The 576,716-nt window shown below is 37.4% G+C and overlaps 1 protein-coding gene, 3 non-coding genes and 1 pseudogene across 6 annotated transcripts; 2 read left to right on the top strand and 3 right to left on the bottom strand.

Moving 5' to 3' along the window:
• Nucleotides 1–128,020: 128,020 nt before the first annotated feature.
• Nucleotides 128,021–460,942, bottom strand: NAV3 (neuron navigator 3). 3 transcript variants are annotated; one of them, XM_036251932.1, is made up of 40 exons: nt 460,165–460,942; nt 369,045–369,162; nt 368,345–368,397; nt 347,161–347,233; nt 344,288–344,471; nt 324,854–324,922; nt 321,011–321,162; nt 307,392–308,415; nt 296,916–297,031; nt 279,333–279,441; nt 278,298–278,681; nt 266,191–266,310; nt 214,734–214,866; nt 213,827–214,097; nt 211,949–212,651; nt 209,472–209,960; nt 205,013–205,054; nt 203,484–203,644; nt 201,687–201,875; nt 198,860–198,912; nt 193,832–193,855; nt 191,234–191,311; nt 182,671–182,754; nt 174,533–174,644; nt 167,408–167,529; nt 166,445–166,465; nt 165,592–165,764; nt 165,252–165,317; nt 163,867–164,020; nt 161,987–162,161; nt 157,449–157,546; nt 154,914–155,009; nt 154,471–154,639; nt 153,072–153,307; nt 143,262–143,416; nt 142,090–142,161; nt 141,347–141,543; nt 140,350–140,468; nt 135,441–135,644; nt 128,869–130,640 (listed from the first exon to the last, which is right to left on the bottom strand). In XM_036251932.1, the coding sequence occupies exons 1-40, from the start codon at nt 460,405–460,407 to the stop codon at nt 130,527–130,529; spliced, it is 7,155 nt and encodes a 2,384-aa protein (XP_036107825.1). In that variant the 5' UTR covers nt 460,408–460,942; the 3' UTR covers nt 128,869–130,526. The 3 variants fall into 3 exon arrangements, with proteins under 3 accessions (XP_036107826.1, XP_036107827.1, XP_036107825.1); XM_036251933.1 differs by lacking the exon at nt 165,252–165,317 and having other exon boundaries at nt 128,021–130,640; XM_036251934.1 differs by lacking the exons at nt 165,252–165,317; nt 166,445–166,465 and having other exon boundaries at nt 128,031–130,640; nt 460,165–460,931.
• On the bottom strand, nt 280,028–281,121 carry LOC118623228 (annotated as a pseudogene).
• Nucleotides 401,533–401,612, top strand: LOC118624882. Its single transcript, XR_004958542.1, has one exon. It is a non-coding gene; the product is annotated as a small nucleolar RNA U2-19 (small nucleolar RNA).
• LOC118624881 lies at nt 401,737–401,806 on the top strand. Its single transcript, XR_004958541.1, has one exon. It is a non-coding gene; the product is annotated as a small nucleolar RNA U2-30 (small nucleolar RNA).
• Nucleotides 412,114–412,277, bottom strand: LOC118624797. Its single transcript, XR_004958466.1, has one exon. It is a non-coding gene; the product is annotated as a U1 spliceosomal RNA (small nuclear RNA).
• Nucleotides 460,943–576,716: the final 115,774 nt, after the last annotated feature.

Genomic DNA, 576,716 nt, shown 5'->3' on the forward strand with positions numbered 1-576,716 from the left:
GTTTGTTTGTTTGTTTTTTAACTTAGTTTTTACTGTTGACACTATTACATGTGTTCCCCCCCATTATTCCCCCTTTGCCCACCTCCTCCCAGTCCCCACCCCCTCCCCTGGCCTTCACCACACTGTTGTCTGTTACCATGGGCTATGCATATATGTTCTTTGGCTAATCTCTTCACCTTCTTTTATCCAGTCTCTTCCATCCAACTCCTTTCTGACATCTCTCAGTCTGTTCCAATGTTCCATGCCTCTGGTTCCATTTTGTTCATCAGTTTATTTTGCTCATTAGATTTTGTATATATGTGAGATCATATGGTATTTGTCTTTCTCTGACTGGCTTATTTCACTTAGCATAATAATCTCCAAGTCCTTCCATGCTGTCACAAAAGGTAAGATTTCCTTCTTTTTTATGGCCACATAGTATTCCACTGTGTAACTGTATCATAGCTTTTTTTTCCCACTCATCTACTGATGGGCACCTGGGCTGTTTCCAGATCTTGGCTATTGCAGATAGTGCTGCTAAGAACATAGCAGTGCATATATTCTTTTTGATTGATGTTTTAGGCTTCTTAGGCTATATTCCCAGAAGTAGGATCACCGGGTGGAATGACATTTCTATTTTAAATTCTTTTAGAAAATCCCATATTGTTTTTCACTGTGGTTTTCCACCAGTCTGCATTCCCACTAGGGTTCTCTTTTCTTTAAAACCTCACCAACACTTGCTTGTTGATTTATAGATGGTAGCCAGTTTGGCAGGTTTAAGGTGATACCTCATTATCATTTTAATTTGCATCTCTCTGATGATTAGTGATGAGCATTTTTTCATATGTCTATTGGCCATCTGCATGGCCTCTTTGGAGAAGTGTCTATTCAGGTCCTCTGCCCATTTTTTTAACTGGATTGTTTGTCTTCCTGGTGTTGAGCTGCATGAGTTCTTCATATATTTTGGATATTAACCCCTTATCAGATGTATCATTGGCAGATATGTTCTCACATATATTGGGTTCCCTTTTTACTTTGTTGATGTTTTCTTTTGTTGTGCAAAAGCTTTTGAGTTTGAGAAGGCAAATTTAAGCTTTATATGCTTCAGTCAAATTCTGCATCCTTAATTATTAAAGGAAGCTTTCATTTAGTGATAATCACAGGGTTAGGATGATTTCGGTGAGGGGGAAACACCTACAAAGAAAAAATAAACAAAAATACCTACTCCTACATATAAGACAAAACAAGGGCAAAAGAGAAGGAAAAATAAATCTCTCCTATAAGCCATTAACTGAAGACATTCCCAATTAGGCATGAAAAGCTTAAAGATGAAAGTACCTGAAAGTGGTAACACATGACTGTGAATTAGTTTCAGTGGGTTTCATACCCTGCAGTCTACCACTTTTGCTACTCGAAATGAATAATAACCCCTGTTACCACACCACAAATCCTTCAGATCCCTGTGAGCTCAGTCCATCTTTTACAGCCTGCATTTGTCCCAGCACATGACTGGAACAGGAAACAGCCGCTGTCTATTTCTTAGCGGAGGTCTGAGGGTGTACTCCATATGGCTTGGCTTCACAACAGGAAAAAATATAAATGTACATCTTTAAAGGACTAAGTGAAAAAGTCAGTCAGAGAAAGACAAATACCATATGATTTTACTTATATGTGAAATCTAAAGAACAACATAAACAAACAAACAAAACTGAAACAGGCTCAGATGCAGAGCATAGACTGATAGTGGGCAGAGGGGAGAGGGTTTGGGGAACTGCATGAAAAAGGTGAAGGAATTATTTATTTATTCATTTTTCATGGTGTGTCCCTGGGGTCACAGTATGCTCTGCTCACCTGTCCCTCTCTTTGTCCTTCTCAGTGTATTTATGTATTTAATTTATTTTTAAATTTTTTAAATTAATTTATTGTTGTTACAGATGTTTCTCCTTTTTACCCATTGACACCCTTCTCCCCATCCCCGCCACCCTATACCCAGCTTTGTTGTCCATGTCCATCGGTTGTGTGTACATGCATATAAGTTCTATGGTTTATCTCTTCCTTCACACCAACACCCCCTCTTCTGAGGGTTGTCAGTCTGTACCCTACTTCCACGTCTCTGGGTCTACCCAATTCCTCAGACTGTTATGTTCATTATATTCCACAAATAAGTGAGATCATGTGATATTTGTCTTTCTCTGTTTGGCTTGTTTCGCTGAGCATAGTACTTTCCAGGTCCCTCCATGTTGTCTCAAAGGATAAGAGATATTTCTCTCTTACAGATGCATAATACTCCATTGTGTATATGTACCACAGCTTTTTTATCCATTTGTCTACTAATGGACACTTGGGCTGTTTCTAGATCTTAGTTATTGTAAATAGTGCTGCTATAAAAATTGGGGTACATATATTCTTTCTGATTAGTGTTTCAGTCTTCTTGGGGTATATTCCTAGAAATTTGATCACTGGATCTAATGGCAATTCAATTTTAATTGTTTGAGGTAACATAATAGTGTTTTTCATTGCGGCTGCACCAGTCTGCATTGCCACCTACAGTGTACTAGAGTCCCCTTTTCTTCACACCCTCGCCAACACTTGTTGTTTGATGATTTGTTGATGGCTGCCATTCTGACAGGTGTGAGGTGATACCTCATTGTTGTTTTAATTTGCATCTCTCTGATGATTAGTGATGCTGAGCATTTCCTTTTATGTCTCTTGGCCATTTGTATGTTCTGTTTGGAGAGGTGTCTATTTAACTCCTCTGCCCATTTTTTAATTGGGTTCTTTGTCTTCCTTTTGTTGAGTTGTATGAGTACTCAATATATTTTGGAAATTAACCCCTTATCAGATATATCATTGGCAGTTATGCTCTCCCATATAGTGGGTTGCCTTTCCATTTTGATGATTGTATCTTTTGCTGTGCAGAAGTTTTTGTGTTTAACGTAGTCCCATGTGTTCATTTTTTCCTTTGTTTCTGTTGCCTTACGTGATGTATCAGTAAAAATTCTGCTGCGTATAATGTCTGAAATTTTGTTGCATACATTTTCTTCTAGAATTTTTATGGATTAATGGGTCACATTTAAGTCTTTTATCCATTTTGAGTTTATTCTTGTGTATGGTATAACTTGATGGTCTAGTTTCATTTTTTTGCATGTAGCTGTCCAATTTCCCCAACACCATTTATTAAAGAGGCTGTCCTTATTCCATTATATGCTCTTGCCACCTTTGTCAAATATTAATTGAGCATAATGTCTTGGGTCCATTTCTGGGTTCTCTGTTCTGTTCCACTGCTCTATATGCCTGTTCCTGTGCCAGTAACAGGCTGTTTTGATTACAGTCGCTTTGCAGTATAACCTGGTATCCGGTATTGTGATCCCACCTACTTTGTCCTTCTTTTTCAAGATTGCTGTGGCTATTCAGATCTTTTTTGGTTCCATGTGAACTTTTGAAGTATTTGTTCTAGTTCTGTGAAATATGTCGTTGGTATTTTGATGGGGATTGCATTGGATCTTTAGATTGCTTTGGGTAATATGAACATTTTAATGATGTTAATTCTTCCAGTCCATAAACAAGGTATGTGCTTCCACTTTTTTATGTCTTCCTCTATTTCTTTTTCAATGTCCTATAGTTTTCTGCAAATAGGTCCTTTACTTCTTTGGTTAAGTTTATTCTTAGGTATCTTAATATTTTTGCTGCAATGGTAAGTGGGATTGTTTTTTTAGTTTCTCTTTCTATGATTTCATCATTGGTCTATAAGAATGCTGTTAATTTCTTGATGTTAATTTTGTATCCTGCTACTTTGCCAAATTCATTTATTAAGTCTAGTAGATTTTTGATGGAGGCTTTCGGGTTTTCTATGTATATTATCATGTCATATGCAAATAATGACAGTTTCACTTCCTCCTTTCTAATTTGGATCCCTTTTATTTTTTTCTTCCTGTGTGATTGCTGTGGCTAAGACGTCCAGTACTATGTTAAATAAGAGTGGCAAAAGTGGGCATCCTTGTCTTGTTCCGGTTCTTAAGGAAAATGGTTTCAGTTTTTGCCCATTGAGTATGAAATTGGCTCTAGGTCTTTCATATATGGCCTTTATTATGTCTAGATATGATCCTTCTATTCCCACAATGCTGAGCGTTTTTATCAGAAATGGGTGCTGAATTTTGTTGAGTGCTTTTTCAGCATCTATTGATATGATCTTGTGGTTTTTATTCTTTATTTTGTTTATGTGATGTATCACATTTATTGATTTGCTAATATTGTACCAGCCTTGCATCACTGGGATGAATCCCACTTGGTCATGGTGAATAATTTTTTTGATGTATTACTGAATCCAATTTGCTAGTATTTTGTTCAGGATTTTGGCACCTATGTTCATCAGGGATATTGGCCTCTAGCTTTTTTTCTTTGTAGTGTCTTTTTCTGGTTTTAGAATTAGAAATATGCTGGCCTCATAAAGCAAGTTTGGAAGTCTTCCTTCTTCTTGAATTTTTTGAAATAGTTTGAGGAGAATGGGTGTTAGTTCTTCTTTGAATGTTCGGTAAAACTCCCTTGTGAAGCCATCCAGGCCTGGGCTTTTGTTTGCTGGGAGAGTCTTGATTGCCTCTTCAATTTCCTTAGTTGTTATTGGTCTGTTCAAGTTTTCTATCTCTTCCCAGTCCAGTTTTGGGAGACTATGTGTTTCTAGAAATTGGTCCATTTTGCTTAGATTGTCGAATTTGTTGCCGTATAATTGCTCATAGTATTTATTAACGATCCTTTGTATTTCTGTAATGTCAGTTGTTACTTCTCCTCTTTCTTTTCTGACTTTGTGTATTTGGGTTCTCTCTCTTTGTTTCTTGGTGAGTCTAGCCAAGGGACCATCGATCTTGTTTATTCTTTTAAAAAAAAAAAACAGCTCTTTCTTTCATTGATCCTTTGAATTTTGTTTTTGGTCTCTACGTCATTTATTTCTGCCCTGACCTTTGCTATTTCCTTCCTTCTACTTGCTCTGGGGTTTTCATTTTGTTGCTTTCTAGTTCTTTAACTTGTGAGGCTAGATAGTCTATTAGAATTTTTTCTTGTTTTTTGAGGTAGGCCTGTAGTGCTATGAACTTCCCTCTCAGAACTGCTTTCGCTACATTCCACAGATTTTGTGTTGTTATGTGTTCATTTTCATTGGTTTCCAGGAAATTTTTTATTTCTTCCTTGATCTCCTTGGTAAAACATTCATTGTTTAATAACATACTATTTAGCCTCCATGTGTTCCAATGTCTTTGTATGTTCTTGTTGCAGTTGATTTTTAGTTTCATGCCATTGTGATCTGAGAAGATGCTTGATATGATTTCAATCTTCTGGTAGATTGTGTCCTAACATGTGGTCTCTCTTTGAGAATGTCCCATGTGCACTTGAGAAGAATGTGAATTCTGTAGTTTTGGGGTGTAATTCTCTGTAGATATCTATTAAATCCATTTGGTCTGGTGCTTCATTTAGATCTGTGTTTCTTTGCCAATATTTTGTCTAGAGGATCTATCCAATGATGTCAGTGGGATGTTGAAGTCCCCTGCTACGATTGTATTGCTGTTGATTTCTTCATTGAAGTCCTCCAGAGGATTTTAAATATGTGTTGGTGCTCCTATATTGGGTGCATATATGTTTCCTGTTGGATAGATTCTTTCAATAATATGTAGTGGCCTTCTTTGCCTCTAGTTATGGCCTTCATTTTGAAAATCTATTTGATCAGATATGAGTATTGCTACCCCAGCTTTTTTTCCTTTCCGTTTGCTTGGAACATTTTTTTCCACCCCTTTACTTTCAACCTATGTGAGTCTTGTTCTGTGAGGTGGGTCTCTGGTAAACAACATATACATGAGTAATGCTTTCTTATACAATCAGCTACTCTGTGTCTTTTTATCAGAGCATTCAGTCCACTTACATTTAAGGTGATTATTGATAAGTACTTATTTATTGCCATTTTTCTTTAGTGTGGTTATATTTTTCTTCCACTAATTACAGCAGTCCTTTTAACATTTCTTGCAGTGCTGGTTTGGTCCTAATGTATTCCCTTAGCCTTTTTTTTTTTTTTTTTTTTTGTCTGGGAAGCTCTTCATTTGACCTTCTATTTTGAATAATAGTCTTGCTGGGTAGAGTAGTCTTGGATTCAGATCCTTATTTTTCATGACCTTGATTACCTCATGCCATTCCCTTCTGGCCTGTAGTTTTTCTGTTGAGAAGTCAGCTGAGAGCCTTATGGTGGTTCCCTTGTAGGTAACCTATTGCTTATCTCTTGCTGCTTTTAGGATTCTCTCTTTCTCTTTAATTTTTGGCATTTGAATTACTATGTGTCTTGGTGTGGGCCTATCTGGGTTCTTCTTACTTGGGATTCTGTGTGCTTCTTGAACTTGAATGCCTTCTTCCTTCACCAAATTAGGGAAGTTTTCTGTCACTATTTCTTCAAATATATTCTCTTACCCTTGCTTATTTTCTTCTTCTTTGGGGACTCCTATAATGCGAATATTATTACGTTTTCAATTGTCCCACAGTTCTCTTAAACTGTCTTCCTGTTTTTTAATTGTTTTTTCTTTTTGGTTTTCTGATTGGTTGATTTTTTTTTCTCTCCTGTCTTCTAATTCACTGATCCCATCCTCAGCTTCCTCTACTTTGTTGTTTAGACCTTCCAATGTGTTTTTTATTTCTGCTATGTCATTCTTTATTTTTTCTTGATGGTTTTAATTTCTAATTGGTTGATATTCAGTGTTTCTATGACTTTACTCATAGTGTTGATGGCTTTCACATGCTGTTGAGCTTCCTCAAGATCATGGCTCTGAATTCCAGCTCTATTAACTTGCTTAACTGCATTTCATTCATCTCATCTTCGGCAGAGGTCTCTTGTTCTTTCATTTGGGATTTGTTTTTTTGTTTCACCATTTTGGCTATCTCAGTGGGTTTTGGAGCCTGACAAATTTTCCCTGTGGATGCTGGTGTTCTGCTGTTTGTGGCTCTCTCTACTGGGTTTGGATGAGTGAGGGAGGAACCATGCTAAACAGGACTGTCAAGTCTTACTTTCCTGGGTAGAGTTGCTAGCCCAGGAATGATTCAGTTATTCTCTAACTTTCTGCTTGGAGGCTATTAGAGGTTACTTGAAGAGATTTGGCTTCTCAGTAGAATAAAAAACTCCCTCAGGTGTTCAGGGTAAGGGGATTTCCGGAGGGTGGGGCCGATGCTGGTTGTTAATGGGCCTCAATTTGCATTTCAGTGGCCACTGGGAGGGGGTTGAACCTTCGAGGGAGGAGCTACTGCCTCTCCCCAGAGCCCTGGGAAGAAGTAAGATGACCACAGTCCTGCATGGCTGCAACTCAGCAAAAGCTCTGAGTTCCCTCCAAATCCCGTTTCCTCACACAGTTCCAGTCTAGTCCACCCTCCCTCTGCAGAGCCCAAGGTGATTGGCTGTGACTATTTTAGTACTCTGTCCTGGCCCTCTGCACTGTGGAGCTGCTTGGGATTTTAACCCCCAGGGTGCTGCTCACAGCTAAGACTGCTGCTGTCTGTGGGCTCCCAGCCCCTCTCTCATGCCTCTATATTCCTACCAGGATCGAGTCAGTGTCCCTGGTTACATGGTCCTCACAACCTGCTTTTCTGTTGCTTTTTCCTGACAATTTGTCTTTATTTTTGTTGTAATTCCAGTTTGGTATTGGGAGATGGTCTGTGTAGCTTCCATTCACTCCGCCGCCATTGTGGAATCCGAGGTGAAGGATTTAGAAGTACAAATTGGTAGTTACACAATCGTCATGGGGATGTAAAGTACATCATAGGGAATATAGTCAATAATATTGTAATAACTACGGTCAGTGCCAGGTGGGTACTAGAAATATCAGGGGGAACACTTTGTAAACTATATAATTTTCTAACTACTATGCTGTACACCTGAAACTAATACAAAATAATATTACATGTAAACTGTAATTTTAAGAAAAAACTAATTTTCCTTTTTAATTTTTTTTTTAATTTCACTTTTGGAATGGCATGAAATCTGGAGGAAAATAAACAGTGATTCTCTGTGGATAAAAATTGCAACAGTGAACAAGGTTTTGCAAGTGTTCAAACAGAAATTAATCTTAGACAAACCTTTATTTTTAAAATGTGGTTTGAGGCAATATATTGACACTTCAAAGAAAGTGGTGGTAAATTTTGAGGCTTCAGGGTCTGTTTGTTTTTTTACTATTATTATTATGCAAATAAAAATGCTTGTAAATAACATATGCCACTAAGAATTTTAGTCACAGAAATAACAAAGTCAACACCTCATAAATGTTTCCAAAGCAGATATAAAATAGCAAATCCATTTCAGAGTAGTAAGGTGTCACTTTGCCTCTGGTCACAAGCTGACAAAGACTGTATCTTCTCCAGAAGCCCCTCTATAATGAGGACTAGGTCCAATAGATTTATCACTTTTTCTTCTTCTTTAGCTCAGTCATACTCTACAATTGGTTATTACTGGTCAGATACTTCCAGTATTCTGACATCAAATAGTATAATATACAGAAACAAATTTACCACTGACCCTCAGAAAATGCTGTTCCATAAAGTAGATACAGATTTTTCTACTAACATATACTAAAAGACAAAGGGTCAGTCCTGGCCGGTATGGCTCAGCGGTTAGAGCGTCGGCCTGCGGTCCAGAGAGACCCGGGTTTGGTTCCCGCTAAGGGCACGTACCTCGGTTGCAGTTTGTCCCTGGCCTTGCTCGGTCGTGCGGGTGGCAGCCACTCGATGTGTCCCTTTCACATCGATGTTTCTCTCTCTCTCTGTTCCTCTCTCTCCCTCCCACTCTACCTGAACAAAAAATGGAAAAATGTCCTTGAGTGAGGATAAACAAACAAAAAAAAAGACAAAGGGTCATTCCAAACAGATGACATTTCGATGATTGTATTTCATATATATTTTCCTCTTGTATGTTCACCCTCTTCTTTACCCCACCCATACTTCCTTCTGGCCACATAAAGAGAAGTCAAGCTGACCTAGCTGTGTTATTGGGCTCACACAATCTTTCTAGTGACCCACATGAGTTCCATCTACACATGCAACCTTTAGCTTCCTCTCTATCTTGTACTTGAACTTTGATCTACGATCAATCAACCTAAATGTTAGGTGACTTTAGCCCAAACTTTTGTTCATGGCATCTGCTTTATCAGGAATTAATTTCCTCCTTTTAATAATCCTACTCCTACCTTCCTCCTGTATGCTCCCTTAAAATGCTTACCTAGAGTTTGTAGCTTACCTATGAGCACTGTAATTGCTGTATTCATAATTGCCCTTTCTTTCAGACCATGAGCACTTTAAGAATATTGCCTGTACCAAGTTCACCTCGTGTATGCCAGCATCTAGAACAGTGCCACATGTAATAACACCTTCTTGAAGGTTTCTTCAATTACAAACTCATCAATGCAAGAATATGAAAGTGCTCATAACAGCCAGAATGCACAGTGCCCCGGAGCGAGAGTGGAAGAAGGAGAGATGGAAGGTCACGAGTACTAAGGGGGAGAATGTTTAACAAACTGTGTTACAGGAAAGTTTCCATGACATTTACATTCACATTTATATCCTGGAGTTCTGACTCCTGGGCAATTTTCCAAACTTAAAGTTGATTTGGGTGCAATTATGACAATATTTATGAAATACAGAATTGATTAATTGGGTAAATATTTTCACTCTCTCAATCTGCAAAGACTGAGTTATTGCACAACCCAAACAGGCATCCTTAGGTATCAGGTTCTGATGCTAAACCAAGTTTTATAGCCTGACTTTTATGGACTGGTAGCCAGTAACAGCTCACACTGAATATGTTCTGATGACTGTTAACTACTTTCTAAGTCATCATAAAACCTTCCAGAAGAGTCCAGAATTGGTCCTCATAAAGCAACATGGAGAAATCATCAGAATAGCCCTTCTTGTCCTGACAAAAATGTAATACAATAATACAGTCAACGCTTGAACAGCATGAGGGTTAGGAGCACCAATCCCCCACACCTATGCAGTTGAAAATCTACATATAAATTTTCTCTCCCCCAAAACTTACATACTAATAGCCTACTATTATTTGAAAGCCTAACTGGTAATATAAACAATCAATTAACACATATTTTATATGTTATATCTACTATATACTCTTTTCTTATAATAAAGAAAGTATTTTTAAAGATCTAATTCTACAGCTTCTTTAGTTACAGTTCTCATTTATATACTGATAGGCTTTAATCCATAAAAACTAAGACTTCTAGCATTTGAAATGAAATAATATGGGCCATAGCAAAAGGTACTCAATCAGTTCTACATCATATACAAAAAGAAATAAAGAAAGAAAGAAAGAAATAAAGAAAGAAATAAGAAAGAAAGAAAGAAAGAAAGAAAGAAAGAGGAATAGGGGAAGGAAGGAAGGAAGGAAGGAAGGAAGGAAGGAAGGAAGGAAGGAAGGAAGGAAGGAAGGAAGGAAGGAAGGAGAAGGGAGGGGAGGGGAGGGGAGGGGAGGGGAAAGGAAGGGAAGGGAAGGGAAGGGAAGGGAAGGGAAGGGAAGGGAAGGGAAGGGAAGGGAAGGGAAGGGAAGGGAAGGGAAGGGAAGGGAAGGGAAGGGAAGGGAAGGGGAAAGGAGGGAAGAAGGAAGAAAGGAAAGAAATAGAACAAACAATGGAAAGGCTATACTTTGGTTTTGGTCTCACTTTCTCTGGAGAAGGTTTGAAGGCAGTTAAAACTGTTTTCTTCTTGAGAAGATTTGCCTGAGGCCTTACAGATTGCTAAAAGGGGACATTCCTCTCTTCTGCTCTTTCTAACTATGTCTGATTTTTTTTTTTCTCTTAATATTTGAGAAAGATCATTTGGAAAAATCAAACAAGCAAACCACAGTCACTTGAGAAAGAACATGGTTCTTAAACATATTCCACAAGAGGTGCCTGCAGGAACAAACCCAGCTACAAAGCCAATAAGGAATTCAGACCTCTTCTCAGCCAGTTGCTTTTTCCTACATCTTGTACTCCCCTATAATGCGAACTCAAATAGACAGAGAAAGAACACGTGTAATGTGCTACTTTAGGATTAGTCAGTCAGCAACATAGAATTTGACTGCTAATTTATTCACTCGTTCAGAAAATATTTAGTGTTTGATAAGTAATTCTCAATGCAGTTGCCCCTGAGGCTACCATCCAGTTAAGTAGAAAAGATGGTAAAAGTTGATCTCACAGAAGGCTCTTGAAATCACTAGATGTTTGAATCTCATCTTGAAGTCAATAAAGAGCTTGCAAATAGGTACCACAGAAAAGTATTTCAATCGTCCAGGAGAAAGATAATAAAGGCCTGCATGAATCAGTGACAGTAAGGATGGAAGGCAGAGGTGAGACCAAGAGATGTTAATGGGTAAACATATATTAACACTAGCTTGACACCTAGGAAATAGAAATCACTATATATATCGTTTATATTTGTTATTGTATTTATCATTCACAAGCAGATAACTTTTAGTAGTGGGCTCAGAAAAAGTACCTGATTGTTTAACAAATAGATAAGGGTGCTTCTTCTATTTCCAGCAATATAACAATAATAATGGCGCTGGATCTGAGCATGAGAGGCCTATGCCTGAGTACTGCACTTTGAAGAGCCTGAAATGGTCTTTTTCTGGCCATGCCCATCTTCAAAGGGTAAGAAATATGGATCCAAGAAGACCTGCCCAGTCAGATCTCTAGCTCTTCTCCTCTAGATCATGCTCCTGATATACTGGAACCCAACTCCCTCGCCCAAGTGACCTTAGCCTGCTGCACATTTTGCTTAGATCTCTTCTTTATGTTGTTCCTCCTAAAAGCAGACCGAGCCACTGGTATTCACATCCCTGGGCTGGAGGGGTGAGTAAGAAAAGCTGTTTATGAGGGTAGCGAAGGTGCTTGGATGCATGGACGTCATCTACGTGCAAGTGGGGAAATCCTCTGTATTAAGGATGCATCCAAGTGTGGGTAGAGAAGAGGAGCAGGATCCGGGCTGCAGCTCAGGAACTAGGAGATGGCTTTCTCTGAACCACCACATTCCAGAGCAGAGATATGAAGAGTCTAGAAATTCTAAATTCAAGCTTAACCTTTCACATCATTATGAAGGTTTATTTGTCAAGATTGGAAGACAAAACATATTTTAATCAATGGCAATTCATAATGTTCAAATATGTGGACGTAGGATATGTCGGCCTCTATCTGTACACTTGTCCCAAGCCCCACAATGACCAGGAATGGAATGTTGTAGAAAACTAAATTTTTGTGAAAATATTTACTAAACAAAATTCCTACATTGAATAAAATTTGACAAATACTTAGAAATACAGAGATACTTTCACAAGAAGGTAAGGGGTATTTCCAAAGTCACAAAAGGACAAAGATCTAAAGAATAAAAAAAAAGATGAAAGCACATAAGAGATTAAAGAGAAATGTCTTCCAGTTCAAAGAAGAGAATAAAAGGAAAAGTGGAGAAGCAAATATTTCAGAGAAATAAGGTAGAGGACTTTGAGAATTTACAGACATATGATTCTTCATGTTCAGAGAACACAGCAAACTCAAAGCTGGACACATAAAAACTAAGTGAAACCTAAATTCACAACAGTAAAGATTCAACAAAAGAGGAAGAAATTTAAAGAAATTATGGGCAAAAGACATAAAATGCACAGAGGAATGAAAATGGCATTGACAAGAAACTTCCCAAACCACCAAGGAAGCCAAAAGACAGTAGAACACCTTTAAACTTCTGAAAGAGAACAACTGTCAGCCCAGGACAGAGTACACAGATGGCCTATCAGTTGAGAGCAAGGGCAAACATGGACGTTGCCAGATAAAAGGGGATAGTCTATTGCAGATAGTAACTCACCAAAAGAATTTGTTTTGGAAAACAGAAGGAATCAAATCCAGACACATTTTAGGATCTAACATTTTATTTTAGAATACAGAAAACAATAAACAAACATTTAGACAAATATTTACAGTAAAAATTGATCATCATCATAATAATGTCTAATTTGGGGAGTGTTATAGGCTGAATTAGGTCCCCAAACCTCTAGTATCTCAGAATGTGACCATATTTTGGGATAGGGACTTTACAGAGTAATCAAGTGAAAGTGAGATCCCTAACGTGGGCCCTAATCTAATCTGACTGGAGCCTTTATAAAAGGGGAACTTTGGACACAGAGAGAGGCACAGAGAGAAGGTGACCTAAAGAAACATAAGGAGAGGATGGCCGTCTACCTGGAACAGACCCTCCCCTCATGGCCCTCAGACACAACCAACCTTCTGATACCTTGATTTTGGACAACTAGCCTCTAAAACTGTGAGACAAGACATTTCTGTTATCAAACCACCTAAGTTGTGGTTTAAAAAAAAGGGGGGGGGGTGGAGTGAGTTAGTTACAATTTTGTAATTAATGACATGTAAAACTTTCTAAGATCCAAGAATATTAGAGAGATATTAACATCAGATTTTAAGTTAATCATGTATCCATGTACGTAAAACTTTTGATGAACAGATGATAGAAATAGGAAGCGTATGATAAAAATCAATTTAGGTCTTTTATGTCCTTAGCTAAATTGATGCCTAAGTATTTTATCCTTTTTGAAGCAATTGTGAATGAGATTGTTTTCTTAGTTTCCCTTTTTCATAGCTCATTATTGGTGTATAAAAATGCAGCTGATTTCTGGATATTTATTTTGATTTGTGCTAGTTTACTGAATTCATTTATTGAGTGTAGTAGTTTTCTGGTGGAGTCTTTAGGGTTCTCTATAAAAGACCTAAAGACCTGTCCTTGGGAAATTATAAGACACTGAAGAAAGAAACTGAAGAAGATATAAATAAGTGGAAGTATATTCTGTGTTGATGGATAGGAAGATTAACATGATTAACATGTCCATATGACCCCAAACAATCTACAGATTCAGCGTAATTCCTATCAAGATACCAATGGTATATTTCACAGATCTAGAACAAATACTCCAAATATTTATATGGAACCACAAAAGACTGTGAATAGCAACAGCGATCTTGAGACAGAAGAGCAAAGTTGGATGAATTGTACTTAATTACATTTAACAAGTATTTTATTTTTTGTTGCCTTAGGCTTAAAAAATAAATTTAGGGGAAAAAACAGAATTTAAAACTAAAACCTCAGTGTAATAAAAGGAGTCAATGAATGAGGAGGAAATACCAAAGGAGGGGAAAATAGAAGAAAGGAAAGCACACGGTGAGATAGTGACTGCAAATATTAATAAAACATTTATAAAATATTAAATGCACTAAATAAATCTAACAGCTGAAAGATAAAGATAGGTTGGGTTTAAGTAAGCAAAGTCTAGCAGTATCATTTGCAAAAGACATGAAATATATGGGCATACTCACATAGAACCAGGTGCCCACAGAAACATCAGAGAAGCAGTTTGAAAAAAGAATTACAAGAAAATTATAGGAGTGCTTATAAGAGTAAAATACTCTTTGGGTATTTTATGTTATTTCTTAAAAATAGTTTTAAAATAGCAATTGCTATCCCACTAAAATGTGGCATATGTTGTTTATATAACAGGTAACTAGAGAGAAAATATTAGCTCCTCTTTTCTTTTTGTTTTAACACCTCAAAAACATATTGGGGTTTTAAATTAAAAAGTTGCCTTCCTAAATTAAAACACTGAGGCTCCAAAAAGACAAGAAACTGCTTTCTTAATAGTACATGTTCTGCACTAAGTATAAATGAATGTTATACTATTACAATGAGAGAACTTTTCAAAACAACTTCGATATTCGTAAAATTATTAGTATTGTATTTGTCTAGGGACTACAAAATGAAATAAAATTTCAACTAAGAACATCTAAAATACATATTTTCAACTTTTCTGATAAATCATGTTCTAGGTCAGCTAAAAATGAATGTAATAATTGTCTACAATGTTGACAAACAGAACAATTACTATTTACCACTCAGCAAGCTTGAAAAGAATGCCTTCAAATATGTGAAAAGATGTCATTTTAAAGACAGAAAAACAGCATCTTTTATTTGCTACCAGTGCAACTATTATTGATTAATTTTTTTAGGATTACATTATATCTGTTTCCCAAATATGAATAAAGAACAGATTTGTTTCTATGTGTTCATGTATGATATACACAATGGAAGTAGTGATACATATATTTTGAAGTGCTAAAATAGATGAAAAATTTCAAGAAATATTTGCCTGCCTCACATTTAAGTAATAATTACAGTACTTTAAAAAACATTTTTTGTTCCTTTATTGATTTTTAGAGAGAGAGGAAGTGAAAGGGAGAGAGAGATAGAAACAATGATAAGCGAGAACATCGATTGGCTGCCTCCTGCATGCTCCCCACTGGGGATCAGGCCTACAACCTGGGCATGTGCCCTGACCAGGTAGCCTCTTGGTGCATGGGTGGATGCTCAACCACTGAGCCACACCGGCTGGACAATAATTATGGTACTAAGGATGCTTTGAACTGGATAACTCATGGTTGCACATGGGGAAGGCGGGAGGGAGGTGCCCTGCGCACTGCAGGGTGTGGACAGCAGCCCTGGCCTTGACCCACTGGATGCCAGCAGCACCTCCTTGATTCCTGTCACCTCATCTCCTTCCTAAGTTGTGATCTCAAAAAGGGACAAAAGTCTCTTGTGAGGCAAAATCAGCCCTGGTCTAGAATCACTGACTTAATTTCCAGCTCATTTTATTTTTATTTTTTCCTAGTGATACTTCTTCAATAGTCTCAATTTTACTTAATTTTATTTTACATTAAAATTATGCCCAACATATAGCCCAGGAAAGTTCATCTAAGACAATGACTGACACTTACATGGAAACAATATCTAGATAAAGCACATATTTTACAGGTCGTTCTTAAAGTAGATTGAAACATTTTTAGTTTTCTAATAAAATTACTATGGAAGCTGAGTAGCATTCTTTGGGGCTGGTTCTCTAGTAGGGATTTCAGTTGCAAATAGAATCTCAGTGCAAATTTAACTTAGCGAGGAATTCGAGGATTTCCTGTGCTGGGCTATCTTTTATAAGCTGGGATACTGTAAGACCCAGACATACTCTCAGTCCTCTTATTTCTCTTTAAATGCCTACTTTATGTTTTTATTTTGACTTTTGACTTTGAAGATTTTCAATTATATATAAAATTAGAGGACAGAGCATAACACCAATGAAACTGTAATGTAGTTTCATCAACCACCAGATTCCGCTGTTCTGATTTCCTCTCCCCTCTCATTGTACACCACTGGAGCACATGAAAGCAAATTCTGGGCACTGACATTTTATCAGCAAACATTTCTGTATAGACTGCTAAAAGATATGCTCCTTTTTGTAATATATCCACAAAACTATTGTCACATGTAACTTAAAAGTAAAATTTAATTTTAAAATATTACCAAATATCCCATCAGGGTTCAATAGTCCTTGATTGTCTCATAAATTTTGTCTAGTTGATTTCAATGAGTCCAAAAAATTCAACATTTAGCATTTTATTAATCTGTCATGTAAATATTTCCATCTATAACAATTCCCTGTTCTTTCCCACTCCCCAGTCCCTTTGCTAAAAAAAAAACAAAAACTGGGTTATTGGGTTATTTGTCCTATAAAATGTTCTAAATTATAGGTCTTACTAACTATATCACCTCGCCATTTAACATTCTTCTCTCCTAAGTATATCCTTTAATTTGGTGTTTAGATCTAGATGTTGACCAGATTGAGGTTGAAATTTTGTCAAAAGTATTTCATACCTTTTACTGTATAGTTAGTTCTTATTGCATTATATCTGAAGGCAAAAAATGTCAAGTGGTCTCTTTTATGTGAAGTGAACATCCTCATCTCTGCTTCATTCTTTATTAAATGTCTAATTGTCCAGGATTTTGTATTTAGCATTATGTAGCTTTAGTGTGTGCAAGTATGCCATAATGGCAACCAGTGTTTTTACAATCACAATGGGCCCATTATCTCTAAATTCTGTCTCTGAATGGAGTCTAAATCATGTTTGAGCCATAGCAGCATCATTCCAATAAGTGGATAACGTCCCAAATAGTATTTGAAGGGGATAAAACTCATCCAGATGTATAACTGCTAGTAAATTTGCTTAAAACAAAAATGCCAGGGCCTTATCACATTCTCAAGCTGGCTGCAAAATGAATGATCACGATCCCTAAGATGTGACTAGCACTTTAGACCTTGCAGAGCAGTTTTATATTTGTCATTTCATTCAGTTCCCTAGACAGATGAGAGGCGCTGCTGGCAGGATGGCTCTCGCATCCGGGACGGACAGGGAGCTGCACGCCCACCTGAGTGTCCATCTGCTGTCCTCCCGCGGGAGGGGCTTGACAGTTGATAATGTGATGTTCTTTGATGAAAGCAATGTTTCTACCAGCGATTGCTTACTCAGTTTTAATAGACAAGTTTAAAGTGTGAAAATCAAAGTGGCAGAATTGGACTGGGTCTTAATGGACAATACTATCTAATCAGGGTGCACAAGTAGAGAGTGACCACATCCTCATCGTATTACGAAAAAGGAAACGAAACCACAAGTGAGATGCATAATGCTGGGGCCATCATCCGTGGGTACTGTGTTTATGTTTATTAATGTATAGTTAATCACTAAGAATTATATTATCTGTACATAAAAATGTGGTATTGCCCAATGCTACACTGGACGAAAACATTAAAAATTCTAAATTAGGTCTCTGTGAGAAAATGTTGACAGAAGGCCTGTCAGGGAGATGTATGCACTAATTCCTAGCCAGGCTGTTTCAAAGACAGAAAAAGAATAAAAAACAAATCAGACATATGGATGCTCATGAACACAGGAAGGATTATTTAACTCTATGATATAAATACAATGATGTTGATTGTGGTTTGATAACTATTGAAAGATCTGGTACATGCACGAATCTAACCTGGTGCTGCAGAAATCTTTGACGCCAACTATGTAGATGAATGAGAATGAGATAAACTATTTAAATGAAGTGATGACTGTTATAAGTGCTATTAAAATGTTATAGGTAAAAACTGTAGGAAGCTAATTCTAACCAGAGGTAGGTAGACTTCATGAAGGAGGTAGAATTTTAAAAGCAAAAATAGGATTCCAGTCTTCTCAGCAGAGAAAACAGATGAGCAAAACACAGAGGTTTTTTTGTTTTTGTTTTTGTTAAAGTTCAGGTCACTAGAGAGAAAAATGAATATCATGGTTTGAGGGAATAGTAAATAGAGGAAGGATAAAAGCAAAAGGTAAAAGCTCAGTAGAGAAGACTTGGGAGGGTCTTGTTGTATTCCATGCTTCGGAATGGGACTTTATTTTATTGACAATGGAACACCATCACAGGATTCTTAGCAGGGACACATATATTTACCACACTGATGTAGAAAGGTTCTTCTAGCAGCTGAAATAAAGATTAATTGAAAGGGTAAAAAAAGTGGAGATAATTGGGGAGAGAATGAACCAGCCTCTTTCCTTAAATTATAATTAACTAATAATTAAGCATTTGCTTAGCCCATTTTAGGTTTTGGTGACCCAGGTGAGAAACAATGGAAGACCCCCACCATTAAAAAGCCTTCCCACATACTCATCTACAGAACCATTCAGTGTTCATACATAAAATAAGCAGTTAGAAATATAATATGAAAATATATATCTTTGGAGACTAGCATAAGTTCTTAAAACTGGAAAAGATTTCTTGCATAAGAAGGGAGAATTAAACTAAAAATTAAATTTTATATCTGAGCAAAAAATAGGAGAATTTGCTACCAACTAGAAATAGTACAAAGAACATAATCTACAATTCAGTATATAAATATTTGAAAGAAAATGTCAGAGCAGTTTCCGTTTCCCTCTATGACAGAGAGCTTACGTGGTTGACGAAAGGAGAGCCCTCAGCAAACTACGGGGTGTCGAGACTTCCATCAGAGTTTTGTTTTCATCGTATGTAATATTTCTGAATACAATTCAGTTCAACATCCTGTTGCAGGATACTGGAACAAAGAGAATGCTGTTAACTTCCGGTGTCTCCATGTCACCTGCACCCCATGAGCTCTCACTGTTAGTCTGGGACCCTCTGCCTCCTTTTTTCACTATATTTTGTTGCTTTTTGTTTCCCTTTATCATGTGCATAATGTATTTTCCTATGTAAACTGACTTTTCTCTTTCACATTTAAATATATTCAATTCCCTCCCAAATCAGACTGAAGCATGTATCTGTCCATGGGTGATGGGGGACAGGGCCAAGCTGGGATGATTATAACAAGGCTACAGAGAGACAAGTGTTAATATTTAGTTTTTGATCATCTTGTCCACAGCCCCTTGAACTAACCAGGGAGTGACATACTCATTCATCTATTCAACCAAAACATTTTCTGAATGTCTATTTTATTCCAAGTACTGTTCTAGGCCCTGGAGATACATTGTGAACAAACCTCTTTTCCTCATAGATATTATGTTCTAGTCATGCATCTAGAAAAGCGCATAGGTAATACTTTAGGTGGTATACAGCCTATGGGGAAACAGCTTAAAGCAGATTCAGAAGAATAGACAGTGTCAATTCTTTGTCTGCTGGGTAGGTGAACAAAACAATGCTGTTTTTAAGAGGGCCTCAACGAAGGCCTTGCTGATAAGGTGACATTTGAACAAATCCTGAAGAAAAGGAGGGATTAAACCATGCGAATAACTGCGGGAGGGAATTCCAGTCCAAAGAAAGAGCATGACGAAAGCCCTGCGAGGGGAGCATGCAGAAGGAGACCAACAGTGAGGCCGGCGGGAAAATAAATGAAGGGAACAGTGCTATGTGTGCCCAGGTCTTTAAAGGTGACTGAGGAACAACACTGAGTCTAATGTCATTGATGGAAGAATGCATTGCCTACGGTTTCACAGAGAAGACATTCTGCCACACCCCACGGGGCCACCGTGGAAGCACTAGATTTGTCCTGGAGGCAGAATCATGAGCAAGGGAAAGCACAGACCACAGTGTTTATTGGGATTCCCATCAGAAAGGCAAAGCAGGATGAACAGCTTAGGATTGGCTTGTTCCATGGATTCCAGTGGGCTCTGGAACACTGGGACTGTCCATAGCTGTCTGGTGTCTGACCCCGGGTGGGCTTAGGTGGGAAAATATTGACTTGATCTATGAGAATTAAAGAGGTGGTTGGTAGTATGCACTCAGGATTAATTAGGGGGTTTGTAGTAGGATTTTCAGGCGCCTGCAAACCCTGGAGAGCAGGGAGATGTAAGCAGGTTTGGCCATTAGTTTGAACCGGTGACTAATGGATGCAAAATAGAGAAATACAGAATCCAGAAAACACAGAATACAGTGGTAGGGCACAGGCCAGAAAAATTAAAGGAGGCACATGATTCATATAGATATCTATGAGCCATTGTATGTTTTGGTTTTACTGTAGGTGAGATAAGAAAGCAAGGGGAAAATCCTGAGTGGAGGAGTAACAGTCTGACTTACATTTCAAAGGGACATCTGTGGCTACTGTGCTGCTGGGGTAGGCGCAGGTTTGGGGAAGAGAGGAGAATATTAGTAGTTTAATATTTCACTTATTAAGTTTGAGGTGTCTATTAGACTTCTGGTCCAGGGGCTAAAAGGCCAGTAGGTTATATGAGTCTGCCTCTGATTATAATTTTGAAATCTGTGGTATATTTCAGATGGTGTTTAAGGCCATGAGACTAAATGAGGCCCCTCTAGAGAGTGGACACAGATAGAGAAGTATAATGACTGAGCTCTGTGGTACTGCCAGATTGTAAGATCAGGGTAATGAGAAGAAACAGATAAAACAGGCTCAGAAGCAGTAGTCAGCGAGAAGAGGAGAGAACCATAGTGTTTTGGAAGCTACGTGAAAAACGTGTTTTGAGAAGAAAAATGTAATCGAGTTTCAAATGTTTGTGATGGTCTTAATAAGACGAGGTCTGCAAATTGACTGAATGTAGTATTTTGGTAGTCTTTGGTCACATTAATAAGATGTGATTTAGTGGAGTAGTACGGATGAAAGACTAATTGAAGAGAATTCAAGAGAAAACATGAAGAGAGAAATTTCAGAGTATAAACGACTTTGGCAAAGAGTTTTCTTATACAGGTAAACAGAATAGTAGGGGGCAGCTAGAGATAAATATTGTGTCAAGGAAGCTGTCTTGGTTTTGACATGTTGATATTACTGTGTGTTTTCATGACTATGAGGTTGAGTCAGTAAAAATAATAAATATACTGGATAGAGAGGGAAAATTAATGGAGAAATGTGCTTAAGTAAGAAGGGATAAGATCAAGTGAGCAAACAGGAGAGCCAGTCTTAGGAGCAGGAGCATTGTCTTCATTGTGACAGCAGAAACTGCAGACTCTACGAATACAGGTTCAGCTATGGAATGGTGGATGTGGGGGAAGTTATTTTCTAAAGACTTTCTATCTTTCTCACCATAACAGCAAACCGAGATTGGAGAGGGGAGAAGGTACCAGATCATTTCCACTTTACTACCCTGAAGCACGTACCACCCTCTTATGACTGGCATGTAAACTAACCTCCAGTTGCATTGGCAACCACCGGGCCACATCAGAGAAGGAGGAAACATCAGAAAGTGCAGCAGGCAGGAGCAGCCCCGCTTCATGTCATTCGGATGTGCCTCTTTGGAGAAGTGTTGACTCATCCAACCTCCACTGGGAATCTATGATTTAGAATGAGTTTCCTCTCAGGATACTCTCTGCCCCTTGAAAATATGTTTCTACTGGATCTGTCCTTATTGCTTGGTAGACATATCCAGGCTTTTACGATTCCTAGGATTAGATCAAGCGTGGGTTACACTGAAACAGATATTAATGTTCCACAAATATGTAAATAGCGATGCTGATAAGTGCTGCGAAAGGGGGGAGTAAAATTTGAGCTGAGATCTGAAGGAGACGGGGGAGAGGCAAAAAGGAGGAAAAGAAAGAACATGCACCAAGACCCTGATGTGGGCACTGGAGGAGCACCGAAGGTGAAGGAGAGACAGGAGGGTGATGGAGACAGGGATGATAGGCTAGACCTAGTTCATGCAGAACCTTCCAGGTCATTTTCTGAATTTTGGTCTTTAACACACGACCAACAGAAAGCCATTTGAGTCTTTTAAGCAAAGATGTAATGTGATCAGATTTGCATTAAAAGGAAGTTCAGAACAACTAAACAGCCAGAGGTGAGAGATTGGTTTCCCTTTTTATGTATAGGTTGTAATGATTTAAATGAGTCACAGAGAATCAGACATCCATGAATAAAGTGCTATACATATTTAAAGACCAAAATGATGGACATATGAATGGAATCTGGGAAGATACGACTTACTTAGTCTTATCATTTAATTCTTCTCCCTTGAAATTCTATACCCCATAGATCCTAACCATCTCTGTACTTGTCTCACCATTAATTTCCATTCCTGAATCTCCCTTTACTCTTCTTTTGCCAAATCCAGTAGTAGTTTCTTTTACTCTCTTACTGAATCTTAACTACTGTCTTCTCTTCAGCTTTCCCAAGGATTTCAAGTGCTCACAACTTAAGCCCTTTCTTATATCACACCCTTTCCTCCCCTATACTATTTCTTGTTTCTGAATTTGTCATCTCTAGTAAGTCACTCATAGCCTATTAACTATAGTTATCTCTCCCTCTTGTTCAACCTTGGGACAGGATTCAGGGGTCAACTAAACATGTTGCCTTAAGACAATACCAGCATTTGCTTGCGAGCAATCATGTAAAATTAATTTCACTGATAATTTGAACAGTGTGAGAATTATCAAAATAACAGAATGCTGAAGAATTACTATTATACTAGATACCAGTTTTCAGCTATATTTCATTGGCAAACATTACATTGATCCAAAATTTTCTTTTGTATTTGGGAGCACCAATTATAGAGAAAAAAAGTTCATATAGTTTTCTTTTTTTTAAAAAAAAAAAAACATGAGCAAAAGTTACTGAGTATGATGAGCTTTAATCAAGTTCTTAGGATGTGCTATAAATGCTAATGAAGGAACAAAAGAGTTAAAATATTTTTATAATTGTAGCTGAATATATGTGTTTATATGGTCTACTTAAAATGCATATATTGCCCTGGCCAGTTTGGCTCAGCAGTTAGAGCATCAGCCTGCGGTCCAGAGAGACCTGGGTTTGGTTCCCGCTAAGGGTACGTACTTTGGTTGCAGTTTGTCCCTGGCCCTGGTTGGTCGTGCAGGTGGCAGCCACTTGATGTGTCCCTTTCACGTTGATGTTTCTCTCTGTCTCTCTCTTCCTCTCTCTCCCTCCCACTCTATCTGAACAAAAAAATGGAAAAATGTCTTTGGGTGAGGATAAATAAAATAAAAATAAAAAAATAAAATGCATATATCATTACCCTAAAGCATAACAATTTTCATGAGTTTTAAAGTATTCTCAGATTAACTTGTTCAGTAATGACGATACCACCACCTAGATTTTTTTATTTTTCACATAACATGTGTAGTAGGCTCACACATATTATATCAGCATAATTTTCAAATTATAGACTTTTCATAGTGGTAATAAATATTAATAGGGATAATATAATAGCACTATTCCAAAAATCTCTCTGAACCATTTTTGGGACTTGCTTTTTAGTTCTGCCTGGAGATTAATTTGGTTTAAGTTTCTCCTGAGTTAACTTCATGAATGATTTCTCCTGTGTAACCTTCAATTTTTCTAGTCAATAGCAGTTTTAAATAAAATTTCAGCAAAGTTCAGTATAGGATATTAGCTCCAGACTAGGAAGACTTATACAGAATTACATAAAGGACAACAGTCTTGTCTTTATATTTTGCATAAGAAATACGTGTTAAAGGTATAGAAGAGGACACTTTCAGTGGCTTAAACAATGGCCATTCCTCTGCCTTTTTCCTTTTTGCTGGTGGTTCCTACTTTCCTATACTATAGAAACAGAAAATATCAGTCACTTAATATCTCTCAGGTAGAGCGTGGGGAGGTTACTCAACTTTCTCCTGTGACACCAAGGTTAAGTTATGGATAGGCTCCTAGGAAATATTTTTTTCTTCGGAAAAAGAGGATGTGGCCCTGGCCAGTTTGGCTCAGCCGTTAGAGCGTCGACCTGTGGACCAGAGGGTCGAGGGTTCAATTTCCCGTCAAGCGCACATGCCTGGGTTACGGGTTCGATTCCCAGCCCTAGTTGGGTCATGCAGGAGGCAACCAATCAATGTGTGTCTCTCACATCGATGTTTCACTTTCCTTTTCTCTCTCTCTCTCTCTCTCTCTCTCTCTCTCTCTCTCTCTTTCTCTCTCTCTCTCTCTCCCTTCCACTCTATGTAAAAAAAGATGTTATGCCTGGAACTGTGACAGCCATCTACTGATCAAGAGGAAACAAATCTATGGATTAAATCTAACACACTTGAAATGCAGAGTGTAAAGAAGAAAAGAGCATGGGTCCATGATGTGATAATAAAGTCTCTGAGCCATCCTAATTTAGACTATGTTGTATAGTCCATTACATTTTCCCCTTATGTAAGCCATCTTTACTGGGGGAAATGACCTGATTAAATCTCTAGGTAAACATGTTAATTAAACATTTTACTACTAGTAACAAGTAGGAAGGTAATGAAGAGTTTCTTATCACTGGATGGTTTTAACAGACTCTATCTTAGTCATTCAGATTGTTAATGGTAAACAAACTTGGATCTTATGGATTTATGAGGCATGGCTAGTTGCAAATGCCATGTCGGCCACATAATCAACAGAGTATAACATGAGGAGTTTTATGACCATCATAGTTTCCTTTGTGTTAGCAGTACCCCACATGCATCACCTAAGATTCATATATTATATCTGGGTCAGGTTAGATATTCATGCTATAAGAAAAAAACTTGGAAAGCTGTTATGAGTCTCAGGTTTTACCACATTTTACCTCTATTTCCTTTGAATTATTAGTAAAGGTTGATATTGAGTCAGATCTCTGGACTTTGTGGATGTGGTTTGGCAATTGAACCCTTAGTGGTATCTTACTGTCACTCCTCATAACTTGCATTTTCTAGTAAGAAATGCAAAATGGCAATTTAAACAGGACAATATTTTTGGAAGATGTCTAAACAACAAACTCTATGTGGGTTCTTCATAACAAAAAATCAGACTCTAAAATGGTCCAGGGATAAAATCAATTTAAACTGTGGTTTAAGATCTAAAGAGAAAGACTGTACATCATCCAGAAATCCTGATAAAGGAGAAGTACATCTCTGAATATTTGAGTGTCTTATGGTAGAGACTAGTATGTGCCTCTCAAATCCATTCTTTCCTTCCCATATCGTTGTAGGATTTTTTGGTTGAGCACAAAGCCACTCAAAATGTCCCAACTGTTCATTCAGCGAGGTTCGGCCTCATGACTAAGTCTGGCTAATGAAATGTGAATAGGGCGACCGTGGGCAATTTCCAAATCATGGCCATAGGGAAAGACATATATTCTCCATTTTCCATTTTTATTCTCCTTTCCCCTAACTAGCAAAAAGTGCATTGTACCAAGAGGTAGACGCTGCTTGTTAAAGATGAAAGGACAAAAAAAGAGATAGGAGAATGGATATTTGATATTTTTTGGAATTACCCTGCTAGGCTGGACCAACTTCCTAGGCTTTCACATGAAAAAGAACAAAGTCCCTTTTGATCACGTTACTATTGTCTTTGCTCTCTGCTATGGAGCTGGAACTATTATTGAGCCAAACTATTACATTCACTCACCTCCCATAGTGACTTAGCATTCACCCACTCTCTTTATATATTTGGTCCCATAAATGTTACAGTTTCATTTATGTTTTTCATTCCCTCTTTAAAAATCTTAATACACTCAACTAAAAGCATTACTACTGTGCAAAAAAAAAAAAAAAAAGTAGGTATTGGGGCACATCTCTCTGACATACTGGATTATTTTGGTAAGTGAACAAAATATAATTTCAGTGCTACATGGCTTAAAATTTATTTAACAAATGTATTTCTCAAGTATCACCATCCACAGATTTTCCTCACCTGTTATTTTAAGGAAGTGTTAGCATTTGCCTAAAGTTCTCAATATAAACTCGTTTTTGTACCACCAGCCTTCCCAAAATAATCAGGTAGTTTTAAACTTGTTCCTAGAAAATCATTTTGGTTGGAAAGATGTCAGTACAGACACTTACATTTATGAACTTCTAAATTAAAAAGCTTTATTCATGTAAAAAAAGAAAAGAAAAGCAGTACTCCAGGGTAAAAGTACCTTAACTCTCCTTTTTACAAGCATGTGGAAAGGGTAGTATAAGGTTATTTTATTTTTTTCTGCCTAGTTTTTCTTTTTGGCTTTTTTTTTTTTTTTTTTCTGTTTAAAGCTTCTATTTATTCTATGAACTTATTTTCATTAACACTTGAAAAATACAAAAGCAGGGAGGATAAGAAAAATGCCTGGAAAATAAAACTTCTCATTTGGAATGAAAATAAAATTAATTAAAATTAAGCAATGTGCCCTGGCCAGTTTGGCTCAGCAGTTAGAGCGTCGGCCTGCAGTCTGGAGAGACCCGGGTTCGGTTCCCGCTAAGGGCACATACCTCGGTTGCAGTTTGTCCCCGGCCCTGGCTGGGTCGTGTGGGTGGCGACCACTCGATGCATCCCTTTCACGTTGATGTTTCTCTCTCTCTCCCTCCCACTCTATCTGAACAAAATGTCCTCGGGTTAGGATAAAAAAAAAAAAATTAAGCAATTTGTGAGAAAATAATGCTGTACATGCATCAAAAGTATGGTCTTTCAAGAAAAGAGTAAAACATGCAATGCATGGAAAGAACTTTGTGCCTTTGCAAGACACAATCACCAAAGGAGAGAAATGGGAAAACCAGACCTGTGTGGCTGGATCCATAGTTCACAAACTTGGCCAGATGTTGGACTCAGTAACAGGGCATTAAACATACTGATGTCTGCTGGCCTGTCCCCAGAGTTCTCATTTAACTGCTCTCTGAGGTGGCCTGTGGTCTGGATATCCAGATTTTTAAAACTCTCCCCACGTGGTTCTAGCATGCAGCCTGAGGGTCACTGAATGAAGGGGATAGCATCAATGCCAGATGCCAACTGGCATAATATCGACCCGGAAGGTTGGGAATTCATTCACAACCTTAAATTTAGATTAGAAAAGTGTCTATTATAAAAATATCTCATGACACAGAAGGTCAGATCCTATTAGCCCTCTGTGAAGTAGGAGCTCCTAAGATTCTCTAAGATTACACTGGCCAATAGAACTTTCTACAGTGATGGAAATGTCTTAAAATCTGTGTTGTCCAATACAAAGTGACTATTGAGGATTGAAATTGTTGCCAGTGCAATCTAGGAACTAATTTTCTAATATTACTTAGTTAATAGTATATTTAAATTCATATTATAATTACATTTTAATAAATTTACATGTAAATCAAAACAATCATAAGTGGCTATTTTACTGGATAGCAAGGCCTCAAAGAATATCAAGTTGGAGTATTGCCTGATTCCACAGATCTTCTATGTTGATAGAGTAGTTGGCCTATTTTATTTATTTATGTTAATTTTTTTTTCTTTATTAATTTTCAGAGAGAGAGGGAGAGAGACATAGAAATATTCGTGAGCGAGAACATCGATTGGCCGCCTCCTGCATGTCCCACACTGGGGATCAGGCCCACAACCTGGGCATGTGCCCTGACCAGGAATCAAACCAGCAACCTTTTGGTGCATGGGTCAATGCTCAACCACTGAGCCACACCAGCAGTGCTAGTTGGCCTATTTTAAATAAAGTTACTGCACGGCCGATGTGGCTCAGTGGTTGAACATTGACCCATGCACCAAGAGGTCACCAGTTTGATTCCCGGTCAGGGCACATGCCCAGGTTGTAGGCCTGATCCCAAACTGGGGGGCATGCAGGAGGTGGCCAATCGATATTCTCTCTCATCAGTGTTTCTATCTTTCTCTCTCTCTCTCTCCCTTCCTCTCTCTAAAATCAATAAAGGAAAAAAAAATTAAGAAAAAAAAGTTACTATAAATTTTATTAACGCTCCAAAGAATATAGTCATACTCTTATATGAACTGTAAACTTAAACCACCCTTTGTAAATTTGAGACTCTAAACAGATTTATAAATAAACTTTCAAAACAAAATTCTGGTTGTAAATATAAGCATGTGTACAGTTTTTAGTTTGATGACTTTTAAAGCAATCATTTAATTTACAAATATAAATGTATAACAGTAAGCTTCATGTCTAAAATAATATGAAGTCACACATATAGAGGTATAAAGTAATAGTCTGGGCCAATAAAATAAGCATGTTTTCTTTTTCTATCTGTACACTAATAACTGGAATTGTGTGCTTGCTATAGACTAGACGCTGTGCTTACAGCTTCCGGTGCATAATTTCATTTTATTTTCATAACCATTTAATGAAGTAGACACTATTATCCACATCAAAACACATGAGAAAACTGAGGCTTATAGGAGTTAATTTTTTCAAATGTATCTAACTCATAACTGTTAAAAGTGAATACTACATTCTTCTTTATTAATAGTAATAATTGGCACACCTCCTTATAATAAGGATACTTAGTAATATTACTTTTATTGCTATTCAATATTTTAATCCCACAACTGAAATAAATGTTTTATCAACAGAAAATAATTGGTCATTGTCTGCGTAAGATGTTATCTGTATTTGTGAATGCATTTTCAATCGGTTACTTTACCACACATATTTCTATAGCTCTAGCTCACCAACTGTAGCTCAAACAAAGCCCGCTTCTGGATGCCACAGTAAAAAAAAAAGAAAAAAATTATTACTATTCATAAATTGGAACAATTGGTTGCTTTTAATTATCTCCTGAAGCTTTGCCAAGGTAGCAAGAACAAAAGTAGGTAATGACTATCAACCACTCCTTTTGTTTTTAAACTATTCATTAAGTAAAGGTAATTTAGCCAAAATACACTTCAAAAAGACTAGCTGATTTGCACATTTCTTACAAATGTATTCAGAAAGTGGCAATGGCATTTAAAATCTAAATTTACATTAAAGAGATATCACAGGGTTTTGAAGTAGCAAAGCCCTTTCTAGTTGCTGAAGTACATGAATGAAAATACAAATAATGAGACCTTGAGAACATGTCTAAAAATATGACATTGATACACTGAACATCCATCTCAAATGTCTCCAGAGAGCTTGATGTGTACTTAAAATACACAACACCACTATAGCAGGGCCTTTTTCAAATGTTCTCACCTAGTTTTGTGTATTTCACTATAGATTCCACTAGAAAGATGTTGAATCAACTTAATTACTGTCACTTGCCAGTGAGTTCTTTAAAAGTTATTCTCCATATACCTTGGAGATGAATATCTCCCAAACATCATATATTAGACCAAAGTTACCATTTTGCATCAGTGAAATTAAACAATACATTTAAAGATAGATGTTATCATATTCTTCAATATTGCCTTTACTTTTGCGTAACATAAGTGTTTATGGTCCTATTAATAGTCCAATTATTTAAAAATATGAAATCATCTAAAATAAAATCCAACTTCAATACTTAATAATAGCTATTTGTTGACTATATAATATACATGTGCCAAGAACTGGGCTTATTTTGACTCACTTAAGATTCTCAGTGCTATAAAAAGACATTATTTTCCATAGTCTGCCTCTGGGAAAACTGCAGTGAGAGGTAAATGACTTCCCTAAAGCAACTAGTAGAGAGATGTGCCTGGTACAAAGTGTTCTGGTCCTTTCTTTAAAAAAAATAGACTATCATATCTTTCACAGGAAACAGTTACTTTGAAAAAAAATCAAGGAATGTGGTTTTATACAGCAAAGATATCCTTATTTTCTCCCAACTTGTCCAGAATGAGCAATAAGAAGTATTTTTTTTTTTATAACATACTGGAGTCTTTCCTTATTTTTCCAACATCAAATGAATTTAACATCATAAACTTATTAACAAATTCATTTTATCATGCTTTGATTCTGCACTGTGAACTGACTTCTTTATTACCGAGAATCCAAATTTAGTCAGAAGTAAACTGTCACATTGTCACAGAGCAACAGAACAGGCGGTAACATAAGTCTAGAAGGAAAATAAGCCCATGTAAATATTAGAAGAAAATATGTCACACGCATTTTTTGTTTATCACATCATAGCTCAGCTTCATTTTATTATTATCCCTCAGAACTCTATATATTGACTGAACTCACCTAAGTATGCATCATACAGAATTCTCTATATTGATTGGGAAATTATTATGAGGGGTCTCTTAGATTAAGTGTAGTTACACAGTGGCAAATTTCAAGTTATCGCAAAGGCCTCCGCACTCATATGTCTAGCAGGTGATCCTGGCTGTCATCTGGGACTTCAGAAGGAGCTGATAGCTGGATCACCTATACATGGTCCCACAGCATAGCTTGGGCTTCCTCCTGGCATGGCTGGGTTCTAAGAGCAAATGTTCCAAGATGTAGGAAATGGAAGGTGCCTTTTCCATAGAGCCGGAGCCCAGAAACGGGCACTGCATTGCTTATGTCATACTCTATTGGTCAAGCTGTTTCGATTTTATTTATTCATTTATTTCATTCTTTAGATTCCACACATAAGTAGAATCATGCAGTATTTCTCTTTCTCTTACTGACTTATTTTACTTAGCCTAATACCCTCTAGGTTCTTCCATGATGTTGCAAATGGTAAGATTTTATTCTTTTTATGGCTGAGTAGTATTCCACTCTATATATTCACCACAGCTTTTTTTATCCACTCACCATTGATAGGCTCTTGGGTTGCTTCCATAGCTTAGTTATTGTAAATAATGTTGCAATGAACACAGCAGTGAATATATTCTTTTGAATTAGTGCTTTGAGTTTCTTTGGATATATACCCAGAAGTGGAATCACTGGGTCATAAAGCAGTTCCATTTTTAATTTTTTTAGGAAACTCCATACTATTTTCCACAATGGTTGCATCAATCTGCATTCCCACCAACAGTGCACAGGGTTCCCTTTTCTTCACATCCTCACCAACACTTGCTGTTTGTGATTTTTGATAGCCATTCTAACGGATGTCAGGTGATTTCTCATCGTGGTTTTAATTTGCATTTCTTTGATGATTAGTGACATTGAGCATTTTTTTCATATGTCTACTAGCCTTTTTGGAGAAGTATCTATTCAAGTTCTTTGCCCATTTTTTAATTGGATTGCTTGTTTTTACACTGTTAAGTTATATGAGTTCTTTATAAATTCTGGACATTAATCCCTTATCAGATGTATAATTGGAAAATACATTCTTCCATTCAGAATGTTGTCTTTTCATTGTGTTGACGGTTTCTTTTTCTGTGCAAAAACTTTTTACTTGATGTATCTGTTTATTTTTTTCTTTTGTTTTCCTTGCCCAAGGAGGTAAGTCAGAAAACATATTTCTTAGAGACATGTCAGAGATTTCACTGCCTATGTTTTCTTCTAGGAGTTTTATAGTTTTGTGTCTTACAAGTTAAACCTTTAATTCATTTTTAATTTATTCTTGTATATGGTATAAAATGGTGGTCTATTTAATTTTTTGCATGTATCTGTCCAACTTTCCCAACATCATTTATGGAATACACTGTCTCTACCCCATTTTATGTTCTTGCCTCCTTTGGCAAATGTTAATGGGCCATATAGGCATGGATTTATTTCTGAGCTCTCTATTCTGTTCCAATGGTCTATATGTCTGTTTTTATGCCAGTACCATGCTGCTTTGATTACTAGCCTCATAGCATAGTTTAATATCAGGGAGCATGGTACCTCCTACTTTGTTCTTCTTTCTCAAGATTGCTGTGACTATTCAGGATTTTTTTGTAGTTCCATATAAATTTCTGGATAATTTTTTCTAGTTCTGTAGAATATGCCATCGGTATTTTGATAGAATTGCATTGAATCTACAGATTTCTTTGGGTAGTATGAACATTTTAATAATGTTAATTCTTTCTATCCATGAGGAAGTATATATGCTTCCATTTTATTTATATCTTCTTCAATTTCTTTCTTTAGTATCTTAAAATTTTCTGATACAGGTCTTTTACCTCCTTGGTTAAATTTATTCTTAGGTGTTTTATTTTGTTTGATGCAATTGTAAATGGGATTGTTTTCTTAGTCTCCCTTTCTGATAATTCATTATTGGTGTATAAAAACACAACCAATTTGTGAATATTTATTTTGCACACTGCCACTTTACTGAATACACTTATTAGTTCTACTAGTTTTTGTACATACTTCTTTACTCTCTTGGAGTAAAGAAAACCTTCTAAATTATGACCTCAATTCCAGAAGACATTAAAGGTCTCATAAATTCAACTTTCACATAATTAAAAATACTATAAGCAAAAGCAAATTGCAAACAAGCAAAACTTCAAATTATATATTTTACTTCAAAAATATATAAGAAGCTCCTATATATTAAAAAGTAAAAACAAAAACAAAAACAAAAATACAACAAAACCCTAATAAAAAATGGGCAAAGAATATGAATGCAGTGTTTACAGGTTAAAAGAATAAGTTTCTTAAAAATATGAAAACATAACCTCTTAGAATAAAAAAAATCAAACTAAAAACTATACCAAAATATAATTTTTACCTACATAAATATAACAAACAACTAAAATTTACAACAAATTCTGTTAGCCAGTTTGTGAGAAAATAATTTCTCTAATATACTCCCAGTGAGAGTAAAATGCGAAGGCAATTGACAATGACTTAAAATGAAAATGCATTTACTATTCCATGCATCCATCCGCCTCTCCTTCTAAGAGTTTATTCTGCCAACTTACATGCATGTGTACAATATGATGTATCTACAGGGTTATTCATTGTAACATTTTTCTGCAATATCAAAAGATTGAGGAAGAAAAACAACAAACATCTATCAATAGGGTTTTATGCCATAATTGACCTACTTCCTTTCCTATGGTTAAATTTTTCTCCTTTTTTTTACTCCCTACCCCCAACTAATACATGTCCCAGCCCGATCCTAGAGGGAAATTACATTACCTGGGCTGTGATTACATGGAATTCTGGGAGTGAGACCCAGATGAAACCAACTTAAAGGGTTGCAAACAGAACAGAACTCACGTAACACCCCTGCTCTAGAGAGAGTCGGGCACAGCACAGCCACCAAGTCAGAGACAGGGGAGCTAACTTGACCCAGCTCCCAGGCAGTGATTAGTGTTGAAAGGGAAACGTAAACCGAGGAAAGAGAACTGAGGTCCTGCATGGCATTGGGAGATGAAACCGATTGAAGATTCAGTTGAACCACATCCAGGCCTTTTGGAGGTGGTGAAGAAAAAGAAAAGGAGAAAATTGGCTCAGATAATTTTCCTGATAAATTTGCCTCAGATAATTTGGGAATAATATCAGAGACCTGAGGACATAAGCAATCCCCCAGGCAAAAAGTGGTAAAAAAAAAAAAAAAAAAAAAAGCGGACAAGAAACTACAACCTTCTTTCCCATCTTTAACCTTGCCTGGATAGATTTACCAAGATGCTGCCTGATATGCTGATTGCCAAACTTCGTTTCTCTCCAGACACCTTTGTAATTACTCTAAACACTGTACAGGAACATTTCTGAACTCGACTCATTAATGGTAAGAAAGCCCTTAGCAGACTTGACGACCGGTTACAGTCTCACTTGCTAGGCATTGCAGCTCCAGACCTTGGCTGACCATCATGTCAGATAAAAAAGGGACTAACATGCAATAAATGCAATTTATTTTTTTAAATTACAAGTTTATTTTTGCTGATTGATATTCTTAAGTGGAATTAATCTCACAGGTTGCTTAACATTAAATTCTAATTTCACTATTTTTTTCATAAAATTAATGTTTATATAATGTGTTTCTCTATCAATCTAGAATTTAAGTTATTATTAAAATTAAAGGCCTAAAATGAACTTTTTACCCAAATATGTTTTTCAAAATACTTCCATGTATCTCAGTCAATTTCCAGAAAAATCATAAAATATGTATATGTCAGGGTATTGGAAAGTAGATGATCCATCATTTTGCCTTATCATTTAAAATGATAAATTTGCCAACAATAGTCTAGCCTGTTACTAAAAACCCCCAAAATGAAGAATTAATTGCTGTCTTGAGTGACTCATTCTATCTTGGGACAGGATAGTTCTGTTATAAAATTCTCCTTTAAATCAAGGTTAAATCCGCCCCCCGCCCTTTAATTACCTTTTTGTATCCTTGGAGCCATGTAGAGTAAATTTAGTCTCTCATGCCTACAACAATGAAGAAAATACTACTTTTTTCTGCCTCCCACTAAACCTTCTCTCCGGTAGCATGAACATGCCCAGTGTTTTCAGTCCTCTTTATGTCCCTTCACCATACGATTTACTGTCAGCTTAAACATATGATATCAAACTTCCACCCATAAACTAACCAATGAAAGTAGAGTCATTATGCCCACACTGGTTTGAACTATGGTACCTCCATTCATTTGGAAAAATATTCACCAGATTTCAGTCTTGTCGGTTGTTTTTGAGACATATCTCAATATCTGATTATTTTTTTGTGGGGGCAGGGTGATTTGGGGGGGAAAGGTTGAAGTCCTAGACTTGATTTATTATATTCAGCACAAAAGACCATCAAGGCATTTGACATCTTGATCCCTAGTCGGGGTTATGCAGGAGGCAGCCAGCTGATGTGTCTCTCTCACAATAATGTTTTTCTCTCTCTCTCCCCCTTCCCCCACCTCCCCCGTCTGAAGATAATTGAAGGAATATTCTCGAGTGAGGATTAAAAAAATACATTGCATCTGTGAATCCATCTCTGGTATCATCACAAATTGTATAAATATGCCTATATAAATCCCCTATCTGTAGATACAATACTGGATAACATGTTATTAAATCATATAAGACCCTGCCGATACACTGCCTATGATGTCAGGATCAGATAGAATTTTGTTTAAAAAAAAAATGTCCATTTAAGCTAAATATAGATACAGGTTATCCACTGTAGGTAGATTTCAATAAAATTCTATGCTTGAGCTTTATTAGGTATTAAAAGAATATGGTGACTCAGTGTTTTGATACAAAAACAAGTGAACAGAGCATAATTTGGTTCTAGTATCTCCAGTAATTAGGGGAAGAGGTTTCCCTAGTCATGAAGCCTCATAGCAAGTAAAAGAAGACAGATGAAATGTACTCTTTGATCATATCTTTCACTAATAGAATTTAAGAAATTTTAGGTGTTCATTTCTACATACAGAAATCCTCAGAGACCAGAAAGTCTTTTAAAAACAGCTTGTTAGAAATGGCCAAAAACAACCCCAGTGCTTTTACACATATTATGGACAAGATCAACTCATCCTTTAAACTTTAGGCAAAGTCTGTCTTAATTATCCAGCAGTATTGCTGGTGGCTCGCCACATGAATTTTGAGAATGAAAATACTGACATGATAATATGTATGCTAATATTTCTTATCTATGGAAAACTGCTAGTTGCTTCCTAACACCTTTCTCTCCTTTGTCCATAATAACATAATTATAACTGAACATAAGGCTGCCCAGCTAGAGGCGATATTTCTCATCCCCCCTTGCAGCTAAGTGTGGTCATAGGACTAAATTCACAACAGGAATATGAGCTTAATAGCAAACTCTTCTTCACTTAATTAAAATGAAATTGATGCCCTTCATTTGGTGTTTTTATCACCTTCCATAGGTGAATGGTGACCCAGCTTCAACCACAAAGATAGCATACTACCTTTGAGGGTGGAGGGATGGGTGGAAATTTTCCTAACACCTCCTGGAACAGTTCTGCCTCACCAGCTGTGACTGGCTGGACTATAAAGTGTTTTTTTTTTGTTGTTGTTTTTTTGTTTGTTTTTAATGAATCATATTGTATTTGAATAACTATATTTGAGGATCACATTCATAAAGCAACTTAGCCTTTACCATAAAGAATACAACTATCACCATCCTATATCAATATAATAGTCTGTACTGTAAAATTCTTAAAGGAAAGAACAATGATTTACTTACCTAGTCCAAGACCTAGCTCATTGTAGCATTAAAAATATATGCATTGTATAGACAATCAAAAATTCCCTCTAAAGAGTTACCAATATTTTTTCCAGTCCACCATGTCAGTTTGTTTTTCAGTCTCTCATTTTACACATGAAGAATTAGGCTAGATCAAGGTCACATAGCAAATGTCTTCTATATTAGCAGTGGGAAGAAATAAAATATAGTGGGTAAGAGGGAATGCTGGGGAATGAAATATGACTTAAAATCTTAAAATCCAGGCTCTGTGACTTACTCTGTTACTTCCAACAAGTTATTTAATGGCTTCAGACTTCCTTGTGTATAAGATTTTTTCTCCAGGTATCTGTTGTTATATAGCAAACCATCCCAAAACTTGGGGGGCTCAAAATAGTTTGTTATGTCCTCTTCTGCTTCTGTAGGGTGACTGGGCACAGCTGACAATTCTCACTTGGGGTCTTTCAAGAGTTGCAGGCAGAAGTTAAGACTTCACTAGACTGAATGTCCAGACTGGCTTACACCTATGGCTGGCAGTAGATGCTGGCTGTGGGCAGGGAGCTCAACTGGAGCTACCAACTATGGCCATTCTATGTGGCTTGGGTTCTCAAATCATGGACTCTAGGTCCCAAGAGGGAGCATCTCAAGCACAGAGTTCCCAGAAGACCCAAGTGGAAAAAACAAGGTTTTCTATGAACTAAATTTGCAAGTACCTACATATCTTTTCAGCTATATCTTACTAACCAAGTCAGTCACCCAGGCCAGGAGGCTGGTAACCTCATCATAGTAAAAAAGTGTCATGATCAAACAGACATCATTAGGTAAAGGTCTCAGACTTTGCATTAGAATATAAACCTTGCGAATGAGAATACTTGCTTTCTTGGTGTCACCAGATGACATACTAGATTCACTCTTCTGGTTTTTAATTATGAAGGCTATGATTGGTCCATTACTGATGCATTTGAATTTAAATTGGTAACATTCTGCAATTGTCTGAGGATCTTCTGTGTTGGTGTGTACAGCTAGAACAATCGTCCTTAGATATTTTTTTCTGTAAAGTATCCTAGCATCTACTTTACTAACTGTGCAGCTCTTGAGCAATTTTTATCTTCTTTCAGAATTTTGACACAAAGTTCCTGAGCTCCAGCGAGGGGACAATGGATTCAAAGGAGCCAGACACATAAGACATGAGTTGTCTGGTTTTGGGGTGAGGGCCATCATTGTCCCTGTGCTGAGCCCTCGGGTACCTAATCTGAATATCACATCATCTACTTTTCTTTGTTTGTCTGTCTCAAATCTCCCTCTGTCTTTCTTTCACATAGACAAGTGTCATTGGATTTAGGGTTCAGCTGGATAATCTAGGAGGAGCTCATCTCAAGATCCTTCTCTTAATCACATCTGTAAAAAACTCCTATTTCCAAATAAGGTAATAGGAATCGGTTCCAAGGATTTGATGTGGATGTATCTTTTTGGAGTGAGGGTTGGGGGCATCATTCAATCAACCATCTTCATTGAATATTACTCACAAATACAGTCTCTGAAGAAGTGAAATAGTCTCTTCTCCTGGTGATGATTCTCCGTTCTTCAGATGAGTCTGAGCTTAGTGTTCCCTTAGTGTGTGGGGGCGGGGAGGGGAAGAGGGGAAGAACAGAGAGGCATCCAGCTGTACTTTGCCGAGATTGGCACTTTTCTCAAAACTATCTCAAATAAACACCTGGTTCTTTGAAAAATGTTCTAAGGATACGTACTTAGTATCATGACACATTACCAACAGAAATATATGAAAAAGACCTTTTCATCACCAAAAAAAACTTTCTTAGGATAAGCTAGAAGTTTAGAGCAAATTTCGCTGTTTCAATCCACTGGGACCCACTGAATGTCTATAATACTCATAAATGGTTCCAGGCTTGAGCAACCTGGAAGAAAAATGTCTGACCTATACCCAGAACCTGGAGTAAATCATGCCCTGAACATCTGGCTTGATGTGATATTAAAATGGTATTGTCTATCTTTCTGCAAAAGGTATTCTACATCATCACCAGGGATGTAACAAGCTTAGTTAATTTTCCAAAAACAGAAGGAAAGGACTCATTTTTACTAACCCAGCAAAGGGTTGCTTCTCTATTCTTGTCGAACACGACACTCCTCATTTTCCTTTCCAAAGCCTATATATAGCTAAGGACTTCAGAAGGAGTTACGAATACTAATTACAATTAGACCCACAAGTTGAGTTCTTTAAAAATATCAAGTTATAAATCTGACTTTATGCAAGTTATCATATTTCTAAGCAAAGTAATAGTAGATACATGGGCATAAGAAGTCCAAGATTTTAACTCCTGCAATCTATATCATATTCAGGAAGAAGCCGGAAAAAAATCAAACTACAGAAATAGTAACAAGGTAAAAACACCTGAGGTCCACTTCAAAAACCTACTGAATGTCCTGCATCTTGTCTTTTTCATCACCCGCACAGAATACACTGAGACAAATAATTGGCAATGGGAAAAGATAGAACGAAGTAGAGTTTAGTTCTCAGTTTATTTTTTTTAAATCTGCTGATGCATATCCTCTTGATTCAGTATTAATACCACCACAGAGTACCCTCTCTATTGCACATTCTCTCCATAACCTTCATGTGTTTGCCTCTTTAAAGACAAAGCTAACTTAAAAAAACAATTTGCTTCACTGGAGGGAATAATACAGTGCATATTGATGTGGGAAATTTCCATCTCTAAGGGGTTAACAATTGCAAAGAAAGCAACAGCAAATTGAGTTCTCTCTCTTTCTCCCCACCCCTCTCTCCCTCCTCCTTTGATCTCTCCTGCTCACCCTTTGTGGTTTCCACTCCCCTGCTTCCAAAGGAGATCTCAGCTGCTAGCATTGTGCTGCAATGAGAGGGTGTCAAGGACATTCTCCTAAGCAATGAACAGGACCACTGATCATTGCTTTTCCTCGCTGTTTACAGAGCATCTCTGGGCAAAAGAAGTGTCTTTCCCATGCAGAAAGAATTGACAGTGCTGCACATTTTGACTGTTTGGAACAACACATTAAGCTTATTAAGCTCGTAATATTCAGTGGGTTAAACGAGCTGTTTGCTTTTCATCATTATTGCTTCAGCGAAAGAATATATATACAAATACATATGCAAATATCTAAACACCTAAATCCAGAGGCTTTGCATAGCAAATATAGGGAAGAAAGATCTTTACCCCTACAGTTCTATGGTGAATGACAAAACAAAACACTTAGGCATAACAATTTTAGCCTAATAATGGCACACTTCAGAGACAAAAAGAACAAAAGTAAAGAACACTCAAATTACCATTTACAAAATAGCCACGAATGTTTAGTATACACCATGAACCATAGGAGCAATACAAGTTCTTCTTTAAAAGCGTTGGATAAGCTTTCAAAGTTATAGATCTGCAACACAAACAAATTTAAACCTAAGAAGACATCCTGTTGCCATGACAATATGACACACTAGCTCCCTGTCGTGATGGATCTTGGGCTTTGGGCTATGATCATACCATTGTACTTCAGGGTTCTCTGACAACAACGTGCTGCTTTTACATCCTATTAATTTATTACAGGAATGCTTGTTTCTAGCTTAAAAAAAATAGTGTCATAGGCAAATAGCCTTGCATCAATCAAGGATTACATATATTTCTTTCAAAATATGTTTTTATCTGATGTTTGTAATATCTGTAAATTTACCCAAGATCTTAAATTAGAGATACAAAGTATAGTGTTCAAAAATGAGTATTGTTTGTCAGCATCACACATTTTTAATGCTTCCACAAAAATAAAGCCATTTACTAATCTGAAACCTCAGAAAAACTTGTGATAGTGTTCATTATACAGTGATAGCTATATGTATGCTTTAAAAAACAAAATAGAGAAACAGAGGACAGGCCCTAACTTGTCACCAACAACATGCGTTAGAAAGAATCTCTTGCACAAAAGAAACAGAAAAAGCGGTTCCTTTCTCATAAGGTTTTTTTTTTTTCTTCATAGATTTTAGAGAGAGAGGAAGGGAGAGGGAGAGAGAACATTGACTGGCCACCTTCTGCATGTCCCCCACTGGGGATTTGACCCACAACCTGGGCATGTGCCCTGACCGGGAATCAAACTGGCGACCTCTTGGTGCATGGGTCAACGCTCAAGCACTGAGCCACACCAGCTGGCAGCTTATCACTAGTCCTTCATCTTCTTCCCATTTCCTGAGATTTTTCTTGTCTCCTACTTTTTAAATTCTGGAGTTGATAACAAATGAAAGACTAAACTGCATTATCATCAATTCATTCTCTCAGTAAACATCTAATAAGCATTTTTTAAATATTTTTTAGTAGAAAATGAAACCAGAGAAGAATAACTTCACCTAGTGAGGAAGGAAAATGTGAGAAACATACTTTAATAGAATCTTCCTAAAGGCTGTCCTGGAACGTCAAGGATTCTATAACATCACAAAGGAATATAGCTCTCAAAGAGCCTGTTGGTGCAGGTTAAAATTCCCGGGAGGAAGTTTTGTTTGAAGGGAGCATTTTCTCACACAGCGAGTGGTGAAAGAGGGGCCATTTCAAAGAACGAACCTGTACAAAGGCACAGCATTTTAGAATTCATACTCTATTCTGGAAAATCCCTACAGGCCTGTATGTCTGGAGTGAAGTATATGAGATAAAACAGTAGGGAAAAGGTTTGCCATAATATAAAGTTTGTACTTTGTGATCTAGAGTACAGGAACCCATTAAAAAATTACAAGCCATAGGAAAACAAAGTCCTAAAGGTGTTCAGAAACACCGCTCGAACAGAATCATGGAGGATTCAGTTGGGTTGAGGAGAGATTGAGGACGGGGAATTAAGAGGCTATTATAACAGTATAAATGAGAGACTTGAACAAAGACAACGTCTACAGAGAAATGCAGGACATTTTTGAGTGGTAAATTGAACAAATCTTGGTAATCTATTGAATGTAGAAATCAAAGGAGAGGAAGTATTTCTGGCATGAAATCCAGAAATCGTAACATTTTCCACAATGAGGAATATAATTCAGGAGACAGTTATGGCCAGATAAACTTGTGAATTACAGAAATATTCCCACCAGGAGGAGTATAAGAAGTGAAGAGAGAAGATCGAATATCAAAGGATGCTAACAGTCACACCGAAGAGGTATCCAGAGAGGGGGAGACAAAAGGGATGGCCAGAAATCAGCAGCCTTTTTTCCAACAAACGCATTTCAAGAAGAGAGCCTGCCATATTCAAAAGTATTTAAATTATATTTTTAGTATGATAAAGATATCCTTAATATAAAAAAGTGTACATATAATATTTAATACTTTATAGTACATCCTTAAATTACATTCTATAAGCCTCATCTGATCTCCAACACACATCTGTGTGACTGGATCAGGTATTATTATTTCTCTTCTAATTTTATAGAAAAGAATATTGATAGAGAGGTTAGCTAACTCCCCTCCGCCTACACAGCTGGTAACCCAGGACTGTCAAATCCATTTTCTCTAGCTATTTCATGAAATAATCTAGTTATACCTAAACTGCATGCAGAGGTTTATTAAAATATATATAGAATTATTTTACTAATTAAAATCATTCCACATATTCTCAAATATAGAAAGGATTTAAATAATTAAACAAATACTATTTGGAGATAATTGTCCTTAGTATAGCTATAAGTTATTTTTTGTGGATCTGAGATATAACAGTTACAAAGACAAATAAGAAAGAGTAGAAGAAAGCATCAAATATTTTCTGTAGAAGGTATCTTCACTCAAGTCAAAGAATCAATGTAATTTTTACTCTCAAGCAAATAATGCCAGCCTCAAGGTGATAATTATTGTCCACTACCTGTTTCAGATATACAAACAGGATACTCAGTATTAGACTCACTAAATTATGTGGCAACCTATTAACTGAGTCAAAGAAAAAAATTAATAGAAAATATAAAATTATTCTAAATATTTTCTTACAAAACATTCAAAATATCACACATAACCACCTTGCATAGATGTATAAAAAGTAATTGGTAAAATGCTTGGAAAATCTGTCTGCCCCCCACCCCCCAAAAATGACATAACGCAATAAGGAACACATCAGACTGCGAATTGAAACAAAAGCCCTATTTTCACAAACATCTTTCAGAACTATAATAGATCCTGCAAGAGCCAGGGAGACATCAACAAGTATCGTAGAACCGTGTTCATCTCAGTGTGGTCACTGAGAAAAATCTCACTCTTACTGACCCTTTGCAATAACAAAAATTATTATTTTTGAAGCTTAACTAGCATTTGATATCACTTTATACATTTATTTATTTATTTATTTATTTATTTATTTATTTAGTTTTACTTTAGCCTAAAAAACTTTTTTGTGATAGATGAGTAGGTATTATTTCCACCATTTAAAGCTGAGAAACTGGTGGCTCAGGATGGTTGACACATGCCCAGTTTTATCAGATGGAGAAGGAAGGAAGCCATAATGTGAATTCATATGTTCTGACTCTAAATAACATATATATATATATATATATATATATATATATATATATATGGTTGCTATATCACTCTATGCTTCCTTATATAAACTTCTACTTCAACACTCACGTGATAAAGCCCTTAAAATAATCTTTTACTAGATAGGAAGAAATCAAGTCATATTAAGTTGTCAGTTGTCCTACAGCAATTACGTTTTATTATGAGATTACTCATCTGGTACATAGACAACTAATTCTTTCTTCTCTAAACTTAAAGTATGCTCACAAATAGCCAACAGTGTGTCCTAGGTATTATAAAATCACTGATGTGTTACTACAGGACTTAGAGACTGCATTGTAATTATTCACAGTGATTTTATAACTCAGTCCCGTGACAAATTATTATAATAAACACTTCAAAAGAAGCCTCATCTCTTTACGCATAATGCAAGTATCAGTACAATGACCTTTCCCATATTTGGACATAAGTAATTTTATTTTTGTAAGGGTAAAATTTTTTGCTTCTCAATTTGATCTTTGTTCTTGTAAAATATTAATTATACAACATTCAGAGTTCTTTATATACATCAAATTTTAAAGCTTTTTGCTATAACCAAAAGTATAAACATACCATTCTCAGATAATTATGAATTCCCTAAGCCTCTTAATGGTATTTCAAGTAGGCCAGCTAAAATATTCCTGCAAACAGAGAAGAAAGTCCTCTGAGGCTTTATCCCTGGGACATTCACAATGAGTTCAATAGTTCTGAAAACCGTTGCTGGGCTTCTTTGGAGAGTCATGGGAATTTGTGCACAGCATTGGCAATATTAGGCTTCCAGAGTGAGGGGAGTGTTTAAATGATTGATTAAGTTGGGTTTGTAATACATATGTGAGGTATGAATGTGTTTCTGTCCAGAAGTCTCAGAATTGATGAGCCCTGTATTTGAACACCCAGGTTTCAGCAGGTGTACAGTCATCCCCCCACTTTGCACTTCCACTTTCGCGGCTTCCCCTATCATGGTTTTTTCAAATACATTCAGTAAAAAGTTGATCGAGACAGTGACAATGATACAGCACGTGCTCAGTTGTCTGAGTCAATTATACACCCTGTATTACAATTACAATTAAAATTACTGTACGTATGGACTGTAGGCCTATGTATTCGAGCACCTCAGGAATCCTTCAACGCCAGGTGCAACTGCTAGAGTCCGGAACGGATTAACCACGATAAATGAGGGACAACTATATTGCCCAAAAAAAAGGAGTACAGATTTACACATCACAATTACTATAATTATATAGCAACTGTTCATTATTCTTTCATTTATTCTTTTCTACACAAGTTTGTTAAGCACCTACTGTGTGCCTGTCATTCTGCTAGGTGCTAGAAATACCATAGCCTATTCTCAAGGAGCATCATCACCATAATAGCTAGCCATTTTGATTATCAACCATAACTTTAGATAAATATAATTTTGGGAAAAGTGATTCTACACTGCAAGATTATTTCACTACAAATAAACTGTTTCCTCCTGAGTTTTCAGAATTTGGGAGCCAGGAGAGTATTTCCACCTATAGTTATTCTACTCCTGTTATATGTTCAATTAACACTTTGGGGGGACTGGTCAAGCCCTAAGACCCTACATAAGAAAAACAATTGCTGAGCATGCTCCTAAATGCAGCATGACAGCCAATACTAAGAGCGTGGGAGATAAATGATAGAGAAATAAAAAAAAAAGTTGCTGAACTATTTGAAGTATGTAAGGAAGGAGTGCGGGGAGGTTGAGATAGAAAAGAGAGCAGATAAGGTTATCACAAAGAATGTGTGTAGAAAAAAGAGATAACTAATACTATTAGATAGTAAAGAGATCATCAAATGATATTCTTGTCAGTGGCACCCAACACCAGTTTGTCCCATTCCTGGTAACCAGTAATTTGTGAGATCAATGCTTCAACTCTGCGGACACTACATTATTTCACTTAAAGTAAAATTTCTGCACATCTATTATTCCAAATATAGGACACCTAAATCATTTCATGAAAATTTGAAAAATAATAACAAACATTTTTTTTAATTCTTTGTACGTCCAGTCAACATGCTAAATGTTTTAGATACATGCTCTATTCTTAATATATAAAACTCCATGAGATATATAATATACTACTATTAGGCCAGTTCATAAAAAATTGTAAAAAAAAAAAAAAAAAAAGGCTTAATTCAACATATTCTTTTCCATTTGGCCCTCCTCTGCTTCCCAAAAACTCGACATAAGAGCTGGAGTCTAAAAGTAAGGTTCAATTAACTGTGTAATTTTGAATAAGCCTTAACTCTTCATCTGCAAAATGAATACAGTAAAACTGAATATATAACAGTATCATGCTGAGAATAAAGTAAGATAATTCAGAAAAGTAAGAAAAATATTTTATTTATAACTGGAAAAATAAGCCCTCTTTAACCCTGCCCAGAACATTAGCCCAGAACAAACTGCACTGACTTTAATGTAATTAGATGGAAATTCATAAATACTGTCACTGTTTGGCATTATTGTAAATGCTTGAAGGCCTCTGATTTGTTGCACATGCTACTCATGCCCATGGGTTCTAAAAAATGTTAAAAGTGATGTAGTAGTGTTACGAATCCTGTTATAGTACACATGGGCCCGTGTGTGGTTAAATCTCTAAAGTATATCATGCATGTTTTAAGGGATGGAATACTTTTGAAATAGTAATTTCCCCAGTTAATGTCCTGTGCTGCCCTCTGCTCAGCTTCTGCCGTGTGCACTGCCTTCCCCAGCCCTTCTAGTCACGGGATCACTGAGGGGAATGGAAAGCAAAGCAAAAAGGGACTTAGCTTTGATTTGTAAAAGCGTAGTATCATTTTAGGGGGAAAGAGAGCATTTTAAGCATAAACAGAATATTAGAGAAAGGTAGGTTGGAGAAAATAGGGATATCCCAGAATTAGGAATAACGAACAGAAACTAGAGAAGTGCTGGCCCGGACCTCACAGGGCCAGGTAGACAAGAAGCAGCCCTGTTTTAACAGAGGCCTCTGTGAGCCAGACACGCTGCTGGTCAACTGAGCGAATGCCTGCACACTCAGGCAGCAGGCAAGACCATATGCCCCCTTGGGGGTGGGGACCTCCGGCCTGCGGGCGGCACAAGGCCCGAGAAATCAGTACCAGTCAACATCACACACCTCACAAAATTAGCCTGACCAAATATAGCAGGCTAATTTTTAAGTTGATAATTTTGTATGCCCCCCCCCCCCCAATGATGTTCTAAATATGCGAATGGCCCTTGGAGGAAACAAGTTTCCCCATACCTGCAAGGGATTTTCTTCACTCATTCAGGCTGTTGGAACAAAAATACCACAGACCGAATGACCTAAAATCAAAAGAAAATCCTTTCTTACTTTTCTGGAGGCTGGGAAGTCCAAGACCGAGGTGCAGGCAGATTCCGTGTCTTGGGACAGCCGCTTCGCCGTCAAAGACGGTCGTCTGGAGTGCTCATCTGGCAAAACGGAGTTCTCGGCCGCTCTCTGGTTGGTAGGTGTGGTTGGTAGGTCTCTCTCTGTCTCTCCCCCCTTTTTAATCCTTCTCTTTATCCTTTTTTATTTTATTTATTTTGTATTTTGTGGATCCTGGCAACCCTAGTGGTTCCCCAGAAGCCCCCAACAGTTCCTATACCACTCAGAAACTCTGACTGAACTCAGGTGCTTAAATGCTGAGTCAGCAGGATGGCTGAGGCACAGTTCCCACCCACACATTGCCCTCAGTCATGAGGTCCTCCTGGCCAGTCAGATAGGGCCTGTGATAGCCCACCAGGCCAAATTCTTGGAGCCAGTGGTTCCCAGAACTGTGCCATTGATAAGGAGGTCTAGAACTGTGGTTACCATTAGACCTTTGATGGTTCTGCTGTCCTTACAGGCCCTGAGGCCCTTCTGGAAATCATGATTCCCAGGTGTGTCCAATGGGGTCTCTTTTATAAGGGCACTAATTCTATTCATGAGAGCTCTGACCTCATGACCTAATCCCATTGTCTCCAGATACCATCACATGGGAATTAAGTTTCAACACAGGAAGACTCATAGAGTCCACAGCAGAAATAGGGCACAAACTTCCAGAATTTAGCCACAATCCTGGTGAAGGGAAGTAAGGTCAAACTTATTACATTTCTGTCATATGAGTACAACGAGGCTCAGTTTGGAAACTGAATTTTTATATAAAATACAATGTCATTCTTTTTCAAACCCACATTAATGGATACAGGTGTATACCCACTCTCCACATCCTAGCTCTATCTGCACTGCTGTAATATGTGTGTGTATTTAAATACATCTGGAAATAGCAATATGGCTATAAATTATACTAAAATCTACATAGAAGATACTGCATAAAGTTTTTACCTAAGAATCTGTAAATATCTCAAAGGCAAGATTGCTGGTTTATTCATCTTCATATTAGCAGGGCCTGTCACCGGGTCAGGCCACCACAACATTAGTTAATCTTTAAACTCCTACTGAGTCTCTTGTATTCTCTCCAACATAACCTCTGACAAAATCAGGCTGAACTTCTCAAGAAAAGGTCAGAATTCTAGGGCTAGCTGAGTTGCTGGCAAGAATCAGACAAGGAACCCAAGGACCACCACCAAGAAACCAGTTTCCACCAGGAAAATCCAAGATGGCACCTGAAGGCCCTTCCCAAGTGACCTTTGATGAGCTTTCCTTTATTAGCATAGTAGAATCAGACCTAGGGGTGGAGATGTAACATTAAAATGAGACACGCCATGTATGGCTAGGCATGTTCCAAGCGTGTTTGAGAACTGCGTATGGTCTCTGGGAAACCTGAGAATGCTCCACCCTTCCTTGAGAATCCCATCCCTGAACCCACCTATCTCCCCTCCCCAAGCCCCATCAGATGCTTCCAGACTTTTAATATTTTCCTAATTCCCCGAATCAGAGAAAAAGAATCAGAACCTTTTATTATCCTTCTTTACTCTTTGACCAAAGAATAGTTTCTGACTAGCTTTACCGAATACTGCCTTGTCCAATTGATGTGAGTGACATCAGGCAGAAGGACCACGCTTTGGGGTCTACGACACGCTGGAGTTGATGACAAAGCCAGCAAATTCCTGAATTGAATAAGTACTTAAGATATCTGTAAAACTATTAGTAGTCATTGGATTAAATTAAATGACTTATACATTTCTACATGAATAAGAAAGTGGCATGATGGAAAAATGTGCTTTGAATAACCTTAATTTGGAAGTCATGAGTAAAACAGCTAAGAGGCCACTGAAATACCAAAGCAAAGGGTATAAGGACCTGAACTAGGTTGGTGGCACTGGGAAAAGAAAAAAGAGCATGAATGGAATAGCCAAGTGGGAACTGATAAAACTTGACAATAGTTTCCTATTTTAGAACTAAAGCTTTTGGGGGTTGAGCCCGGAAAGGGTTTTATCCCTTGGCCAAGTGCTTGAGGATACAAAGTAAGTATTAGCTGTCAGAGATAATAAGGAACTAGTAGAAAGAGCTCTGGGAAGAATACCATTTTAGAAAGAATAGGATCTAAGCAGCTCACCCATTTACATCTCTTGCATTTAAATATTCTACCTAGTTAAAACACAAAACACATCCATTGAGATTTTGAAAATGCCCTATGTTCAATATGAGACGATTAATAGGGTTCCAAGCACTTAACTTTAAAATAACAATAACAGCAATTATTATCTATTTTCAATAAAAAAGTCACATGTGGTACAGTCTGCTGGAATATATATATATATATATATATATATATATAATATCAAACTGGAATTAGTGTTTCCAATTCCACACTTAATTGACTAGGCTAGTAGGTGTTGCAATGCCTGAGTCTGTATTATCTTTGAGCTGTGGTAAACAGACTATATCTTAAAGGAGAAATGAAAAGAAGAGATTCTTATTCCATAGTCAGATCAAGGTGAAAAGCAAAAAAAAAAAAAGATTATTATAGGGCATAAAAGTTTTTATCAGTATAACTTTAAGTTTAAAAATATGCAAATACATCCTTAGCATCAGAATTTTAACTATAAAAAACAAAAAAAGAAAAACTAGTCCAAAATACCTTGAACATATATAAAATCGCATCGCAGCACATGTGTCTTTACATTTTGTGCATTATTTTACAGAGTATAATTTAGATGGAATTGGTAGAAAACTGCTTCTTCTTTTGTGAGTTCCTTTCAAATTGCAGATTTTGGTGTTCTTTGATAGTAAATTGTGAGGGAAAACCAATCTCTATTGTAGGGAACTTCTTTAGAAGGCATATTTGTATGACATGGTTTAATGCAATCCCAATATTTACAGAATGTAATAATGGGATGGAAATTATTTTTATTTTTTCAATTAAAGCATCAACAAAAATTATCCTAGTGCACACTAGTGTTAGACACATGTGCAGACAGAGGGAGTCAAACTCACACTGAAAGAGGGCAAGAAAACATTGCAATCACAAAAAAGTAGTGTAATAATTATTGAAATTAAATGAGCCTTGGCCGGTATGGCTCAGCAGTAAGAACATTGCCCACGGACCAAACAGTTCTGGGTTCGATTTCGGCCAAGGGCACGTACTTCAATTGTGGTTCGTCCCCGGCCCCTGTTGGGGTTGTGCAGGTGGCAACTAATCAATGTGTCTCTCTCACATTGATGTTTCTCTCTCTCTCTTCCTCCAGCTCTATCTGAATATTAATGTAAAAATATCCTTGGATGAGGATAGAAAAGAAATTAAATGATAAAAATAAGCCACTGTGCTACTTTTAGAAGCCTTAATGGCTTGCTGGGGAACTGAGTTAAGGAAGGCCTGGAAATGAACATCCAGTGACAAAAAGAGTGTGAATGAAAGAGATGTGAGTAAAAAACAGGGCAAAGAAATCCAAGTTAAGAAGAAAGGAGAGCCCTGGCCAGTTTGGCTTAGTGGTTAGAGCATTGGCCCTCGGACCAAAGAGTCACGGGTTCGATTCCAGTCAAGGGCATGTACCTAAAAGATTGCTTCATTTTCTGACCCACAGGGTAACTCTAAGTATTCCCTGAAAGGTCAGGAATCAGTCTGAAATGTCTTCAGCTGGATTATTTTGTATGGAGAGCCCACAGTGTCCAGTTTTCCACAAGTATGTCAACTCTACTCACTGACTTCACCAAATTATAAGATGGCAACTGATCTACTATAGCCAAAAGCCTGCCCAGCAGGCATTTCTTGAACCAGATGGTGAAGTCTCAAATCAGCCAGATTCTCCTTTTACTACGAGGCATGCAGAGACATTCTGATGATAGTTGCAAAAGCCTTGAGAAATCAGATGATATAAAAAACATAAGGTAGAGCAATGAGTAGTGTAAAGGTAATTATAGATCCCAGAACCTTAGAGGCAGAGAGAGCGAGAGAACAAAAATATCACCCAAACCACAGAGCACTAGAGAGCCATGCGGACATGTCGGCTTCCGAGCAGTCATTGAGTTCCCCTGCACAACCTTCCAGCTTCCAAATGTCAGCCCCATCATCTCCATAAGGACTGTTTGGAAGGCAGTTGGTGGCTTGCACAAGTTCTAGCTGCCTTTTTCTCTTGTGTCTCCTTACAATAAGCTTCCATTATATATCCCTTTTTCTTTGCAACCTAAAAGAATAAAGCAAAAAGGAACACTTGAGTCTCTGAGTGAAATAGAGAGCAAAGTCAACAAAGTATATATAACTTGAGCATCTATATTTCTTTCCCCAGCTGCCACCTACAAGCCAAGTCCAGCTGCCCACCTGCTAGGTGCTGACTCAACCCCATGCTGCTCTGGAGGCTGATTGCCTGCTCCTCAAAGGGCTTCTGTGTCCTTGGGTGTGCAGAACGGCTTTTGGGTAGGTGCTGGTTTCTTTATATTTAGCTCACTTTTATTATCAGAGCAGCATATACCTGCTGCCATTTAAGTAATCAAGGACCCACTTGAAATATTAATAAAGGACAATAAAATATTATTTTGGTGTTCTAAATTTTTTTCTTCTGAGAGAAAATGTCAATTTTCTGAGAAGATCCCCCCCCCTCCCCGACCCACAAAATGTCCCTAAGTATCCTTAAAGGAACAGGAATCAAACGTGCAATGGCTTTGAAAAGAGGCACTTCATGTGGGTCCAGCTGTACCAACCAGCAGCCTGTGATGCCCAATATGTGCACAGGTTTGGGTGGGCAGTTACCACCCCAACCCATTCTGAACTGAACACACACACACACACACACACAGAACTACAATGCAGTTTTATGCATTTCTTTACTCAAGGGGATAGGCAATTTTCCAAAGCTGTAGAGGTTCAGCAAGAGGACAGATATAGGAGCTAGCCCTCACTGCCTCACTCCCTTTTTTGCCCTTTAATTTCAAAAGTTCTCTCTACATACCCCACCCCCTGCCCTTCAGTGCTTTTCTCCTTAGGTTTTATGCATTACTATAGGAAAAAAAAATCAGGTCCCAATCACTGTTGCCTTAAACTTTTCAATTGCAAGTGTTTGGCAATTTCCATACATAATTTCTGCTTGCTCTGAAGATAGAACCAGATGTTCTCAGTCTTTCCTTGTTCTGTAAGAGAAAGCTGTGGGTTCTGGTTCAGCTTTCAGGGATGAGCTTTTACCCCTGGTTCTCACTGGTTTGCTTTGTACCGTATACTTCACCTTACCCTCCAACGAGTCATTTTATTGTGAAGAACCCTATTATGTTTAAATGAGGAAGATAAAACTATGAGTAAATGTTTATGTTGGCATAGTTTTGGATTACAGAAAAATTGCAACGATGGTACAGAATTCTGTCCATCCCTCACTCTCAATTTCCCTTATTAACATTAGCGTGATACATTTCTTGTAACTAATGAAAAATGACACATTATTATCAACTAAAGTCCCTACTTATTCAGATTTGCTTCATTTTTCTCTAAAGGCCACTTTCTGTTCCAGGACCCCATCCAGGATGCCACATTATAGGCATAGCTTGAAGACTGTGGGTTCACTTCCAGGCCATTGTAATAAAGAGTATCACCATAAAGCCAGGAGTAATCTTTTTGTTAGTGGAGGGTCTTGCCTTCAGTTTGTAAAAAGCACATCTGTAAAGTGCAGTAATTTGAGGTGCAATTAAAGGGGGGTCTGCCTATGGTTAGCATGTCTCCTCAGGTTCTTCTTGGCTGTGACAGTTTCTCAAACTTTCCTTATTTTTGATGATCTTGATAATTTTGTAAAATATCCCTCAATTAGTATTTGTCTGATTGCAGTTATTGGTTTGGGGAGGATGACCAGAAAGGGAAAATTTTTGAACGAGATCATTGTCATCACATTTTACCAAGAGTATAGACTATCAGCATGACTCATCACTGTTGATGATGACCTTGACCTTGGCTGAGATAGTGTCTGTCAGATTTCTCCACTGTAATTACTCTTTTCACACTAACTCTTCGGAAGGAGGCCACTATGTAAGCTCCCACTTATGGAATGGGAAGTTATATTCTTCACTCCTTGAGGACAAATTTTCTACATAAATTATTTGTAATTTTTTCACATGGGAGATTTGTCTATTCAACCCCATTTACTTATTTGTTTATTTATATAAGTAAGGACTCCTAGTCATTAATACTTTGGGTACCAATCCAGTACTAGCTGGTCAAATTGCTCCAGCTTTGGCTATTGGGAGCTCCTTCAGTTGGCTCCTTTATCACACCACCAGCTCATGTGTGTGTGGTAGCTACTTTCTGGAGCTACAGGATGTTCCAGGTTCATCTTGTCTACACACTGACCCAGTCCTGGATGAGCCATTCCTCCAAGGAGCCCTGGTAACTAAGGCCTGCGCACTAGTTGTGCTCCTTGATACTGGGGGTGGGGGGGGTGGGGGGGTACTAATGCAATTTTAAGCATAATTGTGAAGAACTAACAAATCTGGCCTTAGCATTTACCATTCTCTCAACTTCACTAAAACCTAGTTTATCCACTAAACTGTAATCCAGTAGCACTAGTTTATCCAGTAGAACTTAGTATATTCACTGCAAAGACTAAATATAATGTGTAGCAAAGAACTTGGCTCAGAACGAAAGGCTGAAAATACCTCATAAAAACTTCTGAGGAAAGAAAAGTACCATCCCCGTTTACCAGTGAAGAAACAGCACAGAGAATTAGAATACACTGTTCAAGTCACACAGACGAGACAGAACTGGCTTGGTCTGTCTCCATAGCAGACTTCCCCCTTCTGCCCCTAAAATAAGAATTTTCAGTATATTGATTCTTAAGGATTTATCTTATAAAGTAGCCAAAGAAGTTTGGTTTGTGTAACTTTCCAGAACGTGGAGAGCCAGTTGGCACCTTCAACAGAGGGCAAATGTGGGGTGCTTTTGCAGTTGGCAGATATCACTGATGGATTTTAACACCCTGCCAATGAGCTCATGCTGGTCCTCAAGGTCTGTCTCACCAGAGCCACCATTAATGAGGTGGTGTCACCATACCTATGAGGAAAATGCTATGAGAAAAAAGGTGACTACAGGTACACTTAAGATCAAATGGCTCTGATAGAAACAAGTAATGATTGTTGGTTCCCATTGAAAGCACGCGTAGTGAAAAGTCTGGCCTCAAGACAGAGACCTTCGGGATCAAGTCGAAATACAAAATGGGCCTCATGCCCTGGATTAGGAATTGGCAATTTAGACCACACATTTATTTCCCCTCGATGTTATTATAACTCTTCTCAACACAGAAAGCAAAGAACTTTACTCGCCAGAGTCCTGAGGTTGGGAGCTCCAGTCATGACTTCTCTAATTTTATTTACATTCCCTTTTGTTCAGCCCCTGGCATTGATGTAGTAGACAATCTTTGGTGATATATTGTACCATGTCAGTAAGAGAAACTGATCATTTATCTCAAGAATGGCACAGCCTCTACCTTTCACAATCTAAACACCATATCTGACGATTTGCAGAAGTTTCTACTAAACAAGAGTATAGAACTTCTTTCCCAAATTGAAAGATTTCCAAAGTGGGGATAAAAGCTTCAGGAAATCTGAATTATATAAATTAAGGCATCTAACTGATTACCTTCTTTTCTCCACCATTGTAGACAAAGCAAAACTGGCATTTTTATTGTGGAAATAAGGATCAGTCCTCATAAAGTGGAAGAAATTATATGCTCTTAGATGTAGCTTAGGAAGAATAACTGCTTTTCTGTGGAAAAATTCTACCTGAGAAGAAATAAAAGTGAAACACTAAATCAAAAGTCTTCATAAAGGTTTTAGCATGGTTCTGTAGTGGTTGAAAAGGGAAGCTGCCCTTTTTATTCCCTTTAGAAAATTCTGATAGCCAGAAACCAACTATAAGAAGAGACTATAATGTGGGCCATGGAGTAACCACATTAAAATAAAAGAATGATATCAAGATAGGTTTCTAACATCTCAAATACATGTTATAATCAAACAGATTCCAGATGGAACAAGTTAAGTAACAAAATAATGTGACAAATGGAACAAACTAATACAAGCAAAAAGTCCTACATATCCAAATCATAGGTATGTTCCCCAATTCTTCTGATAACATATTTCATTACAAGACCACTTGCTATTTATTTATTTTAAATATGTTTTATTGATTTTTTTGAGAGAGAGAGAGACAGACATATCAATGTGAGATACATTTATCAGCTGCCTCCTGCACGCCCCCTACTGGGGATCAAACCTGTAACTCAGGCATGTGCCCTGACTAGGAATTGAACGAGCGACCCCTTGGTTCATGGGTCATTACTCAACCACTGAGCCACACCAGCTGGGCTAGACTGTTTGCTATTTAAATAATTGATCTTTAATGGAGTATTTTAAATAAAATGGTATTATTTTATAATAATAAAATACAACATGTTTATTAAAAATAGAAACGATACAAAACATTTAAAAACAAAGCAAAAATGAGTTGAAGTTCAACCATTTAGAGATAATACCTAACACTTGGCTATTTTTTTTTCAGAAAATCCATCACACTTATATGCTAATAACATTACATAAATTTGATAAAATAAGACAATTTCTAATTTATTAAAATTTATCTATACCTATCAATCAGAATAATTATGTATAATAGAGAAATAATATCCCCTTGTGTGATTGTATCATAATGTACTCAAGCATCCCTATACTAATGAACATATATGTTATTTCCAGTTTTTGTTACTATAAAATTCTAAGAATATGTTGTACATGCATGCATCTTTATATATATATATGTATGATATCTTTTATGATAAATTCTTTAAAGTGCAATCATGATATCAAGTTTATCCATTTTAAATTTGAATGTATAATGCCGAACTATTTAATAGGAAAACTGGATATAAATGTTCAAAGAAAATGCTTAAGTATAGTTTGTTAGACTATCTATTCCTTAAACTGGTTTTGCCCCATGTTCAATGTCAGAACTATGTCTATTTTTTGTGTGTGTGTTTTAAATTTTTATTGAATTTATTGGACTGAGTTTGGTTAATAAAATTATATATGTTTCAGGTATACATTCTAGACTACATCATCTGTATATTGTACTGTGTGTTCACCAACCCAAGTCAAGTCTCCTTCCATCACCATTTATTCTCCCTTTATCCTCTTCTACCTCCCCATCCGTCTTTCCCTCTGGTGATCACCATACTGTCTATGAGTTGTTGTTTTTTTCTTTCCTTATTCCCTTCACCTTTCTCACCCAGCCCCACAACACCCCTCCCCTCTGAAAGCTGCCAGTCTGTTCTCTGTATCTGAGTCTCTTTCTATTTTGCTTGTTAGCATGTAGTCAACACACAATAAATATTAGTTGAATAAATCAATATTGATTAAATTGGATTTAAAGAATTTTATTTGCAATTAATTAGTTTTGTATTTGAAACTCACTGCAATCTTTCTTAGCCCCTTCTCTACAAAATAACCATTGAGGAACAATTGGCTAGAAAATAAGGACAAATTCTCTGTCCTCACCCTCCATATGAATCATGTACCCATTGTGCTCCGCCATTTATCACTTTTTATGACCTTAGACTAATTGCTTAATATCTTTGAGTCTCCAATTTTCCATCTGTGGGATGAGTATAATAAAATCCCACTTTGTCTGCCAGTCAGGATTGTTGTGAGATTGAAACACTATAATGTAAGGTAAAAAGTGCTTTGTACAAAATAAAATAGTCTGCAAATAAAAGAGATTAACAATTAAAGATGGGCTTAATGTTCTGGAATGCATTACACTCAACTCATGTTAACCTGAAATGGTTTCTGCAAACATCCCAAAGCTCCAGGCTCAGAGCTTACCTTTTCCAAAGTGCCCACCTGCAGATGATGCCTCATAATAGCAATCTCTCATAAGACTGGGGAATGGCATTCACTTTTATCTGTCATACTTAGCTGAACAATGCTTCTTATTGATCTGCTGCACCAAAGTCACTTCCTCTTCCCAAGCATGACATTTGCTATTATCTTTTCACAAGCACAGAAATCTAAAAGCAGCACCATAAAAAAATAAAAAATAAAAACCCTGCAGCTTAAATATTGATTAAAAACAAGCTTGGTTCATTAAAAACACTGCTGGGATTGGATTTGAAGCACTTAGAAATAATCTTTCTTTTCTTCAGCATTAAAAAAAATTATAATTATTTATAGATCTTGGTGGCTCTGAGAAGGAGTTAGTTGTTATTTAAATAAGCTTTAAGATTAAAAAAAAAAAAAAAAAAGAGTGCAAGTTAGAGTCTAAATTCCCTTCATTCTATTTTGTACCTATATGTGGGGAAAACAATTTTCTTCTTAAAATAATAATAGTAATGTCTCACCAATATTTGTGTAGCACTTTTTTTTTTTTTACTCTAAGAATCTTTTATATAATGAATCCTTGACTTTGTCTCATCCAGAATTTCTTGGTCCCCCTCCAAAAGGGACAAGGTCAGGGATGTTAGAGACAAGACTGAGTAGTCACTAGCTGCTCTCTTTAGGGATCTTTACAGAAAGAGAAAAATCTGTGCTCCTGTCAAAAGGAAATATGTATCCTGATCTCAACCAACTGCATCATGTTCCTCCTTCCAGCCAGGTGTCATCTTGGTCGGAGGGAAGAGCACAAAGTCACAGAGTGACCCAGAACCTTTGTCCTCCTAGAAGGCATTCAGCTAACACCCTGCCTTAAACAAAGGGAAATAAAAGGCATTGTAAATTCAAAAGTATTCTTAAACTTGTTTTGAGACTCAATGCTATTATTTATATGTTTAGTTCTTTAAATCATGTTAATACTGATGACCCTGTTCATCAGTGGTCTTCATCTTCAATACTAACAGACATCCATCATTGTTTTTGCTGTATTTATGTATCAACTGTACTATTATTGTCTTAACTACCTATTTAAAATGGACAGATTTTTACTTAAAATTTGTTTTAATGGCAATTTCAAATCTATCATACTTTAAAATTATAAATATAAAATAATTATAAATAAAAAGGCAACAAAAACAAAACAATGATAAAAATCCAATAGCTTGCCAAAAGCTATTTTTCTGTTTTTTACATTATTACCAATTATTTATTACTCAAATTTAATATATACAACAATCAGAAAATAATGAGTAACAGCCAGTGTCTTAGGGATGATGTAACATCTAGACTATTTTATCGAGTAGTTAAAACATTTGCTCTTTTTCCAAATATGTACACTATTACTACTTATTTTTACATATTCTAAATAGCATTTCCCTCCAAAAGTAGACTCTCTAGCTCTTAGTACTGATTCTTAAAATCAGATGAACCTGAAAATATTGATAGCCTTTTCAGTCTTTTATTGCTCTACCACAGGCATAAAGGCTTACCTCTCTCTTTTTAAAATGGTAGAAAAGTACTAGGAGAAACTGCATCTCAAAAATGCTTGATCTTAGTGATCAGAGGATTAAGAGAGAATTAAAAATGAAGTTATATTCTCAGTCATTACTATGTAACACCATGACCATGTACCACCTAAAAGATTTGATACTACTGTTTGGGAAACACAGCAGTGCCATACACACACACACACACACACACACACACACACACACACACACCAAAGAATTTAAATGCATATATGCTTAACCCATAGACACAGAGAATAGTGCGATAAAGGCCTGGGGTGAGGTGGGAGCTGGGTGGAGGGGGATATAAAGGGGGAAAATGGTGGACATCTGTAATACTATCAACAATAATAAACATAAATATTTAAAGAATGTGTACAAATTCAAATCCATTTTTCCCAAATATTCAGGGAATATTGGCCTTAACTGAAATTTACATTGATTATCTTACAACTGTAAACACTTACCGGAATACTTCCATGAGCTGTTATTTGGAAGGTACTCTAGTTTGAGAAACATAACTCCAGGTGCTCTGAAATCTGCCCCTACATTGAGCCAGGCCACAGGAGAACGGGCTGAATAGAATACACTCACTCCCTTGGTCTGCATTGGTTTTTATTCAATCTGTGTTTTGATATGTATGATGCCTTTCCTAAATAGACAGAGAGGATGTGAGTATGTTTTCTGAATGTGTTCTAGCTGTTACTGCTACTTGATAGAAAACTCATAGTACTTTTATAAAGTTCATTGCAAAATACACCTGAAATAATAAGAGATGAATACCAGAAATATCTAGAAATAGTAACTAGAAAGTGATTGGTGATCAATAGTGTCTTCATTTCTGTAGCCTACTCTCTACCCCACCCTGCAACAACCTTGGTGCACAGAATGTGAAATAAATCATATGATTGTATATAAAATTAATACATAATGATTAATTTTATATGTCAGTAGCATGACTCTAAAAGTTGTGACTCTAAGCCCTAGCCAGTGTGGGTCAGTTGGTTGGGCACCATCCTGTGCACCAAAATGGTATTGGTTTGATTCCTGGTGAGGGCACATGCCAGGAGTGTAGGCTCTGTCTATCCCCTGTGGGGGGCATGCAGGAGGCAGCCGATGGATGTTTTGTTCTCACATCGATGTTTCTCTCTCTCCCTTCCAATCTCTCTAAAAATTAATTTAATTTTTTTTCTAAAGTTGTGACTATAGGACAGATATATCAAAGAAAAGTATTCAAAATTCAGGAAGGTGTTTTGTTATCTGTATGAATTATGGTCATAACAGATATGAAAGAAAATGCAAAAAGAATGCAAAGTGGAATGACTTACTGAACATAATAGTTATATCTAACCAGTGCATAGTCACCCCATGGAGGAGACAGACTCTGATCTGACTTATAAATCAGGTGAAGATACAGCTCAAGTCCTCTGCTACCTGGCCAATGTTCTATTTACATTTTGAAGTCTGTGATGAATGGCTATAAGAAGATGTTTCATTAGAGCAGTCAGAAAGATGCAAAAAAAAAAAAATTTCCCTGGTTCTGATCATTTTCAGGGTGCATCTCTGGATTAGCTCTCTGGTTGATAAGCAGTATCAGTTACCTATGAAGGTAACCCTAAAAAAGTCTCTTGTGAAGACATTTCTAAATTAATTGGAATAAATTAAAAAATTGATATCATAGGTAACTGAAGAACATAAGAAAAAAACTTAATATTTTAAAGTTTATATTTACAATTTAAAGGCATTTAAATCTCCAGGGCTTTTCAAATTATGTTTTGTTGATTTTTTTTAGAAAGAGAGGAAGGGAGAGAAAGATAGAAACATAGATATGAAAGAGAAATATTGATAAGGTGACTCCTGCACGCTTCCTACTGGGGATCAAGCCCCAACGTGGGTATGTGCCCTGGCTGGGAATCAAACTGGGACCTGTCAGTCCATGGGACATCACTCAATCCACTGAGGCATACCAGCTGGGCTAAATCTCCAGGTTCATGAAGGGAACCACATATTAATCAAAAATCGTCCTAAAAATTACTGTTCATATTTGCCATACTTATAAACAAAATAACAATATTTGTAAACTAAGCGAAAATCTTAAGGAAGATCTAGCTTCTTTAATAAATAAAATAACATTTTAAAAACTAAAGTAGACCTCTAATCTTTTGTGTCTGCAAAAGCCACTTTGAAGTCATAAAAAATTCACTTACAAATGCAAAACTTAGAAGTTGTTGAAATTGTTTTGTCATAGTTATAATTTGCACAATAGGTAACATAACAGCTATTATCAATCATAATATGGGTCTCTGTGCCTCGCTAGGGAAACAAACTTTCACATGCACTTGAGCAGTCAGTAATCTTCGCTGGACGTGGCAAGAGCCACGAAGTCTATCGTGATGCTAAGGGCAACAGAACAGGTATTTGTCAAAATGAAAGTTACCCAATCTACCTTACAACAGGAGATCAGATATTTTCAGTAGTATCTTTGTTAACATAGTTCAAATTTAAATGTTACATAATACATATGCAAATTTTTATTTTCCTTTTTGTTGAGATTTGAATATGAATCAACTGTTAAGACCAAATGTCTGTGAATAGCAAAAGCCCAGGAACTATTTTTGCATAGTACAGTTTATATGCTATATAAGATAGGCAGCTTGGCCACTGATTGTCCACAGTCATAGTAACTTTTCCAAAAAACAGTACCTTTTTCAAGAAAGAAATTTATAACACTTCTGAATTAGGTGTTCTTTACTTCCCATGGTTCATCTGAAATGCTCATTAGCCCATCTAGCACATTTTAACTTACAAGCACAGTATTTAGTTTTGATGTCCCAATAGCATGCTGTTAGAACTAAGCAGATTCTTTTCCACAACAAAGTGAATTTAAGATTATCTAATATTGTTGAATAATGTTATGAAAGGAATTACAGGCAATGGGTAATGTGCATTACTCCTACATCCTTCACCTCACTGTGCAGTCAGCCAAATTATATATTTATTAATTTTGTTAAACTGGCCTCATGAGTCCATAGAGTGAATAGAGTCCCTGTTAATTAAGTTTGCTGATGAAATGACTAGAAGCTCGGAGAATAGCTTTGGAATTAAAAATGAGTTTAACCAGCTGGAGGGGATTTATGTATTGGATAAGGATTGGACCAGATGACCTCTGGGTTCTTTTTCCACTCTGGGATTCTAGAAAACATGGAGAAATCAATATAAAAGAATTTATAGAAAATGAATTTAATAGAACAAAATATTAGATGGAATGAATTCATTTATATTATATATATTATATATATAATAAAAATCAGAAATGAAGGGTAAGCACAGACATTGTCTTGAATTCCAATAGAGACAATAGAAATATGTATTACCAAGTTAGGTTTATTGAATTGTGACACTAAGATGCCTGGCTTGCTAAAATATTTTCTGTAGAATATGTTTTATAATGTACCAGAAACTAAATAGGTGTTCAAATGCATAGTCTGTACATAGTGGCTAATTGATAAGATTTACATTTTCCTGTAGCCAAATTTAATTTTGACAGATAGAATGTGTGTAGAAGTGATGTACATCGATTTTAGGCCTTCCCCATAAATGCATCCTCATATACTCATACATTCTCTTTTTCTTTCTTTTTTAGACTGACTATCATGGAGTAATCTCCAAGGCAAATTCGAATGCCTCGTGTCAAAGCTAGACTCAAATCTAAAAAGTTACACATGCACACCACATATACACATGTACACATATATACTTTTCAAAGTTCACAATTAAAAATAGAAGTCTTATATAAGTGTTTAAAGAGAATATCAAAATATCCAATAAAGATATGAAAGGGTACTCAACTTCATTAGACATGAAGAAAGTGCAAATTAGAACCTCAGTGATGTATCATTACATATTACCAGAATGGTTACAATTTAAACAAAACTTACAATGCTAAACAGAGGGAAGACTGTGAAAGAACAGAAATTCTTATGCACCGATAATGAAAATGTAAACTGAGAAAGAATTTGGTGATACTGCTGAAGCTATCTGTGCATGTATTCCATGATCTAGGAGTTCATAGGTATTTCCCCAACAGTAATGCATATATAGATTTACCAAATGACATATAAAAATGCTCAAAAGACTTTATTCTTAATAGAAAAAATAGAAAAGAAAACAAATATTCAGGAACAGTAGAATGGATAAATTGGGCTATAGTCATACAATGAAATGTGCTATATTCATACAATGAAATATCATAAAACAACAAAAACCAAATTGCTTTATTCAAGGCTGAATTATATAATATTGAACATAAAGAACCCAGAAATTAAAACCAACATATATAATTACATATGTGTGTGTATGTACACACACACACACACACACACACACACACACATAATCTACCCTTTTATAGGCTTCTTAAACATGTGAGTCTAAATATTTGTTAAATGAATAAGTGAATGAATGAAACTTACACATTTGCCTATTATGCATGCTGATATGATGGGTATCATTTAGGATTTTTAACTCTGACATTAATCATCTGAAGAAGAAGGTTCTTCTTGAATGAAAATAAATTCTGCTTGCTATGCAGATAGATAGATAGATAGATAAATAGATAGATAGATAGATATAGATAGATAGATAGATTATATATATATAAAGTTCAGAAACAGGCAAATGAATTAATAGGTATAAAAATACAAACCATAATTAATTTCAGTGTGTTTTGGGAGGAATTGACTTTTAGGGGCTGGAAGAACTTTTCTGGAATCCTGAAAACATTATATGTTTGGATTTGAGATATAATTTCACTAGAAATTTATTTGTATAAATTCATGAAGCTTTAAACCTAAAATCTTTGCACTCTACTTCAATTTTTAAAAAGACAAAAAAGGTTTACTCTGATGAGTGTCAGTTAAATATCCTGAATACATATCTGAAATAGTAAAACAGTAGAAATGCTGTACAATTTCCTCTCTCAAAGGAGATTCAACGGATTAAATGCAATCATGGCCAGAGGCAGGCTGGAAGATTAGATGACCTTTCTGGGTCCCTTTCAGCCTTATGATCCTATGATATTTCCTATATGTGTTGTTTTTCTCAAAAACCCCTTCAGTCTTTCTACTTTTTTGGTGTTGAGTTGGCCAGGACTGAATTTCATGCACTAGGGGGTCTCTCACAAGGGCAACATAAGAAGAAAATCTGTCACCTCCCTAATAGGTAATATGATGGAGTTGTATCCAGTGGGAATTCTCAATGGCATTTTGCACAGCCTTGCTACAGATGGATGGATAATGCAAGGTCAGATACAATTTTCTTTCTCTTCTCACCTCTGGATATTTTAACATTATTTCTTCACAGGTTTTTCTTCACTTTGCATGCTCTTCGATAGATTTATTCCCCCCTAGAGGTACTAAATTGACTTCCCCTTTGTCATCTTCAGAACAATTTTTTTAAACACTCTAAGTCTGTGAATATGTGAGATAGAGAACACTGCTGATTTCAATAACTTTTCGGGGGAAAAATCAGTGGGTTCTTTGTTATGTGAGCCAGGAGATTAGTTGATCAAATAAATGTTATTTTGCTCTGAAACATGTACTAGTGAAATGTGAATGCAACCAAAGAGAGACAGTCTTGGAAAGAGATGAAGAAAAAACATATAAAATGATCTTATCATAACAACAGAGATTTGAGATTTCACTTATTAAATATTCTTTCATGGGAACTATAAATGTGATTATTAATCCTACTAGTAAAATCCTTGATTAACATAACCTCAAGTAATTTTTAAATTCACACTATGGCTTTATGAATAAAATTATTACTGCCAAAATACTACAACTTTCAAATTAAATTTAAAACTAACTCACATTTACTTCATAACATGTGATACACATATTTTTCTTTGACATTTCCAAACATCCTAACAACAATGAAGAATTAGCTAGTTTCCTCTCAACATAGATACACTTTGGGAACATTTTTATTTGGAAAATTCATTGGATACTAGAGACCTATTATTTCTGGAAGTTCCCCAAATAAATATTTACTCTGAAGTAATAAGCTTACAGATTTTAAGACTTCTACATTAATTGGCACTACAACATTTGTTCCCAGTTGTTTAAGGCTCTCCAAAGGCTGTAATTTTAGGACACTCATTCAAATGTTATGCCATGGAATGGTTTGGGGCAGCTACGGAAAAACAGCATTCTACTGGTTCTGCGCCTCTGTGTGTATAACAATTTCTAAATGCAGCTAATGAAAACTCAGCATGAAAACAGAAAAGATTTTTCCAAACTCATTATAGTTGTGGGTTACTCTAGTTGAAAAATTGATTTTGCACTGGAAAGTAAAAATCTAACTTCACAATGTCATCAATCATTGGGAAAACATAACTGAAGCCTGAACATAAAACTTATCCATTCACAACTCTTAGAAAATCTTTGTCATTCAAATGCAACCCAAAAATCTCAGTATCTTTTGAAAGAGAACTTATAGGAATGCAAAGAGAAAATTAGTGTTTATGTTAAGGAAAAATAATTTTTTGAAACACAAAGTCAATTACTAGATAATTCAGTACATGGAAAAGTTGTAAGAGAGTGCATAGCAACCAGAATTTAGTTTCATTCAAGAACCTCCTTCTTCAGATGATTAATGTCAGAGTTAAGAATCTTAAATGATACCCACCATACCAGTATGCATAATAGGCAAATGAGTAAGTTTCACTGATTCATTCATTCATTTAACAAATATTTTTTATACTCACATGTTTAAGAGGCTATAAAAGGATAGATTTTATATACTATGAAATCAACCTCATGTTTCTAAAAGCAGAGAATCCTCCATAAAAATTCTAGAAGAAAATCTGGCATCAAAATTTCAGACATCATATGCAGCAGAATTTTCACTGATACGTCACCTAAGGCAACAGAAACAGAGGAAAAAAATGAACACATGGGACTACATCAAACTCAAAAGCTTCTGCACAGCAAAAGAAACAATCATCAAAATGGAAAGACAACCCACTGTATGGGAGAACATCATTGTCAATGATATATCAGATAAGGGGTTAATTTCCAATATATAGAGAGTGCTCATACAACTCAACAAAAGGAAGACAAAGAACCCAATTAAAAAATGGGCAGAGAAACTGGATAGACACCTCTCCAAACAGGACATACAAATGGCCAAGAGACATATGAAGAAATGCTCAACATCACTAACCATCAGAGAGATGCAAATTAAAACAACAATGAGGTATCACCTCACACCTGTCAGAATGGCCACCATCAACAAATCATCAAACAACAAGTGTTGGCAAGGGTGTGGAGAAAAGGGGACTCTAGTACACTGCTGGTGGGAATGCAGATTGGTACATCCACTATGGAAAACAATATGGTGTTACCTCAAAAAATTAAAAATTGATCTTCCATTTGACCCAGGATCCTGCTTCTAGGAATATACCTTAAGAAGCCTGAAACACCAATCAGGAAGAATATATGTACCCCCATGTTCATAGCAGCACTATTTACAATAGCTAAGATCTGGAAACAGCCCAAGTGTCCATCAGTAGAAAAATGGATAAAAAAGCTGTGGTACATACACACAAAGGAGTACTATGCAGCTGTAAGAAAGAAAGAGTTCTTATCTTTTGAGACGACATGGAGGGACCTGGAAAGTATTATCCTAAGTGAAATAAGCCAAGCAGAAAAAGACAAATACCTCATGATCTCACTTATATACAGAATATAATGAACATAACAGTCTGAGGAATACGGTAGACCGAGAAACATGGAATTAGGGCACAGACTGACATCCCTCAGAAGAGGGGGTGGGGGGTAGAAAGAGATAAACCACAGAACTTATATGCATGTGTGCATAACCAATGGACATGGACAACAAAGCCGGGGACAGGGTGGGGGGGGGATGGGGAGGAGGGTGTCATTGGGGTAAAAAAGGAGAAACATCTGTAACAAAAAAAAATAAAATAAATATTTAAAAAAATTAAAAGCATAGCAAAAAAATAAAAATAAAATAAAAGCAGAGAATTCTGATAATATTTTTTAATATCCAAGTCTTTTTGTGGATCCCTGATTGGAAAACACGAGTGGAGTTTATTTAGATCAATAATGATATCCTCATAAAAACCCTGTGAATGTGAATTCCACAACCAGCCCTGTTGCCACCTGTCAAACATACAGTTGTTGTATAAGTCAGAGAAGAACTTTCATTAATGCCTATTTTCACAGAACTGATGTCCTAGGCATATTCAACTTTAAAGTTATACCAAACTTTCTGGCCCGTGTGGCTCAGTGGATTGAGCATCGTACCATAGACTAGAAGGTCCTGGTTCGATTCCCAGTCAGGACACATGCCAGGGTTGCAGGCCAATCCCCAGTGGTGTGTATGCAGGCAACCAATTGATGTCTCATATTGATGTTTCTATATCTCTTTTTTCCTCTCTCTAAAATCAATAAAGAAAAATATTTTAAAAAATAAAATAAAGTTATACCAAACTGCCTGGCTGGTGTGGCTTAGTTGGTTGAGCATTATCCCACACACCAAGAGGTCGCCAGTTCAATTCCTGGTCAGGGCACATGCCCAAGTTGTGGGCTTGATCCCCAGTAGGGGATGTGCAGGAGGCAGCTGATTGATATTTCTTTCTCTCTCTCTCTGAAATCAATAAAAATATATTTAAAAATAACATATATAGCCTGGCTGGTGTGGCTCCATGGTTGAGCATCAGCCTATGCATCAACAGCTCACCAGTTCAATTCCTGGTCAGGGCACATGTCCAGGTTGAGGGCCCGATCTCCAGTGGGGGGCATGCAGGAGGCAGCCAATTGATGCTCTTTTGTATCAATGTCTCCACCTCTCCCTTCCCCTCTCTCTAAAATCAGTAAAAGAAAATTATTTAAAAAAATATATAAAGATAGCTGCCAACATGGTATTCATATCTGTGTGTCCCTTGAGTGTGGGCTAGACTTATTGACTTACTTCTAACAAAGAGAATACAGCAAAAGTAATGAAAATGTCATGTCTAAGAGTAAGTTTTGTAGAAAAGACTATATGACCTCCATCTTAGATGCTTTTTTTCTTTTGCTCTCACTCATCTGTTCTAAGGGAAGCCAGTCGCCACCTGTGAGCTGCCCCGTGGGTACAGCTCCGTGGCAAGGGAATAAAGAAGGTCTCTATTTTGTTTGTTCATTTATTTTGTTCTTTAAATTCCACATATAAGTGAAATCATGTGGTATTTTACTCTGCTTCATGTCACTTAGCATAATACCCTCTAGGTCCATCCATGCTGTTGCAAATGGTAAGGGTAAGAGTAAAATCCCCTTTAAAGAAAAAAGTCTCTAGGTCTCTGGCCACCAAACATTAAGGAACTAAATCTTGTCAGCTGAAATAAGGAAGCCTCCTGCCAACAGCCATCATGCTATTGAATCCTGTGAGAATCCAACCAACACCAGATTACTGAGTTGGGAAGTAAATCTTTCCCCACTTGAGCCTTCAGATGAGATCACAGCTGCCAGCCTGGTGGAAACATGAGGAGACCTTGAGGCAGGGGCACCCAGCTAAGCTGTGCTCAGAATTTAAGCACAGAGAAGTGGTGAAATAATAAATGTTTGTTGTTTTATGCCTCAGAGGTTTGAGGCAATTTATTATATATCAATAGGTAACTAAATTACTTTTTTATAATCCCAGCTAAATGGAATTGTCTCATCACATCTAGTTATTAGCATCTGAATTTTAAAAATGCATTGAAAATGTTGATAACTGTTAAAGTTGGACTATAGGTACATTGGTGTCTATGATACTCTTTACCTTTGTATGTTTAAAAAAACAAACAAAACTTATTTTCTTAAAATGCTTTATATAATCAGAAAGAAATCTATACATTTCTTTTCCCCCCTTTTCCTCCTGATTAAACATTATTTCCTTTTATATTTTATGTAGGAATTATTCCTCCCTTTAATATAGTTTCCACATATTTTAGTGCATTTGATATAATTGTATACTTTTGCCCAAAAGCAAACTGACATTTTTTTAAAGTCTTAAGAGACTTCATTCATTAAATGTAGGCTCTGTAGAGGAAAAAGATTTCTAACTCACAAGTCTATGTAATAAGTATGGACTTTATAATAAAATCACCCTGAGTTTAAAGCCATTCAAGAATAGTAAAACAGACTATTCTATCTTTATTTTTTTAATCTTTAAGTTTATTTAATAAAAACGTGCCTTATTGGTCTATGATAAAGAGCATTAATATAATGCTAGCTAACTCTTGCTGAATACTTATGTACCTGGCAATTATTTTTTCTTTTCTGTTCCCTTTAAATATCTTATAAACCATAAAAGAATCAATGAGATTGATTTTTACCCCTACTTATGAACAAGGAAACTAGGTACCGAGATATTAAGTAACTTTCCCAAACACACAGGTATTAAGTGATGAAGCTGGGAATTGAATTGATATTTTCATCACTACGCTATACTATAAATAACTGTGTTATCTATCTAAAACAGTATCTGAGAAAGCCTTAGTTTCTTTTTTTTTTTTATTATCCTCATGCAAAGACAGATTGAGAGGCAGTCAGATAACTCTGTATTTGTCATGTTTCTGCTGACATGTGCTAGATAGCTACCCAAAAAATATATTTTTTAACCTCCATGGCTTTAAACAACAAGCATTTATTTCATGCTTACAGTCTATAGATTGGCTGAGAAAGCTCTGCTTCAGACTGAAGATTAGGTTCAAAACTATGTGTTTCTTATTCTATCCACCAAATACACAGGGCAAAGGCATCTCATTTCAGATAGAAAAAATCTCTAAGAAGAGTGAGCAAAAGTATGTAATGATTCTTGAAACTTCATCTCAGAGCTGGTAGATTCTCATTGCACCCTTATTCCATTGCCAGATAAAGTCACATGGCCCAGCCCAAAGTCAATGGCACAGGGAAGTACACGAGACCCCAAATGAATCATGATAGGGAGCGGAAGGAGGGAAGAATTATATATAATTCAGTCTACCGCAGCATTCATGGAAATGTTATAAACTTTGACTGAATAGTTGGAATTTTTTCTGATGAGTTCTATATACCCTACAATCTATATTTTTAGAATCATTTAAAAACAGTCATTCTCAGGAAATTCTTTGTTCCATAATTTCTGAACTTTATTCCTAATGGCTCTAAGGTAATATCTATAATGACCATATTACTTTTAAAATTATGTCCTTAGTCACTGTGAATTTAAATGTTTTCTAGGTACTGCTGAGTAAAAGCTTTCACAATTATAGTCTAATTTCCACTGGTAGATTCAACTGATATTTGTTTTAAACAATTCCCTACATCTGACATCTTTTGCACTAGAGAACATAAGGAACATCAAAAGACTTAATGTTTCAATTGAATGCTTATTTGTTATCCCTCCTTGACTAAGAAGGGCACAGAATTGCCACTTCTGCCTTTAGCCAGTGATACCCAGCCTCAGTGCCTCCATTTTGCTTACTGTTTGGTTTCTTTTAGAATAAATGATTTATGTGTGTGTCTCCCTTACTACATTGAAAATTCCTTTCAAGAACAGACTAATCTTATTTATCTTGGTATCATGTGTACCTATTACAGAGTCTAAACCATAATAGGCAAACCCAATACATGCATATTAAAAGAAGGTTGGCTGAATGAAATAATTTTTCACTATACACAGCCTGCCTCTCAAAATTATACCACAAGTAATTCATTTTCTATAGATAATGTAAAACTTAAATGATCACCAATAAGATGAAAAAGGGCCATTATGCATTAATCTCTTAGGCAAGGTATATTGGGATCAAGGTGACAAATTTAAGGGGATCTACACAATTAGCATGAACCTCTACTGGCACACACAGCAGCAGCTCTGATCCCAGAGAACAAAGACTATTGTACTTTGTAGAATATCAAGCACCCCAGCTATACCCTAGAGTTGACACCCTGGGTTTCTGGCTAGATGAGAATCAAAATCCTAGGAGGCATCGTTGGGATGAAATTATTATTGTATAAAAAGAGCAGCCAGTATCAAAGGCTATCAAATTTCCTGCCCCAAGTTCACCATCATACATCAGAATCCAGGTAGGAATAACATTACTGAATAACAAAACACTTCCCAGCAATTCCACTGAATGCTTGCACATATATTATTTATTTATCCAATACATGTTTATTGAGTGTCTACTTAGGTGAGCCTCATTTTATGTGGGAGGTCGAAATAGAGGAGTGTATAAAGTCCTGTAAAGGAGATGTAGAATTCTATCTAAAATATTAATAAGATATTATGGGTGCAGTTTGTTCTATGAGAACAAAGAACACCCAACCTAAATATGAAGGGTCAGGGAAAGCTTCCAGTGGAGGAAGCAAATGCTGAGCTGAGAGCTGGAGGGTGAAGGAAAGTTCACCAGAAGAACTTTTCCCAAAAAAGAAAACCATGAGAAGCTCAGTGTGTTACTTTTATAAGCCATGTTGCAGAGTTGAACTGGAGAACTTGAAGACCATTGTTAATTTTTACTTGACAATGTTTCACATGAACATTCTTTCTTTTGGTAAAGAAATCCCAAAAGGAAGATAGACAGGTATTCACTCCCCAAAACCCTGGGGAACTAGGACCCTACAAAGGAGTGGAGTTCAGTCCATCCGAGCAGACTGTGCTGCGATGCAGTTTGGGCTGCACCTTGCCTTCCTTTTGTTCAGCCCGTTTTCTGTGCATTGAATGTGTGAACTCTCCAATGCCACGCCAAATTCCACTCCTGCTTAAGTTAGCCAGAGTTAGGTTTTCTCATTTGCAATGAAATAGACCAGTAGCTATTAAAAATTGAATTGGTTGGAAAACAAATCAAAACCCTTTTTCTAAAATAGGCAATGGATCCAGATCATTGTATAGGTAAATTTTACCAGACTTTAAAGGAAGAAGTAATTCCTATATTAACAAATTGTTTTAGAGACAAAAAATTTATGGAAAACTCTTACTCATTTTAAGAATCAAATATAGTGTATATATAAAATAAGACAACAATATAAAAATTAAATTACAGTTAAATATCACCTTTAGAAATATACAAAGTAATACAAATAAAACATAGAAATTAAATTCAACCCAGTATAGTATATAAAAGAACTAAAAAGTAACAAAAAAAAAGCTTTATTTCTGTAATGCAAGATTGTATACACTTTTAAATGAGCAATTCACTATAAAACATCAATCTATTAAACCAAAAGATCATTTGATAAAAAAATATAGGTACAGAAATAATCATCTGAAAAATTCAACACTCATTTACATAAAAAGTTCTCAGCAATTCAGAAATCAAAGGAAACATCTTTACCTGATAATATGTACCAAAATATACAGGAATATTATTTTTAAAAGTAAATGTAATAATCATCCCTATATATGTCAGAAATGAAACAAGTGTCTTATTATCATTTAACTACTGAATGTTGTATCGGGTGTCTTGGTTAATATTATAACTCAAGCCCTGGCCGGTTTGGCTCAGCGGTTAGAGCGTTGGCCTGCGGTCCTGAGAGACCCAGGTTCGGTTCCCGCTAAGGGCACGTACCTCTGTTGCAGTTTGTCCCCGGCCCTGGTTGGGTCGTGTGGGTGGCAACCACTCGACGTGTCCCTTTCACGTCGATGTTTTCTCTCTCTCTCTCCCTCCCACACTCTATCTGAACAAAAAATAGAAAAAATGTCCTTGGGTGAGGATAAAAAAAAAAAAAATTATAACTCAAAAAATATATATATATGAAGCTTACAAATTTAAAAAGAAGTCACAAAAGAGGTGTTATTTACATGTAAAATCCAAGACAATCTTAAACAGCATTCAGTGAAAGTTTAGTAAATCTACTGAATATAAAACCAACATATTAAATCAGACTTCTGATAAATACAGGGTAGGCAAAAGTAAGTTTACAGCTGTGGGTACACAAAACAGAGTTTATTCTTGTATTATTATTAATTAGTATATCATTTATTTGCATTATAACTGTAACCCTACTTTTGCCTATCCCTGTAAACAATAACACATTAGAAAATGCTATGCAAAATAAACATTCACAGTAACAATAAAAATTATATTTACCTTTAGTAGCTATAGGAATAAATCTAGTAAAATTTGTTTGCAATGATCAAAGAAAAATATATAAAGTATACAAAAGGTGAATATATAAAAAGTTTATCAGATTCAAATGTCCATAGAAAGCAAAACTTTAACATGTCAATATTGGCCAATACTATGTTGGGCACATTAGTACTTGTCATATTATTTATTGTATCTTGCTGTATTTTTTTAACTTTTCAAAACATAAAGTAGTAAAAAGAGTTTCATATTTTTACAGGGAAAGGTATATTTTACTTCATAAATCAATGACATAAATTTCCTACTAATGCTTTTTATAAGTAAAAGTTTGATACAGTATTTCATTTCTAGAACCAAGGCAGAAGTGTTTTACATAGTGTATCCACCTGAATATATTTGCTGTCAGAAACCAGGAAATAGGAATGTCTATGTAAAAGTACACAAAGAAAATTGTACAATGGGATTTTTCCCATTACTGATATTAGAGAGAGAGGAAGTGAGAGGGAGGGAGAAACATCTATGGGAGAGAACATCGATTGGTCGCCTCCTGCATGCCCCCCACTGGAGATTTGGCCCACAACCTAGGCATGTGTCCTGATGGGAAATCAAACCAGTGACCTCTTGGTGCATGGGTCAATGCTCAACCACTGAGCCACACCAGCCAGACAGGATTAAAATCTTAAATAGAAACTAACCAAATGATTTTCTGCTTTCTTTTTAATTAAAATTATTATGTCAATAGATAGTTGCAAGATGAGTGTATAATAAAATTATATTTTTTTTCACCCATTCAGAAAGCAATCAAATAAGTTAACATGAGTAAAAAGTATTTATGAAGCAAATGAGGTGCATATAAAGGAAAATAATTTTTTCAAGTTTTTTTCTATGGATTTTCTTTAACATCTCTTTTATTCATAAGTATTGCATTCATTTCTGCTAAGACAATGCATCATATATTTTCTGTCTGAAAGTTGTATTAACACCTTTCAGCATATCCATAAAAAATAATTATTTTTTTCATGAGAATTAGTAAAGGATTTTTTCCTCCTCATATTTCCAAATATGATTAGATATTTGACACATTTGGATGATTTAAATTACTTTCGATGAGCTCAAGATACAGTTTTATCACCTTTTTTTTTGGAAGCAAGAGGAGAGAAAATTGCATATTAGTTTAATTTTCTTGCCAAGACTAGAATAAAATAAAATGGGAATAAAAAAAAATTAAACCAAAGAATGTATATTTTGAGGTGAAATAGCAACATGTATGGGAACTCTGAATTTATTTATTCTCTTCATAAAAGCTGGGAGCTTGGTGGTTAAATATAGCACCCAGACAGTTTCATGTCAATGAGTTACAAACACTGAATATTTTCCTGACTAAATATGTACCACTATTGTCTCAACTATCAAAATTCTACCCATGATTTAGTCCAATTTAAATTCTATTGTCTCTAAATGTTTTCCCAATTGATGAAAATTAGATGTGATTGCTGCTTGAAAGCTGATTTGGGGGTTTTTGTAAACCATGCTTTGAATCACACTGCTAGATTAGGGGAGGAGCATTCAGATCATCCAGGTCAAGCCTCTTTTCAATGAATAAATGATTTCCTTATATAACAATGCTGGCAAATAGACCAGTTTCTGCTTAAACACTGCTAGGTACTTACACACTGCAGCGGACACTCCACCTGGCCTATCTAATACCCAATATCAATACTCCCCTTTCTTTTTTATTTCCCCAAACCAGAATTTGAAGTGTCATAAAGACAAGTTCAGAAGTAGATAAAGAGCGACTCTTAGAAGAAATACTATTGCAATAGGGAGAACTCTCCAATCTCAGAAATCTACATGCATCTCCAAATCAAACAGAAAAAGGATTTTCTTCTACAGGGAGGGACAAGCAATCAGCATGTAAGTTGGAAAGGGATGGGGGCAGTAAGCAGAGTGAGTAAGGTTTTACAGGGAATGTGTCTTGGGGTGATCAGCCACTTTCCAACATAAGCTCATAGGGCATGTCCTGCATTTTAGTGCTTGTTCAGGCTTGGAGGTAAGATGATGATCAGGACCATCTGTAAAAGAGAGAAGCTGGACTCAAGTTTGGCGGACACATAGTAGAGGTTTAAAAATGGGAAACCAACCACCTGGTGAGAAGCAGTGATGTGCATCTGAGGGTGATCATGGGAAGTTCTGGCTAAAGATTTCCTAACCAAAAGGGACCCATTTGTCTGGCAAACATTTTTTTTTTATCCTCACCTGAGAATATTTTTCCACTTTTTGTTCAGAGAGAGTGGGAGGGAGAGTGGGGGGGGGGAGAGAGAAAGAGAGAGAAACATCGACGTGAAAGGGACACATCCAGTGGTTGCCACGCGCACGACCAACCAGGACCAGGGACAAATGGCAACCGAGATACTCACCCTTAGGGGAACCGAACCCGGGTCTCTCTGGACCGCAGGTCGATGGTCTAACCACTGAGCCAAACTTGCCAGGGCTGTCTGGCACACATTTTTTACAGATATGATGCCTGGAAGTAGAGCAGCAATCTGAGGGATATGGCAAAGAAAGCCTCAAATGAAAGATGAAATTAAAAGGAGCCAGATCATTGTCAGCATTACTGAGTCAGCATAAATGTCTGGACTACCTCAGACTTCCTTTTTGCAAAAAAAAAAAAAAAAAATGCTATTAGGTTAGGTAAGAGTAGTCAGACTTGTTACTTGCAGTCAGTATTAGCTGATATACATAACATGTTTAAAAACCTATTTTTTAAATGTTGCCCCCCAAACCATTAATTTATTATTTTTAAAGATACCTAAATTCCTCATTATACTGTTCTTGAAAGTTTTCATGTTTATACATCTCCAGTCCTGTGGATTTTCAATGAATTCTCATAATTATTTTCAAAGATGATAAATTCTTCATTATTTTCATTTTCCTAATTCCCTTGCACCTATATGCATTTCTTTCTTTTTTTTTTTAATCCTCATCTGAGGACATTCTTCCATCTTTTGTACAGACAGAGTGGGAGGGAGAGAGAGGAAGAGAGAGAGAGGGAAACATCGACGTGAAAGGGACACATCGAGTGGCCGCCACCCGCACGACCAACCAGGGCCGGGGACAAACTGCAACCGAGGTACATGCCCTTCGCGGGAACTGAACCCGGGTCTCTCCGGACCGCAGGCCGATGCTCCAACCGCTGAGCCAAACCGGCCAGGGCTCTTCTTTTTTTTTCCAATCCTCATCAGAGGACTTTTTTTTTGCATTTATCTTCAGATAGAATGGAAGAGAGAGAGAAACAACAAAGAGAGAGAAAGAGAAACGTCGACGTGAGAGAGACGCATCTAGTGGTTGCCATCCACACAACCCGAACCAGGGCCAGGGACGAACTGCAACCCTGCAACCAAGGTACCTGCCTTAGTGGGAATTGAACCCAGACTCTATGGTCCATGGGCCGACTGTCTAACCACTGAGCCAAACCCGCCAGGGCTATATGCATTTCGTTAATGGTCTTTACATTCTGCCTTTCCCTCTAATTATTGACACTTACATATCTTTTAATAAAATATACCATTAATAAAGATTAAATATCTATCTTTATAATAAGAAGCCAAATGTTAATGTTAGCATATTGTTGTTTTTAAAATTCTGCCAGTGTCTTTTACATCGTAGATACTTCATAAATATTTTTGAGTAATTTCATGACATTTTAAATTCTGACACTTACAAACATGTAAAGGAATTGGAAAGCTCTCATTTAGTTTCAAAGGTATTTTAAAACATCACCACTGTGCTAATAGATACTTGACAAGAATGAACTAAAACTATGGATATCTTTCTGACAGTCTTTTATAAATTTAATTACATTATTTCAAATGCAGTAGAGAAGTATAATATTTAAAGAAATCCTGTGGTGAAACCTTTACAAATGCAATGTCCTCTATATTCAGCCAGTATTTATCTGCTGGGTTTGTATTGCTCTAGGCAGATTTTGGAAGCTACTAGCACTGGCTACAGTCAGTTATATCAGCTTAAACCAGGGTGTCAGCAAACAATGCATAGTTGTCAGGGAGATGGAAGGGAAGTAAAAGGTAGCTCTCAAAAAGAAACCCAAAATTCTTCCAATCATGAATTCTGGTAAACAAGGTTATTTTAGCTGGAAGCAGCTTGATTTTACTACCAGCTCTGCCCAGAATGTCTCAGTGCCACTTTACGGTCTGTGTAATGTTCATCCTCTCTGTCAATCTGCATCTCCCCTGTTTTTTTACGACCCTCCTTAAATGTATGAAGTTTTGAGATCTGGAGTCCACATTCCCTTTAATCAGATCCTTCCTCGATGCATTTGGGAGTGATCAGAGTTATGGCACATAGAAAATCTGATTCAAGGCTTGGTACTGCCTCAGACAGAATCATCAAGGGTCCCTATGGTGTTATAGAAAGACAAAGAGAAAGCAAAGACCAGACAATATGTCCTATCACTGTCCTATTTAAACACATTCCCTTAGGAAAGACAAACATCAAAATAAGTTTTAAATGTGATTGTAAGTAAACCTATTTATTGCATGCTCAATGAGAGAAAGGATTAATTCAAAGAAGGGAGAGAGAATTTTAACATATAACAAAAAATTAGATCTTTCAAGTACATTGAATTACTACAAATGGATAACATTGTCCATTATAAGTATTTGAAATGCACAGGAAAATGATTGATAATTAGAAATTCAATTATTAATAAGTAAATGGATAGTTCCAAACATGATGTATCTAAAAACAACATTCATAACACTTTGATTTTTTTAAAATATTTTCTTGAAATTCACTTTGCATAATTTTTTTTGTTACGCAAACTTCTTACCAAGGAGTGCAAAATTAAGCTTCATGTTAGATGCTATATGATAGATAATATATTCTAAATTAATAAAATATCAACTTAAATATGTGTAATACTGAGTTTTCTATTAATTATTCTTTATATATAGACACAAACAATAAAAATATTAGCGGTAAAATGTTAAAACATAAAATCTGTTCTATATCAGAAAATGCCTAATAGTATTTGAAAGACATTCAACTCCAGACACTTTTTCTGGTATTTTTAAGTAATTTCCATCTGAAAAAAAGAACTAGATTTCTTATAAGGCTTTGTACAATGAAAGTGCTAGATTTTTATTTTATTGTTTCTGTAAACAACTCACAACTCTCATATTGATCAAGTTACATACAGTACAATTCTTCCCTGCATTTCAATCAGAATTTGTGAACATAAGAGTCTCTGCAAATCAATTGTATTTAATGTTTATTGCCAAGGTCTGCACACTGAATTCAGGGAGGAATAAGAGAAAGAAGAAAGAACTGGAGGGCAACTGAAAAACAATACCTGTGGTAACAATAATCATGAGTGTATGTTTAACACTGAGCAAGGGACATTTGGCCAACACTGCAATGTTTTTGTTGATCAGCTGGTAATGATTTAAGGAGAGGAAACATTATTGTATATTTTGATTTTGTCTTTAGCTCTTCAACCCCTCTCAGCTCTAATAACTTTGGAAAAATCTAGAAAAAATATGTTATTTGTATTAAATCATTACATCAGGAGACTTTAGATGTTCAGCATCGCTTTCTTTGAAAGCAGAGGGCACATCAAGCTCCAACGGTTATGGTGACTAATCATACCAGTCCCTGTGCCCGGGCTGGCTGCTCTCAGCTAAAGACCTCTGCAACATGGTCATTATTACGGGCTGTCTGCTGGCTGGCTGAAGCCAGCTTCCTTCTGCTCCTCCACAGCCCTGTAATACTGAATGATTAATGAACTGTAAAATAACAACCAGTCTTTGAGCAAGTCAGGATTCCTTCCTGTGAATACTGAAAGAAATGCAAAATTCCTTCCCTGAACTTGTCAAAATTTTAAGGGCAAAATTTCCTTTTCATTTTACTGCTTTACCCTCTAGCTCTAGTGACAGTTTTGTTACCCATCAACATAGGAATCACAAGTCAAACCAAATACTCAAAGACCACTTTTTGTTTTCCGTAGTAAGCCTGGGGTGCTGCTCTATGTTTTCATCCATTTATTCCAAACTGTTTCCATTCACTATGATTCATGATTAGCTCTTTCAAAACTTCCATCTTCGAGCGATAGATTGGCACCAGGGGCTTTGCGAGAGAGAAATAACACAATGAAGCAAGACACCATTTTAGAGCCAACGGCAGCCTGATATTCTCAAGTTTGCACAACCGAATCAGGAATGCCTAATGGGTATAGCAGTGTTTCTTCTAACAACAATATTATTTTCTAAAACAATGTGCAAATAGAGTCACATCAGAAGCTAACGGAAAAAAGTGCAAGTTCAGGAAAAGAGAAAATAAATCTAAAAAAAAAAGAAAGATGAGACCTAGTTTAATGCTAGCATATTGATTTCTAGAGTTTTCATCCAAATTGCATTCCCAGTAAACCCTTCTGCTTAAGAATTAGTTCCAACTAATTTAAAAGATTTTCATAGATGCTGAGTATGAACAACTAAAAGCTGACTTTAGCTTTCAGTAAACTTGAATTTAACAAGCATTTTGAAATTAAGTTCCAATATGAATGAAATAAATTCCTTCTCTTTTGAAATCATCCTTTTACATCCTCCTTTATGTTGCAGAGAAAAAAATAGTGAAATAACACAATGCCCAATTATAAACCTTAGTCCCATCACTGATTTATAAAACTGTTTTGCCCAGAAAATATTTCTCAATATTTGTGTTATTGTTTTCAATTTTATGGCTTTTGAAACATTTCAACTGTCCATGTAGTATCTTTCTGCTTATATTTCAAGGACACATATTTCAGTGTTCTTTGAACTGAAATTCAAATTCAAAACTCCTCAAGCATCTGAATATTAAAATTTCTTTCTCTTTCTTCCAACACACATTATGTTGTACCAATATTCAGACAATAGCCAACTTATGATAGTAGGACTTAAGATTTTTTGACTTTGAGAAAGCGAGATGGAAAGTCACTTCAGGCTTTGAATTTTTATCTTTTCCCCAGACTAGTGATATTTGGTACAATTCTCTCTCATGATGCTGGCCAGGGGTGGTAAGCTTCAGCTCCCAGTCAGCCGTGCAATTACGAGGGTAAAGAACAATACACCTGCAGTATACTGTGTTCTGGCATTTATTGTGTTCTGAACTGGTTTAAGGTAGGCCAGGCTAAGTTAGGATGTTCAGTAAGTTAGATATATTAAATGCATTTTCTACTTATGATACTTTTACTATACAATGGGTATATCAGGACATAACCCCATCATAAATCGAGGAACATCTATGTATATAATAGATATTATTATATATATAAAATAATTTATTTACTTCCAGGATTCATATTGTCTATAAGAATATATCAAAGATTGATTCATTGCTCTCAAAATTGATCAAGGTTTAGAATTTATACCTGTCAGTTCTTCAGATAGATGACCCCCTCGTATATTCACTCATTCATCCATCTATTCAGCAATATTTATTAATAACATATTGCTTCATAGGCATTTTTTGTGTGCCGAGGATAGAGTATACAGAAACAGTGCCTACCCCAAAGAATTCCCACCTAGAAGAAGATAGAAAACACATGTTGGCAAAGGAAAAAGGGTAACTTTCTAAGTACTCTGAATGAAAATAAAACATGATGCTGTAACAGTGTCTAAGGTAGGAGTGAAACTACTTTAGAGTATACAGGGAAGATTTTTCTAAGACAGTATCACTGGAGTTGTGACATGAACGATCAGTAGTTCAAAAGTTAAAGTAAAAGCACTCTCTGCAGAAGGTACGGGTTTGAGAGTGAAACAACATTGAAATGTACTAGCACTGAAGAAAGTTCAATGCAATGTCATTTTTCCTTTCTTATGTGCCACAATTTAAAATTCTGCAAAGGGAAAAAGACTTTGTATGCTCAGAGCCCTTGAGGGAAAAAGATCCCAACTTTCTTGTTTGAAGACTATTTTAAATTTTGAAATTGATACCTCCCAAGATTTTGAGCATCACCACTTTCACATCAACCATTATTTTAGAAGTAAATTCTGGGCTTGGTTTTTAGCTAAGTGACCTGAAGCCAAGCTCACAAGCCACACAGTCAATATTTAGTCTAAGTAATGTTATGGTCATAATAAGCACATGTGAACCTCAGAACAAATCTGAGATAGAGATGGCACTGTTTAAAAAATGTCATGAAATTTTGGGAGTCAGTCTTAAATACTTGAATTTAGAAGCATTAAGTCCAGAAATACTGTCTTTCTAAACCCCTTCTTTTTGTATGCAAATATTATTTTCTTAATCTCTTCATTTCTGTTGCATAATTTACTAATTAATTTTCCTTTGAAATTTCTTATATTCATCTTTTTAAATAATAAATCCAACTACAATTCTCTGATTTTTCTTCACCTCATGTTTGTTCCTATTTTTAATGCCTTTTCATCCATCTCTTCTTGACTAAATCTACTTATCTTTCAAAGGCCAGCTTCAAAGCTCTCCCTACCTAAGGCTCCTTCTAAGATCTAGGCTACAAGGAAGGACATTATGTGTCTTTCCCCATGTCTTTCACACTTAGCTCTTTGGGTATCAGTTTCCCTTCCCCATTAGATTGCTTTAGGGGCAAGGGGCTTGATTTTTCCACCTGTGCATATCACACAACTCCTAGCAGGTTGCCTGCCCAGAACAAATACTTGTGGGGAGGACAGAGGTGGCAGAAGTGAGTCATTTCTCTGTCCCACGTTTTCCATACAAAGCAACGAGAATGTATCTAACCTAAGAAAGAAGAGCATGGTGGAGCCTCTCTCCTTCCCAAGGAGACGAGACATATCCATTTGGTTAATTAGGAGGAAGGACCTGGGCCTTTACATCCCTGCCCCTGCTTCTCACCAGCAGTGCTGCCCAAGATGCATGGTTTTCTGAAAGCAGGCTCTGCTCCCTGTCAAGGGGGAGATGCCTGCATTTCTGATGTATGGATTTTATTCCGAAGGAAAAATATTAGAAAGCCTGACTGTAGCTACATGACCGAAATACATTTTCTATTTCCAATATGTGCTTGATGAATGAAGGAAGGAAGAAGGAATGTACACCAAGTAGAGATTTATAATCCACCCACATATTCCAGCCTTCTAATTGGGGCTTATTAAAAGTCACAAGTCTTGGAAGGTCCTGAAAACAAATACGAGTCTAAATTAGTACCCCCTCTTAGTAGAATCACTACACCTTGCAGCTGAGACAGCACAACAATGTGGCAACGTAATGTTTGTATTTTTATTTTCCAAAATAAAGACCCTTTCAACTTTAAAGATAGAGGTCTGAGTGCTAAATATCTTACAACCAACATTTAATGAGAAGTTATATCTGAAAGAATGCTTTACATACATACAGAGACAAGTTTCATGTATTAATAATCAGTCAAGTATCTTGATTTATTTTGATACAATTTTGTGTGCCCAAAGACTGATATTTTAGAAGCTAGGAACTTTATTCTCAAGACAGTGAAATAGCCTTGGCCGTTTTTGCTCAGTGTTTAGAGCGTCAGCCCACAGACCAGAGTCCTGGATTCGGTTCCCACCAAGGGCACGTACCTGGGTTGTGGTTCATCCCTGGCCCTGGTTGGAGTTGTGCAGGTGGCAACCAGTTGATGTGTCTCTCTCACATTGATGTTTCTCTCTTTCTCTCCTCCGCCCACTCTCCCTCCCACTCTATCTGAAGATAAATGCAAAAAATGTCCTCCAGTGAGGATAAAAAAAAACAAAAAACAGAAAGTGAAATAACTCTAAATATTCCATGAATATCTAAATATTAAATAGAAGATTAGTATCTAATATTCTTTCATATAAACTAGAAATAATGTATAATAAATACTTCCCCACAGCCTCATAAGGTTCTTGGGAGAGCCTCTTCTAGATCCTACCTGAACTTTTAAAGGCAGCTCATTGGATCTGGAGGAAAAACAAATGTAAAGCCATATGTAACATCATCAATATCAAAGTTATTGAATAAAACACATAATAATTCTCATATCAGTGCAGGTGTTAGGAAAAGAGCCTCCCAGAAAAGTCCCTGCATCCCTTCTCCATCTAAACATAAACAGTCCCTTTCTAAAATAAGCACTGTGAGTCACACCAAAGAGCTAGAATCCTGAATGCATCATCCAAGCAAAATACAAGTGAAAAATACTTTTGTTTTCTTATAAAAGTGACTTTCAAAACTTCCCCTCTAATTCTGTCAAAGATTTAACGTTTTTTTGGTAGTGTTCCTTTTCTAGAGTGGTCACGGCTCTCTCTGTAATACGCACCAGGCAATTTCTGGGAAGCAGATTGTACCAATATCATTTTATAAGAATACAGCAATTACCTAACAATTTAACTGTCACTGGAAATTTTTTTAAAAATTGAAAATCACTGCATATAACACAACAGCTTCTTATTTCCTGCAGGACTTTAATTTAAGTTTTAATTTATGTAGAACTTTTCCATTTTTCTCTCTGTGAATTTGACATTTCGATTTGAATTCACTGGAAGGGAACTGAAGCTCACGTTGCTATGGTCAGGTGCAATTATAGTATTAAGCAGCGGTGCACAGGTTCGCCTACTAATGATTTCCAACAACGTCTGAGACGGAAACTCGACAGCACTGAGGTCATTCCACCGAAGTCAGGTTTCCTTCAGCGGTGACCTCACCATCTGATCACCTTTTCACAACTTATAAAAAAGATAGCACTCATTAGGTGGAACACCAACCTTCTCTGAGTCTAAAAGTACCACGATCAGAGGCCGTTTATAGTTGTCAGCCATGTGCCATTGCATGGATAGCAGACTGCACTAAGATATTACCCCTCGGTTCTCTGGTGAATTCCCACACCGCCACGTCTGTGCACAGTCATTGCCCACTCAGACGTCTGTCGGTGACCATCCCCCGGTGGTCTTGGGCCTGGTGGAGAAAGGGATACTATGGCAGCTTTTGGTAAGAAAAAATGGATTTAAAATGGATCACTTTAAAGACTTTTTCAAAGGAGGAAAATTCAAAATTAAGAATATCCAACTTAACCATGTATATACTTTGCTCCCCATGACCTAGGTTTAGCTCTACCCTGATTCCCCCATGACGAGCACAGAAGACCACGGGAGCACACTGTGGCCCGGATCACCCGCGGGCTTCCACCCTCCTCCACACCGACAGTCCCAGGTCGTTAAGTTTTGTGGCTATTTTATCCTTCCAAAGTCTACATGGCAAAAGCAGTTCTTTTATATGCTAGTAATACTACCACTTTTTTTTCTTTCTAGACAATGATCTACGTTTTCACTCATTTACCTATAGAGTGAATTATCCATATTTTGAAAATATGAAAAAGAAATGCTTTGTTAATTTTTCAGGCTCTTCTAAAAGGAGTACTATAATATTCTGGCAGTTAGTCCTATTAATAATACAAGATAGATTATTTAGAAAAGATTTTAAGATTAAAACAGAGTAAATAAATGTGTTTTATTTGGGGGAGACTGGGAGGATCTTTTTTCATTATTCTGGTATTCCCCTTCGTGTGGGTGGGGACTCCAATGGTATAACCTTTCTCGCCTTTCTTAATCCCCTCGCTCACTCCTCTCAAGGTGTAAGCAATAGCTGAAAATTATTGGTGGTTTTACAATGAAAAACTGGGGAGTCCAGTCACTTCCCCCCCTCTTTCTCTTTGGAGACATGGTGTTTGCAGGAAAAACACATCCCGCTTTGCTTCTCTGTGCTCTGAGGCAAAGCACAAAGGGGGTCCCGAAAGCCAGGGTTGCCTGTGGCCACCGATTCTCTGATTCTCTGGTTCTGTGTTGGTCATCCGCCTTCCTGCAGATGTAAGCAGCATTGGTAACGTCAGCATCACCCATAACACTGCTTTACTCTTGAGTCTTATACCCCATTTGTTCAGAACTCAGGTAGGGAATTGACAGTTTCTTCGGAGACTCCCCAAACCCTAGTGTGCTTAAAGAAATTATATTTTACTTAATTCATTTACCATGTACTAGGAGGGATAATCCAAAGATTATTGTTATATGTTTGGACTAATGAGGGAACTTGGCAAATACCCATTCTTTTCTCTCCTTCTCTCTCTCTCTTTTTTTACCTGCCAGTCTATTATACAAGTGTTTTATCATAACCAAGGCCACATTAAAACAATTGCTCAAACATGATAGGATATTAGTATTTACAGAGGTTATTTTAGTAATTTCAGAGCAATAAGTTAATATGAGGTAGTACTTAACATCCTAGTCAAATGATAATTAATAGCTAACCTTTTGGGACACTATATGATAATAATTCTACTAAAACATATTGCCTTATTTAAACTTTAAAACAGCCCTATGAGAGGTACTATTCCTAACTCCACTTTAAAATAGCTAAGCTCCAGGCTCAGTCCACCTGTTCGAGAACACAAAATTTCAGGACTGAAAGCCAGGTGTGTCTGACCTCAGGTTCCCCATACTCTAAAATCATACCGCGCTGTCTCCAATTCACACATTCCAGAATGTTCTTAGTAAACCAGCGAACCATTGGAAAAGTAGACTTATCTTAATTGAACTTGTATTTGCTGCTCAAATCTCAACAATATGCAAAGACCTGCACATGAATGAAGGGTCCAGCCCTGTAAACTTCATAGATTTTATTAGGAATTCATCGTCTTGAAACAAAAGATTGCCTACAAGGAAAGTATAGAATGAGGATTCTTCAGGTTTCCAGGAACAAAGACACGGAGCGATTGTTTCAGTAGTTGGAGGTCTATCCTAAGGATGCATAGGAAAGTCAGAACTAACTGCAGTGGTTCCAAGTGCCCTGTAGTCAGACCTCAAGGAGAAGGGAGATGCTGCTCAGTGCTTCATTAGCACCTCATTTAATGTGTGTCCTGCCTTAGCGGTGATCGGAGCTCCATTTCTGTTTCTCTCCCCATTTCTTTTTTTCTCCATTCTGCTCCCAGCTGCCTCTTCTCTTCTTTGTGGCTTCTGCTTTCTCCAGAGACATACATTGCCTCATGGCTTTCGTTACAGACCAGCCCAACTTACAACATCATTGGCTTTCTAACTTGTTCAGAGTCAAGATGTCACAGATTGATGGATTATTGTTTTCATGCTTTGGACTTCATTCTACTCTAATGGTTTATATCAAGCAATATTCTTCCTGCAGCAAACTTTCTTTTGTTTATCCTGAAACCCATCCTTTGATGTCTCATCATGTTGGATTCTAATTATTTCAAAGAAAGACAATGCCTTTGATGATGATATCCTTACTTGGTTCAGATGCATTTGTATTTGTTAAAAGACACAGTATGTAGTCATTTCATTCAATTTTTTTCTACTTTAGTGTCAGTCCATTCATTTTTCATTCTGTTTTATTTTCATCATCATCAGTGATGTTGCCAGTTGACCAGTGTAGCATTTATCAGTATGAATATCCAGTACAGTGATGCAGTTGTAGATAGATGTTTTAATCATCATTGCCTCATAAAATTGGGAGATGCAAGCTGAGTCATCTTAGTAGAAACTGTGGTTTCTTTTCTCTATAGATAGAATATTCCCCTCTATCACTCTGTCTAGTGATACATCACCTTCCTGTCCACCGAGATGAATTTTAACCAGACTGTCTCTTGTCCCTAGCTACAGTGAATGGTCCAGGAATAAATTCAAGACCCAAATAAATCAATCAGAGCTCTTTCCTAGATTTTATGGACCTGAGGCTAGCAGTTCTCTTTTAGAAAAATTTTCCAATGATATGATTCCAAAGTTGTTCACTAATTACTGTTTTTACAACGGGGGAAATATCTGTCTATCATAAAAGGAAATAAAACCAAAGAGAGTAGGAGGAAGAGAAAAAGTTCTGGTTGTGGCCAAGTCCTAGTTCTTATATATTAAACCTTGAGAAGTGCTCAGGTCTGAAGTTATTTTATTGTGTGATCTACCTGAGTGTGCTGCCAATAAATCTTCTTTGTTGCTTAAACTAATCTGAGTTAGGTTTCTATCACTTGACCTGAGAGTCATAATATAGCATCACTCTTAGGGTATCACACACTGTGTTCATCAATATAGAAGACTCGGACTGTTACTCTCAAAGTCCATCAACTATAAAGTGATTTTGTTTAACAGGCCTCTCATCCAAGGCTATTTGAATATGCCTCTAATTCACCAACTATAACACAAATCAAATCATTTTTCTTATGCAACCTCCTATGTGTATCAGTGATACCATTTTTTTAAAGTTGAAATGTTAAGCAATCTTACCAAAGTCTTCCTGTTAATCTGTCTCACTCTAGTCTTACCCATTCTCCTCATTATCATGGACATTTCTCACTTCTTGTCCATTTATCTAGAATAATAGTCCAGACTTTTATGCAAACCTGTATATCTGATTTCTATTTCCTTGTCTTCTACATGTCATTTCCACAATAATCCTTTTAAAATGTCATTTTGAGCAATACTTCTGAACTTCAAATGGAATTTAAAAACCTGCAGGATAAATCTAACTTTTAAAATTGAAAGTTAAGGCTATTTTTTGTGGCCTACACCTACAATTGCTACCTAATCTCTTATTATTTTCTTTCAGAAATCCCAGAGCTATACAGATAATGTTTCCTAGTCACATTTCTATGTTTCTACCTTGTGCCATTCATTTTACCTAGAATGCCTTCCCTGTTTTCATCTTATTTTCTCAGCTTTGTCAAGCTTAAGCATTATTTTCTCCTTGGAGAATGTGTTTGCCCAGAGGCTAGATAAACTAATCAAAAGGAATTGAAACTAAATGTGATGAGGGAGGAGAGAAACATCCAGATAAATATGTAAATCAATTTACTATGAAAAACAGTAGCTATGCAGTCAGAGAAGGAAAACAGTGGGGATGGTGCCAACGAGTGACCTGAGAAAGTAATTGGACTGGGACCAGTAATAACCCTTAGAATCCCAAATACAAAATACATATCAGTGTGCAGATCCCAAATAATGTAAATTTTAAATTTTAAGAAAAAGAAAGCAATTAAAATTAACCTGAGACTTGGTAAACTTTTATAAATAAGGCATACCGACCTACTAAGAGTTACAGAGAGGGGGTCATTGTTTTAGATCCACTTAGAAAACCAAGACCATAAGAGGTAGAGATTATTGAAGAATATTTAGGATTTCTTTTATAAAGAGCAATGAGATTTTGCTATGGGCTTAGAAATTGGATCAAAGTTAGGTTTAGTGTTAGAGTAAGGATTATGCTGAGGGGTAAATTTATTGTTAGGGCCACCAAAGGGGAATAAGAAACTTCCTCAGAATCAAGACTTAGTAGTGTGTTGAGAAAATCATTTGACTCAAAACAGTGTCTGACAAGTTCTATATTAGCTCTGCTGAAAATTAAACCTCTCAGAGAGAAGAGGAATTAACCAAAAGAGATTGTTTAGCATTATGATTAATAAGAATGATTGGATGGCAAAATAAATAAGATGCAAAACTTAAAAAGGGATATTAAAATACCATAAAAATGTTAACCTAAAGAAAGTTGGCAAACTTATATTAATAGTAGGCAAAATGTGCTTTAAGGTAAAATGCAAAATTGGGAGAAACAAATGGTCTTTGCATAATAATAAAAATAATACTTAACAGGAAAAGATTACAATTTAAAACTAGCATATATCTGAGAACAAATCTCAGACTACAATTGAGGTGATTAACTAGAGAAATTAAAAATTCTACTACCATAGTGAGAAATTAAAATATGTCTGCACATCTTCTCTAGTAATTGAAATAGTCAGCAGACAAATAGTCAATAAGCATGTGAAATATTTGAACAAATCAATGAACAAATTTGGTATGAAAATACATATACTAGAATTATGCATTTCAAGATTAAAGGCTACACAATATTTATAATCTCACATGATAAATTTATAAAAACTTTATCATATACCAAGCAATGAAATGACGTTCAAATACCAAAATATAAACATGTAGACTACATCTTAATGATACAGCACTCCATTTAACTACAGATGATTTTTAAAATAACTTAAGAAGAAACATATATGAAATGTTTTAATAGCATTTCTATATAACTCATAAATAAAAAAAGAAATTAGAATTTAAAATATTCCACTGTGAAAATGCTGCATATTAAAACTTGTGAAACAAGATAAAGCTTTACAAGTATACCTCACTACACAACCTTTCTTGACATGAATATTCAATATGATGAGTTGTGAAGTTTTGCCCAGATTCACTGAGTCAAAACTTCCTATTACAAATCTATATTTGTATACCAGGAAAAATGTTGAATTTGTACACTATCCAGAGACATAGGAGGAATGTAGCTTCAGTCTATATTGGATTGACTCCTAAGGGTAGTATTTTGAGCTCCTGTTATTTTACTTTTCTTTTCTTTATTGATTTTTAGAGGGAGAGAGAGATAGAAACATCTATGAGAGAGAACACCAATTGGCCGCCTCCTGCATGCCCCACACTGAGGATTGGGCCCACAACCTGGGCATGTGCCCTGACCGGGAATTGAACTGGTGACCTCTTGGTGCATGGGTTGGCATTCAACCCATGAGTCACACCAGCCGGGCGAGCTCCTGTTATTTTAAAAGACTGCATAACCATTATATACCCCCTCATAGTCCTTGGGCACTGTGGTTTGCAGATGTTGGATTATTGGGCATAGTACCAAACTGTGTCTAGTTGAAATTACAGTAGTTCCCTCCCCCCACTGTAGTTTTGCTTCCCATAGTTTCAGTTACCTGCAGTCAACAGCCTCCAAAAACATTTAATAGAAAATTTCAGAAACAGACAATTCATAAATTTTAAATTGCTCTCAATTCTGTGTAGCATAAGGAAATCTCTCACCATCCCTCGCAGTCCCACCCAGGATGTGACTCACCTTTGTCCAGGGCACCTACCCTGTATCTGCCAACCAACTGTCAGTCACTTGGCAGCCATCTTGGTTATCAGACTGACTATCCCAGTATCTCAGTGCTGTGTTCAAGCAACTCTTAATTTACTTGATAATGGCCCCAAAGTCATTCACATAACTTCTGTTAAAGTATATTGCAATACTTGTTCTATTTTATTATTGTTGTTGTTAATCACTTCCTTTGCTTAATTTATAAATTAAACTTTATCATGGGTATGTATGTTAAGGAAAAAATATAGTATATATAGGGTTCAATGTCATCCTCGGTTTCAGGCATTCATGGGGGGTCTTGGAACGTATGCCCTATGGATTAGGAGGGATCACCACAGTATCTTTAACATACGATTTCATTATTTATAAAGTAGAACATATTTTTGTATGTACACATTATGAATGTCATATGCACTTGATATTGCATCATTATTAGTGAAAGTAAGTAAATAAATGATTTGGATCTTTTCTATTATTTAAAAACAAAAAAACCCTTACATTAAGAAAGTTTTAGTGATATGTGGAAAAACTTGACTGAGGAGTTTTGGATGGCCTGAGAATGCATTTTTTTGTGCTATTTTAAATTAAAATATATATTATATATAATATACAAAAATGTTCTGTCCAGCATATTTTCATGTACATATTAGATACTGACAACAAAAGATGCTTCTATTTATAAGCATTGTATGATAACAGTAAAAACCTTCATAGAAGTCTAGACATGAACAACTGAGAAAAGAAAAATAATGCAAGAACTATATTCATAAGTATCAATATAATAATTCTAAATAAAAAGTGGCAAAGAGAATTTAGAAACGTATATAAAAATATTATAAAATGTGATTTATATTAGACATGCAAATAGTATTTAATATTTTTAAATGCAACTAATCAGGTTAACAGAGAAAAGAAAAAAAATTGTAACATCATTACAACAGAAATGAGAAAGGGATTTGAAAAAAAATAAGCTTTTTGAAAACTATGGTCAAATGGAAACTTTCTTAACCCGACAGAGGGAAGCTACCTGTCAAAAAAGTACAGAAAAGCATTATGTTTAACAGTATAACATTGAAGCAATAGTCTTAAATTCAATAAAAGGTTAAAAACTCATTGTTACCACTGTAAGAGTTATCTATCCCTGTGAAATAAACAGCCCTCAAACTTAGTGCTTTATTAAAACACTGTTTTATTAATTCTCATGATTCTGTAAATGGACTAGGCAGAGCTCAGATGGGATGATTTGTCTACCCCACTTAAGTCTCAGCTGGGCTTCTAATGTGGCTTTAGTTTAGGCTGAACAATTCAAGACGTTCTTCCTCACACGCTTTCTTTACATTACATCCCAGAAATCTCAAGGGGGCAAAAGCAGAAACTGCAATGTTTTATAAAGTTTCAGGTTTTGAACTCAGACACCACTAAATAAATCTACAATATTCTATAGCTTAAACCAAGCTAAATGCTAGGCCAGTTCTCTACCAGTTCTCTATGGAAGGAGATTACATAGATGACAAATACAGAAAAGTAATTCACTGTGGGTCATTTTGTAACAATCTATCACAGCCTCTTCCTTTCAAGTTTGTATTAGAGATTTTATCCATCATACTAAAATGATGATGATGATGATTACATTAAGGATTGGGAGAAACTTCATTTAGAGATTACATGATTGCATATATAGGAAATCTAATAAACAAAACCATCACTGCCAATAATCTGAATATAAAATTAGTATATAAAAATAAATGTTCTATATACCATAAAAAACACAAAACTTTAAATTATTTTTAACAAACTTGTTCAAAACTTTCTTGACAAAAATGAAAATATTTTACTGACAGATATTAAAGAGACCTAAATAAATGGAGATAGCAAATGGAGAAAAACTATCAGTATCAATGAAGTAAATAATTTTCCCAATAACAACCTATAGATTTAATGAAATTTCAGTCAAAACAACATGTTCTTCCATGGAAACTGATAATTTTACAATTAATGTTAAATTTTTTTAAAAAATGAAAGAATATTAGATACTAATCTTCTATTTAATTTTTTTAAATCTATAAACCACAGACCTAGTCACTGCCTTCATGATACTTATAATCTATTACATAACCTGAAGACTTGGGATTTATGGTACTCTGAATCAAAATTTTATAACCAATGTTTAAAGTGGTGGCTTGTCACAAAGTAGAACAAGTCATACCAAGCTAACTTTATTTCTTTAAGTTTCAGTTCTTTTAAGGATTTTTAAATTTTATTTGATTTTATTTTTGTGGGAAGAAAGATATGGCTGATGTTTTATATCTGGAAGTCAACAATTCTATGACGACATGCAGAGTAAGTGAGCTTAATCTGAAGGAAGGTGTTCTGAGGGAATAGCACACAGCTCAGTTCTCTACTTGAATCTGTTAAGAGTTTGTTGTTGTTTTGTTTGTTTCATTATGGCTTGGGCGAAGATATAAACAACAGGTTTGTTTTTTAAATTTCTACATGAAACTTGAAGTAGAGAATGTTAATATGCAACATACTAATATATCAAATTAATCAGTAATATGCCAAAATTCTATTTTTCTCCCAGTCTTACAGTTTGTCATGAATTCCCAAATAGTCTCATGTCATAAATTTATAATCCATTTCTAAAATTATTGATTATCAGTTGCAGTGGCTTACATGGTTTATCCCAAATAGTTGTTATGTTGAAAGTTATATGCCTCCAACAATTGGTAGGTCACAAGTTTTCAAGTGATTTTACTTTTCCCAAAGAGCAAAGTGGGTAGATGCATCATATATCTCAGCAGAGAATGTTATTAACAGTTAATATTAATATAACAGTTATAATAATATATAATTGCAAAACAGATAATTTACCTTTTTAGTTATCAACATGCAAGAAAAAAGTACATCATAGCAGAACATGTTGGCAATTCATAAAATTCAGTACACATTGTAAAACTTCAGAACCAGTTAAAAGCATATCACGAACAAGTTGGGTTTATCCCAGAAATGCTAGGTTAGTTTAACATTATGAAAGCAATCAATGTCATTCATCCTATCTATAGAACAGAAGGGAAAAACCATATGACCATCTCAACCACTGTAAAAAAGAAAAAGGTAGCAAAATTCAACGCAAATTTATGCTGAAAACTCTTTACTAAGAGCAGAAAATAATTTCTTTAAACTAAAAAAGTATCCCCCCCAAAACACAAACAAAATTAGACTTAACACCATGCTTAAGAGGAAAAAAAACAAAATGTTTTGCCCTAAAATGAGAACACCAGGGGAGAACTTGTGTTCCAACTGACTCCTTCTGACTCCCAAAGCTAAGTCCATAATATTATACATATTTTCTCTCATATTCCTTTTTCTTTTTTTTTTTTTTCTTATCCATGTGAACCTCAGGATGTGAAGAAAAAAAGCAATTGTTGACTAGAATAAATAATGACAAAACATTTTTTCTATTTCAAAAAGTCCTCTGATATTGGTTTTACTTTGAGTACCCTGTAAATGTTTGTGAACACATATTCCTGAATATTTGCATACAACAAAATAAATTGCTAATAATGAATACCATTTGTTAGTGCTTACTATGTACCAAGTACAATTCCAAGTGTTCTATGTATATTAACTTATTTTATCCCAAGACTAAATCGATGAGTGTAGGTGTTCCTTAAACTCTCACCTCTTACAGATGAGAAAACATGAGCTACAGAGAGGTAGCTTACTTGAATTAGACTCAGATTAGGTCTGGACCTCAGGCAGTCTAACTCCACAGTCTACACTCTTAACCATCCACAATGTACAGCAGACTTATTAAAACACAAATTCTGGGCCAGCAGAGATGCCTTAGGTCAAAGAATTTGCATTTCTAAAAAACTTTCTGATGATGCTGATCCTAATGGTCGTCAGACCATGGTATAGGCCAAAGATCTTTAAAACAGAAGAAACTTGATTAGCCCCACAGAGTCAACTAAAATCTCACTTCAGACAACAAGATAGAATAAACCCCTTTAAATTCGTACAACACTTTCCTAAGTCAATGTGGTTTAACACTTAGAAACAACCAAAACATGGTTTACGTATACTTTTAAAAGTATTCTTTACCTGCCAAAGTACAGAGAAAAGTAGAGCACACCAAGAAGTTTTCTTATTACTCTTCTGCCATGAGGAGGAGGGTAACAAGACAGTAGGCAACCCAGTGTGTGAAATCTACTGGGTTCCAGGCCTAAGCTCTGTGCACCATCAGCTTACACGTACAAACTCAAGAACTAGTATTTCAGCCAAGACTGACTTCAGCTCAGGAAAGAAGATTGACATTTTATATTAGAAGTTTCTCACACATCTTTTTCTTTCTCAAAGAGGAAGTAAAATTGGGGAAAACATGCAAATCTTAGCTCCAGGGATAGAGTGGGGGAGGTTGCTTTGAACAAAACCTGAGCATTCCATTAGTCGGGTTCCCCAGGGCTCAAGCTATCTGCAGAGAGACAGCTGCTTGGATTTAAGCATCAATTAAAGATTCGACAGGATTTAGTCAATTTCTTTCACCAGAACATTCTACTTGTGTACTGAGAAAGTAAATCAACTGAATATTCTATTAAGGGGGAGGATATACAGAGGGGCTTTTAGCATACAAATCAAAGATGGGGGAGAATAGTTTTCAAATAAAATGGCAATAGTTTGAATATGAAACCTATTTTCCAAATGTCAGCTGTATGCATCTTAAAATGCCAGCCTTCTTATAGTAAACTATACTTGGGCACTTGAAGGATCCTGACTTAAAGATGCGGTTCTCTGGCATGCTTTTTTTCTTCTTACTGTCATGCTTTGCTTGGCATGTAATGATTTCTCAGAAGTTAAGTAGTTTGTTCATAATTATTGCTACTTCTGTGCTGGGAACAAACTTCATCTGACACCCATATGTCCCATATTTCCAAGTACAGTGAAAAACAGTATCTTTGATGTTTCTGTTGATTAAAAAAAAAGAGGGGGTGGCTAGAGATAGAGATCACAAACATTACGTCATGCCAGTTCACACTCCATTTCCAGTACGGGCTGTTAAAATGTTATTAGCTCTTAAACCTGAGGAATGGAGGCATACACAAAATGGTCATATGTTATGATAATGAATATTGATTAATACGAGTGCATACCTTACAAGAAACCTATGAAAACGTGAAAGGTCAAAGGAACTTAATGTAGTTACTTACATACCTAGAGTCTCTCAGCCAGGTCTTTTTTTTTATTTTTTTATTTTTTTATCCTCACCCGAGGATATTTTTCCATTTTTTGCACAGATAGAGTGGGAGGGAGAGAGAGAAAGGGAGAGAGAGTGAGAAACATCGACGTGAAGGGATACATCAAGTGGCTGCCACCCGCATGACCAACCAGGGCCGGGGACAAACTGCAACCAAAGTACGTGCCCTTAGCGGGAACCAAACCCGGGTCTCTCCGGACCGGAGGCCAACGCTCTAACCGCTGAGCCAAACTGGCCAGGGCTCAGCCAGGTCTTTTTCTGCTTGTTTGCTGACACATTTCAGAATGAACCCAGATGATTCCTTTTATAATCCAGTGCCAAGCCCAGGAGTTACTGTAATTCCACTAAGTTAAATCTGTTTAATTTCTACTCTGTTCCTGAGCATGTAAGCATTATCAGGAAAATAGAAAATGCCTATTTAGAAATTATTTGCGCTGACTGCCATGTCTTAACTGTCTTCAAAGTGCTATATTAGAAGATTCATTTTGAAATAAATATAATGACCTATGCTTATATCTGGGACTCCAGTAAAAGTTAATTTTGAGGAGCCCTGGGATATTTAGGACACACTTTTATGAGGACACCTTAAGGGATATAGAGCTAAATTGTATTATCGTTCCCATTTATATGGCAGGTTTTAATTTTGTTTCCTATTACTCTCTGCACTCCCAATAGTGGCATCATTCACCCCCACTCACTGCACGTGACTAACAAAGCCTTTCCTAGTGAAGAAGTACACTCCCCTCTGACTCAGCTTCAAGCTTGCCCACATGGCTGGGTTTGGCCAATGGAACGTGGGCAGGACTGAAACGTTCCATACGTGCTGTTTGGAAGAGCCATCTTGAAGAGCCATCAAATGTTCTCCTTCACACTTTAACCTTCCTACCATGAGAATGGCATGTACAAGAGGGCTGCCCCTGCAGTCTGGAATGCAGAAGGCATGCAGTCAGAACGAAGAGGGCATATACCATCCACCTGCAAGTAAATCTAGCCAATATCTAACATGAAAAAGAAATAAACCTTTGTGTTTAAGCTGCTGAAATTCGAGGGCTATTTATCACTGCAAGAATACACTGTCTAAGTTCACTGATACAAAAATCCAAGATTACTGCCCTGGCCGGTTTGGTTCAGCGGTTAGAACGTCGGCCTGCGGACCAGAGTTCGTTCCCGATAAGGGCACGTACCTCGGTTGCAGTTTGTCTCTACCCCGGTTGGGGTCGTGTGGGTGGCAACCGCTTGATGTGTCTCTCTCACATCGATGTTTCGCTCTTTCTCTTCCTCCCTCTCTCCTTTGGCTCTATCTGAAGATAAATGCAAAACAAAACAAAAACAAAAAACAAAAAAAAATGTCTTCGGGTAAGGACAAAATATCAAGATTACTTTTGCCTAAATTTGAATAGATGAGAATTCCACTTTAAACCCACCTGTAGACCCTATCTCACATAAGATGCAACTCCAGGTACTTTTAGGAACTTGCTATCACCCCTCTTCACTACAGATGGGCTCAGATCTCATAACTGAGACAATTAATGGAAGACCTACAAGTAATGCAGATTCAACCCCAAAATGATAAACATTTTTCTGTTCCCCCAACAAGAGCTAAAAGTCTGAACAGGAGCTGTTCCCAGACCCATTTGATGACCAGCTCCAGAAATCTGTATTACCTTCTCCCATGCAGATCTTTCAGCTATAGGGTTAATAGCTTTATACATTTCACTGTAAAACCTTTTCTAGAGAATGGGAATAGCAGCAGTCACACACACACACACACACACACACACACACACACACAAGAGACCAGAGGCCATTTACCACTCAACACTTCTCAATGTTCTCTTCTGTATTTGATGTCTGGCAACCAGCTCCAGTGGGGAACAGCTGGAAGAACCCAGCTCTAGGCAAGGGACAAAAGGCAGAGGTGGTACCAGCACAACACACCTGAGAAACCTGGTCCACACCAACTCGGCATGAACTACCTGAGACATGAGAAAAGGGGGACAGAAGAAAGAGGCCGTGGAATTTTTCTCCCAATAACATATAATTTAATATGACAAGATGCAAGTTAAGAGACAATAAGTCACCTCAGTGGGGTTTGAGCATCAACTGTATCCTCAGCCCTTGGTTTTCTTTCACACATCAAGTCACATAAAGAAATGATCAAGTTTCCCCAAGGTTGGAGGGAATGTGTCCCTTGAAATAAAAAATCAAGCCATAAGGAAATAAGACCAAGTTAAATTGTCACTTTGACTTGAGCTCTGAAAAACAGATTTCTGCACTCTGCTTTTCTGGACATTGAATGAAAAGAAAGGGACTCGTTCCCTTAACATTCGTCTTGATTTTTGTATGCCAGTCTTGCTGATGAGCTGTTTTTTCCCTTAAAATTAAAATTCTCTTTTCCTCCCACCCACAGGATAGAATGCCAAGTGCTATTCTCTGATCAGCTATTGATTCTGTGCCATCTGCTACCTATGAAGCGTGATTCCAAGGAAAGCAATGGTGTGGTATCTCTTGGCTTAAATTATTCCAGGCAAAGTGCTAGACACAAACCTGTGTATTCCCTGACTGACACCATGATTTGTTTATGATTTTTTATTATTATACATTGCACCTAAATGAATTCACAAAACATAATGAAAATTTGCATTTGAGTTAAAGTTGAACAGAAGGTTTTTAAACCATTATTTTCCTCAATCAGGAGGTTCTCTGGGACCTGCCAGCCATCCAGATAACTTTCTAATAAAACATCATTTCCCATAACTTTTTTATGCTTACTTCTGGCAATGCTATCCCTTACACTTCTTCTTTAGGTAAAAAAAAAAAAAAAAAAAAATGTCAATGAAGAAAATCTACACTATTCTTTAATTTGAACTTCATCATTTATTAAAAATAGTGTGGTGACAAAGGACATTCTTATAACTACTGGTCAAAAGAGAAGTTTAATATAATATTATCATAAGAATCACAATAACACTCATTTTAAACATGTAGCCATGAATGAGCTGAACATTCGATATTATTTCACATGATGATATTTCTACTTTCCAACATCTTTGGACTTTCCCTCCTCTATTCACCTAACCATCTATTTTGTACCCATTCTCTCCAATGATGTTTTCAAGGAACAGGGATAGATTAAGCCAATTCAAGAAAGAAGAGATGGAGCTGTTGTTATAAACATGGTGATTTATTGGCCACTCAAAAATAGAAACCAAACCACCACTGTATCTACCTGGGACCATGACAAGAAAATTAAGGATCAAGATGACTGTCTTTTTTTCCCACAGGTCATAGTGTCTGCCACACATAGTTACAGAGTAACCTCTATGGGACAGGCACTGTTTAAGCAGAAGAAAAAGGAAAATGTTCCTGCCCTCTTGGCATTTAGTTTAGTGGGGACCACAGACATTAACCAGTTATTTAAAATATTTTAAAAATAGTAAAATTGCACAAAGTAGACACATTAGATGCAGAGCCAGTGGATTTTGAAAGGACAGTAAATGCTTCCTTAAGGTAAAGTTGAGGATAAAATCTTAAGAATAAACAGAAGGTAACCAGCCAAGTGTTGCTACGACCTTTCAATTAGTACACAGTATACTTAAACCCCTTCTTTTCATATGTCTGCTTTATTCTTCTGTCTATGCAGTTTCTTTTGCCCAGACCCCAGAATAAGTGACTTAAAATTTGGAAATTGCACGATCATTTGGCTGTTACAGGTAGATTATGGCCTGTGTTCTTAAAGTGGAGAATCTGATGGACTCAGCCTGGTCTATGGGAGGCTTCAGCTAATATTAGGTGCTGCCACGGGTTCAACCAGCCTCTGGAGGTGAATGAAGCAGCGAGGGTCTTCAAGCTCAGGACTGTGGTTGTGGTCAGGATGATATGCATCAAGGAAAAGTGGGTTGCAGCAAGTGCAGTAGGTGAATGACATGTCTAGAATACAGATGTTTTTGTGCACACACACATGCAGTGCCTCATGGGGAGTGCTCTGTGCTGTTTCTCATGGGTGGTGAACCGTTGTGTGCACCCTAATCCAGCTCCTTGTGTGATTGCTGGACAGCTTGTGGCAGAAGCTGAGGAATGGCCAGAGGCACCAACAGATTGTGACTATTGAAATAAACCTGAATTCCTTGGGAAAGGTATTCACAACCTTGGCTTGACTAGCTATAGTCTCTACCCCTGTATAAATTGTTATTGCTGCTTTGAAGAGAATAAGTTTAATGCTACATGATTTGAATATTCACAATAAAATTACTCTATTAGTATGAATCTAGTAGGAAATTGTTGGGTTCTAGAGCCAGACAGACCCCAAATTGAATCTAAATACTATCAAAGTTACCTAACATGGTTAAGCTGCAAGATCCTCATCCATAAAGCTGAGATCATAACAATGCCTGAGTACCAGTTAAGAATTTTGTGGGAGCCCAGCTAGTGTGGCTCAATGGATTGAGCATCATCCCATGGACTGAGAGGTCCTGGTTCAATTCTTGGTCAGGACACATGCCCAAATTTTAGGCTTGATCCCCAGTCAGGCGTGTGCAGGAGGCAGCCAATTGATGTTTCTCTTTCACATTGATGTTTCTATCTCTCTCTTCCTTCCTCTCTCTCTCAAAATAAAAATAAATAAATAAAAACATCAAAAGAAGAACTTTATGGGGGAGCATAGAATAGACCACCCAAAATAACAGTGGCTTAAACATATGGTTTAACTCTCTCATAAAAGGAGCATGGATAGAAGCAGTCCAAAGCTGTAGGGTGGCTCCAGAAAGTCATCCAAGACCCAAGACCTTTCTGTCTTTTTACTCCCCCATGCTCAGCACTGGCTTCCACCCTCAGGATACCACAGTCCATGTTGGCTGGTAAATCATTAGGGACCATATCTGTATTCCAGAGAGTAAAAAAGAGAAAGTGGGCTAGAGGGTGTGTTCAAAAGATAGCATCTCCCAACAGCTTAAGTTTCACACAACAGTGCTGTGCACATTTCATTGATCAGTACTCCGTCCTGTCTGCATGACGCTACAAGGTAAGCTTGGAAACGGAATCTTGAGTTGGCACTCTGTCACTTTAGATACTATTTGGGTGCAAAGGGGAAAAGAAAAATCAGGGTGGTAGACAACCAGCAATCTCTGCCACAATGCTCCTCACAGCATTATTGTGCAAATAAAATGAGTGAATACATGTTAAACTCTTAGCACAAAGCCAGATTCATTGTCAGCCCTCAGAAACTACCATTATTATTGTTAGCCATTTGCCAGGGACATAACATTCTATTATTTAAAACTCATTAAGAAGGAAATTCTCTATAATTCTGCAAGATGTAAATTTCTTTATCCTATTTGATACTGATTACATTTTAAAGGAAATGATTTAATAAAGCCATAGACATAATACGTAGAAAAAGCAGTTAAACCAGTAGCTAAAAATTATACTTTAGAGAGTTGATAAATCAACAACAACAACAACAAAGTTAAGTAAAAGATCCAAAGCTAGAAAACTTCATATATTGAGGAGGAAACAGTTTTCTTAAATTCTAGAATAATTCTCAATAAACAACTTAGAAGAGAGGATAAGCGAATGTGGGTTCTTCCTCAATGCCTCACAGATTTTCACAGTTCAGCACAGAACGTACGTGGGTGGAGAATGAAGGGGAAGCGGCAGTGTTCCTGTTCTCCCTTAGATGTCTTTAGTCTCTGCTTGCTGACTTTTCACTTTCTATTTTCTCCAGCCTTTCCTTTTCTCTCTTTTTCTCTAAGTCTCCGTCTTCTCTTTGCATTTTCCTTTGGGACTGTCCTGTCATGTTTCTTTGCCATGTTTTTGAGGGTTGATGCAAATTGTAACCACAGCCTTTTATTCCTTGTTAGACTATATATCACCCTGAATCACTGGGTCCAAGCAAGTGATGGTGCCAGGTACTTTTCATTCTAATTCTCCCTTTTAATGCTCTCTCAGAACTAAAATGGAAATATACTGCTGGGAACATAGTAACAGAAAGTATTTCAGCATCACACAGACCTGGGTGTGTGCTACCTCATGAGCAGTGAATTCATTGTTCTCAGCCTCAGTTTATCTTGCCCTCAAACTGGTATAACAATAGCATATGTTACATAAGGACTTTTGTTAAGGATTACGTATGGTAATGAAGGTAACTTCACAGCATAGTAAGAAACATGGAGCAAATAAATGTTAGCTCTGATAATGATGATGATAGCAATGAAATTAGATAGGAGAAAATCCACAGTCAAGCTTTTAGTATCTACAAAATATTGTTGCTAAATAATAATTATTCTACTATGTAATTAGATCAATAAAAATTTTCCACATTGAACCAAATGAACAAAAACTCCAAAACTATGCTATGCTTGATTCATCTATTGGGTAAATTCCATTATCTGATAGGATACTACCAATTATCTAAAGTTTGTCTGTGACTATAGTCCAATAGCCAGTTATGCATCATCTGTGTGATGAAATCTGATTCCTTAGTCTCAGCCTTCCACCATTTGGTCTAACTCAGAAATATATCAGCTCTTGGTTTAACTGTTTTCTTGTACCTTGGAATTATTCTCTCGCTGTTAATTTTCCCAAGGCAGAATAATCCAGACTTTCTCAAATAATTCATACTATATCAGTCCTCACTGATATACCTTTAGTAGAATTGGTGTGGATACATTTATTCTTTGCCTGGCCAAATGCTCCCACACATTCATTTCCTTCCCAAACACGTATGATGTTTTTCTATCTAATAGTCCTTTTCCCAAGGCACTGACGTATCTTGACAGACTTTTGGTACCTCTATCAAAAACAAAGATTCTTAATCTGTTCTGGCTGACAGGTGTTTTGGAAAGCCCGACGAAAAGGATAGATATTTTCTCTGGGGGAAAAATGCACACATGTTGCTGTGGAATGAATGTCTGTGTCCTCCCAAAATTCAAATGTTGAAATCCTAACTCCCCAGGTGATGATAGCATTAGGAGGTGGGGAATTTGGGAAGTGATAAGGTCATGAGGGTGAGCCCTCGTCAATGGGATTAGTGCCCTGATAGGAGAGACCTGAGAGAGCTCCCTGGCCCCTTCATCATGTAAGAATTACACAGACTGCAACCTGGACGAGGGCCTGCTCTGGACCAAACTGGCACCCCGATCTTCACTTCTAGCCTTCAGAACTGTGAGAAATAAATGTCTGTGGTTTATAAGCCACCAGTTTATGGTATTGTTTATAGCAGCCCAAACAAAGGCATCACCAAATTGCCAAGTGCTGCTTCTCCCTTCCCTTTTGCCATTTATTTTCTCCCCCAAAATCTATGCTTTTCAAAGTCAGCTCCTTCAAATCCCATGTGCTTTCAAACTCCTACCTATGGCCCATGCTTTAATCTACCAGGCACACTTCCAGTATTTCCAGATCTCCTATGATGGCTGGCCTCGGCTTGGATCAGCTCTCGTCAATTCTAGCCCCCCTCTTCTCTATCCCATAATGATTTCAGTCCTCCCCTGCTTACTGCAAGGCCTCGGTGTAGGAAGCAATGAGTTATAGTGTGAGAGACCCTAGGCTGAATTTTGCTTTCTGTTTTTTTATCTGAGTTTTTAAAAAAATATATTTTTATTGACTTTTTAGAGGGAGAGGAAGGGAGAGAGAGAGAGAAACATCAATGTGAGAGAGAAACATTAATTGGCTGCCACCTGCACACCCCCAACTGGGGATGGAGCCCAAAACCCAGGCATGTGCCCTGATGGGGAATTGAACTGGGACCAATCAGTCCATGGAAGGATGCTCGATCCACTGAGCCACACTGGCTGGGCTATCTTAGAAGTTGTATAAAGTTTGGCCATCTCTGTCTCTAAATTATGTTGAATCTGTTGTTTTGGTATAGTTTTGTTTTTTTCTTTCTTCTCCGTCTATATTGTTTTTTTGTGTGAAATATTGGGACATAGGGACAAAGGTGGCCGACATTGCCATGAACTATCTGGAGTTCCTCAGAGGTAGCTCTGCCACCAGTGAAGAGGATAGATCAAAAGAAATGCTAAAAAGTGTAAAAACGAAATAGAAGGCTATTTTAATAGTGTAAGCAAAGTATAATGAGGGCCATGCTTTGTAGCTGAAGAGGATCTAGTGGGTTTAATTATATTAAAAATTAGCCATTGAATTGTCATTATCAGGGAACGATTTTGACATAAAGACAAGACGATGGGGCTGATTTGGGCAGATGGACAGTGCATGTAAGGGGAATTTAATGAGTTTAATTTCAGAACTAAGAATCAGGGATGCCTGAGAAATATCAGGAGGACTTATAAATAGAGAGCACAAAAAGTTTAGAACTAAAGATAGAACCCTGGGAGTCTACAGCATAAAGCTGAGAGAAGAAGTTGTGTTCATGGGTGAGGTTTTTCAAGGTAAGGGGTAGAAAAGAGAAGAGTAGAGGAAAGGCTGTCAGGATGAAAACTCGGGAGACTCTTCCATTGATGGTGTAGGCAGAGGAAGAGGAGCCAGTAGAAAGACCAGAAAAGCAAAAGATGTCAACAAGGCAGGGAGGGAAACTAGCAGAAGCCTATCTTGGAAGTTGAAGGTAGGATCAGTTTCTTGATGGGAGTGTTGATCCGCCTTATAAGTACAAAACAGAAAATAAAGGAAGAAGTGAAGGAATCAACATCAAAATAGCTTGAAGACTGGAGATCTTTGGAAATTTTTAGCATTAGGAGTTCACTATGATGTCTGCCAAGAACATTTCGTACAGATTGGTGAGGGTGAAATCGGATCACAGGGGGTCAAGGAATAGGTAAGAGGTGAGGAATCGGAAGCAGGGAGTACAGACCTCTTATCTATAGTCCCTTATCCATTGCAGTCCTTAAAGAATAAAATAAGGGCAGTAGTTCAAGTCATACACCTAATAATATTCTAATAACATTAAACACTCCTGGCCTGTGGCATTTCAACTATAGGTGTATACACATTCTTCCCCATTTTAAATGGAAAGTTTCTTTATGTAAGGATATGCATCTAAATCATGTCTGAAGCATGTAGTAGTGCACACTATGATGAATTTATTAAGAATTTGTTGGCCAAGGCATGAACCAATGAAAGACTCGGGGAGCTAAGACCCAACTCTGTTCCTGATCCCGTAGAACTTAGTCCCTTTTCCAGGTGTCATGCCTATAGTAATGTTTAGCCTCCCATTTGAAACAATGGAGAGATGCTGACCCCTAGATTATTTTGAGATGTGAGTGGTAGCTCCTGGCATCCAGAGCCGAGGACATGTTAGGATGCAGAGACTCTGACAACCAGCTGAGGTATGTAAATGACCACTGAAAGCCCTTTTTTAAAAAAGGTTTTCAGCCTGGCTGGTGTCTCTCAGTGGATCGAGCATCCTCCCATGGACTGAGAGGTCCTGATTCGATTCCTGGGCAGGACACATGCCCTGGTTGTGGGCTCAATCCCCAGTAGGGGGCCTGCAGAAGGCAGCTGATCAGTGTTTCTATCTCTCTCTCCCTTCCTCTCTCTCTTTAAAAAATCAATAAAAACCTAAAAAAGGAGGGGAGGTGTTCAAATCCGAATGTGCTTCACCATTTATGTCCTTGCACAAGTAAAGACATCTCTCATATGTAACTACCCACGGGCATTATTTAATTTTATTACTGTTCTCTGCGGTGCTGCCAGGCAAATAACCATTGAGCCTATTGTGATTAATAACATGGTTTGCATGTATTATTCGATTTCCAAGCCCATCTCAAAGCGAGACTCCAGTGCGGGCCTCCAGATCTTCTCCACATCAGCTCTGTTTTGAAAGGAAGGCTCGGATGGCTATAGATTTCCGAGAACACACCACTGAGCATGAAGACAAAAGCAACAGCAGGTACGCACAGCCACAGAAAGGGAGAGAAAACAACCCAGAGCAAATGTGCCAGAGCTTAATTTCTAAGAGGAAAGAGCGAAGGAAGAAATGTGGACCAAAATATCTGATGCAAGATTTCATAATCTGTTTCAATTTCACCCGCAGCGTGGCTTCCTATCTAGGCCAATGGTGTTTTTTCCGAAAGCCAAGTAAAGAAGTACAATAGGAGGTTTTCTGTTAAGCTTGTAATCTAAATATCTAGACATGCTTAATTTCTTCACCTGACTGTAGTGGCCATATCCTTAACATTTCCATGAATTTGGCTTGAATTCCTCAAATTCTCTATGACAATTTAGGAACAGGTATGGTGGGCAAGTCCACATTTCCCACGTCCTTTTAGCTTAATTCTCAGTCTCCATTCCATGTATGCTTCCTGCATGTGGGAGGAATCCTTCGTCCCACACCCCTCTGCCCACTGAGTCTCCATCCTCCCAGTCCTCCAACCAAGGCAATGTGTATTTCAGACAAGCGTTCAGAGACAACAGAGGAAGAAGTAAGTTTACTTAGCGGCACAGCAGGACAAGCAACTTAACATTGACAATGGATATCTCTGGCCTTACATGTCCTTGAGCTTCCCTAGGGAATTTGTGGTGGCCACTTTTTTCTACTAGGATTTCAGCCTTGCACCATATTGCTGCCCGCCCCTCCCTGCTTCTCAGACCAAGCTCACTCACCCATAGCTCCCACCCAAGGTTTCAGATAATTTCTGCGGCAGAACAGTTTAGCCAGCCCTCTGTGTTATCGCAAACCATCTGCTCATGCCCAAAGGGTCTCATTCTCATATTTATGACCAAACATGACTCTTTTCATCCTAGGAGTTCTGTGCCAGCCCTTCAAGTAATATAATTTTACCTCTCTCTGCCACTTTAAAATAAAGTGTGTATGCTTGGGCTCTTTGTTAGGCAAATTTTGTACTTATCACATTGTCAAAAAAAAAAAAAAATTAGAACATTGATATTTCTATCTCCCTCCCTCTCTAAAAAAAAAAATCAATAAAAACATTTTAAAAATTGAAAGTATAAAAAAAAAAGAATTTATTTTATTTTGCTTTTGCACCCAAAGGGTTTATCCTAATTCTCCCCATTTTGAGCTCATCTATCTTTCGGAAGTTCCCAAAAAATGGTGTAAAAATGAAAAGCGGTAACCTTCCATTCTGAGCACCTTCCCTCACCTCCGGTCCTCAGCCCTTGGCTCACTATATGCAGAGGGTTTGTTAGATCCCTGTGATGGCTCGTTTTATGCGTCAACTTGCCAAGGTCACAGGATACTCAGATTTTGGGTCAAACATAATCCTGGGTATGTCTGTGCGGGAGTTTTTGGATGAGCTGAGCATTTAGGTCAGTAGACTGAGCAAAGCAGACAGCAGCACATGGAGCAGTTGTACCGTGTTCATCAGACTGGTGACCTCCTGTCATCCTTATGTAGATAAGTATTGGTTAAGGAGATGTACATGGGTGCCAATTTGAAAAGGGATGAACTTGTGATGGTTTATTTTGTGTGTCAAATATACATATTTTTTTAATCCTCACCCGAGGACATTTTTTTTATTTTTATTTTTTGCATTTATCCTCATATAGAGCAGGAGGGAGGGGGGAGAGAGAGAGAAACATTGATGTGAGAGAGGCACATTGAGTGGTTGCCACCCACACAACCCCAACTGGGGCCAGGGACAAACAGTAACCGAAGTACATGCCCTTAGAGGGAATCGACCTGAGACTCTGGTCTGAGGGCTGATGCTCTAAGTGCTGAACCAAACCGGCCAGGGCTTATATGTCAAATTTTTAAAGATGTTCACTAACAATTCATTTCATCCATTTTAATATAAGCAGATTTTTTAATCAACCCAACCTGCAAAAATACTCAGTATATTTTGCATAGGGTTCAAAACATACCTTTTAAAACTACCATACCTTATACTCCACATAAACTGGATTAAAATATTTTAGTATTTCTTAGTGCTGGGAAGATTGTGGTCTCTCCTCTCAACCCCCAAATCCACACTGTATAGAATGCCTAATTTTAATGTTTTAAAAAGGAAGTGCCCATTTATTTGGTGTGTGCAGGCATGTCTGAGACTATGTGTTTTAACGAGGTTAACATTTGACTCAGTAGACAGAGTAAGGCAGACTGCCCTCTCTCATGCGGATAGCCCTCTTCCAATCAATGAAAGACCTGAATAGGACAGACAGGCTGAGAGAAGGGCACTCCTATGGCCTGAGTGCTGAGCGGAGGCATTGGCTCTCCTGGTTGTCTGGCCTCTGGACTTGGACTGGAATTTACTTCTATCAGCCACTGGAACAACCTCATGTCGGTGTTATAATTCTTTTTCAATTTTTCTCTTTACTCCGACCCAACTCACATACGTACTTACACTCAAAATTGTCTTTTTTCTAGATCATACGTTGAAAAGCCAACCTCCCAGAATATCTGCTTTCTCCTTACAATATTAACAAGCCCTGGAATAGAACAGCTGCGGGTGTCACCGCTGGTGGGGCTCCCCCGAGTGACGAATCAGGACTTTCTCTTTACAACATTTACTCTGTGGACTTCGATGCCCACTGCACTCTGTGTTGGAGCATTTGACTTACAATGATCCTGGGTGAGTGGAAAGGGCGGTGGGATGGGGAAGAAAGGAGGGGAGAGGCAGTCTACATGAGACCATTCAATAGGTGTCAGCAAAGCCTCTGAGCACAGGCATCACCTGGACGGGTGCTGGCAGTTTTGATGGAAAACTCACCTGGCATTGACGAGAACTGCTAATGAGGCGCCCCTGTACCAGGAACAAACTGAGCTCGCTCAAGTGGCACGGATGGCCTGGAAGGCTTGGCGTGTCTCCCACGCTGCTTCCTGGAACAGGAGACTGAGCGTGTTCAGCCGTCTCCTGGTGCGGACTATTATCTCTGAGGTAGCCTGCCAATTTGGAAGTCAAAAGCTAAACCTTGTCTCTTTCTCTTTGCATTCCTGCCACAACAGTCTGATTCTCCAGGCCATATGCATGTTTCTGGCTGAGTGGGGAAAGGATCCTGTACAGGAAGTTCACGTTCAACAATTTCATGTCGTATCTCACTGCACAAAGCATCTCCAGTTCTCATTGCCCACGTTCCCCAGTAAGGAGTGGACAAGTAAGTGACCAAACCAGTGAGAAGGAATAGATGTGAAGACTGGAGAGTTGCCCCAGAGGTCTGAATACTTAATGAGGTCAAAGAGGAGTAGAAAAATCTGTACCTTTTTTTGGTTATTTCTGTCCCTTCCTCCCCAAACATGTTTTCTGCCCCTTTTCATACTCTGGGAGTATAGATATATTCACAGGTTATCTCAGATGGCTTTTGCTATAAGGTCTAATATCTATGATCTTTTTAGGAGAGTTTCCCCTCTATCTAGTAAATATTCAAAACAATCCATGTGAGCAAATCCAAAACCACTTATCTGGTTAGTGATTGTAGCCTTACCCCGTTTCCAGCAGAGCTTTGGTTATCATCTGGCAGGGAGGGATGTGTCTGTTGGGACAGATAGGGATAGAACTGAATAGAAGTGAAAAAACCAGGTGTGGGGAGAACAGGGAGACTTGGAAGTGGTTTGCCTGGTCGAGATAGACCTCAACCATCACAAGAGCTAGCAATCTGCAATTTCACCTAGCTCTTTGATGTCCTGAAGATCGGGTATCTTGCAGTTTTAATGTGTACATGACTCATTCAATATTAACTCAACAACATTTTCCAGCAACTACTATAGTTCCAGGCTCTGTTCTAGATATTGGAACTCACATTCTAGTGTCTGTGCTCACACACAGAGTGACTCTGCTATGCCGAGCCTTCTGTTCTGGACAAAAATGGGGCATGGCATCTTGGTGTGTGGAAAACACTGTCCCCTAGGACTCAACAGTCCTGGGTTCCACTTCATAAACTTCCCTTTAAGAAGGTCTATAGTCTATTCCATGCTAAAGTCTCAGTTTTCTTAAGTGTTTATGTGGATATTAGTTCAGTAGCCTAATACTTAAGTTCTTGCAAAGAGTAAACAACAATGGATTAAAACACTCAAGGGAGAATAGACTCAAATAAATATTTAATAAAGTATCAAGTGTCCAGCAATAGATAAATGGATAAAGACGAGGTGGTACATTTATGCAATAGAATATTACTCAGCCATACAAATTAAGAAAAAACAATCTTGCCATTTGCGACAACATGGATGGACCCAGAGGGTATTATGGTAAGTGAAATAAGTTAGACAGAGAAAGACAGATACCATATGACTTTACTTATATGTAGAATCTAAAAATAAATAAGTAAACAAACAAAACAGAAACAAACTCATAGATACAGAGAACATTTCGATAGCCAGATAGGTGGGGGTCTGGGGTGTGGGTGAATAGGAAAAGAGATTAAGATGTACAAATTGCCAGTTAAAAAAACAGTCACAGAGATGTAAAGTACAGCTTAGAAAATATAGTCAATAATATTGTAAGTGTCAGATGAGTACTAGACTTACCGAAGTGATCATTTGGTAAGTTATCTAAATGTCTAACCACTATGTTGTACACTTGAAAATAATATCATAGTGTATGTCAACTGTACTTAAAAAATTAAAAAAAAAAAAATTTAAGAAAATTTAATAAGGTACATTCAAGAAAGACAGATAAACAACTAAGAAAATAAATGTGACATAAAGAAAAATGATAAAAAGAAAAGCAGTGAAATGGAAAACAGGCAAAGAAAGAAAACAGTATATTATCGTAAGTCACTGAAAAAGAAAAACAAACAATGGAACAGAGTTAATATTTAAAACAATAACCTCACGGGTTAAGTATGGAAATAAATGTGATCATGTCTCAATCAAAACAAAACAAAACCATACCTCAGAAAACTTTCCAGAAATATATTTAAAAAAACAATCTATACATTGAGAGAGCTTAAAAAATTAACCCACAGCAATAAATTCTGAGTCAGATGAAGATAAACTCTTCAAGACATGCAGGCAAAATTCTCAAATAATTTATAAAGGCATCTGAGTTTTCAAAACATAACCAGCAAGGCAACAAGGGGACTTCATTCCATAAAATTTCAATGAAAGAAAGTATGAATCAAGGATATTGTATCCAGCCAAGTGGTCCTTCAAAAAGCAAGAAAGTAAAACAAAGAAAATAAACAGTTTTCAATATATAAGAACTTAGGGAATTCTGTACTCATCAGCCCTTTTGAAAAATCTATCAGAATACGGCTTGGCAAAGGAAGGCCGAGGTCCTGTTTTATTATGCACGCAGTCGCAATCATTCCTTTGCATCCTGCCCACAGCGGCTTTCACACTACACTAAGAAGTCGTGACAGAAACAGTATGTGGCCTCTTGATCTACAAAACCCCAAATATCTTCTACCTGGCCTTTTACAGGGCAAATTTGTTAACCTCTGCTGATTAGAGGCTGCATTTCATTCAAACAAATAATGATGAGATAAACTTTAGCAAAAGGACTAAAGGTAAGCACTTTAAAATATAAGAATGTACATATAAGACTGAAATAATGCTGGAGGTCAGAGTGGACAACTAATGTGCAACTGTTGTATATTGTGATAAAATCCTACAACTGAAAAAGGGAAGATAAATGAGGGAAAAGAGGAAAATATAAAAAGCTCTTTGTTGTATAGACAATGTATGGGTGCTACAGACTACTTACAAAACAAAATTTGATAAAGTAGGTGGTCAAGAGTTAAATAAGGGACTTTCAAAAGGGTTCATGGTTACCACTAGACAGAAATACGGATCTTCCTATATACTCCTCCAGTTTTTTAAAATAAAAGAGCAAATTACATGCAACTCATATGGAAAGTCTCTCATAGAGCAACACATAGAGTGAGCAAAATATACATATCTCACAGAGTTGAGACCAAACATATGTCTCAAAGATTATTGTGAATGAACGTAAGTCACTGTGTTAGTTTGCTTGGGCTGCCGTAATGAAACACTGCATACTAGGTGACTTAACAAAACTTTACTTTCTTCTGGAGGCTAGAAATCCAAGGTCAAGTAGCATCGGCTTCTCTTGGCCAACACCTTTGGAATTATGTCTCAGAATTATCTAGAGAAGCAGCACACCAGTAACATATCTAAGGATACATAGAGTTTATTGGACTGAAACGAAAAGGTCAAGGTGGAGTCAATCAGTGTCCCATGAATTTGGCTAAGCCAGCAGGAATTAAGTATAAAATGCCTTATCAGAACTTTATGCTAGATAATGGAGAGACACTGAAAGATTTAAAGATGTGGACAGACAAGGCCTTATTTTCATTTGTAAATTATAAACTGCAATTTAGATATTGTATTAGAGAGGGGCTAGAGCAGTGGTTGTTTCTAAAATGATCTTGCCCACAGTAGTGTTACTGTGTCTTCTTAAGGAAAGACAAAAGGCCAACATTATTAGATGGGAATCCATCCCCTACATCAAATACAAACTAAATTTATTAGGAAAAAAAGTGATGTACTTGTAGATTTCTAAGTCTGTGTTGCATTGAATTAGAAAGTCATTTTGAAGTAATAAACAAATATAATTGTAACAATGATCTGGGTACACATGGGAGCTGAGGAACTAATTATTTTCACACTCTAAAGTGCTTACTGCTATTTATCAAGTTTGTAAGATAAATGCTTTAATTCATTATATTTGCATAAATCCCCTTGCTGTACCTTCTTTATCAGTGCACTTACAAAATGAATTGATTTTCTAAAACTTTCTAACTTTTTTCAATTAGCATACTTATACTTGCACTGTATTAAATTCGAGTTTTTTTTCAGGTAATGCATCTTATCGTTTATCACCAAAAATAGTGTGATTTTCAGAATCAATCATAATTTGAAAATTTAATTTCCTTCTTTATGAATAGAGTCCACCTCTTTTCACCTTCTGCATAACACTCACTGCTTTCATTAAGTCAAAACTAGTAACTTTGCCCTTAGTAGGGTTAACTGCCTTTAAAAAAAAAAAAACAACTGAGAAATTATATTACAAGTTGTTACAAAAGGTGGGTATATCATGAATAAGATGGCTGAATGTTTTTTTTTCCAAAAATAAAACTCACCAGGCATGAATTTTCCTTACTGTAAATTGTTCTGCTGTTCTCCAGAACGCAGAACGTAGTAAGTTCATTTGTAATATTTCATTGCAATCGAGAAGCACATTCCATCCTTTATGATACTCACTAAATATGTGTCAGAATAACAAGTATCAATATACATTTCTGTTCTTATTGCCTTCTTTAAGTACCTTCTAGAAGAAGATAAAGTAACATTTAAGAGATGGTAGGAAGAAGCAGAGGATGTGATTATTACTTTATAAGCACATTAAAGAATACTAAGGTGATTTATTATACAAATAGCTCTTAGGGATCCCCAAAGACGAGCCTGCACAGAGAATGGCTGCCTCTTCCTTATTCTTAATCCTTGGATACAGAGTGATTCAGATTTGATTTACTGAGCTACTGTCTTTGCCTATATCTGTTTTCCAGGTGCAAAATTGACACCTTCTACCTGAGGTCTGACCTCTCAGCTCAACTAAACTTAAGACAGGTTTCTTCTTAACTCTAGGCTCCCCAAATCCCTTTTCTTAGAGCATCTACTTTATTCTTTCTCTGACCCTTGAGACTTAATCTTCCATGCCCCAGGGATGTCTTTCTCAGGGACCTGTGAGCCATCCCTTTGAAGTGCAATCATTAAGGAAGACAGAGCCTCCATCTCCCAGTCTTTGTGGGAGAGTAGGAGCCTAACTTCCTGAGCAGCACCAATTAGGAAACTCAGATGGCCCAATTACATTGACCAACCCATGCAATGTCCTTCAGTACTTTTTCCTTAGCTCAACTGAGCATTTAAAACTCACCAGCCTTTGGTTTCAGTGAAATTTCATTCATTCTCTCTCCCCTAATACAACACTCTCCACTCCTGTTGAAATACCTTGAAAAAGGTTTCTTCACCTCTATAACTGCAACAGATACAATTTTTTTTTTTACATGTCTCAAGCTGATGTCCTCCACTGATGGAGACAGTCACAGACCTGTTCGAGCATAATTTTAATGGTTAAGCACAAAGAGTATCCGAAATACAAAACTGGAGATTTGATTGTGTGTGTGTGTGTGTGTGTTGGCTGGGTATGTGAGGGAACATCTTTTTCTTGGTTTCATGTTCTCATCTGTAGGAGCTCCAGCAGATAATGTCCTTGTCCTAGTGTAGCTAGTTAGGCACCTAGGCAGTTATTAATGAAGGAAGGCAGCGAATGGAATCAGACATTAAGCTGGATTAACCAGGAAGCAGCAGCTTGCAGCCACTCTGTGCATCCAAGTGGGCAGGAAAGACCAGCTTTCCACTCTCCCCAGGGAACAACCCCCCATTCCTACAGATTAGAGGGGTGGGAGGAGGGATAAACAGTAAGGGGGAAATTCCTTTGCTGGGCGCATGCGCAGGAGACGCTAAGCTGGCACAAGGTTATGTTTTTCTGCTAAGCACAGGTGCAGCAGGAGCCATAAAAGGGAGGAGTCTAGCCTAGGAAAATCTGGGGGTAAGACTAGACAGGATAAGGCATGAAACTCTGGAAGATCCAGAAAAAGAATTGGATAGGGGGAGGCATCAGCATAGTTCTGGGAAGACCTAGGAAAGAGATTGGATAGTTTGGGAAAAAGTGTAATGATTCCCAAACCCAAGGAAATATTATCAAAGCTTAACAAGGCATGAGTCTGGTGCATTCTGTCTCTTCAGCAGTCATGTGTAGGCTGGATGGGGAAATAGATGATATTGAACTGCCAGGGCCTTGGGTGCTGGGCTAATGGCACGATAGCTCAGGGTCCTGGCCCTCCTCCTGGGCTTGCTGGGGATAACCGTGGGCCTGCAGCCCCAGAGGCTGGACTTCTCCCTCAGTGAGATGGAGCTGAGCCACCTGATCATAGAAGAGATAACCAGGCATGGTATACCTGGGGGCCGTCCTTTGTTTTTGCTCCAATAAATCTTGCCAATATACCTCAAATCCTCCTGTGCATGTATCCCTGAAATGCATTTACTGTGATACCTTGGAAGAATCCTGTATTCCCCAGCAACACCATCCTTTCCCCTCCCCTCCAGGGGAAGAGGAGTAAATTGCTTACCTCATAACCTTGGGAATGAGAGATCAACGACTATGTAGCTGACTTGGCAGGACAGCCTGAGAGATAGTAAGCACTACATAAGTGTTAGCTAAATTAATCAACTGAAAGATAAATGTGTTGTAAACTAAGGCAAGGAGCAGGTAGATATTTTTGACATCTTAAAATGCTAAGAGTTTGTCAGGTTAATACTATAAAAAGTTGAAGATATTAAACTTATAAATTCTGTTTAATGTAATTAACTAGTTGTTCAAGGAATTGATTAAGAGAGTTTAACCATTAGACTTGAGCTAATCAAATGTTAATTGAAGAATAAGTAAAAAGAGTAAAGGTGACTGTTCTTTCTCAAATGAAACTTATTAGATTTATAAATGACATGATACAATTTTTTAAAAATGGCCTAAAGAACTAAGGAAAGTAGATTTTGAATTTATAACTCTGATAAATTGATTGTCAGCATAACTGCAAAATGTAAAAGTATATTTATTGCCAAAAGGCATTCTAAAAACTCATTAATCAGTAAGTACATATATACATATACACATTAACTATTGAAATACTTTACTGATATATCCAGTCTTTTAGAGATTATTTTGAAAAGCATGACCACAGATGTGAATGTCACTAAAAGGTCAAAAAAGAACTTTAAACATTGACAAATGGGAAATTATTTGTACAAATTTAAATTTCTTTAGATAGTGTTAAACAAACAAATAAAACACCATCAAAAGATATGTGCCTTTAAAATAAACCTGTACTCTAAAATGTCAAGAAATATATTACTTGTTCTTTTTAATTGATGTATATTTTAGAAAGCACACTGTTCAAAACAAGACAACAGGTCCCAAAATGGAGCTGCTATGCTAGCCTAATGTAAGTTGCAGGAATTTACAGTTCTCAGAAATTAGCTGAGGACACCAGCCAATCCTCAAATGCCAAGTCTGTTCATACCGTCTCTGGACTCCCTTGTTCCCCTGACTCTGCTACCTGGATCCAAATAAGGGGGACAACCACTGGGCAACCAATCAGCTGGAACAGCCCAAACAACTCCCGATTTGCACCATAAAAACTCCTCTGTCTGTGACCAACTCAGAAGACATCGCTCCTGTAGGCTTGAGCTTCCCAGCGTGCAGGGTGAAACCTTTGCAATAAACTCATCTTTTTTACTTTGTTCTACACAATGTAAAGAGTTTTGTTTTTGACATTTTAAGGAATATGAGATACCTTTGTGACAGAAACAAGCATGATATGATTTTGCCCATTTGGAGCATTGTCACTCACCTTTATTATTTTAAATTATAGAGGTGGAAAGCATCATGCTAAGTACCTTGACTTAATTCACTAAGTGTTTCTATTCTGTTCTGAGTGTTGAGACACACATACAAAATAATACTATATATATATATATATATATATATATATATATACACACACACACACACACACACATATACATACATATATTTTTTAACTAAAATGAGAGTGCTAATATATAAAGCACAATAAGATTTTATTTCTCCCTGAGAGGTCCCCAAAGAATCAGGTATATTTGCCCAAACTCTTATGGAACAGGTAGGAACTTGAGAGTGGATGGGTTATAAATGTCCTTTGTCACATATGTGACTTCCTCTGCTTTGAAATTGTTCCTATGGGAAACATGATACATTTCATGGAGGCCTAACCTAGTCTGTGAGAAATAATTTAGCAAGAAAATGGGAACATCCTCTCTTCAGGCAAAAGAAGGCAGGCCCTGCTCCCTCTGCGAATAAACACACAGCAAAGATAACACTACTATTTAAATGGACATCAGCAATGGGCAGTCAGTGGCACTTAATACTAAAGCTAATTACAGCACACTGAAGAGGAGAAAACCTGGAGAGACAGCTCTGAATGCTACCTGAAAAAATAACTGGGCTTTAAGTGTAATTGTAAAATAAACTCAGCAAGGCTGGAGAACGCAGGAATGTGCAGAGGTGAGAAGGCGAGGGAAAGATGGCAGAAGACTTTTGCAAATGGATGTGAGGGAGAAGAGGAGGAAAAGAGTGAGCAGGAGCGGTGACATTCAGACGGGCAGTTACTAAAGAGAGTCTGGTTGTTCCCATCAATAGCTCCGCCTGGAGAGGCATTTCTCAAGGCCACTCCACGGCACAGGAAAAGAGCACACCAGGGAAAACTGCATGTCCCAAGGCCAACTGTTTACCCAGCAGGGGCTGACCTAGAGCTCTGTGAGCTGTTGGAAAGAATTGCATGCACACAGCTGAGGGAGAAATTCAGACCTTTCTATTTTTCATTCAGTTCCAATGAAAACCAGGACACAATCAACATAACAAAAGGTGTGCCGATCACTTAACATAATTCCACTGCATTCATCAAAAGCCTCCCTCTCTTTAGAAGCCTGTTCTCCACAAGCAGTTCGGTGTCTCACAGAGTTAATGAAACACATCATCGAAGAAGTCCTTGTACTCACATGCATTAGCAAAAACGCAGGCAGGGCCACCTACTGGACGTGCTGTGAAGTGTAAGGAGAGGTTCCCCATTCGAAAATGCCTTCCTCCTGGGCTTGTTACTGCGCAAAAATATCCCCTCAGCAGGGTCCTTCAGGTTGAGGTATGCTTTTCTTTGAAGGCCTGGGTTTCAATGTAAGTCTGTTACCGGTAAAGAAGCCTAGAGTTCTTTTCTAAGCAATATCCTCACCTCTAATGGCTGATTACATGGCAGATGGAAACTTCAGGTATCTCCCCAGCTTTTCTTCTTTGTAAAGTACCCCAGTTAATATGAGTTGGCCAGAGAGAAATATTTTACTAGTGTGCACCTGCTCTCCTGATCACAGTTCCCTGGGCAAGGGGGCACACACGACTCAAACCAGGCTAGTCGAGATCTTTGCTGAAGAATTTAAACTGAGATACACAGAAGTGAGGAATTGCAAACTGAGATGAACAGAAGAGCTCAGACATTTTCCTTCAAAACTGAATTATGTAGGCACTACTTTTAAAGGAGGAAAATATAACGGAGTTCCAGTATGAGCTTACCAATTTTGTACAATGTCGATACCGCTACAATAATCTGATGATTATTAAATAAGAAAGGAGTAAAGGGAGATTAGCTAATTTAACACTCCAGGTCTATTCCCTGCTAATCAGTGGGGGAAGGGACTTTATTTTTTTAAAATAATTTTTCTTTATTGATTTTAGAGACAAGAAGGGAGAGAGAGAGATAGAAACATAGATGAGAGAGGACATTGATTGGCCACCTCCTGCATGCCCCACACTGTGGATCAGGCCCACAATCTGGAAATGTGCCCTGATCAGGAATCGGACCCATGACCTCTTTGTGCATGGGTTGATGCTCAACCACTGAGCCACATCAGCCGGGCGGGGGAAGGGGCTTTTAGAGGAAGTTTAGATGCATGCCCAGTGAGGCCTGAGTCACGTGAGAGGTGCCTACCTGTCCATCACACCTGGGAGTGAGTCAGTGGCCAGAATAGATGTGGCCATTGCAGGCATTCGAAACCTGAATATTTAATCTCCTAGACAAAGGAAAGCTGCGCTCTCTCTCTACCTCTGTCTCTGTCTCTCTCTCTGTTTCTCTCTCTCTCTCTCTCTCATGGACTCCTGGATTACCGGGCTCCCATGCCCTGCACATGCCACGTGGGACTCCATACAATGGATTAATGGACTGAATGTAAACTAATTCTGATGTAGAACCAGCTGCATCATGGAATGGACACTCTGGACTCTGGCCCTATTTCTAGCCTTGCTGAATCCACAACTGCCCTTTTTCCAGGACCGGACTGAGGGAACTTGGACACTGCAAACCCAGAAATGTAGTAATGAATAAAAAAAAAAACATTCATTTTCCTGTGGGAGTTTCTGAATATGCTTATTCTGAGTGCACCCCAAGAACCTCTGCCCACTAGTGTTGGAGGGATCTGGCCCCTCATCTGTTCAGTATTAGAGTCACTTGGTCATGGATAAGCATAATGCTATTTGCATTTATAATGACTATTCATTTATAAGATCAAAAACAATTATAAAATAAACAAAATTATATTAAAAAATAGTCAAATCAAGAGCATATATTTCATATGGAGAGAATGATATCACAGACATCTTAAGAGCTTGCTGTTTATACCATGACTTTGACTCTATTCTTGCATCAGTAGCTCTCAACATTCAGAGCAGCACTGCCTACTTGGAACTGCATTACAAACATCCAAATCCAAGGTCTCAAATCAAGCACAGAAATCAATTAGCAACATTTGGTTTTAAAGGGTCGTCCAAGTGATCCAGAATGTGTTTATTTATTTATTTTTTAATCATTATGCCAAACATCTCAAATATTTAAATCCAAATAAAATTCACAAAATACACCCGTGATTTCCTAAGTTTTCGCAACTTCCACCTTGAGCCTCCTTGCTCTAGAGCAACACTGTCTAACAGACCTTTCTGCAATAATGAACATATTCTACATGGGCACAGTCCAAAACAATAGACACTAGTCACAAGCGGCTTAAGAGTTCCTCGAAATGTAGCTAATGTGACTGGTAAACTGGAGATTAAATTTCATTCATTTTTAACTAATATAAATGTAAATGGCCACATGTGGCTGGCAGCCACTGTCGTGGCCAGCACAGCTGGACTTTGGTCTGAACTGCCATCAAAGGTTGGCTTTCCAAAATATGACTGAAACAATGTAGTGTATAACAAATTACACAACTTTGTAGCTTAAAACAAGCCTTGATTTGCTTACACAGTTTTTATGGGTCAGGGATTTGGGAGCAATTTAGGCAGGTGCTTTTAGCTCAGGGTCTCTCGTGAAGCCGAGTCAAGGTGTTTGCTGGGACTGCTGTCACCAGAAGGTTGTCTGGGGCTGATGGATAAACTCCACCACGGCTTCCTCACCTGGCTGTTGGCAGAAGGCCTTGGTTCCCTGCCAAGTGGATCTCTCCAAAAGGCTGGATGTGGTCTCGCGATATGGCAGCTGGCTTTCTCCAGTGCATGCGATCCAAGAGGCTGAAATGCTTTTTATGATCTACTTTCTAAGTTCAAACACCGTCGAACTTTCTGTTTAATCTGTACGTGACTATATCCAGCAGACACTCAACAGGAGGGACATTAGGCTCCAACTTTTGAAGGGAAGAATATCAAAGAATCTGTGTATATAATTTGAATCCACTATAGCCATGGTAACTTATCTAAAGCAATGGAGGTAAGAAGTGGAAAAGCCTGCGTTTGAACTTTTCTCAGTCTTAGTCTGGACCCGATGTTTTTATCATAGCTCTTCACTCCTAGAGCAATTATACTTCAAGCACACGATTTCTTGAGGGCAGGTTTAGAAACAAAATGTAATCTAAATGCAAGTATGCAGCTTTGTTGATTTCAAAAGGCAGACAATTCAAAAAAAAAAAATCTATTTGTTAGTTCCCAAATACTATTTTACCCTATCATTTCATCTTTTAGAAAATTTTCTTTTTCCTAAGTAATTGGATCTCTGTTTTGCTCAGAAGAAGGTTAAACAAGTAATCAGCAAGGTGTTTGGAGTCCCAGGGTCCATCACTCTACTGGGAGACTAGCTAAACTGCTCCCTTCCGATGCCTCAGATACAGCCATGCCTCTCCCCTCTGACAGTTCCTCACGTAACCCTGTTTAAGAGGTGTCCCCATGGTTAGGCTCAGGGGAGTTTAATAACCAAAGAAGCATAGTTCAGTTTTTGCCCTATTTCTCAAAGTACAAACGAAAAAGAGGACTCAGTACATGGTGGACAAGAATTCTTACTAAAATCCTCAGCCTCTATTCACCAATATCACAAAACACCCCAGAGCCTCTCATTATTCTGGCAGAACAACTCTTCCGATCCTCAATGCCATTTGCTGCCCGCTTCCTGCCCTCCTCCCACTCCACCTGCAACACAGCCTCCACACGACCCTTTCTCAGGCCACGGGCCTCTGATTTCATCAGCTAGTCCGTCCTCACCACTCTTATCGCAAAGTTTGGCAAGGAGGCTGTTGTCCCTTCTGCTTTTTCACTCACGGACGCTTCATCATCACAGCCGAAAACACCAATGACCTTAAGACTAGAAGACACAGCAGACTGATGGACGAATCCACAGCTTGTTTCAAAAGCACGGAGTAGGAGAAGCACACACACAGAGTCGTGCGTCACTTCACAGAGGGAAACATTCTGAGGAATTGATCGTTAGGTGACTTCATCGTTGCGGGAATATCATAGCGTTCACTTCCAGGGGTAGTAGACAGACATGAGCAGAGCAAGGACAATGGGCCAAGTACAGAAGGTCTCCAGGGCAGAAAGTGCTGGTTGCCTAGCAATGGATAACTGTAGTGTGGCGTTTCCTCCCCCAGCATATCACTTTCTTCCCGAGAGATAACATCTAGACTCCAGATGTTCCGGGCCCAGAAAAGCAGCAAACCACACACACACCACCACTTACCTCAGGACCAGCTGCACTGAGCAGTGCCCCCTGCCCTGGTGCCAGCCAATAGGTCAGTGGAGATCACAACCCTGAAAGAGCACCTGGAGATCTGCTGAGTATGCTACTGAGATCCTTCCCCGGGACCGCCCGTAAAATTTCCACCCTTGTCAGGCCCGGGTGTCCCAGTGGTTCAGTGTGGACCCATGCATCAAGAGGTCACCAGTTCTATTCCCAGTCAGGACACAAGCCCAGATTGTGGGCCTCATCCCCAATGAGGGGTATGCAGGAGGTGGCCAATCAATGTTCTCTCTCATTGATGTTTCTCTCTCTCACTTTCTCTCTCTGTGAAATTTAAAAAAAAAAAAATCTCCCCCCTTAAAACCCTTAGGATGGAGGAGCACCTCCAAGCCTTTTCTTCCTCACCTACTCCCTCTCCCTGTCGCCTCCCCTGTCCCCCCAGGTGTATCCACTTTACTGTCTTCAATTCTAAGCTCCAAGCGTCCTTTCTATGCCTCTATAACTTGTTTCCTAAGCCCATTTCTTCTACAGATTACTTCTTCTACCTCTGTGATTTTCTAAATAAATGTTTTCTTATAATGAGTCTTGGCTCTGAATTCTCTCTCTGCCAAAACTCAAGTACCCAGGTTGCTGGACACAGGTCTGGTCTGACCCCACTGCCGCCAACACAGGGACCTCCTGCACACCTAGGCTGCACGGTATAGCCTATTGCTCCTAGGCTACAAGCCTTTACACCATGTTACTGTGCTGAATACTGTAGGCAACTGCAACACAATTGTATTTGTGTATCTAAACATAGAAAAGATACAGTCAAAATACGGTGTAAAAGATCAAGTGTGTGTGTGAGTGGAGGAGGCCAGGAGGGAGGCTCCAAGGTGGAGGGAGAGTCGCCTTCAGGAGGAGGGAGGGAGAAAAGGAGAGAGAGAAGGAAGAGTAGGGGGAGCAAAGATGGAAAGAGACCCAAAGAGATAAAGGCCTTGCCAACTCTGGGGCCCAGCTGTAGGTGGGTAAGACAGCCTGCTGAGCCTCCTTGTCAATTTAAACCACCCAGAACTAGCAGTATATTCAACAAGGCAGTCAAATCTGGTCTTCTCTTTCTTTTTTTTTTTTATCCTCACCCGAGGATATTTTTCCATTTTTTTTTGTACAGATAGAGTGGGAGGGAGAGAGAGAGAGAAACATCGACGTGAAGGGACACATCGAGTGGCTGCCACCCGCACGACCAACCAGGGCCGGGGACAAACTGCAACCAAAGTACGTGCCCTTAGCGGGAACCGAACCCGGGTCTCTCCGGACCGCAGGCCAATGCTCTAACCGCTGAGCCAAACTGGCCAGGGCTGGTCTTCTCTTTCAACATTGCAAACAATCATTATGGGACCACGGCTATACACACGGTCCACCGTTGACCGAAATGTCTTTGGGCTGCTGGCGTATGACTGTTGGGAGAATTTTCTCTGCCAGTCCGGGCACAGCTGACTGGGCCAGGAACTGATGTTTGACATGAGGCAGCCACCCACAGGTTGGACAGGGATCTGAGAAGTCGCTTGGCAGACCTGCTCAGATAGAGAAATCCACACTAAAACCACTCACACTTTTTCCTTTAGAAAATTTAAATGTGTAACACTTAGCAAGAAAATAAGTTATTTTAGAGAAGAGAAGCAAAGAAATGAAGAACTAGAAGGCAGTAAGCCTTGCGTAAACATTAGACCTGAGGCAGAAGGAACGAAAATAGGTTTAACATAAAGTCTAATTAACTGAGATAACTCAAGTGTGCCTTTTACTTGTAACCCAGAGGAATCTGATAGACCTATTTAAAAGAATAAAAGTTGTGTTTGCTACATTTTAACAACTTTTATGTGGGGCTTATTACCGTTCAAAAAGAAACACTTGATGTTAGCCCCTACATGGATTGTTAGGGTAATAATGCTGGTTAACACCTACTAGATTGTGGCTATGTATACCACACTGTTGTAAAGGCTGTGAAAATGTGAACCCATCTCCTTATTATACATGAAGATATTAAGACATCGTGAATCAAACTTATTTGCCTCAAGTCATATAGCTAATAAATGGCAGAGGCAGGATTTGAACCCAGTCTGACTGCACACGCTGTGCTCCTAACTTCTGTCTCCTGCTGTGCACTAAAGGAGACTGACTGGTCCCTGCTGGGTACTTTTCAAACGTGTTGACCTGCCGTGTACGGCCTCCACTCTCTAGCCCACAGCCTTTATTTAGCTAATTCCATTAGTGCCTCAACACTGATCAGTTCTGATCAACTCCAGCCTCCCCTTCTATAGACTCCCAGTGCCAGCAGGCTGCAGGCTTCGTGAAGCCTCTTTCTGCACCTGTGTGCCTTCTGAAACTGGAATGCTGGTGGGCAGTTAGAAGACAAGAGCAGAGCAGGGACCATAGGCCAGGTACAGAAGGTCACCAGGGCGGAAGGTCCCAGGGGTCTAGCAACCGGCAAAACAAGGACCTCGCCCCCAGGGAGACCCTTCCTCCTCCCCTAGCATATGGCTGGTGCATAGTTTAGACCCCCTGACATTCATATTGCTGGTTATGTGGTGTGGACCCTCCCCTGACCTTTCTTCCCTTGAAATGTTGCTAGTCAGTCGGGTTAGACACCCCCACTTAGAGAGGAAATAAACAACGGTGCCAGAGAATAGCCCTTGGCATTAAGCCCCTAAGATAATAAGGTCCTGACCTGCATTAAATACATCTAGACCGAAGTTTGCGTTTCAGATCCAGGCCCAGAGAAGCAGTAAAACCAGAGAAGCAACGCGTGACTGACTTTAGGACTGCTGCTGCAATAGATAACTAATGACCCCCTGACCTGGTGCCGACCGATCACTGGAGACCAGGACCCTGAAAGGACACAACTGGAAAGAAGATGCATCATCTATTGGATCCTCTCCTGGGACCTCCCCTAAAATCTCCACCCTTAAAAGCCTTTACCCAGCATGCTCTTCCTCTCGCCCTCTGGCTCTCTCCCTGCTCCTTCCCCCCCCTCCTCAGGCATGTTACATTTACCCTTCTCTCCCCCACGCTCCAGGGGCCCTTCTTTTCCTCTGTACCTTGTTTCCCGAGCCCATTGCTCTATAGCTCACTTCTACCTCTGGCTTCCTAAATAAACTTCCCCTTAGAGTTTGAGTCTTGACTCTGCATTGTGTAGGCAGAGCTCGAGTACCGAGGTGGCTGAACTGAGGGCCAGACTGGCTCCCCACCGGTCTAACCCCTGGAGTCATTTTCACCATCTCCAACACAGCCTAACGACATCAGGGCGTGGCCACAGAGATACCTGGGACATAAAAGCTTTCCCAACTGCCAGGGTTGCATACATCTGAATTCTGAGGCTGTAGAATCCAACTCTGATGAACGACGTGATCTTTCAGGCCGTGTTATCGGTGTTTATTCAGCCTCTCAGCAGAAGAAAAGGGAAAATGAAATTCAGTGCCCAGCTGTGTGAACTTGGTCTGACTCTTGGATAATCTGTTTTTCATGACAGATTCCATTTTCTGCTGCTGGCATGATGCCACGGAAATACACTTGTGCACTGAGAGTACATTTGCGTCTCGTGCATGGGCTAACTCTGGTAGCATTTAATTTGTGTGGCATTATTCACTTACCAGACCCAAAGAAAGCTCATGCTCGGAATTACGAAGTTTACTGAAATGTTATTTCAAGTATTGGTCTTGAGAGGCAAAAACATCAGTGCTTAGCTTGATTGTCTCATTATCTTCCAAGTGCAGGTATCATTGAGATGGGTCGTTTCCTGGATACATTTGGGTTTGAAAAGGTGCGGATGGTGCTGTCAGAGATGTCGTGTTGCAGTATTGCTTATTGTGGGAAGCGGGTGCAAACAGAAGTGGGTGCGGAGTGAAACTGGGCCGATGCCCACTGGTGGGGAAAGGGGAATTCCACCGGAGGACGCTCTGAGGGACACTACCACTTACCAAGTTCAGCCAACCACTGTAACGGCAGAATGTGGCCCATGGTTGCTGGACACTCTGATTTTAAGGGAAATCAATTTCTGGATATCTACATGAAATACCCTGATGTTGAAATGTTGGTTAAGCATGGTAGAAATATTTGAATGACTCCCAGTGGCCTCTTCTGTGTATAATTTTTTGCTTTTTGAATGTGAATGGAATCTATTAAGATGATGAGATGTCACACCCATGACTTACATTCAGTGGCAAAGGTTGATTGTCTAAATGGACCTAATCTACTTGTGTAGGATCAGAAGGGAAAACAAGAGAAGGATACCACAGACCTTCGCTGTCTTTGAAGTGACGGAAGGACCAAGTGGCCTGTTGAGACTAGTCACAGGCTGACAGCCAGCAAGAAAATGGGGACTTCAGTTGCATAGCCACAAGGAACCGAATTCTGCCAATAAAGTGAATAAGCTCAGAAGTGAATTCTGCCCTCAGGCAAGAGCTCATTCTAACCAACACTTTCATTTGTGTTCTGTGAGAACTTGAGCAGAGAGCTCAATTGAGGCCCAGACTGACTTATGACATATAGACTGTGAGATAATAAATGGATGTTGTTTTAGGCCAAAATATAATTATTTTTTAGCCAGCAATAAAAAACGAATACAATAAGCAATGAAAATTATTTTAAAATTGTTAGGAGGCCAATTAGTACACATCAGTCAATGAGCATCAGTTTGCAACTCTTGGTATAACTCGGGTGAAGTGAGCGTTCAGATGAAAGGGAGTCAGAGAGACTCTCCCTCTTCCAAGGTAACAACGGTTATAACATGAAGGCACTCTTAAAAGAAACACACTTTTGATTTTAATGAACATGAAAATTATCCACAGAGTGATAATGGGTGGAAAGCATAAGACAATGAAATGCGTAGGCGCATTAATAGAGACAACTTACTGGCCTTGTGGGTGTTTGCATTTGGTAATTTGAGGTATTCAGGTACCACAAGAAGAAGGAAATTTTCTTTGCATTTTTTCCCCTAAAAACTGAGGATAAGAGTTTCCTTAAAACTATTGATTATTTGCCACCGCAAGGCTTCTTCCTTTATTCTTGATTGAAGATTTATTTTTAAAATAGCAAATATTTGCATTTCCAATGTAGAGAGAGGTCTTCCGCAGCTCTTTGTTGGTGAAATTTCTATTCCCTATAGCCAAAGGCCAAAATGTGGGGAGATGAGAAAACGTCTTCGTTCATTAGCACTTATTATGTCTTTAAAACCAGCTCTCTCTCTCCTCCATGAGGTCATAAAATAATGGATGCTCAATAAATAAACAAATTTCTTATGTTTGAAGGCCAAAATGATTCTTAATATCTGTACTAAAGCTTACCTGAAAAATAACTATCACACGATCATTGATGTTTCTTTTGGAATTTTCCAATTAATGTCCCATACATATTCAATAAATCATGCATTTAACTGACTTACTACCCTTTCAATGAACAGTAGTGTTTACTCTGGGATTCTACTTTTTCCTGATTAGGTGCCATGTTCTATATAAAGAGTAATATAAAGTTATTTAATAGATATTTTTGAATATCTTCTAAAAATTGGTTACATTACTTTGTAGATATATCTCTATGGTGTTAACACGTCATAACATGTTAGAAGTTACAATTATTTGGCCACAAAACCTGTTTTTTTTTTTCTTCAAATCAATACTTGGGATGATTTCCTAATAAAGGGTGATGATGCAAATTGCTTTGAGCAATTTCTATAGTTTGTTCAAACCTATGGTCTGTTCCATTTGTACCTTATTGATGTTGAAATCTGCAACTTGACCTTTCTTTGAAATTAATGGTCACACAGGAACTGTAAGTCAGATTCTAACAGTATCAATATTTGCTTGGCTGGAGAAATGTTTTCATCTGTTTGCACATGATCTATTTTCTAGTTCTCTGGAGGTCTTGTACACCTTTTGCAATTCATTCTGGGAGAAGGAAATTTCCAGAGCAGACTACACATCCATGGTGTCCTGCGGGAGTAATGCAAGAATCACTCTCACACAGTTATCACACCGGCGGTCACCCCAAAACTTTCCTCCACTATTGTTCTATGCTAACGACATAAAGAAATTTTATTTTCAAGTTGGCAATTAAGATAACATCTGTATCAACTATATTGTATTTGATAGGATAATTCATTTTACTTAAACCCTTATGTGTGTTTCAGGTATTCATAATTTCAAATTTGAATGTGTTACATCTTTTTCTCAAGCTAGTCAATAAAACTCCTGGCTGATACTGAGAATTGTAAACAGCTAAAAGCCATACTATAGGGAGGAAAAACGGCTAATTACTGCTACACTTGCCAGGGGACTAACAGTACTTACAGCCTGTCCTCTATAGTCGGCCCTGCAGCGTCTGCAGGTGAACATTTCAATGTAGCAGTATATATTTCAATATCTAGCAGATATATTTCTTTAATGTTTTTATTGTTTTTTTAGAGAGAGAGAGAAACATCGATGTGAGAGAGAAACATCGATTGACTGCCTCTACTGGGCATCAAGCCTGAAACCCAGGCATGTGCCATGACCAGGAATCGAACTGGGACCTCTCAGTCCGTGGGCCAATGCTCAATGCAGTGAGCCACACCAGCCGGACTCTAGTAAAACGCATATGTAGGCAAGGAAATGTTTCAGGTCTCGAAAATAAATAATCATTTAACTTTAATATATAAAAAAATAAAGGAAAGAGGCATTTGAGAAATAGCTTTATAGGTTGGGGTTTCTAGGTAGCAAGATTAACAATGAGAATGTTGCTTGGTGACCAGCAAAAGAGGTGGATAGCTTTGAGTGACAACCTTTAATTAGATCAGTAAACACACTGCTTTCAACTGTTTCTTTTATATTTGGTCTACGTGACCGTTCTTTAGTGTACCTGAAGATATTTTTTTCTTATTCCATCTCCAATCTATTAAAATACTTTATCTTTATATTTATATATGTTAATATTGTGAATAGGTCTGCAGTGAAGTTTTGATCTTGTTCCGGAAGTCATTCTGCTATTTAAAATGTCTTTGGGTGGTTATGCTTTTTTTTTTAAAAGAGAAAAGAGAATCATTTCCTGTCAGGCAAAAGGACAATTTGAGTAGACGTCATTTTTTATCCAAATGTAGAGATTTGCCCAGGATTACAGAGTAAAAAGATGCTCGCTCTCTCTCTCCATCCATCCATCCAAAATCTATAGATATATTTAGATGGATACTAAGGTAAACATAGGGATATATATGTATATAATGAGCTTCTCTGGACAAAGAGGAGACACATTTATTAAAGACTCCATGGTTTTTATTTTGTTTTGGTTTTTTATTTTTATTGTTGAAAGTATTATAGATGCCTCCCTTTTTTCCCCATTGGCCCCCACTAACCCACTCTTATCACCCCTCAGAAAAACAGATGAATGGATAGATAGATAGATAGATAGATAGATAGATAGATGATAAATAGATAGGTAGACAGACAGACAGGTTTTTTACTCAGTGGTTGACATTAAGGAAAAATGTTTGCAAGACAGATCAGGGTGACCTTTATCAAAGCTTGAGAATAAAGAAGGATAAGAGAGTCACTGAAATAGTTACAGTGAACTATCGTAACCCACCAATACTTGTGAAAAAAAAAAAAAAAGGTCTGGGTCTCTGAATCAAGTAAGTTGGAAAAGTTCCCAATCAAAGCCCCAGGGTGGTGTTAGCACTGGGAAGAAGGTCTGTGTGGGATCCGAGAGAGCTGGTTGCCAAATGAGGCTAGAGCCACGCTGTCCAACTTGGTAGTTGCCACTGTCAACCTGTGGCTATGCAGCATGTGATGGTTATAGTGATTGAGGAAATCGATTTTTAATTTTAAAGGCAATTACCTAAAATTTAAATTTAAAACTAGTATTTAATATATATTAACTATGTTTAGAACAAAGTAGTGAATCTATTTTGTAACTGCAAATGTTTGAATTCTGGATAATTAAGTTGTTCTGGTGAAAATTTAGTATCCAAATTGAAATGTGTTGTAAATACAAAATACATGCTAGATTTCAAAGATTTAGTACAAAAAAAAAATACAAAGTATCTTATTAAAAAGTATTTCAGCTTAATTATATATTGAAATTATATTTTTGATATGTTGGTATAATAAAGTACATCATTTCCCTCTAATAAGATTCTGATTCAGAATGTGCTGTGCATGTCTAATTTCTACTAATATATTTTCTTACTGATGAACTCCTGGGTAACTAAGAGATAACGTATACATAACATGGAGAAGAGATCTAATGATTACTTATCCAAATAATTTTCCCTGAACAAAAAAAAATGTAGAATTCAATAATGCAGTATTTCACCTATTGGCATCCCACTCTCAAAAAAACAAAAACACAATTGAACCTTCTTTTTAAACATCTTAACTGATCAAAGCATATTTAAGGTGGCTTATTTCTTATAAAAGGGTGTGTTTTTTATTTATGTGAAAGTCCAAAAGACTAAGATAATCGTATTTGAGTTTCTCCAAATTCAAACACAATTCTCTGCTATTTTTGATTCAGCCAGTGCCTGTAAATGTGTGCTGCCGCTGCCGTTCAGTGGACTTCTCACTGGTCAACCACGTAATAGAGAACTGAGATACCCAAGAAGAAGCCGAGCAAAACAGAGATGTAATTGTACTAACTGTAAGTTCCTTAGGACCATGGCCTACGTCTTAGTTCTTCTGATGTCTAAGAAAGTTGCCTGGCACCTATTAGGTGCACAATACATTTTTGTTGAAAATAATCAAAGCTAACAGTTACATAGCACTTAAGATGTTTAAAGGTCAACTGCATTTACAGATTGAATCCTGATCAAAGCTATGCGGCCCTTTCTATGAGGTAGACAAATAAAACTTTACACGCATCCCTCTTGATGGCATATCAATAGTGCATGCAACATTTTAAAGCTTGACACTTTTTGGTGCATAATTATTCAAATTTTCTCCATATATAGACACCACACCTTGTTGTCAATAAATAATTCCACTTTAATAGGGCAAAGTAATAATTTAGACAGATACAGGGTGCACATTTGCAAAAAAATATATGCAAGCTGGTTTACAAGCTAAAGGAACAATAAACCAATAGAAAATACATCATCCAGTTAAGTCCATTGACACGAAGTACTTATTGTTGGGGCTTTACAAAGACTACAAAACTTTTCAGATGATTTATTTCACTGTTTCCGCCTATTTACATGATATGTTACATCAAAAATGTACAAAATATAAAATGTATACAGACAAATGTTTCACAAACTAGTTTAAGTTGTAAACTAGGAGGACCTACTGGGATGTATTGCAGGAATTTGTTTATGATCATGTTTGGACAGTGTTTCTCAAAATGGCAGGGAAAGATTAGCAATTTTCTTAGATCACATATTATACAAAGGTAACTAGTCACTCATCCAGCTACATAGATCGATGTTTCACAACAGATTTTATCCACGTTAGAGGCTTCAAAGTCAGGGTGACGATTCTCTGTGCATTAACGCAGTTCAGATTTCCCTCAGGGCAATAGCACCGTGTGGAACCTAGAGACTTAGGAGCACTCTGCAAATGGCACAGGTGTCTCCTGTTGTTATTGTTCTAGAGCAACTGACCCACGGTGGTCGCAGAGAGTAGCACCAATTACACGTCCTGGAAGGAACACATTTTCACACGCACAGAACAAGACTACACCATGGCCTAGCCCTTGGGTTGTACCAACTTTAAACCTGTCTGTGTGTGCCGGACACTTCTCCCATGACTCACATCTCACATCTGTTTTCACGCACTCTTTTTAAAGCCTGCCATGACAGATGCACTTGGGGGCATTTTTACTTTTCCAAAAAGGTATTGGCTTCATGTACAGTTTTGAAGCATGCTCACTCTAGCACTGATAGCTCCTGCAGAGTCATAACAACTGTAAATACAGGACAAACACACCAGGTAAGAACAGCTTGGAGGGTATGCATTCTGTATTTGTTCGCAACGTACAGGATATCTCAGCAAGTGAAACACCTCTTAACACCAACAGGATAAAATACACATTTTTATTTTTGTGTTTGTTTTGACTTGTGCAAGTTTTAAAAAGTATTATTTACAATACCTACCCAGTAGACTGTGCAAATCTAACCTTCTTTTACAGTATCCACGCCTTCTCTTCCACAGTGACGTCACTGCTTCAGTGTTCTAGAATGCTGAATGTCTCGTGTACACCAATGCAATCAAAACAACATGCTCAAAACTAATAGGAAAAAAAGAAAAGAACAGAACAGGGGAGGAAAGCCAAATCGTTGTGCTCATACTGCAGCCAGAGCTTCTAGCCCTCTCCCGCCTCCTGAAACTCTTTCCCTGGAACCGCATGAAATTTAGCCACATGTCTTAGCTTCTAAGTGACGGTCGCAGAGGGTGTCTGGGTTACATGGATACTGGGGAGGATAGGCAGAGCAATCTATTCACAAGGCAAAAAAATACTGATCTTTCTCCCATCCATTTCTTAAAAACAAGAAAACAGAAGAGATCTAGAGAGATGAGGCTACCGTGTTAACGGGTGTTGTGTGGTTCTAAATGAAAAGACAGTGGAAATTATTACCAGTGGTGTAGGATTGAAACCAACTGTGAAACTGTTGTAGAAATCTGTTTTAAGGCAGTGAGACAGCACCATAGGAAATGTTCCCTCTTTCACTGAAAAGGCTCAAACAAAGAAAGCCCTAAAAAAGCCTTTTGTCAGTGTTGACTAATAATTGGTATAAAACTCTTGTTAAGGGAGTGGGCAGGTGGCTTAAAAAGACCACAGTGGTAAAAACAACCTTATAAAACCTGTGAGTCATGTACTAGCAGTTGGCAGAGCACGCCGTGCGGACACGGCAGTCAGGAATTACGTGGCACTTGTCCAGCTGGCCACGGCAGTGTTCTCCTGGCCGCACGATCCCGTGTGTGCTCGCGGGGGGCTGGCCTCCCCGCTTCGTTCTGGACTGGGGAGCGCGCATCACACAAACACTACCGGGGCCCGTGACCGGAGCACCATGTGGCACACAGGAGGTTGGACGGATCAGAAGAATGGACCCTGCTTGGGGAAAATAGCTTGTCAGAGGAAACAAAATGAATGGACCGAAAACAAAACAAAAAAAAAAGGTCTGTATTGTAAACTTTTAAAGAGAAAAAAAAATAATAATAAAGTCCAGTTTGGCTATCCCATGTGCAATCTCTTCAGTTGCCCTATCGTTAGGGTCCTTTCCAGTTGAGACATGGAGCCTTTCATCACTCCGCTGATATAAAAATGCCTAGAAATAAAATAGGGTTAAACTTCCATTTCAATGGAGCCTGTTGGCGGTTCAGACTTGGTTCTGCTGCCTCCTTGGAGACCAGGACTCTGGGTCAGGACCCTTGATAGGTGCTTTCATACTGGCAGTGGTTTAGTGAAAATACCTTCCTCTTTAAACATTTTTAAAAAGCATAGTCTCCCCCCTCCCCCAACTTTTCCCACCCTCTAGAGGGTAGATTCAAGAGATGAATCCAAAATGTCTTCATGGTGGCTGGTGCTGTCACAGCTCTGTGTACCCGAGTAATTGGCTGCTTCTTGGAGTTTCATTAGCATATTCATCTGAAGAAAGAAAAAGAGACATCTGAGTAAGCCAGCCCCATAAAATACGAGGCCCCGAGCCATGCCCAGGAACTGCTGGTCCCATCCAAGGGAAACGGGAAAACAATTTCAGATTCATTAGTTGCCCCTGGCTCCTACCTTATTTCTCCCAAATATGACTACAACACCAAACCATAAGGACAAAATAAAGCCTCTAGATCACTCTTATTTGGGGTTGTGAATGAATACTGCTTCAGCAGGGAGACCGGGAAGGCAACTGTATCACAGCTGGACATCTGGGCTTATTGCTGGAGAGTGTGCCAAGCTTCTCAGCTTTTTGGCTGGGAGGAGCAGAAGCACTGAATGGCAGCTGAAAGTCGCGAGTGCTCACACACACAGACGCACACACAGGCTCACACACGCAGCCCCCTGGGAGGAAGAGGGGGTGAGTGGAACGAAGCCAGCTGCTGCACACAAGCACACCATCTGCTGCTTAGGACTTGGCCTCGAGAGGAGGTGACTGAATGAAGCCAACCATGAGTGTTTGAAGAGGGAGAAGGAAACAATCCTTGTCAAGTTTCTGTTGTTGAATTTCTGGCTAAAATATGATTGATATATCACCGACAACAAAAACCACCTTCTGGAACAATAGCGGCTGTCTCGAGTTTCCCAGCCTTATAGGACAATGCAATATTTGTTCCAGTAACAGGGACATATGCATGAAAGCACCTAGGGAGAAAGACAGCTAGCATTTCCAAGCATTATAAAATAAAAGGCAGCCACCTTGCTTGGATTTCGATAGATCTGCAGAGCCTCTGTGAGGGAAGTAAAAAGAAAGATTGTTTACAAGAGGATTATAGACAAGTGGTTCGACCAAGTACAGAAAAATTGGCACGTCTTCATGAGGTAGTGGACTGGTTTTCTTATCAAAGGTTTTACTAACTTATAATAGTCTTTATATTATTTAATGCATATTGTACTAATATTATTAATTTGTAAAACCATCAAAGTTGTTCTTTTTTTTTTTTTTAACATAAAGACATAGGTAATCTGATCCAATAGAAAGGATAAATATAAAAAGGAATTCTGTAGTCGTATGACAGGCTATGCATGCTTGTGTGTTCAGTGTTAAATGCATGTTCAAAAAAAAGGTTGTGGCTCTGGCCAGATTTGCTCAGCTATTAGAGCATTGACCTGTAGACTTAAGGGTCACAAGTTTGATTCCCGGTCAAGGGCACATTCCTGGGTTGCAAGTTTGATCCCTAGTCCCCATGTGGGAAGCAACCAATCCATGTGTCTCTATGACATCAATGTTTCTCTCTTTCTCTCTCTCTCTCTCTCTCTCTCTCTCTCTCTCTCTCCTCTCTCTCTCTCTCCTTTCGTCCCTCCTTCCCTTCCACTCTATTTAAAAATCAATGGAAAAATATACTAGACTGAGGATTTAAAAAAAGGCGTGTGACATAAATGATAAACTGCTTATCACCATTTTCAGCAATAATGCTTTTCTGACAAAAAGCTATAGTTTTAGCATATTTTAATATTATCCAGAAAAATAGTTTTCAATATAACTTTTCGTCTTACGTTCTGAATTTATTCAATCAACTACATAAGAGTATGAAATAAAAGTAGTTAGTGATAAATTCTTGAACTCAGGAAGCTGGAAAGTTAAAATGTCTCCATCAACAAAGTTTTTCTCTCTCCCTCTCTCTCCATCTCTGTCTGTCTATCTCTCACACACACACCCTGACCTTCATACACAATCATATTCCCTCTCTCCTTTCTTTTGTCAACTCTTCCCTCATTAGCAGCTGGCTCGCTATGTGTTCAGGCAGCTGGAAGAAGCTGATCTGTACAAGAGATCTGTTTTGAGCACCTGATTGAGTAAGAATAGAAATGGTAAGTGAGGTCTGTTTGAAAGATTAAGTGAGGTCTGTTTGAAAGATTATGATTCTATCTTAGTCACAAATGTTTGAAATCACTTGAATGCTGAATGTTGTTAAAGTTTAATGTTGTAACAACAGCGTTGCTCAAGTCTTAATTTTTGAAAATGGTGCCACATCGTAAATATGTTCCATTAGAAGAAGTTGCAAGTCTCAGATTTATAATAACTGCATACAAGAGATTTACTTTGCCTTCTCATAGTGTTGCTTTGGGCATTCAAGTCAAAGGAGATGCTAAGAGGAAAGTAAGGTTACATATGATTCAACAGTCACTGGGATAAATCATGATTCTCTACAAAAGTATTTCTCTCCTCTCTTCTCCCCTTCTTCCCCATACCCATAGTCATAAATATAATGTCCATCATTTGAAACACCTTGGTCAGGTCCTTATCTTCCATGGTATTTACAAATGTGCTTGTCTCCCAGCATCCATCCTCTCGCCTCTAACATTTCCTCTATTTTATCACCAAAGTGATCCTTTTACACTGCAAATGTAACTAGGTAAGTCCCCTGCTCAAAAACTTTTGGTGGCTCCCATTTTCTGTATGGTCAAGTTTTAACTTTCTATAAAGCTAAACATGCCTCAGTATGATCTACAATTGCAGACTTCTATAGCTTGAATTCCTCCTGCCCCTTTTGTTCTAACCCCAAGGATCTGTATGTAATTCCCTAAAATCATCATTTTTGTTATACTGTTCCACAATGTTTCGCCTACTGTATCCTTAACTTTGAATGTCCTCTGTCCAAACACATTATGAACTTCTGTTCATCCTTGCAGACCTAGCTCAAGCATCTTCTTTGTGAAGGTTCTCCTAGTCACTTTCTCAATAGACTTAACTTTACGTAACAGGTGCCTTTATCATTATTTTACAGTAATATACATAGGTAGACGTCTCTCTCCACTACTGGACTGTGAGCATCCTGAGATCAAAAATTATATTTATCTCCTGATCACCAAGTCTTAGCCCTGAGTTCATACTTATGACATATTAACCATTGTAGAGCGAATAAGTTTGTTGATGATGAATACATATCATATTTTTTAAATACAGTGAGATATGCCAAGAACCTGCATCTTTGTATTCAAAAACATATTTTTGACATAAAATAGATTTCCCCCTAATATTTGATTTAGATTAGACTGCAAATATATCTTTACCTTACATTAACAAGTATATAAATATAGAGAAATAACAATAAAGAATATGTACTTTCCTACAAGAATGTGCCTGATCCAAAGAATTATTTTTAGATGATAAGTCTTGCCTTTTAATATGTCACACATCATAACCCCTTGTTTCTTCAGATGTTTAGCAGATTAGAAATCAGGGATTTTTAACCCCAATTTTCACTCCGAATGGGAGAGTCTGGATCTCTTGTCCACATTAGAAGACAAGAGCATTCGGAGCCAGGGGAAAGAGTGTTGAATGGACTTAGCGGACCAAGACTGTGGGAACTGGGAAAGTGGAGGACGCCCCCGAAGGGTCCCATGCTCCACAGAGTAACTCTGAAAATAAACTTTAAAAACACTTCTCCTTATTTGAAACAGACCCAGTATATCAAAATCACAAAGGTAGAACTGGAATTCATAAAAATTTATGTGAAATAACCCATATTTGTGCCCTAAGGCTTATATTTACTCTATTAAATTTTAACCATTCTCTCAGCATTTATTTAGTGCATGCTTACAATTATGCTAGATTCAAACTAATTCTACCACTACTGTTAATTTCTATATAAAGCTAAAGGGTCAGGTGCCTATTATGTAAATATAAGTCCAAGCCCTTGTGAGGTTTATAGTCTAGATCAAAAGTCCTTAATAGGAGATCCCTGGATTCCGAGAAGGTCTAGTATATACTTCTATGACATTATGGAACTCTACGAAATTCTATGTAAAATTTTCTGTCTGTGTACATTTTACTGAGGAAAGAATTTTGAAAATTTATCAGACTGTTCTCATGTAACCCCCAAATGTTAATAATTATCAACTAAAATGATGATGATATACATGCATTGGGGTTAGTGTAAGGGTACTCCATAAATGTCAAGTCATTTTATGTCTTTGGGTATAGTCATAGATTAGGATTTTAATAATTTCCTTTTTATTTGTTTTAAGTAACATAATGGCCCTTATTTCATTATGTTTTCTTTCTGTACTGGTGCACAAATCCAGTAATCTCTTTAGTCATAGAATGGTAAGCCAACAAACACATTAATATTAATCTATAGGAAGTCATTTAGAAAAATAAAAATAGATAAAAATAAAGTATTTTTCCTAATAATACCATGTACTTAACATTTTCAAAGTAGTCATACTTTGGAGTTTTATCAACTTTTGTTAAGCCATATACAATTTAAAATTGAATAAGGCAGGGAGAATAACTTCCCTTTGATTTTCAAGTCAGTTTATTCTTCACTGAAGGCAACAGAAGACTAATTCTAAATTTAGTCAGACTAGAAGATACATGTAAAATACTCTTAGTTCTCCAAGTGTACATTAGATTACATTCTTTTTGTTTCTTCATTTAAGAACAAAATTCAGTTTTCTCTTAACTACCGAGTAAATTTAGTCATGCAATCTAAAAATTTAATTATTTTTATACAGTTTTATGCATAACGAGAGAAAAAGTATGGTCATAAAATTCAGCCTGGTTTCCATGTTTCTGTATTAGTTTTAAGCATGCAAATTTGGTCTCTCATTTTAAGAAATTCACCCAGTAAAAGTAGGCCAAAGGTAAAAGACTTAAAATTGAGTATCAATTTCAGAACAACCCCAAATATCACCTAAGATAACTACTGTCTTTGATACAAATGGCTAGATACTAATGATCACACACTGTACTCAAGATTCTACAGGAAGAATCACACATCAGCTTCTTACCAGGGGATCTCCCTCCGTGTCAGTCTGTGGAATGTGCTTTGAGGTTGTGGCTTCCTTAGTGGAGATGCAACCCTCGTACCCAACATCTTCTGGTCGCAACTGAAGTAATGCTGGGCCCTCCTGAGACAGAGATGCTGAGCTCCAAGGGTAAGTATCAAGCACCCACTTCGAGGGATCTTCCCAAGGTGCCCGTTTCCCATACATCTAAAAGGGGATCACATATTTAACACACATACAATGCATTTCTATTTGGTAAAAAAGGCAACTACTAATTGAGTGATTCCTTTGCATACTGAATACTTATAGGACTTTCAAGGGAACTACTATGCATATACAATTTTCCATATTTTAAATATATAGCTGTCTACATAGCTCATTTTAAACTTTAAGGCTAGACAAAATAAAGCTTAATATTGGGGAGGGAAATAACCAACACTTGGAGGAGAGTTTGAGGGAGGTTTATTTTAAATAACATGTTTAAATGACTTCCCACATTTATCTTTATTAGTAATTTTACAAACTAAAACAAAACTCAGAGTTGAGAAAGAAAAGTTCCAGTTATGAAGAATTAAAAAAAAAAATCTATGCTAGACACTAAACAGAGTTATCTACTAAAGAGTACTTTGGAAAGATGATTAATAAAAGAAAAGAGATTTCTTTTTTTCTGTCTAGTTCACTCTACTCAAAGTTCCTTTGAGAACAAGAATATTTTCTCTATTAACTAACCATTTCCCTCAGATTAACTTCATCTAATAAACTCATCGCTTCCTGTACATAGATGTAAATAAATCTTTTTAGATGTTGATTTAGAAGGCCACTCGTAAAAGAGGAGAAAAAAGTGGGAAAGAAAAGCATCACCATTGTGAGGATTCATACGGAGGGAAGAGTCAATGACAAAAAGGCCATCAGGCCGGGTTACAGGACAGGCAGTGGAGTCGGAGGGGGAAGATGAATCCAAGAGGTGTTTGACTCTTTAGTCATTGCATGACTTAAACCATACTGGGAAAGGCATACTGAGGAGACTTGTAAAAAAGTATAAGGCCACTTGTGGGGAGAGAGAAAAGTGCAAGTTGAGGGCAGTAACGTGGGTACATAGTTCTTCAATTTACTTCCCAGCTCCCTGTGATGTGCTTTACTGAGGGCACTCCTGGTCACCAGGCGCCTGTGTGGTCCCAGATGGCAAATATGAGGTGTTCTGTGTGGTTCAATGAGACAAAAGCAAAATGATGGACAATGAAGCCTTGGAGTTGTCTTGTGGGTTTCTCCTGGACAAGACGTATGCAGTTGTGGCAGCCTTGTCTTTCTAGAAAATAAAAGGAGTCCAGGTCCTGGCATCTGAGTATTTCCTGAGGAGATGATGAGTTGATACTGGGGGTAGCAACGATGAGATTTTTAAAAATAGTTCTCTTGTTCTGAAGCAGAAGTTCCAAGTAAGTTATAAACTTACTTTATAGAAGATGTAAAACATAGCTTGCTATACAACTTAGACTAATTAAAGAAAAATGTGTAATTCTTGGAAAGCAAATGTTACAAAACAAATACGCAAGTCTAAAATCAACTGATGCCAACCTTTTAAAGAATCATCCAGGACAGCAAAATAGGAGGTGACCAATAAAAAGGTAAACACGCCTAGTTCCATATTTCAGAATTCAACAGATTTACAATGTAATTGACAAAAGAGAAATTTAAATATTCAGAACGGGATGAATTCATTGTTGACATTACAAGAAAGATCGAATCACCAGAATAAAAATGAGAATCCGTTGCATCACTGGTGTTTCCTCCAACGAGAACATCTGGCGGAGAGCATTCCCCATATGGTGCCTCACCAAAGCATCCACCTTCATTTAAAAAGACATTTTTCTATTTCTCTCCACACAGATTTTCATCTTTGCAATTAGGCTTTGTTTCCCCAACTCTTGCTCCAATTCAAGGCTCTTTCAAGCCAACAGTAGATCCCAGGAAATGGTTCATGACATAGGTGATTCTTTTCCTTCCTGCTCCTCTAGAGGACATGTATGGACCACCCAGGACTACCACCTGCCAGTGGACTTCAGGCTTAGCACAGCCTTTGGAAGCAATGAGAACTATCTACCCACCAACGGTTTTCTTTTTTATCTTTTGCATCTGCTGTATTTTCCTCCCAAACTCCTTATGTCACAGTTGATTCAACATTTACACTCTCCTACTACTAAACATCCAAAACCACAGGAAGACACTTGAACATCTTTATCCCTTTTAAAAAATACTTTGGAAATACCTTTCAGTTTTAGTTAGGAAACTGCTATTGCTTTTGTGGCTATACTTTTCTCCAAATGGAAGCTTCATAGAATTATAATTCTCAGGATAATGTTTTATAAATAATAATGATTTAAATCATTTTTATAAATGCCTGTACTTTTAAAAATGAGATCTAAAAAATCTAATAGTTTTAAGGTTTTTGAATGTTAGATAAGCTTCTTTTTCTTTCTATGTGTTAGCTAACACATGATAAGAGAAGCATTTCCTAAAAACTTAAATAATTGTTTATAAATACTAAAAGTATCTAAAGAACAAATAAGTCATTTAAATATTAATGTTTAAAATGATTACTTCTAGAATACTGTAGGTTAATTTTCATTAAAACTCTTTTTTTTTTTGGTATAAATTATTTAAAGTGAGAGACTCAACTCACATCTTAGGCAGTATAACATTTTTACACAAATTCTGAAAAGTGATATGTTATACCTGAAGAATTAAAACTTTCAGTATAGTTTTATTTTATTTTATTGAAGCCACTTTCTGGGTTAGATTAGCTCATTCCCTTAAAAATATGAAATCAGGTTATTAAATCTGGAGTAAACCAATTGACAGCATTCTCTAGGATCTGAGGGGTCAGAACATCCCCATAAAGTTTGTCATGTTCATCGGAACCATCGAGATAATTCTAAATACAGCCACGCCATGCTAGTTAGGTGAGAACATGATGATAGAAGAAGTAAAAGGAGAGAAAACAGATAACCAATCCTTTGGACAGAGAATAAAGACAATATAATATTGCAGATGACAAAATATGGAAAGCTATGTCTTAATTCTAGCAGCAGTTGTAATAACCAGAAATAATTATGCCTAAGCAAAAAATGCCCAAACCTTGGCTGAGATGTTGAAAGAAAATTAGATTTTTTTTATAATAAATTAGGTAACTATGTGACACAAAACAATGTTTCAAGCTTAAGTATTATAATTCTACAGTTTCATGAAATTTCAATGCCAATTTAGGAAATAGCAAGACTAATAGAAAATGGATAATATGTTTTTGTTGAAGAAAGAGGGTTTTCTTATTAGTAATATGTTTTGACCTTTCACTTAAGAGTAGAGGAATACCAGAGATACTGTGAAATTAACTTGTCATGGAACTGCTTTAGAATTTGGAACACTCTCAGAAACAGTAAAGAATTTTGCAAGTGATGTTAAAGGGCTTCAAACAATAAAACACTAAAAACAAGGGAGCTATAAACAAAAAACTACTTGTTGCAAACTATACGACAGGAGAATAATGATCAAGGCTCATGTAAACATGCCTGTGTCTTATATGTTGAGCTCTACAATCAATGGGCTGTTTAGTAAGAACAGTCTGCAAACACCCATGGCAGTAGATTGGGTCTTAAGTGTGTAGTTGTTGAAATAACTGCTTTTTCATAAATATTTATTCTCAGAATAGGCAAAAGTATTACATACTAGTTGCTCTTTAAAAGTTTACCACTATATATGCCCTGGCCGGTTTGGCTCAGTGGTTAGAGCATTGGCCTGCGGTCCAGAGAGACCTGGGTTCGGTTCCTGCTAAGGGCACATACCTCAGTTGCAGTTTGTCCCCGGCCCTGGTTGGGTCGTGCGGGTGGCAACCACTCAATGTATCCCTTTCATGTCGATGTTTCTCTCTGTCTCTCTCTGTCTCTCTCTGTCTCTCTCTCTCTGTCTCTCTCTCTCTGTCTCTCTCTCTCTCTCTCTCTCTCTGCCTCCCACTCTATCTGAACAAAAAATGGAAAAATGTCCTCAGGTGAGAATAAAAAAATTTTTTTAATAAAAAATAATATAAATAATAAATAAATAAATAAATAAAAGCTTACCACTATATATATAGCCCATGCCTTTAGCTTGCTGCATAAATACTCAGAAAAATGAGTGTTTTTACTTTTATTTATTTAAAATTTATTTATTTATTTATATTTTAAGAGAGAAAGGAAGGGAGAGAGAGATAGAAACATCAATGTGCGAGAGAAACATCCTCACATCCTCAATCAGCTGCCTCCTGCACGCCCCCTACTTGGGATCAAGCCTGCAACCCAGGCATGTGCCCTGACCAGGAATCGAATCAAGACCTCCCAGTCCATGGGTCAATGCTCAATCCACTGAGCCACACCAGCCGAGCAAATGTTTCGCTTTTAAATTAATGATTTTTTAAACAGTATTTCTTTGTATGGATGTACCACAGTTTGTTTAACCATTTACTCACTAAAGGACATTTCAATTCTTGTCAGTTTTTGATGATTATGAATAATGCTGCTCTAAACATGTATAGATTTTTGTGTGAACAATAAATTTTCATTTCTCCAGGAAAAATGCTGAGAAATAAATTGTTGGGTTGTTTGACAAGTGTATGTTTAACTTTAGAGAAAATTGTCAGACTATTTTCCATAGTGGCTGAACTATTTTGCATTCCTACCAGCCATATGAGATTTTCAGTTGCTCCAAATTCTCCCCAGCAGTTAATATTGTCATTAAAAGCTTTTAAAGCCATTTCAATAGGTGTATAGTGGTATCTAACTGGTTTTTTAAATTTTATTTCCCTAATGACTAATAATGTTTAGCATATTTTCCTGTGCTTAAATTAATGATGTTTTTGAAACAGTAAATAAAATCAATACTATACCTGAAGACCTTCTCTTACTGCCTCCAGAATATAAGGTACTAACGAATAGTTCCAGAGATCCATGAACCACACCCTAGAACCTTCTACATCCATGGGGCAAGAAAGGAAAAGTCGGGGACCTGAGAAGAAACAAACAACAAAACGTTTTTGAGAATAATTATATTTAACAATCTAAACGCATACTTAGACATGATATGATAGGAAGTAATATACTTTTTGCAGGATTCTTAAAAAACTTCAATCTTGGCCAGCTTGATTATTATTAAAGCATATTTTACCGAAGACCCAATCTCCATTGAACTCTCCTTTCTTTTTACACTAAAATCTTAATCAAAAACATAATATAGTAGAGTTAGGAGAAAACTTAAAGGCCATAATCTAGTCAACCTGCCCCATTTTACAAATAATGAAACTTGTGCTGAAACAAATTGCCAAGTATAAAACATGTTATTAATTTTTCTAATCTACACTGTGTCTTTAGTATGGCTTTATGATCCATAACAATGGGAAAGGGACTTCTATGACATACAACTTAAGAAGCACTATTCAAAAGAAACCTCTTTAAGCCAACTAAAGAGAAATAATTCAATTTTGTCTTCATGAAAAATATAAAATATATTATCAACAAAACACCTAAGTTATCTCTAAAATCTTATCTCGCAACTATATTTGATGAGCCATTAGCTAAAATTTGTTTTCAACATAAAAAGGTACTCTAAACAGCTATAAATTATTTCAAATGGTTATCTGAGTTTTAGAATATCTTTCTATATTAAACATATTTGATCTCAGTAATATCTTGGTAAACCATAGCCAGACAAATTGGAGATCCAAAGCTCAGAAGAAGGCAAACTTTCAGAAGAGAAAGGAAGAAAACAAATCTTTGGAAGCCCGGAAAACATAAGCTTCACTTGTTATTTTGTACCATCCAATCTGGCCATCTTCACCACGTACTCTCAGTTCCTGGAAAACGGCATATTGCAGTTTTGGAACTCACCAATGGTAACATCAGAAGAACTGTGTGTTTCCAAAAAACTGTTGAGATGATGCCATGTCTTAGGAATCCAATCTATAATTTTGACTAGGTCATTATTGCGTATGTTCCTTTCAATTTCTATCTCTATCAGTTTCCTCCGAAGATATCTGCCTAAAAAGCCTTTCACTGGTTCAGTGTGGTTTGCACATAGTACCCACCTACAAAAAGAAAGAAGCATCATAAATCTTTACATAATTAAATTTTAAGCCCATAAAAATTCTCTTTCCAATAGAGAGTTTCAATTTCAATTGGTGGCCACATTTTAATGATCAAAGGGGCTAAGAGGTCTATTAGCATTACAGCTATTATGTAACTAACTCTTCTTTTTGAGCTAAAGGGACGCTGTGCATCAGAAGCGAGTGGGAGTATCCATGCTGAGCACTCTTCTGCAGGAGGAGCACAGATCCTGAAATAGGAACTCTCTTCACATTCCTCATACTTAGAAGAGTGCTCTGCTTTAGCTAGTGACATATTGAGCAAGAAAAACATTTCTTTTCTTTTAAAGAAACACTTCTGATTACAGGTCGAGGATCACACAATGCCTGCTGGAGAGAGAGTCTTAAGAAGTGAGAATTATTTTCACACCAGAGGTCACCACAGGCAGGGTCTGTCAATGGAAAAACAAGAACCAAAAGAAAACAGAAAAAGACAATGCAAAACAACCCTCCAAGAAACAAAAAACAAAGTATTCCGTTTATCTTTACCTGAAATTGTGATGCAGCTCTAGATTTGGTGATGAAGAAACGCCCTGGTTCATTGTTCCAATAATATATGGACTGCAAAAAAAAAGGATAGAAAGAAAAGAAGAGAGTAGAGTATGCAGATATACTGAAGGTAAAATAGATTAACATATTAAATTGTTTTAGAAAACAATTTAGATAAATATGATTATTCCATTTTATAATTAGGTTTTAAAAGGGTAATTAATGTTAGGTACAGAACAACAAAGATCATTGAACTGGAAATTAAGATTTGGTGTTCTAATTTCAGCTCTTGAATTCTAGGCAAATCATTTCCCCTCTCTGAGCCTAAGTTCATTCATCTATAAAATAAAAAGATTAGACAGAATAATCACGGTGGTCTAATCCTCCTCTAATATCTTATGATTCTCATGCTTATAATCAAATTCATTATTTTTTCCTCTTTTATTATTTCATAGTCATTTGCAAGGTTCTTAATAGCATAAGAGAATCTGTATTTTGTTTCAGTATTTATTTTATGATGATCTATATTAAAAGTTTTAAAATCTCTAGTAGAGATTAATTGGAATACTTGCATTATTAAAACTAATGTTTATGTTATTGCACATATATGTCTCTTTTTTTAGAGGCCATACTAGTGAATCGTAAGTAGGTTTACAGATGTTTTATACCCTATTTTAACCTTTTCATTTTTAATAGTTAAAAATAAGAGTCGGTAATGGAGAGAGGTATATAAGAATACATTAAATTTATCTCTACAGGAAGGGTGAATTTAAACTTTGATGTGGACTAAGAATGAAACAAGAGCTCAAGAACCTTATTCTAGTTCTTAATTTTCCTGATTCTATTATTGACATCGTCTCTGAGGCCTTCTGCACATCTGTTGAAGCTAACTAACATCATCAGGTAAATCATGTTTCCATAAACATGCCTGGGAAAAGGTTGTTGAATGAATAAATGGATTTTCTATGGAATACATAGAGTCTATGGCCATACCCTGAACACATCTGATCTCGTCTGAAATACATAGAGATTTTTTAGGAATAATGTATAATATTAATGAAGTCTTCTCATTTAATGACATCTGTTGTAGGTCTTAAAAGATATAAAGTCATAAGAAAACAAATTTGATCCCAATTTTTTTGTTTCATCATTAAACTATTTCATAAGCATACCATTTGTTGTATTTACAGTTGAGGAAACCATTGAAGATATCACTCAAAGAGCCCACATGATGAAGATTATCGAGAATTATTACAACTGGGAGCTCTACACCATTATTGTCAGCACTGCACTGTTCAGCCAGGCTAGCTAGGTATTGTTGCAATTCCTTTACAAAAAATAAAGAAAACAAACACATCAGTGATAAATTTACACCATTGGCAAGAATTTCATATTTTAAGAATAGCAGACTTTGTCTTCCATCCTATATCTTTGGTTAAAACTCATAGATTATTCTATTGATATAGAATCTTATTCTACAAAGCTATTACAAAACACCCAAAACAAATATAGAACTGTAAACACCAACACATATTTCTTGGTTGTCTTCTCCCCTAACAAAAAAAACAAAACAAAACAAAAAAAAAAAACAAGAGTTCTAGATATGAGTCCTTAGGATAAATTACAAATATTGAGATTTTACTCCTGTTTTTGAATTTCAATGGTAAAAGTGGATTTTAGCAAACCTTATGATTACAAGTATAGACTAACTCCAAAATGGCCCCCCTACATTTCAACATATACTTTAAACATTTTAATTCCAATTAATTTCAATGGGGTGCATTTGAAAGTGTCTCCCTGAGATTTAGATAAAAGTATGGGTATTTATTTATGTATTTATTTATAATCAGTATGCAACTGCTATAATTGTAAATAAAGACAAAATTTGTCATATTTCACTGAGTCAATGGATATTAGCATTCAGCATTTGTTGAGCTTCCTGTTTCATTTACAGGCATTATTCCTCCGAGTAGCTTTGAATCTAAGCAGGATAACCAGTTCACTGATTGGCTGCTCTCACAGATGGGTAGGCCAAAAACATAAAACATAATTAGGTTTCTTAGAATTATCTTAATCAGTAAGAACATTTCTGTAATATTTGCATATTTACAGTAACATTTTCAATTTGTAAGTCTTGCTCAGGGCTAAAAACAATTCCATGATCCCTTTTCCTGGCATCCAGGTGAATGTGTGAACTGTTCACCCTAGATACAACTCCCTCTGTCTGTAATACCCCTTCTAAAACTAAATATAGAAAGGGATAAATGACAATAACCAGGGTTTTGAGGCACTTAGTAATATATTCAAGTTCAAATATAAAATTTGTTAAAGAACTATTACAGTATTTATCTTATATTGAGCCAATCACATAGAATAAATATTGCCAAAATCAGAGATTACAGAAAAAGTTATTTAAATGGTAAATAGTCTGGAGACTTTCATTTATCTTATTTATATCAATAATCTAGCTACATTGAGTCATCCATTTATTTATAAAATACTCACTGTCTATCTACTATGTTCATAGCCCTAGATCCCACCTTGGGGTGTACAGAAATAATGAAGCACTGTTCAAGGAAGTTCAAAGAAGTTTAACATTTATTATGAACTGAATCAAGTGCTGTTCTGGGCACAGGGCTTTAAAAAAAAGTATTCAGACTGTCTTCCCCCATAGACTTTAAGAGTTGTCACCTTAGGGACTGAAATTTAAATATGTAAGTCATTTGATGTCATAGTGTATTAGCAGCTATGAGAGGTCAGGGGAGGAGAGTACACCTAGCTGGTTCGTGTCAAGGAAAGCTTTCTGGAGGAGGTGAAGCCTGAGCTTGGAAGGGTGGTAGGCATACATATAACTGATGAACTCACAAATGCAATGTGAAACATTCATAAAAGAGGCTAAGGAAGTGATGTGCTTGTAGGAGGGAGAAAGATTAATTCCAATTGGATGGTCTTGATGGACTTCACAGAGAGATGGGATTTGAGATAGATCTTGAAGAATGAGTAGAATCCCAAATGATAATAATGCAGTTTTTTATCCCTTCAACACACCTTTAGCAAGCACTTACTATGTACCAAGTACTCTTGCACCAAGGATTTAGAGAATGTGTCTGTATTCCACGAACTTAGAGTTGATAAACAGAAAGGCAGGTCAACAAGTAAATCACAACACAGTGTGATAAGTGAAATGCAAAAAACACTATAGGGGAACTTAAGAGAGGCGTCTAACCCAGACTTAAGGTTCAGAGAACAACAGGGTGAAGGAGGCAGGGAGAACTATTGCAGTCCAAAGAATAAAGAGGAAAAGCTGGAGGGTATGAGTATGTGACGTGTTTGGGAAAATAATAAGTATTCTGTTGTTGCAAAACAAAGGATGCCTGGCAGTGGTGGTCACCTGAAAGGGAAGATAGAGAAGACTCTGAATTCATTCAGAGGAATTTGGATTTTACTATATAAGCAACTTTGAACTATTGATATTTTTTTCAGCAGGGAAAAGCAGTTTATTTATTAAAAGAAACATAAATATGAAGGATATAATGATTAATTATAAGTGAAAAAGCATTCAAGAAGCATAGTGCCCAGAAAAGTAGGTTAGGCTTGTGTATATGTATATAACTATAATTCATGGTAAAAATACATTACTTCGAAAAAGTATAAAGCAAAAAATTTTGTTCAGAGAACATAAGGATCACTGGTAGCTGCTGGAAAAGACTTTCTGGTGACAATATTACTGTTATTAACCCTTTATTTTTAGAGTTGAGCTATATTTTTGGTGCTTAAAAATGGAAGAGCTTTCCAAATAGAGGGAGAAGAACAATCAAAGGCAGAAACCAAACATCTGATACCCATGTAGGAAAGCACCAGTTGTATACGTGTTGTGAATGCAAATTGTGGTAAATAAATTGGAAAGAAAAGTGGGCAACCTTGAATGTTTAGTAAGGTTACTGGGATATTCCTGTTGGTGATGACAAGACATTGGGTGTGCTGAGAATCTGAGCAATGTAGTTAAAGTCATAATCTCAAAGTGTGAAAAGTGTATTGTAAAGGAGAAAAAGAAACCAGTCAAAAGAATACAGAGTTTGTTGAAACCAAAACACACTATGGGACTCAATACAGACAGGAGCAATGGGGGGAGATTTTTTTTTTTATCTAGTGCAGAAAGCAACGTGAAGAAAAATTGCATAATTTTAATGTGGTCTGATTTTAATTATGAAAAGATACTCTATTTTCCATGAGGTGAAAGGATAAAGACAGGAAGAGAGAGAAGGGAAATTGAATGTAAGATGTGAATCAAGCAGTAAGAAAATAACTAGAGTGGTCCAAGTGATGAATAGTGTCCATGTGGGTGGGAGGGTGGTCTAGTGGAGATGGATGGAGGAAGACAGACAGGATATTTTTTTCAAAGTTGAGATTGGCATTTCTAAATATATATATTTACTGTGGTAATATAAACATGTTTGTAAGCTGATAGAAAGGGAGGGGGCATGGCTCAAAGTGGAGTCAACACAAGATGAAACAGGGAGTCACCCAGGTGAGAACACAGGTGGGAGAGAACAGAATATATGGGAATATTTTTACTTACTGGCAGGTGAAGGAAGAGCAGTCAGTGAAAGAAACTAAGAAGGAGCCTTCTAGTAGGAAGGAAAATCAGAATAGTTTCTAGAAAGGGGAGGTAAACTATAGCAATTTGCTATACATAAGGATGCAGAGAGAGAAAGAGAGAAGCAAAGGGCATTGAATTTGGTAATTAAGAAATCACTGGATGATTTTTGGAAAAGTAGGGCCATTAGATTCTATTATGGTTCGCTCTGATCTTGAGACAGGGAGTAGACTAGCAGATCTCCCTGGGCGTCTAATAAAAGCTATGGAACATTCATAAGTAGAAATCAGCATACACAAATAATTTTGTCATATAAATTAAGAGTTTTCAGACCTTTTGGAAATCACTTCATAACTCCCACCTTAGCTTAACTGGGGGCAAAGTTTTAGATGGAAGTAATGATGCATTAGCATTAAAAGTCTCATGTGCAAGATCAAATTAGGCAGGTCTATTTACCAGGTGGACACTGAAGATGAGATGAATTCCATACTTTGAAAATATACCCAGAGAAAAGTAGTTATATAAAAGCTGTTGATCATTGCTTTCTCTGGTTTTGATTCTAGGCACACTGAAAATGAATCTGCCAAGTCCAGTTTTCTAATCTTTCCCCACCTAACACTCCAGGTGGCTTCAAATGGCCACATATTCTTCACTAAACCCATCGCTAGTCTTTCGGGCCCACTGTATCGAATGTCACCAATTATAGTTGTTTATGTGTCCTGCTCTCAATCAAAATATTCCAGCTGGCCGCTCGAAGGAGGGCTTGCAGAGTGAGAGGCGGGACAGAATGCAAAATACAGACGTACCAAAAGCATGAAAAGATTTTTTTTTCTTTTGATGGTTTATTGTTTGATATTTTGGAATCAGGAAGTGCCTTTTGGCTTCATCTCTTCCGTGTGGTCTATGGCTTAGTAAAAAGCACAGCAACAATCAGAAAGCTCCATTTTTCATGGAAAGGATTTATTATTTTATGCCTCATTCACAGCTGCCCGTTAGCAGCGATCCCTCACACATCTCACTTTGTCACCCCTATTCCTTCGTGAGCGTTCTCGCACCACACTTCCCACCCCCACACACAAAACAAAACAAGTCACCAAAACACCAATGTAGATGCTCTCACAATTTGGCAAGAATTGACCGAGTTCTCTGGTGACTGTTCTGTATCCAGCATTACTGAAAGCTCATTCTTATGAGCTTTCAGGAAGACAACAAACAAACCAAATTTGTTAGTTGTATTTTGTACTTTCTTGATGCCGAATACATGTGATTTGTCCATTTTTTTTGTTTTTGTTTTTCTTTGACTGTTTCTGACCATCATTAGTTGTATGCAAACACTCCTGGCAATGCTTTGTTTTTCCTTATTTCGTAATAACAAAAATGGCACTGACCTAGTAATTGGCACAATTATTCTATTATGAAATAGTAGAAAATAAGAGTGTTGGAAATATTAGATTAAAAATTTTAAAGGACACATGTAATGCTGATAAGAACAGCTCCAAGCACTAAACACATTTTTAACTGAAATAAAAAGAAATTATATATATAAGAGTGGATTTGGGGATAAAGCTAATTTTATAATTAATATTCATTAATTACCTTTGTTCTAGTGTAATAAAACCACATTCTAATGAAACCCAAGCCAGTCTGATTTAAAACTTGATTTTAAGTGATACCCAACTTCATCAAAATGCCTTGGTTTCTTGTAATAAATCTAGTCTTCTATTTCCTTTAAAAATTATTTTTTCTTTATTGTTTAGAGAGAGAGGAAGGGAGAGGGAGAGAGATGGAAACATCACTGAGAGAGAATATCGATTGGCCGCTTCCTGCATGTTCTTCTATGTTCTAACCACTTGTTTTCTCTTAAACAAAGCAACTTCTAAATAATTCTGTGTCATCCACATTGAGGAAATACCAAAAACCACACTGTGGATGACTAAGAAATATCAAACCTCTTATCATTTTGGCTGAAAAGAAAAAACAATTCTGTTAAAAGCCTTTTAAATAAAGATATGAGAAGACCCAGAATTCACAGTGTGCATTAAACAATGTTGGCTGAAGCCAGCAAACAAAACAATTGTGTTCTTCCTGTTTCTTAGGGTCAAATATTCTGTCTCAGATTCCATGTGTCTCTTTAGTTGTAATGAGTATGGGTGATTCAATCACAATTTGAATAGTGCTGAACTCTAAAGAAATATTTGAAATACATGTACTATATTTAAGAAATCCCATCGTGCTTTGTGGCATCATTGTTCTCTTTGAATAACACATATAAGACAATTTTGAACAAATAGCTGTGTGCATGTGTGTGTGTATGTGTGTGTGTGTGTGTGTGTGTGTGTGTGTGTATGGGTCTGTGTGTATTTGTTTAAAAATCTTCATTGGGAGGCAAGGACTATAATTAATAACTACAGGCAATACACTGCATTTGCTACTTGCACTGTTCTCTCTGTCTCTGTGTCTCTGTGTGTGTGTGTCTCTCTCTCTCTCCACACACACACACACACACACACACACACACATATACATACCACAACTTCTTGATCCCTTCATCTATCAATGGATACTTAGATTCTTTCCATATTTTGGCTACTATAAATAATGCTGCAATGAATATGGGGGTGCAGATATCTTTTTGAGTTAGTGATTTTGTTTCCTTTGAATATATGCCCAGAAGTGAAATTGCTGGATTACATGGTAGTTATTTTTTGAATTTTTTGAGGATTCTCCCTACTGTTTTCCATACAGGCTATATCACTTTACAATCCCACCAACAGTGCACAAAAGGGTGCCCTTTTCTCTATTTCCACGCATCCTTTGGATAATGCAATCTAACAGGCACGAGGCAATACCTCATTTTGGTTCTAATTCTCATTTCCCTATGACTAGTGATGTTGAGTATCTTTTCATATACCGTTGGCTTTTCCTATATCTTTTTTGGAGAAATGTCTTCAGATCCTTTGCCCATTTTTTAAAGAAATTGATTTTTACATTTTTTTGCTACTGAGTCCTGTGAGTTCTTTAAATATTTTGAATACTAACCCCTTATCAGATATATGATTCACAAACATTTTTTTCCATTCCATAGGTTGTCTTTTCACTTTGATGATGTTCTTCTCCTGTGCAAAAGTTTTCTGGTTTGATGCAGTCCCACTTGTTTATTTATTTTTATTGCTTGTGCTTTAATATCATACCCCAAAACTCATTACCAACACACATGTTAAGAAGCTTTATTTCTATGTTTCTTCTAGGAGCTTCATGGTTTCAGGTCTTACATTGAAATCTTTGACCCATTTCAAGTTAATTTTTGTGAGTGGCATAAGAAATGCATCCAGTTTCATTTTATTACATGTGACTATCCAGTGTTCCCAGCACCATTTACTGAAGAGGCTGTCTTTAATCTATTGAATATTGTTAGCTCCTTTGTCAGGTATTAACTGACCATATATGCTTGGGTTTATTTCTGGGCTCTCCATTCTGTTTTATTGGTGTGTGTGTGTGTGTGTGTGTGTGTGTGTGTGTGTGTGTTATGCTAGTACCATAAGGTTTTGATGACTATAGCTTTGTGGTATAGCTTGAAATCAGGATTTCTTTGACTATTCAAGGTCTTTGTGGTTCCATATACATTTTAAGTGTGTTTTGTTATACTTCTGTAAAAAATACCATTGGACACTTGATAGGGATTTCATTGAACCCATAAATGTCTTTTGGTGATACTCACATTTTAGTATCATAAATTCTCCCAGTCCATGAACACAGAATATCTTTCCACTTATTTGTATCTTCTTTCATCATTGTCACAGTTTTCAGAGTAGAAATCTTTCATCTTCCTTGAATTTATTTATAAGTATTTTATTGTGGGTTTGTTTGTTTATTGGCTTGAAACAAAATAAATTTATTGGCTCATAGTTCTGGAGGCTAGAAGTCTAAAATCAAAGTGTTGGCAGGACCATGCTCCCTCTGAAACTTGTAAGAGAGTCCTTCTTTGCCTCTTTCTAGCTTCTGCTAGAAAAAACTTCCTAGTGTTTTGCCAGGAATCTTTGGTATTCCTTGGCCTGCAGATGCATAACTCCATTCTCTGCTCCCATCTTCACACAGCATTCTCTTTTTGCATATCTTTCTTCAAAGGGCTGTCTTCTTCTCTTTTTTGAACTATATTGTTTTATATTTTTCAATTACAATTTACTTAAATATTATTTCACATCAATTTCAGATGTATAGCATAGATAATTTTATTGTTTTTGATGTTATTATAAGTTGGATTAATCTCTTTATTTCTTTTTCGGAATAATTCATTGTTAGTATATAGAAATGTTACAGATTTTTGCATGTTAGTTTTGTATCCAGCAAATTTACTAAATTCATTAATTATATCTAAGTGTTTTTTTGGTTTATCTTTAGGATTCTCTCTATATCAAATGATGTCATCTGCAAATAGAGAAAATTTTACTTCTTTCTTTCCATTCTTGATACCTTTTATTTCTTTTTCTTGTTGAATTGCTGTACTGATGACTTCTAGTACTATGTTGAATAGTAGCGGTGAGAGTGGGCACCCTTGTCTTATTCCTGATTTTAGAGAAAAACCTCAACTTTTCATCACTGAGTATAATGTTAGCTGTGGATTTGTCATATATGGCCTTTATTTTGTTGAGATGAATTCCTTAGATGCCTAATGTGTTAAGAATTTTTAATCATGCTGAATTTTGTCAAATGCTTTTTCTGCATCTATTAAAATGATCACATGATTCTTTAAAAATATTTTTATTGATTTTTAGAGAGAGAGGAAGGGAGAGGGAGAGACAAAGAAACATAAATAGGCTGCCTCCTGCCTGCTCCTACCAGGAATTGAACATGCAACCTGGGCATGTGCCCTTACCTGGAATCGAAGCAGCAACCTTTCAATACACAAGACAATGCCAAAGCAACTGAGCCACACGGGCCAGGGCATGATTCACTTCTTTCATTTTGTTAATATGTTGTAATACATAATTGATTTGCATATGTTGAACTATTCTTGGATCATGGTAAATGATCATGGTAAATGATCATGGTAAATGATCCCATTAATGTGCTATTAAATTCAATTTGTTTTCTTTTCTGGTAGTGTCCATTTCTAGTTTTGGTATCAGGATAATGCTGGACTCATAAAATGAGTTTGAAAGTGTTCCCTCCTCTGATTTTTAAAAGTTTGAGAAGGATCATTGTTATTTTATCTTTAAATGTTTGAAGTATCACCAGTAAAGTATCTGGTCCTGGGCTTTCCTTCACGTGAAGATTTTGTTTATTACCTATTCCATCTTCTTACTAGCAGTTGATCTGCTCAGGTATTATGATACTTCCTGATTCATTCTTGGTAAGGTGTATGTTTCTAAACATTTTTCCATTTCTTCTAGGTTGTTCAGTTTGTTAGCATATAGTTGTCCACAACATTAAGAACTTTTTGTTCACTAAGCTCTATGTATGCTTTGTTTCAAGATGCCAGTGTATTTTGGGTGCTTTGGGAATCATGTTTATTTCTGAAAATTTGCAGGTCTGAGGTTTCTGAGAGTCTGGGTCAGTTCAGATCATCTAACCAGATGATCTTTGGAAAAATAATATGACCCAGCATTATGTGGACTCCCTCAGGGACTGTTCATAACACATGCAGTTTCCACAGAGAACCTTAGGTTGAATTAATTGAGAATGTAATGAATAGTCATAGGCAAAGACTACTGTTAGGCATAAACTATTTTCTTTCTAGAATTTCTTAGTTTACTCAGAATATATGAAAGTTCTAGCATGGTTTTATAGCCTGTCATGCCTATTTAAAATTTGAGAGTGTTCAAGCTGACTATTTTGGTACATGAGATTTTAGCTGATGCTAAAAAGGAATACTGTTCAACTTCCTAAGGTTCCTAAGCAGAAATCCTATAGAAATATGATGTGGGCATTGCAGCTCCCAGAATTTCTGCCTGGGATATTTTAAGAACACCCAAATCCCCATTATTGCCATACTTCAGTTAATTCCTACTTACTTATTAAGACCCAGACCAAGTATTGACTTTTTATAAAGTTCTGATTCCTCCAGGAATTATTTTTACCTCTTGCATCTACAGCACTTTCCATGGATCTCTTTCTACTCTAATACTTCCTAAGAGAAATCCAAAAACAGGGACTCTGTCATGTTCTTCTGTATATTCCCAATGCCTGTGATGACTTAATAATACGGAATAGCAGTCTTGTTCAAAGTCATGCAGCAGAGTTTAGACAACTAACACATACTAGTTTAACTCAAAGAGATGGGTACATTCCCATGCACAATATAGAACTTTTACACAATCCTAATGCTTAATTGCTTCAGACACTTATGGATAAACCGTAGCAGTTCTGGTAGGAATTTGTGACTTACCTTACTTGACTTGTGGTCCACATTAAAAGTGGCAATTGCATCCTCTGTTTTTTTCCTCCCAGATTTGGTTATCACGTATTCAGCAAGTTTGTTTGCTAAATAGGTCTTTCCAGTACCACTAGGTCCCGAGAGTATAATTCTGTGATGCTCCATCAACAAGTTAAAGTACCTTTGGGTAATTGGTTTAGGAATCAGCGTATCAAAAACAAAACTGTCCAAACTGTTTTCTTCTACCCCTGAAGGAAGAAACAAAGGAAACAGCTTGCCTTATTGTCTACTCAAGATATAATTTAAAATTTAGTGTCAACCCACAACAAAGCTTTGCTCCTTATAGCAAAGAAATCCTTGCAAAATACTTTCCTTGACACTTCTACCCCACAAACATATGCTACCATTTTCGGATGGAAAACGTGAGGAGTAAGACAGAGTGAACATGCAAATGAAAGCCAGTCATTGCCTTTGGTCCAGGCTCCTCCCAGCGTCTACCTCATGCTTCCCACTCAAGCTTCCAGACAGAGAAGGAAGCATTGCCATAAATTCTACCATAAAGTCTCATTCCCTTTGAAGGTGGTGGTTTTGTTAAAAATAAATGTGTAGATTAAAATATAAAATACATGTGTGTCAGTGTGTTCTTCTCTTTTTCTTCCTGTTTCTCCTCTGTATTTTCATTTAGCTCTCATTACACATCCCAGCTGTATAGTCATTTAAGCTTTTGGAAAACACACGTTGTGATATTTGGCAAGGCATTAAGAGGAAGAGAAACAGTACCTCCTTTTACATACTCAATTACCTTAATCATAAAATCAAATATTGGCACATTCCTCATAGTTTATGAAGATGTGTCCTGATTCTTTAACATGTATGAACAAGGAATTATGGAGACAAGTATAAATTAGATATTCTATTTGCCTATAATTAATCACATTATCCAAAGCAAAGAAAACAGAATTTCTCACTCTTGATTCTTAACTTCCATTCTGTATCCCCAGTGGATATTTATTGGGTACACATATTTAAAAATTAAAGATATAGTGATGAATGCATTACTTTGGAATATACAACACATTGTTTGAATCCTCTCAACATGAAAAATGATAATGGAAGAAACCTAGAAACTTGAAATTCCTTAGATCATATTCCTTTTTTGTAGGCCCTGGAGAATTTTCAAAATTACATTCCAAGTTTCACATCCTCAGAGCCAAAGAATTTCATTTTCTTGGATTTTAGTGTTTTAAGTAGTATTTTTGTGTTTAAAATATAAATACAGCTCATTTTATAACAAAACTATCGAAGTGGTTAACATTGTTCTCAAATAGGAAATATGAAGGAAAACTTTAGAAAGAAAGAAATGTTGGTTAAAATAAATACAATGTACTTTTCTTTTCATCTTTATTTTTACCTTTCAGGTTCACAGTGATGATGTTATTATCTCCAACAAGGTATCCACAAGGCAGCAGCTCAGGCACTTCTAGGCTGTGGGATCTAATTAAATCTCCGATGCAGTAGCTAGAAATGCAGTCAGAGCTCAGACCAAGGCTAGTGGATGTATCAATTCGAAACACATATTCCTAAATGGTACACACCAAAAAGGAGAGTCAAAACAGAGGTTCAACCCATCTACAAAAAATACAAAACTCATGGGGATATGAAGCTAGCTGTCAAGAATTTTAGAAATGGGTAATATAGATCTATTAATATTGCACACCACAAAGACAGAAAGCTTTCCTTGATATTTGAAATGAAGGAGAGTAAAAGCAAATATATCTATGCTATTGAAGATAAGGGAAGTATCCAAATGAAACACATTTGAAAATTAATATCAGAATATTTTGCACAACTTACCTTAAAGAGACGTCTGATTACACCATCTAAGACATCCCACTTGGTTTTTCCACTGACACCAATGGATCCTATCAAATACGCCTGAGACTTCTGATCCTAAACAGGAACACAATAAAACAAGATAAAAACCCAACTGTGTGTCTTGTCTTATTACTATAATTTCTACTAAATGTACTGATGTAGTGATGATTAAGACTAAATATTTATTAAACCTATGGGTTTTATAGTAACAGATACACACAGTGAAATTATGTAAAACAAAACACACCCAAACAAAGTAAGCAACCAACCAACCAAAGAGAGAGACAGTAATAGCAACAGAAACAAATAGGAGATTAGATGAGATGGTATGGTCAAGGAAAACTAATTCATGACCTGTTCAGTAGAAGGGAAAGAGCCAGGAGGGAATAGTCTTCCGTTTTAATGCAGTGGGTGCATTCCTGCAGAGAAGCAGCTTGGCCGGAAGGAAATGGTGATAGAGATGGAATAGAACTATATCATATGCGTCCTAAAACTTCATCTTACTATTTTTATGATCTTATCTTTGTCAAGATTTTCTTCATTTATTAACTTAGATTATCTCCAAAATCTAACCCAGCTCTAAAAATAAGTTTGCCATGGTATATTGCATTCACATACTTACGAAACAGGTCCCATTTTGAATTGGTCAGAAAATTCACAATTTCAAAGGACTTGCCAGGGAATGAACAGGACTCATTTTTGTAAGCAAAGAATCTCTTTACAATACAAATAATGGTTCCAAATTTATCCTTTTCGTAGGATGAGAATTTGAGGAATTTATACATATATTGCAAAAGTAAACGATTTAAAATGTATAGCCTAACTGAAACCTGTTTATGACAAATGGTTATGTGAAATAGTGATCATGACAGCAGTAGATATAATTACCCAATATATTACAATCTTTGTTCTAGTCACCAACTATTTCGTCCTTAAGATGTAGTCAAATAACTGAGTCAGGTGTTGAAGACATGGATGGATTCTTCAACACACAACATCGACCACATAATTAATAAATGTGACCACAGGTAAGCCACTTAGTCCATTCAGAGCCTCAATTTCTTCACCAGTAACATCTAACTCTATAAGGGTAAATGCTTATCGCCATTATTTAGATATATAACCTGATTAAGAATCCAATACCTTTAACAAAAAGTGGAGAAATTCACAACAAAACCACTGTGATCTTTTTCACTACTGTTACAGACTAAATGTCGGTGTTTCCCAAGGCGATGGTGTTTGGAAATGGATACTTAGGAGGTAGAGCTAGATTAAGCCATCGAAGTGGGCCTCTGCTGATGGGATCAGTGGCCTTGGAAATGGGCACGAGAGCTCTGTCTCCTCCAATGCACACACAGAGGAAAGGTTGTGAGGACGTGGTGAGAAGCTGGAGGTCTGCAGCTAGGGCAGAGAGCCCTCACCAGGAACCAAATCAGCTGACACTCTGAGTTTTGGCTGCAGAACTGTGAGAACACACATTTCTGTCGTTGAGGTCAGCTCATCTATGGTATTTTGTAATGGAAGCCCAAGAAGACTAAGACAACTTTCAATATTCAAAAACACTGTCTTTTAGAATTATTTTGAAAAAGAAAGCTTGTTGTCCAGTGTTATTGTAATCCAGTTAAAACGGACACTCATACAATGCTTTACAAACAGCTGGTTTTACATTTGAGATGGCTTAAGCTTCACTAAGGCTGTTCTAGTATTTCACGGGAAGACCCCCGTCAGGAAACCAGGCATACACCTGCCGCGAAAACAGAACATTTACGACACTGAGACTCTCAGAATATTTGCTCAGTGTAAAAATTCTGAAGTATAATGTTTTTTTCTGTTTGACTGAAAAAAATTTAGATTCTTACATATGTTTATTCTTGACCACTCAAATACAACTTCAGCTTGAAATATTATTTTCAGCTTTAAGAAAGGGCTAACATCAGAATGACATTGTCAATTTGAAGGCAATATTTGATTCCAGAAAAATTAAAATACTTGCCTTATCAGCTGAGACCTCACTTAAAAATGATGCACCCAAGTCGCATCAAAGGAATTAACCACACTGAGCTCAGGAGAACACATCTTTCCAGTGTCTAGAATATTTATGTAGATAATAGTCCCTTCTTTGTACAAAAACCAAATTGACAGCTATAGCAACATGTTACTGTATATCATAAATGTCACCTGTGGTCTACAAGTGAAACCCAAACAATATTTTAGACAAGATATTTGTAACAAAGAAGGAAATGCGTTTTTCTTAAGTTCTAGAAATGAGGATGGCTGACGATCAACATTGCACTCAGTGAACGGACGTGGTGTACTGAGACACAGTTCTGCCTGTTTGATGACGTCATTGCTTCCCAGTCCCTGACTTTTATGCTTCTGTAATACATTCAGGTAATGCCAAGATAAGTACTGCTGATAGCATGTCTATCAGAACAAATATTCAAATATAAGATACATTTGATTTATGGTCATTCCCAGCCTTCAGTAATAAAGAATTTAAGATGAAAGAAATACCTTTGCTCGGCCATAGCCCTTGCCTATGGAGACTATAATTTTCACACTGCGTCCATCTTTGTGTCCATTTGCATCACCAGCATCATCTAGCAAAATATCTACCAAATTAAAAAATAAACACAGATACAGTAGAGTTACATTAGCTCAGATATGTCTGTTATCATTGCTTCCTCCCTCAGTTCATTTTATAACTTTCAGTGGGAATGGTTAGCTTCTCTGCTTCCCATTCTATCCTAATTGATTTTAAAATCTTCAGCCTTCAAGAAGATAAATTACTGTGGTTGGGTTAAAGTTTTCAATCAAGATTTTATTTCAGTTTCTAGAGATCTTCACCCAAGAGTTGGGCCACGGCCTTTAGATGAGGAAATCAGGAGTTTCCTTTTTTATTACACACTGGTCTGAATAATATTCAGTTACCATTATAACTGTGACAAAATGAAAAGCAATCTGATTTTTCAATTTAACCTAAAATATCCAAACTCAATATCCATAAAATTTAGGAATGCAAAGGTGCTGAGACTGACTGCCAGCCGAAATTATTGTCAGAAATTTGGCACATATCCAGCTATGTCACTGCTTACCTTGTATCTGTCATTACTACACTGTTACTCAATTTCAACCGTGGCATTATACTTCCCTTCAGAAGTATATTAATTATCACTCTCCTGTACTCTTTACTCTTACAGTTTCAAAGCCAGAATAGGATTTTCTAGTAATCAGCTAAGAGTGACATACAGAAGCATAATAAAGCTAGCTAACCTTCAAAGCACCAGTCCTTAAATGTCATTAAAGATAATTTTCAAAATATATTATATAAGATTAATGTCCAATTTGGAGAATTATTGTCAAACTATCCCAAATATATGTTTTCCTTTGACAATGATGTTATTATAGAGCCACATTTCACATGAAGATAGTGTTCTGTGGGACAAAAGAAACAGTACGTGCTGGAGAGCACATGTGTCCGGGCACAGCGGACTCTCTGCTCTGCCTGTAATTTTACAGAAACAAGGGCTGTCATTGTACCATCAGAGAAGCAACACTTTAATCAAATGGCTTCTGAAAATGGAATGGTTGGTTCCAATTATCTCAATAATTAGGAATATGCAATTTTACAAAGGAAGAAGTAAAGAAAATCCCTTCGGACCATCATACAAAATAAAAAGAAATCATTTAGAATTTGAGGACTATGAAGATTTTTGCTAGACTTTTTTTTAATCATCAGAGATTGTCTCCTTACTGGAATGTAATTATTTTACCAGATTAACATCTGCAGAGTGTCTCACCTTTTCACTTATCCCACTAAAAAATGAACCTCTTCCTCAAGTGTCTTCTTAATTCTAGAAGTTCACAGCAGCTTACTAGTAGCTGCTCACACCTACATTTCTTATAGCTCATGACCAAATTAAATTTTTAGTAATTTGCTCAATTACTCATAAATTTTGATATTAAAAAATATTTATTACACATAAAATATATCAGAAGCTGTGCTGGGGATTGAAAATAAAAACCAAAGTGAGAAGGATAGTGAATTTCCTACTCTTTTATAATATACATTCTCAATAAGATAATTTCATGACATGTTAAGTTCAAGAAATACAGGGCAGTGAAACAGAGTAAGTGAAGGGAGCCTGCTCTAGACCGATAGGTCATTTTGGCAGGCTTCCTGGAGGAGGTGGTATTTAAAGCTAAGACCAGGAGTCTGAGAACTGCTATGCAAATGAAGACCTAGGGAAAGAAGTCCAATCAACACAAACAAATGCAAAAGTCTTGATGAAAGAGTTAAGTGTGTTTAAGGAATACAGAGATGTTTGGGATGGTAGGAGTATAGAGACTAAGGGGAGAGTGGAGAGTATGAAATAACATTGAAGTGGGTCAGGGCCTGATCATGTACAACCTAGTAGTCCATAGGAGTTTAATCTGATTTCTGATCCACTTGTGCGCTCAAGTTTGCCTTAGAAGATATTTTTTTCATTTTATGTCATGCTTATTCTTAAAAACTATACTTAAAATATAAAATGTCTCCTGCGAGCAGCAGGGTAAATATTCACCAACAAATAAGCGACTGACTCCTTGGCTCTCTTCTACATGGCTACTTAAAGCAAAATGAATATAGTAGTTGAAAGTTCAGGCACTGGGTTCAAATATTAGCTTTGCCACTTATTAGCTGTATGATCTTCAACACATTATTATAGTCACCTTCCTAGGTCTTGATTGCCTCATCTGTAAAATGGGGCTCAAATTGCACCTGCTTTATGAGTTACTGAGAGCATGAGAGATTATGCTTTGAAAGCACTTTATTCTCAGTGTTAAATAAATTCAGCTGTTCCATTATGCCTTTTCTCCATATGCTTATTCTAACTACTTCTATTGACGATGAGAGGCACATCATGACTAACTCTGGGTCTCCCCCTGTTCCTAGTATATGACAGGCTGTTCACCCAAAGAAACAACTCCAAGGAAAAACAAAAAGTTTGAGTTAAGGGTCCTCTGTGTTTTGTTTTGTTTTGTTTTGTTTTGTTTTTTATTGGAAAGTTAGTTAGGGTCCTTTGCAACCATTTTGAGGGAAGAATAAAAATATCTGTCATTCTGGTTATAATAAAGTGAAAATTTTGACCCTCACCCCCAAAAAAGGTTTTTCAAACTTCTGTCTTTATTGGATCTATGGAACCTGAGGGTATGTTTCAGGAACGGGACCTCTGTCATTATCCTCTCTCCTACCTACTGTCTTCTTTTTTTTTTTAAGAACTAATTATGAACCTTAGAAAGTTTTTCTGTTAAAATGTCCCAGCTTAAACACTCTTTTGATGTCCAATTTTAACTCATTAAGCAAGACTGAAGGTAAACTTTCAACAATAAAGATATATATATATATATATATATGTAATAATATGAAGGCAATATCAGTGAACACAGAAATTGTAAATCTGATTTCTTTAATTTTATATGTAATCTTTATGAGTTCTAGTCTTTCCTGGACATAAATTTTAGTTTCATTTTTATATGGCTGTTCTTTCTAAATTACCTTTAATACTAACCTTACTCCCTTCAAACCTTATCATATTTCCCTAGGATCAAACAAAACTATGTAACAGGCAGTGAAATCCTGCCATTAAGCTGTCCTGTGAGGGACCAGCTCTTGTCTTCCCTCGGGAGTCGGGAGTCGAGCCCTGGACCACACACAGGCAGTGAGAGCCATTAGGTGTGGTTCCTACATCACTTCCCTGTCAGGTTCATCACCAACAAGTCAACATCTAGGATATCTTCCAGGATTCTCCGATTCTACATATTTGAAGTTTTTGTTCTTTCTTTTTAAGCATCTTTCTAAGCGTCTGGATGAACCTTAGAGACAATTCATATATTCAAGCTATTACCATATTTCCATAGTTTTATTTTACCTATTGATTTGTAAATTGATTTATTATGACTTCTCTCTGTTGCTTCTTGGCTACTGGTATTTGTTTTACCTGATACTTAGTCTCAGAATTAATTTCCCTTCCCCAGTCTCCCCACCAAATGTTAATATGAACATTACTTTTCTGAATTTCAGGGAGTTTCTACTTGCTTTTTATAAGAAGAAAGCAAGTACACATGTAGGACATTCAGGGCAGCTCTAACAATATTTAAAATTCTGACGAAACAAGAGGTGCGACTGATTAAAAATGTCATCCATATTAGCCTGTGGTGTCTCCGGTTCTCTTCTTCATTTCTGTCATCATATTCTTCGATATTTTAGTGTAATTTAAGCCAACTCGTGAAGTTTCTCAGTTCTCTAATGGAATCCAGTTACCCAGGAACATGAATATTACTGATTGTCAAGCGTCATCTGGTGGCTGTGCTTTGCAATTACCACAGATATGCATGTAAATGTTTCCTGAACGAACGCTTGCGGGCGTAAAATAACGCAATGCCATCGGGGAGGTTATATTTCATAATCGAATAGTTCATCAGCTATTAAGACAACATTATGTCACATCATTCTATTTACAATTGAATGAAACTGTACCCTTGTTCCATCCTTAGTACCACTGAATACAATAGCAGAATCCAAGGCGTTCTTGTTTGTTGAAAATTTAATAGAGCTGCAGACTGAGTGACCAGCCTCATTATGCTCTCTCTCGGCAACCTCACGCAGGATCTTCTAGTCAAATTTAGGAATAGGTCCTGATGCACTTGTCCACAGGCTCTGTACACCCCCAGCACTATAAAAGTGGGGTCATTCGTATTATATTCATGAGTACTAACGATCATCAAGTCTCTCTATTTGTCATCATGGAAAAAATACTTCTCAAAAAATGATATGAAAACCATATCCCTAAGTCTTTCATTCTTTCCCAGGGTAGGTACTTTAAAGATGATAACAAAACAGAATACATTTACAAGGGAAAAAATTGGACTACTTCTGAGAATTAGTGTTTACATTTCAAGAGGGTATGAGTGAGAGTAGGGTGGGGGGTAAGGTTCTCCGAATGCCTGCACCCCCCTCCCCCGAAGTCTCAGGCATGCTCTGGTTCGGGCAGGTGTGTGCACACAATCACCTGAGGTGACTGACTCCGTGATGTTCAGATTGTTCAGGGAGAGCCCCAGTGACTGCCGCGAGGAGGAGGAGGAGGTGCTGCTGGAGGACTCGGAGGGTGGCCGAGCGGGCTTCGCCGTGTTACCAGTTTCTGCCTTCAGCCGGTCATTTTCAGCCTTCAGTATTTCAATTTCATTCTTTTGTGAAGATAGGAAACATGAAAAAAATTGGACAGGCTTGATTGAGAAGATGGTATCTCTTTTATCAGAGTTAATGCATTTGTTTAGTAAGTAAAGCATGTGGTGCTATGTTAAACAAATATAAATTATAAAAACAGATTTCCTCCCAAAGAAAGAAAAGTAATCTTTTCTTTGTCTCTCACATACACATATTCACGTATTCACAAATATAGACACACTCATCATTAGAATTTTAATGATTACTTTTGAATATATCATATTCTTGAGTCTTCCACGATATGGTCTCATTTGAATTAAGAATACTCTAATTGAAGACTCCATAACATGCCTCATTTTAAAAGTATTGTTAAAGATTCACAGGAAATAATGACATTTGTAATACTCCAAATTCACAGAGAGCTGAAAATCAGAGCAAAATGATGCAAATAGCATGATTTCAAATTACTTCGCAATCCTAACCAACATCTGAAAAAGTTTTTGTGGTTTCAAAATGGGGCACTAGCTCTCTAAGACAACAAAAGCCTTTTGATGAAGATATAAAGTGGCAGGTGAATCTGCTCATCAATGCGCTTTCTTCCTCCAGTCATCTATGGTACCAGGTGATTACTGGTTTACAATAATAAAACGAGAACTTCGTCTGAGCACAGACTGGTTCTGAAATTAGCCCTCAGATGCTTCTAAAAAAATACAAAAGCTTTGCTTCTACAGATGGCTTTCGACATCACTTCTACTTTCGTATTTAGAAAGCTTGAGTTATATTTCTATAGTTTTCTCATTACTTTTGTTTTTCAATAGAAAATAGGTAAAGGTATTTGAAATTCGGATTTCAAAAGAACAGAACAAAATCTAACATAAAGGTAAATCATGGGAAAGTGAAGAAGCAAGGATTATAACTGTCTCTAGAAACATTTAGCTGCCAAGTTAATCCAATCACAAGTTTAAATAACTTTTTTGCAACTGGTCAGTATGCACTCCCCACTTCCAACATCCAAGATTTCTCCATTCGGTATTAAGAAATAAGTTGCATAGCTGGCCAGTGTGGCTCAGTGGACTGACCATCAACCCATGGACTGGGAGGTACTGGTTTGATTCCCAGTCAGGGCACATGCCTGGGTTGTAGGTTTGATCCCCAGTAGGGGGCGTGCAGGAGGCAGCCAATCAATGTTTCTCTCACACATCGATGTTTCTCTCTCTCTCTAAAAAATCAATAGAAACATAGTTTTTTAAAAAAGTTGCAAAGACTCGCCCTGTCCAGTTTGGCTCAGCAGTTATAGCATCGGCCTGCGGTCCAGAGAGAACTGGGTTCGGATCCTGCTAAGGGCACGTACCTCGGTTGCAGTTTGGCCCTGACCCTGGTTGGTTGTGTGGGAGGCAGCCACTCGATGTGTCCCTTTCACGTCAATGTTTCTCTCTCTCTCTCTCTCTCTCTCTCTCTCTCTCTCTCTCTCTCTCCCTCCCTCTCTCCCTCCCTCCCTCCCACTCTATCTGAACAAAAAATGGAAAAATGTCCTCGGATGAGGATAAAAATAAATAAATAAATAAATAAATAAATAAATAAAATAAACAGTTGCAAAGACTATAACAGAGCATATTTCCAAAAAAGATTCACGACGAGATTTGGTGTTTATAATAACTAAGAGGAGGAGATAAATCATATTTTCAATCTCTTCAGTTTGCTCCTTGTTTGGGCGTTAGCACTGACCTGCATCCGGTTCATGGCCTCCCTGATCTGATCGAGATGATGAGCAGAGCTGAGGGCCTCCAGACGAATATCCGTTAATTTTAATTCCTTTTCTCTGAGCTCACTCTTCAGCTGCAGAATTATCTCTGCCTCAGCTTCGGTGCATTCACAGATCCTATAAAAAGGAAAAAATACAAAATTGTGGTTGGGGGAAGCCAGAGGATTTGGAAAAGCAATGCTTTTTAAAAAGGCTGAACTGTAATATTATCCAGCAGGTACAGAAATTATTTGTTGCTGGCAAAACCTAGAGAAAAGGAGAAAGAGTTTTACAAATAGTAATACATTCACAGGTTCAAAACTGGAAATAGTAACTATCTTTGCCTGTAATCTGTTCTTCCTATTTTCTAAAGTATGAAAACAGTCTATTATTCCTGTATATAAAGTGATCCTTGTTGCTGATATTTATGGGGTTGAAGAATCACAGTGATATTACATTTCATTCTGCCATTTTCCAAGGAACTTAAATCTCTATTTGCAACATATAAAATATTCTTTTTAAAAGTTATTATGTCCTCAGAACATTGAGTTCTTGTTTTATGAAACTGTGCGATTAATAACCTTATTTGCCACAATGCCATCTTCCAGTTACCATGAAAACTCAACATACATAGTGTAGAAAGTAAATCAGAGAGATTAATTTTGAATATTTAAATAATGAATGAGTGTTACATAATCTTCCTGCTAGGCTCAGCTGATTCAGGCGTTCACAGTTAATGAAGCTAAATCACAGATTTCGATCCTTAAACGCAGGCAAGTGGAGGGCTGCTGAACGGTCATATATATTACATCCTTGCTGCTGTTCTGTTGTTTGTTTTGTGGACAGTTTTTTAGGAACTATGTCACAAGAGTTTGTTTTACAATTAATATCATTTCCATTTAAAATGTGAGGATTTAATTGTAGGTTGCTGGTCACAAAATGATAGTGCTGTGCTCTTTCTTTTGTGTAAGTTGTGAAGTTTTATAGGATGTACAAGTGTCTTAAGTGGTTCTTAGTGGCCCTGTTCTATATGCCATTTCTAGGCTAGTCATTTGTCATGGGCATACAAAGGAATCAGGTTAACAGAGACGCATCAGAGCAGGTTTCTGCATTCTGAAGGCTGCATTCTTTTTTGTAACATCAAGTAGTGGGCTATGATAAAAAAAAGCTATGCTAGATTAACTCTTACGGTTTAAGAAAATGAACTGCCGTTTGGCTTTGGGAAACTAAATTTTGCTTCAAAACCAGGAAGACAGAGAAAATGCTATTGTTGAAACGCATGCAAGTGGTTTTAGAAAAAGCAAAAGCGAACACTGCCTAGGTTAGAACCTGGATCTTTGCAGTTCTCATGCATCACACTCCATTTTACCGGGATCTATGCTTGTAGATCACAGGGCCATTTTGCCGTTTCTTTGGTGGCCAGACAAGGGGTGACCTGCATTTAATGCACAGTTAGATACATGGACAAATGCAAGTGAGAAAAATAACTTAGAGAAGTGGAGAATGAGATCAAGAAACACTCAAATTCTAATAAACGAAAAAAGCTAACCAAATGCCGTCTGACATTCTAAGGAAGCTCTGAAAATGAGCAGTATGGAGAAAGTGTGGCAGTCCAACCTGATGGCATTTAGAACACAAGTATGGGGTTGGCCTGAAGTTGTTGTTTTTTTAAAAAAATGCTTCAGCATTCTGCAGAGGGAGCAACTTACGCTGAGGCTGATTGGGAGGGCTTCATGGATGCTGACCCACAGTCACCAGCATTATGGGGCAACTTGGGGGATGCTGGAAGGGATGAGTCCGTGAGCTCTTCAATATCCGAATGTGAGGAAGGAGGCTTGGTGGACTTTTTCTTTCCAAAGGCTTGTTTGAAGGAGCTTCTCAGCTGAGAAAAGGACAGAAATTACCTTTCTTGTCTATTTGCACTTGGAGAATTTTGCATGGGGCGTTAGTTTGCAGGTGCCATCCTAGCCACTGCCTGGGGTCAGTATGTATAAGCAGAGTATTAACAGCTGCAGCACAGTATCTCTAAACACATGATACCGTGTTTTGGGTTTTTGTTTTATTCTCGTATTAATCCAGCGCAGCGCAAACATGGAAGGCTTTTAAATAGTGCAGGGTCAAGGGCAGGGCTGTCAGAGCACTCATTTAAAACTAAGTACCTTGAAGGGATTTCATTCCCAATGCTTCTCTCTTCAAGGCAATTTGTTTTAAATGGCCACTTTAGCGCTACAATCAAGTCATGTCCTGCTGACAGTATAAACTTAAAAAGCAAAATTAAATCAAATTCACCTAACACTTCATTAACTGTGGTTTTCTATTCAAATTTTCAATTCCCATACTATTCAGAACCAGAATTGGTATACCCTACAGCTCTATTCAGAAAATGGTTTTACTTCTCCTTTTTTAAAATTTGAGATTAACATGAAAGGACACAAAGAAAAGACATACAAGGTAATCTGCTCTTAAAAGGTATAAAAGCCTACTGCCAAAATAAATAGCATTCATGCCAAGGTAGGGTATTTTTTATAGATGCATGCCAAATTGTCCACGGTTTATATTCACCTCACTTCCTCTAGAGTTCACCTTGCAGAAACATGAAAGAGTGTGTAATTACAAATCAAGGGAATGAAGGCTGATCAGTATTTTAAAATATTACCTGCATAAACATTTTTTAAAACAAAAAAAGATATTGCTTTCATTATTCACAGAAGGCACTCCAGTAAAATCCTCTGACAGTTATGTTTCGGATTTCATCAAGAGTTGTGCTTATGTAAAATCTACCTTTGTTTCACAGTATTAAATGAAATCCTTTCCTTAGTCGTTTTTAAACATGTTTTCAGTGATAGCAACTTCCCCTCAGTTTTTTTTTTTTTTTTTTAGCAACTGCTTAATATTATCACAAATAATATCTCTACCAAACTAGTTCTGTTAAAGTGCATTTCTATACTCCTGCTATATTCTCTTGCTAAAAGAAATTAAGCAGACATTGATGTAGATGATTTCATCTGAGGTGAAACTTTATTTGCACTGTAAGCCCTATTGATGTGAGGGGTGGGGAGGCTTTCGAGGTCTCTTTTCCAACTTCATTTCTTCTCTTCCACCATCATCAACACATCATCACTATCACCATCACCACCACCATCATCACCACCACCATCATCATCATCTTTGTATTCTTCCTCTGCACAGTAAACCTCTTCTCTAATCATCTATTCACAGATGTTGTTTTTCTTTACGACAACTCTATAAAGTCAGTATACATTTATCCTACTTTTATAGATGAGAAAATTTAGGCTCGCACAAGGTGAAGTAACCAGCCCAAGATCCAAAACGTGGCAGAGCAGGAATTCAAACCCCCGTTTAGTGCCAACTCGAAAACACGCTCTGCAGCACCACGCCGCCCTAATTTTGGCGACTGAATGAGCCTCTGTGTAAACCATTGTGCGTCGCTAAAGCCCCAAAGAGAAAAGCTCGACTCACTGAGCAACAATGAGCTTCAGAATCCCATGAGTGGTGACGGCTTACCCAGTTTTTCTTTTTCTTTTTCTTGGAGTCGGCATCATTGCCACTGCCAATGCTGGAGTGGCTTGTGGCGCTGTTGATACTAGAAACACTTTCAGAAGAATGCTGTCGTCTGATGCGGAGATCTAGCAACAGACAGAGAGTATCACATCTGCTCATCAGGACTAATTCTGGACACATAAGAACTTAGGTTTGCGGAGAGGCAGTCTGCTAATAAACGTCGACACGGCTTTGTGAGATCATTTCAAGGCAGTCTGTTCTTACAAGTTTAGTAGGGTACAGCTGTATTTGCTTTAATTAGCTGGGTTGTCTGCATTAAGATTCAATGGGAATCTCATATAAGTCTATAGCACTGGTGGTTCAATGAGTTCTGAGTTTGGCCCAAAAATGAAATGTCGTGCTGAATACCCGGATCAAACTGCGCTTCCAAAGAGGTTTATTTCAAATGATTAGTTTCGTGGAGTAAATGGAAACTCATAATGGCAGGGGAATTAATTGTGGCTTTTTAATATTTGTGCTTTGAATAAAGTCACTGGAGCCAAATATATCCGCTCTCTGTTTCGTGGGATCATGCCGTGTTAGGGCCAAACACGCCTGGCAGTCACCTAAGCTCCTCGTCTCCCAGGTGTGGAAGGACACGCCAGGAAGTTAAGTAACTTGACCAAAGCCAGAGAGACAGTGACGGGAGGGGCCTTCAGAGAGGGAGTATGGGTAGACTGCATTTATGAATTAAACAGAAAACATTCCATCATACCCCTAATTCCTGCTCATGACTTAGAACAATAATAAGAATAACAATAGCGACAGGTGATTACAAAGCTAGCTTTTACTCTGTGCTTATTCTGCCCCGGGAACATCTAATTTTAAGCTTTAAGCAAACCGCTGAAATGAATTTAATCACTAAATATAATTTTCTCATAGTCACTTAGCTGAAAACCAATGAAGTCAACCAGAGACCCTCACCGATTTTAATGTCTGTTGTGCTAACTGCCATGTGTATGACTTCTCTATAGCTATAAAATGGATGGGACTTCTCTAGTGACATATTTTGAAGAGGCCATACTCCATACAATCAGTTTATAAGATTTATTTATAGTTATTAAAATTAAAATTTTATCTACTTATAGTGAACTGGTATTAAGTGTTAGTGGAGACACTAAGAACTTATAAAATTCTTTTTGAGGTAAAATCTGCTTTTAGGCCATTTCTATTACAATGTTTAATTGGTACTGAAGATTTGTCAATCAAAAAATCTCAGTGGAACTTATGAAATATTGTAAATTACTCTATGGCTTTCAAAAAATTTCCATAGAATAATAATATAAAATCAAAGCTTTCCAGTTGACTGATTTATCAGTAAATGACCCATGCCAATGAAACTGTAACTGGTTACTTTAAAAACATATAATAAATTAGTAACATATGGGAATATAATATATGTATACATATCTCCATCCTCACACTCATATTCATACATGCCAATAAACACTTTAATTTCTCCATTAAGATAATAACATGCTGACAAATTTTATATGAGGGAAAAACTAGAGCTATTTTTCAGCATCCCTAGAGTTTGGTCTCTTAAAAGTATTTTATAAAACAATGATAACATTTACTGTTTTTGTGTGCTAAAAACATTATCAATGTCAAAAGAGAAATTAGGGTATATATGTGTGCTGTTTTGAAAAAATAATAAAAGCATGATATCTCTGAACTAATATGGAGGTTATATGAATAATCAATAGAAAAATGTGTAGGTATTTAATTGTGTTGTAAATTTCTGCTGTGGTTGCTATCTATAAGTTTTTCTGAACAAGATGTCGTTTTACTAGTTTTTCCCTAATAAATGAGCAGAGGTATTAAGCATTAGAGTATTCCAGAGTTTTTATTACATTCAGATAATAAATTATATTTAACTTTGATTAATCCCCCATTTAAAAAGATAGTAAATTCTTGTAATCACAGGTCAAAATTAGTCTTTGGAGGTATTAATTATATTCAATTATGACTGTACTTCCAATAAAGATCAGCAAAAGCATAATTTTAACAATATCACAGAATGAAGGTAATTAATTTTACATTTCTCTAACAATTTCTTTCTTGTGCTTGTATTTGATTCAGTAAATAGGACATCATAGAGCTAGGTAAAGAATGGTTGACCAAATGAATACAAAAATCTCAATGAATGGAGAAGCTTACTTTAAAAGTATATATTTCAGTTATGTGTGTATTCCTGTGTTCACTTTCCACTTCCTGCCCTTTGCACCACCACTGTCCCAGCTGAAACTACCACCATCACTAACCTGCTCTAGAGCGAGAACAGCTGTCCGCCTTATTCACCTTTAAGCCATTCTGCAAACAGTAGCTAGGAAACCTTTTTTTTTTTTTTTTTTAAACCTCATCATCACTCTCTCACTTAAGACTTTTCAATAGATTCCTATTTCAATAGGAATAAAAATCATTTCAACTCCTAAATGTGGCCTAAACATCCTTTAGTAATCTGGTCAGTACTTCTCTCTCCAACCTGGTTCTATTTATTTTACTTTAGCTCATGACCTTCCTTGTATTCATTTCATAAAGGTATTAAAATCTATTTTCTGTCTCAAGACCCTTCTCGAATGTTTCTCTCTCAGTATTTACAAAATGACATGGTACTTATTCCTTGGGTCTCCTCATACGTGTTGCTATCTTAGAGGGGCCCTTCCTGACTGTACCACCTCTGTGGGTTTCCTGCTGCCTTCAGTCTTCATTCTCATCTATTTTAGAACTTGCATAACTATGTAGGTATGCACCTTCAGCTCCACCAGTGATCACAACAATCGTTTATGTTCTACTCTCCTACAGAGTAAAAATGGATGGAGACAATCCCTGGGTCTACTTTGTTTACCACTGTATATTCAAGGCTTTGTACAGAGCGTATCACATGTGGTAGATAACCAATAAGTACTTGTTGAATAACTGTGTTCTTATTAGTCATTCAACACAACCATGCTTGCCTAACATTTCTAAAAATTATGTAATGTCACGATTTAATACATGTTTTGCCAAATTGCTGTATATCTTGCTATATATCTTAAGGAGAAAGTAGTCCATGTTTATGCACAGAGGTAGTGACTTAAAAAGCAATGCACATTTTGAAAAGAATAAGTAAAAATTTCTATTATCTTTACCTTTCAGCCTTAGAGCAATTATTTTGTTATATACAATATTCATCAATTACCTTTTGGTTGAGTGGACTATGAGCTCTGGAGTATACAGTCTCTTTTTATATCTTTGTATTTCAAGATCAAACAGAGTGCCTAATACACAGCAGATGCTCAAATAATGTTTGTGAACAAATAAATAAGTGTATTCTATTTCAGACTGCTATTATTTATCAGGCTTTGTTGGTAACTGCGATGCACAAATATAGAGAACAGATAAAGTTAACATAACTTTATAAGTTTCTATATGATTTTGCCATAGTTTGATCTGTTTATAAAAGGGCTGCCTCATTCCAAATACATATCTTAAGATTACATGTTAAAAATTTACCTGACATAAAGATGTTAAAGGTCTCAGAAACCAAATTTCAACATTATTTAAGAAGACAAATGTATAGCTAGCCTATACAACCATCTTAATAACCCAAGGAAAGATACAGAATAAGTCCAACTGACTGTATAGTTTCTCTATATAGTAAGCAACAGTTTGTGTTCATTGAATTTAATATTGAGTTTTAATATTACAAAAACACAATCTAAATATCCTATGTACTTTCAACCCTATTTGTTTTTGTTAGTTTTAAATTTATAAAATTTTTATGTTTTAATCTTTCTTGACCAATTTAAAAATTAACTGTCATCATTTTGTTTACTTTAGGCACCCCGCTCACATTTTTGAGAAAAGAAATGCCCAGTTTTTAATTCCAGTAGATACATTAAGCTACCTGTTGCCTGAGATAAAAGAAATCCTTCAGAAAGTTTTACTTCAGTGACTTGCACTGTGCTAAAGAAAGGATTAAGCCTTTTTAAATCCCTCCTGGACCTATTTAGGACATGAAGATTTAGAACATAAGCTGCTTTATTATAGCTCTAAGATAAGCTTTAAATATGCAGCAATTTCCCATGCAGCACGTAAGTCAACTCCCCCACATGGAAAGTTGCTAAATTCTTAACAGAAGTAGCCCCTAGAGAACTAGTTTGTCTTTTAATTTAAGTATGTCTCATTTTATATAATTGTTTCCCTAAAATTTAAATGTAAAACGTTTTTTTAAATTACATTATTCTTTTCTATAAAATTTGAATAAGCCCCTTTTATAGGCAAGGCATCATCATAGCCACTAGAATTAAATTTTTTTTTTTCTTTATCAATTTTAGAGAGAGAAGAAGGGAGAGGGAGAGAGATAGGAACATTGATGAGGGAGAACATCCGCTGGCTGCCTCCTGCATGCCCCACACTGGGGATACATGTGCCCTGATTGGGAATGTAACTGGCGACCTCTTGGTGGACGGTCCCCACTCAACCACTGAGCCACACCATAGCCACGAGGATTAAAAAGACAAACCATGCCCTGGTCGGTTTGGCTCAGCGGTTAGAGCGTCAGCCCATAGACCAGAGAGTCCAGGGTTCGGATCCCACTAAGGGCACATACCTTGGTTGCAGTTTGTCCCCGGCCCCGGTTGGGGTCGTGTGGGTGGCAACCACTCGATGTGTCTCTCTCACATCGATGTTTCTCTCTCTCTCTTCCTTCCTCTCTCCCTCCCACTCTATCTGAAGATAAATGCAAAAGTGTTCTTGAGTGAGGACAAAAAATTTTAAATAAAAGAAAAAGACAAACTACCCTACCATAGATCATGAAAGGCATAACATTAAATAAATGAAGGTACCAGAATATAATGCAAATTTTGCTAGAGGAAGTACAGTTATTTCCAGAAACACATCACAAGAGGACCTCATCTAGTTTCATGATCAAGGAGGCATATTTAGGCTAATTACTGCAAGGTCTCAAAAAGTTTTTATGCTGCCCTGGCCAGTTTGGCTCAGCAGTTAGAGCATTGGCCCATGGACTAGAGAGTCCTGGGTTCAATTCCTGCTAAGGGCATGTACTGTGGTTGGTTGCAGTTTGTCCCCAGCCCCAGTTGGGGTCATATGGGTGGCAGCCACTTGATGTGTCTCTCTCACATCGATGTTTCTCTTGCTCTTTTAATCCCTCTCTCCCTCCCGCTCTATCTGAAGATAAATACAAAAAATGTCCTGGGGTGAGGATAAAAAACAAAACAAAACTTTTTATGTTGCGCAAATAGAGTAGAAAGTTCCAAGCAGAATAAACGGACTCTATAAAGAACTTTTGAAGGATGGAAGACATTCAGGTAGCTGAAATATGCAATGACAAAACAGCAAGGTCTACAACAGTGTGTAGCACGTAACTGGTCACCAATAAATATTTGTTGAATAAATGAAGCTGACAAAGACAGATTATGTCAGGCTAAGGAGTTTGTATCTCATGCTAAAGCCAATACGGGATACCTGTAGATATATGTCGCTGGACAGCTGGTCTAGTTAGTGTGAAGAATGAGGTACAGCGGTGAAGGGGAAGAGCAGGAAGGCATTAGGAGTGTCTGGTCGTGGTCCAGGGAAGAGATGAGGGACAGTGACATCAGGATCAAAGAAAAGGGAAGAGATCCAAGAGTACTTAAGGGGTGGGATCAACAGAACGGGGCAATTTACTGAGTAAGGAGAGGAGGATTTATAAGTGACAAATAGATTTCTGGTTAATTGAAAGGTGCATTTACTGAGGCAAGGAACAACGAAGGCAAAGCAGGTGTGAGAGTGATGCTGACAATGTCAGATTTGGAGATACTGAGTTGGAGGTGACACACAGACATCCAAAGATAAGCAGAGTTCTCTCTTTGGCAGGTGTATATAGATCTATAACTCAAGAGATGAGCCTAGACTGCAGAGACAGACTTGACAGCTGTCAACATAAATGACAAAGCTAGAGCACTAGAGGAGTCTGTATAACATTTTAGATAAATGAAGAGAATCGGTGTAAAAATATCTTAACAGAAGACAGCTTAGGACCGGGTCCTAAGGAATATGAACATTGAACAAATGGGTACAAATGAGTGAACCTACAAAAGAAACGTTGAAAGGGATTTCAAAGAAGCAGAAGAAAAACTAAGAATGTGGATGTCATGAACATTAGGAAAAAAATAAATGTTTCAAGTAGGAAGGAATAGGCATTAGTATCACACGCTGCTACCATGTCCAGAGAATAAGAATTTTAAATGTTTTACTGGATTTAATGTCATATAAGTCATTACTGATCCTGAAAGGGGACATCACTTTGGTGAAGTGATGAGAAGCGAAGCAACACTCCAGTGGTCTGAAGTGTGACCGGCTGCTGAGGACATTAAAACATTCCATAAACACTTCCCAGAATTCATCTGGAGGCGGGAAAAGAAATGATAGGCATTCAGGATTTAGGAAAGCATTTTTAAGCTGGTAAAAGAGGTGAGCATATTGAATGCTACCGAAAAGAGTTAGAATGTGAAGAAGTGACATTTATGTAAAGAAAAAAACCAAGATATTAAAAAATATAGCATTTTTCTTCAGTGGAAAACTAAGGAGTGGGGTGGTGGCAGAGAACATTATTTTATCGTTGTTTAGAATTGTGGAAGCATAGTAATAATGAAGAGCAGACCAACGTTTTGTCCATCTTCTTACTGTTGTTAAATTCCCTACAAGAAGTGCACCTTTTTACCGCCCTCCCCCGTCAGAGGAGCTGTCATACCCTCACCTTTGCATTTTTACTTTTGATTTTATTTCTTGTATAGCTCTAGATTTTCATATTCTTTACTGAGTTGTTTTGCTTGATGTCAGATATGAATGGATTAACCAACCACCCATCCCTACCTTCAGCAATTCAAGCGAAGAGAAATGTGTGTATGACTATAGAAGCTAATTCACAAAGGTCAACTTAAAAATTATTTGATAATGAAAGCAACCGTTCTTAAATTCTGAGATTCTGACTATACTCATACCAAATTACTCAGTGTCACTGAGGAAAAGCAACTTTTCTCCAATTAGTAAATAAAATAGATGACTAATACAGTGGATGCGAAACGGCAGTATTTCTGAACGTACCTTTGGGAGGGTGATCTGGGCCGTTCAGTGCCCCCTGAATGGCTGCCTGGGCAGCAGAGTTCTGGGCCTTCAGCATTTCAATGGTTTCTCTTAGTTCTATGAGTTCAGACTCCTGTGAAACAAACAATTTAGAGACTTTAATACCTAGAGTGAAAAGTAAAATGTCCCCGTTGTTCACAATTCACTATCAAATGGGTTTGATTTTATGTAGTGTTAATGTCCCGGGAGATTTGCATATTTGGCTGACCTTGTCAAGTTGGCAACTTCTTAGTTAAATGTAAAGGAGAATTAATTTCTTTCCCCTTGGTTATTTTCTTATAAGTATGATCTGGACAGCCCTTATTCTTTGCAAAGGGTGGCACCCAGAGATGACCAGTACAACGTAAAGCATGCCATCACATTGCCTATTTTATACCAAACTTATCACTATAACCGGGGAACAAAGGACACAGTTCACTCTCAGTATGCCCAGTGCACCACATTGCATTTACTGTGGCCGAAAACCCTGTGTTTTTGTCAAGTAAGTGATTTTGGATTTTGCTTCCTATTTTTGGCACTTGGGGGATGGATTCTTTATTTCAAGTATAAAACCTGAAACCCATAACTGGCCTCTAATTAATTTAATCTTATTAACTTCTGCTGGTATGTGAAGGTCATCTTAAATTCTCATACTTTTCATCCAATAAAATTCCCAGTATGGGGACCCAATATCACCAAGCCAAAGCAACTTAGGAATTTTTAAAAAGTGAATAGAAAATAGGTACTATACAATAATAGTGAAATTACAAAACAGTTTAAAAATCAAATTTTTATAGAACATCTATATTTTAAAAACTTCGGTAATTTTGAGATATGTCCCAAAGAAAATCCGTGTATAAATTTAATCTTTCACACTTGTTTAAGTACATTCTTTTACCAGGTATGACTCACCATGAGAAAGATAACAAAGGAAACAAAGAAAAGAATAAGAAAGCTTTTCAGCATAAGCATGTTTCTATCAGGAGCTCACAAACAAGCAGTATCCTTCCGGGCAGTGATGGAATCGTAGCAATTAGAATCCCTGTCAGCCTCTTAGTGGGGGAATTCCTTGGTAATGTATTTGTCATTCATCATTTTCTCTAGCTTCTCTGGTAGAAAGCCAAGGAATCAGGTATGGGTTCTTCATCCCAGGGTAAATAGTTTATCCCTATTTGAGGCCTCCCAGAATATACCAAAAAAATGTAAGATTATGACAACTGCCTACAAAGGAAGCTGCTTCATCCATGGGAAAGTTCAGTGACTATTCTAACCTTACACACTTAAAAAATAAAAGAAAGATGATGCTAATTGAAATGATATTGAGGTTGGAAAGAGATACCTGGCACGTACTATATCTATGTTCATTAGATGTCTGACATATTCCTAATAGACAACGAATTTGGGGAAGAAAAGCAATCCCTTTTATAGATCTCTCATAGCTTAAAAGTCAAAGAATGTCATCATGAAAAATCAATACAACTCCTGGATTCATAGATGGATCTTCAAACACTTGACTGTTAATTTCATTTGCATTTATTTATCAAAAAGAAAAAGATCATGTTTGTGGAAAGTTTCCAATGTTATAGCACAAAATTCAGATCCAGTTCATCATAATTTCTCAGTCTCTCCAAGTTCTGTCTATATTTGGTCCTTGCCCAACAAGTAACACAATGTTTATCAAAATTTAATTTACTTTCCATTGAAAATAAATCTCCCAAGAGATAAAATGTTTACTGAAAATTCATGCTGCTTTTATCAGTAATTTATTCACAAAAAGATATCTATGGTGCATACTTAATGAATCACATAATTCAAATAGTAATGTTATAACCTATAGACTGGGATGCATGTTAAATATTAATAGAAATCAGATTTTCATCCTTGAATTTAAATCAATAGTACTTGTACAGTGAATTTTAAAATCTGCTAATATTTAAATTGGCTTTAGTAAAGTTTAAAGAGGAAAAATGGAAAGAGGATTTAATGCAAATGTCTAAAAAATTTTTCCTTAAAGTTATGAATTAGCTTTCACAACTTTAATCTTTTCTACAGAAATCTCTTTTAGAAACATTTTGAAAAGATTAAAAGTGGAATGTTCAGGTAATGTTGTCTTTTTAGAAAATTGTGTTTAATATGAGATAGTGGAATGATCACTTTCTTATATTAAGTATCTTTTTAAAAGCAACAGATAAGAGCAGGCTAGTTGTTATGCAATGTGACACAATAAACCCAAAGGAGGAATAACTAGGAAAGAAATATAACCATTATATAATTTTGGAAAATCACATCTATGAAAATATTAGTTTAGCCAAATTCATATTAGTAATTTTTTAGGACAGCTCTATAAGTATAAGCAGGCACCTATAAAATATCCATTCTCTTCCATTAAAAATATAGTTATGCTTTACATTGAAAATCTTTTCAAGCCTGAACTAGTTATCTTTCTACATATGCAGAAATTCCTTCCTTCTTTATTTCAGCTGAGATCCACTTTCACCATCACTCCAACCAGAACCATCTTTCTCTGAGAAATCCATATGATTTCCTCCCTTTCTTTAAATATCCTTCCTTACTCTTAAAGGTCAAGTGGTATTTTTAAAATTTGATTTATGTGTTTTTAAATATGTTTTTATTGAGTTTTTAGAGAGAGAGGAAGGGAAAGAGAGAGAGAAACATTGATGTGAGAGAGAAACATCAATTGGCCGCCTCCTGTATGCCCCCTACTGGGGATCGAGCCCACAACCTGGGCATGTGCCCTGACTGGGAATCGAACCCAGGACTTCTCAGTTCATGGGCTGATGCTCAATCCACTGAGCTACACCAGCCAGGTTCAAGTGGTATTTTAAAAATATTAGTTTAGCCAAATTCATAAGAACCAAAAAAATAAAATTTTCAATTATCTACAATGAGCCATTCAAGATAACAATGCTCCAAACTCTTGCTGACTATGCATGATTCCAGTTTTCCATTAGAGTTGCTTGTGTAAAAGAAGCTGGATGGAGTCAGTACCTCTTCTGTTTCATTCATATCTCTAATAAAATGGTCAAACATTATGTTACAATACTAGCCTTGTTTAGTGTTCGTTCCCATCGAATTTCCTAACCAAATCTGACCTCTTCGTAAATCTCCCCTGGACACAGGGTTTATTGAGTAATCCCACAAGCTTGGCAACAAATCTCATCAACTTCTAGATCTCATCAAATCTAACTTGACCTTCTAGGCTATGCTCTTAGGATTTTCTACACCTGTCTTTTGCTTCTTCACATTGACAGCCAGTTAGTATCATACTATCGGACTGTAGTTTCTTTGACCATATCACACTCCCATCCCTTTGTACATGGCTTGAAGTCTTCTGCATTTTTCTACTGAAAGAACCTGGCTAGCCCTTGTTCTAACTAAACAAAATTTACCAAATCCCAGCTGTGGAAGTGACATGATTCCATAACTAACATGAATTCAAATTATCCTATACCATAAAAGGCTAACAAATGTATTTTATGACTCTAGTAATACATTTTTTTAACATTTCTAGATAAAAAATATTTTAACTTGAACTTGGAGAAGTCAATGTCAAGACCCATTTTAACAACTAAATTTTTAGCTTTCACATTATTAATTTCCAGAGACTTGACTTTGAATTTTCCCATTTTTAAGGTTTAAATTTCTATTTATCTAGTTGCCCCCCAAAAGTAGTTTCACAGAAGTAAAAAAGAGCAAACCCTAGACTTTATAGTTAGCATCAGGATCAATATCTGAGCTCCATCACTCTGAACTTCTAACAAGATCAACCTAATATGCCTTAATATGTGTTCTAATTATCTGTGGCACACCATAGGAAACTGATTGGACAGTTTTCTAATTATCAGTGAGGATATCCTTAGTTATCATGCAAGGATTTAGCAGTTTTGTAAAAATGTAGAATTGTAAATCATAAAAATCCAAATTTGCAGAATTCTTGCTATTTTATTGACTTGTATTGCAGCCCTTCTCATCTGGCATTCTGTAAGAAAATAAAGCTCTAAACAATAATTTGAGTGACATTTTATGAATTCTGACAAAAAATAGTACATAGCTAATAGCCCTCAAGATACAAAAAAAAATGTTATTTCATCACATATAATAGACATGTCAGGGCATTTGGTCTTCATTCTCTGAAAGAATCTTGGAGAAACATTGATAAAGGGACAAGGAGCTGAAATCCAGGTAAAATTCTTGCTCAAAAGTTTAGTCCACTGTCAAAAACCTTTGAATGGCTCCTTTTTTTTTTTTTCCAAAAGACCAGATTCTTTAGATATCTTTCTAGACTGAGTTCCACATTTCCCTCCATATTCCTGATTTTTTTCTTCATGTCTCCAATACTTTCCCTCCTAGCTGCTCACACCCATGATGCTCCTTCCTGTGACATCTAGTCCTCCACTTCCCCCGCGTTAATTGTCTTCATCCTCCCAGAGTCTGGGGAGGCCCCTTCACCATCTCTGCTCTGAACCCGGAGCGAAGATGCAATGGCCCCTGTGAGAACGCCGGGCGCTGTGCTGTGGTGTTGTAATTGCCCCCGAGTTCGCCTCCTGAGTTATCCGTACATGTGTTTTTCTTTCTTACTAGGCGGTTAAGTCTATAAAAGCAGTGTTCTGGCACATACATTTGGCAAGAAAATCAGTGTGATTTGGCTTCTAGAAACAAGGAACGATTTTAGGATACTTTTCAAGGGAGTGATCCGGGTCTATAAAGGGAACTAAAATTTTGATATAGTTTTCAGACTGTTAATGCCATCTAATTGTGAAAATCACACTTTGCAGTGATAACAAGCCAGAAGACTTGGCCTTGAGTCCAAGTTTTAGTTCCTCTATTAAGTATGTAACCAAGAGCATGTAACCATCTTGGACTTTTGTTTTTAAATGAGTTTAGAGACAGAGAGAGAGGGGAAGGAAAAGGGAGTGAGGAAAGGAGAGAGAGAGACAGAGAGAGACAGAGACAGAGACAGAGAGACAAAGAGACAGAGAGAGACAGAGAGACAGAGAGAGACAGAGAGAAACAGAGAGATTTGTTGTTCCACCTATTTATGCGTTCATTGGCAACACTGTAACCAACCCAGTTACCGGCCAGGGCCAGCCGATGTTTCTTTGTGATAGCATCCTATCTTGCTTCCCAATGTGCTCATTCTCAGCTTTAAATTTTTCAGTGGTGCTTATCTTCCCCTGGAATCCTATATGTTTTAACTATACTTTTATGTAGTCAGTCACTTATAGAATGTAAACTCTATTTGACAATATAACCAGTTATAAAATAGGATATGAACAGTGTGTGCGTGGATATAGATATACACATACTGAGTTCTTAGTAGCTAGAACAGCACCTTGAGATCCAGTACAACTTTGGTGAATGACTAAATGGACAATGAACAACCACGGGACTCCAGGAACAGAGTTTCAAAGCCTCTGCTCCAAATTCTCTAATCTTTTCCTCGGGATTGTTGGATCACCAGAGAGCAATATACCCTTTTATCTCAGCTCTCCAAAGAAATGGCTTTACTGAAGTGTGATTAAATGGTATGCCCTCTGCTTTTAGAGAAACATCTATTTGAACAGTGATTTTGCCTTTTGTTATTCCATGACCTCAATTTGAGAAACTTTACAATACATTTGTTCTTGAATTCAGTGCCCAAAAGTTTGTCTCTTCAATCTAAATTATGTTCTGCTCAGAGAAGGTGAACTGAACACGCCGAGCAGTCTTGCTTTGAGCCGCAGTCTCCCTGACACTCAATTCAGCTCAGTGCTTTGCAGCAGTAATTATACCAGCTCAGGCATCATATTCGATCCATTCTTCTCCTGGGTTTTGCTAGATTCTGTTACTGGATTGTGCTATAGCATATTGCAATGCATTTTATAGGAATCTCAAAACCACTTGGAAATAGGCAAGTTATAGATCTCAGATTAATAAAATAAACCAGTAACTAATATGTGTGTCTACTGCTTGCAATTAGAACAATCAGATAAAAAAAAATGGTAAGGGCAATTTCAGACATTATATCTTCTGAGAAAACTTAACAGATATACTAATGTTACTTTAAGGATAATGTGCACATAAATTATGACATTCCTTGTATTATGGAGATGTATTTTTAAATATGTAGGCATTATTCATAGGCATTTCTAAGTGAAAAATCCAGCATATTTTTCAATTTCTATGAGATTTTTTACTCACAAATAAAAAAAGAGTTCAAAGAAATATAGGGAGGGTGGCAAAAATATATTAATGTTAACTTCTTAAAGAATTTCAGAAACATGCCTGGTATATGGCCAATGATGAATTTGTTTCTCTTACATTTTTAAAGGGAAAAAAGTAGAGACATGTAAAGGAGGGTAACCTTTCAGTGTCCACTGCATGTGACTTCTTTATACTATCTCATTTCTTCCTCATCATGATTCCACAAATAGTTGTTCAATCCCCAATTTAAAATGACGAATGCGAGGGTCAGAGAAGGAAGAGTCCACGCTTTAGTTTTAAGAGATCCCACTGAGATTCATTCACACTCGCGCCTGCTGGGCCCCAATGCTTCCGTTCTTCCCCATTCGGCTCTCCTAAAAGGCCTTGTAATTGTGCTTGCTGCCTTCTTACATTACATAGCGAGGTGGAAAGTGGTAACCCCACCCCAAAAAAGATTTAGATAAAATGTGTGTGCTCAAAAGGAGTTTGTTTGTCTGCCTTTGCAGAACAGGTTTGACGGGGACACGCAGGGTCCTCTTTCATGGGCAGGAGAAATCTAAGGAACAGGAGAGGGAAGATAAGGGCAAATAGAATACAGTCTGCTAATTATACCAGGCAATTATGGGGATATTGGATTTTCTCTTTTGGTTTAATCTTGCTCTTCATTCTGTTTTTTGTTTTTTTTTTGTTTTTAAACTTAAAAAATGGTAAGCTAACAAAGCTTGATAACGCGTGCTAGTTCTTTCAATCTAATGACACACTTTACAGAATTAAAGACAAAATTAAAGCTATCCCTATGGATAGAGGTAGTGATTCTCAAAATATCCAAAACCTTTTAGATTATGAATTTCTTTGAGAATTAGATGTAAACCGTGGACATCTGCTCAGATTATATACATATGCAGTTCAAAAAAATATTTCCATTCAATTTAAGAGACTTTATGTGTCTCTGACACCCATCCAAAGAGTAATGGCAGAGAGATACGTTACTGGTCATCAAATGGAAAATGTCCAAGTTGTTTCTAAGAAGCTTGCAATTTTGTTGTTGATGTTAATCCTCACCTGAGGATATTTTCCCATTGATTTTTAGATAGAGTGGAAGGTAGGGAGAGAGACACATCAATTAGTGCCTCCTGAATGGGGATTGAACCTGCAACCCAGGTAAGTGTGTCCTTGACCAGGAATCAAACCCAGAACTCGAACCCAGAACCATTCAGCCTGTGGGGCCCACACTCTAACCACTGAGCCAAACAAGCCACAGTGGTAGCATGCAATTTTTGATGCTTTTGCCTTTGGCAACTAAATTCTCTGTTTCTTTATTTTTTGTATTCATTTTTCTACTTCAGAAAATCCTTCACGTTTATTTTTCAGTGTTTGGTATAATTTAATTTTACTTAAAAGACAGCCAGATGCCAACTACTCCTTCCTACTGCAAAATTACACAGGACTTCCCCATGTCCCACGGGGGCTGTGACTTACAGCCCTTACTTTGTAGACTCCTAACATCTGTTCCAGGCTTTCTTCACCACAGGTATTGGTGAACATTCTTGTCAGAGTGCAATTTTGTCAACTGCATAGCAAATTGTTCCCAAACTGTTCTAACTCGTCTCCTCTACAATAATTTCTCTTTCTCAATATCAGGTATTCTCTTAACAGTTACAGTGGGAGGCAAATAATAGCCTAGAAAGAAGCATGTGTATGTGCATATGTGCGTGTTCCAACATGGATGAAACCGAATCGTAAGTCCTAACATTACAATCTGAAAAGAAAAGGCATTACGTTGTTATTGTTTCGAGTTAGAACAGGATGGGTGCTCCACAGTATTATTTTTAAGAAGCAGCATCTCAGGTAATGTTTAAACATCCTACGCAACTTGCTGTCTCATTTCAAGTCCCAGTGGCAATTCCTGGACATACCTTTTGTTCCGCTGTCATGGTTAGACTTTGCAATCGGCCAGTCATATTCCCTAAACTCTTCTCAAACGCTGCTACGAGGTGAGCCTGTGAACACAACGGGAGGAACACATTTCCAACGTCAGAACCTTATATGGACGGATCAAAATGCTTCCCTTTACAAAATACTTCATTCCAGGCATGCTGACTCTTTGAACACCACGACCTCGTAGTTAGCTTCCAGGGTGACTCTCCATTAACACACATCTCCACTTACCATGATTAAACTTCAGCTTAAAATCGCTGTTTCAGTCTCTTGACATTTTACATGAGTTCACCTTCTGAAAGAGGATGGCATTTTGCAAATAATGACACCTTCTAGTTTGCACGACGTGGAGGATCTGACACATAAAATACTGAATAGGGTCTGAGCTGCCAAGTTTTTAGACTTAAAGCCCAAGCGAAGTCAGTGCAATAGTCAATGGACAAATGTTCCTCATTTTTATACCTGCACGATGACCTTTGAAGACAGTGTTAGTGCCTCGGTTATAATGATACGCTCCTTCAAGTGCCAGGCGTCTGCTGACAGCTATAACAGTATCTTTCCTTCGCTAAGCACGAAGAATGGAAGCGAAAAGAGTTGTCTTCACTTTCCAAATTCTTTTCAATAAAAGGGCTTTCATTTCCACTTTACTCCCTTCAACTAAGGAAGTGTAGGTAGGCCAGCCAGAAAGAATAATCAGTCATATTCCATTTAACATTCAGTTTTGATGGCTTTGCGGCTTTATTTTAAATCTCAGAGAATTATACCTATTGCAGTAGCTAACCATAAGTCTTATGATTAAGTATTTGACAATCTTATTAAAGCTCTAAAATAGGCCAATTTTTATTAACATGGCATTCTGCAATAGCTTGACCCAAAAAATATTAAGCATGAGGAAGTACTGCGATCTCACACTGTGGCTGGAGACAGAACTCCAGGTATGTTATCGCAAACTGATCAGTTTTACTGTACGCTTAAATGAATACAACCTACATCTATAATAACTATGTGTGGGGGGAAATCTGGTGATCCTTACCAAAGATTAATTTTCTGAGGGAAGAAAGCAGAAGACTCAAAACACATCATCTTGTAACTCTAGCAGAGCTGAGAGGCTGAGGTACCTAGCAAATGGATCGCTGAGATTTAGGGCACTACAAGTTTATTCCAGTGTCAGCAACAGCTAGAAGTTTATTCCATTATTGGTAACAGCTAGAATGTACAAGTTTCTTCCACTAGCATCGTGATACAAAGGAGTCTTTGTTCTGAGCTCTAACTTTATCCTGGGCTGCCTTTCTTTTCCTGCCACTGGAATATAGAGAAAGATAATTTGCAGAGAATGCACCTGTTAATCTATGGCTCATCTCTACGACTCGATGCTTTTTCAATTCCCTCTTCCATCTTTCCCCCTTTCCCTTCACACACACACACACACACACACACACACACACACATTTTGAGAATCAAACTGGAAGGATTGTTATAAGATTTAATGGGATAAATAACATTCTTAAAAAGGGAATAGTATCTAATAGTTTTAAATGTTTTCAGTGACAAGGAACATCATTATATCAGTCTTAGTATGCTCAGAAATTAACATAAGGTGATGTCTCACTTTCCTCTACTTAACCTATAAAAATTTTTTTTTAAATATGTTTTTATTGATTTTAGAGAGAGAAGAAGGTAGAGGGAGAGAGAGAGAGAGAGAGACAGAGAGAGAGAGAGAGAGAGAGAGAGACATCAATGTGAGAGAGAAACATCAGTTGGCTGCCTCCTGTATGCACCCCGACAGAGAACTAAACCCATAACCTGGGTATGTGCCCTGACTGGGAATCGAACCAGTGACCCTTTGGGACATGGAATGATGCTCAACCAACTGAATCATACTGGCCATGGATATACTTAACCGTTTTTCAATTTTAAAAAACATATGAAAGTGAACACAATGAAAATGTGTAGCTCACTGGTTTATCACCGAGTCAACATTCATGCACTTAGCAGCCCAGCCAAGAATCAGGACATTGGAAGACTCTCCAAGTCCTCCCTTACTCCTCCCCCACTACTGTCCCCTCTCCTTTCTCTAAAGAGAACCACTATTGTCACATTGGCAGTAATTCTTTCTTGCTTCTCTTTATAGTTGTACCACATAAGCATACATCCCTAAGAACTGTGTTTTAGCCTTGCCTTTATTGAAAATGTTCAAGTGGAATCCAATGGCAGGATTTTTGAGTGTGACTGTTTTCTTTTCCTTAACATGGTATTTTTCAGATTTTTCCATGGGGTGAGTAGCAGGAGTTAGATTTTGCTGTAAAGCATTGTTCTATATAATTTATAATATATTTGTCCATGATAACCATTTGTGCTGATTTCCAGTTAAACATTAGAAATAATCACACTATGACCCTACAATAGGTTACTACATCCTAAAACTAAAATTGCTTGTTTTATTTTAATACTAAAAATTCTGGCAGAATCCTTTTGTGAACATTTACTAAAAAAAATGCAAGATTCTACTAGTTTTATTTCTCCCAAAGAATTGTAAGTTTTAATTGTTGGATTGTGAGTCCTTACATATGTAAACCTGAAAAAAATTCCTTTACTTTATCAGTTCCTATATTTTATCAGTTCAAAAGGTGTTAAAAATATGACAAAGAAAGCAAGTCTGTCATATATACATGCTGCACAAATACATTGCTTATGTTTCGTAGCTGTGAGTAAATACAAAACATTCACCCTGAGAAAGTCAGTTTTCAGTCTCTGGAAAATTGTTCCTCATTAATTATTCACAAGAAAACTGTTCCAAAAAAACATATGAATTTGAGTCACATCGTTCTCAATGAAAAATATGTTAAAAGTACGTTAGTTAAATATTGTTTTAAATTTTTGTTGCTTTGTCTTAATTTATCAGATCAACTTTGTTACTTTGAAGGTAATAAAAGGTTACATTTCTCATAATTTGGATTAATGGAAAGGAAGTACAAGAAGCAAATAAGGGAAACCATTTCTACCAGGGATGATTTTTTTTCACCTTAATGAAGAAAAAATAGAAAATAAAACAGATTAAACTATAGGACAGTATATCTTGTCTGAAAAACTTCATAAAATGATGACTTTTAAAAAAAATGGTAGCTTTTTAGGAGAGCTGTTAATCATAGTTTACTTTGTTTCAGTTTTTCTTTTAGCAGTTGCATAATTTTCAAGCCAGAGTAAAATGTTATCAATATGATGATTAATATGCCCCAACTTGTAGTTGGGGGTCTGTCAAGGTAATAAATTAGACAAGACTGAATATTAGTTAAGGGATGGTATTAACACATATTGTCTTTAGTTTGGAAATCACAACATAATCTGAATAGACATGTAAAGAGAATTATTGTGCTACTAAGTAATGAGATGAAATATCATGAAAAATGTGTGCACTACATTTGTTCATTCAGAATTCAGTGACAGCCTGTCAACCAAATAAAAAATAGTCTCTCTATATATTAATATAAGGATGAATGGATAGATAGATATGATTTTACATTTGAAAATCCATAGTTAGATAAACCGAAAATGACTCTGAAACTATCCTAAATAAGGTTTCATATTTCTTTTACTATATATAACTGGCCCTTCACTGTTTATCATAGTTAATATGTGCAAACAGTTTTCTCTTAAAGGAGATGCAGAAAAGCAAGAGTAACTGCCAGATTATTAAATAGAGCAAAGAAATAGGACACAATCCCCCCACCAAAATAACACCCAAGAGATTTCTGTTTAACAGCCTTACGTTCTGAAAGGCAAAAGAAAGTAGATTCCGTGATGTCTTTGAAAAATGGTAGTAATAACTAGCCTTAGTGCTTATTTCCAAATTACCTAAGGGCCGAGATGTGTGAAGAACATATATTAAAGCACAAACAAATGCATCCCACCTGGCTTGGCTGCACAAAGGTGTGGGCGAGAGGCGAGAGGGCCCCTGGCTGACTGTATAATGTGACCACACATTCGCAGTTGCCTTTGCTTCTGGGGCTCCTGTTTTCTTTCTGTTCCTTGGTGGGGTATTGATTCAGGGAGGGCCAGGCAATAGTGCCTGCCAACATGCCCTCTCTGCCTTCTAAAGACATTCTGGTAGAACAGCTTTGAGAGAGAGTCTTCCCAGGGCTTTTGCAGCTCTGTTCAGAGAACCTCTCAGGGGGGCGGGAAGGCTCAGTGCGCATTCTCTGAGTGAGGTTAGACTCTGCCAGTCAAATGAGAGGCGAGCTCATTGGATACCTTCCCACCTTACCACTGCCCCTTTTAACAAAGGGGTAAAACAGCATTTTAGTAGAGAAGCATGTACGTTTCGAGTTTAAATATTAAAACATGGGTTATTATGTGGACTCTATATAAATGTAATCATGCCAGGTCCAAACATGTGTTACATCAATTATAAAACATACCCCCAATTAAGGGAAAAAAAATGTTTACCTGTAGTCTGAATTAACTAGTAAATAACAGACTTATCTCTACCTCCAATAGGAACTATACAAGATTTTGAAAAATATTTGACTTATGTTGAAGAAATTCTATACAGAAATACTTTTACTCAGTTTTATGATTAATTTCTGTGTATGTGTATATATATATATATTAGTTATATCATGGATATTAACTCAGGAGCAATGAAGTAAAACACATCTGAATAAAATTTAAATGTCATAGTTCTTAGAACTGAGAAAAAAATCAAGAATTCACTAAATCCTTTCATGACTTACTATGGCCTATGGAATTTAAAGGGACAATTTAATAAACCAAATGCTAAAGTTCAACATGATTTGTAGTAAATATGTAAATTGTGAATAATTCAAATTTCTGCATGTATGAAGGAGATTATATCCTTAAAAATACAAATGGACATAAATATGCAAGACTCCAATTTTTGTAATTGTAATGATACTATTAAAATGTTAAAAATAGGATTGACACTAAAATTATAAGCACTTATATATACATCCATTTATACAAGTTCTCAGCTACTGAAATATTGAGTCTTAAAGTGAATTTTAATAAACGTCTTTGGGAAAGAGAAGATAATGTGTATCTCCTCTACCTACAGTTTTTTCACTTTCATCTTTTGCCATTTTTAGCAATAAATGTATCTGATGGGAAAAGGCTATAATGATCCATACATATCACCACAAGTTGCAAAGAGTTTTCAGAGGACCCAAGTACCCCTTCACCCCATTTCCCATAATGGTTACATCTTACATAATTACAGTAGAATATCAAAACCAGGACTTCAATATTGACCAAATGTGTAGATTCACATATGAAATAACCACCTCAATCAAGATACATAACAATTTCTTCACCAAAGCTCTCCTTACTGATATACTTTTATAGTTACACCCACCTCTCACGGAGAAAGGTGACCACCATCCCTAACCCCGGCAACCAGTAAGCTGCTGTTCATTTTTGTGATTTTGTCTTTCCAGAATGTTACACAGATGGGATTTTATAGCATGTGACCTTTTGAAATTGAGTTTCTCCACGCAGCTGAAAGTAAACTTGGAGATAAAAATCCAAGTTGTGTATATCAATGGTTCATTTCTTTTTAGTGCTGAATAGTAGACCATGGCATGGATATATCAGTTTGTTTATCCATTGACCTATTAAGAAACATTTTGGTTGTTTCCATTTTTTATTCACTATTAAAGATTAAAGCTGTGCCCTAGCCAGTTTGGCTTAGCAGTTGGAGCGTCAGCCCATGGACTGAAGGGTCCCAGGTTCGATACTAGTCAAGGGCCCATACATAGGTTGCAGGTTCAATCCCCGCCCTTGGTCGGGGTCTTGTGGGAGGCAACCAATCGATGTGTCTTTCTCATGTTGAAGTTTCTTTCTCTCTATCCCCCTCCCTCCCTTCTGCTCTATCAAGACATTAATAAAAAAATATTCTCTGGTGAGAATTCACAAAAAAAAATAAAAATGAAAATAAACACATAAAATAAAGCTGCTATGGACAGGTGGTATATGTAAATCTGAGGTGATCTGAGAAGATTTCTTAAATGCACTATAATTTCTTTTTAAATGTGCAAAACAGGATATATTTTAAGCTCCCAACACTGTATAAAATGTACTACTAATGATAACGCAGATATACATCAGGGAAGCTGGGAATATTTGCACTAGACTTTGTACACAAAATAATCTGGCACCTCTTCCCCTAATCCCATCTGTTTTACTATTTTTTTTTTTTTCATTATTGTACCCTAGGGAGAGATTACAGCTTCTTTTTCCCCGAATTACTCCGTCCTCCATGCCATTTTAATGCCACAGCTATACTGGATACCTGCTCATCTACCCTGCGTATATCTGTGCTTTATACATAAAAATAGTGAGTTTGCTTTTTCACCACAGGAACCAATTTTACCCTTTGATGGTCATGTCAATGCCCAGCTAAGAAGACATGCTCCACAGTCATGAAAACATCGTAAAAATAGTGAGGCATGCATGGTTGGCGCAGAACTGGCAGGTAGCCAAGGGCTGACAGCTTTTAAAAATGTTTTCTTCTTTTCCAAACAATGGCAAAGAGTTGATCCCCCAGGATCGTTCCCCTGTGTTAGAATCAGGTTCCTCAAGTGTGTGTGTGTGTGTGTGTGTGTGTGTGTGTGTGTAGTAAGCCCCTGCGAGAGTGTATTCTGCATTTATGCTCATGGATATATAAAAGAATGTTAAAAAGAAACACAAAAAACCAATAACCATGAATGGGAATGAGAGTCCCAGAGAGAAAAACAAATACTGCTTTTTTTATTAAACATTTAATTTTTTTCTTTTTAATAAAATAAGCTTGTATTATTTTTTTTAAAATACGTTTTTTGAAATCCTCACCCGAGGACATATTTATTGATTTTAGAGTGAGAAGAAGAGGCACAGGGAGAGACATTGACCGGTTGCCTCCCGTTCGTGCCTGGCCAGGGATTGAACCTGCAATCTAGGTATGTGCCCTGACCGGAAATTGAACCTGCAGTCTGTCAGGGTTCAGAACTCCAGCCCACTGAGCCACACTGGCCAGGGCAAGCATGAATGACTTTTAAAATGAAAATGGTTTAAAAATTACTGTGTAAAAGTCCAAATTACATAATGTATAGCAGCCACTTATTATTGTAATATCTGAATATATAAGTCCACACAAGAGACATTTAGAAATAAAGTAAAACCCTGATTAATCATTCAAGACATCTGTAAGCATTTGACTATTCATTGCATGGGGTCTATCACAGATCCTTCCTTGTGGCAGATAAACACAAGCCAGAGTGCTTTGGCATCTGAATTACAATGTGTCCTCTGGGTACAAATTCAGGAACCTAGACAGGTATGTTTTATACTACTGCACAGCTAGCCTATTGTATAAGATTTACAACTATTATTGAACTACTGAAGAGTTACACTTAGACACACAAAAATTGCTTAAATAATACTATTTTCTTCCAGTGTTGCCTAAACAATTCTCTAAAATGTACTATTATTTTTATGAACCCCCTAACCACGTCTATAAAAAATAAATATAGTCAATCCAAAATTAGATTCTTCCAAAGTTGAAAAGATAAAAATCAGTTCAAATACAATGCTAAAAGGAACATATTGCAAGGGAATACTTTACTTCTATACTGTAAAAGTTTTATTACACCATCATTTTTCATCTTAAAAATCTCACTTATTCAAATCATACCCGGGGGGCACTACGCCTGCTCAGTCTTGCTATGTCAAGCTTTGTCTAGAGATGGACAAACTCAGTGGAGAGCACAGACACGAGGCAGGCAACAGACCCAAAGCTAGACAGCGGAATGGAGGAGATTAATACTGAGTGAAGGGCAGGACATATGGCAAAATAACTGGAGCCTGCTTACCCCTCACTGTTGTTTCTAACGCTACTGTTTTCAGGACTAGGTGCAATGCCACGAGTTCTTTATTATTCTACATCTGTGTGCTCCCTGGCATATGGAAAGAGCTTCATTAAATGTTAACATAACTGATGGTCTTCACTGTCATCATTTTTGCTGTTCTCGGCTGCTTAAACTATGAGAAGGTGGTTGGGAGGAATATATTTAATTCAGAATATGGCTAAGATACCCAAATTTAGACCTAAGTTAATTTTTTAGAATTAATTGGATGCTTAACTAATTGTCTAATAAATTGCACTGAAAGTGTCAGGGCACATGAATTTTTTATCTTCCAAAGTTAATCACTATCAATCCCTAATAGTGTGGTGGCTTGAGGAAGTCTTATGTATGAGGAGTAATAAAAATAAGAAATAAGAAAAGGAATAGGCCTTGTTACTGTAGCTAATACTTCCAACTTACAAGAAACAAAAAAGCCATTTTTAACCACATTATGATTCCTTATCAACTTGGGTTTACATTTGATTACCCAGTGTACAGGAAAGCTTACCTTTATCTGACTCCCACTATTTAATGACTTAAGTCTGTATCATTTTTGACATTTAAAGTATGTAAGTCTGTTACTAAAATTATCCTATTGATAAGACAAATCTCTTTTAATGTATCGAAAATATCTGAAGTGACTTACATTTGCTGAGAGTTGAGATGTGAGGGTAGCCACTTTTTCTTGAGATGCAACCAGCTCTCTCCGCAGTTTATGAATTTGCTGAATGTAATTAAAAAAAAAAAAATCAACTCAATATGCTAGCAGATTTTGACGTAAAACTAAAACTCAATCCAAGAAAGCAAAGCAAATATTATCGTTAGCTCCTTCTACCCCCACTGTGTCAGCACCAACTTTTGAAAAGTAAAGAAATCTGAATACTGGCTGCATAATAACAATCTAAAGCCACTGATAATAAGAGGAGTAAGTGGCTGTGTTCTAAGCTGCGGCTCCAATCTGCCATTTAAGGCTTGCTGACTTGTCATCCCTGTCTGACTCAGAATCGGTTTCCTCTTTATTGATTCTTTATAGAAATTTGCAGTAATAAAACTCAGGTAGTGTTTTGTTTTGTTTTATATACTTTTTTTAAAAATTTATTTTTGTTAAAAATATTTCTCCTTTCAGGTTAGTGTTTTTAAAAAATAAACATAAACATATTTTTTCTGGGTCTTTTCTGTGAAAAGTAGTCCATGTTATTTTTCTGTCAGTTTTGGGTTGTTTTTTTTTTTTTTGCATGTTTATTTTAATTTTCTGTAATTTGGCGACTTCTCAGAGCCATAGAATATCCTGCAGTCACCGGAAGCTAGCTCTAATTCAACATCTAATGATCCCATCTTTGAAAATAATTTTATTGGCTGGACTTTAATGACTAACACTCAGGGAAGCCTTCCCAAATCCTGATCATAATGCCCTTTATTCAGTCAGTTACTATTAGCTCAGAGAAGAAATGCTTTATAGATTATCTATAATTTAAAAATAAAGGGAAAAATCAGTAATACTGTATAAATAACGATAAAAATAACAAAATAAATATGCTAAAATGTTTTCCTTTTTAGTTAAGTTCACACTTGAATAAAACGGAACCAGAAAACTCTAAGAATATATATTGTATTTAAAGTTTTAATTTATGCACTTTCACACTTAATCTGCATGTCTCATGTTGCCATGAAATATAAAGTGATTCATAAGGTAAAATATTTATAAGTTACAAGTAAACTTCTGCTCTCAAGGGATTTTAGTTACTTAGATGCCAAACATTCTACCCTGATGATTCTCATTTCTTCAAAAACAAGTTTTCTTTGTTGTATTTGGACTTTTGGGATATTGTCTCACTTTGAAAGAGCATTCTTGACACAATTCATTACTTGTCTTTTTCTTTTTTTTTCCCCCCTTCACATTATATTTTTGTGGAGAAGAGACAGTGGTCAGTGTTGACAGACTAGAAAAAGAAGTGAGCTGAAGCTGGAAGCAGAGATAGAGAACATTTTAATAATTTCAGCAAATGTGATTCCTTCTCATTCCTGTTGTTAAGAAAGAGATACATTCCAGCCCCAACTTTTGAATTACGTTCCTATGATGATAATGATGACTACAAACAGTTTCATAAATCAGAGAATCCATTTTATTCTTAAACCAAATTCAAAGAAGCTTTCTCAAATTAATAGTTTCTATTCTATGATCCTTCTTCCTTTAAAATATAATCCAGAAAAACTTAAAATACTGTAAATTATTATTTTAAAAACCATGACCAATTATGGGGCATGAATGATAAAAGGGGAGTTGGATAACTACTACTGAGGCAAATAGATGTAGCATTTTTATACTTTAGTAGCTATATTATGATCAATGTTAGAAGTCTTGCCATGTCCATACAATGTAAATAAAATAGGTTTAAAAAAAATCACAATCACTTTTTTGGTCTAACAATTAAAAAGATCAAATTGGCATAATCAATATCTTTTCAATATATTGAAGCACATCACAAGTTTTACATTAAAAGCTAATAAAATATGACTTCAAAGGAAAGGGTTTCTGTGTAGAGACTGTAGCCCAGATACTTATTTTCTCTGTGGTCTGATTGCCTCAGTGTAAACCAATCAAATAGTCATTACTGTACCTTGAATTAAGGCTCAATTCAAGTCCTCTTGCTCTTCTTGGCCAGCACAATTTTTAAACAAAGGGACAGAAAAAAGAATATTCTCTCCAGGTTGGATTCTAATGTGTTTGTGATTGCAAGGAAGTGTGTATTTCTGAAATGCGTGGGGTTAGAACAATATACCACACAAGACAAAAAGTGGTGGTTGCAGGCAGCAAAGTCCTAGCACTAAAGAGATGGGTTGGGTGCTGGCAGCTTGTATTGTTCAGGTCTGGAGCTCAAGATTCAATCGTTTCCTTATTCTTATGCAGTTAGTTTTCGAGGCAGTGGGGAAAAGAGACTCATAAAATAGGAAGACTGAACACTCATTCATCCATTAAGGATTTTATGAGTGCTTGCTACTAGACAAAATGTATTCGTTAAGGCTCCCATCTATAATGTGAGAGGAAAGTTTGCTTCTAAAAACTGCCTTTCATTCTCTTTTAAGAGGAAATATCGAAGACCTTTTATCAACTACTTCTGTTATTTGTATCCACAGTGTTGGAGGGCTATGCTATTGTAACAGAGACCTCTAGTGGGAGAAAACCTCATTTCATCATAAATGTATACTATAATAATCAAATATAGAAATGCTACAAGCTTTTTACCTCTGAATGAGCCTTTTCTTCAGCCTGTAAAACAGAAAATACAAAAAAAAGTTATTATAAATAATCAATATCAATACATTTCACATGAATGAGTAACATAATTATACTACGTATTTAAAATACTATGATTTAACATAAGAATATAGTAAAATGCATAACATTAAATTAAAACAGTAAGAACAGGAATCTTTAGAATTGCAAATGAATATTTCTTTCTATATAAGCCATGTAGTATTTTAAAAATGTATGTTATTTGATTCACGGATACATAACATGCCTTAAAAGCAAAGGATAAAAAATTAAGAGAGAGTATTACTTTAAGATACAGACCAAAAACAAAATAGTTTTAAAATTATACTCTAAAAAACCAATAAGTACAAAAAATATTGGATTTTTGAAATTCAGATTGTAGAAAACGGACTCCATGAAATTATAGGGAACTGCAGCCAAGTTTCAGGAGTCAGATTTTTATTCTGTGATTTACAAATCATAAAGAATGCCCAAGAAAGCTGGAGAGAAAATACTGACCTTTACTGATAACCACAGAAATGAGATCTTTAGTTTCTATTTTCCTTTACTTTTCCTAATGATTGTTCATTAAGTTTATTTGGTTGCAAGTCAGAAAAACACCCAAAATGTCCAGGCTGAAGGTGGTGATCAAAGTGGTAGGGGAACATCTTCAGTTTATGCAGATTATGCAAATGAGGACTGAAAATGCCAGCATATAAATTGTGTGCACCATTACATTTGGGAAGTTCTCTCATTCTGGAAAAAGCTGCAGAATGCATAATATTGCTGAACAGTACAAGTCTGCGCATTGCTTTGAGCAGATCCAAAGCCGAAAAACAGTCTCCTACCTCCTTTTTGGGATATTGCCTGATTAATTGATGCAGATATACGCAAACCACTTTTTATATCTTCTTTTCCTCCAGGAAAAAAAAAAACAAAACCATAAAAACAACAAAGTATTTTAAACAGAAATATTTTTATGTGTAAGTACCTCTTGAGTTTTATCTTTCCTATATTGTCTCTACTCTTAAAAATGTCCGTGCCCAGCCGCTGTGGCTCAGTGGCTGAGCATTGACCCATGCACCAAGAGGTCGCCAGCTGGATTCCCGGTCAGGGCACATGCCCAGGTTGTGGGCCTGATCCCCAGTGGGGTCATGCAGGAGGCGGCCAATCGATGTTCTCTCTCATCGATGGTTCTCTCTCGCTCTCCCTTCCTCTCTCTCTAAAATCAATAAAGAAAAAAATAATAATAATAATGTCCAGTTAGTAATACAGTGGTTAAATAAAAGAGTGGTTAAGTAGTAGAATCTGACTAGCCTTGATAAGAAAATTGTTTTAAAAATAAATGCTAACATAAAGCTTGAATATTTTACATCTCAACTTTAGTTTTTTTCAGTGAAAACAGTTTTAATGTCCAAGTGTTATATACCATTTGTTTTTTGAATCATAAGTAGGGAAGGAATTTAAAATAAAAATTTCATAAACTCAAGCGAAAGCTGCTGATTGTTTGTCATAAGACATATGGCACAATTAACTATGACTATTTGGTTTCCCTAGTACTTTGCATATTTATAGCCACTTTATTCTGCCCAAATCTTGCTTCTAGGCTTGCTAAAATTACAGAAAACTGATACTCAGTAAATGATTTGTGTATTTAAAACAAGCAATATATTTAATTTTTTTTAAATAGTCAAGAAATGGTCACATTTTTTTTTTCATTAAAAATGCCCTGGATAAGTTACATATACTAGTTTAAAGTATAATTATTAGATATTAATTTTTATATACTATATACAATGCCTTTTCTCATTGCCGATTTTTCAGAATTATCTTTTTCTTTACTTGCCTTCTTTCCTACATTTGGTTTTTAATACTGGATAGGTGCTACTACAAAGTTGAAGCAATGATACAGAATATTAATACTATATTTTTTTCAGTGGGCTAGGCATTTTAAACAATGGTTTTAAAGCAGGCCCAGTGTCCTGAAGGATGGTAAACATTATAAAACACCTTACTTAAATAAAAATCTATGAGATTATCCTTTATTCTATAAGCCATTAATTGGCCATTCATTCATCCATTCAAACTTACAAATTAAAATATTCACTTTAGTATTAGCTGTGTGTAGTGAAAATGTGAAAGGGATCTACAATGAACTAAAAACACGGCCTTTGCTCTTATTAAAGCAACACAAATTAGATTCCAAGTATAAATCAGGTTCAATAAAAATGTTAATATATAGCTAATCAGAAAACAACTATTGCAAAAACAAAAAATGTAAATATATAACAGGTTCAGCCATATAAAGAATAAAATGGGTTCTGGGTCCTAAAAATAAAATTGGATAGCTTCCTAAGCTATCTTTTATTGTTCTCACTTTTCATAATTATATGGATAACAGAGACTATGCCTTCCCTACATTGATAGATTTGTCTGTTGTTTTCCAACGTTATTTTATAGGTATAGCCCAAAGAAATTTAGCAACTTGCCTGATGCCATGCAATAATTACTCATACCGTCGGGTCAGAAAGCAAATCAACAGAATCTTTAGCCAGAGTCCTTAAGAAGGCATGAAAAATAATGATAAAGTGCCTTTTCATTTCACATTTGAAAAGCACTTTCCCAGATATTTTATCATTGCCAGTAAATCTCAGTGCTTGGTAAGGAGGGTTAGAGATAGGATGACTCTTCATGATCTTTAATTTTTCTCTTTATTAGTTTTCCACATATGAATTGTGAATTGTTTTGTTTTAGGTCATTTGTTAATTCAAGTACATAATTATATCATTTCTAATACAACAATTTAAAGTTACTAATTTCCTAATAATAGCACCTTCTTATGTGTCTTGATCACCTAACCCATACTTTTCACACAACACCAGGACCTAATTCATCTCTAAATGCTGGCCTATAAATATGTGTATATAGTCTCTTTAGTGTCATCTCTCTTCCCATTTCATATTGTACTCTATACAATATTTATCACCTGTTTCCAAATAGTTCTTATTATTTTGACATATATGCAATATTTATCTCTATCTATATATCAGATTTCTAGCATTTTTAAATATTCCCCCTTTGTTTAAAATATCCAATATAGTAGCTACTTGGCATATATGCTTATTAAATTAATTAAAATTAAAAATTCAACCTGGCTGGTGAGGCTCAGTGGTTGAGCATCAACCCATGCACCAAGAGGTCACCAGTTTGATTTCCCAGTCAGGGCACATGCCCAGGTTGTGGGCCAAATCCCCAGTGGGGAGCATGCAGGAGGCAGCCAATAGAGGTTCTCTCTCATCGATGTTTCTATCTCTCTCCCTCTCCCTTCTTCTCTCTCTAAAATCAATAAAGAAAAAAAATTATAAATGCAGTTCCTCTGTCACCTGAGACACTTCAAATACCTAATAACAAGGTGTGTGGTTACTGTATGAGACAGTGCAGCTATAGGACAGTTTTATTATCACAGAACAGTCTACTGATATATACTAATTAGCCATCTGCTTATCTTCAATCCATGCGCTTGTCATTTTTGAGTCCCTCTTAGGCTTCATAAAGGTAGTTTTATCCAAATGTTGCTTTTGTATATATTTAAAATATGATTATGATGTTGCATCTTTTCATGTTCTATAGAGACTTCATTTGCAATGGTTTCAGTTAGAACACCTCTCTCCCAGATAAGCAGAGGCATTGGCCCAGTACAAGGAACAGCAACTCAACATATTTCTGTTATGCATTTTTCCAATGCATTTTCACATTTCTCACTTCTTTATCTATTTGCTTAACACAGTAGATTTATCTAAACACGAATAGCGATTTCTTCAGTTATAGAATCTATTGCCAATTTTAATCATCAAAAGGAGAAATGATAAGAAAAATACTGTCTCTGACAATGATAGTTCATTTTGGGTAACTATGTAAAGCATAAATATTAACGTAAACTTATAAAAAGAGGGACATAACATTTGAACCTAATAAAAATGAGAGAAAAAAAAACAGTATTTCCGTCTGGCCAGTGTGGCTCAGTAGTTGGGCATCACTGACCCATGCACCAAGACGTTGCTGGTTTGATTTCCAGTCAGGACACATGTCCAGGTTGTGGGCCTGATCTCCAGTGGGGGTCATATAGGAGGTGGCCAATCGATGTTCTCTCTCATCGATGTTTCTAATCTCTCTCTCCCTCTTATTTCCTCTCTCTGTAAAATCAATAAAGCAAAACAAATTTTTTTAAATTAGTATTTCCCTTAATGCTTAACTGCTCAGTTAACAACCAAGGCTGTGAACTTTTTATGAACCTTTCAATGAAGAATTAAGGGTTGTTCATACTATTCAGGTCTCAGTGCGATCCCATTAGCTAAATATACCTCATTCTTACCTAGGCATGAAAAAACCCTCCTGTAAACAAATAAATTCCTAAAGTCTATTTTTTTTAAGAAAAATGATGAAATTATATTAAGTTGATAGAAAACTGACCTTGGCAAAAATAAAATATAATTTCACATACTGGGAAAATCAGTTGACACATTGGCATTCCTCTCTTAAGAAATAAAGATTTAAAAATCATTCTCTATGTCAGAAGATTACCAAAAAATCTCTAAGCCTCTGAAGCCTTTACAATTTGGCATTATCTTCTTTAAAATTAACTTAAAAACAAAATTGAAAAATACAACAGAACAATTATCACTCGTGGCTCAGGGAACCGAACAAGGAAAACTATTCAAAATTATAAAATTATGGTAGAGCCTCGTACATGATTTCAGGGTTATACCCCACAGATTTTGTGAAATTCAGTTTTTCTTCCATAAACTGATTGTAATAAGTACACAAAGGTCACATGGGAGCACATGTCGGCGGACCACAGAAGAGCTGCCACAGTGCGTGCAGTTTATCAGGATGCAGAAGCTCCGAGTGTTCCACTTAGGGCCCAGATTTCACTGTGCAGCTTCTGTGTAAATGTCAGTCTATTTAAACATTTCTGTGCTTGGCAAAAGCGGAAGCTTTTTCTTAACAGCCAATACTTACCGTAGAATAAAGAGAAGAAGTGCTGGAGACCAGTGATAACGAAGAGCCATGAACTGGAGAAAACAAAAAAGAATAAGAGGTAGATTGAAGAATCTGCTCAGGAATTCCAAGTCTTTACTAAAGAGTGAAGAACAAGGAAATACAATAATAACTGCTAGACAAACGAAGCTGAGAATAAGTCTGCCATCGTTTGTTTGTTTGTTTGTTTTTTGTACATTAAAGTGTTGAGACATGGAAAGATAGCATACCTACTCTTCAAAGTACCTTATTTATTTTTCTATAGAGAGGATGCTTTGCACATATTGAACACTTTAGTAAACTCCCACATAATTAATAATCAGAAAGTCATGGAAACCTTAACCACAAGTTGCCATACACTTTTAAACTTTAAAATGCTTTATGTATTTTATTTATTTGATTTTATTTTTATACAAATATCCATTTTCTATCTTTTTCTCCATTTACTTTCAGGGAAGTATGTTATCTAGCTTGTTAGTTCAATATTATCTGTGATGAGTTGATTATGCTTTTTTAAATGGGCAATTACTATTTCTTTTGCCATTTTAGTGATAGAAAGACACTTCTTATTTCAAGGTGGTGTCTCACTGAAATTAAGAATGGAAATTTCATACTGTCTCTTAACTGGTATATCAAAATACCATCTCAAACGGTTAACAGAGTGCTTTATATTTCTGCATGTCCAATGTATTAAGCCAAAATATGGATAAAATTGTGCTGAACTATATTTGTAGAAAAGTCCTTTGCTTTTCACTGTGGGATAATATAAAGTTATATCTGCTTATTCATCCATGAAATAAACATTAGTTGAGTACACACAATGTGACAGGCCCTTGCTAGATCCTGGGACTACAACAATGAATGACACTATCACGGGAGCTCAGAAAGAAGCAGAAAGACACACAACTAAAAAGATAATCACACCAGACTAACATAAACACTATCAAGAGCATGGTATTCGACCTGGTCTGGAGAAGACAGGAAAACTGCAAAAACTACCATTCTTACCATTCTGTGAGATATGCAAAATGTTAGTCTTTTTTTTTTTTTTTTTTTTTTTTTAAAGCACATTCTATTGACCTCTAATAACTAATGACATCAGTATGAACTACTGTGGTATACCAGAAAGAAGGTGGACAATGAATCTGGAGATGCCATTTTCAGCCTTTTTGTCTGCAACTTACACAGAATTTCTGCTCTTTAATATATTACTTATGGTCACTTAATATTCATAGATTTATAACCTGATAGTTTGTGGCTTAGTTTCCTCATCTTTCACAGTAAGCATTGGGCAGCATCATTAAATTCCCTTCTATCTCTCCAGTGCAGTAATTCCTTGATTCTAGACCACCATTTAAGGATTATGACAGTTCAGTATTCAATGCCTGCCCATCAAAATCCATCTTGCCCACTCAGACTGGAATTCAGAAATTCAGATGATTTAATCCTTATAAACAGAAGGCCAGAATTTCCCAGCATATAAACAGCATTCTATTTGTAAATGAGGCACTCTAGAGATCCTTCAGCATGCTTAGCAAACTATTTCCACAGTATTATGAGACTTGTCTATGAAAAGAGCGATAGAACCATTTCAGAAAAGCAATGACAACATTTCAGAGTAGTTACATATTTTTTCTGTCGGCACTGCAGTAATCAGCAGACTCTCAGGGTAGAATTCACTCTGTCACAGTGAACTTCAGTGGTTTTGTAACTGTCCCCAGAGCAGTGGCAATTGTGCTTAACTGATTCAGTGCCAGCATGTTTCACGTACAGTGGTGACCTGAAAACCACGAGCTAATTTTCACAGCTGCCTGAGCTTTCAGTCAGAGGTTCTCCAAATAAGAAGGTAGAGGGGGGACAGAGGAGGAACTAAACTATTCTTTAATTTTATCCTTATGACAAACCTGTGGAATATAGATGCAGAAATTATGGGTAATAAAGTTAAGAAATTTGCTCAAGTACATGAATGGCCAGAGGCTTAAGCCCTAGTATGTTTCAAGATCTGTAATCCTTTCTTTTATACATAATTATTAAGGACTAGGATAGTATGGGTGATTTAATGTTTGATTTTATTCTAATCAATTTGAACTTTTACATTTTGTCTTTAACTGATATGATTTATAATGTGAGTGCTACAATTTTCCTTCATGGGCACCTAAAAATCATTCATTAAATCAGAAAGAAAAATCTCTCAATATTATTATCAAATTTGACATTTGAGGTTATATAGTTTAGAAAATTTATATTCATTTAAAAATCAATTAAGCCTCCTGAGGTTTTCAAATAGATTTATTATGAAGTTTTCATATAGAACTTTACAACTACAAAGACATTTATTAGGACAGGTGAAAATTTCATTGCATTAAATAAGAAAATGTAACTTATAAAAAGTAGAGGCACTACGAATTCAAAAATGATATGATACAAACTAATACAAGAGGAAGTTTCTGAGAATGAAAGCAGGTAGCTTTCATAAGAAATGTTTCTGGTTCATGTATCTTTATGGCCCTTTTACTGAGATGTGAAATAAAATATTCACTCTGACATTTGATACATTAGGGCCAATGGTCTCTAAAATTATGTAAATTTCTGTATGAGACGTCATTCTGAACTATTCTATAGCCCAGTGTTATGCTAAACATGTTCTGGCTTGTTTCCAAATGCATAAAGAAAGAAAAAAATAATACAGATAAAACTTCTTTAAGCTTTAGGGCTCTTTAAATAAGCGTTACACTTACTTATTCTTCAGGAATTCTTGTGATCTGAGTGATGTGACAGTAACTTCATCTTTATTCCCCTCCACACCTACCTTCTTCCATGCTGTCTCGAAAGGAGCCCGAGTGACTGATGGCCCGTGGCCTTTCCTCCAAGGATGTAGCACTGCCACAGAGTTGGGAGTCATCGTAGAGGTCAAAGGAAGAGTCTTGGGCTGGGATGCTATTGGAGCGCATCATGCTGGGCCCAGGAAGGTTGAATTGAGACAGATTGGTTGGGCTCACTGTAAAACAAAGCACACACAGCCTGTTATTTGGGGGTTTAGATGATGAAAATAGAAGGTTGGTAGAAAATGAAAACGTAATTCCAATTCTTAGGGAAACATGCATCTATAGGGTGTCCCCACTTAAGGGAAGCTGAGAGTCTGCCTCTGAAATGTTCCACAACAGGCAGAGCAGAGGTCTTCTTTTCCTCCAGCACTTTCAGGGAGACCCATGTCAATTTCTAAAATAACATTCAGCAAAACCAGCAAGTTACCTCTACCGTTCATGCTAGAAATATAGTAACATGGCATTTTCTTCTAGCCACTGTGAAGAGAAGACTGTCTTCCTAGAGTCTGTAGGTTTCTTTTTAGAGAAGAATGTATCACTTTAATGGAAAGAGCAAAATCAAAAAGAAAAGACAAGAAATCTAAATTTCCCAAGAAAAGCCTTTCAAAGCTTCTAAGACTCTCAGGCACTTTGAGTCTTGATGTAGGTCTCTTCCACCTCAGAGTTCATGCTTCCATGAGTATAGAAGGAAGGAGTGAATTCTGAATAGTTTGAAGGGTGAGCAGAGAGAGAGGCGGGTAGAAGGTCATTCAAAGTGGAGGGACCCTTGGAAGCACAAACATAGTAACTTCTATACAAGGGTGTTTAAACATCACTCTGTACGCAGCAGGGTCCATCAAACATATAGAACTTGGCAGTTACAGGTTGATATGAATCTTCTACATGGTAACCCTTGCAGCAAGGTGAACAATCAATCTGAGTATTGTTATCACTCATGTGAAGATGACAATGAGTCTTACTAGGTTTGAGATGCCTTGCCAGGACTGTTACCTATAGTAAATAAAATGTTATCCAAAAATTTATTTTGGATGAAAAAAACTGGATCTATTAAATGATAACTGGCATATTTAGATTTCTTCCATTCTTGTCACTCTTCCCTGTGTTTTCTATGACATTTATACCAATGATTTTATATTTTATACAAATGATGCTAGGCACAAAGAAACCCAATGGCTAACCTGATCATTTATTTTTCATTGTATGTATCCAAAAACGTCCAGAGGGTATTATTTTAATAGAAACTTTCATGTGCATTTTAAGGAGAACTTTAACTTTAAAATAGTGAAAGGAGTAAAAAAATCACACAATTTTTATTCTTAATAATTATTTCTATTTTCTATTTTTCTGCAAAGAGATGAATAATTTTGCTATAAGGATGGCAAAAAAAAAAAAAAAACATTTTAAAGAAAATACAAGGAGGTGTTTACTTATGTTTAAGAGGACTCTGAGAAAGTCCCCCAGGCTTTGGAATTAATTATTCTAGAATTAATTATTGCTTCTCACCAGTGGAAGGATTTCTTTCCAGGTCATGTAACCTCTGGGCCCCTTTGGATCCCAGACTATAAAATAACAACCTATATTAAGTTGTTGTCATGAGCAATAAACTGCATACTATGTGGAAATTATTTCATGAAAAGTAAGCAATCACCCAAATAAAAGACACGGTTAGGGTGCCTTCATCTCCTCTTTAAATGAACCATTCTTGTGGAGAGATAGCAGGGCTCCTGTGAGAGTGAGGGGCAAGAGGAATGAGATGAAATTGAGGTGTTAGACTATTTTACCCAAGTTTGAGAAGTGGTATTTTCCTGTTGCAGAAGATGACATGGCGGAAGGGGAGACCAGAGGCGACTGGCTGCCGGTGTCCTGCAGCCCTCCGGTGGAATGGGAGCGCAGCCACTCTTTGCCCTCCTCTTGGTTGGCCTGCCGAGATGATGGGGTATATCTGCAAAACAGCACAGCTGAGACACTTAAGCACATCTAAAGGGGCAAGACAGGAAAGCAAGTGAGAGGAGCTTACTATTCAGACTGAAAAACAGGCTCAAACAGATTGAATCTAATGATAATTGCTTAGATCTTCCAGATGATTTGACACCATCTGTTTTAATCTCACAGGGAAAAAAAAAGAGAGAATTTTGAAAAGAAAATTATGCTTTTGTGAGATATGTAGTTGAAAATTATAAACAATGAGCAGCCAGCCAAGTTAATTGAGGAAGGACTCAAAAGCACAGTGCTTCAGAGGATGCGAAAAGGGTGAAAACACAGACTAAAAATGGTGGTCAGGGATAGGCCGGGAGCCACGGGGATTGGAGGGATGGTCACAAAGAAGCATAGGAAATGGAACATAAATTAACAGCCCCTTTTTTAAAATAAAGGAAAATATTTATTTGGTTAAAATGCCACTTGACATCATATCTGGATTTTTCTTTTTTTTTTTAAAGGAGGGAGAATGTTTTCACTTTATTAGAAAATATACTCTGGAACAAAATTTTGAAATGGAATAATTGCAAGCTGTTTGCTATTGCAGAGGAACCGGAGAGAAAAGAGATGACATGGAAAGACCTATATGGCCAGAACTCACTTTCACCAGAGTAACTTCTTAGCACCAAAGAGCAGTCAATGTCTTATGTTCATACAGTATTATAGCTCCATTAGTAGTTTATTCTATATCTTCTCCCCAGATGAAAGTGTGCAATAACAGATAGCCATGAATTAAATTTTCATTGTTTTTTATGATGAATGGAAAAGTAATTTTGAGATTATGTAATACTAGACTAATTCATATTTAAATTAATCTGATAGATATAAGCACTCTTTAAAAAATGAAATGAAAACTCTCGTTTTCACCAAAAGGATTCATTAAAAATGCATACCTAAATACAGTAGTTGTCTTCTGATGACCAAAATATATTTTCCTTGCTTCAAATTAGAGCATGCTTTCAACATTAACTGCCCATGTCTGCAGACTGTTATGTGATTTGAGGTTTGGCAAGTATATGCCTCCAAGATACAAAAGTTAGGAAAGTTCATTTTCTTTTAATTTTCAGAAGTGAGTTCTGCATTCTACCAAAGTTGCTGCCCCCGTAAATGGTATTGACATTGGACTTAATTTGGGTCTTGCCTCTGTGAGCATCTATCTACCTGAGACCTATCTCATTGCCTCCTCAGACCTGAGAACGGATTAAAGTGATACCATCCTCAATAGCAGCTGCTTCATTGCAAACAAACAAGGAAAGAGGAGGAAAGACAGCACACAAAGTTGAAGTGACAACAGAGAAAGAAAGGGAGCAATTGTGCTGAGAGAAATATATACCTTAGTCCCTTTTTGGGGAGTGTATTTCTGTCAAGCTGAATGCTGTTAAAACAAAGAAAACCCCTAAGGACATAATGTAAACAAAACTTCCAAATTACACATCCAACAAAAATGGTTCTCTGTTTGAACTATACAAAATAAACTTTTTAAAACATATATTTAATGCTTAACTCTTTGGAAAAGGACAACCAAAGGTGACCAGATGTCTGTTGCAACACGTGAGTTCCTTTCTAACTTAGTTTCAATCAATTATAATTTAGTGACATGATTAGTAGAATACAGATTAAATCATATGTTAGAATACTTCCTCTCTATAGTCTATTTACCTAATAGTTTGTAGTCTTTCCCTCCCCATGCAACTGTCTAGACTTCTGCTATGCAAGAAAATCACAGAAGTGAAAACGAGATAGATTTGAACTTAAGTTAAATTGCCAAGTTCCAATGGGCAGAGAAGAGACACTGTTTAATATTTATTTGGTCTCCAAATTATTTTTAATAAAAATAAAGGCAGATTTGTTCCCATTTTCATATAAAAGAAAAAAATAACGTATAATAAATATCTGCTTGAAACATAATGTGTTTATCATCATTTATTTACATATTGTAATGCAATGAAACTATGCCATTTTTTGGAAATTACAAATTAGGTATTTAAAAGGCTATATGTTTTATCACTATTTTAAAGAATTCTCATAATAATTCTCGGTTATGGAAAGGGATGGAAGAATGTCTGGATAAAATGAGAAATGGCGTATCTCAAAGTAGAGGAGAGGGTTTCAACCACTAAGTGGGATAAGTCCTGAGATTTCTGTTATAATCTCTGGCATGTGGATAACCAAGTAATAAAGTTAATTTGAATTTTCAGACTTATAGCTTTCTTCCATTAGAACCTCAAATGATCAAAATTAAATACACAGGATATATGCGTAATGGGGATGATACAACATGAATGAAATTTAAGTCACATTGACTTGATATTTAATCACTCAAAATCAAAGCTAAAATGTTTTCTTCTGTGTGTACTCCATTACTTAGCCCTGCAATAGGAAGCATCCGAAGGCATTATAAAACTTTGATTTTATTTTTTGGGAATGTCCACATCAGGTAATTACTATATTATTTAGAGGCCAGTTCTAATGTATATCTTGACTACAGAAGTTTCTCTTATTTTAGTATGGATAAACAAACAAACAAACAAAAGAATCACACTGAACAAACAGGAAAAATTCCTAAATATGAACTTCATTGTGTTAAAGCAGTAATATGGTCATAGGCCACTTTAAAGATGATCTCTTTCATGTGTGTAAATTTATTAAAGTGTAACATGGTAGAGGGAATTGAATATAGGCATTGTTTTGCCAATGTTATCAGTTGTATAAAAATTATATTGTTTATATGATGCAGAAAACGTAATGAAAGAAAAATCAGAAAAAAATATATTTAAATTTACCAAATTAAGTTAAAACTTTTAGTAGAAATATCTTCTTGAATCTAACTAGTAATGATTTTATAATATGGATACTTTCCACAGACCCTGAAACATCACACACTCATGTGCCTGCGAGGGCCAGGCAGGCCGTGGATATGAGTGTAGTAGACTTGAGCCGGTAGTCTAAAAGGAGAGTCATTGTTCGCCTAGGCCAATAGATGCTGTGAGGATAGTGAAGGCAGTGTTCTTAGACCTGACATTTAAAGACAAGCCAGAACTTTTTCAAGTTGGCTACTATTTTAAATTATTTTTCAAGTTTGGTTAGGGCCACATCAAACAAAACAAATGTGGACTGGTTATGGCCTGAGGGCCACCAATGGCTAGAGTAGCTAAAGGGGAAATCGTTCAAAAACTTATTTCATTGCTGGTTTGTTTGTTTATCATTTTACTATATTTTATCTTCTCCTAAAGATAATAAAGAGGACTTTAAACAAACATTAAAACCTTTATGAAAAACTGATTTAGTAGGATTAGAATATGATATCAATAAAGTGGATAGTGTAGATGAACAGGTTGAGTCATGAGTTTACAGAGATCGACTGGTTATCTCTCTCTGATCACTTTGTCTTACAGATTTACACTGGAGCACACTTTGTCTCCTTAGCATTCTCAACATTTTGCCAACTGCTTAATTATAACTTAGCCTGGATCTCAGATAGGAGCTAATTTTCTCTTCAGTACATCATAAACGTTTTTTAATGTACTTTAAATGATTGGAATAAACTGCTTTCAATTTTGTTCCAAAGAAAGAAAAAGTACAACTTCTTCTATCAAAAATTATTACAAACCAGTAATTTACTGGGAGGAATTAATTAATACTCATACCTATGAAGGCATTTTAGTTTTCACAGTTGAATAGTCATCAATATATTTTTCTAAGAATCCAGGGTAAAACATTCACTTATTCAAAATTAGTGTAAAGTTTATTTTTAAAAAAATTGTTTATCTGACAGTTTTTAATATTAGAAGACTCTCATTTGTAAAACTTGTCTATTTCAAAAACTAAACAACAGTTAAAGATTTGCTTAAAGGGAATAACTAACTGCATATTTGCCAGTGTATTGTATGGTGAAAAATATATATTGACTTCTGTTAAAATATAAATCAAAGTAAAATATTAACATTGCACTTATGTTATATCTATACAATTATTAACTTATCTCTTGTTTTCATTTGAGGGTTCCCTTGTTACAAATAGTTACTTGATTATTCTTTTGAGTTTTGAATGTCTGAATGGCAAATAAATAATAGGTTGATGGCTAAATGGTCAATTTATTGCAGTCATATTTATGATTAAAAATTAATCAATATATTGGAAGGTGATTTTGGTTAATAAAGTAACTTATTTTCAATGTGCTTGGTTTGGTTACAAAATTATTATTTGGATTCCTCACATATCAGTACATAATCTAGGACGCATTAGTTAAAAATACAGGTTGTTAATATATTTTTCAATAGAATTTAATTTAGTTGTTAGGAGTTTTGAAAATGACAAATGAGGATATCCATTTACCTGTAAAATGCTGAAACTCAAATCTAAGATGCTATAGGAAGCCTAACTTCTTAGATCAAAATAAATACAACAGTACTTATACCAGTGTTTTTGTGTATGTACTTGGTATTTATATGTACTGTCCATAATGACAAACCCACAGGGGAAATGTCACCCTGCTGCCTGTCTTGTGCAGTTTTTTGTTGATGAGAAAACATGCATTTTATAATTAGCTGTCCGCCATAAGAAGCACCAAGCATCAGTGATACAATCACCTTTAAAATTCTTCTATCCAGGGGAAGTCTCATTTGCATGTCTGTCCAGGTACCGTTGTTAGGGGAGTGGGATGGAAGCAATGTTTTGCTCTTGGTTTTGCACTTCACAAAGGCAAGAGAAACAGGGAAGAGCAGTGGGAAACCTGACATTAAGGGAGAGCTGGCATACTGTAGTGGGAGTTTGGACAAGAGCTTTAGTTGATGTTTTAAAAAAATGATTCTGGGAGTAATGCTGGAGGTCTGGGAAAGAGGTGATAGGTCAGCCTCAGTCCTGGACTGAAGACACGTGTAGGGAAGGTGTCAGGCATCTGCACTGACTAGTCCTGCTTTCACAGATAATACCACTAAGGTATGTGCCCAAGAGCTTTTACTGAAAGCTTTAGTTGTGCCAAGAAACAAATAGCATTAAGTTCATTAGGGAAAAAGCAGCAATTTAAAGACTTTTTTCCTGGGGGAAAGTACCAAAATATCTGAGACAGGAATTTTGTGGGGAAAGACTCTAGAGCCATGTTCGTCTACAGTGACACTTTCTGGTAAGTGTATTGGGTAAGAAATGCCTCATTATGTTTTTCATTTTAATTTTTAAAAACCCATAACTCATTAAACCAACGGGAAACATCTTGTAATGAGATATATTTTCAAAAGGCCTATTAAAAATGTCACTGGTGTTGTTATAATTTCCTCTAAAAATCCATATCTGACAACTGAATTTTTCCCAACTCAACTAGGATTCCCCCGTGGTCCATTTGCTATTTCTCCATAGATGTGCTACTAGAGCAAATTTAACACATTGCTCAAAGCATAATTGTAGAATCGATTTAAATTTGGTCTTTAAAAAATGCTTAAATTATCTTAGGGACCTATGTTGTCCTGGAGCTTAAGCCAAATCATTAAAATGGCTTGGGAAGAAATCATTTAATACCTAAATACATGCTTTGAATGTCATTACAATTGCCTATTGGGTATACGTGTGTGCATTCATATTGAGAAAATTACCCAACTACCCTATCCTTAAAGATTTTTTGTGTGTGTGTGTGTGTGTGTGCAAACTTGGTAATAAGAGTTGATGCAAGGCTCAGTCGTATCAATTTTATGTCCCTTTGCAAAGTGGCATTGAAATAAAGGGGGTTTAATGGGGAAGGGGTAAGCACCATGCAGGGAGGCGGGGGTGAGGGCGTCATCGATGCCTCCAGAAAAGCTCACCTTTCTGAGAGAGTAGATCTCACACTACCCGTTCTCATGAGCAGGCTCTGCACCTCGTGAGTGCCTGTGGTCAGTCCAGACAGGGAGCCATGATGGCTGAGGGGGAGGTCAATGGACTCAGAGCTCGTGTGGAGGCTAGTCATGGACTGGTAGCTCGGAGTGTCCTTGCTGCCTGCAGAGGAACTGCTCAGATTGGCAGCCCACACGAGACCACCTGACGTGAAAGAGTGAACCGACGCTGGGCTGGACGCCAACGAGTGACTTAAGCTTATAACATCTGTAGTTAAGTCTGAGGGTTTATTGAAGAGAGGGCTGCTGCTGCCACTGAGCCCGCCAGCACTGCCCATGCTGCCCGTGCCGGACGACGGTGACTCCAGACTGCCTTGGCGCGCTAATGTGGTACTAGGACTGGGCATTACTGAGGAGGATTTCACACCCTCAGTATTAGGTGCAGAGGCAGATTTGCCACCTGCCTTGGCACCAAACAACCTAAAAGAAAAACAAATAACAACTTCAGTTGTTCCAAGAAACTAATAGCCACATGTAATCTTTAGGGTTCAGTACACAGAGCCAAGCGTGCTTAGAGGTACCCCGGCTTCCAAGCACTTCCTGTCTCCATGCTAATGAACTTCCTGAGCCTGAACTTTTTAATCTACTGCTAAAAACCTCTCAGATCACCATTAGGGTAAATCCCATGGGGTGGGGGAAGTGGGCAAAACAGAAGTAAACCAGACATGAAAATTCCTGGCTTTCACAATTCAAGTGACTTTGAGAAGCTTTCACAAAAAGTAAGCAGTTTGTATCTGCTGTTACCTATTTACAGAACCATTATAATGAAACAACTTCTACGCATTCGGTATATAAGAAATGATTTTTTTTTTCCATTTTTAACATTTGATTCAAATCTAAAAGGAACGCATAAGGCAAGGTTTGGGAGGTTATGCTGCATGTCTGGTGGCCCGAGTGACTGACAGGGAACAGTTGGTTAGAAACAATATTCCACACTACTGGCAACAGGTCAGCTTGTCATTGTTTCCCCAAGAAAGGCCAAAGGGTTTTATGTCAGTTGCCAGGGCGATTCAAATACATCCTTGTGATTTGAAACATAGTTGGTACTAAGTTAGACGCTGGAGCTTAGTTCAGAAAACATTTTAGTTTTGTAAATGAAGATGATATTATCGAATTTATGTAAATATGAAATAAAGTGATATGAAGTAATGGCATAATGGTTGCTAATTAAGTTGCAATGAAATCCATATTTCCTATAGTGAAATATTTCACGAATATGAGAAATTGTTTCATAGGTAATGGGCCACTGGAGGGCACTATTGGCTTTTACTTAAGTGACAAAAACATTTCCTCTCACTACAAGCCATAGTTTATGCTTTCCAAGGTGAATCAACATTTCAAAAAGCCAGTTCTTTGGGATTAATATTTCTACTGAGGAAGATACCCTCTAGGTTTTTCAAACAACTTTGTATCTGAGATTGCTTGAAATACAAATAAATGTCTTAAGATCCTTTTTCCCCCAGATAATGAGGTGCTTGGTTTAGTCAGTATAATAAAAACAAACATTAAAAATACTTAACATGTAATAGACTATAAATCATACTCTATCATTTCACAGATGAGAAAATGGATCCACAGAAGTTTAACTGTTTTCCCCAAGACTTTAACTGCATGTATTTTCCTGTCAGTTAGAACATATACGTATTTAAAACCAGTGGAATCTCGTAGCAGAACTCCACACGTTCAATAACAAAGACAGCTCCAGTGCTGAAACCAAGCCATTCTTCTTATGGTTCTCATGTCAAGAAAGCTGATGAAGAGTTAGAAAACCTAGCGCATTCCTTAGTTGTTACCCTATACTTATCATCTGAATGCTTTCCAATTCTGTCAGTCATACCGCACCTTGATTTTCATTAATAGGTCAAGTAGTACATAAATGTGTCCACTGTAATCTGTTACAAGGAACACAACTGCATCTCCCTTCATGATCAACTCATTAAGAACCAGCAAGATAACAAACACTGGAAATGAATAACAATAGTCATAAAGATCTATTTTGTTTTGCTTTCTTTTTAATCGTGGAAAGAAGAGATGAAATCTATGGAAATTTACAAGCTATCACGTTATCTTTTCACAAGCTCTAGGTATTGATATCTGCATTTAAGCCTCTCATGCATGCTGTTTGTGTTGCTAATATTACAATAATAGTAAAGCTGGAAAGTTGGAGCATTTCTCAAAATGAGCCCCATACAAAATGAGTGATTTATACAATCAGCTTCTTAAGACTCATTGTACTAAAAAAATGGAATAAAATAATCTAAGATGTATGTGTCTTAGAATATGTGTGTGTGTGTTGATATAAACTCTGTGTGTGTGTGTGTGTGTGTGTGTGTGTGTGTGTGTATTATACACATATATCTGAAGATAGGCATTTTGGGTTTTCCCAGCATCATGTCCCGCAGTCTTACCTTCGGAATGTAGGTGAGGCAATGTCAGGGTACTTGGACCCTGGCTGCCTGAGCCCTTGTGTTCCACAGGCAGAGGTGGGGCTGGATTTGGGGGAACCTGACAAAGAAACACTCTCGGAATCCGAGACTGCTACTTTCTCCTTCTCCTTGTCTGTCTGGTTGACAGTGACGGGACTCGAGCGCCCCGAGCCGATCTTCGTGGGTTCTCTCAGTTTCGAGGTGGCGGCGCCGGCGGACTTGCTGCTGACGTTGGAGTCGATGCTGCTGGTGCTGGACCGGTGGCCGCCGCGGCCCGGAATGCCGCTGGCGCTGGATTTCGAGGGGCGGGGCAGGCTGCGGTACTGCAGCGCGGTCTTGGGGCCCGCGTGCAACCCCGCGTCGTCCTGGTTCTGGGAGCCGTCCAGGCTGGTTTTCCTCCCTGCGTTTGACTTCCCACCAATGGCAGCGGATTTGGGAATTTTACCCAGCGTGGCCGATCCACTGGTGATAGTGGCTCCACTGCTCGTGATCATGGTAGATGACCCAACTCCGCTTGGTTTCTTAAAGCCAAAAGATCCGGTGGCAGTTGATCTCCCGAGGCCCGAGGGGGGCTTTTTCCCCTCATCGCCGCTGCTTTTCCCTGCATCCGAAGGAGACCTCTGCAGAGAGGACCCTTTCAGGGGAGTTTTCCCTTTCTCAGAAGCTTTGGTATCATCGGTCTTCCCTGAGCAATGAGAAATACACACATGTATTTGCCTGCACGTTTTGATTTCCTAGTAATATTTCTTTCAAGAATGTGTCCAAGGTGAATACATCTTTATGTTACTTCAGTTCCTAAATATTTATTTGTTATAGATCTAAATAGGCATGCACTCTAATACCCTGAGTAAAAAGCTGCAAAAATAGGGCTATTAGAGAAATGTCGTGAGAGATCAGGGAAATGATTGAAAACACACAATTTTGTTATTTATTATTGCTTTGTATCTTGCAACTCTCCCTTTATACAGACAGCACTTGATCCTATCCAGCTAAGTACTAGAAAAGGAATTTATCTGAATATCTGAGAGATGGTGACATCTGAAGTACCCTGTTTCATCACTACTTCAGGCAGCACTATTTAAAATCAGGCACCGTTTAAAAAGTAGGGAAAGAGTCTTAAGGAAAAAGAAAAAAGATGGTACAATTTCAAAGAATTATTTCACAAACTTTAATTCATTAATGATGTTTCAAATCTCCAGCATTCTAACCCATTCGAAAAATAATCAGCAGTTCTTAACCTGTGGGTCGCATGACCCCTTTGGGGTCAAAAGACCCTTTCACAGGGGTCGCCTAAGATCATCGGAAAACACATATTTCCAATGGCGATTCATAACAGTAGCAAAATTATAGTTATGAAGTAGCAATGATAATAATTTTATGGTTGGGGGGTCACCACAACATGAGGAACTGTATTAAAGGGCCGTGGCATTAGGAAGGTTGAGAACCACTGCTTAGATCAATGTGATGGCCCTGTCTCTCAGAGTTGGTAGTGACCCTTTGTGGCACACTTAACATACATATTCCAAAGTGGCATAAGGCAGTCAGAATAAAAGTAAGGTGTTTTTTTTTTAATTAAACAGCTTTATTTTATTTCCACATGACGAGAAATGACTGGCAAAATAAAGATACTCAATAGCTTCAAATTATGACAGTTTTCTAGAGAATGCCCAGATTGCTAGAGACATGTGGATTCATATGGTAAAGTATGTGAAATTTACCCTAAAAGAGTATTTTACGATATGAAGAATAATATGATTTAATTAAAAAAAAAAAAAAGCTACAGAAAAACAAAAACAAAGGTCAAATGGAAACAATAAATTGAAATACTTTTGCATAACAGCAGCCAACCGGCTAGCCTACCAGGGGTCTTGAGGGTGCTGGTCCCAGCCTTCTGCCTAGAAGGTGCTCCTGCCTGGGCGGACGTGCCTCTTCTCCAGGAACCTGTCTGCGATGCACACAGGGAGGACTTCTGCCCCGCCTTCTCCGCGTCTTCAGGAAGTCCCGAGGAAACACCCTTCCACTTGCCACCACCATCCCCATGGCTGTCAAAGTCCTCTTCTGTTTTCTTCAGCTCCTCGGTAGCGTCCCATGCCTCATCTGTGGTAGCACGTTTCTCCGAATCTGTCTTCAGCTATGAAGAAAAGATGACAGAAAAAACTTTGTGCAAAAAAATCTATGAAGTATGAATAAGGCACTGGAATTTATTTTCGTTAACTGGTTTAAAAAAAGCACTGGTTTATATATCAAAAGAATTCCAAAAAATGGATCCTCTATTTTTTTCCCTATTAATTTTTGCCACATAATTCTCACTGGTGCATATTAGAGAATGTCAGAATAAGTACATGTGTAGAAAACCCCAATTAAATACTCTAGAGAGGACAAAATTTTTTCTATGCCAAATGCAACAAGGAAAAATAAGACAAGATAAAACGTAATAATCTAATATCTATTCTTGATTGACCATCCTCAAGAGATCCAGTAATTTATTTCAGAGATAAATATAAAATTAATCAAGAACTATTCAAAACTAGACTATTAAATTATTAAAAGATTTTAAACATACACCAATATTATAAAGAGAAATATGGCTACATAAGTCTTTTGGGGTTAGATTTTAATCAATGGAAAAGATATATATATACACAAGCTGCCTCAATTTATGCAATTACTTTAGATTAAGAGATGATACTACATTGAGTTCCAATATACAGTAATGTGGGGTCACATCTGGCAGAAGCACTGGAGAAAGAAAACAGGTGAGTCTCACCTGAGTGTTCTTCCTGGAGGGCAGAGTGATGTTGGAGTAGGAGCTGACTGAGGATGCGGTGTTCAGGTCATCGGTGCTGATGTTATCGAGTGTGTCACTGAGTCCACTGCTCACCGAGCTGCTGTCATCCCAGCTAAAGGCAAGACATGCGGCAGCAGTGAACTCCACACGGGATGCACAGTGCAAGTCATTTCATTCCCATGTAACCTTTATCATGCTTGGAGAAGACAATCCTTTCTTTTAATCTTATATGAAAAATTATTCACGTTCCATTTTTGGAAAGTAATGTTAATAAGAACTGAATGTAGACTTGGGAATAGCCTTATCTGATATTTGCAAAGAATCCGTGTCTAGAGCAGATCCAGGTTTCAGGGGAATATTTATAGACTGGATGGAAACACTGATACAAATATTACATGGTATGAGGAATGACTAACATTACTGATGACTCTCCCTCACAACCCCCCCCCCCAAAAAAAAACCAGTAACCGGGGATCACATAGCATCTAAGAATTCAACCTTTGTTCTAAATATAAAGGAAAAAACAGCAAAAAAGCTGTGCTTTAGTCAGAAACCATAAAGTCATCCTTCATTCTTTGTCCTACCTTAGTAACTACTTCCAATCACTCACCAAATTGTGAACATTGAGATTCTTTCTGTCTTATCTTCCCTCTTGTCGTACCTCACAGTGTCTGGCCAGTATAACCTGGCTTCCTGCCTTGGATCTTTCTTAATTCAACTTCACTGGCTAAAGTTGGGTCAATGATGAAAAATTCACATCTGGCCATGTCACTCCCTTCCTCAACACTCTTCAGAGAGTTTTCTTTACCAAAGCAGTAGATTCTCAAATGGAATGTACCGGTCCCATGGGGCACACAGGAAATCCACTGACGTATTAAAAATATCTGAAATTCTAAACATATTTGGTTTTGATCCAAAAAAGGATGAATAAAGTAGGCTTATTAGTAGTCATGTACTAGCTAACATGGCATTCTCACTTAGTCAATGTGTCATATGATGCAGAGGTAAGGATTGAGCAGGGTCACCTGGAGGAGAATGGGGACCCAGAGTGCAAAGGGGTGGACCACAGTTCTCTTGTTCACTGGTTGGTTCTCAGCCTGCTGTGATGTAGTGCAGTGTACCTGTGCTCTATTCAATGAACGCATGCACACCGGATACAGGTATCAGAGCGAGACAAGAGCTAAATATCACAAAATGGGTAAATGGCTTAAAAGACCTCCTGCAAATAATCCACACGTTGAAGAGAACATCCCTAATAAGAGCACAAGCAAACCAAAGAATGGTGAACTGAGACTTTTCTTAATCTGGTATCTGCACTTGAGGAGTCACAAAAATTTAAAATCATAGTGATGCCTTGAGATCACATATGAAACCAACTAGGGAAGTGATTATCAAGGAGAAAATTTGAATTTATAGCCAATATTGTTAATGTGATCCCTCCTTAGATGTGCATTTTGGACTGAGATACTATGTTCTGAGAGCATAAAGTATCACAATTACCAAAGGCATTTATAACTCAGATTATTACCCATAATAATTGTATTTTTCATGTGAGCAAGGGGTTATTTTGTATCACCGTTGCAAACATCTGTCATTTGTGTCTGCTCAAATCTTTTGAATACTCTCCCTATATCTTATTTCAATGATTTCCCACATTGTGAGAGGTGGGAAAACAGACTACTATAAACCTCACATTTCCATTCTGCCTGATAGACAGATACAGCACGTAACACAGAGCTTGTATAGCCTATGGACCCACAGAGTCACAAATGAGGAAAGCAATCCTGGAAAACACAGTTGCAGAGTCATTCAATTCTCCTCTATCAGCAGCGGCAGGTATCTGGCCAAGTGTCAGAGGTGCCCAGTGGAGGAAATAGTGATGCCCTGTGGCTATTAGTTAAGAGCCTGCAAAGAGACTGGTTCTCCAATCATATAAAAAATTCAGACAGCCTTCTAACATCCTATAATTCCTTAAATTATCCAAAGTAGATTCTGTAGTTTTCAAGTAAGAATCTCCATCAATACATGCACAATTCAAAAATTATTATTCCTTCTTTACTATATGCTTTAATTTTTTCATATTCATATATGTTGTATAATACATATATTATCTTCTCAGAGTAATGCATACATATCAACTGCACACATATAAATATACACATTCTAATAATGACTAGTTTAAAGCAAATGTCAGGCTCCTTAGAAAGACATCAGGGCTTTCCATTATGTGGCTCCAGCCCACCTCTTCTGCGTCCACATTCCACACGCCCTGCCTTGCTTTCTGAACTTTGATGTAGAACTGCATTCAGTTCCCATCACCATTATGTTATTCCCAACCTCTGTTGTTGCTCAAGCCACCCCTCTGCCTGACAAACCAATCCTTACCTTTATAATACATCTTCTAGGAAGTCTCTTTACTCTCTGCTGTCAGGATGGATTAGTTAGCTCTCCTAGTCACTGCTGTAACACTATGGGCAGTCTTATAGGGCAGGATTTATCCCATTGTTTGATCAATCGATAAAAACAGGTCTAAATGGACCATTAGCCTGTGCTTTTTCTTTGCATTTGTACTATTTTGGGCAATGACCAACACCTAAATGTTGAATAAAAGTCTCACATTTTATTCAGATTAAGAGAAAAGCAAGTATGGAGGTAATATGTCACATATATAGAAGGTGAATTTTAAAGGAATACCTAGCATACAATATATTCTGCATTGAAATAATAAAATTAATCAAAATGGTAAAATTTCTAATGAGTCTTTTTAAAGTGACTATTTCTCTGGCAAGGAGAGAGACATCAATATTTCTAATAATAGTTTCTGTCATTGTAAATCCCGGCACCAGTGACAGTGAAGTTAAATGCAACCACTCTTATTTGAGTCATAACAACCACCTAGGTACCACTTTAAAGCCACTTAGAGTTTCAAGTGGACACAAAACCTCTGTGGTTAAAATGACATCAATAGAGGTGCCCAGCTGGTATGTTCACTTAAACTTGCTATTCTGACTTTCCTTTCTCACAGGATTGTGTAGGATGCTAATGAATCACTTACATGAATGATTTTATAGTAGCTTGCATTTTCCCATCTTCTCAAAACTGCTTTGCCTCAAAGATCTGAAATTCTACAATCTCCCTTTTGAATCACACTCTTCTATACTTTCAGAACTATAAAATCTACTAATTCATAATTTTCACATGTATATGTATGTGTGTGTGTGTATATACAGATACTTTCTATCATCTATTTTTAAGTCTTCCTGTATATTTTACTCCACCAAGATTTTTACCAAATGATCCAGACCCAGAGAGACTGAGGAAAAGGATCACTAAAATGACCACCTAACCAGCACCATGTTCTAGTTCTCGCCACCCCAACAGTCTTCCGTATGTGTCCTGATTAAACAGTGATTAAATATGTTTTCTCCATTCTCGTTTGGGAAAATGACAAGAAAGTCAACTAATTATAATGCCTAATACAATAATAATATTATATATAAAAACCAATGATAATGACTGAATGCATATAGGTTCAAGTTCTCTAACCTCAGGTGATTTCTCAGGGCTACTCAGAAATTTTGTTTTATCCAAAAGCAATTTTCTTCAAATTCCAAAAGCATAGTATTATCTCATTTTCCTCTGGAGTCAAAGATCTTTCTCCTACTTCTTCACTGAAATGGCTTTCATAAAGGCCGAAGGTCAATAACATCCATAAATTGAATGCTTACTATGTGTTCTACGCTCCTAATATTATCTAATCCTCAGACAAATCTATGAAGCATGCATTACAAAGGAAGAGGTGCAGGTAGGTTACATGACATGCCCAGGATCCCATGGTGGAGCTGAAATTTGAATCCAGGAATTACGTCTCAGAGCATGCTTAGCACTGTGGTCCTGCCTCCTGTCTCCTACCCCTTCTCTCTTGAAATACATCAGTAAAGACCCTTTACTGCAAGGGGCTCCTTGCAAACTTCGCTGGATTCCTCAGCATCCTTTACTTTGTCCTCTTCTTTGGGATTTCTCTGAACTCCCCAATATTCAGAACTTAATTCACCTTAGACCTTCTTCCTTGGAAATTTCCTAATCTTGCACAACTTCAATATCACTTCCACAATCAGGACACTCATTCACATCTCTAAGCCAGACTTCTTTCATGACTACAGGATCAGCATTTTCAGCCTTGTACTGGACAGTTTCTCAAGGAAATGCACTCTGCCTAGATTGCATAATTTCTCTTTAAAAATTCTTTTCTCCCTCAGTTATTTCCATTTCTTGTTAATTCTTCTGACATAAAATATTATTGCAGCCCTGTGGGTGTGGCTCAAATGACATCCCATGGACTGAGAGGTCCCGATTTGATTCCTGGTCAGGGCACATACTGGGGTTGTGGACCCGATCCCCAGTAGGGGGCGTGCAGGAGGCAGTGGACTGATGTTTCTCACATGGATATTTCTCTCTCTCTCTCCCTTACTAAAAAAAATCAATAAAAACATTTAAAAATATTATTGTGATTACTTTTCTTCTCTTGCTTAGTTCCATTCTTAGTCAAGTTGTCCCTAATCCTTGAAAATCCATCTCAACTTTAGGTAACATAGCCCATCCTTTTATTCTACATCTTGACTGTCCTTGTTTGTCTCTCCATCCATAAAAGCTACTAATAATATATGCCCTTATTCATTAATTGATGAATAAATCCTCTCCTTGAAGAAACAGAGTTTATTGTAGAGGACAAAAATTTAAATGCAACCACTGGTCGGGGTCGTGCAGGAGGCAACCAATTGATGTGTCTCTCTCATGTCAATGTTTCTCTCTCTCTCTCCCCCTCACACTCTATTTGAAGATAAATTAAAAAAAAATTTAAACCAATGATTACAACATACAATAATATGTGATGTAATAGAGGTGAATATTAAATGTATGGTGGGTCAGAGCTATCAAACCTATTTTAAGAGTTAAAATTTTTTCTTCATGATAGGAACATTGTGGAGTGATCAGATAAAATCTATGTTAATCACTGTATTGTAGTATATATCACCTGTTATATCCATTTTTGTGTGTGCTTTTCTAGTGGATTGGTTATAACCTGAATTACCTAAGTCCGGGACTGGGTTTCATTTATCTTTATAATGCTAGCATAGAACATGGTGTCTACTATGAAATAGATGACTAGTACATGTCTAATAAATGAATGAAAGTTTTACTTTTTAAAATGCTGCTTCTAGCCAGTAATGTTAAATTGGATTGTATTCAATAAATACAGATTTTGAGAAAAAAATCTGTTCAACATATTTCTTTGCTAAGTAATCCTAAAGGAACAAATTTTGATTGATGACAAAACTATTTTCCTAATCTGAAAGTTCTGTAATTTTGACATTTATCTTTGGTTTTTCAGATACCAGAATTTTATCCCTAGCCAGGATAAAATTAATCTTATTTATTATGGCACATTTAATTAAGTTAAAAAAGCTTCATAGAACATAGGTTTTTACTAAAAAAAAAAAAAAAAAAGATAATTTACTCACATAATTAACTGAGTAGTAGGTCTCATACCTCATCAATCTATTTTTCCATCCTTTCATTTTTAATTTCATTAAGATGTGTTAAGAATGCTTGACTATATGCCTTATACAAGGACAACTCTTTTTCCCTTTGACTTATAGATATATCCCTCTGCTCAATGTTTCTCAACAATCCAGGACAGCACAATAAATTTCAAATCTGTGTATCTTATACACATAGCTTGCATTTAAACATTGGGTTGTTTCTAGTTTTGAAATACTATGAATAAATCTGTTAGGAACATTCACATACATTCCATTTATGTGACATTTTAGGAAAGGCAGAACTATAAATATGTGGGACAGATCAGTAATTGCTAGTGGTTTGTAGTGTTGAAGATTTGTGGTGGCTGTTACCTGACTTGATATGTATGTCAAAACTCAGATCTGTAGGGAAAAAAAATACTGTATGTGAAATTTAAAAAAAAAGTCAATTCACTTGTTAGCAACTTACAATTTGGGTATACAGTAGATTACTAACTATTCTGAAGAGAATAGTAAGGAAAGGCATACTTTTGGCTATTTATGTTTTTAATACTCAATAACTCAGTGGGGCCATGGACCTATTTTATTTCTCTGGTAAAGCATTGTAGCTTTGAACTTCATGTTCACCTTTAGATTCACACTTAGATGCAAATTGGCTTGTGAAAACAAATGTCTTATATATTCAAGTTCTTTTTTTGGTCTTTCCTTCTACTTTTTATGAAGAATCCAGAAATATTAACTAAATAATTGTTTAAATAATTTTGCCTATTTAAAACTAAGTCCAGAGGAAAATGCTAGTCCCATCTGCAGGTGATTTTTCAACACACTCACCTGTTTTGGTGTAATAGCACTTAACAGTAAGTATTTAGTCAACCCCTTCGATAGTTCATATTGCCAGGTTGACTGTCCTACTTACACATGTACATGTAAAACACAGAGATTTTCTCTCAATAAATAACCAGACATTAGTTCTGCTTTCTATAAAAAAACACCTTCTCCTGCCCAGCTGGTGTGGCTCAGTGGTTGAGCGTCGACCCATGCACCAACAGGTCGCTGGTTCGATTCCCCGAACAGAACAAATGCCCAGGTCGTGGGCCCAATCCCCAGTGGGAGGCATTGAATAGGCTGCCAATTGATGTTTCTATCTCTTTCTCCCTCTCCCTTCCTCTCTCTCTTAAATCAATAAAGAAAAAGTTTAAGAAAAAACACCTTAATCATAACCTTTTAACAACATACCTTTTATTACCTTGTTTTATTAAAAGTTGAAATAAGGCACAAACATATTAACAATGCATATGTATCTTTCTGAATGCTTTGATTATATATTGGATGGTTAAAAAACATAACTATGAATACTCAAGTATTTGTCAGCATTTGAGTGTTCTTAGGCCAAATGCTATTGGAACACGATGGAACAAGTTCTTCAGGTATGCCCACAGTGTTTCAACAGCATAACGTCCTTGAAATATACACAGTTCTTAACGCTGATAGTAATCACCTAGTTGGACAGATTATTATATACCTCTTTAGATTCCTGGAAGCCACCCCCACTTATGCCTCAGTCCTCCAAATATCACAGATTTATTGGACAGATTTTGAACCTAAATTTTTCCCTCACCACACCCTCACTCTGAGTTCTAAAGTAAAGCTCATATATTCTTGGTTCCATTTTTAAGAACTTCAAGAATGCAAAAATATTTTTAAAATGTTAAGCAAATGCAACATTTTAATATATGATGTAAATGAAAATTCTTGAATGAAGTATGTCATTGGTAAATAATGTAGATAATGGTAGAAAATATAACTGCTTGAGACCTGTGGACATTCAACAAATACACAGGATGTTACGCTAGGTGTATTAAGGCACTGCCCGACACGTAGGCACATGGAGATTTCAATATATTCCAAAAGTGTCTATTATAAAATGGGTTGTTGTTTTTTAAAGTATAAGTGAGGTAGCAGAAACAAAGAAAAAATCTAGAGGCTGGAAGAAAAGGAAATATAACTCCTAAAATTTCACTGGCATGCCAATGTCAAAATTCTCATGAGAGAGACTGAGAAAAACAATCTGTTCCCCTATAACCTAAAAATTGCCAAACATAATAATATATGATAAAGTGTAAGTTCTAAGAATTTTACTTAACATTTCTTAAGACCAGTAATAATTATTTAACAATTCATGAGATCATTTTGTAAAAATTTCTGGATATGCTTCTTGTTTCTAAGATAAGATAATATAAGCATAACAAAATATAGGTACCACTTAAAAAAAATCCTATATCACATTTCAGGATAGCTTTGCTTACCATTTCTGTTGTTTATAGCAATTTAAATACTAAACATTAGAAGATACCAATATCTTTTAAAATATTTTTAACACACAGTGACTTTGCAGTAATAAAAATAATACTGCGAATCAACTGTCTAGGCTTCACCCTTCGGTAAAATATTTTAAATCAATGATTTTCTCCTCAAAACTAAATGAGCACAAAATGACTCATTACTTTTCTTATCAGCAAACATAATACACTACTTGTCAAGTTTCAGCACTGCAGCCAAGGAGTGTAAATTATGTATTTCTTTCAGGGTCATTGATAAAAGCAATGGAGTGTATTTCAACAAAGATTTAGTCAGCATTTCCCTGGAAAAATATTCTATTACCAAGAAAAATAAACAAAGCATTAAGAGACACTTTTGAATTGGAAGAACCTAAGTATATAAAAAATATCAATATGCTAAAATAATATTATGATAAAAACGTCCCTTGCAACTTTACAAAATACATGTGGCTTTTATTGCAGTTTAAAAAAATAATTTTCTTCTACCTTCAAAGGTGTTTCATCCTGCCACTGCTCATGAACTGTGCACTCTCTGAGAGTTTGAATAGCTGGCTCAGAATTCATTGCCTCTATGAATCCTTCTGGAATTCCCAAGGAAACTTTAATTCTTGCACGTCTGTGTGTACCACTAGTGTGCTTCCGTGTGCTATCGTCTGTCTGCTTACCAAGCCATTTAGGGCAAGCAGAGTGGCTTATCTCTGGTAGTCTCAGTGCCCAGTTGGTATCTGGCCCATGATGAGTTGTCTATGTTTGTGGAATAACTCAATAAATGACAAATCAATAAGATGAACAGAAAGTAAAACCAATGAGAGGAACCTATTATGTGTGGATGAATAAAAAATTACCTTTTTGAGGAGGGTATTTTAAAATATGCATTAAGTAGACCACTGGAAGGTGAAGAGAAGCCATTTGTCAAAGAGATGGGGAAGAGAGCAATGAAGGAAGAGGACACAGCAGGTGTAAAACCCGGAAGCAACAAAGGCTAGGAGGCAAAGGAAGAAGTGTAAGTTCTGAGACAGGAAAGGAAGGTAGAGCAGCCCTGGAAAGATCTTATAGACAATGTTAGGAAATTATAGTTCCTTAGAAGTACACCAGAAAGTCATCAAATAGTTTAAAGTACTAAAATGACATCAGCAGATATGCATTTCACAAACACTATTTTAGTATTGTAAACAAATCGGGGTGAGGAAAAGTGGAAGAGGGAAACTCAGTGAACAGACTATTGCAACATCCTTCAGATTTGGATGAGGAAGTTACACGTAAATTAAAGAAGGCAGTCGAGATATATTTGGAGGTAGAAATGATAATTTTCTGTTGGTTGATATGACATAATAAGAAATATACATGTGGCCTCTGCTCCAGGTTCCTGATACCGAGTTCCTAAAAGTTTTGTAATTTCTTGAGTGATAAAGTGATGAGGTCTTTGACTGCAGTTCCTTTGCAGAGTTCTTAAATCTCTTGGAATTTCTGGGGTGATAACAGCATCTTCTGTTCTAATAAAGCAACTCTTGATTGGCTCCTGGAGAGCACCTTAATTTTTTGAAAATCACAGTTCCTAATCATTTGCACATTTCTGTGTTACGATGAGTGACTACACTGCAGATGAAGGCCTCAGTTTGTGACTATGTAATAAAAGAATATTTATTGATTTCTCCCACACCTCTACCCTTTGGGAGTGGGGAGGAGCTGAGGATTGAGTTCATAATGTATCATGTCTACCTGATGAAGCCTGCATGAAAGACTGTAAATTATGGTGTTCGGAGAGCTTCCAAGTTGGCAAGCAGATGGAGTATCTAGGAGAACGGTCACCCAGAGAGGGCCTGGGAACTCCATGCCCATTCCCCGTGCCTTGCCGTGTGTACCTCTTACATCGTGTGTTCACCTGTCTTCTTTGTTATGTCCTTTATAATAAACCAGGAAATGTAAGTAAATGTTACCATGAATTTTGTGAGGCATTCTAGCAAATTACTGAGCCTGCGGAGGGGGTCATGGAAAGCCCCCGTTTAGAGCTAGTCAGGAAGCAATTTAGAAAGCCCGGCCTTGCAACTGACCTCTGGAGTGGGGGTGGTCTTAGGAGCCCTTGACTTGTGGCATCGGATGCTAGCTCCAGGTAGAACGTGCCAGGACTAAGCTGTATGAACTTTAAACCATGTAGTTGGTATCTGAGAATTGGCTGGTGTGGGAAAAAACTCAAGCATTTGGTGTCAGCAGTAGAGTCTATAGAAATCAGAAGTTTTTCTTTTGGTTGGAATGTTGTAAATGAGAAAAAAGACTTCAGATCTCTTTCACACTTTCCATTGGCAATTATGGTATGAACGGATTTTTGAAAAAACAAAGAATCCATCAGCAGGATTCAAACCAAAATTTTAACCCCATATTATGTTTTCAGTTATTAACCATTATTTTTCTATCTTAAGGGAAGCCTATATAAGTTTACTGTATCATAGTTTAAGTATATAACTCTTAACCAACTGGCAGTTCATGCAAATTTAAGGTTAAAGTCTTTTCATATTATTATTATTATTAGTGTACAAGAATGCTATATACTTATTCATGAAATATTTATAGAGACCACTGTTAATATCTGGCGGATTTGGGATTACATGAGCAATAAATAAACTCTATGAACTGACCTTTTCATTACCTTTTAATTCCTCTAGAAAACAAATAATAAAGATTTATTCTATTGTGGCATCAGATAGGGTGAGACAGACAAAAGTAAAAAGCTCTTATTCTTTGTAAAAGAACACTCTAGGTAGATTTGGTTAAGTGTGATCAATAATGTCAGCTTTAAATTAATTTAGGCTGATTTTTATGTTTTAATAATATCTGAGGGAAATGAGAAACACCTATTTTTGTTTTTATTATTATATAGACAAAAATCATAAGCAATAAAATAATCTTATTAAAATTATTTTTGATAAAACAGTGCTTACCGGTTTGCTAGTTTATACCAATGTTTATTTTCATGATGCTGTTATATGGTTGAAATATGCACAAGTTTACTTAAAAAGTTTTCTATTAGTGATAAATTGAGAATATAATATATGACACATGAACATTAACTCAAGAATTCATTGTCCAGCTGGTGTGGCTCAGTGGTTGAGCGTCGACTCATGCGCCAAGGCGTTGCCGGTTTGATTCCCGGTCAGGAGGTCAGGACACATGCCTAAGTTGTGAGCCAAATCCCTAGTAGGGAGCATGCAGGAGGCGGCCAATTGATGCTCTCTCTCATCAATATTTGTTTCTTTCTCTCTCTCTCTCTCTCTCTCACTTCCTCTTTCTAAAATCCATAAAGAAAAAAAATTTAAAGAAAAATAAAAAAAATTCATTATGATCTATTTGGTATCCTTTCATATCTTATATTGATTTGAAAATGAAAACGTGCTCACTGATGAAAATTACACAGTCCAGAAACACACAAAAGAAATAAAGGAACTCATCTGTAGCCACCATTAACATTTTGTTGATTTCTGTCTAGTCATTTTCTGGATGTATTATACATACATATGCAAATTTACTTGGTTGAGATCTTGCTGATTGAAATTTTATACATTATTCATTCTTTATATTACATTATAATGATTTGTTATCCTTTAAAGTTCTTTGAGATAATTATATCATATAAACTATTATATATTTAACCATTTGTTTTATGAGATATAAAATGTTTTACAATTTTTCTTACTACTGCAAATAATAATGCAATTAATACTTTTGTATATAAATATTTAGGTTATATTTATGATTTTTCTCTTAGATAAATTCCTAGAAAGAGAATTAGTGATTCACAGGATACAATATTTCGAAGACTACAGATGCTGTATAACAATTAAGAAACACATCATGTTAGCCCAGCGGGAGTGGCTCAGTTGGTTGAGCATCCACCTGTGTACTGAAAGGTTCCCAGTTCGATTCCCATTCAGGGCACATTTCAGGGTTGTGGGTTCGATCCCCAGTCAGGGCATGTACAGAAGTCAACCAATCAATGATGTTTCTCTCTCACATCCATGTTTCTCTCTCTTTCTCTCCCTTCCTCTTTCAGCATGTTCTTGGGTGAGGATTAAAGAGAAAGAAAGAAACATACCATTTTATACTCCTGAGCCCCATGAGAATGCCCATCACACAAATCCTGGATGCTTTTCCAGGTCGCATGTTTTTCTTCAGTAAAATCAAAACACTTTAAGTGTAAAACAGCTGCTCATTGTAGTTTTAGTTTAAATTTATCAAATTATAAGTGAGATTAAATTTGCTACAGATTTATTAGCTATTTTTGTATCTGCATAAATTGTTTCTGTCCTCTGTATATTTTACAATAGAGTTTAAATAATTTCTCTGTATTAGATATTCACATATGGAAAATTGTTCCAAATATTTTCCCAATCTTGACTTTTACTTTTTATTCATGATATTTTTATATATAGGGTTAAAAAGTGTTTTGTCAGTCTTTGATTTTGTCAATCTTTGATCTTTCTGTCAGGAAATTTTTATATATAATTAATTTTTCTTCCTCTTTCTTCCTTTATATTCCATTGTTATAGTAAAGTCAGAAACTTGTTTTTTTCAAACAACTAGTGAATTTCTTAGAGACCATTTATTGATAATGATTTTAAAAAGTTTATTATTATGGTTCATCTATCAAGTCTTTTTTTTTTTTTTTATCCTCACCCAAGGACATTTTTCGATATTTTGTTCAGATAGAGTGGGAGGGAGAGAGAGGAAGAGAGAGGGAGAGAGAAACGTCGATGTGAAAGAGACACATCGAGTGGCTGCCACCCGCACAACCCATCCAGGGCTGGGACAAACTATAACCAAGGTACTCGCCCTTAGCGGGAACTGAACCTCGGTCTCTCTGGACCACAGGCGACGCTCTAACCACTGAACAACACCGGCCAGGGCTATCAAGTCTTAATATATGATATATACTACTAATATTAGTATTTTTATAATTTGTATTAGTATTTTATTTTTTTCATTCTCACCTGAGGACATTCTTACATTTATCTTCAGATAGAGCAGGCGGGAGAAAAGGAGGAAGAGAGAAACATTGACGTGAGAGAGACGCATCAAGGGGCTGCCACTTACACGACCCTAACTGGGGCTGGGGACAAACTGCAACTGAGGTACATGCTCTTAGCGGGAACCAAACCGGGGTCTTTCTGGCCTGTAGGCCGATGCTCTAACTGCTGAGCCAAACCGGCCAGGGCAGTATTAGTATTTTTAAATGATTATAAATTTGTTCTACTGACCTATTTGTTAATATTTACAGAAATGCCACACTGTTCTATTGCAATGATGTTTAGAGAGTTTTTTTAAAGGAAGAATGCAACTTTAAAAAATATATATTTAACTAAGAATTCAAGCCTTTTAAAATCTTCCCAATATTACCGAGATTAGTTATTATTCTAAAAAATTATTACCATGCATAGTTTCATTCACTAATTGGTGCATGAATTTATCATTGCATTATATTGAATGGTATCATATGGCAGATACTGGGAATATGGAAGTCAGTAAGATAGAGAGATACAACTTTTACTTTAATGTAGACAATGTGTAATCCTTACTTTTGAGAATTCACAGATTATTTTTCATATCTGAACACTTAGCTATATGCATTTTACTTAATAAAAAGCCATCACAAGTGTTACTTCTCAACTAACTTGTCTCCCCTCTCAAAAACTTGCCTTTATCACTTGAAATATCTTTGACACTAGCTATTTGTTTCAGAAGAATAAAAGTACCCAAATTACTATAGTGAAAAGAGAAACATTATGTAGAAATAAAAGAGCTTAGACAAAGCTCAACACTTAGACCTACTGCAAACAAGGTTGAAATCAGAAATCTGTTCTGTGTTATCTTGCTTGAAATAGCCTACATTAAAGCAACAAGAATTTAATAAAATATTTTATTTTTAAGAGAATATTATTAACAATGGAGAAATATTTTTTACTCAGAGATATATAAAATATGTTATATAAAAACACTCGGGCCCTGGCCGGTTTGGCTCAGCGGTTAGAGCGTTGGCCTGCGGTCTGGAGAGACCCGGGTTCGGTTCCCGCTAAGGGCACGTACCTTGGTTGCAGTTTGTCCCCGGCCCTGGTTGGTCGTGCGGGTGGCAGCCACTCGATGTGTCCCTTCACGTCGATGTTTCTCACTCTCTCTCCCTTCCTCTCTCTCCCTCCCATTCTATCTGTACCAAAAATGGAAAAAATATCCTCGGGTGAGGATAAAAAAAAAAAAAAAAAAAAAAAAAAAAACACTCGGGCCCTGGCCAGCTTGGTTCCATGGTTAGAGCATCAGCCCACAGACTAAATGGTTGCAGGTTCGATTCCTGGCCCCTGTAGGGGTCATGCAGGAGACAAACAATCCAATCAATGTGTCTCCCTCACATCAATGTTTCTTTCTCTCTCTCTCCCTCCCTTCCACTCTACTTTTAAAAAATCAATGGAAAAATATCCTCGAGTGAGGATTAACAAACAACAACAGAACACTCTGGATTCTTTTATTGTAAAGCGTTTGGCACACTGCCTCGGTAAAGAACATTTCTTTAAAAAGCCGCTTCAGTGAGTATCTCTAGAAGGGGCTGAAAGATGGTGCAGAGTTAGAGATGCTTGCCAGGGAACGCACGTCTCAGCTCAGGAGAACAGATGGCAGCAGTCACAACGGAAACTGTGGCAGATCCCAGCTGCCACACTTTCAAACTGACCATGTAGATCTCCTATCACAAACAGCCAACTTCTGCTTCCTCGTACTGTACGCTTGACTACAGAAGAAAAGCAAACATGCAAGAATGACTCTTGAGTTGTCTTAACAGGGAAAGCATTAGACCGAAAGAGCAAGGGTGAGGTGAGGACATGTCTTAGCTTCCCGGGATTTCCCAGGCAATCCCGCTGCTGTTCTGCCTAAACCATCTCCAGCGGTTCCCAGGCTACTGTCCCACTTCCCGCACCGGGTCTCTGTGTCTGAGCCCTGCTAGCAACTTCTATTTGATTTCTGTGTCCTCCAGATGAAGAAATCAGCCCATAATTTTTTGTTGCTAATGCTGGACCATAATATCTAACCTGATTTATCTTGTGCCCCACCAGCAGGAAGTGAGGATTCAGAAGCGGTGAGACTTCAAAGATGAGCTCGGGGTTGGTAGACAGGCACAGCAGAGGCAGGGCACGCCCAGAAAGAAAGAGGGCCCCTCACCGAGTCCCGGCACTGCCTGGAATTAGGGGATTCACAGCCGTTTAAACATCTCAGAACAGAAACAGGAGAAAGGATATGATATCCAAAAGAGACTGTGACAAATAGAGTAGTCTTTCATCTCCAACAGGGAGCATTTATATCACTGGAGCAGAAATCGATTTCCCGGAATTTGGTGAGGGCCAACAGAAGGGCCTGACAAGAAGAAGGATGTAAAGACGTGGAGGAAAAAACAACTCTCTAGGTTGGTTGTGATGCAGCTTATGCTGATAGTCCTTTTTCCTGTCAAGAGAGGAGTGCTAGGTTTTATTCTACAAGCATGGGGGAAGTCTGAGAATTGGTTGGGGCATATGCTATCTGGTGCTGATTCATCTTGAGAACCGTATCTCTTTTCCACGTAGCAAATTCAATACCACCCTGTCTTACCTCCAAGAATAAGACATATAGAATACTCTTCTTGGGGTGATATGAGTTACAAGGCTAGAATCAGGAAATAAATTTTACCTACCAGTAGGGCTTACACCAGATCTACCCCATCTCCTAATTCCACATGGGCTTCTGCTAGAGATGCCGATGGCCTGTGCAGCAAGCACTTCACATAGTTCCAGGGGAGCGTGGCTTGAAAGCAGAGTGTGGTCTGGATCTCAGCTACACAGTCATTCAGCTTTGTGTACTTGATAGTATACAACCTGCACAATCATACGTGCTCATCCTGAGTACTATCATGGAAGCAACTACCTAAGACAAAAACCTAGATTTCTCCCTCTCGCATAACCTCAGTCCATATCCAGTTGGTCATCAAGATCCATCTGATCTGTATTCCCTCTATTTGCATCTCTGCATCCCCATTGTCTATGGCTTAACTAATGCTTAACACTTCCCAGTAGATTGTTGCTATTTCCTTAAATGATATCTCTCTGCCTCTGGTCTGGGTTTCCAACGCATCCTTCAAAGAACCAGAATAAATGATCAGAGACTTAGCATGGTGAGAGACTCTTCAAAGGCTGTTACTTGTGTTTCAGACTAGTTTCCCATTGCTTCTCTATGGACAGTCATGCTGAGCTACTGTTGCACTTGTTCAAGTGTTCTCTCGGCTTCATGAATTCATACATTCCTTACTGTATTTCTCTACACATACATTCTTCCCAGATGGTCACTTTTCCTTAGTTACTTTGTCTCCCATATCAAAAACTTTCATCAAACACCTGGAGCCTTGGAATAGCCTTCCTCTGTATTCTCTGAGTATCCATTTCAAATATTCGTCATCCTCATTGAAGCACTTCTCTCACCAAATCAATATCACTTATTTTATGTTATCTATGCTTTTCATGAGAATGTAATATGCTTGAACTAGTTAATGAATAGAGTTCTGATTACATGTATTATCAACTTTGGAAACATACTAAAGTTGGAAACATGTAGCATAGGCTACATAAATAAGAGGTTTACACAGGATTGGTGGATTTCACGCTCACAAAGCTAAAATACAAACCCCCTACCTCCTATTCATCTTTTAGACAAAATCTATGGGAAAAAATGCAGTGATTTGGTCATTTTTTTTCCTCATTAAATGTTAAACATAAAAAACTGGTTTGAGTCAAGGGAATTCAACTGAGACAAAAGGTGCAGTTTGGGCATTTTTTAAGCCAAAGTCTCTCCACTGGTCTTCCTTTCTTTGTTAATAATTACTCCCTCGGTGATCTCTTTCAGTCTCATTATAACATACTGTAGTTCCTTCAGTTCAGCCCAATATGATGTAGCTAAATTTTATTTATTGAGGGGCCAAACTATATGAAAGAAGCATGTCTCCAATACTGGAATCATTGCTTGTCTCCCTACAAAAGACCAGTGGCGAATAAGACCAGAAGAACCGCAAACATAACCACCCCATCTGTGCTCGCTCTGGGACACGGGCTCTTGGAGCAGAGCAGTGACATGAACACCAGGAATGCGTCCTTTGTGCTTATGAACATATTCATTCATATTCTTTCTCGCTCCCTTTCTCTCTCGTACCCTTGTTCTTTCTTCAAGATTTGAGTTTAAAATAATTGAGACGGTTTGTAGACGCTTATAGAAGTCACTTCCACCAGCTGGAATATCCTCTTAATGGGACCTATGTAACTCGCAAAGCTCTCTGAAGCCAAGGACTCGTGCAATGCACTGCAGTATCAGCAAAGTAAATGCACAGTAGGTAACACTTCAATTATGTTCTCTATCATATACAGAAATACTAATTTTTTCTTTATTGATTTTAGAGAGAGAGGGAGAGAGATAGAAACATCAATGAAAGAGAACATTGATTGGCCGCCTCCTGCATGCCCCTTACTGGGGATTGGGCCCACAACCTGGGCATGTGCCCTGACCAAGAATTGAACCGGCGACCTCTTGGCGCATGGGTCTATGCTCAACCACTGAGCCACATTGGCCAGGCATATCAAGAAATATTTTTAATCTTTGAAGTGTAAGTCACTGCAACAAGGTGTTATGAGCTTCTGATTTATAATGTGGTAATTAAAAACACCTTTAGTTTTTCTTCAATATTCATCATATACTTGAGGGGTTTTTAAAAGAATAATTAAATAGTACATACATTCATACTTTTATAGTCACAAAATGTTATAATTATGACCTCAAAAGATTAACTGCTTTAGGATGTTCATAGTGATATGACAGTTAATATCTTCAAAGTTTAAATATGCAGTTTTCAATCATACTTTATCAATTGCAATTTTGGGGGGAGATGTAAAAAATTATTTTCTTCTCATTAAAATGTTATATGATTACATTTGTTGAATCATTTTATTCAAAAATTAAAAATAAACAGCCCATTACTTAATAATCTGAATATAACATTAAACCTCAGGCATTTGAAATTAATATTTTCTAGATTACTTTTTGGGATAAAGGTCAGGAGAGTTCATAGCTGCATGTTAGATGGATGTTCCCACCTGGTGAAATATTTCACAAGCAATGATCTCTACAGTGATTTTTAGTTTTTTAATTTAATGATTCTAATCCTTCACCTGAAGGTATGTTTTTCATTGATTTTAGGGAAAAGAAGGGGGCACCCCGACCGAGTAATTGAACCTGCAACCTGGGTATGTGCACTGACCAGGAATTGAACCCACTGCCTTTCTGAGCCACACTATCCAGGGCTCTGGTACAGTGTTTTTAGATAAACTCTTAAGTGAAGGGACACAGAATGAACATCTAAAACATGTAATTCTCCAATGTATTCACAAGTGGTACTTAAGAATTTCTCCTTCCAAACTAAAACAGGAGCCCTAGAAAGTTTGGTTCAGTGGTTAGAGTGTCAGTCCAAGGATCATAGGGTCATGGGTTTGATTCCCAGTCAAGGGTATGTACCCAGGTTGCAGGTTCAATCCCCAACCTTGGTCAGGGTCATGCAAGAGGCAACTAATCGAAGTGTCTCTCTCGCATCAATGTTTCTCTCTCCCTCCTTCCCTTCCACTCTGTCTAAAAATCAATAGAAAGATACTCATGGGTTTGATTCCAATCAAGGGAACGTACCTCAGCTTCGATTCATCCCCAGCCCTGGTGGGGGGCATATGGGAGGCAACCAGTCAATGTGTCTCTCTTACGTTGATGTTTCCCTCTCTTTCTCCCTCTCTCCCACTCTATCTGAAGATAAAAAGAAAAATATCCACGGGTAAAGATTAAAAAATAATGATAATAAAAAAAAATAAAAATCAATGGAAAGATATCCTGGGGTGAGGATTAACAAAAACAAAAAATAATAAATAAAACAAGGATAAAATAAAATGATTCTTATTTTTAAGACTCATCTCAATAAAAAACAGTCTTTTGAATATGCTGTGGAATTAATACACCACCTAATGTAAAAGTAGAGATGATTTTGGGTAGGAAATGATATTACTGGGGAAAAAAAAGCTTGTCATTTTTTTTTCCTCAATGCTCTCCTGATTGTTTTTGTTAATCCCTAGTCTCTTTGTTTTGCCAAACTAGAGCAGAGTGTTTATGTCCTCTAGTTCCCACAGCTTTTCCACTGCAAATTTTTATACCATAGTCCTGCATGGTTTATTTCCAAACATATACTTGGATTTGTTGTATTACATCCATCATGACTTCATATAGTATAAGATTTATGGGTTTCCCAATCAAAGCTTAAAATGCCCCTCTGTTCTTTCAGTCTACTCTTGATCTACTGAGTAGCTTCTATGTTCCAGGCTCTGCACTAATGGATGATACTAAAAGGGTAAATAAAAATAGCTTTTTGTCCTCAATAAGAATATAAAATGCCGAAAAAGATAGATGGGTAAACATTGGTAACTGAGAACCTGAATTTTAGCTAATTTTCACTCAAATAACAGAAAAATAAGAATGCATTACGTAAAACCTCTGCCTGAATTTGCTTATTCCCAAAAAAGGCAGTCACAGATTTAGCCACAGAAACTAAACTGTTACTCAATAAATCATACCCATTGTTTAATGTTAAATGTTTCTTTTTTCATGTATCCATTCATTCTCCAAGGATTTGCTAGGTGTTTACAAAATCCAGCCACCTAGGATTTGATCAAATGACAATTATTGCAGGAAGTAGACATGACTTGGTAAGTTTCTCTGGGGTATTTGACTAACCAACCAGCTAATACATATTTAATCAATACACAAAAGCCAAATACTACATATTTTACTCTGTGCTATATAACAGGGAGAAACAAAAATGTCTGCATCCAGAAGGTCATAGCCTTAGAGTTTGGTTTAAGGCTCAAGAGAATATGGATAAAACAGTTTGAAAAATAATGAATATTTTCAAAAGATGACATAAGGTTTTTTCTGGTATTAGAAAAACATTACCATATAAAGTGTAAGCACATGTTTCAAAGATATATTTATTTTATATACTACGATGATCCCTCATATAAGCCAACTATTTCATATGAAGCTGAGCTCTTCCTGCCTCCGAGACTCCCAGTTTGCACAGGTACCAATTTGCAATGTTTCTTTAAAGCCCCGAACTCGAATGTGAACTTTCTACAAATTCAAGAAATTCTGCAAAAATCTAGGCCATGAGGATTGTGTGTCCTGGTTTATCTTGTGCACTGTTGTATGCCCAGTGCTTTGGGCACAGCAGGTTTGGATATTTGCTTGAAGAATAATGAGTGAATGCCGCAGGCTTAAAAATACTAGGAAAATTAAATTACCATTTCCTTTCTCACCATTATGACTGCTTTAACTTGGAGCGAGTGCTATTTTGAGAACAGAATGAGCATAATAGTGATTCTTGAATATTATAGCTAAGTTTAAAAATGAAAATTCAAAAAGGAAAAAAAAGGAGAAACTGAAGAAGAAATGTAACCCATCAACAAATAAATTACTTGCTAGGCCCTGATTACTACATTGTTTTTATTTTAAATTTGTTTAAAATTTTTGGTCAATTGAATTTGTTGAATAATGGGGATTCATCATAGGATCAGTTCCTGAATTACCAACTCGCAACAATTTAAAAATTGTCAATATTAATTAAAGAACAATGCATTTTGGTAAGAAAGGGCCAATAAGGCACCTCCAAAGAACTCATCATAATCCTTCGCTGAAGCCAAATTTAAATATATAAAACTAAGGTTATTAAATGTTATATCTTCAAATGAGCTTTTAAATGTCAAAACATCAGTAAGAATCAGTAGATGTTATTTCTATGATCATTAGCCCTTCAAGCACATATCTTAAACCTAGTCTCCTCAATTAGCCAGGTCAGTATATGAGTTGTATTTCAAAAAGGGATTTCAAAAAGGAATCTACACTCTTTTCAATTACATTATGCCATTTTCCATTCTAATAGTTACTTGAGTAAAAAAATGAAATCTGTATTTCTTTGGATACATTCACACACACACACACACACACACATACGCACACATGCACGCACACACAGTGCAGAAATAGCTCTGACACTTTGCAAGATACCATTCATCTTTTACTTTTATTGTTAGAGTTTGGAAGTGAAAGGATGGATCCTATGAAAAGACTTATAGAATCTTCACATCTTTTTAACTTTTATCTCGGAAATCAATGAATTTTAGAACTATAAAAGCAACTATTATATGATCTTTCTTATCACTGTAAAGAAGGCCATAAAGTTAGTTGTATGATGTGTCAACATAGCAGTTTATTTTTTTAGAGAAAATTTAACAATATATTTGGTGGTAATTTTAAGAAGTTACAAAAGAAGTGCCCAGGGTTACTCTGTAATGAAGTTTACAATATACTGACAACAAAGCTCTATATAATGTCTATGGTAACATGATCATGAGTAAAATATTCCAAAAAGCTCACTCACCATACACTTTATATTAATCTAACAGTTTGGAATAATATAAGACACAGTTCCTAGGGGAGAACTAACAGGCACCTTTAGGCTATGTGGTTAATGTTAGCAATAGAGGCTTTAAATATAGACAAGCTTAAATTAGAGTCTTGGATAAATTTCTTAACATCTTTGACTATTCCATTGTTTAATATTATATCTCCACATTCATTTACAGTACTGAAACCAAAGAATTATTGTTACAGGAACGCTTGCAATCTAATTCAGCTTTCAAAATGTGTTTTGGGGGAACCTGTCTACAAAGTGCAGTAGCCATTACTGAAGATACAAGAGCAGGAGAAACCTAGGTAATGATTCTAATCTTGCAAAAGGGTAATAGAGGCGAATTGATAAAATAAGCAGACAAAATCGTGGAAGTCCGTCTAGAGCAGGAGAAAGGGCACTGGAACCAGAGTTGAAGGAGTGGGTAGTTCTGGGCGGCTGAGAAAGGGAGACAAGAGGCCCAGGACTGGAGATACCAGGCCAGCTGGAAATCAAGTCATTAGCTGAAGAAGAACAGAAGGCGGGGTTGGAGAGATACACTGGAGCATGAAATTATTTTTTATTACCTGAGTTAAATGTAGTGGCTAAGTATTCTCAAGTAGGAGAGATGAACACTGGTGATTACAGGGGTCAATGTATACATGGTGAGGAGGGAGAAGGAAACCAATTTCTCATAAGATACCTAGTATCTCATCATAACATCAGATCCTAACTTCTACACTTGACCCTGTCAATAAGTGGCACATTCAAACTGGATACATATCTCAAACGTTATTGATAATGGTAAATCTAAAACCCATCACCCAAGCTAATAGAATAACTGAAATGAAATGTATTTCCTCTTAAAAATAAGAGATGAAAACTAGAGAAAGTAAAATTTTGAAAGCCAAATATGGTATATCCTTGAAAAGGTAAGTGTTCCAAAGATCTATAGATTTTTTTAAAAATATGTTTTTACTGATTTGTAGAGAAAGAGAAAGAGAAAGAGAAAGAGAAAGAGAAAGAGAAAGAGAAAGAGAAAGAGAAAGAGAAAGAGAAAGAGAAAGAGAGAGGGAGCAAAAGGTAGAAACATTGATTGGATCGGCTCCTTCCTGCACACCCCTCACTGGGGATGGAGCCCACACCCCAGGCATGTTCCCTGACCAGGAATCAAGCCCGCGACCTCTTGGTGCATGGGTTGACACACAACCACCATGCTGCACTGACAGGTAGATTTTTTTTTTTTTGACAATTCAGAAACAACAGCACACCTTCTAACTAAAACAAAGTGCCTTAGTTTTTTGAGTATGTTAATATACAGTTTGTTTAATGTGGTAGCATGTTCATCTGAATGTTCTATGGATAATTATGGTCTCACCACATGGTTTAACATTTGCTTTCTCAAGTGTTTTACATCTGTTAGCTTTATCTCTACTTAAATGAAAGTCTGAGGGAGAAAATATCTGACCTTGTGAATGGGTTAAATTCTATCAAGTTTTTTTGGGGGGAGTGGAGTGGTGATGAAAGTAGAATGACAAGCTGGTTGACTAAACCACAAATATAAAATACCTGACCTCCCATGTTTGCAAAGATAATGCAATGTACACACATCCCTATTGTGCTAATTTCAAAATGTAGAGAGAATAGAGTCCGTTCATAATCCCAAAGTCTAAGGGATCGGTAAGCAGATATTAATAATGAATGGCATAGTTTCTTATGAAAGGTGGAAAGCTGAACCTACTAATCCAAATTCCACTAAGAGAAGCTGTTGGGGGTTGTTTCCTTGGGCCCCACCTTTGCTGGTGCAGCATGTCTGTCTGCAGGCCCACCACGCAGTGAAGTGGCCCAGCTCAGGCTCTGAGATCCTGGGTGAGCTGCCTTACCTTGGAATTCTCTGGGGACTCCTCTAAGGTCAGGTAGTCATAAGAACAGTAGTACTTATGTAAAGTTCTGGATAAGAAGACTTGTTTTAGTGCTTCCTGAGCTTGTCTCTTGAGAGGAGAGTAAAAAGAGAAAGAAGTGGGATGAAGACCTTCTGATCTTTTCTTCTGTAGAGGACACTATCAGCATCACCTGTAAGGTGGCAGGTAGCGCATTTCAGCAAAGTACTGGAAGTTAAAAGGACAAGTTGCAAAACGAATTTGATCCTTGGGTCTTCCCTCTTTGTCAGTCCAGTTAAGATAATATTATTTTCATTGATAACCTATTCACACATTCGCTAATGAAAGTGTTTTATTTATTGTTGGAAAGACGTTTGGAAAGAAAAGATAATGATTGAATAAATTTTAAATTTTAGCCTGTAAGAGTTTTGTTTGTAATATGCTATATAGAGATTTATTTTTCTTCATGTGTATTTCAGAAACATTAACTAGTTGATTATAATGTATTTTTATATTACATGTATTATATAGGTATAATAAAAATTATTGCTGACTATCATCTTAAAAAGCTGCACATATATATAAATGAACAAGCATTATAAAAAACTGAATGAGCTCCATGTATAGGTGAAAATAAATACGCATGTGAAGAAAGATTGGAAAAGAAAAGAGAAATGATGACAAAGTGTGCTTTGAGAGGTGGGGATTTTTTCTATTTAGCAAAAGCTTTCTATGATGTTATATTGCTCTTGCAACAAAAAATAATAGTTCATATTAATCATGTTGATCTATAAGTGAGTATTCAAATTAGTCTTCTGTTAGGAGTTTATCTGTTAAACTAGCATACATAAATATATTCTTAATTAAATGTCAAGTATTTATAGGACTATAAGATAATTAGCTATTTTAATTCTAAAACATTCCTTGTATATGATACAGAGAACAAATTCAAAAAGGATGATTCACTTTGGTTGCTGTTATTTCTAGAAACAAAAAAGAAGCTGAGACCTTATGCTTTATAATAAATCTACTTGGACATTGCTAAAGTACTTCACCAACCACTAACATGACTGTCATCAAATTTAAAAAAATGGCCAACGACATAAAACTGCCTGTTAAATACCACCCAAGTCAGCACCCTTCCTCTAAACACCCATTTCTCGGCTGTGCATTACAGTCTTGGGGGAGGTTACAGTTGGGGATCCTGAGAATGCATCGAATAACTGCCAAACCCATCTTCGCAGTACAGGACAGAATACACATGCGGATGCCAACACAACATTTAATCCTGCCTGAGTCTGTTGATTTGCAGCTACAAATTTGATTTCTAGAATTAGATCACACTTGTCAAGGTCAGTTACAAAATCAGCTCTCGCAGAAGATTTATGTATCTTGGCAGCTTAGCAACGAAATCCTCAATTTCAGAGAGATCAACAGAACCATTTTTAGAAAATCACTGCCAGACCTGGAGCTAATTTCCTTTAATTCTACAACATCTGTAAGTCTCATATGGGAGTCTGGGTTTTAATCAGCCCCGCAGTCTGACACATGTCTAGGGATGCTTATACAGAATAAACACCAAAAACCATTTCACAAGAAAACCCCGAGATCCACTGAAGAGCGATATGGGCTCGAGGCTCTAGAATACATAGTTTCATTGACAACTGTTAAGTCTTCAAAGGCAATTAATTAATTAAAAAATATGCAAGAGTGTTGGAGTCATAAAGAGAATCTTCTTTACTCAAGATTATTTAACTTTTCCTTACTGGTATGAAAGACGGGCAGTGAAGCCTGTATAACCCCTACGCACAGACATAGCCAATGGAAATCATCTCTCACTTGGAAAGAAGTGCTAGTAAGGAACAAAATGCAAAGCAAATCTAGGCCACGAGTGGGCTGCAGACATACTGCCAGTAATATGGATGCATCTTTAATTCTAGCCAGTTTTCAAGGGTCGTCTTCATTTATACTTCAAGATAAATGGAACTGTCCCTCAGCAATGTTTAATCCCTTTTAAAATTCCTCATTATGAAATGACATCTCATTAAGCATAAAAGCTTAAGAACTTAAAGATCAAGAATATCCACACTGTTCAAACAGCCTTTCCTACTTCCACTGTGATGAAAATATTGGTGGTAATGAATATGCAGGCGGCACAGCCCTGTTCTCGCAAGGAACACGAAGGAAGCATTTGGGCATAAGGAATCCAGATAACTATGTTATCACTCAAAGTGCTGGCTCCATTTTATAATTTAATCTTATTTGCATTTCACATAATTGGCTAATAATAATACACATCCCAGGCATTCTTGCTAAATTGTCAACAGACTTTTAAACACTAGTAAATAAAGAACATATGCTTCAAGATAAGACTTTAAGAAAACCAAAGGTAAGCAAAGCCAGAGTCAAACTCCTCTTGGAAATGCTGTTAGCAATACTGCTAATGCCAATTCAATATTTAGAACAAACCCGGAGCTGTCTGAACATTTTACAGGCATAATCTCATTTAGCCTCTCAACAATCCTGTGAAGTATATGTTATTGCAACTATCTTGCAGAATAGGAAACAGGTTTAGAGAAGGGAAGTAATTTGTCCAATCTCAAAGAGGCATAAATGACCAAGAGGAAGGTAAACCCATATCCTGAACTCCTGAGCTTATACTTTTAATGTCTATGCCATATTGTCTCTGATGAATTCATAGAACTCAGAACCCACTAATGAGTGAGTGTGGACAACTTAATAGTGGATCACCAATTCATATTTTCAGCATGGTGCATTTTCCTAAACATTTGAGCTTGGATTTTTGTCATTTTGAATTCTGCAATTCTGTTCCCTACAGTTATATCCTTCATCCTCCTTCACCAAAATGTAGGGGTTCCCCAATGACCTATTGTTGGCTCTATTAAGAATCCCCAGCCCTGACCTTTTTCCTAAGTCCCAGTTTTCCATTTCAAACCACTTGCCTGACATCTCTGCCTAGATGTTCAGCCCACACACAATATGTTTCTTACTGAATTCATTTTTTCCCTTCCCAAATTCATCCTTTCTATAAGATTTTCTATTTCTGCCCATTATTTTCACAGTCTCTTAAAAGGATAGAAATTAGTTTGAACTACCATGATAGTAAATTACATTATTGTTCAGAAATATGTCATTCCCCTTCCATCCTGTGGCTTATACATGTCTATCCCATTGACTTTGACTTTGGCCATAGGATTGCTTTGGCCCACGGAGTGTAAGCAGATATAACATATAGCACATCTATTGAGGAGCACTGCAAGTTTCTGTCACCTCTCTTCTTCATCCTCTCTGTCTCAAGATAAAGATATTCCAAACAGGGCCTGCTCCTTCAATCTGGGTCTAGGAATGGGAACATACCAAGTAAAGTCAAGCCTAGCAGCCAACCCACAGTGGTGCCTGCATTGTAAATAAGAAATAGATGTGTATTACTGTAAGCCACTAATAGTAGAGGGTTATTTCTTATCACTGCAAATACAGATATTCATTTTAGACTCACCTTAACATTTAATCCATTGCAATTTAGTTCTATGCTCATAAAGTATCTTCTCTCCTCTTCTTTCCTTCCTTTTACACCAGCACTACCCTAGTTATTGTTATCATTACCCAGCCCTCTGATGACTGCAATTCCTTAGGCCTGTCTTTTTCTCTAGTTTCTGGTCTATCAAGGTGACTCTTCCTCAAGTGAACTTGGGTTATATCATTGCCCTAGTCAAACATCGTAAGTGATTCTCCAAGGGGCACAGGTGGGGAAGGTCTCATACAAGACTAAGCAATCAATGTTATCAAACAGTGCTGATAGGTCAGAAGAAAAATGAGAAATGACCACCAGGGATTCAGGACAATGTATTTGACATCATTAAAATCATTGCTAACCTTAATTTAAAAACGTCACTCATTACCTAAGATCAGATTTGAAAGAGTGGATTCAAGAAACCAAAAGAAGAGAGAAGTTAGAGATATCAAGATATATATGTATATATATATATATATTTTTAAAATAAATCTTTCCAAGGGTTTTGGTGGAAAGAAGAACAGAAAAGAAGGGTAGAGTCTCAAGAGCAATGTGAAATTTGGGGGGAAGCTTTTGCTTTGTTTTGTCTTATTTTGTTTATCATGAGAAAGAAATTTAACATGTTGATGTGCTGATGGGAATAAGCTAGGGAAACAAACATGCAAACAAACAAAAGATGATGCAGACAGCCTAGAAATGATGAGGCTCTAACTTTGAATAGAAGAGGGGGATGGGAGGTGGCGGGATCCAGTGCCTATTTGAGTATTTGGCCTTGTGTTGTATAAGACAGTTCCTACTTATTTGGCCGGTGTGGCTCAGTGGTTGAGCATCGACCCATGCACCAAGAGGTCACCGGTTCAATTCCTGGTCAGGGCACATGCCCAGGTTGTGGGCCAAATCCCCAGTGGGGGCATGCACGAGGTGGTCAATTGATGTTCTCTCTCATCCATGTTTCTGTCTCTCTCTCCCTCTCACTTCCTCTCTCTCTAAAAAAAAAAAAATCAGTAAAGCAAAAAAAAAAAAGACATTTCCTACAGTGTAACAGGAGGTAGTATATAAAAGTGAGCTGTCAAAATATTAAATGTTGACCTGCCATTTGACCCAATGATCCCACTTCTAGGAATATATCCTAAGAAGCCTGAAATACCAATCAGAAAAAAATGTTATGTACCCCCATGTTCATAGCAGCAGTATTTATAATTGCTAAGATCTGAAAACAGCCCAAGTGTCCATCAGTAGATGAGTGGATAAAAAGCTGTGGTACATGTACACAATGGAGTGCTATACTCTTATCCTATGAGGTGACATGGAGGGACCTGGAGAGTATTATGCTAAGTGAAATAAGCCAATCAGAAAAAGACAAATACCACATGATCTCACTTATTTGTGGAATATAATGAACACAGTGAGATGATGAACGAAATAGACCCAGAGACATAGAAAGGAGTATGGTTCAGACTGACAGACCTCCGAGAAGAGGGGCGGGGGGATGGATGAGATGAACCAAAGAACTTATATGCATGTAAGCACAACTAATGGACTTAGACAATGCTGGGGGGGGGGGGGGTGCAGGATGATGAGGAGGGTGTCTATGGGGGAAAAAGGAGAAACATCTGTAACAAAAATAAATTAATAAAAGTTGAAAAAAATAAATAAAATAAAAGTGAGCTGTAAGTAGGGAGGTAGTTAGGGTGATGTAATCATATTTGGACTGCTCCCATATGATCAGTAAGCATGCTAACTGGGAATCAGAATGGGAAGAAGAGACTAGAAGTTTAAGGGGAAAAAATAGGTGTGAGTTATTTGGTAACAGGATGAAGAGTGAATAGACCAAGGAAATATAGAATGTCTGGGCACATTAGGAATCCAGCTGAGATCACTAGTCGTAAACTTACTATGAAATCAATCTGCATTATTTTTGAAAAATGTTTTGTCACTTTCTGCTGGGTAGGTGCAGAGTAGATGACATGTTAGGTTTCACTAAGTTGAAGTTCTACTATGTAAATAAGCAAAAGGAGAAGCGGGCAGTGGAATAGAGAGGATGTCTAGATCCAATAAAAGGATTTTTTTAATGGATCATGGAATCTAACTTATTATACATATAAGAAGGTAAGAACACAGTGAAGGTGAAGGTATGGGATTCTGACAAGATTAGAATCAATAGGTTAAGGGTCCTGGTAAAATTATATTATTCTTAAAGCTGGGATTAAACAAACAAACAAACAAAAAGAGTAAACTAGAAAAGTGGGAGTGGTTGTTAGAGAGCATGATCCTCAAACAGTTTCAATGGAGAGGGTGAGGCTGTTATTAATGACAAGTCCTAGGGCGTGAGTGAGAATGGGTAGCTAAGGAAGAATGGAAAGCTAGATCATTGGAGGATATGGTATCAAGGACTATTGGAAAGTCTACATTGACATTGACATCATAAAGAATTTTTGCAGGACTAGTGTTGAGAAAGTAAGAAAAAAAAAGTTAAAATAGAAAAACGGAGGGCGTGTGACTTAAGGTTCTAGAATGACAGTTCCAAGGAGGGTAGAAGGTGGTCTAAACTGATGATAGGGCTTCAAAGCTGCATGTTTTTAGGGAAGATGGGGGTGGGGGTAAGTAAACATGAGTTAAAGGAAGGAAATCATTTAACCTACACCCAGGCCCAGTGTGGGAGGGTCATGGGGAGGTACTCGATGGGAATCCAGAGCCTGGGCTGGGGAGAGGCACTTTATAGGGAAAGCAAGGTCAAGGGTGTTCCTCAGTAGCGGCCAGTTAGCTGACAGTGGATTTGATTTCGAAGCAGCACAGTGAAAGGGAACAGATATTCAGAAGGTATGAAAAAGGAGGATTTACAGAACTGCACGGCTGTAGGGGTATAGGTAGGAGGGAAAACCTTTCAATTATCACCTTCAGTGTATGTCTTAAATGTTTGACGTATGTCACACAGTTTGTAAATCAAGTATTGTCTGTTAAAATATGAACAGTAGAACTTTCTTACACACTGATTTTGTTTAATCACTAACAGAAGAACAGAAATCACATCTCCCGCAAAACACCGAAGTCCTCGACACACAGTGTGTTAGCTGAAGTTAAAACTTACCAGAAATAAAGTTCACTGGCTTGAAAAGGCATGTTTTTCTTAAAACGTATGCACATATATTTTCAAAACAGGTCAGTAGTTTGACAAAACAATTAAGATGAAACAATTCATCAGCCCGTATATTCATAGTAGAAAATGTACATATGCCAGTGAATGAGATACATTATAGAGTCCCCGGGAAACCGCTAATTCACATTTTTACCATTAGGAAATTGGGCATTTTTTAAGTGAAAAATTATCTCTGTGGTGTAGTCAGGGGCAGAAACACAGAGTTTGAGCTAGAAAAGGAAAGAAACAGACGTACGGGGGGCTTGGCACTGAGAATGCCAGGCCCAGGGAGGACGAAGGACTCGGAACAAGGAAAAATGTTATCTCCATGTGGGAGGGACAGCAGGCACCTCAGACTTCACGATCTGTCCCCTTCAGGTTTCCTATGGGTGTAAATAGGCTTTAAAAGAGAAAGCAGCAAGAGACAAGGAAAATAAATGATTGTTGACACTGAGCAAGAGATTGTCAGCAAGACAGACAGCTGATAGAAGGAAAGGAACATGTATGACAGAGGATGCTTCCTCTCTTCAACTCCTGCCATTCACATTCCACAAAAGGCTGCAATCACCACCTTGGGGCCCTCAAGCTGGGCAGAGCACCGAGATCTCTGCAGGCACTAGGTCCGCATGAGCCCTGCAGAGTGAACTAATAGGCTAATTAGTTGTGTCTATCCACAGAGAAGCACAAAAGCCATGAAAGGGTCTGTTGACTGACCAAGAGAGAGCCTTTCAAGAAAAAAACATTCCTGTGAGTCTGAAACATCATCCTCAGTTTCTCTTAATATTTTATGATGGTATATAGTTCATAATGTATCAGAGATGTGTTATATAACAATATAAATAACTGAATGTTTCACACACACACATTAAACAAAGACTCATATAGCTTGATAAATTTTTCTCCTTAAGGAAAAAAAAAATCAAATTCTGCTTCTCTATTTCTTGCCTAATTGTCTTTCCTCTTCGTACTTGCTAGCTTGTCATGTGGATACAATCTCTAAAATGCACCAGACTCATTTACAATGACTAAATTGCCTGCGGTTGACAGGATTTTGAATTAGCCTATTTGTTATTATCGTGTGCATGTGCTCAGCTAAATAAAGTCATAAGACACACAAGTTTGAGATAATTAAATGGTGCTGATTGTACCTGCAGTATACACTTCCCTTTCATGATTAATTCTGCAGAGAAGACCATACATACTGTTGTATTCTGCGAAACAGAGAAGCGCAGTAGGAAAAAAAAAAAGTCCAGGTTCTCTAGTGACCACCAGTTTCCAGTTGAACACTATTATCTTACCATGAATCCAGTATCTTGGAAAAACTCCAAGGTGGCTGCTGATCTAGAGTTATGATTTATTTTAGATAGAAATTAAACTAATGAGAAAAGTAAAATCTAAAATTCATAATCAATACTGACACCCACTGAGTTAAGGAGTTGCTGTCATTAGGGTAACAATGGAATCAGAAGGTTAAGAAAAACCTTTCTTTAATGTGTGGTGATTAAGCCTTTCATCCAAAGAGAGCATTTATGCTGGTGAAAATTTATTTTAAATGCATGTTTCAAGGCAGAAAACATTTAAAAGTTAATTTAAGGCTCAGTCTATATATCACACAGACAGCTTAATTTTACAAAAGGGTTCCTACAGATCTTTAGAAAATGAGAAGAGACCCCGCTGTCTACCTGCGGACTGCTAGGGGGACATGATCCTCCCAATTCCACCTCCTCCTGCCTTTGTCCTTTCTCACCTCACCCCATCCCATGAACACATCCAATGGAACAGATACTTTAAAGTTAGAAAAATCTTAACTGTATTCCATCCCTAAATGGTTCTAGTCTGAAATATCAGTCAGAAAAGCCCACGTGGATGCAGTTTGAGATTCTATTGTCAAAAAAAATGGGAGGGGGGGCATAAACATGTTCTTAAACTATGAAAATACAAACAAAATGCTTTTTGTAATATTAAGGTAAAACATATTTTGTTAAATATGTTCACTCTCCATGTTTCAGTTGCCTCCTTTGCAAAATGCAGAAAACAGTATCGTCGATCTTGAATATGAAGAGCTTGGTACAACATCTCTTGTATAGTTAAACAAACGTAAGTCCCCTTCCCCTTCTCCACTGCCATATGTCAGAAGGGAGCAACCATCACGTATTCTGTATGGAGTGGACAGAAACTCCATTTGGTGGACAGGCCTAATTGCCTCTCCAGTGTCCACTTTGAAGGTGGTTGCATTCTGGGGTATGATCAGAGTATCTAGCTATGCTCTAACTAAGTAAAGAAATCTCTTTTGTTTCCCTTGCCCAAGGAGCTCTATCAGAAAAAAAAAAAAATGCTACGAGAAATGTCCAAGATTTTACTGCCTATGTTTTCTTCTAGGATTCTTTATGGTCTAACATTTAAATCTTTAATCCATTTTCAGTTTATTCTTCTGTGTGGTGCAAGAAGGTGGTCTAGTTTCTTTTTTTTTTTTTCATGTGCCTGTCCAATTTTCTCAACACCATTTATTGACTAGACTATCTTTAGTCCATTGTATGTTTTTGCTTCCTTTGTCAAATATTAATTGACTATAAAGGTGTGGATTTATTTCTGGGCTCTCTATTCTGTTTCATTGATCTATATGTCTGTTTTTATGCCAGTATCATGCTGTTTTGATCACTCTGGTCTTGTAGTATAGTTTGATATCAGGTAGCATGATTACTCCAACTTTGATCTTCTTTCTCAAGATCAGTGTTGCTATTTGGGGTCTTTTGTAGTTTTATATAAATTTTTGAAACATTTCTTCCAGTTCTGTGAAATGTGTCGTTGGTATCTTGGTAGGAATTGCATTGAATCTGTAGGTTGCTTTGGGTGGTATGGACATTTTAATGATGTTAATCCATGGTAAATGCTTCTACTTGCACCATTATTTACAATACCCAAGATTTGGAAACTGCCCAAATGTCCATCAGTGAGTGGATAAAAAGGCTGTGGTACATTTACACAATGGAATACTACTTGGCCGTAAAAAGGAAGAAAATTTTACCCTTTGAGACAGCATGAACAGACCTGGAGAACATTATGCTAAGTGAAATAAGCCAGTCAGAGAAAGACAAGTACCATATGGTTTCACTCATATGTGGAATTTAATGAACAAACTGAACTACCAAGCAAAATAGAGAGAGACTCTTAGATAGAGAGCAGGCAGACAGCTCTATTGGGGATGGGGGTTTGAAGTGGGGGTGGAGAGATTGAGCAAAAAAGAGAAAAAAGAGAGAACTCATGAACATGGACAACAGTACTGAACGCAGGGGTGGGAGGAGGATGGGCGGAGGTAGAAGAAGGTATATGGGCGATAATGTGATGGAAAACATTAAATTAAAATAATAATAATAAAAAAAGAAGTCTTGCCCTGGCCGGTTTGGCTCAGCAGTTAGAGAGTCAGCCCGAGGACCAAATATTCTTGGGTTCAATGCCAGTCAAGGGCCTGTACCTCGGTTGAAGTTAGGTCCCTGACCCTGGTTGGGGTCATGTGAGAGGCAACCAACTGATGCATCTCTATCACATCGATGTTTCCTCTCTCTCTCTCTCTCTCTCTCTCTCTCTCTCTCTCTCTCTCTCTCCCCCCACCCTGTCTGAAAATAGATGGAAAAATATCTTCAGGTGAGGATTTAAAAATAAAAATAAATAAATAAGAAGTCGCATGTTTGTTTTCTTATTTGTAAAGAAGTGCATATTTTTAAAAATTAACTCAACACTTTCTTCTCTGTAGAGAAGAGAATTGTAGTTGGCACTGTATAATTTGTATATATTATCTTATGTATTCTTCATAAGAGTTCCTTTAAAGTAGATTTGGATGATGAAGGAGATATCAAATGCCAAATATCAAGCAACAGATATCACTGCCTCCTCTCTCTGATAAAAATGCCATCAGTCATAAAAATAGTGCGTGGATCAATGGCAGGCTAATACAATTTCAAAGAGATTGAATACCATGCTTTGCTTTAAAGCACCTATCTTTAAAATTGATGACTAGGGACAGATTTTTTCCAAGGACAGTTTCAGGCACATAAGCTACAAATCTAGGTCTTTGTATTGAAGAACCTCACACAATCTTTTCATTTAAAAATAAATTTTTAAAAAATCCTCTTTAGAATCCCTGTGCTAACCCATCCTTGCCCTGGCTGTAAGACGCAACGGCTCCTGGGCTCAGCATGCTGTGATGCTGGAGCTACGAACGTAAGATCCTTCCCGACAACAAGGCACATTCACAGCTTCGGGTTTCCAATGACGGTTTTATTTCAGAGTCAAATCTATCTGCTGTCTGGACACAGGAGAGTACAACTTGTGTGTATCTTACCTTTGATTTAACGAATCACAGAGTTAAGGATCTCAACGGCAGAATACTTGTTAGAAATATGATCCAAATTAATGATTTTCCTCACAATTTAATTTTCCTAAATATACTACCCATTTCCTAAAATGTTAAATATTCAGATGACTGATATTACTCCACATTTTCTTCTGGGCGTTTTTTAGGTGGCAAGTCTTATGGGGTCATCGTTCTCTTTTTCTCGATTCAGTTCAATTTGTTTATCATCGTGCTGCAGGGTTATTGAGAGAAAAACTGTGGCTTTAAATTTAGAAAGACAAAAAGAGGAAGATACAGCTCTCATACTTGTTACTTGTTCTCCTCATAGCATTTGAGTTAGATGTGGCACAAAGAGGTTGAATCATATGCCGCTCCCTTGCAGCAGCTGACATTCCTCTATCATAGTCCTAACCTCCAGCACTTCAGAATGTAACTGTGTTTGGGGACAGGGTCTTTACAGAGGTAATCAAGTTAAAGTGAGGTCATTAGGGAGGGCCCTAATCCAATAAGACTGGTGTCCCTATAAAAGGGAAATTTGGACACAGATACACACAAAGAAAGACAATGTGAAGACAGAGAAAACAGTCATCTACAAGCCAAGGAGACAGGCCGAGAGCAGGTAGGGCCTTCCCTCATTGCCCCCAGGAGTCCACCCTGCCTATAATTGGATTTCCTATTTCTATTCTCCAGAACTGAGACGATACATTTCTACTGTTTGATCCGCCCAATTTGTGAGGGTTTGTGATGGCAGCTCCACCAAACTAATACAAAGAATATATGTCAGGCCCTAAGAATGGCCTAGAACAGGGGTCAGCAAATTAGGGCGGTAAACCAAATCTAAACAGTATATCCCGTAAGCTAACAATGTTCTTTACATAGTTGAAAAAAATTTGTGGCAATTTTTTTCTCTCTCATTATCTAAGCATGTACACAATTTCCTGATTTTGTCTCTGACCTTGCAAAGCCTGAAATATTTACTGTCTGACCCTTTCCAGAAAAAGCTTGCTGACCCCGGATAAGAATCAAGCTAAACTTATCAGGATAATCATTTCACAAGGTATATGAATGTCTAGTCACTTTGTAATACACCTGAAACTAATATAATATTGTATGTCAACTGTAATTGAAAAATTTTAAATATTTAAAAAAATTTTTCAACTTCATTTAATTATTAGAAGTTCAGCTAACTTCATTGAGCTTTCATATTTTGGTTGCAGAATAAGGCTTTTTTTTTAACAACTTTCTGATTTCATGAAATTAGCATCAATGAGTAAACCAAAAACGCAAAACAAACAAACAAATAAAAAAACAAGATAAAACTTTTAAGAAATGTAGAAAGGTCTATTCATATATAAATACAGTTTTTTTCCAGAAATATGAATACAAAATATATATGATACACCAAATTTTAGAAGTCCATAGTTTCACTCTATACATTTTCTACACCCAGAGATTAGCTGTTTGTTGTGCTAGACTCAATCACACAGACTTTAAGCAGAATTTCTGAGAACGTTGCCATTGGATACCCTACCATCATACTATGCTATTTAAATTTCTGGTTTGAGTGTCTTGGTCAAAATATTTTTAAAAGATCACCAGATAGAGTGAAATCAACGCCTTGTAAATCTTAAACTTACACAATGCTATATATCAATTATATCTTAATTAAAAAACAACAAGAAGCAAATAGCAGTATTCTGAATGATGTGGTTTTCAAAGACAGTGACACATAGTACATTCTCTTCCATAACGCTTTCAACTGTTATTACATTAAATACTTGCCTCTTTTTCTATCCTGGTTTTTATAAAAATCTCTCCAGAAAATAAACTTAAATAAAGATTTATTGAGTACTAACAGTGTATCACACTCTGCGCTAGATGCTAAGAATATGAAGTCAAATAAGAAATGAAAAAAATAGTTTTAATACACTATGGAGAGCATTCTATAATACAAGGATGCCATGATGTAATGGAATTTCAGGACAACAGATATATATTTTGTGACAAGAATTGCATTCAAAACTGGGGTTATAGGAATAAATAGGACATAGTCCCTATCCCTGGGGACTATGGCTTCTGGGAAAGATAGACCTATAAAAAGAGTCTTCAAAATAATACATTAAATTTTAAGACTGAAGTTTACCTCATGCACAGAGAATGGACACTGAGCCTACTAAAGTTTTGAGGAAAGTTCACAGAGGTTACAACACCTAAAATGAGTAATAATTATGAAGGAAGATAGAATGGGTATTCCAGGTTGAGTATGGGGTTCCGGGTCTAAGCAAAGGCATAAAACATCAGATGTGGTGGAGAGGGGTGACAATAAATAGTTCAATATTTTCAAAGCATAAACTGTAAGGTCAGGGAAGGCAAAAGATGAGGTACAGCTGTGAATCAGAGGCCAGGATGCCCAGGTCTAGAACAGAAGAAGGGAGCAAGCAGAAAAAGAGTGCGTAGATAATTGTATAAGTTAAGAACATTAAGATATATGTAAGGACTTAGGCAATTAGATGCTTCTTTGGCCGTGGCCATTGGTTCAGAAATGTGCATACAGTAACCTGTCCAATCCCAGTGACTCTCAGGAAATTTGCAGAAGTTTGCTTCTCCCACACTGGACTTGAACCTTGAATTATACAGGACTGAGAATGCGTTTCAGTAATGGGAGAACTCTCAAGCCTACCCATGCAAAACACCACAGCCACACCAAGACCTAAAGAGAACCTGGTACTGTGCCATTCTACACCCGAATTCAGAGTGTAGCAGAGTGAACTGCTCTGTCTCTCTGACTCCACCTTGTTCAACCTGCTTTGTTCCCGTGGCCTTTAAGCCTATAGCTTCTGCTAAATCTTGCATAGAGACATCCTGATCATTAGAGAAATTCTGCTCTCCATTTGAGCAGATAAGGAAAGTATGTATAAAAATAATGACTGTTTATAAAAGATTTGCAGGAACCTCATTACTGGACTCAGGTCAACTAACACAATCTTCCTCGGACCCCTGCTGGCGCCCAGATGTCTTCAGCTGCCAATCACCTCTTGCCCCTCCATGTCCCCTTCATTTGACATAAAAGGAACTTGAACTCTGTACTTCCATGAGATGGATTTGAGGACCAGATCTCTCATCTTTTTGGTCAGTGCTTTCTCAATCAATAAACCTTTCCTTACTCCAAACTCACGTTTTAAGTTTTGTCCTTTTGAAGCATAAGGCACATAGACTTTGATCCTGTAACCATGGCTACCTATGGACTTCTCATGAATGCTTTTTTTTCTAAAGCCAGTTTAAATATGATTTTCTATCATTTACAATCAACAGAGGCCTAATAGTCTAACTAGTTCATTCATTTTTGTAGGAATAAAAATGAGGCTAAGAGAACTTTCCAGAGTGACCCAAACAGCCATGGCATAGCTGGAATCAGAAGCTAGGAATCCAAACTCCAAAACTCATTTTAATAACCAATTATGCTAAATTCTATCTCACAATACTACACTTTTTTTCTCAAATGTATACTGCTTATAGCAATTTGAAGACCTACATTCAGTAAGCACATGGCAGATATACAGGGAAAATAGACAGCAAATGATGGTCCTGATTAGATGGACTCACACCTGGTTGCCATGGTTACAGAATCTAAATGGGGGGAGAGTTGGTAATCTCCATGTTTATTCTGCAAACTTCATTTAATTACTCTGTTGTTGGTCCACTGCTGTACCCTGTATCCCATACAGATTCTATTTCTTTTTGTTTCTCCAAAGAATAATCTCCATTTTGCTAAAATAGAAAAGGGGCAGATGCCCGGCTATTGATGGGCTGGGTTGGGGACTCTCAGGGTCTGACTGCTTCTTAAAAATCTTTTCCTTAAAAGTCCAATTCCTTATCCAGCCGGTGTGGCTCAGTGGTTGAGCGTCGACCCATGCACCAAGAGTTCACCAGTTCAATTCCCCGTCAGGGCACATGCTCAGGATTTGGGACTGATCCCCAGTTGGGAGTGTGCAGGAGGCGGCCAATCGATGTTCTCTCTCACGTTATTTCTCTCTCTCCCTCTCTCTCCTTCCCTCCCACTCTAGCTAAAGATAAATGGAAAAATATCCTCATGTAAGGATTACACACACACACACACACACACACACACACACACATTTCTGCTATAATATCAACTACACCAACATATCCTAAAAATGTAGTAGTTACTTGGAATATGAACAGCATTTCTATTGGTTTTTACTATGATCAACCAGAAAGTGAGGAAACAATCAAATTACTTAGTCATAACTGAAGCTGAAAAGGATCTAAAAAAATATTATTGATGTCATTTTAAAAATCCACTTATTTGTTTTACTGCACAGGAGTTTAAATCCAGCTCTGACATGTACTAATAGTGTGACCTGGAGAAAGTGATGGAAGCTCTGTGTGTTTGCAAAAAGGTGATAATTAAGATTAAGTTCGTTAATACATGTAAAATACCTAGAAATCATTTCATTGGTTTCTCATTTTATGTATATAGTTTCTTCTTGCTTCTTTGGGTTTAATTTATCATTCTTCTCCTAACTTCTTGAACTGAAGAATTACTAACTTATTGGAAACATTACTGATTGTTTTTTCAGCCTTATTTATTTATTTGCTTCTGTTTTATAAATATGTTTTATAAATATGTTTTTAAGGCTATACATTTTCCTCTAAGCATGAGTTATAGCCACATTCCATAAATTTTAATATGTACTGTTCTTATCATTCAGTTCAAAATATTTTATATTTTCCATTGTGATTTTTTCTTACCCCAGTATTATTTGGAAGTGTATTTCCTAATTTCTAAACAGAGTCACTGTCTATCTTTTTGGTTAATGATTTCTAGCTTACTTCCCCTGTGGTCAAAGAACATTCTTTATAGGATTTCAGTTCTTTGAAATTCGTTGGGATTTACTTCATGACCCACTATCTAGCCTCTTTGTAAATATCCAAATGTGTACTTGAAAAGAATGTGAATTCTGCTGTTCTTGATTCTGGTGTTCTACGTATGTCCATTGGGACAGGTTTCTGATTGTGGTTTAAATCTTCTATGTCTTTACTGATTGCTTTTTGTCTTCTTGTTCAACTAGTGATGGAAACAAGTATCTTATGTTCCAGGATGGAATAAATAAGCCTGGCACTAATGAGGGAATTATTATTATAATTATTTTTATTTTTATGTAGTAAATATCTGGACTGCCAAGTGGACATGGCTTGTACTGACTGTCTAGGATCACAGTAGAATCCACTGTTAAAAAAACAAATGATAGGGTTTTTAATCTGTGAGAAGTCAGGCACCTCTAGATATTAAGTTTGAAGAAGAAGCACAGTTTAATCAATAGTTTTACTATCTATTTGTCATCAGGAAAACCTGGGCGACAAAATATTTTCAAATTACAACAAACTCATGAATCCTAACAGTTTATAAAACCCTAAATATATACTTAAAATTAAAAAAACCTAAAATGAAAAATAAATTATAAATTAATCTTAAGGAATGAGATTTACATGAAAATTTTAAATTCCAAGTGTACGTATGTACACACACACACACACAAACATGCACTTGAATACATGTGAGGAGCCCTCTTTTAGTAAGTTCAGTATCTGGGGTGTTAGATATACAACCAGATCAGGAAGATTCTGCTAATGACTTTGCCAATAAAGTCAGATATTTGACGAATTTCTTAAATTTAATGATTGATTAAACCACCTCCTTATATGTAATTTATTTCATATGGTAGAATAGCATACAATCATTAAAATTAATATTTTAAACTAGTATTTCATACTATGTGATAGTGTTCACTAAGAAGAAAGCAGGATAATATATTGTACAGATGGTATAACCCAAAATGTGTGAACAGAGTTGGGTAAGCAAGCCTGGGAGGAAAACATCAAAGCAATATTCTTCGCTGTTTTGAAGACTGGAGTTCTAGGGATTATTTTTAGATTCTTCTTTACACTTTGTTTAGTCTGTGCATTTTCTTCAATAATCACAGAAAAGCTTTATAATAACCACATAACTATTTAATTCAAAAAATAAGCACTCATTTGTAATGAATACACTTTCATCTGCAACTTATGTGAAAAAAAAATATGGTCAGTCTGTTGCTGCTTTAAAAAAAAAATCCAGTTTCTATAAATAATTTTAACCATTTCAAATACAAATTAAGTCAAGCAATAAAAAAATGAATATCAATGAACTGCATATGACTCTAATAAACGTCCATGCCACCCACTCTATGTGCGGGGGGGAGTGGAGGTGTAGCATGTCAGCTGCCAGCTGGAAGCCCTCATTTAATTATCCCGAGTTGAATGTCTCACCCCATTAGTTAGCCTATTAAAAAAAGAATTCACCCTTAGTTCTTTCAGGGAAATAACAAGTGTTTCGTGTACAGATGTAACTTCTGAAATCAAAACCATTAAATCTCTCCTGTTTTATTGCTCTTTGTGCCAAAAAAAAAAAAAAGAAGAAGAAGAATGTAATAAAAAACGCCCAAATTGTTTTTCCCTTCATATAAGTACTATTTTAGTATTTTTCTGTATATAAGCTGAACGTATTTCTTTCCTTTCCCCTTTTCTATAATTTTCTTGCGCCTGTTAGAAATAGATATTTCAACGAACAGATTTACAGACTATGTTAGATTTATATATATAAAACAACAAAATACTGCTAAATTGCTTTACTGGTATCAACAACTTAACCAGTCTTTCAGAAGCTCTAATGCATGTGAAAATATTGTTCTGTCAATTGTGTTTTTAGGTGTATTGACAACCTGCAGAGCTAAACTATGATTACATACTGAAACAACATAATTATAAACATTTATTAAGTTGAGAAAGAAAAGATCTATTCATATTTCACTGGTATGTTTGGACCAAAATGGAAAAATGAAATAATTTTTAAAATCAGATAATGTCATCTAGCATTATAAAAACTTTATCTAAATTAATAGTTTTGGGAATAACAGTAAGAGCACAAGAACTGAATTCAAATCCTGCCATTTATGAACAATGTCCGTAGGCAAGTTACTTGATCTAATAACTCTGTCTCACAAAATGTAAGTAATAAAATGCACTTCATAGGGTTGATTTAAAGATAAAACAAAATCATGTGTTTAAATACTTCGACATGCTGGCTACACATCCTAGGTCTTCAACAGTGACAGTAACTATAGCTCTTTCTATTATACCAACCTTGACTCCTCTTCATCATCACCATTTTCATTAGATTCATTAGTAAATTGTTTTGGAAGGAAATAAGGTAAAAATATTGTATAAATAAATATACCAAAGACCATCTCCTCGACTGGGAGATTAATTCTAAAATGGTAAAGTTTAGCTCTGGTCAAGTTTAATGTCAAGCACAGTCTTAAAGGACTAGATTCTTCAGACTAAGGAGCTAGGTCCAAGGAGCTAGACCTTAGAGCCACCTGTATATAGTTTTGAAAGATATTAAAAGGTATCCCAACCTAAAATATCCACAATTTGTGCTACTTGAACTATCCAAGTATCTTTTGAGTCTCAATTTCTTTTAGGCTTTAATAATCCCTATTCTAATATCCTTCTAATTAAGACTTCTGAGAACAGGGTCCAGGGGATTGAGATAGTGCCTGGCAGAGAGTAGTTTCTCAATTTTACAGTGTGAATTAATTCTATGAGGAGTATCACTTAAAAAATATTAGAAGTTAATTAGATTATTTATAATGAGGTCAGTTAATTCTGAGAACTGGGCCAAAGTTCAGCATCGGTGCACAAGCCTGTGTTGGTGAAGGGGAGAGAGCAAAAGAAAAAATAGTTTCTACTTCCCCAGTGTTTTGCTCTGGTGTCTCTCTATTTAAAGCAAAGACATGAGAGAGAAAAAATGCAGGCCATCTAATTATTAAATGAAATAATTATATTTACTTTATCTATTTCCATCTCAGCCTATTCATCTTTTCTGTGTTTGCTTTCAATTACTATGGAAAGCCAGTAAGCTAATGAAGGAAATACTTAAGATGTGGGAATATACTGATTCCGTGAGTATGCTGGAACAAATCAGCCAAGAATAGAATGAATTATTAGAGTGTACACCGACTAAGTGACAAGCATCATGAAGCTGAGCCCTGGAGATAGTTGCTTGGTGGTTTAGGAAAATCTCTTTTGTCTGCGTTTCTTCTACTTAGTGAAGTCTTGGAAATATCAAAGGCCTCCCTCGCTTGGCATTGACTCCCACCTCATTTTACAAGAATTTGTCATCACTCCCTTTCTGGATTCAGTGAAATTTTCTACACATTGATAACAACTGTAGATTTAAGGTGAAGGGTCCAAAATATACCACTGCGAAGAGTTGGGCCTTCTTTTGTTTTTATTTTCTGAACTCAAATATCTGCCTAGAAACAGAGCATACCACAAAAATTCTCCTTGAGAATTTTACAGCCAGAGAAGACTGCCTCCTATCACCAGAGACAAGGAGTAGGGATAAGAAATCACCTAAACAGACATTGTCACAAAACTATCATATCTTCCATCTCTCCTTCAAAGAGCCCATCTACCTTTCCAAAAAGTAATTTGTTTTCCTATAAGTGACCCTGACCCACTTCCCTTCCCTATTAAGATGAGCCCCAAATTCTAACCACCTGCTTGAATCACATTTTATGTGAGAAACCACACACATAGATGAACAAAAAAAAGCTCTCTTTTCTCTTGATAATCTGCACACCCCCAAACACTAAACCTAAGAGGGTAGAGGAAAATTTTCTCTCCCCAATCCCATCCAAGAATTCAGTATGAGTAGATGTTTGGACATAGGTTTCCCCTGACATATTAAGAATTGTAATGACTAATAACCCGAGAGGCATGTCAAATCACAACAATGCCTTAGGCCTTCTGCAAATTCCTTCCTCAACTGTGATTTCAGATCTGGATTGTAGTATCAAAAATCAAACCAATTTGTCAGTTACTACAATACAAAAATGATCATTTCTATGCTGTATTATATATTTATATTTTCAAAAAGTCATAATTAAACATGCAAAAAAACAATTGAAACATGAGTAGTAAAAATTATTAGCTTATAATTGAAATCAACTATTCACTAAATTTAGAAATATAATTTAGATAACAGTATAACAGACAATCCAGAATAGACATAAAAAAATATCTTTGTTACTGCATTTTGTATAATTCTGTCCATATTTAATACATAATTTGGTATCCGGAGCTTTGTCGTCCTCTCCTCTAAGACTCATTCATTCAGTCATCATTATGACCACCGGGATACATCACCTACATAACTAAGTTCTGACTTCTATGACCACTCTATTTTAGTAATTCAGGCTGTTGTTTACACCTTGCTTAATCATCCAGGAGACTTCTAACTTTTAAATGCTAAATTTCATATTGCTCTTTTTATTTTTTGGCATGAACCTTCTTCACTTACCTACACATGTCCATGGAATTCGGCATTGTTGCCTATTGCCTCTTCTCTCCATCTCAAAGCTATCAGTGAACCCTGTGTATTCCTCATCTTCGTGTTAGAGCTGATTTGTCTCTTCAATGGCTACTTTTATATTTATTAACTTTTTAAATGTCAAGGGTTCTTTCCCAGGGCTTGTTTTCTCCTACATCATAGATACAGATGTGCGTAGCCTGTACGGTGTTGACTCATAGAGTGGTTTAAACAAAATTAATTCCTTACTGCCATAACAGGACACAGGCAGGCCTGAGGCTCCACCAAGGAATGCTGTGGCCGGGGAATGGATCTTAGATTTGTCCTGTCTTGCACTAAACACTTGGAAATGTTTTGCACCTGGTGGGCCAGCTTCTCATAACTGGTATGTTCTCATTGCATGCAGCAGGTTACCAGCACCAGCACCTCTGTGGGGAACTTTCTGGGACCTAGGAAATGTATATGACCATATGTGAGAACGCTCATTATCTCTTACTATATACAGGCTTCTCTGTGATTTTGTAGATCATTTGCCATGGAAGAAATGTGTATGTTTAATTATCTATTGAGCGCATAGTTCTGTTAAGACAGCTAACAATGTTTTAAAATTAGGAGATTTCTCACAAAAGCCTAGACTCTTGACTTCACTTGAAAAATCTAATGGTTTGGCCACTCTGAGCCCTCCTTTCCACGCTGACACTTCTACAGGGAGCACCTGTGGACCACAGGGTGCCTCCCCCTCTGGAGTGGTCCTGTTTACTATCTCTCTTCTGCTTCATTCATTGTATGTGATCTTCCCGATTCCTGTATGATTTGAGCTTCTAAAGCATTTATATACTCACTACTTTAATCTAGTACTTATACAGTGACAGAACTTATATCTCCAGTAATAAAACCACCTGAGCATTACACAGTGATATGGACCAACTTTTGTCCCGCTTCCAAAATCCATGTGTTGAAGCCCTCACCTCCAATTTGAGATAGAGCTTTTACTGTGGCAATTAGGTTAGATGGGGTCACAAGGGTGGGGCCCTATTCCAATACCACTGGTGTCCTTATAAGAAGAGAAACAGACAGGAGCTATTTCTCTCTGTCACCCTGAGAGAGGACAGAAGAAAAGCCACATGAGAACACAGGGAGAAGGTGGCTGTCTACCAGCCATGAAGAGAGCCCTCACCAGAAAATAATTTTCCCAACATTGTAATCATGGATTGGTAGCCTCCAGAACTGTGACAAAGTGAATATCTGTCATGTAAGCCACCTAGCCTGTGGTCTTTTGTGATGACAGTCCTAGCAGTGTAACACATCGACCAAACCCAGTTTCCTCTAGAAACGGTGCGTCCATGTCCACTCTTCAGTCAGGTGCTCATCTTCTGTCACCTGGACTTTTACGGTCACTTCCTAATTAGTCTACCTGTCTTGGCATCATCCCTCTTCAATGTTTGCTCTGGAAGAGTTCCATTTTAAAGTACAATGGTTATACCATGTGCTCTTGCTTTGAAATTTAAAAATACTAATTAAAATTAGTAAAAGAATCACCTACAGGTCCGCACACTGTAGAATGGCCCTGCAGATCCTTTGTTTCTTGTAATCCCTGCCCATATTCCCAGGGCACTAGCAAAATTACATTAGCTTTAATCTTGGCACCTTACTGGGCCTCCATGCCCATTTTTAGTAAGAATCCTGCTAGGTCAGTTCAGAGAGAATCCCCACCCTTGATATCTGATCACCTTCAATATCTGCTCAAATTTTTCATCCCTGACCCTCAGATGTTGATCATGCCTGGCCTACCTTCAGCAAGACTCCTGTAGAGTGGGTTCAGCAAGAACCCCTCCCCCCCCCCGATGTAGCCTCTTAATAATTTTCCATCCACTGACTCCCACATACTGCTTGTTGGCTATAAATCCCCACTGTTCCTTATCATATTCAAAATTAAGCCCAGTTCTACACTGCAGTCTCTTTTCCCCTATTGCAAAAGTTCCTTATAAAATCTGTTTTTATGGCTTTAACTACTGCCCACCTATTGTTTTCTTTATCACCTCCTTAAACCAAACTCTTCAACACTTCTCTGCTTTTCCTTTCGCATTCCTTCTGATTTCGTCCAGGCTACCTGTCAAAAAGTCTTACACGTTCTTTACGGGCGCACTTAATGCATACTGCTGGTTGAAGTCTTCAGGGTAGAAATTATTATTTATTTCCCTTTGGTGCTTCCAAGGTACTCTGTATATACATCTATTATTACTTGGTCAATTTTATTATCACTTTATTTTTTTGTTTACATTATTCTCTCTGACCATTAAACTCTGGGCCTTTTATCCTTATTATTTATTTTACTTTTATTCAAGGTGTTATTATACTGTCGGGCACTTAGGTAGTTATATATTTATTGCCCTGGCAGGGTAGCTCAGTTGTTTGGAGCATCATCCTGATACACCAAGGTTGTGAGTTCAGTCCCTTGGCAGGGCACATACAAGAATCAACCAATGAATGCATAAAGAAGTGGCACAACACATTGATGTTTCCTTCTTTCTCTTTCTCTCTCTCTCTCTTGCCCTCCCTTCCTCTCCCTCTAAAATTAATACATAAAAAGTTATATGTTTATTAATCAAATATTTGTTAATGTTAGCATAGAAGTCAGTGTAAGGATGATAATAGGAACAAATAAAAGACAAAACAACAAACATCCCCTCCTATGCCCCAAAATTATTCTTTAAATATAGCACAGCCCAATTTTAAGTGTGAGTTACAATTAACCTCATTATAACCGGAGGCAAATGGATAAAGCCCATGCATTTTAGGTGCTATGAATTTATTTGTGAAGTTCCCAGAGAGCCCCTGACACGTCTATAAGGAATAGTTCTGTTCTGTAATCTTCTCATAGCTTAATAAGAAAATGTGGTTGCTGTTGGACTGATATGGAAAGTATGTCTTTGATTTTAAAAAATACTTAAAATGCACTCCAGTTGGCTGTTGAAAACCCTTCTACTTTCTCTGAGGTCATTTTAACCTGCTGGGAAGAAGAAATCAGTTGTTCTCTGTTGCCCATCACACTTGAACCAGATGTGGTCAAAGGGGAACCTACAACCTTCCCTATAGCAATACGAATAACCAGGCCCCTTGCTAGCCAGCCAGTGGGGTACTTCGCCATTATGTGAGTGCGTTTTCACTGATGCAGATTTTTGCATCTAATAAGAATTTTGAAAAATTAATAAAACACTGTTGTTGTTTTAAGTGTTCTTATCAGTGAACTATCACAAGCTTTATCACTTGCCAATTTACTAAAATGAACAAATTACTAATATGTTGCATATTATTATTTTATTTATTATTATTTTTAATCCTCACCCAAGGATATTTTTCTATTTATCTTCAGATAGAGTCGGAGGGAGGGAGAGAGAGAGAAACATCAACGTGAGAGAGACACATCGACTAGGTGCCTCCTGCACGACCTGAGGAGGGCCAGGGACGAACTGCAACCAATTCCGGCCTTTGGCCAGAATCAATCCTGAGACTCATTGGTCCGAAGGCTGATGCTCTAACCGCTGAGCCAAACAGGCCAGGGCTCTCATGTTATTTAAAAGACCTTCACTAAGGTAACTAGAAGTGGAGTATAGGAGGTAAAGGCCCAAGTTCTTGTGCTATTATTCTACTCCCAGGTGAGGGAATTAGGCAAAATTAGCATTTCTTAAAATATCAGGAACAAATTAAATATCACTGTAGAGAAAAAAGCAGGGGGGGTCTGTGATGGAAAATCTTAAGGAGCACTGAATTAAATAAAGTTAAGGAGGTTTCATTTTGAACTACAGGACTTCTCAGTATCTTTTTTGAGTAAAATTGACAGAGAGATATTCCCTTGTAGCCATCCTTGCCTATGCTATTTGAAATGAATATCAGAACGTTAAGAAAATTCTATGACACTACATCCTATATAAGGAGGTATTTTATTTTATTTTATCCTCACCTGAGGACATTTTTCCATTTTTTGTTCAGATAGAGTGAGAGGGAGAGAGAGGGAGAGAGAAACATCGATGTGAAAGGGACACATCGAGTGGCTGCCACCCACACGACCAACCAGGGCTGGGGACAAACTGCAACCGAGGTACGTGCCCTTAGCGGGAACCGAATCTGGGTCTATCTGGACCACAGGCCGACGCTCTAACTGCTGAGCCAAACCGGCCAGGGCTATAAGGAGGTATTTTAAATTAACAAAAGGACTTATACAACTATGATATTTAAGACTATGCATTTAAAAAAATATACACCCCAGCCTGGCCGGTATGGCTCAGTGGCTGAGCATCGACCCATGCACCCGGGTTCAATTCCAGGGCACATGCCCAGGTTGTGGGCCTGATCCCCAGTGGGGGGCATGCAGGAGGCAGCCAATCGATGTTCTCTCTCATCGATGTTTCTGTCTCTCTCCTTCTCCCTTCCTCTCTCTCCAAAATCAATAAAGAAAAAAATTTTTTTAAATATGCCCCCTGAATTACATCCTGATTACAGGATTGTAAAAGAGCTTCAGACTTATCTATAATAAAGGAGAAAGTTCTAGCTCTGCTAATAGTAGGAGTTTTCACTATAACCTCTTTGCTGTTTAACATACACAAGTGACTAACGTATGCTTCTGTATCTCTTAAATTACATAATTCTTTCAAAACACATATAATTATCAAAAACTGAATCTATCTCAGACAATTATTTCAGGTGAAATGCATCATTAGTTGATCTATTTTAAAGATTAGTGTTATTTTGATATTCTCTTTCCTTTGGCTGAACACAGCTAATAGAGTAAATGACAAATTTTAAAATGTCTTTTTTATGTCAAGTGTTTATGTTTTCCTAGGCCTGGCATCTCTCTGTTGATTTTAAGACAATGCTCTGAGAACTGCAGAGCACTGAAGAGTCACCTGGAGGGTTAGCAAAGCTGACTGCGGGCCCCACCCACAGTTTTGGAGTCAGTAGGCCTTGGATGGAGCAGATGGTTTGCATTCCTCACAAGTTGCTAAGTAATGCTGATGCTGCAGGTCTGAATAGCACACTTGACGAACCCCTGCTCTCATAGACTTCAATTTATTAGCAATACCTGCATCTTTCTGTCACCTGAGGTTCCCTAGTCAGGCCCCAGTCTGGAGCCTTAAAGCCGCAAAGAGAGCCGATTATCCCAACTGTCTTCAAAATAAGTCGCCTTTGTATTGATTCCTAGGTTCTGCCACAATAATCTCATTTCCCAAAACCAACAAATGTTCCCCCTCCTTTCATGTTTTCCACTGTCAGCTAACAATGTGTACTTCCCCGCTAATCACGGCTTCTTATTTTCCCACACAAGGCCTTCCCTCTCTTACACAACATTTTTGGGGGGTCACGGCTCTTTCCCGGCATCCTTTGCCTCTCTGTCAAAGTGGAGGGTGTGGCTGGCCAGTAGGAATGCGTAGCCTGTACTCACTCCCGCGTTCATTTACTCCACAAATATTTGTTAAAGGCTTGACATATAAAATGACAAAAATTGTGCATTCACGGGCTCACACTGTCACAGGGAGACATAGAATAAGCAGGGAAATAAGTATGCTATATTCAAGAAGAGATGTGTACACTGAAGAAAATGACGTAAGATAATGGCCGGGAAAGTGACTGGAAATGAAATGCACCTGAACTGCTCTGAAAACACTTCTCTGAGAAGGCAACACTGAGCTGCAACCAACATGTTGTGATGGAGGCAATGATGCAAGGAACGTAGCGGAGGGCACTCCAGGCAGAGAAAACATCAGTCCAAACGCAGAGGGAAGTCCAGGGTGGTTGACATAAGAGAAGGGGTCAAGGAGCGAAATGGCTGAAGAGGATTTCAGGGTGAGGGGTGGGAGTGGGGATGGGAAAAGGTTTCATAAGCCACTTATAACCATGCTTCTCTCTCTCTCTCTCTCTCTCTCTCTCACACACACACACACACACACACACACACACACAGACTGGAAGACTGGGATGAGAGTCAACACTGTTTCTTTGGCAACAGGAGTGAAATGATCAGCAGCATTTGATAGAGGAGAAACGGAAGATTAGTAGCAGAATCCACTGTCTAGCCTTCAGAGTTGGCTATACTAAAATGCATAAAGAATCACACATAGCTCTTCTTTGTGATGCATTTCTTTGTGATGACGGACTCAATAAACAGCACTGGACAAAAAAGACCCCTGCACCTCAGTGGCAGAGAGGGCTCCCGTGGTCTCTTCTGCAAATGAACTCTGCAGCCTTGAGTCTACTTCCCGCCACCCAGGCCCACAAGGGGTCGCTGCCAGGCCCCCCCCCCCCACACACAAGGCCATCCCCTCCAGGGGCTCACTCATGGCCACCAATGACCACTACCCATGCCCCTGGGTTTCAGTTCCAGTGACAGCCCCTATGGAAGTGCCGAGTGCCCTGGGGGGAGCCATCCCCCGCCAACCTGGTCTCCCCAAGGCTGGCCCAGGTCACTGGTGGGCGAGCTTCTTTTTCAGGGAGTCCGCTCTCCCATTCACGGCCACGGTGGTGGAGTCCCCAGAGCGCTCAGGATTTTCCCAGGCCTCCAGCACTATGTCACCTGTGACCTGGCTCGAGAAGCCACAAGGAAGCAGCCTGGTGGCCAGCCCGCAAAGCCACCACCGGGCCCCATCCTGAGTGGCCGCCACCAGCCACCAGACTTCCAGAGGCACTAGGATTTTTGAGCCCCCCACACTGCCCTCTTCCGGTACCTCCTTCCCTCTCCTCGCCCCACCCCACAGACTAGGCAGGTTGAGGATAGTAGAAGCAGTGGGTTCTTTTATATCAAAGCAGCAACACCAAGAAGGCTGTTGAGACGGCCCTGCTCTTTACTGCCCCCGCCACACGCCAGCCTTCCTGACACCCCGTAACCGTAACCGTGTGCCTGATTCCAAGTGAAGAAGAAACGCAAGCACAGTTCTTATTTCAGAATATGGTTACATTAAATCTTAACCTTTGTCCCCTTCATACACGCTAAATCACGGGGCCACTCTAAGTGCTGATACATAGTAGTGCTGGCAATGGATACTCCCTTCCTTCTCAACAAGGTCACAATTGTGGGTGAAGAAGGGGCAAAATTAGGTCAGAAGCACATCTTACAACATTACTTTACACAGACAATATTCTCAAAGAGCAGTGACTGGTAAAATTGACAAAACAATCTCTAGAAAAAATAATAACTAGTATATCAAACACACACACACACACACACACACGCACCTACCTTTAAGCATTTTGAAACAATTATGAAATAGAAATTAGCCTAAAGCAAGAGTTGTATGCTTTCAACAAAGCCCTCAAGGAAAGCATCAAGCTTACTGAACTTAATCATTTGAATTATGTTTCAATCTTTACATCATCAGCCTCCAGGTACATCTGAGGGTATCAAAATTGAAAGAAATTTATCAGCCAGGGTTCTTTTTAAGTAAAGAATATGAGTCTATGTTTACAATTTTGCTTTAGATATATTACACCTTGCCACCATGGAACCTGAAACTTGTTAAATATTCTCACCAGTAATGCATTTTTTTTCAGTATACAGAGCAAAACCACTTTAGGTTTTCTAAATGTTCCAGTATAATCATTATATTAAAATAAAAGTCCTTTGGTTTATACTGTAAAACTCCTAGTATCTCATTTATGAAATTGCTTTATACACTTGTCATTATCATACAGGCTGTCGGCATTACCTGTCTGCGTCGACTGTCACATCGTGAACACCCCTCTGAATGGCATCCCTGGAAGTCACCGTGTCTGGTATTCGGTTCAGACTTCTAGTATACAGGTTGAGTCCTCCGTCTGTCATGTACCTAAAAATAAATGTGTGATTAATCAATAGAAAATTAAATGACCTCATCTGTATAATCGCACTTAATAAACAGTGTTCCTATTTTTTTTATAATTATGCAAATATCCTCTATTATAGTTTTTCCTACATAAACATTATACTTACCGGAAAGAATCAGAATATCATTTCTGGTGTACTAGGAAATCAGTGCTCCTTACTGCAAGTAACTAGCCAATTATTAAAACCTTCTGTTTCCCCCTTTTTGTTGTCAATATTTTAAACAGGCTTGTAAATGATTTAACTCTTAGCAAAATAAAAGATCATCTCACTTTTGGAACACTGATGGACAATACTAAACTTAAAATTAATGTATTCAATAAGTAGAATATGTTACAATTGGCCACCATCATACAATAATAACCAAGACATATTAAATGTTTAATAAGTTGCCAGGATCTTTTCAAATAATTTGCATGTAATAACATCATCATCCCCATCTCAGAGATAAAACCATAAGTAGGCATGAAAGGTTAAGGACTGACACAAGGTCATTCAGCCAGTGACGCAGAATTGAGAAATGAATCTAGAAGGTTTGCTCCAGAAGCCATGGCCTTAGCCACCACGCATTGCTATCTGAGCTGCAGGATCACACTGTCTGCCCCTTTTCCTGTCTCTGAGACCTGCTTCCCTGCTATGAGAAGACCACCACCGTTACGCAGGGCTGGTACAGTCTCAGTCATGTTACTATTAGGTAATCTTGCCTGCTTGACCAAGGAGAATTAGAACAGGGTGCTTAATCTCATATGCCTTGCTAGGCAAATTGAATTCTTTTTCTTGAGAACTGGGATACAGACACAGTCTATGTGGATAGAGTAGATGGTCATGAAAACCCAGGAGCTGTAGGTATTTATCTTCATTAGATGCAAAGAGCCATAGAGAAAGCTGAACAGCAAAGTAAAAACAATGACACAGGTACACAAAAAGAAGAAGAGACACTTGGTCACTTGGTGTCAGCTTCAGAACTTGCCCTTGGGTTCTAGGAGATATCCCTGCCTCTTTGGAGTCATCGCCCATGGAGAGAGAGAAAGGGAGAGGGAGAGAGAGATAGAAACATCAATGAGTGAGAACATCGATTAGCCACCTCCTGCAGGCCCCCCACTAGGGACCCACAACCTGGGGATGTGCCCTGACTAGGAATCAAACCAGCAACTTCTTGGTACATGGGTCAATGCTCAACCACTGAGCCACACTAGCCGGGCTAGTTATCAACATTCTTAATCCTAAACTTAACCTCTGGAGGAAGTTGTAACAATGCTTACATGTTTTGTTTTACAACTTATTGGTCTGTCTTACTAATCTGTGTATCTCCAAAAGTGTTTAGCAAAGTGTTTTGTATATAATCTAGGATCAACAAATATATTAAATGTTTATTTGGTAGAATTTAAAAGGCTTCCATTTTGTAGGAAGAAACCATCATAGCTGATATCTGCAACTTTACCCATAATAATGATTCATGTAAAAAGAAATAAGATGAAAGATCATTTCTATTAGAAACACAACCATTCAATTAGTCAATACTGAAAGAAAAGTTAAGTTTTATAGACAATAATTTTTCAAAAACTAATTTTCAAAATTAAAAAAAAACACATTTAAAACATCCATGAATTTTAAAAAATAAATTTTTCATGAAGCATTTCAAAGGACATTTGTTTTTCTTTGGCTTCAATTACCTTCAATTTGCCAGGTAATATCAAATAGGTTTATAAAAGGTATTAATTGGACCAAAAAAGTCGGTGTATAATTCCTCTGTTGCAGACACTCTCTCATTGTTGGTAGGATATTTTCATAATAGAACCATGAGTTTGTCACGTGAAAAATTAAAGCAGGCATCACATGAGTAAACATATTCCTAATTTAAATTGTTTCTTAGTATTCCTTCCTTTCACTCTTTCAAGAGGCTTTAAAAATCTGAAAGAACATACATTTCATAGTTCCTCTAGAAAAATTATGATACAATCTGGAAGCTATAAATGTAAGGGAATCATTTTGAAAGAATAATGAAAAATTTAAAAAGGGATTTCCTAATAATGTTCTATCTAAACTTCAAAACCATCAGCCAAGACGAGTTTAAGAAGTAACAGTTACCAGGAAGACTAGTACAAACAAAAAGTTTCAAAGGAAACTTGTGAAGGTTAAAGACAAACATAAATTCTCTCAAACTAGGAAAGTCTGAGGATAATTTTAGCCATGTTCAAGTTCTATGAGCTATAAAATGATTCACATTAAAAACCCTAATAGTCTTACAAAGCATTCTAAATCCCCCTCCCTTCCACTGTGGCCTCTCCTGTGTAGACAAGCCTTCCATTCGGCATATTTCCTGTAGATGTCTGTTTTCCAAATTAATATCTCCAGGCCTATGGCTCTACCCTGTCCTAGAACAAAATATTGAACTGCTTCCTATGCATAGATATGTGGATTTCCTATAAGCCTATCAAATATAGCATAAAGTGACCATATATTCACCACTAAAGCTGATGCTCCTTTTGTACATGCTAATATAGTTACAGCAAACACACCATCAACCCAATCAACAATCTAGAGATAGACTCTTTTTTCTTGTCACTCACCATCCCCAAATACTATAAGATGGTGTCAGTTCAAATCTGTGAAACTGCATCACTATGCTCTAATTTTGCCTGGAATTAATAAAATAAGGAAAAATTAAAAATGTCATTTTCCTATGTTGTTCAATTCCACTTTCTCAATCAACATAAAGATATATACCGCTACCACCATAGCTACTTTGTGCTTTTATAAGAAAGATCTACAGTGAAATATACTTATGCAAGTATATCAAGTCTAATAGTACATTTAAATACTAAAAATAATATTAACTTTCATGTGCTTGTTACCTGGCATCAGAAATAGCACATTTCCGGTTTCTTCAATGTCCATATAGGCCCCTCCCAAACATATCCCCAAATCTCCCTTCCAGAGATAGTTACTGTGCTGGATTTTGTGTTACGCATTCCTTCACTTTTCTTTATGGTTTTCCCACATGGGCCTGTATCCCTAAATATGTACATATAATTTTAAATAAATTGAATCATACTGTATGTATTCTTTTGTGACTACTTTTCTCCATTCAAAATGACATCTTTGCAAATCATCTCTCTTGCTGTACTATTCATTTTACTGACGTGGAGCTCTGTTTCACCAATGTACCACAGGTTATTAATCCATGTGACTACTAAGGGCATTTGACCTGTTTTCAGTTCTTTTTTTGCTGTTAGAAATGATGCTGCCATGAGCACTTGTGTACACACAGTTTCTTCTGTTCACAGGCAAGAGTTTATCTAAAGTCTACAGGTAGGAAGAGAATCACTGAGACAGACACACGGACACACCGGTATTCAATCTTGCTAATTACTGACAAATAGTTCTCAAAATAGTTTCAGAATAAACTTCTACTTGCCCATAAATAAAAATTCTCATTTTGGTTCTAATTTACAAGTTCCATCTAGATTACCAAGCATGTGGATCATACTTTTACTGTTATAGGTTATTTTTGTTTTGTCTCTGAAATATCTGTTTATGTCTCTCGCTTATTTTACTATTAGAGTGTATGTTTTATTTTGTTGGATATTTTTCCCATTCCCTCACTGATACTAATTTGTTATTAGTTATATATGTTACATATGAGATTTCATCTAGATACTTTTCTCTTGGTTATTTTATGTGAAATTAAGTTTTCTAAATAAAATAAATTTGATTTAAAATATTTCTAATTTTACACAGTAACTGCTTATGTTATATTTGTAGAGTGTTTAAAAATGTGGTTATTAGCTTTCTGAAATTTTTGGATTCTTTCCTCATCTCCCACTTCTATCCTGATGACACTTTTACCCTTAGTGTTACATCCTGTTCGGTTTGGAGCCCTGTCCTGAAAAGTGGCTGTAGCTGGACAGTTTAATAGACTCACAGGAACTAGACTGCTCCATTGCCTTCAGACATGACCTTGGGCCCCTATTCTCCTGGCTAGTCAAGTGGTCAAAAACCTGCCCTACTTCAGCTTAGATCTATAACTCTTCCCTGTGTTTTCTCCTCAGTCTCTTTGGGCTATTCCTGGGTTCTTCTGTTATCAGATGTCCCTTGCTACCCTCTGTTACTTCTTACAAACATGCTGAGACCATGTCAGTCCTTTGTTCTTGGATATTTGTTCCTAATTGCTTATACTTTGGGTTTGAGAGCATACCCTGTCATCATCTTTTCCTGTTTGTGTAAAGAATAATCATGATTGTTTGACTTTGCTATCTAGTTGCTTTGTCTGTTTTTGTAGGGATTTAGGAAGATTCACAGCCTATGCTCCCATCATAACTTCCTGGCACTCTATGTTTTCACATTCAATATACCACATTAGCCAGTATGCATTACAGTAAGCTATTTTTTAAAATCCTTGCCCACAGATGTGTTTTTTATTTTTTATTATTTTTATTTTAGAGAGAGAGGAAGGGGAAGAGAGAGAGAAACACTGATGTGAAAGACACTGATCTGTTGCCTCCCACATATACCCTAACCAACACCGAATCTGCAACCTCAGCATTTGCCCAGACCAGGAACTGAACCTGCAGCCTTCTGGTGTATGGGATGACACTCCAACCAACTGAGCCACCGGCCCTGGGCATAATTAGCTATTTTTTAAGGACATGAACACACAGGACAAACCAAAGTGTTTGGTTGTTTTTTGTTTTTGTTTTTGTTTTTTTAACCTCAAAGGAATTTCAGTTTAGCATCTTCCTTTTGATAAACACAGAAAATGTTAAGAATTGTCCTCTAGATCAAATGCACTATCTAAGAAAACTATACTAATAATAAATGATTGCTATAAAGCCCTATTATGTTTGTTTGTAAAATTCAACTCCTAGGAAAGAAATGTGTACAAGTAGACATGTGGACGATCTCACAGGGTCAGTATGATGCTTGAGTTCAGTCAGACTGGAGCCAGACTGCTTAGGTCCAAGTCCACCATTGCATGCTTCAAGTAATTTTGAATTCTCCGAATACAGATTAACTAATTACTTTAGTTCTACCTAAAGTCACTTAAACTTTAAAAGCATAGAACATTGTCTAACATGTAGTAAGTGCTTTACATGTGCTTGCTAGAAATACCAGCTATTTTCCACTAGAATTTCTACAGTCACTAAAAATAACTCATATCTTGAGTCCTGGTGGGTGTGGCTCAGTTATTTAAGCATCATCCCATACACTGAAAGGTCACAGGTTCGATTCCCAATCAGGGCACACACCCAAATTGCAGGTTCGATCCCCGGTTGGGGTGCATACCTATGGGAGGCAACAGACTGATGTTTCTCTCTCTCCAAAGTCAATCTAAAAACACACATACAAAAGCATATCCTCAGGTGAAGATTAAAAAAATAACTCATATGTTGAATATAAAATAGAAGCATTAGAATTAGGAATCTGCTGTTTACCATGTAAATCCTTTTAATCCAACTCAGGTAAGCCATGCTTCAGTCATCACAACGCTTACCAGAGGAGCAGGGAGGGAGGATCAAGGGAAACGCGGGATTAACATATGCACCTTCCTTTTTAAAAATTTAATTCCTCAGAATTAAGTTTCTTTGTGTTTGGGCACGTGACTTAAATTTTAGGTTATTTTCTTGGCCCAACTATTTATCACTGTGACACCTGCCGATAACTTCAATTTCCATCCAATTAAAATATGTAACTCACACACCCCCAATATTTCAGTGTGTGTCCTTTTTGCTTCATAAACAAAGACTTTTTCAAGGAGACTTATTTTAAGTAAGAGGCCTTCCCCTGACTAATTCCTAATTATCGGCAGATTCACATCCTCGAGTGTTTAAAGTAATTTTCAAAAGAGAAGAGATAAGCCTTTACATGCTTCAAGAAATTCTGAACTCTCAGAATGCTGATTAATTTTCTGAGGTCTGCCTAAAGCTCATGAAAAAAATGGAACTCCATTCCCATTTACTTCATGATATTCCCTGTGGTTCCATGAGAAAGGGAAAAAAAAAAAAAAAAACTAAATTAAACATTGTCATTTATGACTGTCTCTTGAGCCCTTTCTCCCTTTAATCACTAAACCATACTTGCAAAAACTAGGAATTAAAAAGTGAATGTTGTGATTCATTTTTTCCAAGAATTATAGCACAGACATCTCTGTGCCCTTTTTTCTTAAAGAAAACACCATTAAATTAAAACTCCCCTAGGATGCCCTCTCGTCTTTACCCCTTTCAATTCTGGGCTTGACTCCTGGGTACATCCTGTGGATGCCAACCATGGCACACCATGTGACCTGGAGAGCGTGACGTACCGCACATCCTGGTATCCTCCACGCAGTGACCACGAGTCACATGTGAGCCGAGACCAGCCATGTCACCTGCTGGCCATGTCTAGTCACCTTCCACCCAGGGAACAGAACTCTGGGCCGTTCTTTTAGTCTCAGCATCCTACACTCTGTCTACCATGGGAAACAGAAAATGTGTAAGGCCATGCAGGTCGAAATCACCAGAGGAAGTTTTCCTGCAGGATCTGTGTGATTTTTACCTAGTTTATTTAGATGGTGAAAATGAATGACTGCTGGTCAACATAACACATGTGGAGCACTGATGCTTATTTAAATGGACTCACTTGTGGAACCCTCCAAGACTTCATTGGAAAGACTGATGATGAAGGAAAACGGAGAACAGAGGTCTGAGTTGGGTTTCCACTGAGGCATGAAATAAGTAGGAAGGGCAATGGGTGTACCCTTTTTTTTTTTTTCTCATCAGCGAATTCAGCGGAGACTAGCCAGCTCTCATGGAAGCAATTTCTTCTCCCCCCAGGCACACAGCTGCACCCTATTCTTGGCCTGGCTCACAGCAGATGTGGCCAAGTGGCTGTTCTGGACAAGGGATTGTGGGTAGAAGTCATATGCAACACTTCCAGGCCCAGTACATACGAAACACTCTTACACCGTGGTTCTTCTTCTTTGCCATCTGCCTGTGAAATAAGAACGCCCAGGGAGACATTGGAAACCTGGTTGGATAAAAGCGAATTACTTGCCATCCACCTTAGTCTATGAAAGACTATGTGGTACACATTTCCCAACTGAAGGTCGGGAACACCGGTGAGAGTTATGCGAAGGGGAAACAAACTTTGTGTTAAGTTACTGAGATTTTGAGATTTCTCTGCTACAGAAGTTAGTGTTAACTAACACAGCTGGAGTCCTAGAAAATGCAAAATGTTTCTCAGAATAGTTATGCCTGGAATATATTATTATACTGTGCAGAAATCAGTTATTTAAAGATTTCCTTAAAAAAATACTTATCTAAGAATGTATACACACACTTACATACATATGTCTATGTATTACTATTCATTGATTGAATAAATGAGCACATATACAAATATAAAAACATCAGCATGAAAGTCACAGGTGGGAAGGTGCTGTGTCTATTAACCATCGCACACACAATACCTAAAATGTTGCTAGACACATAGGATGAATGCAAGAAAAATATCCCAATACAGGCATACACACATACATAAGCTCATTATCCCTCTTCTCTCTCTATTCTTTCCCCAGGAGTCCTCATGTCTCCCATAATTTCTACTATCTGCTATATGAGATCACACCCCCATTATATCTCTGACCTGTATCCCTCTGAAACCACGCAGAGACCTTATTTTCTTTACTCTGGCCTTATTTTTTTTCCTGTGACTCAAACTGGCCTCTCATATGGGGTCACCCACCTCCTGACTCACCCACATCCCTCACCCTTACTTAATCCTTAAGCCCTCCAGACAATAAGGTTCTGGTCCGCATCCAGCAGTCTCAGAAACAAGGTCCTGAGTCTATTGACTATTGAGACAGTTTTCAATGAAACTAAACATACTGTCTTGGCCTCAGCTGTGTTTTAGGTCCAGACCGTGGAAAGTGGAATAATCCTATGGAACAAATTCTTGTGAAATTGGACAGAACAACCCCATGGCTGACATCAGGAGCAGATGGAATGATCAATTACTCCAACCCTCGCACCAACCAATCAGGAGAGACAACCACCCCAACTGTATTAGTCACCATGATTAATATTTTCCCATATGATCCACCCCTGCCTGTGACTCCGGCCCGGCCCCATCGCCTTGATAAATCCTTACTCTTGGCTGCAAGCTCCTGTTCATGTCTTACTGGGCTTTGATGCGCTCAGGCAAATGGACCCCTTCAGCACGGTAACTCCCCTGTCTCCAACTCTGCGTTTTTAACTCTGTACTCATCATCTCCTCTTTTTGCTTTCTCACCAAAATAAAAATAGAATAAGCTCTCTCTGTGCCTATTTTCTCTAATGGTATCATTTTTATTTCCTGTGCTTATAAAGTGGGTATCTTGTCTGAATTCTTTTTCTCTCCTATACCCTCATGAGTAGCCCATCATTGTGTCTGCAATTTTTCCCCTTGTGGACCCTCCCAAATCACCCCCCCCCCTTCATCTCTATCAACGGCACGCCTATCTTTCTGGCCTTGTGACTTTGGACATGAACTCTTGCCACAGTGACTGAAATCTACCCTGAGCTTCTTCCCTCAATCCATTTTGCAGATTTCCCCTAAACTGGTCTTTCAAAAGCCATCCCCATCCTCATGTGCTGTTACTCTTAAGGTACCTTCTCTAAGACACAATGGAAATTGGTTATTTAAACCTCTTAGCTTAATGTTATTGAACCTGTCACAACAGTCCACATCTCTCAAATCTTACCTTTAATATTCCGATTCTATGAATCTCAGTTAAGGGAAAAGTAAGTGAATGTCATCTAATCCAACTGTCCTTCTGCCTTGAAAATCATATGCTTGTCAAGACTGCCAAATGACATATCTTCTGCAATACTTTTCTCACAAATTCTGTCTCAATCTATTTCTCTCCTCTCTAGCTATGTAGATCAGGGAACAGAACTGAACAGTTTTCTTTTCTCTTATTTATTTTTTTATTATTTTTTTTGGGGGGGGGGGGTTAATACCCCTAGTGGAAACCAAACCTGGGACTTCCTGGTCCGCAGGCCAGCGTTCCAACTGCTGAGCCAAACCAGCCAGGGCTGTTTCCTTTTCTTATTCAATCCTTTCACACCAGGATTTAGTGCTTTCTCCTTATTCTGAACTCTCAGCTCAAATTTCATCCGTAGGAACATTTTGATATTATTCGCACATTGCCCTGGGGATGTCCCTTGATATCTGATTTCAACTGCTCTCAAGATATGCTTTCTCTCTTCAGATAAGCGTGTTCTGTGTGTAAATACACACACTCGATTCTCATGATTCACGAATTCCTATCTGGGAACTTGGCTCTTCGCTAAAACGTGTAGCCCCCAAGTCAGTACCTACAGCACTTCCGTGTCATTCATGGACATGCTCAGAGCAGCGTGACGCGTGAGCTGCCCATGTGACCATTGCCACCTGAGGTCGGACAAGGCGACGTTCCACCTTCTTGTTTCAGCTTTCCTACTGCAACTAGGTGGCCTTTTCACAGTCTATTTAGAGCTACCTTTTCCACATTTTTGTGCCTCTGTTGGAGATTTTGCTGTTTAAAATGAATCCCAAGTGTAGTGCTGACGAGTTGTCCTGTGTTCCCAAGTGCAAGAAAGCTGTAATATGTCTTAGGAAAAAATAGGTGTTAGATAAGCTTCACTCAGGCCCAAGTTACACTACTGTTGGTATGAGTGTGATGTTAATGAACCCACAAATACATAGCAAATAATAAATAAGGTGTCTTTCAACTGAAATGCACATAAAACAGGATTACATATTGATCCGTTGATGAAAACGTTATGACCAAAGGCTCAAAGGAAATAATCTGTATTTTCCCTAGGGGAATGATTCAGCATTCATTAATTCCGTGTTTGTGGTAACTCCACAGAACATAACTACCACAAATAATGAGACTGATTACATATGTGTGTGTGAGGATGCAGATATATATATGCATATAAATTATATAAATACATGAGTACATTAGTGTATGTAGTTAAATCCGCATCCAGTGGTGAATATTAAAAGTGATACACAGCCCTGGCCGGTTTGGCTCAGCGGTTAGAGCGTCCGCCTGCGGTCCAGAGAGACCCGGGTTCAGTTCCCGCTAAGGGCACGTACCTCGGTTGCAGTTTGTCCCCGGCCCTGGTTGGTCGTGCGGGTGGCAGCCACTCGATGTGTCCCTTTCACATCGATGTTTCCCTCTCTCTCTCTCTTCCTCTCTCTCCCTCCCACTCTATCTGTACAAAAAATGGAAAAATGTCCTCGGGTGAGGATAAAAAAAAAAAAAAAAAAAAAAAAGTGATACACATATATGCCCCCATTTAAAGAAACAGAGGGAGAAAAGAGAGGAGGGTATTGGAGGGAGAGAAGAAAGAAAGGAGAAGAAATAGGGGAGAGACAGAGGAGAGAAAGTTCATGCCTTAGATATTCTTACATTGCCATCATGTTCCCTGAACTGGATATTTATTCCCTCCTAGGTGATATTAAATACTCACAATAATTACTGATAACCACCAGTTAGTATGATTATTAATGACAGTAAATATAATTATGATGATGATAAACTTATTGATCACTTATATTGTGACAGGGTTTGTGCTATGTACAATCTTATGGGTTATTTCCTTCATTCCAAATAATCTCATAGAGATTCTGCAATGTTATCCTTTTCACAGGTGACAAAAATGGATCTGGATAAATTAAAAGTTCCTAAGCAGTCCACAGACAGCAAGTGGTAGAGAGGGATTTAAATTAGGAACTCTGACTCCTGTGGTAACTCAGTTACTTCCTACCTTAATTGACCATAATCTGTCTCCCTAATTATACATCGTTAGAAACTCAGGTAAGGCGGCAATCTGGGAAGGACTGGTAAATAGATTTAAGAGCAGAGCTATAAATCTGAGTTACGTCTCTTTTGTACTCTTTAGGTCTTATCACCCTTCGAACAAGGTCTTCACCAATAAAGCCAGGAAGGGTGAGTCATGTAGAAGAATGATTTCTGACACTGGTCCTCTCAGATGTATAAGGACAAACAGTAGGCCAGAACCCAGAGTCATATGAAAAACTATAGATAAGGTTAGTTGGGAAGCTTTTCCTGGCATTACAGAGCCTGGGTTTTGAAGTTCTAATGTAAGTCTGGTCTTTCCTTAGCATAAACAACTGGGGCCAGTTAGGATCATTTTCCCTATCTGTACAAGCACAAAAATCCTCAGCTCGTAAGGGGTGGTGGTGGAAGGTTAAATGAATCCATATCTTGAATGCACTTAACAACCGTGTAATAGGTAACAGGAAGCATTCAAAAGGGCAATTCCAATTGCCAGTGAAAGTCGTTTCCATAGAACTATCCTATCGCCTCCATTGAGGCTCACCCTCCAATTGAATAAAATGTTCCAAATTGCCAAAATACTTTAAGAGTTTTATAATCACAGCATTTTTTGGAATCTAAAACAGAGACTAAGATAAAGAAGCAAATATGATATAATAACACATAGTTGGAAACATTCAATTCTAAAATGATCTTCCATCAAGTCAGATGGGAGGTGCAGCATTTAAGAATGTTAGAAAATATTTGCTCCTCAAAGCAATTACAGCAGCTTTGACAAGCCAAAGAAACGCAAGCAGCTCAGCAAAATTCCTCCCGCCTCCTTCCCATGTCTTTCACTACAAATCTGTTATTTAGGAAGCATGTGAAAAATCACTCTGAAAAACACAAGACATGTGTTTCTCTGAACCAAGAATAAAACAATTTAATGGTTTGTAATGAAAAGCTTTTATAGAAATAATAGATATTTTACTTTTCATGAATGAACAGAAGAGAGGACCTGAATACCCCTGCCCCTTAGATTTCTCACATTTTCTAATGACTCTGAACTAGCCTACATGTCCTTTTTATAACCAATGAGTCTCAGTGAACCACTTTTCCTCTTTACATAATTCTGTTGGAGAACAGGGCCCAGGGCCACTTACCCACTATTGATGTCATCAGCCCTGAGACTTTTCCCAAGGATATCGCCATCACTCATATATCCACCGACATCGACTTCAGAAGACATGTCCAGATCACTGCTTGCTTTCTCACTCATGTCGATTTGCGACATGTTTCCCAGCCGAGAGACAGCAGCTCGACGGAGAGGCGTCGTGTACATGAACCTGGAGGGGTCCGTGTGGATGAACCGACTGGTACCGCTGCGAGGGTAGCCAGCCCCCAGGGAGGGAGCATCTCCAGCCTGAAGCCGGGGACATGCCTGGCCCAACCTCCAGGTCATGGGGGTGGGTCGGCTCGTCAAGTTGGGTATGGTCCTTCCATTCACTTCCGTTGTCACCGTGCTGTCAAATGTTGTCTCCAGGGTGCTGTCAAATAAAACGGGGAAGTAAGTGAACTCGAGTTCATGTGGAGCCATTGACCAAGAATTCACCAGACAGGAAAGGCTGGAATTGAGAGTCGTTTCTTAGAAGAACGTCATTTTCATGAAAGCCAAATTATACTGTCACAATGAGATTCTAAACACCTCTGCAGATGTGAAATTGTGGGTAGGGGCATTCATTCACAGCTTTTTACAGTTTTGTGTTCAAAAGAAAGACCATCATTACATTGTAGATAAAATAAAACATTGTTTCACATTCTCAACAAACATTTGATTGACCCTATTGTAGCCTTCCCAGAACTATTCTGGAAGTTAGTTACAATGATGTTTGAAAGTCTCTCTCCACTCCCCCTCTGATGCATTTCAACAGCAACTTTACAATTATTCTTTAGGGCAGGCAGTTTCAGTATGGAATTCAGTTTGAATGAGAAATTGCACTGAAAAAAAAAAAAGTATTGAAGAGAAAAAAACAACCTGGTGTATGTGCTGTGAAGTAACTAGCTGATTGTCATGTAAAATTTGAGTAAGAAAATAGTAAAGAAAAACTAAAATTCCTTCTTTACCATTATAAAAAGTGCCTGATTGTAAATTTTGTTTCCAGTACTGGCCCCAAAATATGCAGAATTGAGAGAAAAACCTGTGGCTTATCTGGGTCCCACGAAGACTGGACATAGTCTCTTCTAAATTCTGCCTCAAATCTGCTATGTTTTTAACTGTCCTCATTCTTCTTGTTTCAGGGTCTTCACCTAGAAAAGGAACATAACAATTCACTTGTTATTCATGTTATTTACTGACCTGAGAATAATTCTATACATATGAAGTAATATAAAGTATTTTCCTTATAAGTAAAATGATAGTTAGGGAATTCTAAATGAATAGTATCACCTAAAATTGTAATTCTTCATTGTACAAATAAAATATGAATAGAAACAAATGTAATGTTACAAGTATTAATTTGAGGTGGTGATAATCCAATAATACTTTATAGGTCTATGACCTTAATCACTGCAAAGTAAGAGAGTCATTTGGAAATACACCGTTTACTACTCCATGTTACTGAGCTTAATTTAAGAATCTGAAATCATTTGGACCCTAATTATTTCTATAATTACTCATTTCTAAGTGTACTCAGAATAGCTGAGATAAACTTGCCTTATGTATCAAGTATACATTTGGACTCTGATAATAGGATGGAGACTTTTTCTTATAATAAATACTATCTTTTTTCCTTCATTTTAATTTTTATTCCTTTTCTCCAGTTACGATCAATGGCTTAGTGCTCTCTCTTTGCTCTTCCTCACTCTGTCACTGAAATCCTGGCTGGCAGCTGCATCAGCAGAACCCCCAAAGATTGCCACATTTATTGCATGAGGCAAAGGTCGTCATGGGCTCATCGGCACCTGCTTACAGTACAGTTCTTGCATTCGTTGCCCTGGAAAAGGCCAGTGTTGGTGCCTCTTGTCTTGGCCATTTGCTGCTCACGGATAGCCTCCTGGGTCACGGCGACCCTCAGCTCTTTCAGCTCATCATGACCATCTTCTCCGCTGTCGTCTTGGCAATGAGGAGGGCTGAGATGGCCCCACTGAGCTCAGTTCCCCTAGGCGGGGTTCCTGAGGTCCCTGAGGTTGCTGATTCGGCTGTGCACACAGTTCTGGTACTTCAGATCTGAGTTCTTGAGCCCCTATTAGATATCTTCGACTTCTGATGCCATCTTGTCACAGTTGACTTCATAGTCCTTGTAATTATCATGTTTTCAAGGCAACTGAGAGCATCTCCACACACTTGTCCAGGGCAGAGTCCCCATGAGACAGCAGGGTGCCAGGAGGCAGATGGAGGGAGCAAAGGTAGAGCTTGAGGGCTGCTAGGTGGTTTGGGGGTTATTTTGGCGAGGAGGGGGTCTCTGCTTTTGATGTGCCGCTGTTTGATCCTTCCATTCATGGCCTTTTTGGAGAGAAGTGGCCAAAGACCCAGAGTCGCCATCTCTGGGCTCCTCCCTTCCTTTTTCCTTTGGAGTAGGAAGGCCTGCCTTCGGCTTCCAATTCACAGTCTTTTCTTTCTTCTTAGCTTTTTCTCTTTCCTTTACTTTTTCTCCTTTGGGGGACCCAGGAGAGTCCAGTAGTCACTTCCAATTTTTGATGAGGACTTTGGCCAAGGATGCCACCTGCTTATCTGAGTGGTGCTTGGCCCATTACCAGCAACCTCAATCCTGGTGATCTGGGGGAGCTGGATGGACATCTGCAGCCATTCCGCTTCCAGAAGGTGGAGGCCCCTTCCGTGCCCATCCTAGTTGCCATCTTCTCCAGCAGTGTGGTGATTCTCAGCAGCTCCTCTTCCTGTCCCACACAGGCCCACGAAGCCCGGCGGGGACAGGGGTGCAGGGGCAACAGCCAGGCTTCAGGGGCGGTAGGCACAGAGGCAGAGGGCATGCCACTCTGGCCGAAGCAATGCCTGTTTCATCTTTTATTCTAATAGACTCATGGGCCATGACAAACACCATTGGATGGCTTTATTTTTAATTATGTCTCCACTCTCTACACAGAACAGAACATCCACCCACATGTTACACTGGAGTTCCAGTACGTCCCAGGAATCTAAACCCAAAACATGCTTAACGCGCACAGAACTGTCAACTCCGCCAGAGTGACAGATGCCAGCCTTGCACAACCACTACACGCCACTGGGGGCAGAGTTGTCATTAAACCAGGTAATACTACCCAGGCCAGTGGCCATTTGAAGCTGATGTGTCTGGACAAGAATAACATGGCAAGAGAGTAGAGAAAACAGTTTTCATTCTGTTTAATTTAGGTTCAAGAAGATGTCCAGTGATGAGAAATTTTAATAAGAAGTAAAGAAAAAAAGAAGGAAGAAAGAAATTGGAATGGGATTAAGGGGAGGCAAGGTAAAGGGAAGGAAGAAAAGGAAATAGAAAGGTGATGGAAAGAGAAGAAAAAGTGATGTCAGAAAATGGCATATATTAAACTACTAAGAAAATTGTCATAAAAATTTAAGAGGCATACCTAGAATCTGTTTTAAGAGCGTAAGTAGATATTCAACCTGTTAATTATTTCCCACAGTACTCTTGCTAAGTTTTTCAAAGTACACAACAAATGCACCCATCTACGTTTAGAATATAATCGCGGAGTCAGTGGGGATTTCAGAGTCTCGCCTTACCTCTTACCAGGGGATGAGCTCATTTACGTCTCACTGCGGAGGTGGCCTCCTGTGTCCGCCTGAAACCTCCCAGGCTGGAAAGGCTTTTCCCTTTCCAGTAAAACACGTCTCCTTCCACTATTAGATATGTGTAATTGTGAAAGCATTTCTAAGGACGAGTCATAATTCGCCTCCCTTTAACTTCTACCCAGCGTCCCAGTGGCTCTGAAACCAACGGAACCGTCTGACGTTAGCTTTACCGTGACAGTCATTCCTGCACCTGCTCGTCCTCCCGTTTTCTCCTTCAGCCACATTTCCCTACATTGTTCATTATTCCTCATGCTGGATGGTTGCCAAGGCAACTGCAATTCTGCTTCCAGTCTATAAATCTCTTCCTTTCAATTTACAAATCATTCAGATGATTAAAATATGCTTAATAATAGTGTCATTATTTCAAACTTGCAAAGTATTGAAAAACTTCCCCAGAGGAAATATATGTTTAAAAAACAGTAAACCACATGGTATGCCCTCAGGTACACAGCATAAACTTTCCCTGCACTAATTCAGGCCATGCAATCTCTAACCTTATGGATTAACATTCCTTTAAACTCAGAAGTCTAAACCATCTTCTCCCTGGGAATTCTTTCCATCCTTCTCTTCATAAAAATAACACAGCACATTTGAGAAATGGCTGGAAAGAAGTCTGCCTTTTACTTCCAAATAATCTGGCAGAACCCTGAAGAAAAAAGAAGGTTTTGTAAGAAAAATCTTAAAGGGAGAATAGGATGTCATTACAGTAAAAAGGAAGGTAGAAGTGGAGAAGAGATTTCATTCAAAGTGGACAAAAGAAATAGTGAAGAGACAAATTCAGAGATGCATGAAAACCAACGTTCCTGAGATTCCACAGAGCATGGACTTCTCTGACTCTAAGCGGTGGTAAGAAAGGAGAAGCCTTAGGGGAGGAGAGTGCTGAGACGAACTTTTTCGAAGGAAAGAGGAAATGAAGACGTTGATCACAAATTCCTGGTGCCGTTCCATGTCCTCTCTCCTTGATAGCCTTCCCCCTGGGAGAACTATGTAAATCTCAACCATTTGCCAAATGCCATAATGTTAATATAACATTGATGTTTGAATTATTTTCAATACCTGTTTTGTATAAACTTTAAGAGCATTGTATTTTCAGATATTCCATTTTACTAAATCCCCCCCCCACACACACACACACACACATCTTCATTGTTTAAATTTCCTTCTTCTGATCCAACAGGTGCCTTAGATCCTCGGAGTTTTCTAGTTGAATCCATTTCATTATTTGTTTGCAAAGCTTCCCTCAGGTTTCAGAGCCATAAGCCAACCCCCCTTTGGTTTTTCTCATCATGATATCCACTCCTGACTGCACCCCTGATAGCAATCAGACAAATGGACCTTTTTCTCTCAGCACTTAGTGAGCAAAATATAATTGCTGCCTCGCTTATGTCATGAAAGATAATAACCAAAATAAAATTTATTGCAGTATATGTTCTCAATGACCTACACAAGACAAGATACAATTAAAAGCACTTACAAACCCTCTAAAGATTGCTTAGGTCTGAAATATCCTATAAATTTGTATCCCAATAATGTCTAGAAGACTGGGGGTAGGGAGGGAATTATAATTAAAAAGGTCAAGCCCTGGCTGGTTTGGCTTAGCGGTTAGAGCGATAGCCCTCAGACCAAAGAGTTGTGGGTTCAATTCCAGGTCAAGTGCACGTACCTCGGTTTCGATTGCAGGTTCAATACCCGGCCCCAGTCAGGGTCATGCGGAGGCAACCAATCACTGTGTGTCTCTGGCATTGATGCTTCTCTCTCTCTCTCTCCCTCCCTCCCTCCCTTCCACTCTAACAAAATCAATAGCAAAATATCCTCCGGTGAAGATAAAAAAAAAAAAAAAAGTTTAAATGTCAAAGCACAAATAAAATAAATAATTAGTAACAAAATTTAGCGGAAAATTGCACATGAAAAATTTACTTAATCACAAAAATGTATCCCTCTCACTTCCATAATCTTGAAGCCAAATATTATTCCTGAAGGAAGCCCCTAAAGTGTCAGACCCAATAGTAAGGGCTCCCACATGTTTGCCAGAACAGTATATCCTGCAGTTCACCTGGAGGCTGGAACACTGTGCAAACTGCTTTCTCATGCTCGTGAGTCTTCGCTGTGAGTGAGGCGTAGAACAGGCTCTGGGGGTGCTTTTGCAATTTTACTGAGTGGCAGAAGGACCATTCAATCTGTGTGGCCCTGCTCTTATTTTTAGGCTTTAATTAAACACATTGTAATTAACACTGTCAGTACTGTCATCTTTTAATAAGAAATCAAATTACATATGAATGAACCTGTTTCACAGAGAATGATGTCCTCTACACCATCCACATGACACATATTATTTAGAGTACAGCTCACTGATTTATTTTGAGAAATCACCCCAGTTTTGTGCATGACCCCAACCGTGACTTGGATGGAACATTTTCAACTCATCAGTGACCTTTGAAATGTTCCCCTTTAGACAGACCCTCCTCTGTCTGATTCATTAGGATAGCTAAGAGTGAACAGCTGAACTCAAGGTACTCTGCCTAAAAATGAACTTGGAAGAGGCCATTTTGAGCCAGAAGCAGAACCTAGTCAGGCACGTGGGGGAAATCCTGAAGGTCCTGTGGATGATGGGCTTGCAAATACCCATCGATGTAGCATGCATCATTCTTCAGGGAGCTGCACTGGAATGCTTCATTATCCTGGTATGATTATTCATATCAGAGCTCTGAATAAACTCTTCCTCCTACTTCCTCATTTGCATTTGTGAGTACTGGCATAAGTTGGGGGGGTGGTGGCTTCAAGAGAATAATCCCCTAAATGCTGTAAGTAGATGCTCACTTTAAAAGCACTGGAATATACAGACTTCTGTTGAGAGATCACCTCTGACAGTAATGCTCCAAGTTGTTGATGCACAAAAAGACGTGTGTCCATTATACCCCACCCACAGCTTGCGATCCGTTAACACAGCAGCCAACAGATACTGTCAGGAGAGGCTCTCTGCTCACAGCTTTGAAAATACTTACATAAGAAGTACTTAGAACAAGATAAACGCGACGTTTTAAAGGCAAAAGACGAATATCATCTGATTCTACAGTGCCAGGGAACCAAAAAAAGAAAAAGATTCTTAAGGATTAGGACTCCCTGTCTCGCCTTTGTACTGCATACAGGTCTTTCATGAAGAGCAGTTCAGCAAAGAAATCACACAGTGCTGTAGAAATAAATCTTCAGCATCTGAGCACCTGGTGTATTCAGATTCAGACATCACTATTTCCACAACTGTGGGAACATTACTCTTTAAAAGCCAAACTAACATTACACATTGAGCAATATTTGCCTCTGCTGTCTCTCTAAGCATTTTGCTTCTAAAGCTGGGTCACTAAGACTCCAGAAAAGCTCACAAAACATCTTCTAACAGGAGGGTCTATTTGGAGAATAAAAACAAACCTGTATTTAGCATCAATTGCATGAATCAGAAACAAAGAGATCACTGGTCAGGTTTAATTCTTTCCAGTTTAAGGAATCCTAGACAAAGTCCTTTGTGAAAACACACACTGACAATAAAATATGTATTCACTGGTTCAACACTTCTGCATGTTTTGAATAAGGAACATTATGATGTAAATACATTTCGGTAAAGCATGAATTTAGGCACAAACATTAAAATGTATCTAGTTTAGTTAATCAGGCAAGTGGCAAACTGACAGTTAAAGTTTAATCACAAAACTGAAAAATTATTTCAGACATCTTCATATATAGTTAAAGATAATGTCTGAAGTTACTACTAAGACTCATGTCATCCAAAAGGCCTAGTTTGTAAAATGTAAAAATAGTTCCTGGTTATCTATATAGCAGTTTAAAGGTACACCCTTAGGAGCATTTTTTTGCCAAGCACCAAAAAAAAAAAAAACTCAAAAAAGTATGTGAGTAAAGCTGTCGGAATAGGCCTCTGCATTTCCGAAATTGTTAGTAGATTCATGGTGCTTGTCACTGAGGTGAAACAAGGGCCATTTACTGGGGCACCACTGAGGCAGCAGAGGAAACACTTGACTCTGCAGAACACCTACTCATGAGGCCCTTCTTTCTTCATTATATATCTGGGGTTAGGCTACCTTGGGGAAATTGAATAAAAAGGCCCCATTGATGACTGAGTGAAAAACATGTCTGGCGTCTTAAAACATTGACACTTATTTATGGATGTCTAGAATGTACTGGACACCACGGCCAATAATGCCCAGGGCAGATTGGTGCTATTTACTTTCTCCGAATTGACTTCGCAACTGGTAATCACGGCTCAACTTGACAAAAAAAAAAAAAAAAAAAAGAATTTCAAGAAACAAGAAATAAACATTTAAAAACTGAGTAACAACAGTTTAAAAAAATCAGCCGGACGCATGGAAGACACCCGGCTAAAGCAAATGCGCAGCTTCATAAATGCGGTCCTTCTGGTAAGAGAAAACCTGACTTACCCAACAAGTCAGTGTAAAGTGCCTGCTCCAGATCCCCCAGCATGGTCAGGATCACGTCCTCATCCAGGTGGGCCGTGCCTTCCCGCAAGCAGCTTTCTCCCTCCTCTTCTGCCCAGCTCCTGCTGATGCTGCTTGGCTTGGAGGACGCGTTTTCATCTTCAGACCTGCTGTCTTCATCACTTTCACCTTCCAAGCCTTTGCTGGAAGACCAGTCCTCTAAACCCTCGCTGCCCGACTGGCTGGCAGGCAGGAGGTTCCAGGCCCCGGAGCTGCTGGTGTGGTACAGGGACTGCACGGACCGCGAGAGGAACCTGGACAGCGAGCCCCGCGCTGCGTAGCGGGACTCCCTCTGGCTGGCCTTCGCAGCATTCCCAAACCAGTTGGAGATGCGCACGGTGGGTCTCTTCTCCCCCTCATTGGTGAGGGAGAGATTGGTCAGCGACTTTTGTTTCTGAAGGCAAGCTCCCTTTCTCCTTACTTCTTTGCTCCGAAACACGGAGAGTTCAGCCGGCCGCTGCATGGTTCCTCTAATGGTTTCTTCTTTTCAGTGGGACTTCATATTATCTTTTTTCACTGAGAGAGCAACTGGCCCTTTTTGGTTTTAATTAACACATGCACTTCAGTAAAAACCCAGGCTCCAACACTCACATAAGATTCTGGAGCTATGGTACAATTAAGTAGCCGGCCACAATTTAGCTTGCTACATCAGTTCCTTAATCAGCAGTACTTACAAATATTTTGCTTGAACATAGCTGAAGCAGAAAAGAGTTCACCAAAGATGCTGCTCCAGCTGAAAAGTCGCAGAGGAAACCAACTACGTTTTCCCATCTTCCTCCAATCGCAGGTCTCAGCAGGGCGATAGGTCCACATTCCCCTCTCTTGCTTCTGTGTTCCCAAATGCGAGGTAGTGAAGCACCAGCTACGTCTCTCGCTTTTTTTTTTTTTTTCCACCTCTCACCAGCCCTTCACTGATTTAGGTCTGCAGCCCTTGACTCTAGATGAGCTGGCAGGGGGTGCAGCATGGATAGCCTCTGCATCACAGCCCCATAGAGCAGAAATTAAGCACTGAAAAGCCCAGCCCTGCACGAGCGTCTCGCATTTTAGTATTCCACCTGCATTCTCAGATCTATGGCTCTTCCTTGCTGCTGCAGTGGATGCTGCTGGCTGCCATGGCAGCAAACATACTGCTAAATTAAACCAGAGGCACGGAAGCGTCTGTCCAACCTCGAATGCCACAGGTATCAAAGCCAAGGCTGACAGAGTCTGCACTCTACACCCGATGCACATTTAAATCACTCCTGGCCACCCGGTCTCAGCTACGGACACACGCACTCACAGTACTCACACACACAGCACACACTCCCCGACACTGAGAATGACAGACTAATTCTCTATAGCTCCAGGCAGCTGAAGCAGGCAGATCTGCCTCCTGAATGTTAGGATTTGTGCTGGAAAAGCACAAATCAAATTCTCGACTGTAACGGACCTAAAAAAACGGAGCATGGCATTCTGGCTGACAGATAATGCTTTAAAGGAAAAGACTTCACTTCATCTTTTACTAATTCAAGGGCTTCTTATTCTGAGCTATTTAGGAAAAGCCTGCTGTGACAATAAAACGCATGGTGTCTTTCTGTGAAAAATAGCCACAGAAAACACATACACAAAAGGTTTTCCTCCTACTTTCATTCAAAACATATACTAGGAAGTTTATGGCTACGTAGAACATATTGATGTGACAAAAAATATAAAATACATTACATCTTTTCATATTGAGCATTATTCCTAATCTAGTCCATATAACTCTACTGTAGCATAACCAGACTTTTATTTTTAATATTTTTTATAAAAACAGAAAATTAACAAAATAAATATTTTGCATTTATCCTGTTCGACACCACCCCAAAATTCTAATTTTATGAGAACACCTACCAACTACAGTAAAGGCCATGTATACCACTGAGAGCTACAAAAAATATATATATTTAAGGAAAAGCCTTTGAGGTTTTCTGTCCATAAACATTCCTCATTAAAAGCAGAGAAGTGAAGAAATATATAGAAATATTTATGTCATTGAAATTGATTTTTAAATCCCTATCATTTTCTGAACTAATATTAATAAATTACTTCTGATACTTCACCCCAGAAAAATCAACTAATGGGAATGCCCAATCTCTTAATAACATAAATTAGCATTTCAATGTATATTACCTATACCTTTAAATATGAGAACAATCTACTTTGCAAAGTTAGTAATTCCTTGTGCCCAGGCTCAAGGCACACCACCCATACATCCATTTTACACAGATGTATAAAAAGGAATCAGATGAAAAGAACAGCAATTATATTTTAGAAAACATTTTCAATTACAGAAACAAAACTATACATTATAAATACTGATTCTCAACTTTTGCTCTTTAAAATAAATTGTATTTACATAAAATGTGTTCAAATAAGATGAAGACACAAATGTCAAATTACAGAAACAATTACCCTTTTAAAAACATCTTTTTGTAAGTTTTTTAAAATCAAAATGCCACTTCCTTTTGGATTCCTGATCAGAACACTACTTTTCATCATTTTTAGTTATCGTGACTCAATGACTTGCCGAGTTATGAGACCATAGTACACTAGTATATTGTCGTGACTCTGAAGTCTTACAGATTTAGGGAATCTTTATGCTCTACACCTCAAAGAAGTGAACTTTTGGCATCTGTGAGTAAAAGCAATAATGATGCCCTCTCTCTCTCTTTTTTTTTTTTATCCTCACCCAAGGACATTCTTGCATTTATCTTCAGACAGACCAGGGGGGAGAGAGGGAAGAGAGAGAAACATCGATGTGAGAGAGACACATCGACTGGCTGCCACCCAGATGACCCCAACCGGGGCCGGGGACAAACTGCAACCCAGGTATGTGCCCTTAGTGGGAACCAAACCCCAGCTCTCTTTGGTCCACGGGCCGACGCTCTAACCACTGAGCAAAACCAGTCAGGGCTGATGCCCTCTTTTTATACAAGGGCGCTTGTATAGCATTTGGCTTAGGCCAGCGGTTCTTAACTTCAATGTTCAGAACCTCTCAGAGGACTTACTAAAATGTACTTTGCTGGGTCCTAGCCCCACCCCTACTTACTGGGTAGGTCTGAAGGGAGCTTGAGACATTGCCTGTCTTACATATTCCCAGGTGGTGCAGACACTACTGGCTCCAGGACCCCAATTTGAGAACTATTAGGCTGAGACTACTGCTTTTCAACCGGCAGTGATTTTTAACTGGCTGCCCCCTAGCGGGCCTTCAGCAATATCAGGAGATGCTTTGGGTTGTCCCATCTGGAGTGTGTGATGCTCTTGACATCTAAATGATAGGGGCCTGTGATGCTGCTAAACATCCTCCAATGACAGGACACCCCGCACAACCAAGAATTATGCAGACTGAAATGGCAAAAGTGCCAAGGTGGAGAAATTCTGGTTTAGACTGAGTTATGATGCATTGACAAACAATGGACAAATTTCAGTGCTTACAAGAAAAACAAAGATGCATATTAATGTCCATGCTATGTTGGCTGCATATTTGATCCAGGTACCCCTTATGCTAAGACCTGGGCTGAAAGAACAACTCCAATCTGAGATGTGTCGATCTCATGAGAGAGGGAAGAGATGACAGATCCAAGACATGGCTCTTAAAGAGTCTACCCAGGAATGGCCATGTCACATTTCCACTCACATTTCATCGACCAAATCAAATCGCATGGTCCACCTGACTCAATCTTCCTGCAGGGGTCAACCCAGAAAGGGGTCGGCTAAGTCCGATGGAGCAAGTGAGAAGGGGCTGGTTATTTAGAAGAAACAACCCTAATGGAGAAAACATTAAAAGGGCATTTTTGTTTGATTCTTAATGATATTGTTGTCAATTTGTAATTACCATAGTTTTTCCCCCTGAAAATACATCAGCTCATAAGTTTACCCTGAACAATGGCAGAAAACCCACTTTTTGCTCCTCTAGGAGCAGTATCTCTGCTGGCTTTGGATGTCCAGCCTGCATGAGTGTATTTATACTTATTTGAGTTCACACCTATAAATGTATGTTACACAAGCTGAAAGAGGAAGTCAATGCATTGGAGACAAAAAACCCAATCAACACTAAAAATACAGGTCACTAATTTTGTCAAGACCTGAGACAAAGTATAGTTACTATTCTGTTCCGAATAGGAATTCTTTTCAGCTCTTTAGTAAATATAATTATAAAGTAGCTATTTAAGAAAAAGATCTAAACTAACCTAAAGACCCGAGTTTGATCTTAATCTTTATAAACAGTCAAGAAAAAGGCAACGTAAGTGACCATTTACAAAGGTCTTAGATACCAGATATTTCTCATTATTAAATAAGAAGTCTGGTAAGTCAGAAATGACACATGTAACCATTAGCTTACCCCTCTGTTTGAATTAAATTCTCACTTCTAAAATGATTTCCTGAATTCATGCAATTATTTTATTCCTTTTTTTTTTTTTTTTTTACAAATAATTAGTCAATTTCGCTGATACCAAGTCAGTCTGGCATCTGTTAATGTTATTCAGTTGAATATAAATTCTAGATAAAGGTTAAAAAGTGCATTAAACAAATGTCATACATGTTGGTAGATCATCTTATGCAAAAGGGGGGGGGGGCAAGTGCAAACCTAAGTAGAAAAAATATGTAAAAACGTTCTTGAATGATTCCAGCGGAATGAAAAATAAAGCTCACTTCACATTTGGCAGGATCTCTTGGCACTTGATAAAAGAGGTGGTCTCTGGGGCCAGACACTTTTTGTCAATAAATGTGAGAATAAAACCCAAGCCAAAGCTGTAAAATGTGAACTGTCAATTCCACCAGACTTGTAATATCAAGGTCATGGCCTGTTTCTTAAAGGACGGGCTAGAAACAAGAAGCTCACTCACTTCTTGCCACAAATTACATAACACATTTCTCCCGTAGGTAATAATTAGTGGAACCCTCATCTTCAGATCAGGTAAATATCACTAGTTTTCTTCCGTAAGAACATGACAAATAATATGACATTTGAATGCTATTAGGATTTTGGAGGGATGTAAGACTTGTGTCTCCAGCATGCCATTTTATTGAGCGTCCCTCTTTTCTGATACTTACCTTCACACCATAATTTAGCTACATGTTTAACTTCCACTGTGCTTTTATAACTTCAAGTGAGTTCCTGCTCAGTTGAAAATGTAAACAGCGAGGCTTCCCGGCAATGCCGTGAATCCCTCTAACAAACCTGCCTCCAGTTAGCTCCCGAACAGGATCGCAAATCACTGCATGGTATGTCTCACCCAGGTTGCACAGTAGGGATGCTGTTTACATTTGTTTAAGCACCAACAAGGATCTTCCCTGAGTACCACCACAGAAAATGAAAGGGAAGGCAGGAGGGATACTTTCACATGGCTCATGCAGCGGCTCAGACATTTTCTGCAATGACCCCGAGCTTATTCTCTCCTGCTTCTGGTTATGTTTTCTCTCTGTTTGCTTCACTTGAGGGAGAAGGTCACCACCAGCAGCTCCACGCTTTATTTTGATTAGCTTCAGGTCCAGTAAAAATAAGAAAAAGAGCATCTCTTATCTCTTTTCTAACAGTCTCAAGAAAAGTTCTGAGATTGATTCTCATTGGTTTGGAGTGAACTGAGTTGGGTCACACGTCCGGTCCTGGAAGAGTCACTGTGATGAAGGGAACTGGTTGTTCTGATTGGATCAGCGTGGGTCCCTTTTACTTGGCCCACATGAACAGATAATAATGTGACCATAGTTCCCATTCCCCACCCCCAAAAATCAAGGTGCTGTTATTAGCAGCTGGGGCAATGGCAAAGTGGGTGTAGGCAAAACTACACCCAGACTTCCAGGTATGCCCCGGTGAAGCCAATGCTGCCTCAGACATGGAACTCCTAACGGCTCGAGTCCCTTTCCTAAACACTGCATGTCCTTTTGTATTTTTATTTTTGTGTTATTTTCAGACTTCCCCAAATTATACATTCACACAGCTTGGATCTTATCCTGGCAAGGCTAACTCCATCAGAGTTCTATGCCATTCAGGCTATTTCACTTGAGAAACAGAACAGAATTTCCCCCAAAGGGCCCCCCACTCTAACCATTAGCCATGAGTTCAACAACAGCAATAGTGTTAAAATTTGGGGTTATAGAAAACCTATGACCTACCAAGATCTCAATGAATTCAGAAAAACACTCAGTTTCACAATACAAAATTAATGAAAATCATAAAGTAAGTAGACTTCTTTCCAAATTATTTTCATTGATGCTGTTTTTTCCTGAAATAGCATTCCCTGGTTTCTTTGTCCATTAGAACTCCACAATATACATGTGTGACCTTTTAAGCCCTGTATAACTCTTCTTTCTCTTTTTATTTTTTAATCTTTACCTGAGGACATGCTTAGAGAGAGAGAGAGGGAGAGTCAGAGACAGAGAAAGAAACATCTATGTGAAAGAGAAACATCAATTGATTGCCTTCTGTACCTGCCCCAACTGGGGATCAAACCTGCAACCCACGTGTGTGCCCTGACTGGGAATCTGACCAGCAACCTTTTGGTGCATGGAACAACGCTCAATCAGTTGAGCCACTCTGGCCAGGAAAGCCCTATATAACACTTTATAGCTAAATTAGTTGTTCTGTATGTCTAGTAACTCAATTACTTGAGGTTTTAAAGTTTATTTTTCTCTCACTCTTCCATAGGGGGACTTATGTCTTAGTCATGTTTATTTTCCCAATGCTTTGCATGTCTGCCATTTATAAGGTACCAGATGATCATGACTGAAAAGACGGATGGAAGAATAAAACTGTATCTCACAACAATCCTTTGAGTTTAATATACATCATAATGGTCACCTCACAAAAATGGAAACCAAGGAACAATTCAAACAGCTACATAATGGCAGTGAAGAGGCCAGAATTAATTTTTCCACTTCCTAGAACACTTCTCTTCCTGTATCTCATACTGTCTGAGAAAGGATATCCTGTGGGCCAGTCTAACGTAGGAGTGAAAATCCATTTAAGTGTGTATGTGGTCTGTGGTTTCTCCAGCAGCCAGAATGAGGTGGCAGAAACAGAAATCAGAAACAGAAGGAAAGCTGTAAAAGGGCTGAAGAAAAGTTGTTGTTTTAATGAAGACTGAAGAGATGGTAGCATCCTGTGGGCCAAAGATAATGATTTGGTGGAGAGGGAGATATTAAAGAGGTAGGAGAGAAAGTAACCCATGGAAAGGCAGAGAAAGTGGTGTGAGTGCTGTATATGGGTAGATATGGTGCCGGGGGGCTGTGGAATTCTTTTCTGTTGGCTTTCATTTTTTTTTTAGTGAAGTCAACATCAAGGTCATTGTTTAAGAGAAAAAATAGGAGAGGCGGTATTATAGGTTTGAAAATCAAAGATTCAAATAGATAAATAAATGGACCAGAGAAATGTAGAATGACTGCTGGGCAGCATGAAACATTCACTTGAGACTGGTGGTCATGAAGGTAAACTGAGTCCCGCCAACATGTGATGTGTTCTTCTCCAGGTCCACTCGTTGCTGGCCTGGATGAGGTAGAGAGCTGAATGTAACCAAGTCTGCGACTTCATCAAATGAGTACAAGGATGTGAAAAAGAAGCAAGAACATTAAGGGTATATGCAACAGGAAAACTGCACTCCGTGACCAAGGAATTCAGCTGGTTTAGGGGGCAGAAGGTCCGTAAAAGATGGTGGAATCAATGAACTGGGAATCCTAGCAGAACCAGTGGTGGAGCAAGAAAACAGAAAGAACACGAGTAAGGTAGGAGGTTGCAATCGGCAAACACGGGGCGCATGGACATCAGGTTGCAGAGAAGTTGCCGATTCTGAAGTTGCCCAGAAGTAGGGTATGACCATGAGAATAAATAGCGCAGAAGGGTTTGGAAAACAAGATCTCCAACAAGACATCTCCAGGTGTGCTGGTCATCCTCGCATCACTGGTCCCTGATATGCCCTCGTCCAGAGGTCTCCTAGTGCGGAACTCAGGTTACAGCTCACTACCCACAAACCAGTACCGTCTTTCTTCCACGAATCTCACATTTGCATTGAGAGAAATTTTCACCACCCCACTACAGGCTCATTTTTTTTATTCATTCATTCATTCATTCATTCATTCATTCATTCATTCATTCTGTGACATGTTTAATTCCAGTATTTATTCTATAGTGTGTTTAAAAAAATTTTTTTTAAATACTTAACTTTTACTTTTTTATTATAGCGGTCCCGCCTTTTTTCTTTTTTGACCCCCTCCTCCTCATTTCCCACCTTGCCCTGCCCCACCTTCACTGTACTATTGTCTGAATGTATTGATTATACATATATGCATATAAGTTCTTTGTTTTATCTCTTCCTGCCTCCCCACTCCCTTCCCTCTGGGGTTCGTCAGTCTGTTCCCCGCTTCCATGTCTCTGGATCTATTTTGTTCATCAGCTTATTTTGTTCATTGTATCCCACAAATAAGTGAGATCATGGGATATTATTCTTTCTCTAATTTTAAACAAAAGATAGTAGGAATGACACCATCAGAAAAGCCTCATTTCAGCATTTATTTGTTGTTTCCTTTCTTTTATTATATTCCTATCTAAATCACAGACTCAAATCTATAATTCGATATAAATGAATTATTGCTACAAAATAATAGACCTTCCAATATTATTATATTGTGTTAAAGTCTAGCTTACATTTCACTTTTAAGTAATATTCCCTTAAAACATCAGAACACTAAATGAAAATATTAACCTAGAATATGAAAAAAGCGATCCAATGGTAGACGATAAGAAACAGGAGGAAAAATCAAATAGGGATTATTTATTTAATCAGAAGTACTCAGTAATATATTAATTTCGGAGAAAAACCAATGTTGCTTTGCGAAATTCAAATGAAAATTAGATTTCAGACTGTACAAAATTAGATTTCAGACAGTACAAAATGCAATTTTCTCTTACTGGTTTGAACTCTAATATTTTACAGGCATACTGATACCAATTGAAGGCATTTGTGAAAGAAGAAATATGTGAAGCATACGCATCTTCAGGCCACACGAGGTTCAAAAACTACGTCGTCACAGTGCAGATATGCATCTCCCTTCTGCTCATGGGACCATCTGGAGCTATGGGAAAGCTAACACTGCCCCAGGTATTTGGAAAATCCACAAATCGCATGCCCATAGCTATGCTTTGGCATCACCATCTCTACCTCTCCCCTGCACTGGTCCACTGTGACAGGCACATGAAACCTCTGATGTCTAATGATACCACTGATTCCTTTTTTAAATAATTTTCCTTTATTGATTTTAGAGAGAGAGGGAGAGAGACAGAGACACTGATGAGAGAGAACATCGACTGGCTGCCCCACTGGGGATGGGGCCCACAACCTGGGCATGTGCCCTGATCAGGAATCGAACCGGCGACCTCTTGGTGCACGATCGATGCTCAACTGCTGAGCCACACTGGCTGGGCAATACCACTGATTTTAATTCCGAAAGGAACCCTTGAGACGTTGTGCTGTGATTGCTGTCAAATCCATTGGTGGGTATTGCAGTGATAGCTAAGGGTTGCCAAGATACTTCAAGTCTGCCAAGGCAGGAAGTTTCTTAAACTCCAAATTAGTAAAAATAGTTACTTTCCTGAGTTTCAGAGTGATACGTTGAGTCCTTGGAGTACAATAGTAATATTTTAAATAAAATAACTATTTTAGTTTTTTTTTCTTTGGAATATACAATGGATGAGTCAGAGATATTTTGGGATGACAGACATACCTCTACTCCCCTGCATTCCTTTAGTTAGAAACAGATAACATGTTCTTAGACTCTCTTTCCCCTTAGGAGCAATACATTTTGCTAAGAGCTCACTTAGCTGCTCATGAACAGACCTACATGTAACACAATTACACCAAAGGCCTTCCATATATGCCTGGGTTTATCTGGATTCAAGAAAAGCTTTAGACTATAGCTGAGAATCCTGTTTTATACACTCAAATATCTGACCAACTGTGTCTGGGGTATGTGTATGTGTTTGCTTTCTTACATTGTTTATTTATTTAAAAATATTTCCATAATTAGATTTTTCCCCAGAATGCACATTTGCAATGTTCTCAACAGCACAGAACTGAAGACACCGCAGGGTTGGACTGGCCATGAAAAATGTACATTAACACCTGATCCTTAATATTTTTTAAATCTCCAAACATATTCAAGGGCTGCCTTCTTAACAAGAGAAAAATCTCCAGGTTTTCTCTGATTATATTCAATTTGACCAACGGCAGCGAGGACTTAAAATCCCAGCCTCTGAAAGCACTACCATTCTCTATAGAAATCTTAACATAGCAACCAAGACATCACCGTAAGCAGAACAGCCAACTACCCAAGAATCTCCAAAGCATAAGATGTACACAATTTATGCTTACGAGGAATAGTACAGTGCAAACATAATTTAATAAAAGACTTATGGAGAGATTACAGAAATTCTGAGGCTTGACCTACCCATCAACGAGGTCACTTACCAGATATCTCCTCTAGGCACTGCTTAGCCGTCTTACTGTATGATAAATCCACCTTCGTAGGACTGGTACAGGAGTCAGCTGATGACAAACAAGTACCTTCATTTTCTGAATGTGCTCTGAAATTCACCAAGGAGACAGAAACAAATAGCAACTGCTGTTACCAGTGGCTCATTCAATTTCTCTATTATAAGAAGTCGACATATTCAAAGTTTTCTATCAAGGTATACATTTCTTTATGACTGGGACACTCCAAAGCTGTCTGCATAAAGGAGAATGTCCTTAGCCCTCCCTAGTCACTTCTAAAGTCAACTATATTCTATTCTACTAGAGCTTGTTTCTTGTGGGCCACTGTCCCTCCCTGATCTGTTCCTTAGCCTGCTGTCTATCAAGGAAGGGGGGGGGGGGATCCTCTGAAGTTTTCTAAGGACTTTTATGACTTGCTGAGTACCTTTAAATGGAGAGTATGTAATGAGATTGGAGACCCCAGGGAAAGCTTACTGGCTGCCTGCCAAGAAGCTGGGAGGCACTGTGCTTTGGAGACCTGGCTGTGAGCCAAGACTGGCTTACAGTCCTGCAGGCTCAGTTCTCACTGGCTGCTCTCTCAGAAGCTGAGTCACACTAAGCAGTTCGCTGAGCTGGCTGTCTCCAGCCCAGTGCCACTGGTTCTTATCAGAACAAGACCCACAGTTGTCACAGGAGCCTGGATGGTTGTGGCCATGTTAGCTACAAACATTCACAGTCTCTCCCTCTAGGACAATCTGTATGAAGCAAAAGAGTATTGCAGAATGTATTTTGGGAGTTGAGTTTCGGCTTTGCTCCAAAAAAAAAAAAATCTTAGAAAGTGTTCCTCAGGACCTGACTGTGGCTATCTTCACCGGTATATGAGGAGTACCCGGTTCCAGTGGCTAAGTCCCCCCTGCCCCTGCCTGAGACACTTTTATAAATGAAGGGATTCATGCTTCTGACAGCTCAGTCCTGTCTCAGAAGCCATTGCTGTATTTTATTGTTAAATTTGCATATTTCTGGCTGATTCACCCTTTAATGTGTTTTTAGTTTCAGTCGCAAGAGACAATCGTATTCACCTTACTTTTAAGTTCTTTGGCGTATTTTCCATGGTGTTCCCTATAAGAATTAGCAACATCCGTGATGATTGGGAAACAGACTGAGCAAGGAAAGGAACACGGATAAGGTAAACTTCAAATATTTGTAGAAAGGACTTAGAAGTCATCTTTGATTTGTATACGCATCTAAGTGGATCCCGATCTCCGCTCTCGTTCTGCTACAAGCCATCCATTTCTTCAGGTTTCCACCTCAGTATTTGGATTCAGGTTTCCAACTGCCATGTCTGAAGGGGAATCGTTGCTAACTGGTCAAGATTTACAACGTATCCACATGATCAAAGAAGATCTGAAGACTCTGAAGATATCTGAAGACTCCCAACATGCCCTCTATTTGGAGGCATGCTTCCTTCCAGTGAAATAAGTTTGGGGTTGATCAATGAAACAACTTATGAAGACTTCAGAATCAGTAGTGTTCTCTAATCATAAGGCACACTTTGACATATTGCAGGGGCATCATTCACTGTTCCCACATAAACTGATATTGCAATTCCCTCATATTCACTAGAAAAGAAAAATGAGCATCATGCTATCCCTTCAAAATATTTCGCAGACAGACAGGTGCACACCACCTTACTGTGCATTTACAAGACGGTCAACGTATTACAAGTACCTGCTGAAGTAGAAGAGGCAGCCCTGTGACAAGGCCATTTAATTTAGTTAGAGTTGATGAGTTCCTCTCAATGGCACATATAATCGTTTCTTTTTCTTACAAGTAAAGCTTAAGGTAGTAAAGCTTAAGGTAGTAAAGTACAAGCCAGGCCCTCAGGGCTAGTGTCTGTTACTAGGAGCTGTAGTGGCTACAAGTCTAGACTACACTAATGATCAACACAAAAGCCATTTTCCCTTGATGTGTACTTACTCTGTGGCAAGTACTTTGCCTAGTGTTTTAGTTTTGGCATATCAATCAGACTTCACAACGATCCTGTTGCTGTAGACTAAATGCTTGTTTCCTCCCCAAATTCGTATGCTGAGATCGAATCCCCAGTGTGATGGTATTGGGAGGTGGGGCCTGTGAGGAGTCATTAGGTCATGTGAGTGGAGCCCGCATGAATGGTGTTAGTTCCCCTATAAACAGACAATCAGAGGGCTCCCCTGTCCCTTCTGCCCTGGGGGAAGGTGGTCCTGGGAGCCAGGAAGCAAGGCCGTCACCAGCTGCCCAGTCGGCCAGCACTTCATCCTGACTTCCCCAGCCTCCGGGAAGTAAGAAACAAATGTCTGTTGTTTAAGTCAATCAGGCTATAGTATTTTGTTATAGAAGCCTGAGTGAATTAAGACACCTAAAATGTATGTGTTATGGATAAATTAAGGCTTCTAGAAGTTTAATATTTTGCCCTACATAAGAAGCTGGTAGATACCTAACCTATACTTAAACCTATAAATACTGTTCTATTAACTACCACCCTACAGTTTAACTCCATCCAAATGTCTCTGGAACCTGAGGTCCCCTTAGCTGAGAGATAGCTCAGTCACAAAGTTAATAACAGACAATATTTGAATGTGACAATACTCACTAGTGTATCCCTAAATTTACTCTTTACTACCTTAAGCTTTACTTGTAAGAAAAAGAAACTATTATATGTGCCATTTAAAGGAACTCAGCAATAAATCCTAGATACTATCAATCCTCAAAGTTCATATATAGGGGTTTACCTTTTGATTTATATAAAAAATATCTCCCTGTGGAATCATCTTGATATTATTATAGTCATAAAAGTTGATACAAATAGAACTGGTTTGAGCCCTGGCCGGTGTGGCTAAGTGATTAGAATGCTGGCCTGTGGACCAAAGGTTCATAGGTTCAATTCCTGATCAAGAGCACGTACCTAGGTTCCCAGGCTCTGGTCAAGGACGTGCGGGAGGCAACCAAGCGATGTGTCTCTCTCACACTGATGTGATGTTTCTCTCTCTCTCTTTCCCCTCCCTCCCTCCCTTCCACTCTCTCTAAAAATCAATAGAAAAACACCCCCAGGTAAGAATTAACAAAAAACAAGTAGAACAGGTTTGAGTCAACAATATTAACTAATGGTCTTGTAGTGTCTGCTTTACAAAGAGGAATGAAAAGCAAACATCTTGCTAAAACCAGCAACAGATGCGTTTTCTCCTCTCCTGCTTGGTGGCAAGGCAGACAGATTACAGCCAGGGCCCAGGCCAGATGTAATAACACTTATATGTAATAATAGATATTGAGATGAATTATAGTATAAAGAAGTATCCCTATGTGTGCATGTGTGTACGTGTTTGTGCATGTGCGTGTTTGTGTGTACCTCCATATGTTTTGCCTTTCAGAAAAAGTGAGGAGCAGTGTGATCTTGTTTTCTGACTGTCACTCTCCAGAGTGAAATTGGGGCACCTTAGATAAAAGCTGAAGACACACAGTGAGAGTATAACATCTGCCTGCAGCACCTCCAGCCAAAACGAAAGGAGGTTCTCAAAGCATAACGGGAAAGAAGTCAGCTTGAAGGGGCTTCCAGTAGCTGAATCCGGGAAAAGTTAAGCATCAAAACAAAGAGTGATATCAGTGGATTACATTCCACCAAATACAGGGAGGGCAAAAGGAGGTTTATAGTTGTGAGCCTATGAAACACAAAGTCTATTCTTCTATTATTATTTATTAATTTTTGTATTGTTTTCCACACGAATGACTGGAAACCTACTTTTGGCCCACCCTTTTGGTCCACAATAGTAATCCACGAGTCTACACCATTTAAAGAGAAAGAGAGAGAAGAAAGGAGAACTCTCTTTCTTAAAGTAAAATGTGCCAGGGCATACATATAGAAGGAATGATCAAATTAGAAATCACTTGACATTTAATGGAGTAAATTTATTCATTCAGGAAAGAAACCGCAACGGATGCTAAAATGTTAAGGGTAAATGTAGATTGAATAATATAATTTGTACATGCAGTCTCAAAATACTTCCCACAAAAATACTTAGTAGAGAAAAATGGGGCAAAGTAACCCTGGAGTGGAAAACCATGGCAGGCATTATCTGAATCAAGTGATCAATTTGACACACCAAAATGGAAAATATCAATAGTGTCTGACACCTAATTGGATGCATTATTTCCGTGACATTCCAGACAAGGGGTCTAATCATGACGAAATATCAGACAACCTCTAATTAAGAAACATTCTACCAAATGCCTGCCTTCGACATATCAATGTCAAGGAAGTCAAGAAATTACTGAAGAACCAGTCCAGACTGAGGGATATTAGGAAGGCATGACAACTGGGTGCAGGGGGTTAAGTGTATATGGGAATTTTCTGCACTGTTCTTGCAAATTTCCTGTTAAGTTCAACATTTTTTCCCAAGAAAAAAAAAAAAGGAATGTAGAAAGAAATGGCACGGTTTGATTAGGCGATCTGGCAGCGACCCTTGTAAGCCAAGTACAGAAAGGGTCTTTTAATAAAGTTTCTCTGCTGAGAGAGTGCCGGCTCACAGCAGTTCTACACAATAGGCCCTCTTCCTGATGTGTCTCTTATTCCACCTTAAAGAATATTGCTGTGTGAGGGAGTTCAAACTGCTACCCGGTGCACCGATACACATCAAACCCAGCAAATGAGAGCTCGTAAGGCATGCATTCACTAAGTTTTCTGTGCCAAAGATCAAGTGATGCCCAGTTCACCTAAAAGCACAATTGCAGCATAATCTGCAACAGTAGCTGCAGGGTTTACAAAAGCTTGATCTGCAAGATGGTTGTAGGCTACATATCAATCTTTGTAAACTCACAGATCCTCCTACTCAATGCATTGGTTCAAGAAATAAGGCAAACTTAAAACCATATGAGTAAGCATTTTCAAGTCTAATATTTAGTAATCATTGTCTTTTAGAAGACGGAGTAATTATCAATTTCCCATTGTCACTTTCAGGCAAATCTGAAATCTCACAAACACTTGTTACAACAAAAACCTCTTCTGCGAACCCATGAAGCTGTTAGGTAAGTTAAAATCCTATAAATTCAGACTTTCTTGACCCAAATTTACAAATCAAATGTGTATAAAGGGTCTCCTGGTATGTTTAATTAATAGGTTTAAAAAGCATGTTGATTTTCTTCTCTGCATAGCATTGCCTTGCCTTGTCTAAGGATGGAGTTTCTTTTTTCTTTTGCATTCTGCCCACACCCCTGATTCTGCTCCCTTTGACTTTAGGAGTTTGTTTTATGTCCAATGCATTTTCTTGGCATTTACTACAAATGGTCAGAAAGTAAAGAAAAAAGAATGTAGAGCAAAAAATAGTTGAGTTCTGAAACTTGCTAACAGCTATTTTGAAATTTTGTTAGTAGCTGTTTAAAAAACTGAGGTTTAAGAAAATGTATAGGTCCCTCTTTTCTCCTTAATTAATTGATTACTTATTACTTCACATTATCTTTGCAAGCATGAATAACATAGCTCTAGAGTAATTAATGAAAAGCAATGGAAGAAAAATGAGTCATGAAAAGAGGTAGGCATTTTGTGGAAGGTTTGAAGAAGCTAAGATAATTTTTGAACTTCAAGCAACAGAAATGAGGTTGAAAAATACAACATAGCTCTGGCCAATTTGGCTCAGCAGTTGGAGCGTTGGCCCGCAGACTAGAGTGTCCCAGGTTCGGTTCCGGCTAAGGGCACGTACCTCGGTTGCAGTTTGTCCCAGGCCCCGGTTGGGGTCCTATGGGTGGCAACCAGTTGATGTGTCTCTCTCACATCGATGTTTCTCTGTCTCTCTTTCTCCCTCTCTCCCTCCCGCTCTATCTGAAGATAAATGCAAAAATGTCCTCGGGTAAGGATAAAAAAAAGAAAAATACAACATAAAGGGTACACACCAAGAAATAAGAGGAACAGTCAAAAGAAGGTTTTAAAAATGTAACTATGCTCTTCTCCTTCCTCTTTCTTTACTTCCTATAATTAGGCCCTTTAATTCAAGTATTAAGAAAGAAACTTGCCTCCAGAAGTTAGTCACTTTCTCGTTCATCTAGCCATTCAATGTGCTTTATCCTACCTGAGCCTGCTCACTAACAATCCACCTTACACATTAACGACATAGCAATCTCATCATGTTTTATATACACATGCTCATGTACACGTTTGTGCACATACACACAAAGACACAGAGTCCAGCTGCCTGATACTCAAGCATCTCTACTACAACTATGCTCCAACCAATCTACATTCTCCAGGAATAATGATCTACTCGCCAACCACTCTACCTATCTTGTGTTTACCCTGCTTAAATGGTTCCTTCAGCTTCACATTTCTTTTCCTACCCCCTTCATTTCCATGTGCCCAAAGCCCACTTTTCTTCCAGGATCCAGCTCAAGTGCCACTTTCCAAGTTCCAAAAGCTAAAAATAATTTTCCACTTTTTTGAAGTCTCAGTGTATCGAATCTGATTCACTGCTGGGGAGCTTTAAACTGCTCTGCTCATCATCGGGTCGGCATCTTGCCTACTACATCGTAGACAATGAAAAGAACCGATGTATGAAAGGTATGATGTTTTACTCTATCCCTGATGCCTTCTACATAACAGATTGTTTACAGGTAGTGCTGAAAGAAGAAAAAAAATACATATAAGTGAATGAATGTCCTAAAGAGAAAGTATGATTTCATTCTTTAAATAATTAAAGCTGTTTAGATTTCAATGAAACCCTCCCATTTATAGAAAGGAAGAGCCTTCAGAATTTTTCCCATGCCACTGTACACTGCGGCAGTTCTTCTATTTCTCTGTGGCAGGTGAGTCTGCGCCAGGATGATTGTGTTTCACTTGACAGTTTTGATTCGGCACCTACTGTGGGTAGGCTCTGTTCTGGACAATTATGCTACTAAATAAAAAAGAAGAAACTCTGGACCTCAATGAGTTTATAGTGCAGTCAGAGGTGGGTGGAATTGTACTTGTTAATAAGTAAGGAAAAATAGTGGATAGGGATAAACTCTATGAATAAGATATAAGAGATAATGGGGTATAACTTTGGCAAGAGATGGTGGATGTTCCATTGGACTAGACAGTTGGAGACAGCTTCTGTGAAGAGGTAGATGTAAGCAGAGGTCTGATGAGAAGAAAGACCCTGCTGTGATCTAGGACAGAGTCCCTATGGCAAAAAAGACATCTGCGACAAAGGTCCCGAGCAGGGCAAATCAGCTTGCTGAGAAGCAGAATGAGGCGGGGTTAGAGGGAGGGCCAGATTATGCAGAGCTTTGTAGGTCTTCATGAGGCATTTGAGTTTCATATTTTAAGAGTAACGGAAGTCCAATAGACAGTCTCTGTGAAAATGACATATACAATGAATACTTTCAGAAGTTCAGAGTCTCTGCTCTATGAAAGTGATATTGGAAACGGCTAAAAGTGGAAGCTGGAAGAGTCACTGGAAACTAGGTGAGAATTGGTAGTGATGATTTTGGACCGGGAAAGGGGGTGTGAAAAGGCAAAGAAATGCTGATTGAAGGCATGTTTGGGAGGAAGAGCCATTAGGACTATAAAAATATACATGGGGAGGTAGTAATCAAAGGAAAACAAAATATGGATTATTTCCTTTTTTTTTTCTGTCTCCCATTCAAGTAATCTTGCATACGAACCTCTAATCTCTATAGCAATTTTAATTACTAGCCTTTGACTAGCACTTCATAATCGCCCATTATTTTTTCCACCATGCTCAAATTGTAAAATGTCAACTTTGGATGATGTCACAATATTCTCCTTTCCACAGGTCAAATTTGGACTCATCCCTTAAGTACCATCTTTTATCTTATCTCCTCTGCGATGCGTTTGTTGACTCCAACCTCATGTACAACTTGGGGAAAATTCTTTTATTCTATATTATTTCTATATACTTCCATGTCGGCAATACTTTTCAAATTCTTTATTCTATTCTTTCATTATCCATAATAGACTAACCTCCCAGAGAGTAGACATAAAAAAGTCTTTCCATCTCTTATGACCAAGTGTTTACAAAATGACTGATGAGTACATATATGAACAACTATTTGGTAGTTTTTATTTACATAAACCATGGTCATTGGTCATTCTACCACGTCTTAAATACCTCCAATAATCACCTTAACACTTAAAAAAGGCAGCCTATTCCATTCAGATAGGTTTAATCATGGGAAGCTACTTACACTGGATTAAAATTTTCATCTTTGATCTTAGTTATATCTACTGATTAAATGGATAAAGATATACCAAGTTCAAAACAACTTTTTACCACATTTTAGTGATAAATGAGTTGCAGGAACTTAATGCATCCTTGCATTGTATAGGAAGTAGAACTAGTAAGATATCCATTAACTTCCAGAATCCAACATTATATTTTTAGGACTCTGAACATTCAATTTGCAAGAATGTATTATGAAGCTTATTTTAGAGTCCCAGAAAGAATAATTAATAACCTAGAATGACCTAGAAGTTCACTGAGTAAAGGGGAAAAAATCACCATCAGCCATCAATCTTTCCATTATATAAAGGTAATTTTTTAAAAAATCCTCACGCGAGACTATTTTTCTATTTATCTTCAGATAGAGCGGGAGGGAGGAAGAGAGAGAGAAACATCGACGTGAGAGGCACACATCCACCTGTTGCTTCCCGCAAGACCCGACCAGGGCCGGGGACAAACCACAACTGAGGTACATGCCCTTGATTGGAATGGAACCCAGCCAGGGCAAGATTATTTATTTTTAAAAACATATGCCTAGTTGGAAGATGGAGGGGGGCAAACATAGGTGGGGGGAACATCTGTACTGCTTTCAACAATAAACATAAATACTACTTAAAAGAAACTATGCATTCTCCATTATAAATGAGTGATGACTGAGAATTTTACAAATCTACCATTGACATTTTCCCAGATAGAATTTTCCCAGTAACAATATCTCATGTTGTTATAATGTAGAAGGAACTGATAAGCAAAGGAAGGCATGCTGTAGACTAAGGCAGATTTGGGTTCAAAGGCAAACTCCTACTAGTCCTACAACTTTAAGAGATTACCACTAATCTGACTTGAAATATCTGCTTCTTCATCTCTGTAAAGTGGGGACAACATTCCTTTTTCATGTGTTTCTGATAAGGTTTAAATAAGAAAATGCACATAAAATGCACACAGATCTTGCAGCAGAGACTTACATCAGGTAAGCACTCAACAAATGAGAAAACCATTATAAAACAGTAAATTATTATTATTTATCAAATGATTAGCTATTCCAGGATGTCTGTCAGGAATTTTGCAGGAAAGATTTTTAATGGGGTTGGAGCAGTCAGAGTCGAAAGAATACCCGGGGTTATATAAGCCAAATGACATATTTTATCTTTAAGGGAAAATAAATCATTATAATTATTTTCTCTACTTGAAGACCCATATACATTTTAAACTATATAATTTTGACTCTTTTTTAACTGTGGCAGATCCCACTTCCTGTCCAGAAAAATGTCTTTCCTGTTGCTGAACCCCGGACTTTATTCCCCCGGGCTGTCTCCTCTCTGAACGGACAGTGAATAAACACGAGACACGGCAGTGACTGACATTATTTCTAACCGATGGTAACAAACCTCAGAGCAGTAGGCAAACTGTGCTATTTTTATAATAGTGCTATAGTAGAAGACATATTTTAAAAGATCACATATGATGTAAATTTAATACATACAAAATAAACAAATAGAACGCAGAAACAAATTTTAAAATAAAGTATAAATATAATAATTACAGAGGACATTATTTTTTTGCATAGAAACATATGCCTGGCTGTGGGAAATTAATATAAATTCTACCTTGGGAAAACAATGCCTTATGAAGAATATATACTGCACATTTACAGTGTGCCAGGAAATTGAGTAAACCTTTCCTGTATACTCTCCCTGCTCTTCCAAACCCTAGGAGGTAGATACTATTGTCCCTATTTAGCAGCTGAAGAAAAAGACAGAGATTTAGGTGATGGCACAAAGTCATACAGCTGGTAGGTGGCAGAGCTGGGCATGAAACTGACATGTGTCTGATTGCAGAGCCTGCCCCTTTATGGTATCCTCCCTCTCACCGGTGAAGCCACAAATATCTGTAAACTCTACAAAACTGAGGGCTACTTTAAAAGTCTAATAATAAAAATAATAGTCACAATAGTAGCAGTAATAGATAGAGGAGAAAGTCATGGCATCTGGCTCCTAGTTTGCTTCCGACAACAAATAGGTTGACTTTCGAAGGAGAGGAGAGGGGAGGGGAGGACTAGAGCAGATTGAAGGTTTTTTTCTTGAAAAGTTAAAATTCTGGGTCGCTGTCTTCAGAAGGAGACATGGTTCCAAAATGACTACGTAAAACACGACTCCAGTAACCTTCGCTATTACATTCTGAGTGCACAGACCTGCACATGTTTACAAGCGTGGGAGAACAGAGGCCAGCTTACCTGTAAATGAACGGGGCCACCGTGGCGGTGTTTGGGTGGCTGTGCTGCTGCTGCTGAGGGAGTTGGACAGCACCGTTCCCCGTGGTCTGCCCACTGCCCTGTGCCACTGACCCCACACAGGGACCAGGGGCAGCAGCCTGGCCGGCCTCCCTTCCTTCCGGGGGAGCAGGGCAGCTGGATGTGCTTGCTTTCTCAGTGGTTATGGGCTTGGGTAAGGACTGGGAAGGGCTTCCCTTGGTAGTCCTGAATTTTTCAGACTCTTTGCTGGCTGTGCTTCCGGGTGAAATGGTTTGTTTTGCTGTTGGCACCTTTGAGCCTGGTTTTGGAATCCCACTGGAGGACGGAATCAAGCTCTCCTTCTTGGCGGCCGTCGTCCTGCTGCCCTTAGGGATCAAGCTTGCAATCTTAGAAGTCTTTTTTGGAGCCGGCTCCGCCACCGGATCCTTCTCATCCTTGACTGGTTTCTCAGTGCAAACTTTATTTTTGTCCCTGTTCTTTTCCTCTTTTTCCTTTGGCTGTAGAAGAGACTTTTTATTGCTGAGATTTTTGCTTCCAGCTTTTGGAGGGGCTAATTTCGGTGACGCTTTGGGGCTGCTGTTTGTTGAGCCACCACTATTCAGACTACTGTTAAAACCCTCCATCTCGCCAGATTCAGAAAAGACATCGTCATCCTTCCCACCGTCGCTGGGTCCTGAACTGGGGGACTGTGGGGGGCGTAAAGCAGTCCGGGCATTGACCAGCTTGAATTTTTCAAGCATAGATTTCTGTCCCGAGGGAGCTGCTTTGACCCCTTCCGAGACAGGGGGCTTCAGTCGGTCTGCAGGAGGCGTGGGAGAGGTGGCTGGGCTTGGCTGCTTCACTGTCAGCATGGTGGAGGTGGCACTGTGCTTGACATTCATGGACTTGCTGCGCCAGGGCTTGGCACTGGGAGAAGGGATGGCGGAGGCAGGGGGCTGCCCAGCAGTGCCAGGGGGCTGCATGTTACCATTGACACCTGAAGATGGTTGAGGTCCTTTGGAGGAATCTGGAGATCAAGAACAGAAATAAAGCTGATGAGATATGATTGTTCATATCACACCTCTGAGTACTTCTAACTACATAGCAGTATTTCTCCTGTGGACCGAACACAGACGTGCCCTGTGGCATCACCAACTTCTGTGATGTGGTTGCTTTGCTTTACTTTACCACCTAAAATTAATCTTACCCAAATGACCTTTCCCAGTCACAGATTTCTAAAGATGAATAGAACATATCCCTCCCCCTAAGCAATTCTGTATATTTTTTCCAGTTACTGGTGTAGCTCATAGCAGTAAAGTGTTATCTCACATAGCCTTACAAAAATATGTTATAGAATGAATATTGAGAAATTGCTTAAATCTATAGGGAGCACAGTTTATTATTATTTGATTAAATATGCTTATGAATCATGATTTAGCTTTTGTGTTAATATAATGTACTTTTGTTTGTATAAAAATAATTCAAATATATACTTATATGGGTCAGATAATCTACTAAGACATATAAATATATATACATATATTGACAAAATCCTTATAACAATCCTACAAGGCATGTTAATATTTTATTCTCATTTTTCTTTTTTTTTTATTGTTGAAAATATTACAGATGTACATCTTTTTTCCCCCATTGACTCCCTCCTCCCCGCTCCCACTCCCCTCCTGCTTTCAACCTACTGTCTGTGCTCACTGGTTGTGCACATATGCATACAAATTATTTGGTTCATCTTCCGCCCCCTGCCCACCAATCCCTCTGAGGTTTGTTAGTCTGCTCCCTATTTCCATGACTCTGGATCTCTTTTGGTCGACAGCTTATTTTGCTCATGATGTTCCCTAAAAACTGAGGCACAGAAAAACTACATAACTTGTTCCAGGTCAATGGCCTGGACTTTAGCGGAATTCAAAGCCTGTGCTCCGAACTAGCACACCTACAACCTCCTGCAGTGATCTGAACAAACCTTCAGTTCTAGTAAAAACCGAGCTGCATGTCAGGGCCCCAGGAAAATAAGGCCTTTGTCACACAGGTACTTCACAATGCATGGGCTTCCACTCAGAAATCTCATTATAGGATTTCCAAATGACTGTTCCAGCACCGATTAATGTTTGATCATAAGCCTTATTTTTAAGCATGAAAAACTAAATAAAAAAGATCTTATAATATGGTATAAATAAAAAAGAGCTAAGTATGAAGTGAAAGAGCTCACTATAAATGTTACATTTGAGATCTATAAAATTCTGATTCAGCCATTCACTTGAAGTTTCATCTACCACAAATGCCCCCCTCTTTCACACCCGTATTTTTTTCAGAGAGATGGAATGATAAATGATTAAATCAGATATTTAGGCAAAAGAGGCATTATGTGGTCCTATTAATATACTAAATATTGATAAGTATATGCAAAGCTGTTTTTGATGAAATACCCAAAGGAAATATTTTATAAAGAATATTGTTTTCATAATATTCAGAATTGAAGCCCATTAAATTTAATTAAATATGTATAAATATAAAAGTACAATGCTTTACTTTTAAATGTAAAAGTTATGATAAGACATGAAAATTTATGATAAACAATATTTAATCAAGCCAATCAGTACACTATACTAGTCTCATCCATTTTTCAGAAGAGGAAATAGAAAAAAGGAAATAAAGAAGAGATAGGAAAATAAGTTAAATCATTAGTTGAATATTTGTGTCAGATTGTTCAAAGTGTGCTTTAAATAACAGATTTGTGAGACTTATATTAACAACAATAGTATAGACGAATGCATTTTATTATTATTATTTTTTTTTTTTCTTTTCTTTTTTGTTCAGGTAGAGTGGGAGGGAGAGAGAGGAACAGAGAGAGAGAGAGAAACATCGATGTGAAGGGACACATCAAGTGGCTGCCACCCGCACAACCGACCAGGGCCGGGAACAAACTGCAACCGAGGTACGCGCCCTTAGCGGGAACCGAACCCGGGTCTCTCCGGACCGCAGGCCGACGCTCTAACCGCTGAGCCTAACCGGCCAGGGCAACGAATGCATTTTATATTAAATTTTCTTAAACAAATTCGTCTATCAACATTAACTTCTAACTCTTACTACCTTTCTGTAATTCCATGGTTCAGCTGGCAAAAATTAATATGAGACTGTATGTAATAGATCACTAAAGTCAAAATGCTTACATGGTATATTTAAATGTTAAAGCATAGATGAATTAATTTTTTCACTACTCATATAAATTCAGCAATTGTGCCTATTTCTAGAAAATCCAGATTCATATTTAAACACTAAGGTGTTGTAAAAAACAGGATTATTGACTTAGACAAACAACCAACAAGCTTCAAAATACACAGTGTCTGAAACACGCTCACTCTCTGTGGATTTCAATCTTCTGTCTCCATTTATTTTCAGTACAACTAGCTCCAACTTTATCTCACATACAGACGGGTCCCTTCCAGAGACTCTTAACATTTCATCCTAATTTGAATCCTTCTTGGTAGTAGACAGAACACATCTACCACCCACAGGTAGAAAGGCCTACCACATATTGCTTCAGAATAATACCTATTCATTGGTCAGGTCTCAAGTTTGACCTCATTTCCTCTGGAGAAAAAAAAAATCAAACACCAAAAAGATTAAAACATTACCCCCACCCCCACCTCTGACCATCCTAACATTAAGTCTGGATTAGGTTGCTACTCTGCATTCTTCCACAGCATCTTACTCCCTATATTAGAGCCAGTTAACTCCACTGAGGAGGCTGCTTGCCCACTGCCCTGTACACTCCATGAGAGCCAAGCCCACGCCCGGATCACATATAGTTTTATACCATGCACATGCCACCTACTCTGACAGGCACTGAACTAAGAATTTGACTTACATTAACTCAGTCCTCCCAACAACTGCACAAAGTTTTCATTAACACCCTCATTTTATACACAAGGAAACTGAAGCACAAAGAGGTTAACACTCTTGGCCGAAGTTATATAATTTGTAAGGGCAAAACAGAACTGAATTTACTGTGGTTCCATCAACCACTATATTATACTATTTCTCAAATGTATACAGATAAGTTTAATGGCTCATTAGTTATGGCATTATTCCCTGAATACAGAAACATAGAAAATAGTGACCATCAAGTGTATACCTGTAGTTGAATTATATCATGTGAACTTTATTTCTCAATTGCCTAGATTCAACTGGAAACTAAGAACACCCCCAAACAAAATGAATTTTCTCAAGTTCATTGAATTGTGCATACCTCCCCATTTTGCTGAATTTTATTCAACCTATATGGCTCTATTTTTATACTATTTCCAGCAATATTAATCAATGCTATTCAGTCCCTAAAATCTATGGAATTTGAACGTATGAACACCATCTGTTAAAATTTACTGAGTGGCTAGTCTAGGCAAGGCAGTCCAAGACACCATATAATCTAGTCCAAGGAAAGAAAACAGACTTATAAAAGATAAGTAGCATACATTAAATATTAAGTGAGTAGGAAGTGGGAAAACATGGCAGAGATTAGAGTTGCACGAGGAGTGTACAATAGTTAATAAAATCAAGACAGAGGAGCTAAGGGAGATATATAAGCGTTCAAAGCAGGAGGGACTTTTATTGAATTATTTTAGGGAAATAGGTGAAAATGTTATCTATTTGCTTGTATTTAAAAATATGTACATCCATATATTGGGACACAGAGTGGTAGAGAAATATAGCTCCCCTCCCCAAAGCAAAGGGTAGTCTACTGTGAATATTGTTAAGAGGAACATAATGGCATCCTATTGAATTCACCTTCACTTCCTTACATTGACCTCCAAAGTTATCTATACTATACCTTCTCCTATAATGAAAATAATGTTGATAATTATTACATCTATAATAATGCTAACTGGCATTTTATTGAAGGTTCTATAACTGTATTGTCTCACATCAGTGTTCACCACGGCCCAGTGAGGGGGGAAGGGCTCCTATTTCTAATTCGCATTTGTGGAAACGAAGCTTTCAGAGCTCAAAGGACTCATTCCCCGGTACACAGCTCCCGAGGACTGTGTCGGGGGCTCGGATTTGACCCACAGGTGTGTCGCTAGAGCCCAAGCCCTGTCACCGTCCTAGAATGTCTAACACTCTAAGGGGTCAACAGAGTGCTTCTCAAACTGTACTGAGCACATAAGTCCCCTGCGATGTCACTAAATGGCCACCACACCGTGATTCCGCAGATCTGCCGTGGGTCCTGAGATGCCACACTGCTAATGAGCTTCCAAACGACATCAGTGCTCCTGGTCACAGACCACGTTCTGAGCAGCAGAGGTTCAAGACTAAGACATTATGGCAACTGCTGATATTATCAGCTTTCAAGACTTGTTTCTTAGGACAGTACCCAAACTGGCTAAATTTGTTAAATGTCCCTTAGGTCTGCGGCATGAATATTCTTCTCTCTTGGAGCATTTGAAACCTTCTCCAGTTCCACCTTCACCTGGATGCTCGGCAATTCGTGGCAAGGGGTAATGGAAAACAAAAGCAGCCCACCAGGTTCCCCTAATGTCCTTTATTTCTTCATTGTAGCCACATATTTAAAATGTGTCTTCCATGTTTATGCAACTAGGTTAGAAAGTCAGGGGATTCCTACCTGCATGGCTGGGAGCTCCGGGAGGGAAGAGAAGACAGGGTAGGGGGGAAAAGGGTGCTTTTTTAATGTGCTGACATTAGCTAGATAGTATGCTGTCCGAGCTCAAGTACAGAAGAGGGATTTCAGTATCACGACACTGAAAAATGAGACAGGAGGGACTGCAGATGATAACATCTATAGTCACGGTCACAGCAACAGCTGTACAGTTGTTCTCAGACGAGTGCACACATATAAGATACTTCTCTAAGCTCAACTTAAATCTGTCCCCAGCCTGTCTCTATACAGCAGCAATGAGGTACTTCAAGTTTCATTGAGAGGGCAAATCGTAAGCTGCTGTGCATCAGGAGGGCAGTGGAATAATAAGAGTCTCTCTGGACTCCTCACAATGAAGGTTGCACAACCACCCTAGCGGAAACGACAGCATCTGGAGCTCCTACAGAGTGGGTGTCACTGCAGATTCTAGTCTGTGCCACTGAAATACTCAATATTGATATATTTCCGAGTGCTGATAACTCAGCTTTTGACTGTCAATGAGACGTTATCTGGGTATGGGGAAAGGAACAGACACCTAATGCACTTATTTAAGGACACTGCTGCAGTCGCTGTGTCTTGCATTTGCAGGGCCTATTTGTGCCTGTGACACTGCTTCTTGCCTCTGACCTCCAAAGGAAGTGTCTTCCACTCTCTCCTTTTCCTTCCCTCGCCCTTCTTCCATTACCACATCTGCCATCACCAACTCCACTACAACCAAATAGTGTAATGTTTCAACTGCCTACTTTTCCCAAGTACTTTCATATGTGGTATCACATTTAAGGCATAATAATCTGCATTATACTTATGATTTCTCTTGTTGTGAATAAGGAAATTGGAGCGTAGAAAGAGAAACCAACTTGTTCCACTTCAGGCATATAGTAAAACTTAGAAAAGACAACATGGAAACTGGAACTCAGATTCATCAGACTCCAATATTTGGAGGCTTTTGACTCTTGTCTTTCCATGTTTGTCACATGCCCAGAAATTCTGCTCTCTGGAAAGCCACATTTGTCACAACAGTGAAGTTAATTGGGTAATTCCTTGAAGTGAAGTTTTCTTCTTCTGAATAAGCAGTATACAAATGAAGAGAATGTCACAAAGAGACTCTCTACTGAGTAAAATATACATAGGTGGGCAAAACTAGATTTATAATTATAATACAATAATTAATAAATAATAATACAGGAATAATCTCCATGTTTCGTGAACTCACAACTATAAACCTACTTTGCCAACCCCTGCATACTAGCTCCTTGGGCATCCTTCTTGCACCATCCTGCTAAGCTGATATAAGAATAGATTTCAATTCATACTCAGAAAACATCTAAATTCACAGAGTTCATGTTTAATTATCTTGTTTTGCTATACACACACACACACACACACACACACACACACATTGATGACCTGGGAAAAATGGCAATCTGTTTTAAATGAATACATGGAGGTAACTGGGCAGCCACAGAGACACATGGGAAAGAGATCTCTCTGTGGAACTTCAGCCAGTTTTAAACATGTGCCAACAGTGATATTAGCCTCAGAAAGGGCACAGGGAAACTCAAACAGTTATCACCTCTTCCTCAGGGAAACAGCATATTGCTTAAAGGGAAGCAAACCAGCTTTCAACCCCAAAGGAAATAACAAAATAACAACAACATGGACAACAGCAGCAGGGATCTTTTGAAAGTATTCACTGTGTAGCGGGCGTTGAACTCATTGATAATATAGGTTCCCTGATAACTCAGGACAGTTTCAGCATCTGAGAACATGGTGGAAGGGAGAAAATGATTCATCAATGTGGCCATAGCAATTAGTGTGGCCAAACAAATCTAGATGCTCATTTCATAAAACACACCAAACTACTTCTGAACATTTAGGAAGGAAGGAAGGAAAGAAGGAAGGAAGGAAGGAAGAAAGGAAGGGAGGGAGGGAGGGAGGGAGGGAGGGAGGGAAGAAGGAAGGAAGGAAGGAAGGAAGAAGGAAGGGAGGGAGGGAGGGAGGGAGGGAGGGAGGGAGGGAGGGAGGAAGGAAGGAAGGAAGGAAGGAAGGAAGGAAGTAAGGAAGGAAGGAAGGAAGGAAGGACGGAAGGAAGTAAGTAAAAGGAAAGAAAGAAAGAAAGAAAGAAAGAAAGAAAGAAAGAAAGAAAGAAAGAAAGAAAGAAAGAAAGAAAGAAGCGTTCAAATCCAAATACATGCATATTGTAGCCTACTGGCCCCTAGTACGCCTCACCAAACTCTTCCACAAATGATTGCCTGTGCAATGACTCAAGTAGCAATTTTGTGATGACTTAGCAGAAACCTGCAATGTTCCTGGAGGACTGGTGCATTCTGCCCATGCTTATTTTGTACCCCTCACAATATTAGAGTGCCACTTTGTGGAGTACTGTAACATTTAGGAAAACTTCCGTTCATTAGCCAGTTTGGAAAAAGTATGCAGTTTCTGTATAGGCATGTATAATATTTGTACACCTCAATATGAGCACTGTTATACATAAGCAAACAACATATACTCCCACATCTATTGAGCCATAACACCTGATAGGCATACCTAATTATGTTGCCTCATGAAAATCCTCAAGATTAACTTGAAATTATCATGTAAACATTATTTTTCAGACTTATGTAAGTATTAAGAAAATAAAAGGCATAGTAGAATCCATAATTGAATTGAATCACCAGTAAAAGGATATAAGAAAAACATATTTGCATTGCCTTGAAAAGACAATTCGTTGATTTTATGGTCATCTCAGTTCAGTTCATTGATCTTACGGTCATCACAGAGTCATCGAAGAAAAAACCAGCGATCAACAAACAAGTGTTAACGAGAACGTGGAGAAAAGGGATTCTTAGTGCACTGTTGGTAAGAATGCAGGTTGGTATAGTCACTGTGGAAAGCAGTGGGGAAGTTGTTCAAAAAATTAAAAATGGAGGTTTCCTTATGACCTAGCAATTCTACTTCTGGGAATATGTCTGAAGAAACCAGAAGGAGCTGTTACCCTTTGAGGCAGCATGGAGGGACCTGGAGATTATTATGCTAAGCAAAATAAGCCAGTCAGAGAAAGACAAGTACCACATAATCTCACTTATTTGTGGACTCTAATGAACATAATAAAGTGATGAATTAAACAAAAGAAAGAACATATGCACCCGTATGTTCATTGAAGCGTTATTTACAATAGCCAAACTATGAAAGCAACTCAAGTGCCCATCAATAGATGAGTGGCTAAAAAAGCTATGGTACATATGTGCAATGGAATATTACTCAGCCATAAAAAAGAAGGAAATCTTACTGTTTGTAACAACGTGGATGAACCTAGAGGGTATTATGTTAAGTGAAATAAGTCGTCAGAGAAAGACAAATATCATATGATTTCACTTATATGTGAAGTCAGAAGAATGAAATAAATGAACAAACAAAACATAAACAGATTCATGGATAGAGAGAAAAGACTGGTGGTTGCCAGAGGGGAGGTGGGTTGGGGAAATGGGTGAAACATGTGAAGGGATTAAAATATAAATTGGTAGTTACAAATAGTCATGGGGATGTAAAGTACAGCACAGGGAAATATAGTCAATATATTGTAATAATTATGTAGGGTACTGGAAATATCAGGGAGCATACTTGGTAAGTATATAAATGTCTAACTACTATGCTGTACACCTGAAACTAATACAAAATAATACTGAATGTAAACTGTAATTTAAAAATTAAAATGAATAAATTCTTTCCAAGTTAGTTAATCTAAGGAAAAATAATAAAATGTGAAAGAATTTCCATCTCCCCTCAGAAAAACAAAAACAAAAAATACTTTTAAACTAGATATATATATTTTAGCAGTCAAAATTCCCTGAGTAGTGCATCATTCACATTATACCTTATAGTTTTAAAAAATTCAATTGCAAATATTGCTAAATTCTTAGTATCAATCCTACTGGATCTATGTGGCGTGTCAACGAAAGTAAACACGTCCACACCAGAAGATACCTCATCAGGATCCCGCAGAAGAGAGGACATCTGCTCTTTAGCAGATGCACAGGTACAATCTCATAGAGGAAACAACAAAAAGATGGCAGCATGCCCTGTGGTGCTGTGGCATGTCTCTTAGCAACATGGAAAAACAACTCTCTGCAAACAAACTGTCAAGGAATAAGTGTTTACAGCTCATAACCTAGAAACTGATTCCAAATAAAGCTAGAAATATTAACATTCCTAATAATTCTAAACTGTTTAACCCTTTTCATACTTATTTGGATTTTATCAAACAAGGATGACTTCTTCAGATAATTTGCTTCAGGAATATAAAGTGTATGTCCGAGTGAATCAAGGCACCATTTCACAGTATCCCTGGTTTCCAGTGAACAGGTATTTGATTTTTCCTTAGAGCATATGTCTGTCTAGAGTACACTTCTAGGGTGCATGTACAAAGTGATAAATGCTGGTGTCAGAAGATATTATTCATTGTTAGTTTCTGAATGGCAGGTCACCAAGGAAAGAAACCTGGACTCTCAAAAGAAATGGCTTTCTAGAAACAAGGCTATCTTCATTTCACCATTTGTTCTGAGAAATATGTTCCCACATTGCATTTCAACAGAATGGCAGGGTGACATGGCTTTCTATTACAACATTTCTATTTCAGACTTCTCTGCAAGCGATGATCTATGGTCATGTTCACTGACATTTTAATTCATTTGGTGAAATGACCATTATTAAAATAATGGTAGATGTATCTTTTGAAGTGTACTTTGTGATTCTCTATGATTTCCTTTCATTAGATGTCACACAATTTGCAAAGAAGCTATTTTACAGTCCCATACATATGAGAAGCTATAGTGCTTTCAATGGCATTTTGTAAGTAGGGAAATAAAATTGTTTTAATTGTGAATAAACCTTTACTCCCTATTACAAATTCTAGAGATTCGTCAATTGAGTCATGTAACTCATCAACTAAGACTTGTTACAGAAGGTAGAAAGTATATTTCTTCTTATAAGCATTCAGGGAGCACATTACAAAGAATTTGACTAACCCCTCAAGTAAAATATCTTCATTTATTAATTTTAAATGTTACAATTTCTAATCATTAAAGGGAATAGCAATTAGAATGAGAATGCTCAAGTTAGTACTTTCTGAATTCTGTCATTATAATACTGTAACCTTTGAAAATTCTTGTTTAATTTTCATCTTATGATATGCATGCAGACTAGTTCTGACAGAGATCAACTTGTCAGCAGATAGAATCTTGTATTTTTATATATCATGCCACCACTACAAATCTCCTTGTCTAAAATGTTAAATAAAATATTTGTACCAAAAAAGATATACCACTGGAACAGTCCAAAGACCAAATTATAAATTGTTTCCTATGAAATGTTTATTATTGTTTTGTTTTCTCTCACAATTTAAGATAATGTTTTTAAAATATAAAATATTGCCCTGGCCGGTTTCACTCACCGTTAGAGCATCAGCCCACGGACCTAAGAGTCCTGGGTTCAGTTCCTGCTAAGGGCACGTACCTTGGTTGCAGTTTGTCCCTAGCCCTGGTTGGGGTCATGTGGGTGGCAACCACTCGGTGTGTCTCTCTCACATCAATGTTTCTCTCTCTCTCTCTTCCTCTCTCTCTCCACCCCACTCTATCTGAAGATAAATGCAAAAAATGTCCTCGAGTGGGGATAAAAAATAAATAAATAAAATAAAATATAAAATATTATGGCACAAATACTAATTTAGAAACACTGATATTAGATATATTGATATACATTTGTAACTCTATATTAATAGAAAATGCCATATAGCATGTAAAACAAATGCCAGATGGCTACATTACATCATGTGACATAATTTATGCTTATTATTGGTAGCTTTCAGGTATTTAATGCCTACATTGGAGGTATTTTAAATATTTGTGAAGGTGAGATCATATACATTAAGTATTTTGGAATTTTCAGTTAATTGGAATTAAAAGTAGTGGCTAACTCACCATGAACCTCATTTTTTGCTCTAGATTTAGACCTAAGAGTATCTGCTTTTCATGGTCAAGAACTTCCTAATGTATGTCATCTGTCTCCACCTTGTGGTTACTGTAAATATTGCTACTTTCTAATTTTGCACTACTTCCTAAATATACCTGAGAGAGACTGAATGACTATGAAAAAAATATGACTGCTTGCCTACCTTTGTATTTTTACTTTTAAACATCAGAAATTTTAAAAAAATGATTTTACATGACAGGAAAATTCAGATACGTTGTGATATCAAAGTATTAGGTTATCTAAAGCATTTCTAGGTCTCTTTGTCAGTGTTATTAGTAACTTCCTGGAAAAATATGATATAACTATAGTATTATGTAGCTAAATTGGATGTTTAAGCTATCTGTTCAAGACAAGTCCATGTCTAAATAGGTTTAGTTTCCCTTAGAATTTCATAGCACATATAGGCCTTGTATGACATTTTCTAGGAAAGTCACAAAACAAGGGCAATGTTTTTCTGATAAGAAATTGTTCTCCCTCTTCTCCCCAGGAAAAGTGTAAGTCTTCAGTAATACATCTTGAGATCTTCAATCAATGGTTTAATTCTATATTTCAAAGACAATCACCTAACTTTCCAATATACACTATTCTTCTTTTTCCATTTGACCAGAAAAAGAGGGATATTTCAGGGATCAAGTTGTCTAATCAGATCAACTCTACGAAACAATTTGAAGTGATGTAATCAGAGCAAAAATGTTCCTACCTGGTTCAGTTACTAAAACCAAATTTGCCAGCTGTTTATTAACTAAGCATACTTGTCACTTTTGAATTTCATGTCATGTTGCATGTACAGTTAGTTCAGTATCATGACGGGTAGTTAAAATTCTACTGATTTGAAAATGCTACCTCAAAATACAGCAGAATGCCCTAGTCCCTCAGTCCCTTTTGCTTGCATTAATATAGGTTCTTGATTTTCTCATGGTTTAGGGGTAAGCTACATACTTTCTTGCTTGTATCCATGATCCACAGAGAGATGCATCAAGCAAGCACCTTTATTTTGTCTTTTTCATTTTTTATTTTTTAATCCTCACCCAAGGACACTTTTCGATATTTTGTTCAGACAGAGTGGGAAGGTGAGAGAGAGAGAGAGAAACATCAATGTGAAAGGGACACATCGAGTGGTTGCCACCCACACGACCCAACCAGTGCCAGGGACAAATTTCAACTGAGATATGTGCCCTTAGTGGGAACCGAACCCTGGTCTCTCCGGACTGCAGGCCGATGCTCTAACCACTGAGCCAAACCGTCCAGGGCAAGCCAGCACCTTTAAATGCTCTTTTTGTGCATCACAGAGAACATTATAGTTAATTATAACCTGACGTTAGCACAGACTTCCACTGTGTTCTTTCTGGTAACTTTGAGTTTTCATATTTCTATAATGCATTTTTTTTTATCAAGAAAATAAAATAAACATGGCTAATTTGTCTCTTAAGGAAAAACTAAGGTTATAATATTTCTGTATCCTGCTGCTTTCAAGGATCAAGTACCCATCACAATTATGTCTCAAATGTCAATGCTCCAACCGTAACTTCCCAAAACACTATGGTACTTATTTATGTTAACTAAAGCTAAGGATTCACATAAATTTAATATAGATTTATGATTTCAGGAGAAATGTTCACAAAACCATGAGAAGACAAAAGAAAATGCTATTTATATGCACCTGGGAGAAACTATGTTGAGAAACATTTTAGACTGTATATAACCAACCACTTGAACATAGATGAGTCTGTTTCCTTAACATGTTCCTCGGATAAGAAACCCTGAAGAAAGCTGGGATTCAGGAGGGGGGCAGTTAGAAAACACAGGAAACTTCACTGGTAGCACTTCCAATCCAAAAGCGGCAACACGGCCTGAACGCTGGACTCAGCGTGTAATTTACGAGACACGTCAGACTGATGCCATGGTGCAGTAACCGGCCCACGCTTACCTTTTTCGTTTCCATTTGCATAAGTTGGAGGCTTGTTTTTGTCAATGCTGTTGAAGCTCTGGCTTCTCCTGTTTAAATTGGAGGCTCCCTGGACCTTGCTGCTGCTGCTGCTGCTGCTGCTGGCAGCTGGCACCCTAGAGGGACCTGGAAGCCTGAAATAGCATAAGAAAAATTACATCATTATTATCCATTATGAAAAGATGCAAAGCGGGAGGTTCTGAGCAGGGGAGAGGTAATGGCAGAGCCACAATGCATGATGTTCTTAAATCTACTTCGCAGAAAATATTGCTTTAAATGACAGATAAATAGCTAAACACAAGGTTTGAGAATCTTCAGAAAAATCCTGTTTCACTTTTCAATAAATGTGGCTCCAAAGTATATTAATAATACAGAACAATTAGAAATAAAGTCACCTTTAACTGAAAAGAAAAATCGTACTCACCACACCCTGATGAATAAAAATTTGACTTAAAAGTAGTGTAACGAATGCACAAAAAGCAAAGGAAATAATAGCACTTAGCTTTATTATGTTCTCAGGGCATTAATCAGATACCTGCAGTTGTGAAGTTGTTCTTTTCAATGTTTGAACATCTGTTTGTATCTTAGGTAGCTGTATCCTAAATCAACGTGTACATCAATGCAAAGAAGAATGAAGTTACTGAACCAACAGTACATACTTATGGACTATCTGAGCTAGTTAACTACTCTAAAACACAAGGTGCAGTGCACAGTCACAAGTTAATTCATTTTTTTTTTTCCAATCTGACTCTCATAAAAACTTTCTTTTTTTATTTTTCCTAACACTAATTCTAGCCTCAGCCCAATCCCTAAAACTAACTTCATACCTAATCCTAATCCTGGCCCTAAAATTAAACCTAGCATTAGTCCTCAATTTATCCCTCCTCTTAGTTCTAAACCATACCCTAAGCCTAGCCCTAAAACTAACCCTAAACCTAGCCATGACTCTAACCCAAATTCTAACCCTAATTCTAGATCAAACTCTGACCCTAATCCTAACCCTTTCAGAGACCTAAACCCATCCCTAACCATGTATCCAATACTAATTCTAACACCAAACTTAGCCCTAACCCTATCCCTGACCCTAACACTAAACCTAGCCCTACCCTAGCGTTAGCCCTAGTCCGAACCCTAAACCTAACCCAATCACTAACTCTAAACCTAAACCTAGCCCTTGTTCTAGCCCCACTCATTATACAACACTGAACTGAATCCTAACCCTAGCCCTATACCTAGCTCTAACCTAACTTTAAACCTAAATTTAGCCCCAGCCCTAACCCAAACCCTGACCCTAACCCTAATCTTAGCTCTAGCTTTAACCCTAAATCTAGCTTTAGGACTAGTCCCAAACTTTCATTCTCTTGCCAAAAGTAAGCACTTAGACTTCATCTCACAAGTGTGGGCAAATGATCACAGAGACAATATAATAAGAAAGGACACAGGTCTCCGAAGAAGAAAATCTCTGTCAGCAAAAAGATAATTTAAAATACACCTACAGCACAGCAGCTCCGGCTCTTCTTTGCATATGAAGGACCGGACACTGTGAAATATGTGCAGACTATCTTCAAATTAGAGGAAGTTGGGCCAGAAGTTATAACCTTCAATTATTTTATTTGAACTATAAAGATCAGTTTGGATCATTTATTTTACTATGTAAACGGTTTCCACATTAAAATTTCAAGTATCAATTTTTTTCATGAATTGTGACTAAAAGGTACAATTATTATTTTATTTTATATTACTAATATATATTGTATATATAATAAACTCAATCCACACAAATTAAAAACTAGAAATTAAGAACTAATATTGGTATTCTAAGACATATTTAGACATATTGTAGCAAGGTTGCCAGCCACTTCGGTAGTATTTGCTGCCACCATGTGAACGCCACTGTGTACTGCAGTGATCTTTTTTTTTTTAAGTAAAAAATATAACTCAGAACTTATAAAACATTTCTGAATATTGTACTGTTCTCTTTTATAAAATGTCTAAAATAAAAGAATGTTTATATCTGTTATATTGGTGCACAATTTCATAACCGGTTGTGACAATATTCACATTTTAACTTAATATATATTACTCAACATATTATTTCCATATAGTATTATTGAATTGAATGCTAAAATAATATACTTTTTTTAAACAGTAACCGATATTGCAAAATGAAACAAACATCAAGAAAATACAAATACCATCTTAAAAACAGAAGTATTGATTTCTTGGAATAGTTAAGTTTCAAAATGCTGACTGTATGTTAGAGTTTAAATACATGTGGCTAATAAAGATCTCATCAGCTACTTTGCTAATTAGAGATTGTGTCACACACAAGATTACAATTTTTTCCAAATGATTCCAGCAATTAAACTTTTGCTCAAATTGATCAACGAACTTTATAAATAAAACACAATAACCACAGACATGAGAATTCTGAGAGCCAGTGACCGTCCTCAGCAGAAAGAACTCAACTAAGTAATTTGGCAAAAAGTCCCCATCACAATCAATCTGAAAACTGGTCCTGTAGACACAGTCAGAGATTTAGAAAGTACTTTTCACATGTGTAAACAAATTTTGTCACAAAACTTGCCCTGCTTGCAATAAAAGTTGATGTTTCTAGAAAGCAATTAAAGTACATTTTAATCTTTATTGTGACCCATGAAGCCAAGTGATCTTTAGTTCTCAGAAAAACAAATTAAAAAATCCATTTGTTCTTCTCATTCCCTAATTTGACAGGCCGCCAGAGCTCCAGATCATTCATCAAAGTAATAAAAAGAGAAATGCGAATAAAGCTAAAAAGAGAAGAAATAGAGATGTTCTATCAAATCAAAGTACTTAAAATATATTTTATATGCATCAGTCTTAGAAGTGGTAATAAAAATGTTTATTTGCACGGCAGGTCACTGTTCTTTGCACATGTTAATTTATAACATATCTTCTCATTTTAATTCAATACCCTTTTAATTTGTCTCTTTGGAATAATTTTAATTACTATGAAAATGAACATAACTTAGAAAACTAAGGCAAGGGGAAAAGCACATACCTCAAGTCAAGGCATCATAAGCAGTCTTTGTGGTCAAACATTGCATAATATAATTCATTATCTCAGCAGTGACTGTTCAACCACCACTGCGATACTGCCCCAGCGAGTGAGAGGCATATAATCACATAATAATCAGGGGTACAAGACACATTTGCTGCGGCTTCACTCAGCTGTTCCATGCTACCATCATGCCTTCAGCAACTTAACGTTGAAAAGAGAACCAAACACTTTCAACATGTATTTATATACCAGTCTTTTCCAAACCAGACATAATGAAGTGTCATTTATTGTAACAGACTGTCTTTAAAATACATATGTCATAAAGAAGCAAAAATTAAATATATTATAGACAAAAGAACAGTCCAGGCTGACCTAGTATTAACTTTCCCACAAAAATCTGCCAACGTTTCTTAATTCTGCTTCAAAATGTACAATAATTAATGTGTGCCCAAAAAGCAATTATAATCTTCGTGCATAACTTCCAGATTTCGTGGCCTGACATGGATCCTTCCAAGAAATTTTCCCCTGGACTTTCTCTAAGCCTAGAACCTACACTCAGCCCAGTTACAGCACTCTGAATGACAACACTAAATTAGAAGAAGCCAAGCCCCGATTTAGTGATCTAATGCAAACACGCTCATCCCTGAGACTTTATAACAATACTCTCTAAACTTTTCATCTAGAAGTATGTAATTTTCAAAGACAATTAGAATGAGAGGACAAAATATCACTGGGCATTTACTTTATTATCACTAATAAGCAATACATTAGAGATATTAACTGACCTAGTAGGCTTTTTTTGACTGGTTGCAATTCCACTGTGATTAGACTGAGATGCATATCTGGCTGCCAGACTGTATGAGGAGAAACAGAGAAATTGGATTAAAGAGATTCTTTGAACATGGGAAGAAAGCACAAACTTGCAAGAAAACTATGAGTTAATGAAATGCAATTGGAACATGTACACACAAAGAATAAATTAATCAGAAAATTATGATAATGCAACATATATACCATGACATTTGATTATGAACATACTATGAAATAATGCAGTGCGCCCCTTGTAATAAAGTGTGCCATCACTGACTTCAAAATTAATGTGATATTATTCACATTATTATAAGTAGTATTATTTCACCTTATAAAGTATTTAACTTTTGTAAATGATTATGAAAACTTCAGTAAGGCTGAAGTTTGACTTACACAACAGAAAGTGTAACTTTTCCCCAAAAGTTAAAATAAAAATAAGAGTATGAAATGAGTCATTCTTTTCTTTAATAAAACTCTTCTAATTTGCTGTTTTAACCCAAATGCTATTTTCAAAACCACATGATTAAAATATCTGGTTTCTAATAATTTATTGTTGCTCTTTTGTCCTAGTTGGAGTGTTTTAAGGCAGTAAGCTATACAGATGTTTTTTTTCTGAGGAAAGAGTTATGCAAAAATTGAGATTCAAGTGACATTAAATTCTTCAAAAGTAAACTGAACAACTAATGACAGCTTCTGGGCATCTTTGAATTATAATTTTTAATGATTTTAAAATAAAAATCTTTGATCAAAAACACACAAGAACGCATTATTTTACACCAAATTTGGAAGACCAGTGAACACTTTATAAGCAAAATGAAAATTAGTACTTTAGGTTAAACTGATTTCCGAATTACCCACAGTCTGACATTGGTGTTCTGAAAGATATGGCAGGACCTAGGAGACCTGAAACTTGTTCACGAGCCCTGTGATGGTCATGGGGTGACTGATGCCTGTGTCTCCAGGTGAGCTGTGATGACACTACATGAGCCCAGTTGTTCTGCAGTTTCCAAGGAAACAGAACAACACAGGGTACTGGAATCAGGGTGGAAGGGTCACTCAGAGCCCTGCTGCAGCTGATCCAGTTGCTTTGCTGCCAAGCAGAGGGTATTTTAAACAAAGAATGGATTTCTTAAGATGATGACATATTTCCTAAGTTAACTCTTACTCCACTGAGCCAGCCTGTGGTGGGAACAAGCAGGTCCTTAAAACTGTCTAGTTAGACAGAAATAAATCTTCATGTCCAGGAAACTTTTCAGGTTTGCTGAGCACTTGTTTTCCACATTTTATTTGAGATATGTTATTATTTGCACATAGTATTGCTTTCCGTGTTCTAACTACACTAGACGCTGAGCAACTGGCCGCAACTGGCCAAACTACCTCTGTAACAATAATAACAGAGGATAATTTCAAATAAAAACCAGAGTGTCTCAATGAAATAAGAAAATTAACTTATTTAAATTTAAAAATAAAAGCGCCTAAAGTAAAGATAATCTTTTGTGAACTTCTCAGCCTACTTTCTCAGTCCAAGAGTAAGAGAACTACGGGAAGTTTCTCCACTGTGGTTTATCCCATAACTCTTCAAACTGAACACAAATATGAGCAGGAGAGAGAGCAATAAAACAGTGTGCTTTCCTTTATGGAATGGAAGCAACCTCGTTGGTTTTCTTCCATGATTTTAAGAAATAGCATAATTTCTAGTATAGAAGTAAAAAAACCAACAACAAAATTTAGAGAGGTCAACGGACATGGCCAAAACCAATTTGGTTTTATGGCCCATGTATGTTTTCTAGTGTATTACAAGAGAATACTCGTTGTCCATATTTTTATACCAAGTCCTCATATTTTAATCTTTTGAAACTTGGCTTCTGCCCTGATTCCCTTGCACTTGTGAAACCGTTACTTGAAGAACACAGAGCTGTATTCAGTTCTCACTGTACTCTTAACATCTTTGTGTTCGACCTCACTGTTCTCTCTGTCTTTTCAATCTCTCTCTTCCATAAAACATCATACCAATAAGTTCAGGGGCTTTGCACACCATCATTCTGTCCATCTTCTCTTTCTTTAAAGGCCCTCTTCCATAATCCATCTCTTAAAGAAATGATTTTTCTTATGTCCTCTTTCATCAAATAATTACATGCATTCTTTCACTTAGCAATTTGTTTCTTCCCTAAGATTTCAAGCAAAATCTAAAAACTAGAATTAATGTCTGCAACATACACCCAGCCATCAATATCAACTGAGTAAAAGTCCATTTCCATGATCCTCAAAATCACATTAAACTCACCATTTTCCTTCTTTTATTACCCAAGTGCTAATCAGATCTTTCCTTTAATTTCTTGATATCTCTTGGCAGTATCACCATTTTCTTTGAAATCTCAATAGTTGATTCTTCCTTTTTCCTTTTAATGATTGCAGATGTTCAATCAATACCATTTCATTTGCATCTGTGTTCTCGTTCAGGTGCCATGTTTATCACACTAACTCAAGCTCCCAACACTTCAGTACTTGCCACAGCACCTCTAGCTCCCTTTATTTTTCTTGTTTTTGTTTGTTTGTTTATTTTAAAATCTGGCTCTGCCTTCCTACACAGCAGAAAAGCACTTTTTTCTCCAGAATGGTTGTAATACAATTTCTCAAGTTTCAGATTTACAGACTAGTAAGAGGCAGGTGAGTAGATACAACTAACACAATTTATTAGTAAAACAGACACAAGGAACATGTAGACACAGCTCTGAGGCCAGTGGGGGAGATAAATAAAGTCAGAACACCAGTAAACAAAGGATTTTCAGACATCTGGACTGAAGATTGCATAGTTTTTTCCTTAAATGTTGTCAAATGAGACTCCAAGCTAATGAGTGGCAGAAAATATCAGGAATAAAAGTACAAAACAAAATAAATATTTTGAGACTCACTGCGGGTTCTACTAAAGGAAGCATCAGCTCATCTACCTGAAAAAGGGAAATATCAAGGGAATGCTTTTTATTTCCCCTAAATGGAAGGGAAAGGAGACTAGAGACAGCCAATTAAAAAGAAGAAAGGGAAAAAGAAAAGGTGAGACTCATCTGGTATCCAATACACAGAAAGATTCAAACTGCCAGAACTTTCTAATTCCAGCACTAGTGCGGATTCCCATGTGGGACGGTAAAATCTATTTACTGTAAGGACAGAAAGCTGCTTCAAGTAAACATCCTAAATTACCATCGCCCATTTTTACTAACCACCAGAGCCTCGCTATTCCAAGTGCTGTCCATAGACCACCAAAATAGGCACCACCTGGGATTTGTTAGCAATACTGACTCTCAGGTCTCATCTGGACCTCCTGAATCAGAATCTGCATGGTAACAAATCCCCAGGTGGTTCTTAGTCATAATAAAGTGAAGGAGCTGTGCTCTACAGAATATCCACAAATGTACAACCTTGGAGGAAAAAGAACTTGGTGTTTCCTAAGTCAAACAGCATCATCAGCATGATCTAATTATCTCAGGGCATGCCTCATCGTCTACCCAGCTGCTGCTTTAGATACTGTGGACTCCTTTCTTCTTCTAGAAACGCCAATCTCAACTTTCTTAACGCAATAGCTGTCTCTACAGGGAGCCCTCCTATTTCCCAAATACAGGTTCACTCATTGTCCCCTCCCCTAAATTTTGTACTAGGACCATGAATATTTTCAAAATCATCATCCTAGGCATAGGCTCATGTATGTCTCCCTTCTTTTTCTACCCAATCTATGTTTTATACTCAAATCTCAATCCTAAACTCGGAGCCTCCTTTCTAAATATCTCTGTGATACTTCTTAGATATTCCACCGGGATCTATTACCTACTTTTCTGCCAGATACTCCAAAAATGTTCAAAACTCAACTCATTTTCCTTCTTTCAAAATATCTTCTCCCTTTGATTTTGCTATTTAAATTTAGTGTCACCAACATTTTCTCCATTGAACAATATGGAGTCATCCTGATGATCACCCGCATTTTTTTACTTTCTTGTCATTTATTTCATGGATTCTAATAATACCTCTCCACTGGTCTCATTGCTATCAGGCCCATTTTTATTTCCAGACAAATCCAATCAGTCTTTTCACAGCCAATAAAATTAACTTCCACAAGAAAAAATGGATGTCAATCTCTTTCTTTGAAATGGCTGTTGACTCCCCATTGTCTGCAGGATAACATCCACACTCTGTGACTTGGTTTACAGATCACTTGAGTGTATTTCCACATCCTCTTTTACAGCTTCATCTCCTCTTTCCATCCTCCACCCCAAGTTCTCCACTGTAACCACACCTCTTCCCCTTGCTTGTAGCCTCTTCTCCCACGGTCCATGGATTTTCTCATGAGGCTCCCTTCATCGGAAACACTACTTTTCCTCTTCCCTACGTTACAAAATTTTACTCTACTTCAAAATCTTGCCCAGACAACTTAAGTTGAAGCAGGTTTCAAGTCCAGAGTTAGTTTTCTCCTCCACTGCTGCGTAGGTCTTTATTCTTCTCTAATTAATATGTTCATATGGAATTTATCAGGGCAAATGTCTGTTTCCTGAACTGGTTGTTTATTGTTCACCAGGACAGAAAAAAAATTTTTTTTCATTCTTGGTTCCTCTTATGAGGTAGGTATGTGTTCAATAACTAAATGATTGATTAATGTTTACTGGGGAGTATTATCAAACAATGACATGTTACAGCACCACCAGCTAAGCTAGGAGAACTGTTTTAAGAACAGAATTATCAGAAGTATACTAAAGAAGGGTATGGAACATACTCACGTCCTCTATTGTGTCCTTAAGTGACAGGCACTTTACTTTTATTTTCTGATTTTCTTCTTCTTCTTTTTTTTTTTTTTCACTGATTTTCAGAAATTCTTTATTTTATTGAATTTATTGTGGTGACATTGGCAGTATTTAAACATTGAGTAATTTGTATGAGTTATACTTCTTGTAAATAGCAGTACTAAAATTTAAACTGTGGTTTGTTAGTTTATATCATACTATGTCTGTTCTGGTCATACTATATCTGTTCTATCATACCATATCATCTTCTTCAAACTGATTACAAATTTGCAATATTTTAATGCTTCTTTTACTATTAATTCATTTCCCTGTAGATCTGCACATATCTCTAAGACATTATAACAGTAATATACTCCATTCATAAAATCATCTCTTCCAGTCTCAAATAAATCTACTTTCAAATGATACTCTAGCATTTAGATAGATAACATTAAACAATTTCCTTCAACATATCACTTATGTAGAAATCTAGAACAGGCAATAACAAATCTTAAAGGATAAGATACTTTTACTATCTAAGCAGCTCTCCTCAAATACTTCCAAGTAAACACAATTTTTAATAACTTTAAGCAGCATGTTAGGACAAGCAAATATGCCATATTATTTATAACTTCCCACTCCCATACTCATTGCACACATGACCAATCAATCACAGCATTTTTTTCTGCTGAGCCCTGTGTTAGCCTCAAAATCCTTGGCCAGGATTCAAGCAACACTTAATAATAACAATAATAATAATAATAACAACAACAACAACAGAGTAGGAGTGAAAATTATTTTAATCTCTTTTTTAAGTTCTCATTAAAGTACTGTTAGATTTTAATGGTTTCAGTACAGGATTTTTGCAGAAGATTCAATTTATTTTGTAGTTATTCTAGCAGTGGACTTCTATGCAGAAATAAAAATTATATAATCTTATTCCTCATATAATGTTCATCCTCAAAAATAAAATTAAACCCAGACATAAAGCACATGTGCATCATTAGAAATCACCAAAACGTAATATCTGAGCCTCAGACAATCTATCATTATTTATTTTCATCGGCTACTAACAAGTTTATTCAAAAAAACAAAATCATAATTGAGACTGATGATATTTAAATTGTCTCGATTTTTGTTTAATTACAAATATTAAAAAATATTTTTTCTTATTCATGTATTCTGCATTCTTTTAACACCTACTGTTTGCCCGGGTAAGAACCTGGAGAGCCACAGCAACTTGCTAAGAAACTGCATTTTTCTGCTGACTTCAGTGGGAATACCAGAGGTTTTAATTTCAGAACGAGTGATGAATTCTCAGATTAGAGATTCTTTTCTTAGATATGTAAAGGTGGGTTGGATTAGGAAGGGCCTGGAGACCAAAGAGAAAATCACTGCTATAATTCAGGCAAGACTTGATGAGGGTCTATGTGAAGGCAAAGGCAAAGAAAATAGGAGTAAATGGTTGATTCGGGAAGATATAATCACGGACAAAGACAATGGAGAAGAAGGAGGCATCTAAAATGGTCCATGGCGTCTGATTTGAGTTGCCCTGTAAAGTTACACAGAAGCAGAGCATAGCAGAATAAGACTGAACAACCTTGGTATAGTGTATAAAGAGAAAAAATCAAATCTCCACTTCTAAGTTATGTCACTAGTCAAACTGTGAATGAAGTAAAAGGAATACTAGGAAGGTGACTCTTCACAGGTGACCAGGTCCACTTTCACCCTACAGATAAAGTAAAGATCACTTTATGATTTTATTACAATTGTTCTCTTATCAAGTACGGAAATACTTTTAGATTTTGAATAAATAAATAAATAAATAATTGACTTCACACCCCTAATATTTTTACAGACAGACACGGATATTGAGAAATGTTATTTAGTTTTGTGTTCCTTTATGCTAATAAGCATATATTCATTGATGCAATCAAGCAATTAATGAATCATTGAAAAGATTTGTTGACTGCCTACCTGTATTGGCACTATGCTAGAAAGATTTAATTTGGAAAAATTAGGTTTAAACGTGCAGGGGTTGGTTATTTGCTCTGAGAAGTATAACTCTTTACTAACTCATTGGTTAATGAGGATAATAGTTTTACCCACCTCAAGGTTTGTATGAGGATTAAATTGCAAATCACTTAGATGGGTGTCTTGTACAAATAAATGTTATATGAGTAAAAAATATTCTGTGGGATTCAGATGTTGTTTGAGAGCCCCTGAACACACTAAGGCCCCACAGAAGGCTCTAGAAATATTCAGGTGAATTTAGTACAACATGCCTTCCTATATATTTAAATGCCTACAATTACCCGGCCTTCCTAAGCTTGATGGTCTTACCAACACCACATCCTTTGGTTCTTATCTATCGTTTTTGAGGTCATTCTTACTCCAGAGCATGGACTTCTCAGTACAGTAGTTGAGCAGTTGAGCTTTTAACTCCTGTTCTCAGCCTTCAGGTTTATTTTTGCTTTGGGACCATGATTTCTTGAAAGTGAATATGATTAAGTATTATCCTCTCTGAAACCTTCCCGGATACCACTTATTCTTCTTTCCTGAACTCAACAATATCATCCCTAAAGATCCCAATCCTATAAAGAATCACTAGACATTATCCCAAAAGGATATTCAAGAACCATCATTCCCAAAGCAACACACACAGGGTGGGACTTCCGGAACCTCTATCATTCTAAGCACTGCACAGAATTCAAAAAGTGTCTCAAATACAGAATTTAATCAATGTTTTATTTTGGTTTGTGTGATTATATAAAACTATAGTTTTGATATGCTTAGACGATATGGTAGCCCTGGCCGGTTTGGCTCAGGGGTTAGAGCGTTGGCCTGCGGTCCAGAGAGATCCAGGTTCGGTTCTCGCTAAGGGCATGTACCTTGGTTGCAGTTTTTCCCCTGCCCTGGTTGGGTCATGCGGGTGGCAGCCACTCGATATGTCCTTTTCATGTCGATGTTTCTCTCTCTTCCTCTCTCTCCCTCCCACTTTATCTGAACAAAAAATAGAAAAAATGTCCTCGGGTGAGGATAAAATAAAAAGAAGATATGGTATTTAACTTTAATATTTCAACCAGAGTTTCATGTTAGAGTTATACTCTAGATTTGAAAGACAAGAATAAATGTCTCAGAAAATGAGGCATTCTTCAACAAAAACCAATTTGCCTTTAAGGAGGTAGCAAATCAGCCACCATAACTCTGAATAAATTGCAAAACAGACAAAAGGAACATTCTGTTGTTCACTCACTTTACCCACAAATGCAATCGCCCGATTTTTGTTCTGAGCCCTCCTTTTTGCCCCTAGCTATATACAATTTTCTTGAGTAATTTCTTCCATTTCTACTGTTTCAATCCATAAAACATGGTTAAGCTAATGTCCCCAGGTCTTTCTCTCTGGCCCGCACTGTTCCCCTGGGCTCCCAGAGCCAGCCACACACTAGAAATGGTCCCTCGAAAATATCAGATTCATGAAAGCCAAAGCTGAACTTTTCTCTCCACCTCCTTCTCTCCCTCTGCTCCTACTCCTACATGATTATTTCATTCTTTATTGAAATACATCACTATTCAATGAGGCAACACAAAGAGAAACGTGATGATTTCCTTTCACCCTTATCTCCAAACAGTTCCCACATGCATTTTTGCAGTCAGACCCTCATGCCTATTAACAGCAAACCCTTCACTCTCCTGCCACTACAGCTGTCCGTCCCTCCCACTGCTCTCCTCCAAGAACATCTTTCCTCTACCCTGTCACCAAGCTTATGTTACTCAGTTATAAAAAATAAAAATAAAAAGACAAAAATGCAAGGCAATTACATTCAAGAAATGTCTCAGCTCATAGACATAGCATCCAGAGTTTCCAGAAATTGACCTCTGCCTGCTTCTTTGGTCTTATCTCTCATCATACCCTGTGGCAATTTAAACACTGAGATATAATACATTCTTTGACACTCCTTTCATTAAGAGGTAAGATCTTTGTCTCACTCCCTCCCCTTGAATCTGGGTGGGCTTGTCACTCCTTCAACCAATAGGTCACCTTGTGAGAAGTATAATGTCCCTTAGATTGCTGTGCTGGAGAGTCCCTGTGTAGCCACTATTCCGGCTAAGCTGCCAGACACGTGAAATAAAGTTACCTCAGAAGTGGATTCTCCAGCTACAGATGTTTGGCTTCCCAGCAGTTCCCTCCGTATGTCTAATAAAATGGTTACTGGTTTGTGCCACTGTATTTGGGGTGTTTTAACCCTGACATACTTCTACTTACACTTTTTCCTTGGCTGATTAGATGGCATTTCTTTCATCAGTGCCTTCGTATGGGCTCTTTCCTCTAACTGTGGTCGTTGGGTAACTGTACTGTTAGACTAGTTAGCATCCTGCTGAACTATCTGGTTAAATAGGTCTTCTAACAGAGTGTGGGCGACTTGAAAGGTAAAGCATCACGCTTTCTCAGCCACGCAGTTAGCATGATTCTTGGCATGTAGTGGGGGCTGAATCATTATTTGTGGAAAGGTAACATTTGAACTTTCAAATCACCAAAAGAAAACACTGGGCTCTAACGTAATATATAAAGAATCACTAGGAACAACATCTGTCATTAAAACATTTCATTTCATTTCCATAATGGTATTCATTAACTATGCCCAACCGCATAGTGATTGGTCGATGAACAATAAAAATCAGGTACAAAACACTCATTCTTAAAATGTGTGTACTTACTACAAATCTAATTGAATAAATTATGTTTATCAGAGCAAAATAGAACATATGGGCAATTTTTTTATGTCTCCACTTGTATTAAGTAATTTTATAGAAACTTATTTTAGAATCACCCTTATCCCTCCCTTGACTACCTACCTTCAGTCTTGAAGTCTCACAAACACCTCATGAATGGAAATCCCTATACAGAAACCTTATATAGTCAAATATTTAGTACTCTTGATTCCCAAAGAAGGAGAAAAAGGTGTGCTTAACCATAACATCACATTTGTTCTTTTAATAGCACTATACTCAAGGCACTAAGGAGGAATACAAAGAAATCACAGAATATGAAGTAAGAAATTTCTTGGGCATGGGTTTTAGTGAACATTTTTATCTCCTAATGGTACTTTTCTTTTACAAGATGGTATGTTTAAGAAGTAGAAATTATTTTCTTTGAAATTCACTGAATATAGCTTGAAAGGAAATTAGGAATAACTTACCCAAGACATACTATAATTAAATACATCAGAATAAAGTTGTAAACTGAGGATATTTAGGCAAAATAAACTTTGAAGACAGTGAAGTACATTTACTAAAATGTTAAGACTAAGATTGATCGAAATATATGTCCTCATATATCCTATGATTGATAAGTGTACAAACAAAACCATATATTCAGAAATAAGATGTGAAGAATTTTTTTAACCACATTCTTCTCTTAGTGTGAATATTTTCTCTCTGTAGGATCCTTGTGCAATGTTACGAAATGGTAACTGACAAGCTAAAAGCTCTACGAGAGAGGGAGGTGTTCAGGTACTTCTACAGAAATACATTTGTACCTCAAAACCATCTATGTTCCTTCAAAAATATTTAAGACATTTTGCAACAACTATACTCTCACATCAGAGAGTGGGATCAACATGCTTTCTCCCTAGATTTAAGTTTTGCTGAGACATCACTAAAAACAATTCTTGCCTAATCCACACAGGAGTCAGAAACTTAGCTTTCATTCACGTGTTTCTCTTTAGTAGCTGGGTGGCTGAAATATCATCCCCATTGTATGTGACACAGGTTATAGTGATGACTTATCCCATTAGTGAATTATGGTATGTAAGTGTGTTATAACCTCTGTCTTAACTTCAGTTTCAACTGACAGTTAATAAGGCCACCTGCATGGTCTACTTTTGTGGGACTTTAAAACAATAACTAACGAGGGAGATGCCTGTGTAAGATATTCCCTCATCAAAGCCTCATGCTCTTTTAGGAATGTATAATTTCAAGATAAAGGAGAACTCAGGAAACCAGGGTCATATTTCTTTCACAATGTTACCATAAATTAGATTTTCCACAGAGCTTTTACTTACATGTTACTCAAAACATTAGCCGTTCCATTAATTTTTTTTCATTTACAATTTTCAATATGGAGTAAAACAGTATCGTTATGTGCTAAGTGCTCCATTACAAAAGTTAACTTTAATGCAACCGCCTTAAAAAAATGGACCCTGAATACCAGTAGACAGAGCTATTTTGTTAAGCTGTAAGTTTAAACAAACTTCAGCCAACTCTACCCTGATTAGTGAAAAATATGGATTAATACTTCTGAAGACTTAAAAAACATTACAGTAAGCAGAAAATACGTTAAACTATTCCTTAGTTCATAAACATTCCCATACTTCTAAATTATCAGACTTATAAAATAAGTATATAAATGGATGTTTTTAAAGTGTTTAATACCAATTAGAAAGTAAATTCCATAGAGTCCTTATAATTGGGCTACACTCAATTTACTGCAAAGTGAATGGAATCATAGTACAGTCTCATCTTATGAAGGGGTGGCTGAGAGGTCTCAAAACATCTGATGGTGAGCTTTAGTCCAAAGTCTGCTCCACAGTCTTGCAGAGAGAGAAGGCTGATTTTGTCATATGTTATGAGACGAAGAGGTCACTCGGGGGGTGGGGGGCAGTGGGGTGGTGAGAAATGGAAGCACAGAAAACAGGATGTAGAGAGGCAAATGTTGACAGTGTGCTCTATAACAGAGAAGGACCCTTGGCCAGTGGGTCAAGTCTCACCGGCAAGACTGAGTTGCAGAAATGTATAAGTCCCTTAAATCCAATTCTGTACTCACCTCAATATAATTTGGTTTTCCCTGTAGATCTGACTATAGGAAAATAATTCAGTAATCATACTGACATCATTATTATGGTTTCTGTGATGGTTGCATTTTCCATAATAAGTTTATAAGTTTAAATTTTGAAGTACAATCTTGAGTGGGAAATATTAACATGCAATGAGTTCAGATTTCATACAGTATAAAATTGCAGGTATAATAATCAAGCCTATATTACCAGTGCTCTATTTGAGAAGAGAGTGCCCCATAATACTAACAATAAAATAGAACCAAATAATTTCTCATGCTTGGGAGACAATGTTCATAAAAGGTATAGATGAGATATCCAAATGTCCTGTGGTAAAATGTTAAACAAATAAAACACAAATCAGTTATTCTGAATCACAGCTCTATGATGATACACAACTCACATTTAAAAAAAGATTTGGTAGTTATAAAGCCAAATTATAAAAACTGACTCACTATTGTTTTTATCTAGATATCTATGTCAAAAAGCATAAGTCTTAGATTCTCTAAATTAGGGTTCAGTCTAATACCGGAAAATATAAGTTATATTCTCACATTTCCCTTGGAAAGAGAATATAATTTGATGTTTTCATTTTCCACCTGGAGAAGCTATGTTCAATTCATTCTTATTTTGTTCAAGAAAAATATAAAGTTATCAGAACTAAAAATGATTCTGACCATGACTTTTGAGACTCAAACTCAGGTATTATTGCCTCCTCCCTGATGTGATATAACTAACATATTGATAAAGGCATAATAAAGGTTTAAGTTCACAATATCAAGGATAGGGACAGGGGACATAAATGAACAAGAGGCTTCAAGAGATTTTGGAGAACTGAAAATAAATGGAATAATGTTAATGGAAAACACGTTGTAAGGGAAGCCTCACCCTAATATACACGTGGATGGAGGATTGAATTTAGAAGAGTAAGGAGGGAAAATGGACAAGCAAATTGCAGATAAAATGACAGAACTCTGAATAAAAGGGAGATTAATCAAATGTCCATGTCAATCACTATCCATGACCAGTTATGGCCAGATATAAACAAACCAATTAATCAACCATCCGAACAAACAAGATGCAACTTTAACTATAAAAATAGAGTAATCCCAGAAAAAGTGATGCTGGCATAGAGGGGTCTCTCAGTGTACCTGCAATGATCCCTCTATAGCGTCTTTAAATGAGCCTGGCCCATTCTTAAAATTATCTAGCTTATGCTTCCAATTTGATGACATTTCAACTTTCAACAGACATTCATGGAAGGCCTCCAACAGTAAAGAATCAGAGTTTATGTCTTGATTCTGCAGAACACATTTATAATTGCCATTGTGTAAACATTCCACTGGTTTTCAAACTTTTGGAATCAATCTATACTTGGAGAAAAATCAGATGTGTACAAAAAAGAATATCAATTTTATGAAACTTAATAAAATAATTAAAGCGCAGATGACTGAGGTCAGAAATTGTTACTGGGCGGGAGAGAACTAAACAGAAGTGCTAACATCCTGTTTTACAAAACACAATGCCAAAACATGCTCTACAGTGGACTGAGAAAAAAATCGAAGGTGCTATTTCATGATATCAAGTTATAAACCTCACTATTAAAAGAACAAAAAGAGCGAAATTTAACTATGTTGGTAGCACTCCTCGAAAGTACTGTCAGCATTTACGATCTCCGATTCCTCCCGCCGGATTCATATTGAACAGATCGCAGTCAAGCTATCAGAGTGACTACTCCAGTAGAATAGCTCTCATCAAAGTCTGCAGAACCTACTCACGGGTTAGTTCTCAGCTCTCATCTTACTTATGTGCAACATTTAATGCAGCTGGGATCACGGAGGTAGCTAGGTTAGGGACATAAAGTCTGCGGTCAGATTGTCTGGATTTAATTGATGAATCAGTTACTTGTGCAATTTAATTGAGCTTTCCATTTTCCATTTCCTTATCTGAAAACTAGGATTGAATATTATTGTGTCGTAGAGCTGTTGTGAGGACTGAAAGAATGAATATGTGAATAAGGGACTCAGAATGGTGACTGGAACAGTAGGGGCTACTAGGAATTATCACTGTTGATCTCTCCCTTCTCTGAACACTTCCTTCACTTGCTTTGCAGGAAAACAAGTTCTGGTTTTCTTCCTACAGTAGGGCCTGGCTCTTTGCAGTTTCTTCCACCAGGTCTCGCTCTCTGCCTGATCTATACATGCTGGAGGGCTCCAGACCCCAGTCTTCAGTCCTCTTCTTTTCATCTACACGCAGATTTCAGTGACTTTATCATGTCGGATTTCATAACGTTTTATAATTTCTATGCTAACATTCCCAGAATTTTTGTCTATAGCCTACACCTGTCCCTTAAACTTCACTCTTATAATTCCAATTGTCTCCTCGATATCTCCACTTAGACACACTTAGTAGACATTTCAAAACTGACATGTCACAAGTGAATATATGACCTTCTCCCTACCAAACCTGATCTTCCACATTCTCTTCCATTTCAGTAAATGAAAACAACCTCTTTCTAATAGTTACTACTGACAACATGATAGTCTCCTTCCTGTTTACCAATCCCACTGCAGATCTGTGAGCTAATTCTACACTGCTCCCAATACCTTGGAATTAACCCTCCTCTCTGCACTTACACCACGGTAGTCTGTCCAGGTTTGCTCCACGACTCCATGGCTGCTTGCACCTTCCCACTGCAATCTCTACGCAGCAGTTTGTTATTGGCCGACCATCACCAGGATGTAAGCTTCAAGAGACCAAGATTCTTTAGTGCATTCTGTCCTCTGCTATAGCTCCATTGCCTAGAAGAGTGTCTGGAACAAACCAAGTGCTAACGAAACATTTGTGAACTACAGTAAAGGAATGGGAAAGCTGGTACAGTGAATCAAAAGACAATGACCAGCCCTGGCCAGTTTGGCACAGCAGTTAGAGCGTCGGCCTGCGGTCTAGAGAGTCCAGGGTTCAGTTTCCGTTAGGGGCATGCACCTTGGTTGCAGTTGGTCCCTGGCCCCAGTTGGGGTCGTGAGGGTGGCAACCAGTCGATGTGTGTCTCTCACATCAATGTTTCTCTCTCTCTCTCTCTCTCCCGCCCTCTCTCCCTCCCACTCTATCTGAAGATAAATGCAAAAATGTCCTCTGGTGAGGATTAAAAAAAAAAAGACAAAGACTAAATTAATAAATAAAAATTAATAGATGTATTTTAATTTAGCTATATGGTATTAACTAGTAAAGGAAATACCTAAGTGATTAAAGAAGGCTCCTCGTCTTTATAGCTAGACTGAGCTTGGAAAGGTCTGCTCATGAGGCTATTTTTAATCATATGGATATTATTACTTTGGATTACTTTTATATATTTGATTAAAGTTAGAGGTAAAATGGACAGAACTGATCAGAGAAAAGTGAGAAAGGAGGGAACGGTGTTGAGGTGGACAAAGGTTCTAAGTGGGTCAATGTATTTTATTGAATGCACGTGCTGGGATCTAAAGGTAGGGGGGAATATAAAAATAGTTATTTGTGTGTCTTTTATATGCTAAATATTAGGCTGACAAGGCACTTTATACACAGATCATTTCATGTGCTTGTCTCAATATCCGTATGAGGAAGTTATCATCATTTCAACATGTGTGGTAAGAACTCTGGTATTTGAGCAGGCTAAAATCACATGCTTGATGTCACGCCACCGGAAATGGACTGGCAGAATTCAAACCCGTGTTTGCTGACTCTAAAATAACCAAAACTGTATAGATGCTGCTTCATTTCTAACCACGGAAGTATGAGTCGTGGCCAAGCTTTTGAAATAGGGACTGAAAACATAGAACCTAAGTGAAGTGTGTGTGTACGTTCTTTTATCATCATACCCTCTTAGTTTCCTAAATTGCTCAATTACAATATAATGTCTTTCCCTTCAATTATTTCTCTTTCGGCATAAAAATATCCCACCTTTGAAAAAACAGATTCATGAATGTCCTTCTGGTTTTGTTTTGTTTAAAGTGTGATTGATTCACTGACTTTTTTGAAGAGTACACTATAGGCCACAACATAGAGCTGAGTTAAGCAACTAATAGAAGCCAGGTTCATGAGGGCTTAAATTACCAGTGCCTTCCTGTCATCTTGAATTAAACTTCCTATTATGCTTTACAAGATTTATAACCCCAGGCTGAAAAGCCGTCCCAGTTTCAGAGTGAATCTCCCAGAAGGACGTGCGGCCTCCTGGAAAAGAGAAAGGCCAACGTCCTCTCTGGGGAGCGGGCTCCAAGAGCGTGTGCGGCAGGGTCGCGGGAGCCGGGGGAAGGGGCTGCAAAGGGAACACACGAGTCACTCAAAGAGCATGTTCCCAAAGACCTGCAACTTGACTTGTGGATTCTGTAGGAACAAGTGCATCTAAATTGCAAGTGGACACATTTTTTAGTTTCTCCTACAAAATAAAAAACAGAAGAGCAAATGATCATCTGTGAGATCACAGTCTCCCCTATTCCTAAAATAGCTCTCACTGTAGTTTAGAAACTTACCCTCATCACTGCTTTTAACACTTCTGTCGTCTATCAATGTGATTTCTTACCTACCTCCGCTTTCATGTCCCATTATTTTCTTATTTACATGTTTGAATTCTATGAACATACAAAGTATTTACTCACTTGATTCAAACTATTTAACAAGAGGATGGAAAATCATTTAGTAATCTGGATCAAAATTAAACTAGAAGGCTCACATTTTAAGGAAAATCACACCTCCCTTTATTTTTTAACAAATAAAAATTATCTTCTACATATACTATCATCTTAACACTTGTACAGCCAAGTTTTATGTTCAATATATTCAAATTGTTGTGAATTGGTGAGATGATTAATCAAGTCTTTATCAACTAAATATAACCCAATATTTCCCCATGTAAGAACTTAAGAAATTTTAAGTTTGAGTTCCCCCTTTATTTAACACAGATACTACAGCAGATAATTTGAGTCAAATGATAAGAGATAGGTGATCAAGGAACAAGATTGCCTTCACATGTCATCAACTGAAATCCCACAGACAAGGCCATTTTAGGGTTAATTCAGAAGCATGTGGATTTCAACAGTATATTCCCCTTGTAAGATTACATTTTATTGGTAAGGGTACATTTTTATATTAATATGATTTATTAACATATGAATTAGTCATCTGGACATCTTAAAGACAATACTTTCATGTTGGATTAGTTAAAGCATTGCTATATTTTCACCAGTCTAATAAAGTTTTTTAGAAAGGCAGACTATGCTCTATCAGCTGCAAATTAGATACATCATTTCTGAATTCTAGATCAGTTATCGTATTTGGCTTGTCTAGCAAAATAAAACAGAGAAAAAGTTATAGACACAAATGGCTTTAAACTATCAGTGACCTTTCATAGCCCAAGTGCTTCACTATATCACCTATTTCCTGTGTTCAGTACCAAAATGCTAACAGACTTTGTCATCTGCCTCCTTATCCTACAGAACTGGAATCACACATTGGTGAAGGAGCAGTATTGCATGGAGGTAGCCACACAGACAGCAGCGAATTAATGAGTGACAGCCAGAAAGCAAAAGGAACCTAACAGCTATACTATATTGACAAAAGTAAATTATTTAAGAGTCTATTTTAGTCTTAAAGGACACTACTGAGAAGCATATTTCTCGTAAGCTTGCAATGAAATAAGTAAGACAGCGTTCTCCAAAATGGTGTAAAATTACCAAGCCTATTATACACAGCTTTATATTTTAAAATATAATACAGTTTCATAACAACCATGTATATCCAGCAAGAATGAAGGAAAAAACAACCATCTCTCCCAAACTGCCGTAGCCACTGAGAAATTCTGAGCACAAAATTATACATGGCAGATACAGAAATAGAATGAGGGAAACAGAATATCAATGACAAATGATATTCCATATCACATCCAGAGTCAACATGCTTTGTATAATACCACTTTACTTCCTATATTTTTTTCAGCTCCTATTCTTGCTTCTTGTCAACTCGAATAGCTTAAAACCAAACTCTAGGAAATATTTTTTCTGGCATTTTTCAAAATCTAGATCTCTTTCTACCAACCACCCCCCCCCAATTAATAATAATACATTTTAAAAGTATATTTCCTTTTTTTCTCCCTCTATATTCTTAAGAAATCCAAAGAACCTACACTGTAGAGACATTTTTTTTTTTTCCACTTTGATGCCTGCACAATTTCACATGACATCACAAGAGCCAATATGAATCCAAACACAGGTACACCTGCATTACTGAATGATGAGAAACATCCCTTATCACTCCATGGATTTTGTAGAACCTCCATATTTTTCCGTGAAATTATGATTTTTTATTGACTTAATCATTAACTAATTAGCAAAATCTGCCAAAGGGAATAGAGTTTACATGGCTACATAGAGAAAGACATACTCGTTGATATAAGTAAGAGCTAGTCGACAGATGAAAGAGAAAGGGATTTCTGAATTGTTGAGTTATTTGACAATAAGTAGGGGTGGTTTTTGAATACATATTGGAGTTTCACTTTAACTTCTGAGTCAAGGTTAATTACCAAAAACAAACTCAAGTATTATTAGGCTTCAAGCTTGATTTCTCAGGTGGAAAAGTTAGAAGACAATGAAGAGTATTTTCATATTGTACATTCTCCCTCCATAAGAAAAGTCATCGTAGCTATTTATCCAATAGAGCGAACTATGTGATATCCTGATCAATGATCAGGAACAAGGGAACAGTATGCACAAACCTTGTTAACTTCATTCCTTTATGTGATCATGTTTTGATGTGTCAACTGGGCTAGGTTTATTCAGCCCCACTTAGTCAATCAAACGTTAACCCAGACGTTGCTGTGAAAGTGTTTTGTGGATGAGGTTCCAGTCCACAGCAGTTGACTTTAAGAAAAGGGAGATTATCCTAGATAATCTGGGTGGGTTTCATCCATCCCTTGAAAGGCCTCAAAAAGCAGGACTGAGGATTCCTTGAGAAGAAAGTCCACCTGTGTACAGCAGTTTCCGTTCATGCTGAGAGTCTCAGCCTGTGCTTCCTGCTGGGCTGCTTTTAGGATTTCGGACTTGCCTGGCCAGTCCTCACGAAAGTGTAAAATAGTTGTTCACAATACATTTCTTAATATGTAGCTCTTACTGGTTATGCTTCTCTGGTTGAACCCTGACTAATATAAACCCAAATTAGAGGGGAAAAGCAGTACTGCAAGAGGGAAGGAAGCTGCCATGACCTGTTAGCACCCCACCCCGGCTGTGTCTACACGCACCAAAAGACTCACATCAGACAAACACATACACATGCATACATAAATACACACCCGCCCACCCACACATGCTCACACACACAATCTCACATCAAAAACAGTATGTTTCCAAACACTCAAACTCCTATGCTTTTCAGACTTGAACTTTTTGACAGATTTAATGACTCAATCGATCCAAAGCATCAACAAAAGATAACCTACACAACTAGAGACCAGGTTTCAACAGCACAGTCCAAATAATACGGCAGTTTGCAGAAGGAAGTAACTGCCATATTTCTGAACAAGAAAGACATTTCACGAGCTTCTATACAAACCATGATCATCTTTAGGATACAAACACAAACACTTCACCTAAAAAGGAATACATGTTGCTCACCCCACCAAAAGAAAAGTGGTTCTACCTTCTCTGACATTCGTCAAATAATCCAATCACACTGATTGAACCACATACATGTAGTTTTCAAAAGCACAAACAACAATTCATTCCAAACGAGTCATAGCTACACACTGATTTTCAACACATCTCCGGCTTCCCCTCCTTACCTGGACTGCATATCTTGCTGGGTTTTGGCCTGACTCGCTTCGGCCTGAGGAGCGGCGTGAGAGACCCGTTGCTGCAGTTCCACCAAGGACTGGTAATACTGCTGCTGATGGTGTTGCTGCTGCTTGTAGCGGGACAGACTGAAAAACAGCCCTAGAATGGCTTTCAAGTTTCCATTTCTTATTTCTGCATCAAAGGGAAAATATAAAAACAGTATCATACAAAATGAATGCGGTTTTTTATTTTTATATTTTCACAAATGAAAGTCTAGATGCCATTCTCTTAGACAGTATCTATAAAGATAGAAATGCAACTTGATGCTCATGGTCACAGACTCAAGCAGATCTGAATTTCTGAAACATGCATTTCCAAAGACTTGGGATTTCAGGGAGAGAGTGAAGGGATGGAGGAGGGTGCAGAGAGCAAAGTTTACTTGAGGGATGCTCTTTGCTGACACTGAACAGCAATTTTTCTAGAGTTAGCTTCTTCCTGTCTTGTGCTAATCATTTGATTTAGCACTCTGCTTCTCTCACAAATACACACAGCTGTCACCAACACAGTGGTGGCTATAAACTGAAGAACGCAAGCCACTTCAATGTCATTGTCCTGCATTATAAATACTGATGGGTTGGGCACATCTCATAATAGCAATTGAATTTATAGTAGTCAACATTCCTTGTAAATCACCCATCAAACAATTTATTAAAATACATGTGTGTATATGTGTGTGTGTGTGTGTGTGTGTGTGTACTATATACTATATATACTCCAACAAGCTGAGTACATCATAGCTATCAATTTCTAATGGTACACTTCTTTAATTTTTAATTCATGGTACATATCAATAAATAATAAAGATCAATTTACTCATGGCTTTAGATAACATAATTGAATAAATGCAAATGAAAGTCCTAATTCTAACACATGGGTCTCCTGTATAATTTTTTCTAATATTAAATACAAAAATTTAAATGTACAAAGTAAGCTACAATCTGATACTAGACTTTTCTCTTGTAGTTATAATTTTAAAAATTAGAAAAAGAGTTGGAAGTAAAGCTTGAAATAGGCTATGCAACCAGTAACCATGTTTTATTTTATTTATTTATTTTTATCCTCACCCGAGGACATTTTGCATTCATCTTCAGATACAGCAAGAGGGAGAAAGGGAGGAAGAGAGAGAGAGAAACATCAGTGTGAGAGAGACACATTGACTGGTTGCCACTCACACAACCCCAACTGGGGCCAGGGACAAATTGCAACTGAGGTACATGCCCTTAGCAGAAACCGAACCTGGGTCTCTCTGGACCACGGGCCAACGCTCTAACCGCTGAGCCAAACCGGCCAGGGTAGTAATCATATTTTAAATAAAACTTGCTATTGGTAATAAAATACATCCTCCTGTAAGATCAAGGTTTTACATCTCCTTTTTCAAGTTTAGGAACATTAATAAACTATTTAGAATACTTGCTCTCCGATATAATGTCATACAAACTATACAATGGAATTATTTATGTCAAATAAGGCTCTGAGTTTTTCTATTTTTTTTTTCACCCAGACTTTCCTCACAGTTGTGATAATACAAAAGAGTTGGCTTGATCAATGAGGCTACAGTAAGAAACTCTTTTTTCCTATAAACCTGAATGATCTTACAGTTTTAAAATGTATGTCGTTTTATTTTTATACTTGTTTAATTAATTTAAAAAGTCATTTTGAGTCCACACATGCAAACACACACACACACACACACACACACACACACAATGGTAGCATTTTTTAGCTTGCTTTTAACCACTTAGAAAGTAAAATGTTATGCTGGGGAATTTAATCAAATTTTTTCAGAACCACCAATGAAGTTTGATCCTAAGTTTTTGGCCATTTAATATGTAATTTAATATTAGACATTATAAAATATAAATATAATAAAAATGTAAAACAAAAAAACTTCAATATAGAAGAAAAGTTGGGAAAATTCTACTAAATGTTCATTGAGTTTGAGAAGCCAGACAATTTCTCTTTTTCTGATAATAGTAAAATTTTCAAAATGTAGAATTGTCTAACATTTCTAGTAGCTGTGGAAACAAAAACCTTTTCAGAGCAAATTGACTGTAGTAGAAGCATTAACCAATGCAAATGGTCAAGGTGTTTAACAGTAGCTGGCAGAACTTCTTATATAATAATTGACATTCTAATTAAAAATCCTTGTTGTTGATGCAGCTCTCAAAGGACTTGCTTTCATAACTTGACAATAGGTTTCTGTCAGTAGTATCTAAAATTTTTCCTAAGTATATATGTGGAAGAAAAATATTTTTTAAAAAATGACAGAACTACTCGAGTCTTTTTCAACTTTTTTTATATACAATTTTACTGATAATCTTTTAAACTTTAATGACTTTAAAGCCTTTACATATAACAACTATTAATGACAGTGTTAATTATTTCAGAGCTAGTGATGACTTATTCAAAATTACCAAATATTTAAACAAGAATTACCAATTTGATCATATTAGAGAAATGTTATTCACAAAATATTTGAGCATTACTTATACTATTATTACCTGGATTTAGGTCCATATTTTATCCAGCATTATCTATCCACCCTTTCCTCTAGTTAAGACTCTAAAAATCCTACACACTGGTAATCCTATAAGATGTTTTTGTTAATCTGCCCCGTCCCATATACTCAGTAATGCAGAGCAGTTACTTAAAGTATACATTGATAAACACTGCATTTATGTTTCTATTCGTTTAGAAACTTTAGTTATTTTTTTTGTTTATTGTATGGAGGAGCTATGTACTTTCTAGTTACATTTCTTACGTTATGAAAAAAATCTTTTAAAACTTGGGAATCATTTATGACAGCTGTGCTTTTTCTTACCTTCGGCAGATAGACCTTGAACATTCACGCCTCTGGCTGCTAGGAAACTAAGGCAGACATCAACATTTTCGATCTGTAGGACGAAAAGCAGTGAAAAAGCAGTTTAGAGGATTATTTTTAAATAAATACACGAGCTCAAATGAAACCAGAGAGAAAGAATGAATATTTTACATTCATTTCATACCGGGGATCTTTACCAGAGTTTAACTAGAATTATTTTGGCTAATTACAAAACGAATACAAAGCTTGCATTGTCCAGTCTGGTACTTCCAAACAATTCATAAAGGCTTGATCCAGAATGGCATTCTTACAGATTAGCAACCCACCTACTTTACATAAAACACAATTTTTATGATCTACAAGTGCGACTGTGTCACAAATGAGTTTCAACTAAACTATCCACACAGGAGGAGACGGTAGCTTGCGTGAGTCGTGGAATGTTAGGATGTGGGTATTTGAGATTTAACCAGTAGTATTTGGTGAGCATGCCTCAAGATAAATAGATGGACAAAGGATTAATACAACATAAATAGAATGAAGCATATTTTCATTCAACACCACAGCAAATCATTATTTTTAAAACTGTATTTATATTTCCACAGTTGAATAATTCTCTGATTAAATATAGGTATTGCTTTGTACTTTAAGAGTGATGGAAAGGTTTGAACAATTTTGATATGATAACCAGCTTGTAACAACTTAGGGTGACAACACCAATGACTGATTTAGGTTAATTCACAGGTTGATCTCAATACTGGCCATGGTTTTCTACAGTAAAGTTAAATATCTAAGTCTTTTAAAAAGAGTGTAAGGAACTAGAAAGGTTCAGTTCTTCATGAACCATCTCCCTGGGTTTTTTTGTATCCCATAAATTTTGAAATTCTAAAGTAAAGAAGAGATTTAAAGTTAATACTTGGCAAGGTATTCTTTTCTGTCTCATTAAATTCTCATCAAAAGCTATGCAAGAAGACATACAGAGTTCTGCCAATGTCCTCTCTAGCTTAGCTTCATAGTAAGGTAAAATGTCTCTTAAAGAAAAAAAAAAAAGACAAAAAGAGATTCAAGAATCTGTCCTTATAAAATAGGCAACTATTTATGTTCCTAGTTAAATGTAATTTTGTGTAAAATTAATAATATTCAACAAGATGATCTATGCTTCAAATTGATCATAGCCAAGGTATAAACATTTGCTTTGAGAAAAATTTGTTTTTACATTTCAAAGTAGGTTTTACTGAAATTATTCTACTGAAAAAAAATAATACAGTTGAATATGCTGAACACAACATGACCAAACATATCATATTTTGTCCATCAGCATCTGGATATCCAGTAAGACCATGGTGCTGAAATATATTTCAAATTCTTTCTTTTCTTCACATTTCACTTTGCTACTAGAAAATAAGAATATATATGGAAGGAAAGAAGGAGGGAAGGAGAGAAGAAATGGGGCAAATAGGATGTTCTATTGTGTTCATCCAAAGTGTTCTTGTAAACTCTCCCCGCCCCCAGGTCCATTAAAGATGCATAAAAGGAACATGCCAAATAATTATCATGGCCTATTATAAAGACAAGGAATTAATTTGAACATTTAAAAAAATTTGCCAAAATAGTCCTGATGTTAATTTTATAAAGATTATATGCCTTTTGGAGAAAGTAAGAATATTTCTGGCCCAAACATATATAATTTACCACAAAATGCTAATAGGCCATAATTGCCTAAAATTTACTTACTTTTATACATGAAAAGAGTATTTCACTGAAAGACCCAGAAAAGGTTAATAAATAGAGTCTGTAATTCAGTTGGTAAGACAGCTTTCTTGGCTACTACATAAACAGCATAAAATAATAATCTCATGCCCAGAGTGGGTATTAGACACAACTCTCCCTCAACATGCACCATAAATTAGAAAGAGAAAATAAAAGGGCCCTAATAGAGGAAAGAAAAAACATATTGAAAATATACTCTATATTCTTCTCATACTTGTTTATAAAGAGGATTCAACCTTTTGTCATATGCATCAGGAATCTGCGATAGTCAATTCAGTTCCCCATTAGTAGTTATCTAGTAGCAACAGAATAAGTACTTGAACTCATAATTTTCAATGTGATTATTAAAGGCTAGTGTATTAAAATTTATTTATGTATTCAATAATGTCTATTGGGCAAAATTAATTCTCCAATAGTGTAAAAGCACAATAAAGATAACTTAGGGCCATGGCAGGTGTGGCTCAGTTGGTTGGGCAGCATTCTGTGCACCAAAAGGTTGCAGCTCTGATTTCTGCTCAGGGCACATGAACAGATTTCAGGTTCGATCACTGGTCAGGGTGCATACCCAAGTAATGGATATTAACCCAAGGAGGCAGCTGATCAATGTTTCCTCTCACATGGATGTTTCTCTCTCTCTCCCTCTTCTTTCCTCTCTCTCAAAAATCAATCAAAAAATATTTTTAAAAAGATAAGTTAGAAAAATAATACCCTTTCCTTACTTAATTTCAAAGTCCTTCTTAAATTCACTCATGGATATCAGTACTGTGCTATACTTTTCACACAGCAGAAAAAGTTATAATAAAAGGAAATGGCTTTGAAAAATCTATTTAAAAAAAATACATGTATATAATAATTAGCTTCTGGATCTAAGACATAATTCAAGAAGATTTTTTTTCAATTTTGAGATCTAATTTTTTTTTTTTTTGTACGTGCCCCCAGTGGGAACTGAACCCAGGACTCTCTGGTCCACAGGCCAACGCTCCAAACCAGCCAGGGCAAGATTTAATTGATTTTATTAAATGACTCATGAATGGAGCAGTGTCCCATCTAGAAGCTGGAAGGGAGCTGTTAGACTTCATAAATATATAATGGCATATTTTAGTTAATGGTTATTTTTTATTTCAATAAATATTGCCAACTTAAACCACAATTGTTCTTTGAACTAAAAGCCTCTAAACCTTTTTGATAATTACAAACAGATAAAAGTGATTTTGCCATCAAAGTGATCCAATTAATTGAAATCAGTTTTATTTTTCTCATTATTATTTGAATCCTATACTAAATAAGCTATCAAATTCAAATTGCATTATAACACCTAATAATCTGGGTTAAGTTTTCATTAGAAGAACTACATGTATCTTAATAAATAAACTATTTTCTAAAATTTTGACTGTGACTCAAAGCCATAGCAAAAAATACATTGAATAGCACAATCCAATGTACACTTGCACATATATAATTGAAACAAAAGTTTTATGGAGAAATACTCTTACTAAATTAAAGTCATGGTGATGCTTTATTTTCTGTTTAATATATTTAAATATTGGTGCAAACCATTAATGGATTTTAGAATCCAATAATGGATGGTAAACCAAGAGTTCAAAAACACTGCCCTAAGTAAGACCAGAACATCACCGTTTCTATAGTGGCTCTTTTTGGGGGGTAACTATAGTCAACGGCTAACAAAAGTAAATAAATAAAAGTGGGAAATTATCCTCAGAATCAAGGTCTCTGCAAGGATTTAACTAAATCCGTTAACTGAGACAAAAACAATGTTCAAAATACTGGTTATATAATCAACAGTGAATTCTTAGAATATACTTAGAAATTGTGACCTTATGTTTACTATCTACAAAATAATTTTACCTCTACTTTTCAGTAGCCCTTTATCTAGAGACACTTTGAAAAGGAAAGTAACTGAGTTGAAGTTTGAGTCAACCCTTTATAAGCAACTCATATTTGACCAAATTTAAATGATTATTTCAAAATTACTAGTTTATTTGACAAAGTCAATCTTGATTTCTCTCCTCACTCTATTTAATTTGTGGACATATAGAGATGTTTAATGAGTTTTCATGGCTATATTTATTTATTTATGTGTGTGTGTGTGTGTGTGTGTTTTATCCTCACTGGAGAATATGTTGTTGTTGTTTTTTTTAATTGATTATGGAGAGAGAGAGTAAGAGAGAAAAAGGGGGAGACAGAGAGAGAGAGAGATGTCAGAGAGAAGCATTGATAAATTGCCTCCCGTATGCGCCCTGACTTGGGATTGAACACATGACACTTCATTGCATGGAATGATGCTCCAACCACCTTAGTTACAACAGCCAGAGCTCATGTGTATTTTTTATATTATGAAAATATGGGTTTATTGAAACTTTAAGCCCTTGGATGACAGGAACTATGTGTTGTTGACTTACGTTGTTTTGGTAACCTTGCATGGTTTGGTATCTGATAGATGCTCAGTACATACTTGAGGAAGGGTGGAGGAAAGAAGAAGTGGTGTCCAGTCAGTCTTTGTCCTTGGGAAGAAATGAGTGCAGAGGTGACAAATAACTTTTCTTCCAGAGGCTAATTATTAGATTCTCTTTGGGATCTTTTAAAATACACTTTTTCCTTATGTCTGACTCCAGACAACAAGTATCACAAGTTCTGTGGGTTAGGCTGGACATCAGTTTGTTTTAGCTCTTAATCTAATTGTACCTTCCTCTGTACAGATTAAGTAACTGACTTCCAGAGATGGTCTCCCATAAAGATGAGTAAAATAAGTCAACAAAATAGTATACACTATGTGATACTCAACTTCTATGAAATTCAAGATCAGCAAAACTAAACCATGAAAAAAGTTAGAATAGTGATGAACTTTGGAGGGATACAGTCTGGAAAGGGGAATTAGGGGAACAGGCACATTGAAGTGTCCTATGTTTGGATCTGAGTTGCCCAGGTGTATTCATAGTATTAAAAAATTGATCAGCTATATGCCTAATTTGTAGTCCTTTATACAGTTTTTCCTTTGTTTTACCTCAATATCTAGTAGAGTAGTTTACATTCTTCTATCTAAATTTTTCTTGAAAAATAAAATAACATCATTGACCCGTGTTTTGTTGAGAATAGACTGTAGAGTGTTCAAGTATGACTGTAATACTTTTGATCTCTCCTTTTATATCCATCAATATTTGTTTTATATATTAAAGTGTTCCTATGTTGGGTGCATAAATGTTTACCAGGGTTATATCCATCCTCTTGTTGGATTGATCCTTTAGCATTATGTAATGTCTTTCTTTATCTCTTATTATAGCCTTTGTTTTATTGTTTTAAAGTCTATTTTATCTGATATAAGTATTGCCACCCCAGCTCTTTTTGTTTCCATTTGCATGAAATATTTTCTTCTATCTCTTTTAATCTTCCCATGTCTGTTTGCACATGGGAAGGGCCAAGCTGCATACTGAGGTCAGCTAACGCTGGTACTGGACCTGGGGCAGGTCAGCAAAAGGCCCAAGGCACCCGGAGACCCAATATTGATTTTCATTCACTTAATTATTAGTTCACTCCTCTCTCCTTTCCTCAAAGAATTCAGCCCATGGCCAAAAAAGGTCTTTTCTTTTTATATGGTAGCTGCTGTGCAATTTGTTCGGCTTTTTATGTATTCCTGAGTGAGCAGACCCACTATACATCTTGCATATAAACAGAAAATTACAATATAAATGAATGACTTATTATTCCTTCCTTTAGAGTAATTCTATGGCTCTTCCAGATAGAAAATCAACATGGAAACAGTGGCCCTTATATGACACATTAGACCCGATGGATTTAGGTGATATTTTTAAAACATTTCACTCCAAAGCAGCAGAACATTTTCCAGAACAGACCACATGTTAAGCTACAAAACAAGTTTCAATACAGTTTAGAAGACTAAAATTGGCTTCACAATGATATAAAACTAGAAATCAATTACAAGAAAAAAATGGAAAAACACAAAAAAATATGGAGGGTTAATAGCATGTTACTAAATGCTATGGGTAAACAATGAGATTAAGGAATAAATCAGAAGACACCTTGAGACAAATAAAAATACAACAACCCAAAATCTAGGGTCAGGCCTAAGAGGGAAACCTATAGCAATACAAGCCTACCTTAAGGGAAAAAAAATCTCAAATAAACAATTTAACCTTACACCTAAAGGAACTAGAAAAAGAATAACAAACAAAGCCCAAAGTGAGTAGAAGAAAAGATAATAATGAAGATCAGAGCAAAAATAAAAGAAATGGAGTTTAAAATAAAACAATACAAAGGATCAATGAAACCAAGAGCTGGTTCTTTGAAAAGATAAACAACAATAGAAAAACCTTTAATCAGCCCTGGCCGGTTTGGCTCAGCGGTTAGAGCGTCGGCCTGCGGTACAGAGAGACCCGGGTTCGGTTCCTGCTGGGGGCATGTACCTCGGTTGCAGTTTGTCCCCGGCCCTGGTTGGTCGTGCGGGTGGCAGCCACTCGATGTGTCCCTTTCACATCGATGTTTCTCTCTCTCTCTCTCTTCCTCTCTCTCCTCCCACTCTGTCTGTACAAAAAATGGAAAAATGTCCTCGGGTGAGGATAAAAAAAGAAAAACCTTTAATCAGACTCATCAAGATAAAAGAAGAAAGACCCAAATAAGTAATGTCAAAAATAAAAAAGGAGAAGTAGCAAGTGACTCCACAGAAATACAAAGGATTGTGAGAAAATACTGTGAACAACTATATGCCAACAAACTGGACAGTCTAGATGAAATGGATAAATTCCTAGAAACATACAATCTTCCAAGACTGAATCAAGAAGAAACAGAAAATCTGAACAGACCAATTACAACCAACAACATTGAAGTAGTAAAAAAAAAAAGAAAAAAATCCCAACAAACAAAAGTCCTGGACTGGTTGGCTCCAAAGGTAAATTTTGCCAAACATTCATCCAAAAAAAAAAAAAATTTAAGAGAAGAGAGGGCTCCTTAGGTCATTTTATGAGGCCAACATTATCCTAATTCCAAAAACAGATATAGACACTACAAAGAAAAATATATTATAGGCCAATATCCCTGATGAACATGGATGCAAAAAATCCTCAACAAAGTATGAGCAAACCAAATTCAGCAATATATTTAAAAAAATCATATACCATACTCAAATGGGATTTATTACTGGAATGCAAGGCTGGTTCAACATCCACAAATCAATGAATGAGATCCACCACATAAACAGAATGAAGGATAAAAATCATATAATCAAATAAGCTGATGCAGAAAAGAACTTGACAAAATCCAGCACTATTTATGATAAAAACTCTCAGGAAAGTGGGGATAAAGGGAACATACCTCAAGGTAATAAAGGTCATATATAACAAACCCACAGCTAACATCATACTCAATGAGGAAAAACTGTAAGTGTTTCCCTTAAGATTAGGAATAAGACACTTATTTAACATAGTACTAGAAGTCCTAGCTACATAAATGAAAGGCATCTAAATAGGAAAGAAAGAAGCATACTGTCATTATTTGCGGATGACATGACACTATATATAGAGAACCAAATTCTACCAAAAAACTACTAGAATTGATAAACTCAGTAAAGTAGCAAGATACAAAATAAATATTCAAAAATTGGTTGCATTTTATACATTAGTGATGAACTATCTGAAAAAGAAACTAAGAAAACAGTCCAATTTACCATAGATTCAAAAATAAAATAAAATACCTAGGAATAAATTTAACAAAGGTGGTAAAACACCTGGATGTGGAACATCATAAGATACCAAAGGAAGAAACTGAAGAAGATACAAATAAATGAAAGCATACACTGTTCTTATGGATAGGGAGAACTAACATCATTAAAATGCCCATATTATCCACAGCAATTTATAAATTCAACTCAATTGCTATCAAAATACCAATGGTGTTTTTCATAGACAGAGCAAGAACAAATAACTTATATGGAACCACAAAAGATCCCAAATAGCCACTGCAATCTTGAGAAAGAAGAACAAAATTGGAGATATCATGCTACCTGATATCAAATTATACTACAAGGATATAGTAATGAAAATGGCATTAAAAAAGAAGAAGAAGAAACATAGGTCAATGAACAGAATAGAAAGCCCAGAAATAAACCTACATCTATATGGTTGATTAATATGTGAAAAAGAAGGCAAGAACATACAGTGGGGTAAAGACAGTCTATGTAATAAATGGTGCTAGAAAATGGGACAGATATATGCTAAAATAAATAAAACTAGACTACCTTCTTACACCATACACAAGAATACATTCAAAATGGATTAAGGAAGTAAATGTAAAACTCTAAACCATAACACTCCCAGAAGAAAACACAGACAGTAAAAACTCTGATATTTCTCTTAACAATCATTTTTCTGATATAGCTCCTTGGGCAAGGGAAACAACAAAAAACATAAATAAATGGGACTACATCAAATTAAAAGTTTTGCATAGCAAAGGAAACCATCAACACAATGAAGGGACAACCTATTGAATCAGAGAAGATATTCACCAATGTTACATCTGATAAGGGGTTAATATGCAAAACTTATAAGGAACTCACACAGCCCTGGCCAGTTTTGCTCAGTGGTTAGAGAACTGGCCCATGGACCAAAGGGTCACGGGTTCGATTCCTGGTCAAGGGCATGTACCTGGGTTGCAGGTTTGTTGCCTAGTTGCCTTATGCAGGAGGCAACAAATCAATGTGTCTGTCTCTCTCCCTCCCTTCCACCCTCTCTAAAAATCAATGAAAAAATATCCTCAGGTGAGGATTAACAAAAAGAAAAGGAAAAAAAACAACAACTCAATACCATAAAAACAAACAATTCAATTAAAAAGTGGGCAGAAGATGTGAATAGACATTTCTTCAAAAGAGGACATTTAGGTGGCCAATAGACATGTGAAACAAAGCTTAATGTCACTAATCATCAAAGAAATGCAAACTAAAACCACAATGAGATATCACCTCACACCTGTCAAAATAGCTATCACCAATAAATTAACAAACAACCAGAGTTGGTAGGATGTAGAGAAAAGGGAACCAACTCTTGTGCACTGTTGGTGGGAATACAGACTGGTGTAGCCACTATGTAAAACAGTATGGAGGGTCTTCAAAAAATTAAAAATAAAACTGCCTTATGATCCAGTGCCTCTACTTCTGGGTATATATCAAAAGAAAACCAAAACACTAATTTGAAATAACATATGCACCCTTATGTTCATTTTAGTGTTATTTACAATAGCCAAGCTACGGTAGCAACCCAAGTGCCCATCAATAGAGAAGTGGATAAAAAAGTAGTGGTACTGCCCGGCCGGTGTGGCTCAGTGGTTGAGCGTTGACCCATGCACCAAGAGGTCACCAGTTCGATTCCCGGTCAAGGCACATGCCCAGGTTGTGGGCCAAATCCCCAGTGGGAGGCATGCAGGAGGTGGCCAATCAATGTTCTCTCTCATTGATGTTTCTATCTCTCCCTCTCCCTTCCTCTCTCTCTAAAACCAATAAAGAAAAAAAAATTAAAAAAAAAAAAAAAGTAGTGGTACATGTATCAAATGGAATATTACTTGGCCATAAAAAAATGAAATCATAACTTTGAGGCAGCATGGATAGACCTAGGAGGTATTATGCTAAGTGAAATGAGTCAGACAGAGAAAGACAAATACTATGTAATTTCACTCATATGTGAAATCTAAAGAATAAAATAAACAAACAAATAAAATTGAAACAGACTCATAGACACAGAAAACAGACTGATGGTTACCAAAGAGGAGGGGAATTGGGGTCCTGGGTGAAAAGGTGAATGGATTAAGAGGTACAATTTTTGGTAGTTACAAAATAGTCATGGGGATGTAAAGTACAGCATAGGGAATATAGTCAATAATATTGTAATAATTATGTATGGTGCCAGGTGAGTACTTGAAATATCAGGGAGATTATTTTATGAAGTATATGATTCTCTAACCCCTATGATGTACACCTGAAACTAATATGAAGTAATATTACATGTAAACTGTAAATAAAAAAAATTAATATATTTTTAAAATCATGGGATAATAGGAAAAATAAACCAATTCTTAGTTCATTAAAACATTGCCAAGCCCTTTAAAAAAGATATATATTTTTTATAGAAGAGAAAGAACGATTCCAATGTATTGCAAAAATGTTACGATCAGCCCTGGCTGGTGTGGCTCAGTTGAGTGTCGTCCCATACACCAAAAGATAGCAGGTTCAATTCCCGGTCAGGGCACATGCCCAGGTTGCAGGTTCAACCCCCGGCAGGGCACATATGGGAGGCAACCAATCGATGTTTCTCTCTTGCATCAATGTTTCTCTCTCTCGCTCTCTTCCTCTACCTTCCTCTCTCTCTAAAATCAATAAAAACATATATATTTTTTAAAATGTTATGGTCAGAGAAACAGACACCTGGAGAAAAGCACGCAGAAGGGTTTATTTCTGATTAGAGATCAAGGGGCAAGAAAAGGAAAAATTTATTATTATCTGAGACCTATCTAATACAGTTGTAAAGACATTTTCTTCTGAAGTTGCCATCACTGCACTATTTTAAAATGAGAAAAGGGTTATTAGAGAATTAAATTAACATGCTAAAGGTCACACAGACAGAATCTGCCATGAACCCCCGGATTTTTTTCTGCTTAAAAGGAAGCCTTAGCTGGTCCCTGAAAGGTTAGGAAGAGTTCACCAAATAAGAGGATGTGGTGAGAGGTGGACTCAAGAAAGGAGCACTGTGTGGACTGGTCGTGGTTGAGAAATCATGCAAAGAATTCAGAGTAGTCAGGCATATTGAGAGTTGAAACTCATTAAAATCTTTCTCTACAACGTCTTTGTTTATTAATGTGAAAATAGTCCACTCCAAAGGTTGGTAGCCCTCAATGAGTTTAAAGAACCTATGTAGGAGAGAGCAGGAGAAATAAACTCCAGAAGCAAGAAGCTTGAAATCTGGAGAACAGGTGTAGCAGGAGACAAGGCCATAGAGATGAACAGGACTAGATGAAGAACACCCCCCATGTGCTGGTAAGGGTCTGCACTTGGTCATAAAGCACAGGGAGCTAATGGTGTGTTTCAAGCAAAAAAAGAGAAAGGATCGGAGGTACATTGAAGACCATACATTTTATAAGACCACTCAGTACATCCACCCATTTATTGATAGATAGTAATAAATGTTTCAGAAACCAATTTCTACCATACTATCTACAATGACGTCTGATTTTAAAACATTATATTGTAGTGTAGTTCATTTAAAAACAGCATTTTAAATATATTGACTTCATAACAAACTAGGTGAACAACAGCAGTTTGCAAAACTCTACACTCTATGTCAAGAATGGAAGCAGGAACATGGTTTTGAAGCTGCCTCTTCCTCCCTGACTCAACGACCTAGCATAGGAGGAAGCCCACACAGACTTTTAGGCATGTACCTTATTTACTCCAAATACAGAAACATTTTTTCATTTTTGTCATAAACTCTGATAAATTCTATATTATTTTTTCCTACTTAGTAGAGGCTTACAGAGGTGACATTCTTTGCACAATTAATAAGTAGCAGAGTCAGAAATAAAAGTCAATCCTCAGTCTCTATAAACTTGCTCTTTCTGCCACGATGCTTCCTGCCACTGTGATGTAGACATTCTGACTGAGCCATTTCCAGCCTCTGACTCAGGCTCTCTACATGACTGACAGGCAGCTAGGACACAGTGCCTGGCACAAAATAGGTCTTCAATAAATCTTTGGTTGAATGTAAGGATGAAATTACATAGTGTGTGAAGGAAAAGACAGAGGTGGCATGCAAAACCCACTTGTTTCAAACGTTTACAAGGTTTAAATGCTTTAAATTAGTTCTCAAGTATCCAATGCATTTTTATATCCTGATGGATTAATATACAGAATGACTGACATGGTCACAATCCAAGGAATGCCTGCAGTCACCAGAAGCAAACACAGGCAAGGAATGAATTTTCCCCACAGCTTCTGGAGGAGACGTCAGACTGCTGAACCTTGATTTTGGTCCTGTGATACTGATTTCAGACTTCTAGCCTCTAAAACTGAGAGCGATTACATGTCTATTGTTTTACTCAAGTCTGTGATAATTTGTTACAGCAGCTACAGGAAACTAATATAATTATCTACTCAGTAGAGCAGTAGATAGCGTAACCAGAGTAAGCCTAGAAGGGCGAGCTGGGATCTGTGTACATGCAGATTTTCAGGTCTTGCCCTCTGAGTTTTGATTTGTTAAGCCTGTGAGGAGGGGAGGTGAAGGTACAGTTTACTTAATTAATTAATGATATGCCTCGTGTCATTGCAATGCTAGGCTGCATGTCTTCCTTTCCCATCTCAAGTCGGTTTGTATTGTGGGACAGGAAGAGGGGCAGAGAAGAATAATTTTGTTTAGCTCTTCAGGTGGCTATTTTCTTTAGTTGGTCTGTGGTGAGATACAAGTCTGTTTATTAATTAAGCACTTTTGTATAATAACTGAAATTTCTGCAGCCAAATAAAACTGGGTGTACATCTCAGTTATGCAATTTACATATTCTGAAGGCCTCAGCTTCCTTATCTATGAAATGGGAATACAAATAGTTCCCACATAATATATTATGTGAAGATTAAAGATGTTTATAAATGGCTTAGCTCCACACTAGGTATATGTGTATATGTATGTGCATGTGTTTAGATATATATCTTCATACTAAGAATGCCTTATATAAGCATATATATGCTACAATAGGATTGTGTGTGTGTGTGTGTGTGTGTGTGTAAATAGATAAATGTATATATATACAGATATGGATACGAATATGGAAAATTCATTAGATTTTTATCAGATAATTTTTTGTTGTTGTTGTTAAAAATGCTACTATTCACTCTAACTGACTTGGTAATTAGAGGATACTGGACATTGTTAGATTTCATTGTCAATTATAGATGATACTAAATCTTATTATAAGCTATAATTGCCAATAGAAGTGCTATAAATATAACATTATTAAAATTGTGTCAGTATTCATTGACTGTGGGTTTTTAATAAATCCCTGCTTTTCAGTTTGTTTCAGACAACAAAACAAAACACGGAATCTTAGCTTTTTTATTATGAAATTATAAAACTGTTCTACACTTAGATATGGTTTATATATAGAGCCAAAGATAGATATAACAATGAATCATTTGCCAAATATGTAATTTCAATAGAAAATCTAGAAATCATTATTTATTTTATGTGCCCATAATCTCTCCCAACCTAACCAAAGTTTATATTCCTGCTGCAGATAGAAGAAACAAGTATAAGAGTAAAAAAAAATGCCCATTTATATTGCAAGGCTGGCAATAAGAAAGGCAGAGGGACAGGGACAGGGCCCAAAACACTGAAGGAGGAGGAGGAGGAAGAGGAGTGGGGGGAGGAGAGAAAACAGGAGAAGAAGAAGAAGGAAAAAACAGGAGGGGGAGGTGGCGGGGGAGGGGAAGAGAAGATGATCTTAATTTAAGGATTTGTATCCTAGCCCTTATTTTGTTAAATACATTTGTTAATAAGCTTAAAAGCATAGGGGCCTAGACTCAAATAGACATTGGACCAAACACTGATTCTTCAACTTACTGAACAGGAACACAGGGATCCTCCATGAGACCCAACTCCTTTGTAGGTTTACTGTGATGACTCAGCGAAAGTGCAAGAAAGTACTTTGTCAACCATACATATCTGTCACAGCACCAGACATATAGGGTTGGCATTCAATCAACAGGAGAATCAGTGCTGAACTCTGTCTATCTCTAAAATTTGATGTTTCTATGGGATGACTTCACAATATGTTTTGTTTGAAACACAGCAAATACAAATCAGGTGGGGAATACAATTTTAAGTGTAACCAGGCATGTCATGACTTTTAGTATGTGTCTTTCCACACAAGTCAGTTTAATTTAGTAAAACCATTCAAATATGTCATAAAGCAACTAGCTTGGATATGTCAACTGATTTTCAAATAATTTATCTCATCAAAGATAAACTCTTTAAATGATTGTATGGAGATCAAGTACACAATAATCCCACTATTTCATTTCCTTCTTCTCTCCTCACAGAAGTACTTTTTTATAGCATTATTAAATCATCATAGGTTTTTAAGCTAAGAATATCACAGTTCATATTCAAAATGGCTTCATATCTTAGTATATTGTTTTCCAAAGTAGGGTTTTAAAAATTGTTCTACTGTTATATATTTTACTGTTACATATTTTTTATATTTAAAAATATATAAGGATAACTACAACTAAATACAGTTTTCATACACTAAAATTAGAATATTATGAGAGTTTGCAGAAGACGTTAACTTTACATTCCGCCCAGAGGGCTGGCGACACTGCAAAGCTTCCAGGGATGTCTGGGAAGGGACCAGCTCCGGGGCTTTGTGGAAGGGGCTGGGCTGTGGGCACAGCGTATTGTATGTGGTAATTTTCTATTAAATTTCAAAGGGGGGCGGATAAAAATACAGCAGTAAGTTCTTTAAAAAAACTAAAATTTAAAAGGATTGCTACAAAATAAGTTTTATAATATTTGGTTTGATTGTACTTTTTGTTTAATGGGATATTGGCCTATCATAGGAAAACAATTTACAGCATTTTAGTTCAATTATCAGGATAAAAAGCATGCTAAATGTTTTGGAAAGTTGTTGATTTTTAAATATATAATAGATGTCTCTACAGACTGACAGCTATCAGAGGGGAGGAGAGTTGAATGATAGAAGGTGAAGGGATCAAGCAAAATAGCATATATATAAATCACACAGACATCAGGGTGGCGATAGCCAGAGGGAAAGGGTGGTGAGGGCTGGGTGGAGTTAGGCAAAGGAGGGAAAAACTGGGACAGAAAAGACCATGCTTGAGGCAATGAGTGATGACGCAGTGTGCAGACGCTTTTGTTGAGTTGTACACTTGAAACCTATATGGTGTTATGAGCCAATGTCACTCCCATAAATTAAATAAATAGTAGAAATATTAACATTTCTCAATGGTTATTATATGTACATATATAAAGTTTATGAATTTCCCTAAAAAAAAAAGAAAAATTTGATATCTTCTCTCCAAAAGGAAAGAAAAAAATGTAGATAGAATCTAGAATCCAATCCAAAATTAATTACCTTACTTCAATTTCTGTTTGTCCTACTAATGGTACAAACCAACATAAATAGGATATTCCTAAGAAGAACATTTAAACCACTTAGTCTATAATACAGAGGTTATATAAAAACACATTCTTGCATTTATTTAATTTCTGAATGGCAGACCAGATAACTTCCATAAAAAAATATAATTTTCAGCCCTGGCTGTGTGGCTCAGTTAGTTGGAGCACCATCCTGTACACCAAAAAGGTTGTGGGTCAGATATTCCAGGTCAGGGCACATACCTTGGCTTCAGGTTGGATCCCTGGTTGGGGTGTATATGGGAGGCAATGGATCTATGTTTCTCTCTCACATCAATGTTTCTCTTTCTGTCTCTAAACATATCCTCAGTTGAAGAATACATACATACATATATATATATATATTCCATGTTGCCGTTATTTTTCTTTATAAATTGGATAATATTAGGGAATATCTTTCTCACCTTACTATGACTGTAGTTTTAAAAACTATAAAGATTGAAAATCCAAATATATCTTTAAGAGAACACTGAGCAGAAACCACAATCTTTGGCGCTTTGTTAAATCAATCTAGCAAGACAGAGTTCCAATGGATTCTAGAGTTTATTTCCTCATTGAAGAAATAGGCAGAGCCATTGAGCATTTACTGAATTCCTTTTCCTGGGTCACATAGTCAGAATTGAAAATCCGGTGACTATTATCCTTTCAACATGACACACTTCCTCTCCATGTCCCCAAGTCATTGCAATGCTTCATCTAAACTTCAAATTACTAGCATAAAGAGCAACTTGGAGAGGCAATTCAGTTTTAAAAACCACCAGAGTGATATTCAAATCTCTTAAATATAAATTTCCTAATATTAGTAGTTTATGATTATTCATCCAAAGTTTGAACTTATATGAAAAGAAGAAAATCATTAAAGTAGACATTTTAATTTAGTATTTTGTTAGAGATCAGAGCTATATTTGTAGTAAAGCATTTGTGTTCATTAAGCTATTTTTTTCTAACCATTCCCAGAGATGAACAGTTTCAAACATGGCAGGGGATCATATGAATGGACTATCTTAGTACTATTCCAATCCTCTGAGTCATGGTGCTAGAATCCTGCAATATTCCATTTATAAGATTTTATTAAACCTTTAAGAGCATTCCAATATTTTATTTCTTCCCTATTTGGTTAGAAACCTCATCTTCTTATCTTACCTAAGTTAGTCTTTTAAAAGAGCAGCAATTACAAGCCCTGGTTGGAAGAATTAAAACTTTAAAGGACAAGAGTACTGATAAAAGTATAGGGTATCAAGATAACCGTAAACAACAGCAATGGGATGAAAATGCCTATGAAATCCATACGGTAATTATTCTGGAAGTCACAACCCTGTGGTTCATGGACTCAGAGAATTAAGGGAAAACTAAAACCTAATTTTCCATCTTCTAGGAATAAAAAAGGATAAGAAGCAGAAGAATTCCAAAGTTTCTCATATCAGCAAGTTTTCAATAGCATGATGTGATAGGAAACAAAGTTAAATGTTGTGGCCAAAAACAACTGAGGGTGAGGTAAAGGGAGGCACAACCAGGAGGAGGGGCTAGCTGTGACCACATTTGCCAGATTCATAGCTGAGACGCATCATTGAATTCTTGGTTTGCAACTATTTCACGTCATCAAATTTCCTAATTCCTCCATGCACTTGTGAAGGTTCTTAAATATAATGGTCTCTATTTAAATAAATAAAAATTTGTTTCCAAAACAACTTTTCCCCGACATGTCTTACATTTTTGTCTCAGAAGCTGGCACTTGTGCCTGTGCATTTCAAATGGATGTTGGGCATTTTTCCTGCTATTTTTAATCTGCTGGGCATTCTGAACATTCCTGGTATTTATAGTTTACTAATTTATTTCCTCATGTAATCTCACCAAAGTTGTGGCATGCAGCATATATTTTGAATCCTGATACCACCCACCTAGAAATTACTTAACAGGTGCTGTCCATATTAGTAACTGCATCTTTACATGAGGTTAAATATAGTGCTGAATAAGTTCCTATCAACTAAGTTCTGTTTTCAGGATGATTTAGTCTCAAGCTTATTAGGCTTTAAAACTCTGAATAACCATGAAGCACAATCTCTCCATAGTGTTAATAACTTGCTAATAGGACACATTCATATTTTCCTTAAACATGCACTGCTTGGTCCATGTTACTTGAAAAAAATTACTTTTGTATTTTCTCAATTATTAGATACTATAATTGAATTTTTCTTTATGGAAAAGAGCATGTGGGTATTATCTAACACTTAATGTTGTTATCTTATTGATTTGAAGTCTTTCAATTTCTATGAAATCCACTGTAAAATACCCACATCCTCATGCAGTCATATCCCCCTAGGACATGGCACAAAGGAAAATGTACCGCCATTCTTTCCCAACATCACCTCTTCCACACAGACTTCAGGTTTCCCCTTTGCCATTTGCTGCAGAATTTAGTATCATCACTAAATTTAGTATCATCACTTGTCTCCCCTTTCTCCTGGGTCCTCCTCTCTCCCTCCTTCTTCCTCCTCCTCTGCTTACTTCCCCCCTTGCAAAAATTCCCCTCATCCTTCCTTCTTCTCAGACTCTATCTTTCTTTTCAAATTTATTCTTCTATTCAATAGGACACTTTCACAAAGATTAATCAAGACTCAGTGGATATCTGCACCCCTTAGTTATTCAACACACAGATGCTTTACAGAAGACATTTACATGAAGGGCATTAATGCCCGTCTAAAAACCAGAACAAACTTCCTCATTCCAGTACACTTGGCAATGTGGCATTTGACAGTATCTGCCACCCATGCATACCTTACGTTGCTCTGTCTCAGTTGGTCAGTCCAAGTACGATAGCTTAAGCTACCATAGTTAACCTAGTCACAATCCACATTGTTGATCCCCTCTCTCTCAATAATGAGCTCACTCTCTCACCACTCTTCCCCTTTCCTGACTCCTCCACATATATTCTTCACTCACATACTGATATCCCCCAACGTGAGAACCAGCCTCACCTCTCTTCCCTTCTGACTTTACACAGACCTGTGAGATCTCATCCTTGTCCATGGCTTCAACCATCACCTATGCATTTGGTATATTCTAACCAATAATCTGACATTCAGTAACAATGCCTAATAGTCTGAAGTCGCCTCCTACTTGATATCCCAATGGATACGTCAAAATCTGTTTGTCGAAATATGAATTTGTCATCTTTCCACCTCCACTTCTTTCCATTTTCTCCATGTTAATAATCTTGTTTAATGGTAACCACTTACTCATTCAGGCCAAGGAATCAGGGACCATTTTATGCTCCCTATAGTCTTCATCTCTCATGTACAATTTGAGACCGATACATATTCTATAGTTCCCAGGAAGCATTTTGGGTAACCTCTTTAATAGTCACAAAAGATCATGCCATTGCCCAGCTTAATTCTTCCAAAGGCTCCTCAACCAAAAAAAGAGTAACACAAACTCCTTTCTTTGGTCCTGCATGACCAGGCTTCCATCACCCCCTCTAAACAACTCTCACTGCCCAAACAGCAATGGTCTTCTATCTGTTTCTGGAACAAACCAAGCTCATTCATTCAGTCTTTTCGCTCTTGCCTTTGTAACACCATTGCTATTATTTATTTAAATATTTGCTCCTGTGACCCTCAAGTGTCCCTATACCTGGTACCATAGGTGCTCAGTTAATATTAGCTAAACATGAGCTGTCTGGCTGCTACAGAAATCCATCAAGATAGCACAGCTTCATACCACCAGAGAACTTCTATTCCTGAAGCCTTAAAATAATCCAATGAAAGTCATCAAGTCTGAAATTTAAATGAAGAAAATTTGAGACTAGAAAGAGTAGCGGACCCATTTTGACCTTACCTGTATTATTAAATACAAACAGAAGCCAAAAGGCCATGAAAGATCAGATATACAAAAAATGTGGACAAAGTAGTTCTATGAGTAAGAACAGCACTCCCTGTTCCTGACACAGTGCCTCTCAGTTGTTACACAATAAACAGGAAACACCCTGCTTGGAATAGATAGATGAAATTCATAAGTCTAGTCATATTATCATAATTCTCTTTCCTCTATTTTCTTGCTTCTGTTAAAATCTGGAATTTTTATTCATTAATAGCATAGAGCCACTGCCAATTAAGAGCAGAGGCAAAAATAATTCATACCAAAAAAGTTACATTTAAATCATATATGTTCTTCTGAATCAACATATTGAGGGCATGCCGATTTCATTCAAAGTTCAACCACATCAGAAAAAGTTAGAATCCAAGTCATTCTTAGTCAAAATCCAACGTGATTCCGACTAATACTTTTTGGCTGGACAAGCTACCTTCTCATAGCATTGACATTTCTCAGGCTTTGATTTTTCTATTTTGTTTTTTTAATTCTTTTATTTTTTATCAGAAGCAGAAATATCAACACAACATGCATACTAGAGGTTTCATGACATTTGGGGGCCAATAAGGAGTAGGAAGTAATAAAAAATCAACAGTCTGATGATAGTCATGAGGATACTTTTATAGATTTGTAGACTCTTTGGTACAGATGTTTCAAGAATAATATCTAAGGACTACATCTCTATCCAGTTACAAGCTTTGCCAGTTTTGAAGGTTTTTTTCCTCCTGTGATAAAGTTGTTCATCAGATTCCTATATTCAGAATCAAATTGGAATGACAGCAGAGAAGATAAGAGTTTTAGTACCCATTACCTCCTTATGGTTGAAATAATGAAAGCAAAATCAACATCACTGGGCTTAAGAAACAAAGTATATGATATTCAGGGACTATAGAGATTTTCAATATTAAAGCCTTAAAAATCTTTTCACAGGTTTTAATTCAGGAAAGTACTCTTTATAAATTATGTAGCAATACTATTCTGCACTTCCATATCAGTTTAGGTAGTAAAAAATATTCATAACTATATGTCATTACCATATCCTAAGTGGAGATTGTTTTATAGATGAGAAACCTGAGGCTCAGAGAGGTTACTTGTTTTTTCCAACATCACACAGCTTTCACTGTATCAGGGTATGAAGATATTGTAAACGGTTTTAGTAAAATTTCAGAACACAACTATAATTAATTTCCATAGAGTCATGTTTGTGCCCAGAATAATCAAATCAGGAAGTTTCCTTAAAACTTAAACATTTTACAGTCTTTCTTGATAGTGATTTTTTTTCACAACAGCTACTCAGAGTTTATGACATTATAACAGGTCCTTGGAGTAATCATTAAGCAGGCACACACAGACACACACACAGACACACACACTAATGTGCTAGTTAATCACTTTAAAAAATAAATTCCTTTTATTATTTTGGATTTTAGGTTTCTCATATTAAGTAGAGCAGGTCAGCGGGTCTAAAAAGTTCAAACATTTTTTCCATTTTTCAGTCTCTGACAATTAGGAACTCATAAAGTTGATATAAAATGTCCATTCTGTGCTAAATCGAGTTTTGGAGGAAACCTCATGTTGTGGATCTTGGCCACCATTCTCCACTATACTTTCTGAGGTAAGTTCAGGCAAGGCACTTGCGTTTTGCGTTGTCCTATAACATGAAGTTGTGGCTATTTCATTAAGAAAGGGATGAATTTTTATTTCAGCAGCTTATCAACCTATTCATTTATTATAAAACTTAGAGTTTTACCAGTTGGTAAAGATAAGAGGAGACCGGGGGAGAGGCAGGCCTCCAGATTGATGAGTTTCTGGAAAAGGCTATGAATCATGTCACAATTAGTCACTGCTCAGCGAACATCCATTTCCAGGAGCGTGCCTTCAGAGCTGTTTCCAAAAGTGTTGAAGAACCCATGTGTTTACATTGGACTTTGTTATGAACAAAGAAAACACTATTCATATATTTTAAAAATGCACGTGGCAAGTCCCGTTCTTCAAGCCAGTTGTCCAGACAAAAGGGCTCCACTTAAAATTGGAAATGGGTTTTACTACCACCAAGACCGGTGTTAAGCTAAATTATTCAGACATAAACAAAAACGATGTCAGGATGTGATAAAACACCAGAGGACATGTTACTCAGGAGTCACACATTCAACTGTTATTGATGCTTTCACTTGATCATAAACTGCACCCCAAAAAACAGATGATAGAATGTGACCAAGTGGTTTCTTAAACAAGAAGGAAGACATGCAAAAGAATGTCCTAGTCTGTTTAAAAGCGCAGTAAAATCTGGCAGCAAAGATAAGCATTATATTTAGAATAAATAGGATCCTTACCATCTGAGATCGACTCCTAGGACATCCATTGATATCTTCAACTTTTTCATTGGCTAATGTCAAGAAATAAAATAAAAGAGAGGGAAAAAAAGAACAATGTTAAGCAATGAAGTGAAACACAAAAGAAAACTCAGGGGAAAAAAAAGAAAAAGAAAAGAAAACCAACACCATGCAAAATGCTGCTGCTACATTCCCTGTCTCTCTCCCCAGCCCTGTACAAGAGGACACACTTGTTAGCAGCCGCCAATCCCATATGCACAAGTCAGGCAAATTAAAAAAAAAAACACAAAGGGGGGGGTGAGAAGGAAGTCGCTGCTAATTCTTTAGCCTGTGCCAAATGACTGCTGACATGAAACCTTTCACAATTGTCCCTGCTGGGTCAGGATACAGTTTCAAGGAATCTCCGAGTGTGTAAGTTGCTCCAGCTAATGAAATGCACACGTGGGAGACATATGGGTTAGTGACGCATTCGTTTCTGACAACTCCGTGCATGGAAGATACAGTTCTGAGCATTTAAAAGTGTGGCCAAACAGCCTTTTTCAAACAGCCTTACAGAAACATTTTTAATTAAATCATGGGAGAGCTACATGAATCTCGGGGACACGTGGACCGAGCTTGTATGCATTCGACTGAAACTGGATTCTACCAAAAGGAGAGAGAGCACAGACGTCCACAGCTTCTGGCAGAGGGCAGGTCTTACCGATGATCTGGATGATCTCGGCTAGCAGGACTCCATCAGCAATGTCTTGCTGCAAATCCTTGATCAGCCGCTTGTGGCCCGACTTCGCTAGGTAGTGGTTGGCCCAGTCGGTGTAAATCTGTTGAGCAGAGGGAGGGAAGAAGTGAGATGGGCTGAGGGAGAAGGGATCATAAAAATGCTGAAGACAAATGCTGGATCCAAAGGGAAGCCATTCAGAATCACATTCCAGTTTACGGAGTCAGAGCTCAAAAGGAAACAGTTGTAAAATTTTTTTAAACAGCTCTTTCCCCTACTTATCTCTTGTTTCAAAGGGAGATGATTCACACTCTTTCAAAACCAGGGACTAGTCACTTGTGACACAGCAAAACTCCCTTCCCAGATGACTCCGGTTTGCAGATTAGAGAGTGGGATTTCACTCTTTCCCCTGGTGCTATCATTGTAAGTAATCCTGCCTAACTTTGTAGAGGAAGACACCTGCACTGATTTCTATGGGAACCTTACTATCAAAATGTGTGTTTCTCTGAGAAGACTTTATTAAATTTGCCACATATGATTTTGTATGTGACAATATTTTGGCATCACTTTAGGAAATAATTGCCAATGCCCAAGATATTTTATTTGGACTGTCATCTCCCATTTCAGTCTCTTGAAATGTGTTTATATAAGAGACTATAGGAAGCAAATACAATTATTACATAGAAATTACAACATATTATTGAGGACATTGGCAATTTGACATAGAATAAAGGTGACTCCAGTAACAGATTATAATATTACAAAACGCTGGAACTGGTCAAAAATTACCAATTTTTCAAACATAATGGGGTACCTACTAATGTAATGTAATCTAACAAAAAGGAAATGTGTTCAGACTTTTCGGTTTCATGGTGGCTCATGTAAACTTATCAGTAAGTCTATAGCAAGGCAGACTACGATGTGTAATGTAATAGAAGAACATAAACTTTGAAATGAGATTTGAGGAGGAGAATTAAATAAGAAGTATGCACATAAAAATGCATTATAGAAGGACAGGAATTAGAACTGGGAACATAATGGAACCTGAGTATAAGAAGTGAAGGGAAGGGCCTTCCCACAGAGGGCATGAGATATAGACTAACAGAGGGGGGCAATCAAGGACACAGTTGTTAAATCTGTAATTAAAACAGGATTCTGAATATAGGACAAATTAGACTGGAAAAAAAGTTGTATCTTAAATCATAAGCACCAAATGGCCACAAAACTGTAAAACAACACTCTTTTATATCTAACAAAACCAATACACATTTTTTTATAAAAATAAAATAAATCAGCCCTAGACAGTGTGGCTCAGTGGATTGAGTGTCTTCCTATGCACCGAAAGGTCACTGGTTCATTTCCAGTCAGGGCACATGCCCAGGCCCAAATCCCAGTAGGGGGCGTGCAGGAGGCAGCCGATCCATGTTTCTCTTTCACCCCAATGCTTGTCTCTCTCTCCCCCACTCCCTTCCTCTCTCTAAAATCAATAAAAACATATAAATATAAATAAAACAAATTAAAAATTGAAAGTCTCCCCACAACTTGCAACCCCACCTACTTTTGAATAATTTGGTATGAATAGTTCAGAAATTTTTTCTAGAACTTTACATTGTACCACATGACACCACGTTACACACACACAAGGAGTTTAAGCCAAAGCTGGCTCAAATTTTATATGTCATTCTGCATTTATCAACTTTTTATGTAACAATATTTTAATAAAACTTCTAAAACCATCTCCCATCTCTTTATCTTACTATCTTTGATGTTCTATTACACATATCAACCTCCTTGTTGATATTTAATTTGTTTAAATATGTTTCCATGACATCTAAAGTTATGACACACCCTTATATACCCATGTTCGTACACTCATATGCTAGTATTTTTATAGGATCAAAATCTAAAAGTATGGCTGCTACATATTTTTTTAATGGAGTCTAGGTATAAATATTCAAAAATACAACATAGAAAAAACATTTCTTTATTTTAAAATATATAAATTTGCTTCTTAATGCATATATAGTAGTGATTAAGTTTCCTGTAAGACATAAAAAATTGGAAGCATGTACTTGCATAAGAAAAATATATAGTAGCAAAATTACATCTCCTTTCTTCATGTCTACCTTTATATTGGAGATATTAAAGTGTGAGAAGAATAACTTTTACAATTGTCTCCTGAATTAGAGAACAGCACATGATTTCTAGATGGACACTCTTTTACTCAGTGATCATCTTCTTCAATTAAGATTTTATTCTTCATGTGTTATTGTAAAATTTTGTTTTTATAAGGATTTATACTCTTTAGGATCTAAAACATTGAGCACTCTCCCTCATCTATACAGCAATCAAAAGATAGCATTAACTGCTTGGCCTTCTAGTAGATATTTTGGTTGACCCAAGCTTTTTTTTTTTTTATAGTTCTTTTTTCAAATGAATTTATTGGGGTGACATTGGTTAATAAAATTATATAGGTTGCAGGCGTATAATTCTACAACACATCATCTGTACACTGTATTGTGTGTTCACTACCCCAAGTCAAGTCTCCTTCCACTACCATTTATCCCCCCTAGACCCTCTTCTACCTCCCCCCACCAGTTAAGTGACTTTAAAGACGAAGAACATGAGTTCTGGAGTCAGGCAGGCCTGGCTTTGAGGCCCAGAAGACCGCTTACCACCACTGGGTCTTCAGAGTTCCCATTTGCAAAATAAAAGCAACACTATTTACATTATAGGCTTGTGTCAGAACTAAGATAGCACTTGGAAAATACCTGTCACGGAGTTAGCCCTGAAGACATGTCTATTATTATAATTATTATGGCATCTAGTGTTTGCTATGATGGTTTTCCAACAAATATCTGTTCAAGTGATCATTTGCCAGAGGTTAACAATTAGAGAGTACTGGCAGAAGACAGAAGCAATTATACTCCTTGCTTCTGACATTACGCACATCTCCAACTCCTCCTGACCTCTGATTCCCTGGGGCCACAGATCTGCCCACCGCCAGCCCCAGAGGAACGCGGCTGAGTTCAAGGCTGCCCCGTTCTCACCCAGACCTGCAACGCCTCCACTGAGACTTCATCTCCATAAAACTCCATATTGCACGGGCTTTGTTCTAGGAAGGCATTGAGTTATGGAAACACACTTATTTAAATATATACAGAGTGAAATATATTAAAAATAAAAACAAGAATATTTGCATGTCAACGGCACCTTAGCCTATATCCAAATCCCTCCTGGGACTTAGGCAAGAAGACCAATGGAAAGCCAGCTGGTAAGCTTCAAGACCTAGTTGGGAAAACCTATAACTGGCTCATAAGACAACATGTACACGGACCAGGAATCCCAAGCCCGAGAGTCCTGACTTGTGCATCACCCTTAACATGTGAAACTTTGCTCAGACAATAGCTTTGACTTTAGCTGAAATCAAATAAATCAGATTACTCAAATTAATTTAAAATAAATCCCCATTAAAATGTTCTATACGTATTATTTTACTTATTCTTTCGAATAAACATATGTAAAATATACCTAAGATACTTCAAGTATACCAGTGCCTTTCAAAAAGATGTTATAATCTACATAAGAAAATATAAAACAATTTAAAAACTTATATTTATATATATAGTATTATATAAATATATTTATCTACCTTCTTAAAAATAACAAAAATTTAAATTTAAAAATGTGGAAATATGAAGTGAGTTTTTAATGAGACAGTCTTCAAGTAAAGGACACAGAGAATATAAATATATTTAAAACTCATCAATAAACTCATTGTAATATCTGATGAGAGGGGGTGCAAACAACCTTGTCAACTATCATTTAAATCTGTTCAAATAAATACAACAGAATGATGAAATCATGTCTAGATTTTGGATCTGAATTCCAAAGTTGTCCTTGGTTCATTTCCACAAAAAATATCAATCAAAATATTTAACTTCTGAGCTTCAGTTAAATAAGCTACAGAATGTGTGGTAATGTATTTTGTAGGATTATGGTAAGAACTACAGGTTTTTTAAATGAAGAAAACTGAAATAATTGGAAAGAGTATCAAATTAATCCTAAAGCAAATTTGGTATTTTTTGTACCAGTATCAATGAGCAATTTAGTCTTCAAGGTTCTGCTCAAAGCTTTAAATATGATTTATCTTATATATCTGAAGCCGGTTTTCTTCAACTGCTTTAACTGCAATATTATGAATATAAATGCTATCTCATCAATATATTTATAACTGTATTTATCAAAGGACTACTTATAAATTCTAGCATAATTATATCCATAATAATTAATTTACAGTAATTAAAATAGTAATAAAAGGCACCATGGCATATTTTATATTTCATATTTATCAGCATGAATTTTAGGAACTATTAGGCAATAGTAAATATTCTTTAAGGATCATTCTACATTGCTGAAATTTCTTCTCTGCCACTTAATATTCATTGACTGAACATTTATTTTCTTTCAGGGTCAAGAGTTTTCCGAGCTGTGAAATGATAATAGTATTATCTACTAATGGGATTATTGTGAGGATTGAATGAATTTATACTTTTGGAACAAGGTCTTCCACTTAATAACTAAAGTTACAGTATATTTTCATTTACAACTACATTTATAGTTACAAATTATTAGTATGGAACATATTGAATCTGTTTTCATACTGGGAACAGACATTTTTAGATGAACAGAACTAGACCTACAGGTAGCCTGACAGAGAAAGAGAGGATAGGGTTTACTGGGCTACCTACAGTATTTTCTAATATTTTCCACCTACAGTTTCCTTATTTAAAAATAATAACTGTGGTCCTAATACAAACTGTGGCATGCATAATCAAATCAAATCAGCCAACATTAAGTAAGTGGTGCTATCTGGGTACTATGGGCAACGCCCAAAGTATAAGGCATACAGTTTGTCCATGAGAATGAAGGGGAAGAGGAAGGAGGATGAAGGGAACAGGTGAGCTCATTTTGAGATGTTCTTTGTCATGATAACCAGCTAGTCTGTCCCTCATCTTGCCTATCAGGTGGCATTCTAGCTATTCAGTCCTTTGTCCAAATCATCACCCCATACTCTTCTGAAGACCCCTCAGCATACATTTGAAGCTACACGAATCACTCTCTAACCCTTCCTGCCACCCTCAATGCACTCAACACTGTGGGTCCTGGGTATTTCCTCCTCCGACCTCAACTGCTATGATCACCCTGGGCAATGCCATCATCAGTGTGGACAATCCATCAACCAGTCTGAAATTAAATATACAATAAAGAACCATGTTCTCCTCCTTAAATGCACAGTGGCTATTAATTATCTCTTCTTCTACAGAGAATAAGGCAGTTTGTAGACTTTTCAGAAAGGATTTGGATATTATAATTATATAGCAAAATTTTGGTTCTAATTTAAATCTTATTTTACTTAACTGTGATTGCATTTGCATAGCCACCAAGATGCACTGTCTACTAGTAACAGTGCTGAGACTGAGGCACTGTTTTCAACACATTAAACAGTTTAACTCTTTCAATCCTCAAAGCTCCATAAGAGGAAGATATTATTGTTCCATTTTACAGATCAGAAATGTTAAAACAGAGAGGTGAAGTATTTTGCCCAGGCCACAACAGCTGCATAGAACCCAGATATTCTGGCTCAGAATCTGCACTCGTCTCCCCCACAAAAGGAAATGTTTCATTTATGAGCCTTCCCTAACCCAGCCTCCTGCAGTTACTGCCATTGCATCTGACATCCATCTCAAAGTATGGGGGGAATCCTTTATTTGACGGCTATAGCATCTGGCATCCATAGAGTGCTCTACAGGGAATCCATCCTAACAGCTTGCAAAATTCTAATAATTCAGGTGACAACATGAACTAAATTCTGCATATTAAACTACCAAAAAGTATTTTAGAAAAACAGTTCAGAGAACTCTTCATTCTCACAATATCCTAGGGGTAAAAAAAAGCATGCTTGAGATTCTTTACCTTCTTTTTATCTCAGTCTGCTAAGTGATGTTAATAGATAGAGCAACTGAATTTAAGGTAAATATTAGCAACCATTCTTCAAAGACTACATGATATGGCAGCAAGTGTGTGTGAGAAAATAATGTTAACAAAACAAACTTCAGAGAGAATATGCATGTATAAGTCTTAGAATTTCAGAGCTTCTACATTTTACATTTCTTTTTTTTTTTTTTTTTATCCTCACCCGAGGACATTTTTCCATTTTTTGTACAGATAGAGTGGGAGGGAGAGAGAGGAAGAGAGAGAGAGAGAGAGAGAAACATGGATGTGAAAGGGACACATCGAGTGGCTGCCACCCGCACGACCAACCAGGGCTGGGGACAAACTGCAACCGAGGTACATGCCCTTAGCGGGAACCGAACCAGGGTCTCTCCGGACCGCAGGCCAACGCTCTAACCGCTGAGCCAAACTGGCCAGGGCCAGAGCTTCTACATTTCTGACCTGCATTTTTCCACTCACATACAAATAATCAGTAGTGAAGACTTGACTGATAGAAACATTTAGTGTAAACCAGTGGTTCTCGAAGTTTGGTCCCTGGACTAACAGCATCTGAGCCATCTGCAAATGTGTTAGGAATGCAAAGTATGGGTCCTCACACCAGATCTACTATCTCGGAAACTCTGGAGGTGGAACCAGGAACCTGAGTTTTTACAAGCCCTCCTCTAGGTAATTCTGACATATGCTAACGTGTAAGAACCACTGGCACAGACCAATACTGTTCACAAATAAAAATGGTGTTCTTTCTAACACTTTAAGCTGCACTTCAACATAAAGAAAATGCTATTTCAGCATAAGGGAAAGGTAACAAAAGAACTGTGGCTTGTGTAGTCTTTACCCTTACCTCCTAAACTTCTCTTGCTACCAAGAAAAATACACTGAACCCACAAGGTACTGATTGTAAATGCTATTTGCAAACCATTTTTTTCCTATGTTTGTTTGTTTTTTCTCTACTGAATTTTAGAAAGAGAGGAAGTGAGAGGGAAGGAGAGACAGAAACATCAATGAGAGAACATCAACTGGCCACCTCCTGCATGCCCCCCACTGGGGATCAGGCCCACAACCTGGGCATGTGCCCTGACCAGAAATCGAACTGGCGACATTCTTGGTACATGGGTCTATGCTCAACCACTGAGCCACACCAGCTGGGCTGTTCCTATGTTTTTTGAGAGAAAGAGAAATATCAAGTTGTTGTTCCACCCGTCCATGCATTCACTGGTTGATACTCGTATGTGCCCTGACTGGGGATCAGACCTACAACTTTGGTGTATCAGGACAGTGCTCCAACCAACTGAGTTACCCAGACAGAGTCCCTGCTCTGATGTTTTAAATCTTTTAATAAGAGTGATTCACTAAATCACTAAAGTCAGGCATTTCTTTCAAAGATTTTTTTCAAGACAGACAACCATTTATTTTTTAGAAAGAAGTAAGCTAGAGGTGGTTTACATTTACTTAGACTAAAAGCATAGAACTTGGAAGCTGAGAGACAACATACTTCCTGCTGTGCTAAAAGGCAGCAGTAAAAGTCATGGAAATAAAAGCGTGGCACCCCAGGGCTACTAATACACCCAGCTAGCCATTGATAGGCTGCAAAAGTAGTTTCTGGGGGGGAGAGAAGACTTTTCAAAATATTTGTTTTCTTGCCACATTTCTTTCCTTTTTATTATATGAACTCGAGACAAACACAACACAATTTGGAAGATTTTGTTGATCCCCACTACAGCACATCCTATTTTCAGAAGTATTTGAAATTTTTGAAGCCATCGCAAATTGTAATAAAACACACACATATGTATATAGGTGTCACATGGTAAGATAATTAAGGACACTTTGATGATTCAATATATATCCCAATTAGACAATTATTTGCCTGCTTCCTGGTTTCTCCCCAGTGACATGCTATAGCTCCGAACCACCACGGGTAGGGGCTAGAGCCACATAACTTCAAATCGTCAGCCAATTCTGGCTGCTTCTGTGCAGCTTTGCTACATTGCAAAGTAAAGCTGCTCGCACAAGCCTCTTGCCCACTAAAAGAAAACCAAGACTTTAGAAGTCACTCTATTAAGAACCACCTTAAAAATCTCCAGGTTTTGCCCTGGCTGGTTTGGCTCAGCAGTTAGAGCATCGGCCTGTGGTCCAGAGAGACCTGGGTTCGGTTCCCACTAAGGGCACATACCTCACCTTGGCTGCAATTTGTCCCTGGCCCTGGTTGGGTCATGCAGGTGGCAGCCACTGATGTGTCCCTTTCATGTAGATGTTTTTTGCTCTCTCGTTCTCTTCCTCTCTCTCCCTCCTACTCTATCTGAACAAAAAATGAAAAAATGTCCTCAGGTGACGATTAAAAAAAAAATCTCCAGCCCTGGCCGGTTTGGCTCAGCGGTTAGAGCGTCCACCTGCGGTCCTGAGAGACCCAGGTTCGGTTCCCGCTAAGGGCACATACCTCGGTTGCAGTTTGTCCCCGGCCCTGGTTGGTCGTGCGGGTGGCAGCCACTCAATGTGTCCCTTCACATCGATGTTTTCCTCTCTCTCTCTCTCTTCCTCTCTCTCCCTCAAACTCTATCTGTACAAAAAATGGAAAAATGCCCTCGGATGAGGATTAAAAAAAAAAAAATCTCCAAGTCTCATCCTGAAATCTTTTCATTTTAAATATACCCCACTTGCTAGATTGCTAAAGATGTCATTTTAATCCCTTATAAATTATTGTACACTAAGTAAAATGGAAAATAAAAATAAAAATGGGAAAAATGCAGACTGCTCACTATATGAATTCATATTGTGTTTATATACAAATTCAAGGTGGCAGATAAAAATCAAAGACTCTAAATTGGCCAATATTTCAAATTCTAGCCTCCAAACCAAATTTTACAATCTGTTTCCTTATAAAACTATCGCTGTGATTGAAACTTCCTCAAGAGGTGTGTGAAACATGGTCTAAAACATTCATCCAACATGGGACACTCAGGAAATAAAACGTCTCACTAGGCAGGGAAGTTGATCTCAGTTGATGTAGTTGTTTTCCAAATCCCAAACCCCCTAAGGAAAAAAATAGAGAGAGTTCAAGTTTTGAAGAGTTTCAGAAATGGAGACTGAAATCAGAAAGTCTGGGCTTCTTTCCCAGTCCCACCACTTACTACTCGATCTTGAGTTTCCTCCTCTTTAATGCAGAGATTATATCCTTATCTACTCTGCCTATCTTATCTCACAAGGTTATTGTGAGGATTAACCATAATGAAAAACATCTGAAAAGTCAGATGTGTTATACAGAATAAGGGATCATTATTATAATCAATGAAACATGCTACCATGGATTACATTAACATATTTGCCCAAAAGAAACAGGCAATAATTTCAGATAACTACTGCACATGTATATTGAGATCAACTATTTTTTGGTTTTTAATTTCATTAATGAGACACAGAAATCAACTTATTTCCATAGAATATCCTTCTCTTGAATCCTATTCCCCATCGTTTCTGCGCTCCGGGCAGCTGGAAGGACACATCCAGTGGAACATGAAAGCCACATAATGAAAACGGCAGAACTTTTATCAGTATGAGTTCTTGAGTTACTGTCCAAACAAGAGCATCCAAACTCTACATCCAACAACCAGAAATGCCTTGGATTGTGTGTGAGAGAAATGAACAGCTACTGAGCTAAGCCCCTGAAATCCAGGAATCTGGTACAGGCTGGTGCTGATTTAAATTACAGAGACACTCTTTTTACATCCAAAGACTCTTTGCAGAACAACCCCTCTATGTCCAGGGATTCAATTACAAATCCGACAGAGGACTAATGTCCATTCTCAATATTCCTGTTTCCCTTCCAGAGACCACTGCCCTATACCCACAATCCTTACCAAGGACTCTCTTCATTCCTCACAATCTTTTCATTAAACCATTTAATATACATTTTTAAATACTTATAATGACCTCTTCATCACTAGGAATTCCCTTCCTTCTGAAGCTCTGAGCTTGGATTCCCAGAGGTTGCCTTCAATTTGTTACTACTGGTCCTGGGGTGGAGATGTAAACATAGGTTGGTCAAATTTCCGTAGCTGGGATCCTTGGAACTTGGTATGCCATTTTCAATTTTTTCCATTAAAATAATAAACAGGACTAAATGTTAAATAGATCGAATATGCTAACTTTGCTTTGCAATTTACAAATGAGTCATTTCATTAGTTCCTTTTCAGTTGAATACAGTAGGGGTTATCATCATAGCCCTACTTTATAGACCTACAGAAGAGGTAATATGGGTTGAGGTGCACTGTTCAAGAAAACTATCACTTATTACATGGTTTCTATGGCAATGATGGTTCCCAATTTCAGTACAATACATCCTTAAATTTTTGAAAGATGATCAATTTCTGAATCCATGAAGTGCATCTTTTCTAGTTCAGCTGTGATGTGATGTGATGTGTGTGTGTGTGTGTGTGTGTGTATGAAATTAAATGTTATGATTTCTAAAGTATATAGAAACATAAGCAATGGTTTTTAAAATTCAGAATTCTTCACTATTATAATCTAGTTAGCAGAATTTTTGAGTAACAGAAAATGTATTTTTTATTTCTCAGATTGGCTTTAGGCTTTCCAGCTGGTGGACTGAGCACTGACCCATGCACCAAGAGGTCGCTGATTGGATTCCTGGTCAGGGCACAAACCCGGGTTGCAGTCTCAATCCCCAGTAGGGGACATGCAGGAGGCAGCCGAAGGATGTTTCTCTCTCATTGATGTTTCCATCTCTCTCCTTCCTCCCCTCTTTCTAAAATCAGTAAAAAAATATTTTTAAAAAAATGGCTTTGGGCTTACCAGACATCTTGAGATATGCATATAAAAATACTAGAAGCAAATCCAGGCTATAACAGTAATGAAAATGATTAGATTTATAGGTATTTTTTCTCTATAAAATTTTTATGTAATATACTTTTATATAATTAAAATTTATTTCAAAGCATTACATCACAGGTATTTTAAGAAAATTATAGAGAACACTTAAAAACACGATTTGGTCTAGGGAAAATAAAGATGCCATGAGACTTCAGATTCTAACCAATAATATGAAAACTCATTATTATTTATCCAAATCGACAGGCTCACAGGTGAGCGGGATTTGGACCACACTTGTGTTGAAGGATACATGGCAAGAGGACGAGAGATGCTGGACAACGCTAAGGGCAAAAACGGGTGCAGGGTCCGAAAGGGGAAAACCCGCGGGAGAGCCTATTCCAGTTCAGAAAGTGAGGCCAATACTTCTGTAGGACAACAGAGGTGGGCTGGGGGGCACACGGGAATGACGAAAGCCAGAATGAGACAAAGGACGAGTTTTCCCAGAAGTAGGAGAATGGAGGGAGGTGAGTAACGGAAAGATCTGGAGATCACCAGAGAGCCAGGATGCTCCCAGGGGCCCAGTGACGAGAGCAGCAACTAGGAGGAGGAGTCAGGGAGCTAGCCCAGGGTGGCTGTTCTGGCTTCTCCAGGGAAGGCAGGTGATCTGGAACCACAGGCTGAGTTAGGGAGTGAAGAAGGAGCATCTTCAGGGCTGTCACAGGAAGTAACTTCTCTTAAGCCGGTGATTTTCAACTGGTGCGCCACAAGAATTTTTCAAATGCGTAGGCAATTTTTCAGACGCCTGGCTATGTAGTCAGGGGCACTGACTGCTTTTCCTTTCATTGTGAAACTTAAAAAAAAATGACAACAGCCATCCGGTGTGAATGAATCAAAATTATACCTACTTTTTTGGGTCAGATCAAAATTTAGTAATTAGTTAATGCAGAGTTTAGTCATTCGTTTATGTGTGCCATGAGATGAAAAGTGGAGAAAATCACTGCTTCAAGCAAACGTCCAGAAGTCCTTGCACTTCAAGTTCACTGACATAAAGATTCAGAGGTAGAGCTTTGATCGAATTACCATAGTTCCCACTAACATATTTACTACCATGTGCTGGGCACTTTATAGGTATGCTTTCATTTACCCTGCAGAGGACCCTATGCGTGGGTGGGTATTGTATTCATTTCACACAGAATACAATTGAGGATCAGATCCATTTACCATTTGCTCAAATAAACAATTTGATCAATAAACAGCAAGTCACAGAGCCAGGTTTGAAATTGCTTCTCTTTCTCTTCAACACCTGTACATTTTCCATGATACCATTCTATCTTCGCTGTTGCTGTACACAGTAGAAAAGGGTAACATTAACATTTCCAAGCCATCTGTCCCTGTAGTGCCTTTATATACACCCATAAAATAACTGCTTTCCTTTAGAACACCTCACTTCAGCCCTACGTGTTCTAGTAGATTTTTCTTTTTTTTCACATTAGAAGGTTCATGGTAATGCCAAGGTAAAGGGATTTGGCTATGGGAAAATTTTCACAATCTTTCCCCAGGCGGTTTCAAGCTACAGCTCCTAACAGCATTGTTTTGTGGCTCTGATATATTTGGGTTAATAATAATCACAATTTGTTGGTTATCCCAGGCTGCTAGTGTTTATAGTATAGCTAATTCTGGGACACAGGATTATAAAGTACCTTGTTGCCACATGGCTGCAGTTCTCCAATGGTTCTAAAAATAATAAAAATAAAATACTGATCTTCATTTCTATGACTCCATTAGCTATTTTACAGTTGGTATGCACTTAGCAGAACATTTACCTCTAAAATTCCAAGTTAAAATCTGAATAAAAAAATGAATACTCATAGAATTCCATGTCTAACAGATATATGTCCCCAGTTATTAGATTTACAAAAACAACAAAGTAATTCACATCCTTCCTCAAACTAGCCTAAGTTTAAGACTAAGCCTTTGGAAAGTGTGTTAAATACGTCACATACCTCTAGCCTTACATTTCAGCTTCTTCCCTGGTAGTTGAGCCCTGGGAATGGGGCCTTTACATGTTCCTGTAATGAAATAATTAGAAACCCACTTTTCTAACCAAGATTCTTTCCTCAGAAATCTCTCCAGCCCTATCATTACCTTTTTGACAAGTATGTAAGGCAGGTAATCCCAAAGAACCTGAATGGTTCTCTTTTGTCACTCACAAGGCAAAACAGTGATTAATGTCACCTTATTATCCAATAATCTTCTCTTTCCCAAAGCAAGAAGCATCTCAAGTACAATTCTAAAAATCTATACTGTACTTGTTCCGACAAACAATGCTGGTGAACATTTGGATGTACGCTTACAAATCAAGAGGGAAGAGATGGCAAACCTCTGGCTTCATGAGCCAGAGGTATCTGAGTACAGGTACATGGAAGTAAGTTCAAACATGCGCACTTATACTTCAAATAGTTCTAAGTTCACCATCTACATTTCTCTAAAAGTTTCATGGTCCACAATTCTAAATTAATTGTGTTTCCAGAAAAACACAAATTACTTCTTTGTTCTGTGAAATTAAAAGTAAGAAGGTCAGTTAGGACTTGATTCATTTTACAGTTCTGGGACTGGTAACTGTGTGTTTCTTAAATCTTTTTTTCTCCCATTTTCATGTTCAATATTAGACCCTTCTTAAAACAAAATCCTTTTTTTTTTCTTTTCAGACGAATGTGATAAAATTGAGTTGGATAAAGTAACTGAGAAAATTAAGTACCATATGTAGCATGGTATTCTTTAGTCAAATAGTAATTGCGAGTTTTAGAGTGTTAATTACATAGACTTGAGTTATTGTGATACCAACAACAAACACATTCAGCTCTTACCCGTGCTAGGCACTGTGCTATGTTCTACAGAGGGACAAGTAATGCAACTCTCAAAACAACAGTGTTACAGAAAGTGTTACTATTGCTCTTTTTTACATTAAAGAAACTAAGATTTAGAGATATTAAGAACTTTGCGAAAGGTCACACAGGCAGTAAGGTGGCCGAGCCTGGACCAGTGACTCTGCCTGAGGAACTGGGGCTCTAATAGTGTGCTCTGTGGTAAATGCACATGCTGAATATTGCTCACAACCATGGTGCGCTCCAACCCTGCTGTCTTTCCAGTGTCATTTCTAAAACTGCAGCATAAATGGCTGTTCAGTACTTCATAGAAATCCTGGATTGTTCCCTTCAGATTCCGATCACAAAGCCCTACCATGACAAAAGGCCACCAAGATACGCAGGTCAGTTAGGTTTTCATAAAGTCGAATAAACAGGGGCCCTCTGAGAGCAGAATTCCGTTGATATGATTGAATATAAAGCAAAGGGAGTATAATTGCTGCTGAGAACAGTGTACATACAGATTGTCTTGATGAAAACACGTCTATTCTCATAAGAAAACAGATGTTTGCTAAATTAATAGGATTTATTTTGCCTTGAAAGAAATGTCCTTCAGTGGTTGCTAGGTAACACATATTTTAATTTAAGAAACAAGCTAAGTTACTGACATTGGAATATTTTTCTTAATTATGTATTTTGGTACAACAGGAGGTTCAAAAATAAGGCACAAAGCAATGACTTAATTTGACATGATATACATACCCCTTGCTACTCCCATTCTACAGAGTTGCAATAGTGCTATGTCAGCATTTTAATTTTTTTCTTTTTATTTATCTTTACTGTTGAAAGCATTCCAGATGTCCCTCTTTTCCCCCATTATTCTCTCCTCCTTGCTCTTGCCCCACCCCCCACCCCCGCCCCTGCCTTCACCACACCGTTGTCTGTGTCCACAGGTTATGCATATACACATATAATTTCTGTGGTTTATCTCTTCCCGTCCTCTACCCCCCTTCCCTCTGAAGTTTGTCAGTCTGTTCCCTACTTCCATGTCTCTGGATCTATTTTGTTTATCAGCTTATTTTGGTCATTTTATTCCACAAATAAGTGAGATCATGTGCTACTTATCATTCTCTGACTGGCTTGTTTCACTTAGCATAATACTCTCCAGGTCCCTCCCGTTCATCTCAAAGGGTAAGAGATCTATCTTTCATACAGCTGCATACATGAGCATTTTTAGAAGTTAAGCTGGACCTTGACAGTGTAAGTCTAATTTAATAATACTCATGTGGGCTTTCTAATAAGTAAGATCTAAATATACTCATTCACATATGTTTACTTTATTCAGTGTGACCAATGTTTCAGTTAATGTGAGTGTCTGGACAAGATTTAGTCTGAAGCTAAAGAAGTATTTGACCACACTTGGACCCTTGCCCCAGACTAATCCACAATCAGTAGACTGCTCTCTGTGCATTCATTTCTTTTTGCTCACAGATACCAAATATTTGTTCTGTTTGTTGTCTTTCTGTTATCTTCACACTAACCTAAGTTTCTCTCCCTTGTTCCATCACTAAAGATTCTAACTCTTCCTCTACCTTGTCTTTGAAAATATTCTCTTATAGTTCCTTCAAACCAGCTCCTGGTTCATTCTTTACCCTTCCTTGAATGAATCACCCAGCTGGTTGCAGATATTCTCTGTGGTAGTTGCGATAATGGTCACAACTGTCCACTCTTCCCATAATGATACAGAATCTATTTGTCTGGCCTTTCCTATGTGACCTGAGCAAGCGTGACACAAGCGGATCCTGGGAAAGCTCTTGGACAATGGGTCTTGCTGCTCTGGGAACTCTAGGATCCGTGAGAACAAACCTGGATGAGTCTGCTAGATGAGCCCTGGTCATCCCAGCTGTGTCAGCTGAGCCATCACACACCAGCTTGCTGGCAGCCCTGTAACCCTCGGGGTTGACTGGCCACAGACATGAGTGTGACCATTAAGCAGAGAAGAGCTGCCCTTGACTAACAAGCTCAGTCCAAATGTTCAACCCACAAAGTTGTGAACTAAAGAAATAGTTATGCTTCTGCCATATGGAGTTTTGAGTTGCTTTTCTGTAGCAAAAGCTACTTGATATATTTTAAATAACTTCAAATAGAGAGGGATGTGCTAACAAAATCGGTAGCTAAGAGCTCTAGAGTAGCTGGAATAAAAGATACCCATAGTATAAAACGTAACCACACTCAGCCAAATGGTTTCTGTTTACGGATCACTGTCTAACAGAATGGAGATATAAAAAGCAAGCTAATACACTTCCTAAAAGAAAATAGCCTTGACCATGAACACGTGTTCAAAGGAAAGGTCACATAGTGGTGTTTCTGGTATTTCAATTAGAAACAACTCTAATAATACTATCAGCGGGAATCCCTAGGGTCCAGAGAGAAGAGAAAAATATCACAATGGACCTTTCCACACAGAAAGATATTGATCTTTGGGTATAACTTTAAGTGCTAAGGCTTGATTTTGATTAGTTCAATGTGGACTTGATACATTTTTTTTAATCCTCCTATTAGAAAATGCTGCTGCTGATTCTGTGTAGGTGAGTGCAAGTTTCCCTAAAATCCATTCCATTTCCTAAATGCTATTTCCACCTTTAAGAATAGAAACTGTCAATCAAAAGGATCTATTGGACCACTGCCTTTGGATGTAAAAAGTCACTGGATGACTCAGAGTCCAGTCAGAAAAGCAGAAAACACTCTAGGTGTTTTGTATTTAAAAATATATATATTTGTGACTGCCTAGCCGGTGTGGCACAGTGGATTGAGCATCGTCCCAGGGACTGAAAAGTCCCATTCAATTCCTGGTCAGGGCACATGCCCGGATTGTGGGCTCCATCCTCAGTAGGGGGTTGTGCAGGAATAAGCCGATTGATGTTTTACATCGATGTTTCTCTCTCGCGCGCTCCCTTCCTCTCTCTGTAAAAAAATCAATAAAACATATTTTAAAAAAATTTGTGACCACTGATTTAAATGATGGAACAGCCATGAAGACAAACAAGGAAGCTTTAACCCAGACTTTAGCAAGAAAGGAAGCCACCACTATTGTCTCTGCCATGGAAAACGGACGTGGTCTTGCTGAATTCCAGAAGCTGGGCTGAAATGATGGGAGCTAGGACTGGCAGGATCTGAGACCAGAGCAGAGACACGTCTACTGCATAAAATGCCAACCTATGTCCCAAAAGCATTTGTACATTAAAATACCTTTTAATGTACAAATGAATAAAATATCAGGTAGATTTTGTACTTTCGACTTTTGTTACAATTACACGAACACTTTAGCAAACCTGCCTTTACCCTATTTCAACTCTATTTCTAATACAATATCTATACCACCAGTCCCTCTTTTTGTAGGATTAATCATTCCTTCTTTGCTTCTGTACCTTTTAGTTGAAGGAGTTGGATTCTTCCCTAAGATGCAATCAGAAAGAGGTTTTGGTCTCTCCCTTCAAAACAGTCTCTGGACTTATTTTTCTGTCTTCTCTCAATGAAATATTGAACCATACATATATTTTTTCTAACAATAAATAGTCCTTCAATTTTAGCACTAAAAAAATATGATGTAGCCCTGGCCAGTTTGGCTCAGCAGTTAGAGCGTCCGCCTGCGGTCTGGAGAGACCCAGGTTCGGTTCCTGCTAAGGGTACGTACCTCGGTTGCAGTTTGTCCCCGGCCCTGGTTGGTCGTGCGGGTGGCAGCCACTCGATGTGTCCCTTTCACATCAATGTTTCCCTCTCTCTCTCTCTTCCTCTCTCTCCCTCCCACTCTGTCTGTACAAAAAATGGAAAAATGTCCTCGGATGAGGATAAAAAAAAAAAAAAAGTGATGTAATCTGTATCTCATGTAACTCCAGTCCAGGTTCCAGGCATGGCATGCACTGTTCCCTTTGTTTGTAATGTTCTTCCATAGATACAGCTTTCACGTCACCATTCATTTATTCACTTAACCATTCCACTCACATCGCTGCTCAAACATCACCATCTTAGAAATCCCTTCCTTATTTTCTAGATAATACCCTCTCCTCATTGCAATTCTCTTTGTCTAACTCCATATGTTGCTTTATTTACCTCAAATGCATATCAGCACCTGACATACTATAGATGTGTATTCCCACTATCTCCACCCCCTCATTAGCATGTGAGCTGCATGTCATCCAGCACTCTGTCTTGTTCATTACTATATCGCAAGTGGCTTGGACAAGATCTAGCCCATCCAAAATGCTCCATGAACACAGATGGGATAAAATGAATGGAAAATGAATGAGTGCACAAAGCAAAGATGTGACCAATCTACAACTCCTTTGTCTTTACACCTCTACAAAAGAAGATAACATTGCTGTCAATTTAATTCTTTCTCTGAGATAAAGTGATCATCTTCAAAGATCACAGAAAATTCATCATCCTAATCCTGAAAAAAATTTTCAGATATACAATGGCAACAATTACCTAAAAAGATGCAAAGAATACACTATCCAGTTGTATTCCTGGATTCTGGCTGGAAGACCTTTTCTTTCTTTTAACATGAAGAGACCCAGTGGGAAATCCCTGGCTTGCATTTCTGTTTTTGTCAAACATTCAACAGTAACTGATAATCTCTGCATCTGTTATTTATTTGACAAATCTCCAGAGGGCCATACAAGGGGAAATTTCAGAGAAGCCCTAAACAAACTGCACAGCTTTATGCAATACCAGGAAGAGTTTTTCACCGCTGTGTAAATGTTAGGCTTAATTTAGTCATTCACACAAATGGCTACTACTGATGCATTCTTCTGCAAAGAACATATGTGACATAAAGATCTGGGATGTGTCCACAATTATATTTAAAAATAAAATTAATTACATATTTAAATTAAGCCACTTGACTCTGGGAGGAGGCAAAAGTCAAGGAGATTTTGCAGCTGGTCAGGAAGGAAACCCAGGGTGGAGAAGTATTTGCAGAGCTCAGGAAGAGAGGAGGATTGTAAGGCATGAAGGAAGAGACTGAGATTCTGTTTAGGGAGTGTTCAAGATTCGGACAGCTGGACTCAAAGGGATGAAGCATATCCCTTAAACATATTTTACATGACTAAACTGTATATTCTTTGGAAATTAATGAGCCACATTTGGCTTGGATTTTTTTAAAGCAAGTTAAATGACTATTTTGTAAGTAATATGTATGCTGCAACCCAGGCATTAGGCATAAAATGAAAATGCCAGATCATAAAACTAAGAAAAAGCACCTATGCATTTAACCCAGTTATGAGTTTTAGTTTATTATTTTGAGTTTAAGATGCTTGTTTTCTGAATGAGAACATAACGTGAAGTTTGAACATAACATGAAGTTTGCTTTTTGCAAGCTCTTCAACATTCAGACTAGGCAATACCCATGGATTGTCACGCCACAGTCATGCAAAGGAAAAACAAGACATACAGGTTATCCCACCAGGCACTAGCAAGCCCTTTAAGAGAATTTAGTCCATGCCTGTGACCATAATTTATTTTAATGAAATTCCCAAAACAAGAAGCTGCCCTCCAAGTGTGATTTTTAGATGAAAGCATCATCATTTATCTTACAGTTTCATGACACACAAACATCTGCAGGAAAACATGAGAGAGCACCCTTCACTATGCTATCAAAGCAACTGCTAAACTGAGAGACCATCTGAAGTCCAAGTGCTATAAATCCTCTCTGAACCGCCACAAATATCTTATACCTTCCCAAATGATTGATGGGTTGATGCTCGATGAGCGAATAAATGACTGAAGCCCCTGATTGTGAATCAAAAGCATGATCTCTTTACATGCCAATAAGACTAATAAGTATTAGTCTGCAGAAGAGATTAGATGGTTCTCTCTTGAAACAACTAAAAAAGTTGGCATAGATACAAAACGCAAAAATTATGGGAAGCATTATCCAGCAAAACATCTGCTGAAATTTTCATTCAATTAAAAGCAGAGCATCATAAAACCTCAAGTTGGCTTCCTTAAAATGTCATGGCTCAGAGGTGAAGGGGGATTCCTGCTCTGGATATGATTAAGACCCAAAAATAAATTTTTTTAAGAAACATAGTCAACAGTCAATGAATCTATATTATACACTAAGCACAGTGAGAGAGAAAAAAGCTGTATGAGAAATTCAAGATCCACATCAGACTGAAGAAGGATATGTTCAATAGACAGAAGACGAGGCACATAGCTAAAGAATCTTTAAAATAATCCTCTGTGGAAAAGTATGAAGCACAACATAAGAATGTGTAAACATTTTAATTAGTAATATTCTAAGTACAGAATTTAAGATATGGGAAAAAGGGTAAACATGCTCAAGCCGTATTTTGCTTCGAGCCCCTGACCTGACAATACATGGTATAGTAACCATGCACACATCTAGTCCCTGAACTCAGAGTCCAGTCTTCCCAATTACAACCTAAGTCAAGTTATCCTAACTAGAGAAATCAATTAAACAGTTAATAAAACACATGTACAAAACAATTAGAATAATGCCTAGTATATGGTTAAATATCAGATATATGTTAGCTATCATCATCATCATAACCTTCATTCTTCTTATTAAATATATTAGCCTTCCAGTGGTTTATTAAATGAAGTAGATATTACCGGAATGGTTGAGAGCATTCTACCTGTACACAAAGCACCAGTGTGAGTTGACTACTGGATGCATACATGTGATCTTTCCTTTTGTTTCTTCCTTTAGTCTAGCTAAGTGGTTCTCCTCTGGATATAAGAATTGCTGTATACATGATATATGAATTAAAATATATATACATAGCCCTGGCCAGGTTGGCTCAGTGGTGGGAGCATCAGCCCACAGACCAAAGGGTTGTGGGTTCAGTTCCTATCAAGGGCATGTACCTGGGTTACAGGTTTGATCCCTGGCCCTGGTCGGGGTGTTTTGGGGTCAGTTAAGCTATTTAAAGTTTTTTCCTATTTTTTCATGTCATAAATGGACTTTAGAAGTTAATTTAAAAAAAGAGTGGCCCTGGCCCGTTTGGCTCAGTGGTTGGAGCGTCGGCCTGCGGTACAGAGAGACCCGGGTTCGGTTCCCGCTAAGGGCACGTACCTCGGTTGCAGTTTGTCCCCGGCCCTGGTTGGTCGTGCGGGTGGCAGCCACTCGATGTGTCCCTTCACATCGATGTTTCTCTCTCTCTTCCTCTCTCTCCCTCCCGCTCTATCTGAACAAAAAATGGAAAAATGTCCTCGGGTGAGGATAAAAATAAATAAATAAATAAATAAAGAGTGCCTCAGACTCAGATATAACTAGTAACCTAGGAATGAAAAACATTAAAGATGACTGCAGTAAGTGAAGATAAAAGAAAATAAAGTAAAACAAAAACAAAAAAACTTATCTAGACACTTTAAACTTAACTAAAATCTTCAAGTATATTTTGCATATTTACCAACATTCTCGAAAAATGTATGCTTTAAGGGTTTTTCCATTTTTCCAAATAGAGGAAAATGTGTATTTGCAAATCACTAGTTTGATGCTAATTTACAGAAAAATTCTAGTGTGAATTACTGAATAATTGATTTGTGAGACTTTGTAAATTAAAAGATGTTTCTACATATCATATTTTGTTTATTAGGAACAAGTCAATTCCAATCAACAGGATAACGTTCCTTGGCTTGTCGGCTCATCACTCCATTCTCTGCCTCCATGGCCACATGGCGTTTTCCCTGTGTGTCTGCATCCAAATTTCCCTCTTCTCACAAGGCCACCAGTCCTTAGAGTAGAGCCCACCCTAATCCAGTATGATCTCATTTTAAGTCAGTTACATCGGCAAAGGCCCTATTTCAAACAAGGTCACATTCACAGGTACATTAGGTTAGGCCATCGACGTATCTTTTGGGGGCATACAATACAACCCTGGTAATACTACGTTCCAGGCAATTTTCAATTATATTGCCTCAATTGATGGTGCCATCAACTCAGTGGAGTATCATTCCCTTTTAACCAAGGAAAAACCAAGCTGGCTAAGGTTAAGCTACTTCTAAAGTAAGAGGCAGTGTCTGGATGCAAACACGGAACTGCCTGATTACAAAACCCGTGTTTCTGAAACAGAGGAATGAATACCCTTGAGTTACACAAGGTGTCATCAGTCATATAAGAATTATTTTGTTTTTATTCTCACTGGAGGACATTTTTCCATTTTTTTGTTCAGATAGAGTGGGAGGGAGAGAGGAGAGAAACATCAACGTGAAAGGGACACATCGAGAGGCCTCCACCCACAAGACCAACCAGGGCCAGGGACAAACTGCAACCGAGGTACGCGCCTTTAACGGGAACCGAACCCGGGTCTCTCTGGACTGCAGGCCAACGCTCTAACTGCTAAGCCAAACCGACCAGGGCAAGAATTATTTTGAATAAATATGTGCCATCTTCCATGGAAATCAACTTTAATGACAAGTGACTTAAAACATTAATTTTACATTAGCATCAATATGTTTTGTAATAGAAACAGAGGGTATTATGAATCATTTTAGCTTCAAATACATTTCTTGAATCTGAAAGTCTGATTTTTGGCAAACTGTTATGAGTAAATATTTGCTCTGTCAGTGTATAGATATTTTTTACACACACACACACACACACACACAAAATTAGAGAAGCATTGCTAGAATGACAGGTGTTTTTGTATATAAAATGAATGATCATTTGCCGGGCTACTATGGAAAAAGTCCAAGACAGGATGCAATTCTTTAAATCTAAGTTGACAATAAACCAAAATATCCTATAATCTGTCCTTATTAGTTGACCTTTTAACAGAAACACAGACATAAGAATGAGAGTAAAACTCTTTAACAATTCTGGCAAGATGGAGCAACAGTTTCATACATTTTTTTGGTGTCGGTTTCATGCTCTCTCTAGTCAACAATTTGGATACATTTTATGAAAATGCCAGATTCCAATTCCATTTCCTCAAGGGAATTCTAGGATTCACAAAGGCTAGGACACATAACCTGATTCTGGTGTCCTTTCCCCCCACAACATGAGGCACCAGATCACATTTCTCATCCAGATGGCTCTTTGCTTTCTCCCCAGATACATTCCTACTTAGTTATCCTACAGCTCATGTTTAGCTGAAATGACAGCACTGCCCTATGAGTATCCATTCTTTCATTAATTCAGAATTGTTCTACCACACCCAAACTGTCTGCTAGGCATTGTTCTATGGCTGGTAGGAGTATAAAGTAGGGCTATTCACTTCTGTCTCAAATACAGAAGGTTTGGGGGTTTTCCAACTCTGCTCTCCTATGGGTTGTCTCTACTGATTAGCACCTACATAGCCTCCATGTCTGGCCCTCTCTCCCTCTCTGCAGTTTACCTTATTGCCTCCCGGGTTTCCTTCCATGCTTCAGCGTTGAAGCAAAGTGTCCCTGGAGGAAGACCACCAGCTTCTTGGAGTGCACCTTTTCTCCCTGAGCTCAAGGGCAACCTCCTGAACACAGACGACAAGGCACAGCCTGAATGCTTTCAGCAGAACACGCCCACAGAGGTCCCTGTTACGGGTGCTAGCGCCCTCTACACCACCCATTGCAGGTGCAGAGGGAGTAGTGGCCACGACAATGTCCCAGATAGGCGGATTAGACGCCACCGGTGAATGGCTGAAGTCAGGGGCAAACGTCAAATTAGACATAGGCCAGAAAGAGTTTTTAGATTATGGTAACTTTAGCAATCTGTTAAACATAATAACCCAAATTTCCTCTCTAACTGAACTCCCTGTGGGACATAGCTGAAGAATGCCTTAACAGCAAAATAGCGCTATTCTGAAAAGGAAGTTTAAAATAAAAATAGTAGGAACGTTGTAAAGATGTCTCAAGAATTACAACAGCAAGACATTTAAATGACTGCTTAAATATTTTGATATGTCTTCGTCCCTAAAGATATCTATCCCACCAGGGTAAATGTATTATAATATCATTTTTATTCATTCATTTTTGTGTGTTTAAAGTAAACAGAGATAACTTTAAATATATACACTGTAACTGTAGACTCGGATGCTAGTCCAATCATTTCAATAGAATTTGCAATAGTCATGAAGATTAAAGAGATTATTCCACAGTAGATACAGCATGCATGAAAAATTATTTATACAAGAAAGCTGTAAAATAAATTCCCTATTTCCACTGAGTTATGTTCCAGGATGGGCGATGCATTCAAAAGGCAGTTAAACTTCATGTCAGAAGCCGATTGTAAAAGTGTGTTGTATCCACTAATGTTTCAATCAAGGACTAGTTCTACTTAAAGGAGAGTGGAGCGGTCTGCCTTTCGTCCAGGCCTAGGAGCACCAGCACACAGGGCCTCAGTCTGTGGGCAGCATTTTTTCCTTTCCAGACTTGGAGCTGCCGGCCACCCCTTGTGTCCCTTCCTCCCGTTAGTGTTCACTGCGATCACCTCTGAGCAGGATGGAACGGAGCCGTTGTCTGGACAGAAGCAGGACTCTCTAAACTGAAGTGACGTTTTAACAAGATCAAGGAAGAAAAATGAAATCCCTGAAAAATTATCAACTACATTTGTTCAGATTCATTTACTGATTTTTACTTCCTGTCTTAAAATGCATGTCACCTTTAATGGTCAAAATAGGTTTTAACCTTCTGTAACGACAAAGGTAAATCTAATAATCCCAGTGGCTGCATTCTGAGCACCGGCTAATACCTGTATTATCTAATATAGGATTGAATTCTCACAACAAAACTGTAAGGTAAATATTATTATCCTCACGTTACAGGTAAAGAAACTGCGACTGTGAGAAATTAAGGAGCTTGAAGAGGGTTAAAAAAAATCAGTGGAAGGGTCCTGGGTCATGATGTGAAACCCGCCTATTTCCATTGTATATTCTTTTCACTGAACGACAAATTTATGGTTTGTTTTTACTTTCAGATTCTTTAAACAATTCCATCTATTTTCATAGGCAAGGATAAAGCACCACTATTATACAGAAGAAGCAATTTGATCTATAAGTTATGCAAAGGAGAAAAATCTCTTAGAATGATATGTTGAACATTTCTCTGAAATATTGTGATTAGTAAAGCAGTGGAGAAATCCATCCATTAATCAATGTCTTTTAACAATATCTACACCAGTTATCAAAGAAAAGCATACATTTTCATGATAGATATTATTTTCAGAAAGAAAAAAAAAACAGTGGAAAAGCCAAACATTATAAAATGAAATTTATATGATCACCAAAAGCTGTTTAGGTACTGGAGGTGGAGAGGTACAAGGGTATATTATTTTTAAAGTGCATTTGTCTGTCTTAAACATATTGGTATCATTGTTTCTTTTTCTTCTAACAGACACATTTATGCACATTCTAGTCCATGATGCCCATTTGAAAACCATTTTGTGTTTCTAAATAAATAAAAAACTTCCAAGCTTTTCAGGGAAGTACAATAATTTAGCCCATAAGAAGTCATAAACAGTATGTCAGCTCCAATACTTTCTGGAGGCATATGTCGTTGGCTTTATATTACATTTACAATAGTGATGTTAATATTTATGTATATTTTTCAATATGCAATTAGTAGTCTGTGAAAACAAGCAGTTCTGAATATAAGTTGTTTTGTAACATCCTGCTGAAAAATAAACATATAATTTGTGATTGCTACTTACATACCAGACCTCATTATGTTTTAAAATAAGGAGAAAATATGCTAAAAACCATGTTAACCACAACATTATAGTTTCTACATGGGGGTGGTTTATTTCTGGCTCTCCAGAACTATATGGAAGAAAATTATGTGGAACGTATAAGCCACTAACATTATTCAGCCCCTTACACTGAGAAATAAAAGTTCATCTACATCCACACCTACCTGCAAATATGGGACACACATGAAATCATCAGATAAGAAATATTCCACTCAGTTAAGGTTTACCGAACTTGCTTGCGTGTCCAGCATCATGCATGTGTCCAACATATTGTATATATTAGCTATCTATTAGGTGTTTCCAGTCTAAGGAGATGGTGCTGGAACCTTGGCTTTCTTAACTGAAAATCAGGTATAATAACAGAACCTCTTCTATAGTATTGTTGTGAGCCTCCTATATAGAAAACAGATGATGAAATATAAATGAATACCATATAAAAGTGTATGACAGAGATAATTTGTATTACTAGTGATCCCAGTGCTAGAACCAGGAGGTCTGGAGTATATGAGAGGTTTCATAGAAGAGAGAGATCGAGTTAGATCTTAAGATAGCAGAGGGGCCAACCAACAGTTCTCCCCTGGTAGCTACTGGAAACTACTCCAATCAAGGCTCGGCTTGTAGAAAGACAAGGAGGAAATGCTTTCCACAGAGATGAATGCCGTTCTCAAAGATTCAGACTGGGAATAAATGCAGGTTACTGAATGAGCTCTCATCTGTCCGGACTCCAGGCCTTCGGACGTGTTGTCCCTTCTGATGTGAAAACCCTGTTCCACGCTTGTTCAGCTGGCAAGTTTCAAATCATTCTTTAAGTCATATCTTTTCAGATAAGGGTTTTTCATGTCTACTGCGCCCACCTTCTCTACCTTTTCCCCGAAACTAGGCATCCTGTTCCCAGGACTCCTTTCATAGTTGGTTACACAAATGCCAAAAACTACAGTGCCCATGCTCCCTCCATCCCTCCAGAGCCCCGTGTGGGGAGAAACTGTGCTTTTCCTTTGCTTAGCTAGGAGTTGTCATGAGCCGGTCGCACAGGAAACTCAAAATAAAGTTACTAAAGTCAGAGATAAAGACATGTGCCTGGGACAGGAAGGATAATGACTTCTAGGGACAGAGAAGAAGGTGACTGAAAATCAGATTGCAAAGATCCAGGAAGCTGGACAGAGAGGCTCAGATTTGAATTCAGATTTTCTGTCTTTGGGTGAATGAATCATGATGGAGATAACTTCCTAGAGAGCAGAGATATGGAGCTGGGAAGCCAGCTTGAAGGTGGCTGAAGGACACAGATGGGCCGGGCTAGTGGTGAAGTGTAGAAAGTTGTAACTACTAAGTAATGATAGAAGTTGGCAACCTCTGTGAAATACTTATCCTCTTTGAAGTTATACAGTGTCAGCTATTTTACTCCCAGTTAATAAAAATGTTATAAAACAATAGTTTAATAGCTAACACTCATCAATTTCCTGTGTGCCAAGCATTCATGAACGCTTACATGAGTTAAATCATTAAGTCCTCCCAACAGCCCTGTGAGGTCGGTACTATTTTCATCTCATTTTACTGGGAAAGAAACCTGTCTCTATATACAGCTGGTGTGTGGTGGGGCTGGTTTCAACCCAGACTGTCTGGCTCTGAGTCACACCTTAACACTCTGCTACACTGCCTGAGGGTTATTTTCTAGTCCCTTAAACCCAGTCTCTATCTTCAGTAATCTTTCCTTCATGGTAGTATTAACTGTTGTCTCAATGTGTCATTCAAATAAAAGAAGCCATCTTTTTATGTGGATTGCAATAAATGTAAACTCATAGAAAAGAGATTTAGATGAAAAAGGGAGTTCATTATGAAGACTCAGAGGTTTGTCTGCCTAAGAGTAGTCTTCTGGGTCTGTAGAACCCATAGCAGGTAATTAAAATTAACTGGAAAGCCCTCCGGGGAACAAAAGCTTCTTTGTGTTCCTCCCCACCCCACCCCTTCCTTTCCCCTCTCCTCCCTCCCTCCCTGTCTCTAGCCCCAGAGTCTTTCCCGCCTGCTTTTCTTCACTCCATCCTTCTCTCCTGGGGGTGAAAGGCCTTTCTCGGACCTGCAGGTCTAAGGCAAATCCAGGTCTGATATTTCGGATCTACTATATCCAGTGCCCATAGCTAACTACTTACATCCATGGCCCACAGCTCCCAGGGAGAAGAAACAGAACTGACATGGCTGGAGAAAAATCCGCCCGTTATCTGATCAGCAGTGAGCAGCGGGAGCAGGGTCGCAGGCAGGCTGCCTGCTCCGTGGACTGGAGGATGGGCCGTCAGAGAAGAGAAGGGAGCAACCAGGCTCTCCTGCCATGTCCAGTCCAGTATTTACCAGCAATGTGCTTTGTAGCCCAAAATGTTTCTATTGTGATCAACATACAAAAGAAAATTGTTGTGGTAATATCTGTGCTCATTGTTTTACAAGTCTTGTCTACAGTTAATATAGTTTTCATTAAACAAGAAAATAATTATGATTGTTGTAGAAGATAAACATATTATTTCTAGAGTCTGGGTTGTTTTATGGTTAATTAAAAAACTTTAAGAGTGAGTAACGCACCCTGGCCGGTTTGGTTCAGCGGTTAGAGCGTCGGCCTGTGGTCCAGAGGGACCTGGGTTTGGTTCCCGCTAAGGGCACGTACCTCGGTTGCAGTTTGTCCCTGGCCCTGGTCGGTCGTGCGGTTGGCAGCCACTCGATGTGTCCCTTTCACATCGATGTTTCTCTCTCTCTCTCTCTGTTCCTCTTTCTCCCTCCCACTCTACCTGAACAAAAAATGGAAAAATGTCCTCGGGTGAGGATAAAAAAAAAAAAGAGTGAGTAATGCATTAAGTGTAGAGATAAAATCCAATGGATATAAATATATAACTGACTATGTAAACTGAAAATATAAACTGAATATATTTTAAAGTAAAAAAAAAAAAAAAAACAGAAGCAATTACGGAAACAAACAAACTCCCATACATTTGACATATCACACAAGTTTTCTAGGTTTCACCATCCTAAATTTGACGTATGCATTTTGAAGGTCTCTCTACTTTTAAAATTATATATCACTCCCCCCCCCTACATGTATGGTATTTGAGGTAAGTATCTAAAATATAAAGAGAATTCCTTAAAAAAATGATTCATTAATTATATAAAGAAATGCATGAAAGAAAAACATTTTCCCCACTTGTATACTATTGGTAACAAACATAAATGGAGATGATATATTTTGGTTTTGTTCCTCAAAGTAACTTCTATAGCTTGTAATACATCTATTCATCTTGAAGCTGAATTTTGAGATTCAAGTTGGTATATAAAAAGCACCAAGTCTCTGAAGACAAAGATAACATTCTGTTATGCCAAAGAGGGTGGGTGGGGGTTAAAAAAATGATTTCAGATATATTCAAAGGCATTTAGTGACCAGAGGAGAACATAACAACTTTATGATCACTGAGCAGTAAGTATGAGAACAACTTCTCATTCCTTGATTTGTGCATTGACTACACACTGATTTTAGGTCTCTTAGCATTTTTTAAAAATAAGACACTTGCTCAAATTAATGCAACCATATGACGTGAACAGCAAGAAAATAAACACTGACTCTTGTGCAGAAAAGGTGTAGAAGGAAGATGAGAGCAGAAAGAATGAAATAGTATAAAAACAACTTTTGGTCCTAAGCCCAAAGTAAGTTAGGGGAGAATTAAGAGTCGGCAGTGGTTCTGAAGCACATTTAATAAGGACTGCTATGCCTTCCTGTTCCATTGGCGTGGTTTGCATGACCACCTACCTTTTGGGATCATCTTTATTGCCTTTTTTATATGCCCAGTTGCATAGTAGCTGTTTACACAACATAAAAAAAAAAAAAATTCATTTAATGCAATGGCCAATCAGCCAAACTTTTAGTGGCATTGACCAACTCATAGAGTGAGCATATGATGGACATCTGGAAGCCAACTTCACAGACAGTGGTGTCCTAATTAGAGATGATTAAGAAAGAAAATTCAGAGAAATTCTACCATCCATAAAATAGGTAGTCAAAGTTTCAGGAGATAATTAAAAATTTTTTTTTTCTTTATTGATTTTAGAGAGAGAGAGAGAGAGGGAAGGAGAGGTACAGAGAGATAGAAACATCAATGAGAGAGAACATCAATTGGTTGCCTCATTCATGCCCACAACCTGGGCATGTGCCCTGACCGGGAATTGAACTGGCAACCTCTTGGTGCATGGGTCGCCACTCAACCACTGAGCCATACCGGCTGGGCTCAGGAGATAATTTTTTTTTAAACACTGTATTAACAACTAAAATATAATGCTAAAAAGAAAAATTAAGAATATAAATATTTTTTCAGAGAAAGGAATGAAGGTAATGACAATTATGATGAAATCACTTCAAACAGCCCCATCCCTTCTTCCCAAGCACTATATATAGATGATATAGATATAGAAATAGATATACATATAGATATAGATATATAGATAGATATAGATACAGATACAGATACAGAAACAGATACAGATACAGATACAGATACAGATACAGATACAGATACAGATACAGATACAGATACAGATATAGATATAGATAGTGAGAACTTCAGAGTTGCATTTTCAAGCAAACCCAGGAGCTCCAAATGGAAACTGAAGAAGAGGAGCATCCTGTAAAGGGCCAGAGGAGCTCAGATGAGATTGGTAGAAAGGGCAGCAACAAGCACAGTCTGAAAAAAGTCTCATTGTTGATCCAGGGCACGAGAGAAGAAAGGATCTATGGCAAGGACAGCCCAGGTCAGGGACTTACACAGAGTGAGCAATCTCCAAGTGAGCTGCATATTCCACACTAGATTCACGTAGATGTTTTCAACGCTAACATTCCCCGTTTTAAATGTTCTTCATGTTCACTGGCAGAGGAAGCACTAGACTAGAGATGAATGTGTGTCTTCTCTTGCCCTCAAGAAGAGCAGGCTGGGAAAGCAAAGTTTAGAGTGTTGTGCTGAAAACGATCAAACAAAACGACCAGGCTGCCCTTGCATAAAGAAGCAGAGAGGCAGGCACCAGGCCCAACCTACGTGAAAGCAATTTGATGAGAACAGAATCATCTCTTCCACTGAGAAGTCTATTTAGCGAGATTCAGAAGTGAAAGAAATAAAAAGGCAGTCAAGATTTCAAGAGAGTAGCCAAAGACAAGAAGGACAATTAGTACACAGCAGAAGAAACAGAACAAACAGAAGACAAAAAAGACCATTAGAAACAGAAATTAAGTTGAGTAAATTATGAGCATCTGGTAACTGGTGCATGAATAGTTTATTTTGAAATAGCTATATAAACTTTTACATTTTGAACACATAAAACATGCCTCACTTGATGATTCAGATATTATTAAAATCTAACTTTATTCAGATTTAGACCTCACGCCCTTCCCTGCTCCAAAATTCAGATTCAGCCTTCAGGAAAAATTAGTTCAAATCTGACTCCTCAAGAAGCCTTGGAAAATCATCCTGTTTCCTCAGAATCTAATCCTCATAAAACTCTATTCAACGTAGCTTCTGACCCCATCTTCCATCCCTCCCTATACGCTGTCTTTGTCAAGATCAATAACGACTTCTAAGTGTTAAATTCACGGGCCAGTTTTTAGTTCTTATCCACCTGCCTTGTCAGCAGCGTTTGATGCAGCTGATCCTTCTCTCCTCCCGGAACCCCTTCTTCATTTGGCTTTCAGATAACACAGTCTCTAGGTCTTCATCCTGTCTCCCCGGCTGCTCCTTCTGTCTCCACTGATGTTTACTCTTCATTCTTCTGCCTTCTGAACATTGGCATTCCTCCGCTATCAGTAGTACACCTCTTCTCTTCTCAATGTACACTCTCTGCCTTGGAGACTTCATCAAGTTTCATGGCTTTACGTACTCCCCGTACCATGACTGCTCCAAATGTATTAGCTAATGTGATCACCTCCCTTGAATTCCAGGTGCCTATTTCCAACTGTGAACCCAATGTCTCTATTTGAACATCCAAAAAGCATCTTGTGATGCTTAATTTTATGTGTCAATTTGATGGAACCACAAGATGCCCAGATAGCTAATAAAACATTATTTCTGAGTGTATCTGTAAAGGGTTTTTCTGAAGAGAATTTTGAACTCATGGCTCTCCCCAGGGCGGCGGGCATAAGCCAAACCTTTGAGGATTTGAACAGAATAAAAAGGTGAGAAGGTTGCATTTGCTCTATGCCGACTCAGCCAGGATACTGACATTCTCCTGCCTGGGGCACGCCTGGTTCTCAGGCCTACAGACTCAGCCTGGAAGCCATACCCTCAGCAACCTGGTGCTCAGGACTTTGAACTTCAACTCCAGCCTTGGAGGGTCTGAAGCTTGCAGATGGCAGACTGTGGGACTTCTGATCCTCTGTAATTTTGTGAGCCAATGCCTATAACAAATTTCTCTCTCTCTCTCTTCTATCATTTTTTAGTTTGTTTGTTTGTTCATTTCTCTGGAGAACCCTGGCTAATATATATCTCAAAATTGAGCTACTGATCCCTACCTCACCCAAAATGGCTCCTCTGCATTTTTTCCGTCTCATTTCACAGCAATTACACCCCTCCAATTGACCAAGCTACAGCCTCAGTGTCATCCTGACTCCCCTCTTTCCTTCATGTTCTACGTATGACCTGTCAGAAAATTCTGATAACTTTATGCTTTAACTTATATTTAACTTAGGTTTTGTTGTTGTTGTTGTTGTTGTTTTTTAAACAGGGTGAAAACATTCAATTGTTTTTGACTGAGAGGTAAAAAGAAATGCAAATGCATGTTAAGGAACTTTCTTTATCATGCTTGGGAGAGAACAGGGATATAACATGATTCCAAAAAAACACAAAGGCCAGAAATCCAGTCATTGGATCAAATGTGTGTGGTCTTAGTCTACTTAGACAGGTTCCATAGTTATCATATTTTCTCTTATAAAATGAGAATATAGACACCTAAACTATAATGGCTGCTATAACAAATAGAATATTAATTTCGAAAGCAATGAAATGCCAAATAAAAATAGGTGCTTATAATAAAAGTTACTGGTGATTCTCTGAGATCTGCTCCTACTGAAGTGGATCAATGATAAAAATAGCCAAATCTGAGCATCAGAAGACCTCCCAGTCTACCTGATGCATGATCTCTATAGTTCTGAGAAGCAAAAGTATAAATAATTAAAATTGTGTGTGTGTGTAAGGGTGACAGTGGATAACTGAGGTCTTGCAGAGGGTGAATGAGATTTGTGGGGGTGGGGAACGTGTGTGAAAGGCTGATCAGTTCTGAGCAATGATGAAAAGCTTCAATCACTGACCTTTGTAATTATGAAGGTTTCTACACTTGATCTGAGCTCAGAATTGGAAAAATAAATAAATAAAAGTTACTGGGGAGTTACAGCACTCCAGCATTAGATCAGCTGAGAGGTGCAGAACTTGGAAACAGAGCAATGCAGAAGCAAAGAGGTGTGAGACCAGAAGTTGAGCTCAACAAGAGCAGAATCCATAGTAAATGCATACATTCCTTCTCTTGAGACCTCATTAGAATTGTACAATTACCACAATGCTTTGAATAACATGATCACCAAAGAACAGAGACATATTATATAGATATCTTCCCGCTGCACACACACACACACACAATCTGCCAATGTAAAAGAAGAGAATAAAAGCCCAGGATTGTCTAATTGATTATAGGTGAAGTTCATGGAGAAAAAAAGCAGAAGAAAAGGCCACAGAAGCCAGATGAGTCCTAAACCCAGGATGGCCAGCAGGCTTGCAATTCAAGTTGCTGTGACCAAGTACCTTGAAACCAAAATCAACAGAGGTCTAACCAAGGCCTACCTTGGGAAGAGCACTTTATTCCTGAGTAAAAGAAACTTGAGAGAGAATGGAGATGAGAAAAAACAGCAAGAAGGGCAGCAGACAGTGAGGCCAGAGCTCCGGGATTACACGGGGAATGCCAGTAAATACCAACCCTCCGATCAAGTGAGAGGAGTCAGGCGACACGATGCAGTGTGCACGAGTCATGCGCCAAAACACCCTGTAAGGGATTTACAAGTTTTCCTTCTGTGAGAGTTCAGATGAGCTGTTCTCTAGGACAGATCAAGTATCAATGACAGTCAAGAGTGGGCTAGGGGAAAGCACAAGAAGAAGAAAAATGAAAGGGCCAAGAATTCAAAGTTACAGTATTGACACAAAAATCCATTTGTTCTTTCTGATGCCTTCTTAGACCAGAGTGTGTCAAATATGTATGAGCCTACACATCACCTGGGGGCTTGTTGAAGCAGATTCTGTGGCGGTAGGTCTGGGAAGAGCCTGGGGTTCTGAGTTTCTTACAAGCTCACCGGCGATGCCTCTGTGACGGATCCATACTTTAACCACGAGGTACTGATCTAAGCAACCTGAGAAACCGAAATGAGTCTTCTTGTAGCTGTTCATTGGTCTCCTACAGGCCATGACCTACAACTTGGCTCTGTTTCCCCCACACAATTTCAATTAGACATTTAAAAAACAGGAGATTGCACATAAAGGTGTAGTGTCCTATTTCTCTTAAAATACAAGGACAGCTGGTATCACTGGGTCTGAAGTTTTACATGTCAACCATCAGCTAGAGCTGAGTGAAAGGTACCCTCAGAGGAGACAGGCTCCTCCCAGTCTCCCATAGCCCCTTCACCACCAAACCCATCTCTGACAGAGGCAGAGGCCATTTGCTATTCATCACGCTATTGTTCGGTTGATTTTGTTTAGCAGAGGAATATTTTTCCCTACCTATATCTCTGCCAAAACTAAGGAAAAATATTTAGACCAAGTTGTACCATGTTATATACTCTCAATTCTTTATAGTATCTGACAATCCTCTTTAAAATTTTGACTTAGTAACACTTTGTCTTATTCAACTACTTATTTCCAATACCTAAGACAGAGCCTGGCAAACGGTACTGCAACTGAATTTCTAATTGGAAACAAAGACTCGGAACCAAGGGCCTTCTGGAATCCTTCAGCAGTACCCTATTTTGTTACATTAATATTTCCACTATTAAACCTGCTTTAATGTGCAGTCAGATCCATGAGCTAAATTTATTTACCTACAATGAACCCATAGATTTACAGTCAATTCTTTAGAGGAATTTTGTGGCCTGACAAAGAAGAGAATAGGGCTGTAGTGACCTGCCCCTTGAAAACAAGCTTGGTTACTATTGAGAAAAATGATAATGGAATTAAAATGAAAAGTGCAACCTTACTATATATTGCTTACTTCATTAATTTTCTAACATGAGCACTTTCTAAATTTTGTGACAGATTTCCATTGTCCTAAAAATAGCATAAAAGAAAATGTGTTCTTTTTTTTTTTTTTTTTACCGTAAATTAAGATTAAAAGGCAAACCAAATGGCCACAAAAGGCCAGAATGAAATTAAATCCCATTTTCAGTGGTTATAAATCATAATTTATACTTTCATCTGCACTCTTTGCAAAGGAGTGGGAAATATGACTCCTCTTATCAGATCTGTGTATTTTGTTTAAAAGAAACATTTGGGTAAATGTTTCCAGACATCATTTATTTTTTGTGAAAAGGATATATATAGTAGTACAGGGTGGAGTGGAATGGAAGGAAGACAGATTTGAAACAGAATCATGATGCCTCCTTAAAGTTAACACTTTTTAAATAGTTTTTTTTTTTTTTTAATGTAAAACAGTGAATATATTTTATACAAAGCCCAGGAGTAATATTTTGCATGGAGAATAGAACTTCTGAGAACATTAACCACATAAAATCAAAACCAAAATAATAGAAAGGCAGGTTCTAATCAAAATACTTACCTTGTATTTGGAGAGTATGTTCTAAGTTTTATATCCTGCGGCATGCCCAAGACTCAAAAAATGTTCCCTTTATTGTTTACCATGAAATGACTGACAGGCAAGTTTTGAAAATTATATCATCCACAATCTATTATCTCATCCCTGCTTCCTTCCCACAAAAAAATACACACCCACACACATACCATGAGCCCCTTGTTCTTAAAATCTTTTTTAAAGTTGGGGCAGCCCCAGACAAACTAGCAAGTCTCTATGGACCTTTCACCTACTTTGCTCCTATTTCTCTGTTCATATCTGATACCTCAATTCCTTTCACTGTGCCCCCCCCCCCAGGGTCTTAGGCATGAAAGGCCTCTATTGGGTGAATCTGTGAAACATACATTTTACAAGAAACACTGCTGTCCCGGTCTAATTTCTTTCTTCTATCAGAACTCATCATGGCCTATTTCTTTCAAATGTGCCTACTTTGCTAATATTTAATGAGTAACTCCTTTGGAGACCTGAACCAAGGTCTCCAAAGGTGCTTTGTTAGGCAAGCACAGTGTTTGAAAAAGATTTCAGCTCGTTTGAAAAACTCGGAATAGTTCACATTAAATTCCAAACCTCTAGCTCCTTTGGAGAAATGGGAAGATCTGGCAATACCAGGCGCACACTCCGCGTTTCAACAGCACTGGGGCAGGCCCTGTCGCACGGAGCCCGCGCTGCCCTGGTTCCCTCACCCGACGCTGTTACTTACCCAGGCTCTTCTCAGGCATTTGCTCTTCTTGCCTGCGCCCTGTGAACATTACTGTGAGTTTCCAATTCCTGTGCTAGATAATGGCTAGTTCTTCTTGCTATGCCGTCGGTAGTGTTGGTTCAAATAATGAAACCCCAAGGACTTTTTTCTTTTCTCATAATCAAGCCTACTTTACTATCAGCAGATAGTTTTCCACACCGAGCTTGCTTGACATTTTTATATTAACATGAAATAACACTTACAGCAAAGATATATCACAGATGTGTGTGTGTGTGTGTGTGTGTGTGTGTGTGTGTATATATATATATATATATTTTTTTTTTTTTTTTCTAGCTTTTACCTTGGCTTATGTTTTGAATCTTACTTTAGGAGACAAGCCTTTCTAGGCCTGGTTCATAATTGTTCTGTTGGGAGGGCAGAGACACCACCATCTTGTTAGTCAATTGGAAAAATATCTGGGAAAGTGCTAGGCAAGGTTCCAAAGTCAACAGACCAAGGGAACACTGCTGCAGTTTCTGGAAGTCAGGAGACAAGAGGGAAGCTCAAGTTCTGGGATCCAGGAGATCAAAACACAGGTTTGAAAGGGGAAACCAGGTGTCAACACATGAGTTAAAGGAAGCAGCACTGATGAGCAAAAGTAAATTGTCCTGTGTGATCCTTGATATTTTCGACGGAAAATGGGTAGCTCTTGGTCTACTTTTTGGAGTGTGTTAGTGTAACTAGATAGAGGAGAGCATATATGATTACAGTTGGAGTTTTCATGTTAATAGCAACAACAAAAAGGAAGTTCTTGGAGAGCCCTGAAGCTGCTTCTCCAGCTCGGAAAAACTCACTTTGCTTTAAACACCACTGCAAACATTCTGAGGGAAGTTGCTGAGGTCACTGTTCTCAAACCTTATTAGAGAAAGGCATCATCCTTGTCACCCAAGTCCAGGATCCTGAACGCTGGATTTTATCTTGAGCAAACCTCATCCTTTGAAAGTAAGATTAAGCTTGTTTACACAATTTCAATTTCCTCCTTTTACTTAGATGGGTTATCTGCTGTTGTTTTTTGTAAATATTAATGGGCTTTATATTTATCAATTCACTTCCAGTAAGGTGTTATCTCTATTAATATATGTGTATGACAATAACAATATAAGTACTCAATGCAGTTCAAGTCATATAAATATATTAGTATTATGAACCTCAAGAGGTCTTTTCTTTTTTTAACAATCTTAATTACTCTCCTAAGTTTCAGGCTTGAGGAAAAACTCCATATTGAGCATCAAAAAAAAAAAAAAAGTCTGACTGAATAGTAAACTCCTAAGGAAATGTTTAATTTGATAGAGTGGGACCTCCATAAACTTTGAGATTAGAAATGTATGGCATGAGGTTAGTTATACTTGATTATTTGGCTCCTTCCTGAGGTTCTTGAAAATACCAACTTTATTTTCTTAGTCCCTTCCTATTCCTCGGAACCTTATTTTATATTTTTAAAGACCTTTTTCACATCATGTAAGGGAAAATGCTATAATTAGATACAGAGGATGTATTTATATTTGTATTTCGAAGCACTTTTCTTCAGAAAACTGATACCCAATGAATATTAATAGTTGTCACTCAGTTAAAATGAATGATTATCATGGAATTCATCACTATGGACATTCTTCTTTTTTTTTTTTTTACAGAGTTTTATTTATTTTTTTATTTTTTTATCCTCACCCGAGGACATTTTTCCATTTTTTGTTCAGGTAGAGTGGGAGGGAGAGAGAGGAACAGAGAGAGAGAGAAACATCGACGTGAAAGGAACACATCGAGTGGCTGCCACCCGCACGACCGACCAGGGCCGGGGACAAACTGCAACCGAGGTACGTGCCCTTAGCAGGAACCGAACCCGGGTCTCTCTGGACCGCAGGCCAACGCTCTAACCGCTGAGCCAAACCGGCCAGGGCGACATTCTTCTTTTTTTTGGTACGTACCCCTAGGGGGAACCAAACCCAGGTGTCTCTGGTCCACAGGATGACGCTCCAACCGCTGAGCCAAACTGGCCAGGGCTGGACATTCTTCTTTTACTGACTTCATCTATTTCAAAATTAGTTACCTACCCAATAACTGTTGCCTCTCTCTCCTTTTCTTTTTACTAGCTAAGATATATGATTTACTTTCTATCAAGTACTGTATTAAGCACTTCATATCTATTTTCTCATTATTATTCCAAATTGAAGATTGAGAAATGAGGCCTAACAGACTTTCTTTTCTCAAATAATGCAGTTCATAAAGGCAAAGATGAAGTTAAATCCTGAGAGTCTGATTCTAGAGTTTGCCCCCTCTATGCGCTTAGAGAAAAACTTAGATCATTTGATGTACAAAGAAATAATGTCCATCAGCAAGACGGTATAGGCAGTATTTATCAACTCACCATTGTACTGAATGCTTTTATTCAGTATCTCTATTGAAGTCACATTTTCATAATTTATTAAGCATTTAATTAATAAAACCATTTTTTGCCTTTTATTGTAATGTTACCTGTCACCTGTGGGCATCGTGTTAATATAGCAACCTGATTCAAAATTATCATGATAAAAGTATTCCATGGTTAATAAATTTGAGCCATTTTTATGTAGGCAAATTCCTTTAACCCCATAAAACTGACAGAGTGGGGTGGGCCAGGAGAGTATTATGCTGAGTGAAATAAGCCTGCCAGAGAAAGACAGGTACCATATGATCTCACTAATATGTGAAAACTAATGGACAAAATAATTTGACTAGCAAACATTAAAATAAACTAAAAACCTCGCAGAGTGGATGACTGGCTTTCTCAGAGGCTTCTGCTGGACCGTCAGCTGAGGAATCACCTTGCTGTGGGTCACAGAGCAGCAAAGAGGAGAGAATGAAGGGGTCACTGACACCCTTAACGGGAGGGAAAGGAAATGGACAAGGGAACACCAGCACTTAGGATGAATGGATGCTTCGCCTCAGGAGGCCTCAGAAGGAAGCACAGTGTTAACAGAAGTGCATGACGCTGAAAAGAAAAGGCCCCAATGCCATCTCTACAGATGTCGGCTTTGGGGATTTACAGAGGTCCTGCAACTCAACTCGCTTCACTGCACAAGTGCTAAACTGCTGGCTGCTTGTCGCTCCTGGGATACAGTATATCATGCGTAGTCACTTCAACTTAGGTTGCTACTGTTTCAACAAATATAACAGGCCACACATAACAGGACTAGAAATTTGTTAAAGTCCTCAAAAAGTATCCAGGTTTGAACGTTAAGAGGAATAAGATGGCCACTACCCCAAACAGACAACACATATTTATCTGCCACACATACAAACAAGATGTGAGAGAAGGCGTTCAATGAAATATATTGAGTTCAACATAATGTGAAAATAATGCTCACCCCAGAAACATTTAAGAAGTTAACATCAAAATAAACTTTGGTAGTAAATTCACACTGAATCGTAGCATAGATATAGAAGACAATCTCTGAATCACTAAGAAGACATGTTCGATTTAAGTTATTTTGTTATTCAGTTTGTTTCACTTGCCAACTTTCAATACAGCAGTGCCAAGGGAAAGTTCTACTATTTCATCATGAACACTAAATTAACAGGGAAACCTACTTATGCCATGGGATATTCTTGCTAAACAGAAGAAAGGGCGGAAAATATTTGACTAACTGCAGGCTGCCATGGAGAACTCCCTTGTGTCTAAATTATTAAATCATTTATCATAATAGAATATTGGGCACGACTCTTTCCCTTTGAACTGGTTTGTGAAATGTTTTAGGCATTTCAGATGTTGATGTGACTTCAAGCTTCCGACAGACTTGACAGAAAGTGGTTAAGGACACTGCGGGATACAGTCAACAAATACTTACAGTGCAGTTCCTACTCTGTGCAAAAAGTCATCTCCATACTTAAAATTCTAATCTTATACTTAATACGGTGAGATTTAAGGATATTTTTCTAAGTCAAAATAGAGCTGACTGTTTATGAAGTATTATATAAATATCAAAGCAAAACATGTCCTCTAAATTCAAAAGAGATGGACATGTTTTTGTGATTCTACACATGGGTAACCGGATATAAAGGAGATATGAGCTAGGGCATACAAATTGTATTTCTTTATTTAATAATCTTTCCAATTAAAGACATGAAAATAGGCTGCAAATATAAAGTTCTCATCAATTCATTCATTTTAAAAAAAATTGAACCAAGAGCTAAGATTGAATTGAGTTTGAATTATAATTTGTTTGAACAGAATTTAGAAAACAAAGCCTTATGAGACTAACATACATATAATTCAAAGATTCTGCTCTAATTCTTAGGTTTTTCTCTTATTTTCACCTCACATTAGTTTCACTATTGAATAACCACCCAAGCCAGGCCTCAGACAGCTACAGGAAAAGAGTAGTAACTACTGCATGTATTTTTCACAGAGTCCAAATTTATAATACATCATATATAATGTGTAACATAGTATACAGCTCCAAATTATTATTATTATTTTTTTCTTTACTGATTTTAGAGAGAGAGGAAAGGAGAGGGAGAGAGAGATAGAAACATCGATGAGAGAGAACATCAACTGTCCACCTCCTGCATGTCCCCCACTAGGGATTGGGTCCACAACCTGGGCATGTGCCCTGGCCGAGAATTGAACTGGCAACCTCTTGGTGCATGGGTCGATGCTCAACCACTGAGCCACACTGGGCAGCAGCTCCAAATTTATAAATTTATAATAGCTGTTTTTTTGTTTTGTTTTGTTTTTTTCATTTATAGGAGAAGATGCTAGATGTGAATGGATAACTATTGGACATATTTTCATATGCTCGTGTGATGACTAGAATTTTCTTTCACTATAAAGATATGAATTATACTTTGAAATATTCTTAAGTTAAAATAAATTAAATCCATTGAAATAATATAAATAAAATATGATCCCTGTCCTTGAGGGATTTATAGTCTGATGTGTTAGATCAAGAGATAGATAATGTACATTCCATAAAATACATTAAATCTGAGATAGAGACACATCCATTGTGTTGACTGTGGGGAAAGATATGGAAGTTCAAAGGAGCTTGAAAAAATAATTAACCACCAAACAGCAGGTTATGGGAGGAGAAGCCATTCGGTGTTACCAGAGCATGGAAATGAGGGTGTACAGGATGTAGGAACAAGAGCACGGCATTTGTGTGTGTCATGCTGTGCAAACAGAACTTCTCCCTGCAGCAATGGATAGGGAGCATTCACAGAGATGGAGAATGGTCTTATTTACATTTCACAGGCAGCAGTTGAAAGTAAGTAAAACTGGACTGGGGCTATCAACAAGGTGCCTTTCGAGAGTACATAAAAAAGATAATAATGATTTTAACTAGGGCAGTGATAATAGAGACAGATAGGGTAGGAAGGCATTGAAGGAATATTTAAGACATAAAATAAGCATGACATAGTGACTGATTGGATACCAGAAATGTGGAATAGATATTGGGTTTATTTAAATAGATAAATGTTGTTGCTTTTAACAGGAAGGAGAAATTGCTTCCCCAATTTTTTTTTTTTAAATAAAAATACAGCCCTGGACAGTTTTGCTCAGTGGTTAGAGTGTCAGCCCGCAGACAAGAGAGGCCCAGGTTCGGTTCCTGCAAAGGGCACATACCTCTGTTGCAGTTTGTCCTCAGCCCCGGTTGGAGTCGTGTGGGTGGCAGACACTCAATATGTCTCTCTCACATCGATTTTTCTCTCTCTTCCTCCCTTTCTCCCTCCCTCTCTATCTGAAGATGAATGTAAAAATGTCCATGGGTGAGGATAAAAAAATGAAATAAATAAAAATAGAGAAAGATTTAATGGCTCTCATTGTCAAGAAAGGTGAGAAAGATCATGGAACTAGAGCTATATCTCACTTTAGATTAAAATTATTCTTAAGCAACAGGGTACTTAGATAATGACTCACATTGCAGGTAGGTTATTTTGCTTCATCAATGTTCTTTCAGGAATGTGATCACCCCAGTGTAATCAAGAGCATGTCAACAGATCATGAACTCAACAGAGAAACTAAGGGAAGAAGACAGGTATGGACATGGGAATTTAGAATGAATCTAGAAGTCACTGCCAGTTGAAGATCACAGCATGCTCTTATAATTTTTGATTCATGAAATTACTCTTCTGGAATAGATACAACCTGTAAAAAGCATGCTGTACTCTATGTTTATTATAGCTTTATTCACAATAGCTAAGACATAGATGTGACCAACGTGTTCATTGGTAGATGAATGTATAAAGAATATGTGGTATGTATATATAAACATACACACACACACACGCACATACATACAGAGGAATATTACTCAACCACAAACAAGAATAAAATCTTGTCATTTTCAATAACCCGATGGACACAGAGGGCATTATACTAAGTAAAATAAGTTAGAGAGGGATGAATACTATATGATTTCACTTATATGTGGAATCTAAAAAAGAAGACAAACATGCAAAACAAACAGAAGCAGAGTCCTAAATAGAGAGAGAGAAAAAAAAGCTGACAGTTGCTTGAGGGGGCATGGTAGAAAGATAAGCAAAAAAATTTTTTTTAAATGAAGGGGTATAAGAGGTACAAACTTGCAGTTATAAAAAGGTCACAGGGGTATAATGTACAAAATAGGGAATATAATCAATAGTATCAACTTTGTACAGTAACAGATGGATACTAAATTTATTGTGGTGATCACTTCATAACGTATGTAAATGTTGAATAACTATGTTGTACACCTGAAACTCATATATATTGTAAGCCAATTGTACTTTCATAAAAAACAAACAACAACAACAAAAAAAACCCACAATACTGCTCTGGAATCAGGCAGTCCTGGATTTTAATCCTGAATCCATCACTCCATAGCTACGTCACCTTTGGCAAATCAATTATGCTCACACATGGGAGGCATTCGAAAAATAATTGTTAAATAAATACACACTGACATCATATTAAAAAAAGCAATCAGCCTCCATGTGTGACCAGCATAACTTTTATTTCTAGGTAGATGTTTACTGTACAGCAAACTACCATGCATTCACTGAGCACTTATTCTGCTTAGGGTACTGCTGTGAGCTGCTATCTTTTTTTTTTTTTTTAATGGGAGAGCACAAACACAGTCCCCCACTACCACAAATTATGCAGTCAAGTTTCCCACATTTGGGGAACTCATAGGGATCTGCACATCCGGAGTGCAATGGATAAGCCTCACCCTGGGAAAACCACCTTTGTGATCATGGTATCTCCCCTGCCAGGTAAGTATAAGCTGCTATCATTTTTATGTTCCTGAAAATAAGAGGCATATATATAGTTATAAAAAACAAGTAGCAGTGGAACCTCTGGGAAACAACTAGCCTAGACTTCAGACTGATCATTTGTATAATCAGAACATTAAAATCTAAGGGCCCACCCTGGCTGGGTGGCATAGCCAGTTGGAGCATCGTCTTGTACACCAGAAAAGGCTGCAGGTTCCATTACTAGTCAAAGTATGTACTAGGTGGTAGGTTTGACTCCCAGTTGGGGTGCATATAGGAGGCAACCTATCAATGTTTCTCTCTCACATCAATGTCTCTCTCTCTCTCTCTCTCTCTCTCTCTCTCTCTCTCTCTCTCTCCTTTAGTCCCTCTCTAAAATAAAGTTTAAAAATATACCCTCAGGTAAGGATTAAAAAAAAATCGAAAAGCTTTCAAACTCTATGACTGTGACATCAGTGAGGTGACCCAATCACACCGCACTATAATAAAACACTTATTAACTCATAAAAAAAATCAATATTTTAGCTTTATTGTGGAACAATGATGAAATAATTCAATTGTTGGATTCCTTTACCTTAAAGCAAATGACACAAAATTTGGCATAATACACTAGCCATGTTAGATGCTATGCTCCATGAATATAAACTTTTCCAATAATAAATATTCCAGAAATGTTCCATCATCATCATCATCATCTTTGTCACGCTACCTATAAGACGTGCTTTTTTTTGGTAGTAACATTTCTGAAAATGGTGTACATCTCATAATATTTTGCTACTGTCAGTATTTCTTTTCCTCCCTCTAAAGTTTTAGTAAATGATGATAAATCTGAGAACTGCAGAAATAAAGAAACAATCAGAGCAACCATTTATCCAAACTCGGAGCTGCTTCTGGGCACCATGCTAAGGGCACCCACTCGTTAAATGAACCAACTGGCTTCAGAAGCCATCTCTGCTTCCTCTACTCGAATGAGCTACAACAAATAAGTGTACAATCAAAGCCGCAGTGTGTCCTGGGCCTCCCAGAGAAATTACTTTGGACTTTATTTGAAATTACTACCAGATCCAATGAAAAAAACATTTCAAGTAGCCAAATGTAACTTGTTTCATGCCTCTTTTATGAAACAATGGTAAGAGAATATAATCCATCTTTTTTAGCAAAGATTCTCAGCTGGACCAGTGATTTCTGATTTCCCCATGGGAAATGGAACATTAAGAGAAACAAACAAATAATGACAACAACAAACAGCTGAGTAACTATAGGTTGTAGCAAAAAAAAAAAAAAAAAAAATACAGCAGAGACCATCTTTGGGAAAAAGAAACGAGGAACTAACCCTCCTTAATGTGAAACATGCTGGTCAGTGCACATGTACTCCCCTGCTTAGTAAACATGTTAGAAGAAAATAGCTCTTTAACCAAATATAATTTTGCTGACCAGTGGGAAAGCTGTAAAAGACTGTTATTTCCAACGAATGCTGATAGATAATTAAATCTGATCCTGATACACACTGCATGCGAGAGTCCACCTGAGCTCCTAAGCATCTGCAAGCACTGCAGTGACTGAGAATTCACCCGAGAATACAGTGGAGTCAAGGGTTGGAGCGGGGTAGGGAGAGAGACCAATCTTCAAGTCAGCCCCTGAGGTCAAAATCACTATAACAAAAATTCCTTTAAGAAGTGTTATATCCATTAAAAAAAACTCATACAAATGCACCCTTATATTTGAGATCCACTGTTAACCTGAAAAAAAAAAAAAAAAGGAAGTACAAATATCTAGGGATTCTACCTTAAAGGTAATTATAAAATATATGGTCAGTTATTGGCAGGTTAGGCGGAGACAGCATCAGGGCATTGCACAACTCCAGAGGGCGCCATTCACATGCTGTCTATGTAGATGGTACCTCTGCAGTTGTCCAGAGATCAATCTGAGCATAGAGGCTCTGCATATTGCAGTTTAAAGGACTCCCATCCACCTGCACGTTATCCCCCTTCCATTTAGTATCAAGTCTCCTTAAAGAACTGTACATTTTCCTGACAATTAGGGAGAAATCATGTTTTACATGATGCAACTCCACTAGGAGACCTAAACGATTTGCCAAAGAAAGTCTTCCTCCCTCAGGTGTCCTGCTGATGTCCTCCCGGTGAGAAACACGACAGAGGAACAGAACGTGCCACTTGCTCTGTCTTGATTACTTTGAAATGGAGGTTCAGACCCATCTTTGAAAGCGCCATGGGAAGCTGGGAAGGTGTGGGTCTCTTCTTCACTCTTACCTATTGTTGGGTAGTAAAAGGAAAGCTCATATGAATAATAACTACTACCATTTATTGGGCACTTCAGTTAGGCACATTTTTACAAGTATGATCACACGTACAATATCCCCGTAAGGCAGAGATTATCACCGTTACGTATCAGTGAGGAAAATCAGAGTAGAGCACCTAATGTCATTTATCCAAGGTCCAGGCTAGTAAGTAGGAGGGCCACTCTTTGAACCCACATCTGTAAGACTTCATTATCACCTGTGTTTGTTTGTTTAATGTTTTTTACTGATTTTTTAGAGAGAAAGGAAAGGAGAGGGAGAGAGAGAGAGAAACATTCATGTGAGAGTGAAACATCCATCAGCTGCCTCCTGCATACCCCCCGCTGAGGATGGATCCCGAAACCCAGGCATGTGCCCCGACCAGGAATCAAACCAGCAACCTCTGGGTGCATGGGACACACTCAACCAACTAAGCCACACAGACCGAGTGCATTCTCACCTGCTTTGTACTACAGAATTATGGGAAAGATGACTTGGGCTTAACATGAGAACGTGCTTTTTAAAATGTTATAGTTAATCAACTTAAACAAACTGTCTCGTGAGGCCATGAACTCTGAAAATGACACAATCATTATACATGTCCACATGCAGGTCACTTTAGAGTTGTAAAATAAGTTCCACATACATGTACTCATTCAGCCTATATAGCCTTGTGGGCCAAATATTATTTTAATTCCCATTTAATAGGAATTCTGCGAATCTGAATCTTGCTCGATGTAGAGAATTGATTGAGATATCTACTAGAACAAGTCGCTGTGTTGAAGCTCTAGGGTGTGGAGGAGGAATTGTTGAGCCTGGGAACTACCCAGGGTTACTTGCTTACACTGGGCTGTACTGGAACCCTCCTTATTAATTCATAAATAGTCCCTCTGGCACCAGCTGTGTTTGGTGACACAGAACTACCGACCTCAAGCACTGCCAGTCCTCACACAGAGAGCTAGGTCCCCGAGAAGGGTCAGTAAAATCAGAAAGGACTGTCTGGGACAGATTGTATGTAGAATATGAGCTACTGGGAACTGAAAATCTACAAGTTTGGGTTTCTCTCCTATAAACATCTTATCAAACTGTATGAGGTTGATATAAAGGCTCATTTATCTCAGCCGTTCTCAGAAAACAATTCAGATGGCCAAAAACTGTTTCTAGAGCAAACAGTAGATACAAAGGGAAGCCTAAAAACCATTATATAGCCCAGCCAGAGTAGCTCAGTTGGTTGGAGGATCATCCCGAGCACCAAAAGGTTACAGGTGCGATGCCCGGGCAGGATACTGACAGGAGGCAACCAACCAATGTTTCTTTCTCTCATCAATGTAGCTCTGTCTCTCTCCCTCTCTCAGCATGTCCTCACGTGAGGATTTAAAAAGAAACATTATACAATTAAAATAAAGGAAATATAGTCAGCATTTCTAAACTCCACCTGCCAGAGGCCTCACAATCAGATCTAGAACAGTCTTAAATGTACAGAAAATTGAAGTCAGTACAGAGTTTCCATGTTCCTGCACCCATCTCCTCTGTTCGTAACATCTTATATTACTATGGCATATGTACCACAATCAACGAATCCATGTTAACACATTATTATTAACTAAAACCCACAATCCATTCCTAGTTCCTTAGTTGTAAGCGAATGCCTTCTTTTTCTGTCCTAGGATCTCATTCAGGATATCACAAAATATTCAGTGGGCATGACTTGATTTTGATGCGCTTGACAGGTTTGAAGAGCACTGTTAAGGTATTTTGTAGGATGTTCATCTATTCAATGTGTCTGATGCTTTTCCCATGATTGTACTGGGATTACAGGTATTTGAGGGAAAGACCGCAGAGTAAAACTGCCATATTCCTCTCATCATCTCACATATTATTTATCACTGTTGTTGATCCTGACCACCTGGCTGAGGTAGTGCTTGTCAGATTTCTTCGCGGTAAAGTGTTTTTCTCCCCCTGCCTCCACTTTCCATATTCTGCTCTTTGAAAGGTTACTATCTGTAGCCCACACTTAAGAAAGGGCAGTCATGTTCCCCATTATAGAGTGGAGCATCTACATAATTTATTTGGGATCCTTATGCATGGGAAGTTGTACCTTTTCCCAATTTATTTAATCCTTTATTTTTATGTGTATGGACTCATAGATAGTTATTTTATACTTTGGGATATAATACAATACTACTTTATTTTCTTGTTCAAATTGTTCCAGCATGGGCACTGTTTTAGTTGACTTCTTCATGTGACTTTGACATATACACACCAATGTGTTTTCTTTTACTTTTCTTAGAACGTCCTTTTTTTTTTTTTAATGGAACTGCAAGATGCTCTAGGATCACCCTGTGCATTTCTTGTTCTAGAATCAGCCATTTGTACGTGGTTTTGATTGTAGAATGATACTGAAAACCAATATTGGGTCCTGGCTGGTGTGACACAGTGGTTAAGAGCATTGACTTTTAAACCAAAGGGTCTTGGGTTCGATTACCAGTCAAGGGCATGTACCTGGGTTGCAGGTTTGGTCCCCAGCCCCAGTCGATGCATGTGTGGGAGGCAACCAATCAATGTGTCTCTCTCACATCAATGTCTCTCCCTCTCTTTCTCTCTCTCTCCCTCATGTCCACCCACCCCTCCTCCTTCCTTCCCTCCCTTCCACTCTTTCTAAAAAAAAAAAAAATCAGTGGAAAAAATATCCTTGGGTGGGGATTAAAAAAAGGAAAAAAAAAACAAGATTAGGTGCAAGACATGCTCCTTGCTACTGGGACGTCCCTGCTTTTAGTTCCTCAACTGACAAAGCAAAGAAATATATTTTTGTATATCCTACCACATGTAACATGTATCTATAAATATTTCTATATTTAACCTTCTCTGTTTATATTAAGCTAAACATGAATTCAAGCCAATGTCTCCAATTCAATTCCAATCCATTACCATTCTAGCCTCCTCCCTTGGCTTATCTATAAATTCCCACTCCAATAATGTCACATTAACATTCAATTCCCAAATTTCAGTGGCACTCTCACCACCATCACCCCCACTGCTACCACCCAAAATGAACATGGCCCCTTTGAAAGTATATGCAAATTATTTCCGAGAGTCCTCAGAGTGCCTACAAACGTGTGTCACAGGTACAGCCACATGTGAGTGGAATATGCTCCATTATTTCTTTTCTTTTGCTAATTCCATGTGCTGTTATGGCACTTCGATAGCCAGGAAAATAATTTCCTTACCAATGTAGATGTCTCATAGCAGACAACTTTTGGCAGATTATTTAGTCTGGCTTTACAAGATATAGGGTGACAGCAGCATGTCAGGTGTCACCAAGCGGGCTCTGGGTCCTATTTTTAATAAATGAAGTAATAGATGGACGTCATTTATGTTTACTGAATAGCCACAGAATACCAGAAGGAGATTTAGTTAAAGAAACAATGGGACACATCCTAGGCTTAAAAAATGTGCTAGGAAAAAATTCACATAGCCTCTTTGGAGTGCTTCTAATACTGCTCAAATTAAAATAAAACAGCATATTAAATAGCATATGAAAAGAAACATCCATTTTATATAGAATATCTTAAACTTTTCTGGACCAAGAAAGTGTTATCTAAATAAAAGCAAGAAACAGGTTGCCACAAGGTTTCTCATCAGTGAATTGGACATAAGAAGACATCAGACAAAGTCATTAAAGCTTTGAGAAAAGTCTCTAAATCTTCATTTTTTATATCCAGCCAAACTACTAATTGTTTATAAAGGCAACATAAAATTGTTTTCATACATGGAAGTTCTGAAAATATACTGCTACAAAACCATATAGAAAAAAGTAGTAGACAATTTATTCTCAGATTTCAAAAAATGAATCTATTAACATAGTTTAAAAATACAAATGAGCGAAGACCACTGAGATGATTAAGTTTAATACATTTTTAAATTTAAAAATAATTGACAAGTGGAGTTCAGACCCCAAATAGTATCAACATAGAGATGGAATCAGCAGGGAAGAAAAGAAATAAAAAGGAAATGTTCTCAATTTCATATATATATATATATATATATATATTTCTTGAACTTTTGTATTCTGGCACTTCTTGTGAAACTCAAGATATAACAAATCAAGATTTTACATCAAGTTAATGTAAAATTAACCTAAGAAGTCCCAATGAATGTCATGTATACTTTTGGAGAAGAAATGTAAATGTTCATAGTGCATATTAAATATTATGTGGGATGTTTCTTAAATTTGAAGTTAAGATGATACTTAAGCACATAGTTTCACAAAGAACACAAAAGCATCCATTCCTTTATCTTTCAAAATACATACTAAGAATTCATGATCATGTTCATGGAGAACTGAGGGAGCAAAAATAACTTTTCATTAGAAACACATGCCCTGGCCGGTTTGGCTCAGCGGTTGGAGCATCGACCTGAGGACCAGAAAGTCCCGGGTTTGGTGTACCCAAAGAAAAGAAAGAAGGAAGGAAGGAAGGAAGGAAGGAAGGAAGGAAGGAAGGAAGGAAGGAAGGAAGGAAGGAAGGAAGGAGGAGGGAGGGAGGAGGAGGGAGGGAGGGAGGAAGGAGAAGGAGAGAAGAGAAGAAAGAAAGAAGAAAGAAAGAAAGAAAGAAAGAAAAAAAGAAAGAAGAAAGAAAGAAAGAAAGAAAGAAAGAAAGAAAGAAAGAAGAAAATAATTAAGTAGTCCAACAAATCTTAATGTTCTGAAAGCTTTGACCCACTGATCAGCCATATTAACTTTCACCCTAAACTGAAAGTGCCAATTAGCTTATAAATTATCAATATCTCTTATACTTTATAATAGGAAATGCATTCTAAATAATTTTTCTATTATCCTTTACAGTTTCTTTTTACTGTGAGAACATCTTTCCTCTTTATAGTTAAATGATGTGACAAGCACATTCATCATCCTTAGTGACAAGACCTTCCAGCCAATTAAATCTAAGTGTGTGTGTGTGTGTGTGTGTGTGTGTGTGTGTTTAAAACCATTAAAAAGAAAACTTAAAGAACTCATGCATCAAGAAACAGGCTAATTACTTCATTTTTCTGATGAACTGACATTTCAAATCATTGTCCTGCTTATCCCAATATACCATCTTCTTACTCCCAAAGTCCTGAGTGCTACAAACACACTTAAAGGTCACAGCTACATAGATTATTTTTTTTCACATTAGCTTTCTCTCATGTCATTATTGTTGAAAAAGTTCAAGGACAATGACCAGTTTTTGTAATTGCAAAATATAGTAGAAATGTCCAACTTCAACTTTGGTGATCTAGTATAAGTTTCATGTGCAAACAATTGACTGTGAAACCATTCATGATTTAATAATAGAATACACAAAACCATGGCTACAGAATACCGATAGATAAATCAATTACAGTCCACATTTGTTTTCATATGTACATTATTTATATTAGAATTTTGACAGAAATAAGAACAAAGATCACAGTGCCATTGTCACTCTACCCTATGCCTGGAAAGAGACTAAGAATCTGAGATGTTAAGTGCTTCTTTATATTGTCATTTTTTTTTTTCAAAAGATACAAGGGCAAGGAGGAAGTCATTATAGATCTCTCTAAGTGTTGCTTATTGGCAGAAGAACACACAAATGGAGACACACAATGAACATTCTACACTACTCATTAATAATATATTTGGACAGGAACATGAATGAAGACTTAAAAGCACAGAACAGACAACTCATTAATAATGTTTTTGAAAAGTATTATCTAGCATGTCATTTACATAGAACCTAAATACTTTCAGTCAATAAAATATATAACTCATATGGGCAGGAATATAACCAAAGTACTATTTACATAGTCAGATGTGAACCTTATTAATACTAGATTCTAATTTAAAAATTAATAATTATGACTTATCAATAACAGTTATGAATAGCAATGAAAGCAGAGTCATGAAGTGAGTGACAAGATGTTCTTTAGAGAAGTATAGTCAAAGAAGATCTTTTTGAAGAGGTATCGTTTGAGCAGAAAGCTGTATAAGATGAAGGAATGAGCCTTGTAAAGAGCTAAGGGTAAGACATTTTAAGTAGAAAAACAATAAGTATAAAGATCCTGAGGCAACCATGTATCTTGGAGTGTTCAAAAATAGAAATTTAAATGTTTATAGACTGTTGGTAGTTTGAGAGTAAAGGACTTTCAAAAAAATATTTTTGGAGAAAATAAAATAATGTTTATCTTCATATAAAATCAAACAAAGAACCACAAAACCCCCTTTCACCTCTGTTGATGGCAGCTAAAGTCTTGCCATGTAAAACTTTACTCTTGTCTATGACTAGTATGTATAAAGTTAAAATGAAAGCATTTTTTCTATAATGAAATATAACTTTGTTGTGCCACTTTGGTTAATTTCTTCTGATGTATATTTTTGTACATTTTTCATGAAAGCTATTAAGTTCAGAGTAACAAGGTTTGTGGAGAGTAAATAAAATGAAATAACCATTTATTAATCGAGTTGCTCCTGCATGCATAATTAATTTACTCATTATAATAACAAATAAGGTAAGTATTATTAACTTCATTTACAGATCAAAAATCTAAAGCACAACAGACTTGCATAACTTGCTCCAGAGGAGTTCCCAATGGGTAATTATGGCATATAAACCCATTCTGAGAGTTCCAAAGCTTAAACCTTTCACACATGCAAGTATTCACTAGTAATTAAAACAATGAAAGTAGGTTTCTAGGCCAAGATGGCGGCATAGGAAGACCCTGAACTAACCTCCTCCCAGAAACATGGAATTTATACCTACAGACAGAGAAACTCCCCCTGAAGAAAAACTGAATGCTGACTGAATAGCTTGTGCACAACAAATAAGGGAGACCACACAGAAGCACCCTGCAGCCTGCTCCAGCTCCAGCTTTCAGCCATGTAACCTGTCCCCAGGACCCCCCTCAACTCACACCAGCTCTAGCTACAGCTCCTGCCCAGGTGTGGCTTGTACCAGAGACTTTCTGCAGACCACACCCGCTTCAGCAACAGCCAGCAAATTACCTACAGATTGCACCTGCTCCAGCTTCAGCCCCAGGTTCTGGTAGGGCTTGTCCCAGAACTACCTGAGGCCTGAGCCTACTCCAGCTACAAATCCAATGGGTCTGCCAAGGCAGTCCCAGACCCTTGGACTTCTTTTGGCCAGTCTCCAATCCAGCAGCAGTGGAAGGCTTGCCCCCTGAGACTGCCTGTGGCCCACACATGCACCAGCTCCAGCTGGCTGGCTACAGATACCCAGGCCACACAATCTATAAAAGGGTAGCTCCTACACAAGGTCACTTCTTCAATACCGGGAGAGGTTGATGGTTTGCATAACTCATAAAAAACAAACACAGAGAGATAGTCAAAATGAGGAGACAAAGAAATATGTCCCAAATGAAAGACCAGGACAAAACCCCAGAAAAGAACTACATGAAACAAAAATAAGCAATCTATCAGATAAAGAGTTCAATACACTAGTTATAGGGATAGTCAACAAACTCAGGAGAAGCATAGATAAACTCAATGAGAACTTAAACAATAAGATAGGAAACATAAAAAAGAAAATTAAAAAAAAACATTAAAAGTGCCAGTCAGTAATGCAGAATATAGTAACTGAAATAAAAAATATATTAGATGGAATCAACATAAGATTAAATTAAGCAGAGGTCTGAATCAGTGATTTGGAAGACAATGTGGAGGAAAATACTCAATTAGAACAGCAAAAATAACAATAATAATAATAATAATTTTTTTAAATGAGGATAGCCCTGGCCATTGTTGCTCGGTGATTAGAGCACTGGCCCACGCACTGAACAGTCACAGGTTTGATTCTTGGTCAAGGGCATGTACCTGGGTTGCAGGTTTGATCCCTGGCCCCAGTTGGGGCACATGCAAGAGGCAACCAATCCATGTGTCTCTCTCATATTGATCTTTCTCTCTCTCTCTCTCTTCACTCCCTTCCTCCCTTCTTTCCATTCTCTCTTAAAAAAAAATCAATGGAAAACATATCCTCAAGTGAGGAGTAACAATAACAGCAAAAATGAGGGTAGTTTAAGAAACCTCTGGGACAATATCAAATATACTAACATTGGAATCAGAGGGATAAGAAAAAAATGGACAGAAAATGTATTTAAAGAAAAAAAATGTTTGAAAACTTCCCCAAACTGGTCAAGGAAATAGATATCCAGATCCAGGAAGCATAGAAAGCCCCACATATGACAAATTCTAAGAGATCCACACCAAGACACATCATAATTAAAATGCCAAAAGTTAAATCAACAAGAATTTTTTAACTTCAAAGTTGGAAACAAACTGAAACAATTAAACTTAACTATATAGCCAATGGGAAACAACCATATTAAAGTAAAATGCAAAAGAAAGACTCCAAGTAACTTTTAGTTATAGTATTTGCACTTCTCTCAGTCTGATAATAAGAGGACCAAAATAACTGCAAAGTTAAACTTGACTTAATAAGTTAGTAGGTCTATTGTTAATAGCCATGTGGGTGTGGAATTCTGAAAGAGGTTTATGTGTATTGTAGAACTGAGCAAAAGAGTAAACGTATTGATTTGTTGGGAGCCAGACTTCTCATGGTGAGAGAAAAGATCTACAAATATAAAATGTTGAAAGGCAAGAATTTTATGAAATGGCTATCCTCCAATCTGTCCATTGGAAGGATATGAGCAATGACACCTCAGTGACAATGAGCACACCTAGCTTTTAGATCTTGAGTTCTAATATCACTCCCCACTAAAAAGAACCAGAGGTCCTTCAGCAAAATGGCTGAGTTCATAGCTGGGGCTGGGAGAGTAAATCTGATCATCCTGTTCCGGAAAGAAGAATGTGCTCAAAGAACGACAGTCACAGAAGCCAGCCTGAAGGAGCTCCCACTGGCCAAATCTCGGACAATTTTAGCTTCAAAATAAATTATGATAGTAATGAATATAACCAACTGACTAAAATCAGAATCCATGGATCCATATTGACCAGAGTAAATAACTAAGAGAGAAGGAAGGTTGCTTACAGTAAAATGTTATTTAATAAATGCAGAAGGAATGATAAAGTTTAAAATCACCATATGGCAATCATTATAATAATTGATTCGGGCAAGGACCATCAATAAGGAAAAGGATGTTCACATAGCTTCAAATAATCTCCCCACAGGTTAGTTATTTATTACAAATGGGAAAATAATAACTTTAACAATGAATATAAATTTAGGTGTTTTAAAATCTACCCAATTCATTTTCAAAGATTAAAATGAATGTTAACACCTGGTATTGACTAACTTATAGAGAAACACTCTTACTAAAAGAAAAACTTGATATTATATTTAGAGAGAGAAATTTCACATAATATAGCATGCTATAATATGATACAATATAGTACATATATTTTTAAATGTTAACATGTACTCTTCTAAATAATTACCCTAACGAACCAGTCACAATTCTTGGCTAAGATATTATAAAAAGTTGCAAATGAAAATTGCCTATAATAATGTAAAACACTAGGCATATGTTGAAATAAATGTTAACAAAAATGTGCAAGGGATATGTACTTTTAATCATTAAAAATAAAGCTCCTCAACATATATATTGATATGGAGGAATGTTTAAGAAATATTAGTTTAAAAGAATAAGGTATGTACAAAATGTATATCTTCATATATATCAAAAATTGGAAGTAAATACCCTAATATATTAAAAAGAGTAATATCTGAGAACTGGGATTAGAGATTTTTAAACTTCTGTATTTTTCATATTCTCTGAAATCAGCATATGTTATATTTATTCAATACAGTAAAAAAGAGACATGATATAAAAACAGCTCCACATTGCTTAAAACCTGAGCCACGATCACATATGAAGAAGATTTCAATATTTTAAAAGTCTAAAAAGAAGAGATTAAAATCTAGGCATACATGATTTAAGATGCAGTAGCCAAAGCCTCAGCTGGAAGCAGATGAAGTTTTAGTCAACTTTTCTCAGTACTTGTGCCTCTACTATACATTTTTTGGTTCCCCAGGGTTGTCATGAAATAACGATTCTATACTAAAAGTTGGGTCCTAGAATCACCAACCAGAGTGTTCCAAAGCCTGAGGTCTCTGTCCCAAAACCATGGTCTCTCCCCAAACTCTACCATGTCAAGGTTCACCTCTAGCTGTAATGTTTACAATTCTACTAACCACTACACCTATCAGTCTCTTCTTTCTCTCTGAATGTGTTCATTTTCAGAAGACTGGCACTTAGAGTGAAGCTACAGTGTACATTGAGTTAACACAAATGTCACTCTACTTAGGCGGCATCATCATGTGTGGCATTATTATTATTATTATTTTCATATTAGCTGGTCTCAAACAAAGGCTTAACTTATTTCATGTTCTCTTAAAGAAACATCAATCTGTACCAGTGGTCAAGAAAAAACTTGACCCATAAATTGCAAGCTAATATAGTACACACAAAATCCATGTGTGCTATTCATCAACTGGAGAAAATTTCAAAGGCAATTTTAACTAAAGTTTATTTTCTGCTTATATTTTGATTTACAACAGTGATTTCTCATATAAGATTCTGTCCACTTAGATCAATACTGAAATATATTTCATTTATTTAAATTGACTACAAGTTACTAAAGAGTAAAGTTGGGCATAAGTGTTTTTAATACCCTTGTAAATACTTAAATCCAAGAACTGAAACTAACATAAATGGACCTCCTATTGTGGTCCAGTTATTTTCATGTGCTAGATCATTTCAGCCTTCCCACATTTGTGTGTGGATGTGTATGGACTTTCACCTTGTTTTCAAGTTAGAGATGACGAATACACTTAAATTTCATGAAAAACAACTGGTGCTTTTCTGAGTTCACTTTAAACCCTCTCCCTCTCTCAGTTTATAAGATCTCATGCATTCGCCTTTTTCTTGCCGGGTCTCCAACTGTCTTTCTTCCTCTTCCCAATTCTCCTTAAACACTGGTGATCTTTCTCCACTCCACTCGTTTCCGATCCTTTCCCCAGTGTGTGGTAAACTCCCCGTCCACACATCTTCAGCATCTGTTACAGAATCACCATCACAAACAGACGCACTGGCTGGTTAAAATCTCATTTTCAGCCCAAATATTTCTCCCTGATTTTGATTTTTAAATGTCTCACTAATTTTTTTTAAAAAGTTCAAATTTTCTAGGCTTTATTCTGACTTATTTGATGACATAAAATATATCAATTTGATCCCTATATATTGCCTGTAATTTTAGAGATGTGATGGTTTTTAGAAAATTTTACACATACTATTACTGTATAATATTTTACAGTAACGTATTTAGATACTGTCTTGGTTAACTATCATAGACATACATTTTGAATTGGGCAACAACAAACGATTATATATGTATTTACTTCTTTTATCCAATATAAAAATAATTTGCAAGATAGAATTGAGCGCATACATCATATATTAATTAATTCACTCCTCACATTGTATGCCTACTCTGTGTTAAACACTAGAAATATATTGGTGGCAAAAGATCACATAAAACATGTGGCCTTGTGAGAAAAAAATGATATTCAACAAATAATTATAATAATAGATATATTATTCAAAACTGAGAAAAGGGCTCTGAATGAAAGAAACAGAATATAAAAAATGAGCATAAAGCAAACAAAACTAATCTAGATATGGAAGGTGGAGGCAGGTAATCCTGAACGTTGGCCCCAAGAAAATAGAATTTGAATTAAAATATGAGAATGCATAAAAGTTAACCAGGTTAAGAGCAAAGAAAGAAACTCTAAATAGAAATGGTATTTCCAGATCTGAGGAGGGAGGGGCATGCCATGTTCAAATCGGCTGACATATCAGGATCACACCCATTGAGACAAATTTTCATTTACTTAATAAATGATAATGGGCACAGTTTGTCTTTGCATCACATGATTCGTTTCATAAAAACCATAGGTACCATGACATATTTTTCAATACAAAATTGTTTTTACTTGACAAATAGTGGATTTACTTCATGTCACGAAATTTGTATCATTATTTAATGAAATTTGATAACATCTGGGGAACTGATGCTTAGGAAGGTTAGGCAGTTGGCCAAAGGCCCCAGGTTGATAAGGGGCAAACCTAAGGACTGAATCAGCCATGCCTGAAGCCCGGCTTCCTTCCACTGGGTCTCATTTCCACTGTATTAGTCAGGACTTGCATTCTCGGGGAATACAGAAGAGCCTTCTCACTCTTCTTAAATGATTGTTTTAAATGGCTCATACTGATCTGCGATGGGAGATTTCGCAGAGTGATGTTTTAGGCACTCATACAATTATTTAAATCAACCAGACTTCATGTAAGAGTTGAGATTTTTTTGGAAGATCTGTTTTTAGTTCTTAGAAACCCATCCCCTGTCTCTCTTTTTCTCCATATTAACATATGGTAATCCCGGCAACTGTTTATTTTTCTGAAGTTCTTTCTAATTCTAATGGCTATGGAAGTTACAGCTGTATGCAAAATCTGAAGACCGGAAGAAAATAACAAATTCTGGTTTACAGCAGAGCCTGTGCCTGAGATGAAGGACATAATCCGGCGTGAGCAGTTCCCACTCTCCAGTCTCCCCTAGTGCCTCGCATAGACACATCCATTCCGGAGTGGCCTCGATACCCTGACATACAATAGCTCAGTACAGTCCAGAGCTGTAGGCTGCCTACTTTTTATACTATTTTGGGCCTGAGAGGTGGGGTACAACACATCCTTGGGTCTACTCTATTATTATGAAAGGCATTACTCATTTTACTAGTTACTCAAATTAATTACTTCAGTATTTTAGTTTTTAACTATATCTTAGGGTCTGCTCAAGGGTTTAATGTTACAGCTTGAGGGAAGGCCCGCCTACTATGCTTGGAAACATTGACATTTTATTCTTATGCTCTAGAATATTCCACTGTCTGCTTCTGTTTAAAAGCATATGACCTGTTCCCCTCTGTTCCTCACACCATCTATCTATTCATCATTTTTCAAGGACCATTCAGCACTCATCTCCTTAGAACCATTAAGCTCAACTATATGCTAATTTCATTTACTTTAAACCACAACCCTCAGGATTTTATATACTAACCTGTATTTTCATAACATCTCCTACATGTTTTTAAAATGTGCTTAAGCCCTGTCCATGCATTTCCCATTAGAAAATGCCAGGCACCCTTTCAGAGAAGAGATTACTGGAAGTCAACATGTAGTGAGAAATACAGTGGTTAAGAGGAACAAAGAATAATTATATATCTTGAACTTTACTTCCACATTGAATAATGGCATTCATCATCTCTAAATGTTGGCTACCTTTCAAAATGTTAAACGTGTTGTTTTTTTTTTCACTGTCATCCTACTAAGTTTAATTCTCATCATGTTATCTGCAAGTTCTCAAGAACAAACTCATCGATTTGTAGTTTTATTTGGTTGCGTTGATGAGGAGGCTAAGTATAGGTGAGAGGTTTTCAAGAATGTTCTTCATTTGGGTGTTTCTATTGGAGGGGAGAATTTAGGTACAGACCAACATTTTTATTGGATATTAAGAGGATTTCTTTCCATTTAAAACCATTAAATGAGTTATTCAAGAGTTATCCACTGTTATTCAAAAAGAATATAGAGCAGTAATCTATTTTCTATGCCTCAGATTTATAAGATTTTAAAATTCTAATCAAACAGCAAACTTCCTATAACCAACCACACAGTAAATTTGTCAAAAGTCTCTTCTCAAAATTGTTCTGTGAATTTATAATTCAACTGTGTAAAATCTTAGTAACTGGTCTTGACATGGGACAGAAGAAAACATTTGGTTTAGCGTTCAGTGGTTGCTGGATCATCTGCCTTCTGATTCAAATCAAAGTGCCTCTGGCTTCCAGAGCTGGAGGCCTGTGGAATTTGCATGAGGGAGTAGCTACCTAAACTAACTTGTTCCTATTGAAACGAGGTCTTCTAAAACACTTTCCCATACCTAGCAACATTGTACAAACCTTCAAAACCATTCTAATTCAACCTTAAACCTTATGTAGTCAATCTCAGTTCCTCAACAGAGGTAGGAAGACAATATTCTCACATCCACATAATGGCTCTACCACTATTCATAGTTCATCTAAGTTGAGCAACCATTCAAGAGTAATATAACTGTGTTCAATAATTAATTTTTCTTGAGGATTTGGATTTTTGCTTGATGTAAAGATTAATATTTTCTGTTTTCAAATCATATACTTAGAATTGCATAAATTGTTCTTCATAAAATGTATGTATTTGACTTACAAGTAATGGAAGAATGTTATCACATTGTTTCAATGGCAGGTTGACAAACTCCCATAATGTGAAGTCAAGGGGCAACATTCCTCAGAGTAGCAGGCTGTCTTTTCATGCATTTAAACCAATGTATAGTGATTACCTACTACGCGTAAAGTAAGGAATCTCGAAGTCTGGGGGACATGGGAAATGGGACAGCTTGTTGCACAGTAATCACTAAGCAAACAGGTTAGAATGACCACACACACATATATAGAAGAGAATCAGTTAGTTGTTTCATGTTGTAGAAAGTTACATAGTTTTTGTTGTTAAATACATTATCTTACAACTTACAAACATCTCTAAATATTACTCTTAAAAACATTGCCTTGACTTATAATATGCAGAATATTTAAACAGCCAGGGAACATACAGGAGGCAACCAAAGGATGTTTCTCTCTCTAAAATCAATAAAAACATACCTTTAGGTGAGGATTAAAAAAAACAAACAAACAAAAAAAAAAACAAACTGTTCACCAAAGAGTCCAAATAGTGACTATAAAGAAGAAAATACAAAGTTGGTTTGTAAAAGTTTAACCAGTAATTAGTGTCTTCCCACTATGTCTCCTGACATCTGTTAAAGAGAATTGATTTTAAATATAGATAACTCATTTTAACCATCCTTAGATACATTGGTTAAAAGTTAACCATTCAAACAAGTATGTATTCTGATCTACCTACCTAGCAGAATTGTTATTTGTTTACACCTGGCATTTCCGTTTCTCTAGTATTTGGACAGTTGGCTCTCCCAGCCCTTCCATTTTCAATATAAACCTGTTGCATTTGGTATGAGCAGCTGCAACTAATTTAACAAAGATTTTCAAGATGTCAGTTCCTTAAGTATATGCATACAGTTAATCACTTCACTGGCAAATGTTTTCATGAACAGAAAAGAAAGGGAATTCAGAATGGTAATATGCAATGTTTAATATGATAGATGTAAAGAAATGAAATACTTTAGTCTTTTCTTTTAAGATGAGAGAAAAATGGTGAAGGCTTCATTACCTTCTAAAACTGAGTGTGACAGTAACCTCCCTCATCCTGTTTCCTTTGAAGTTTTAAAATAAATAGTTGTTTCATCCAAGAAACTTCTGCCTGATTAATATGGAAACATTAGATAAGCTATTTTTAATCAAACTGATGTTTAAAAAAAGGTCACATCTCACACCAGTGAAACAATACATTCCCTTAGGGCTTTCATCTATTTGATGAATTCAAACAGAAAGAGAATAATGAGGCTGGCTTTTTTTTTCATATTTTTTGTTGTTTTTGTTATCATATGCTTGGTACACCTAATGGACCTTGCTAGTAAGGGATACAGGAAGGATTAACAATTTAATCAATGTTTTCTCTTTTGTTTCCATTGCAAAACAGAACATTAAGCCAAAGTAAATACTTGCAAATTATTCAGCAGATTCTACAGCTGGCCATAGTGGATTCAGCATCAGTTTTAGTGGATCTTCCAACTGTCTCTTCACCTCCCTGAAGGTGCTTTAGTACTACAAAACTCAAAGCAAATTCCTCTTGTTGACAAGCAGAAAAGATTCAAAGAGGGCAAGACCTAATTATCTGTCCTTAAACTTGAGATACTGTAAATGGCACACCAAATTTTCCTCTGGGAAAAAGGCTCTTCAGAGACAACTGAGGCACTGCTCTTTACACACACTCGAAACGTTCAAAAAACATTTTCATGATCTAAACAAAGAAAATCAATAGACTGTTACTTTATTCAGCGCTGTTTCAAAGACCCATGAACAGAAATATAATTCATTTTAATGTGTACCCCGCATCTGGAACAACCTCAGAAGAGCTGCGTTTGCCTGTTAATTACAATAATCATCATCACAATGTTATCCGGAAAAATTAGAAAACATGTCAGAAATGTAAAAGAAGAAAAGTATGTTTGTGTGTGTGTGGAATTCCTTCTTGACCTTTGACTTCATATTTTAATGATACTTAAGAGAAACACAATTTATATAAATCAATAAAAATGATTAAAATCCAACCTAATGTTTATTCACATTGATATTAGCCTGGAAAGGGAGGGGTTCTTTTTCTAATGGCTCAAATAAACGAATTTTAGTTTTTCGGTAGTGGGGTTTATACACAGTATATGACAGAATATATAATAGTGAACAAGCTTTAGGAAAATGACAGATCTCAGGAAGTTCCTTTCATAGCATCCTCTAAGATTTCTGTGTGTGTGTGTGTGTGTGTGTGTGTGTGTTTTCCATAACATATCCTGTCCCCAAAACCAATTTAAAACCAAAATTGCTTCCATGATATCTGGCCAGAAAGTAATAGCAAACTCTAAGTTATGCATCCTAGTGTTTATCTAACAGGTTGCAAAAGTCTAGGGGATTCAGTGGGCCATACTTAATTTGTTATTTAGCTGTCTGCTTTACTATTTCATGATACAATATCAAACTCTACTTGCAAAACTGAAGCATTTCCTAATTTGCTCTGAAGAGATGTATACAAGCTTGTTTCATGAGAACATCATTCCAGATTTCTTGGTATTTGACCAGAATGTAAATGAAATTCATTGAAGCCGATTACTTATTGTCCTTTCTAATCATGACCAACACCGTATGATAATGGAAGACTGAAAAAAATGTTACAAAACCTCTGGTCAGGCTTGATCAAGAGAGTTTCATGAAGACAGATGCATATAATTATTTGTACAAAACAGAAGAAAAGCAAAGGAAGAAGATGTACAGTTCTTCTATTTAAGTTAGGAAATATTTTAACTAATAATGACCCTGTAAATACCAAAGGACTACATGGTTTTGCAATCACTTGCTAATTTTATCTCTGCTACATAGGAGAAAACTCTCTGCTAAAGCACATATATGCCCTGAACAAATGTCTCTGTGATAAGCAAGGAACTGAGATTTTCCAATGCTGTGCTTTTAAATGACTCTGTCATTTCCTCACAGACATACACTGAATAAATATTGTATAGACAAATAATTCACACTAAAATGATCAAGTTTGCCCACTCTGTGATGCATAGTTTTGATCTTCAAACCCTTTATTTCCCTTTTATAGGCCCATTAAAACAGCTTGACTAAGAATTACTGAAATGCTAAGTTCAATGCCATTTAAAATTGTATGAGGCACTGCCAGCGAGCCACCCTTACCATTCAGGATTTTTAAAAAACTGTATCTTTATCTTTGAACGTATTACAGATGTCCCTCCCTTTCTTCCCCGTGAGCTCTCTTTAAAATTGTGAACCTGACTTTAGGCATTCACATCTGCATCTAATATTTTGACATTAAACGCTAACTCCATTCTATTTGAATACCAAGTACAGACTTAGACTGTATTTTATTCAAATAAAATAGATCATTTATTCCAACCACAAAGTAATAACACTTTATTAAATAATTGCAATCTGTGCCCTAAAACCAGAAAACATGTAACAAAAAAAAATAATGTCTAGCAATTAAAAAAGTAAATATGATTGTTTTTTTGTTTGTTTGGACACTCATGAGTATGGCCTTGGTGAAGCACTACCTTGGGAAATGCCTGTTTCTGATTTAAGTATGAAAAGGGATATAACAGCAACATCTATACCCCAGCAACATTTTATCAGAGATTCTTTAATTTTTAAATAATGTACATAATAAAAAGTTTAAATAATACATATGTATGTATGTTTATGTATACTTTTATATATGCAATGTGTATGTACATACACTTCTTTATGCATGCACAAGTATAATTGTAAATATATGTAAATTGTGTGTTATATATGTATGTATATGTGTTTATACTTTACTTTTATATATCTATGTGGATTTTTAGAACAGTAACCAGTTTCTACATAGACACGTAAAAGTAAAGTAAACCCACTTCTACTCATGATCCCTAAGCTTCTCAGTTTTCCTGTTCTCCCTGGAGACAACCACTATCACCATTTTCTAGGTAACCCTCCAGATCAGGTTTACGCATAAATGCATATGCCCACATACAAACAAATATATTTTGTGTGTTTATTTACAAATATTAAAGCATATTACCCACCATGCCCCATATTCTGCCTTTTCCCACTTAACATTCTTTAAGTTTAATTTAGCATCAGCACATGTAGATTATCCGCATTCTTTTTAATGAACGAAAAAATGTTTCAAATGTGTTTTACTTATTAACGAAATTGCTCCAATTTAGGATGAAACAGAATTAAGTACAAAATTAATGAAAATGGTGACAGAGTGAACAAAAGAAGAAAAAGAGAAATGCAAAAATTATAAAGTAGGCCAGGGTTCAAACTCAAGACAAAGTTATCATTTTATATATTTTCTTAAAAAGCAGAAAGGTATACCCAGAAAAGAGAGCCACATCTAATATTCCTTAAGCCTGAAACATTCCTCATTGTGCCATAAAACGTTTGCCCGGGGGGCCAAAAGCCACGTCTCCAGGGACTACATATTTCTCTTAGATAAAACTGAATAATTTTAAGACAGAATTTATATACTAGATTGTTTCTGAGACACATTTAAAACAATAGTTTCTGGGTCTTTACAACACAGTTTCTAAGGTGGCCATTTAGGAACATAAATGAATCCCAAGGCAAGTTTATGGCTAAAAGAAAATATGCTAATAGTTCCATGATTTAAAGAAAATCACAGCTAAACTGACATTTTATTCTTTTCTATCTAAAGACTGAAGAGAGATCTCAGCCAGTGGTGAAACTGACTTCTCCTTCTGGTTCTTCGATGGGATGACTGAAATAATTTTATTGTGAACGACACACCCTTACTCATGTAAAAATAGAGGAAGGGTCTACATTTTCGATCCTGTCATGAAATAATCCAGAAGAAATACCAGTCAACTTGTAATGCCAGTGAATCACCACAACAGGTTTATGATCTTAGGTTGGGGTCGAGAAGCTTGCGTCTCTCAGTAGGACAGCATCACAGAATTACCCAGGGCAACTCTTCTCTGCGAGGCACTGCACATGTAGTTGTTATACTTAATGAGATTGTGTTCAGATTGTATTTGGACTGGTTTGGGTTTTCATAAAACAGCTGTCGCTATGTGAATAAGCATGCATATGCAGTGGGATTCTCCTTTTAAGATATTTCCTGGGGTTTCACACGAGCAGACTGTTGATTTGTTAGTGTCTGCTCTCCCTGAAGAAAAGCGGCGAGAGGACGATGAAAGTGAAGAGGCTCCCCTAGTTCTGGAAGTTGAATTCCCACCGTGTGGAAAACCACAATGAGAGAGCAGCGATAGACTGTGGCTGTGGGCTCCGATCTGTCTTCCACAGAGCTGCCTTCTCACCAGTCCCTCTGGTCAGTCTCTGTCACCGTGCACGTAAACAGCTGGAGTCTCAAACACCAACTTCAACAGGGTGGCTATGCGCATTCTAGTTCCTGAGAACCTGAAGTATTTCTGAAGTTTTGGAAATCTTAATTAACAACGCAGTCCTCAGGAAACATTTCCTGGAACATATGTATTTTGAGTCAAATTCTTCATCCACACGTGGAACCCAATCCCCCCTAAACCCCCTGTCTTCCGTGTTCATTTTCTTTTCATGTTTTCCACCTCCCATGAATAGTGAATTTTTCAAGCCATACTCCAGAGCTTAAAATACTCCTATGTACTTTACAATGTGGATGATGGATAACTTTTTGAAATATTATAAGGTATTGTGTTTTATTTCAGAAGCCACTGCCAAAAGTGAAAATCATAGGCCAGATTCCTAACTCCCTTGGAATTCTCCTATAGAAGTGACCCCTTGAAATTCCTAAGTCCATGAAATAAATACGGATTGTATTTGGTCTCAAATGCAAACTGTGTTTTTATTCTTGGCAAGCTGCATAGATAGCATTTGGTGCCTTATGTGAATTTTCTCTTTATTTATGTAATCTTTGTCTTTACAAAGATACTAAAAACAAATAAGAAAAAAGTAAAACTCATCATAAAAATGTAACCAACTCCATGGCATTGCAAATATGAGTTAGTGAGGGTGTGTGTGTAATTTTTTATCCACATAATATAAAATTTTATTATCCCCAGTTTTAAGACATGATTTTATATCTGAATATTTAATTAAACTCTTTGCAAGAACATTCAAATGTTATTAATTCTTTTGAGAATAAGATTACTCAAGGCAGACTTTTTCCAAAACTCTGTTTCTTTCTTATTCTTGAAGAAATTGAAGAAATGTCATGTAAAACTAAGATAATGGTTTAAAATTCAGACAAAGGAAACTATTAGGAACCAAAATAATGGTGTTTTCACATTCGTCATTATAAATATTGCCGAATATTTAATAGTAACAGAATTGATTACATTTCCATTTCAGTTGCTAAATTAAGACTTTAAATATTTTTTATTAGGGTTAGTGGTAGACTGAGGTTAGACTTCTAATATTTTTTAAATGTTTTATTTCAATATGTCTATTCTATGCAATCATCACCACTAAAAAATAAAACAAACAATTATGAGATGATTTCAAAGAAAATGGAAACCAATATCTTAAAGTATATGACAATAGTTATCACTTATTGAAGGTCCACTCTATTCCAGGCACTGTGAAAAGATAGCTAACAAAACTAAAAGGTACCTATAAAAACCCTACAAAGGTCATATTATAATCTCCTTCCTAGAGATCAAGGACATGGAGCTCAGAGAAGTTAAGTAACATATTCGAGGTTACTCCCTTAATAAATGGCAGGGTTAGAATTTGTACATAAAACTGTCTGGTTCCAACATTCATATTTGAATTCCTCCCCAAATTTATCAGAAACATGTAGGTTTGCATTTTCCCCAAATGGAATTCACTTCTCAGATTCCAACAATGAATGTATATGTTTTTAAAAAGTGAGTTATTCAATGTGAATTCAGAAAAACAGTTTCAAATACTTGAAAATTCTGAATGAAGTCTATAAACAATTAGAATTTAATCATTCTTATCCTTTCATTTTCCAAAGTAAATCTAAAAATTTAGAACCTCTCAAAATCTCTAAAGGTTATTTTTAGAAAATATCACTTCTTATGGTCAAATTAAAAGGGATCCCATTGTATGGGAGAACATATTTGCCAATGATACATCTGATAAGGAGTTAATTTCCAAAATATATAAACTATTCATACAACTTAACAAACGGAAGACAAACAACCCAACTATAAAATGAGCAAAAGAACTAAACAGATACTTCTCCAAAGAGGACATACAAATGGCCAAGAGACATATGAAAAAATGCTCAGTGTCATTGATCATCAGAGAGATGCAGATTAAAACTACAAGGAGGTATCACCTCACACCTGCCAGAGTGCTGGCGAGGGTGTTGAGAAAAGGGGACTCTAGTACACTGCTGGTGGGAATGCAGACTGGTGCGGCCACTATGGAAAACAGTATGGTGTTTCCCCCCAAAATTTAAAATGGAACTGCCATTTGACCCAGTGATCCCACTTCTAGGAGTATATCCTAAGAAGCTTGAAACACCAACCAGGAAGAATATATGTACCCCTATGTCTATAGCAGCATTATTTACAAGAGCCAAGACCTGGAAACAGCCTAAATGCCCATCAGTAGATGAGTCGATAAAAAAAAAGCTCTGATACATTTACATGATAAAATACTATGCAACTGTAAGAAAGAAAGATCTCTTACCTTCTGAGACAGCATGGATAGACCCGGGGAATATTATGCTAAATGAGATAAGCCAGTCAGAAATAGACAAATACCATATGATATCACTTATATGTGAACACAATAAACTGATGAACAAAATAGATCCAGAGACATGGAAGCATGGAACAGATAGGGAATCTCAGAGGGCAAGGGGGTGGGAAAGAGATTAACCAAATAATTTATATGCACAGGCAGTAGTGAGGTGAAGGCTTGGGTAGGGGGATTGGGGTGAAGAGGGTCAGTGGGGGCAAAAGGGGGGATATCTGTAATACTTTCAACAGTAAAGATAAATTTTTAAAAAATCTTTAGAATTTTAAAGTACATAATTCCACAATGAAAACATTTTTTAAAGCCATTTCCTAATATGCAAATATGTCATGCTGTTTAGAAAAAAAGGTGTGAATAATTAACTACACATTTTTTTCTCTTTTCAACTTAACATCTTAATGTTTTGTATTCCCAAACACTGCAAAATATTTTAATGGTAATAATTTTATTTTTATTATGTTACTTTTTATTACATCAGTTAAAAACTCTGTGATATTCTTTCCACCAGAACATATTCCAAGAGAACATTTTTAAATTGCTTCTAGAGTTAAAAACTTTAATTAATAGATTGAGTTAAGCCAAATACAGTCCTAAATCAAAGAAAACTAGATTCTCATTTTGTATCTTTACACCTTAGAACAAAGGCAACACATCTTGGATGGATCTTCTGTGTGAGGAAATCGCCCTTGGGACTCAGAGGACGCCAACAGCCAGCGCTCGGGATTTAGGAGACATTTATCAGCATTCCTTTCTAATTTTCATTCTGTCATTATTACTTCATCAAGTGGTATTTATAATCAGACTTCAACAGCTACATGTTACAAGAACAAATAATAAGAATGAGCTAAAGAACTGAATAAGATCTGCAACCCCTACTTTTTCTGGAGGAGATACAATAACGTCCACAGTCAGGTTATTGATAGACATCCACAGCAAAACAGTTACCTAGTCCTTTCGCACCAGGACAAAATGGGTTTCTTGAAAAAGTATACTGATGTGAAGATAACAACATTTCAAAATGTATAGGAAAAATAAATTTCAATAATAAAACTTACATACAAATGTACTTTATAGCATTATTACAAAAGTCCAGTACACGCCTGTATTTGCTATATCTGTATTACTAAAATTTAGTGAAATAAAACAACTACCTTTTTTTTAGCTCATGAACTGTGGGTTGACAATTTGGGCTAAACTCTGCTGAGCAGTTGTTCGGGTGATTTGGTTGTGTTCACTCAGGTAGCTTTAGTCCATGACTCACTCATATGTCCCACATTGGCGAGCCACTGTTTGGGGCCCTGGGTCATATGCCATTCATTACTCAGTGGGCTAGCCCAGGCTTATTTACACTGGGTTCCCAAACACAGCAAGTGGGTAAACTGTAGCCCTCTTGCAACCTAGGCTCAGAATTTTCAGTGTCTCTTCATGTACATTCTATTGCTTGAAATAAATTTCAAAGCCAGGCCAGCTCAGATTCAAGAGGGGAGTAAATAGACCTGTACCCCACCTTGACAGGAGGAGCTGCAAAGTACTGTAGAATTTTTATAATATATCATACTTTCATTAAACAGAGACCTTATGAGAAAGTAGAAAAATAATGTAATATGCTGTAAGGATAACATAGATTCAGTAAGAATAGATTCTATCACATGAACCTTCTTTTGTTTTGTGACAGTGTTACTAAGATGGTAGCCAAAGGAATAACAAGGACAGATACTTTGGTTTCAGCAGATTTTTTGATGAAAATTTCACTTTTTGTTTTTTTGGCAAAAATATAGTGAAATTTAGGCTTACTGTAGAACATTTGGATAACTTCACAAATATTTAGATAATTTAGAATGAAAGAATGATTATTAACAGGTCATTGTCTACCTGAATATTTTGGGGGTACATCCAAAAGGATATACTAATTAGCATTTCTAAGTAATAGATGTTTACACTTAAAAGACTCAGATGGCATTCCATTCAATTTAAAGATTTAGAAAAGACAACAGGAATAGCTAGCATGATTGAGAAGAAAACAAACTAAATCAGCATGGTTGAATTTAAAATCACATATTATTATCCAAAGGTAAATACTATGAATATTTTGGTGTGTTTACTTACATTATTTCAACACATACAACATACACACACAAAACTGAGTTATGGTGATTATACAACTTCATATCTTGTCTTTTTTATTTACCTTTAGATAAAAATAGCCCTACATCATTAAATATTCTTGGATGGTTTCTAATGACAAGCAATTTTGTGTATTGTTGGCGTACACTTGGGTTGACAATAATCATAAGCATGGGACCTGGGGAATTTATTCAGATTTATTCAATTTCAATTTAGTATGTGTAAATAATAGGAAACACTGCCAAATATATGATAAATCTGCTTTAGACTAAATCAACAGAAAGACGCTGCTTCTCAGGTGTAGGAACTGATGGAACCGTGGCCTCTTTGCTGGTAAACGTCATGGCACTACTGCGTTCTACACATTTGAAATTTTAAATATAAACATGCCAGTAAGTAATTAGGCTATGTAAAGAAGGATAACCAGGTCAATAAGGAGTCTAGAACTCATAACACGTGTAGAATCGTTGAAGGCCGCTGCTCAAAGAAGAGGATAATAGGTGAGACATTTTCATATTTCAGCACCTTGTTCGGCTGTGAGCTCTAAAACACACCCTTTAACACACCTGCTTCCAAAAGTCAACTCTGAGTCCCTCAGAACTGTTATTTATCTTTGTATCCCTGACACTATACAAGTTTGGGATGTGATAGGACTCATGTAATGTCTGTTGAATAAATAAGTGAATGAATAATACACTAGTAAACTAGAACCAGTAAATGAATGCCACACAAAGGCAATTTTTACCCCAGTATAAGAAAAAATATATACCTTTTGAGACACTAACTCCTTTCTAACTCTATTAAAATAAATGTAGAAGAATCCCTACTTTAAATGAGAAGTTTCACTGGATTACTTTGTGAATTCAGAAATAATCTGATGCAAAATAAAACTGACACTAATTTGAATATAGCATATATTACCTCTACTCCATACAATGAGCAATTCTGCATGTTTTCATGTATAGAATAAAAATAGCTATTGAATATTTTACATATATTCAATTTTATATCCCAAATAATTTTTTTTAAGTGTAAAATAGCTTTGTGACCTTGAAATAGGCAGAGTCTTAAAACAATAATAGGACATGATATACTGGATTACATTAAATTAAGAATTTAGGTTCAGCAAATGAAACCATTCCTAGAGAGTAAATTAACAACTCACTGAGTGTAAAAATACATTGACAAGGTATATCCAACGAAGGACTCATATCTGGGAAACATAAAGCATTCCTATAGACCACTAAGGAAAGGGACTCGCCCCTCAGTAGGAAAGCAAGCAAGAAACCTGAAGACATTCACAAAATAGGATATCCAACTGGTCAGTGAAATCTATGAAACTATGATCAATTCCACTAGTCATCAGGAAAATGTAAGTCAAAGCTACAATGAAATCCACAGGACATACTAAGAATTGTGACCTCCTAGCAATCAGGATGCCCAACATGAGCAGAGATGGGAGCCACCAGAGACATACACAAGGATCAAACATTTTGTCAGTGCTGTTTTTCTTTCTCCATGAGCCTTGTCTCTTCTTTTGTCATTTATAAAATGACATCTCCAAATGGGTTGATACAGTTTGTTTGGGGAAATCTGTGTGTCCTCCGGGAAATAGAGGATGGAGTGAGAAAAACGACAAAGCTGTGGCTTAGCAATTTCACTCCTAGGTATCTACCCAACATTCTGTCGTATGCTTACCAAAAGACGTGTACAAAAATGGTCACAGAAGTATTATTTATGAAGCCCCAACTGTAAACCATCTAAATGGCCCCATTAAAGATAGAATGAAAAAAATAAGTGTGGGAAAACTATGAGAGTAAATAATCTGAATTCACATGCAACAATATGGATACATCTTACAAACATGATTAATTTTTAAAAAGAAGACAGAGTACATATTTCATGAATCCATTCATATATTTTACAATAACAGGAAAAATTAATCTATTCTGTCAGAAATCAGGATAGAGTTTCTATCACTAAAACCCAAGGGGATGCTGGCAATACCTATTTCCTGCTCTGTGCTAGTTGTTCAGGTAAGTTCTGTCTCTGAAAACTCATGAACTATATATTTATGACATGTGCATTTTTTGGTATTGTGTTTCATTATGCTTTGTTACAAATTTAAAAACAGAAGTTTAAAAAATGTTTTCCTACTAGCTGAATACTTTACTAGCTCCTTCCGCAAACTTATCGTAAAGGATATTACGCTGAAGTGTAATATAAATTTTTATAATTTAAACTGCTATTTTAAAGATCAGTTAGTTCATTGTCACACCTAAATTATGTGATGAAAAGGCCACATCTTCCATACTTTCAAAATTCACTTTATATTTCCTAGGAGTCATCATTTCTTTTATAACTCTCTCTCTGATTTCCCAGATGAAGTTTTTTTTTTTTTTTCTCAATCCCTGCTACTGAAGTAATAGTTCTTACCTGCCCAGGCTAAATCCATAGGAATTACATAGGGCAGTAGCTGGGTTATTTTATTCATGTCACTGACTCCCTCATGTCTTGGTGTGCGTTTTTTATTTGTAAAGTAGGGCTGAGTAGTACACATAGAGATAAAATGAGAATGCATTTAAAGCACCTCCAACAGTGTCTGGCGAGTATTACTTAATAAGCGGTATCCATTATTATTAATGGTCTTTCATGATTTATATGAAAGACATGAAGGTAAGTGTTAGAAAATGTTTTCAGCATTCCAGGAAAAATATACATTAAATTGTGAATCTCACCAAATCACAATATATATGCTCACTGTATTTATGTTGGAGGGAGTAAATTTTTGAGACATTAAAAAAGAGTATGTTTGTCCTTATTCATTTCTATTTCTTAGCAGACCTAGGTCTTCCACCCATTAAAACAATGCATTTATTATTTAAAGACAGAATTCAGCCTATAACAAAACAACAACAACAAACAAACTCATTGCTCAATTTAATTACAAATATAGTTTAAGTCTGTAGTGACAAAATCTTCTTGCAAGTCAGGATTCACGGGATGAGGAAGCATTTTCCAGATTGCAGAAGCTTCCCTTTACCTATCCATTGAAAACTAGAGTTGTACCATAAAACTCAATGCAGAGGATGTAGGAGATATTTTCAGAGAAGCTAAGTGATGGTGAGAAGATGTAAAAGTTCAAATAGCAGGAAAGAAACAAGAAAATACAGAAGGGATGTGTCTAAGACACCAATAGAATCCAAGTTGAAGCCTGGTGCCTCCATACTCTGGGAATAGGCCCAAGAATGACTGCTGGCTAAGAAGAACTCTCCGATAGATTGAAGACCAGGGTGGAAGCTAAGAGGCCTTGTGCCCCACTTCCCATCTGGTAGCTGGAAAGACCACAACATAGGATGTTCCTTACCAATACTGAACAGCCACACAGAGAGAAAATGGAAACCGGACATGGTTAGGCAGGTGGTGCTTGAGATAGCACTCTTGATATGCATGAATTCAGAAGTTTCTGTACATCCAGTGCAAGTGTGCAAAAATATGGAGAGGACTAGCATGCCCAAAGAGCTGGCATTAGGACAAAGCAGATGCAGAATTTGGTCAAAGGTGATCAGCAGTGGGTGTTCGCACAGTACTCAAAGCCCAAGTCTCAGCAGAGAAGCCTAGCACGCCCAGAGACCCAGCTGTGTGGACCCAGCTGTGTGCAGCACAGAACAACAAGGATCCAGAGGGTGACGAGCAACCCAGAGGCCCTTTCTCACTCCATCCCCCATTTCTCTGAGGACACACAGATTTCCCCAAACTGTATCGACCCATTTGGAGATGTCATTTTACAAATGGCAAAAGAAGAGACAAGGCTCATGGAGAAATAAAAACAGCACTGACAAAAAGTTTGATCTTCAAATTACTAAATATTTACTCTAATGAGAGAATTTCTTAAACCAGGGTGAAAAAAATTTTAATTAAGGTTTCTCCCATCCTCACCAATTTCCTTTCTACCACCATCAGCAGAAATGGAGGTTTGAGAGCAAGAAGAAATATGTTATAGGAATACTGAGTTATAGTTTCTGACATCTGAGAAGTGGTGTGTCTTAAAGCCCTTTAAGTAAAACATATAAATTACAAGGTACCTGGCTGAATTTACTACACTACAATGGACTTGTGATTACTCAGAGGAAGATCCAGACCACACATCACCCTAGACAAGAAAAACTCTATTAACACCCATAAACCTACTTTGGCAATAGAGTGTGTACATTATTACAGAATAGAGTGATTTCACCAGTTATGTTTGAATTGACAAGCAAATCCAAGAATGCCAAGAGATTTCTGGGTGATGGAATATGACTCAAACATACTGCATCTCCTTACTGATTCTCTAGCCCAAAGCTATGGACAGCTTTCTGGGAGACTATGAGTCTTGGATTTGATGTTCAAGTCATATTCATTTTTCTAAGCAGGTATGTTAAAGTAACCAAAATAATAGTCATCAACAAGTGGGACAATCAGGTTGTAACTTTTTTATTCACTATTTAAGATAAGATGGTTTTAAGATGGTCCGTATCAATTTGCTTAGTCTTAATTTTACCAATGTAGATAAAAGAGATACATGTATTGGAAGATCCTCCAGTGTCCCTCCCATTGTGGGTTATTTTTGTTTTTATTTATTTATTTTTATCCTTTTTTTTTTTATCCTCACCTGAGGACATTTTTCCATTTTTTGTTCAGACAGAGAGGGAGGGAGAGAGAGAGAGATAGAGAGAGAGAAACATCAATGTGAAAGGGACACATTGAGTGGCTGCCACCCACACAACCCAACCAGGGCCAGGGACAAACTGCAACCAAGGTACGCGCCCCCACGGAAACCGAACCCAGGCCTCTCTGGACAGCAAGCCAACGCTCCAACCACTGAGTCAAACCGGCCAGGGATGTTTTTTTGCTTTATTGAATTTTAGAGAGAAAGGAAGTGAGAGGGAGAGAGAGACAGAACCACCGATGAGAGAGAACATCAACTGGCCACCTCCTGCATGCCCCCCACTGGGGATAGGGCCCACAACCTGGGCATGTGCCCTGACCGGGAATCAAACCGGTGACCTCTTGGTGCATGGGTCGATGCTCAACCACTGAGCCACACTGGTGGGGCTCTCTCACTGTTAATATATTATATTTGATGAGATGGGTTCAGAGACATAAGACCACCATTGAACTGGGGCAGATTTGCTCAAGATGGACTAGTATATTCCTCATGCACCACATAATGATGTTTCAGTAGAGGACAAACTGCCACATATACAACGGTTGCCCACAAGATTATAATGGAGATGAAAACCTCCATCACCTAGTGATGTCGCAGCCATCAAAACGTCATAGTGTAACATATTACTCAAGTGTTTGTGATGATACTAGTGTAAACAAACCTACTGTCCTGACAATTGTATAAAAGTATAGCTCATACAATTATAGTAGTAGGCTCTATCACCTAGGTTTCTGTATGTACACTTGGATTTTTGTGCACAGCAACATAATCATCTAATAACGTGTCTCAGAACGTACCCCTGTTGTGAAGTGGAGCATGACTGTATATTTATATAAATAAGATTTGACCTCGGATCACTGAAATAGTAGAAGTTTACCAGAAGAATAGAGGCAATATTTATGTCCAAGCAATCATGAAGAGAGTCTAGGATAGATCTTTTTTTTAAACATAAGCATAAAGCAAATCATGAGGCAAAGGAATAAAAGTACAAAATTCATTATTAGTCTTTACATTAAACAAATAGGTTAAATCCCTACTATATCCAAGACACTGTGTTACAGATCTCAGGGGGTATAAACATGAATCAAATAGGCCTCTTATTAAAGTAAGAAAGTAAGAAAATTCATTTCACTCAAATTAGGAAGAACCTTAAATGATAGCTAGGATTACAGCCACGCTAGGGAAGACTAATTTGTCAACAGTGTCTAGGAAGGACACACACACACACACACACACACACACACACACACAAAGAAAACACTACTATTATACATTCACCCCTGAGAGAGTCAAAACCTATGATCTATAAACCTCAACTAACTGGCAAGCGTAGCACAATCTCTCTTTTGGAGTATATATTAAATTGAATGGAATCATGCTGAGATAGCTGATGTTTTTGGCTTTTATTAAGGATCTTTCTCTCTGTGTACCTGGGTTCTGCCCTCTAACATAAGAGCGGCAGTGCAATTTAAATCATATAGTGTTCCAGGACATATGGCAAATGTAGCACACATTTTGTTCAGTAGATAATAAGGTAGGTACTTCTTTATCCCTTATGCCGTTGCCAGGATAAATTGTTCCAAGTGTGTAGTAAATTATGTGCTGTATTAAAAATGGTATGAGCTCATTATTCATTATTGGTAGTGGAGGACAAGTTCCTGTGTGTCTCCAACTTGACTCTTTCCAGCAGAGAAAAGGTTTTGATTTATTTGGACTAAAATACTTGAAGTACAATGGAAGAAGGGTAAGAACTTCTCACTGCTTTTCCCCATTAAGCATTCTTAGGGCAAACCTCAGAAATTATTCCACGGTATGGATCTTCATATTCACTAGTGGGCCAGCTTTGCAGCTAGTAGCAAAATACATTGGCTTAACTCAGAGCAGTCTTGTTATTTTAACATGGCTGTTTCTATTTATAAAGTTACACAATCCAGTTGGTTCCTTCTTCCTCCCTGTCTGAGACACAGTTTACAGAAAGAAACCACAGTCATTACATAATTGCATTGCCAGGAAATCCAAGTGTTTTCTGGTGGAGAGTAAAAGAACCACACCTTGACTTCTGTCTTACTCATCCTTAATCACATCTGCTCTTTGGGGGCACTTTCTCTTGGCTCGAGAATGTGCTCTGAAGTTTTACTACATTCGTTAGAAGGCTGTGCATGCTATTCTGACTATTCATGTTGTGGTGCCACAGATGTCTCAGAAATGAAATCCTGCTGCACAACAGGAAGTACCTGCTGTCAAGTCCTTGGAGAGCAGCAACACACCCAGAAGAGGGTCCAGGTGATGAGACCTTTGTGGAATATAACGAACAAAATAAGCTGATGAATAAAATAGACCCAGAGACATAGAAGTAGGGTTAAGACTGACAAACCTCAGAGGAGGGAGATGAGGGGAGAGATAAACCAAAGAACTTATGCATATAAGCACAACCAATGGACATAGACAACAATGTGGTATGTGTGTGTGTGGGGGGGGTGTCAATGGGGGAAAAAGGAGAAACATCTGTAACAAAAATAAACTAATTAAAAAAAACAAAAACAAAAAAACACTTCACACAACTGCACTTGAAAAGAAGAAGACAAAAGATAAGGCAGCCAGTGGGACTCACTCTGCCTCTCAACTTAGTGGCAGCTGCACCAGCTACTTATGTCCACATACGGTCAATATTGTGATAGGGCAGCATGGACGGGAACTTTCCCCTGGAAGGTGAAACAAGATACAAATGCAACAGAATGGACACTGTGATACGCTATCAAAGATTTTCTTACAATTCCTTGAACATGTCATTAAAACTTAGCTATGATTTGACCAAGGCTACAGAAGAGAAAGGGGTCTATCAGTGCTTGTGGTACCCACACTTTGTGTAGCATATTTTCTCAAATTTCATGCAGAATGAATTGTAGATAAAGTCAGCACCTGGCCACTTTGCCTAGAAAGACTTCTTTCCTGCTGAATCCCCTTCATTATTATCTCGCAGTTGGATTTGAGCTTCCTCACTCTCTTCATTCTTTCAGCTTGATTCACATAGACCATACATAATGGGCTAAACAAAATGTGTTCAGTGCCTGAGGGAATTAATTTTCTGCCTGGGCTCACTAGACAAAATGTGATGCAATCCCTCCTCTGAACTTAGAATGCTTCGTTATCTTGAAGGCAACTTTCCCCATCCAGAAAAAACAGAGAAGGAAAACGGGCGACCTTAAAAAACATATTTCTGAAACCTCAGATTCTCACACACACACAACTGCCTCTGATAATTTTGGGTGTAGACAGATGCTCTCTTCCTCTTTGTACTTCCCAAACATCTGTCAATGGTCTGTTGTTCAAGTGTGCACTTTCTCCCGGACCACATCCTGTCTGTCTCCTGGAGTAGAAGCACACTGCTGAAATAAAATCAAAGGCCTGTTCTTTGTTTACAGCCTCTGAAGGTGTAGAAAAGACAGACTAACTGCAGGATCTCAAGATATCACTACACTTAACTCAAGGCCCACACAACTTATGTTGGCAATTACCTGATGAACTTGAGGAACTAAGCTATGTTTGATTTATTGATAACTCTAAGCTTTTCACATAAAAGACAAGATCAAGACATCCATTATTGCTAATACTAGTAGAAGTGGTATGAATAAGGAAGAAACAACTGCAAATATTTGATTCTCATAAAAATTAATTCTTCTTTGAATAACTAAAAGCTTCACAGAAAAGTCCTTATGCCTTTGACTAAATTTAGTTTTAAATCTAGTGCTACAAATGATCTCTCTCTCTCTCTCTCTCTCTCTAATATATAAATCCCTCAGAGAATAAGCCTTTCCCCCAGATCAACAGGTCTGGACCTCTGACAGGGTAAAGATAACATTGAGACCTAACTTATATTTCAGTTCCTGAGCCCTAAGGTAGAATGACCCCTGGCTCTTTTCCCATGAGACCAGAGAGAGGGACACTGGGAAAGGTCTCAGGGCTGTCCTCAAGCCCTAAAGAAATGATTCGTTACCCTTATCTCACCTCCGACCAATCAGCTCCCAGCATAACTCCAAACCCCTCCTAACTCAGGGTGTCTTGTGATTTTTCCCTATATAATCTGTAACCTATATGCCATCAAGGAATCTGAGCTTTGGACCATTAGCTTCCCATTCTCCTGGGTGGTGTCATTCATCAATATATAGCCAAATTTGTTCACTGTGATTCTCCATGTTTAGTGTTTAGCTCTGCTAGCAATGAATGGATGAAATCTTTCTTTTCTGTTACAGAAATTACTTCTAAATTGAATAATTACTGTTAAAAAAAAGGACATGTTCCGGTAGATCTGAGTTGAGAACTGACCGTGCATGGCAATAAATCCTTAAATAACAAGATTTTTAAATCGATATCTATACAATATGTTTTTAACTACTGCAAAATTGAAATGAATAATTATACAATTATATAAAAATAAAACAATAAAATTACAGAGAGAAACAAGAAATCTGATTCAGAGATAGGGGGACCAACCCTACCAGTTTTTCTGGACTGAGAGATTCCAACAATAATCTTACAGTGCTAAAATCAGGACCGTCTCAGGGAAAACCAGTACAGTTTGGTCATCCTATGTGGATTTAATCAAAAGTTTTATTTTAATGGTTTCATATAGAACATAGGGGAATGGGGAGAAAACAATAACTAAAATCTGGAATAAAAATGTTATTGAGAAAATTGTTAAATTACAAAGCATGCCTCTACAAATGCCTCTGGGAAATATTTCTAGAAACTGACAAAGATGCGAATCTCCTGAGCAAATGTTAGCTCATGCTTTGGGCACTGATCAAAACGTCACTAGCTTACCCTTTATGTACCAGCAGTTCACAAGCTTGAATCCAAGTGTGTAGGCGACTTCGACACACATACAAAGCACCTCAGCACCAGTTCTACACACCGGCCTTACCACTAGCTTTATCCTCTTCCTTTGCTGTTTCCTCTTTGTAATCCCATTTTATTTTCTTATGTTTGAAATGTTATATATTGTATATGTGTTTTTTTATTTTAATTCTACAATATCTTTTTTTTTTTTTCAAATAAGCAGGATCTGAATCAGTGGCTCTAACCTGAACACAGATTTTGCCCCCAGGGGACAGGCAATGTCAGGAGAAACTTTTGATTTCATAACAGGAAGGAGTAAACACATTCTAAATAAAACAAACATACCCCAAATGTATAATAAAAGTTATGATCATTAAAAATCTGGATTATAATTGTTGAAATTTCTAGGTAATATTAAGTAGAAATTTAATGTTTCCAAAAAAAGAATGGATATAAATTTCTAAAAACAGGTCCAGCTGTTGCAAGTATATTTCCCACACAGCCTATCATGTTAAAATAAGCTCTTTTACATGTATAAATATGTCTACACTTTGCCTTGTACATGGTAAGTATGCAATAACTAGTGATGATGGACTAGTTGCCTGGAAGAATGATTTATAAAGATAAGTCACCTAGGATCCATAGGTAAACCTAGAAGTGGCAATTAGTATAATTTACATTTGTGAAATAGCAGCCTGGTTTTAGAAGACAATAGATCTCGCCCGATTCGGAGGGAAAGAGAGGAAAGAACATATTGTTGGAGATGATAAACCTTGTGTTCAGTCGGAGAAGGCAATAACAAGCGTAGATATCAAAGGGTCAGCCAAAGGAAGGAAGAAACAGCTATAAAAAGCAGATGGTTCTAAGAGAAAGGAAATGTGAAACAGGATCCAAAAAAATATATGGGTCAAAATAATAACATAAAAGGTTCTGGCAAAAAAAAATATCACTCTGTAGAAATTCAATAAATTGTCCAAAACATAAAGGCACAGCAAGGTTCCATTAACAATATAAGCATTCAGGGGCAATGAAGAGAATACATAAACTCTCTATATTTTTTATAGTACAAAAAGTGAGCAATTCAAATTGACTCAAGTGAAAGCTAAACAATAAATACTGTCAAAGAGAAGTAGTAGATATAGTAGAAGCAGTAGAGATAGTCACGGATGCACAAGTCAATCTAAAGACCAAAAAGTCATTTAGAAATTTGCCTTGTATTAGAAAAGAGGTTGTTCTATGTACTCTTCTTCATGGTCTGAAAGGACTGTAATATGAATTGCTTTTGTCAATACTGGCGGTGGGTTTGTCAATGATCCATTCATACATTCCCAGGTTGCTTCGGAACCAATTTGCAATGTGCTGACAGAAACTACGTGGTATTTCTAGGCCAGAAGAGCAGATAACCCCCTCACACAACTATGTAGCCACCCATCTGACAACACCCAGAAGCCAGCAAATGCTTCCTTCCCACTGTGACGCCTGACTTGACCCCGATACTTTAAACTTCCCTTCTAGAATTCCAATCTTACCCTGCCTTGGCCTTTCTGGTTCCCAGCTTCACGGACAGTTTCCAAGTCCAGCAAGAGAAGAATGCTAAAAACTGAGCAGTCAAGCAAGTAGAAACAAGGGCACAGGACCAAGAGAGGGTTGCTTCAGGATGTTAGTTTGGATCAGCAGATTGAGGAAGTGAGCAAAATCACGAGGAGGGGAGCAGCGGAAGGACTCATGAGACCCAGTGAATTTTTTATATGATACTTTTGTGTAGATTGCCCTGGTCTATTTTAAAAGCTGGGTTACGACAAGGTATTTTCTTTCTATACATTGAGTAACTTGAGTCTAAATATGGTCCTCCAATTATTCAATGTTTTGTTTTTAAAGACACATTCCTACAATTCAGAACAACTTCTTGGCAATCTGGAAAACACTCTGGGCACCTTAGAATATTTTTAATATGGTCAATTTTTGCTTAATCTTCCACATCTGACTACTCAGGCAGTCTCTGGCTAACTAAATGCTCGCTAAAGTTCACCAAACCATTTCGCTTCATTTCTGGGCACACAGCTAAACTATATCTCCTAGTCCTTCTTGCACTGAGGTATCCTCGTAGGACTCACTTCTGACCAGTAGAACTGAGCAGATGTGATGTATGAAATTTCTAAACCTCTTATAAAATTCTCCATTTTCTCTCTCTCACTGATGGCTGGCGAGAGGTAGGATGATAGAATCACAAGCTGGAAGGAACCTGGTTTCCTGGGTCACCATAAGCATATATCAGCACCCTTTTTCTATAAAGGGTCAGATAATAAATACTTGAGTCTTTGCAGGCCACACAGCCTCTATTGTAACTACTCCACGCTGCTGCCTTAGCATAAAAGCAGCCATGGATAACACACAAGCCAGCATCAAGGCCGTGTTCCAATAAAACTTGTCTTGATAAAACAGGGCACCAGCTCAGATCTGACCTATGGGCCATAGTTTGTCAACCCCTGACTATCTGGAACAGCTAAAAGATGAAAACCAAACTGCTAGTGTGGTAAGCCACTGAAACCTTGAGTCTGTCTGTTACAGAATTTAGTATTACCTTAACTGACACAAAGACATGTTTATGTCCTCTAATACATTTCATAATAGACAGTTACAAACCTGCCCACCACAGGTTTCAGGTTTTACAAAAGAGTCCTTTACCATACCAAATACATGAAAAAGAGACGGCCTGTTGTTTTTGTTAGTTTGGCTTGGATTTGTTTTCTTTTATGGAGGCTGCATCATGTCATTTTATGGGGAATCTGGTAAAATTTAGCCACTGCCCTCTCATGGGTGATTTTATGTCCAGGCAGAATTGCAACACTTTTTAACAAATCATTCCATTACCTGGAAAACACGGGGGAAATCCTGCCATGTATCCAACTAATGAACTCTCCCACAGATATTGAATTTCTCAATGGGCCCCAGTGACTAGGAATCCAAAGAAAAACATTTCTTATAACAAAAATGGAACAACTGTGGGGACTGGGGAAGAGGAAGAGTTCAAAGAAATTTGTCAAAGATTAATTCAGTAATCCTGGCAGGAACCTGTGGTTTTCTTATTATGTGACTCAGTATCCACACAGAGAGACAAGAATAACATTGATTTTGACTGTGGTTTATAAATTGCTGTGAGAGAGAGCCAGAGAGGAAGATGAACATTTAGGACATAGGAGTCAAACTGACCTAGGCTGAAATTCCTGCTCCACCCTAGCACCAATCTGAGCTCCGTTTCTACATATGTTGAATTAGAATAATAATAAATTAAGTATAGCATCTAGCATGTGGTGGGTACGCACAACGTTTTAGGAATTATCACTAGTTTAAGTGGTTACTTGCTGCCAAGTTCACAAATGATCATTTCCAAGTAAACTGTAAGTTTTCGTTTGAAGAAAAATACAGTTATCCTTCAAGACTTGGAATTTTGTGGATCGTTGATATTTAATGAGTGAATATGAACATCTACAGCTTCATTTACTAAACTTAACCCTCATCTATTGCTCCATCTTAGTATTTTAGTCAACATTTTGCTCCATCACACCCTCCTTCTTTTCCATAGTTTTGAACTCTCTCCCTTACTGAATCTTTCCATGTTTCATTTTCTTTCTAAAATATAGGCTTAATCATGTCACTTTGACATCCTCTCCTTATCTTCTACAGAGTAAGTCCAAACTCCCTCCTGGACACTTAATGCCCATCTTCCTTCCGCCTCAACTCAACTTCATCTGTCTCAGTCAATTACATCCTACACGCTAGGATGTAATAATCTGTGGCTTTCTAAACACAGCACAGTATTAAATACCTTGGTAAATGCTATTCTATCTAAGACATTCTTTTTATCATATTTATTGGGCTGAATCAAATTAATTCCTCAAAACATGGTTGAAATGTTAATTTCCTCATATATAGAAAATTAATCATGGCCTCCTCTGCTCTACTTCCAAATCTTAATATTATTAATCTTTGTAGTAAACCATTAGATACTTTTATAACATTGTAGTAGGTAAAAAATGTTGACCATTAATTATATACTAGGCATTCTGTTGGCATATAGTTTATATGCAATATCTCATTTACTCTTCACAGTAATTTTATGGGGTAGTTTATACTACTGTCCTCATTTTATAGACAAATAAACAGATACTTAAGTATTAACTGATTTGCCAAGTTCACTTTGCCAGTAAATACTGGCGCATTCTAAGAAGAGAACTGTGGTCAGCAGATGTCAAATGCTGCAAACAGGATGAAAGCAAAAGATAAAATGTTAACCAAGAAGAGATGTCTTCTCAAAAGCCACTGGTAACCTCTAGGAAAACAGAAGTCAGAGATCAGGAAAAACAAGCCAAAAAAAAAAAAGGAAAATAAGGCCAATGCAAAGCTTGGAATAGTGGCAATGAATACAAACTACTCTTTCAAGAAATGTATCTAGGAAGTTGGAAGGACAGCGATCATCTGAAGCAGGGTGAAGAATATTACTAATTGTTATCATTATTATTATTAAATATTAGAAACCTGATCATTTTGGGGAGCTGATTTTAAAGCAGTGTTTTTCAACTGGGTTTGATTTTTCCCTCCACCTAGATACATTTCCCATCTGGAGATTTTCTTTTTTGCAATTTTTACTAATTTATTTTTGTTATAGATGTTTCTCCCCCCCCCCCACCCCACCCCCCAGACACCTTCCTCCTGGTCCTGTGCAGACATTTTTGGTTGTCACAAATGAAGGATGCTACTGGCATGTAGTAGGCAGTGGCATGGACGCTGCTAAATATTCTATAATACTACTGCCCCCACAACACAGAATTACCTGGTCCAAAATGTCACTAGCACCAAGTTTAAAAAATCCTGTTCCACAGGATCCACTGTAGAGGAAGGAATTGAGGAAAAATAAGAGAAATGTCATCATGGATAGGACAAAATTGGGGAGAGAAAAAGAGCAGATAATAAAAAATGTTACCCTTAGAAAAGTGTTATAAGAAATCTGTTACCCTAATTTTATTTTATTTTTTTTTACAGATACAGAGGTTGAAGTTCAAAGAGCTTAAATGACTTATTTTTTTTCAGGATCTAACAGAGATTTAATTCAAATCTTTGAGCTCCTATTTTGATGGGTTTTTTTGTTTGTTTGTTTGCTTGCTTGCTTGCTTGTTTGTTTTTTTAATTATGTCACCTAATAATTTAAGTTCAAGACTGACTGAGAGTAATTGTCAGAGATGTGATATTATTTCAGCCATGGAGCAATTATTTTGCTTACAAATTCGGGACATAACTATTAATTTCATGTTTCCATAAATAATATATTTTGCCTTCCTTCTTATTAAAGGAAAGAAAGATATATACAGGGAAGGAAGCAAACAAGAAGAATGTGTTTGGCAAACTGGCATCAAATATACATACAATATTGACACTCGAAGAACAATAAAAATTTTGTATGCGATTTTCAGTAACATTCAATCCTATATAATTTACACCAGAATTTTTGGTAGTTTCATAGTATGAAGCGTGAGACATAATTCTTCAAAGACTTTGTAAAGCACCAACTAAAATAACAGAGACTAGCATTAGGATGCCACATTTCTACCAATTGTTGCTCAAGGGAAGTACAGGAATGACACTGAAAAGCTTAGCCTTTTGTCAGCCGAGACCATGGAAATTTCAAGAATCATTGCAACAAGTCTTCGCACCCTGCTACCACAAAGGCAAAAACAATGCAGACGACCCTTTAACACTTTCACCATGAAACCTGGAGCATAAGCCCTAAGTAAGAAAAGGCATAATCATGTTTCTTTAAATACAAATATGTAAATGTGCAAGCACAGCAGAAACAGGCAACGCGGGCTGGTCATCCAGGGACCGGAGGGCTGACCTATGCAGCAGTCGGCCTGGCCAGCTCTGGAAATGCTACCACGTGAGCAAGCCAGCAGGGCTGTCAGCAGCCCTCAGCAATCGGACGTCTTCTCCAAGGAGGAAACAGCTGGAGGCCAGAGCCAGTCCTCCACTCCATTGACATCTGTTTCTTTATTTCTATCTTGGGGTTTCCTTTATTTATTTCTGTTACTCAAACAATTCGATAGAGATTATGTGTCAACTTAATTGTCTTCTCCTGATAATTCTAGGCTCTTGTGCATACCAGTGATTTATTTGTAATCAGCTAGCAATGTTAATTCAATATGTAAAACAAAATTTACTAGTATATGTAGAAATCAAGTCACTCAGTAGCTCTCTTCTTCTCTTCCCCTGACCCAGCAGAAGTCTTCATTGTTGCAGTGTCACTGGTTAAGAGTGACATTGTCTTGGAGCCACACAGCATTGGTGTGAATCCATATTCTACCATACTCTAGCATGGGGAGACACTGTAAGTCATTTCACCACTCTGGGTCTCAGTTTCTTCATCTGTACAATGGGAATAATAACAGTGCCTAGATCACACGGCTATTGTGAGGACTGAATGGGATACTTTGTAAAGTACTTAGCTCAGTACCTGATATATATCAAGCTTCTATATACAGTAGTTAATATTAGTACCTCTCTGCTGTGATTTGTCCTAAATATCATTGACAGTATAATTTTTAAATTCATTCTTACATAAGAACCTTCCTATAATGAAGTCGGCCCCCATCTATAATCTGACCCAAAAATGTTCATTTCCACAAACTGCTCAAATTATAATGGGTTACTCACTGGGTATTCTTCTATGCAAACTTGTGCTCAAAAGAGTGCATTTTTCTTTCTATATGAGTCCTATCTGCCCATTAAATTCCAGCTACTTGATGAAGGTGGTTTTTTTTTTTAATGCTCCATCCAAACAGAATTTTTGTCAGACTTAAAATCCTACAAAAGAACTCCCCTCATTAGAAATATTATTCATACAACATATTTGCTTGTCTATCACTATGTTTTAAAAAATATTCAGTTTAATGCTTTTCAGTATCTTAGGTTGTCTAAGCATTAGTGTTAGCAAGGTGTAAACAAAACAGTAAGAAACAATCTCTACCTTGGTTATCCTTGACTACTAGAGTAAGAAAACATCCATACTACCAGGTAAATAAATAAATGCCACTGCTTTTTAAAGAATTTTCTTTAGTTATCCTCAATTGGATATACATTTCCCTTCCTTTTAACTTCCATAACAATTTGTTTATTCTTTTCTTTGACTTTTGAACTGTCTTAATGAGTGAGAGAGATATAGAAGATAGGGTATACTTAAAAAAATTTTTTAAATAAATGTATATACGTATATACAGCAATTAAGTTGTGAGAGTGTAATACAATATATATTTTTTAAAAAAGGCTTTGTTGGGACAAACTTAAATAAAAATCCTGGATTTGGGTACTAGTTAAATGTCTGATTTTAGGACTGTCCCCTACTCTATAATAAGCCTCAGTTGACTTCTCTGTAAATGTGGGAATAATGCCTTCCTTGAAATGTGAGAATAAAATGAAAATTTTCCTATAAAGTACTTGGTAAATGCTCAAAAACTTAACTGCTTTCTAGAATAATGTGTAGAAAAAAATCTTGAGTTTGCACAGGTAATTCAAGAGGGGAGGACTGGGTGAGCCCAACACCGGAAAGAGTTAGAAATGAGAACAGAGGTAGAAGGGAGGTGGCAGACGGAGCAGAAAGGACGACAGGGGCTGAAAAGTGAAGACCAGAAAAGAAGTTCTCAGCAGTGGTGTGGCCAAGGAACCTTCATGAACAGGGATGTCCAATGCTGAATTGTGTGTTACTTGCTGAACCTGGACAAAGTAGTACCCTCTTTCTTAACCTTACTCTCCAGATTACGTACGATGTCAAAGCAAAGTGACTCTTCCCCTCATTTGGGTGAATGACCAGGAAGAATGGAAAAATAAAACCATATTAGGAGAGACATTAGAAAATTCAAGAAAAGCTAGAAATCAAACAAGACAGCTAGAGAAAATATGAGTCACAGATATCGTGGTAGTTTTTCCAAATGTATGTGACATGGAATCTGGGACTAAGGTTATTAATTTGTTATAGACACAGTGAGACTAAGTAGTCTGAAGACTCCGGGACACCCAGGAAGGGTGCATCTGGAACGAAGCAGCCAGTTGCTGCTATTATAGAAGAGGAGCTGATAATAATTGGGAGACTAAAATGCTTGAATGAAGAAATTGTAAAATGTGAAAAGTAACTCAAGTCTTTTCATTAAGCAGGATGCTGAGGGTGTTGGAGGGATATAGTGAAGCACCCAGGAGAAGAGACCAGTTTGGAATTATGGCAATAATTGACAGAAAACTCAATAAGAACCAAAGCATGAAGATGTGTAAAGGGTGATAAATCCAAGCTATAAAATAGAAACAAATCTCCAATTTCTAGAAATTATGGGATGTGAGGTAGTGATGTGTATTACCAGATATTGAACTTGGGATTTAAAATTAGATGACTGGAATGATGGCATTTATACTAATCAAAAACAAGGATAGGAGAAGGTTTCTATCATACATTTGTCTGACACATATATAGGTTCATTCTCCCTAACCAGACTGTGAGGCTGTTTGGTGCAAGGACTAGCAGAGAATTCCACATAAATGTTTTTTTAATGACCGCCATCTATTGTGGATATTACCCTCGGTCTCTTTTTCCTTAGAAATAGAACCTATAATTTTTAGCTGCGCACATAGAATAAAAACTACATTTAGCTTCCTAGAATAAAAACTACATTTTCTAGTTTTCATTGCCCAGATAAGGCCTTGAAACTATAAACAGGCCAATGGAGTGTGAAAGAATCCTTAATGAACTACGATACGTCTTTTTAATTGAATGGAACTCAATTGTCCACTCAAGACCGAGAGAGAGATTACACAAACAGATGATGGTGGACAAAACAGAGAGCCTGGTTCCCTAACAACGTCATGCAGTCACCCTACCAACCGCAGACTCTTACTTCTGCTCATCCTTTACCTGAAAAAGAAATAAACTCCTATCTTATTCACGCTATTGTTAGGCTGAGTTTTCTATTTGCAGCCAAAATCTAATTTTCTCTAATACAACTACCTGATCATTTTGTTATTTTCTTCAGTTCTATTTTTTCAAAAGTTATAAATATCTTTAAATATACTTTTCACATATAAAAATATTTTGAAGTGCTAACCAGGCAATCTTTACATTTGTTTGAAAAAGTCTTTAATATGAAAAGTAGCATGGTAAAAACAAAAACAAAAAAAAAACAACTCTATAAATACAACACTGCTTGCCACACAGAGTCTTATTGGGATATTAGATGTGTGACTGATATGTCTGCTAACCAGATATCAACCAAAATTCTATTGAAAATAGTACTTACAGTGGCCAAGTGTTAGGCCAAAGCCAGTTATCAAAGTGAAAGTTTGACTAAACCTGCAGAAATAATAGCAAAGTCAGCAGTGAAAAGGGTCTATCTATTCTTTCCATATAATCCAGACAAGTCATTGTGGGTACACAGAACAGAGTTATATTGTGTTCACATTTAATTATTTGAATACAGTTAAATAATTTTAGTCTTCTGTTGATAATTTACACTTCCCTACTTTTACCCTGAATTACTTACATTGGACTGAAAACTATAAATCCATAATTAATTATTTTCTGATTTTTCTTACATTTGGCAATGCTTTTTTAAAACATCAAAGGAATAATATAATTTTAGAGCCAGAAGTACTTTAAAAATCATCCATTCCAAACACTATGTTTTATTGATCCAATGGGACTAAAGAACTTAAGTCTTTCTCAGAACGACTGTTAGTTCATCCATTACCTCATTCATTCATGTATTCATCCAGTCAATTACTATTAAATTCTTATGCCTAAAGCATTGTGGAAAAAGAGCTGGAGCACAGAATAAGGTCCAGCTATCTATATGTTCAATTTAGTTGGATGAGAAATAAATTATCCAGATAATTAAAATACAATATAGGTAAATATGCAGTATTACTATAGACAACGGATCACAGGAGAGGGAAGGAGGAAGGGTGTAGCTAGCAAAGATTTTATTAAGAAAGTTGTAGTTGGGGCTGCACCTTGGAGAATTTTAACAGGTGAAAATAGAATGAACACTTCAGACAAAAGGGGTGGTTTTCTTATTAAGATGTAGAATTGATATCTATATGAAGTGTTTTTCTTTTTTCCTTTTTTCCTGTTTTCATGCCTCTGGTTCTATTTTATTTGTTAGTTTACTTTGCTCATTAGATTTCACATATAAGTAAGACCATGTGATATTTGTCTTTCTCTAATTGGCTTATTTCCCTTAGCATAATACTCTCCAGGTCCCTCCACGCTGTCTCAAAGGGTAATAGATCTTTCTTTTTTATGGCTGCATAGTATTCCATTATGTAGATCTTAGTGATTATAAATAATGCTGCTATGAACATAGAGGTGCATACATTATTTCTGATTGGTGTTTCAGACTTCTTAGGATATATTCCTAGAAGTGGGATCACTGGGTCAAATGGCAGTTCCATTTTTATTTTTTTGAGGAAACTCCCCCACTGTTTTCCATAGTGGTTGCACCAGTCTGCATTCCCACCAGCAGTGTACTAGAGTTCCCTTTTTTGCACACCCTCACCAGCACTTGTTTGTTGATTTATTGATGGTTGTCATTCTGGCAGGTATAAGGTGATACCTCATTGTAATTTTAAGTTGCATCTCTCTGATTAGTGATGTTGAGCATTTCTTCATATATCTCTTGGCCATTTCTATATCCTCTTTGGAAACATGTCTATTCAGGTCCTATGCCCATTTCTTAACTGGGTTGTCTTCCTTTTGTTGAGTTGTGTGAGTACTTTATATATTTTGGAAATTAACCCCTTATCAGATGTATTACTGGCAAGTATGTTCTCCCATAGAGTCGATTACCTTTTCATTTTGATGCTGGTTTCTTTTGCTGTGCAGAAGCTGTTTTGTTAGATGTAGTCCCATTTGTTTATTCTTTCCTTTGTTTCTCTTACCCTAGGCGATGTATCAGTGAAAATTCTACTACGTGAGATGCCTGAGATTTTGCTGCCTATGAAACTAGACCACCAGCTTACACCATACACAAGAATAATCTCAAAATGGATAAAAGCCTTCAGTTATTTTTAAATTACATTTTGGTGGGACAGCAAAATCAAACCATTCCCTAAGAAACCAGATGTAAGAATTGTTACTTTGGAAAGCTTGACATCATAGTTAAAGCTGCATGAAAAAGTGATGTTTACCAAGTACAAATGAATCCCCCTGAAGTTCATCAGGTGAAGGGCCAGACTACGCTGAAACATCTGGAGAAAATGATTGTAGCATGGCTTAAAAACCAAGAGTATGAGCTACTACTCACAAAATGTATAAATTAAATGACTGAAAAATATGTCAGTAATAAGTAAAACAGTAGGGTTTCAATTTACAAGTGAAAATCCAGACAAATGTACAGTATCAAGAAAAATGATATTCCATTTTCTTCTATATTGCAATGAATTAAGCAGTCTAGGATACACAGATTCAAATAGAAAGTGTTTAAGATGCAAATGACATTTAGAGAAAAATGATGATATCTCTATGAACTTTTACAAATAAATCCCCTTTAACATTATAAAATGCATGAGAAATAGGTCCCCTTCTTTTCATATTTGTGATTGGTTCAGTTATCAGTAATACAGCAATGTCTAGGACTAACTAGGCATTTCATCCATGAGTAGTACTAGGTGATAACAACTTACGCATATTCAGAGAATTCAGTTCAAGGCTTTTACAATTATAAACTATAAGTACAGATTTACATAGGCTAAATATTCAGCTTTTCAGCTATACCAACTAGTTACTTTCTTACTTTCCTCTGCTAGACACCATTTCACAACATGCTTTATATTGCACGTAAAAGGAAATTTGCATTTTAGTTGCATAAATTTACAGGTAACCTCCAGCCACTAACCTTGCTGTCTTCTGTCTCCTTAGCTTTCCCCTGGAGGGGATTCTTCTCTCCAAATTCACAGGTTGATTTGAATGTGAGCTGATAAGAAAGCATTGAGCTCTCCCTTGCAGTAAGTTCCAAAGGTCTTGAAGAATAGTGCTGTGACCCAGTAGTGCCAAGATTTGGTATCGGAAGAGCAGCGTGAACAGGCTTTGACCCAACAGCTGGCTGCCTCAGTTTTGAGGCAACCCCAAGTACAGGCATGGCTTCTATAAAAGTATCTTCTTGCTGCCAAAGAAAATGCTTCTAACCTCAGTCTGGTAGACTCCAACTTTACTATTTCCAGAACAAATACTTTAAACAAAACTAGCAGTCATCATGATTAAAAAAAAAAAAGTACTAATAATATAACTTTCAGGAAGAGGCAACACAACTTCCCTTCATCTTCAGTTAAGTATCTTTCTTTCTTGCTGGCTCAAATTCATTCTCATTCTCTCTCTCTCCTCTCTCTCTCTCTCTCTCTCTCTCTCTCTCTCTCTCTCTCTCTCTCGTGACTCACTGTCTATGTAATATTAAATACTCCTTTGGGGAGTAAACTTTTCTTAAAGGTAACTGCTAGAAAGATCCTTCTTTAGGATAAAGAACCCCTAGCTTTACTTTTTCTTCTCACTACAGCAGTCTGAGTCTGAGCACTGAGACTGAAAAAGAGGAGAAAAACAAAAGGAAAAGTCCTTCAGTCCAATTGTCAAAACAGCCAAAAGACCACAACAGTGGAAGGACAGGCGTTCTTCCTGACTTCAGAAATAACCAGCCTACATTCTTTTTTTTTTAAGAAAATCGTATTTCCCCCAGCTTAAAAAAAAGAAAAAGAAAAGAAAATTGGACACGATTAATGGCCAAAACAAACAGCTGTTGGAAGAACTTTTAGCCCGGAAACAATCTCAGTAATGAAGCTGTTTGTCTGATTTCCAGCTATTTTTCACATCTGACAGCCATGAACCACGGTGTTCATTCTGTTTTATCCCATGAAATCAGGTTAAACTCGTGCAATAGTGCAACTAGCTGAAGCTGCTAAATCATTCAGCAGACCACGCCTGCTCAGGTTATGAAAATATAGTAAATAGAGAGAACAGGTCACTAGATACAGAGATATCACTGTGTCTAAATTTAGTAATGATAACAATATTGGTAGCTAATACATATATATAGAATGTAATACATAGCAGTTACTGGCTAAGCACTTTTTGCATTATCCTATTTAATCAATGGATGACTCAAGAACAGGCACATTTATTTTCTCCACCTTATAGAAAGGGTAACTCCAACTCATTTGACTCATTTGACCAAAAGCATGCAGTTAGAAAGTGGAAGAGCCTGTATAATCGAAAGAGTCATTTTAAAAACCATCTTAGAAATAATTTATAACCACATAATTACTCAAGTTTATTCAATACAACTTAAAATCCTAAGTTTCTAAAAAGTATCCAAATGTATACTCAATGAATATGTACAATGCAGCTCCTGTCCATAAAAGTATTTTATTTTATATTTTTTAATCCTCATCCAAGGATATTTTTCCATTTATCTGCAGATAGAGTGGGAGGGAGATAGAGGGAGAAAGGGAGAGAGAGAGAAACATCGACATGAGAGGGACATATCCACTGGTTGCCTCCCGCATGGCCCTGACAAGGGCCAGGACAAACTGCAACCGAGGTACATGCCCTTTCGAACCTGTGACTCATTGGTCCATGGGTTGACTGACACTCTACCACTGAGCCAAACTGGCCAGGGCCATAAAAGTATTTTATTATAATAAGATTGTATTTCGTCTCTAATAAAAGTATGTCAGAATTGGCAATAAAAGCAAGGGGTAAGTTTTGAAAAAAACTTTTGACACATATGCATAATTGTCTTCAAAGTAGGTACACTTGATAATGGGTACACAGAGAAATTGCCCTATTGTTCAGTAAATATAGTTATGTGACAGTGTTGAGATTTCATTAACAATTTCTAACTAATATCAGGAATTGATTTGATTTCATATTCCTCATATTTTTGTTTAAAAATTCTGTAAGACACAGATTTACCCCTTTTTTTCCCTTTATTTTCTTTAGAAAAATCTATGTTATGTTTATCAAATATTTTAAGAATTAGTAATACTGCAAGTGAAGTTCCTAAAAAAATGGGTGAACATTTAGTATGTGTTCAATAAATGGTAGCAATTATGAGACTCATACATTCCTATAGAAAATATGTCTCTACAGTTAAAGAAATGATTTTTGTGCCTACTATTTTCAGCTCCAAAATTATGTACTTGTTAGTAAAGGGGTGATATCTCACTGGTGGTAAAGAAATGACATGATAACCCCGAGAAAATAAGTTACTTTATAATTTACAAGCCATTTAACACACTATCCATTCCAAAGACTATACGATATTACAGATCCAGAGATGTTCAAATTCCTAGAATGGAGTTAGACTACACGGGAAGATATATGCATTCTGTAGGCCTCACATTGCAAACAAAATGGCATACATAAACTAATAGGGCTTTGGGGGAAAATTGGTTCTGGGAAGACCATTCAAAACATATGCAACTTTGTGAGCAGATCAACAGCAAAAATAATCTTGGTACCTCAGAAAATAATTTGGACCACCCAAGCAAGCAGCTCAGCTCAGAGTTTTTAAAAAATTGAACAGATCCCTGGCTGGTGTTGTTCAGTGGTTAGAGCATCAGCCCTTCTACTGAAGGTTCTCACCTTTGATTCCTGGTCAAGGACATGTACTTGGGTTACAGGTTCGATCCTGGGCCGTGGTAGGGGCTCAGGCGGGAAGCAACTAATCAATGCCTCTCTCACATCAATGTTTCTCTCTCTCTCTCTCTTTCTCCCTCCCTCCCTCCCTTCCACTCTATCTAAAAAAAAAATGAATAGAAATGCTGGCAATATTTTAATTAGAATTTTGGGGGGAAATCCAGTCAGAAGGCCAACTCTGAGCCAAAAGGCTTGCCAATAGATTTCACAGAGGACAGCACAATCTGCAACTATGTAAGAGCCTCGTGAGACAAGGAGTATGCCCCTTTGGCAAGGAATCCTCAGATATGGGTACTCATTTTAAAATTTTTCTGAAAACTCAGTCTAAGGGGTACCTGTTGATTACATAGTATCAAAGCTGAAGGCTTCTTTTCCCAACCACGGCAACAATTTTCCTCTGACTATTCTGCCAACCTTGGCCAGAAAAAAGCACATATTACAGCTACACAACTTCTACATTATACTAACATAATTCTATTTGCCAACGACAAATGAGCTCATTGGTATTTCAGAAATATATGCTGGAGCAAAACACACTGTGATTCCTGATATAATCATATTGAAAAGAGTGTTCATGTTCAATAAGATGTCCTTTCACTTTGAAATGCTTTTTGCTGTTAGACAAGATCATTGAAAATAGTTGTCACTGCTGACTAATTCTATGAAATAACAGCCGTCACCAAGAGCAACAAAAACAAGTGAATTTATTATGGAGGATTTACTGTATGCCGAGAGCTGTCACAGTGCTGTGAATAAGGAACTGCTCCTTGTCTCTAGTAGAGGAGTCTAATGTCTTCAGCCAGAACCCAAGAAAATAATCCAAGTTAACTTGTTAACTTGTAAACAGGGTCAAATCGCAGACCCCTCACCATTCTTGCCACCCTTCTGTTATCTTAACATTGTCTTTTTTTTTTAATCTTTATTGTTGAATGTATTACAGATGTTCCTCATTTTTCCCCCACTGACCCCCTCCTCCCCACTCTCGCCCCCCTCCTGCCTTTTCCCACACTGTTGTCCATGTCCATTGGTCATGTACATAAGTTCTTTGGTTTATGATATGGTCAGTTTTTGCTTTATATGTTTTACAGCTTTATCACTGGCTTCCTACACATTTAGGATTATTATTTCATCTTATGAATTGACTTTTTATTTTTTTTTAATCCTCATCTGAGGATATTTTTATCTTCAGATAAAGGGTGAGGGGGGAGTGAGAGAGAGAGAGAGAAAGAGAAACATCGATGTGAGAGAGACGCATCGACTGGTTGCCTCCCACACAACCCTGACCAGGGCCGGGAACTGAAATGCAGCTGAGGTATGTGCCCTTGACTGGCATCGAAGCCGTGACTCTTTCGTCCATGGGCCGATGCTCTAACTACTAAGCCAGGGACATAAATTGACTCTTTTAGCACACATAATAAAAATAACCTTTTGTTATATTTTTAAACATTTCTATTCTAAAGTCTACTTTGTGTGATATTTTGATAGATTAGTAATTGGTATAACTTTTCCATCTTTCACTTTTAACCTGTGTCTTTATAGTAAAAGTCATTTCCTGTAGGTGATACGTTTCATCCCACACGCTTATTCTCTTTGACACTCTCTTTGAAATTAGTTTAATTTCAAACTAATGTAATTATTGATATGATTGGTTTAAAATGACCATACTACCCTTAGTTTACTATTTGCTATTTATTCTTTTTCCCCTTTCCTGCATTCTTTGGAGCAATTAAATTTTTTTATAGTTCCATCTTATATCTAATATTGTTTTAATTACATATAATGCTGTCTTAATATTTTTAGGATTTACCACATAAACCACTAACTTATCACAGTATACCTTCAAATAATATGAACCTACTTTATATACAATGTACAAGCCTCACAATCTTTTATTTTCATATCTCCATCACATTTTTGTGTTATTATTTTATACATTTTCTTCAATATACATTAAAATAGCACATTATTATTTTGTTCTAAACTCTCAATTACCCTTTAAAGAAAATGTTTCAAAATGCATTTTATGTTTATCCACATACTTTATATTTCTAGTGGTCTTCTTCCCTCTGTGTTGATGCAAATTTTAATCTGATGTCATTTGTCTTCTCCCTGAGCAACCTCCTATAACTAATTTATTTTATTGCTGATTTGCTGGTGATTAACTGGCCCAGCTTTTGTTTGTTTGAAAGAACTTACTTCATCTCTTTTTGAAAGAAATTCTTTCTAAGGATAGAATTCTAAGTTATCAACTTTCCTTATTCAGTACGTTAAAGATGCCACTCTATTGTTTTTTGCTAGCATGGTTATTTATTTATTTTTTTTAATCTTCACCTGAGGATATTTTTTAATTGATTTTAGATAGAGAGGAAGGGGGAGAGAGGAAAAGAGAGAGAGAGAGAGAGATGAGAGAGAAATATTGATTGGTTGACCCCCCGGAACACACTCCAACCAGGGATCGAACCCACAACCTAGATTTGTGCCAAGACTTAAAATCAAACCCACAACCCTTTGGTGTATGGGTTGTGGGTTTGATTCTAAGCCACCTGGCGAAATGAGCCACCTGGCCAGGGCTGCAAGCAAGGTTTCTTAGGATAATTCTGTTATAATTCTGATCTTTGCTCCTTTATGCATTATGGCTACCTTATTCATCTTCTGTTAAGATTTTCTCTGTATTAGTCATTTTTAGCAACTTGATTTTTGTTATATTTCTTCTGTTTTGTGATCATTGGCTTTTTTATTTCTTTAATTTGAGGAATTTCTGACAATTATTTCTCAAAACATGCGTCTGCCTGCCCCCTTTCTTCTGGGGCTACAATTGTGTGAGTTGGACCATTTGCTTTGTAACCACATGTTACTGAGGCTCTGTTTATTCTTCAAGTCTTTTAATTTTAGGGCTTGAGCTTTCCTTAACTTTGATTTCAGTCTCTTAAACTCAGCAAAACTGCTTGAGTCTAGTTGGATTCTCCATCCCTAATCTGTAATCTGGATATTGCCTCTAGGAAGTCAGCTGGTACAATAACAGGGCTCCCCGTTGATTGTCCTTCTCCCAGGGATTGCAGACCTGGGCTGCTTTTGATTGTTTAAATACTTTTTTTACAGTTTCTAATTGTTAAGATAACAGAGTAAATCAGATCCATGTTAACCTATAATGGTTAGAAACATAAGTAAAGAGTGATACTCTTAATTATTTTTCTTTTTAATCCATCCTGAAAACACACTGAGTATTATCAATTTTTCACATTAGACCTCAAGAATTTCCATTGGTATGTTAGTCTCCTAGTCACCTAGCTGAGAAATCCCCTTGAACCTTAGAGAAGAAATAATTTATACTGACAGCTTGCAAAATGTTTGGTTGCTTGGGTTAGATTGTCTTCCAGATAGAATGAGGAACATTTAAATAATAAAAAATAACATAAGATATAGTGAGCATGGAGCTAAAATTCCTCAAGTTGGCTCCAAACATTTAAAACACTGAGGTCTGTTTTAGAATTTCTCTTGCCAGAATCCCCATTGGCATCGTTGTTTTTTCCAGATATCTAGGAAAAAATTGATACATAGAGAAGTATTAGCCATGCAGTATATTTGAGGGGGCAATAAGCCAAGAGAAGTCTTTATTGTGGTATTGAGCAAGGGAAAATAAGGTAAACCAGCTGGCTAAAACATAAAGTCAACTGATGAGTAAAAAGGACTCAATAATAAAACAGCTGATGGGCTTTTGGAAGTGCACACAATGCCCACTAAAATGAGCAACAACTCTGGAGTGGTGGAAACTAGTTTTATTTGCTGTATGGCATATATTTACCATCTTAAAGGCTTCCTTCCAATATGCTACTGATGTAGTTAATTAAGCAAATACAATCCATCAAATTCAGAAGGCCCCTTAACCATAAAGTATAATGAAAAGCAAATGTAGAGAGTTTTGGAAAGGCATTGCATGTCAATACTCCCTTTCAGAATATCAGCCCCTAGACTCAAAACTATACACATTTGGAGAAAGGACAGCTATTTTATTAAAACAGAATCATCCCAATAGTCTTGCCAGATAAATCTCAATGTTCCAACAAGACAGTGGACCTTATAAGTTTAAATAAATATTCAAAAAGGTCATTAATAACTTTAAAAATAGTCATACTTACAAGAACTATTCCTGTTGGCACACATGTGCACCGTTTAAAGGTAAAGAAAGGAACCTTAAACCAAGTCACTACAATTTTTTCCTGGGAAATTCAGCCAAATAATTTTAGGCATAACAATATACTTAAACACTGTGTTATAAAAGTATTGTTTTTACTACTTACTGTTTCCTTAGCCACTTTTGCTATTTCTGAATAGTATTAATATATATATAAATAAGAACTGGTTAAAATAAATAGGATGACACACCAAAACATACGTATTGAAAAAGTATCAATAAAAATATTGTTTGTAAAGGTGGTATCTTGTAGTTGTGAGGGATTTGTAGGAATGCCAGGTGGAATAGTACACATTCTCACTTGCTGAGCACCATGGGACATGTAATGTAACCATTGATCTTACTCTTTCAGAGTAAAATTATTAACTATCTGATGCTTTCTTTCACATATATTGTGGAAGCATCAAGTTTCTTTCAAGAATCAAAAAGAAATACTTTCTAAAGTTCTTCTTATAAACTCTATTTATTTTTGTATTTTAACACAGGGTAGCAATATAATCACCTGAGATTTCAACCCAAAAAGTGAGCGAAATTAACTGCTGCCTATGATCAGGAGATACTTACCATATTCCAACAAAGGTTCCAATTTTCAGATACAATTAACTTTCATATCTATTCTAGGAGACCACTCACAAAAGCTACCCAACCCAGTAGCTTCACAAAGGTGGTTTTGGTCAGATCATGCAGTATTTTACTAGGAACTCTGGGGATATTTCAAAATTGTATGTGGGGGGCGGGGCAGGGGGCACTGGGGAGTAATATTGGGAGATTCAGCAAGATGGCCTATTCAACTTTCCTGAAGACATGAAAATAACAATGGGAGTTAGGAAGCCTGAGAATGAAAGCATGGGATCTAATGGAAACTCTCCTATTCTGAATAGTTTATTCAGCTGCCTGGTCAGCAATATAAAATTGCATATTTATTATGAACATCTATATATTCTATTGAACAAAAATGGGCATCCAAGGCCACCACTAGGAGGTGTAGTGCCTTTCACTTCTAGAGTGGGAAGTGCACACTGCTCCCAGCTGTATACAGTGGCCTATTCTCAAGCCCCTAGAAATAAAACGAGACCAATAACTGGAAAACCATGTTTCTCTCTCAGAGACATATCACCCATTAGATTCAGAAGTATATAGAAAACATACTATAAAAATTGCAAGCTTCAAATGCACTCTTTAAAAAGTCTGTGTGAACCCAGCTGGTGTGGCTTCGTGGTTGAGCATTGACCCATGCACCAAGAGGTTGCTGATTCGATTCCTGGTCAGGGCACATGCCCAGGTTGTGGGCTGAATCCCCGTGGGGGGCGTGCAGGAGGCGGCCAGTCAATGTTCTCCCTCATTGCTATTTCTATCTCTCTCCCTCTCTCTTCCTCTCTCTCTAAAATCAATAAAGAAAAAAATAAAAAATTTGAGTGAACATTTCAAAGTTTTCTTTCCTTTTTGCCTGCTTTTCACGAGCAAGTTTTCTTCATATATTTCCCTTTACTGACATTATTATATACATTCTGACCTTGCCATCCATTTTCTTACTAAAACGCTGATGTCCAGATACATGCTTCCTTTACTTCCATTGTATCCGAGTCCCCAGCCTTTCTCTTCTTGAAATTTCACAGTAAGGAAATGATGTGTGACCACAGCAGAAACTGCTGCCTTGCTCTTTCTCGCATACTTGTTGGTTTTGTGAACTACACATATGTTGACCTAATATATCTTCCTATTTTCTGTTTTTAATGCTCTGACAATAAAAATAGCTAAAGAGGGAAAGCATAATGTTGGAAAAATACATAAATTTCCGTAAAGGTGACTTTTAATTCAGGAAATGTTTTATCATCATCAACAATAGATATATAGAAGGAGCTTCTAATTTTGAAGAGCTGAATTTTCAGGCTAAGGCTAAGATGTTTTGCTTTCTTCATTTCTTTCCCTGTACCCATATTCTCTTGTTAAATACTTTTACAAAAGCTTTCTGTTTCTCATCTACCATATTTATAATCATTTGGAAGCAGGCGAGGATGAGAATAGAAAAAAGAATGGCTAACTATCTAAAATTAAGTATTCAACAGCTGTATTGTTAATGAATTAAAGAGATTCCACAGATTCAAAGGAAATGAGAATCAAGAAAAATCTGCTGATAACCTGCTATCAAGTATACGGTGATAAACTACATTTTCATCCAATAAAAGAGGAAATTTGACCCATAATGACCTCAGCTGAACATTCATATTATTAGTGAGCTCTCGGACTATCAGGAGGAACAGCATATTTATACCGTCATTATGTCAGCATTCAGTTCAGCCATGAAGGTAAAAGAGGACGAGGTGAAGGGGAACCACCAAAATATTTATGGTTCCCACTGGTCTCATAAAAGTTTCCCAGAAACATGTATTGCTGCCATGTGTCCTCTCTCTGCCAAGTTCTGTGATGGCAACAAGAAGCTTTGAAATCAATCCATTCAACTATCACTGATGGGTATCTCTTTAGTCACTGGAAATGCCTGCAATGGATTTTAAGAATATGGAAGAAATTTGCACAGCTAAAATAAAATGGAATAAAGTACCAAAAGATTTGCTGACAATGGAATGGGCTGAACTCTATCAACATCTGGTATGATGTATATTACATGTGAACGAACATCAGAATCAGGGAAATGAGTAATGGGCTACCTTTTAAAATAATCTGACTTTTCATTAATTAAACTTGGTTTATTAATACATTTATTTTCATATTCTTTATCATAAGTCAAATGAAATCTCTCATGTATTTCTGGAATTGATAGAACAGAAGTTTTTTTCTCTCAAATCCAGATATGTTAAAAGAGTCAATGTTCAAGATGAAAAGTAATTGGTTGTTTATCTCCTCTACTCTAAATACTTGCTGATGGAGACCATTAGATATGAACATGGATTCTTGCAAAGGTACTGATTTACTCCAGACTTTCCTAACAGAACTGTTAACTTTTACATGAAGTCACTGAAAACAAAGGGTGTTAGCATTCACACGCTCTTAGTCCTGGGGGCAACACTCCCTACTTGCCAACTTTCTACATTTTCTGATTAAAAAAAGGGACAAACAAAACAAAACACTATGAACAAACATAAATGGAATGTTTCACAATTCTAATTAGATGAGACAGATTTTTCTCCCACAAAGTCAATTTCCCTGTTTTCTATTAAACATTAAAATTGCTCATTAGAAATATATCATCGTCATAGGACAGTTTTAAGAGCCATGCCCGGAAGCATGTGCATTCTCAGTTTTATGTCTGTAATTCTTTCAGCAATAATGGCGTATTTGTATTTTCTACTGTACATATCCCAGACTCTCATGAAACAAGATATTGGGGGTTTCTCTAAGAATAACATTAGAAGACATAAATTCAATGTAATTGTATGGCTTACTAAAAGTTATTTAAATTATTAAACTCCCATTTTCTTTGAAATTGTTTTTGTTTATATTCATCAGGAAGAATCCCTCCTTTCCACCCCCGCCACCCCACACAAAATCCTAGTTTCAACATATATTTATTTCACTACACTTCTGTTTCTAAATATTTTGCTTATGGTATCTTATCTAAAAAGTACTATATCAATAGCTCAAAGCTCTTAAATGATAAGATCAGGCTCAACATATGTAGATATCTTCCTTCATGCTATTGAAGAACTATACAAAAATATTGCCTGATAGATGAAAGATGCTTAGAAACACATTTGCTAAGCTGAATTCACCTTTGAGTGTAAAACTAAGGTAAGTGGGAGACAAGAGGTGATTGTTCTCCCCACCAGCTAGCGTCTCTCTGCTGGGTTTTAAGAGTTATCTTACATAACAAGCATATGGAGACCATAACTCCTGGGGTGTACATAAACAAGAAAAATAATGGAAAAAAAGCAGGCCATGAAAACTATAATAAAGGTGTAGTGACCATTTAATTGCACATCTAGTAATGCTAAGAGCTGAGAAAGATAAAGTCTTTGTTAGAGAAACTTCGTGAGAGGTTACCATTTGCCCTGCAATAAAAAGTGGAGTGTGGTCTTGACTGACTCACTAGAACAACTTTGTGAAGCTTTTTAATCAACAAGCAATGCCATCTAGGAAAATTGAAAGAAAAAAGGAGAGAGACAAAAAAAATATATTTTTAAATTAAGTAGACTCAGCAGTTTTTCCTCTCGAGTTTTTCTCCAGGGTATCTGATTTAAACAAAGCATTTCTGGCGCGCACACACACAACACAGGGCTTACTATTTCTTCACAAAATATCTAATAGGAGTGTAAAATAACTAGTGAATCTTAGAGAAGGTATTACAATGCCAGGCAATCTTAAAACAGTGAGCCCCATTTAAATAAGCTTGAAAATTTGCTTTTTCTCTTTCTCACCCATTTACATTTTATTGGTGCTATTTCATTTCTCAGCATTTGAGCCCCTGGGAGGATCCTTCCATAAATTGATCACCAAAGTTATAAGGGTCAATACCTAGCCACCCAGAAGATAGAAAGAGTATAATAGATTGAAAAGGAGAATGAAAAAAAGAAAATAAGTAACCACAGTTTGATAGAAGCAGGTAAAATACCAGCTGCTCGGGCCCTCCTCCACCCAACTCAATTTGTCAATCAGCAATAAACCAGAAATGTTAATATGTATAGGGCAATCTACTACTCTCACTGATTTTTTTTAAGCTTTAAATGTTCAATGGCAAACTGTGAAGATTCTCTCCATAGTTTAGAGATCATAAAGATGTTTAGAATTAAGCTGAAACACAAAGTCCTGAACCCACATTTGCCTATTGATATAAAATTTATTTTTTCGCCAGTTCTGGTTTAGGGAAGGGGTTTGTGGACGGCATATACTAAAATGGAGTAAACATAAGGTTAAATGGGATGAGATACGATGTCTGTAAGTGATGCTGAAAGCCTACTAGGAGCAGGGTCCCAGTGTAGCACCATCCAAGAGTGTTGTTGGTAACAGTGCTTGTCAGAGGCTACCTGGTGTCTTCACCTCCCATTTTTCTAGTCATTTGTGCTTGCATTGGATAAATAACTTCTTAACAATCCTGAATGATAAACTCACAGGAAAGAGAGTAAAGGGAAATCAATATCATCATCTCTGAGCTTATCTGATAATACTGACCCAGTACCGACAAATTTCATCCAGAAAGTGAGCAGTTTTCAATTGTATCTACTTTGCAAGGAGGCTGTCAAATTACTTCTCACTCCAAAAAATGCAATTTCTCTTGCTAAGCTAAAATGCTTATTTACATGTTGATCACATTACAGAGTGGTCAACAAGTCAGAAAATATAGATGAATACATTAGGCAGCATATTCATATTACAGTACAATACATCATAAAATAACAGTCTGTTTCCAGACTTTCTGCTTTTAGTATTTTTAACGATCTTAATTCTTAACCCCATCCAATGAATACCATGTTCACTCCCCCCTTAACATGCCTTGCATTATCCATAAATCTCCACTAATTCATTCTTAATTATTCTCCCATCAAGCTTCTTCCTGCCTTTGAAATTCTATCTCATATTTCCCAATACTTTTGTTCTTGCTCCCTGTCCTCTAAAATCATTTGATATATGAGACCAGCTTGACACACAACATAATGCATTTCAATTTCTTACCTCCCTGGTGCAAACTCATATATTAAGAGATTCCAAAATATATTCAAATATTAATAAAAATTATCCAGTTTTCCTTAGATATCAGATTATTATTTTATTGGAACATCTAACATTTTCTAGGTACCACGCCCAAGTTCTAGTTTTAATAGACCATACTTGGCAATATAAACATAAAAATTAGAGTATATAGTTCAGAAAGGATGTGGAGATGAGATGTGAGGAATAAAACATTTGATGAATTATGACATCCCTGGAAGCCATGACCACACTTTATATAAGAATTAAGATGCTCTAATATAAAGTGATAATTATATCAGAATACAATGTAATTTTACAAACTACAACTTATTGGAGATGATATACATGATAATTTAGAAAGTCATTCATCAGGGGATACATCAGACTATTTTAATGCCATATAGTTAAACTATCTATCATAGCAGCAAACCTTCGGCTACCCAAATATTTAAAAGAAAAGGTCAATATTTTATTATGTTCTCCTAAAAAATTGTGTTTGTGTGTGTGTGTGTGTGTATAAACTATGTCATTCTAGTAATGAGAAAATTGTAGCATAATAACAGCAGTGTCTTCACAGGACAAGACATTCAAGTTTCACCACTTGGATTTTTCAAGTAATTGCATCACTGCCCACTAGAGAATCCTCCCGACCAAGGCAGATCTGCACATGCTTCAATATAAATAACGGAAGTAACTATAATCCCATAAAGACTGCACTGAGCTAAATAGTAAGTTGTGACTAAAGTTCTCTCTGCAAATTATTCTCTTTTTTGCATTATTTACTTATTCAGCCTAAAATATAACTTTGAAATAATGAAGAACATCTGACAGGGAGTGAATAGAGCCAGAACTAAAAGTCAAGAAACTTGTAACCCCTCCATCATCAGGGCTCACACAACCTTGTCAGCTTACTCTGCAATACTCTGATGTTCACAACGGGTCCCTTCCCCTGACAACTTTCAAGGACCCCTCAATTAGCAGTGCCAACTTAAATGATAGCAAAGTCAGTACATCCTGCTGTGATTAAACATCTCTCTTCATCTCCCCCAAATTATGGATTCACACTCAAGAGGATCTTGAAGGTTTTAACCTCACTGCTTAACAGCAGCAGGAGCAACAACAACAGAATTATAATTACTCATTTAAACCCATGAACAAGCTTAGAAACAGTCTTATTTTAAAGCTTACACATCCATTATTTTGCTGCTTTGCTGTTATTGGTTTTTAATCACAGGTGAGTTCCACTAATGGGCAATTCCAGTCTAATTAAGGAGGAAAGTAGGCCTGCACCACTGTGCACTCTTTCTCAGCTTACAAACTGCTTCTCCAGAAACTCCTTTCCATGGGATCCAGGTTTTCCCTCCTTCTGTAGCTGCCTCTGCTTACCACACATAGTTGTTTTTATTGGCTCTTCCCCAGTCATTCCCTTTGAATTCAACCTCTTCTCCCTGTTGTTGTTTTCTTGGTATAATATTTCAAATAAGGATCTCCATTGCTTTGGTATCCTTTATTTATTTCTCTTTTAATTTGCATGGTGTAGAGTTTGGTGGATGTAGAGTTCAAAGCCAGACCATGGAAGAGAAAGCAGAGTGTCTGATTTGGACACCACATCCTCCCAAAGGATCCTTGAGAAATTTGTCATAAAGTAGAAACTGTTAGGAGATGTTGGGATGTTCTCCCCAAATCAGAGTTTTCCCTCAACATATGAAGGGCCATAAGTCTTCTTAGGCACATTACTTCCTCTGGGAGATTGGATTTGTGAGTGTCCATCAACCTCTGACGTGATATTAAATCGGGTTCTTTAATGTCTGTGGACTTCTGAATCACCTAGAGGGCTTGCTGAAACACAGGTGGCCAGCCTACCCGCAGAGTCTCTGAAACAGATCTGGGGTGAGGTCCGATGATTTGCTTTTCTAACAAGTTTCTAAATGCCGCTGATGCTGCTGATCGGAGAACTACTGTTTTGTCGTGTGTAATAAAGAGAAGAGCAAGAAAAAGACTTATCTTTGAGAACAACGTAGGTGTATTGACCTTGGGTGCAGAAAAAAATGCTGAAAGAAATGAGGACATCGGAAGTTTTATAGTTTACACTCTTCACTAAAATATTTTGGATTAGTGCCAGATTCTAGTTATTTGAGTGCATCCTATTAGTCATATGAGCCAATCCAGTACCAGCCATGTGGTTGCTGACAGTTCTATCATTCCTATTTCTTTATGAGCCATCTCTTAGGTACCCACTTATTCTATTTTCCCTAAGTGCTTTTATTTTGATGGGTTCTCTTTTATTCTAGGCTATTTTCCATAGGACAGCTTTAGAATTTGGGGTAGTCATCCACGGGTGAATATAACCATCCAATAAAGACACAGAGATGCTAACTAACTGAAGGAAAGCTATATCAATCAGGTCTAGGGATCTGAGTGTCAGGAGCTAATGGGCACTTTCATGGGGGCCTTTTTAGATTAATTCCAGATTTGTTTGTTACTCTATTCAAGGATCACATTCCTGGGAAAGAAATTTGATTCATACAAATTTGGATCATTTCCCTATGCCTCAGCCAAGAAAAGTAGAGTACATTGATATATCTATCTACCATTCCATGAAGACAGTACCTAATTGTGATGGCTGGTTACTCAAAGTGAAATTAGCAAGCTATCAGCAAAAGAATGAGGAATGAATGTCAGGCAAGTAAAAGCTAAAAGTGTCTACTGCATAGGGGCTCTTTGTGTGTATGTAAACTTTGCCTAGTTACTGATGGCTGAGAGAATACCATTACCCATAAAAGTTTAGTAAGAATGTCTGCATCAATCTCTGAGTTTTGCTCAATGATCAAACATAATTTTTATTACACTAGAAATAAAGTCATCAATACTTCATCAGTACTAAATCTCTGATCTTTAAAATGATCAAGAAAGTTGGGGTGGGAAGAAATAAGAAATTATTTAAGTTATTTATCTTAATGTTTCATTAATTGGTTGGGTTTCCACCAGAATTGGATATACATATATCTAGTCAAAGGAAGGTATCAGTAAAGAACTTATATGAATATATGCATAACCAATGGGCATAGACAACAATGCTGGGGGAGGGGCGGGATTGGGGGGGAGAATGTCAATGGGGGGAAAGGAGAAACATCTGTAACAAAAATTAATTAATTTAGCCCTGGCCGGTTTGGCTCAGCAGTTAGAGCGTCGGCCTGCGGTCCAGAGAGACCCGGGTTCGGTTCCCGCTAAGGGCATGTACCTCGGTCGTGCGGGTGGCAGCCACTCGATGTGTCCCTTTCACGTCGATGTTTCTCTCTCTCTCTCGCTTCCTCTCTCTCCCTCCCACTCTATCTGTACAAAAAATGGAAAAATGTCCTCGGGTGAGGATAAAAATAAATAAATAATTAATTAATTTTTAAAAAAAGGAGAGTATAAGACAAGTTGAAGGAATAGAACTAAAAGTTGAAATTTGTTCCAATTAAATAAGTCGAATGCCATGGATGGAGTTTAGCAAAAGGATATGGGATTGTTTTTTCAGGCTATGGTAGTAAAGGAACTCAATGGAAAAGACGCATCTCACTGAATGAAGGAACTAAGAACAATGGAATAAAATTTTCTGTGCTTACGTTTACCAATTTGCAGAATATCTAATGAAGAACTGTTAAGGTTGCATGTAAATAAAAATATAATGATGGAATCAGGTCTAGCCATTGAATTAATCAGCATCTCCAAAGTCAAGAATCATTTAAATAGATGATTAATTTGTGATGGTAAGAAGATAAAAAGCCTAAGGGCCAAAACAAAGCAAGAAGTAAACTTCTATTTAAACATATACACAGTAGAAAATAATTATAATGGGATATGTTTCTGAATAACAAATATGATCCAGCAATTTCACTCCTGAATATATAGCCACAAGAACTAAAGACAGATACTAAACTATTACATATACATACATGTTCATAGCAGCACTACTCATAATCATCAAAAAGTGGAGACAGAGCAAAGGTCCATCAATGGATAAATAGACAAAGTATAGTATATACAAACAATGCTATATGCAGTCATAAAAAGGAACGAAGCACTGTTCATAATCCTACAATGTTCATAAGCCTTAAAAATGCTATGCTAAGTGAAAGAAGCCTGACACAAAGGTTATATATCATACAATTCCTGAAGGCAGGGGCTTTATATGCCAGAAAACAGAGCCAGATACTACGTAAATCAACCTGCTCTTAAATGCTACCGAGAGAATGGAAGAATGAATGAATAAGTGTAAATATTCATGGACAATGGTAGCAGATGGTGAAGGGATGGAGGTGAACAAATTTTCCCTAGTACCCAAAAACTACATTACTAATGAACACATTATCATTGCTTTAAAAATCTACCTGCTACACATGTTTACATGTCATTTTTGAGAGAGACACTTTTTGAAATGAAAGGTTAAATTTTTTTTCATTTAAAAAATGTAATTTCCTTGAATATTTGTTACCAGTAGTCAGTCATATCAGGGGAATCTGACAATAAAGCTATTTGTTTTATTTTTATCAATCTTTGCATGTTTTAAATACTAATGACATTGTATCTGGAATTTCTTAGATCTATTCTAATTAAAATTTCCAAAAAGTATTTAATACTGGAAAGGAAAAATCTATTCAACCCTTCTGGATCTGCAATTTCACTCCTGAATATATAGCCACAAGAATTAAAGACAGATACTAATCTATTACATATACATACATGTTCATAGCAGCACTACTCATAATCATCAAAAAGTGGAGACAGAGCAAAGGTCCATCAATGGATGAATAGACAGACAAAGTTTTCAAATATTTTCTGATTCTAAAACAGTTACCAACCTATTAATAAGGTCATATAATATCACTATAAACCATCCAATTATTCACTAATAATATAATAAATACTTGACATAAAACATATAATGGATATTATATAAAATTCTGCAAAATAACTACAAATTTTAGAAAATTGATCAACAGAATTAGAAATTAAACTGAAAAAAAAGGCAAAACCAGAATCCGTCTCGAGCAGAGCAGTTCAAATAGTCAGGCATATGAGAATCTGGTTTTAATAGATCCTTGATTTAATATTGTTACAACAGCAAAGGTGAAAAGCCAATATAAATATTTGACAGTCCAATCTTTGCTGCACTGGAGCAACCAGGAACCCAACCAAGAACAGATCTGATACACAAACCAAGCACATATCTGCCAAACATTAAAGCCGAGCTCACTTGTAATTCACCGTGGAAAAAGCCACATAACAGTGGTTTCGCTACGAAATGGAAATTAGCAATTTAGCCCAATTTAAAGGACAGAGTTCAAATGTGAAAAATACATAACTTGCATCAACAAAGTATTTTCTACGCTGGATTTTTTTTCTTAACTAAAGAAACAAAAAATAGTAACTTCTTTAGTTTCATTGGCTAAAACATAAACAATACAGTAAGAAAGAAAGCTAGACAATGTAATATCTGCTATTAAAATATCACTGAATATAGGATGTTATATAATAATAATATTGAATGTACCCTTTCAATTATCTTAAGGAGTTTTCAAAATATAAGGTGCACAAAAAGAATGCAGTTTTTAAAGTTGTTTTGGGCTTCATTAGTATAGTTTACTTGAAACACATTTAGATTACTCTAGTATCCATTTCTAGAAAATAATTATTTGAATTTCTTAGAAAATTGTTGTGTTTTCCTTTTGAATACCTGGAAATAACAGTAAACTTATTTTTTTTTCATTTTCCATCTTTCCTTCCTAAAAATCACAGATAAACTTGATTGAGCTACAAATGTAAAACACACAATTAACTAAACATGAAACTGATGCTATGCCTACCTTTTCGAATTCCTTGTTTGGTTTTCTTAGAGTCAATTCTTGTGGGAGAATTACCTGTATTTTTAAGAGATCGATTATTTTGAGCAGTTTAGTCCACTTTTGTATCTATCTGTACAATTCAAGAATGTTCAAAACGAGGGCCTGAGAAACTGACCATGTTTATCAAATATTTACTCAGCAACAACTATGAGCAAAACTGTTGTAAGAGTAGGAATCAGATGTAAGACATGCATCTCTCATTCAGTAGCTTACTAACTGAAAAGGACTTTCTCATTCAGAAATCATTGAAGAGCACATAGGAAGGCCTCTGATGTGCTAAGAGAGTGACAGGCAAACGGCTGGGGGATGGGGAAGCCAGGCCCTCATGGGCAGCGCTTAGTTTCCCAGGCAATAAACTGAAGTGTTAGGGAGCAAGCATTCCAGGTTGTTGTATTAGTAAGAACAAAACCCAAGAAAGAAAGAGTTAAGTTTTATATACTAAGTTTTCCCATTTGGATGGAGAACACTACACTTTTTAGAGTTTTAGTGTAGTAAAATATCCCAAGCTCCATTTGTATTCATGAAAGAAAGAAAGAAAGAAAGAAAGAAAGAAAGAAAGAAAGAAAGAAAGAAAGAAAGAAAGAAAGAAAGAAAAACCTTAATTCTTTTTATGTCGCTGAAAATCAGTCCCGTAATCACACACTGTCAAACAGAAATTCTGAAATCACAGGAAACACAAGTATTCCCCTCTCCTTCTAGATATATGTTTGTGTGAGACACAAAGAAATGGTGAGGATGTGAATTTAAAAACTAAGAGAGGAAATTAACATTCATGTTATAGTGATTTTTTAAAACCCATTACATAACTAAAACCACGTTCAGTTAAGGTTTGGTGTTCTTCACAAAGACAGTATATTTAGTGTATGTTAGTATGTTACACACTGTATTACATGAACTCACATACGCAGTACTCATAAATACAGGAAAGAACTAATGTTACTGAGTAACGTCTCTGTGCCAGCCACTCTGCCAGGGCGCTGCCATCTGTTTACCTCACTGAATCCTCCACTGACACATCTTCAGGCAGGTTATCACATCCATTTTTTTATTATGAGAACTAAGACTCTGTGAGATTAAGTATTATACCCAAAGTCAATCTGGATTTTAAAAATGTCTTTTTTCAGATTCTGATGCTCAGGTGAGCAAAGCAAAGAAATATCAGTTTTGGTGAGCAAAGATGGTTGTCATGCTTTATTATTAATTGCCTATTTAATAAAATCATAGAATCTACTCTGAATAATTTCAATGTTCTAAAAAGTGAAGGTGAGCATCCTAGATAAATAAAAGAACTTGAGCCCTAGCTGGTTTGGCTCAGTAGTTAGAGTGTCGCCCAAAGGCCAAAGGGTCGTGGGTTAGATTCTGGTCAAGGACACATACCTGGGTTGCAGGTTTGATTCCCAGCCCAGGTCAGGGTCGTGCGGGAGGCAACCAATTGATGTGCCACAATCGATGTTTCTCTCTCTCTCTCTCTCTTTGCCTCCCTCCCTCCCACTCCATCTAAAAATCAATGGAAAAATATCTTCAGGTGAGAATTAACCCCCCAAAAAAAGAACCTGAGAGCAAAAAAAAAATCTATTAACTGCTAGCTTCTGCCTTTAATAAAAAACATAGAGATAATTGAGGACTTTTCCATTTATGTGTTTTATCTCACAAATCTGTATCCACTAAAAAGCAGTTCTTAAAAATATCCCCCAAGTTAATTCTTTATAACTCATTCTAATATGAACAGATATATAAGCCAATTTTACAGATGCCAAAATGTGTTCTTATTTCAAATTTTAAAAGTATAGTTACATAATCATTTCTAGGAAAATTATAAATTGTTTATAGCCCATAGTAGCTTTGTTTTTGTACTTAGAAACCATAAAAATCCCTATTTTCTTTTTTTAGCAAATATTTGAAAACTATGGCTAATATCAAACCAATGACTGTTGTAAGGCAAACCCTGTAGTTATTTTATAAATATTTAGTAACCATAAAAATCTTCACATTCCCTCATGAAAAATATGAGCCCCAAGAACACTGAACCATTGTACACTCACTAGGACCCACTTACTTCAGAGGAGAAAACACTTTCCTACGACAAGAGCCAAACTGAATTTGGTGTGATTTGTAGATTCGAATACTTCTGCTTGTTAGCTTTGGAAGTTGAGTTCCATGTTCCATTTCTGCTTTGGGAACAGTTTCATTTCTAAAGCCCACCCATAAATATAGCCAGTCCCTTCTTACAACTCTACCTTTCTCCCTTTTGGCCTTTATCTACGCTTAGCAAGCCAAATTGAATCTTCACAGTGGCTGCCAAGTTCGAGGCCTCAAAAGCCATTTCATGACACTACTGTTGATGTTCCATAAGAGAACAAGTCTGTTACCATTAAATTATTATTCACTCATAGCTGGACATGTTTTAACTAAGTTATACCTCTCAGAAAGCAAGTCGAAGTGATGGTGAGATGCCTTTTAGTCCATTAATCTAATTGTGTCATTGATTTTTTTGTGACATTGACTCCTAGTATTCACTGAAATTACTGTTGAGATTCTGGAAGAATCAAATGATACAACAGCATTATAATTAATAAGTACAGATAATATAAAATACTATAATTTCATATATTCATTTAAAATTTAAAACATATATATGCGATGCACACACACACGCACATATAACATTTGTAACTCTGTATAATACAGTAAGTCTGTATTCTGACATCAGACCAACAAATGTCAAGTATTACCTTCACCACTTGCCAGTACATGACTCTGGGGAAGTTCATTAGCCTCTTAGCACTTTACTTTCCTCTTTGATTTTTTAAAAATTAAAAAGGATAGACTGTAGTAGAGGTAAAATAAGTGAGTGTATGAAAAGAACTTGGCACAGTTTGCAACACACATTAAGAGTTTATGTAATGTTAGGTGCTGTCATCATCCTTAGTATCATTATCATCAAGGGAAAGATAAACCTTCTTAGTATTTACTACCAGTTAAAGCATCTAAAGTTTGGCTCTGTCATATTCTTACCAAAAAAAAAAAAATTAGAATTAGAAAGTATTTTTAAACTGGGATTGCGTTAAGATTTTTTTAAAACTGGGTACAATGGTATACCTGCTTTACTTTATGAACAGGAAAATTAATCAAAGCACTTAATAATAATTTTCATCAACCCAAACATGCAATAAAGCAAAGGAGGCACAAACGTTATATTTTAGTAGATTATTACAATAAATATCCCCAATAAATCGTATCTCCTGATATCCAAACCTTCATGTTATCTTCTCTCTCACTGACTCCTCCCACACTTGTTTTGGCTAATGGAAAATTGGCGAATGTTATATGAACAGATGCCTTAATGGTACTTGGGTTGTGCCCTCTCTCTTGCTACTCAGGCCAAAGCGAGGCTGGTATAGACATGTGGCTCAGCTGAGAGCCAGCATCAAGGGCCAGATATTTGAATGAGGCTCCCAGGGACTAGCTTGCTGACTGCAAATGCATAAATTTAGCCAAAGCACATGTAGCAGAGAAAACCCCTTCCAGATGAGCCACGGAACATGATGCCCATAACTGGTGGTTTGTGGGTGTTTTGTTATGCAGCAGAAGCTAACTGATACAGCATTTCTCCTCCAATAAAGTAATTTCTAAATTATTCATTTGGATAAAAGAGTAGTTCTATTTCATGAATTCATTAATCAACCCATATTTATGACACATCAACACTGATAAACACAGTGTAAAAACAAAGTCTAATCAGATGTGAATTTTGTACTCAAAACCTCCATGGCAATATAAGGTCAGAAGAAAGGAAGTCTCCTCCAACAGCAATTGCAGCAATTATTATATTCCAAATAAAACTAATAATAAAATAAAACTAACATTGCATATTCAGGCACCAAACATCATCTCATTTAATCCTCACATTCCCTGTAAAAGAGGTTTTAATCTTATTCCTCAGATGAGAAAAGTGAAGCCCAAGAGGTTAAATAATTTGTCTAATGCTACACAGCTATTAAATACAATATTTTCATCATTTCTACAACCAGTTTTACATCCATATACTTACATAAGGTTAAGTATTTCACTAAGTTTATAATTCTAAGACAAGATTAAGACTAAATCCATTTATAGATCACAATAACAATGAGTTTCAAAAGGAAAAATTGATAGAAATACTTCATTTTAACTTACCTTCACTAAATTTATTAACTATGCAGTTTTTGTTAACTACTTTGACCATAGTTTCTTCCTCAGTTATCAAATGAAGGTATTTGAATAAGTGATTTTTAAACTACTTTCTACTTTTAAATTGGTACAGAAAATTAAATCAGTAAATTAATGTGCTTACTGATTGACTTACTCAAAATATAATAAAATTAGTCAAATAATAATTTTTAAAACAGTTTAAAATATACATACATGTATATATTGAGAACTCACAAATGTTGCTTTTATAGAATACCATATGTAAAAAAAAATAGGTATTAGAGCCCTGGCCGGTGGCTTAGTTGGTTGTGTGTTGTTCAGTGCACAGAAATGTTGTAGGTTTGATTCCAGGTCAAGGGCACATGCCTGAGTTTCAGGCTCGATCCCCAGTAGGGGGTGTGCCGGAGGCAGCAATCGATGTTTGCTCTCACGCCCCCCCACCCCTCTTTCAGTCTCTCTAAAAATCAATTTAAAAATCTTTTTAAAAAAATAGATATTAGAAAAAAAACAAAGTGGAGTCTTATGCCTTGATTAGTATTCTTTTTAGGTCTGCTACTTGCTAGCTGGGCAAGTTGAGCTTCAGTTCTGTAATTTGTAAAATAAGTACAATAGTGCATATTCCCTCAAGACTTCCTAAATTAAAAAATAAAATCCAACGAGGGGCTCTTTATTTCCCATCTACTTCATTTATGCTGGGCATGGTACATACATGATCCCAAAGCTCACTGCATGTGAAAGAGGATTACTTATATTTCATGGTAAAGAAAAGCTAAAAATTTCCCTAGGTTACACATCTTAGATAAAAGCAAGTCACTACTCAAATCCAAATATCTTTGACCATGAAGCATGCTCAAATACAATGGTTTTAGATGGAGAGAAGGCAAAATAAACATTCCAGATCAATAGCTAGGTGGTAGACTGATCTTGACTTGGAGACTGTTAGAGGTAAGGGATATTAAAATAACATGTAGTTTAAGTACAATAAGAAAATGGAGACCCACCCCCCAGAAAGGAAAAGAAAATAGTGACCCTAAGAAGCTTATTTATTTGCCCGGGATTTTACTGATAGTTATAGAATTCGACTTAGCTATAAACAATTCTTTTCCTCTTAATATAATGAGTTGGAAAATACAACTTAGCTATACCTTAAATAGGAGATACTAAGAAATAATCATTAATTCTCTTTCAAGATTTAGGCAAAATGTCACCTTCTCAATGAAACCTTCCTGATCTCGATGCAAGATTACCCCATTCTTTCTGTTATACCTCTATTACCTTTTTCTTCCTAAGACTGATTACTAGCTCTAATTATGTTACTTATTCACCTATCCATGCATTCATTACATTTTATTTTATCATTATCTGTTTCCCCAGTAGAACATAGGGCAGAGGGGGCAGCCTCACTTGATGTATGGGTGGGGGGAGTTTGACACTGGCAAGGCTGAAGAAATGTTTTGGCTTCCTAGGGTAACTAGGCACATAGGATGACGGGGAGCCTCTCAGAAGATTTCTGCACTGGAACCATGGAATGACTTGAAAGGCCATGGCACCACGTCCATGGACAGAAACGTCTTTTAGTATTAACTGGTGGGAAGAGACAGCTTGATGACCAAATCCTCTATGTATTAGCATGGGTTTCCTTAGAGACACACACCAAGACAGGATTAAATGTGCTAAGATTTCACTGAGGCAAACACTTATGAAAGGAAACGAGGAGAGAGCCTTAAAAGATGCGATTACCTTTAGCCTGTAATGCAAGTCTGAGTCGGATGGAGGAGGGAGGGAGGGAGGCTGAGAGTGGGAGAGCTCAGACTGCTGTGCAATCAGAGGACAGTTCAGCAGGTTGTGAGGAGTCCTCGAGCCAAAGTTGCCCATCAAAGGAATCCCGTATCTTCTAGGAACAGACTTGCCTTAATATTCCCGCCATGCTTAGTAAGTGGCTACCAGCCACCCCTGGGAAGCTGTGGAAACATGCTGATGGCTTTCAGAGCCCGGCAGTGGGTACCTCGGGTCAGTGATGCTCCCCACATCTTATGGTCTGAGAGGTGTATTCTCATGGCCACCACGACCCGCATCTGTGTCATGATATTTTTTTTAATTTCATTTTTGTTAGAGATGTTTCTCCTTTTTTACCCCATTGACATACAAATGGCCAAGAGACGTGTCATGATATTTTAATACCATGGTAGGCAGGTATGTGAGAAGGCTCTAAAAGAGCCTGAAGATTAATTTTTTATCAGCCTTACAGATGGTTGGTTAAAATAGAAATTAAATTGAATTATGAAACAAAGATTGTTTTATTGCTTGCCACCTGAGTTTGTGAACTGAGTTTTATACTTGCCGCATGGAGGGGGATAAAGAATTCCAAACAGAGGGAAAAGCAGATGGTGCAGAGATGGGAAAAAATAAAATAAAATTTGCAGGGATAAAAAAAAAAATCTGGCCGTAGCATGCAGAGTGAGAGTCAGAATATTAGATGTTGTCGAGGAAGGACCAGAAGATATACTGAGCAGGCTTGTGTGGTAGTACCCTCCACAGGTGCAGGTTCTGCCATAGGCCTATGGTGAACAGGAAGGTACTTCTTAGTCCCTGTGAGCTCAGCTCCTCTTCTGTGAAGCAGGAATGATAATGGCACCCACATCATAGGAGTGTCATGAGGATTAAATGAGACAAAATGGTTAAAGTATCCATAGGAAGTCTCTAAGAGCTAGTCTGTTCAATCTTACCATAGAACGTGTTCCATAATACAAGAGAAATATCCTATTCTACCATCAGGTCTTTTCTATAAGGATGAGTCAAGAAAGAAGAAATGACAAAAAAGGGCAACTTTCTTGTCCTACAGGAACCAAGAAAGCACAAGTTGAGATCTAGTTTCTTGCCTTTTTGTCTCCCCTTCTTTTCCTCCTCCATTGAGGAAGACATGGAAAGGTATATGTGGAGAAGGGAGTAGGGGGAAAATATCCTTAAAATCATAGAGTAAGTGTAGAAAAGCATAAAGATAACATGGACCTCAGTCCAGAGTGGAGTGGTCAGGTAGAGAGAAGCCCTCATTTGCACACCTGAATGTTCTTATATTGCCTAGAAACAATTGAGAGTCACTGGGGCTGCTGAGGGACCCCCTTAGTGGTGACTCCCATAGGATAGAGTAAATGTCCAGGATCTCAGAACCTGGGAGATGATGTTGCAGAACTGAAAGGCCAGCAAACCTCTTAAAACAAGCAAGTTCTGGTCAACCAGGGTACAAAGGTTGGCCCTTTCCAAACCACCTATTAGGTTGCAAATTACCCGAGGAGCTGTCCTCACCTGCAGACAGAGGAAGAAAGGTCATCATCCCTGGGATTAGAGGAAACAGAGGCTTCAGTATCCAAGAATCCCTACTCTTTACCTATGATATGACGCAAGTCACTCAATCCTCAACACACACCCAGACCAGCCTTGGAAAGAAACCTACACTGGAGGCAGATGTCTGAGAAAACTGAGATTGCGTATTTTCCCCCAGGGGTGCTGAAATTCTCCTACAGAGCCAGTGTTATATACCTTATCTGTTTTGTGTGTGTGTGTGTGTGTGTGTGTGTGAGTCAGAAGATGTGGACCTTTGTGAAGGAGACCAGCTCAGTTTGAAAAAGCACGAATCCACGGTAGTGTAAGTCGATTTGCTACCATTTCTTTTATGGCTATTTATATTACAAGCAACATAAACAACACCAAAGAAAGGCTTGTTGCTGGTAGTGTGAGCTGGTATGGTAATAAGAGAAGTTTCACAGAGGTGGCATTTGCAAAGTGGAGACCTGCTGAATCTGGAAAGCATCACGGGTTCTCGCCTGAGAGACCCAGTGCAGGTGAGGAGAAGTGTTCCAGACAATGGGACCTGGAGCATCAAGCTGGGCAGTGAGTACCAGAAAAAAAAAGTAGTAGGGAAAAGAAAGTAGTTCAGTAGTAGGTATTGTGTAGAGGGTTAGGGAAAAGGGGGGCTAAGGATGATTAAACCAAGGGACAGTGTAGGCAGGAAGCAGTCTATGAAGAGTTGATAAGAAACTAGATACATTTAGCAGGGGAGGGATATGATAACCAGACATACCTTCCAGGAAATCCCACTTTGGCAGAGAAGAGAATTTATTGGAGGGTTCGAGATCAGAATAAGGAAAATAGGTGAGTCGGAATAATCTAAGAAAGAAACAATTAGAGCCTGCACTAAGGCAGTGGTAATGGGAATGGAAAGGAGAAAATAAACTTTTAGATACGGTAAGATACGGACAGTCGGACTTGGTGACTGAATTGCCATGGAGGGAGGAGCAGGGAGAGGGACACTACTCGGATGGCTTCCGCTGGGCAAGGTGGTGTAGACAGGGACACCATTCAGGAGTTTGAAGAGCTGGGGATGAAGATAATGAGTTCAGTTAGGAGGCAACATGAAGTTTGTTTTTAGTTTTTGTTTTATTATTGTTGTAAACTACTGTAAGAATTTAATCTCATGGAATCTCAATTACTGTGTCTTAGAGATGGAAATCCTATTACTTAAACATCCTGAAAGTAGTAGTCATTCCTGGAATCTCTACAGATTTGACATAATAGAATAAAGGAGAAGGAAGGTGGAGGAGGAGGATGGGGAGGAAACACCTGAAAAAGACTTTGTTTAAAAAAGAAGCTAAATGCTTTCAAGACTATTCCATGTGTAAAACTCATTAAGTCAAAGTACATTGAAAGATTCACAGACTTTTAGAGCTGAAAGACACCTTAGAGATCATGTAATCTAAATAAGCATTTTTACAGACGAGGCGACAGGTGTATAAGGGGTTAAGAAATGTAGCCAGTATCCCATGAGGAGCTCATCACAGGCTGTCCTTGCTGACTCGCCCTGTTGTCACCTCGATTGGCCATACTCAGTGCTGACTTACGGCAAAAGCTACCACAGACCAAGAATGGAACGCAGCACATTTTACCTGTTGCATTTCTTTCTAACGGCCGGGATGCCTAATTTGACTAGAAATATCTCAACATCATTCTGAATAATCTCCAATAACAGAAAGACACATACATACAGGTAATATACTTCCATAAAATCCATGGTAAAGACATGACTGAGGTCTCCTGATACTCATACAATCCCATGAGGATTATCTATGTTTTATGGATGAAGACACCAAGGCACAGAAATGTTGATGTCTTACCCAGGGTCACAGAGTTTATAACTGGTGGAGTGAGGACTTGAACACTGGTAACCAAGAGCCACAGTCTATATTCTTAAACTCTATAATACATGCCTTTCAATCACCTTTTTTTTTTTTAGTCCCAATATAATAAAACACTGTAATAATACTGAAAATGTCTTCAAACATGATGCTATTTAAACCTAGACCTAAGCATTATCAAGATATACTTTATAAAATGTGTATATTTATAGAATTATCAGATTGTAATTCCACATTAACTTTATGATGATCAGCCAAACAGGCCTGATAAGTTATATTTCCATAAAGTAAATATTTTCCAAAAATGTGCTAAATAGCAAAGATGATTCTTTTAAAAAACCACTTAAATTAGGTAAAAAAAAAAAATCACTACTAGATGGAGGCTGATGAATCCAGATTCTGTAGACAAAGAATGCATGCTAAAGGAAGCACTATCAGTAAAATATGTTGGTCACATTAGTATTTGTGCCTAACTTACCCTCCAGGCATCTAAGCAAGTGCCACCCGGTCTTAAAGGACAGGTGAGCAAAACAAACAAGAGCTCGTCTGTTTCTCCCCAGTTGTCCCGAGTGCTCATCATTAGCTCCTCAACCTCAGGGTGTCATTGTCTACACAGGTGGGAGAAAAGGAGGACTTCTCAACCAAATAAAGGTAATACATAGTTTTTAAACATCAAAGCTCTTCTTTGGGGTACTTGTAAAGAGTGAGGAGCAATAGGCAGAGTGTGAGCAGAGGAATGGCATGGCAGACCTGGGGGTGATGTGTGCTGAGGGACGGAAGGCCAAGACATCCTTTCAACGTCCGGCCCGCGGTCCACCTAAGGCCCTGGAAATCAATACCAGCCAACATCACACGCCTCACCAAATTAGCCTGACCAGATATAGCAGGTTAATTTTTAAGATGATAATTTTGTATGGCCCATGCACGACGTTATAAATCTCCAAATAGCCCTTGGCAGGAAAAAGATTCCCCAACCCTGCAAGAAGAACAATGTGATCCTCTAAGATCTTAATTCCATTGCTGGTAGGATCAGGACAAAAAGACCCGGAGCAGTCAGAAATGGTAACAGCTGACGACGTGGGGACAGTAAAGAGGGGAGAAGTAAAAGTGTAGGGTTTCTTCCCTGCAATACTTCCACCTCTACTCCCAACTCTCTCAGAAGACTGATAGGGCTTCCTTCAAGAGTCTCCCTCAGATGCTGCCTCCACCCAGACTGCTTCAGAATGTTAGAAGAAATTGCTTATTGTTTGAACTACATGGCTGTCGATGTGCTGCCCAAATGTACAAAAATATTTTATTTGGCCCACTTTGGAACAAAATAGAATGGTGTTTCAAAAACATTCTCTTTAAATTATCCCTGTGTTACAAAGACAAAAAGTCACTTCGGTTTTAACATATGAACAATATTAAATGACATATGAATGATATTAAAATACATGTATAACAGTCACCATTTGGAAACGATAGTAGGCAAAGGGGTGCAGATGAACAATCCAAAAACATGGCTTTAACTCGAAAAAATAAAATAATATCAGTGTTCTCTTATTTCACTATAATCAGAATTATCTTATTCTCTACCATACTTCTCAAAAAGAAATAAATAGTACCACATAGCAGTTAGGAGCATAACAAAACAGACATTTTCAATTATTTTTGAGAAATGAGTTAAATAGGGATTTCTTTGAAGAGACACTATTTGGCCAGAATCTCTACTGCAATGATTTTTACTGGAAAGATTTCATGGGCTCCTACAGCTTAGGTGAGAGAATTTGATCCCAAACCCCAAGCCAAAATTCTTATAAATCTATGCTCATCAAATAAGATCACTCAGCTCCTGCTAAGCCTTCACTTGTTTAAGGTTTCAATGACAAACATCTCCTCTCAGTCACACAGGCTCCTTACAGGGGAGTGGATGCCAGAAGCAAAATGGGAGGAGGAATGGCCACAGGTTTCGTGGGTTTCCGAAGCATGTCCCCTGCAAACTGATCCTGAGCAAAGGCATGCGACCTAGCAACCCACCATTATTCCTTCCTCAGGAAGGCCATGGGGCTGGCAGCCCACACATACCCAGCACTCCTGGAATGTTGACATCCTTACAAATAAGGTAGGGATGACCGTGAGACTTTGTGTTTCTACTTATACTTGTCCTGCTATCTGAAAAGTCCTCTGGCTTGTTTCTCCATTAGCCTTTCAAGGATCAGCTCAGTTTCTACTTTCTCCTCGGACCTATCCCAATACAGGAAATGTGTTATTCGGACTCAAATTTGTCTCCCAGAAGCTTACTACTTTCTTTGTCTTAGTACCCTCTTTTGTTCCCTACACCCTCCTCCTCATTTATTTCAGTGTCTCCTGGGAAAACATCCCAAGTCTCTGTTTAGGAGATTTCCTCCCATTGAACTTTGTTTTGGGAAACACAAACCCATGAAAAGGCAACAGCTCTTAATCTGGTAATTAAGCTCTCCATGATCTACCTTTGTTTGTCTTTCTACAGTCATTGTTCCCATTGCCCCAATTCCAAGTAAATTAAAATGCACAAATCAATAAATAAGCCATACCCTTATTAATGTGGTTTCCTCTAATAGTCTCACTTAGGTAAATTCTATTTTCAGTTCTATTCATTCCAAATGACCCAGATCAAATGCACTGTATTTCATGAAGCCTACCCCACTCCCCCACTTGGAAACAATTGGTCCCTTATTTTAATTCCCATATCACTTTAGTTACTCTCTAAATAATCCACACCCCTCCAACCCAACGGCACTGCATCCTTTGCAGTAGACTTGACCATTGGATTCACTTAAATGTACTTCTGCCTGATCACATTCCCAGCACAGCCTGAGGAAAGATGGTTGGCAGATGCTGGCTGTACGCGGCTCCCAAAGTTGCCCTTGCTCCTTTCCTTCCACAACGGCAGGCTCCATGTGCCCCATCTGGGGAGCTTCTCTGACCAGGCTTGGAAAGGTCATGTGTTTACACTTTACAAGTACAAAGGAGAGGTTGGCTCCAACAGTCCTAGGACATAAAGCATTAAACAGCAGCTGGAATCTAGAGCCCAAACTGAAGTGAACCCGACACCTTTTAACATGGTATCCTTAATATTACACATTGAAAAACAAATAAACAATCATATAGAGATAGAGTTGATAGTACAAATAAAAAGTATGTTCCAAGGGTAACTTTTGACAGGCTGCCTAACAACATAATGAGAAAATCAACTGCTCAGGGACTGCTTTTCCTCACGCTCCATGTCACCTCCGGCAGTCTGGACACACAGCCGAGGGCACTGTGTCAGCGTATATTCCCTTTTCACACTAAGATGGAAAAGATAACTTAGCAAATAAAAAGAGGGGAAAAAAATGAAAGTATGTTCTCAAATGTGGAAAGCTGAACGAAGTAATAAATATTTTAGCATGATAGCAACATGTGACTTAGTCATATTTCATCGGGATCCCACTTTAAGCTCCACCAAGATTTTCTTAGACGTTCCTACTGCAAGGGAGATGAACCCTTTGGAGAAGGTACAGCTGTGAAAGACCCAAAGATATGCAGAGGAGAAAAACTGGATACATTTGATTGAATTGCTGTCTATGTGCGTCTGTGTAAGAAAAAAGAAAAAAAAGAGAGAACTAACAGAAAAAAACCAACACCCCCAAAATATATCTAAAACAGAACCAAGGATTAAACCCACTTCTAATGGTGATAATTCTCTACCTCAATGCTGCCTCTAAAGAAAATGAATGTGACTAAGATGGCTTTGAGGGTCCCCAGGGCTTGACTGAATTTAAACAGGTTTCTTCTTGACTACTAGCCGCTGCTCTCTATCTCTTACACTATATTTCTTAAGTAAATTCTGTAAGAAATTCTGTAAGAATTTACTTAAGACAATTTGTAATTGTAAATTCTTTCTCTGCCCCTTTTAGATAGAAATCTTCCCCCAGACTCTGGCCTATTCTACCAGTTAAGAATGTCTTTCTAAAGGATCTGGGAATCTTGCCTTTGAAATGCAATTATCAAGAAAGACTGAGCTCCCATCTCAGTCTCTGTGGGAGGGGAGGAGCCTAATTTAGATAAACTGCCATTTAGCAAACACAGTGGCCAATGCCCCACAATCTCCTGCCAGCACTTAAACATTCTACTGCCCTTTGATTCAGCAAAATAAAAACAGCCTCTCTCTTCTACTGAACCTTATCATGATAGTGGCGAATAAAGTCTTCCTCATCTAGTCTGTTTAACTCCCCACCCAGTATTTGCCCAATCCCAGGGGGTACCACTGATACTCAATTTACATTGAACTCCATGGAGTTGTGCTACATGGTGGCTCAGCTGTACACTTTAGTTCTTACCACTGAGATGTTTAAAATAGTTGAAAGTTGTCTTCTTTAGCAGTCCTGGATGATCTGCATTATATACACGCTATCAAGAACTCAATTCAGGACTACATGCATTTTATTGGAATGGTTGGTTTTATACCCCCTGAGATGTTATTTTAGTGTTGGTTTCACCCAGTTCATGGGTAGAAGTCAAAAATTTAATTCATATCCTCTGGTGAGATTTTTCAATGTTGTGACAAAATTTAAATCCAAAATCACAAATCTCAGTGGTTTCAGGACATTTATCCAAAAACCGACACTTGTAGTGGAAATAAGCAATGTGCCGAACTGCCATAGCAATGTCATTACAAAACTAAATTTAAGTATATACTCCAATGACTTATTCTCACATTTACACAGTGGCACAAGGCTCGTACCTAAGGGACTTTTTAAATTTATATTTTTGAAGCCTATAAACGTTTTATTAATGATTTGAGAAAATTATTGTAAAAAAATTAATAACTGAAAACCTCATTTAAAGTTAAGTGGGAATGCCAGGAGGGGGCGCTCTCACACCCTGACACAAGTCTCCAAGCAGAGCAGGGGACACTGCCAGAGCCCTTCCCAGCTTCCTTCTCCCCTCTGAGAAAGACCTTCCTCTTCTTTGTTTTAGTGGATTTGCACATGACCCACCATGGTTACATGTCCCAGACTGCAATTCTTTATTGCTCCTAAATAAAACGATTTTGTTGGAAACCTATTTGGCTGACTTTTGTTTACGGTCAAACACTAAAAATTCCAATACACCCATTATGTATCACAAATTATGTTCCTCATACTGAGACATTCAATCTCAATATGACACCAAGGTCCTTATGACTTGGATAGAATTTAGTTTTAAACCTAGCTCTAGAAATCATAACCCTCTCTCTATATATACACCCCTCAGAGAACTAGCCTTTCCCCCAGATAATCAGTAACCCCCGAGATTTCTGAAGACAATAGCCTGGATCGGAATAATGGTCACAAGGTCTGGACCTCCGGCAGGCTAAAGATAAGATCTTGACCTAAGTTCCTGAGCCATAAGGTGGAACGACCCCCTGGCTACTTCCCATGAGACCAGACAGAGGAACACAGGAAAGGACCAAGAGCTGTTCTTAAGACTTGAAGAAATGATTCATTACCTTTATCTCACTTCCAACCTATCACCTCCCAGCACAACCCTAAATCCCTAACTCACAGTGTCTGTAATTTTGCCCCATACAGCCTATAACCTACAAGCCATCAGAGAGTCAGGTTTTTTAGAGCATAAGCTCTCCATTTCCTAATGGGCCATTCAATATTAATTTTTTTTTCTTTCTATACTGTAAACTCTTGTTTGTGCATTGCTTTGGGCCAATGCATGCAGGAAGGTGAACTCAAGGAAAAACACTGGAGTTCTGGTAACAAATTATCGCTAAGCAAGTTGATTGTCTCTCTTTGTCCCAAAGAGAATAGTTGAAGTTATATATTACATACACTTTTATTAAAGAGGATTGAGAACTCTTAAGCTTAAAAATAAAAATTTTCCATTTGACTATATATAGTTTCTTTTCTCCAGTAAACTACTTTCTATATTTTAAAATAAACTTTTCCTCCATTTTTTAATGTAAAATAGTACATGTTCATTACAACAATCTGGGAAATAAAACAGTGTAAAAAGAAAAAAGGAGGAGGAGAAGAAAGAGGGAAAGAGGAAGAGGAAGAAGATGAGGAGGAGGAGGTGGAGGAAGATCTATAATTTTACTAAAGAGAATCACTAATATTTTTGGTATAGTATCTTCTAGTGTTTTTTATGTATTTTTTTAAAAAAGAAACAAAAGGATACTTTGCAATCACACTGATTATACTCTTACATTGTCTGCTTTATTATTCTAACAGTATAACCTGGCATATTCTTTTCGGCATGATTACTAGTTCCTTTCCAACAATCTTTTAAGTGACTGTACATTTTTTTTCACTGAATAAATGTATGATTCTTTACTTAATCCTTACTTTCTTAATAAGCATATGTTTAAGCATCAGAATATGCTAAGTAGAATCTGGACCACTGGGCTGAATGGATGAGGAAAACAATCTTCACATTCATTCCAATTAATCACTGTTTTAACATTGTAATACTCTCTGCTCTTAGGTAGACTTATTCAGAAGCCATATCTATCAGTGGTGCAAGCACAGATGATGGCTTTGGTAAGCTTAGGGTTTGGTGACTTTGAAGCATAGGGTCAGAGAGGTACAGTGCCTTCATAAGGTCATCATCACTTTGGAAAAAATAGCTGAATGGATGAAAGAATGAGTTGTCTATAATCAGTAGCTGGAGTCTTTCCTAACATCTAGTAACTTGAAGAAATTCAATAAACACATTTATGTGCTTATGCCTTTGCGTGTTTTCCTATAGAGGGACCATAGCTTTCATCAGATTCTCAAGAGGTCTGTGACATACCAAAAAGTATTTGGCCATTAAATATAGGAGAGTTCAATATACATTAAAAAAAAAAAGTAATAATTTGTTATCTGATACATGTCTATCCTATTGTGTTTTCTTCCTTTTCCGTGAGATTGAGCTGCTCGTTCTTGTTTACATGTCTATAAAATATCACCAACCTAGAAGGTTCCCCATCAGTTCTCAGTCTTGTTTCCCCTGGAGAGACACACACATGGGGCAGATGAAATTCACATGTAACACACGACTAGGGCTTCCTGAATGGTCCATCAGCTCTGCCTTCCCCAATAATCCCTGGCCTGAAAGGGATGGCATCTACAATCCTCTCCAGGCTCTGAGGACAAAGGCTCAAGTCCTGACATTGAGTTCTATCCTATGGGAGGACAGGGTGTCCTTTTCTAATTCATGCAAAGGCACCACATGGGCCAGTGGCAGTCACGTATCTACACAAAGGACACATTTCTGTTCACATGCTACTCCCAGCATTAGGGGTTAATTTACCCCTCTCATCACATTTAAAACCATGAACAATGGTTTTACTTAAGATTTCATTATAAGGACTGTCTAGGTATTTTAATTAATGTCAAAATGGAAACACTTTGCTATTACTATTTAATTGCATTTGGTCACAGAAATATTGGCATTTGTGACCTACCTCATAACTAGTGCGCAATGCTATCATGAGAAGAAAAAATTGGAATAGTATAGATTTTGAAGTTGTTTATTCATTTTTTTAATCTCGCCTGTTTCCAAAAGTCTTAAGGTAATCTGTACAGTTATACAAAATAAAACAAGGTATATCTTTAAAAATAAATGGATGAAGAAATAGATCAGAGGCAAAATGAGAATAACAAAAATAAGATGAAGTGTCTATTGCAAGATGAGATACATTAGCTAGAGCTTGGTCATGAATTTAACTTTTGCAAGAGACAGCTCAAAGAGACTAATAGAAAGACCCTTTTAAATGAGATATCTGTGTCTAAAGCCACCAGCTCCTGATATAGAATGATAGTTTACAAATCTACTCATTTTATTAATAAGCCAAAAAACAGCCATTTGTTCACAGTGGAAGCACAATTAATCCTATGACTAAGAACAGACCGCATTTCTTCCATGGGTCCTCATAGGAGGGCTATGTGACATATAAATATAATAAATAGAATCACATGCTTCATAGATCTTTATCTTTTAACTTCCTCAGTGTAGGACTGTTAGATTCACAATACATTATAATTCAGAAAATCATATTTTAACAAAGATTAAAATAATATGTTTGGGGTATATAGTATTTTGCCTGCCTGTCTCAGTCAGAGGGAGATTTTAGTCTCTTTGAATGCATGGTTTCAAAGTAGTCATCTGCTTGCAGGAATCAAACTGCAGGAGTGTTTTGTGGAGCAGAAGAGTAACTGTCCCTTCCGTGGCATGTAATCTCCAGCATGCCACAGGTCACATATTTGCTCTCATTAAATTCTGGGTGTTTTGTGGTTTTGGGGGCCTCTCTAGTCCTTTGAACTTGTAATTCCCAGTCTAGAAGGGTGGGTGACCTATATCTCCTTCAAGAAATCCTCCATAAATATTCTTTCTCTCATTCCAGGCTTTGGTAAGCATTTTGGAATAGCGACATCAAAACAATATCTCCTGAGAAGTGTCTTGAATACAGCTATTATATGTTGCTGATTCAGCAAAGACTATACAGAAAAGCAAGTAAGGATATGACCAGCATCAACTTATGAAGGCTAATAAAGCCCCCTACCTCTTCATGGAAGCAGATCATAGAGGGCAATGACTGGAAAATAGCAGGCACTCCCTATCAGGCCCTGCCCAGTCCGTGAGAGTGGAACCATCTAAGCACCGGAGTAGGAGATAACATGCTGTAGCTGGGCAGCCGCACATGCTGTTCACCTGAGCATGACAATCAGAACTAGAAATTGCTATTTAATCCTCAAGAAAACTATTTCACTCGCATTAATGTAGGAATATTAATGTAAAAATGTTATGCAAACTCAAGCATTTTTTACCCATGACCAATTTCTGATCATGAATTTAACAGGCAAGGTAAGCACAATAAAAATGTAACAGAGTTTTTGGCAACATAACAAAAAGCATAATAGTGATTAATAGCAGAATAATCATATCTGATGCCCACCATCTGCTGATAAAGAAGAGGCACTTGGGAATCTACTGAATCCTACAGCTTTTTTATTCATTAACATGACAGAGAGTATTGGTTGACATAAATTTAAAAATAGAATATAGTGTAATTATATAATTAAGTAGGTGAATATATCAAAGCTATGTATTATCTATACCGGGAAAAATTCATGTACACTTGTCAAAACATGTATTGGAGAGTTAGCCCTTGAGAATTATTCTGTTAAAACTACTTCCTCATACTTCCCAACCGCATTCTCTATTTGCCTTCTCTGTCTTATATTTCTTCATAACTCTTATCACCATCTAACATATTACCTATTTTCGTTATTTATATTACACTAGATTTTAAACTCATTAGGACAAGAATTCGTTTTCCACTTCACCAGGCCAGGGATTGTATCTCTCTAGTGAGTATAAATTTTCCTAGCACTTAGTGAGTACTCAATAAATATATGTGAATGAATAAACAGAATGTTCTTTAAAATGTATAAATGACCTTGCAAAGACCAAAGTGAAATAATAGAGAAATCACATAAAGTTTTTCCAGTGGAATATGTTAGCGTATATATTGCTTTTCTTTTGAAATCTTGGGGTAAAAATCATAGCTATTTGGCTTTTGTCTACAATAATTTCAATATACTCTTATCCATGAGAATTATCTCTAGTGAAAACAACAAAAAACTGATGGTTTTGGCTAAAGGGATTGTGTTAAGATGATTTAGTAAATAATTATCACTTTGGGGGAAAAAGTAACCTCTGACTGCTTATTACTGAAGGGTATGCCAACCAGACATATATTATATAATGATGTCATCATACCTATGTCACTGGATGCCTTTGTAGGTGATAGAAGCACTCATCTGTTTCTGCTATTTAGAATGATTAAAATATTGGGATAATAGAGTCCAGTAAGTAAGTAGCCTATTTTTTTCACAATTCCAATTTCTTCCTATAATATATATGCTATTTAAATGCCCAGATTTATCTGTTGTTCATGAAGAGTTATAATGCCAACGGCTAAATGACACAGGAACAGCTGGTAGGAAAGACTCAATCTGTTTAGTACATTAGGTCGGGTCTGGGTGCTATCATGTAACATGCATGTCCCACAGGCACATTTTGGCCATCAACAGTCCTCCTAAACCTCAATAAGAATGCAACACAGACTCCAACTGCTTGAACCATCAAGGATTTTCCTTTTAAAACAGCTTCTCATGTGACCGTGAGTTTATCCATTGAAATAAAACCTCTCAAATCAAGAAGAATTGAAACTTAAGATAAAAGGATACCCCCCCAAAAAAAACTTAGTTCAATTTTCAAGCAATATGAAAATCCGTACATACTAGCATCTCCTTACCACTTTTGCTCAGTGAAGTCATTGTTAATGTTAACACCATTGTTAGCCCCAGCGAGAATTTGGTTCTGAGATTTCCTTATAGAGAGACATATATTCATAACAGGAGTGACCAATAGAGTTGAAGTCAAAGATTTATGAGTAAAAAAATTTAGTTTGATGTTGTCATTGCTTTTTCTGAATTAATTAAAATATTTCAAATTAAATCAATCTCCCCTTATTTTTTGAAATCATCTTCATGTTTTATCATCTGTTGCTCACAAAGGACAAAGTATACAAAGTTTTTGACCTTAACAGAATCAGTATAACTTAGAGATCAGACAGACCTGTGTTTGAATACCAGCCTTGCCCTTCCTTAGCACTGTCACTCAGAGAAAATAACATAATCTCTCTGAGTCTCAGCATCCTCATCTGTGAATGGAGCTAATGATGTTATCAAAGTCAGGACTGACGTCAGGTCTAAATGAGATCATCATGCAAAGCCCTTGCACGGTGTCTGATACATCATAAAAGAATGCTAAATATCAGCTAATAGTAGATACTAATGCTGAATATATGGTATTAATTTTTCATATTTGGTCATATTCTGGGGTAATCTAAATCCAAATGGTGACGTCTTAGGATCCAGATAAAAGCAAGGAGGAACGGGCAGGTTCCAGAAGCTGTGATGCAGGTATGATGGCTAAGCCTGTCATTAACTACTCAGATCTGAAACTCTTGGCAACTGTTGAGGCCAGCTGTCTCTAAGTCACATTCAACTTTCTGGGTCTATTTCTCAGAAGTTCTACAGAGTTCAGGCAAAAGTCCGTACTAAATAACTCTACTGATTACTTGGGAGGACAGCTTATTGAATTACTTGGTTCCCTGACATACGCAACCCCAATGATAGCCATCTCCAAGGCTACTTCAGCAGCAAACCTCTAGAAGGTCTCTAACTCAGAATTCTCTCCATCTAGAAGTACTCTAGCTCTAAAGACTGCAAATTGAAAATCTACTTTCCTCATACGGGCATTTTAGCTTCCTCATTTCTGATTTCTTCACTCTTATGAATGTTCTCTGTACCACCATTCTTTCTCACAAACTAGAGAATGCAACCTCCATTTCCAGGCTTTTAATTCCTCCAATGCAATCACCACCACCACCACCATCTAAAACTCTGGTCACAACAAATCTCCTGTGTGTTAGGTTTTCATATGCCTATTAGCATCTCAAATACAACATACTCAAATTCAAAGCCATTGTTCAGTTTCACTAAAAGACTATTTTTAACTGTTCCTTTTTTTTTTTTTAAGTAACCCAAATATCCTAGTTACTAGTCAAACATTCTTTTCACTAAACATACTGATGATAAGTACTATCTCAAAATAGGAACTGACAGTTTTTCAAAATTAAAAATATGCACTGCCAGGTTATCTGAAAAAAATCAATATAAGGTATGCTCAATTAGTGTCTAATAATAATGATTGTAACTGTTTTAAAAATCCCTTCCTTGTTGCCCTGGCCGGTTAGAGTGTCAGTTAGAGTGTCAGCCTGTGGTCCAGAGAGACCCAGGTTTGATTTCCACTACGGGCACGTACTTTGGTTGCAATTTGTCCCCAGCCCTGGTTGGGCCATGTGGTAGGCAGTGACTCGATGTGTCTCTTTCACATCAATGTCTCTCTCTCTCTCTCTCTCTCTCTCTCTCTCTCTCTCTCTTCCTCTCTCTATCTGAACAAAAAATGGAAAAAAATGTCCTCGGGTGAGGATAAAAATAAATAAATGAATGAATAAATCACTTCCTTGTTGAGACAGCTGATTTTCTATGATGGCAGTATATTTCAAACAATGTTATCAAAGACTAATTTAATTTAAAAAGTAAATCATTTTAGTTGAGATCATTACAATAATTCAAGTTTTATTTTACTAATTTATTCGAATGTAATAACCTGTATTTATTAACTCACGACCAGAATTTCTCTCAAACATTCCTGTGACTTTTCTTTGATAAAATTACACTTTCAGGGCAAGGAAATGTACAGAAAAAAGTTTCAGATGTCAAAGTAGTTAACTGGCTAACTGTACAAAACAGATCAACATTCCTCTTTTCAAATACAGTAACCTACTGCCCTATTAGAAAATGCTTCTGACAGATGGCATGACCACTGTGGGAGCTGGCTCTTCTGTTAGTTATTACTGACAAACTGGGCATTTCACATTTGTCTAAAGTTATACCAGAAACGATATTTGAATCTTTGGAAGCCATATATAACTGAGTTATATATCTAATGTGATTTATATCAAAAACAGATTTGACTAAGGGCTATTTCATAAATAAATATATAGCAACTCTATGCAGAAGTCAAAACCACAGGTTCTGGAACTGGTCTTCCTGGATTTAAATTTGGGTTTAGTTATTCTCCTTTATATATGAGTTACCTTGAACAACTCACTTAACTTCTTTGCCTGTTTCCTCAATTGTAAGATGGCAATGAAAATAATACCTACCTCAAAGGATTTCTAATGAGGTTTAAATACATGAATTCATGTGAAAGGACTGAAGCTATGGCTGATTCATAGCAAATTTTCATTCAGTGTCTGCTGTTAGTATTTTCTTGAGGAAAGACTATCAATGAGAAAAATGAATTTAAGGAAGAACAGAGTCACAGATGTACATTCAGTACCCGTCATGTGCACGTCTATGCTGACTGTTTTACACAGATCATCTCATGCTCTTCTCCCCACAGTACTATAGAAAATTATAAACCTACCCATTCTGGAGAGATCCAAATTGAGACTCAGTGAGTCTAAGTAACTTGGGAAAGGGTACAAAACTGCTATGTAAGGAGCCAAGTATGGAATCTGCCTCTCTAACTCCCTGACTTCCCACCACATTTTCTTTACAATTTTTTTCTTTATTGGTTTTTAGAGAGAGAAGAAGAGAGAGGGAGAGAGAGAGATAGAAACATCGGTGAGAGAGAACATCCACTGGTCGCCTCCTACATATCCCCCACTGGGGATTTGGCCCTAACCTGGGCATGTGCCCTGACTGGGAATTGAACCAGTGACCTCTTGGTGCATGGGTTGATGATCAACCACTGAGCCACACCGGCTGGGCTCCTACCACATTTTCTAATCATCTTCTTCCCTTTGAATAAAATTCTTAATTCCTAATTTTAGAATTCTTCAATTTTTAAGCTAAAATGTGTCAGACAAAATCGAATGAAATAATTTTTAAAAATGGGAGGAGACACAGACATTACAGTCCTTTCACAAAAATTAAGTCAAAATAGATCACAGACATAGATGTAAAACACAAAACTGTAAAGTTTATTTTTTTTCTATTTTTTTTTCTTTATGGATTTTTAGAGAGAGAGGAAGGGAGAGGGAGAAATAGAAACATCAATGAGAGAGAACAATGATTGGCCACCTCCTGCATGCCACCCACTGAAATTTGGCCCACAACCTGGGCATATGCCCTGACCAGGAATGGAACCAGCAACCTCTTGGTGCATGGGTCAACGCTGAACCACTGAGCCACACAGGCCAGGCAAAACTGGAAAGTTTCTAGCAGGTAACATAGGAGAAAGCCAAGATGATCTTGGGTATGCTGATGGCTTTTTAGGTACAATGACCCATGAGAGAAATCACTGATAAGCTGCCTGCATTACAATTTTTAAAAACTTCTGTTTGGCAAAAAAAACAATAACGGGATAATAAATAGGCAAGATACAAACCAGGAGAAAATCTTCAGAAAAACACATACCTGCTAAAGGACTATCATACCAAATATACAAAGAACTTTCAAACTCAACAATAATAAAACAAGCAACTCAATTAAAACATGGGCTAAAGACCTTAACAGATACCTCACCAAAGAGACACAGAGGGAAAATTATCTTATATTGCCGGTAGAAATGAAAAATGGTACAGCTACTTTGGAAAACAGTTTGGTGGTTCCTTGCAAAACTAAACATACTATTATCATACAATCAGTCATTGTTGTCCTTGGTATTAACACAAAGGAGTTGAAAATTTATGACCAAGAAAAAACCTACATGCAGATGTTTGTAGCAGCCGTATCCAAAAATGCCAGCCTATCAACATGTCCTTCAACATGTAAATGGATAAATGATTTATGTTTCATCCAGACAACAGAATATTATTCAGCACTAAGAAAAATATAAAAAAATAAAAAGAGCTATCAAGACATAAAGGAAATTTAAATATATATTACTAAGTGAAACACGCCAATCTGAGAAGGCTACATATTGTATGATTCCAACTATATATCATTCTAGGAAAGGGAAAACCATGGAGACAATAAAAGAGATCAGTGGTTGCTAGGGATTGGGGTGGGAGAGATATAGGTAAAGCACAGAGGATTGTTAGGGCAATAAAAACACTCTGTATGACATTATAATGATGGATATGTGTCATACATTTTCCCTAACTCACTGCGTATACAACACTAAGAGTGAACTCTTTGGTAAACTATGAACTTTGGGTGATGATGATGTGTCAGTGTGGGTTAAAAAAATGTACTATTCTTCCTGGCTGGTGTGGCTCAGTGGTTGAGCATCAACCCATGCACCAAGAGGTTGCTGATGCAATTCCTGGTCAGGGCATGGCACATACCCAGGTTGTGGGCCCATCCCCAGTGGATGGCATGCAGGAGGCAGCCAGTCAATGTTCTCTTTCATCGATGTTTCTGTCTCTTTCTCCCTCTCCCTTCCTCTCTCCAAAATCAATAAAGAAAAAAAAATTTTAAATGCACTATTCTGGATATGGTTTGGGGGTAAATTATATGTGGTAAATCTCTATACCTTCCTTAATTGTACTGTAAACCTGAAACTGCCCTAAAAAAAGAGTCTAGAAAAAGTAGGAGGAGAATGAAGCTCAGAGCATTTAAGTGATTTGTTTTGAGACCTTGTAGCCATCTTATTATTGTTTTGTTTTTTCTTTAGCTACCAATATGTTTTTATACTAAAGCCATCCTCTTCAAAAGTTAAAGCATTTTCTTGACAATTGTTCATATTAGGGAGCAATTTGATGAATATGCATTAGGCCATGATAACTGTGGAATGAAACAGCTTGGCCAGGTACTGGGATTGAGATAAAAAGAACAGCTTTGCTGTGAATTGCAGTTGTGCCAAACAGAGATTTAAGTTTCACTTGAAAAGGAAATGAAGAGGGAGAAAAGGAAGGTGGTGTTGATGTGTGAAAGGAACTGACAGATTTTCCACACCTCCTTTAAAAGTAATTATCATCTCTTCCGTTTCCTGTATCCTCACCGTCTTCCTTTCCTGTAGCTTCTTCATTTTCCCTTGTGTGGCAAATATGATCTAAGTTTGTCTGTCTGGGAGGAACAACAACAAAGAGCCTACTCGGATATGTCTTCAGTTGTTACTTGCTCTCTTTTCTCCTTTGAGTAATTTGACCACTCAACAGTCCTCTTAGTCACATCCCTGACATTTCTCAACCTATGGCAGTTTCTCTCTCCCAACCGGTAGCTGAAATAGATCTGACTCTGAAATTAAACAATCATTTCACATTTCTCCTTTGGTTTCAGGAACCTCTTTCAAATTTTACCGTCAATGCCTTCCCCCTTCATTACTTTTTTTCCTTCTTGTTTCTGTGTTACAGTTTTCTCTTGGTTCTCCCTCTTCTCTCATCCTTTGGCCTTGGTAACCTCTTCCTATGTGGTCAAGTTCCTCAGGGTCTCATGGTCTGCCTTCTTGCTACTCTCAGTCTGCATGCCCGACTTGAGTTTCCTTTTCTTCAACTGCACCTTCACTACCTTTCCAGCCTCAGCTCCAGCCATACTGCTCCTCCAAAACCACACATTCCTTCAGAATGGCTTACCTTTGTTCATGTTCTTCCTTTTATTGGGATGGCCCATTTCTTCTTTGGCTTCCTGGTAATTTAGCTTAAAAACCCTCTTAACTGAATGCCTCAAACACAGTCAACTGCTGCTGCTTCCGTGTTCTCATGAGTCTCTGTAGTACCTATTGCCTTCTTTTAAAAAAATTTTTTGAGAGAGAGAGAGATAGAAACATCGATATGAAAGAGAAACATTGATCAGCTGCCTCCTGCATGCCCCTTACTGGGAATTGAGTGCACAACCTGGGCATGTGCCCTGACCCAGAATTGATCCGGGACCTCGCAGTCCATGGGACGATGCTCAATCCACTGAGCCCACCGGCTGAACAAACCTATCACATTCTTTAGTAACGGGACTTCTCCAGTAGATTGTACTCTCCAAAGCCCCTCCTTGAAATACATCACTTATCTTCATAACTTAGTACTGTAATCATACCAAGAATTCAAAGACCCTTCCACAATTAGTTTTTGATACTTTGATCAGTCAACAAATTTGGAGTTATGGGTCAACCAGCTGATACTTATATCAGAGAGGCAACAGAACACAGAGCTGAGGCCATAGCGGCTGGAAAATAGATTTGTGGCAAGGGGTCTAAGGAAGGTCAGAGCGCTTTGGGATCTGATAAACTCAGGTCTGGAAGCAAGACTGTTGTGAGAAATCTTCCTTCAGACAAGGGTATGAAAATACTATGCTCTTCCAAAAATATTTTAATGAAAAAAAAAAAGTTAAAAAAAGTAGGATTTCTGGGACATTTCCACTTTCCAAACACCATTTTTCAAATTTAAAAGACTTCATAATGTTTTATGTTCATGAAAACTTTTAAGCAGGTTTCCTGACCTAGCCTTACTGACAACACATCATTAAGGGATTTTACAAGGGGGCACGAGGAGCCTGGCTTGCTGACGCATACCCAGACACTTCCTGCATGAGGTATGTCTTACATGAACTGGGATGGCTTCCAAAACAATGACCCAGACTTGCCTTCACAAATGTCACCTATACACTGACATGAATATACAGTAATTTATGTACCTAGTCACTCCATTTATAAATGAGAGACTCTGTAGCTAATTCAGGGGCACAGAACTCCTGTAATAAAGTACAATAGTTAAAGAAGATAAAATGCAATGATACTAACAAAAATGACATATTTTATTGGGCATAAACCAGTATAAAACCAACTTAATAAAAAGTCTCCTGGGGGAGAGTAGTGGAGCCCAGGGGAGGGGGCAATGGTAGATAAAAAGGAGAAACATTTGTAATAAGGATACTTTTTTTTAAGTCTCACTTTTTTTTTAATTCTGTGAAGCATTAAATAATTAATTTTATGATTAAATCAATAAAATATCAACTTAAATGAGGTTAATTTCTATTTTGTCCCTTGATTAAAGTCATCTTGAAATGTTTCAGGATTAAATTTGTATCTTCCTTTCAAAATCACCAGTGACTAGTCCTAATTGCAAAATGGCCAGGGTCGCTGTGTGGTCCTCAAAACATGCACCGGAATGACTGGCTGCCTGGGTGGTAATATTTGCATTTGACGAGTGATAACTGGGGTGATTTTATTGACTCTGAACAGATTCTATTACTGAGGATACGAATGCCACACAAACACATAAACAACAGATGAGACCACGTGCAACTTGATTAGAAAAGGCAGTGCCTGCGCACAGATGGTCACACACACACAAGAATGGCATCTAAATGTTGTTACATTTCAGACGGCATTCATCCACTTGTGGGGACAGTTAAAGAAATCCAGGAGGACGGGTTTAAAAGAAAAAGACAACTTAGGGCAGAGAAGAAAACCGTTTTTACATAAATAAACAGCTATAATGGGCAGCTACAATCAGGCAACCCTGTCCCGGGCCCCAGCCAGCAGTGGCTCCCACACTTGAAGTGCCTTCCTTGAAATTTTCTATTCTCTGCTTTTAAAAATAATTTTATTGAGGTATAATTGACATAAAAACATTGCACCTATTTAATGTATATAATTTGATGACCCTGGAAATATGCACAAACCCATGAAACATCACAAAATAATAGACATATTCTTCATTCCAAAAGTTTCCTTCTTCTTTGTCTTTTGGTGTGTGTGTGTGTGTGTGTGTGTGTGTGTGTGTGTGTGTGCAGAACACTCAACATGCCTGACCGGTGTGGCTCAGTGGTTGAGCGTCGACCCATGCACCAAGAGGTCGCCAGTTCAATTCCCAGTCAGGGAACATGCCCAGGTTGTGGGCCAAATCTCCAGTGGGGGTCATGCAGTAAGGCGGCCAATCAATGTTATCTCTCATCAGTGTTTCTATCTCTCTCTCCCTCTCCATTCCTCTCTCTCTAAAATCAATAAAGAAAAAAATTTTAAAAAACAAAGCAAACAAACAAAAGAAAATAGTCAACATAAGATCTAGCCTCTTGGAAAATTTTTAAGTGTGAAACACAGTATTATTCATTATAGGTGCTATGTTGTACAGCATATCTCTAGAACTTATTCATTTTACATAACTGAAACTATATACCACCTCATTCAAAATTCCTAAGCCCCTCTCTGGTGCCTGGAATCTGCCAGGGTCTGCAGTTTTATCTGGGTGTGGTACCCCAAACTCAGACCAGACAGCAAGGGACCCATTCCTGTTCCTTCTATTTGAGGTCTTCTGCAATGCTCTACCCCAAGCATCAACCAGATACTGAGGAGCTTAGGGATGCACGCCCATCTCTGGGCTTAGTGAACTTGCCCTAGTTCCAGGAGAGCAGCCTGGCAAGACATCTCTCCCACTGGTCAGTGCAGTGTTTCTTTTATAGGATTGCACAAGATTAGGTGACCAAAAAATGATGCATACTTAACTGATTTTGAGTAAACTGATTTGTGTTGGACAAAGGATAAGTTCAGGTTTACAGGCAATCAATGGTCCAGGCTTAGGGCTTTAGCTTCATGAGCCCATGCACCAGCCTGCCCATGTTCAACTACAGTGATGCTGCTGGTCTACAGCTCTTAAGGGCAGCAGGGGTGGACACAGGCATTATTTGTCCTGTGGGATCCTTGTCCACTGTATCCAGGACTGTCACCCTCCACCAGTACATGTTCCATGTTAACTGACTGGGAGTCCTCTGGTGGTGACCATGCCTATCTTCTCCTTAGAGGTCTTCAAGACCATGTTCCCCTAATGCTAAAGTACCCTTCAGATTAAGTCCTCTCTTGTCTCCTACAGATGATAGATGCCATACTTCCCTAAGCCAGTAGTACGCTGTATGTTCAAGGGAAAAATATTCCTTACATGAGGGGCCCCTCACCTCCTCCCTCCTGGTGGCTTGTGTAGAAGGCAGTGTCACAGTCTAGGAATGCAGTGATTATGACCTAAAGAGTTCAAGAAAATATATGGTGGGCAGACATGTTATTCTATGTTCACACTCTAAAATTCTGAAGAGTAAACTTAACATGACTAGATAACAGGTTACGGTCCATGTTTCCCTCCATGCAGGGACAAGACAGCTATCTGTGGTTATGATTATGCACAGGTACAACCTCTGAGGGAGCCACCAAGAGACAGTAGTCACGGAAAAACAATAGAAGATAAAGTCATGAATAATGACCTAACCAGCATTAAATAGATGGCACCATGGAACTACAGAGGCAAGATGTAAATTCTTTCAGCGTAAATAGGTTCTGGAGAATGTTGGCATTGGAAATAATCATAGCATTGCTACCCTTTTCTTGTGATTGGGAAATAATCAATCAGCCAGAAAGTGTGCATTTAACCCGGCCGGTGTGGGTCAGTGAATTGAGCATCATCCCATGGACTGAGAGGTCCTGGTCAATTCCTGGTCAGGGCACATGCCTGGGTTTTGGGCTCGATCCCCAGTAGGGGGTGTGCAGGAGGCAGCCAATGGATGTTTCTCTTTCACATCAATGTTTCTCTCTCTCTCTCCCTAAAAAATAAATGAATGAATAAATAAATAAACAAATAAATAAAAACATATTAAAAAAAAAAGACCATGAAGAGATGGGTGAAATTTTAAGGAGAAAGAACTCTGTTGACTACAATGAAATTAGTTACAATCATCCTAGTTCATTCGTTGAATAGTCATCTTTGGACATTTCCCAGGTTAAGAGCACTGAGGCAACACTGACTCAACATCATGAACACTGGGAGGTGACAGAGGCATCGTGTGGCAGATTGAAACAGATGACCTTTCAGGTGCCGTGAAGTTACTATGATTTTAGACAGCTCCCCCTTTGGTGAGAGACAGTGGAATTCCCCAAATGGTTTTGAAGTAGGTTTCTAGGTAACTCCAGGTTTCCAGGTTGCTTAGTGTTTCTCAAAATAAAAACATGAAGCTGATAGAAATTTCTTAAAGTGTCAGTATGCCTATCAGCTGTCAATTTTGAAAAGAAATCCCCATGAAATAGAATATTACAAATCTTGTAAGGCTGTTCTTCCATTACTCTGTCATGCTGACTAAACCACACGGCTTTGTGCAGCAAGTGTGAGTGTTCCTACTGTAGTAGAAAAGGAACCATGAGAATCCTTGGTTTCTATTTCCTTCACTCTGCTCTGCTCCGCACCATCCAGTTCCATCACCACCTTAAAGTAATTCTACCACTTTACAGGTATCAAAATTAGTATTCTGGATAATTCCACTATTATTAATAAACCCAAAGTATTTCCCCAAACTCTATTTTGTATTATTTGACTTCTAAGTGAATTTGAATTCAAATGGAATTGTTGAGAGTGCCACTATATATTGTTCTTTTAACATGAAACAACCGAGCAGAAACCAGCATCGTGAAAGAAGGGAAGGCTGGACAAGTGAATGTGTAGTAAATCATCTCCGACTGCCCGTTTTAAAATAGTAAATTGTTTTCCTTCTTCATGTTGTCTTTAGGAGTTACCTTAGGGGTGATCTCCAGATATGTTCGCTATCTCCTTAATGAGTTTAATGCAGAGCCAATATATCCTTTATGTTCATAGTAACCAATCACAGCAGGGTCCACTGTTATGTTTGACTTGCAGGTTCTGTGCCCAGGGCAATCTTAGCTCAGATTATCAGCATCTCAGTGGTCCTCTCCTACAGTCCCAAGGTCCACTTCCAGGAAAGAATGTTCCTCCTATCATACAAAGTCCTGAATGGTCCATTATTCTCTTTCATCACCCAATAGCCATGCATTGGGAAATATTCTCCCTGGTCTTCCCTAAAGTAGACTGTTAAAAAAACTGGGGGTATTGGGTACTGCTTCATGTCCCCTAAATTTCCTCTGACTCATTACCATGCCTAAGATTTTGGGCCCTCCTGGGACAAGGATCCTACTTTGAAATGCATCCAGTGATGGGCACCCAGAAAGCCCTCTACTTTATGGGAAGCACTATGTATGGAATAGCACTTTCTTTCTAATATGCCCACCACCATGTCCACCCTCTACTGGTAAATACCTGCTACCTGTTGGATTTCTATACTTTCTGTTGATGTGCTCAATCAAAAAAACCGGGCCCCTTGCAGAGATGTGACTATCAATTTTGGCTTCCTGGGGAAGCCCACAGAATCACTGGGGAGGATGTGGCCTCTTCTTGGCTTGAAGTCTCTAGTTTCTTCTACCTCTGCTGGTGCCAAGAAGCCTGACCCGAAGCCTGGGGTGAGCCTCAGACTTCATTCGGAGAGACAGCAATAGTAGGGTGGGTTTTATTTTGCTTTTAAAGTGGTCAAGCTTTGACATTACTAAACTACATTTCATAAAAATCCTGTACCCTGGGAAAACCCTGTCACTCAGAACTAATTTTGGTCCTACCTCCTAGTATTCACAGTTGCTTACGTCACACTTGAGCGTGGTGTAACCTCTGGCCCTCTGGTGACCCAGTGCTATGATCATCTGCCTTCCTCCTTCTCTTTGTATGCTTCATACTGTCCTTGACTCATACCGACGCCTGGCCAGTAAGTTAACAATGGTGAAAGTCACAGAATACACCCTCTATGATTGATACTGTTTCTTTTGCTTCGTCCAAGAATTTCATCTCAAATGGAGTTCATTTTCAATACAACTTTTTAATAACGATGGCTTTGAAGGTCTACTAACTGACAGCCAGAGTAATATGGAAAACAAGGCTACAAACGCCTTTCAAACTCTCCCACTGCTGCTACTACAAGTGACACTAAACAATCGCCAAAAGCAACAGTGAAGCCTTAGAGATGCTAATGCAGGTGAACATTTTACTTTGAAATTTACATGTGTGGCAAGAAACCCTGTCTCCAAAGGAAACTGGCATGCTGCTCTGTGGTTCCCCAGAACTCCGCTCCGACTCCATCTTGAACAGTGGGACCAAGGCCAAGCTGTTTCCTTAGCACAGAAATGATCTCCACCTGAATGTGTAACTAAAATCCACACAAAAGGAAAATTATTTTTGAGTAAGATTCAAAAGATATTTACATGACTGTTCAGTGACTTAAAAGACCCTGCTTTCCTCATCCACATGGGCATTTCCTGCCATATCTGGATTTAATATTGGTTCTCATCGAGATTCAAAACACAGCACATATTCTGCACTAGAGACCTTCTGATATTCACAATGTTCAAAGTTGAGGATATTCAAGTCATCATTAAAAGGCTCCAGCCCCCTTGGATGTATAACTGATCCTGGGAAAGGAGCACATATACATTAATATATTCAAACAAAGGAGACACTTTCAGTTCACTCTTTGGGCATCTGCCGCATGCAGAGACCAGAGCAAACTGAGGCCTAACCCGAAGCAGAAGGTGAGTGGCGGAGCTCCAGAATCCAGAGGAGCAGCAGGGCTGAGCAGACCCACACCTTCCCTAGTAAAAGGTGTTCACTCTTATGGAATGAACCGGGGATATAATCCAGAAATATTTTAAACATCAGACTGTCTTCATCCAGAAGCAACCTTATGTGAACACATGCACCCTTGTAAGTAGAGTGCTGAATACCTGCCACACGGTTAATCAACATTTGCTCATCTGAACAAACATTGCAAATAGCTAACATGACAGAACTTTCTCCATTTATACCACATTTCTAAGGTTAACTTTACTCTGGGCACAGGAATGGTTTTGTTTGACAAGTGATACAAGAGTCAGAGGACAACATTCAGAGCTTCACATTTATTTCAATTAACATGGTTTCATTCCCTATAAAATAAAGTCCAGTGTATAGCTCCTTGGAATCCCAAGATCACTGACCATACACAAATTCCAAGTCAATCAAAAAGTAAGTAATTTCTGAGTTTGAATCCCAACCCTGTCATTTTAAGCTGTGTGAATTTAGGCAAGTTTTATAACCCTTTTGGGCCCCATTTTCTTATTAATACTTTTTCTTTTCTTTTTTGTGTGTGAAGAGCTAGATAATATTTATGAAGCAACTACTATGTTCCTAGCACACAGGTGGCTCTCATAACTATTAGCCATGATAAATCTTCTTACTAATTAAAAATAATGAAACATTGTATTTTCTTTTAAACTTGGAAAATAGTAAGATAGCAGTGGATTCAAGGTGCCAGGAAAATGCACCCTCATGTATTGGTATGGCAGGTCAGACTGAAACTGGGGTGTCCAGCATGGTAACTACCAGCCACCTGTGGCAACTGACCACTTGAAATGTGGTCAGTCCCAATTGAGATATGTGGTAAGTATAACTATACATCAGATTTCAAATAAACAGTATTAAAAGTATAAATGATTTCATGAGCAAATTTTATATTTATATGCTGAAATAAAACTGGCTTAAATGAAAAAATCTTAGTGCCCTGGCCAGTTTGGTACAGCGGTTACAGCATCGGCCTGTGGTCCAGAGAGACCCGGGTTCGGTTCCTGCTACAGGCATGTGCCTCGGTTGCAGTTTGTCCCCAGCCCTAGTTGGGTCATGCGGGTGGCAGCCACTCGATGTGTCCCTTTCACGTCAACGTTTCTCTCTCTCTCTCTCTTCCTCTCTCTCCCTCCCACTCTATCTGAACAAAAAATGGAAATTGTCCTTGGGTGAGGATAATAAAAAAAGAAAAAGAAAAATCTTAGCTTCCTAAATAAAATACCTTAGATCCTTAAACTTTTCAAAAAAAAATTAACTTCCTGATTATTAAATTAATTGCTCTGAATTCAAAGTAGTTTGATTTTTTTTTTCTTTCTTACCTATTTTGCAAGGCAGGAAGAATTTTACCCCTATCCGTAGGCAATCTACTTCATGTAATTTACATTTTAAATAAATCAATTTCTACCTATAAGAAAGAACATGTAAATGAATTTATCTTAGAAAGTATTATAATCATGTATATTTTACAGTTCCTTATATTTGTCAGCAACTTCTAGCTATTTAGACTGTGTTCAGTTGGTTAGTGACTTGGAACACAAATATATACATCAAGAACTATGTCTCAGTCATCTTTTCTGTGCCAGTTTTTGTGTATACAGTGATTAAACAGAAGAGATCATGCCTGGTATTCACTGGTCAATTTTATTATTTATCTTCTTGAGTGAAAGATTATAAGATATAGTTATTTATAAATCATTAATTAAGCTCTTACTAATCATTAAGTTCCTACTATGGACCAGGTACCATTATAGGTGTAAGAGTATATAGTAAACAAAATAGTCTCTGTTCTTATGGGCTTTAAATTATAGAGGGAGGAAAAATCCTAAACCAGTAAACAACAAATATATATGTGAAGTGGTGAGAAATAAAAATCGAAAACATGTGTCAGGATAAGAGGATAGAAAATGGTGAAAAGGCTGAATCTTAAAGAGAGTGGTCAGAGGCCTCTCTGATGAGAAGACAATGAGGCAGAATGATATGATGAGGTAAGCCTCATAGATATCTAGATCAAGAACATTCTAGCGGGAACAGCCACGTCAAAGGCCCCAAGCCTGGAGTGTACTTTGGGTGTTTTGAATTATCAAGCAGCTCAAGATATTGGGAGTAGAGTAAGCACGAGAGAGAGCAGTGGGTCAGGTAATTTTGGAGCATGTTGATCTTAAAAGGACGTCTGTTGTAATTCTGAGTGCAATAAAAAGTCTTAGAGGATTTTGATATTAAATGAGAAAAAATGTGACTTGCAGGAGGATTTAAAATGCATCAAGAATTGTACCAAGTGATTCACATTTTTTAATGCTGTTTAATCCCAAGGGTCTACTATCTCCAGTTTACTATTGAGGACACTGATGATCAGAGAGAATAAGTAACATTAGCAAGACCACATACCTAATGAATCACAGAGGTAGAATTCCAGTCCTATCTCTCTTAAAAAGTACGTCGTCTGAAATTTGATATCATAAAAGGTGAGTGAGAATAAAGATTCAAGAAAACATTTTGAAAATTATTTAATATATATAGAAATAACAGGAGGATAAGAGCTAAGAATGCCAATAGATGTTTCTTTCAGTTTATGATTCTTAATATTAAAGTATGTACAATTATTACTGACTATGGGGGACAGATAATAGCTGATGCTCAATCTATGGTTAAGACATTAAGTCATGATATTTTAAAACTACAGAGAGGAAAGTACGTTTCAACACATAAACACAACAATATGAAGCTGATATGGTAGTCTGTAATTTTGTTCAAACATTCCAGCTTCTTCTCCACTCTCCCACCAGGCCCAGTGCTGCAGAGAGATCATCCTTGCTGTCATATTACCTTCAGGCTTGGCTAAATGACTGGCTTTGGCTAATGAAGTGTAAGGGGAAGAGATATGAGACATGTGCCTCCTGTGAGCAGGAGCTGTAAGAGCCAGCACGCAGTCTCACCATCTCTATTTTTGCATCTTCTGCCATCTTGACTTGGACCAAAAACAGGGAGCTCCTCAGGTTGAGTCCCAGTATGAAAAGGATATGAACCAGAGCCTCAGACAGTATTTCACATGAACAAGAAATAAAGCTTTGACTTTATGGAGGTTTTGTTTTTGTTTTGAAAGCTATATAAAGTCATACAAGCCACCTAATAGAGTTCAAGGGTGAAAGTCGAGTAAGTTGAAAACTGGGAGGTCTTCATCTTATGGAAGTGGTAACTAAAATATTATCTTAAGAGTAAAATTAGGAGTTTCTACCAAATTGAATGACTAAGAAGAATCCCCATAAATCTTATGTGCATATATGTATGTATGTATGTGTGTGTGTGTGTGTGTGTATCATATATACACATATATATCATATATATACATATATATGTATTTAATTTTATATGTATACATATATATACATATAAATGTATTTAAATGATAGGAAACAGTTAAATAAATAGCCTATCTAAAATGTACCAACTAAATACAGATGGGGAGATATTGTGTCTCTCAGAGACTTCCAAAGTACACCTATATTTTAATTATTAGGAACTCTTTACTCTCAAACTAGAAAATAAGAATAATATAACAATATAATAAGAATAATTAGTATATCAAATTTAAGCCATTACTGAAAGACTCAATCTGAAAAGAAAGCCAACCAGGAATCTTAATATAATCTTCAGCCATATAATATAGAGTTATGAGTATTTTGCTTTATCTGGCATCCCAGACTCATAAGCTATACAACTCCTGAAGAAGCTTGTCTCACTGACATCACTGAATGTAACAAGAGAATGGCCAAGATAATCTAGACATTTCCAAGAATTCCATTATTCCCGTGTCCACATACTGGGTGGAAAAATAAAAATACATGCTTCCTGGAGATAGGAGAGGAAATTAAAATTTCAAAAATAAATTCGACAGTTAAATAAGCACGATATGTATAAACTTCAAAAGCCATCTGAGCCAACATTCAGACAAATTATTCCATCCTATGATTTGCAAATATTTGTAACTCAGATTTCCATAATCTCTTGTTTTTAATCACATTAAAAATAATAAAAGGCGCAGTGCATTAAGAGAACCTATTTGGTGGCAGTCACTGTGCATATTATTTCGCATAGTCCTCACATACGTCTATGAGGATGATACTTTTATTACCTCTATTTTTTAGAGAACAAAATCAGAACACAAAAAGGTTAAAGGCAATTTGTGCCTCTTACCTAGCAGTGACAGGATTTAAAAGTTGATACATTATTCAAAAGCCCATTCTATGTTAGTATTGTAGACTTTTTCCTGTGCTTTCCTATAGCATATTATGGTCTTTAAAATATTTTCATGATTAAATATTTCTTAAAATGATTTTAACTATTATCCAACAGTTTCTCAAAACAGGAGATTGTAATCTACCTGATGTGAGCAGAAGGAACTGTGCTCCCCAAAATTCCCAGCACATAGTTGGTACATAGTAGGTATGAATGATCAAAGAGATAAAAATATCTGTACCTATATTACACTTGATCTTAGCCAAAAGACCGAGAAGCGATCTGTACCTATATTAAATTAATGTATTTCATTTATATCTTAAACACAAAGCTTTATTAGGAAAATATAAAATGAAAATTATTAATTGCATCTGTACCAATTTCAGAAATAGTATATTAGGAAAAAATATTCTGTGACTATAATGGATTTCAGGAAAAGAAAGAGAGGCTTAGAAATATCACAACAGTATTATGAAAAAGGTCTACCTACAGGTTTAGGTTTGAACTCAAAAACAAGGCAAAATTACACTATTAGATTTTGTCTTTTAATTCAGGAAGAAACTTACCCTGATGTTGATGAAAATCATTTAGAATGTCATATTTAAATCTCTTGATAAAAAATTCACTATTTATCCCAACAATTATGCTTATTTTCTTCTTTCACCACATTACCAAAGGCAAGAGGAAAAGCCTCAGAGAATCATTGGTCTCATAAGCAACTCAGGCAAAGTTTCACATAAACAGCTAATTCATTGGAAGCAAAGCCAAAAGGAACATTAACATTTTCCTAGGATGTGTATAAAGTTTCACTACTACTAGTCAACACGGCTGCCTTCCTGACTGTTTTAGTAGCAACAAGAAACCAAAACTGTGATCAAGAAACTTGTTTTCTGCAGCTGCCCAAGATTTGTGGGTAAGAATTAGATATTCAATTAACCTCAAAGTCTTGGGTATACAGAAAGAGAGGGCTACATTTGTGTTCTGTGAACTGAGACCATGGAAGGGAAAGACTTGGTAGAGTAGTTCTTTAGGAGCAATGAAGGTCCTAATAATAATAGTAATAATAATATGGGGAAATGGTAATAGCCTTAGCTTGTCTTGGAGTAAAGCTTTAACAGAATTTTACACATCCTTATCCCTTTTCCATTGAATATAAATGGTAATTAGGCCAATAAATAATTCAATCAAGTTTGTTGACACTGGTTCCGTGTGACTGGACACTTTTCATATTCCTAATCCGACATCAGTATCAACTTGAGGGGAATGAAGGACCTGGTCAAAATAAGAGCTCTCAATGGATGGAGCAGACAGAAAGATAGGGTGATATCAAATGAGATGTGTGTGAGACGAGGCACCTTTGGAGAAGCTCATTTAGAAATATTTATAAAATAATTTCACTGGTAAACCTAAAATTATTCTTAATTCTGAAGAGAATTCAAGTGTACCTAGCCTAATCTTTTCCATATGTCATGACTCAAAAATCACAGTTAATGATGTGAAATGTAACGGCACTCAAGTATCAGCCTTACGTGAAGAACTTTGGATCTTTGTTCGTGAAGCATGAGTGGAATGACCAAACGGCTTTCATTTCATTTTCTTGGATTGTAATGCAATGCACCATTACCTCAATAAGCACTCATTATCTTCATCTGTGAAACAATTTCACTTTAGACAATCCTTTTTTTTTTTTTACATGATGTTATAACTCTTATGCCGTTTCTTAAAAAGCAAAGAGTTCGGTGTTGTTGAACAATAGTGATGGATCACCCCTCTTTTCTTTCCCTTATCCTACTAAATTGTGGCAAAGGATAAAAAAAAATGTAACACTTCATTTATAAGGCTATCATCATTCTCAATATGACCTAAGCAGTAAAAACTGCAAAATCAGCAGTGGATCCAGACCTAGGGATTGTCTTTAAAAAGAGAGAGAAAAGAAACTCTCATGAGCTTCATCCAAGAAGCTGTCATTAGACTTAGGGATGAAGTTTGCTTTTGGCTACTGCTCAGCTCAGCAATTGCTACTGCTCTATTTCTGACCAGTTATCTACTTTAAAAAGAAGAGGCTTAGGAAACATTTTAAAGGGAAACTTACTATGCAAAGCTTGGTAATAAACTTCAATTGAAAAAAAAATTTTATGAGGTGCCTACAATGTGCAAGGCAGGGAGCTCATGAAAATGATAAGTAGTTTTCTCCACTGCATAGGTTTCAGACACTCAATAAATATGAATAAATGGATTGATTTGACAGGTAAAGGTTGGTAGGGTTCGGTTTTGGGGGAGAGGAGTGTTTTTTCATTATTTCTATGTGTTTTCAACTTCTAGCCTCACAAAGCTCTTACAGAAGATAGTTTGAAAATTTTCCAAAATACAGATGAACTAAGCTTACAAGGTGTAAGTTATTCATGAAATATGATTGAAGTGTCACATCTTACACGTGCATCAGCACCTTCAGGTCATCCAAACATTCCATTTGCTATATAAGAAGTAGGAGACCGTGTCATCGACTTAGCAAATTAAAGCAGGGTGCAATGAGGCCAGAATGTACAAAGCTAACGCTTTAAACCTCTATATCCCATAGTCGTGAAAAGGAATGTAAGCCATACATTCCATGTTTAGAGAGGAGAAGGAGGAAGATACTGTGTCAATCACTGTACTAAGTCACTTTGCCTATTTCATCCTTACAGGAGCTCCCGAATGTCAAAACCTCTGACATCTCACTTTACAGTCGAGGAAACAAAGACTCGGGGAGGTGAATATCCTGCTAAAGCACCTAAGCAGCAGTCAGACTCAAACTCAGGCAGTCTGGATGCAAACCCTATGTGGTACTGAGTCAGTCCTGCGGGATTGGGGGCAGTGTCTGTCCTGGGTTGCTCTGCCTTCCATTAAATTGAGACATGTTGATGTGTCTTTATCTGTTTTCACCTATAAACAACAACAACAAAAAAATAGTATTCTTGGCTGGATCGTCAGCGGTGACAATCCTAAACTTAAGAGTACCGGCATATTCAGGTAGCAGTTCTGCCCCTACAAAGAGTAATACACACATCCTGGTGATATATCCCTGTAGAGAATGTCAAGCAAATAGTTTCCTCCCCAGATTCCATGTCAAAATGGAGTTTGTTTCATGTTTTACACCAAAGACAGGATCTGTGCCAAGTTTAAATTAAGAACAAAAGTCAAAGTAATGGTGCATCAGTTGTGGGCTTGGCAATGGCGAGGAAAAACAGCCTCAAAGAAAACTCATACCTTTTATGGAAACCAAATATTGACCGCAGTTGGCACACAGAAAACTGCACGGACAAACAAAACTGCTGGATAAACAAATCGAAATTACATAGGAAGCTGACACCCATTCTTTACAGTGGAAAACCAAAGATAAAAATGAGTCACAAATTTTATATTCTTGGAAAGGATAAATGCTCACCCATCTGGTAATATGTTTTTAAAAATTTCCCTGAAGATGTCTAATATTTCCAATATTTTCTTTAATAACAAACTAAGAATAACTACAATGTGTTAATGGCACAGAACAACTGACTATAAACTCAGTTGTGAAAGAAAAAAAGAAAAATTCATACTATGAAATTTAATAATATAAAATGTATTCTCAGATTCATATAACATTTCTAGATTTTGAAAGACCAGATAGATAGATAGATAGATAGATAGATAGATAGATAGATAGACAGATAGAATAAATATATATATGTGTGTGTCTGGATGGAATGAACATTGAATTTGAGGAGGGGGGAGAGTTATTTCAAAGATAACTTTATGCAAAGATAACTCTGTACACATTTTTGAAGTAGAGAGGCTTAAAGGGCATAAAACATTAGGCATTTATTTTTGTCTCTTTTGTTATACAGTGTCCTCGTGTTTTTTTATTGCCCTGTTTCACACCAAACTAAACTTTCAGATGCTTAACAGATTCTCAAGAAATAATTTTTTTCAAACTACTATCTACGATATCATAGGGAAACTAAAGAACAGAACACTTTAGCCCATCTCCCATAAAAAGAAACAAAAAGGTGAAAATGTATAATTTTACAATTAGTTGGGAGATGGTTTATTTTTGCCTGATCTGGGATAAAATCTCTGTGAAACTATTTCTGAACTTCCCTCTTTCATGCTAACTGCATAGCTTATGAAGTTGCTCTTTTAACACCAGTCACTGTATATCCCCATTACTTAAGTCCACTTCTGTTTAAATGTAGACTCGAGGCCCCCAGGACATGCTCTGGCAGGCCCAGAAGCTGATCAAGAACGTGAGCCACAGTCATAGCCCATCTCAGCACTGACCCAAACAGGGCTGTCTTTTCTTTCTGCCTTCTCGCCATTTTCATTTAGATTAAAATAATCATGCATCTTTGACTTTTAAAAGAAAGAAGCTGTTCCATGCAGTCATTACTAAACTGAAGGATCCCCTCTCCTGTATCTCTGGCAGCTGCTGCCCATGACTTCCCAGGAGAATCAAATCCGCTTCTTGAAGCCTTTGCTTGAAAGAAAATAATTCTAGCCTCTCTCCTATTGGCCATTCAAACGTCTGACGGAAACCGGAAACCGGTCAGCCCTGTTTGGAGCCACTAAGACAGATCACGTACGTGCTCTCTTAGAACATGGCCCACAGGCGTCAGCACAGCCCACAGGCGTCAGCACAGCCCTCGGATTCGGCCTAAACGCCACGGAGTGTGAAGCATCCATGACTTCTCCAGATCTTTACTACATTTCTGTAGCACCTAAGGTTTCCATCTTCAGCAGCTGCTTCATACTACTGGCCCATATTAACCTTATACATATAAATATATAAATATATATATATATTTAAAAAATATATATATATTTTAAATCCCCACTTTAACATTTTAAAAAGGCAGTAGTTGCTATCAAGCTGTGTCTCCATTACCTTAAAATTGTCCAAATTGATTTTTAAACTAAATATTCACATTTAAATGTACAGTAATCCCATAATTTGACACAATCCATCCATTCAAGCTATTAACTTAGTGCACTGATTTTTCTTATCTCTCATATTAATGCTCCCTCCCATCTTTCTATTTTCTAGCACAGGTTTAATTAACATCACAATTATCTTTTTGTTGTTGTTGTTTTTGTTGTTGTTATCCTTACCTGAGGACACTTTTCCATTTTTGTTCAGATAGAGTTGGAGGGAAAGAGAAACATCAACGTGAAAGGGACACATCGAGTGGCTGCCTCCCGCACGACCCCAACCAGGGTCGGGATGAACCGCAACCGAGGTACGTGCCCTTGACTGGAATCAAACCCATGATTCATTGGTCCATGGGCCATCGCTCTGACTGCTGAGCCAAACCAGTCAGGGCAACATCACAACTATCTTAAGTGAAAAGACCAACTCGAATCTTACCCATGATCTTGAGAGCTTAGAATACAGAATTTTTTTTGTCATCTAAAACAACAAAAATCTTGGATTTGACAATGAGTGACACCCCTATGACATTGAATGATTGAGGCTGTAATTTTCCATCTAGAATCAAGATTAAGTTTCATTGTAAAACCACTAGCAGGAAGTTATAGCACTGGGATCTTCCAAAATACTGTTCTATGAGATCAAAATTAAGCAAATATAGAATACTTTTTTACATGCTACTTTTAAAATAGGATTTGACCATTTAAAATGATTGTTTTAACCTGGCAAACACTAAACAGACTTTACCCATCAATCTTTATTTTTCTTAGGTAAAACTTCACAAAATAGAACCAACAGACTTCATCTATGGCAATGTATATTTTATAATGCCATAAAAATGTTCATTTAAAAAGAAGAAAAAGGAGTCTATATCAAACACAGCAAGACACAACTTTTAAGAAATCAAATATTTTGAGAGACTATTATCGTACCTGTTAAAGCACGACTGAGTATGAACATGTTCATTGAATTTTTAGTTTTTTTATGATATTCAGCAGAACTAAGCAGTAGAAATCATAATCTGGAAAAATGAGTCCTTATTTCATCTTTCCAAAAGCATCTGAGTAGCTGAAGTGTTCTGTGTGAGAAAAGAATGACCAGTTGGCTGCTGCCTCAAATCTTAAGTCCAAAGGCAGAGAAATCTCCCTGCGTGGTATACAGGCATTTTGCTCTCAAAGGCATAATGGAACTTTTTTTCCACAGTAATACACAGTTCAACTATATTTTACAATTATTTCTATCCACCCAATTTTCCTTTCTCCATCTCCTCCAAATAAATTAGTATTTCCTAGAAGAGAGATTATTTCTTCAATTTCTACATATTCTTCATAGGGCCTAAAACAGCATTAGATATGTAATATAATATACATGCGTGTGTGGATGGATACATAAATAGATAAGGCTCTTTAACATCTGATAGGCTAAAATCTGATAGATATATATATATTTTTTTTCTTTATTGATTTTTTAAGAAGAGGAAGGGAGAGGGTGAGAGAGAGATAGAAACATCAATGAGAGAGAACATTGATTGGCTGCCTCTTGCATGCCCCCCACTGGGTATTTGGCCCACAACCTGTGCATGTGCTCTAACCAGGAATCAAACAGGCAACCTCTTGGTGCATGGGTTGACAGTCAACCACTGAGCCACACTGGCCAGGCCTAGGAAGTATATTTTTATAAGGACTCATCACTCTTTACACTGAGTCTTAATTTGTCCTGACTTCAAAAGGGGAATTCACACTAGTGTTTCTGGGCAACCACCAGTAGGTTTCATGTAAGTGAATTTTCACGTTGTCTAAGGTTGCTTTCATAATAGACTTGAGTGGCTGTCATAAACAATATTGCCCACAAAATAAAAAATACATGCTATACAGCTCTGTAAGAAAAGGTTTGCCTACCCCTCAGCTAACCTACCCCTCAGCTGAGTAGCCCTCAGCTAACAGGAGTAGTGGTGGAAGCTATACTAGTGCAATGATCTTCTTTTGACCACTACTTACTATTATTATCAGCTTGCCGATTGAGCATCAGGTTACCACTCTTTGCTAATGGATTCTAGAATATGTTCCTATATTTTGACCTTAAGTCTATAGCTAATCTTGTGATTATCTATGGATTTCTAGCCTCAGTGTTCAAAGCCAGGCCTTGTTAACCCTGTTTCATTTTCCTATATAAATCCCTGGTCTCCTATCCACTTGAAATTCAATGTTGTCAAATCTATTTTGGAAATTTAGTTTCCTTTGTTCCCCTCTGTCAAGGACTCCAGAAAGGTTACAAATCTATCTTAATTGACTCAGAAAACACCTAACCCCACTGAGACCTCACTATTGCTCAGCGAGCCTTGGACTCAGTCCTCATGAACTACTTAGTGCATTCTCTCCCACAGTGGATCCCAAATTTCCCTACTGTCATCAAAACTTTTGTTTTTCTTTCAGCTCTCAGTGATTTCAGCTCATTTAAAGAATATTTATTGAACAGATGACCCTGCTTCTTAACTCACAAGAAGATGGTACCTTAAAATATCCTTCTTGTCCACCTACAGATGTGGCTGGCTTCACCTGCACTAACTCTCTCACTCAGCTTCACTGTCCAAAGCAACCTATTGTGTCTATGCCCTAGGCTTATCTCCAGCCTTTTCCCAGGCAATCGGTTCCATCCATTGCTCTTTGGTCCTTTATCATTGTGGTCATTCCCAGCTTTTACGAGAACCAATGATTGCCATCTGGCTGAGTAATCCAAACTCCAACTAGGATAATAAGAGACAGGCATAGCTTCAGTTTCCTGCAGACTGAATGATGCAGTACTTACCACTAACAAAGTATTGGTTTCAATTACTAGCTTATCTGACAAAGTCTAGTGATATTAAAATTGGCAAAAACGACTGAAATACTCGTTTTTAACCAAGGACAGTGCCTTAGTCCTAGATTATTTTTTTATATAAAGTAAGGTTATATTAGAGAGTTCTTCATCACTGTCCAAAATGAGATACAGAGATATAGTTATCGTTCGCCCCTTGACATGCAAATCTTACCTAGAAAGGAGTTATGCGGCAGCACAGAACACCTTCATGACCTATTGTAGAACCACTACACTCTTTTCAGTTCGTACTTTCAACAAAACCCACTGGGATTTGATTTTACATAAAACAGTTAAGTATTTCTAATATTATTAGTTTCCTGCTACAACTTCCCCAAACTTCTTTTTATTAATATGCCACTAAAAACAGTGAAAAAAAATCACAAATCCACCGCAGTAAAAAACCAAGTGTGGCAAAGAGCCCATCTAGACTCAGGCAGTCCCACACTCTGCAAACTCCGTGCAGTCAGACCAAGGAAAACAGTGTCCTGTAGATTCTTCCATGTATAAACATAGAAGCGCTTCCTCTGAAGATTCACAATACTCAAGGTCTCTAACTTAATCCTACAGTCCCTTGCTTAGAAACCTCAGACCTTGAAACCCAGAGCTAAATAGCCACTTTTGTATTATGTGTATACTTGCACCAACTTCCTTTACCCTTTATCCTTTAATCCAGTCTTTTGTATTCCATTTGGGTCTCAAGTCCAAGCAGGAAAGGGGAAGGGAAAGAAAGGGGCTTTGCAGCCTGGGAGCAGTAGCCTCCCTAAAAATAAAATAAAAGCTTTATAACTGTGAAAGAACATTTGTTGAAAACTCTTTCCTTATCCTATTGAACTGCCTTGGCGTCTTTGTCAAAAATCAATTCACCATATGTGTGTGGGTGTATTCCTGGATTCTCTATTCTCTTCCATGGACTTATATGTCTATCTTTTCATCATATCGCTATTTTAATAACTGTAGTTTTATACTAAGTCTTAAAATCAGATAGTGTAAGGAAATACAGTAGTTTTATACAACTTATAAAAAATGCTTTGTCTGTTCTAAGTGGTTTACATTCCCAAATAACTGTCGACTATTTCTACCAACAAACAAACAAAATCAAAACCCAGCTGGAGTTTGTACTGAAAATGATTTTGGACCTACAGAGCAGTTTGGTTAAAACTGACATCTTAATAATATTAAATCTGACACTCTATGAACATGTATCATTAAATAATGCTATTGTTTTATCCCAGCTGATCTCTCCTTAAATTTTCTACCTCTTAGTCGCATATTACATTGGTGATATCGAGTAATGTTTTCTAAATACACTTCTAGATTTCACAGTAATAATTTACAAAGATATGGTCATTAACTTACTTTTCAGCATGATGTTCCTTTTCCTATGTTCTATCATTTTTATTTTACCATGTTTATTTCATCTCATTTATGGGATTTGAGAGTTTATTAATAAATTTCCTATTAATGGAATCACATAGTATGTGCACTTTCGTATCTGGCTTCTGTCATTCAGCATCATACTTCTCAGATCCACTGATGTTGTTGTGCATATCCATAATTTTTTCTTTTTATCGCCGAGGAAAGATCTATGTTATGGATATATCACATGGTTCATCCATTCACTTGCTGACACACATTTAGACTCATTCCAATCTCTGGAAATTCTGAACAAAGTATCTATAGATATTTGACTATAAATTTTTGTGTAGACACATGTTTCATTTCTCCTTGGGTAAAAACATAGAAGTGAATTGCTATATCATATGAGAGGTATGTGCTTAATGTTTTAGCGATGCTGTAACATTTATGTTGCTACTAGCAAAAGCCGTAACAGAGAAATTAGTTCAATAAAGAAGGGCTTCAGGGACACTAAAATTGTACCAGCTGAATTAAGAACACGAGTAATCCTGTGGTTAAAACTGTAACATAGAGGTCAAAATTGCAAAACTCTCCCAAAGCAGAGAGAAAAAGAGCAAGGAGCTAAACATCATGCCAGAAGACAATTTTTATAGAGGATGCAGAACAGATCACTAATCAAAGATTTTGGGAATACTGAGTGAGGAAATCAGGAAGATAAGCAATAAGATTCTCAATGTTTATTGAAGAATGATAATAATGAAAGAAGACTTTGTGAAGCTGTATATGAAGTTCAAAAGAGATCACAGTGTTCTTAACAAAAGAATTCAAATTAATTAGTAAGAACCTATAGCCAGACACTTCTTAGATTTTCTTTCTTTATAAGGCTCAATTAATGTCAAAAGCATGAAATCAGAAAAAAAATCATGAATGAAAAATGTAAGACATTAATCAGTGATCATACTCATTTGCAAAATTAAATTCCTAAACAATTGTACAATTTTAAAAAGAAAATAATTGACCAACCAGTAACTTTATATTTAGTCACGTTTTTATTCATAATAAAAGAATTTTCAGTAATTCAAACCATCTGTTTATCAAACAAACCATTTTAACATGCACTTGGCTGATTGAGCAATGAGTCAAATTTAAGAGGTCTTAAAGTGCTATTAGAAATGAGAATTAAAAACAGTTAAATAAAAACTGTCAATCAACCACTCCTGCCCCACCCCCACATCCAGTCCTTCACCAAATCCAGTCTCTTTGAAAGCCTGCACCTCTCTCTCTGTCTGCATCACTCCATCTCATGAACAGGGCCCTTCTCCAGGTTTTATCACCTCACCTGGGCTACTTTAAACACTTCCTGACTGGTTTCCCTGTGTCCAGTCAAAGATCATCATTGTAGCCACCACTCCCAAGAAAGGTTGTCTAATTGTAGTAAATAATGTAAAACAAACAGACAAACAAAACAGAAAGCAACAAAAAATTAAAGTATAGGTGCATAAAATATACATACATAGTGTAATAACCTAAGTCCAAACCTCAGGTTATTCTATATACTATTTAACAATAGAAAGTAAGAGGTAAGTTGAAGTAGATAAGTTAAAAAAAAAAAGTGCTAAGTGTATTACACTTCATAAGAATTCTGGTATTTTTTCTATCTCTACTTTTTTCCAATTTTTTTCTTTTATTTCCTATCTTTGCCAATCCAATCTTGTTGTTATTTCTAAAATAAACAAATATTAGTCCAACTCTTTATACACGGTGAGAAATGACATTTTAAAGAATACTTTTCCCATAAACTATTTTTTTTACTGATACGGGTCTCTATTAATCTGATAACATACAATTTACTCGGCAAATTTCTGTGCATGTCCTCAGTCATCACATCCCTGACATGGGGTCACCCCATTTCTGCTGACATAGTCAGGCTTTGGGAGTTCATCTCTTTGCAGACCAGCTTACACCATTGCTGGAAAACTCTAATGTGAGATGACGCTTCTCTTCTAAGAGCCATAATTCACCTCCTGGTATTAGTCACCTACTTGTTCTACTTTTGCCTTCTGTAACATACTGGAAAGCCTTCTCTTTTCCAGGGTAATCACAGTAGTTATTCTCATTGGAAACCATTAGAGATTTCTTACCATCCCATTTATCCTCTCAGAAAAAGGTCCCAAGGAATGGATTCAATACTCTAGATGTGGTCTTACCAGGGAACGGGACTTATCCATATAGTACCATGGGTGAAATACTTTCTTTAACTAGAAATGTACCTTATTAATGAATGGTGAGTTCTAATTCTATTGTTATTCTCTTTTTTAAACTGAAAATGTTCAACATAGTTTCAAAATTAAGTTGGTGTGGAATAACTCCTTCCTGCATACACATTTTCCTACAGATTTTCTTTTTCAAAAGTCAAGTTTCCTCCAAGCAATAGTGTATGTTTTTTTATTTCTATAATGGCCCTTATTCTGAAACATTATTTATCACTTTCTAAATGGTTATTTTCATAGTCCTTTAAAGTATTCTGATATTTTACATCAGTTTTCTACATACTAAAAATGTCACATTAAAGAAGAAAATGTCACCCTGGCTGGTTTGGCTCAGTAGTTAGAGCATCAGCCTGTGGACCAGAGAGTCCTGGGTTCAGTTCTCACTAAGGGCATGTACCTCAGTTGCAGTTTGTCCCCGCCCTGGTTGGGGTCCTGTGGGTGGCAACCAGTTGATGTGTCTTTCTCACATCGATGTTTCTCTCTCCCTCTTCCCCCCTCTCTCCCTCCCACTTTTTCTGAAGATAAATGCAAAAAATGTCCTGGGTGAGGATAAAAAAATAAAATAAAATAAAGAAAATGTCTACACCTTTAATGAAGCATATTTAAGCTTTAAATTGCATGCTATATTATTAGTTTTCTTGTGTCTACATAGGAATAATAATTACATTGCAACAGTTTTAATTAGTGAAGACATGTAAAATCTACCAATCTAAGCACTGAAAAATAATTTGTATGAAATAAGCAATAACTATCAGTTCCCAGTACAAGAACTGAGAATAAATCTGTATTTTTTTTATTGTATAACTGAAAAACAGACAATGTTGTTAGTTAATAATGTGGTATTATCAGCTTAATTAAAAAATAGTATTGCATGTAAATTTTCATTCAAGACACCGATGACATTGATTGTTAAATCAACCAGATTTTATACATTATATTAAAATTTGATTTAAACAATTTAAATATATAATAAATTTATTTTGCATCACTGCAAAACATGAGGACATTTGTCTTGAAGATTTAAATGCTTAAAGCTCCAGAACCATAGCCAGTCTCTACTTAGACAATTATCCATGTGGATTTGAATTTTCCATCATCTGAAATTATTCCAATTTATTATTACTGTAATTTTCTGGGATCTGAAAGGTTGTGTAGAATAGTTGAGGTTAAAATAAAATCTGTTTACTTCTCACAAACTTATATTTCAATCATTTAAAAATTTGCTGCTAAAGGAATAGTTTATGCTTTGAGTAGATTTGGTTTAAATAAGTAAGATACAATTTTCACTACTAATTAGGAATACAAAATTTAATCAGTTTTTCCAAGAAAAAGTGTCTTCTTTCAATTTGGTATGACCTTAGTGGTCAACATTTCATCAATCAATAAATGTTGGTTTTACATTTATAAGTATAGCATCATGTTAAATGCTGGACATACAAAGAGTTAGAAAAAAAGTACAAAACTGTATTCTCTTCATGAATAAAGACACACCCTAACTAAAGATATGTAAAATATGCAGAAAGAACATATATCTTAGAAATACATGATGCCTTTAAGAAAGTATATTTTAAAATATATTTAAAATATGCTATCTGAGATATGCCAAGCACTATTTTAAATTGCTTCCTTTAATCCTCACAACAATCTAATGAGATAGGTACTTTTATCCAGATTTAACTAATGAGGAAACTGAGATACAGAAGCCAATTACTTGCCTCAAATCACATAGCTAGTTAGTGCTGGAGCCAGGATTTGAACCTAAATCCAGTTCCAGAACCCACAACCCTAACCACTCTGCTATTCTGCTTCTAATTATACTTTCTTTCCCCCAAGTAATTTATTGAGGTATGATTTACATCCAGAAAATGCATAAGTCTTAAGTACAGAGCTCCATAAGCTTTGGCAAACGTATATGTCTGTGTAGCCACCACCCAAATCAAGACATGTGCATGAGTGCATGCTTGTGTACTTTTGGGTCTAGCTCCAGTAATTTTACTTTCGTGAATTTATTTTAAAAACCCAATGAACTTTAGAAAAGGAGGAGGTGTCATTAGGAAGTAATGATCACAACTAATACTAATTGAACACTCGCTGAGTGGCCATCACCGAACAGAAAAAGCTACCCAAAAAAGGCAACTAGAAAAACATGGAAAAGTATCTTTGAATCTTTCTAGAATATGGTCAGATTCCGCCTACAAATCAATGCGACAAAACATTATATCTCTAGAAAAACAGTGGCTGTTAAATTCTTACCAGAATGCCTGGCCAGTGTGGCTCAGTGAATTGAGCATTGTCCCATGAACTGAGAGGTCCTGGTTCGATTCCCAGTCAGGGCACATGCCTGGGTTGTGGGCTCAATCTCCAGTAGAGGGCATGCAGGAGGCGGCTGATCAATGTTTCTCATATCAATGTTTCTATCTCTCTCTCCCTTTCTCTCTTTCTAAAAAAAAATCAATAAAAGCATTAAAAAAAATCTAATCAGATAGATGGTATACTAGTGGTTGAAGAGCCCAATGAATGGCTATGAGTCCTTCCCAGAAAAGACATACACAAAGCCTATCTTTCATGTGTGACAGCTGCTAATCTTCTATAGTTGTACCTGCCGTCTGTAGATAACACTGTCAGGTCTGGCCTTTCTCCTTTGACTTCTGTTCCCTACATGGAGTGCTCAGGCTTTTTCCCTTATCACTTTGCTTTAATGGTTCTTAATCCTGGGTATACATCAGAATCTCCTGGAGAGTTTTTAAAACACATTCCCTGGAAGAGGAAGGCATATAAAAGAAGCACCTGGGAAGTGTACATGCTTCCTTCACCCCAGTGACGCTGGGGGAAAAGGCAGAGTATTACAATGTAGAAGTGGAAAAATATCCCTAGTGGATTCTGAAAACTTTCCTCCTCTTGAAGAAACATTGTTCTATGTACTCCTTGGATGAGCTCAATCCACCAAAGGTCTCAAATACCAATCGTGCGCTAATGACTCCTATGTCTTCATCTCCATTATCTCCCTTCTAGATCCCTCCCTTGTTCCAAACCCACATAACCATGTGACTAATACTTATTTCTACCTGTTCTTCCAAAGAAACTCAGTCAGTAGATTTTTTAAAAATGTTCCCTCTGCCTCTCTCATCAGAGTGAATGTACAATACACAGAATCATATTACATTTCTCCCCCGCCCCCACATATCTTTATTTCTTCACCCTCCCCAAGAGTTGAAAGGAGGCCAAAGGAATTTTAGGAGGAAAAAAAATAAAAGCCTAAATTTAGGCTCAGATCACTTCTGACTTCAATCACTACACTATTTTGAATTGGCCTCGTTGACTCTAGCCTTATTCTCCTGAAATCCATCCTCCACGGTGCTGCCCAGGAAAACTACACCCTCCACCTTGAATTTACTTTTTTTGAGGACAGTGTGGCCATTGTTGGCCTCCAATGAACCACTGACTCCAGTATCCACACTTTGGTGTGGTCCTCTCCCATGAATCTATTTCACTTTTACTGTAACTAATTCCAAGCCTAAGTCCTCACATTCTTGGGAGTCCTGAACTGACCTGCAGAAAGTATATCTGTCCCCTTCAGAGGGACCATATGAAGAGAAGCAGTCTTGAGATTACACAGGAGGGAAAAGCCACGCTGACTCAGGGGCCCAGTGGATCCCAGCCCACAGTCCATCCGTCAGGTGGATGCATCCACATTAATTACTACCAGCAAGACCAGCAGAAGAACCACTTGGCTGAACCCAGCCCTAACGATTGCTTTTTGAAGAAACTAAGTTGTGGGGTATTTAATATGTAGCAATAGGAAACTAAAACTGTTTCCTTCTGGCTCTACAAAGAGTCTTCATATCTATTGCTCATACAGATGTGTGTATAGTTGACCTTCATTAGGATAAAAGCAGTTCAATAAAACTTGACTGAATTTGATAATTTTTTCAAAAAATAAACAGCTTATAATCCATTTGACATGAAAGATCTTTACTTGGGTATATTATATAGGGAGTATTGTAATGGTCAATAATTACAGATTTTTGAGTGTCTGCAAAATGAAATGAAGATACACTGCAAGAAGACATAAATTAGATGGATTGCTAACAAGGTTGGTAAGCATGCTTCAGAATTTCTCTTCGGGCATCAGATGGAAGTGTGGACATGGGAAGGATGCAGGCATACTAATTAAAACAATGGATGGTGGTGTTAAAAATGTTCTGTTGTAATTTTGATAACTTTATTTTATTTTATTTTTTAAGCAACTACAGAAAGAGAAATTTAAAAAAAAATATTTTTTCTTTATTGATTTTAGAGAGAGAGGAAAGGAGAGGGAGAAACATCGGTGAGAGAGAACATAGATTGGCTGCCTCCTGCATGTCCCCCACTGGGGATCGGGCCCACAACCTGGGCATGTGCCCTGACTGGGAATCAAATCGGCAACCTCTTGATGCTTGGGTCAACACTCAACCAGTGAGCCACACTGGCTGGGCGATAACTCTTTTTAAAAATTCTGTTTTATTTTTAAGTTTGAGTAGTGGTATGCACTCATTTACTGCCAATGACACCTCATTCCTTTTGTAAAAGGTTATGTTTGGATTTAAAACAGAAGATTCAAATGATGGGTGTTTCATGCTCCATGAAATAGACAAATTTAAAATAAAACCTAATGTAAGAATGTAGGCTTCAAAAATCAATACACACAAACACACACACACACACACACATATATTCTGATTGTAATGATACAATGATATCAAACAATAAAAAAATAATTAAAGAAGCAAATTATCACCTTAAATATTAAGGTCTTTAATCATTCATCCATCAGGCCAGTGTGGCTCAATGGATGAGCATCAATTCATGCACCAAGAAGTCACCAGTTTGGTTTCCAGTCAGGGCACATGCCTGGATTTTGGGCTCAATGCCCAGTAGGGGGAGTGCAGGAGGCCGCCATCAATGCTGATGCTTCTCTCTCATGGATGTTTCCCTCTCTCCCTCCCTTCCTCTCTCTGTCTCCCTCTCTAAAATTAACTTAAAAAAAAAATTTTTTTTTAAAGAAGGTCTTTAATCAAGCTAAGAAAAAGGACTCCTGCCAGGGGAAATCTGCTGTTTACAAGAGGATTTAACATGTTTTCTCTCTTATCTTTGTATCATTCAAAGTCAACTAACCATTGTTGAGTTCCTACTGTGAACAGTGACCTGTACATCTCTTTATGCTAATTCATATACTAATAATATTCTTCACACATGCTCACTTACATTGAAATTTAAATCCTATTCAAGAATAAATTAGTTATTTATACTCAAAGATAAATATAATTTCTAGCACTTACTAAGATATTATGAACAAATGTTCATCACACTCATTTTTTTGAGGTATAATATAACTACAAGACTTTAAAAGACCTTGTCAAATGGTGCATAATTTCACATTTTTTGCTTCAATGTATCTTCATCCTAGTGTGTCTAAATATTTGCAATTATGTAAACAATGTCGTTCTTGATATCCACTCAGAGAAAGGCTTACAATACCATTCAAGTGCACACACAGAGTGTACTCACTGGCATCTGTATATCAATGTGCATAATGTTAGCTTTCCCAGGGAGAAAATTGATTCAACTTCATCTTGTCCTTGGTAAAATGAGTTATATCTGCCTCTTCTTGTAAAACATCAAGGCTATTAAAAAGAAAGAAAGATTTTCAAAGACAAATAAAGAAAGTAACCTTGCTATTGCCCTTCAGCAGTAATTCTGATGTTTTTGATTATCAATATTTCTTTTTACTTAAAGAAACTGGTCAAGGTTGACACATGAGGTGGTCCTGCCTAACAGAGAATATTTTTAATAATAATTTTCTGGAGGCAATGGCTTTGGGTTAGGCAGTGTCCCTAGAACTGGTAGCTTAAAATCCCAGATAGGCTGACTCATCCCTTCCATTTGGAGGTTTAAAGAAATAATAAGGCACATCTTACAATTTACTGCATGCGGATCGTTGAGGCCAGGTTGTAGATCATCTGCTCAGGCTGCAAAATTATATCCAAATACGTAAACTGAAAACCTCAAGCTTAGTTGCTGTGACTCTAACTTCTATGAGGTCACCAGCCAATACTTAAAAACTCAGGTTCATGCCACACCAGGTATTTTCTCATGTACAGATCAAGGTGTCAGCAAGATTTTCCTTACACCTATCCTGTGGCTAGCATGCACATGGAATCTGGGAATTCAGAGGACAAACAACTACAGCTTGTGATTTCAAGTTCAAAGTTGTCATGAGGTTAAAAAAAAAAAAAAAGACCAGAAATAAAAAATAGCACAATTACAACAGGAATTCAGAGCAAGGGAAAATGACTGATGGTGGAAGATAGGATGTAAGAAGGTGGAGTCTATCAAGCTGACAGATTGCTCAGTTTTCTGCACCAAGTTCTTCCTCACTTATGGCATCCACAAAGGTACCACGACCGTTATCCAAGTCAGAGGGCCTGTTCTGTAGTCTGGATACTACTTTTCCCCCGTGAAATGATTATCTCCGATTCCTTGTTCCCTTGATGTTTTCAGATTCATCTCTCTTTTATGATTCTTTCCCCTGATCCTCTCCAATCTAAATTTTTTTTAAATCCCTTGACCCTATTTTATTTTTTTGCTTTATCTCCTAGCCTCTGAAATGTCTCATATACATCAATTAGATTTACTTCTTCATCTCTCACTTATTTATAAACTGAAAAGAAGGGCTTAATTCAACATCTTCAAAGAATCTAATCTAAACCAAATCAACAATGGCGTCCTAATAGCCAAAGTGTTTAGTGGCCTTTTAGTGAAATTGGATCCCTCTGCCCATGAAAATCTACTCACACTATTCTTAGTTTGCATGTAACTATTATTTGTTGGTTTTCCTCAGAACTCAACCCCTCTTCAATCTCTTCTGTGGTCTTTGTCTCTAGCTAGCATTTAAATGTGACTTTCCCCCGAAAATTATAACCACATTCCTCCTCACCATTTAGTTTACATTTGTCAAATGATCACAGATGATGTTTCAGAATTTTGTCACATGTCCTTAGGACAGTTGCAATCTTTTGAATTCCTATATGAAAGATCAGGAATTCTCCTCTTTCCTTGTCCTAATTTTACTCCCTGATAAGCTTTCTCCAATCCCAGTATGGATAGATATCAGGATTCAGCATTCACATTATGGTAGCTAAGTAAATTTGTTTCCTGCTGGGTCATGTATCACATCATGAAAGCATTGACTTTTTTTAAAAATTACGGTTGACATTCAATATTATACTCCTTTCAGGTGCATAGCATAGTGTCTAGATATTTATATAACTTACAAAGTGATCCCCCAGTAACTCTAGGACCTGCCTGGAATCACACAAAGTTATTATAATATTGTTGACTATATTCCCCATGCTGTACTTTACATCCCTGTGACTATTCTGTAACCCCTGCACCTTTTTCACCCAGCCCCCCAACCACCCACCCATCCAGCACCCTTCTTACACTAAATTTTTTGTTTTAATTGAAATTACATGTCCCTTTTCAAGGATGTGTACAGTTCTCTATGTTCCTTTCAGTAATTCTATAAATAACCAGGGTAGATCACATGCTGCAGCCATCACTTGAACTTTCCTTTCCCCTGAAAGACCTTCCTCTGGAACCCTCCTTCCCGCTCCAGCCGTCAGGCCTGGCATGCGGCATCCTTGTCTGAAATGTCCTTTTCCTGAGAATCAGCGTTGCCTCTCTTCCGTGTTAGACCGCCTCCTCCCCGAATCCTGCGCTGCCTTCCGTCTTGCTCTGTTCCCTGAATGTGATGAGCCACAGTTAGCATGAAGGCTTACTCTCCATCCTGACCCGAGGCCATTCTCCTCCTCACCAGTCACTGGCCAGTGTGTCTGACTTACTCGAATTCCTCCAGTGTGCAGAGCAGCTTCATGACTGGTCTTTACTCCTGTTCTTTTTCCTTCAAACACTCCTCCCCACTCCCCTAAAATGTATCAATCCATTCATCCTTCCAGTTCCCGCTTAAAGGGCATGTTAGTAGCGAGACCAGGCCTGAACTCTCCCACTAGGAATCTTCTTGCCACTTTTCACAGTACCTTATTCTTCATTTTCATGTGCAAGTCAGGATTTTAACTAATTATTTGAAAAATTCCTTATTTTTCTTTCTCCTACATTTTCCCACAAGTTCCCCCAAAGGCAGAGGTTTTGTCTTGTTTATGACTAAAGCCTCATTTATTTACCGAATACCGTTCACATAATTGGTACACAATGAAAATGCTTTAAACAGTGAAATGGCCAACATTGGGTGAATAGGTGAGTAATGATAGTAAATTATTTCAACACAGTGTTCTGTGGTTGTGTAAAGATATACACTAAAAAGTGTTGATGTGAGAAAAAAGTACAAATCACAACTCTAGGTGAAAAATGCTAAATACAAAGTATATGCATAGATGTGGCAGGCAGAAAAATGGTTCCCACCCCAAAGATGTCCACATTCTAATCCCTGGAGCTTGTGAATGTGCTATATTACAAGGGAAAGGGGAATTAAGAATGCTAGTCAGTCAACCTTGAAATAAGGAGATTATTCTGGATTATTTACTTGGACCCAAAGTCATCACAAGGGTCTTTTTTTTAAAAAATTTTTTTCCTTTATTGATTTTACAGAGAGTGGAAGGGAGAGAGAGAGAGAGATAGAAACATGGATGAGAGGGAACATCGATTGGCCTCCTCCTGCATGCCCCCCACTGGGGATTGGGCCCACAGTCTGGGGATGTGCCCTGACCAGGAATTGAACTGGCGACCTCTTAGTGCATGGCTTGATGCTCAACCACTGAGCCACACCAGCCGGGCACAAGGGTCTCTTAAATACTGAAGAGAAAGCAGAAGAGTCAGAGTCAGTGAAGCAGGATTGGAGAGACTCAATCAGCCATTGTCAGGGTATTGAAGACAGAACACACACACAGACCAAGGGTCATGAATGGACAACCTCTAGAAGTGGAAAGAGGCATGGACGTGGATTCTCCCACAGCCTCCAGAAAGAATGTAGCCTTCTGCTCTTAATTTCATCACAGACTCATTTTGGACTCCTGACCTCCAGAACTGTAAGATAAAGGATTTGGGGGTTTTAAGCAGTTTGTGATAATTTGTTACAGTAGGAATAGGAAACTAATACAATAGCATGTATGAGTAGAGGAGAGTTCACATGTTTTTCATTTCCTTTTCAACGTTTATATGTTTTTGCAGGCAAGCTCTCTGCAACTTCTATTTTCTCTACCTTTAGCCCCATTTTTCCAGTACAGTTTGCAACATTGCTTAAGACTGCCACATTTCTTCTAAACTCATGAAATTTTTCTTAAAAAATGAAGAAATGATCTGGCTCGCAAATGCAAGCACTTTTTTCCCCAAAGACATATTAAATGAAAATGTAGATGGACAATATCCAGAGAAATTGTGTAATTTTTCTTCCTAAAATGATGAATGAATAAATTGTCATCAGTTACATTAATAGTACAACGGACTTCAGAAATTGTCTATGTAGCTGGAGGACTTTTAGCACTAAGGACAGAAGTCGTTCCCAGGATAATATGATTATCGTTTTACTATTGTATCCTCTTCGTGTGCCTTTACAGCAGTCATAAAAGTAGGCCTGGGATTTTGGAATGTGGGAAGATGTTGTAGTTCCTGAATGGGGAAGAAAAGGGAAATCTTCAATAGATTCTTTTTTTTTTTTTTTTTTGGTAATGCCATCATCTCCTAGATGCTTAAACTATCTTGAAATAAATTATCTACATAAAATACACATGGGCACCTGATAATATTTTATATTTAGGAAAACTAAAGGATAGCAAAGTCTTTAAAGTTAGTGAATTTACTTACAAGGTTAGAAAATATTCCCTGGAAGTATACATTCAAAAATATAATTCTCAAGTCTATCATATTTTGAAAAGAGTTAAATTGACCTCTGAAAGACCTAAAATTTATGTAAACATAGAACATACGTTTTCTATATAAAATTGACTGAAAAGAATAATTTTTAAGCTTAAACATAAAATATTTTATCTTCAATTACATAAATGGTATGTTCTCAAATAACTTTTTTTTTTTTCTCTCTAAAGCCTTTTCTAGTTACTTTCTGGTAAAGAAGTAGATTGGAATCTGCTTTTGTTTTTACACTTGACCAGATCCTTGAAACTTCATAGATATGATTGAAACCATACAAAACCCTGTCGGTGAGCAGAGTAAATTATCTAGAGAGAGAGAGAGAGAGAGAGAGAGAGAGAGAGAGAGAGAGAACACCCAGAACAAATGGAAAAACTAGTCCAGAGCACTGGTATAGAGAGCTGGTTTCATTTTCCTCTAGCACCTTCTGGTGGCAAACACGGTGTATTGCTGAGTCCCACAGCAGTGACGGGGAGAATTTAATGCCAGCACTTTTCAGTGCCTTGATTTCTCTCAAAGCAGCATTAATCCATTTTTAATTTTGTTCTGTAGTTCCAGTTATGCATTCATAATATAAGCATATCAGAGAAGGTCATTTTTAATGTTCCTTCTGGAATTAAACGTCTTTGACTTCGTGTATTGGCAGGCACTGTGAATTTTTTCAACCTCTGCTCTCAAAATAAAAAACAGAAAAGATAAGATCATACAGCAGGACTGTAGACAAATACACAAGTACCCACATATGTGGTCTCAGCCTGGATTATGTACGATAGAAGCAATTTTAAGACAAATGTACCACACTTTTCCTCATTAGATTGAGAATGTGGTCAGCAATAACATTTCTTGAGATCTTATAAAAATAGCTGGAATAATTAAAATATATTATATGCATGATCTCATTTGGTTACACAATATGTTAATGAGATTGGTGTTATAATCCCCATTTAACTGACAGGAAAAAAAGTAGTAATTTACCTGGCATATTTTTAAATAATGAACAAAAAAAAAAAATAGGAAAAGACTCAAATGTATTTCCATGTTCAAAGAACAAATGAATGCATTCATTACCTCAATATATTATATATTATCATGTATATTTCAAGGACCAGACATTTGGGAATTTAACATGAAAAAGGCTCGTCACTATATTGAAAGCACTCACTGTGTGAATAGCAGAAGGCAGAAATCAAAGAATGAGAATGTCATGGGACCTTTTAGAACAGATATATGCACAAAATGTCAGGACTTCCCAGAGGTCAAACCCTTAAATCTGTATGAAGACACAGAAAGGACATCCACTCGCTGGTGAGCAGAATCTACCCATTAGTCCTCTATTTGTCTGATCATCAAGCAACCAAGAATCATAATTTGGCTTTGCACCTGGATTTCCTGCAGGGAGAAGATGCATGAGCCAAAATATTCAAACCCTCCACAGCATCTATCATAATTTGAAATTTACTTCCATTAAGTGGACAGAGATCATCTCTATTTTGTTTATCATTGACTTTCCAAGAGCCACCAGAGTGCTGGGCACATAGCATGACTTGCTAAATATCTGCTCAATGCCTCCACATGGCCTAAGCAACCAAACAGCCTTCTTAAGGAACAACTTTTCATCATAATCCCTCAGCACAACACTATCCTATACATCCAAACATGTTCGAGAGCATTAAGTTTAACAGTGAGGTAGCACAATTCTGCAAAAGTGAAAGGCTAAGGCATAGAGAGACCTATTCCTCGGTTTACCTTATTGACAGCACAACAGGAAAAGGCAGGACAGTAAAGAAAGAAGGACATATTTTGGTATATCACACAATCTCCCAAGAGGACAGAGACCACGCCACTGTCATTTCTGCATCCTAGTACTCTGTGCAGTCTTTGCTATATAGTAGACAGACATACCAATAGATGTTGAAGAACACAGACCATGGTATATATGAAACTGTGACTATAGTTTACAGAGAAATAATTACAAATTTAAAAATATTGAGTAAGAATATGAAAAGCAAGAAAATGTATAAGTAACCTCTATAGCTGATCACATAAAAGCTACAGCCACGTCCCAACATACAGTCACAGTAAAAAAGAAACTGCACATATGATGTGGACCTAGCCTCACTGAGGCGTATGCCAAGTGTGCATGGCAAAGAAGGAGAAAACGAGTAATCACTTCTAAAGTCAAGGTGCCGAACTTCATGAGTAAGGTTTTGGCTAGAAAATTGCTATCTCCATAAACACTGCATGGTTTGCAAGGAACATGACAACATTTCTATCAATTCCATAAGATAAATATTTGCCTTAGTTCAAGAATAGCTCAGATCATTCTTTTACTTAAACCATTTCCCCATATAAACAGAGCATGGAAACAGCCTGGACACTCTTCAAAAGACTCTTAAAAACTCAGCGACCCATATAATAATATTATTTAACAAAATTTCTTATAGATAATAGCAGAATATTTTTCATTTTTTCTATTACTGCCATTTATGTGTAACATGAATACTACCCATTAAAAAAAAAAAAAAAAAAAGGTTTCCTAGCCTTTTAGTAATCAAGTTATTGCTAAATAGCATTACCAGCATAATGCTTGGTAGAAGCAAAGGTTTAAATATCAAAAACCTGAAAACTATCACATACCATAATCAACAACATTTCTATACTACCTGGTGCTTTAACATATAAATACACAGCATGTACTTTTCTTGAAAGACTGCAAGTATATTAATTATAGAAAGTCTTGCATCTCCTTCCTCCTGAACAAAGGGTGTTTACAGCTCCTACCAACTGAAGTACGTCGGTCACAGCCCAGTACACAGCGTAGAAAAATGCTACCAAACACGACTGAAATCGTTTTCATGTCTTTCCTTGTCTACAGACACCTCTCTCTTACAACAAAGCAAGAGGGTGAACCAAAGTGCGCGGCACGTTGAAAGGGTTGTTTGTGGCTGGCTCATCATTGCTTTTTTCAATGCACACATTTGTCCTGCAGAAAATTAATTGGGTTTCAGTTCCATTTAAATACACAGAGCACATGGTGCATGGCATTGTGGGCACAATATAAAACCACAATTCTTCCAGGTGTGCTATTCTTGAATTTCTGGCCCTCAGAAAACCTAAGCAGTGGAGTAGTTTCTAGGCCTAGTTAGTGGGCTCTCTTGATTCAGAAAAACCTATGAAAAGACTTTTCCTTTAATTAACAGACTTTGGAATTTTAAATAAGGAAAGATGTGTTCTCCCTCCCATGAATCAGATAATGCTCATAAACTGCTTTATATTCCTTGAGAAAATGTGCCATGTAAATTGTTACATTTCTATAGAGTACTTCCAAAATTAGCTTCATGGCTTTTAGTGTTTCAGCTTGAATGTAATGTCTTAATTAATTCAACATAAAGGATAAATAATAAGAATTTCCCATTTAGAAAAGATATACAAATAAATGAAAGCTATTCTCTTTACTTTTGATTCAGTGCTTCGTGTTTTTTTCACGTTCCTTACTTATAACCAGCACTAATTTAAGTGTAAAATGCTGCCGAAGTTATTGAATTTTAGGATTTTAGCATATCTGAAGTGGATATAAATGCATTCATATATGTGAAGAAATTAAGCTAAATGTAAAGTGGAGATACAACAGAATTTTAATTTCTCAGAATTGGCAGCAGACTCGAATCTCTTTGCTATGCTTGTTCTACTTAGGAAAAATCAGCGGCTGTCAAAATCAGCAAATTGTATGACTTGGGTTAGAAAAGCCAACATCCAAATCTTCAGGATATTCCCCATAGTCATTACACAAAATAAATAGCACTAGTTTAGTGTTCTATCCCCTTACAATGCACTTGCAAAGGTATCCATGAATATTTAACTCCTATCCAAATTTTACAAATGAGAGAATGGAGTTTCAGAGACGTTAAAAGGCTGCCCAGCTCAGCTCAGCAGTTTCCAGTGGATGCACTATGTCTGCATGTGGACACAGTCTTCTCATTCTGTTCAACAAAACAAAACGAACCCTATCTCCAGTTCAGACACAAACCACACTGCTCAGTTTACGTCTTGGCCCTGAAAGAATAAAAATTGATGTGTGAACAATTAACAGCTTAAGAAACAAAGATAGGAGGAGTGTTCTGATGCATGACAGTGACTTTTTTTTTTTTTTTTCCAAAATATAAAATGTTCTACAACCTTTGGTAAATTTTATTATAAAAATTCAAACTCGAAAATGATAGTGAAATTTTAAGCTTCAGACTTTCCTTCCCATGCCAGAGATACCAACTGAACAACAACCCACAGGCCAACTCCTTTTGTGAAATATCCATACACCAGTTCAGAGGCTCCTACTCCCCAGCGGAGAGTGAAAGTAGCCTCGGTGGAGCCACTAGGAAAATTCATGGGACTCATTGGCCATAGTCCCTTTTCCCAGCTTAGTGGGGAGCAAGCAAAAGAAACCCCCCAATCTCCCAGCTTCGCCCTGGGCAGAGGAAGTGCAGGAGTTTGAGTCCAGCATTCTGACATTTCAGTGGCCTGTGTGCCTGAGGAATTGGTTTCTGTCTTATGTCTTGGAAAACTGATGGGATTCGGCGTATTGTATTCTAGATGCCTGGGGACCAGAGAGGGCAAAGGGAGAGCTGGGCAACCAACCTGTGGCAGCTCCAGAGCATATGCAGTACCGAAGACAGACACCAGAGGAAACATGAGAGCAAAGATTCTGAAAAAATAAATTGGCAAATTCCTCTAATTGGGAATGTACATGCACACCAGAGAAGATGCATCACAGAAAAAAACTTGAGAGATCCCAAGAATCTCTAGCTATGCTAATTCATAAATGTCTATCCCTATATAAAGCTTGTCCATAAGGGCATGGACAGGTAGCTATTCTTTCAAATGTGTGGATCCCAACATAAACTTACAAGACACATGAAGAAGCAAAGGAACTTGACCCAAGCATACGAACAAAATAAATCTCCAGAAACTAATCCTAAAAAACGGAAGTATATAAAATAGCTGACAAAGAAGTCAAAGTAACCATGATAAAGATGCTTAATGAACTCAGGAAAATGACACCTGAACAAAATGAGTGTATCAACACAGAGACAGGAAGTGGAAACACAAAGGACCCGGAACAGCTAAAACAATCTTGAGACAGAACAACAAAGCTGGAGGCCTCATACCTTCTGACTTCAAAACATATGACAAAGCTACAGGAATCAAAACTGTGACACTGGCATAAAGACAGACATACAAACAAATGCAACAGAATAGAGAGCCCAGAAATATAGCCAAACGATCTCAGACAAGGGAGCCAAGACTACAAAATTGGGAAAAGGCAATAAATGATGGAAAAAACTGGACATTCAATTATAAGAGAATGAAATTGGACCCATATCTTATACCATACACAAAAATCAACTCAAAATGGATTAACAACTTAAATGTAACACCTGAAAATATAAAACTCCAAAAAGAAAACATAGAGGAAAAGCTTCAAAACATTAATCTGAACATAACATTGCAATGATTTCTTGAATATGAAAAGCGAAAGCAACTAAAGCAAAGATAGATACGTGGAACTACATTAAATTACAAAGCTTCTGCACAGCAGAGGAAACAGTCGACAGAGTAAGAAAGCAATATATAGAATGAAAGAAAAAATCTGAAAAATAAAAAAAAATATTACTAAGGGCTTTAATATACAACATATATAAGGAATGTCTACAGTTCAACAACAAATAAACAATTACTCTATTAAAAATTTTTATAAAAAGACATGAATAGAGATATTTCTTCAAATAAGATATACATATGGCCAACATGTACGTGGCCATGTAGCTAAATTGGTTAGAGCATCATCCTGATATACCAAGGTTGTGGGTTTTATTATAGGTCAGGGCACATACAAGAATTGACCAATGAATGCATAAATAAGTAGGACAACAAATCAATGTCTCTCTCCCTCTTCCTTCCTCTTTCTCTCTTTCTAAAAATCAATCAATAAAATTTATTTTATTTTAATTTTTTTCTTTATTGATGTTAGAGAGAGAGGAAGGGAGAGGGAGAGAGAGATAGAAACATTAATGAGAGAGAACTTTGATTGGCCACCTCCTGCATGCCCCCCACTGGGGATTTGGGCCACAACCTGGGGATGTGCCCTGATGGAGAATTGAACTGGCAACACCTAGGTACATGGGTTGACGCTCAACCACTGAGCCACATCAGCTGGGCAATAAGTTTTTTTGAAAAGAAGATGCTCAACATCAGTAATCATCAGGAAACTACACGTCAAAATTACTACTAGGAGGTATCACTTCATACCTATCAAGGTGGGTATTATTTAAAAACAAACAAACAAAACCCAGAAAATAACAAATGTTGGCAAAGATATGTAGAAATGGAAACCCTTGTGTACTCTTTTTGGTAATGTAAATGGTACAGTATAGAAAACAGTATGGAGGTTCTTCAAAAAATTAAAAAATTAGTAACAGTTGATTCTGAATAATGCAGGGGAAGGGGTTCCAACGGCTACTCAGTCAAAAGGCCACATATCACTTTTCTTTTTAAAGTCCTGTTTCTTGTAGTTTGTGTTATTTAATATTTAGTTTATTGCTTTTCAAAGCATCAAGATCAGGATGCAGTTTTCAAGACTGGATTAAAACATATAGTGCAAAAAGTTTTAGGCAAGGAATTCTCATAGCTCTATTATTTTAGTAAGCAACAAATGCTGACATGTCAGGCTCTGTGCCAGAGGGCTGTGGATACAGAAATGAGTAAGACATCATCTTAACTGAAGTCTGTGGTCTGCAGAAGAAAGCACACAGGTATAAAGATAAGGATAGCGACATGCGAGGATTGTTGTTTAACAAATAGAGACTCGTGGAACTCTCTCACTCATGTTGCCCCATATCTCTTAAATATTTTTACATTTTTTTATAGTTTGCCACATTTTTTAAAACTATGTGTATACTAATTTTATTTTTTATTTGTATTTTTTTGCAATTTTTATTAATTTATTTTTGTTACAGATGTTTTGCCTTTTTCCCTCATTTACACCCTCCTCCCGATCCTGCCTCCCCCGCCCAGCACTGTTGTCTATGTCTGTTGGTTACGCATACATGCATATAAGTTCTCTTCCCTCCCCCTCCCGCCCACTTCTGAGGTTTGTCAGTCTGTACACTACTTCTATGTCTCTGGGTTTATTGTTCATCCTCTTGTTTTATTCATTATATTCCACAAATGAGTGAGATCATGTGATATTCGTCTTTCTCTGATTGGCTTATTTCACTTAGGATAATACTCTCCAGTTCCCTCCATGTCATCTCAAAGGATATATCTCTCTTTCTTACAGCTGCATAGTGTTTCATTGTTTCTATGTACCACAGCTTTTTTATCCACTCATCTATTGATGGACACTTGGACTGTTTCCAGATCTTAGCAATTGTAAATAGTGCTGCTATGAACATAGGGGTACATATATTCTTTCTGATTGGTGTTTCAGGCTTCTTAAAATATATTCCTAGAAGTGGGATCACTGGGTCAAATGGCAGTTCCATTTTTTATTTTTTGAGAAAACACTGTATTGTTTTCCATAGTGGCTGCACCAGTCTGCATTCCCACCAGCAATGCACTAGAGTCCCCTTTTCTCCACACCCTTGCCAGCACTTGTTGTTTGATGATTTGTTGATGGCAGCCATGCTGGCAGGTGTTAGGCGATACCTCATACTCACTCTAATTTTCATCTTTCTGATGATTAGTGCCGGTGAGCATTTTTTCATATATCTCTTGGCCCACATATAACTTTTGACTCCCCCAAAACTCATCTACATTCATCCCTCAGCATCCATGGGGGATTTCGTCCAGTACCCCTGCAGATACCAAAATCCAGGCATACAGTCAGCCCCCTGCATCGGCAGATTCCCAACCATGGATTGGGACTATTATTTTGACCTACAGTTGGTTGAATGCATGAATGTAAAACCCAGGGATACAGATGGGCAACTGTATATTTATTGAAAAATCCTCATATAAGTGGACCCATGCTGTTCAAACCCGAGTTGTTCAAGACTTAACTGTAGCTATATATTGAATTTATTTTATTTCTTTTTTTTCCTTATTGATTTTAGGGAGAGAGGAAGGGAGAGGGAGAGAGAGACAGAAACATTGATGAGACAGAACATCAATTGGCCGCCTCCCATTGGGGATTGAGCCCACAACCTGGAATAGAACTGGTGACCTCTTGGTGCATGCATGGGTCTATACGCAAGCACTGAGCCACACCGGCCAGGCATACCACAGCTTTTTTATCCACTCATCTATTGATGGACACTTGGGATGTTTCCAGATCTTAGCAATTGTAAATAGTGCTGCTATTTTTTTTGGTACGTACCCCTAGCTGGAACCGAACCAGGGTCTGTCTGGTCCACAGGCCGACGCCCCAACCGTTGAGCCAAACCGGCCAGGGCGACATGAAATTTTTTTAACACATTGGAGTCAGTGCCCCTAACTACCACATTGTCGAAGGGTCAACTATAGTTTAGAATGAAATAAATTTTAATAAATAAATTATCAAACTCTAAAGTCTAAGACTCTAGCCATGATTTTAAACCAAGACAAGATACTGAAAATGTATTCATTCATTGGTAAACTAGGTTTGTTCCCATGTGACCCTGAGCAAAAAATAAATGTTCATTTTCACTTCTATATTTCCAGTTCATAAAATGTAAGTGATATATAAACTTAAATATGTATATGATAAGATTATTAAGAAATAAAATATTATTTATTAAAACCAATTGATCCTTTGGAAAAATTATAGAAACACAAAGAGTCAGTGATTATTATTTTTGCACAATATACTCTATACAACCTTATACCATTTATATCACTTATTAATAATTTCTCCCTTATTATTCCATAAGTTTGTTGAGAACAAAGACCATTTCTTATACATTCTTTTTCTCTCTAGCACAAGTATAGTACACATAATTTTGTTTCAATGTATGTAAGTAAATATTTTATATAATGTACACACTTCTACAATTTACTGACTAAATTAAAAGCCCCTGCCATATGACACAGAAAGTGATGTATTATTTTCCTAAAGATACCTAGTATATTTGAAGCTGTCATTCTTTATCTCTAGCAACTCATATGAGAAATGATCTTAGTTGCTTAGATAAGCTGCTTATAAGTTTCTATGTCATAACTAAAAAATGTGCAAGAAACCTAAAGGTCATGACAAATTCGGCTATTCCTCTAAATCAATGACCGCATTCCAGACTGGACAAATGCAATTGCCCAAATGTAGAAAGGAAAGAAAATCTCATTATTTCTTATTGGAAAATGCAATAAGATTTCTTAAAGTTCAAAACTTATTTTAAAAAACCACTTTGTTATTCCAGTATTATTACCTTTGAACTCTTATTTAGAAAAATATATATACCAATGACCTCAAGAAAGAACCGCTTGGAAAGAACCTTAAAAAATAAGGCTGTCTGAATTTCATTTTAAGAGTTTGATAAATCAAAGCGGTTCAAAGTTGCACTTACAGGTTTTGCGCATTGCAACTACATCCTGTAGACACACTGTACTTGTGAGGTACAATGATTTCCTTTGGTCTCTGAATCTTGGCAATGGTCTCAGCTCTGCACAGCTCTGAGAACTTGCACTGTAGGTGAGAAGTAGGGCCTACAATGTACCTAAGGTGTAATTTGATAAAGACCTCACGCTCTTGTGCCGTAAATAAATGCCATTCCACAGCAATGATTGAAGACTACCATAACTTTTTCTTCACTGAGCAAAACGGCACACTATGCCAAGAAAATACACAACGTGAGGTGAAAAATGGCTGAATCTGCAAAGCTTTGCCACTCAGCTACACATTTTTAAAATAATATTTTAATAACCTATTATATTTGCAACTGTGTCTGTAGACTTACATAAACATTTGTTTTGGACATTTAAAATATTAAACATTCATATTCAAAAAGCAATACAAACAGGATCTAGATACAATACAAAATGGACAATAAAAACCAAAGTTTCAAAGTTAATTTTAATACCTGACATGTACGTGTTTACTTAATATTTGATACCACCATATACTAACTATATATTAAGGATAAGTAACCAAGCTGAAGATATCATTTTTTATTTCATAATGAAAACAGGGTACATTTTATTGAGATTTCGTTGTCAATTCATACTTTCTCTAAATACCTCTTTCTGTCCTGTGGATTTAATAACACAACTTCCAGTTTACCAAAAACAATTATATTGGCAGATAGGTTTATAACTAATGTTTTATAGTTCTTGTTTTTACAATTTCAATGGGAGAGACAGATCACTATAAAGTGTGACCTGCCATTTATTCACAGTTAAGGAACTTAATACCCTAGCATTGATATAAATTAAATTCTTGTGGGTTAAACAAATCATGAAAAGTAAATATATTTTTAAGTAAGATACTTTGTGAACCTACATTATATATATCTTTATGCCAAGTAGAACTTTAAATAAACCTTACTTTCTGGAGTCTATTTAAAATGGCAAAGAATCCCAAATTGTATGGGATACTTTATAAAAGGAACAAGTAAAATGTCTTTGCAAATTTCCTTCCTGATAGCACATAAGATTTTACTCCCCAAATAAAGAATTGAATTCATAAATCTTTTAGAAGTTTTGTTATAAACAAAACCACAGATAAATCATATTGAGTATAATATAGTTTAACAATTTTTCAATAGCAAATGGGCAAATGTCTTTTGCTTAGTCCTATCAGAGAAGTCCCTAAAGAAACAGATGTTCTAAGGTAAGTATAGACCTTATTCAAATCTTTACTGGAGGAATAAAATAATAATGGAATCTGACCCAAAGGTAGGGCCGTGCCTTTAATTCTAGAAAGGTTTGATAGGTTGTAGAACACCAGGTTGAATAAGGTCAAACATATCAGGAACTAGACCTATCCGTCAGTAATTCTGCACAGAGCTCAGCACAGTTAAGCATGTAGCTAGCAAGTTAACAACAACAAAAACAAAATAATAGCCTCTGCTGATAAATTTTCTAGATAAATTTGAGTACAGAGTCAAGTTGCAAGGACCCTCTTCTCTACCCAGACATGTAATATTACTTTGAATATTTTTTCATAACTTAATTTCTCAATTTTCTAAGTTATAGAGATTTGACATCCCTCTTCCTTATGTCTTCAATCTCTGAGCAAGATTTTGCAAAGAGTCTGTAACATCGTTTCTTTGCAGTTTCTCCAAATGCCAGTCACAAGCCATAGAATAAACTATATTCCCAAAAGAAAATTGAGAAAATAGTATGATATTTTCTACCACACAGAAAAAGTATTTCTCGATGTAATAATATTATTTTATAATAATACTATAATATATAGTAATAAAAGATAAACATAATAGCAACTAATGCTTATTGAGCACTTAATTTTTTTTCTAGGAAATATTATCCTCCCCATTTAAGAAATGATGAAATGAATCTAAACAATTGGTTATCTAGCTCACAATATTCACTGAACCGGTCAATGTTAGAGCTATGATTGAGATACACAGTGTCTGACTATAAAGCCCATGCCCTTAGCCACCACATTATCTACATTTGTTTTATTTTCATTTCTGGTTTGCACATTTCCACAATTAATCTTAGATTGGAGAGAGATAAAAAGCAAGGGTATAACAAGAGACACAAAGTCATCATAAGGTCATATAGAAAAGATCTAAGGAAGATCATAAAAGGAACATTCAAAGACTAACGTAGCAGAAGCTGGAGTGCTTATGTTCAACATTTCATACGCTTTCCTTTACTCTCTATATTTCACTAAACACCAGTGCTACTTCTGGGTTCACTGACTTTCACTTAAATGTAGAATTAGAAATGAACATATTATTAAAATCAAGTTTTGGAATGACATTTCATGATGGGAAAATTGTTCACTCTGTAAGTTAGAAACAGTATATAAAACTGAATATACGTTATACGCCCCAATTTAAAAACTCTACCACTAATGGGACAGGCACAGATCATTTCTGCACACACCATAATTTTTGTCAATGAAGGCTTATTATTTTTAGCATTGGATAAAAATACAAATGCTTGAAAAATCAGAAACCAACGTATACACACATCAACCTCCCTCTTTAACACAATCGACTGGTTGTTTTTTAACATCTAAATGAATGTGCAAACACACAAAGCAGGCATGCAGAAGGAATGCCCCTTATGTCAAGTGAAACCAACCAAAAAGGTCATTTCTTGGTCCTAGCGCTGTCTCATTTGGAAGAAGCTGAGCTGGGTTAGCTGCAGTGCCCTGGGTCTGAGCTGGCTTCCATGGTGATCCTGACTCCAGAGGGCAGTAGGTCAGTCAGTCTGAACTCAAGGCAAGAGGAGCCACAGACACAAATGGCTGTGAGCTCTGGAACCACCACGGGGGCAGACCCTCTCATAGGACAGTCATTTGCTCACTTTGTTGAGAAACCAGCTATTAGCAATTAAGCATGGTTTATAAAATTCTACTATATATAATTGTGTTCAGTGAGTTCCATCGACAAGTGACTGTTTATCAATATGCAAACTCCAATTCACTGACTCCGGAGGGAATGGTTACTATCTCAGGGAAATGTGAATTGCTGGGCATTTAATATTAAATAAACCCCATTTGAAAATAAATATCAATCATGGGGTACTTATTACAACTATCAGTTAATCAAAATCCAAAATACAAAACTAAGGCTGCAAGCACCTTAGAGTCAGTAACCATATTCTGGCCAGGACATCAGGTTAATACTCATCTTACTGGAATCTGGATTCTAATTAGAAGTGGACTGAAATTAGGGACACTTTTTGAACCTCAGAACATGTTGGTCCTGAACTCATTAGGGACTGGCATCTTCCTGTTTCCCAAGCTTTGATGTAAGGATAGGCTCTCAATGTTTCACGGAGGAAGTCTGTGTGTTTTCTGGAAACAGTGAATATTCTTACAAGTGGAACAAATTCATGAGGGAAAATATAATATGATAAATATAGAATGAGCTCCTTCTTAAACTGAAATATCTTTCACGAGTCCAGAGATTTATTTATTTTTCTCTCTTGGTTTCTGCTTAGTCTCTACTGCTTTTTTTTTTTTCAGACACACACACACAAAAAATCTCTCTTTATGAAAAGGAGATTGTGGCTTAAGGGGTGGACCAACGTTAGACATGATAAAAAGCAATAATAAAAAACAATACAGGACAGGTAAAACCAGTGTTTGCTTTTAACATGCTCAAGTTACAGATGGTTTAAATGACTTGTGGGTTGAAGGACAGATGCAGACAGACTTAATTCAAAAGAACTAAAAGCTTTTTAATGGAGTTGTGGGTTTTGAAAAAAAAAAAGATGAAGAAAGAAGACAGAATGAGCTCATTGGAAGTAGAGGACTTGAGAAACAGCCCACCAGAGAAATGATAAAACCAAATACAGGAGGCAATAAATAGGAAACAGGAAGATCAAGTCGAAGGGGAAAGAACCTCAACACTATTGGTTGGCACAGAGCCTGAGTAGAAGATTAATCAGAAAATGTCCTGAGAGCAGATTTAGTGGCTACTTAGTGGCTAATGGGATAGTAGCTGTTATCTCATGCTAAAACAGGATAGATAACTAAGTCTGAAAATGAAGACCTCTCTTTGCAAAACTTAGAGCTGGAAAAGGATTAGTCCAGGCCCCAAATTCAAGATGGGGGTCTAGAAGTGATAAAAAGGGAACTACAGCCACATCCCCAAACAGACTGTTGAAGCATAACCAAGCAACTACATATAACTTTCCACAAGCCTATATAAAGTTCACTCTGAAATGTCTTGCCACCTGTAATAAAAAAGGTCCAAGAACTCAAAGAACGGCATTGGACCCCTGGGACGGAAAGACAGAAAGAAGCAACGGACAGGTATCAACAGCTTGGAATGAGAGCTACCCTTGTATGGCTCTGAGGTGATGGGGAAAAAAACATTATCAGTAGATTCACAGCAATGAGGATTCCAGCCAAAAGTGTCCAGTCTGTGGGCACCTCCCTCCCTCAGAGATACCCTGGTCCACTGACATCCCAGTTAATCTCCTTCAGGAAGCTGAAAAAAAAACAAGATTGATGGGCCATCCGGAGGGCCCGTCCATCCTGACGCTGTCCCTGACACCACACTCCATGCCACGGCCAGAGAACGGTCAGACCCTATTTGTAATTTCCTCCAATGTTTAAGCTATAATTTCAAATCAATTCAGAGCTTAGCTACTCCTCCCAGATTTTGAAAGTAAAGGGATGAAAAAAAGAAATTAGCACAATATTCTTCTAGCTTTGACCAATTCTGCAGAAGGCAAGGAAAGAAATTCATAACATGAATAGCAAAGGCTAGAAATTTCCCATGAGACTAGTGACGCACAGACTGTGAAAGGCAGGGCAGAGGCCACAAGCAAAAATAAATAAATACATAAATGCATAAATAAATACCCTCTGCTTCAATCCAGAGCATGGGGTGCCACATTAAAGAGAGTCTCAGGCTCACACTAGGAATTCTAACACCAAGTCCCAAAGGACTGTAGGTGACTGGGAGATTCTAAGTGTGTTTGATGCTTTACAAAATGCAAAGCACTCAGATAATTTTGCTGTGTACCAAACTGTTTCAATCAGCAATTATTTCCAAAATACACAATTTCCAATTACTTCATTTCTTTGTGAAGTATAAAGTAACAAGAGTATTTGAAGTGTGTGTTAATTCAGTTTGTTGTTTTATAAGATCATTGGTTTGGAATGGAATCAAGAAATATCATAGTACAAAAGTTCTGACCAACAAGAAATGAGTAACTTAAAGTTCCTAGAAACAATTTTTTAAAACTATGTTTAAAGGTAGCTGCCAAAAAAGAAAACCTGACTCAAAGAAATTTTGCCAAGTATATTAGATTAGTTCATTTAATCCACTGCCAAGAGCTAGAAGGAAAAAAGCACACAGATTTTTTTCTAGAAATACAAGTAACATGAGGTGCTATTTTTCTAACATGTCAGTGAGTTCTATGAAGATTCAAGAGAACAGAAACAAAGATCTTAAGTCCTGATCTACGTGCATGTCAGAGATACTTTCCCAGGACTTCAGTCTCTAAGTGTTACAGAGTGGGATCACTATTAATGTATTCATTAGATTACTTTTAAGTGATTTCTCTGGTACCTATGAGGGGAAAGGGGCATAATCACAGTTACATCCATTGCCTGGATGAAAAAAATGGTACAAAGAGGACAGGTGGGTTTCAGTAAGATACAGAATATTGGCAGATTCAAACCTGAACTGTTTTCCACTTGTGCTTTTAATCGACTGAGTTGGTAAACTACAGGACATCCAAAGTATTACTTGACAAGAGTTCCAAACAGGTAACAAACAAATGCCCAGAATCAAGTCAGAAAAATTCAACAGTTTTAGATACACAAGCTAAGTCTATGTTCAGCTTTTAATTTTGCTTCATACTTAAGAATCTACACAAAAGCATTTCATTTCTGAAATCATTTTAAGTGTTATGGGTCGACTTCAATCTTCTAATGATTTGAAGTATGTTCTGTTTGGAATACATTAGGTTTCTTAAAAGAAAGAGTGCACGCCCTACGAAGAATAATCACAGGCTGATTATTTTTCATTTGAATACGTTAAATAACTATTGATTTTCCAAATACGGCTTTCTTGGACATGTACTACTCTAAAAAGTAACTGTGTTTTAAAAAAGCAATGCAAGCTTATATTTGTCTCTGCAGATGCTCATGTTGGGCCCACATTAGAAGAGCCCAAGATTCCACATACTTCAGGGGTTCATTTTATCTGCTTCTGTAGGATTTGGCTCAGTCTACCATATTGGCAAACTGAACAGATAACTTAAAGATAGCTTGAAAGTATATATATTTTGAAAAAAAAAAACAAGCCTTTTAATTAAATAAATATCTATTGAGTGTTTACTCAATGTCAGGCACAATATTAACTTCCGGTAATACAAAATCAGTATTGAGAAGGTTAAGATTTAGTAAGACAGCTGGGCAAAAGCAAAAGAAACAGTGTTGTATTCAAGAGCCTTTTGTCAGACTATAACAATGGGCATGTTTTTTCAATAGCCTCGCTGTTTTTAAGTTGTTAAATGGGGATAGACCCAACTCATCATTTTTTAATTAAGCAGGTATTTCATATTTAAGGGACTTTCAATACTTTAAAGCACTATGTTTGATATGAATCTTTACAGTGCCAAGCAAATATCTTTATGGTATCTAACATACTTTTATTGCATTTACACAGTACTTTTCCCCTTCCACACTACTGCTGCATATCTCTTAAAGACACAGGTTGTTTATAAACTCAATGTCTTAATGATTTGAAGTATATTCTGTTTGGAATATACTAAGCACCATAATAAGCACCCAGTTATTGTAATGAAAATGTTTTGAAACACAGAGTGGAAAAAATTCAAACTACTTGGCAGTTAAAGAAAAAGGGTAAACTTCAAGCAGGCCCCTGAAAGAGGTGGGAGTTTAGAAGGTAAATAAAAGGAAGGAAAGCACCCCAAACAGATAAACACACAAAGGCCTGCTGACTATCAGAATTTAAAAAGAGCGCCCCCTACAATGCAGAAATTTTAATTCTGGGTCTGTTCTACCTTTTTATTTCTAGTGTGGGAAAACCTGTCAGGACCAGTCAAGACAATCACAATAATTCACCGGGTGGCAGGTATTAAAATTTGGACTTTATAAGCAGAGTTTCAAAGTAGTCTCGACAATGAATTGAAATTAGATCAACATATTGAGTTGGTCCCTAATTTGAAGAAAGTCTTTTTACTTGGAAATAAGAAAAGTATATGAGAAATTTTGAACAACTATTAGTAAATACAGTGTACACTTCTAGAAGTTTAATTTACTCATTAAAATTACAGTATTATTGCCCTGGCCAATGTAGCTCAGTTGGTTGGAGTGTCATCCTGTGCACTTAAAGGTGGCAGGTTCTGAAAAGATGGCGCAGGCAGGACCGGAGGGAGGGTGAGCGTGAGAGAGAGTGAGCTAGTGTGTGAGAGAGTGTGAGTGGACCTGAAGGTGGACGACCAAACTCATTAAGTGCAGAGCCTCAGAGCAGAAGGTTCCTGTACTGTGGACGGAGCAGCCAGCTACCGCAGTAAGCAGCTCTTCAGAGCACTTCTCCATGAACCCTGGGGAGGTCCCACCATTTTGGAAGATCCTGGGTCTTCCCTGGGAGAAGGCAGGGGGAGCAGCTAGGGCCCAGCAACCTGAGCCCACCAGTGCACCGGGCACCATCTGACCACTGGAAATTCTGTGTCAATACAGACCAGTGCACAGTAGTGGAGCTCCCAAGGTGCCGTTCCTGGAAGCCTCGGACAGCCCAGAGCCCAGCACCATCCCCCACAGTAGCAGCCTGATCAGAGTCCAGATATACCCCCAGCAACAGAGACTGGGGAGCAGACATCCATCCCCAGGCAACAGAAGCACATACCAGCAGCTGAGACCCATCCCCAAAATCTACAGCAAAGGCTGAGCAGGAGTTGAGTCCCATAGGGCAGCAGCACTCCCCAGCCACCAGCAGCAAGACCTGGGGCTCCACAGAGGCCTGTGCAGTCGATCAGTTCACATGAGCAGTGGGGAGCCTGAGCCCTAGAGAGACTGGTGCAATGCAGCTGCCCGCCCCCAGGACCTGCAGGGTGCAGGGGCACCAGAGAGGCCTATGCAACCCAGCAGGGACTGTGCGATTCAGTTACCCACGGGACCTGTGGAGTGCTGAAGCACCAGAGAGGCCTGTGTGACCCAGCAGCCCAAAACATAGGCACAGAGCCAGGTCCCCAAAGGGACTGTGCGATCCAGTTACCCTCAGGACCTACAGGGTGCGGGGGCACCAGAGAGGCCTGTGCGACCCAGCTGCTCACAAGATAGGCATAGAGGATGTGAAAATGAAGGTGGAGTGAATAGAAGCTACACAGATGATCTCCCAGGAACAAATGAGAATTACAATGAAAATAAAGACAAATCCTCGGAGAAAAGCAACAGGAAAGCAGCAGGACAGGACCATATAACCAGGGAAACTGGTAGGATTTGCAGAGGCATGAGAGGGTGGCAGGCTGGGAGCCCATGAACAGCAGCGGTCTGAGCTGTGAGCAGCACCCTTAGGGAATAAAGACCATGCTCACTCCACAGCGCAAAGAGCCGGGACAGAGCTCTTAAAAAGGCCACAGCCACTCACCTGGGGGCTACTGCAGAGGGAGGGAAGACTGGGCTGGAACTCTGTGGGGACACCCGGGATTTGGAGGGCACTCAGAGTTTTTGCTGAGTTGCAACCACAAAGGATGGTGGCCAATGTGTTCTTTCCCCTAGTTGTGGGGAAAAGCAGCAGCCCCCCTCAGAGATTCAGCCTTTCCCAGGTGAGGCAAAGAAATGCAAATTGAGGCTCATTAACAACCAGCATCTATCCCACCCTCTGGAAATCCTCTTATGCAGAACACCAGGGCAACATTCCAAGGCACAGAGTAACTGAGACTAATAGCCTCCAGGAAAAAGCTAGAGGATAACTGAACCTTTCCTGGGCTTGCAAATCTACCCAGGAAAGTAAGACTTGATGGTGGTGTTTAACGTGGGCCCGCCCAGACCCATCCAAACCCAGTAGAGGGAGTCACAAACAGCAGAACACCAACACCCACAGGGGAAATTTGGCAAGCTCCAAAACCCACTGAGATAGCCAAAATGGTGAAACAAAGAAACAAATCCCAAATGAAAGAATAAAAGAACTCTATCGAAGATGAGATAAATGAATTGCAGCTAAGCAAATTATCAGAGGTAGAGTTCAAAGCCATGATCTTGAGGAAGCTCAACAGCATGAGTAAGGACATCAGCACCATGAGTAAAGCAATAGAAACATTAAAAACCAACCAAGTGGAAATGAAGAATGACATAGCAGAAATTAAGAACACATTGGAAGGACTAACCAGCAGAGTAGAGGAAGCTGAGGACTGGATCAGTGAATTAGAAGACAGGGTAGAAAAAATCAACCAATCAGAAAACCAAAAGGAAAAAACAATGAAAAAACAGGAAGATAGCTTAAGAGAACTGTGGGACAACTGGAAACGTAATAACATTTGCATCATAGGAACTCCCAAAGAGGAAGAAAATGGCCAAGGGTTAGAGAATATATTTGAAGAAAGAGTGACAGAGAACTTTCCTAATTTGGTGAAGGAAGAAGGCATTCAAGTTCAAGAAGCACAGAGAGCTCCAAGTAAGAAGAACCCAACCAGGCCCACACCAAGACACATAATAATTAAAATGCCAAAAATTAAAGACAAAGAGACAATCCTAAAGGCAGCAAGAGATAAGCAACAGGTTACCTACAAAGGAAACCCCATAAGGTTCTCAGCTGACTTCTCAACATAAAACACTACAGGCCAGAAGGAAGTGGTATGAAGTAATCAAGGCCATGAAAAACATGGATCTGAATCCAAGACTACTCTATCCCGCAAGGCTGTCATTCAAAATAGAAGGTCAAATAAAGAGCTTCCCAGACAACAAAAAAAAGTCTAAGGAAATATATTAACACCAAACCAGCACTGAAAGATATGCTAAAAGGACTGCTGTAATCAGTAGAAGAAATAGGAATAAAAACAGAACCACACTAAACAAAAATGGCAATAAATAAGTACATATCAATTACACCATACACAAGAATAAACTTAAAATGGATAAAAGACTTAAATGTGACTCATGAATCCATAGAAGTCCTAGAAGAAAATGTAGGCAACAAAATTTCAGACATCATATACAGCAGAATTTTCACTGATACATCACCTAAGGCAACAGAAACAAAGAAGAAAATGAACACATGGGACTACATCAAACTCAGAAGCTTCTGCACAGCAAAAGAAACAACCACCAAAATGGAAAGGCAACCCACTGTATGGGAGAGCATAATTGCCAATGATACATCAGATAAGGGGTTAATTTCCAATATATATAGAGTGCTCATACAACTCAACAAAAGGAAGGCAAAGAACCCAATTTAAAAATGGGCAGAGGAACTAAATAGACACTTCTCCAAACAGGACATACAAATGGCTAAGAGACTTATGAAGAAATGCTCAACATCACTAATCATCAGAGAGATGCAAATTAAAACAACAATGAGGTATCACTTCACACCTGTCAGAATGGCTACCATCAACAAATCATCAAATAACAAGTGCTGGCGAGGGTGTGTAGAAAAGGGTACTCTAGTACACTGCTGGTGGGAATGCAGACTGGTGCAGCCTCTATGGAAAACAATATGGTGCTACCTCAAAAAATTAAAAATGGAACTGCCATTTGACCCAGTGATCCCACTTCTAGGAATATATCCTAAGAAGCCTGAAACACCAATCAGAAAGAATATATGTACCCCCATGTTCATAGCAGCACTATTTACAATTGCTAAGATCTGGAAACAGCCCAAGTGTCCATCAATAGATGAGTGGATAAAAAAGTTGTGCTACATAACACAATGGAGTACTATGCAGCTGTAAGAAAGAAAGATCTCTTATCCTTTGAGACGGCATTGAGGGACCTGGAGAGTGTTATCCTAAGTGAAACAAGCCAAGCAGAGAAAGATAAATACCACATGATCTCACTTATTTGTGGAATATAATGAACATAACAGTCTGAGGAACGGGGTAGTCCCAGAGACGTGGAAGTGGGGTACAGACTGACAATCCCCAGAATATGGGGTAGGGGGAGAGATAAACCACAGAACTTATATGCATGTATGCATGAACAATGGACATGGACAACAAAGCTGGGGATAGGGTGAGGAGAGTGGGGGAAAAAGGAGAAACATCTGTAACAAAAACAAATTAATTAATTAAATAAAATAAATAAATAAAGGTGGCAGGTTTAATTCCCTGTCAGGGCACTTGTCCAGGTTGCGGGCTTGGGGTGGGAGAGCAGTTGATCCATGTTTCTCACATTGATGTTTTTCTCTCCCTCTTCCTTCCTCTCCCTAAAATAAATGATTTGAAGTATGGTTTCTTTTTTTAAAATTATAGTATTATTTCTTCAGCATTCATAACAAAGATGTGTTCATGTTAATTTAGTTCCCCAAAATGATTAGACTCTCTGGAATGGTTTCCACAGTGATAAATCTACCTGAAATTTCATTAACTTTTTATTAATTCATATCTCTTAGCTACACAACAGGGTAATCTTCTTTGATTTGAAGTATGAATCACATAAGCCAGAGGTTAATAATAACTTTATGAAAGAATTGTATCTTCTCAGTTGTAGACATCATGCATGGACTGTAAAAACATCCTCTATGATAACAGCTTCGGAGGGGAAAACATAATCACAATGGATAAACACATCAGAGACCCATTCCAATTGAAAAAAATAAATACATGTGGGAAAATATGGAATTTACAATTAGAAATAAGACAGATATTGTGGAATATCTGAAACCTCATGTAAGACTAAGAAACTCTATCAACTGTAACCTAATTATAAGTAATTTCCATTATTAATAACAGAGCTTTATTACATCCCCACTCTATGGCTAGGACGTAAGCTCCCTTGGACTGTTTGTTCTCAGCGTTTACAACGGTACCTATGATTTCAGAGGGGCTGAATCCATCCCAATTCAAGGGAGGCAAATGGCTCAGGTGAAACCAAGGACTGGACCCCATCTCGCTGCGGCTGCTTACAGCCAGATATATTTCCTTTTTATTTTCTTCACGAAACTGTGCCCAAGAATGAAACGACACAGAGAGAAATAATGCTAAGAAAGGAGAGGTAGCCTCCTAAAAATCTAATTTTAGGGACCGGGTCTAAAGCCACTTCATAAGCAAGCCAATGTGGCTCAATGGTCTAGGATCGACCCATGCACCAAGAGGTCACCAGTTTGATTCCCAGTCAGGGCACATGCCCAGGTTATGGGCCTGATCCCCAGTGGGGGGCATGCAGGAGGTGGCCAATTGATGTTCTCTCGCATTGATGTTTCTATCTCTCTCTCCTTCTCCCTTCCTCTTTCTCTAAAGTCAATAACAAAATTAAAAAAAAATTAAAGCCACTTCATAATCTTTTATTTCCCAAGTTTTGTTAGCTGATAAATTCCGTTTTAATTGCAAGCTAGCTTGAGCTAGTTTCTGCCATTTTTCTCTCCCCCTAATGGGAGAGAGTACTAATTAATTAGTACACAAATATGCCAAAAATGCATTCCCCTTTAGGTTAACCTAGAAATAGGATTAATGTAACATCAGGGCAACAGTTAAGATCCCTTTGCTTTGCTTATGGTTCTCTTGCACCTTAAAAAAGACTTACTACTTGTTAAGTTCCTAGAATAGTATCATTAAATCTCTTATTTCACAAATGTTCACTAGACTTAAACTTCAAATATCCTAGAAAGAAGCAATGCTGTTCTAGAAACTCATATTTGAGTGGGAAATTACTAGACAGGCTAAGGGCCTTTGATATGAAAGGACAGGACAGAGGGAACAAGTGAATGCATCTTTGAAATGCAGGGAGGGAAAAATTTCTTTTACATCTTCTTTAGTTCATTTAGATGCTTTATGGAATATAGCTCTTAACCAGTCTAGTTTAATAATGTTTAGTTTGTTAAAGAGGGGTCCAGTTCGCTCCAGTTTAACACATTTTAAGGCTTGGCTTTTTAAAATTATTATTATTATTATTGCCATTAGCAATTAATGACTATGGGAAATTATGCAGACTCATTAACAGGGACATTTTTCCCTGAAAAAAAAAAAAAGGGGGGTATGTTTATTTTTCTAAAAGGTAATATTTATGGAAGGACATGATATTTTTTAAAGGATTAAAGAACAACAATTGCTGGATTATCACAGGATTCTAGAGTTCGGGTGCCCAGTACGACGTATTTTGGAAATCAAGCAAACAGGAATCAGGGCTGCTTGACTGAACAGAATTTGGATACCGCAGCTTTTCTTTGCGCCTCCAAATGCGAGCTCTGTTAACAAAAACCTCACGAACTCCCGATCTGCTCCAAGGCTGCTAATCCAATCTATGTAAATCACCTGCCAATTATTTTTAATTGCTACCCACTCACACTCACACACACACACACACACACATATAAGCAGGTTTTTGTTGTTGTTTTTTTATCCTCACCCGAGGACATTTTTCCATTTTTTGTTCAGATAGAGCGGGAGGGAGAGAGAGAGAGAAACATCGATGTGAAGGGACACATCGAGTGGCTGCCACCCGCACGACCAACCAGGGCCGGGGACAAACTACAACCGAGGCACGTGCCCTTAGCGGGAACCGAACCCGGGTCTCTCCGGACCGCAGGCCGACGCTCTAACCGCTGAGCCAACCCGGCCAGGGCTATAAGCAGGTTTTTAACCTTAAAGCTTTGTAATAGATTCAAACATTAAAACTAACAGAGAAGTGAGTTCTTTTCAAAGTGACAATAAACAAGAGACATGAAAATAGAGAAGACCTTCGGCTGCACCTTCTCTTACATCTGCTCACTCGATACAGGTTTCATTGATATTCTATGGCTCGGTTTATCATGCACACTCGAAATGGCAGTGGTAGCATCAAGGTTGTCTGTTCCATTCCTCCGGCATTACAAGTGAGAGGAATGTTACACAGAGAACTCAAATGTGGTGCAGGCCAAGCAAATGCTAACTGACAGGCCTGGGAGCAGGATTAAAATCAAACCCCGTGGTCCTGCAGTCTTCCTGCTTCTGCAGCGTTTCTGTGATGCACGCTGTAGGAAATGCCGCTGTTTCCCTCGGCTCCGCAGTCATTCTTCTACTGACAGCATCTTACTTTCATTTGGAAGATGACTGCCTTTTCATTGATTTTAACTCTGTGGAACTATAAAAAATAAATAAATAAATGGATCCTACTCTCTCCTGACCAAGGGACGCAGATTTGGCTGAAACAAGGCCAACTGTGCTTGTTCTCTCAGGAACCCGCCTAATTGCCTGGTGGAAATGGAAAATGTTACACATATTTTGCAGAATTTTGACAGTTTCTTAGAAAGTTAAACATACCTTGTCAATTTATATGCAATATTTACATTGCAAATATTATAACATTAAAAAATGTAAATATTGCATGCAATTTTTTTGTTGTTGCTAATCCTCACCGGAGGATATTTTTTTCCATTAATTTTTAGAGAGAGGGAAGGAAGGGAGAGAATGGAAAAGAGGGAGAGAGAGAAACATGGATGTGAGACACATGGATTGGTTGCCCCCACATGCACCCCAACCAGGGCCTGGGATTGGATCAAACCTGCAACCCAAGTACATGTCCTTGTCTAGGAATCAAGCCCGAGACCCTTCGGTGGACAGGCCGACACTCTAATCACTGAGCCACACTGGCCAGGGCTGTAGGCCAATGTTTGTGGCAGCTTTTCTCAGAATTTTCAAAACTAGAAACAACTCAAATACCCACTACTGATGAATGGATGACCAAATTGTGGTAAATCCACAGAATGGGATACTATTCAACAATAACACTAAATAAACTACTGATAAATGCAATACATGAGTGAACTAAAAAAATTGCCAAGTAAAAGGAAGCAGACATACAATCCCATATACTATGATTCCATTTACATAACACGTGGAATAAGAAAAACATCAGGACAGGAAACATCAGCTATTGTCAGAGGCTTGAAAGCGAAAAGGGAACTGACTTCAAAGATACACGAGAAAACTGTCTGGGATTAAAGAATGGTTGATGTCTAGATTGCTGTGGTGGACACAAGACTATATATAATAATTAAGACAAAGATACAGTTTAAAGACTGACTTAGGCATGTATCGCTAAAAAGTGGGGAAAAGGTGAAGGAGAAATAAAGACTTTTTTTGGATGAGCAAAACTGGAAGAAACTGGTCACCAGCAGACCATTCAGTTATGAGAAATGTTAACGTTCTGAAGAGAAATGATACCAGACAGAAAATCAGACTTACAGAAGGAAATAAAGAGAAACTGAAATTTCTGTTCTAAATACAAAATTTATTTTTATACTACCTATTTTCTCTCTATTAATTTATTTGAACATCACTTATTTAAAGCAAAAGTAATAATACTGTATGATGGTATTTTTAATATTTATAGAACTAAAATATATGACAACAATAGCACAAAGAACAGAAGTAGAAATACTTGTATACTGTTCTTAGATTTTATGTGAAATGATATAATATTAACCAGTTAGATTGTGACAGTATGCATGAATACTGTAATCCCTAGAGCAACCACCAGAAAAAAAAAAAAAAAATCAGAAAACTATAATAAAAAAGGCAGTAAAGCCCTGACCGGTTTGGCTCAGCGGTTAGAGCATCGGCCTGCGGTCCGGAGAGACCCGGGTTCGGTTCCCGCTAAGGGCACGTACTTCGGTTGCAGTTTGTCCCCGGCCCTGGTTGGTCGTGCGGGTGGCAGCCACTCAATGTGTCCCTTCACGTCGATGTTTCTCTCTCTCTCTCTCTCTCTTCCTCTCTCTCCCTCCCACTCTATCTGTACAAAAAATGGAAAAATATCCTCGGGTGAGGATAAAAAATAAAAAAAATTTAAAAAAAAGCCAGTAAATAAATAATAGTAAAAAATCAAAATTTGATTAATGTGAATGAAAACAGAAAAAGAACAGAGAGAAAATAATTACATATGACTAACAGCAAACTAATAGAGCTAGAACACATTCCCAGGCATACAAATACGTACAATGAATGTAAATATACCAAATACCAGAAGGTAGGATTGTCAGACAGGATAAAAAGGCAAAATTCTCTGTAAGAGATACACTGTAAGCAGAAAAACATAGTAAAACAAATAAATGTTAGGTTATGTGAAGAGAAAGCATAAACAGTAAGTCTTCATTTAATGTTTTTAATAGGTTCTTGGAAATTGTGACTTTAAGCAAACAACATATAAGAAACCGAATTTTGCCATAAGCTAAGCGATAGAAACAAGAGTTCAGTTCCTATGGCATATTTCTGGTTTAAAAAATCTTCTAAATAAAGACCTAAAACTCCTCTAATATTAAACACTGAAAAAAATGTGAGTTAGACATACAAGTACGATCATTCTTTTCCAACCCACTGATTCCGGCTCAGGGTGTCCGGCGGCTAGAGCCTATCCTGGCAACTCAGGGCGAGGGGCGGGCACCCAACCAGGAAAGGACGCCCTTCCATCGAAGGGCACCCACACGTGCACACGCTCCCCCGGGCTGGGACAACGCAGACACACCAGTAAACCAGAGGCACGTCCTGGGATGTGGGAGGAACGCAGAGCACCCAGAGGAGACCCACGCACACATGGGAGAATGCACAAACTCCACAAAGACCCTGGCTCCTGCTGGGAATCCATCATTTTTTCTCATCAATACTAGAAGGAAAGGACATTGAACAAAATGGTACTTTCAAGGACCTGCTGAATTAAAGTCAGACAAAGTAATCTTCTAGACAGAAAATATTACCAGAATTAAGGAAGAACATTTTGTACTAATGAATGGGTCAATTCATCAAAAAGACAAAAAAAAAATTGAGTAAGTACGCACCTAGAGACAGAACTTCAAAATGCATAAAGCAACAACTCAAAAATATAGGGAGAGATTAATAAATTTACAATTACAGTTAAAGAGATTAATAACCTCCTCTCATAACTGATGGACATAGAAAAACCAAGAAGGATATGTGAAGAAAGAACATTATCAACTAGCTTGACTTAACTGATGTATAACAATACACCCAATAACTAAAAAAATACATTTTGTGCTCCACATACACATGCAACATTCACCAAGTTAAACCATATGCGGGGCCATAAAATGTCTTAATACATTTTAATTTTTTTTATATACAAAATGTGTTCTCTGACCACTAGAACAGCTAAATTTTAGGAATCAATAACAATATGTAGCGAAGTCACTCAAATTTGGAAACTAAACAACACTTTACTAAACTATGAAACAAAGAAGAAATCACATGCAAAGTAGAAAATATTTTAAATGCAGTAATAAAAACACAACACAGGACAATTTGTGAGAGACAATTCAAATAGTGGGAGATGAAAATTTACGTATTTGAATGCTTATATTAGAATAAGTCATAGGTTTCTAATTTAAAATGCTAGAAAAATTAGCAACTTCGAGAACATTGTTTTTTCTAACTAGACTATCATCTCTACTGTTACTTGTAAATCTCAACTCAGTTTTCCAGGTCCACTTCCACTGTCACCTCTGGAGCCTGTAATTCCTGGGTAATTGTTTCCATCTCTTTCTTCTCAGGCTCTTAACACATATCTTATTTCTTAATTTATGAAATTGTGTGTAACTTTATTCTTTTAATTCTAGTCTGTAAGTACTGTGAGGCCAGGAATAACATCTCCTTTGTCTTCTTATCCTTGGTGTTTGTCACAGGAACTGCCATTTGTAGGCGCTTTCTACAAATGTATTTAAGGCAAGAGTGATTAAGGGAACAAATCAGAGTGAAATGCAAATCTGAGATAATGTAATTCTATGTGATTCTGAAACAATGAAATTAAAAGGACATTTCTGCCAGGTTAATGTGGGACATGGAAACCTAGGGCCAAAAAACAAAAATAAAGAATCCTCATTTTACAGCAGTAAAATATGAAAGATGAAGCAACCTGTTCGTGGTTATAACTTATAAGGAATCAAGATTTACATCTAGGGCAGTCTGACTCCAATGACCCTGATTTCTTACTTACTTAATTGAAGCTACTGCTACTGCCCAGCACTGTTGGGAGGTTCCCCCAGGCAAGCCTGAGGGCATTTGTAGGGGAAGGATCAGGAGGTGGCTGATGACTCAGTAGTGGTGCATCTAGAAACACAGAAGGCTGGGGGAGCAAAGGGCTCAAGGCAGCCTGAGGAAAGAACTGAATGGAAGGCAAGAGGGCTGTGGGAGTTAATTACACATCCCAGGCTCCTCTAGGCCAGGAGAGTTACACAGATACAGGATGGGCTGACTCCTCTGGGAGAAGGAAACTGGGACAGCAGAGAAATGCAGCTCTGCAATTAGGTGAAGAGCCCAGTTACCAGAAGGAGAATCCCAGCAAGAGGTTTTCAACGATATTACCAAAGATGAAGCCAGTGAGCTAAATATATGCCGATTTTGAACTGGTAGTGGTTGAAAATAATTAGGGAATATACATGAGCCAAAATCTATAACCAAGCAGGAATTTGTGACAAAGCACTATCCCTTCCAATATGTTTGCATTCAAGCAGCACTGAATCATAAACAGGTGAACAGGTGAGTGTGGTACGCCCATGCACACATCACTCCAAGTGGTTCTTTAGTCATTCAGCAAATGCATTTACACCTACCATGTTTCAGGCACGATAGTCACCAGGGATAATGGGACGAAAGAGGTATGATCCCTGCACTCAAGGAGCTCAGTCTTGCCACATGTCAGAAAGGAGAGTGAGTAAGAGAATCATATCATATACATCCTAGAGGATCAGAAGGTTCTCATTCAGTAACAACAGAGGAAAGCATTTTTAGATGTTCTCATTTCTTTTTTAAGTCTTCAGGACTAGGGCTTGCCAGCAATCTCTTTTTAGAATGGAGCCGGTGCCACTTTTTAGGAAGCCAGAAACTGTTTCTAAAACCCAGCTAAGGGACTTTCTGTGTTGGCCACAGTTTCCACAGAAAATTCAGAGACCATGGATGGCTCTCAAGCCCTCATCTACTCCATTACATGTTGAGATCTTTAATGGAAGATGTCATGCCTTATGCCCAAGAGTAGACACGAAATCATCTGAAAATTCTCCTCATGTCCTCATTCTGTGAAAGGTACAACAGCTCCATGAGCACCAGCTATTCTCCACTATCCACTTACAACCCCAAGCCCTGGACACGGCTGTGAGAAGGTGAATGCCTAGAACAGAAGTCACTCCAGGGGTGAGGAGGCGGTCCCAGCCTGTTCAGTGAGAGCACGTCAGCCCTGGAGGACAGAGCCCGAGGCGGAAGCGCAGGGGAAGACGCGAGAGAGCATGCTGCAGACAACTTTGTCCTGCTCATCCAAACTCCCAGTTCAGCCGAGACTAGACTGCTACATTACCTATCGCTGCTTTTATCACAAGCCTAGTAGGTTAAAATAATACTTGTTTAAACAAACAGACAAACTCATAGACAGAGACAACAAAATTGTGGTTCCCAGAAGGGAAGTGGGCAGGGGGAGGCTATAGAGGGTAAAAGTGGTCAAATATATGGTGATGGAAAGAGATTTGACTTTGGGTGGTGAGCACACAACAAAGTACACATATGCTGTATTTTGAAGCTGTATACCTAAAATTTATATAATGATATTAAAAATGTTACCCCAATCAATTTAATATAAATACTGAAAGACTGAGAACCTATGATATAAGCAATGGCTAAGGAACTCATCAATAAATGTATAATTGGTGATTATTTAGCAATATATACAAATGTTGAGTCATTATGCTGTACACCTCAAACTAATATGTTATATGTCAATTATATATCAATAGTTTTTTAAAGTTAATAAATTAAAACGTTCCTTAAAAAAAAAAAAAAAAAAAAACCCTGTGTTTATTATCTCACAATTCCTGTGGGATAAGAGACCACACAGAATTAATTAATTGGGGCCTCTGATTCATGATGTCTCACAGGCTGCATTGAAGGAGTTGGACAGGGCTGGGTGAGGGTCTCATCTGAAGGCTCAACTGGGGAGAAATCTGCTTCCAAACTCACATGGTTGTTGGCAAAATTCAGTTCCTTACATGCTGCTTGACTGAGGGCTTCATTTCTTGCTGGTGGTTGGCCAGAGGCCTCCCTTAGTTCCTCATGACTCGAGTCTCTCTACTGTAGGAGCATGTTCCAGCAAAACCAACAAGAGTAAGCTTAGGATCATCTTAACTCAAAACAAAACCAGTATTGGTGGTATATGAGCAAAGAATGAGTTTTTAAGCTAAAGGCCCAGATTATGTGGAATGGTAGCAGAACTAATGGCCATAGTTTTTCTTCCTTTTATTGTCTATATTGAGATGTAAATGTGTGATTTTTATATTCCTTCATTTAACATATGTTAACAAAGGTTATATTGTGTGCTTACTGTATGCCAGTCATTGGGCTCAGTGCTTTGCATGCAGTTTCTCTTTAAATATCTCTTCAGTGAATTGAGCTTCATCCCATGGACTGAGAGGTCCTGGTTCAATTCCCAGTCAGGGCACATGGCCAGGTTGCAGGCTTGATCCCCAGTAGGGGACATGTAGGAGGCAGCCAATCAAAGTTTCTCTCTCACATTGATATTTTTATCTATCTCTCTCTAAAAAAATCAATAAAACAAACTTAAATAAATAAATAAATATCTCTTCTACTGCATGCAATATATACTTTAACTTCCGTGTACATTACATACTATTTTATGTCCACTTTATAACACCTGCCCATAGTGGCATAGTAAGAGGTGGACATGCTTTTTGATTTCTGTCTTTTTTTATTCCTATGTCCCTAACTTGAACTATACATCACACTTCCTTCAAAGAACCACCAGTTTGGGAAAGAAGCAATAAAACCATGCAAAAGACCAACATATTGGACATTGACAAAGACTCTCTCCTTAAACAAACTTCCGAAAGGCTCCTCTGAGTCTTCTTTTCAACTAGGACTTGTCCTTGGGCCCTCCCTTAGTCTGCCTAGTCTGGCTGTAATAAGAATACCACGAAGTCGGTTTAACACGAATATCCACATCCTTGGTATCTGACCAACCTGGCCTGACATCAACAAGAATCCTGTTAGGACCGTTCAGTGAGAATCCCCCAGTGCTTGATGTCTCCTCTCCATCTTTTTCACCTACTGACCCCTCACTCTGCTCCTTGGCTATAAACCCCCACTTCTCCTTGCTGTATTCAAAGCTGTCCCCTATCTCTCTCCTTTATTGCATTAGGCTTGGCACCTATCATCATAGTCCTGAAATAAAGTTATATATGGTACCACATATATAACCATCCCGGGGTTAGAAAATATTGGCCACGATGATATTCAATCACAAAACTCTATTGCAGGTACTAGGATTATAGAAGAGAAACAGAGACATAGAGGAATAGAGATCATAGGTACTATAACATTTGATATCAAGGATGAAGTGGGGGGATTGCATTGCTATGGTAAAACCCCAGAGAATTAAAGGTGTCCTAATTCTTCTGTTGATAAGAGACATAGCACCCTAGGTATTTCTAATATATCCTATTAGAACATTGTGTTGGTTGAGATTAAAGATTGTAAGCATATTCAAAGGCCCTTTTATTTGAAGGATATTAAAAAAGGAAGACATGCCCAGCCAGTGTGGCTCAGTGGTTGAGCATCGACCCATGCACCAAGAGGTCACTGGTTCAATTCCCAGTCAGGGCACATGCCCAGATTGTGGGCCAAATCCCCAGTGTGGGGCATGCAGGAGGCGTCTAATCGATGTTCTCGCTCATCAATGTTCCTATCTCTCTCTCCCTCTCCCTTCCTCTCTCTCTAAAAATCAATAAAGAAAAAAAATTAACAACAATATAAAAATGAAAAAGGCAGACAGAAAAAGAAAATGACTGATTTGTATAAACCAGAAAGTATGATGGCTTTTTGGGAGAAGAATGAAAGCCCAGAGCAGGAAATAAAGTAGATAATTTTTGTGAGCATAAACAGTAGGACAAGACGAACTGTGTTCCAAGGTAAGCAGTTGTGGCAGATAATAACAGGTTTTGTCCCATGTCAGAAAAATGGGTGGAATAATTTGTTCAGCCCAAAGGTTACACCCAAATAGTATGAAGGGTTATCTCTACTAGGAGTTCCCAGAGTCCCTAGAAAGTAAGTAGATGCCATAACAGGTTGTCAGTCATGTCATGGTTGTCATGAATGGCAACTTCACAAGTAGTCATTCGGCTGATCGTAGATAATGATGTTGGTCCAAGTGATTTCTAGATTACAGGCTGGATTACAAGATACAGAAGTTTGTAGATAAAAAGGATGACACAATGTTATCATGGTATAATATTTGGGATACCGGGTTGAGACACTGATATTATGGTACCTGCTCATAAGATACAGGGATCTAGAAGCCACACCTCAGGATTCTGCATGCTTTGGCCCCCGACTCTCCTCACTCACTCCCTCCTTCTCTGTGCTCTGGAAACTCTTGCTTTCTTTATGTCCTTTGAACATGCAACTTTCCAATCAAGAATTCTCATTTTTCTCCTACCATATCTGCTTGATTCATTCCCAGTCCTCAGATTTTAATTCAGACAAAACTTGCTCAGAAAAGCTTTCCCTGAGCTCCCAAACTGTGTCAGGTCTCTTTGTTTTTATGTTCTCCAAAGGAGGTGCTTCTCCTTTACAGCCTGCAGTAGTTATAACATAATTTCTGTGATTCCTTGATTTACATTTATTTCTCCCAGTAGACTACTAAGCTCTATAAAGGCAGAAAATTATTCTTACCTTTAAAAACTTTATATGCTTTTGCCCATTATTATCTCTCTTGTACCATAATAGCGCATAAAAACAGCAAAAAATGGCCCCGGCCAGTCTGGCTCAGCGGTTAGAATGTCAGCCCGAGGAATGAGGGGTCACAGGTTCGATTCCAGGTTGCACATTCCTGTGTTTCAGGTTCGTTCTCCAACCCCAGGGTCGTGCAGGAGGGAACCATATCGATGTGTCTCTCTCACATCGATGTTTTTCTCTCTCTCTCTCTCCCTCCCTTCCACTCTAACACATCAGTGGAAAAATATCCTCAGGTAAGGATTAACAAGACAAAAAATAAATAAAAATAAACAAAATGAATGGTAGAATAATGTAATAAGATATAATTACTATACCTTTATATAAGGAGCTAAACATGCTTGTTGGTTCTAAGCACTGACTGTAGCTCAGAACTGTCACTCAGTAACGGTGCTGGATGGTGCAGGGAAGGAGCTGTGGAGCCCACCAGGAGCAGTGCCAGAGTCAAAGTGTATAGTGTTCCATTCCCAACAAAGTGTTTGACAAATCCATTTGATCCTTACCACAATCCTGTAGAGACTGGTAATATTTTTGTATTACATACTTGGTCTACTGAGGGTTGGAAAGGAATGATTTACTTAATGCCATAAGCTATTAAAAGGTGGAGCAGTACTTTTGACCAAAGTTGTTTGACTCCTTTCCCATTCAAACCAGCAATGTTTATAAAATAAGTCCTTACATAATAAAACGGTAACTATAACTACTTCATTATGGGTTCTTCACGTAACATTGCAATATAATCACTGTAACCCTATATAAAATACTATACTCATGTAAGCAGATATATTTCATACTTAGTACTCTCAGTACTCCTGTTCTTGACTTTCATTTGCAATTCCAACATTTACTGGCACACAGCCTTAAGCATAGGAACTTCCCAAGTAGGTTGTACACTAGAATCACTGTAGGGAGCGTCATACAAACACAGAGTAACATTTGGCATCTATGGATAAGCATGTGATATCACTACTGAAGGTGATACCATGATGTAAAAGGTACAGTCATCTTTAAATGTGCTTAGAGTTCAATATGTTTAATATATATGTAATATGGTTTATATGGGTGTGTGTATGTAAGCACACATACACATACATTTATACACACACACACACATTCTTTATTAAAACTTGACATAGGAAAGTGATGTGGGTAAGAGCCTAAGTGGTTTGAATTCTGACAGAATAGGTCCAATCACATCTTCCATCTACTAGCGGTGTCACGCAGGGCAAGTTAGTTTCTGAGCCTCAGTGGTCTCGTTTATAAAGGGTTATAGAATGATGCCAACCTCACAGCATTGCCTAGTATAAAGCTGTCACTCACAATGAAAACAATAATAGTAAGATACAGCTTAATAAAGGTTCGTTACATATGTACAAATTCGAAGAAGGAGAATTCTATTCGTCATAAACAATCATTGTCATTAATGTCTGGTCGGTCATATAAAGTTATATTACAATATTTTTAATTAAAAAGAAAACACAAATTATAAAAATTTTAACTAAAATTATGAAACAACTGTTTATTTTTTAAAGAATCACTTTTGGTTTCACAACAGTGTCCTCAATATCCCCTCTTCCATGTGTTGCAGGCATTCCCTCTTGGGAAATAGCACCAAACTTCTATTTGTCAGATGTGATGTCAGACCCTGCCATCTCATTTGCCAGTGTGATACCTAAACTATTAAAGGAGCAGGTTCAAGTAAACCAAGTAGGAATAAAAGATGCCATTTACAAGGGAATGTCATACACTAATTGAATTCTAATGTCATGACTCATGACAATAATTGTGTTGTTAATGGCTCTAAAAGAACTTGCTCTAGAGTGCTCGAGTCCCTTCTGACCAGCTTTGCCACCTGCTGCCCCGTCTCATGATTTCCAACTATTTGATTTCCTCTGCTATGATTTTAGTTTAATCTTAAAACTGTAATTTTGTCTTTGTAAGTGCTATTTTAAATGTTCTTGAACTTTTAAAAAGACATGATAGGAAAGCTATTCACTCATATAATCCTTATAAGGATGACATTACTTCCTACCTTTTAGTTCACATGTGACAGAAGCCAACTTTCTACTCTATTCAATTGAGATTTCCACTTAATCTGATTTCATTTTCCATTTACCAAGGTTTGATTGACTATTCACTCTAACTATGTACCAAGCAATGTTGCAGGTGCTAGGAAAATAAAGATTGATCCTACCTTAGCTCTCTGAAATTTTGTTTATTTCTTGTCAGTCTACAAGACAATTATGATTCAGTAACATTTTTCTGACATTATTTCATCCAGAATCTTTATTTCTTCTAATAATCCTATTATTGGTATATGAATAATGTCACATAGTTTGACTGAGAACTGGAAGATTAATGTAAAGAGAGTAATCAATATAATAGAAAAACATATGTAAGAAAACAAACTGAGAACACTATTGCTAATGTTTAGATATGGTTTAAGACTTGGGTTTTAATTATAGCAATCAGAACTACTGACTCATAAACTCAGAATAGTGTTAACACTGAATAAATGCTCCTTTTTATAGGTGGCAGGGAGGAAAGAGGCAATTGTTGAGTAAATATTATTCTAAACACCATACGTATATGTCATTGTTTATTATTCACAATCATCCAGGGTAGCTAAGGTAATCACCACTTTAAAAAAGAAGAAAACCAAGGCTCTAAACTGTGAAGTGACTTGGCTAATATCCTTCTATTATATGACAGAGTGGAGAATGGAATGCCTAGCAGTCTGGCTGCATAAGTCAAGCTCTTTGAATTGCCCCACATTGCCCCATACAACAGAGATGAGGGAAGAATGTCTTTGACAATAGAAAGAAATGAGCACGTAAACGTTAGAACTTTAATAGTCATATTAGCATGATGGTTGCTAAGTACAAACCATTTTCAATGATTTATTGCATTTTAATTACCCCGTAAGTAATGACAACCAAACATTCTTATCTAAAAAGTGGATTTCCTAGAAATTTTAGTGGTGCTTTCATGTTCCAAACCTCATGCAGCCAATACTACATTTATCTGCCTCCACTGGAGTCTCTCATTTGTCAGAGTGACCCAAGTCTTCTCTAGGGCTCAAACTGAGATGGTTTGATTCTCAAGGGTTATCTAGCAACCATCAGCATCAGAATAAACTTGCGCAACTGAAAACTGTTCAACCCCACTGAATCAAAATGATTGAAAAGGCACCACAAAATGTGTGTTTCATCAAGCACCATAAATTATTCTGATACAGGTGGCCCCCGAAGAAACTGCTAAAGTTTCTTGGCCAGTGTAGTACAGTGGTTGGAGCATCGCCTATGCGCCAAAGGGTCTCAGGTTTGATTCCTGGTCAAGGGCACGTACCTGGGTTGCAGGTTCAATCCAGGTCCCATCAGGGGCACATGCAGGAGGCAACAATCAACATGTCCCTCTCACATTCATGCTTTTCTCTCCCCACCCCCAACTCCTTCCCTCTAAAAATCAATGGAAAAATATCCTTGGGTGAGGATTAATAATAACAAAAAAATTTATCCTAAAGTGTCAAGACCACTAATCTTTGAGAGGAGAAAAAAACTGCTCAACGTTGGTTATTCAAGTTCATTTCAGAATGTTCATTTCAGAATGGCAAGTGAAAAATAACTAATATGATCATATATGTTTTTGATATGATCATCACTCTTGGAGATAGAGACTACAACTAACATTTCACATCCCAAATTTAATTTCTGATGGAGTAAAATTAGTCTTACTGTGTGATTTCTGAACATACTAAAATATTCAATTTTATCATAAAATTCTAGTAGTACAAAATATATGCAATACTTAAAATGTTAACTCCCTATTTTAATTATTATCATAAACATAGGTAGCTAAAAATGAAACTACTTTAGCAACAGTGATTTGGAAATACTAACTTTATGATGCACTCTGACCTCAGTTTAGGCTCCTACTCAATTTTCCTTTTTACTACATCTGAACACCCTGAGAAGTGTTAGTACAATCAGCTCTCAGAGGAAAACATCTAAGTACAGTGCACTGTTACAGTTGCTAAGGTAACCACCATCTGCTGGTTCATTGAAAGTTTCTAGTTAACAGACATCTTAACCCACCTTCCCGAACCATCCAACATGGAAGCCACAGTCTAAAGAAATTTGCTTCTCATGCATCAGTTCTACATCTCAGACCGGATAGTGTACAGCACCTAGAGGTTGCTATTTTTAGCATACAATTTCCATTTCACTCCACCAGTGGTAGAACACTAGATAGGTTCTAAGAGGAAATCCTGGATGAGCTCAGCCTGGTTCACTCAGTGATTGTGGAGCCACTTTGACTTGAACACTGGTACACAGCGTTGAGCTTTCTGAGGTTTTCTTCCTAGTAGCAGATGTTCAAGATGGGAGAATAAAATATTTTGCTTGGAAAAGAGGCAGCAGTTTCAGCAGGAAATGCTATCTTAATTAGACTTTTTAATACTTGAACATATTCTGCTGAATGTATTGAGAACTTCCATGTTCAGTGCTAATAATGAGATATTTAATAATGCTCTCAACCCCATCACCTCCTTACCCCTTCTGCTGTTCCAGCTCTACACCCCAGAGTACCCCGTTCCCCACTTCCTAGCACCTGACTGTCCACTGAGCACATTCAGAGGAAGTATGGGACTAACTATGCAGATTTGACCCACTGACAGGTCAAACTTTCCAATTTCAGTTGGCTTCTTGTCACTTAGAAATCCTTTCAGTCACCCCCTATCGATTATGTAGCACATTGGTCACATATCTCAATGTCCCTAATTTTTTTTCCCTTTACTCGTTCTCTGTCTTCATATTCATCAGTCTTTAGTATTCTCTACAATATAACTTCCATTAATTCCATTCTACTGACATTTCATTGTCCAAAATCAAACTGACGTGTCCATCATCAAATGCAATTGCAATACATTTTTTTTAAATAACAGTTTTATTTGACCACTGATTTTTTGTAATACTTTACTCTCCTGGCCATGTTTCTGTTAGCTCTCACTCTGTCTCCTTCACTTACTGATCCTTCAATAAAAATCAACCAAACAAACATTATTGTACATCTACGATTATCCTATCCCAAGGCTAGTCCTTAGAAATGAAAGTGGTCAAGATAACAAGGCCCTTACCCTTAGAGTGTCTACAATTTAGTTAGAAAGCAGATAATAACAAAGCAATCAGAGTGTTAAACCAGAAGTAGCACAGGGTACAATGAGCATGTAGAGTACGCAGGTCTAACCTAATCCAGGGCCAGGGTTTCAGGTATAGTCTTCACGAGGAAATGTCTGAATCCTCCTTCATTAAACACCATTTGCACCAACTCTAAACCTCACTGAGAGATGTGTTTCAAATAAATCTTTACCAAGGACCGCATTTTAAATACGTTTTTTTCATTTTGAACATTTGTCAATTGATGATAATTGTGTGGGAGAAGTAGAACAGAAGAAAACTTTTAAGAAAATGTAACTTAAAATATCCATCTTTTAAAATTGAGCTTGGGCATATACTATTTAAATGGATATCAGCGGGTTTCAATTTGCTGTAATATGTATACTCCACCAGATATAATTAAAAGTGTTACGTATTATATATAATACATATATAACAGTTATGTGTAACATTAATATTTATGATATGCCAAAGTTTTATCCTCATGAAGATATTGTGAAAAATGAAGATGTAGATTAGAAAGCATTGTTTATAAAAAATATTTTGACGGAATACTCGGTCAAAAAGGTTGAAAACCCTATATGATAACTGATTTTTTTAAAGTTGTATTACACCACACAGTGATGTGTAAGACTCTCCTGATCCTCCAGTAGCCAGCAGACAGGAGAAGCATTACTATCTCTTTGGTAGAGGAAGTCTGTGGAACCTGTCTAAATTCCTTTTACCATTCAGTGGTAGAGCCACCGACCCAGTGTTTCTGGTGATTTTTGTCCCCTTTTTACTATGCTAGAATGCTTCCATATGCTGTTCTTTTTTGCTCAAATTTGGCCTGTTATTGAGCAACTAAACAGCCCATTTAAAACGCTGGCAGATATAAGCTTGATTAATTAAATATCTTTTATTATTTCTAGGCATTTCCTGGGTCCATTTCCAACTCCGATGTGGAAGGATAAAGGGACACTCAAGGGTTCACTGAACCATATGGCCTGTGACACACCCTTCTCCTACCTGTCCACACACACACACACACACACACACTCTCACGTGTGAAAATACAGTTATCCAAATAATAAAGAACACCCCTGCAAAAAAAAAAAAAAAAAAAAGGAAATATCAGATATCAGACCTAAGAACATATAATGCATCAAGCCACTTCTTTCTGTTTTTTGTAACTGATTGTCACAGGAGAAAAGAGGACACTGCCCGTCAGCGCCTCACACTCTTCCAGCCTGGAGGTATGGAAGTAGAAAACTGGGTCGAGATCAGAATATGTCAGAAAGAAAACTCAAAGGTTGTATGGACAGGTTGGGGCAAAAGTAGGTTTACAGTTGTTTGTATGGGAAAAATACAATAATTAATAAATAATAATACAAGAACTCCATGCTTCATGTACTCACAACTATAAACCTTTTACCCCACCCTTTATATTAAATTATGTTGCATACTTTAGCCCTGGCCGGTTTGGCTCAGCGGTTGGAGCGTCGGCCTGCGGTACAGAGAGACCCAGGTTCGGTTCCCGCTAAGGGCACGTACCTCGGTTGCAGTTTGTCCCCGGCCCTGGTTGGTCGTGCGGGTGGCAGCCACTCGATGTGTCCCTTCACATCGATGTTTCTCTCTCTCTCTCTTCCTCTCTCTCCCTCCCGCTCTATCTGAACAAAAAATGTCCTCGGGTGAGGATTAAAAAAAAAAAAGATAAATTATGTTGCATACTTTAAACATACACAAAGTTATATGTCAATTATGTTTCAATAAAACTAGAAAGAAGAAAAATGAAATTTTATAACCAGACTGAAATTTGCATTCGCTAATACTTGCAGGAAGTTATGGATTTAGTTACCATAAGATGCTCCATGTCTAACAGGATAGTGACCATGCAAAGACTGTTATGGAGAACAGACCCCACTAAGAGGCAGCATTGCATTTTGGACATGTATACACAATTTGTTCTTTTAATTGTACTACAACTCTATGTTTGTATATTACAACATAAATCTTAATTAGAAAAGAACTGAGATTTGAAAATTTCATTTGAGTTTTGTACGGAAAGCTGTTTTAAGAGAGTGAATCTATGAAATAGAGAAATCAGCAGTAATGTGTATTAAGAGCTTGTTATAAAATCAGAGGGACCTTGTTAAACCCCTGGCTTCCCTCCACCATGTACTAATGAGCTGGGATAAGTCACTCAAGCCACCTAAGCAGTGTCATTGTCTATAAACGGCGATAACAATACAATTAAATCATACATGCAAAGGACTTAGCACTCAGAGATGCAGTGTGTGGACTCATCATGAATTCTGGGGCTTAAAATAGCTTTATAAATCATAGTCTGATCATTAAAATGTTACCTATATGTAAAAGGTGTGAAACAACTTTGTTAAAAAGAGTCTATTTACAAAACCAACTTTAGAACAAA

The sequence above is a fragment of the Molossus molossus genome, unplaced genomic scaffold (genome assembly GCF_014108415.1).
Source record: "Molossus molossus isolate mMolMol1 unplaced genomic scaffold, mMolMol1.p scaffold_m16_p_10, whole genome shotgun sequence".
In the NCBI taxonomy this organism is placed as follows: Eukaryota; Metazoa; Chordata; class Mammalia; order Chiroptera; family Molossidae; genus Molossus; species Molossus molossus.

What these genes read in the sequence shown, in the direction of transcription:
- NAV3 (XM_036251932.1), bottom strand. Translation starts at nt 460,407, where the DNA reads ATGCCTGTACTTGGGGTTGCCTCAAAACTGAGGCAGCCAGCTGTTGGG. An exon ending in GGGACCCAGATAAGCCACAG is followed by an intron (nt 278,682 to 279,332) that starts GTTTTTCTCTCA and finishes TTTATTTGACAG; the next exon opens with CACCCTGGAGACAACATTTG. An exon ending in TCGAGACAGCATGGAAGAAG is followed by an intron (nt 198,913 to 201,686) that starts GTAGGTGTGGAG and finishes TGTTTTCTCCAG; the next exon opens with TTCATGGCTCTTCGTTATCA.